At 41.0% G+C, this 576,716-nt stretch overlaps 3 protein-coding genes across 6 annotated transcripts; 1 reads left to right on the top strand and 2 right to left on the bottom strand.

Moving 5' to 3' along the window:
• Window positions 1-151,743: 151,743 nt before the first annotated feature.
• On the bottom strand, window positions 151,744-227,936 carry Map2k4 (mitogen-activated protein kinase kinase 4). Of its 3 annotated transcripts, XM_090349546.1 has the most exons (12): window positions 227,786-227,936; window positions 218,965-218,997; window positions 199,736-199,838; window positions 182,107-182,281; window positions 170,140-170,259; window positions 166,715-166,834; window positions 165,774-165,825; window positions 164,542-164,669; window positions 159,271-159,348; window positions 158,776-158,924; window positions 154,282-154,327; window positions 151,744-153,064 (listed from the first exon to the last, which is right to left on the bottom strand). In XM_090349546.1, exons 1-12 carry the CDS (start codon window positions 227,901-227,903, stop codon window positions 152,951-152,953), a joined length of 1,236 nt encoding a protein of 411 aa, XP_090205672.1. In that variant the 5' UTR covers window positions 227,904-227,936; the 3' UTR covers window positions 151,744-152,950. The 3 variants fall into 3 exon arrangements, with proteins under 3 accessions (XP_090205672.1, XP_090205673.1, XP_090205674.1); XM_090349547.1 differs by lacking the exon at window positions 218,965-218,997 and having other exon boundaries at window positions 227,786-227,935; XM_090349548.1 differs by lacking the exons at window positions 199,736-199,838; window positions 218,965-218,997; window positions 227,786-227,936 and adding an exon at window positions 190,753-190,818.
• A 16,633-nt stretch (window positions 227,937-244,569) lies between these two features.
• Znf18 (zinc finger protein 18) lies at window positions 244,570-259,216 on the top strand. Of its 2 annotated transcripts, XM_090349544.1 has the most exons (7): window positions 244,570-244,644; window positions 247,454-247,930; window positions 249,555-249,723; window positions 250,073-250,164; window positions 253,244-253,328; window positions 253,902-254,009; window positions 257,949-259,216. In XM_090349544.1, exons 2-7 carry the CDS (start codon window positions 247,544-247,546, stop codon window positions 258,737-258,739), a joined length of 1,632 nt encoding a protein of 543 aa, XP_090205670.1. In that variant the 5' UTR covers window positions 244,570-244,644; window positions 247,454-247,543; the 3' UTR covers window positions 258,740-259,216. The 2 variants fall into 2 exon arrangements, with proteins under 2 accessions (XP_090205670.1, XP_090205671.1); XM_090349545.1 differs by lacking the exon at window positions 253,902-254,009.
• A 2,125-nt stretch (window positions 259,217-261,341) lies between these two features.
• Window positions 261,342-567,392, bottom strand: Dnah9 (dynein axonemal heavy chain 9). Its single transcript, XM_090349542.1, has 69 exons — window positions 566,967-567,392; window positions 556,386-556,582; window positions 553,412-553,570; window positions 552,253-552,383; window positions 544,584-544,795; window positions 542,133-542,366; window positions 532,037-532,204; window positions 528,137-528,253; window positions 525,819-525,969; window positions 522,352-522,466; window positions 519,859-519,927; window positions 517,519-517,645; window positions 514,856-515,111; window positions 511,876-512,117; window positions 503,388-503,523; window positions 499,151-499,347; window positions 498,632-499,056; window positions 487,234-487,456; window positions 486,466-486,632; window positions 477,332-478,202; window positions 463,754-463,884; window positions 463,239-463,365; window positions 462,504-462,656; window positions 461,134-461,259; window positions 459,850-460,089; window positions 458,901-459,061; window positions 445,299-445,455; window positions 439,136-439,240; window positions 426,996-427,153; window positions 422,856-422,994; window positions 421,611-421,898; window positions 415,658-415,868; window positions 410,011-410,138; window positions 408,723-408,831; window positions 406,355-406,502; window positions 403,283-403,457; window positions 397,866-398,039; window positions 397,299-397,506; window positions 386,974-387,139; window positions 385,016-385,118; window positions 384,126-384,365; window positions 380,298-380,459; window positions 377,355-377,551; window positions 369,801-369,963; window positions 367,706-367,829; window positions 359,128-359,270; window positions 358,618-358,779; window positions 357,779-358,012; window positions 354,134-354,394; window positions 346,528-346,953; window positions 339,147-339,266; window positions 336,223-336,411; window positions 333,384-333,619; window positions 330,162-330,284; window positions 328,581-328,785; window positions 327,576-327,740; window positions 322,267-322,407; window positions 316,857-317,027; window positions 315,272-315,394; window positions 309,659-309,852; window positions 307,251-307,399; window positions 290,073-290,200; window positions 287,139-287,366; window positions 282,615-282,806; window positions 281,469-281,660; window positions 279,930-280,100; window positions 271,088-271,270; window positions 265,004-265,393; window positions 261,342-261,904 (listed from the first exon to the last, which is right to left on the bottom strand). Exons 1-69 carry the CDS (start codon window positions 567,390-567,392, stop codon window positions 261,677-261,679), a joined length of 13,470 nt encoding a protein of 4,489 aa, XP_090205668.1. The 3' UTR covers window positions 261,342-261,676.
• Between the last annotated feature and the right edge of the window lie 9,324 nt (window positions 567,393-576,716).

The raw sequence follows: 576,716 nt of genomic DNA, 5'->3' as shown, positions 1-576,716 counted from the left end.
GTCCTACACCCTTAAAAAAGTAGATGGGCCAGGAGTTTGGCTTAGTGGTAGAGTGCTTGCCTAGCATGCATGAAGATCTGGGTTCAATTCCTTGGTACCACATACATAGAAAAGCCAGGAATGGTGCTGTGGCTCAAGTGGCAGAGCGCTAGCTTTGAGGGAAAAGATCAAGGACAATGCTCAAGCCCTCAGTTCAAGCCCCAGGACTGGAATAAACAAACAGTCCAGGCTCTAGTGTCTCATGCCTATAATCCTAGCTACTTATGAAGCTAAGATCTGAGGATCACAGTTTGAAGCCAACCCTGGCAGAATAGTCCCTGTGAGACTCCTCTTTCCAATTAACCACTCAAAGACCGGAAGTGGTGCTGTGTGTGTGAGTGTGTATATATATATATATATATATATATATATATATATATATATATGGATACATCCCTATATATCCATATGTATATATGGATATATACATATATATGTATATATATATATGTATCCCAGGATTTGTGGCAATGTAGCTTAACGTGATGAGAGATAGATAGATAGATAGATAGATAGATAGATAGATAGATAGATAGATAGATAGATGGATATGTAGACATATATCTCCCAGGATTTGTTTTAGTCAGGTAAGGTACCCAAACATGTAAATGGCTGAATAAAGATGATTCCTAAGGGTGGGAAGCCCAGTGTTCCATGAAGGGCCACACAGGGAAGTATTAGCATGTATCAGGAAGAGGAATGGGAAAATACAGCAAGAATCTTTCTGTGGTTTTTGTGGAAGGATCTGGCAAGTCATGGTAAGCTGGTTTGGGACTAACTAGTTGGGATCATTCCAGTGAGTCAGGGGCATTGGGACAATCTCTTATTTTCTGAGCCCTGGAATGCTTAGTGCAGAGATATTTACCCTGACAGTGGAAACTCTACAAAGGAGGATGTTGGAGATTTATATTTGAAAGGCATGCTACAGGTCAAGTCTTATAGACTTAGACTGTAGAAAGCCCATGCCCAAAGTCAGTTAGGCCTCAGATAACAAAGCCTCCAAAGCCAGAAAATAAAAATCTTTGGTTAGTATGATTTAACACCATACATAGTACTGCTGAATATTGCAAACAGGCTCAGGAAATTGAAAACAAACGAAAGAGCAAGTATTAGATGTTTCAGTTGGGTGGCTCTTTTGAACACATTTGGGAAGGACAGGTTAGTTACTCATTAAGAATAGTGTCTCAGCCTGGCAAGGTGGCTCACACCTGTAATCCTAGCTACTCAGGAGGCTAAGATCTGAGGACCAAGGTTCAAAACCAGCTGGGTACAAAAGGACCTGAAACTCTTATCTCCAATTAACCTCTAGAAAATGGGAAATAGGGCTTGGCTCAAGGGTAGAGTGGTAGCCTTGCGCTGAAGAGATCGGGGACAATGCCCAGACCTAGGGGTAGGACAGTAGCTTGAGCTGAAGAGCTCAGGGACAGCGCCCAGGCTGAGTTCAAGCCCCATGACCTGCCCCCAAAAGAAAAAAAAAGATTAGTGTCTCAAAACTGGACCCTTGTGTCTCATACTTGTATCTTAACTATTCAAAAGGCTGAGATCCAGAGGGTAGCTGTTCAAAGCCAGCCTGGACAGAAAAGCCCACTAGATTCCATCTCCAAAATAACCAGCAAAAACTAGACTGGAAGCATTGCTCAAGTGGTAAAGCACCAGCCATGAGCTTGCAAGCTGGATAAGTATGGTAGCTTGAAATCAAATCTCAGTCAGTACCATTACCAAACAACAGCAGCAACAACAACAACAAAAAATGTGTCTTTCCTAAATACCTGTCCACACTTCTCTTGCATTTGATTATCCTCTAAGTAATACAGAATAACAACATTCCTTATAGTATATATATATATATATATCAGAGCAGGTTGTGTAAGTAATTTAATAGATTACAGTAAACAGGGGAATCTAGATTTCATGCAAAGACTGTGCTATTTTATGTAAGAGATTTGAGCATCTATGAATACAATATTAGTGAAACCCTAAAACCACACCCCCACTCCCAAAACAACTAAAGAATTATCCATAGATTCAGAAGAAGGCAGTGATTGCAGGTAGGGGATAACTGGAGGAAATAGGGAAGTGTTAGTCAAAGGATACAAAATATGCAGGATGAAGATCTCAAAAACTTCATGTGCAGTGTGAAGGTCTAGCTAGGAAAATTGCATTGGATTAACTTTTATTTTTTCGTTATTGTTGTTTGTCTCATTTTGTTGCTGATCCTGGGGCTTGAACTCAAGGCCTGGGCTCTACCCCTGAGCCTCTTTGTGCTCGAGGGTAGCCCTCTACTACTTGAGTCACAGCGCCACACATCATTTTCTGAGTGGTTTGTCGGAGATAAGAGTCTCAGGATTTTTCTGCCCTGGGTCAGCTTTGAACCATGGCCTTCAGATCTCAGTCTCCTGAGTAGCTAGGATTATAGGTGTGAGCTACTGGTGCCAAGTTGGATGAATTTTTTGTGAAGTCAATTTTAGCTATGCTTGTCCCATACATGCACAAATAAAAGAAACCATACAAGATGTTAGAAATGTTTCATTATTTCATTATAGCTATAATGTTTCATGGTAGTAACCATTTTGTTATCTACATGCATCCCCTAACAGCCTGTTGTAAACCTCAAGTGTGCATAATAAAATGTTTTCTTTTCTTAATAAAACGAAAGGAACTGTGTCCAGTAATGTAGACCACTCTGCAGATATACGACACCTAAACAAAAAAAAGCAAGATTAGCAGAGTGGCTAGAGGAAGATGGGAGGATAAAGGAGAAGTTATTTTGTTTTGCAAGATTTGTTTTTGTTTTAGTGGACAGGAGACATAAATATGCTGGTAGGCAGAAAGAGAAGAAAGAGAGTTCTAAGAGGTTGGACTGTCCTTAGGGACTTCCACCAGTTTTTATTTCTAACCACATCCAAGTGGGTGTCAGGACTTTGCAACAAGGCAAGCCCTTGCCCAGCCTCACTCTGCAGGCACTTGTGTGAGTTGAGATGAGAATCAGCTGGCCCATCCACTGGGCAGTGACACTAGACAGAGCGTGGCCAGCTTCCTGGAGGGCCTCATATCAGAGCACTGTCCGTGTTGTCTGCTTTCCTATAATCCTGATGTGGAAAGTAAGAAAAAACAGAGCTGGATTCTTTTCTTTTACTAGTTAGACCTACATTAGTTTTATTAGTGATATTAATTGCCCAACGATCATTCATTGCTCAAGGACCAATATATGTATCTTCCACTTCTTCCTTCCTTCCCTCTTGCCCACTCTTCTTTCCTTCTTTCTTCTCCCTCCCTTCTTTCCTTTTTTCCTTTCTTTCTTTTTTCTCTCGCCTTTCTTTATCCTTTCTTTTTTTCTTTGATCCTTGCTCCCATCCTTCTTTCCTTCCTGTATGTGTATATGTGTATGTGTGTGTGTGTGTGTGTGTGTGTGTGTGTGTGTGTGTGTGTGTGAACTGAGGGCCTTTGCCCTGTTCCTTAGCTTCTTCATTCAAGACTAGTGCTCTACTCCTTGGCCCACACCTGCATTCCTGACTTTTTGCTGGTAAATTGGAGATCCAGTCTCTTGGACTTCCCTGCCCAGACTATCTTGGAACATGATCCTCAAATATCAGCCTTCTGAGTAACTAGGATTACAAGTATGAGTTACTCCCTCTCTCAATCCCTTTTTATATGTTGTAGATTGTATTTATTATTATTCTCTTTTCGTACATGCAGCTAACTGTACTTCAATCTATTTCTTCTACAACAATGAGTTTATCCTTTTTGTCCCGGGATGAGGCTATGTTTCTGGAAGTCAAGTAGCCTACCAATAGGTAGGACCTAAATATCAATCAATATGCATGTGAGAGTTAGCCATACCCCATTGGACCGATGCCTAGTCACCAGCTACAGCAAGCGGGAGAATGATACTTAATAGCTGGCTTAGGAAGAGTTGGAGAGAATAGATCCAGAGAGGGCCCAGTCAGGGAAAGACATACCCTTGCTATGTTCACCCCAAATCATGAGCTTGGAGTAGTTTCCAATGAGCCCTTGGTCTGGTTAGCACATAATCAAAAGAATTCAAAGAGGCCACTTGCAGGACTGGGAATTTGGTCTAGTGGTAGAGTGCTTGCCTAGCATGCACCAAGACCCAGGTTCCATTCCTCGGTACCACATACATAGAAAAAAGCTGAAAGTGATGCTGTGGCTCAAGTGGTAGAGCTCTAGCCTTGAGAAAGCCCAAGGACAGTGCTCAGGTCCTGAGTTCAGGCCCCATGGCTGGCAAAAGAAAAAGAAAAGAAAAGAGGCCACTTGATGCACTTCTACTGTCCTGAGATCACTACCTCCATTGGCTACGGGGAGGAATACAAGCATACACAGGAAGAGTGAGATAAGCTCGCTGGGGTAGGAAGCTGGGAGAAATACACATATAGGAACAACACATGCGCCTGTCTATAAACAGGCACAAATACACATACAAACTTATGCCTACGTGAACACACATGAATGCACACATTCACATGCATGCATGAACACACATGTGCATCAGCACTCATTTGTACAATGCAGGTGAACGTGTGAGCACATACATGATCATATGTGCATGTATGAACTTGTATACTCCATGCCCCCAAACACACAAGTTCACACTGCCACCTGTAAACTTGGACCTCCAAACCCAAAACTCCCTCTTCAACATGGCCCTTAATATCTTTAACCTGACAAAGATTTAAAGTTTGTTTTCCCTAATTAAAAGCCATTGCTGTCTTACATCCAAGACAATAATCTCTGACTCAGATTATTAACCTTTTTTTTTTTCCTATAGAGAAAGTGAAAAGAAGTATCACTGAAAGACTGCCTGGAGATATTAACCGCAACAAGAGGAAGCAACTGAATAAAATGACAGTGCAGCACAAGGGGCCAAAATCAATTCCACAGATGAATGGTTTAGGGGAATGGGAGAGTTTAGGGAAAAAAAATTATAGTTGCTCACATGAGACTTGACAGATCCACAGGCATATGGCGGAAATTAGGTTTAGGCCAGTATCATACCAATTGATATAGTTGTGTCTCACCAAAAAGGAGCCCATCTTGACCTTCTACTCCACCACATGTGCACATGCGTACTGGAGCTCTGGGGGAGCCTGCTCCCTTCCCAGGAGTCAAAGTATCAACAGCACAAAGCTGGAAGGAACTGTCTCTCCTGCAGAAAAATAACCGTGACAGAGTTTGGCACTGAGTTCCGTATGAAGTTCTCCACATCCAGCAGTCTCATCATCTGTAAGCATTTGAGGAACCCCACTCTGGACTGACAGACTTGAGCTTTTTCCTGCCTGGGGGCCCCCTTGGTCCAGCTCTCCTGTGGCCTGACTAATCGTCTTAGTAGGTGTTGGGTCAGTGTCAACAAAAAATCTCAGTAAGGTCACTCGCTTGCTTTGTTTACTTACACGGCTAATTTTATCACTGCTTGGAAGGCTAATGGTATTATTTCTGCTTTGACTATGATAAATGTCCAGTTGAAATAGAGCTTGGGCAAGTGAAAGACCAAGACAACAAATTCAAAACGTTTTTGATGTGGGAAATACAAATACTGTTGAACTCCCTATCCAGTCCAGAATCCTGCCCTTTGTGGTGATAGCAATTCTGCTAGTGCGAGGCTTTTCACAGTCCAGTCTCAGACCCATCAGACTGTGCATCTCTGGGCGAGCTGTTCTTCTTGGCTCATATAAGTTTGGGAACTTTTGATCCATTATCTCTACGAACAGGGCAAGAAGCTTCAAGGTAATGGCTCAAAGTGGTGGTGAGCTACGCTTCAAAGCCATCTGTTGGTGTTTAAGGCTTCAAGGGAAGCAGAGAGTTTTTAATAATCAGTATAATTAAACAGTGCCTGTCAAACTGTAATGCGTGCACGAGTCACCTGGGACATATCATTAAAAATAGAGATCTGGGGTGGTGGCACATTAATGAACTCCCAAGTGATGGGACTGCTACTAATCCACACGAGTCCCAAGTCCATGGAGTCCCATGGAGGAAGGTACTGCCAATAGTTGTCATGAGCTTTCTAAGTTAGAGACTTGGGCTTGTCTTGCGCCTTCTCTCATGGTTCACACCTTCCAGATGTTTATTGACCAAGCCACTAGTGATTTCTTTCTCCAAGGAAGTGAATACATCTCCTCCCTCTCTAGCAGAGTTTTGATCCTGGCCAGTTCTTGCTATCCAATTTTTATCCCACCCACAAGTTCTAGCTCAGATCATTCCTGCCCTAAGCCATACTTCTTCACACTTGGGTCAAATTTTCTCATTATGGTCTCCCTCCAGTCTGCCACCCAATCATGACAGAAGACGTTGAACATTGGCAAAAACAGACACTAAGCACCCATTCCTTTATTTTCGAGCCATTTCAGGGCAAGGGCTGAGTGAACGGTGATGGCTGTGGATGGTTATGGTCCCTTTGGAATGCAGACATGGTCACTGAAGGTGAATGGAGATGTCACAAGCCTGACTACAGGCCAGGGTATCTATATCCTCAGAGAAAGAGAACAGTGATTAGTGGCTGCTGAGTGGTTGAACAAATGCCTTTAGGTCTCATCCCTACCTCCTGCCCCATCTGTCCCAAATACAAAGAACTCTGTTATGAAATGTGGCTTCCTTTCTGGGGTTAAGGCCACAGAGCACCTAGGATAAGGTACAATGGAACACCATTTCACAGGTTCCACACACCCAGGTCCCTCTCCCAACAGTACACTGAAAATGTGCTACAAAACAGATGGCTCCTGATGTTCTATGGTTTGCAGGAAAATAAATGGAAGTAGAGATGATCACGTTAAATGAAATAAGCCTGACTGAGAAAAATCAAGTATTGCATGTTCTCACATATGGAGACTTTGAACCTATAATAATAATAATAATAGAATGATGGGAGTATAAGTTGGGGAAACCAGTTGGGGGTGTGAAAGGAGAGGGTGATGGGAGGATGGAGAGGATTAACATATTTGATGTGCATGTATGAAACTAGACTAGGGATGAATTGTGATGAGCGCAGGAGAAGGCATTCTGGTAGGGGATATGTAAGTGAAATTCCTTTTCAGTCTACCCATTCTTGTACCCACACATCCAGTGATTGGCATGGTCTGTTTTGACCTGTGAGCTATAAATCAGAATTTCTTAGAGGCGCTCACTACGGCTGGACCCAAGTCCAGGAGAGAAGAGAATAATGCAGCAGCTAGAAAAGGCTGCTCAGGAACTAGCTTGCAGTCTGGCAGTCATTCCCATCATGGTTTTGTGTTGTTTTCTTGTTTTCTTATGTTTTATTTTTAGAGGGGGTGCTCCTTAGGATTTCTCAGAGATGTGTTATGTCTGATTGCATGTCCTCCTCTTCCTCGCCAGGAGCCAGAGTCATGGTGGAGATGCTTGTTTTCTCTGACCTCTTGGGAGGTCCCTCATGCCTTTTTGGTGACCTAGCATTAGTAGCCCATTCCTCGTGTATTTAATTTATGTGAGTCACCAGTAGGCGAGAGGAGAGACCTCTTCAGAATCTGAAAGCAAACCCACTCATAATACAAATTAAACATGCAAAGTGCATTTGCTCATTTGTGTCCAGAGAAAAACTAAATAGAAACTAGAGAACTGTATGAGAATAAGTCTTGCTAGGCAATGAGACTCATAGGAAATAGGTTGACTCAAACTTGAACATAGTATATCCAAATGGCACACACAAGCCCACAAACGTGACTGAATACCATGTCTTTCTACGATCATAATTATGCCAGCTTTAACCTGGTCCTCAATCTATGGCTCTGTAAGTCAATGATTCTTAGATTCCTCCATAAGTTGAGGTATCTTGTACCATTTTTATTGTGTGATTTGGATCACTTGTGTGATCAGATCTTTTTCTGTTACTTTAGTGGTATTTATATAATTATATATATATATACATACATATATTATAACTAGCTAGATTACTATAGATTCCTATTAAGTCTAGTAGTTTAAATGTGTTTCTTTCTACTTTCTATTTCTTTGGGTGCCTGTCTTTGGGCTTAAAATCAGGGCCTGGGTGCTGTCACTGAGCTTTTATGCTTAAAGCTAGTAATCTACCACTTGAGTCACAACTCCCAACTTTTTTGTGTGGTTAATCGGAGAGAAGAATCCAACTTATCTTGCCTTGGCTGACCTTTCACTGTATCCTTACATCTCAGCCTCCTAGGTAGCTAAGATTACAGGCATGAGCCATCAGTATCCAGGCTCCTTACATAACTATAGTCAAGTATATTTATATTTAATAAATATAATTTATCATCTTTAATAAAGAAGTAACTGAATTTCAGAGACATTGGGTATTCCTTGAACTTATCGCTAGAAACATGATAGAATATTGATAGACTTTAAACATTATGGACACCTTTCTTGCTGGTAATATCTTGAACTTTTGGATTTCCTCCTGATTTTTCCAATTTATTACTAAAGAAAGCCTGTGTAATCTATATTTTCCTAACGTTTTAAATTTTTATTAGCTTCAGACTTTATTTTCTTATTTATCAACTTCTGCTCTGTGATTATTCTTATTTTCTAGTGCCTAAAGTTATGTGCTTGAGTAGCTTTTACTAAGTAGTATATTCTTCTGGTGCTATTTACAAATCTCAGTTTATTCATTTGTGTTGTTATTCATTACATTCTTTAAATTTTTTCATCCCAATTTTTCTACATTATATTTTTGTGTACGTTTTTGGTTTTGATTGGTATTTTTTTAATTTTTATGAGTGAAATTTTGTTTTTATCGTGCTTTGTTTTTTAATTAATCAAGATTACTCATTTGATGTTGAGCATTACTATATTAGTTTTTTTTCTATCGGTTTTCATTCATTCACATTACTATTGCTTCTTAGATACAATTTAATCAAAGAACTTGTATATTCCTTTCTTTTGACAAATGTATAGATTAATATTTTAAAATTTCTAGATCACTAGGATTATTGTGTTAAAGTTATTTCTGGTTTAATTGATTCATAATCAGAACTCACAATGTCTGCAATTTCTTTATAGCTTTTCTATTGAAACTACTAATTGAATAGTTCAGATTCTCTCTGTATCCTTTCCTACCTTGTTTCTCCTGTTTTATCTAATAACTAAAAGGGATATGCAATGTATCAACATTTGTTGTTCTAGCAACCAACTCTACAATTTATAGCAGGTTTTGATTTATCTGTTTAATGGTGTTTGGGAAACACAAATTTTCATAATTTTGTATTTTTCTTATTTACCATAAATTTCACTAAAAAATCCTTATCTTATACAGTATTTTGCCTCTAATTCTTTTTGTTATTGTTACAACATTTTACTTAGTTTTTATTATGTAGTTTAGTTTTCTAGCCCTTTAATATTTCGATCTTATTTCAAGCAAATTGTTAAATTTAAATACTCTAAGGAGTCAAAAAGTGCTAAAGGTTTAGTTATACCAAAAGAAAAAATATGCTTTTATTTTCTTCTATTTAATATTATTTTCCTTTCAAAAAAAGCAACTCCTTCAGAAGTTTCCAGCTTTGGGGGACTGGGAATGTGGCTTAGTGGTAGTGCTTGCCTAGCATGCATGAAGCCCTATGTTCAATTCCTCAGTACTACTTAAACAAAAAAGCCAGAAGTGGTGCTGTGGCTCAAACAGTAGAGAAGCTCAAGGACAGTACCAGGTCCTCAATTTAAAGCCCAGGACTGGCAAGCCAAAAAAGCAAAAATAAAAACAAAAAGCAAAAACAGTTTCCACCCTCAACTGTTATTGTAAATTTAATCTCCAATTATCCTTTTCATACATCTATTTTAGACAGTAGTCATTTGTTCTCATTATTTAACTACCATTCCTCCTGTTGCTCATTTACCTAAGGTAATTCTATCTCTCTAACAATTTTGTTATATAAACATTCAGTGTCTTTGTTATTTTAAATATGTAAATACTATTCTCCACTGAACAGATTTGGTACCCTTAATCATTGTTTCCATTTTTTTGTCATTTTGGCCAAACATTAAAAGCATCTGTCATAATAAAAGTCTCAGCCTAAGATTTCTTTAACTGGAGGTAATATGGATTCTAATCGGATCTAGGATGCCTGGCCTTTTGCTCCCCAGGCCTGCTTAGAGCCAAGGAGACTGTGCTAACATCCTTTTGGGTAAAGGTTGGTCCTAGACTCACTTCTGTCACACTCTCCCTAAGAATATGTCTTTGTGGCAAAAAAAAAAAAAAAAAAAGCAAAACTTCCTTGTTAGTTCTTGCATCTCATGTAAGACCTACACTCACCCTACACCTCCTCATTTCATGGTGTTTTCCATTCTCTCTTCTGCTTCTTTTCTTCTTCATATAGTACAGTTGTATATGTGTGTGTGTGTGTGTGTGTGTGTGTGTGTGTGTGTGTGTGTGTGTTATACTTATTGCCTAGAGGTATCCAAGTAGAATTCAGGATTGTTTTTCCTGTCTTACTATTTTTGAGGATGTTTCAAAAAAAAGAAGAAGAAATAAAGAAGAAAAGAAGGGAAGGGGGGAAGGAAAGAGAGAGATAAGAAGGAAAGAAAGAAAAAATGTTTTTGGGTGACCATATTAAAACAAGAATTCTCACTCGAATCTGACCCAGTGAAAGGGAAATCAGTAAATCAGTTCTTTGGTATATCTTTCTTTCCTTTTCCTACCTTCCTTCCTTCCTTCCTTCCTTCCTTCCTTCCTTCCTTCCTTCCTTCCTCCCTTCCTTCCTTCTTGTCTGTCATGAGGCTTGAACTCAGGGCCTGAGCACTAGCCTTGAGCTTTTTTGCTCAAAGCTAGAACTCTACCACTTTTAACCACAGCTCTACTTTGGTTTTTTGGTGGTTAATTGGAGATAAGAGTCTCAGACTTTTCGGCCCAGACTAGCTTCACAGTGCTATCCTCAGATCTCAGCCTCTGAATAGCTAGGATTACAGGTTGGGTGACTTTTCTTAAGGGCACAAATTCCATTCATGACCTAACTGCCTCCTAAAGATATAAACATTCATACCAAAATACTTGCTATTGGAGAGCAACTGGAGAGGGGAGAAGAGCTAGGTGCAGAGGATTCAGAAAGACGGCACTGTCTTTCTTCTAGTCACATGAAAAGACACAGCCTGCACCTTGGCCTTCCAAGATGACAGGAGGAAGGATCTCAACAGCTTAAGCAGGTGAGGAAAACGGCCAGGAGACAGAAGACACAGCTCTGTGAGGATTTTAAAGTAAAAGGCCACAGGCAAATTCGTGGATCCCCAGAACTGAGAAGAAGTTGCAGAGGGTAGGGACAGAAGAAAGCCCTCTCTGTATTTTACCTTGAGCTTTCAGAGGCTTTCCCTGTGTATGCCCGACTTTGGCCTTGATGCAATGGGGTGGAGTGTCTCGCCAAGCACAGCGGCACTGGGATGTCTGTGTGATGATTTATAGGAGAAAACTCAGCCCTCCTGAGGTCAGAGTCCTTGCGAGTAACAAAACATTTTGTCCCGCTGTGCAAACCCTGCATTTGACGTGTTCTCAAGCTGTCAGTGCCTCATCAAAGGGAGGGGAGAGACAGAGAGCACAGGAGGAGAAACAGCTGGAATCAGTTACACTTAAGATACATATAGTTTGGAAAGAAATGATCTGTCAAGAGTATGTTTTGTTTCTTGCTTATTACAGCGTGTTTGAAAGCATTGGAATTGTTTTGTTGGGGCCAGAATCCTCTAAGGATTAAGACTTTTCACTGGGGGCATGTATCTGTTCACCAACACTGCTTTCCTGGGTGGCTGGATCCCTGCAAGCTGAATCGAAGACAATAAATGGCTAAATTCACACCTGATTTTGATGAAACCCTGCAGCTCTTTCAGAGGTTGTGGATCTGGCAGCAGGTTCAGGCCGTCTGCTTTCGTAGAGTGATCAGTTTCTCATCCCATCCCAGTCCTGCCCTCAGCTGGTATAGCCTGCTGTTAACTCCTATGCAAACCACTGCAAAATCCCTCCCTTACTTGTTTTCTCCATTTTTGACCCTGGACTCCTCTCTAGCATCTAAGTTCTGCACAGCAAAGGAAGGGTTTGACTGAACATATTGATCAGATCTTATTCCTCTCCGGTTTATAATTCCCCTTGTTAATAAATTCATCTTCCCAGATAAACCAAGCCAATAAGGGATGTTCTTAGATAAAGAGTTAAGAAAGATATGAAGCTAATTGAATGGACCTCTAGGATACTGAAACAAAAGCCATATAATGAATGATTGCTGTCCTTAAGGTGCTATGTTATCTCTCATCTCTTTTGCTGTTCCTTTGTTATCTCATATTGTCACAATATCTCACTTTGTTATCTGATATATTGGATACATTTGTATTTGGTTACTTGAAATTGGACAGGGAGGGGGGGAAAACCAAGAGGGGAGGTGGGAGGGAGGGTAATGGGGACCAAGACATGTGGAAGGGTATCAATGTACGTGAATTAATGCACCTCCTATCTGGCAAATATCATGTAACCCTTTTATTAAATACAATAAAAAATATTAAAAAAAAGAAAGGTATGGAATGGTCAAAAAGGAGGAATCAAAGATAAGATGGAATTTGAGAAGAGCTCTCTTGTGAAGATGACATCACAGGTTGCTGGAGGGAGGGAATGAGGAAGAAGAGAGGAGGAAAAAGAAGGGAAGGGGAAGGAAGGGAGAAAATGTAGTGAGAAGGAGTGAGCTGTCCTCAAGTTGGTGTTGAGCAATCATTCTGTCTTTGGGAGGAAGATGAAGGGAGCTAGCAGGGCTGAAAAGCACAGGGAAGGCTGGGAGGTTGGAGTACCCCGGAAATACTAGTGTTATGGCTTATGGGTCCATGTCCAAAGACCATCTCCTGGCAACATTCCCTCTTGATCTGGGAATGTGAGCTGTACCGCCCAGGTCTCCTGCTGATTACTCCCAGCCTGCTCACAGAATGGAGAATACCGGATCTGCTTTGCTCGGAGTATGCTGATTTTAATATTCAGCTCATGAAAACATCTGGGCACTATGGTGCAGATGAGTCAGCAAACAGAGTGAACCAATTCCCCTACTAACAATAGTCCACTCACTTCTCAGGCCTGGCCACACATTGGAATTGCCCAGTGTCCTGGTCCTGGATTCAAAGGTCTGACTTGGAGGAATGCTTGTGCATTTGAGATTGCAGTCAAATGTTCACAAGTTGCATCAACCTCCAGCAAAGATGAAGAATGATTGCTTTATATATAGCCTGTCTCTCCCACAACTATGACCCTTTCACTCCTTTTTGGAGACTGTGCTGTCTGTCAGTCTGTCAAGCTGGTTCACCTTTAGAGCTCTTCTCAAATACCATTTTATTTTTGCTTGTAGGGCACTGTTTCTGAGATTTTTTTCACTTAAAGGTAGTGTTCTAGCACTTTGAGCCTCAGCACCACTTCTGGTTTTCTGGTAGGCTGGAGATAAGTGTTTCACAGCCTTTCCTGCCCAGTCTGGCTTCAAACTTCGATTCTCGGATCTCAGCCTCCTGAGTAGCTAGAATTACTGCCATGAGCCACCAGCACCCTGTTTATATTATCTTTTATTGCTCCCTTGTCTACCCTTTAAAACAACACAACCCCACTCTCGATACAGACTTATTTCCTTCTCTATATTATCATCACTGGAAATATTTATTATCCTTGTTTATTCATTAATTTCCTTGTATCCCTTCCTCTTCTATGAATGTTGCAGGCAAGCAATCATATTGCTGGATCCAAGGTTGTAGACTACCTGGAAGTTAATGAAAGCTCAATGAGCATTCATTCCTTGAATGCACAAATGAATGTTGGATGAGGTGTCAATTTATTTTTCCTTTGCAACTCAACTCTTCTATCCTGGCACAGCTCTCTGTGGTGCGTTGAGCCCAAAGTTACTAACTCACAGCAAGAGGTTTTCTCCTAGAAGGCCAGGCCCAAGCACATAGGTGATTTGGACAAATCATGATTTTTGTAGCGTAACCAGGCTATAAGACACCATAACTCTCACTGGAATCTTCACCAATGATTATTTTGGTAGGCGTAGAAGTTGAAATGGGGAGAAGTGACTTTTGGTTGCAGTGGGGAAGTTTTTGTTTTTGATATGTAATTAGTCACAAATGGAGTTTTAAATTAACTAGAGGATTTATTTGCATTTAAATCCAGTGTTGTGGGGGGATCTCCTTTAGATAGGTGTGCTTACTGCCTCCACTCAAAGACCCACTGTGGGTCATCCAGCTGGTGTCTCTCAAAAATAAGGGCATCCCCTTCTTCTCCTTCTTTATCTTCCTGTTCTTAAGCCATAGGAGGCGGTTGTCAGACATTTATTTAGATTATATTTAATATTATTTGTTTCAAAAGGCTTTGGGATTGCTACATTTTTTTGTTTGTTTTTTTTTGTTGTTGTTGTTTTGTTTTGTTTTTGGTTGGCCACAAGAGTTGAACTCAGTGCTAGAGGTCTGTCCCTGAGCTCTTTTTCTCAAGGCTAGCACTCCACCACTTTGAGCCACAACTCTATTACCAGTTTTCTGGTGGTAAATTGGAGATGACTCTCATGAACTTACCTGCCCAGTCTGGCTTTTAACTGTGATCCTCAAATCTCAGCCTCCTGAGTAGCGAGGATTTCAGGCATGAATCACAGGCACCCAGCATTTTAGGACTGCTTTTGAGATAACTAATCTATGTCCAAATTTAGAGTTTAGATTAAGTTTCAAAATACAGAAGAAATTCCTCCATTTGGGGAGTCCTAGGACATACAGTGAATTTCTAAGGAAGTACCAAACTATCTTTTCCCAAGCTATCCTGGGAGAATGTCCTTAATAAAAATTTGCACAAAATCCTTTGATGCAAAACTTAAGATATCTAGCATCAAATACAAAATGATCACTCAGTTTATTTCTTCAATAAAAATGAAAAAAAACCAATAATGTAATTAGGTGTCTATAATCCTAGCTAGTCTGGAGTATCATGGTTCAGGCAAGTCTACAAGATGCCATCTTCAATTTACCAGGCCAAAAGCCAGGGTGGAAGTATAATCCAAGTGGTAGAGTAACAGTAATGAGCATTCAAGACCCTGATTTCAAGCCTCAGGATTGATTTTTTAAAAACCCAAATGAATGATTATTCTTCCTGAACACTCAATCTACGTGCCATCTTCTAAAAAAATTTCTTGAGTTCAAAAGTGGGTAGGTATGTTGATAGGCACATAATAAAAGGAAGAGATACTTCTTTTACAAGCTGCAGATGAATAGATAAAGCTTTCTTAGAAATAAAGCTCTGCTTTGGATCTTTATTTGTCCTAAAATGATGCGTGGATTGCATTCTACAATGTCTAGCTACCTGTCTGTTTCTTTGTATGAGGAAATTATCCATCCAGATTCCTGCCACATAAAACTGGGAAGCTGTACATTTGCTTCTGTCCTAGGATTTTTTTAGGATCTATCTTTCCCACTTTGTCCACCCTCAGCTCTTTATGTTTTCCATCTGGAATACTTTGGATCTACCAAGATCCACTGTAAATCAAGCCTGTTTAGGAGTCTCCAGAGCAAGGTAAGAGCATTGAGGTTGGTAGAAGGATATTCCTATATTGGAAAAGAAGCTCAGACTTAAGAAACTCAAAGTGACTGAAAGAGTGAGTTCTAGACTGAATCTCAAAAGGAAAAATGATGTGAGTAAAAGACAAGTGTAAGGGAGATAATTTTTTGGGGGGGGACAAGGATTTGAATGCAAAAGAGTGATAGGAAAATTAAGTTGGACTGGAAAATGGATTAAGTAGAATTATTCCAGACATTATTCCTGCTCCAGAATTTCATTCGTTTTCCATCTTGTATTTCTACTAATTACCTACCTCTACCTTACTTTTTTTTTTGGTCAATCCTGGGGCTAGAATTCAGGGTCTGGTCACTGTCCCTAAGTTTCTGTGGCTCTCGGCTAGAACTCTACCACTTGAGTCACAGCACCTCTTCCAGCTTCTTCTGTGTATATATGGTACTGAGGACTGGAACCCAGGGCTTCATGAATGCTAGACAAACATTCTACCACTAGCCACACTCCCAGCCCATGAACCTTTCACTGTCAATTTAGGTAATGTGGATTGACAATGATTCTGGGCTCACACTGCTTTTTAGCAAACAAGCCAACCACAGATATTTTTGATTTTCTAAGGTTCAAAGTCATTTTGCAGTTTTTTGATCTTCATGCAATTGCTAGAAATGCCAATACAGTATCCATTCATAAGAACTGGGAAATGAGCATTCTTATTTAGTTCCTGATTTAGAAGAACATGTGTGTATGGAGAATCACCAGGTCCAAAAATACTGTCTTTCAGTTCTTGCCTGAAAGACAATATGGTTTTTTGATTCTAAATAGTTTCTATAATGTATTATTCAAGTAGTTTCAGGAAAGAATGCTACATTTTTGTCAGACATTTTTTTAGATTTGATTAGGGTACATGTATATGTGTGAATTATTTTTCTTTATATTGCACTTTTTTGCAGTACTGGGATTTGAACTCAGAGCCCTGACCTTCCTAAGTGGGTACTCTTACCACTGAATTAGGCCTTCACATGAGCCCACATCACACACACACACACACACACACACACACACACACACACACACACACACACACACACACACATATCCTTTGGCTGGGTGTGGTAATACATGTTTATAATCCCAGCTACATGAGAGCTAGAAATAGGAAGACTGTTTGTTTCTGAAGCTGATTTAGGACAAAAGCCAGACCCTATCTAAAAAATGAACTCAAATAAAAAAATGTCTGGACGCATGTCTCAAGACATGTCCAATCCCTAGTACCCTCAAAACAAACAAACAAAATTTTCTTTGTCCTTAGATGTGGTTTAGCTCAATCACCTAATCCTCACTACAAGTCAGTGAAATGACAACATCCTGACCACGAGCCAGCTTCAGCTTGGTTAGAAAAGAAAACACCCAGCTCAAATCCTTGTAAAGGGGAGAAATGTACAGTAAGAAAAAGAAGTGGGTGGGGCAGCTGGCAGGTTATAGCTGCTGTAGAATTAGACATCCAGCATAAATCTAAAACAGTGGCATGGGAAAACAAAAGAGCAGCAACCTCCAGACCCCCAGAGAGGCAGAGATGATGGCTTTGAAATCACATTAGAATAATCATATTGTAAAAGGAATGAATTGTAATACTCCCAGGACAAGCTGGCTTCTGTTAGGGAAATCACTAATGATTAGAAATCAGAAGGCAGGGAGTGGTGGTACACACTTATAATCTCAGCCTTTGGAAGGCTTAAGCAGGAGGATTGTGAGTTCAAGGCCAACCTTGGCTATCTGGTTGTGGATGCATTCCAGTAGCCTAACACTTCCCCTTGCATGTACAACAGCCTGGTCTCCATCCCCAGCAGAAAAAACACCTGCATGAAAGATCAATGATTAGAGTTCACTACCACAAGCCAAGGAAATAGCCAGGCTACCAGAAGTTGGAAGGTTTGAGGGCTCAGAAGTATATCCCCTTCCCTAGAGTGCCTGCCACATCAGATTTCTGGCATTCAGTACTGCCAGAAAACAAATTCCTGTTGTTCCAAGTCACCTCGTTTGTGTGTCTCTGTTATGGCAGCCCCAGAAACGTAGAATACTGTCCATCTGTGTTGCAGGTGGCTGCCTCTGAGAAGCCATGAGCAGGGATGCAACACAATGGCAAGCCGATGGCTGAATAGCTGGTGTGGCCCACAGCTGTGAATACCAGGCTTACTGACCCGGGCCATGGTTCTTTCAACCAGCATAGCTGGCTCCTCAATATCCAGTGAACTCAGGCTAACAAAGGATCTTGCATGGTAAGATCCTTTATCTCTCTCTCTCTTTCTAGGCACTAAAATAAAAGCTTGCAGACCTCTAGAGATCATAGGTAAAGAATTGGATCTGTGTGATTTCTTCCACATACTAATGAATCACACAGACCCTACGCCAGCCCAGACTCCTGCCATGAGCCACTGAGGTAAGTCTGCTGAAGGAAGTCTCAGACAGTGGTAGGTCTATTTAAGGAAGTAGCTGAGACATGGCCCGCTGAACAGATCAGTGGCTATGTGTTATGCTGGCATAAAGTTATTTCCTTAACAAATACAATATTCCAAAGTCCTCTTGCAATGCCCATACTCAAAATTCCCAGTGCATGTTTAGGCTACTTATAACCAGGTTTCAACTGATTTGACTAATTGTTAAAGGTTTCCACAGCTTGTCTAAAGGGATTTATATGACAATATGCAAATAGGAGCTCTTTTAGCAGAATTTTAAGTAGAAAAGAGTTTTTAGAGTTGCCATACAGGATCAGAATGTGAAGTCTGAGCAAATGGCAGCAGGTTCACTTTTCTGTTGTTTTCTTTTGATTCCAATGAAGGAAGAGTAGGGGGAAGAGGAAAAGAAGGAGAAAGAGGAGGAGGAGGAGGAGAAGGAGGAGAAGCTGAGTACCTATGCTTACATCTGTAATGCTACCTACTCAAGAGGCTGAGATCTGGAGGATTGTGGTTAAAAGCCAACCTGGGCTTAAAGGCCCAAAGACTTCATCTCCAAAATGACCATAAAATAAAGACCTGGGCTAGGGACTCTGCTCAAATTGTAGAACACCAGCCAAGCAGGTGTGAGGCCTTGAGTTCAAACCCCATTACCATAAAAACAAATTTTATTGCTTGGTACCATTGGATGCTTATGTTACCCACTTTGGGAAGGGTAGGGGTCCCTCCAAAGGAGATCAATCTTCTCTTAATGGCTACCCTGGTGTTTTTATCCTCACTTCCTTTCCCCCTTGATCCACTGTGGCTTTTGAATTCCTTTTCATTTCCAGTAAGAGCCATTGTTCTTCCAAACGTTTCAAGATAACTGAAGGCAAAGGTTTAATACCCCCCCAGTCGGTCGATTGGCTGTCAATCACTGGAAAATGGTCCAAAGTAAATATATAAATCATGGCTCTGGGGGAATTGAGCATCCACAGAGAAAGAAGCTCATAAAAACATACTTGCCGATGTGGTGATCACCTTCTCCCACCAGCTCATAAAAAACCCATTTAACATGGAATATCTTCTTGTTCCACATGACTGACTTACAAATAAATTTTTGGCAGAAGTCAGCTTTTGCTTGTCTGAGAAGGGGCCAGGGCTAACATTTCCGAGGTCCCCAAAATGGCTGTTCTCTCAGATTCTGACAGCCAAGGGCAACATGTTCCTGAAGCATGGTACAAATGCAAGAATGCGTTTTCAGAGGTACATAGACAAACGATTTATATTTTGATAGATATGTACTGATTTTAATGTGTACCTAAAAATTATTGCTGGCAATTTAAGACACTTTTATGTTGAACATTATTACTTAGAATCAGGCTAGAGAAGTTCTTACATTTCTACCTCGAGTCTATTTAAGGCAAAAGTTTGGCTAAGTAATATGGACCGTGTGTATATACATGTAAGATCTGAATGTGGCACATAAATGGCTAAAGTTTGGGAATCACTGATGAAAGCTCTATATTGAGACTTGCAACACGGCCAGGCATGGTAGCTAAATCCTGTAATCGTAACAGCTGGGGATGCACAGATCAGGAGGTTGTGGCTTGAGGTAAGTCTTGGCATAAAAGATTTCAAGACTCTATCTCAACCAAAGGCTGTGGTTCATCTCTTATCCCAGCTACAAAGGAAGCACTGGTCATGGTCATCAGAGTCTGTCTGCCCTTGCAATGCAAGGAAAGCATGTAAGTAGGAGGATCGAATTACAGATCAGCCAGGGAGTGGGTAGTATGGCTCCATGTGGTAGAGAGCCTGCCTTGCAAGCATGCAGTCATTCCCTAATACTGAAAGAAGAAGAAGGAAAAAAAGCTAAGATCTGAGGATCATAGTTCAAATCCAGCTAGGCCAGGGAAGTCCATGAGATTCTTATCTCTACTTAGTCACAGAAAAAACCAGGGACAGAACCCAGGTCCAGAATTTGAGCCCCAGAACCAGCATAAAAAAATGAAGAAACAAACTAACAAAAGTTGCAGTGTAACATTGGTATCTCTGTGATAAGGACAGAAATATCTATGTTTAAGGTGATGGTTTAAGCTAGAATTTTCTAATCTCTTGCTTCCAGACTTGTTTCTATTCATTTATAGATATGTTCTACAAAACATAAATTTCAGCAACTAGTACACAGTTCTGGGAACTTCTCTAGGACAGTTTTGCCTGCCCATGAACCCTTCAACATCCTCGAAGCCTGAATTTGTGGAAATGCAGCCACACAGGGCTGTGCCGTGACTCCTGTGAAGTCTACAATCTAAACTCAGTCTGGCTGTGCCTGCCTGGAATAAACTTCATCTTCTCATTCTGGAAGGTTTCTACATCTGTTCTTCTTATGCCGAAATATAAAACAATTGTAATACTTTTCTCCACAAATTAAAATAATGTTTTGCCTTGTCTTGCTACAAAAAGCAACTTGTGGTCGGCACATAAAAATTAGACAACCAGTAAGTACAACCACATACACACACACATGCACACTTATTTAAATCATTCAGAATGAATTCTAAGGGAGCTTGCTGTTTTGTAACTGGCATTTTTTTTGCAAGACGTTGGGAAATCCATCCATAGAACAGATCAATGCCTCTGTGATCTGATGATGTCATGAACAACCAAAGCCATCTTCCCTGTTTCCAATGCCACCATGGTTTTGTTGTTGTTAATGCTTTGTCCTCAAAAGCTTCTCATCCCTATGTATTACTTCTGGACAAATTCCCAACTGCAAAACTTCTGAATCAGGCAAGTGGTGTGGGTTGTGTTCCCTGGGACAGAGGCAACCCCACAGAGGTGGTTTGAGTGCAGGAAGCTGGTCAGAACTGGAAGCTTGGCTCGCAACCCATCACTTGGTAGGTCCTTGGTGAAGGGGATGGAAGTAGAGAAGGCTCCACTCTGATGTCACCACCGAGGTGGCATTCGTCCCCAAATCTCACTGACAGCTCCAGAACCTCATGCTCTTTCAGAGAGGATCACACCTGGACCAACAGACAGTGGGTTTCATCCCGCTTCTGCACTGAGCACTCAGTGGATGTGGGGTGCTCCCCAATGTGGGGGGCCTGAGAGCTGTTCACTGCTATTAGGAACCCCAGGAGCTAGGGCCTGAGGAGATGAGGAAGCCTCCAGGACAGAGTTGAGCTGTGCACTGCAAAGCTATGGAACAGATTGAATTATACACATTCGACTTCATCAGCTACTCACCCAGGAAGGCTTTGTCGATTCTCATTAATTATCATTCATATATGTAGGAGAATTCCTGTTTTCCTACTCCCTTACAAAATCTGTTGAGTGGTAAGGTAGAGGAAATACTGAGGAGCTTGTGGCCAGGAATACTCACCTACCAGAAACACTGTCTCTAATGATAGATGCATGGCCATAACTTAGTGATATTTGTACATGTGTATATATATATACACAGATATGCACACATACATATTGCACCTGTATATTGCCTATGTGTATGTGAGCATACACATGCATCTGAATATATGCATGTAAGCATATGTGTATGTATCTATACATGCATATATACATGAATATTTGCATATATATGAGCATTATGTACATGCACATGACTGCATATGTATGGGTATGTGTCTATATACATGTATGTGCACATATGCGCATATATACACGAAGGTGCAGCATACATATATGTATGTGTACTTGTGTATATACGTGCATATTTGCATGTATATTTATGTCCATATTCACAAACACATATATGCATATATAAGTGTATGTGTATATATAGACATGTACTGTGTATGTATGCATGCATATGTATGTGCATATCTCTATATTTTATATGTATACATAATAATACATGTATAAGTGCTTGCATATATATTATATATGTATAAATGCTGTATATATATATATATATATAGTTTTAACCTCATCAAATGGCCCTTTATACTGCCTCCTAACAACTATTTCATTCGTTCCTTCTCCATCTTTCTCTTGGGTAAATATTTTTCCTTCCCCCTCTCAACATCTCACATCATGCATTGGATCCTATTGCATTAAGAAAATTAAAACAATCAGGAACACTTTCCACAACCTCCCCCAATGCACCTCCACATCTTCCAGAGTCTACAACCCACATCTCTCATTAAATCCACTGCTAATGTGCCTCTCAAGGCTTTACCCATCATTTCTTGACTCTTGCAGGTTGAACATTGATCCAGCAACTCTCTTCTCCCTTAAATCTTTGATTGCTTCTTTCTTAGAGAAAGAAAATTAGATGACTCTCATTAGAGGACAAAGACTTGGCTCACTAGGGAATGAAGACTTTCCATCAAGTTGTTACTGCATTTGTCAGCTCTTCTTCAAAGCCAAAAGCCTGTGAGAAGTTGTTTTGGCTTTCTGTCTCCAGTGACTGACTCTCCTCCAATTCTCTCTGTAGTTGCATGTAGCATGATTTCTCAGACCCAACATTCTCCTGGTGATTCTCGCTTCCTTGCCCATTTTCGGTGAATCTTCTGTTTGGGGCTCCTCTTCTCCCCAACTTATCAAGATGGAGGGCCCCAGGGCCTGTTCCCTGGGGTATACCCCCTTCTCATCCAGCCTTAGAATTCTCACAATTTAGAGACTTGAAGTGTCTTTGCATACTGAAACTTCTCACAATTACATTTCCCATCCAGGCCCCACACTAAAACTCCAGACTCTCATCCAATTTTCTGCTTGGCATCTCCTCCTTTACACTCAATATTCACTTCAAACTATAAATGTCCAATTCTGGACTCTGATCTTTTTTTTTTCTCTACCACCCTTCCCATCTCACTGCATAGAAACTCAACTTTCCTACTCACGGAGGCCAAAATACTTACACGGCTTCTTCACCCATGTCATAATTCACAGCCAATCTACCAGGAAATCCCACTGGCTGTAACTTCAAAGCATGGCCTGAATCCATCCATGTCTCACCATGGTCACCTCAGCATCCAGCATCTTCATCATCCCAAGTCCATCCTCACCAGAGCAATCCATTCCAACGGAAGGCACTCTCCTGCTCAAAACTCCCCTGTGGCTCCCTTTTTCCTCTCATGGCAAGAGCCAAACATAATCATTGCAGTTACCCATAAATCTCTTTTACCCAGAGAGCTTCTGGAGGCACCCACCACCTCTTTCATGGCTCTTCTTTAAATGTCAGAGACACAACAAGGCCCACAACCACTTCCCTACTTGAAATCACACCCGTGTCAGCCAGGTAAGGCATCCAAGCCTGTGGCCCAGCAGAACCCAGCACATTTGCAGCATCTCATGCTAAGCAACCTCATGTAGCCCCAACCTGAACTATTAGGAGAATGAGCATTTGGCAGGAACAGCCTTTAGCCAAGGAAAAACCCTGAGCTACCTTTAGGCTAGAGGAAAATTTTAGGGTGTATTCTGAGCAAGTCTTCAGAGAATACTGAGGGAAATGAACCCCAGTTGTTGTTTTCATTCATCCATTTTATTTGTTTCTTTGTTTATTGGCAGTGCTGGAGATAGAACCATGATTTCATATGGGGCTTTATATGAGTGACCCCTCCAGCCCTCATCTGTGTTTGAATGGCTCATTTATTGATCTTTCTCCCAACCTTCCCTCCTCCCCACTCCCTCAATCTTTCCCCCCTAGCTCATGTTCAACATCTTGTTTCAGGCTCTGCGTAGGACTCAAACGTATCCTCCCACGCCTTGCACTTTCATACCATCCATAACATCACATTTATTTATTATTAACAAATGGCTCTAGATAAGCCACGTGAATGAGTGAATCCATTGTCTGCAGTTTTCATTCTGCTGCCCTAGGAATGCTAGTGCAGGAAGGTAAGCTCTATTGGAGACATTGATGTGTGTCTGTCGTCCCTATTCCTCTATCCTCAGCACCCAGAATGTCACTTAGCACCTAGTAGGTGCTCAACAAATACCTGTCCAGTATTAAATGATCTTGCTTACTTTTGAGGAGCAAGGATGTCCTGTTCTTATAGAATTGTACCTGAAACTCAGCCTGCATCTCAGACCTCATTGGAGGAATCTTATGAGAATCCATCTCTCTGAGATTGTTTCATCCCCGGTGCAGTGTAGACAGTGACACTCACTGTCTCACTCAGACATCATTGCCTTCCATCTGAAGAAAGTGCCTAAGAGATGGCTAACTGAGAAATGCCAGAGCTCTCCTTTGGTCTGGACGGATTGCTCTGGTCAAGGAGCCACTGCGCAGAATCTCTGGCCTCCAGGATGTCTGACTCAGGCATCTCCTATGCCGGGCAGGAGGTCAGGAAGCCAGGCTTCTTTCAATCCTCCAGCATGATGCCAATTAGAAGGACATAAGCAGCAGGAAGAGCTACTGGAGAAAACCACACACTTGTTCCAAAACAAAGATCACTCCGCATGTCATAAAAGCTCAGAAATGCCTTCCAGATGTGGTACACTGGGGTCTGCACAGATGTTTCCGATGTCAAACCATAAATGTTGGAAACAGAAAACATTTGTGCCCCACAGATGTAGAGATTGAATTATACAACAAATGTGATAAATCTTTGAGTCATAAAAGGAGACCACAAACTGGCCACATTACTTTTTTATTAATCTGATTCTCCTCTCGTCCCCCTGGCGCCCCCCCCCTCCCCAGCCTTTTTCTTCCCTTCTACCAACATTAGAGTTCTACTGAGATACTTCCAAAGGAACTTTCTTGTTTGGATTCTGGTTTCTCAACTTGACCGAGCCATTCACAGAGGAACAAGTTAGATCTGTAGGAAAGTATGCATGCATGACCGCTCTGCATCCTTCTGGCGTGAGGTCCCTACCCAGTCTTCGACAGTTGGGAAGCAACAACAGCATGACTGATGAGAAGTTGCCCTGAGGTTTCTCCCTTCTGTCAATGTCTCTTCATAGAGGTGTTGAGTGGTACACAGCCATCATTGGATTGAACGTTCTCGGGTGCAGGGGGAATGGCTTCCAGCAGAAACTCAACACGCTCAGGATTCCATGTCGAAGCAACTCTTCCTCTGGCATCTGGAAAATCAAATCTTTCATCGTCTCCAACTATATACTGAAAATGCTTGTGCACCCACAAAGAAGGAAACGCATAAGAGCCCAGATGAAATCTGTGTGAATAGGGATCTGTACACCACCCCCACCCAGGCACACTTTCAAACACTGGGTGATGAAAGAGCTGAGGAAAGAGTACCTACTCTACATTCAGGAGGGTGAGGACTTGCGGTAAATACCAATGGTATATCACGACCTAACACATTTGCTCAGCACCCCCATTCTACTGCAATACACTTTCTCTGACGAATGAACATGCCCCAAAACACTGCACTTATTCTTGGATATCCGATTAGGGGAAACAGCTATCTAATCACATAAGACAATGTATCTGACTCAAATCAGTTTAGACTCTAAGTACAAAGGGGAAGGACGTATTTCTAAATCTCATCAGAAATCATATTTGTTTTCTCTTACATTACTTATGAAATAGGGAAAGGTAAACGAATAAAAGGACTTGTTATAATGCTCCATTGGATTTCAGGTCATGTGCAAATCTTTTTTTCAATGAATGTAATTTTGTTACTCTAAATTTGCCTAGAGATCTGCTATACTGTCTTACAAGCTCACTCTTTTAGAAAGCATGCTGACATTCTGTTTGTTTTATTTAAAAAAAAAAAACAAAAACAAACTTAAATTGGGTCAGGAGTTTGGCCTAGTGGTAGAGTGCTTGCCTAGCATGCACAAAGACTAGGGTTCAATTCCTCAGTACCACATACATAGAAAAAAGCTAGAAGTGGTTCTGTGGCTCAAGTGGTAGAGCTCAAGCCTTGAGAAAACCCAAGGACAGTGCTCAGGTCCTGAGCTCAAGCCAGGAATGGCAAAAAAAAATCTTAAATTTATCTCAGAAACTTTATTTGGGGAGAAAAATGTGTGTGTGTGTGTGTGTGTGTGTGTGTGTGTGTGTGTGTGTGTGTGTGTGCAACTCTTGCTTAACAGCTCTTTTACTCATGAGTGGTACTCAACCACCTGAACCTCAGCTCTACTCTTGCATATTTATTGGTTAATTGGAAATTCTGGTCTCACAGGCTTTTCATGCCTGAGCTAGCTTTAAACCAAAATCTTCAGATCTCAGCCTCTTGAGCAGCAAGAATTAAAGGTGTGACTCACTGGTACCTGGCTAAGAAAACTTTTTGATATCAACCAGTAAGGATATATTCGATGAATATTTTTGATAGTATATATTCAAAATAAGCTTTAATTATTTTTCTCTAATTTTACTGGTTCCAAAAGGAAATAACAAATATGTTCTAGGACAGAGTTAACCAATTTAACCTATACTAAGACTGTTAACTTGTAGAAAATAAAATTTTAAGATCTGAAAAACAAAAATTGCAGTTAGGAAACATGTAAAATTTATGTCCAGCCAGGCACCAGGGACTCATGCCTGTAATCCCAGCTATTCAGAAGGCTGCCATCTGAGGATTACAGTTTGAAGGCTTTCCAGGCAGGAAAGTCCATGAGATGTTTATTCCCAATTAACCACTCAAAACCTGGAAGTAGAACTACGGCTCAAAGTGGTAAAGTGCTAGCCTTGAGCAAAAAGAGCTCAGGGACAGTGTCCAGGTCCTGAGCTCAAGCCCTGTGACCACCAACAACAAAAATCCATTGCAAGATTTTTCCTTGTTAATTTAACTTCTGGCGTTTTTACTAAATAACAAAACACATAATAGCTCATGCACAGAAGTTTAAAGTCAAAAGCAGGAAATATCTTTTCTGTAGAATGTCCTAAAGCACTAGAAATAATCTGTTGCACTATGTAGTAGTAAATTATATGGAAGGAAAATGGAAATTAGGAAGGCAAACAGGATTTAGGGGGAAATGCAGAGACATGTATATAAAGGGTAGGAACAAAACACAAAGAGAAAGAGGAATAGATAATAAATAACAGTATCTGACAGGAGTGCCACCAGGCCCAATGTGAAACACATCACTGGGGTTTTCTTTTTTCTGCTCCATACTCTGATTTGAGGCATAAGGAAAGCATTTTGCAGATGAAGAAACTGGGAACAATAAATAGTACAGTCATGGGATAACATGCCTGTCGGAATATATGAAGTGACAAGGAAAAATATAGAAAGAGACAGCCCTTCTTGGAAAATATCCATACACTCATATGTCTTAGGATATTGTAGCTAAGAACTTTCTCTATAAGGCCCTGACAGGTGACAGGAAAGTGTGCCCATAAACTGTTTACTCCTACTGCAATGCCTAACACTTACTCGCTCTCATTCATGTGGCTGAAAACCCTACCCCAGTATGTTGTACATCAGTCTCTTAGTAAAAGTTTATTGAATAAATAAGAACACAATTATTTTGACCTCTTCATCAATGTCTTTCTTTTTTGTTTGTCTGGTGTTTTTTTTTTTCACTTTATCTTGAGACAGGGAACTTGAAGTTAGTTTCCAGTCAGTGATCCTCACTCCATAGCACCCCAAAGTGCTGAGGGATGACAAGAATGTACCAACATGCCTGGCCCACAAATCTCACCCACTATTCCAATTCGACCAATTCGTCGTGCAGTACCTCTCAACTTCCATTGCTTTCCTGGGTTTCCACTGCCATCAATGTCCTATTGAGAAGTAACCCAAGTAGAAAACAGGGAGTTGTAAATGATAAGGCCACAGGGCTCTATTCCTCTGATAGCCAGGAAAGCAAAAAAGATCATATTCCCTAACGAGGACAGGTTATGAGAACAGACTCACTGTGTGAACATTATAGACTGTACTTACAGATATTCAGATAGTTACAGTATCCCTGGACAGTAGAACACTGATGAGCCCATCATCACATATACACATCCATCCCTGTGCAGAACATGGCTATGCATTACTGTATTTGGAAATAATGGAATTGTTGACCTAGTCGTCATGTTTTTATTTATTTGATCATGGCTGGAAAAGGCCCACTCCAGACAGATTCAAATAAGAACAAAACACAAGCTAGATAGAAGCAGTTAAAGGGAGTGTAAAAGATTCTGAACATTCTCTTCCTGCCAGCACACCCCTTCTCCCAGCTCCAGCTCGCATACCTGAAGATGGAAATTTAGAACCTGAATACCCTTTAGAATAAAAGCTGAAATCAAAAGTATCTACTCAATCTCAAAAGGTTAGAAACAGGACAACAAATCAAACGCACTGAAAATGAAGACTATGAGCAGTTAAGACTAGGTTAGATGATAAGTAGGTCAAAAGTACAGTACAAAAATGACATTCTTATCATTTTAAGCCAATATATACAAAAATCTAGATAAAAGGGAGTAATTCCTACTAAAACCAAAAAAACCACCAAATGGTCATAAAATATTATAAATCTGAAAAGTTGTATATCTTTCATACAAATTAAACCCATAATCTAACCAGCACAGAACTATCCAAGCCAGATACCTTTAGCACTTAATATTTTCAAATGGAAAAAGATGAAAGAGAACCAGTTGAAATTTTATTGCTTATTTTATAAAACGAGCCTAACACTGCCATTGAGAACAGTATCAGAAAGTAAAAAAACAAAAATAGGCCAATATCTTTCACAAATGGATACACAGTCCTAACTGAAGTATTAGGAGAAATAAAAAATAGTAATGCATGAAGATGAATGGTAGCCAAGCACTGGTAGCTCATGACTGTCATCCTAGCTACTCAGGAGGCTGAGATCTGAGGATGACGGTTCAAAGCCAGCCCAGGAAAAGACATCTGGAGAGATGCTTATCTCCAATGAACCACTCAAAACCCAGAAGTGGTTCTGTGGCTCAAGTGGTAGAGCGCTAGTCTTGAGCACATGGAGGCTCAAGGACAGCACCTAAGCCCTGAGTTCAGGCTGACAAAAAGAAAATGAATGATGTGTTCTAATCAAGCTTAGTACAGCTCAGAAATGCAAGGTTGGCTTAACTGTCAAAACTCATTCCTGTCAATCACATGCTTATCACAATAAGAGGGAGTTATGTGGTAATCTCAACAGATGCAAAAACTCAGTAAAGTTCAATACTCTTTCATGGTATAAAACTTGAAACTTGAGCAAACTTGGACAGGAGGTGTGGTAGAGGACCAGCCATAAGCAAAAACAAAGAAACAAACAATCAAAAAGACAAGCAAGAGTGCAGTACAAAACTTGCAAGATTTTTAAACGATGTATTGCTGTACTTTGTTTTCTTTATTGATACAAGACATTGATCTTCTTGCTCCCCCATGAATAAATTTTGTTAGGAAACCATTGAGCAAAAGAAGTTAACTGGGGAAGAATCTACATGGCATGAAATTTATATAAACTTTAAACACAGAAAAAATAATGAATGTATGATCCATAAGTGAGGATATGTATTATCTTTGAGAAGAAGCTCTCAGGCTAGTGATTGGAAGGGAAAGTAGAGACTCTTGGGAGCTGATAATATTGTACTTTATGATATGGTGAAATGACATGGATATTTCAGCTTATGATAATTAAATCACGTTCACTGAAGATTTTTAGTTTTCTATATGTATGGTACAAACTAAAAGTTTATTACTGTCAGGCACTGGTAGCTAACACTGTAATCTTAGCCACTCAGGAAGCCGAGATCTGAGGATCACAGTTCAGAGCCAGGGAAGTCCACGAGACTCATCTCTAATAAAATACCCAAAAATCTGGAAGTGGAGGTGTGGCTCAAGTGGCTGAATGATACCCTAAACAAAAGAAGGTGGCTCAAGGACAGCATCCAGACCTTGAGTGAAAGTCCTAGGACTGACACAAAAAAAGAAAAAGAAAAGAAAAATAATTAATTACCAAGTATAGCAAATGCTGTGATAACTACTTAATAAATTAGTGTGTACCATATCTTGAGTAATGAGGTTTTCTAGGCATTCATATCTACTGTTCTATTAGTGAAACAATCTGTCAATCACACCTGTATCCTGTTCTGTGTCTCTAGGACCAACTTTAGTTGCGATGCCACCTGTGAACTACATTTCCCACACTTCCTTGCTACCATTAATTTTCATCACCCTCTATCCACTTGGGTTCTGACTCAAGACTTTTCTTGCATACTACCTTTTCCTTTCCATCAGCTGGAGGTAGACCATGAGGAGATCTAGGAGAGAGAGAGAGACCCTTAAGAGAAACCAGCCTGAATTGCCACTGGATGAGAGCTGTCCACATTTTACCAATGCCATGCTCTGGGCTTCTGTGATCCAAAAAAAACCTCCCCTATGTTTAAGTCATTGAATTTTGGGTTCTATTTATTTACAATGGCTTATCCTTCCAAAATCAATTTTCCTGACTTTTTGTGGGGAAGCAATTAGATTTTTTTCTTTTCTATTTTTCTTTCCCCTTTCATTTCTGCCTCCTTCCTTCCTCTTCCTGTCTCTCCTTACCTTTTTAAAATTATTCCTTTTGTTCTTTGCATTTTCATCTCTGTCAGCTTTGTCAGCCCTACTGTGCTGACAAACATATTGATTTAATTTCTTATTTTAATTATCTTATTTCTAGATATTCTAGTTAATATTTTCTAATTTTTTGAAATGACTTTGTCATTTTGTTAGTATTTATTATTCCCAGGTATTTCTAATCTGTGATTTTTCTTTTTCTCTTCTTTCTTTTCTTTTGTCTTCTTTTTGTGTGTGTGTCCATACTGGGTTTTAAATCCGGGGAGTTTCAGCTTGCTAGCCAGGTGCTCTGCCACTAGAGCCATGTCTCTAACTCTGCTTTTTTGCTAGCAAGCTTTTGTAGATGTAATTTTGTGGATGTTTCTTCATAGACTGATCTCAGTCCTTCAACAGCTAGGCACTGCCATGTGGCTTTGGCTTTTTGTCTTTAAACAGAGTAGAGAGCAGTTATTCTATTATCAGTACTTGCTAACTCGAATAGCTAAACACCCAGGATCCGATCCTGTTGGTTTTTTCTGTTGCTTCTTGTTCACAAGGCTCCAATTCCTACAGTGGACAGTTAATATTCCTCTAAACACTCTTATCCCCCTAGAAAACTCATTTGTAAATCTTCTGTAAAGCAGACATGGTTGAGAGAATTTTCTCTTGCTCTATTAGGTGCCTGGGGGCTCTGTTGTTTGTAGATAGGTTTAATTAGAGATAGTTGGCTAAATGTCCTTGACCACCAGGTATGTGAAATGGGCGTGGAAAAACCCTATCCAATGCCCAGCGTGGTGCTTGCCCCTTAGACATGTTTCTTTCTGTTATTTCCAGCACTGACCACACAAACGGAACAACCACCAAACCAAGACAAAACATTGTCCTACAGTTCCATGTGGCTGACAGAGCATAGAATTGAGAGCTTATACATAGTTTATCTGATCCTCTGTCATCCTTCCTTCATGAAAGAGACCTCATCTCCTCCACCATTTCCCCCTAACCCCATCCCCTTCGAGAAACTTCTTGTTTTTTTTGGTCCTTGTTGTTGTTGTTGTTTTCTACTTTCACCATTGTGACATTACAGAACAAACTCTTGTCAAATGTCTTCAAAACCAAAAATGTTGCAGGCTCTCCTTCCCTTGGACCCTTTAGATTGAGGAATTCTTAATCCCTTGCTATTTTATAATTTCATTCATGCTACTGGTTATCATTATTTCTTTAGAGATGGAGCCTTACTCTGTAGCCCAGACTGACCTGGAATTTACAACACTCCTGCCTTATTATCTCTAGAGCTGAGGTTACAGGAGTGAACCACCATGCTTAGCTCTGCTAGGCATAATTTTTTAACAAATATCTTCCCCAAATTTTCTACTTCCAGCAGAGTAATTAGTCCTAATAATATATCCTGCCCTTATACATAACCAGCTATAAGGAAAGAGAACAGATAATTTTTTAAAAGGAAGATTGAAATTTAAATTATTAAGCTATGATTCAGAGCATAGATGTCTGAGAGTAGGGAAAGAAAGAATTTGAAGAGAAAGGAAAAAGAATTAAAATATTCTCATGAGCAGTGCAAGCAGCTCAATAAAAGACCCTGTGAATGGAGAAAAGTAGGAATTTCTTACTTCCATAGAACAGTGGGAAAAAAATATGTTTTCCAAGTGCTGATGGCTCATGCCTGTAATCCTAGCTCCTTGGTAAGCTGAGGTCTGAGGATCACAGTTCAAAGCCAGACAGGACAGATAAATCATGAGATTTATTCTCACTTAACCACAAAAAACCCCACAGAACTGTGGGTGTGGTTCAAGTGATAGAGCTCCAACCTCGAGTGGAAAAGCCAAACAGAGCATGAAGCCCTAAGTTCAAATCCCAGTATTCACACACACATACGAGAGAGAGAGAGAGAGAGAGAGAGAGAGAGAGAGAGAGAGAGAGAGAGAGAGAGAGAGAGAGAGAGAGAGAGAGAGAGAGAGAAGAGGTTAAAACACATGTGTGATTATAAAAGTCAGAAAATGAATGCAGGAGTACTTTCAAACTTATAAGAATAAGAATAATAGAATACATGGTAAACAAAATCAGCTAAAATAAAAGGAAAAATAAAGCAGAATCAAAAAGCAAAATAGTCAGTAAACATGAAGGTAGCTTAATATAATAAAATATTGCATGCCAAACTAAATGTTAGCAAGATGAATTATTGCACTGAACAGCCAGGACTGTTGTCTGGAGTTAAAAAACAAAACCCAGATTCACTTTTATAAGTTTATAAAGAACGCTCTTAAACACGGAAAGGAAATGTTGAAAGTGAAGATATGAACAAAGAGATGTTGGGCAAAAGCAAACAAGAAGAAAGCAGGCATAACAGTATTAATCTCATCCAGGGCAGAACGCAAGGTTAACAGCCCCAAAGACAATAACGAGGAACACTGTGTAATAATAAAAGACAATTTATGAAGAAGAAACAATGGTCATAAACTTGCATGTCCTATGAAAATACTGCACCTAAGTGTATAATATTAATTATTAGAGAGCCAAACAAACTTTTGTTTTAAAGAAAACAATTATGAAAAATGTTGATGTATTTCAAAATCAGATGGTCTGACATGCCTAAAGAAAAGCTATAAAAACACTGAACAATGCATAGACATAGATAGATAGATAGATAGATAGATAGATAGATAGATAGATAGAGCTGGGGTCTCTTTACAGAAATCAATTACATAGTTGTTCACAAAGAAAGCTTCACAAATTTAAAAACATAAGAGGGTTGTTAGGATCCAATAAAATTAGAGGTAAGAATACTATTGATAAATATGTTTGCTTCTTATCAAATTATGAACTAAACTCCTATATGACACCTGTGTCCACAAAATAGGAAGTCAAGGGAGGCTATAGTGGCATAGCCCTGTTATTGAGGTACTTGGGAGACACAGATTAAAAGATTAAAGTCTGAGACAGTCCTGGGGCAAAAACATGAGACCTTACCTGAAAAATAACTCATGTGATTCAAGTCATAGAGCACCTGTCTGGCAGGTTTAAACACCATAGAAAGAAAGAAAAGGGGGTAAGGGGGGAGAATGGGAGAAATCAATATTGAAAATATAAGCTAGTAAGGGGAAATTAAAAAAAAACATTCCATAGCAAACTATGCAGGGCAATAGAAATTATACTGAAAATGTAATAACTATATTTTATAATTGCAGATAAAAACTAAGCTTCTAGCAAATCTGATTAGGAAGGGAAAAAAACCAAAACTGAAGACAGTGAAAGTGGATTAGATATTTGGACCTCTGGGACAAGTCAGAGCATACTGCATGCACATCACATCTAGGAGGTTTTCTAGCCCTGACAAAAATGACACAACACCAGAAATTGACAACATTAAAATGCTTTTCTCCAAAGTCCAAGAAGTGCAGCCCAAAGATAGAGCAGCACAGTTCTGAGCGAAAAAGCCCAATCCAGCAATGAGTTCAAACATCAGGTGTGTGGAGGGAGGGAGAGGGGAAGCCTATAGAAACTGGAAGAAGTTGAGAAGGTTCTTAAGACTTTACTAGAAAATTTTAACTGGAAAAGAAAACAAGGAAGGAGGAAGGAATAAAGGAAGGGAGGGAAGGAAAGAGGGAGGGAGGGACTCCCATTCAATCTGTTCTTCAAACTAGAGGTCAGGCGACTTGAACAGAAACTAATACAATCTCCCTCCCTCTTTCTCTCTCTCTCACTTCCAGCACTCTCCTTTTCTCTCTTCTCCTCTCTCTCACCTACAGACGCACACATACACTCTCATTTTCACTCTCCTATTTCTTTTCCACCTCCATCTCCTCCTCCATCTCTCTCTCACACACATAAACATTCTCTATTTTTCTCTCTCCTCCCTTTCACTCTCATTTTCTCTATTCCTCTACCCTCTCTGTCTCTCTCTTCTCTCCTGTTCCCCCTTCCTCCCCCTCCCACTCTTGGCTTTTTCTCTCTCATACTGTCACACACACATTTACATCCGGCTAGTGTGTAATCACAAGCAGTCACCAGTAGCAAGTATTTGGTTACTCGAAGGTCAGTTCACATTGTTACTGTAACAGACAGTAACAACGTGAGCTGCTTCAACAGAGGGAAGATTTGTCCCACAATTTTGGAGAATTCAGCACATGGATGATTGACCCCATTGAAAGGAGCCTGTAAGTGTGTGGGGGGGGGTCCTGGGGGGGCTGGGAGTACATGATGAGGAAAGTGAGTCATCTCAAGGTAAAGATGGGTGCAGGCTGGGCCCCCCAATACCCTCGTCAAGACATAGGCCCAATGTGCTAACTCTCTTCCAATGAGGGCTGCACCCTGTCATGTTTCCTTCATCTCCCACCAGTGCCATAGGCTGGAGACATAGGCCCTCCGTTCCTGGGACCATCTCAGATGCAGACTGTAACTTCTAGTATCTTCCCTGTACGTGGCACATTGCAATTTCCTCTGCTTTATAGAAATCGTATCTAACCAGCTGGGCGGCAGAGAAATAGAATCATCAGGGACGGATAATGGTAAGGAGGAACAGTTAACCAAGACACAGGATGAGAGCAGGATAAAGGACTGTCCTTATGGATTAGAGAGTCAAAGTGGTTTCTATGAGGTGATGTTTGGTGGTGAGACAGGCACTGAGGGAAAGAAGGAAATGGCAAAGGGGAACAGTAAAGCATCCACCTACACTGTCTGACAGAGAACAGCAGCCTATGACTTAATTTCAATCACTGTAACTTTTAATTATGCTCCAAGCAGTGGAAGAGAAGCATTCCCCTAGGGATCAAGTGATCAGGTTTGCCTGGTTAATTTTAGAAAGTTAAAATGTTAGGCTACAAGAATAGGAACTATATTGCATAGAACATTCTTGAGTAGACCCTTTTTTAGGTAAATAAAATTACTTGGCTCTCATTGAATGTATTACACATAGTTTCCTTAGATTTTTCTAGTATTAAACCCCTCGGAAATAAATATAACTAGCTTGGAAAAATAAAATATGGCTTTCTTGCTATGTAGTGACCCCTCTGATATTGTTGATTTCTTCATGTCTAGAAACTTCTATAAACAATATTTTGGGGCAATTTAAATGACAAAAAAGAAGCCTCCATCTCTAGCAGCCTCAGGTTTCAGCTTTGTTTTAGAAAACTCACTACAACCTAGACCAAAGTGTTATATATGCTTCTGGGTACAGGTAGTGCACCTCTGTAATCTACTCAGAAGGCAGATCTGAGGATAGTGGTTTGAGGTTAGCCTAATCAGAAAAGTCCAGGAGACTCTTATTTCCAATTAACCACAAAAATTCTAAAGTAGAGCTGTGGTTCAAGTGGTAGAGCACTAGCCTTTAGCAAAGTAAATAAATAAATAAAAGCTCAGGAATGGTGCTCAGGCCTTGAGTTCACAAGTTTCTCTCTCTCATACACACACACGTACACACATAATGGATGAAAGCTTGGAATCCTAATTACTCAGGAAGCTCACTTCTAAGGCTCTAGTTTCAAAGCTAGCCTAGGCAATGAAGTCCATAATATTCTTCTCTCCAATTAATCACCAAAAAGTTAGAAGTTGAGGTGTGGCTTAAGTGGTAGTATACCAACCTTAGATAAAAATAGCTAAGGGACAGCATTCAGGCCCAAAGTTCTACTCCTAGGACTGGCATGTGACTCACATATGCACACACACACACACACACACACACACACACAATTGGGACTTGTTCTTTCCTAACTAAATCAATATTTGTCAACAGATATAGAAGTAAAATCTAAATTTTAACATTTTAATTGTAGTATTTGGAGGGTGTTAAAATTTTAGTATTGTGGGAGTTTGGCCTAGCGGTAGAGTGCTTGCCTAGCACACACGAAGATCAGGGTTCGATTCCTCAGTACCACATGCAAAACCAGAAGTGGTGCTGAGGCTCAAATTGTGGAGCTCTGGCCTTGAGAAAGTCCAAGGACAGTGCTCAAGCCCTGAGATCAAGCCCAGGACTGGCAAAAAAAAATTTACTATTGTAAGTAGTGCTATGGCTCAAGGGATAGAGCACTAGCCTTGAGCTGAGAAGCTGAAGGATGAAAAATTACATATTGTATCAAATGTATCAAATGGAAACAGGCTTTTATTTCACAGAGCTGATATTTTGATATGCAGATAATTCTACAACCAAATGTTTTCTTTTTTACAGGATATCACAGAAAATGATCCTTCATGAAGGTTATTTAAATTCCAAGAGAGGAACCATAATAAAACATTAGGGTTTTGTTAAGAAAAGGTTGTGTTTAAACTCGTTAATACAAGGTCACTTAAAGGACTTTTACCTAGAAAAAAAAAAATACCCAAGCATGCTGTGTGGAGGGAGCTTATCAGTTTTTCCACTTTAGAAACAGGTCATTTACTAGATTTAAATTTAGAACTTTATTTTCTATTAATGTAGTATCAGTAGCAAAGTTATTCCAAAAATAGTTTGAGGAACACAATGTCAAAGACTCCAGAGTCAATAAGAAAAGGCTGTTTTAAAAAAATGTCAAGTAAGTCTGCTCTTTGGAGGTGACAAAAATGTTCCAAAAGTTATTTGGGTAGTTGTTGTATAATTCAGGAAACACATTTAAAAAAAAAATGATTGGAAGTCGGGCATTGGTGGCTCATGTCTCTAATCCTAGCCACTCAGGAGGCTGAGAACTGAGGATCATGGTTGAAAGCCAGCCCAGGTACAAAAGTCTGTGGGACTCATCTTCAATTAACCACCACAAAATTGGAAGTGGCCCTCTGGCTCAAGTAGTAGAGCAATAGCCTTGAGCTGAAGAGCTCAAGGACAGCACCCAAGCCCAGAGTTCAAGTCCCACAACTGACAAAAATATATATATATACATATATATCATTTGAATTATATACTTTAAATGCTTTAAGTTAGTAAATTGTTTGATATGTGGTACCCACAAAAAATTATAAACATACACACATACATACATCCAAATAGATACATACATACATGCATGTATACACACACACACACACACACACACACACACACACACACACACACCCCTTCCAACTGGTTTATTTTGCTTTAAAATATTCAGTTGATAAAATGGAATATCATCAGTGTACATAATGTAATCGGACATGATGTGTTCATTGTGTAATGACTGGTCCCATTGTACTAATTAGCATATGGTCACTACCCACAGTTAGCATTTGTGTGGGAAAAGTAGGAGAACATATAATTTTGGTTTTTGAAAGGTAAGTGAATTATCCAGTACTGGCCGCTCTTGCTCTCAAGTGTATGTTCTGTCTTAAGAACTTCTCACTACTGCAAAGCTTGAGCCCTTTGACCAGCATCTTCCCTGTTTTTGTTTTACATGATCAGAAGCAAATAAGAGACTTGGAGGTTCATACAACCAAGAAGCTTTCCAGCATGTGCTTTTTCCAGTCATCCTTTGGGTGGAAATAGTGGGTATTTGGATCCATTCGTTGGGGTCCAGGAGCTGAGTCCATCTGTCAGCTCCTTCTCTCTGTACCTTCACCTGCATCTTTGCTCTGAGCGTCCACGCTCCTTCCCATGGACTTCTTCCATTTCACAATGTGGTCCTGACCTCGCCTGTCTCTCGCAGTACTGAGTTGAATTATTATCCTACTGTTAGGATTATTGTAAGTTCTTGATTATATACATAGAAATGTCTGACCTTAAAACCTTATAAAGTTGCTTTGTTTTTTTTTTTGTCAGTCATTGGGCTTGAACTCTGGGCCTGGGCATTGTTCCTGAGCTCTTCAGCTCAAGTCTACCACCCCACTCCTCGAACCACAGTCCCACTTCCCATTTTCTAGTGGTTGATTGGGGAAAAGAGTCTCATGGACTGGCTTTGAACTGCAATCCTAAAATCACAGCCTCCTGAGTAGCTAGGATTACAGGCATGAGCCACTGTACCCAGCTGAGGTTGGTTATATTTTAAGGAAACACTATGTTACCATTTTGTTCTGAACAACAGTAGGCTTCCATGTATGTGTATATGATAAAGCACTATATTAAACATCTCAAACTTTGATCTTTTTATTTTAATCCATTGACCAGTTATGCTAGCTGAGGCATTCTATGAGAAAGACAGAAGCAGGCAGGTCATTTCCTCCATTTCAAAGATCCTCAGAAGCTGGGTGCGGTGGCTCATGCCTGTAATCCTAGCTACTTAGGAGGCTGAGATCTGAGGATCACTGTTCAAAGCCAGCCCGGGCACTAAAGTCTATGAGAATCTTATCTCAGTTAACCACCAGAAAACTGGAAGTGGTGCTATGGCTCAAGGGGTAGGGCGGTAGCCTTGGGCTGAAGAAATCAGGGACAGCACCCAGGCCCAGAGTTCGTGTCATGACTGACCCCCCAAAAAAACAAAAAACAAAAACAAAAACTAAAGATCCTCGGAATTTATCTGGGGTCTCCTACTTGTGAAGAAGTGTGAATACGGGAGATTTGCACCAAGTTCACTTCCCATAACCCTCACACTTGGTAGACACAGCTCCTCCTTAACCAGATCCCTTCTTTACAAATCCAGGGTTCACACGGAGAGCAAGCACAATTCCAACTGGAGAGAGAACGCTTCTGAGGTCAAAGAGACTCCATGTCCTAGACATCTATGGTAGGGAGCTTGTTTCATAAATTTTGGCCATGTGAATGAAGTCACCCAGCTTCCTGGAAAATGTAACTCACCCTTCCCCCTCCCTCCCTTCCATTTTATAAGACTTGGTAGATTTTGTTGGAAGAGGACTCTGAGATGTACTCCTCCTTTCTTCCCCCCTCCTCCTTCTAGAACAAACTGGCTCTGGGGAAACACTCCCCAAAGGACCTCTGTTTCATTAAGGCCCTTTGCTCAGGCATGACCTCATCCCTTTCAGTGAAGTAGCAAATGATTTGTAAGGAGTAACTTACATCAGTCCTTATAAATAACCACCAGCGGCTGCATCTGACTTCCTTGAAAAGTTGACTCACATGCTGGATGTGCGCTGGGTACTGGCCCTGCAACTCCACCATCCTCGAATGCCAGATGCCACACCAGCCAAATGACAGAGCGTAGCTCACTTCACAAGGGCACAACTTCTAGGTAGTGTTACTCTACCATGATTAGAACTGACAGAAAGAAGGTGAGCTGAGCTGCTGGGGTCATTCAATCCATAATATATGGCCATTATGACTATTGCTTTGATAAAGTGAACAAGAATCTCTCTACTAATACCACAGACCCAAGTTACAAATCAACAAGGAACCAAGCTCAGGCAGACCAACCTGGATATGGCTTAGGGCAGTCAACGTGGATGGTTGTTGTTTTAAGACACTGACTATTGGAGTGGTATACATTACACAGCAAGAGCTAACTGATACATTTCACATGTCTCTTCTATCTGTAATCAGCTCTTGTCCCTCTCTCTCCTACCTATTTTCTTCTGTGTATATTTTATGTTTAAGGATTTTTAAGGTATGAATTTGTTGTGTAGGGGGAACGTAAGAAAAAGCATTTTTTTTTTTACTTCTGCAAAATTCCCAGAAGATAGAAATCACCTGGCTACTGTCCAGGCCAGTTCTCTATCTTTAGTGTGGTGCTCCCCAGATGAGTTCCTCAGCTTTCTTTCAATGGGCCCAGACCTAAGTCCCCCTGAGACTTGTTAACAGGACTGAAATCCAGTGAAAGCAGTGGCTAGAGAGGCTCTCTGTGGGTATGGCATGGGCATGAGAAAAGATGCGACAGGATAGAGAACAGGAAAAGGCTGGGTCCAGAGTCTTGCCTGGGAGGGGTGGAACATTGAACTCATTGAGAAGCCACTGTCAATGAATCAACCCAAGACCTTTCTTTGAAGGTGTGTGTGTGTGTGTGTGTGTGTGTGTGTGTGTGTGTGTGTGCACGCGCGTGCGCGCGCACACGTGTATCTTTAGAGGATTAATTTGATGTCATAGAAAATTGTTAACATTGGCCTTGTTTTGGGGTTATTGGAGCCATAACAAAGAGAGGAAAAAAATCTGTAAAGACTCAATTCAACTTTGTAAAGAAACACATATTACAGGCATTTGTGTAAGCTAGTCACCATTCATTTGTAAAAGCCTCTCAGTATCATAACAACTATCCATATTATTAAATATGTTGGTGCTGCCAAATTAACTCTGCTGTAAATTTTAATTAATGGCGACCCAGAACTGTTGGCGTGGGCTCACTCATCCGCCGTTGGCTGTCTCTGAAGCATCATCATCAGCTTGCAACTCTGAGAAACTTCAGAGCCCGCTGACCGGGACAAGAAGAGGTAAATTTAAATTCTGAAGAACCGTTAATCACTTTCCCTGAGTGGCACTGCAGGATAGATCACGTGTATTGCCCATGTTTCAATATCAAAGCTGTACACGTTTTTTTGAAAGGCTACAATATACTTCTTATTTCCAACATTTCTCCCAAGTACTTATTTTCCACCATTGTACACAAATATACCAACCAGATGGCTTCCATTCCTCTTATTTACATGATTGTTTTCCCAGCCAAACAGTATTAATCCACCATTATAAACGGATCCATGTAAACTTCTTGCTGCCCAGGCCTACAGCAGCCTTTTCTCTTCTTTCTTGCCCCTACATGGCCGATCCTCCATCCATCTATCCAGTCTCTTCATCCTTGGACCCTTTCATCCGTCTCCAGGGTCTTCTCTCCTTTCTATTGAAACTTCTGTGGGTGGCCTTTGCATTCCAGAGTTGGCACCATCTCTAGCTCAGTACATCTTCTGGTTTCAGTATGGGCTGTGAAAAAGATTATTTGTTGAAGTACAATCACACATGTGTATAGATGACCTGACCCAGCAGATAGAAGATCCTGGAATTTACAATGTCTCTGGGCACTTCTCTTAGGCACTTACTGTCCCTACTAGGGTGACATTTCATCAGTGAATTCTTCCATGCATGTTGATGGAGAGGCTAAAACATACCTCATATTTTGCTAGAGCTAAAGAGAATGTCAGGGGAAAAAAGCATAGGCTCTGAACTAGAGAACTATATATTTATTTACTTGGGAAAGAGGTAAAGAAGAGATTAGCCTATAGAGGACAGTAGAGTTGAGAAGCACAATAGGAAGAGGAAGAAAGACCCTAAGGGTCTCTAAAAGATCTCCCTGTGAGGGATGGGAGTTGGGCCTAGTGGTAGAGTGCTTGCCTACCATGCACAAAGACTGGGGTTCAATTCCTCGGTACCATATACATAGAAAAAAGCTGGAAGTGGTGCTTTGGCTCAAGCAATAGAGTGCTGGCCTTGAGAAAGCTAAAGGACAGTGCTCAGGACCTGAGTTCAAACTCCAGGATTAGCACCAAAAAAAAAAGTAAAGAAAAAAAGAGATCTCCCTGTGAACTGGACAGGGGTTTGATTTGATCATGGTAGGATATATACCAACACTACTAGAGTCTAGCAGAGCAGTTCTTTGGCATGTTAAATGGTGGATCTTACCAAGATGTTTGAGATATTTTCTATACACTCAATATTAGTGCATTAAGACATTGAGAAATTGACTTCAATCCTGCTTCTGCTAAAGACTTCTGCCTCCAAGCCCATTTATCCAAACAGTGTCTCCAAGCATTGAAGACTGATGGAAATTGTGTTCCGTTTTTACAGCTGAGATTGAAGCAACTGGATTTGGGTTACTACTAATACCTTCAGACCACAAAGATTTGGCTTTAGAATGACAAAATAATCAACTGATTTATCTTATTTTCTGTGGATGCATAGAGAAGCTAAGAAATGGGCTCTAAGTCTAGAAGCCTGGGCTCCAAAACTGCATCTCCAGTGTCCCAAGGTCAAAGCTTATATGTGAAACAATCTTGGGTTTAGAAATCAGAAGTGTTTTCCAGGAAGATTCCATACATGAATCTTCCTCTGGTGAAATTCTTATTAAATCTCTGTCATGGAAAAACATCTTAATGAAAAACCACAGGGATTTCAGCTCTATACAACAAAAGATTTTCGTGTAAATAATATTGCTTCTCATTCAGACAAACACACATAAAGGTAGAGCCAAGTGTCACTTTCTGGCATGAGGATTACAGAATGAAAGAGACAGTTTCAAAAATATGTCAGTGAAGGAAATGAAACAGAAAGAAAGGGAGGGAAGGGAAAGGAAGGGAAGGGAAGGGAAGATAATAGAAGGCGTAGAAAGGATTAAACAAAATAGTACTTGATCAAGGTGATGGTAACTTGATGATACCTGTCATAGTTCATTTTTCTATGGCCTTAGTCAAATACTCAAGGTAGAATGATTTGTAAAGAAAACACATTTATTTTGGTTCATAGTTCTGGAAACTGAGAGTGTCATCTAACACCATGTGGTATAGGCCTCTTGCAGCTTCAACTTACAGCAGAAAGCAGAATGGCTTTGCTTAGTTAATTAATTAATTAGAAGACCACCATCCTTCCATAACTAATCCAGTCCCACAAGAAGAATGATTCCTTCACAAGCAAAAGATAATCAGTCTGCTTAGGAGGGTTGATTCCCCATGATCTAAATACCTCCCACTAGGCTCCACCTCTTACTATGGCTGGAACTAAGCATCAGCAGGAAGTTTGAGGACAATTCCTCATGGCACCTGAGTGCCAGAAGGGAAACTGATTCTTAGTAGCTCATCCAAAAACCAGTTGAGAAAGTCATTGAGAATTCTGGACACCCTAACAATAATAAGTCTTCCTTCATCTGGCTACCACTTACTTGTCTGCCCACATCTCCTAGAAATCCCCAGCTGATTCTATCCTCCCTCCTGTCTAGAATCCTTTCCTGTCCATCTTTGATCTGCTTATAGATTCGAGGCTCAGCTGGCCCCACCTTCCACAGTAACCTGGTCTCCCCCGCACTGCCTGTCTAAAGCTCCTTTGTTATCAAACTGAAGTCTAACCTCCTCCAGAAGCTATCAAGTGTCCACATTGGTTAAATACATTCAAGGGAATCCTGCCATGCTGCCATTTAGCACTGGTCATTTTGTATCCATGCCCAGCTCTCTGCTTAGCTGTTGAACCACTTCAAGGCAGAGAGACCATAGAACATTTTTTCCAAGTGTCTCATGAGCTTATGGAACCCAGTATTCATCTTTCAGTTTACCCAAGTGCCAGTCCCTTCATAAATCCCCTTAAGGCATCATCTATTAGGTAATCTCTAAACAGGGAAATAAAACTTGAGCAGCCTTTTAGTTTGCTGAGTTTTTCTAATCCTGCAAACAGCTTATTGCAACACAAATAACTGAGCTGGATCCTTTGTTAAAACCTTGATTCAAATCTACTGAATTACATTTGGCTCTTCATTTAGAACTAACAAAAAAAATAGGCAAATTGCAAAGCCTTTTTTTCCTTGGTAAGTAGTATCCATCCAATGAAAAGAAAAGACAGTATTTATTAAGGGCTGTGCTCTCCCCAAGTGTTGTGTGTGTGTGTGTGTGTGTGTGTGTGTGTGTGTGTGTTTGTGTTCAGGTCCTGGGAATTGAACTTAGGGCCTGAGTGTTGTCCCTGAGCTTTTTCACTCAAGACCAATCTCCACCATTTGAGCCATAACTCCATTTTGTTTTGTATTTTAGGGAATAATTCATTGGAGATAATAGTATCATAGATTTTCTTGCCCAGTCTGACTTCTAACCACAATCCTCAGATGTCAGCATTCTGAATAGCTGGGATTATAGGCATCAGCCACCAACATCAGGCCCAAATAATCTATTTTGTATGGCAATAATGTCTTATTTAAATTTTTTTCAAAATAGTTTGCAGTTTAAATGTCATTTCTTTGGGGGTGGGGAGATGTGGGCCTTAAAAATAATGGTACTATTATTAAATTAGTATTTGATGGAGAAGCAGAATTCCTAACCCATTGTTTTTCAGCAGAGAGAGAGGAAAGGAGCAAGGAGAAATTGTAGAAGAGGTCTGTGACAATAGCAACTTACCACATTGCAGGACACTGAGACACCCGAACAGAACTGAGCATTTAAAGGTCAACTACAAAACCCTTGGGAATTGGAGCAGACATGGAGAGAATGTGCCCAGCTTCCCAGCAAGAGGCTGGAAAGAGAAAGACTTGATAAAATAAAGGGGGGGGGGAGTCAAGTGGGAAGAGAAACATTATGTCAATATTTAGACTACCACAGAGAGACAGTTGAAACCTGGAAGAGACTGGTAGATTTGTGGTCCAGAAAGAAAGCAGTGAGCCACCCAGGGCCCAGAATGAAAGAAAGCAAGTTGGTTGGTCTACAGCCCACTTAAAAGTTGGACGGATTTAAATGCACACATTAGTCTATATTAAATGAGTTCAAGTAACGATGCAATGGACTTGGTTTGTGCCTCCAATCTACAGCCCACTTAAAAGTTGGACGGATTTAAATGCACACATTAGTCTATATTAAATGAGTTCAAGTAACGATGCAATGGACTTGGTTTGTGCCTCCAAGCACTGTGATCTTTTTCCTTCTGATTAGCAAACTTTGCTACCTTTCCAGAAGAAATTTCTAGATCCTAGAACTTGAAAAACCAGCAACAACAACTAGGGTCTTCAAGTTAGTATCCATTCAAGGCATAAAGAGCTGCAGCTGTGTGTGTACAATAGTATTAATGCACTAAATATTGTTCTGGCATCCGAAATTATGGCTTTAGCACCGTAGGGTCTAGGCATGTCCCGATAGCCCCCACTGGGCAATCTCAGCCTGGCTGGCCCTTGTCTGAGCAGAGCTGAGCCCCAGAGCAAATCAGGGAGGCCTTGGCAACTTCAGCTGGCCACCCCGGGCAGAGTTGTCATGGAATGAATTTGTGATGAAATCACTATAAATCTCTGTTTAAAAAAATTTTTTTGTTAAATCCTTGTTAAGTTTTTTGTTTTGTTTTGTTTTGTTTAAATGTTGTTTAAACATCTTTGGTTCTGGATGGGAGGCCAGCTCTTCGAGATCAGTTCTGAGGAACTTCTGACTGAAGCTCGCCGTGTGTCCGATGAAGGATTAGAATCTTGATAAAGAAAACATTCAACAGAAAGTAAGTGTTTAGTGCACAAAGGAAGAAAAAAAGAATTGGACAGCTGTGGCTTTGTTTTACTTATTATCTACCTGTCCAGACTTGGAGATTTTTTTTCACTTTGTTTTGGTTGGAAGATGCCTCTGGGTTTCATTGGAAAAACATTGTCACTGAGTTCTTTTCCTTTGCCTCAAGGATAAGGATCCATCTCCTTTGCTGTCATGTGTCCTATTTGTGGACCCGAGAGAAGGAAATGCGCACACCAACTCAGGAATACACTAGAGCATAGTGAAATGCTGACTTGGTGGTAAATCTGGAACATGCACCCATGGCTAAGGCAGAAGAAACATATAGAGGCACCAAAAAAATAAAATCAGCTGCTACCCCTAACTCACACCTATAATCCCAGCTCCTCAAGAGGCTGAGATTTGAAGATCTCCACTTGAAGCCAGCCTGGACATGCAAATCTGAGAGACTTTTATCTCCTATTAAAGGGGGGTAAGGGATCCAGAAGGGAAGGTGTGGCTCAAGTGGTAAAGCACCAGCCTTGAGTGGAAAAGGCTAAGCAAGTGCACAAGGCCCTGAGTTTACATCCCAGTACACACACACACACACACACACACACACACACACACACACACACATATATGCGCACGCGCATGCGCACGCGCATGCACGCGCATGAGCACACGAATAAAATCAAGCCATGCAAAAATGTATTATTTTTAAGTATCTGTAAAAATAAGTTACCACTCAACATGCCAGACATGTCCGTTTGTTCAACGTGGCTTGATGGGAGGTCACCTCTTTTATCATTCTCTCCCAGCCCAACCCCTCCTTAACTTCAGAGGATTTATGCCTTTGATAGCATGACTATTCTCTCTGTCTGTCTTAAGAAGTTTTTAGAGCCAACAGGACTTAGTTATTCAAACATCGAGATTCAGTCTAGACCCCTGCCTCATATCCAACAGATGTACTCCATGCTAAAGGAGAGAAGTTAAAGCTTGAGAACCAGATAAATAATGTTCTAGGAAGTCAGTGATAACTGGGAGATAGGGATTCCATACATATCTTTGTTCATAGAAGTGCTTTCCAAACATTTGCACACATGGACAACAGCAGTGACAACACAGACAATGGCAAAGACCCCGAGGGGGCCACGAACAGGATGGAGATTCATCCACCCATGTCCTGCTAGAGACCTGTCACTCATCTGTGTCTTGCCACTTGCCACTTACCCAGAGAACACTGGGAGTTCTACAGCATGGTACACTTTCCTATATTTAATTTTTTTAGTATTTCCTTATTAAAGAAATAAATCCAGGCACCAGTGGCTCATACCTATAATTCTAGCTCCTCAGGAAGCTGAGATCTAAGGATCAAGGTTCAAAGCCAGTCCAGGCTCCAAAAGTTCACAAGACTCTTATCTCCAATTAACCACCAGAAAACCTGAAGTGATGTTGTACCTCAGGGGGTAAAGCAGTAGCCTTGAGGTGAAGAGCTCAAGAAGAGTGTCCAAACCGAGTTGAACCCCTACAACTGACAGAAGAAAAAAAAGCAGAGGAAATAAAGTGCATCTTTGTATATGAAAACCCATTACTACACAAGAAGAGCTGTGCTGAATTGCAGGAAAAATATACCAAAGGAAATAGACTGCCCCTCAACAAATCTAAAATTATACTTGCTTAATTGTTTGGATAATTTCTCACAACCACCCAGTTTGCTATACATACTATTTGTACATTTATATACATATATGTTATATAGACATAATATACAATATGCATATGTGCATATGCATAGTGCATCTACCATATATTATATCATATTATATATATTTATAAAATATGTATATGGTAGATACAATAGATAGATAGATAGATAGATAGATAGATAGATAGATAGACAGATAGATTTTTCTCGGTGGTGAAAGAGAAGAAAAACTTAATGTTTCTACTTGTAACTTTCTGAAAAACACTTCCATTTCATGTCTGTTTTGGTTGCTATATAGTTGATTGCAACTCAGTACCAAGTCCAGCAGAGATGACTGTGAAAGCATTGCTTCATGGTCTTTCTGCCACACAGCTGGCCCTCCATCTCCACCAGCCTCATTAACTCTGTTGAAGTAAATTTGTCTTTGCAGTTCCATTCTAGCCATTGATTGGTTATCTGTCTCTGTCTTTCTCTGTTGCTGTCTCTCTCTGACTGTCTCTCTCTCTATCTCTCTATGTGTGTCTCTCTCTATCTCTCTGACTCTTTCTCTGTCTCTATCTGTCCCTGTCTCTTTGTGTCTGTCTCTCTGTGTCTTTCTCTGTGTGTTTCTCTCTGTTTCTCTGTCTCTGTCTCTGTCTTTGTCTCTCTTTATCTGTCCCTGTCTCTCTGTCTGTCTGCCTCTGTCTCTGTCTGTCTCTGTCTCTCTGTGTCTGTCTCTGTCTCTCTCTCAATCCCACCCCCACGTCCAGCTCTGCATCTCTGCTTTTTTGTTCTGTGTGGGCTTGCTTGAGATGAACAAACAGGACAAACCTAAAAGCTTGAATTATTCCATTGAACATGGAGGCCCATCAACTAGAAACAACTTCCTCACACTGCCACAAGACTGAAAATGTACTTCTGGAGTTGTTAAGCTGCAGAATCATGTGGGGTTTATTTGTTACAGCAGCTAGCATTACCTTACTAATCACAGCTCTTCTCAGTCATGGGTTGTGAAGCACGGACTCACTCCAGTGCATGGCTGTCCAGGCCTCTCACATAGCACTCCAGCCATTCCACACTAGATCTTCTCAGGTTTCTCCCAGATGTCCTTTACCCAACAGTCCACCACCCAAAAGCACCACCAAGCATGATTGCCTCTCTTTTACCTGGGCCAAAACAGAGCTCGCAGTCTCCTGGCTCCAAGGACTGACAGCTTTATCCCAGGCCCATTCAAATGAATGGAATCTCCCATCTGCTTTACTGGCTGACACCATAAAATGTCCTGACCTCAAATGAATTTTATGTATTTCTACAAACATAACATTTCTTGCCATTGTTTAATTTGAGATGTCTTAGGGATTTATTAATAGTTTCATAAAGATATTTTCTGTTTTATCTGACTGAAGTATTTGCCTAGGATAAAAAATATTCTTTTTTCCATGCATTTTTTTTAATTCTCTATGTGCTCTTACTGTTCATAAGACATTAACCCCACATTTGACTCAAGTCCCAGGTATAACACTTATTCCTAGGAACTTGAAAAGACTAGGTCAGACTCCAGAAGAAAAAGAAGCAAACACAGAATAATTCTTAGGATTTTTAGTTTTTTGTAGGATCATGGCAGGGAAGGAAGGAAGGAAGGTAGGAAGGAAGGAAGGAAGGAAGGAAGGAAGGAAGGAAGGAAGGAAGGAAGGGAAGGAGGAAGGAGAAGAAAGGAAACAAACAGGAAGAAAGAAAAAAGGAAGAGAAAAAAAAATGAAAGGAAGAAAATGAAGGGAGGAAACAAAAAAGGAAAGAAGGAAAAAGAAAAGAGAAATAGAGAAAAAGAAGGAAAGAGAAAAGAAGGAAGGAAGGAAATAAAAAAGAATGGAAGGAAGGAAAAAGAAAAAAGAAAGAAAAAGACAAAAGGAAGAAGGAAAGAGAGAAAGGAAAGAAAGAAGCAAAGAAGGAAGGAAGGAAGGAAAGAAGGAAGGAAGGAAGCAAGGAAGGAAAAGTATGACAAAATCAAAAAGAGTTATCAGAACTGGCTAAATTCTCTATTCTCTATTCTATTCTGGCCAGAATCACTAGAGAACTTGTTAGAAATGCCGAATCTCTGGCCACATGCCAGACCTTATGGATGCAAACGTGCATTTGAGTGAGAGCTGCAGGTGGCATATATGTCCAGTCAAGAGTGATACATCCTGATCATTATAAAGAGCTCCATTCAAACTGGTGATATAACTGGTTAGGCATCACAAACCCAACTGGTTCTTTAATCAAGTTAGGCTCCTCCATATATGTATTGATTCTAATAACATTTAACTCTTTTCTGCATACTTACAACATAAGGAACTTCTTGTAGGTAAATGAGGTCCTGCATTCTGTGCCTTGAAAATAATTCCACTTTAAAATGTGTAACGAAGCTAAGGATGGTAGCTCACGGGTGTAATCATAGCCACTTAGAAGGTTAAGATCTGAGAATCAAAGTTGAAAACAAGCCCAGGCAGTAAAAGTCCCTGAGACTCTTACCTCCAACTAGCCACCAAAAAGCTGGAAACAGAAGCTCTCCGAAAAATATCTAAAGCAGCAGGCATGGCTCAAAAAGTTGAGCACCTGCCTAGCAAGTTCACAGGCCTGGCTTCAAATCCCAGTACTATAAAAAAAAATGTAGATAGGCTGAAAAATGTCAGAGAAATCACTGACATACCACATTCCTGCTGCCTATATAAACTTTCTGGAAATGTGGGCCAGAGAAGCAGGGATGAGAACAAATAAAAATATCAGGATATATGTCTCTCTAGTATTCATTGATAATGTAATTTTTTTTGCCAGTGCTCAGTGCCTGAGCACTGTCCTTGGACTTTCTCAAGGCTAGAGCTCTACCACTTGAGCCTCAGCACCACTTCTGGTTTTTCTCTATGTATGTGGTACCGAGGAATCGAACCCGGGTCTTGATGCATGCTAGGCAAGAAAAAAGAATTCAAGCTGGGTACCTACCATCCAGCATCCTTTCTTGCTTTCTCTTTTCTTCTTGGAAGGGAGAAGCTGACATCCAGGATTACCCTGAAGGTCACCTTGTGATCAGAAAGACCATTATCCTGGAATCTCCAAATGTCCCCGTGGAGCACGGGCCATCCTCACTGATCACTTTGCCAGTTCCTCATTACTACTTCCCTCTTGGAAACATTCCAACCAAAAATGACAAGGAGCCAGCTGTGATGACTGGAGGCAGGAGGGGAAGCAGGGGCATCTGAGGTACACTGAGTATGCATGGAGCCTTCACTTAAGTGTTCTGCACAAAAAGGCTGAGGGTCCGTTTGGTTCCACTGCCCAGGTGCTCCTGTTTGATTAGAAGTTTCCTTGAGATTTTCCTTATCACTAGGAAGAAGTGCTCAACTGTCTGCTGATGCTAAAGGTCCTCCAGGAGACGTGGCCATGGGAGGTGCTAGGGAGGAGGCAGGAATCATGGGTGACTCCTAAGGTCTGACTAGGAGAGCCGGTCTGGTTTCATAAATGTCCTAATACAAGTCGGATACTGAGACGGGAATCCGATGTGTGATAGGTTACTGATTTAGCTCAGGTATCCATGCAACTATGCCCTGTCATTGGTGTTCTGTTGTCATCCTCTTGCACTAAAACTGCTCTGATCCTGATGCAAACCTTTCATGATGCCTGTGAATGTCCCTGATTCACGTGAGCTCCTTCTGGATAGGAGATACAGAGTCACTTCTCCCTCTCTCCTTCTCTCCGTCTCCCACTCCCCCCTCCCTCCCTCCCTCCCTCCTCCTCCTCTTCCTCCTTCACCACCTTCTTTTTTATCTTCTCCTTTCTTCTTCCTCTTCCTCTCCTTCTCCCTCCTCCCTCCTCCTCCTCCCTCTTCCCTCCTCCTCCTCCTCCTTCTTCATCTTCTTCCCTCCTCCTCCTCCTCCTCCTCCTCCTCTTCCTTCACTCTCCTCTCCTTCCTCTCTCTCTGGGCCTCTTTGTAGCTGCCTGTTGGAATGTCTCTCTCTCTCTTTTTTTCTGTCTCTCACTCTCCCCACTATGTTCTTGTTCAGGCCACTGTAAACCCATGATTGGGTCCAATAACTCCAGAGTCAAAGTTCTTAATCCAAAAGGCAAGGCAAGGTGAAGGAAAAGCATCTCACTGACTACCTCTACAGATTTCTTCACATAGCCACAGTTGGTGCTTTCCACCCAACATGGCACACACAGCGGGAAAGATAAAGTCACGCCTCACAGGTCATCCTCCAGAGTGCTCAAGCTCTCTTTTTGAAGGGACTGAAAGATAATTTCTTAATTTTCAGGTCCACGCCACACCCACACCCCCTCCACCCCCTATCCCTGACTCTTTGCAAAGGTAAGTCTGATGAAAACTACAGTATCAAGCCAACCCCCACGGAGGACGTCAGGCAAGGTCTCCAGGCCACTGCTATCCCGAGAGACCTGAGATTCCAGGGTGGTGGCAGCTAGCCAGGCCCACAGAGTGGCCTGAGCTAGGATCACAAGCATCTGATCCCATGCCCTCCTCTCCTTTATGGATATTTTATTGTGAATTAGAAGAAGTCATGGAAGCCACTGGGTACCGGTGGCTCACACCTGGAATCCAAGTAACTCAAGAGGCTGAGAACTAAGGATTACAGTTCAAAGCCAGCCCAGGCAGAAAAGTCCCTGTGAGACTCTTCTCTCCAATTAACCACTCAAACATCTGAAGTGGTGCTGTGGCTCAAAGTAGAAGGTTTCTAGCATTGAGCAAAAGAGCTCAAGGACAGTGCCCCGGCCCTGAGTTCAAGCCCCAGGAATGGCAAGTACAATAGAAGCATAGAGTAGAAAGAGAAGAGAGACATTGGTGGCTAGAAGATCTGAGTTGCGGTGAGGAACAGAGGGCGTTGGTGAAGGATGTGAGTATAAATGACTCTGTTGGAGATGTACATAGTGGCTCACACCTGCAATCCTAGCTTCTCAGGAGGCTGAGATCAGAGGGTCAAGGTTCAAAGCCACCCTGGGCACAAAAGGACCTAAGACTCTTATCTCCAATTAACCTCTAAAAAATGGCAAGTGGGGCTGTGGTTCAAGGATAGGGTGGTAACCTTGAGCTGAAGAGCTCAGGGACAGTGCCCAGGCCCAGAGATCAAACCCCATGCCCCCTTCCAAAAAAATAAAGACTCCTTGGTGGAGAGGCTATAAAGAAGAGAGGATATGGCACAGGAAGATTTTGAAGCTAAGTACCTTCCCTTCCCTCTCCCTCCCCCCTCTTCCCCCCCGCCCCCCCGGCCTCATTACAGCTAAAACCACTCGCCAATGTTCACGCATGGTTTACTTTATGCTTTCTCAGAATACCGCTGTATGAAATGTTGGATGACCATCACTTCCCATTTCCTGAGGTCACCAGACCCCCTAATTGAGGAGGCACCACCCCCAACGGCCACTCTTCTCTCACATGTCCTTTCTTTTTCAGTCTTGACATACAGAAGGTGAAGAAGGGTTTCCGATATTTACAAAATGTCAGTAGCAATATCTGAATCACACGAATGAGGACATGGAAATTATCCAGCCTTGGTGACTATCTTGGAGTCAATTGGAGACTATCTTGGAAGAATCTGTATGGCTTTGCAGGCCCTGTGTATAAACATTTGTCCAACAAATCACTAAGCACAATTTTCCAACCCTTCCATCCAAGAAAAGGCTGATGGGAGGCTGGAGTCTACAAGATACAGAGCTCTGGGGAGAAGGGCTTTTACCAAGCCATGTAATCTCAAAGCCAGGCCCAAGAGTTTTAGGGTGTGTGTGTGTGGGTGGGTGTGTGGGGTTTTGTTTGTAACAGTCCTGGGGATGACTCAGGACCTAGAACTGTCCTTGGGCTTTCTCAAGGCTAGCATTCTACCTCTTGAGCCACAGCATCACTTCTGGCTTTTTCTGTGTGTATGGTAGTGTGATGACCCAGGCTTGGCATGTTAGCAAGTTCTGGCATTGCCCTAGGTTTGGTTTTTTTGGGGGGGGGGTATTAAAGAATTTATTAACATTGATTTTTACATCATATCTTAAATGACGTGTTTAACAATTGAGTATTCAGGAAGGGAATCTCTATATACAATCACTGGCACTTAGATTTTAGAGAGTTTTGACTCTTCCAGGAGAGTCAAAATACAGGTATGCACAGCAGTTTTTCCAGGTGATGGATGAACTGACAAACCAGTTAGGTGAGGTGATCCAAGCCCAAGATTAACAAAGAGAGTTCTTAATACCTCCAGAGGAAGATTAGGAGATACAGTCAAGAAGGAATGCAGGGCCATAACCTGCAGCAAGCAGCAAGTGAACATGTCTCATGGCAGCTGAAGACATGGAGTTGACACAGGGCCTCGGGAAACCAGAGAGAAGGAAAGAGATCCCCTACTGCTAGGGTTTGCGTTTATTTTGAGTGTGTCTCCCATCCCTCATCAAAAGGTTACAGGGTAGAAATTTTATCCCCATGGTGACGTCGTTAAGAGGGTGGGAATTTAATCCAATTATGGTGTGAAGAGGTGAGATTTTGAGGAGTAGATAGGGCCATCAGGGTGGAGTTCTGTAAAGGAATCCTTGTAGCTTTTCCAGAAGAAAGAGAGGAAGAAGCAGATGCTGGGGACTCACACCTTATATCTCTAGCTGCCTAGGAGGTTGAGATTGTTGAGATCACAGTTTCAGGCCAACCCAAGCAGACAAAAGAGAAATGAGATCCCCTAGTGAAAGATGATCAGGGCCCTGGTGAGCACTCCGTTGTTACCAGAGCTACCAAGATCACATAGATCTCATACACCTACACTGGAAAGGGAGTGAGGCCCTATCACAAGAACAGCCAGCATACATACATCAGGGCTAGAGGCCTGGCTCTGTGGTGAGAGCGCCTGCTTGTGCTGGGTACTGGCGGCTCATAACTCTAATCTTAGCCACTCAGGAGGCTGAGATCTGAGGATTGCAGTTTGAAGCCAATCCAGATGAGAAAGTCCTTGGGATTATCTCTAATTAATTACCAGAAAACCAGAAGTGGTGCTGTGACTCAAGCTGGTAAAAGAGCTCATGGATAGTGCCTGTGCCCTGAGTTCAAGCCCCACAGCCACAGCAACAACAAATTGAGTGACTGCTTAGCAAATGCAAGGCCTTAGGTTCCAAACCTAGATATCATAGGAAGCAGAGGGAAAGGAAGGAGGAAGAAGAGGAAGAAGGGGAGAGATATACTGTATTTCACCATGTGATGCCCTGAACAGCTCTAGAGCTCTTCTAGCCAGCTGGGGATCGCTATATGCAGCCCCATAAACTTCTTTCCTTTATAAAATAGCTTGCTTCCGGTGAGATACATGCTCATGCATATGCAGCCATGCTGAAGGTAAGTCCCTGCCCAGTCCCTGCCAAGAACTTTCCTTTCCAGTGAAATGTATTCTTGGAAGTAACATCCTATACCTCTCTCCTCTCTTTATCTCCCCATCCATCAGTATTCTCTCTATTGTCCTTGGAAGGCCTATGTATATGAATAGAGTTGTGCACCACAGACCAGTCCTGGCCAATGACAGACAGATGTGTGGAGTGGCCTCAGGAGACCTCTCTGATCTCTGACTAGACATTGGAGCCATCTTAGATGGTGAAGTACCCTCCACTGTGGTCTCACAGTGATGTAACACACACACATATACACACACACACACACACACACACACACACACACTCACACACACATACCTTTTAGAAGCACATAACTCTCAGAATGAATTCCCATCATCAATACTCAGAAACTATTTGAGTGCCCTTTCTTTATTCACTAGTTACCAAGAGGGCACATTTCAGAATGTTGGGAGAAGGACTTGTGCAATGTCTGTGGACAGAAAAAAATCTGAAGGTCCCAGAAGGAGGGAGATAACTGCTCAGAATTGTGATCACCTCACCCAAGCACCTCTCCCATGTCCTCTTCTCTGCAAGAATGTTTGGTTCACATCCAAGGCACACACGACTTCCTCCAAGGCAATACAGTCCATGTGGGCTCTGTTCCAGTCCCTCTGTCCACTCTGACCACCAGCCAACCTGTGCGGCAGCAGGAATTCAGATCAGATCAGTGAAAGATCACTAGAGGATCAAGCTGGCCTTGAATAAATGAACTTGTTCCTTGCTATGGGTCAGATGGTATCCTCAAGGAAGACATGTTTCTACGTCAGCCCCCAGCGCTGAAAGATGGGATCTTGCTTGGTGGTAAGATTTTTAACAAACTAATTGAGTTAAAGATGAGGTAGTAAGAGGAATGATTTACTTCCACTGACTGGTGTCCATGTAAGGCCGTGGGGGCAGGAGGTTTACCCCTCTGGACACAAAGAAACTCAAGAAGATGGAGAGCATAGACGAGGAGCACAGTGAGGTACCCACTGTGCTAAGGAACCAGGAAATCACTGTGAGAAGCAGCAGACCCTTCCATGGGGAGTGTGGCTCTGCCCACACTTGGCATTCCCAGGATTCCCCTCCATAACTGGGGTGGGGGAGGGAAGGTCAATTAGTTCCCATTGTATTAAGCTTGCAGATTTTTCATTACAGCAACCCTGGGAAACTAACACAACCTTCAAGGTCAGATGCAAATTAGCAAGAAGGTTACTAGCTAGAGGAATAAGGAAGGGGAAAAAAAATTAGCAAGAACAGCCATAACCACAGAGGGCAAGAGCCAGGGCACAGTGTGTCAAATTTCTCCTCATGTCCTTTGACACCCCTGGGGGGTGTTTGTATTCTTCTTAATAGTTTGGAGGGGAGAAAAAGCCTTTCCTTTTCCCCAGAAACCTTGTATCAATTTACCCAAGAATCTTAAGCACAACCATTGTGCCTCCTTAGATTCAACACTGAGCCTTCTATAATTACGTGTTCACTACACATTTTTTAATATTACGTTTCTATGTATGTTTTTTTCATAACCTTTGACCAGATTTTCCTTAGAATGTTTTTGGATATATGAATAAATGTATGTGTGCATGCATGCATGCATATGTGCATGTTTTATTTTTATTGTTGTAGTATTGTACAGGAATTTGAACTGAGGGGCTTGCCAGGCAAGATTTCCCCTATTTAAGCCATATTCCAAGCCCTTTGGGGATTTGGCTATTTTTCAGCTATGTTCTACCATTTTGGCCCAGGATAGTCTCCAGGCCGTGAACTTCTTATCAATGATCTCCAGAGTGCAGAGCTGGGATCACAGGCAGAAAGCACCATAGTCAGCCTGTTACCTTGTAAAAGTTATTTAAAGCTTAACAATAATCAATTAAGATGAGATAGTCAATTAAGATGAGATAATCAAATAAATAAAATCCTATGTGCTGTATAGCTACAAGAGAAAAATTGGAAATGTCACTGCTGAATGACTAGTTTAGAGAGCCCTGGGGGGCAGGGAGGTGAGGGCTGGTGGAAGCCTGTAGTATGAGAATCTAAGAGATTTTCAAATTTCCTTAATCTGTCTTCAAAAATCTGCACAAAAATTCTATACCAGTCATACAAACTATTCTGAGGCTTCTTTCTCTTCTGGTCTGTTCTACTGGCTATTCCCTTTTCTTCGTGTAGAAAAGTTAATGAGATACAAATGACTAAAAGAACCTTTGAAGTGAAGCATACTAATGCAAGAAGTGATCAGTGGGTTGAAAGATATCAGCAAGAGCAGGAAAATGAGTTTCTATTGCTCTGTGTCAAAGATATTTCCAAGGTTTCATCTTGGGGTAGCCCTGTTTCATTCTTACACTCTACCTACAAGAAAATGATCCCTAAGCCTGCATGGTAGCTAACACCTGTAGTCCTAGTTACTCAGGAGGCTGAGATCTGAAGATGGTGGTTCAAAGCCAGCCAGGGTACTAAAGAACATGAGACTCTTATCTCCAATTAATCACTAGGAAATGAGAAGTGGGGCTGTGGCACAAGGGGTTGAGCTGAAGAGCTTAGGGACAGCACCCAGGCCCAGAGTTCAAGCCCCATGACCCACAAAAGAAGAAAAGAAAAGAAAATGTTCTCCAATAGAACAGTTCTTTGAGTCACAATGCAGAGCTAAGGTGATGGACTCCACAAGTTAGTAAACTAAAACACTGAGAAGTTACAGAATGCCCTCCAGGAAATGAGGCAACAGGGAAGTTAATAAAATAATGCAAGCCAGGTACTGGTGGCTCTTATCTATAATTTGGCTACTCAGACCAGGGTTCAAAGCCAGCTGGGAGAGAAAAGTCCATGAAATTCTCTCTCTAATTAATCAGCTACATGCCAGACTGGAGGCATGACTCAACTGTTAGACTACCAGTTATGAACATGAATGATAAGCAAGGGTGTGAGGCTCTGAGTTCAAGCCCTGGGTACAGAGCAAAAGAAAAAGAAAGAAGGAAAGAAAAGAAGAAGGAAAGAAAAGACAGGCAGGCAGACAGGGAGAGAAGAAGGGAGGGAAAAAAGGGAGGAAAGGAATGGGAGGGAGACGAGGGGCAGGGAGGAGAGGAGCAAAAGAAGAAAAAGAGAATAGGAGAAGAGAGGAGAGGAGTGGAAGGGAGGGGAGCAGAGGAGGGAGGGGAGGAGAGGAGAGAAGAGACTGCAACGTGCAGTACAATACTTTAGTACTCTGTCCTCAGTGAGATTAGAACTTTGCTTTCAATAAGATATTTTAAACTGTACTGAATAATAAGTGTGATCAGCGACACAAGAAACAATCAGATTAAGTGTTAAGGATGTTGAAAGACATCATCATAGGATGCAGAAAGCAGTGGTGCCTGTACATTATGAAGTTCGGTGGCTTTTTTTGCATAGATAAAGAGAACACACTTCTGCTGCGGGAGCTCCAAGGCAAAGACAAGCACATCTGTGTACCTAGGGAGATGGTCTCCAGGAGCGTCCCTGATGGTGGATGCTACAATTGACTGATGGTAAAGTTCTTGACAGAAAATGGCATAGCATTCACATATTTCTCTGTCTCTAGATGGTGTCTAATATCTAATGCGATGTACATATTTGCTATCTGTATTATCTCAGGTATAAGGACTACAAAAATGTCTGTACTACCCCTTCAGTACAAAAGTAATAGTTTTATGTTTCCAGGCTGCTATTGGTTGAATGCAGACAGAGAGAGAGAGAGAGAGGGGGGGGAGGGGGGGAAGGAGGGGGAGGGAGGGAAGGAGGGGGAGGGAGGGAGGGGGGAGGGAGAGACGGAGAGACGGAGATAGAGAGACACAGAGAGACACAGAGAGAAAGAACAACAACAAAAAAAACCCCAGAAACCACTGATCCTGGGAGCAAACTGTAATTCCTGAGTCCGCGAAACAGAGATGCTGAAGAGGTGCAATCATGACTTGTAGAACTTAATACAGGACTGCTGGGGTGCTGACCCCCCATGAGGGGGTAATATCACCACCACAGGCCTGTCTCAGCAAGGCCAGCCCATAGGATGTATGGAGTGAACGATGGAGTGATGGGGCTAGTTAATGACAGGCTTATTATCACAACAGCCATGGCAGTGATAAGCAGCCATAGAAGAATGAGGAAACAAGAAATGTACGATTTCTGGTGCTTCCATTATGCACACTTTGCCTTTACATATAAGATATGCTACTCTGTGTATATATCATAAGAACTGGGTTTTTGTTTGTTTTGTTTTGTTTTGTTTTTTGCTGGCTGCTGCTAGCTCTCCCCTGGAATCCTACCTATTTAGGAGGCTGAGATCTGAGGATCATGGTTCAAACTCAGCAGGAATGTCTGTGAGATTCTTATCTCCAAGTAAATACCAAAAAGGCCACAGGTGGATGTATGGCACAAGTGGTACAGCACCATCTTGAATGAGGAAGCCATGCAAGAACTTAAAGCCACAAGTTCAAGCCCCCACACTAACACACACACACACACACACACACACACACACACACACAAAGTGTTTTGCTTGCAAAATTATCAACTCTCAATGGGAGAAGAGACAAAGAAGTTAGAAACTAGATTTCATTGGTTATAACTTAACCTTATTGTCAAACTTGTCATCTCCCTTGGCAAAATCAAGGCAAGATATTGTCAAAAGAAGCTCTAGTTTTATGTTGTTTATCCCAGAGAAAGTATATTTGTATTCCCAGCTTTGCACTATACATTATAAAAACCATAAGTGCCAACCTCTCTGGAGCAATTCTTTTCATTCAGATTCCCTTCTCTTTTACTAATGTGGGGCTGAGGTTTGCATGAGAGCAATTGGTTCTACTCAAGCACACCAGCCACCACCCTACCACCTCCTGTGGGGAATCTGGCTTTGATTATTTGGAGACAAAAATAATCTCAGCTTGAAGAGAGATCCCAATCACAATTTTCTAAATAATAGACACCAAAATACCCAATATTCTAAATAAACTCAACCTCTTCTCCTTCTGCAAGAGGCAACAGACGGACGTCACTGTATTGCTGGTGCCAAGAACGCATTATGTATCCCAGATGCATGAGCTGACACACCAAGCAAACTATTTATGAAATTTCTCTGGAAGAGTCCAGAAAACAACATTTTCCCCCTCCCCCACCATCTCCAAGCCATCACTGTCACCATCTCCATGGAAGTACAGAGTGATGGGGACAACAAAGTCAAGTGCCATGGTGAGATTTGATGAGGCAAGATGTCCTATTACCTGTCATTGGTTTACTTTCCACTGCTGCAAGTTTTTTCTTGATTCCATAACATCGCTACCTCCTTTAAAGAGGGAGCCCCTGAAAGAGGCAGTAAGAGCAAGATTGAGAGAGAAGATGCAAGATCCCCTCTGCCTCCTCATAGCTACAAGAAGCTATTGTTCTGTGAGGGACCACACAGAGTAAATATGATGTGACACCTACCTCAGATTACTAACAAACACACACACACACACACACAAACACACACACACACACACACACACACACACACACACACACACTATGCTCATGAGAGACCCTCAATAACTCCTAGATGTCATGGTTTCAAGAGAAAGAGAAGCCTTAATTAATCACGTGGTGTTTTAAGAGCGCTTTATCAACTATACAAATAAATAGTTATGATTTGCACCAGGCTGAGTCTAATCTCCTTTCCTCCTCCAGCCAGCCCTTGTATAAAAAGATGAGTGGAGAGCTATAGTTTTATTACAATTTACCCTTCTTCCTTCTCCTCCAAGGCCAGTCATTGACTGGATTATCTTTTATAGGCAGTCATCCGATCCACAAACCTGTTCTTTCCCACCCGACGCTGTACTGACAGTTCAATTCTTCCATTAATGGAAGCCACAAGTTCGGCATCTGTAATATAAATTTCAAAATGACAGAAGAATTGGGTACATGTAACCAATTCTTCTATTAGTATGAAGAATTGGAACGAATTGAAGACTGAAAATTCAGAGTTGGAGAATGTTGTAGAAAGAATGCTTTTTTTAGGTTGTTTCTGTGGTCCTCTGAAAGATAAGCAACAGGAAACACGTCTCCATTAGCCTGTCATATGTATCCTGCACCCTCTTCTTTCAGCACAAGGAACTGGGCAGTGGGTGGCACTGAAGCTATGGTTTATAATTCAAGGCTGAAGACTTTTTGATTTCTGCTTTCAGCTGTGACACACGAACTGGCATCTCTTACTGAGAAGGGTCGATTCTTTTAGAACAATTAATTTTTAAGGAAAATTGTGGTAATCCATTTAAAAAGAATCAGAAAGATAATGAGGTATGGGAAAGTGACTCCAGGCGCTGGCTACTCTTGAAGCATCACTGGCCTGAAATGCCAGAAAACTATTTGGAACAGCTCAGATCTGATGTAACTTTCCATATATCAGTGTTCAATGATTAGTCACAAAATCTCAGGGATACAAGATGTAAGACCAAATGAAAAGGAAGCAAAGTGGTACTAGAAACAAACTCACAGATGGTAGAGAAAATATTAATGCAATATGCTCTGGCTTCTAAAATAATTAGCATTCGAATGTTCAGTGAAAAGCCAGGCACCAGAAGCTCATGGTTACAATCCTAGCTACTCAGAAGGCTGAGATCTGAGGACTGTGGTTCAAAGCCAGCCTGGGCACAAAAGTCCATGAGACTCTTACTTCCAATTACCCGCCAAAAAACTGGAAGTGGTGCTGTGGCTCAAGTGGTAAAGCACTAGCCTTGAGCTGCAGAACTCGGGGACAGCACCCAGGCCTGGATTTCAAACCCGAGGACTGGCAAAAAGAAAGAGCGGGGAGGGAGAAACGGAGGAAAGGAGGGAGGAAGGGAGGAAGGGAGGAAGGAAGGAAGGAAGGAAGGAAGGAAGGAAGGAAGAAAGAAAGGAAGGGAAGGAAAAGAAAATTTAAGCAAAAGTGATGAGATTGACATCTATAAAACACTAAACTCAAAGACTGCAGAACACACATTTTTTCCAGGTCCATCTGGAACATTATGAAATTAACCTTTATACTACAAATTATCCATAAAGTCTATTTCAGTTCATGCAAAGATTCTGAAAAGGGTGTATTTTTTGCAATCAGTGGAATAATTACCTTAGAAAACAATGTAGAAAGTAACTAAAGATCTTCAAATCCTTGGAAATCAGGGATGGTCATTCTAAATAACCAATGAAAAGACAAATAGGAAAAAATAGAGATCATAGACTATTTTAAATTCAGTGATGATAACATTATGGCAAGTCAAAACTTCAGGATTGTTACTGCGTTAGGCTTTAGAGGAAAACCATAGCCTCAAATACATATGCCAGGGGTTTGCATTATCATCCCAGGTTTACAGAAATAAGAAAGCAAATAGATACAAACTACTTCCTCAGCCAAGCCTCAACTCCTAAAGTTCCCACCACTTCCCAACATGGAAACAGCCGATGTAGACTCAAGCAATTCGACCCATTTCAGAATCAGACTCTAGCCCAGAGGCAACATAAACTAAATATAGTATGGTTCCACTCCATATAATCCCCAAAGGGGCCAAAGGAGTCAATGGGGATGAAAGTCAGGGTACTAGGTTATATTTCCTTTGGTAAAGAGATAGTAGTGATAAAAGCCCACAGACAGATGAGCTGATTCATGAGGGAAAATTCATGAGTTCCTGGTGATCTGAAACCCAAGGATCAATACATCTGAATCCATTTAGCTCTGGCCCTGAATTTTTTCCACTTACCTGAAATTTTAGCTTTGGCTGTACTTCCATTATTTGCATTATTTCCATTATTTCCATTATTTGCATTATTTCCATTATTTGCATAATTTCCATTATTTGCATGAGAATCCTGATTAAAATCTAACTGGAAGTCCCTACTTCATAAAAACAGAAACCTAAAGGAGATCATTTCCCTCCATTTATAATAGAGAGAACATGGTGAACAAAAGAACGCTAGACCAGGGAGATTTATTTTAAATTCAACTGTTAAAGTTTATATTGCCCTGGCTTTCCTTCCCTTATCTATGAAAGCTGGATTCAGGCTGTGTTTCTGCATTTGAATCCAGTGTGTGAAGAAGCTGGGATAAAATGCAGTTCCAGTGAGTTCGTTTGTTCTCAGTTCCTACCTTCAAACATGCATGCCTTCTGGCACAGTTCAGAGTTCACTGAATCCATGTTGTTTTCAGAGTCAAGACTCCAGCTCACATGAATGTCCAAGATTCTCTTACCCAACAAAATCAGGGAGGGAGGGAGGGAGGGAGGGGGGGGAGGGAGGGAGGGAGGGAGGGAGAGAGAGAGCCTGAAATGAAATCCCAACCTTCAACACTTTGGAATGGACCATCGCTGGAAGCAGGGTATTGGCAATGTAATTAGTTCCAGTGATATCACACTGGAACAAGGTGAGCTGCAGTCCAGTAAGATGAGAGTCATTAAAGGACCTAGAAACAAAGCCCTGTGTGGGGGGACAGAGGCAAGAATGGGAGGGATGGATGTGTCTACAAGCTAAGGATTACCAAACTTCTGTCAACAGTGAGAAGTTAAGAGAAAGCCACAGGATCAGATTCTCCCTTGAATCCTGGGAGAGAGTATGGCAGCATTACCTTCCTCGAAGTCGTTATTGCTTTAAGGCACTAAGCATATGGCACTTACTTTGCCCTAGGGAGTAAAGATGCCTCTCTGTTGCTCAGGGTTTCAATCACAGGGAAGTGCTGCCCGATGTGGTAGCACATAGTTTTAATTCCAGCATGAAACAGAATCAAGATCACAAGTTTGAGACCAGTCTGCTCTATAGTCAGTTCAATGCCAACCAAAACTGTGTAACAAGATACTTGCTCAAAATAACAAGGAAGTAGGGAATGTGGCTCAGTAGCAGAGGGCTTGTCTACCAAGTGCAAGATCCTAAATCTGAGCAAGATCCCAGCACTGAGAAACAAGCAAAGAAACAAAAGAATGGGTGGTAATCTTAGCCTCCTAAAATTTCACCAAGGAATACATATTTTCACAGCCCTTTCCATGCTATCTAACTTATTCCTGCTTTTCCAATCAGGTCCTTTGTCCACTGACATGAAATAACAAGCAATAGACACTAAGACCAATTGTTGGAGGCCCCAAAGAGAATCTCAGGGGACTGATGGGCCTTTCTGTATTGAATTAGTAAGTGAGTTCAAGTATCCATGGGAGAACAAGAGGGTCTTACAAAGAGAAAAAAGAAAGTAATGTTACAGGGTAGGAAGACCTCAAAAGCCTCACTCACCTCCTTTTATTAGCCAGGTCTACTTTAAAAGTTGAAAGTCCTGAGTGGCCAGAGAAGAGCATCTTGTCAGATAAACACACACACACACACACACACACACACACACACACACACGCACGTACACACTGATTTTGCCAGAGGAATTTGGAGATTCTGGCCCAAATTTTATAGCAGATGATCTTGGAAAACTTACTTCACTTTCAAGTAAAAGAAAGGAGCGGCAACTCTTGTTCCTCTGGAATTTACAAAGTTACCAGGGTACAGGTAGAAGAGCCACAGTATAACTAAGCTCCTCTATGAAGCTCTAGCTGAGGCTTAGATGCTAAAGAATGTGCAGATGGAGCCCTGCCTTGAGGTGACTTCCTGGCTGACTAGGGAAGGAGAGAGGTCCAAACCATAGGTAGTGATCGTGTGGAGTGCTCACCTGAAGCCAGGAAAGAATCTTAAGTAGTTTATCAATATTCATTCCCTGTATTCACCTCTATGGACTTCTGGGCTATTATTGTCCTTGTTTTATAATTATGACTAGAGAGATTAAGCTACCTATTCAAGTAGCACAGCCAGCAATAGTGGCAGTAAGTTGAACATTTGTTTTCTCCAAAGCCTGCGTGTTTGAACTCTAAGCTAACTCTTACAGAACATTGTTTCTGACTGATAGATTAACAGAGGTCAGGATAACTCTAGTTGTCCTTTGAGAGGGGCTGGGGACACAAGGAGTCAGTCTTAGCCATCTTCTCTCCAGAAACAATGAATGGCAAAGAGTCTTTCTCTGTGTCTTTCTTCTTTTTAATTCTGTGTGTCTTTCCCTGTTTCTATCCTGTGTGTGTGTGTATGGGGGGGGGTGTCAAGGAGGGAAAGAGAGGGAGGGAGGGAGGGAGGGAGGGAGGGGAGGGTCTTTCTGGCAGGAATCAACATACTTACATGGCATTTGGGTCTACCTTACAGGAATTTAACAAGTCATGGTCAATTGTCAAAATCTGTTCTCCCTCCAAGACTATGAATCTGAAAAGTCATTGTATCTTGAAGGGGCTTGGAGTCTCACTTTTAAAATGATGACATGAGCACCTAAATAGGAACATTCTAGATTCAGCTCTCACCACAACCACTCTAGGGATGAACTGGAAGAACCAATCCCCTAGTTACCTACCAGCTGTCCATTTGCAATGTAGTCCAGAGGATCATCCATGTTGTCAATATTGACATCTTCTGGAAGTTTGTGGTTGGAAACTATTAACCTTAGAGGAAATGGTTGGCTATGGAACACATTTGAATTCATCATCACCTGTTTTAAAGGCTTAAATCCAGGGTTGTGACAAAGTCCAACTTGAACATTTTGAAGATTTAAAGAAAATCTTTAAAGGAAAGAGCAAAGCAAAGGATGCAATTCCCTCTGGGCGCCATCTAGTCTAAGACCAGCTCTGGCTTGAGGAAAGGAAGAGAACTAGGAGTCCCTTATTTTTTCCTATTGGGTTGAGGGCCTGGTGCCACTCGTGGGGTTGACATTCACTCCAGTTCTTTATTTAGTACAACGAAAACTCCATGAACATTCTGGCAGTCAGAGGCACAAGCTGGCTCCTGCAGACTAAGACTTCTGCTATTTAGGGACTCAACAAAACTGAAAAATGTGTATTACCAAATAACTATTTAGAGAAAATATTGAAGGGAGAAAAAAAAGATCGCACAAGGACTGTTTGTTTTAACACGGTCTGTTTACAATGCATTATTGCTGGACTGCAGAGTGTGTGCTCAGGGAAGAAAAATGCATTTGCATTTTTTAGGGTCAAAATAGCCATGCTCAGGCTGTACACAACAATCTCTCTTGTAGCTATTTTTCTTCTCTCTTATTTTCTGGCATTTGATGGATTCTACAAGTTCATCTAATTTGACCTTTGGCTAAACTGCCATGATTGCTATGAAAATATATTCTCTCTGCAAAAGGGGCCTCTTTCCCATAAGAAAAAAAAAGAAAAAAAACACAAACAAACAATGGTTCTCAGACTTTAACATGCACTGGAAACACCTGGAAAGTTGGCGAAAACTCACAGCTGAACAACAGTGGTTAACAGATGTAATCCTGAAAACTCACAGCTGAACAACAGTGGTTAACAGATGTAATCCTAGCTACTCAAGAAGCTGAGTAGAGCAACCAAGTGGATAGAGACCTGGAGGATTGGCAGGTAAGTCTTTGAGACTCCATTTTCAAACTAACCAACTAAAGGCTAACCAGGTGGCATAATTCCGGTGGTAGAGTACTAGCTATAAGCAAGAAAGCTAAACAAGAGCACAAGGCCTTGAGTTCAAGAATAAATACTGACTAGGGGCTAGTGACTTATGCCTATAATCCTGGCTATTCAGGAGGCTGAGATCAGAGGATCATGGTTTGAAGCCAGCCTTGGCAGGAAAGTCTATGAGACACTTATCTCTAATTAATCACAGAAAAAGCCAAAAGTGGCCCTATGGCTCAAATGGTAAAGTGCTAAAGGAGCTCAGGGAAAGAGCTCAGGCCTTGAGTCCAAGCCCCAGGACCAGCAATAAGTAGATAGACAGACAGACAGACAGACAGACAGATAAAATTACTACTGGCAAATTAGAATGAAAACTTCCAGTTTTATCTCTGGTTTCATAGGTATAGGGGGACCCTCAACTTTTATTTCCTATAACTACTCAGGTGATGATTCTATCATTGATCCAAGGATCACATTGTGAAATCCACAGTTCTGTGAATGTGGTAGTAAAAAACCTGGCTCAGAGAGGTAATGTTGAGAAGGAAAGCTGAAGGGTCCAGTGCCTCACTGCCCTGCCTTCTCACATCTTGAGTTGGTAAGCAAATGCCTCTGAACCTGTGCCATAGCTCCTTCACTTCTGGCAGGCCACAGCAACATGCAAGCAAGGTGGGGGTAGAGGTCATGTGCATTCAGTGCTCTTTGTCCAGAGACTCATGATTGGCAGAAACAGCAGCATCTCAGAGCATCACAGCACTGTGTTCATAGACCCTTCCCAGCACAGGCTCTACACCACAGCCCAGCTTCCATCTGTTTGACAGGCACATGTCCTGTCCACTTCCAGAAGTAACTCAATCACATTTCCATTCACCACACATTGTCCAGCAGTGGTGCCTAGTAATAGATCAAAAAAGACAAAAGAAAAAAATACGTTTTTCCCAAAATTAATTAGCTAAAGCCCTGACTGGTGACATGACTCAGGTGGTAGAGTACTAGCTGTAAGCAAGAAAGCCAAACAAGAGCACGAGGATTTAAGCCTCACATCTCAGCCTCCTGAATAGTCCAAGCTCCTGCACACACACCTACTCCATGCTGAGTTACCTAAAATAGGGCATGCATGTATTACTCAAAGTCACATGAATATTTGGGGCCAGCTGATTCCCAGTCTTTGGAAAGTGCAGGCTCAGATCCCTCCCATATCATAGTGGGAGAAGCTTAACCTACTCTGTTTCCTCTTCAGGATCACAAGCTCTGAGCTGTGACTTCCCCACTGGGAGAGAAAGTTTTCTTTTCTTCCAAGACGAGAGGCTTAAAAATTGTGGTATCAGATTCTGAGCCCAGAATCTTATGCCCATGAAAGGAAAATCCAGGTGATAACAAATTATTAGAGCAAGGAAAACAGAACCAAGTTAGAGACTAATAAGGGAGTCTGATTTCTCTGGCAACCAGTAGATCTCACATAGGGCTGAAGTTGGACCTCACCAATGATGTAAACCAATAAAGTACCATTTCTGCTAAAGAGGCTTAGGTTGTGTTATTTGCCATCACAAGGAAAGAGTCCTGGGTCATTTACCTGTTTTCCAGACTTTTATTGCAGAGTTCTACCACTCAATGGTTCTATTATTGTTCAGTGGTAAAAGGAAAAGAGCCCCCCAACCCCGTGCAACTGCCTAAAACTTACATTTAATAACTCTTGCCACCAAGCATACCATTGCTTTAGCTTATTGCTTTTCTCAATAATAAATCTAACAAAGAAAAACCAATCACACAACATACAGGCTTCTACAACTTTCCTGTTGTGGCTACAGGAATATACATGCTTGCCAAATTATGTTTCTGCTAATCTCCTTGGATTTCTCATACTCTGAAACACAATGCTGTACATCAATATGTCAAGATCAAAAACACCAAATACCTTCCTACTGGGACAAAACTGGAGGGTTCTGGGCAGAATGTGCTCATTCTTGACCCAGCCTATGTAATCAGGAGTACTTAGTTGGGTACTGGTGGCTTTTATCTGTCATCCTACTCAGAAGGCTGAGAGCAGAAAATCAAAGTTCAAAGCTAGCCTAGGCAGAAAAAGTGGATGAGGCTCTTTTTTCCAATTAAGCAGCAAAAACCCAGAAGTAGAGAGGTAAGCCTCACATTTAGAGAACTTGCCTTGTGTGAAAAAAACAAGCAAGAATGAGAAGTCCCCAAGTTTAATTCCCAGAACTAACAAGAAAGAAAAAAGAAAGAAAGGAAATGAAAGGAAAAGAAGGAAGGGAGGGAGTCAGTAAGGGAGGAAGAAGAAGGAAGGAAGGAAGGAACAGAGGGAGGAGGAAAATATTATATTTGGAGCATTTTTAGGGTCATTGTAATTTTATAGTTTTGTCCTTGACCCACAGACTTCATTGCCAAATCCTAATTCCTAAGAATACCCTGGTACATTCTGAGTTGAGAATATTCAAGCAATCACATCTCATGAGTCCTTGTCCCTGAATGTGTAAGATGCCAAACACATCTTGCTGAATCCCAACAGACATAATAAATATGGAATGAAGTTGATTTGCATCTAATCAGGAAATAAATATGTCCTCACTGCCCAGAAAAGAAACATGGAATTTCGAATTCACTAATACTTATATCTTTAAAAATGCAATTGAATAAGAAAGACAAGACTAAAATATTCCTGAGACAAACTTGGAAAATGTGATTTAAAAAATTACTTAATTTTTTGTTCTTGATGGCACTGGGGTTTGAACTCGGGGATTTGCATTTGATAGGCAGGTGCCACACTTCCAAATTTCTTTGCTGTAGTTATTTTTCAAATGAGCTCTTGTATTTATTCTTCCAACAATCTTGAACCACAGTCCTCCTGTTTCTACTTCCTGTATTGCTGGGATCATGGGCACACAACCAAAATCAGCCTTTTTATTATTATTTGAGATGAAGGTCTCACAGGAATCTAAGATTACAAGTATGAGTCACTGGCACCCGGACTAAAATATAAAGTCTAGAAAGCATACCACCGAATTAAATGTTTTTTAGATAATCTAAACATGTTTCCACTGTGCCTCCTCACAATTGTGCTTCAGAACCATTTGCCTTCCCAGCCAGCACACTACCATACTACTTGCAGCAAGCACAGTTGATGGCTCACACCATTCCCATTTCCAGAGCCCCATTTTGCTTGGAAAAAGTAATAAGCTCCAGTCTGATCTATGCATGATATGACCGTGCCACTCACAATATGATTACTGCCTTCTTTCCCAGTTCCCTGGCTAGTGGAATGTCAGGATGATCAGTTCTGACCAAGGACACTGAGACAATTTTTGTGCATCTTAATTCATGGAGAGTGTCCAGAAAACAAAACAAAACAAAAATGCACTCAAATCCTTGCTTGTGTCTTTGTTCCTCATGAATAGAGAAGTTGTCAGGAGGTAGACCAGTTATCTGTGAATCCGGAGCAGCCAAAAACAAGCAAAAACATGAAAAGAATTGATAGTAGCAACACCAGATCTAACTTCAATGAACAATTTAAGCCCATATCAGTAGCCATAGGCTTCTGAGTATCTCAGGAAAAAAAATCCATTTGTTTGTACTAGCTATTGTAAGTGGATCATTCCTTGAAGCTGAACATGACACTGTGAAGCAACATTATGCTCTCATTTTTTTTTTCTTAACCATCTGTAACCAGAAAATATATTCCATCAACTTTAACCCAAATTTCTTTTAGACTGTTGCCAAAACTTATATTCTCCCTCAAAGTATAATGAAGACAGAAAAAGGAATGTGGTGTCATCTCTGAAAGCAATTTTGCAAGGGAACATGGAGAGATGTTTTCAACTATGGAGTTTCCATGAAAATGAGTGTCCACATCATTTGGTTCCAATACTTAGTTCAAGAAAGACTCATCTATGTGGCATTTTACTTCTTATAAACCATGACTAAAACTACATGCTGATTATAGCCTTAACCTACAGAGATCTCTAACCATACTCATTACTTAGCTTCTTAGATTTTTCACTCAGTTTTCCAAACATGTTTAATCTGCCTGAAGCAATATAAGGGACATTGGATTAAATTTGGACCCTGGTTGATTATATTTTGTTTTGTCTCACTGAAATTCATTTCTGTGTTAATTTTCAAAATGCACTCTATTCTCAGTGAGAGATTTTTAAATTTTTCACTAGGTAGATAAAAGCTAGTTTGGTACTCTATGAACATTTGTCTTATACATTTATCTAACATCCCAGTTCAAACATGACCTTTTAATAAATTTCAGAAGAGATAAAAAGTCCTTGAAAAAGCTGTGTGATATCAAGAAGTTATCAGCTCACAACAATGTGAATTTTGTTGAAGTTGAACTTTTAATTTCAAAAATTATCTTTAAATTGGGTGCTAATGGCTCACATGTATAATTCTGGAGGATTATGGAAGTGGAGATGATTTTGGCTTGAAGCCAGCCCAGGCAGGAAAGTCTGGGAGAATCTTATCTCCAATTAACCACCAAAAATTCAAAAGTGGAGCAGTGACCCAAGTGGTAGATATTAGCCTTGACCAAAATAATAAAGAAGTTCAGGAACAGATTGCAGGCCCTGAGTACAAGGCCCAGGACCAGCACCAAAAAAAAAAAAAAGCAAAGTTTCATAAATAATGCCTGTAATTCTTAGCTACTCAAGAGGCTAGATCTAGAGAATTGTGACTTCAAGCTAGCCCAGGGAAGAAAAGTCAAGGAGATTCCATCTCAATTAACCAGAAAAATGCCATGGCACAAGTAATAAAGCACCAGTCATGAGCAAGAAAGTTGGATAAGAATGTGAATTTTTAGGTAAAAACATTAGAAGTAGGAAAAATATTCACATTTAATAATTATAGTAGCTCTTAGGAAAAATGTCACAGAAATAACTTTTCTATCTTAGAACTGTGAATAGATAGGGTTGAGGGTATAGTTATACGTACTTACAGTGGTACATACATGCCTAGTATGGATGAGGCCCCAGTCTCAATACTAGAACCAATTATAAGAAGAACAAAACAAAACTAGAAGACATACTCTGTCTTAATGGGATATATGCATCATATGCATATTTAAACTATATTGAAAGTTATATGTTTATCGCTTCTCTCACTCTCTTTTTTGGCAGTACTAGGGTTTGAACTCAAGGCCTTAGTGCTTGCTAAGCAGTCACTCTACCACTTGAGTCACAATTCTAACCTTCTTTTGCTTTAGTTAGATGAAGTTGTGATCACTGTGACATAACCAGTTTAGGAGACAAAGGATTTAATGTGGCTCACCGTTCACTCTGCTGATTCTGAGGCTGTGGTGAGGCAGGACAGCATGGTGGTGAGAGGATGAGCCACAGGCTATCCACTTCTAGAAGCAGAAAGTGCAAAGGCCTCTACCATTTCCCTCCACATTCAACCCTCAGTTACTCCTCTCAGGAACAGCCCTTACAGACAAATAGGAGTGCTTTACTATTACCCAAGTACTTCTTAGTCCCATTAATTTAACCATCACTCTGAATTTTCACACATACACATACCTGAAAGAATTCAAGAGAAGCTAGAAATAGGGAGTGGTCTTGAGGGTCTGGGAAATAAGGGTAGAAAAGAAATCTATTTTACTAGTATACTCCTTTGTACCTTCACAACTGTGGTCTGGTGTGATGGCTTACACCTATAATTCCAGCTTCTCAGGAGATGGGGATTGGCAGGATCAAAATTCAAGTCCAGCAAAAGCGAAAATTAAAAAAAAATAGCAAGAGCCTGTCATTCAAGGTATGGTGACACTTAACCTGCCATCCTAGCTACACAGCTATATGTAAGAGGATCACAATTCAAGGCTAGCTCTGGTGGAGGTGGGGAACGGGGAGGGGTTGTGGGGTGGAAGCAAAATACTCTATCCAAAATAGAATAAAATCTAAAAGTGCTAGGGGCAGGGCTCAAATGGTAGAGGACCAGTAAGCATGAGACTCATGAGTTCAAATCCCAGTGCTGCCAATAAGAAATGCATAAATAAATGTGAACTGTTCATTTATTGAATATAAGCACCATTTTGTATAATTAAAGATAGGAATGTTAAAGGAAAAAGTCATACAATAATTCATGAAACATACCAACATAAATACCATAAATATAAGTAAATAAACATGACTAGATTGATAGCTACACGAACAATCAATGTGAATGTTCTATTTTAATAAACACAAGCACATAGAGTCCAGATTGTAAAAAAAAGAACAGAAAATCTACAAGGATAGTAAGTGTCCCATGTTTCTTACTGAACTAATGATTATAAAATTCCAGTTCAACTCCTAGCCACAAACTTTCTGCTAGTTCACCATACCTCTTTCCTTGAATCAACTCCTTATCAGTAGGGAAATTGTCAGTATCTGTGCATGGTGACACAAAATCACCACTCATAACTACTTCCTCATCACCAAGAAAAGAACTGTAGGCTTTTCATCTCCCTGCACTCCACATGTCCAGTGTCTCACAGAATGGCCATGGTAGAGTATGCAGTTGCCTGGGTTTCTTCCTGCTTCTGAACTCCTGCTGGTTTAACCTTCTAGGTTGGACCAGAGCCTCTCCTACTCTCCAGTGTTTTCCTAAGCACTGATATTAAAACCCTGTTGGTTCTAGTGCTGCTACTGAACCTGTTGTAAATCATTGCTTACTACTGCATGCTTGCCCGTCCACAAAATGTATATGCTGGCTCCCTACGCTCCAATCCACCCAAGTGATGATGTTTGTAGGAATAATAAGACTAAATGAAATTGTGAAGGTAGGATCCTTGAGAGTGGTACCCTCACAAGAAGTGATACCAGAGCCACATGGTCATAAACACAAAATAAAGATGATACAGCAAGGTAATTGCAGCCAAAAACAGACACCTCAGCTTGAAATCTATTCTGCTTATGCCCTGATCTTGGTTTCATTTCCCAAAAGATAAACAGATCAGTGCTAGCATATTGTTATAGCAGCTCAAGCTAGCTGATACCATTTCTTTGCTAAATTCAGCCACCTAAAAAAACAAACAAAAAACCAGCTGGCCCTGGAGATGGATGACGGTGATGGTTTCCCAGTAATGTGAATGAACATAATGTCACTGAATGATTTAAATGGTCAATTTTATACTATGGATCTATTACCACAATAAAAAATAAAATAATAAAAGAGTCAACTCATTTGAAATTCAATTACCCCATTCTACTACCTTCCCAGCTTGTCCAAAAGACAGACTTCTCCACAGCCACTCCATGGAATAGGATACAGCAGGAAAGACACTCATTACATAGTTACTCAATGCTGGAAAATAGAATTTCAGGGGAAAAAAATCTGTAAGCTTGGGGGTTTCAGGGTGACTTAACCGTCACACTGTAAGTTAATAAACCCCTGGAGGCTATTTTAAAACATAGTATTAAGAGCCCTGAAGAATTTGTTGATGAAGATCAAAACCATTTTAGATACTGGAAATAACAAAATCCCCTGCTCACTAGCTAACAAGGTCAAAGCAACTACAAGAGCAGGCTTCACAAACATACAGAGAATGAAAGGACAGTATAGAAACATTTAAGCAGCAATTGGAATAAACCATGCTCAGGCCAACATTAGAAAACTTGTCCCAAGATGTCTGCCAAGGCCACCATGATGTTAGCTGGAAATGAAGTTGGGATCTTTTGCTAGGTTCCTTTCATGTGATGTACTCCATCAATCATTTATTTGTGTGTATATGTGCACACATGCAAGAGTGCACACACACACACACACACACACACACACACACACACACACGCATGTGCGTGCACCAGTCCTGGGACTTGAATTCAGGACCTAGATGCTCTCCCTGAGCTTTGTTGCTCTCAAGTCTATCACCACTTCTAGCATTCTGGACATTCATGGGAGAGTATTACAGACTTTGCCAACATTACTGTCTGGACTGACTTTAAACTGTGATCCTCAGATCTCAGCTTCCTAGGTAGCTAGGATTAGAGGTGTGAGCCACCTTCACCTGGCCATCCATTCATATTTTTAAGGAATACATTACCCTAAACCTTCTGGCCTTTGTATGCTTTCTCTGGGACAGGTGATCCGTAGATCACAGCTCCTGAAAAGAATTCCCATGGGGCCGTGATCTTCTCAGGAGACTTTCTGCAATGAGATACAAAGGAGAAACAGGAATGAAAATGAAAAGTAGTTGGCAGTTTAAGTTTGTCCTGTGTTTTCTGACTGGTCAGCTGGCTCAAGTGCCATTTGTACTTGGAAAACTTCAGGTTCAAGCAAGTATTGGCAAGAAGTAGAGTTTCTCTAAAGCTCAGTATGCTGGGCTATGCCAGCTGACCACAATGAATAATCCCTTACACCCACTGCAGAGGCTGTAGGACTTCCATGAGACAATGTGATTCATAGAAGAACATGGTAAAGCCATCCTAGGTGTGCTTCTTTCCACACAGGCTTATTTTCTTGGAGGAAACAACATTGTTGTAATTACAACAGCAGCCCATCATGAAAATGTTAATTTCCAGCCAAGAGAAGTTTACAAAGGTTAAAAGGTTTCATCTCAGACGTCTCTTCCAGGGAGTTTTGGGAAGCCTCTCTTGGGACAGGAAGCAAAGATGGGAGAAAGAAAAGATGTGACCACAAGAACCCAACTCAGGCTTAGAGAGATTAAAACACTCACCCAAGGTCACCTATCTAAGGACTATTAGAGTCACAGCTCAGTCCTGGGCTTACTTCATACCAAAACAAACACTTTGAGAAAGGAAAGATCAAAGAAGCTAGCCAAAGATCACAAGTTTATCAGCAAGCTAACATCATGGTGGCGCTGGCAGACAGAGAGACAGCAAGTTTTTCCCAGGCTCTTTATTTAATGCCCGACTACACATTATCAAATGCAAAATTACAAAATACAAATTGAAACCAAGGGCCACCAAGTCTGGGCCTAAAGCTTTGAAAATATGAACATACTAAATGGTTTTGCCATGTCGTATAGAAAATAATAGAAGATATAAAACACTTGAAAGACATTTACCTTATACTTGTGGAGAATTTCAACATGAAGTGTTCCTTTTTGTTATAGTTCTGCTTTATTCTGCTTCTGCTCATCATAAACTCCGTGTTTACAAGAAGCTGTCTTGTGAATTTCTGCTTTAATGCCAACAGCTACTGGGTATGTTTGTATTATTTCTCAATCTAAAATTTTCATTTACCTGTTTGAGGCAGAAAGTTGCATTTCATCATTAAATGATCTATAAGCAATTTAATTTGTATAAAAGTTATCATTCAGATCCCCTTTGATGGAAAATTTCTTTCATCCTATTTCAATTATAATAGAAATGGTTTATACACAATGCAGAGTTTATGTATTTTTCCCCGAATATTGGAGTTAAAGTTAACAAGGCTTTAATAAAAAAAAATTATGGTGTGTGTGTGTGTGTGTGTGTGTGTGTGTGTGTGTGTGTGTGTGTTGGTCCCGGAGCTTGAGGCCTGAGTGCTGTTTCTGACCTTCTTTGCTCAGGGCTAATGTTCCACCACTTGAGTGATACATCCACTTACAATTTTTTTTTAGAAGTTGTTTGGAGATAAGAGTTTCACAGATATTTCTGCCCAGGCTGTCTTTAAACCTCAATTCTCAGATCTCAGCCTTCTGAATAGTTAGGATTACAGGCATGAATCACCAGCACCTAATATGTTCTTAATTTTTAATAGTAACCCAAGGTACTTCCCATCAGAGAGGACAGATGCAGAATCTTTGTGCCCTGCCATTAAGTGCTTTATAATTGAATGACTGGCTGAGACTTCAGCATTGGTTTCTTCAACCTTATATGAGAGTCGATGGACTCTCTTTCTGGTCTAGTTCCCATTTTCATATACCATCATTACAACGAATGTCATCACTCCAGAAACTACTGCTAACTATTTTTGTAAGTGCTACTTTGATAAGCTTTGGTACTGATTCAAATTACAACAGTCCACAGGCCAAATTATAAACTACAACTCGGTCTTGTACATTATAATATTTACATTCATGTTATTTAGTAGAATTATACTAATAATGAAAAGCCATGGTTTTGGATTCCTGGAGGCACAATAATAAGAAAAACACCAACATCGGTAAGCACTACCCATGTGCAAAGTGTTGTGCTAAATGTTTTCTCTTTTCTATTGTCACAGCTCCCTCTCTCCCACCTTTAGTGAATTATGGGGATCATTTCCACTTTAAAAATGAAGAGCTGAGGTGTACGAGATAAAGAAGCTCACCCAACATCACCCAACTAACTAGAGCTACAATTCAAACCTGGACTTACTTAACTTTTTTTTTAATAAACACTATTGGTGAAAGGAAAGGTACGTGCATAGTATTCTGATTGCTACCCACTTAGACTCCAAGCCAAACTGTACTTAGTAGAAACTGCATCTTTCTTCAATAAGTGAAAGTGTTTTTCTCCACTTTTACTCTTGTTCTGAATATGAGTGGAGCACTCTAACTTTGTTACTTGGTATATTCATATCTGTTTATTTGTTTATTTGAAATAGGGAAGGGAATTGGGAAAACAAGATGATTGGGAGGGGGTGGGGAAGGGAAAGGGGAACAAAAGCATGAGAAGGGGATATCAAGTTTTGAGAAGTCATGTACCCATTACCTGACAAATGTAACTGTAACCCCTATATACATTATCTTGACAATAAGATTTAAAATAAATGAATAAATAATTTTTAAAGAGTACAGTACAACTCAAAGTACAAAGCAAGAATCCAGGTATCAAGAATTACAAGACACCCATGGGCTCTCATTCTACAGAAACCTGAAGAAAGGAAGGATATAGTAACAATGTGAGTGGAATGAAGACTTCTTGACTGGTTAGCGTTTATTTGAAACAAGCTGTGGCCCAGATTGCATCTGGCAGCAGAAGACATGCATATGACAATGTGATCACCTGGGAACAAGATTTCCTCCCCCATTCTCTTCTCTTCTCTTTTCCATCCTTCCACCCCCTTCCCATTCATCCAGAACACATAGAAGCCTAGTTCTTCATATTAGTGCTCAAGGTGAAGCACCAGGAAGAAAGAGAACTCACCAGAAACATGATTGATTTTATTCAGCTCATTTGTGTTCTCTGTTTCAATGTATCCAGGATTCTGACACACAGAACCAATCCTATCCACAGGAAGACTCCGCACAAGAACTGGGTGGACCTGAGAGAGGCTTATGCATCCTGAGAAGGCCCTACTGAACCGGGAAGATGAGCTGGAGAGGAGAAATGATCTGAGGAGAAAGAACACCACTTGGGAATCCAATACACTCATCTTTCAAATCCATGCCCTGATTTCAGAAACACTTGTAGGTACCCAAGTCCACAGCTGCTCTAATTCTTTCCATAGTAGACATTGTGTTTGCAAAATATCTATGCACAGCCTGTTGTAAATGGCCTCTACATATCTCGGTGTACCTAGGAGAGTATAAGTGCTATGTAGGAAGTTGTGCTCTGGAATAATTATCAAAAGATATGTTTAGGACTGAGGTTTGAAACCAGCCTGGGCATAAATACCTGGCCCAATGTTTAGAATCCGCTTAGAGATTTACTACACAGAGTTTTTGAAACTTCCCCTCCACACACACACACTCATACACTTCCTATTAGAGACAAAGGGAATCATGAGGGCTCGCCAGGTTCAAGCATTCCGATGGTACCTTTTAATATATTCATTTCTAACTCCCTCACCACTGACCCAGGCCCGGGTCACCTGCAGCCAGGCACCAACAGGCTGTGGACAATAACTCTAACTCTGTACTGTTGGGCAGAAGTTTCAAGTCTCCAGTCTATAAATCTATTTGCATTAAACCCTGAGGTTTCTCTCTGGTTTCCAGTCCTCCTTGCAGTGCCCTGCAGGAACAGATGCTATTCTCCCTAGCCTGGCATACTATTGGAATGACACAACCCCATCTTCCATTGCCAGCTCATTGTGTTTAGGTTTTGAAGACTTCACAGTGTTTCCTTTCTTCTTTTGATTAAAACGATGTGCCTAAAACCGTATAGAAATCAGAGGCAGTACGCTTTCCAAGAGTCTTTGCAGGAGCAAAGATGTTTCTCTGAATAGTAGGGACTGTTCCCCTTCTGTCTTTTTTTCCCCTCTTCTGCAGAGCTGGCTCCAAACCTGCTCTCCTCTGGTGCGACTTGACATGCTGTGGCTAACTCACAGTGACAAGGAGTCACATGGGTGGAGGAGGGGTGGGGTGTGCCTCAGCAACAGCCTGTGGGATCTGACCCCCACTCCTGGACTTCCAGGTGTTGTTGTCAGCAGGGAGCTTCTGTTGCCATAGAAGCATCTCCAATCCACCTCACTTCCTCTTTTCCTGAATGTTCCCTTCCATGTTTTTTGAAACATTCAACCTTCTCACTACATCTTATGTATGTCATCCATGCAAGCAAAGCATCCATCTACCAAAAGAAAAATCAGTAAGCTAGCTCAATGATACCTGGTGGCTCCTGACAGCTCACCAGGGTGGACTTAAAGGAGTGGTGGAAGTTTTGGTGAACTAAACAGGGAATCTCTTCTGAAGAGACATACATGAAGAATATCTAGTGGACCACTAGAAAGTTACCTGAGATGTTGCCTGAGAACTAATAATCTATTGGTAAAACTGGAATAGCTGGGAAAACACACTAAACGTGAAAACAGAAATTGCAAAATGTCATATTCCTTCATCACTTTTGCAGTGGATCTTCAATGTCTCCCCAAGGCCCATGTGTTAAAGGCTTTGTCCTCAGCTTGGAGGGGGAGTGATTAGGAGGTTGGGCTTAACTGAGCATCTGTGGCACTTGCCTGTAATGCTAACCACTCAGGAGGCTGAGATCTAAGAATGGAGGTTCAAAGCCAGACCAGGCAGGAAAGTCTGTGAGAGTCATCTCTGATTAACCATCAAAAAAGTAGAAATGGAGCTGTAACTCAAGTTTTAGAATACTATCCTTGAGCCCAGAAGCTCAGAGACAGCACCCAGGCCCTGAGTTCAAGCCTCAGGATACACACGCACACACACATACACACACACACACACTCAAAGAGATTGGGCTTAGTGAGAAATTGTTAGGTTATTTGGCATGCCTTTAAAGGGAACAGTGAAATGTCTGTTCCTCCCTGTCTTTCACTTCCAGGTTGCCATGAAATGAGTAACACCTCCCACCAAGGGCTCCCCCAGGAGCATTTGCTCCTTGCCACAGGCCCCCAAAAAACTGGGCCCACTGACCATGAACCATCACCTACAAAACTGTGAGCCAAAACAAATCTTTCCTCTTTTTAACTTGATTATATCAGGTATTTTGTTATGGGGACAGAAAAGCTGACTAACACAGCTACCATGCAAGAAAAAGAGAACAAAACAAGCAGCTTAATATATAATTCTTCACTAGGCAACTTCGCCAAAGCATCCCATTTTATAATCTGTTAACCTTCAAAAGATAGACTACTGAGCAATAAAATAAAGGTCTGGAAAAATCCCTGAGGAGCTCATTTGCTAAACCCCTCTCGGAAAATTATGACATTAGCAAATGTGAAGATACACGAGGGCCACTCAGATACCAACATAGCTTAGACTGCTTCCTAAGAAGCAGCAAAGTTTCTCCTGAATACAGCCATGAGAATTCTGAGCCAAGACAGGGGTGCCTGGTAAGTCTCTGGACTGGAAAAGAGACTTGAACACATGTACACTAGTAGATGTGGGAGTCGGTAGTCCCAGCCTTTCAAACCATCAGAACCCAGCAGCAACCTCAGTATTCAATTTCCCAGCCCATACTCCACCATCTTTGCCCAGGTTGGCAAAGTTCATCGGTATGGGGGCGGGCAGGGGGAGGACAGAGGAAGACAGAAATAATTCAGGCTTGGTTGGATATACATGCCGTCTGTTACTGCTGCCCTCCATGGCAACTGGAGAGCCAAAACAGTGATGGACAAAACTTAAATGCATGAACTTGGGCTGTAGGCTGTAGTGTATGGAGCCTGAGATAAGATAAACTTTAAGGTGATTAGTGTGATATTCAAGACTCCCACTCTGAAGGCCTCACCTGCTTTCATAGCTTCTCTAGATCATGGGTGCTTTTGAAAGAGAGTCATTCTGACAGGCTGTAGTAACTCAGCTAACTAGTGCCAAAGCCAAAGTCCCTCCACTCAAAAGTTTACCATATCTTATTGGATCAAACACTGGACACTCCAGGCTAGGCCTGGAGCTGTGTGGTATAGGACTTGTCTAGCATGCACAAGGCTCTCAGATTGAACTGAAGCCCTGGAAACACAGGAACTAAACAAAGAAGTTGAAGTAACAAATCAAAAATTTATTTCAGAGATATCAAATACTCCAAGGAAAATGTACACTGCTCTGTAGCTTCTGTTATTTGATTTTTGCCCAAGGTACAATAATCACCACTTCTATTCATTTATTAAAATTCTGCTCCTTCAAAGTCCAGTGAAATTCTACTTCTTACCCCAAATTCCTAAGTGAGGAGGCTTTATTCATTGGTTGACAATTTTAAGTGCCTGTAGGAAATGCTGGGGAATGCAAACCAAAATAAGATACAATATCTGCCCCTGTGGAACCTTCCAGTGGGTTCTTAATATTTTCCATCAATTTCAGTTAATACTTACTGTATTACTATTAGTGGGGCATCATGTATAAATGAACACTTAATTGATGCAACAGTTTCCCTTTTCTTCCAAATAAGTTGTAAGTGATGATTTATTCCATGTTAAACGTATTTCTTTTCCTTTTTCTTTTTAACTCAGTTAAACTCATGTTCTTGCTTGTCTTTTTCACTTAAGATTAATGCTTACACTTGAGCCACAGCTCCACTTCTGGCTTTTTGCTGGTTAATTAAAGATAAGACTCTCACTGACTTTGAACCACGATCCTCAGCTCTCAATCTCCTGAGTAGCTAGGATTAAAGATATGAGACACTAACATACAGTGAGCCTATTTCTTAAGTGCCTGATAAAGGGCGAGAATATCACAGGGGAACAAGCGGGAATGTTAGCTATTTCAAATGAACTATTATAGAGCCCCTGAAATGAAGTAAACAACAGATCGCAAAATGTGTGTGATCAACATCAATAGAGGCATTCTGCTGTCATAATGATGATGGATAAGAAACAGAAGTTTATTTCTTATAGTGCCAAACCAGAAGGGAACCAGAAGACCAAAGTGCAAACAGGCTCTGTGTCTAGTAAGAGCTACTTTCCAGTTCCAAGATGGTACCTCTTTGCTGTACCTTACGGGGAGAAAGTATAAGGGCAAGATGGTAGGCAAGCTCCCTCTAGCCTCTCCAGAACATGAATCCATTCACAAGAACAGAGTCTTCAAAGCTTCTCTAAAGCCCCCCACCACTCAATACCACCACAATAGGGATTAAGTTTCAACACAGGAATTTTTTTTTAAAATATTCAGGCCATAGCAGAGACCAGGAAAGTTTAAAGGCAGATAATGGAACATTTATGAAGGGCTAGAGTCTAGCCAGTTTGTAAAAGGAAAGATCGTAAATAATTTAGTTTTTGAGGACTATATACCTCTCTGTCAAAACATTCTTTCTCATCCTTTTTTCTCTCTCTTATAACCTTTTACAAAAAAGAAAAAAAAAAGTCTAAAGAGCATTCACAAACTACCAAAAGCCAGCCAGGAAGCCAGTAGATCGCTGCCCTTGTTTTCCACAGACCACAGAGGAATGGAAAGCTGTGTATGATCTCCTGCTGAATCCAGGAAGGCTCTGGGGAGGAAGAGGTGGTGATATTTTTGAGATGTTGAATGAGAGCCGAGCCTTGGCTGGATGATGAAGTAGCAGGAGAGCAGAATGACCTCATGGAAAGGAGCCGGGAAGAGAATCAGTAGACCTGATTCTGAGTCCTGGCTCTCCTGCTATCTGTGTGGCTTTGGCCAAGTTACCCCCACCCACCCAATGCCTCCAGTAACTTCTGTGAGTTATCGCCATGAAAAATGAGCAGGAAAAGAAAAAGGCCACTTCTTGTGAGAAGAAGAAGATGAGATCATATCAAAGCACTCTGGAAACTGACAAGCATCCCCAAGTAAGACCTTGATAAAATTAGTAAAAAGCCAAAAATGTAAGCTAAACTTGAAGATTCCAAATTCGAAATGTCACATTATTTAGCTAGCAAGAGAGGAGGTGAAATGTGAGAGTCAAATATGATTCTTTATTGTACAACTTTGGCCAAAAGAGCTATTTTATAATCCTCTAGACTTCAGGAGATAATAAAGTTGTGAATAACAGAGACAGCTGGGGACCCCTTAAAGAGGTTATGCAAAGACCATTGGTATGATAAACCAGGAGCAAGAAGATACCCCGAGCCCAGAGACAGTCCCCCACAGAGTCAGCCTTTACAGTCTATGTAACTTATGTCCTTTCACTGGCTATGAGTTCTGTTACAGATCCCAGCTAGGGCAGGTGTCAGAGTTGTGGTCTTCAGGATTCAACTTACTGATGCTCTCCTCGGGCAGTTGCAAATAAAAAGCAGAATAAATAGCAGATCCACAGCTCTTGGGTTAAATAGACTTAGCTAACAGTGGGAAGTTACTGCCAGAGAACCAATTGCCTTCATCTCCCCAGCACAGTCTCCCAGCTTCTTAATCCTATTGGTGAATAGTGCTCTCACAGTGGCAACTAAGTTCAAATCAGTTCTTTAGCATTGGTCCCCATCCAGTATAACCGTTGTCTTCATATAAAGAGGAAAATCTGGACCGAGAAGTAGGAATACAGTGGGCAAGAGAGTGGTGAGAGAGAGTTAGAATGCCAAGGGAAGGTGAAAGGGAAGCATCTGCAAGCCAATCATGCCCAAGAGAACCAGCACACCAAAGTCAGGAGGGAAGCATGGGCCAGATTCTCCCTCATGGCCCTCAGAAGGAAACAGTTGTCAACTCCTTGGTCTCCCACACTCAGCCTCCAGAATTATAAGACAGGAAATTGCTGTTGGGTTTAGGAACCTAGACTGTGGTATTTTTGTTACAGCAGCTTTCTGAAACTAATGCGTCCAGGTGTCTAGGGGTTAGTAGCAATGGCAGTTTTTTTTTAATTGCATAGTGAGTTCTTTTATAAGGTGTCCAAACTCCACATAGAACAAGAAGATTAATGATGAAATGTCCACCTATACAAGTTTCAGGCTTATTTTTTGGTGGCTATCAGCTAGTTCTGATGACTGGAGGTCAGTGTGATTTAGCTCTGTTACCACTCCATTTAACAAATGTTATGGCAAAATAAAATCTCATATCACGTTTCAGTGCATACAAATATATACTAAGAAACAGAAAAATAAACCACAGATATCTTACAAAGTACATTTAGCAAGTACTTAATACAAAAATGTTAACCGGAGGAAAGGGCATGAGTCTAGAAGCAGATTTCAGCTAAAGAGATAGTCTGGTCAGATGACAGAGTTTTCTATCAAGTGGAAGACACAGATCTTGGCTCAGAGTTGGCCTGGGATACAGAGTTGACTTGAGAATGTATCTGAAAACTAAAACCACCAAAGAAACTGAGGAAGTTACAAAAATATTACCTCCTAAAGAGAGATTCACCCAGACAGTTTTATTATCAAGGCAGTTCAAACTTTCAAGGAACAGATAATCCTCATGCAATATAAACTGTCCCTGAATAGTAAAAAAGTAAAATAAAATAAAATTTAAACTGTTTACTAGTGAATAATCTTGATACCAAAATTGTACAAAGATATCCACCACACACACACACACACACACACACACACACACACACACACACTACTATAGAAGAAATCTACTATAAACCCAAATTCCAAAATTCTAAAGTAACAGACCACTGAATGAAATTTATCCTTTATAATCAACCAGAGTCATCTAAAAAATGCTCAAGTATTTTAATTACAGAAAAATCTTTTAAGAAAAGAAATCATAGATAAACATGAAATAAACTTAGTAGTCACTAAAAAAGATGCTTATTAAAATACTATTCATATTTAGAATAAGATAATATCAAAAACAGAATATAGCTGGAAAGTATGTTTTTGGTTAAGATTCAAATTCAGAGCTTAACAATTGCTTTTTGTGCACTCTACCACTTGAATCAACCTCTGGTCTTTTTTGCATTGGTAGGCTCTCCCTTTATGCCTGTATTATCTTTCAGCCACCTACTTGTGCGCTCATGTTACTTGACATCTGAGGCGAGTGTCACTGTGCCTAGCCACTGTGCTTCTCCTGTAGCTGTAATGACAGGTGCACACCTTTGGATCAACCATTGAGTGAGGTGGAGTTTCATAAACTTATTTTTAATGATCAGCTGCCATCCATCACTGATCTGTCTTCCTATAGTTAGGATTGCAAGCTGGAGCCACTGCATCCCTCTCAAAAATATTTTTGTCATAAACAAGTAAATCCACTGATTTCCTATTAAAATCAGGAGGAAAGCCGAATGCCCTTGGCTCACACCTGCAATCCTAGCTACTCAGGAAGCTGAGAGCTAAGGATCACAATTCAAAACCAGTCCAGACAGAAAAGCCTGTGAGACTCATATCTCCAATTAACCAGTAAAAAGCTTGAAGTGGAGTTGTGGCTCAAGTGGTAGAGTGCCAACTTTGAGTGAAAAAGACAGGCAAGTGTATGAACCCTTGAGTTCAAGCTCCAGGACGGACATACTTTAAGATTAATAAAGAAGCCAGGAACTAGTGGTTCATGCCTCTCAGGAGGCTGAGTTTGAGGATTGAGGTTCAAAACCAGCCCAGGTACTAAAGTCCATGAGACTCTTATCTCCAATTAACCACCAGAAAACCAGAAGTGGTGCTGTGGCCCAGGTGGCAGAGCACTAGCCTTGAGCTAAAAAGCTCAGGGACAGAATGGAGGAGGAGGAGGAGGAAGAGGAGGAAGAGGAGGAGGTTCTCTAAAGAAATGGACAATGCTCCATCAGGCACTACGGTTCAAGTAGAGCAAATACACATACATATATGCATATATGATAGAATGCTATAGAGACTATGGGTAACACACTAACATGTTCGATTTAGGAAATGTCTATCAACCTTCAGATATACTCAGAAAATGCAGGTGTTTTTCAAGGGCCACAGAACAAAAATGATCCTATGCTAATGCATAAAGGAATCTTACTATTTTCTGAAAGGTAGAGATAATACAGTTCTCATGTCTGTATGCTGTAACCACAGTGAAGTATACCCAAAAATTCATAACAGAAGTAATTTTTGAGCACTAGTAATGTCTAAGTCTCTTAAATAACTCTCGAGACAAAGAAAGAAATAAAAGTTACAAATGCAGCCTATTTTAAAATTGGGACAAAGAGAAGAGAACCTATAAAATGTCAGGGCTGAGGCCAAAGAGATACCGATAAAAATTAATAGCATTGAGATTTTATTATGAAACAAGAAAGACTAGAAATGTGAATCAAATACCCAACCCAATAAATTAAAACATGCCCTAAAAAGTCTTTAAAAATACAAGTAGAGGAAGTAGACAAAAATAAAATTATTTCTTAAAATGCATTTAGTAAACTCAACAACATTGAACTTGATAAAGAACTTAGTTCCTTTTCGCCATAAATAATAGGATAAGTTGTGGACAAGATAACCTGCACGAAAAGAGAATCTTTTTTAGCTCTCACACTAAATAGCAGTGGAAATTATCTTTTTAAAAAAATACAAGAGCAATGACATGATTCTGTATTTAAAGGACCCTATAGCCTCCACTCCCAAGCTCCTTGAGCTGATTCAAAACTTTGGAAAGGTAGCAGTGTATAAAATTAACCCTCAAAAATCAACTGCCTTCCTCTATGCCAACAGTGAGAGGAACGAGGCAACAATCAGGAAAGCAACTCCTTTCACAATAGCCTCAAAGAAAATAAAGTACCTAGGAATTATTTTAACTAAGAATGTAAAGGACCTTTTTGATGAAAACTTTAAAACCCTGAAAAAGGAAATTAAAGCAGAACTGAGGAAATGGAAAAAACTCCCATGTTCCTGGATTGGAAGAATCAACATCGTGAAAATGGCAATCTTGCCAAGGGCTATCTACAAATTCAACACAATACCCATCAATATCCCAATGTCATTCTTTAAAGAAACAGAAGAAGCAATCCAAAATTTCATATGGAATAATAAAAGATCCTGTATAGCAAAAATACTTCTTAGCAGAAAGAACAGTGCAGGAGGAATTTCAATACCAAACTTTAGACTCTATTACAGAGCTATAATTATCAAAACAGCTTGGTACTGGCACAAGAACAGGCCTGAAGACCAGTGGAATAGAACTGAGGACCCAGATACTAACCTATAGACCTATGGCTACCTAATCTTTGATAAGGGAGCCAAAAAAAATAGAATGGAAGATAGCCTCTTCAACAAGTGGTGCTGGCAGAACTGGTTAAGCACTTGCAGACAACTAAAGTTGGATCCTTCTTTGTCACCCTGCACAACAATTAACTCCAAATGGATCAAAGACCTCGAGGTAAAAGCTGACACACTGAAAATTTTACAAGAAGGAATAGGAGATACACTAGGCCTCCTTGGCACAGGTCAAAACTTACTCAATAAGGACCAAGAAACACAACAAATCAGAGAAAGGCTGGATAAGTGGGACTGCATTAAACTGCAGAGCTTTTGTATGGCAAAGGATATAGCTAGTAAATTAATTTGGAAGCCTACAGAATGGGAGAAGATCTTCACTAACCATATAACGGACAAAGGCCTCATATCTAAAATATATCAAAGCTCAAAAAATTGAATCACTGTAAAACTAATCTCCAAAGTAACAACCATCCCATTAAAAGATGGGCCAAAGACTTAAAGAGAGTATTCTCTGAAGAAGAAACAAAAATGGCCTATAGACACATGAAGAAATGCTCAACATCTCTGGTCTTAAAAGAAATGAAAATCAAAACAACTCTAAGATTCCCCCTCACTCCAGTTAGAATGGCCAGCATCAAGAAATCTAATAACAACAGATGCTGGAGGGGATGTGACCAGGAGGGATCACTACTACACTGTTGGTGGGAGTGCAAACTCATTCAATCACTATGGAAATCAGTATGGCAGTTCCTCAAAAGACTAAACATAGAGCTCCCTATGACCCAGCAATTCCACTACTTGGCATTTACCCAACCATCCAGAAACAAGGGCATACTAAATCCACTAGCACAACGATATTCATTGCAGCACTATTTGCCATAGCAAAGATATGGAGCCAACCCAGATGTCCCTCAGTTGATGAGTGGATCAACAAGATATGGTATTTATACAATGGAATTCTATGCTGTTGTCAGAAAGAACGACAACGCCCCATTTGTAAGGAAATGGAAAGACTTAGAAAAAAATCATATTAAGTTAGGTAAGCCAGACTCAATAGTCTCCCTCATTTGTCATAATCAGTAGAAACCTTGGGCTCTCCTAGCAGAGACTTAAAATAGAGCAAAATCTAGAGACATAAGGCCAAATAGTATGACACTAAATGTAAGGACCTCCAGGATAAGGAAACAAAAGCCATATAATGAGTGAGTGTTGTCCTTAATGTACTATGTTATCTCTCATCTCTTTTGCCACCCTTTGGTTATCTCATATTGTTACAATATTTCACCTTGTTATCTGATATATTTTATATGTGTTTAATTGGTTATTTGAAATTGGACAGGGAAGGGGGGAAATCAGGAGAAGCGGGGGAGGGTGGGAGGGAAATGGGGACCATGGCATGAGAAAGGGTATCAATGTTTGTGAAGTTATGCACCTTCTATCTGGTGAATATAATATAACCCTTTTATTAATCACAATAAAAATATTTTTAAAAATATAAGAGGTTTGGCTCAGTAGTAGAGTGACTGCCTAGCAAGTATAAGGACTTGAGTTCAAATCCTAGTACTATTTCTAGAGAGGAGAGAAGAATATGACATAAAACACAATTGTGTAATGTTGGAAATACAATGATGTTGCTGTTATCATGAAATACATGGTTTTTGAATCAATAAGAAAATACTAATACTATATTATATTCTATCTGAAAAAGTCTAATTTGAACAAAAGCACTAATTTTTCATTGTTCACAAGAAGATAAAAAGTCAAATGGATGGTTGGATGATGAGCGTGTGTGTGTTTCTGTCTGTGTGTGTGTGTGTGTATGTTTACAACTATTTCCAAACTAACATGAGAAACAAAAGGCCTTATAGATAAAAGCCTTTCAAATTTTCAATGAACAAGTATTCTATACAGATTAAACTTTGACACTATCAAAACATTGCATTTCTAAAACTGTATATAATCGAGCTGTCATACCCTTGATTTCATATATATATATATATATATATATATATGAAGAATTGAAGGCATTAAGTACATGAGCACATTGTTTGCGTTCACTAGGCAGGCAATGTGGACAGGCTCTTTCACACACAGGGCTTAGCTGAAAAAGTAAAGACAGAATAAGACCATAAGCAAAACAGATTAACAGTACGTGCCACTTGATGAAGATACACATACCAAAGCACGTAGAGAAAGTATGAAATAGAGACACGTTGAATGTTAAAATGGAATGTGATCAGCAATAGAGAGTTTGCTTGGCATGCAGGAGACACTGAATTCCATCCCCTACGCAGCAAAAGCTCAAATGCATTTTTGAAATATTAAAATAGTTGTTTAGGGGAGGTGAAGAGAGATGAGAATGGAAATGTTTATGGACATAAAGGAGAATAAAGAAGTTAATAAGTAAATACATACTTAGTTGTATCTAGCACAGACATGTGCCACAAACTAAATCAACTTGTGACACCAGAGACTATTATTAAAAATGATAAGAAAAAACAAAATAACAAAATACTATACTTTATCCAATGAATATACAGTCACCAAATGATAACCATTAATGAATACTATACACAAAAGAAATACATGTAGAGGGCCGGGAGTTTGGCCTAGCAGTTAAAGTGCTTGCCTAGCATGCATGAAGACCCGGGTTCGATTCCTTGGTACCACATACAGAGAAAAAAAAGCCGGAAGTGGTGCTGAGGCTCAAGTGGTAGAGCTCTAGCCTTGAGAAAGTCCAAGGACAGTGCTCAGGCCCTGAGCTCAAGCCCAGGACTGGCAAAAAAAAAAAAAAAAAAAAAGAAATACATGTAGAAAGTAGAGTATATTTAAAACTCTATCACAGTGAAGAGGAACATTACAGTCTGTTTTTGAGAAATGCAAATAAATATCAAAACAATTTTTCAATTGATCGATGCTGATTAAAACTTTTACAAGAGCTAGTGCACTTAAAATGATAGTGATAGACAAACTTAAATATATGACATCATAGCAAATAGCTAAAATGATGAAAGTATTATGTTAGATACATTAATGTTTAATACAATTTAATACCATTAAATACCACATTAATGCACATATGCAAAGTTATAGCCAGGTACCAGTAACTCATGCCTGCAATCCTTGCCATTCAGCAGGATGAAACCTGGAGGATTGCTTTTGAGGCAAATACCAGCAGAAAAGTCCATGAGACTTTATCTCAATTAACCAGTAAAAGCCAAGGCTGGAGTCAAGTGAGCAAATGAGCTGAGCAAATGTGGAATCCTGAGTTCAAATTCAGGTATCATAAAACTATTAAAGAAAAAGCACTTTAAAAGCATGATTATTTATAAGGTTCAGTAATATAACAAGTAAATGTTTATCTAGCACATAAACGTACTTAATGTTAAAAGAAATTACATTCTTCCAAATTTGTTAAAATTTGAAATTAAAACTGGATACAATTCTTTGAAGAATATAATAGGATGGGGAGAGCTCATTTTGAAGGTCATACAGATGCATAAATGGACCAGATTGGACCCCAAATTATAATAAGAAGAATAAAGCAACCAGATACCAGTACAAATTTTAACTCATAACTATTCAAACAATACTTCATTACACAGCAGTGCCAAAAGGTAGAAAGTCCAAGTAGGAATGACAACTAAATGCCACATTTACTTGATTCTAATATGTTTGCACTCAGGTTATGAATAAAAAAATTGAGGTGAACAGATGCAGCAGCTGTAATCACTAAGACCCTATGTTGAAAATGAACTATATAATTTTGTGGGTAGGAATGGGAGGAAAAACTGGAAGACAGCGAGGGAAGGAGCGACATTGTTCAAACAGAAATTTACTCTTTATATGACATATATAGCCATAATCCCTTTATATAGCATCTTTACAAAAACAATAAATAATACTTTAAAATTGATATTTCTGTGATTTCTCTTGCAATCAATTGCACTTAGGAATCAAAGGAATACATCCCCTGGTTTTTTTTCCATTAAGAGAGTAGAATAGTGAATAAATGATACTGAAACAATAGGTTACATTTTTAGGAGGGAAAATAAAGTTCAATTCCTTCCCTACATTGTGTACCAAGATAAATGTCATACAGCTTAGAGAAATGTATTTGAAGTAAATGTAGAAGGTAGACAAAAATGCAAGTATCCTCATTGGCATAAAACTAAATAATCTTACCAAGAGATCTACATGAGATATTTATGCTTTTTTGATGCCTAGCAACTGGACACACCCCTCAAATGTTGGGAAACATTACCATTATATGACTCTCACATTACACATCTTTCCACCATTGACACCAAAACATTTTTTAACAGATCAATGACAAGCCAGAGGAGAGATACCCATGCTTCTGGTGCTCACTGTTTCACGTATGGAATTACAAGACTCTGAAGAACAAGGGGACATCACCAGAACCTGGCCCCTGAACCTCTAGAACTCGGAGCTAACAAATAGAATTCTTTTCTTCATTAGGTTAGCCTGCCTCAAATATTTCATCTTAGTAACAAAAGACTCATACATGTGGCTAATGATCTTAGATGCTCTAAAACATCTTTTTTTCCCTTTTAAACTTTACCAATAAAAGAACAAAAATCATACATGATCAAACCAAAAGAGTATATTTTGTCATAAAATAAAAATAGTGTACCTAAAAATCCACTAAAAAAGACAAGAAACTCTTAAAGTTAATGTTGACTATCTCTAAGTAATAGAATTCTAAATGAGTGATTATTTTTGCCAGTTGTAGGCCTTGAACTCAGGACCTACACACTGTCCTTGAACTTTCACAAGGCTAGAGCTCTACCACTTAAGCCACAGCACCATTTCTGGCTTTTTTTTTTCTAGGTATGTGGTACTGAGGAATTGAACCCAGGTCTTTGTGCATGATAGGCAAGCACTCTACCACTAGGCTAAACTCCCAGCCCATGAGTGATTTTTTTTTTAATTCTTAAAAACCCTTTGGCATTGTTGAAGTTGTTCACAATGAACCTACAATACTTTTATAATATGTTCTAATGAGCTCAGTCTGATTTTTTAAAATAACAATAAAAGTTAAAAACATAAAATTTCGCCACTAGTTTCCTTGCTGAACAAAGATTAAGACCTTTGCTAATATGCATTTATTCCCACACTTTTTACAACTAAACTAAATAACCCAGTGTAGCTGTTTGGGCCAGAGTTTGTATCCAAGGTCAATAGATTTTTTCCTCTGCAGTGACAGAGTGAGTTCAACATACTTAGAATGGTCGCCCATTGACTCATCTAATTTGGGTCCTGGAACAGGGAATGTGCATTCATTTTTTGAGTTGCCTACAGCCATCAGCTTGATTCCAGAATCTTCTTTCAATCTTTTGCAGTCAGGCCTTAGCACCAATTTTTTCAAACACCGCCCTCTGCCCCACAACCAATAGAAGAAGAAACCCAAAACAGTTAATCCAAAATGGAGACAGTCTCAAAGGGGACTCCCCCATGTGGGAACAAAAGAATGCCATCTACCCCTGCCAACTCAGCCCTGCTCTCCTTGCCCCCAGTTCCAGTGACTCATCCCATATTCTTCTCCTGGGTATGAAATGACATGGAAACTGGATATAGGTGGCTCACACCTGTAACCCTAGCTACTCAGAAGGGGGAGATCTGTTTGAAGACTTGAACCCCATAGGTTCAAAGCCAGCCCAGGCAAAAAAAAATTGTATGAGACATTTTTCTCCAACGAACCAGCAAAAAAGCTGGAACTGGAACGATGGCTCAAGTGCTAGAGTATCAGTCTTGAGTGAAAAAGCCATGGGGGGGGGAGAGAGAGAGAGAGAGAGAGAGAGAGAGAGAGAGAGAGAGAGAGAGAGAGAGAGAGAGAGAGAGAGAGAGAGAGAGAGAGAGAGACAGAGAGAGAGACAGAGACAGAGACAGACAGAGAGACAGACAGAGAGAGAGACAGAGAGAGAGAGACAGACAGAGAGAGACAGACAGAGAGAGAGAGACAGACAGACAGAGACAGAGACAGACAGAGAGAGGCAGAGAGAGGCAGAGACAGAGAGACAGAGAGAGAATACAGCAAACACTAAATTTTTTCAGTACCAGAAATGTGGGATACCTTGAGCAATAAATTAAACCTTTGTGAGCTTCAAGTTCAATGGTAAAATAAAGAAGTTAAACTAGGCAGAGGTGATCTGGAAGGTTCTGCAAGCTGCTCAATGATCTAGGCATCAGAAACTATAAAAAGCAAGTCTCAGGCCTACCAGGAAGGACAGAGATGTCCTGATGCTTTGCAGACCTGCTGTCTCTGGGAGTATTCGAGGCAGCTCAGCTGACACTGCAGTAAACACAGATCCTTTCTTCCCTGCTCCGTAAGGCAGCTCACTTCGGAACTTTCACCATTTCTTGCCGACACATCCTCTGTTGAAAAATATGCTGCCAAGATCTGGGAGTTTGCCACCTTCACATTGAGCCTCCAAGCACTGAGTTTGGATCCCCATGAAAATTTTTGTTATGTTTTATTTTTTCTAGACACATCTAGCAAAATAACTATCTAAGGTTCCAAAGTCCTGAACCTTAAAAGGTTTCTCAAGAACCCACACATGATCCAAAGATAAATTTGAAAAGAAGTGGAGTCTAAATGAATCATAAACATGTGGATTAAATTTCCTATGAAGACCTAACCTTTTGAAAACGAAGACAAATGCACTTGGGAGGGAAAGGCAGTCTTCCTTGTATGACACTTCAAATCATTTCTGAAAGGAACGAGACATTTTCTGAATGCTTGAATAAAGGGGGCCACAATTTACCGTGATCTGCTTTGATCTGGTCTGCAGAAGCAGGATAATCAAAATGTCTATTTGCTACATTTTGCAGGGCTCTAGGAATGTCAGCTCCAGGTTGGGGTCTGCAGATGGCAGAGGAATGAAAATGTGAGAGCCTACCCTACAGGGAAGTGGCTAGGCCATCTGCTCACTCTCCTAGAGGACTCAGGAAATTCACACACTGATCAAAACAGGTGTAGATCTCTATATTTAAGATTCTTAGTCAAGACAGTTCACGAGCTGAGTGCCCACCTCCCCGGACCACCAACCTTAAACCCCCACCTTTTTCTAACCCTCTCCAATTCCTCATTTTTATGGCAACCCCTTCTTTCTTCTCAACCTCTAACCATTTCCTAAAGATATCTCCCCCCCATCACACACACGCACAAGCAACTACCTTCTTATCTTCAGTTTTCAATTCCAAAACATTTCCATCATCAATCTCTGTCTGCTCAAACCCATGGATTCTGCCTTGGATCTGGTTTTAGACTAGTATCTCTCAGCGACTCATCCTCTGACAACATGGAACAACTGTACATTCTTCATACCTTCTGGAAATCCTTCTTTCATTCTCCTCCTGCTCCTCCTCCTCCTCTTCTCTTTCCTCTTGTTCTTCTTTTTCCTCCTCTTCCTCTTATTGCACCACTTCATCCTCCTCCTTTTTTTCCTCCTTCTTCTCCTTCTGCTTCCTTTTTTTATGCCAGCTCTGGGGTTTGAACTCAGGGCCTGGGCACCTTAGCTTTTTCCCTCAAAGCTGGTACTCTATACCACTTGAGCCACGCCTTCATTTCGAGTGATTGATTAGGGATACAGATTTTTCTGCCTTGGCTGGCTTCAGACCTCAATCCTCCTATCTCCCCTTATAAGTGTAGTGAGGCATAAACCACTGGCGATCAACTTTTGTTCTTACGTTGTTTCTTTTGTTTTGCCTTTATTGTTGTTGATGATGATCATCATCATGATGAGGCTTGAACTTGGGGCCTGGGCACTGTCCCCGAGCTCTTTTTGTTCAAGGCTAGCACTCTACCACTTGAAGCCACAGTGCCATTTCCAGTTTTCTGTGGTTCATTGGAGATAAGTGTCTCACTGCCTGTCCTGCCCAGCCTGACTTTGAGCCATGATCCTCAGATGTCAACCTCTTGAGGAGCTAGGATTACAGGAGTGAGCCTGGCTCTTAGGATGTTTCTGTTATTGCTATTCTAATTATTCTTCTCCAGTTGTTCATGTTCCTTACAGTTCAGAGGACTGTATGGCTACTTACCAAAGAAAGTCCCATTGCTTAGTCCAGAATTCAATAATCCCCATGACTTTGCCTCAGTCCACCTCTCAAAATTTATTTACTATTCTCTTCTTACTTTAATCCAGTCTCTTACCAAAGTGTTTCCCTTCCAGTCCAGGAAGTTTTCATTACAGCAAACCTGTACATAAGCCGTGTCTTGTCTGGGCAGAAATCTACATGTTTGTCTTTTGGGAGGTGTTACACTTTGGGCTTTTGTTTCTTGCTTTCTGGGTTTGTAACAGGGTCTCTCTACATAGACCAGGCTCCCCTTGCATCCATAATCTTCCTGCCTCCATCACCTGAGCACTGGAATTCCAGATGTGTGCACCAGCTCATCCTCCTTACCCAGTTTGTTGTTAAAGGCCAAGTGCGTCCTGATAATTATCAGACTTTCCCTGCTCATCCCACAAAAATATGCTAATTTCCTTCTACATAACTAGACCCTCCTGAAAAGTGATTCTAGTTCATTTTTCTGACTATAGATTCATATCCCTCTCTATGTTACATTTATTCCCACCCTTGTCTTATCTCCCTTCTCATGAGAAACCTTGTCTGTGTTTTTGTGTCTCACATCAAACCTTGCCTGTATTTCTGAGTCTAGCATCACTGGTTGGTTGGAAAAAGAAAACCTGTCTCTTAAGGCCATTGGCTTACACATCTGGGCATTTCAGAGATTGATGATCTGTACTTTAGAGCCACCTGCAGCATAGGTGTCACAAGTGAGATCCACCACAACCACTGGCATTTCCTCCAGAAGCCAGAATATCACATGGTTATACAAATTTGAATGGTGTCACCAAGGAGAAAGGCAAGCTATGGAGTGAATCCGTACTTAAATAAAGGATCATAAGACCTTAAATAAGGGATTCACTGCCCATGAATGGTGTTCTCGGGAAAACAGTCTTCTCTACTCCTAAAGATTAAGAGGGGCCTAAAACAAACAGCCCTAGATTACGGAATGAACCACACACATTCAGCTGGACAGGGAAAGATAAGGTGAGAAGGCTTCCCTTCGCCTGCAAGAGCAAATTCTCTAAATAGCCTTAAATCGATTTCCTAAGAATTAACCTATTAAAATTGTTTCTTAAGCCTTCCAGATAGACCCAGTCTATTTTATAAACACTTCCTCAGATTTATGTCTGGCCTATAAAAACCAGGCTGGGTCTTTGGTTGAGGGCAGAGAGACTCATATTTGGCTCCAATATTCCACAGCTTCACTATGATACCATTTGCTAAATTCAGTGTTGGGGGGCCTTTCTCCTAGGTGAAACTTCCTTATAAGGTGGTCTGGGGTTTTTTTCATTGCCTTCAATAACTACCCCCCCCACTTTGGAAAGCCTCCAGGATGGATGTCCATATACCTAGGTCTATGGCCAAGAGAGATATACAGAGAGATCCTGAATTTATTTAGACAAAGCTTTGATAATCAGAGTCAACTATTCTTCCTGGCCCAGGGCTTATAAGGCAGCCAAAAGTCTGTAGGGAACAAATGCACTTGTAAAACACAAGAGTTTGTGAGTACTCAGAAAACCTGTCACCTGTAAAACTGCACAGGCATGTCCTGTCTGAGTCATCTGTTACAGGAATGAGCTTGGGATCAAAAGCAGTGGTTGCAGTGGGTGGAAGGACTAAAGAACGCATGCCCAGGACTGGAGGGAAAGCCAATCTCTTCCTGCTGCTCTCTGCCTGTCTGTCCATCTGTGTGGATCAAGCTCAGAGTACAGAAAGGAGCTGGAAAACACGGGAAGCCTGGTGGGTGGAAGAACAATGGTAACTTCATTTCACTTTCCTTGTTAAATCATATTTCTTAAGTGCTGGCCCTGATCTGTGCCTGGACAGCTTTCACTGGGTCTGTGTTTCTTGAAGTAGTAGAGCAGACAGGAGAACTTGAACCCCATAGTCCATAGAAAATAATGTCAAAACAAGCCTTGAGTGAAGATGTGGACAGTACACTGAGCTCCAACTACAACCTTTTCCCTGCCCCAGTGAAATGATTCAAGGAAGAAAATTTAAATACACTGGTCTCTGCTTATCCACAATTTCAGTGACTGGCAGGCAACTGCAAGGGGAAAGTTTCAAAGAGGAAATTCTAGAAGCAAATAATTCCTAAGCTTTAAAACTGCACACTGTGGCTTAGTAATATGATAAAATCTCACACAATCCCCTTCTACCAGTACTGACCCTCCCAGAACGTGAATAACTCCTTTGTGCCAAGCTTCTTCACCATGCTATCCTTTCTCCCAGTCGCTCAGCAGGCTTGGTTCTCAGATCACTGTCATGGCACCAGAGAGCTAGTATTTAGAGCTGGATATAGGCTTTGATTTCCAGCTTCCCTTGGGGAAGGAGGGTCAAAGTATTTCCTCTGCAAATAAATAACAGAGAACCACTGTAATTTTGTGATTATATGGCAACTAAGGAGAGATTGCCCTCAGCAGTCCAGAAACTGGTTGAAAATATGGAGGAAAAGAAGGCAAGGATGGCTAGATGATTGAAAGAACAGGGCAGATATCCTCTCTCCTCATCCCCTTCCCCATCAATCTTCTTAAGCTTTAGGAAACAGCTCTCCGTCATCTTGTTCAAGAGCATAGTTTAATTTCTCTCAAATGAACAGCAGATGCCGGGCACCAGTGGGTCATGCCTGTAATCCTAGAAATTCAGAAGGCTAAGATTTGAGGGTCACAGTTCGAAGCCAGCCTGGATTGAAAAGTCCCTGTGAGACTTTTTTTTCATTTTTGTATTGTAATTAATAGAAGGGTTACATGATATTTGCCAGATAGACGGTGCATTAATTCACATAGATTGATGCCCTTTCACATGTCTTGGTCCCCATTTCCCTCCCCCTATCCCACCCCTCATCTTGTTTTCCTCCCTTCCCTATCCAATTTCAAATAACCAAATACAAATATATCCGATATATCAGATAACAAAGCCTCCAATTAGCCACTCAAAAACCAGAAGTGTGGGGATGGGAGTTTGGCCTAGTGGTAGAGTGCTTGCCTAGCATGCACAAAGACCTGGGTTGGATTCCTCAATACCACATACATAGAAAAAAGCCAGAACTGGTGCTGAGGCTCCAGTGATAGAGCTCTAGCCCTGAGAAAGTCCAAGGACAGTGCTCAGACCCAGAGCTCAAGCCCAAGAATGGCAAAAAAAAAAAACCCAGAAGTGATTCAGTAGTAGAGCGCTAGCCTTGAGCACAAAGAGCCTCAGGGACAATACCAGGCTTTGAGTTCAAGCCCCACAACCACCATCAACAACAACAATAGAACAGCAAACATAACTATGCCTCTAAAAGACTACCTCCTATGGACTGTAATTTTTTTCCAGGCAATACATTTCTGACTGGGATAGTTTTTCTTCTACATTTTATTCTTTCCAGCATGATTTTATCCACTACCATCTTCTTGTTTTCTGTCTCCTAGCATTTTGTCTAGAGCACCTCATGATTTGTCCTTTATGAGGTTCCTATGTCTCCCTTATCTGAAAGCCTTCACCTCTTTAGACTCTCTAAAGTCCAAGTGATACTTGGCATCCTGATATGTTTGCAATTCAGGTGTTTTTCCTCCCAAACCCACATACTCCATGACCAACACACCAGGCAAGTGTCTTCCTGTCTCCTATTGCAATTATAAACCATGTTTTCTGCTCCAAAAACCCTAGATTTTGTGAAAGGAAAAAAACACCTAGTGTCATCCGTGTGTGTGTGTGTGTGTGTGTGTGTGTGTGTGTGTGTGTGTGTGTGTGTGTGTATGCCAATCTTGGGTCGGGGGACTGGCTTAAGCTTTTGTGCTCAAGGCCAGCACTCTGTCGCTTGAACCACAACTCCACTTCCAGATTTGTGGGTAATTGGGAATAAGAGTCTCTTGCACTTTTTTCTTGGGCTGGCTTTAAACCATGATCCTCAGATCTCAGCTTCTTAAGTAGCTAGGGCTACAGGGATGAACCACTTGCACCCAGCTGTCAAGTTCCTTTTCTATGAGTGTCTTAGCCATACTTTATGACTGTAAACATAGACTATGCTTACTCTGGTGTGGTAGGGACAGCACGGGATTGGGAGTGGGGTGGGAGGACCAGAAACAGATCTTTGAGAACCAACTTGGAGGCTTATGGTAATAACATCCTGCCATGCTTACTAGACTCAGTGGAGGCATCCTAAAAGTCATCTGGGGGTGAGATGCATGAGGAATGACCAAGAACAGAGGTCTAGATGGCAGATGAAAGTGTACCATTCAACAGTATAAGGGAAATGTGGAAATAATGCTAAGTGATAGCCTTTAAGAGGGATTTTGTGTAATAAGCTGGGAAGTTAGCCCTGGTGGAATAGTCACAAGTTTGCTTATGCTATAGATTCAGAGTTTTTATCTTTTCCCCAATTTTGCTGTAGGTTAATTTCTTCCTTTTGCCTTAGATCCTTGCTTTGAGCTCATATGTTTCCTACCAGAGGACCCAGCTTCCTCCTCCAGAGTAACTCCCCAGAAAGAGGGATGTTCACAAAGGAGCAATCATGGGAGCTCCAGGTTCTCAGCCCCAGCAGATGCTAGCTTCTCATTCTATCCCATCCTGGGCATTCAACCCACAGCCTTCTGCCCTCTGTGTGCCACTCATTTCCTCACAGTTCACAAGCCCTATTCTGTCCTGAATTTAGCTCTTTGTGTCTGTTATTTAGTGCTTTTTTTACCTGCTCTCTTTTTTTCCTCTTTTTTTCTTCAATTTCTTCCTTTTCATTTTAACATTATCTTTAAGTAATTGTACAAGGGGGCTGCCATTTAAGCACTTCAGATTGTCCAGAAGTAAAAACCACATACTGATAGCCAACTGATGTTCGTAAAGGAGCTGAAGATATACAGTGGAACAAACACAGCCTATTCAATTATTGGTGCTGGGAAAACTGGGCAACCAGATGCAGAAAATTAAAAACTGATCCTGCCCTATCACCATGCACAAGCATTAACTCAAAATGGTACAAAGAACTCAAAATCAGACCTGAAACCCCGAAACTGCTATATGATGGAGTAAGAGAGACACTGGAACTCATAGGCACAGGCAAAAACTTCTTGAACAGAGTCCCAGGGTCACACAGATTGGAGAGAGACTCGACAAATGGGACTACCTAAAAATAAAAAGTTTCTGCACAGATAAAAGCATAGCTACTAAAGTATAAAGACAGCCAACCAACTGGGAAAAGATATTTATGAATAATACATAGGTAAATGCTTAATATCCAATATCTACAAGGAACTCAAGAAATTGATCTTCCCACAGGGCTTAGGCATGTGGCTCAAGTGGTAGAGGTCTTGCCTACCAAGCACCAGGCCCTGAGTTCAAATCCCTGTAATGTGAAAACAACAAAAAAGAAATGAATCACCCCAAACCGAACAAACCAATCACTGAATAGGCAAGGGAACTAAAGAGAGACATCAAAAGAAGAGGTTAAAATGGCAAAAAAAAATATGAGAAAATGCTCACCATCCATAGTCATAAAGGAAATGCAAATAAAAACAACCCTAAGATACCACCTTTCCCCAATTAGAATGGCCAATATTCCGAACTCACAATGACAAATGCTGGTGGGGTTGTAAAGAAAGAGGAACCCTATTGCACTGCTGGTAGAAATGTAAGCTAATATAGCCACTCTGGAAGACAGTTTGGAGGCTTCTTAAAAAACTGAAAATAGGGGGCCGGGAGTTTGGCCTAGTGGTAGAGTGCTTGCCTAGCATGCACGAAGACCCAGGTTCGATTCCTCAATACCACATACATAGAAAAAAGCTGGAAGTGGTGCTGAAGCTCAAGTGGTAGAGCTCTAGCCTTGAGAAAGTCCAAGGACAGTGCTCAGGCCCTGAGCTCAAGCCCAGGACTGGCCAAAAAAAAAAAACTGAAAATAGGGGCCAGGAGTTTGGCCTAGTGGTATAGTGCTTGCCTAGGATGCACAAAGATCCGGGTTTGATTCCTTGGTACCACATACATAGAAAAAAGTCAGAAGCAATGCTGTGGCTCAAGTGGTAGAGCTCTAGGCTTGAGAAAGCCCAAGGACAGAGCTCAAGGTGCAGGACTGGCAAAAAAAAAACCCTGAAAATAGACCTTCTCTATGATCCTGCCGTACCACTCCTGGGCATCTATCCTGAGCATCATAACCCAGCATATGATAAGGACACCTGCTCAGCCATGTTCATCTCTACACTATTCACAATAGCCAAGCAATGGAAACCCAGATGCTCCACTACAGATGAATGGATACAAAAAATGTGATATATATATATATATATATATTCACACACACACACACACACACACACACACATACACACAATTGAATTCTACATAGTCAACAGACAAGATAAAATAATGGCATTCTCTGGGATGTGGATGAAACTAGAGCAAATCATGTTGAGTGAGATAAGTCAAGACCAAAGGAACAAAAGGTGCATGGTCTCCTTCATATGTGGATATTAGATCCAAACAGTGTAAGAGAAATGACTCAATATTTGAGTACCCAAGGTTATGGACATGGTCTTGAAGACATAAACATAACTACATAGACAAAAAAACTATGATGGGATATATACTCTATAGACACAATGTTTTATTATATAGATTGATATGTATCTATGACATACAAACCCTCAGCTTAATTTTAATTATGTTCTAAAATCTATGTGCCAATGCTTGCATATAGAGATTCCCTTCTTGAATACTTGTTTGTTAAACACGACATTTGAAATATGATGTGAAAATCAGTGTTAATAAAATCTTAAAAAAAATAAATAAAATTAGGATATAAAAAAATCTCAGATGGTAAGTACAATGCATCTTGATCAATATCATTCCTTTCTTTTTTTATTTATATTGTGCATGTCTTGGGGCTTGAACTCAAGGCCAGGGAATTTTCCCTGAGCTTGTTGTTGTTGTTGTCATTGTTCAAGGCTGGCACTCTACCACTTGAGCCATAGCTCCACTTCCAGCCTTTTGATGATCAATTGAAAAAAAAATAGTTTTACAGATTTTTTTCCTGCCTGGGCAGGCTTTGAACCACCATCCTCAGATCTCAGCCCCCTGAATAGCTAGGATGAGAGGCGTGAGCCTGGAGTCAGCTCGTGACTGATATCTCTCCTTTCATTATTCTCCCCTGTCCCTGCCTTTTAATGAGTAGAGATCATCAAATATCATCATTAAAAGCATGTTCCACATTTCTCTGTGTTTGTAAAGGTAACAAATCTCTTGTGCAAGCAGGTAGCTTTACCATTTTGTCTTCCATATATTGCTATTCTAGTAAAAATATTAAATTACATATATATTGTTTTTCAGAGAAATATTTTCTATTTTAAGCTCTCTGTTGGCATTCCATTATCCTCATTTTCCTGATGATTTCAGGCACTGTCAGAAATTCTGACTACCCTAAAAGCTGTATCTCAAAAGTCTTCTGACAAGCCTTTCCCTTTGTTACTCTAGAAATAAATAATAATTCCCTTCTCCAAAGACATAAGTACAAAATAACAATTAAAAAAATCTTGGAAAGGTATTTCAACCCTTCGATAGAATTGATCTTTTGTTGTTTCCATGAAAATCATCCATGTGTTGAAATTTCTTTTGTAAACTATACTTCCTCAAAGCTCTACCTTTTTTTTGCATCACTATAAATGGTCATAACCAAAGCTTTCTATCAAAGGGTTTCAGACAAAACATTGTGACTTGCAGGTTAACGTGGTATTTGGCTGAGAAAACATTCTTTGTGTTTATTGTTAAGGAGAAATAGGCTTTTATCTTTCCATAAGGTAACAGAGTTATGAATCTATTTGAATCATGAGACTCTTTTGAGATACATGAACAGAATCGCAAAGCCCTAATTCTTTTCTTAGAAGGACAAGCTCAGAGACTTGGGGCTCCATCTTTTGTCTCATCATCATCTCTCACCTGGTTCCAAGCATCTGGAACCCTCTGTTGCTCTTATAGTCCATGGAGCCTTCTCCTTCTTTCTGTGAAGAAAGTCCTTTCTATCCAGCATAGTTCACTTCCCCGGTTTCTTTGGGCCTTTTACCAGGCTTCACCTGAGTGCCTATACCAAGCAACAGCTCCCTGCCATACTTAATCTTCCTCGTGGGTTAAATTGTGTCTCCACCAAAACTTGTTGAAGTTTTCACCTCAATGCCTGGGAAAGTGATTTGATTTGGAAATAGAATCACTGTAGGTGACTGAGTTCATGGGAACGTGTTGGTGAGGGCTCTAATGTGATCGGTGGCCTTATAAAATGAGGAAGCTCAAACTCAGAGCCAGAATCATGGGGAGTTATAATGACACAAGCCAAAGAACTACCCCCAAATAGGAGAGAAGCCTGCAGCAATCCTTCCCAGCTCCTTAGGGAGACTTATAGGCCTGGGAGTGGCTTTGAATCCCACTTCCAGCTTCCACAACTGTATATAATAAATGTCTATGGCTTTAGTGACCCAGGATGCAGCCATCTAAAAGCCAACAGATACAGTCATTGAATATCTTCTTTATTCCTTCATTCATTTATTGTTTATTGGGAATTTTCACTAAGAAGCATTTCAACACAAGAAAGGAAGAACTACGTTTGTCTATGTAGCAGGGAAATCTCTCTTCTTCTACCAATGGGGATAAGAAGAGAAAGAGATAGAGAGATAAAGAGATGGAGAGACAGACACAGAGAGACAGAGAGACAGAGATACTTCAAGCTGTCCAAATATAGTAGTAGATAATGTTAATGGTGATGGTGGTAAAAATTAGTGATGATAGTGGTGATGATTGATGATGATGATAATGATGATGATGATGATGATGATGATACATATGACTAGTGGAGGCTGATAATGGTGATGGCATTATCACAGAGGACTGGATTCAATGTATATAGACTATTTTGATGTTTTACATTTATTCTTTACAATAATGCTCAGAAGTAGCTGCCATGATTATCCCTATTTTACAGATTAAAACTCAAGAAATTAACTAATAGGTTCCAATATCATACAGATGAAAGATACTTTTTACCATGTAGTTTGGTCAAAATGGTTTAGGCTGAGCTTCCTAAGTCATATGGACAGTTATTCCCTAGAGCTGTTAAGATTTTTAAGTCTGTCTTGTGTCCATCCTTAGGTACAAAATTGCCTTGTGAGGCATAGTTCAATAGCAGAGCCACTACTCAGCAAATCCAAGAAGGTGGTCCAACAAATAGTTCAACTGGAGGCCTGCCAGAGAACAGTTGTCACATGTTTCTGTGCCCCCTTTGCCTTCCACCTTGGAAGGAAATCACATTTGGATATGAGATTATGCATTTGGGTGCCAGCTTCACAAGTAATGATCCATGTCAACCTAACCAGCTTATTGAAGTCTTCTGGGACTCTAATTGTTTATCTTTACCAGAGAGATGGTTGCGATCATCACGTTCAGGTGTTTGGAGGAGTAAGTGAAATACCTATTTAATTGGATCCATAAGACCTTAGTAACAACATAAGCTGTCCTATGAAAGTAGGAGTTTGTGTTGTCTCTTGATGCAGTTTTCAGTACTAGATCCTTTAAGTAGAAAAATGCTAACTGTATAAAATGTTGAATTCAAAGCAAGTCTTTTAGGCAGGACATCATGGTCTTAGCAAATGTTATTTTCCCAAGATCCTATCTTCCCAAGATTAGAGGTAGCTAGCCTCTTAAATATAAAATGCAAGTTATAAATAATTGTAATAAAATGCAAAACATGTTATATTGCATGTTATAATATACTAAAAGCCATAGTATGCAAAACTGTAAATTTTCATAGGAAAGTCAACATAGTGTTTTATGCAATCGAATTCCTCTGAGCATGCACTAGACTGTCTTGTTCTTTTCCTATTCTGCTTGGAGTCTCTGGAGCAAAGAAATTGGCCCCTTGGGATCCTGGAGCATTCCATTTCTGCCATTCCCAATGCCATCCAGTCTGATATTCTCACCCACTTTGGCTCAGACATTGGATTTGCAAATATAGCTGCCATTTGGTAACTCTGTCTAGGTTTTCAGAAGGAGGAAAGGGGGCACAGGGAATGTGCATTCTGCACAAGAATAATCCTCCCAGAACTGAGCTCCTTATTTACACCATTGATTTTCCCAGTCTGCTTATCTCCAGCCCCCCTCAAATACAACCAAGGCTTTGCCTTTCCTGCTTACAACCTTAATTATGTGAAGGCAAGTGCCTGTGTGTCACAAGTGTGGCCTGTGTCTAGACCCAGTTCCTGAAGGCCAACTTGCCCACTCACTAACATAACTATCTCTCTGGATAATATTCTCTCACTATTGCTGTTTCCTAGATTTGTGGACCTCGGTTTTTCCTGTGATCTCCACGTTTTCTTTGAAATTAAGTTTGCAATACTATCGGAGAGAAGAGAAAGGTTTTACTGAAACTCTTCCTGCTACACAGATTTTTATAAACCATACTGAGAGTCTAATTCTCTCCCTATTGAACAGCTTACCTGAAACATTGAAAGCACACAGGCCTTGATTAATTTTCTGGCTCATCTTTGTAAGAGCTTACATGTCTGTTCTTTACTCTTGAGAAGAATGTAATTAAGATGTATATCACTTCATCAGAACAGTGTTCATCAGAACAACGATGTAGTCCAATGTATTAGTTTTAGTCTGAGTTTCGGGGCATGGCACTATACAAAATCCAAATGTAAGATGTTACTGTCATTGTCTAACTTCTGGTTATCTTCTCTAAGGCAGTCTTGTAACTGGGGTACACTGCCACCAAGTGGTAAGACATGCCATGTCGCCTCTGCACAGATGAATAGGCCACCTGTTCAAAGCACAGAAGCCAGACTTGGCCGCTTCTGAATAGCAAAAACAGGACTGATTCACAGAACAGCTGAAGGCTGTAAATATTTTAAAATAATTTCAAGTAATTCCAAAAAGAAAGAAATATCTGTGGAAGCCACTGTCATCTCATGTCACAAAATTCTGAAGTAATGATTTTGAGAAAAGTATCCAAAGATAAGTAAGCCCACCATCACTGAATTTAGTTAATTAAGGAAATAAGTAAGTCATTATGCACTAAAATAAATTGGTTCCCACCTCAACAAATACCTCCAAAAGCCCATGACTCTCCAGACTTTAGAATATCAGACAGCCTATCGGAGAGTTACTACGTAGGAAAGACTGGGAGAACCCAGAAAGCTGACACATAATCAGGGCTGTGAAACTCAAGGATCACGTTAAGTACCCCTAGAAGATAGAAATCTGTGCAGAGCTTTGGGAGACTGGTACGATTTTGAAAACTACAATTGTAAAGGAAAAAGCATTCTTAATAGAAGAATCGTTCTAGCCAGGCTTGCTGCTTTTCCTAATGGAAACAAGAGAATTTGCTTTTTCTAAAAGACAAACTTTAATAACTCTATGTGGGAGGCCACGATGAGCCCTGAGAGGAGAGCTGGAGAAGGAATAAGAAGGGGCTTGAATGCATGCTAGGAAATACAGGTACCCCACGGCATGAAATGAAGAGTGCTTTGCAGTAGAGTCACTGAAGGCTCAGGGCTGGACTTCTGAATGAACAAGCAGTTGAAGGCTCAGCAGTGGAAAGAATGGAGTCTGGCTACTTGGGAGGTAAGCACCTTTACAATGAGGGCCTAAACTTTTGCAGAATGATTGTCTTATGTTGTAGAGTATGTGGAGAGGCAAGAGAGACAAGAAGAACTGATGACAGTGCCCACGGACTGTTTCACATTCGGTATCTGTACAGCCCAGGCAACTCAAATATTCCTCAGGTAGTGTACGAGTGAGCTTTCCACCACTAGAACGCTACACCTGAGACAAGTCATGAAGACAAGTGGCTTACTTGGACTCAGTGGTTTGGAAGCTCCAATTGTGGAGCAAATCCCTGACTGGTTGGTTCCATTGCTTTCTCCTGATCAGCTGGCATATCATGATAGGGAGTATGTGCTACTCACCTCACAGCCAGTAAGGAGAAAAGAGAAAGAAGAAAGGGGTGAGATCCCAGAGTCTTCTTTGTGATCACTCTTCCAGTGGACCTTTCTCTAGCTGCACACACACACACGCACACACACACACACACACACACACACACATACACACACACACACAAATGGTCCTACTATCACCCAGTACACCAACCTGAGGACTTGTACCTTTTGTGGACATTCAATATTTAAACTATAGCAGGCAATTTTTCTCAAATTCCATTTCTGGAAGATACCAAGCCTTAAATACATAATACTGCATTTTTTCATGTGTAGATACTTGGACTTGAACTCAAGGCCTGACCACTGATCCTTAGCTTTTATCGTTCATGGCTGGCACTGTATGTACCACTTGAGTTCTACTTCTGAATTCTTGGTGCTTAATTGGAGGGAAGAGTCTTCTGGACATTTTCCTGCCTGAGCTGCCTCTACAAACTGTGATCCTCAGATCTCAGCCTCCTGAATAGCTCGGATTACAGGCATTAGTGCATTTTAGACTGCTTCTTTAAATGGATTTTAGAACAAGATTCAATAACTACAAATAGAAAAATAGCAATACAAGAATCATATTGTCATTCTTTCTGACAGCAGCATAGAATTCCATTGTGTATAAATACCACATCTTGTTGATCCAATCATCTACTGAGGGGCATCTGGATTGGTTCCATATCTTTGCTACGGTAAATAGTGCTGAAATGAACACCGTTGTGCTAATGGGTTTAAGACATCACCCCATTTGTAAGGAAATGCAAAGACTTGGAAAAAATTATATTAAGTGAAGTAAGCCAGACCCAGAGGAACATAGACTCAATGGTTTCCCTCATTTGTAATAATTACTACAAACCTTGGACTCTCCTACTAGAGGATTACAATAGCTCAAAACCTAGATAATACATAAAGCCATATAGGATGAGGCTAAATGAAAGGACCTCCAGGATATGGAAATAAATGATAAATAATGAGTGATTGTTGTTCTTAATGTACTGTTATTTCTCATCTCTTTGGTTGTCCCTTGGTTATTCTCATATTGTTACAGTAGCTTACCTTGTATATTGCAGATACATTTATTTGTTTATTTGAAATAGGATAGGGAAGAGGGGAAAACAAGATGAGGGAAGGGGGTGGAGGAGGGAAATAGGGACAAAAACATGAGAAGTGGTATCAATGTGTGTGAAGTAAGGCACCTTCTATCTGGCAAATATAAATGTAACCCTTCTATTAATTACAATAAAAAATTGGGCCAGGAGTTTGGCCTAGTGGTAGAGTGCTTGCCTACCATGCACAAAGACCTGGGTTCAATTCCTCGGTACCACATACATAGGGAAAAGCCGGAAGTGGTGCTGTGTCCCAAGTGGTAGAGCTCTAGCCTTTGAGAAAGTCCAAGGGTAGTGCTCAGGCCCTGAGCTCAAGCCAAGTCTGGCAAAAAAAATAATAAATATTCACCTTATGCTTAAAATTTGTTTTTGTTTTTTTTTAAACTGGAGGAAAATAATGTTCTCCTCCATATTATCCATGTATACGACCCGGCAGACAGCCATCTGAGGCAGAGGGAAGGCATGATCACTATCTGCTGAGAGAGGCTGGGTACCCAGAATAGGGAGAAGGAAATCTGGGTTAAAGGGACAGCAGAAAGCCATTGCCATTCTTCCCTTTTACAGTCCTATGTCTGGAATCAGAAAGTTTAGCAAAAGCCTGAAAAGAGAGTCCTCTTTTGTTCCTGAATGCCTGCAATGGAGAGCTTAAGTAAAGTGGTTTCAGACAGCAAGAAGTTCCTGGAACCAACGTGATCTCCCACTGGGTTAGATGTGCCAGACCCTGAGGACTGCATCAAGACAGGAACCACAACACTCTGAGCATCCCTTCTGCACCTCTTCTTGCAAAAGCACCTCAGAATTCTTGGCTGAAGAAAGAGAAAGAAGGCTGGGGTGTCTCTGGTGTGTTAGAATGTTGGCCTAGCATGCACGAGGCCCTGTGTTCTGTCCTTAGCACTGTCAGAAGAAGATTTAAAAAATAAAAAAATAAAAGAAAGAGGACAAACTTTATAGCTACAGCTGAAGGTTCCTTGGCAAAGGGAGGAATAAAGGCACCTTCTTAGTGGACTCACTGCCTTGGTCCCTGGGTTGCCCGGGGGGGGGGGGGGAGGGGGGAGGCGCACTTTGACTCTCAGACCATCTCACACCTAGATCTATTGGGCCTGTACATCATATCCCACATCCTGTTGCCCTCACCTGCCTAAATTTCTACAGATGTGTCATGCAGAGCTTATATGCATTCATCTGCTACCCTGAAGACATATGGAAGCCCCCAAAGGACCCAAAGTCCAGCCAGCAAACACCTGCACGAGCCTTCTCAACCTGCACGAGCCTTCTCAACCTGCTGCTCAGTGGGAGAGCATGTGGCACAAGGCACTCACCTCCTCCCTGTGCTATGAGGGTGCCGGGGCTCAGCTGCTCCTGTGTCTACTGCTTCTCCTCACAGATAGAACTGCCCCCAAATTACCAGTTTAGGGAGAGTCGTGATCTGAGTTAAAAATGGCTGTAGATCCTTTGACCACCTTTTGAATACACATGGGTCTTTCTCCTCTAGTCCTACAACAAAGCAGGTCTTCAGCTACTTGGATCAAGAGACAACATGCAAGGGGAGTCCGTTCCAAATTGTGCACGGTACTCATCATTTCTGCCTTGCCATATTGAAGTTGATGCCTTTGATAGACAACCCACATGGCCAGAGAGTCATGCGTTCCAGCTGTCCCCAAGTGGGAATGAAAGCCATCTTAGACCAGACAAGCTAAATACCATCAAGTTGTCCAACAGACTACACTTCAGGCAAGAGAATCGTCCCCATCTTCCTTTAGAGGGGTGGGGTGGGGAACTGGGGAAATGGGGAGCTACCCTAGAGTTTGAATTCAGAATAGGTAAGATTATGAGAATGCCCATCTTCCATCTTCTCCACAAAAATCACAAGAGCTAATTAAAAGCTGGTTCTATTTAGTGATACAAAGCAGAAACAATGGCTCTCTGATACAGCTTCAGTTTTTCCAGGTCAACTGTATTCTAAAATCATTAAGTGGAAAATTCTAGAAGCAGTTTTTTTGTGGGTGTGTATAGTCTAGTCCTGGAGCTTGAACTCAAGTCCAGGGTACTATCCCTGACCTGTTTTGGCTCAAGACTAAGATTCCAATTCTTGAGCCCCACAGCTCCACTTCTGATGTTTTCGTAGTTAATTGGAAATAAGATTGTCCCAGACTTTTCCTTCTCTGAATGGCTTCAAACCATGGTCTTCAGATCTCAGCCTCTTGAGTAGCTAGGATTACAGGTGTGAGCCACCAAAGCCCAGCAACAATTATGACACTTAACACAATGTTTGCTACAGTATATTGTCATCATAAGTGTTCCATTTTGTTATTATTTTTGTTAGGCATTATTACGGGATAGGTATGGATGGATAGACCCAATGTAAATTAAATAGATACAGAGGTTCAGATTGCGATAGACATTGAGATGAAACATCTCTAACATCTATAAGCTTTGTTGCTGTCCACAGAGGCAGGCAACCACTGTAGACGGTGGAGCACAAACATGGAGGAGGATGACTGTCTAGACACAGCTCTTTCCTACATCCTCCTCATACTTTGCTCTCACACCAAAGCCACACCCATTTGCCCTCTGATTTCTTTAAGACCCTGAATAATTGAGGATGATTTCACTTCCACACCCCACACTGGGAATCCATACCTCACCCTCCCCACGCAGCCATAGGGAGACTGGGTTACAAGTCATTATTAATAGACATGCACTGTTCTCCAAATTACCCCCATTCTTTCAAGAACTGGAGGTTTATTAAAGGCAACAAGGACTGTGCTTGATCCTTGTACTCAGAATGACATTCGTGCTAGACAGTCCTTAGACTCTTGGGTAAAGGCCGGGCATGGCTCCAGGTTAACTGCACCATTTTTCCATATTGGTTTCCATTCTTCCACAAAGGAGCTCATCCTTAAGGATGCCCGGAGGTTTGTCTGGATCCTGTCCACGTTCTCTTGGAAATTAAGAGACTCACCCTGGAGGCCTCCTTCCTCCCAGCATCTGCCTCGATTCCAAGGGCTTGAAAAGGTGCTGTTTGCATAATCCCAGGCTTTGGGGATTTTAATCCATTTTGAGCTTAACACATTGCAATATTTTCAGCACTGATCATGGAGATGTGGGAGCTATGCACAGGGTGGTAGAGGGCCAGATATGATCTGTTTGGCTATTCAAATGCTGTGAAGCATGAAGTCCCCTGGACTCAGTGACCGTCATTTTCAAGATCAACAGAGAATCTAGGTAAATAAAGGGTGTTTTCCTTCCCCAGGAATTCAGTGTTGGTGATGTACATACTGATAGCTCTATGTCAAACTCACTCCATGCAAGGTTGCACAGCCAAAACTTTTCTTAAACTAGAAGATGTTGGCATTTCCATGGAAGATTTCAAGTGTTTATGCTTTTCTATCAAATCAGGGAGACCATCAAGTCATGGGGACCAAAACACAAGCTATGGACAAGATAATAAAAACTCTGAGGCAGCAGGAAAGTCATTTGCATGGATAAAACCATGATTTGACATTTTTTACAGCATTTCTTGTTACTGGTCTCAATGACATGGTGGGGGCAGGTGGCTTACACCTGTAATCCTGGCTCTTCGGGACGCTGAAATCTTAGTATCGAGGTTTGAAGCCAGCCTAGGCAGGATATTTCATGAGACTCTTCTCATCAATTAACCACCCAAAAGCTGGAAGTACAGCAACGGTTCTAGTGGTAAAGTATTAGCCTTGAGAAAAAAAAAAAGAACTCAAAGATAGCACACAGGGTCTGAGTTCAAACTTCAGGACCAGCACCAAACATTAAAAAAGAAAGATACTACTTTCTATATAGGAGTGCAGACAAATTATCACCAAAAAAGTGAGTAGCAGAGACAGAATTCAAATACGGCTTGTATTTGAGTACTTTCTGTCTACTGTCTCACAGTACCATCTTTTTTTCTTCTCTCTTCTGGGGAACTGTATCTTTTATATTTTTATTTATTTTTTACATTTTTTTTTCAGTTGTGGGGCTTGGATTCAGGACCTGAGTGCTATCCCTGAGAATTTTGCTCAAGACTAGCAGTCTACCATTTTGAGTCACAGCCCCCACTTCTGTTTTTCTGCTAGTTAATTGGAGATGAGAGTCTCATGGACTTTCCTGCCTAGGCTGGCTTTGAACTTCCATCCTCAGATCTCAGCCTCATGAGTAGTCAGGATTATAGCGTGAGCCACCGGCATCTGGTAAAACGGGCACTTGGTGTAACTCTACTTTTTTTAATGGTAAACTCTGAATGAGAATATGAGTCAAAGATCCCCTATTCCAAACCTATACTCAAGGATTCCCCTCTTTCGACTCTGACCCCTAGGAACAGAAATTGCTGGGATAAAGGTGGTGACAACACCCACTTGTCCTTTCATCCACTTAAGAGTCGCTGCTTCTCCTACATGACTACAAACTTGGTTTCTGTTCACATCAAGCCAGTTCAATCCCGTGGCTTACACTCAATAATTTGCCCACTGAGCACCAATTTCAGTGCAGTCCATTTCAGCATTTCCTGTTGAATTTCTAAAATCAAGTCTAGAAAATTGATGTTACAGGGCTTTCGAGTGGGATATTTCCAGTTGTCTCAGATTGGACAGCCAATACCCAAAGCTGGAGTGGAAAAGGTGACATATATTTCATGTTCTAAATACAGTCAACCACTGCAGAAACCCCCCTCTAAGCTCACTCTGAGAATATCAAATTGACTTTCCTCATTATAGTTTTGCTTTATATTCAGTTGCTTTGATATCTTGGAGCTTTGTTCACTGTAAAGAAACTGCCCCTACCTTGCCTTGCCTATTTATTTCATTCACTCACATTTTCCCCTCATTCTCTCTGACTCCTGACTGACTGGGGGATTCTCCATGGACCCAACAAGGCATGGCTTGCCTCCTGATTCTAGGGCACTGTGAGGAGATAAACCTCTTCCATGGAGACAGTCATGTCTTACCAGACCTGGTACCCTCAAAATCCCTTCCTTCCCTCTCCTACCCTTCAAAAGAAGAATGAGTCTGGCATGGTGGCACATGACTATAACCCCAGATACTCAGAAGGCAGAGCTGGGCAGATAACAATCCCAGGTCAGCCAAAGCAAAAAGCACAAGACCCTAACTGAAAAATAAACTGAATCAAAAAAAAAAACCCTGAAGATGTGGTTGAAATGGTAGAGTGCTTGCCTAAGAACTGTGACTCTCTGAGTTGAAACCACATTGCCACTGAAATAAAATAAGAATTCTAGCTAAATAAGAAGAGAACATAGGGTATGGAGGGATTGTCTCCTGCACAGGTGTTCATTTGTCAGATTCATAGGAAGCTGTCCTGTCTCCTCCCAATACCGAGCAAGGAGATGGGAGCATCCCAGGTGTCTCTGCAGTAACAATGGGGGTGCAGAAAGGAAACCCATACCTGTGTTGCAGCTCCCAGTCCTGAACTGAGCTCTTCCAACAGTAGGCATCAGAAGTGGAGGGAGATGGAGGCCCCAGAGAAGGCTCATGGAGCCGCCTTCCTTCCACTGCTTGGCACAACCAGAAGTCATGAGTTTCCCATGGGTTGAGTGGATACTGTGGAATGTCACTGGACTCAAGCCATGTTTCCGGTACCCCACTGAGAGGGATGCTTGCCAGGGGAGCAGACTTCCATAATGGAGCTGACAACGAACGGACATCTGTCCAGAGCCAGGGAACTGGGCAGAGGGAAGGTCCCGCAGGGTGTCTCAAGGCACTCAAACAGCACCCTCATGACAGCCAGTGTCTGGACACCTGCCACAAGACAGACAGCTCAGACGTGGCCAGCAGTGCCAGCCAGAGAAGCTGCAGCAGCTGGAGAGAAGACAGTCAAGGTTCCAGATAAAGTCAGGGTTTACCATGGTGGTGGTGGTGGTGGTGGTGCTGGGAATGGTGGGAATGGTGGTAGGGATGGTAGTGGTGATAGTGGGGGAGTGGGGGTGATGGCGATGATGGTGATATTGGTAGTGGTGGTAGTGATGGTACTACAGATGGCAGTGGTGGTTACAGTGGTGTTGCTGACTGTGGCGTCAATGGGCTGGCCACTGGGAACATAAAACACAAAAGAAGTTCCTAAAGTGTATTCTTTACTCTGTACCTTGCCTTTAAAGTAACAATTTAAATTTATTAAATAAATAAATATGCCATCAAAATGGCAAATGAAAACTAGTGTGGGGCGAGGAGGAAGTTTCTGAGAGCTTTCTGGATTTTTGACCAGAGTTAACACATTGTGATTATGTGCATTTCTATTTGTATATTATACTCGGTGTCAAGTTTTACTTAAAAGCAGCATGGGACCCAGAAAATATCAACTCTACCCAAAGACAAGTCCTCCTCCGCTCGGGTCCTCATCTGGGTGGTGTTATTGGATTCCTTGGTTTTTGACATCTCCTTTGAGCCTGTGACACCCTCTCAAGTACACAGCCTAAGGCTCAGCTCTTTCTGATTTCGTCTGGTAGCTTTCCTGGCTTTGGGGGCATTTCTTCAGCTCTATAAGCTTCCTAACCCTCAAGAGGGGACTCTGAAGATGTCTAGAGCTTTCTCTCTGTGACCTGTCTTCTGTCACATGTGCCCTGTCATGTGCAGCTGCCTCAATATCCTCACACACACTTCCTGCCTGGTCAGGTAACCAGCTGCGCTGCCAGGATCTCCACCCCAGCCTCCAGTTTGAACACTCTCTCCAGGCAGCTCACATGGGCAATCCTGGGGGTTGCTTTGTTTTCCAATGTCCTATTTATCTCATGTTTCCTTCCAGTTGTGTCTGTGGATGGGCAGATTAGGCTGTAGGCCAGCCCATCATGGCCAGAGCAGAGATCTCTGGACTTAATTTTTAACACTGAGTGGCAAGAAAATGGTGGTAAATGACTAAGGTTTGTTAAAGAAAGGAAAAAATGAGGTGAAATCAAGATAATAGATAGATGTCCCTGCAAGCACAAGAAACGATTTACCTGTGACAGCTGATGGATGACGGATGCACAGATACCTGTACTTACATTTTGACTAGTTATTACTGATTAGTCATTAATACAGATTCATGATTAACCATTCTAGTAGGATGTTGATTTGATCTTTGCAAACTTATGGCCCTTCAGCAAATGTCTTAGGTTGTATTTAGAGGAGGAAATATAGGGAAGTTCCCTAAATATTGTCAAGGTCAACTTCCCTCAGCAGCTGACGTGCTTAGAAACCAGGGCAATAAATATGGCAAGGTCTTTTTCCAAATGGATGTTTAATGGAGCAGAGAGTGTAAGAAATAAAATAAAGAGGTCTTGTCAATAGCCTTCACTAAATATGGGGGTCTGCCCTACAGGCACACATTTCCTGATTCCACGTTAGCGAAATATGGGGAATTGTTAAGGCATAGACCCAGTCATCTCATTCCTTCCATAACCTCCCATAGTTTCATAGTTATGTTTTTATTTTAGTTTTTGGCTATGGGGTGTGTGTGTGTGTGGGTGTTGGTCCTGGGGCTTGAACTCAGGGCTTGGGAGATATCCCTAAGCTCTTTTGCTCAAAGGTAGTTGCTCTATCACTTGAGATAGAGCCCACCTTTTGGTTCTGTTTTGGGGTTTGAGGGGTTGTTTGTTGGTTTGGGGGTTTTTTGGTGGTTAATTGAAAATAAGAATGTCATGGACTTTCTTGACTGGGCTGGCTTCAATTTGCCATCCCCAGAGTAACTAGGATTTCAGGTGCAAGCCATTGGTTCCCAGGGATGGTTTCAGATTTAAGTAGTACTTACAGTGCACTTGCTATTTGCTAGGTACTTACAGAAATATGATCCAATTGAAGCCTACCAACATGACCTGGGCACAGTCTCATCTCATGATGGAAAAAGTTTTATAGAGCGTGGGCTGAGAAGTAGCTTTTTTTCTGAGAAAATGGGAATAAAAGAAAGGACAGGGATTACTTGGGGTTGATAGTTGATTAAGAATTCAGTGGTAGGGGGATTATTTTAAGAAATGAAACACACCGGGAAGGAGTGGGAGGAGGGAAAGGAGGACAAAAACACAAGAAGGGTATCAAGGTTTGAGAAGTAATATACCCACTACCTAATGAATGTAACTCTATACATCATCCCAACAATCAAATACAGTAAAAAAAAAGAAAGGAAACACGTATGTCTTTAATGTTTTATGGTGCCTTAGACATACAGATGTATGAACCAATTCATTATATATGAATGTATTTGTTTATTAAAAGCATATGAAAAGCTGAGCCTCCATGGTTCATGCCTGTGATGCTTGCTAAGTAGGAGGCTGAGATCTGAAAAGCACATTTGGAAGCCAGCTAGAATAGGATAATTTTTCTGAGATTCTTATCTCTCCTTAACCACCAAAAATACTAGCCTTGAGCATAAAAAGCATGCACTAACCAGTAATAAGTCTCTCCCTCCCCCCCCTCTCTCTCATACACATACACACACACACACACACACACACACACACACACACACAAATATGACTTAAAGAAACCATTACATTTTTAGAAAACAGAATTTGTGGAAAAAACGGAAGTGGCACTGTAGCTCATGGGATAGGGCAGTAGCCTTGAGCTGAAGAGTTCAGGGACAGTGCCCAGGCCCCAGAGTTCAAGCCCCATCACACACACACACACACACACACACACACACACACACACACACACACATACACACACACACCTACCTTGCTGATTTGTAATTTTTGTTTTCATATAAATTGACTAAGCAAGTTACTCTACAATCGAGAGACTAGAGGGAAATTCCTATGCTTTTAGAGCAACAGGACCCATCCTCAAAGAAGCTAAGCCCGGGAAGATTCATTCCTCTGCCTTTGTCCAATGGTTCATTTATTCTGGGAGCCACCGACTTTTTCTAATCACAAACATATCACTACTAGGATGAGAGGAGGAAGGTCTTTGGAGGCCATTAGTTTGGTGCAGTTGGTCTGTTAGGAGATGCATTACATAGTCACCTGCCTCTCTTCCCTTCCTCAGCTTTGCATCTGATTTACCAAAGGAGTTGGCTTTTTGCAAGGATACTTCTGCACATTGCTTGTATTTTTTTAGCACAGCAGGGCAACCATCTATTAAGTTGACTTTGCCAGGGGCAGACAAGGGTATGCATGGGTCATAGTTTGAGAGAGTCCCAGAGGGACACTAGAAATAGATTTTTACATAATATAAACCCAATCTCAGGGACTGCTTCTCTCTATGTTTGTTTCTTCTGAATTTTCTTATACATTACTGGCAATTTCTTCTCCCAAAAATGTTGTTTATCTGGTGAACAGAAGTTTAAGATGATCCAGATAAACTGTCAAGATGATTCCAGATAGACAAGCAGAACAACTCAGAACTGGCTTGGATGCAATGTCAGGAGATAAGAACATAGGATTTAACATCAGATGTGCACTAATTCGATTCCACAGACACAAAACAGAATGAACAAACAAATATAACTAGTCAATAAGCCTGGAAGCTAGAGGCTGAGGAAAGAATAAATGGTTTTCTCATGGTGCCATTGCTGTCATCCTATTACCATAAATTACTAATATTGTAACATAACTTAATTAACTTTCATATTTCCCATAGCTCTTCCTGTGATGAGAGAACTCCAGTGGGTACTGAACCCACCCATGTAGGTGTAAGTAGGCAGGTTTGTGTATGTTCTGCACAAAGCCAAGGGAAGGCCTTTCAGAGCCCCAAGTCTGTCTCTCCCCTAGTCTATCAATGTCAAAGACAGAGCCAAACATACTCTCTAAAAGTTGGCTCCTACATCTGAGTTCCACAGTGCACAGACACAGGCAACTAAGACTCCTGGATCCAAGAACTGCCCTTTTCCACCAACGTCAAACACGTTTCACAGCTGACCTGCCAAGAATGTGGATCCTGCCTCGAGATACACAATCAGAAACAACACACGGCAGCCAAAAGAGGGAATCTCCATTTAGCCTGCATTCTGGTCTATCCCCTACAGATGGACGTGTGTGTATATGGACTGGCAGGGATCCCAGCCCTTGGCCACACTAAAAGTTCAGGATTACTTCAGAAGTAGATTGGAGAGATAAAGCAACTCCTCTGAATAGGCCTTGGCTTTCCCTGGGGATTTGTAAAGTGTGGTTGATGGGGATCTGCAAGGTCGCTGGCTTTATGAGCCATGTGACCAGCACAGTCAATCATGACAACCATTGACCCCGGTCTAGGAAAAGCAACCTGGCTTTTAGACCCCATCTCATCATCTATTGTCTCTTCTCTGAGCATTTGTTTACTCTTCTAGGTCTTCTAGGGACAGGGTAAGGACAGACCCCAATGTGGAATTTGGGGTACAATCCCAGCTTTACTGATGACTTCTTGTGGTGGTAGTAGATGAGATGGGAAGCATGCCTTTCCAAATTCTAAGTCATCTCCCTGCTTTTAAGCTAGAGTTAAGAGGTTTTAAGAGAAGAAGACAAAATCTCAGTGTTAAGTGTTACTGGCCCACCTTCCTCTAAACCCACTCTTAAAAGATTCATGGGTCTGCTCTGGGGCTCCAATTCTTTCTAACTCCCTATTTTCTTTTTACTTTCTGGTCCAACTATGTTTAATAGGACAAAAGCCTTATTATTCACCTTTCTCTAGAACTTGGGCTTAAGAATAATCCATTACTAGCAAAAATGTTCTCTCTATATACCATGTTATACTATGCACTCTCCCAGATGCTGTTGCTTGAAGTATCAAGTTTGTGATTCTCACAGTGTGGAAATCAAACTTTGTGCTTCAGTGTGCATAACAGCTGTGTATGTAATAGATAGGATGATCCATAGAGTCCAGATTATATTCTCGGCATGTTCAGGCTAAAGACTTAGACAGATCTAGAGATTTATTTTCTTATATTGAAATAAATACATTGCATACAGTGTCCATAGTGGCAAAAAGAGCTTTGGCAACTCACTGTTTTCTGAGCAGATACCATCCTAATTCTTATTTCTTGGCTTTTCTATATTAGACTTCATGAATCTAGAGTGTGCAACCATTTTCTCCCCCAAAGCAAACCACACAAATAGCATGTCCCTGCATGATAAGAAAGTGCACGTGAAAAAAAATGTACCAGATGTACAGAACACAGAGGGCACAGCACTTGAAAACTCCATTGAAATGATCATTTCATGTAGTTTTTTCCCTGGTCCATTCATGTCCACATTTTATTGCTTGATAAACAGTTATCATAGAATAATATACATATGAACTCTTCATTTATATGTAGTCTCATACTAAAAGCTTTAAAAGGCCTCACAAACAAGTCAGCACAGAATCTTTTAGAAATTGTTGAAAGTTTATCTCCAAAACCAAGAGTTGAGGCTCAGGTGGTTTTATGAATGGGTTACTTAGAGTTGCTTTTTTGTTTGTTTATTTGTGGGTTGGTGTAGGGGAGGTAGGGGGAGGAAGAGGAATGACTGAAAAAGGACAACCAACTACAGAGGCTTGGGGAGATAGAGTCTATATGTCTGTTGTACAGTATACCCTGAACTCAATCCTAGAAAAGGAAGAAAACAAAATTAAAGGAAAAAAAACTTGAAATCGAACTAAAGCCTTCAGCTAGTAAGAAACTAAATTTTAGCAATGAGTGAGAAATAGAACAAGAGGCCTAGAAACTCTCTATGCCATCTTTACAACTTTCAGGTCAATCTAGATTCATGTTTAAAATTAAAAGCATAAATAAGAATTCGAAGGAATAAAAAGGTATATGATTATCTCAATAGACCACACGGCTGTATTACAGGCTATGAGTTGGGCATTAGGGACTGTGCTCTTGGGAATCCCCATCTACGTGTGCTGGGGGCATGACTCACTAATAGGGCACCTTCCTCCCCACTCCCCAGCATGAGACTCTGAGATAAGTCCCCAGAACTGTCCTCCATGACACATTCCCATCAAAGATGAAGAGGAGACCACCAAGACAGTCATGAGAAGCTACCACCTCACCCAGGTGCTCTCTTTGCTAACATATTGGGTTTGTACTGGCCTGGAAATTCAAGATAGTTGTTGTTGTTGTTGTTGTTGTTGTTGTTGTTGTTCTTCTTCTTCTTCTTCTTCTTCTTCTTCTTCTTCTTCTTCTTCTTCTTCTTCTTCTTTTCTTCTTAGTTTTCCTCCTCCTCCTCTTCCTTCCTCCTCTTCATCCTCCTCCTCTTCTTGGCCAGGGATGGGACTTGAATTCTGGGCCTTTCACCCAGGACTGATACTCTCTACCATTTGAGCCACATGTCCACTTCCAGTTTTTTTGCCGGTTAATTGAAGCTAAGAGTCTCCCAGAATCTTTCTGCCCCGGCTGGTTTTGAACCATGATCCTCTGATCTCAGCCTCCTATGTAGCTTGGATGGCAGATATGAGCCACCTTCACCTGGTTAAGTTGTGTCTTATTCTGACTCAGATTCATTAAATGGTTCCATATTTTGATGCATTGGCTCAGATCAGTTGTTCAGGTTACAGTTATAGCAATCACCACTGGAGGGGAGCAATCAGATCCCCATGAGAGGTTGCTGTCTGCTCCCCATGTAGCCCAGACACTGTGGGCAACTGTCCTCACATCGGGAATGGTGTGTCCTGTTCCCCAAGGCTCTGCACTTCTTTGCCTTGGAGAGGCTTCAGTCACCTGACATAAAGCTATTTATTCATCAGGCCTGTCTTTCCTGGAATCCACAGTGACCACAGAAGAGACTCAGGACCCAGATTTAAAATGGAGGCAGAGAAGCTGAGCTTTTCTCCTGCCTGCAGTACCACCCTGACACCCCTCCAACCCTGGATATTTGCAGGAGTCAGCGCTTTTCAATAAAAGCAATCGCTAAGTACCTGTTATATAAGAAGGACATGAACAGTAACAAGAGGGAAGAAAACCACAGAGGTGTTGCCAACAGTCTCTCCGTGCAAGGCCTCTGTAAGCTTCAGAAAACCTGGGGCCGTGGTGAAGTGGCCAAGGGAGGCCGAAGAGCCAAAGCCCTTCTGAGAAGGAATTTCTTGGCCCCTAGGTGGGAAAAGGCTGGACATGTGGTGATACACATTAGCTCTAATGGATGACTATTCCTATCACAACTCTAGAACTTGGAAAGTAAATGGGAGAGAGCCATGTACATCCATAGAGTGAACTCTTCTGGTATCCAATCTTTATCTTCCTTCCTTATTTTTTCCTTCCTTCCTTTCTCTCTCTCTCTCTCTCTCTCTCTCTCTCTCTCTCTCTCTCTCTCTCTCTCTCTCTCTCTCTCTCTCTCTCTCTCTTTCTTTCCTCTCTCTGTCATATGCCAGTACTGGGTGTTATTCCTTAGCTTTTGCTCAAGGCCAGTGTTCCTCCTCCTCCATCTCCTCCCCCTCCTCCTCCTCCATCTCCTTCTTCCTCTGCCACATCTAGGAGAATGGGACTGCCAGTTTGAAGACCCAAGATGGGGCTCTTTAGCCATAACCCAGAACCAACTTTGCCAAATAATAGCTCTGTAAGTTATCTCTGAGACAGGAAGCTACCTACCTTCTCTGAGATCCAAACACCCCCACAGCTATGTGTTCATCCCTGTAGCCAGTGTTTATAAGTACCTCCTAAACGTCAAGTACCCCATTTATAAGAACCTCCTAACTCTTCAGCAGTTACACCAAATCTCATTTAATCCTCTCAATGAGCCTGTGAAGTAGGAACTGATATGAATCCCATCTTGCAGATAAACAAATGATCTGGCCAGACAGGAAGTAGTTGGCTAAGCTTAGACAACTATTAAGTGGCAGACACAAGAACAGGATCCAGGCTGACCAAGCCTGCAGTCCCCAGTCCCAGCCACTATACCACAGCCACTCAGCTCCCTCGCAGGCTACCAAGAGGCTGCTCAGGTTGGTTGGATGAGTGAATGAACTGAATTGCTGAACACACATTCCTCCAGCTTTCACTATGGTTGGGAACCGCCATTCCGCACCCATCTGTTTATGGGACCAGAGTGTTGTAACATGTACAGGTTTTATTTCAGTGTGTTATGTGAGGGAAAAATAATAATAATCTGATTTTCTTGCTGAATTCCCGGCCTAAAAGAAACTAAAGAAAAGCTGTCTGCAGGACCCTGAGCTTTATCAACAGACTGAAATAAAACAACTGTATGTACATGGCAGTCTTGAGCCAAAAAATGAATGAAATGCAAAGCATGCCCAGACTTCAGTCCTATCCTTGAAAATTCTAGTAGCGTGTCCTGCGCCCCACTGGCAAAGAGCCGGAGAGACTGAGGGGTCATAGTAGACCCGAGAATGGGCTGGAAGCTGCCGTCGCAGCCCAGGGAGAACTCCAAGCCTGCAGCTGCAGGACTTCCAAAGGACACAGGAACGATTCTGGCAAATATCTCGATATTTTGTCTACTCAGTGCAAACATGTAGACTGTGGTAGATAGCATGATCAACTTGTTCTGGTTTCATATCGAGATTTGGCACTGGTACCGATATTGCTAGAGCTTCTAAAGAACTCCCAGGGAGTCCTGAGACCTAGGACAAGTCTACATAGCCATAATTTAGTTTGCACAAACCATCTCCATGTGAACCTTGATGATTTCAAGTGTGTCGGATTTAGCAAACCACCACCACCAAGATGATAATGATGATGGTGGTGGTGATGGTGATGGTGATAACTCAGGGTGCCTAAGTCCATCTGAATTCCTGATGGACAGTGAACAGATTTTTTAACATATGTGTCTTGGTCTTGATTGGTCTTGCCTTGTATGTAGATAGACATTTAACAGAGAGTAGATGACACTTTTGACAGATATTAGGTAAATGATGAATAAAAGGATGTAGACATTAGATGGTACCCAGACAGAGAGATGATAAAATGGCATATGGACATTTGATAGATATATATGACTGATATATTTAGACATTAGATAATAAAGAGATGACACATAGGCAGATAAACATTTAATAGATATCAGATGATTGATAATAGATATTGACATTGCATGATAAATAGATAAGTAAATACATACTTAAAGATACAATAGATACATACATATATCATATATGCATACAAACACACACAGAGAGAGATAGACAAAGATGCAAATGTACTTAGAAACACATGTCCTATATTTCCAGAGTCCCCAGTCTCACAAAGTGGCAACCATCTATCTAGGCAAACAGCCCCACAACGGAAACCATTCAACCAGAAGGCCCCTCTCTGGCACCCACTCCCATGGCTGAGCTGGCAGGAGGGTTTTCTGGGCTCTGTGTCAGCCGAGCTGGCTGTGGCTTGACTCGGCTTGGCTCCTTTGCACTACAACACTGGCTGAAGCAAATTGCAAGTGGAGACACTGCTGTTCCATTACATTGGCTCTGGGCAACTGCTTTTCTAAAAATAATTGTAACTTCTCACGGTTCAACTGGAGACAGGACAACACTCCATTATTCAAAATCTACAACTCTGATTAGGGAAGTAAGCGTTATTGACTCAGGAAGCTCTGAGCAAAAGGCAACACACAATTCCTCTTGTTTATTTATTGACAACAAAACGCAAGTGCAATCCACCCCAGATCTTCCAACTGAGATTGCAAAGAGCCCTGAGAGGTGCCCTGTGTCCTGATAAGGAGCTTCAAAAAGCTCTGGACCAGAGGCCCACCACGGGGGCAACAGATTAGCGCTAAGAGTTTAAGTGAAGAGGAGCTGCTATTCTGAATCAGATAACTACAGTATTTTCAACTTACTTTCAGAGTGAGCAGCTTTTCTCCACATTGAAAATAATTGTGGTAGTCCATTGCTTATTTCTCAATTAAAGTTCAACAAGTTTTGCTTCAGCATTATTCACCATAGACAAGCAACATAAAATCCCTTCAACAGATGAATGGTTAAAGGAAAAGTTAATGTCAGTCAGCCTTTAAAAAGGAGCCAGGCACCAGTGGCTCTCTCACCTGTAATCCTTCTTTCTTAAGAGGCTGAGGTCAGAAGGATAATGGCTCCAGGATAGCCTGGCCAGAGAAGTCCACTTCAAATTGAAGAAGCTGAGTGTGGTGGCATGAGTCTGCCATCCTAGCTACAAAATGGAAAGGAAAAAAATGATTATGGTCCTGATGCTGGTGGAGGAAATAAGATAAGGACTGGAGGCATGGTTCAGCACCAGAGAACCTGCCTACCAAGCACAAGGCTCCAAGATCTTTCTAGAAAGAAAGAAAAGAAAGGAAGAAAAAGAGAGAGGGGGGAGGAAAGGAGGGAGGGAGGGAGGGAGGGAGCACTGTGAATCGCAACAAAATGGACATACATGGAAGATGATACGCCAAGTGAAACATTCACTTACATGAGGAATGCAAAATAGTCAATCGCAGAAGCAGAGTTGATGGTAGATGTACTGAGTATGAATGGGAGAAATAGGAAGACATTAACCCTGGGGTACAACGTTATAAACACTAATTAAACCCTGCTTCACATGAGCTGGTCACCTCAGTAAGATGTGTTTTAGCAAAAGAACGAAAAGGCTGGATACGCTGTAGTGTGAGCAACTTGGGACAGTGACATGGGGAGGATCATGAGCCAAAACCAGCTCAAGCAGAAAACTTTGCAAGACTCCTCCTCAATATGTAATGGGATAGATACTAGCTATAAGAGGAAGCCTAACCAAAGCAAAGCAACAGGACAGAAATCTAAAAAAATGGCCAATGGAAAAAGAAATAATGAAGCTGGAGGCATGGCTCAGCTGTAGAGCGATTGTCTAGCAAGCAGAGAGCCCTGAGTTGAAACCCAGGTCCTGAGTTCAAACCTGGGGGACGAGGGGAGGTGGGGAAGGAGGGATGGAGGGAGAAGAGGAGGAGAAGGAGGAGGAAGAGGGGCGAGAGAGGGGAGAGAAAGAAGAGAGGGAGAAGGAGAGGGAAGGAAGGAGGAAGAAATGGAAAGAGAACAGGTAGAAACTAACATCACTGGGCATGCTTGGGCATGCCTTGTTCTGTGTGCATTGTCCTATTTCAACCCAAAGGCCTCCCTCATGAAAACAGGGGATCCCCCAAGCACCACAGTCCTTGTTCCTCTTGAAGGAAAAACTGCTTCTCCATCCATAGTGGAACAGGACAGAGAGCTTGGCCACAGCACCTACCCCTGACCCCCTGCAGATCCTGAAAGAAAGAGCAGCATGGCAGGGGAGGACATGAGCCAACCCAGCCTGCAGGCACAGGGTGTGTGAGGGGTTGAGGAACAGCCACAGGGCTCACTTCAGCTTGAGCAAATGGTTGTGTCCCAGCAAGCTGATGCCCTAAAGACCACCCACTCTTGATTCGATTTCGTCTCTCCTTTCTTGAACTTATCTGAAACTGGTTCTTATCTGAAGAGACCTTCCAGGCCCCTCTCCACCTTGAATATTCTACCCCCAGCCTATTCTATGAGTAGAGTGACAGATGTAAACATTGTGCTTGGCCTCTTCCACTGAGATGTGCTCTCAGGGACTTGCTTCTTTTCTCCCCGAGTTGATCTGGACCCCCTCGTCCTCTGGATCTCATCTTGCCTGGCATGAGTTCCTGAGGCATTCTGCCTTTCAAGAGCTCTGAGAACCCCTGAACAGAGATAGACAGAAAGCCAAAGGTCTCACCACCCTTTGAGAGGAGGATTGTGACACATTTGGCAGGAAGAAACTGATCTGTGTCCCTTCTGGCTCCTGTGAGATCTGCCATCCCCTGGCGCCCCCTCCAGGACATATAAGAGCTGGCCAGAGGTACTGGCTGTGGTTGTGCAGAGCAGACAGTGACTTCCCCAGCTCACGCTGATGATAGAACAGCCTGGTAGTAATCCAGGCTCCAGGAGGGGGTGAAGTGAAAGGTGGAGTTTCTTCCTGGATGGGTAGGACGGAAGGTAGAAGTGGGGAAAAGGAAAGATAGAGACCCACCTTATGACCAATCTCAGCCTAGCCACAGCCATGGGAAAAACAGAAAGGAAACTGTCCCCTGGACTGTCCTCTGAGCCCAAAGCTGTCCATTTACCTCTTGCTCTGTGGCTCTGTCCAGGGCTGGCCCAGTCTGCCTGTTGCTCTGTGCTCCCAGGACACATGGTAAGTGTGACTGAGTGTTCCTTTCTGTTTGGCATGGTCTAGAGACAACAAAACTATTAAAAGGAATGAGGACCACTGTGAAGAAATTCTATATTTGCAATAAAACACACCCTGCCCCCGGCAACCCTTGCTAAACAGCTGTCTGACCAAAATCTGCACCATGCTGCATTTACACCACCCTCTGATTTATGCCCCCACAGACCATCAATGGCAAACAAAGAAAGATTCCTGCTTTCCTTTCAAGTATTATGTTTTTACTCTTTGTTTTTTCTCCTGACATGGGGAAAATGCTTATGTGTGCAGAAAAAGAAGATGTGAGAGATATCCATGGGGAAAAGAAATTTAGAACCTCAACAGCACTACATGACTCGAACAAAATGTCCATCAACAAACCAATAGGTACAGAAAATGTGGTTCCCAGTCCTCTGCGGGGGAATACTATTCAGCCACGAAAACGCATGAAATACAGCAGAATGCTGGTGGTTCACACCTGTAATCCTAGTTTCTCAGAAGCCTGAGGGTTGATGTTTGAAGCCATCCTGGAAAGAAAAGTCTGTTATACTCTTGTCTCCAATTAACAACCAGAAAAGCTGGACGCGGAGCTGTGGTTCACATGGTAGAGTGTTAGTTAGCTTTGAACAAAAGCTCAGTAACAACATCCAGGACCTCACTTCAAACCCCAGAACAGCCCCCTCCTTCTTCTCCATCAAGAAGCATGAAACAGTTATTTGTGACAACACAGATAGGCAAATAGTGCATGGTTTTCCCTCATTTGTGAGACCTGTAAAACAAGGATCTCATAAAAGTAGAACCATGGTTATCAGAGAAGGAGAGAATGGGATTGGAGTAGAAAGTTTGATCAGTAAAATGATCATTATATTTTGGTAACTGGTAAGTTCTGGTACCTTCTGGCACAGTAGTGTGAGTATAATTAACCATAAGAAAAACCTGTGTCTCCCAGTCAGTAAAGAAAGGATTCTGGCTTGGCACTGGTGGCTCATGCCTATAATCCTAGCTATTGATGAGGCTGATATCTGAGGATCACAGTTCAAAGCCAGCCAAGGCAAGAAAGTTCTTGAGACACTTATCTTCTGTTATCCACCAAAAAGGCACAAGTGGAGCTATGACACAAATAGTAGACTAGCCTCGAGCACAAAGCTCAGTGACAACCTCCAGGCCCTGCGCTTATGCTCCAAGATCAACAACCCCCCCAAAAAAGTAATCCTCCTAATAAAGTAATTATAAAGGTTAAAGAGAAAACTACAATATGAGCTCTGTTTGACCTTAGTTAGCATAAGCAAGGTTATATGGCAATAACAAATTAATCTCAAAATCCCAGTGGTTTGCCCCAATGGAGATGCATTTCTCTCTCACATAAACAACTCCAAAATGGGTTGGTGGGTATCTCTGAACAACACTCTTGCAGGACTCCAGGCCTATGGAAGCTCTGCTGTGATTCCGGATTCTCAAAACAGGGCATTCAGGGTTCCTACAGCAGGGGCAGAGAAAGCATGGAGACCTCATTACTACTTCATTCTTTGCTGGCCTCAAATGAAGGAACATGTATCAAGTTTATTTTAGCTCATTGGCCAGAATTGGTCACATGATCTGAATCATGATCTCAACGGCCACTGGAAAGGAGGCCAGATATACCCATTTTCCCATAGGCCCAGTGAGAGGAAAATATACCACCAGTGAACACATGATATTGTGTCCACCTCGGTAGACAGCCATAAATCTCAAAGACTGGAATCTAGTATTATCTCAACAGAACCTCCTCAGGGCACTTCTGCCAACTATCCTGTTGACTGTGCCCAAACCTGACTTTATCTCGAGGTCTGTTGGACAGGAGTACAGGTGAGGGAACTGGGAAGGGAATGCTATCCACTGGTCCTTAGCCCTTCTCCATTCTTCCCATTCTGAGGACTCCAGGAGATCCTTAGTTCAGGTTCCCAGCATCCATTAACTCCCACAAATGCACCTGTGTATTGCTCCTTTCCTCTTTGCCTTGCTTCTCCCGCTCACTTCCTTAAGTATTTTTCCCCTGACTTGACTCATTTTGCTTTCCCAAACCAGCAACACGCATTTCTTACCATATTATTAGTCTCGTATACATTTATTTTAATAGGATAATTTTAAAGCAAAGCACCGATTCTTTGATATGCCACTGTATTTCCATAGCAAGGCTGTCCTGAAATTCCACATGGAATACTACAGACCAACGGTCACGCACAAAGAACTTCTTCCAGACATTAACCTGAAGCCTCATTAGAGTAAATGAGAAGGGTAATCTCATGTCTGAATTTATGTTGCAGCATCCAAAAGATTTCTTTGACTTTGGGTCATTAAGAAATTGGACCTGGTTTGGAAAATTTCTTTAGGGAGAGGAAGATAGCTATGGCTGCATTCCTTCTTCAAGGGCTAGCTCAAGATGTCTCTGGGGTACAATGCATTCTGATGAAAAATAACTCTTCAACTAGCTCATATATTTAGGGAGTGAAAAACAAAAATGTGAAGTTTATATAGCTTAATTGAGATTTTTCAATTCATAGCTTAAATTTATAACTTGAGACAAATTTTCCAGATTCTTGGTTTTTATGTGTGAGTTTCTTTTTTCTATAACTAGTTTGTGAACTTGTTTGTTTCACTACTGAAGTTGGGCAGAATGAGAATTATTTTAAAAATTAGAATGTCACTTAATTTCTATTTATTTATTTAATTTTTGTCAGTCATGGGGCTTGAACTCTGGGCCTGGGCACTGTCCCTGAGCTCTTCAGCTAGAGGTTACTGCTCTACCACTTGAGCCACAGCACCACTTCCAGTTTTCTAGTGATTAACTGGAGATAAGAATCTCACCAACGTTTGTGCCCAAGCTGGCTTTGAGCCTCAGTCCTTAGATCTCAGCCTCCTGAGATCCTGGAAACAAAAATGTGTAGAGCCCCTCTAAACCTAGTCAGGAAGCTGAGATCAGAGGACTGAGATTTGAAGCCTGCAAGGACAAGAAAGTCTGTGAGACCTTTTTCTCCAAATGACCAGCAAAAAGCTGAAAGTGTAGCTGTGGCCCAAGTGGTAGAGTGCTAGCTTTGAGGGAATAACCTGAGCAAGTGAGTGAAGACCTGAGTTCAGTCCCTAGTATCAATGCACACACACATTGGAACATAGATGAATCGGACATAGGTGTTTCTTAGGTTTAATATGTTTCTTGTGCCTTAAAGGATTTTGATTTTTTTAATAATTGGAATGTAAGAGCCAGAAGGACTTTATAGCTTGTGCATATGAAGAAACTGGAATATAGAAAGGCAAAAAGACAAGTTTCATCCCTAAATATGTCCTTCTCTTGCAGGGGGTATATTCTCAGAGAAGTCTTTCTGGATTCATCTTATTATTATTATTGTTGTTGTTGTTGTTGTTGTTATTTGCCAGTGATAGAGCTTACTTGTTTGGCAGGCTCTCTAACACTCTACGTCTCTTTCCAAAGGAGTGTATCTCAGCCACATCTCAAATTCAAACTCCACATCTCTACGATATTGACAAAATAAGTTTCTATTGGCTTAAGTTATCTGTTTTGGAAAGGTTCTTTCAAATTTCACCATTGTGATTTATTTCAGCCAAAGGAGAACACAATAAGGATAATGTTTCCAGGTGCTATGGCTTATACCTGTAGTCCTGCTACTCAGGAGGTTGGAATTTAAGCATGGTGATTCACAGCCAACCCAGGCAGGAATGTCTATGAGACTCTTATATCAATGAACCAGGAAAAAATCCCAAAGTAGAGCTGTGACTTAAGTGGTAGAGTGCCTTGAGTGAAAAATCTAAGAGACAGTGTCCCACACTCTGAGCTCAAGCACTAGAACAAATTAAAACAAAATATAATAGAGATATTTTCAACTAACGTTTGAATTTATTAGTCTACCTAAATCATTTGCTGTCTTTAGGGATGGGCTCTGCTTTTGCCCCAACCAGCTGTGGTACAAGCTTTTATCCAAGACAGAGAAAAGATAGAACTTACAATGTTGATTTTCCTAGAGATCTTCCTCACTAAAATCTTTCCTCATCCCCTGTCATAATCCTTTTTTTATTCTTGAGTTAGGAGAACATCTACGTATTGAAAAACACATTCCCAGAAATCCTTGTTGAATATCTATCTGCATGTGGTAGAGTTGGCAGCTTGTGTTGAAAGTTTTTTTTTTTTCTGATGTATTTTGGTGCTAAGGCAAAGTTTTATTTTAACTGATGCTGAATGATCAGAAAGCAGCAGCTTGCAAACAGGATCAAGGAGTAAGAATCCTGTTTTTAAAAAGCAAAGAGATAGGCAAAAGAATTGAATACAATTTCTAGAATGAAGATAGGTATTAATGAGAGTGTAAATTGGATGCTCCATGGTGATAGAGATGTGACTGTCATAGGACAAGATTGAACTCAGAGCCAACAAGTTCTCTTCCCTTCAGTTCAGTGGCTTCTTGGTTTATAAGGTTAAAGGTGAATGTGATAAGTTGGCAGGCAGCTCTCTGCTGCAGGTAATTGCTCAGAGCCATAGGCTCTTTCCACCTCATGTCTCAGACATTTGTTGGGACATCAAGGTCATCAGAGCGGTCATCTGATCATACACAGGTGATAAGACAGGAAGTGTGTGGGGTGTGTGTGTGTGTGTGGTTACTGCTGCTGGGGCTTAAACTCAGGTTCTAGCTGTTGTCTTTGAGCTTTTTAAAAAATACTAATTATTATTATTATCATTGTGTTGTACAGAAGGGTTACCATTTCATAAGTCAGGTAATAGGTAATAAGTACATTTCTTTGTTTGGAAATGTCATCCGTCCTTTTGCTTTCCCCCACCTCCTCCCTCTACTCTGAGCATTTTTTCACTCTACCCCTTGAGTCACAACTCTAATTTTGAATTTTTGGCTAATTGGAGAGAAGAGTCTTATGGACTCCTTTACCCAAGCTAGCTCTGAAGCGTGGTCTTCAGATCACAGCTTCCTAAACAGCTATGATTATAAGTGTGAGCCACTGGTGTTCAGACATAATTTTTTTAGTCATCTTTGCCGAAGCATTACTTTTGTAGAAAACAATAACATGAATTACCAAAAAGGAAGATTGTAAATGCTTAGGTATTATGCCAATGTTGAATTGCTCTATTTTCCATCCTTTTCCCCACTCCACTTTTCAACCTGTTTATGAACTGAAGTTAAAAAGGGCAGAAGCAGAGCTTCAGTGGTAGAGCAAGTATCTGACTAGCAAGCACAAGGTCCTGAGTTTAAACATCAGTAAGAAAGAAAAAAAAGAAAAAGTGAGGGGAAGTGAGAGAGGAAAAGAAGGAAGAAGTGGGAAAAGGAGACAGGAAGGAGAAAAGAGAGGAAGAGAAACAAGGGAAGGTAGAGGAGCAGGAAGGAGCTACAGGTTATTTTTTTCTGCAAGAGCCAAAACTGCATTTACTCAGAAATTCATTAACATGAGGTAACTATACAGGACATTTATTAGCAAGAATTATGCAGCTTGTATACCTTTTATATCCCATCCTATTAAAATGTCTCACAAAGAAGAAGCCTTTGAAGGCCACAAATCTTACCTGGGTAACAGCAGACATAGGAGTAAAGCAAGACTCCACTCCCTCTGAAATGATTGTGAACATAAACATGTCACCGTTTTGTCTCTTCCACGTGGAAGTAGAGATCAACCAATCCTGTAGGTAGCCACAAACTGCAAACACAGAACCCAAGTGAAAGGCCCCTCTTGACTCAAGAGTAAAGAAAAGGGCCCTAGGAAAAGAATTATTCTTCACTGTACGCAGATAGTTTCCATAAGAAAACCAATTTGGACAATTTCACTTAGTGCCTGCAAATCCTGAATGACTTACTTGGAAAGACAAACTGTATTCCCACAGATATCACCACTTCTTTCCCCACCACGCTGATCTCAGCTCACCCCTGCCTTTTTCTTCTTCCTTACATGTCCCCAGGTGTCTGTGATCTGTTTATTTATTTGGAGGGGTATTTTGGAGGGAAAATATTGGGCCTATTTTCCGTGTGCTTTTGCTCAATGTCAGCAGCAAGATCGTCATACCAAACACTGTCAAGCCCATGATGTATGGCTGTTACAGAATAGAACCCATCAGAGGGTGACTCACTTTCAAATGCAGAGCAACTATGCATAAAGAACATGCTTGTAATCCAAGCTACTCAGGAGGCCGAGATCTGAGGACCACAGTTCCAAGCCAGCTCTGGCAGGAAAGTGGAAGAGACCGTTATCTCCAATCAACCATCATCAAATCAGCAAAGTGGTAGAGCACTAGCCTTGAGCTGAAGAGCTCAGAGATAGAGCCTAGACCCAGAGTTCAAGCCCAGTGACTGGGGGAGGAGGGAACCTCAGTGAAAGCTGGTGGTAAATAAGTGATTGGGTAATAGGGGAAAGAAATGAAACTAGAACAATATAACCTTTTTAAAGTTAAGAAATGAGAGGGAGGTGGGGAAAGGGTGATGGAGTGAATTAGGGTGATTGGGATACATGCCTTGCATGCATGCAAAGGGCACTGTGAAAATCCCTCTGTACAACTAACATGTGCTAATGAAGGGGAGAGGGAGAAAGAAAACCAATCAATGCAGTCTCCTCCGTGAGTGCACCAGGCTTCAGCCACTGCTCAGGCCTGCTCCCAGCAGTTTTCCAGCATACCTTGATGTAGTTTCCTAGCCCTTATCTGAAATACCTGAGACTAGAAGGGTTGTGTGTGTGTGTGTGTGTGTGTGTGTGTGTGTGTGTGTGTGAGAGAGAGAGAGAGAGAGAGAGAGAGAGAGAGAGAGAGAGAGAGAATATGTATATATATAGAGAAATACATATATATAGAGAGAGAGATTTTGGAATACTTACATATACATAGTCTTTTCTTAGATGTCATATATACCTTGTATCAGCATCCTACCCACTAATTTTTTTGGGGGGGGTGTACCTGCATCTTGATTGCAACCTACCAGCTGAGATCAGGCACCAAATTTTCTCTTAGTGGAATTATGTCAGAGCTTAGAAAGTTCTAGATTTTGGAGCATATCAGACTGGGGTTCTCAGCTTCAGCTTACTATTTTCTCCAATTTCCAAATGGATGGATATTAACTCACTACACCAAATGGGTTCTGAGATATTTGCTATAGCTTAAAGAAATAAAAATCTCTGCCAATGAGATTTTGACAGTAGGCTTTATCACATTCAGAATCGTTATTTTATATTCATGATAGAAAGAGTTGTTTTTAGGTTTTGCCAAATACAGGACTGAATCATTTCTTGCTTCTTGTGCCTACATAAAAGTTAATATATATGCTATGTTTGTTGATCATGGCATTGCTAAAAAAATCTTCATATTAAAAGACAGCTTCATATGCAATTGTCTACGTTCCTTCATATTTGTTCTCCCTCCCAGCCTTCCCTGTGGTGACCCTATGTCAGTAAATGTCTTCCACTACCTCCTAGTTTTCCTCCCAAATCAGGCATAGATTCTAAAATACTTGAGAATGGCTGCTTTCTTGATCTGACCACAAAAAAAGGCCAGTGGCTCAGTGGATAGTTCGAATGGCTCTGAAACTGTCTTGTCATGCCACCGTGAACAAAGGAATTCTGATGTGTGCAGGTCTATCGCCTGGCCAAAAATGGTTGTGAATTACTAGTTTCCAAGACCATTGCTCATGCCTCTAATCCTAGCAACTCAGAAGGCTGTGAGCTGAAGGACTGAGGTTCAAAACCAGCATTCACCAAAATAACCAGAAAAGTCTAAACTAGTGGCAAAGTGTCCATGCTAACACACCAGCCATAAGCAAGAAAGACCTTGAGTTCAAGATCTGGTACTGACAAGACCCTGAATTTAAGCCTTGCTTCTGTGCCATGATTTGGAATCCCCAATATGAACAGCTTTTTGTTTTTCCCCATACTGTTCTCCTGTTCAGTTTTCTTACTCTTTGGTTTGCTACTGGATTTATTCACCAAGGTTTCTTCTGGCCTCCCCTGCACTGCCCATATGTGACTCTGCAGTTACTCATTTACAAGCGTTGGCCATCCTATCCCAGAAAGAACAAGCAATAGAGAGAAAGAGCATGTGTAGGAATTTCTGGTGGAATGTGTAGGCAAATATCCATCGATGTTTGCAGTGACTTTTCATTCAGAGACAGGGAATGGACCTAATGGTCACCCTTTCACTCATCCTTTCAGCTTCACTTGCAAAGCTGATCCCCATAAGGACTGGAGAGCCTTTTGTCTCCACATTGACTTCCCTGGGGAATCTTAGGGGATTACAGCCCAATCCCTGGTCCTCCTCTCCTCTCTTCACTCACTCTAATCTCTCCCTACCCAGAACTCCCCTGGGCATTATGCTTTAAGGCAAGACTTCTCACAGGAAGGGTTGGGAGTCATTCTCAATGGAGACCCATACACCTCTCTCCCATGCAGATCTTCAATAAGATGTCAGATGACACAGGTTCTCTTGTGGGAGCTTAGGAAGGAGAAGGGATTGAAGGCAAAATCGGGATGAAGGCAAAGCCATCTGATCTCACTGGACCTGGGAGATGACCTTCAGTGGATGATTTCTCTACATGTCCTCCCTCCCCCTCTCTCTCTGTCTCTGTCTCTCTCTGTCTCTGTCTCCCTCTCTGTCTCTCTGTCTGTCTCTCTCTGTCTCTCTCTCTCTGTCTCTCTCTCTATCTCTGTCTCTCTCTCTATCTCTGTCTCTCTCTCTATCTCTGTCTCTCTCTCTGTCTGTCTCTCTGTCTCTCTCTCTGTCTCTGTTTCTCTCTCTCTCTGTTTCTCTCTGTCTCTCTCTCTCTCTGTCTCTCTCTGTCTCTCTCTCTCTCTCTCTCTCTCTCTCTCTCTCTCTCTCTCTCTCTCTCTCTGTGTCTCTCTCTCCCTCCCCTTCTCTGCTTCCCACATTAAGGGTGTGCTGAGGACATGGTATTATTCATCTTTGTACCCCCCTCACAGCATTAAAAACAGGCTGAGATATTCTCATGTAAAAATCAAAAATGTTCCCAAATTCAAAATTTTCTGATTCCACACACAACCTGGGGTGATAGAGACTAGTGAGAACACAGGCAGGCTAAAAATACCACCCCGGGTTAACAGCAGGCTGTGTTGTCAACAAACTTTATGAAACCCAAGTGAATTTTGTGTTTATGCTTGATTCCCAATATCTCATTAGATCTATGCAAATATTCCAAAATATAAAACAATCCACAGCCCAAAATATTTCCAATCTCCAACATTTTGGAAGGGGAACATTCACCCAGTACACTGCCACACCCATAGGTGATACTCAATAAATATACGTATCATTGGATTAAGTTAAAATGAGTATTTTCACCTAGCACCAGTATTCTCACCCAGCACCAGCTAAAGTCTGTAATGCCAGCTCTTCAGGAGGCGGAAATCAGTGGATCACGGTTTACAACCAGCATGGGCAGCAAAGTCCAGAGATTCTTATCTCCAATTAACTACCAGAAAGCCAGAAGTGACATTGTGGCTCAAGTGGTAGAGCCTTGAGCACAAAGAAGCTCCAGGACAGGCTCCAGGTTCTGAGTTCAAGCCCCATGACCAGCATGCATAAATAAATAAATAAATCATTTTTTATATTTGAATATAGACAAAAGTCACCAGCCTCCCGATCATGAAAAGTTAATGCTCACCCTGTCCAAGTCCGAGGTCCAAAGAATTTAATGCTTCAACTCAGTCTTCTTCCATTTGCTCCTTAGCTGGGTTTTTTTCCGCCCTCAAGATTGTTGCTCTGCCAGTTGAGCCACAGCTCCACTTCTGGCTTTTTGCTGGTTCATTGGAGATAAGAGTTTCACAGACTTTTCTGCTTTGTCTGGCTTCACACTGGTATCCTCAGCTTTCACTCTACTGCGAAGCCATGTAGATGTAAGCCACCAGTGTCTGTGTGCATTTCTTTCCAAGTACAAAATGCAATAAGCAATTAATGCAAAACGACTACACAGTTCATTTAGATTCATAGTGCCGAAGAAAATTAGAAAATAGTACACTTTCTCTCCAAACCTCACACTCATATAAAAGCTGCGGGCTTCCCTTTATATGGCTTTCCTGAGGCAGAACCAAACACACAAGGATTTTATAAGACACCACAGCAGGATGAGAGTTTGAACTGTCACTGCACTCATACTCTGTATCACATCAGATGGGCATTTTCTGGGGAGGATATAGGGCTAGGCGACTCTGAAATTTTGTGTGTGTGTGAGTGTGTGTGTGTGTGCGTGCGTGCGCACACACGCACATTTGTACAAGTTTGAACTCATGGTCATGTGGTTGGCTAAAGAAGAATGCTTCTCAGTCTTCTCACGCAGTAGTCATTCTTTTTGAGATAGGACGCAGCTTGTTTTAATACCTGGATGCACATTTGGGCTGTGGTCCACTTTTCTGTTCATTTGTTTTGCTGGTTCTGGGGCTTGAACTTGACCTGGGCTCTGTCCCTGAGGTTCTTTGGCTCAAGGCTAGTGCTCTACCACTTGAGCTACAGCACTAATTCCAGTTTTTTCTGAGTAGTTTATTGGAGATAAGAGTCTCACAGACTTTCCTGCCTGCGCTGGCTTTGAACCATGATCCTTAGCTCTCAGCTTCCTGAGTAGCTAGGATTATACATGTGAGCCACTGGCACCTGACAATACACCTCTTTAATGCTTCCGGTTGTAACTGGGATAAGAAGGGCTTACCACATCATACAAAATTTTCTGCCCAGGCTAGAAGGAGTCACTCACATCTCGATGTAGCTTCCTATGAGCTGGGATGACCAGTGAGCCCAGCTATTGGTTGAGAAAGGGATCCTGTAGGTATGCTGGGCTGACCTTGAACCACAGCCCTTCCAGTTCTCAGTTAAGTCGGTGGGATTGTAGCATGCCACACCAGCAAGGAGGAGGAGGAGGAGGAAGAGGAGGGGGAGAAGGAGAGGAGGAAGGGGAGGAGGAGAAGGAGGAGGAGGAGGAGGAGGAGGAGGAGGAGGAGGAGGAGGAAGAGGAGGAGGAGGAGGAGGAGGAGGAGGAAGAGGAGGAGGAGGAGGAGGAGGAGGAGGAGGAGGAGGAGGAGGAGGAGGAGGAGGAGGAGGAGGAAGAGGAGGAGGAGGAACAACTGGGGAGAGACATAATGAGTCTGTTTTCATGTCCCGAGTTTGAGGATCTGTGTGACAGGCATTCTTGGGGTGATGTCTGAGAAGCAGCTGGAAATTTGGGTGGGCAATGGACATCAGGGCTGGTGACCTGACAGTGGACCCCGCCAATTAGTGTGTGGTTCTTGAGACAACAGCTAGTGCAAAAGGCATTCATCTACCTTTGGAACATTCTCCCATTATTTTTAGCTCATCTCGGAGGTAGAGGAGGGGGGAAAAATGGATCCCTTTAACATTTGCATACATTCATTCTAAAATTACACTCCCCTGATTTCCAAGGACTTCTAGTGCCTGGGTGTTGCTAGCTGGCCGCATACCTTCACCCTGTGTATATCATGCAGAATGTCTTACCTCTCTTCCAGAACTCTTTTCTGACACAGAATGTCAAATAGAAATAGAACATGCATCTCCAGCATTGGGACTGAGACGGTGCAGAGAATTCTATGGGCTGCAATAAATAATCCCCAACGTTCCTGGAAGGGAGCTGTGTGCACAGGCAGCCAGGGTCACGGCAGATTTATGCGAGCGTCGTCCAGGGGCCTGCAGATAAGTGGGAGGTCCGAAGGATCCTGGCTGCAGAAGGACAGCTGGCCCCAGAACTGTGACACCTGGATTCTCCCAGAGCTGTGGAACAGATGTTCCTGTTTCTTAGCCTCTGTGACGACTGTCTCACTGCCAGAAAAGGAACCTGAGACTGATTGAAATCCCAGTTGTGTCTTCTGAGAATCATTCCAGCCGGGTACCAAGCACCTAGCGACACACACTTCTATTATTGTGGCTAATAATAATAAATTATCCTGAATACCCAGCCTACTCATGGAGTCATGGCAGGAGAAATATGCCCTAGGTAAAGAAGGATTCCCCAGTGTCCCTTCTGTCTCTTCTTTTCCTGCCTAACATTCTTGAAAGAACTTTCCTCTTTGGTGCAGAGTCTTAGTGAATTACCTTCTCAGCCTTCCAGTTTCTTCACTTCCAAAATGAAGATATCAGGCTACCCTGCCTTTCAAGTGTTAGCATGCAAACAACTCATCTGACAAATGTTCACCTTGCATGCTAACTTAAAAGTCTGGCATGGAGACTCAAGCTTCTGTATTGGTGGGGGAATGACACTGGGGTTTAAATTCATGTTCTACCAAACATGGGCTTCACGATTGTGAGGCATACACTTTACCACTTAAGCCACCCCTCTAGCCCTTTCTGTTCTGTCTATTTTTTGAGGTAGACTCTGACTTACATTTTTTTTTGCCCTGATCAGCCTGGATCACGATCCTCCCATTTATGCAATCTTGCTATTCGTACCCCTGCGTGGCTGGGATGGCAAGCATGCACAACCATCCCTCAGGTTTTGTTGTTGTTGTTGTTGTCAAGGTGAGGGGTGGAGTTTTGTTAAATCTGATCTCCACCTTCTGAGTAGCTGAATAGCGTCCAGCCTAGTCTCACAAGTTTCTAACAGGCCCCCAGATGAGTTCCTTGTGAATCCCACTTTCTATAAAGAGAAGGAAATCATAGGTGGCAAAGAGCCCTCACCTATGTGTTGGACTTACCAAGGATGTCTCTGACTTCAGTCAGGGAAACCAATGGGTGTGGAAATTGCATTTCTACGCAGCACAGCAAAAACTTGCCCTAAAGGAAGGGATCCCTGAACCCTCTGATGACCAAGTGGTTCAAGTTTTGTGATTCTCTTCATCTGCAAAGATGTCCATAGATGAATGAGCTTAATGTACTCATTGCCTGATGTCAGGGAGATAGATTAGGGGTGAAATTTTCAGAAAAACGGATACTGAAAAAGAGGGTCAATAAAAGAGAAGGTAAAAAAAATTTAGATGATTAAATAAACAAAAAAGTGGTACAAATAGAGAGAGAGAGAGATAGAGGGATGGAGGGAGAGAACAGAGAGGGAGGAAGAGAAGATGTAAAAAGACAGAGGGACAGCAAAGTTAGTGACAGCCATAGATTCATAAATCTGGAATGGATTTCATGAATAATATTTGTTAGGCTACTATTCCCTAAACACATGCCTTGATGAAATTAAGAAAGAGAACAATACAAATGTATATAATCAAGGTGTTACTGCCACAAAGGCCTCTCTATATAATGAATAATTTCAACTGGCCCTCATTCACACTTCCACTTTTTCATTTCCATCTAAAAAGGAAGACCCAAGAGAGGAATGTGCAAACATGGTCTCCCATAGTGAACCAGTCATGCAAGCACATCCATAAAAGAAGGTAAGTAAATAAGAATGGGGTTGGGCTGGGCACAGCTAAGTCTCGCTGGTGGCAGAGGGCTTCTGAACTATGGGCACAGATTTTGCAGTCACTGGGCCAAGTTCCTCATAGAGCCTGGCAATCCCACTCTCGCTCCTGCCTGTGTCTCAAGCTGCACTGTTCAGTGAACAGCTAGGAGACAGCATGATCGCTATTACAAGACTGGGCAGGAGGAGAAGATGGGACCAGAGACATTTTGGAGCCATAGCAGGAAAGGCCCTGGGATCTTGCTGTAAGAGGCTGAATGATACGGATGTGTTTAGTCTATAGATGCTGCAGGACAAAACACCACAGACTGGGTAGCTTACAAAGGCACATTTTATTTCTCACAGTTCTGCAGATTGAAAGTAGAAGAATCAAAGCACCAGAAACTCAGGCCTGGCCCTCAAAGCAGAACTGGTTTGCTGGCTCAGAAATGGCTGTCTTCCCAGTAGGTCCTCCCATGGCAGAAAGGTGGCAGCATCTCTCCAAAGTGTCTTTTTTAAAGGTATTGATGCCTTCGTGATGATGAGCCCTGCGAAGATCACCCATCAAACATCAAAGGCTCCATCACCTTGCAGCCCATGGATTTGGGGTATATTAGCATTGGGATGGGATGGTGAGTACGATCACCACAGGTGTGTGTATGTGTATGTGTATGTGTATGTGTATGTGTATGTGTATGTGTATGTGTGTGTGTATGTGTGTGGTCCTGTGATAATTAAGGGTCTTGAAAGCGGTGCCTGTTGCATCAATCTATCTATCTATTATCTATCTATCTATCTATCTATCTATCTATCTATCTATCTTACCTACATAGCTATCTATCTATCTCAGGTAATATATCTATTACCTACCTATCTATATCAGGCAATGGATTTCATGAATAACATTTGTTAAGCTACTAATTCCTAAGCACACGCCTTGACAAAATGAAGAACAAAAGCATGAACACAAACTCCTCAGCAAAGAATTTGAGAGAGGGAGGATTATTCTAAAAACACACATCAGAGAGGGTGCTTTTAGGCTTTTTACCACTGCTGGCTTTAAGGAATTGGGTTAATAGATTGGTAAATAAAGACTCTAGCCTTCACTTCACACTACGGGCTATCGATATGACTATGAGTGACCTATTTAACCTTTCTGATGCTGTTCCTCCAGATGCAGAAGAGAGGGAGTGGAATTAGATGATCCTTAACCTTCCGGTCATTATAATCAGCCACTAAAATCTTTCCTGAAGTTGAGGACCCTAGGATGTGTTTGTTATACAGCTACATGGCTCCCTCTAGTGTCCAAAAGAATGAACGAAACTATCAATTTACAGATATTTCCATGCTTTTGTTGTTGTTTATTTGTTTAAATTGGTACTGCGGTTTGAACTCAGGGCCTTTTGGTTGCTAGGCTGATGCTCTACCGTATGAATTACTTTTTATGGTTATTTAGTGATGGAATCTAACAAACTTTTCTGCCCAGGTTAATCTCAAAACTTGATTCTCCAGCTCTCAGCCTCCTTAGCAGTTAGGCATACAAGCATAAGCCATTCTAAGCGTACTCTGACGAGTATTTTCTTCACTTGATGTTATAAATTTCTTTCCTTCATTCCCAGATTGTTAATTTGGCCCACAAAAACAAGATTGATTTTTTTTCCATCCTGCTCCTTTGATTACTTTTTTAAGTTCTAACAGCTTTTATGTGATAGTTGTAGGTTTCTCTCTCAATAAGATCATATCATCTGCAAACAAAGATAATTGTCTTTCTCTTTCCAATTTGGATGCTTCTTTCCACCCTCCTGCAACTCTGGCTATAATTTCCAACACTATCTTAAATAGGCATTGGGAAAGGGGTATTCTTGTCATGTTCCTGATCATCGAGAAAAGCTTCCAATCATTTTCCATTAAGGATAATGTTTAGCATGGTTTTCTACTTTAATACATGGCTTTGATTTTCTGGAGGAGAAGAATGACATAGGTGGTTAAAATCCCTTCAAAAGTCACTTTTGTGGAGAAATAACCTTGTGACAGTGTAGTAGTTGATGCGTCAGAACCCCATGGCACACTGACTCGTGATCTATAGTTCTGAAACTATATATTCTGAATATTTGGAGGCCAAGATCTTTCCAATCTACCTGGCTCCTCTATCATCTTTCCAGAACGTGGGAGAAAAAGTTGCACCGAATGCTGTGGTAAGATAATAAAAGTTAAAATGAAGTTAAGGCAGAAGGAAATAAAATATTCATCATTTGTAGATATGACTACCTGCATGCAAAACTGAAACAAGCTATAGGCCTACTATAAAGAAAATGACTGAAGAAATTGATGCATATAAGATTTGTATATCAAAGGGCTGGGAGTTTGGCCTAGTGGTAGAGTGCTAGTCTAGCATACACTAAGACCTTCAGTAACGTATACATAGGAAAAAAAAAGCCTGAAGTGCTGCTGTGGCTCAAATGGTAGAGCTATAGCCTTGAGAAAGCCCAAGAACAGTGCTTAGGCCCTGAGTTCAAGCCCCAAGACTGGCAAAAAAAAAAAGATTAGCATATTAAAATGCAATTTCTATGTATAATCAATGCTAATAAAGAAATCACACACAATAACAAATAAAATCAATTACCTAGCAAAAATCTAGTGTGCTAAACTTCTACAGAAAAAATTATACAAATTTATTGAGATAACAAAGAAGACAACAAGATGGAAAGACATGGAGCACAAATGAGACATAAAATGGAAATATTTCTGTTCCTACCTAATTCAGCTACATCAGTGTTCGGCAAAGCATTCATGTATGAACTCACAACGTCAGCATCACTTGTTTGAAATGCATATTTTTGGTCATTCTCTAAGCCTGCGGAGCCAGAAGCTCTAAGGATGAAGCTAGAAATTTGTATTTCAAATATCCCTCTGGACATCCTGATGGAGGGTGAGAAAGGAGAATACTGATCATTGAAATATTTTTTCTCTTTCTTACTCTTTTTCCTTTTTTTCCAGTCCTGGGGCTTGAACTCAGGGAGCAGGCACTGTTGTTGGACGTTTTTTGCTCAAGGCTAGTGCTCTGCCACTTGAGCCACCGCACCACTTCTGGCTTTTTCTAAATATGTGGTACTGAGGAATCGAACTCAGGGTGTCGTCCATTCTAGGCAAGCAGTCCATCATTAGGCCACACTCTCAGCCCTGAGCACTGAATTTTCAAAGAACTTCAAAAAATTGCTCTCTAATTAAAATCTATCATAACTTTCATGACATCATGTTGGCATTGTGACATCATTTGTCATGTATGAGCTAATAGTTTCTTTGTGACCTCAAGATATTTCAGATATATCAGAAATCCATTGGGATTCCATGACCATTGTGACATCATTGCCACATGATATCACAAGCATATTGTGACCTCATAACATTTGTGACAACATATGGCCTTTGTGACATTACAGTCCCTTGTGAATTCATATATTTATTGTGAATTAATGACAATTGAGATTGGACATGTGATTTTGACATCACAAACCCAACACAACATCACAAACCTATTGTGACCTCATCACCATTGTGACAGCAATTGTCACTGTGATATCAACTCATTGGGCTATCACAAAACAATTATGACACATAATATGGTATCACATTGACTTTGTGACATCACTGTCATATTGTGACATTACAAACCTATCATGACCTCATAGTAGTTTTGAAAACATGGTCTTTGTGAACTCATATTCTCATTGTGAATCAATGATAATTGAGATCAGACATGTTATTTTGACATCACAAATCTATTGTGACCTCATCACCACTGTGACTTCACCAACTCATTGTGATATCACATTATTATGAAATAATATTGTGACATCATATTGTCATTATGACAATATCATGTCATTATCATCGTCCCATTGTGATTTCCCAAACCTATTATGACCTAATAACATTTTAGAAAATTCATGGCCTTCAAGCTCCTTTTGTGAACTCATATCCTCATTGTGAACTAATAGCACTCGAGATCTACTGTCACTGTGACATCGCAAACCCAGTGTGACATAGCATTGTGGTATTGCCAAGTAATTGTGATATCACAAAACTATGACATCATAATATTGTAACATCACATTTCTATTATGACATCAGTGTCCCACTGTAATTTTACAAAACTATTATGATCTAATCACATTTTAGAAAACAGGCTCCCTTTGTGAACTCATATCCTCATTGTGAACTAATAACGACTGAAAGTGGACATGTCATTGTGATCTAACAAACTCATGTGACCTCATCACCATTGTGATATCACAAACCCCTTGTAACATCACATTGCCATTGTGACATCACTGTCCTATCATGACATCACAAACCTATCATGACTTCACAGACCTTTGAAAATACATAGCCTTTGGGGTATCACAAATGACAGTCCCTTTGTGAACTCATATTCTGATGACAATTGAGAACTCATATCCTCGTTGTGAACTAATGACAACTGAGATCAGATATCCCAAAACCCATTGTGACATTATCATCATTGTGACATCACAAACTCCCTGTGACAGCATCACCACTGTGACATCACATTGTCATTGTGACATCATAGACACATTGTGAATGCCTATTCCATGATTTCATTATATTTCAAATATCACATTGCTATTGTGATATCACTAGCCCACTATAACACCACAAACCTATCATGTCCTAACAAGTTTTGTGACATCATGTTGTCGTTGTAGCTTTTAGGCCCTTTGTGAGCTCATAAACTGTTTATGACCTCATAATATTTCAGATATGACATGTGAAAACAGAAATCCATTGTGATATCATAACTATTGTGATATCACATTGCCATTATGGCATTACTGCCCCATTGTGACATCACAAACCTGTTATAGGTCCTAATAACATTTATGACAACACATGGCTTTTGGGACATCACAGTCCCCCTGTTGAGTCATATACTCATTGTGAATTAATGACAATTGAGATGGGATATTCTGTTGTGACATCACAAACCCACTGTCACATCACAAAATCATTGTGACCTCATTTCCATTGACACTGTCATTGTGTCATAACCAACTCATTGGGACATCACAAAACTATTATGACATCACAATATTGTGAGATCACATTGTCATTGTGGAATCATTATCCTATTGCGACATCATAAATCTATTAATAACCTCATAAAACTTTCGAAAACACATGGTCTTTGGACATCACAGTTCTTTTGTGAACTTTTAAACTAATGGCAATTAAGACCAGACATATCATTTAGACATCACAAAACTATTATGACATCATAACATTATGTTATCACATTGCCATTGTGACATCACAGACATGATGTGCATGCCTATTCTGTTTGTGATCTCAGTGTTTCAAGTGTGACATGTGTTTTGATATTAGAAACACTGAAATGACTGATCTACTGTGACATCACAGTCCCATTGTGACATCACAAGCCTATCATGGTCTCACAGCTTTTGCGACATTATGCTGCCATTGTGACAGTGTAGGCCCTGTATGAACTCATAATCTGTATGTGACATCATGTTTCAGATATGAAGCATGTGAGCTTGAACTCATGACCATTGTGACATCACAACCCATTGTGACCTCCCATTGCCACTGTGACATCACAAACCTATTAGGACCACACAGCATGTTAGAAAGCCCATGGCCTATGGGATATCATGGTCCCTTGGTAAATGCATATCCTCACTGTGAGCTAGTGACAACTGAGATCAGGCAAGTCACTGTGACATCACTGTCCCATTGTGATATTACATTGCCATTGTGACATCACAGAGCCATAACCCCTTTTCACTGCCTCTAATGAGGACTACAAAAAAAAATTTAGTAGCCAGCTTATGTGGTTGTCCAGCTTGCATTTCTGCACATACAGAAAAGTTAAATAGACACATGAATTTCCCTTTCTCCATCCTTTCCTCTGACTTTGGAGTTCAAGTTTAAAGTCCTTTTAACCAAATGCAGCAACCTCAACACGCCACTCTAAAATCCTTCTCTCTGACCATGGGAAGGGTGAGTCTCTGCCAAACAAGATTCACCAATTCAGAGCTGTGGCCCAGTAAATCTAAAAGAATTTTTTTATAGGACATGGCTTAGTCTGGGCATTCGCCCCCTAGAGCCAGCTCAGGAGATTTCCCTGGAAAGCTGGACCTTTCCTCTCAGGATCAGACAGTGGATTAGGAGATTGGAGTCACTGTGAGACAAGATGAATAGATAATGTCCTTAGAGGAGGGAGACATAAAGGAGTCCTCTGCATCTGGTCTCCTCTGTGAAATGATTAAAAAGGAAGAAAAAACAAAAACTGTGAGGCTCCTGACCAGAGTAAAACAACCAAAAGAATGGACGTCATGTCTCACAAAAGAAAAGCCCTGGTAGCTCAGGCTTATAATACTAACACCCCAGAGAGTGAGATCTGGCCGATCAAGGTTCCTCCATCTCAGCAAAAAGCCAGGCTGGAGGCATGGTACCTACTGTACCAGGCAAACAGAGAAGGATCGCTGAGTTCCAGCTCTAATTATGGTGGAAGCAAAATGGGGGAGAGAGGGAAGCAGAAAGAAGTCCCAAAGGTTACCTGCACTAGGATAGGCCTCATTCATCTTCTTCACCCAGAACCCGAGCACCGCTCACTTCATATAAATGGCTCAGACAGGAACAACCATGTTATATCTTTAACACTGATTTTCTGTGCATAAGCAAGAAAGATTTCTCCCTTTTTCTATATCCATGCTCCTCCCCACCTCCCCGTTGAATCTTGATACACTAAAGTAAATTCGCGCTAGAACTTCCACCTTGTGAGATTCCTGCTAGGGAGACAGGCTGAGATACTTTTCATGGGTGAATTGGGTACCGCTGGCATTCTGAATGGAAACGGAGATGGAAAGGAGCCTTCTTCCATCCTCCAGTGGTATCCCCACTCACTCTTGCCTAGTTAGTAAGGCAAGAGCTACTCAAGATGAACTAACCTCGCACCTCCCACCTCCAGCCCGAGTCAAAGAGCTCTGTTTCTTCCCCCAAAGAACTGTTCTCATCCTTACTAGCATCATTGGCTCATGCCTGTAATCTTAGCTATTTAGGAGGCTTAGATTTGAGGGTCACAGTTCAAAGCCAGCTTAGGCACAAATACCACAGACTATCCCGCAAAAAAAAAAATGTCAGAAGTGGGGATGTGGCCTAAGTAGTACAGCACCAGCCTTGAGCAAAATGCGAGGCACCGAGATCAAGACCCAGTACCGACACATACACAAAAAGAACTTCACTCATTTGCAACAGAGCACAGTCAATGCCAAGAACTAGAGGTTGCAACAAGGCAAGTGAGGGAGATTGTTGGATTTAAGAGCAAACATTTGGGGCCATGAACAGCATGAAATAACATAACCGACTCATTCTTGAAGTCAGAGTAAATATAAAATATGAACTTTGCACATTATTCAAATTCATAGTTTGGAGCCATCTTAGAATAACTTAAGTCTCCGGGCACTGATGAAAACAGCAGATCAATCAGCTAGAAGCTAAAGAGTTCAACATGTGGAGACAGTCACGAGAGATCACTGTTCCTATATATTCCATTGTGCTCCCAGGATGACTGTAGCTTGGGGCATGGTCTCCCTCCAAAAATGGAAATGGGACATTAGAAAATAGTTTCATAATGCCAAGGAGAGTGGAAAGAAGCAAAACTATCTCTATTTGCAGATACTTTTACAACAAATGGATTCTATAAGATGACAGAATTTAGGACTTTGGAGAGATCCACTGTAATCCACACATTGCAGTAATGCTCGCAGTCTAAGAGATACTTCAACTACCTGGCCCATAGATCGGTGGAAAGCAGGATAAACACAAGGCACTTAATCCTGTACTTTGCATCCGAGTCCTTTCATTTGAGCCATTCTCTCCTCTTCCTCTTCCCCTTCACAATCACCTCCCAGTACCATCGGGGAAGCAAAGGTTATATGGAGAAGTATCTTGTGACAAAAGGCAAACTGCCACTCAAATAGGCTGTCATCGCCTTATCCTGTGATTGAAGGTGAAACTGCCCCGCACCCCTAAAAAGAACAGCGAGAAACTCAGGACAGCTCACCCACGAGGCAACAGCAACTTACTCACCTTCAAGTGATGATAGCTTCTAACAACCATGTCTCTTTATCTGGTTGAAAACCCTGTAGATTGGGCCTGAGTTCTAGTTTCTATAATAGCATCAGCAGGTAAAGCAAAATACATAGAAATAAATTCAACACAAGAAAGATTAAGTTTTGCATGCTGAAACTACAAAACACTGTAAAAAAAATCTACATGTGTTGGAAAGCATCCCATGTTGATGGAAGAGTGAATATTAAAGTGGTAAACCAATCCCCAAGCAGATCCGTATGAAACACAATACCTCTGAGACCTTCAGGGAACTGAAAAATTTATCCTAAGATCTGGATGGGATAGGAAATGGTTTGGAATAGCCACTGAAGAAAGGATTGAGAGGGGCCAGGAATTTGGCTTAGTGGTAGAGTGCATGTTTAGTATGCACGATGACCCAGACTTGATTTCTTAGTACCACATACAAAGAAAAAGTTGGAAGTCATAAGAAGGGATATCAATGTGTGAGAAGTTATGCACCTTCTATCTGGAGAATATATTCACCTCTATACATTGAAATAAAAAATTTTAAAAATCTTGCCAGCAGAGTTCAATAATTAAATGGATTTTATACATTAAAAAGAAGTGGACTGTGGCTCAAGTGGTAGGCTCTAGCCTTAAGAATGCCCAAGAACAGTGCTCAGGCCCTGAATTCAAGCCTCAGACTGGGAAGAAGAAGAAGAGGAGGAAGAAGAAGAAGAAGAAGAAGAAGAAGAAGAAGAAGAAGAAGAAGAAGAAGAAGAAGAAGAAGAAGAAGAAGGAGGAGGAAGAGGAGGAGGAGGAGGAGGAGGAGAAAAAGAAGAGGTGGAGCGAGAAAGGATAATAGGTTGTCTTAATTTGAAAATTGACTGTATTCCCTGTTCATCAGTGAATGGATCAGCAATGTGTGATATACTCAAACAAAAAACGTTAACAAGTCACCAGATCAACTCGGCTCCAATTTTGAAATCTTTTCTCTGATGATGTGTCAAAGGTGTTTATGCCTCATAAATACAAAATGTGGCCTATTTAAACAAACATGAGCATAGTCCCAGTTAAATAACCATAAAGTATGGTAAATTCAATAACCATCTGACTTGGAGTTCGTGTCCACATATGCATTTTGCTGAAGGAGTATATAGAGGGACTTGTTTATACAGGTGTGATGTGTGTGAACACAGCTCTCAGAGGTAGATAGGAAGGTATTGTTACCTTGGTTTACCCCACAAGTAACAGTGCTAAATAATTAGATGGTTCACCTAATGGCTGTATGGGCAATACATTCATCAGGTGACTGGCTAGCAGCCTACAACACGCAACCAAGATGGAATGGTTACCCAGAGTATCCTTTCTCAGTCATCCTGCTGTTCAGACAGTTGGGTAAAATTCATCAATGAAAGGACAAGGTGAAGCTCCTTTACTGTGATTGCTACATTTCATTGCTATGCTAAGACAAAGCTGTCTTCTATGCTCGTTTCTCAGGGTCTGGGTGCTGTCCCTGAGCTTTTATCACTCAAGGTTTGTGCACCACCACTTTAAGCCACAGTGTCACTTTGAGGTTTTGGTGGTTCATTGGAAATGAGTCTCACAGGCTTTCCTGGCCTGGCTGGCTTTGAACCACAATCCTCAGATCCCAGCCTCTTGAGTATCTAGGATTGCAGGTGTGAGCCACTAGCACCCAGCTTTCACATCTAGTTTTTAAGGGGGAATCACCCAGCTGTCTCTGCTTGGACCACCAAGTCCATTCCAGCCTACTACACCTGTCCTAAGATGACAAAGCAGTATTTCCAAACATGGGTTTACTCTCAACAGCATTAGGCACAAGTGCCACACGCCTATAGTCCTAGCTACTCAGGAGGCTGAAACATGAAGGATCAAGGTTCAATGCCAGCCTGGAAAGGGGAGTGAAGACTATCTCCAATTAACCATCAAAACTCAGTACTGGAGGCGTGGCTCCAGCTGATTGAACATGAGTCGCTGATTTCAAACCCCAGTACTGGCAAAAAGTAACAAACTGTGATTTTGGAGGACTACGTGTGGGCTTGAGATGAGCCAACTAGTGCTCCACGGAGCATGGAATGCAGTCTGTCATGACACTGTCTTGCTAGAGTTGATACTCAACTGGAATGTGGAGACTCCCCAGCCCCAACCTCCCCACACCTCCCCATCACCTCATTTGGCCCCTTCTCCTCAGAGCGGAGGCTTAACTGGATAGGCCAGGATCTAGGCATACATTTCTATGGAGAATGTTTCTTTTTTTTTGCCAGTTGGGGGTCTAGAACTCAGGGCCTGGGCACTATCCCTGAGCTTCTCTTGCTCAAGGCACTTGAGCCACAGCACCACTTCCAGATTTTTCTGTGCATGTACTAAGGAACCGAACCCAGGGCTTCAGGCATGCTAGGCAAGCACTCTACTACTAAGCCGCATTCCCAGCCAAGAATGTATGATAGTTACCCACATTTAGTTCTGAAATGGAATCTCAGGCCTTTCAGCAGCAGGTACAGAAAAAGTGGGCATGTGGAATGGCAGGGTAAGCAGTCAGCGCTAGTTCAGACTGGGAGCTGCACTCACTGCCAGTACCACTCCTGACTTCAGTGAGAGGGCTTCCACAGACAATGCTCCCCTCCAACAGCTCCCAGGCTCCTCTGCCTCTTTGCTCACCTCCCATGTACCCATCTCCCAGTTCTGAGTCTCCTCACATCACTCTAACCCACCAATCCCTTTGTCTCTTCCCACCCCTCTCAGACCTGACAGCTAGGATCTAATGCTCATTTTGCAGCCACAGCACCAATTAGAGAGCCTGGCTGGCAATGTGAGGCAGATTGGTTTTACAAAGTGAACATATCCATCATAACACTGGAAGGACAGCCCTTACCCCTCTAGCATTAAGAGCTAGGGCAACACACAAAGAAGTGAATTTGAACAGAGGGCATCACAAGACTACATCACACTTGGCCAAATAGAAAGTGGACAAATTGTGGCTTTTTTGTGTGTGTGTGGAGCGGGGGTAGAGAAAAGAAGACCTGTGCTCTCACTTGGCTTTTCTGAACAAGATTGACCCTCTACCACTTGAACCACAGCTCCTTTTATGACTTTTTGCTGATTAATTGGAGACATGTGTTTCTTAGATTTATCTGCTGTCCAGGCTGGCTTTGAATTGTGATCCTCAGATCACAGCAGCCCGAGTAGTATTATAGGCGTGAGTAACATTGGTTCCTGGATAAGTTGTAGTTTAAAAATATAAAATATAATTGCAGATAGGCAGAAAAAGAAATTAATCACCAGCATTTTTGGAACGGATGTTTTTCCCCCCAATGTGAAATGGACAAATAATTTAATATCATTACTTGGCTCCCCCACCCTTCCAGAGTCTGATTTGAGAAAATCAAATTACAAAGTCATCATCACATCCTAGATTTATTACAACTGACCTGCAGGCAAAAGGATAGAACTATTACATAAACACTTCGATTCCATGTATATATCTTAAATAGAGGAGGAATTCAAACAAGAATACAGGATAAAATATTCCAAAGCTCCAAGAAGCAGTTATGTTACTGAGCTCCATTTTTACAGACAAATAAGGCAATATCCCTGCACATTAGCTTTTTTGATCATTTTTATACACTTTTATATGGTACAAGAGAAAAATAACCAGAGCTCACAATGTACAGTTCTTACACTATTTTCACAGTTTGTGAACACTATACACCCTTTTGTTTTTAATAAAGATACATTGTAATAAACTCCTTGCCCTTAAAGTTTATAGTTTATAATCATCTATGATTAATACACTAAAATTGCCTTTTTTTTTAATGTGGTGATCCACACAACAAAATGGTCAGAGTAGCTCCTGGACAGCCAGAATAACTTTAATTTCCATTTGCATAATGGCCAAGTGAGCCTACACTGAGCCAGATAGGAGGTTGACAGTGGAGAAACAAATTCCTCTTGAGTCCTGGCAGCCACAGAAGACGATGGCTTGGTGTGGTTGAAGGAAGACCCAGCAATGCTGCTTCCTTTCAGAACACTGGGAAGTCTAAAGGTTAAGGCTGCCATGGGAGTGAGTGGGAAACAGGGCAATCAGGCACATGGGCCAGGAACAAACCAGTTCTGACTTCTGCAATTCACAGGGATTTAACTTGAAACAGCACCATTCTCCCTTTATTTCCTTACCAGTCTCTGTGACTGTCATTCGGGAAGGAGACACAGCCAATACCTGCAAAGATTTGGTTCTGTAATGGCATGGTCACCTGCTTCTCATACCATGGCTGCCCTGGGTGCTAGTGTGCCTGGACCACTCCCACTGCTGCCTCACTTTTCTGCAAGGCCCAGTGTTCAGTGCCAGGGGCTGGAGCACAACCAACTGAGAGCCTGGCTAATAGGGAGGTGGAGACAAAGAGCAAATTATGGTTTCTGCTATCCAGTGTTTTTAATGTTGCCTTTCATTTATTGGGGGTAAGGGTGGAGAGGGAGGGAGAGTTCTAATGGAAAGAAATGATAGTAAACTGCTAGATTTAGCAGATGACAAGCTTATCTCAAAGACTACCATTTCCGATTCTCATCTGGTCACAGGGGTTTCTAGAAAAGATTGCTTCTTCCCCACCTATATCCGCTAGGTGCCATCTTTTCCAGCATATGTGAGTCTCTTGATCTCACATGACTTTTATTATGTATTTATTTTTTGCTCAATGTTGGCACTCTACCATTTGAGCCACACATCCACTTTGCACTTTTAGCTGGTTAATTGGAGATAAGAGTCTCACAGACATTTCTGCCCAGGCTGGCTTCAAACCACGATCCACAGATCTCAGTCTCTTGAGTAGTAAGGATTACAGGCATGAGCCACTGACTAGTGCCTGGCTTCTCATTCTCAGCCTTTTAAACATTAGATGATATTAAGACGTGGGGTTAAAAATGCTTGGTAAGGAAATTTCCTGGTAATCATAAAAGGTTTGGGGTGTGTGTATGCAGCAAAACACTGGATTAAGCACATGTCACATGGCGGCAACAGACCACAGGAAAGAAACTAAAAGATTTTAGAAAGGAGAGACTTGGAGCAGTGATGGTAAGAAGCTAACAACTGAGATTTGGTCTTTTGCTGCCTATAAGAAATCCTTAAACAATCAAGGCACATTGCTACCAGCCACTTCTTCCCATTAGTGAGTTATAATGGCTAAAGTATCAGGCTTGGGGCCAAAGGAAATCATATATATATATATATATATTTTTTTTTTCTGGATAAGATACTAGAATTAAAAACATCTGTAAACTTTGCCCTCTGGACCTTTTTCTTCTTTCAGTCCTGGTGGTTTGTGGCAGATGGAACATGAGATTGGCAGCACATCGAATTCTGACAGGGAAAACTTGTTAGGGTCAGCACCTTCTTTGACAAGTGGCAAATTCCAGATCTTCCCAGCGAAGAGCAGAAGGACTGGTAAAGGAGAAAAAGAACACATTCTGTCCTGTCTTGATATTTTAATGTTCACCTCTTTGAACACAACATGACTTTTTTTTTTTTGGTAAAGATAAATTCATTCTAATTTAACATGATATTTCAAACAGGAAATTTGGCTGAGCACATAGGTTCCCTAAACCTCAACGGGGACTGGTAAAGCAACAGAATATCAATCAAATCAGTAAATCTATTGCACTTGGTGAAGAAAAAGTAAAATTCCTCCTTTTGTCTCCCAGCTCCAGAAAGGCAATGTATCTCACTGGCTGTGCAAGCTCTTCTTGTCACTCAAGCCCCGGAGTCTCCATGTTTAAATATCCATCACGGCGCCCTTCCGGGGATTTGGAAGTCACATGACAAACACCCCATATTCCAACAGCTGCATCTCCAGGTATAGAGTCTAGAAATGGATTTCCAGATGTGATCTCATCACAGTCAACAACTCGATCGTACGGCTTCCACACATCATGAGCAGGCTCGCCACGGAAGAGCAGGATGAGGTCTCTCTGACCAGCACTAACACTGTGTGACCGATCGGGCATTACGGGGATGCAGGTCCTAGGTGATGGAGTACACAGACATGATGGAAACGAACACCAATCTTATTGCACATGGTGTCTGGGCGAGCAATTAAAAACACTGTGATAACAGGATGAAAATTCTTTTACGTTTTGCTTCCTCTCAGCCCTTTTCCCTAGAGTCTGATGTAGCAGCCATATCAATCAACATACATGGGAGAGCTGGGAGTCGCTGGCATTTGATCCAGGATTTTACACACATAGCATGCAACCTCAACGGTACGTTCTTCGTACATCAAAATAAAGGGATGTTTCTGGAAGAAAATTGGGAAAAGCAGCATCAAAAGTCTGTGTGAGGCCCCAGAGTGAACTTTTCTCCATTTTAATAGAGCACAGAAATGTAGACTCTCAATCTACTGTGGGAGAGGCAAGGACGTGTGTGTGTGTGTGTGTGTGTGTGTGTGTGTGTGTGTATGTGTATTATTGTATTTTATTGTCAGGGCCAAATGCCACACTCAGTAATATCCAAATTCTACAAAATGAATGGGAACTTTTAAAGGACCTGGTAGTAGTTATGTGAACATATGAGGATTTAATAGAAGCAGAATGAGAAAGCACATGAGTGCCCCCCCCCAAAAAAAGCTTTTCATTAATCTTTCCCCCCCCTTTTTTGTGGCTGGTTGTGGGACTTGAACTCGGGGCCTGGGCTTTGCTCCTAAGACTCCTTGGGCTTAAGCGTGCTAACTCTACCACTTGAGCCACAGCTCCATTTTCAGTTTTTGAGTGGTTAATTGTAGAAAAGAATTTCACAGAGTCTTTCCTGCCCAGGCTGGCTTCAAATCCTGAGTAGCTAGGATTATAGGTGTGAGCCACCAGTGCCTGGCTTTACTAACATTTTCTAATGAACAAGTTACATATACTTATGGGGAAAAAATGGCTATGCTGAGGAAAATGGCTTCTTACTAAGTAAAAGTTGGAATTCTGTAGGAGCAACTTACAACATGTTAAGGCAAAAATGCCCATGAAAATTTTCCAATTAATAAATTAGTAGGAAAATACAGATTTACTTTCTAAATTCCAATGTTTAAAATATCTTAAAGCCAGGCACTGGGACTCATGCCTGTAATTCCAGCTACTCCAGAGGCTGAAGTCTGAGGATTATAGCCCAGGCAGCAAACAAATCAAAGAAATTCTCGTCTCCAAATAATAAACAAAACAACAAAAAACTAGAAAGACATGTGTGGCTTCATGGTGAATCAGTAGCCTTGAGTAAAAAGAAGACAAGTGAGAGTGTGAGCTAGAGTTCGAGCCCCAGAACCGGCACACATGCGTATGTGTATGTGTGTACAAGTACACGTGTACACACATACACTGTGCCACATTCTAAAAAGCACTCAACAAGATCAAGCTGTCTGACAAACCACTTCTGGCCTGGAGAACCACACGCTAGTCTTAGCATGGACTACTCTAAGCTAGCCTTACAGAACTCGGCATGGGAATACATCTGAAGTTCCTCAGGTCTCATACTCACCAGAAGCTCTTTATACTTTGGCCTTTTGGATTCATCCTTCGTAAGGCTAAAATAACACAAGAATAACAGTATTAAAATGACACATTTACCCAACTATTTCTAAAATAATGCAAAGAATTAAAGTTTTTCTTCAGATCCAAAGCAACCAAGGAGACATCCTGATAAACACAGGAAAATCACAAACAAAATTACTCACCCTCTTTAGGGAAAAAAAATGTTGAGGACTGACTAAATCATATCATAGCTAAATCATGCCCAGTAATCTACTACAAAGTTGTAAGTACATACATTTATATATACATACCTATGTGTATGTACGTGAGTGTGTTTTAATTTCCTGAATACTCTACCTAGCTCTTTGTGTGTGTATGTGTGTGGGTGTAGGGTTTGAATTTAGAGCCTGCGCACTGACCATCAGCTCTAATACTTTGAGCTCTACTTCCAGGTTTCTGATGACTAATTGGCAATACGAGTTGCATGTAATTTTCCTGCCAGGGCTGTCTTTGAACTGCTATTCTCAGGTTCAGCCTCCTATGTAGTTAAGATTACAGGTGTGAGCCACTAGCACCCAACAACCAGTTCTTCATAAATCTCTTCCTTGCTCACATTTTCAAACTATTTGCTTTTTTAACTTGTAATACATATTTTCCTGTTTCTGATGATTCTATCATTTGAAGTCTCCACAAATCTATTCCTGTTGTCAACTGCTTCTGATCCTCATTCCTTTTGTGTGGCGTGTGTGTGTGTGTGTGTGTGTGTGTGTGTGTGTGTGTGTGTGTGTGTCTCTTTGGAAGCATTTACTCACAAATTCAAAGGTTTGCTTTCACTACTGCTCATAAACTTGAGGGAAAGATTAGGAGCATCCAAAGGCTTAAAATTACTTTTTTTTAAAGTTGACAATATGGACAATGACCAAGCTAAGTTCAAGACCTAGTACCAGCACCCCCCCCCAAAAAAAATCCACCCACATAAAACCTCTGATGATTATTCCAAGGCATAGACAATGAAAATTTTTCTTCCTCTATTTGGTACATTTGCTAACTGTGGGTTATAGTGAGTGTAAGCAACTGATGAACATTCTTATAGATATCTCTCTGCATTTTGCTGTCCATACTTTCATTGGGGACTTATAATTGGGATTTGAACTGCTGTTTGTGGGTTATTCATCAGTGAAGAATATGCCATGCTTACTAATTCAACAGTGTGGAAAAATCTCTCAAGAAGAGTCAAAAGTTAAATGCAAGATGAAGGCAGACAGAACTCATAAAGGTAATGCAAGTCAGGCTGTTTGTTCACATTTTCAGGATCTTTCCCATGATAACTTCCCTTTGAAATTACCCATGGGATTTCTGAGAAACATGAGAAGGGGTATCAATGTTAAAGAAGTAATGTACCTACTACCTGACTAATAACCTCTCTATATCACCTGACAATAAAATACAATTGAAAAAAAAAAACCCCAGTAGATACCTAGAAAGTTACAGCACTCCCCGGTAACAGCCCCCAGGTGATGATATTAGAGCATTTTTTGGTTCTTTCAAGTAAGTATTATATAGAATGGTATTTATACAGTTATAGGTACTGTATGTGTCATAATCACACCGGTAATTAACAGATTGTTTTTCAAAACAAGTAAAAAGGGCAATCTGGGTCATCCAGGTGAGCTTCTACCTGAAAACCTGAGATTATTCCCCTGAAAGATCCATACAAGGTAAGATGTGGTTAGAGAAGATGATAGGGATTTGAAAAGCACAGTCAAACAAAAGCATCTGTTTTCTAATGGCTCAAAAGGGGATGAAGTTAGATTTTTGTAGTCTTCTAAGACCTAGAACATATCCAGATAAGCAGGGGTCCTGTGAGGAGAAAATGGTGAGAAAAAAAAGAGCATGTTTAAGATTAAGGAAGAAGAAATGATAACACAAAAAGATTCCACTTAAAATGTACTGCAACAATAGAGGACATGACTTCAACTTTGCCACATATGCATTTAGTTATCCTTAGGTACAATAAACAAATAAAAAGAAGGGTTAAAAAAAAAAAAAAAAGGAACCAGGTATGGTGGCTCATGCATGTAATCCTAGCAGATCAAGGTTCCAAGCCAGGCCAGGGCACAAAAAGACCTAAGACTCTTATCCCCAATTAAACTCTAGAAAACAGGAAGTGTGAAGAGGCAATCCAAAATTTCATATGGAATAATAAAAGACCCCGTATAGCAAAAACAATTCTTAGCATAAAGAACAGTGCAGGAGGAATTTCAATACCAAACTTTAGACTCTATTTCAGAGCTATAGTGACCAAACAGCTTGGTACTGGCACAAGAACAGGCCTGAAGACCAATGAAACAGAACTGAAGACCCAGATATTAAACCACAGACCTATGGCCACCTGATCTTTGATAAGAGAACCAAAAACATAGAATGGAAGAAAGACAGCCTCTTCAACAAGTGGTGCTGGCAGAACTGGTTAAGCACTTGCAGACAACTAAAGTTGGATCCTTCTTTGTCACCCTGCAACAGGATTAACTCCAAATGGATCAAAGACCTCGAGGTAAAAGCCAACACACTGAAAACTTTACAAGAAGGAATAGGAGATACACTAGGCCTCCTTGGCACAGGTTGAAACTTTCTCAATAAGGACCAAGAATCACAACAAACCAGAGGAAGTCTGGGTAAATGGGACTGCATTAAACTGCAGAGCTTCTGTATGGCAAAGGACATAGCTACCAAATTAACTAGAAAGTCTACAGAGTGGGAGAAGATCTTCACTAACCATACAACAGACAAAGGCCTCATATCTAAAATATATCAACAGCTCAAAAAATTAAATCACTCCAAAACTAATCTCCAAAGTAATAACCATCCCATTAAAAGATGGGCCAAAGACTTAAAGAGAGTTTCCCTGAAGAAGAAACAAAAATGGCCTATAGACACATGAAGAAATGCTCGACATCTCTGGCCATAAAAGAAATGCAAATCAAAAGAACTCTAAGATTCCACCTCACTCCAGTTAGAATGGCCATGATCAAGAAATCTAATAACAACAGATGCTGGAGGGGATGTGACCAGGAGGGATCACTACTACACTGTTTGTGGGAGTGCAAACTCATTCAACCACTATGGAAAACAGTATGGCAGTTCCTCAAAAGACTAAACATAGAGCTCTCCCCCATGACCCAACAATTCCACTACTTGGCATTTACCCAACCGTCCAGAAACAAGGACATACTAAATCTACTAGCACAACGATGTTCATTGCAGCACTATTTACCATAGCAAAGATATGGAACCAACCCAGATGCCCCTCAGTTGATAAGTGGATCAATAAGATTCTATGCTGCTGTCAGAAAGAACAACATCTCCCCATTTGTAAGGAAATGGGAAGACTTAGAAAAAAATCATATTAAGTGAACTATGCCAGACTCAAAGGAACATAGACCCAATGGTTTCCCTCATTTGTCATAATCAGTAGAAACCTTGGGCTCTCCTAGCAGAGATTTACAATAGAACAAAACCTATACATAATGCCATAGAGTATGATGCTAAATGAAAGAACCTTCAGGATATAGAAACAAAAGCCATATAATGAGTAATTGTTGTTCTTAATGTACTATGTTATCTCTCATCTCTTTTGCTGTCCCTTGGTTATCTCATATTGTTACAGTATTTCATCTTGTTATCTGATATACTGTATACATGCGTATTTGGTTATTTGAAATCGGATAGGGAAGGAGGGAAAACAAGATGTGGGGCGGGGGTTTGGGGAGGGAAATGGGGACCAAGACACGAAAAAGTGTATCAATGTTGTGAAGTAAGGCACCTTCTATCTGGTGAATATAATGTAACCCTTCTATTAATTACAATAAAAAATATATGGAAACAAAAAAAGAAAACAGGAAGTGTGGCTTGGCTCAAGGGTATGGTGGTAGCCTCGAGTTGAAGAACTCAGAGACAACACCCAGGCCTGGGGGTAGGGCAATAGCCTTGAGCTGAAGAGCTCAGGGACAGCACTCAGGCCAAGTTGAAGCCCTATGATCCACACACAAAAAAAGGCAGACAACATCAACAGGCGTGGAATTCACACCTTCTGTAGACTGAAGTTTCCAAAAACCAATATATACCAACTAAGTTGAGGGAATGATTCTACTATCTGCTATGTTTTCACAGGACAGGGACCCACACATGGGAGTCTGATTCTACAGCTTGGTGATTCTGGTGAGAACTACACCAGAACAAGTTGATCACTCTCAACTAGCAGTAAGGTAGCAGAGGTCTGGAGGCAGCAGCTACTATACCATCTACAGGTGTTTCCCCCAATACCTGAGCAGCAGAATAAAGAGATGTCTCTCAAGGCTAGCCAGAGCCTTCCCGGACATGGTCCAGAATCCTACCTTGGAAGGTAGGAAATATAACCGAGGGTCCTTCTGCTGTACTAAGCACCAAGATGACCTGAGACTGACTTCAAGCTGTGATGGAGCATCAGTAAACAAGTACTCACCACAAGTTAACAAAGTTGGTGAAACTTGGGGAGAATTCCCTCTCCTCAGAGTTGCTCAGCTGTGGAGGGTCTCCTTTCACGACCTGTGTTAGCTGATCAAATACACTATTCCACTTTGGATAAGGAAACCGGCCTGTGGCCAACTCGTACTAAAGAGAACATAAAAAACACAGCAAAAATGCAGGCATTATTTACTGGAGATTGAACTTAGAGCTTCATATACACTTCCCAAGCAATCTTTAAGTAAGCTATGTTCCCATTTCCATTTTGGGTAAGCTACCCAGTTTATGATATCTTGTTAAAAGTAGTGCAAACTAAGACAAGGTGCTTTTTGAATAAAATTAAAATTGCCATACAGCCCATAGACAAGAAGTTATTTATTTGTGCTTGCCTATTGCAAATTAGTATCTTCCTCACTAGTCTTTCTATGTGTTTTGTTGTTGTTGTTCTAATTATCTTATTAGTACATGACACAGCAAAGTTAAGATAACATACCAATGTGATTCCCAAACTCCAGACATCAGAGCGGACATCATAGCCTTGTCGAGATGCGCTGGGGTCTATCCTTTCAGGCTAGAATACAAAGAGAATTCAAGATCATTAATTGTGCTTACCATCAAAGTACACGTGGAAGCTACAGTAAGGCAGAGTAGCCAGAATGCTAGCATCTTCCCAAGATCCATGCCCCAAGTCAGGCTGGGAGTAACAGGAAATTATTACATGAAAAGCAAACCACCAACCACAAAACTCAACTTGATCACTATTCCAGGAAGACTCTTATAATTTTAAAACATTCAAAACTGTTTATGAAGTTGAGACTGCAGTAGGAGTTTCGTGAGAACTCAAGGCCAGCCTAGGGCTACATCCCAAGATCTAGCCTCAAAGAAACAATAAAACATACATTTTGTTAAGATTACATTCATATGAAACTGGAGTCCCTACTTTGGGTTTAAAAAAAAAAAAAAAGACAGTGACAGAAAACAGGACTGATGGTTGCCATAGGTAGGAAGGAGACATCTGGTATGGAATTTCTGGGGACAAACACAAAGAACCTTTTCCATGAGAGGCAGGCATGTTCTGTAGCCTGCCTAACAGTGGTATTTGCCAGCATTCAACCTCTACACTTACCATGGGGACTATCATTGGTGGTTAGGGTGGTAATGCACTTTTGTAATTTGTATGTTTATGTCACTGAAGAGTTAGAATTTCTAGCATGTGTGGGGTAGGGATAACTTGCCCAACTCCTGGAAATAAAGCAAAAGATGATTCCATCCCTTTCAATATCATGGGGGAGTGCATGGGGTGCAAGGCTAAGAAGCCTAGCCAAGGAGTCTTTAAATGTACTTGGATAGTTAACTCTTCATTAGGATCCAGACACTTAAGTTACTGACTAAAAATTAAAGACTTTCACTCACAAAGAATGGGAATGACTTCTATCCTATTACCCCCAAACGTACAGTTTTTTTAGCTTAAAAATAACAAGCAATTTTGGGCTGGGAGCTTGGCCTTAGTGGTAGAGTGTTTGCCTAACATGCACCAAGACCGGGATTCAATTCCTCGGTACCACATACATAGAAAAAAGCTGGAAGTGGTGCTGTGGCTCAAGTGGTAGATTGCTAGAATTGAGGTAATCCCAACGACAGTCCTCAGGCCAAATTCAAGGCCCAGGACTGGCAAAATAATAATAATAATAATAATAATAATAATAATAATAATAATAAAATAATAACAAGCAATTTTATCTAAAGGCTATTTCACCTGACTACTCATTCTCACTTTCTTCTGTGACAATAAATGCTAATTTCACCAAATATGCTTTGAGTCAGTTTTATAATATCCTGTGTACACAGTTTCCCATTAATAAGTTAAATGCGATTTTGCATATTTATTGTTTGTATGTTCAACACTTAGAACATTTTGAAAATTATTCCTTGAAGAGCAGAAATCCAAAATGAATAAAATTAATTCGAGACCCTGTACCTGAAATAAAAATCATAAATATAGACTGAGATCTAAGGCTTGAGGATTGAAGCCAGCTAAGACTTTGAGACAGTTAAGACGTTGAGATTCTTATCTCCAATAAATAACTAAAAAAGATAAAAGTGGAGTTATGGCTCAAATGGTATAGCATTAGTCATGAGGATAAAAAGCTTAAGGACAGCACTCAGACCCTGAGTTCAAGCCCCAGGACCAGTCCCCCCCCCCAAAAAAAAAGAAAGAAAAAAGAAAATGAGACAGATGGGATCAACAAACTAGCTTATAGAATGAGAGAAAATCCTTGCCAGAATTACTTTTACTTTAACCTTCAGATCTCAGCCTCCAGAGTGCCCAGGATTATAGATATGGCCTCATGCTGGGGCTAATTAGCACTTTTATCTGCTATAGGAAACTTCTTTTCCTTATACCTTATGATAGCCAACCACAGCTTGCTTCAACTTTTCTGCAGAAGCTTTTTCAGAATTCAAGTGAAGGCCTTGCTTTGACAGGCTTTGGAATATTGTGGTTGGTTTAATCTTACATCCAAACCACGCAAACCTTCTGTATCAGTCATCAGACTACTTCACTTCTTATTCTTCTGTGTGTTCACTGAAGCAGCACTTCCAGTTTCCTTGGCTAACTTCTCCCTTGCCCTTACAACCTGACTCATGTCAAGAAGCATAGCTTCCTGCTTATGTCCACATTGCACGTGCCTTCCTTCCTCAGTAGGTTATTTCTAGTCTTCATTTACAGAGGGAGATCCAAGACTCTTCCTTTCACTTGAATAGAGACCATGTGGAGTAAGCAATGGGCCTAATCTCAATACTGTCATGTCCCTGCAAATGGGGAGGTATGGACTTGGAGGCATCTGGTTAACAGTGCTACCATCACACTTAAGAATGGTGACAATGGTAATTTCAAAACTCACTGATCACACGAATACACTAATAGTGAAGGAATATAAAATATCACCAAAATGTGACAGTGACAAGGTAACACATATTGGAAAAATGTCACCAAAGATTTACTCAATACAGGGTTATAAAAATGCAAAAGATGTGCAAAGTGCAATGAAACAAACCACAAGGAAGCATATGTGTATTTTATATATATATATATATATATATATAATGTATGTATGTATGTATTTTTTCCAGAGCTGGCTTGAACTCAGGACCTGAGCACTGTCCTTGGGCTTTCTCAAGGCTAGAGCTCTATCACTTGAGTCACAGAACCATTTTCAGCTTTTTTCTATATATGTGGTACTGAGGAATTGAACCCGGGTCTTTATGCATGCTAGGCAAGCACTCTACCACTAGGCCAAACTCCCAGCCCTGATTTTAATATTTTAATAAAAACACATCTATAAACCAATCAATGTAGAGTTTTTCAAACACACACAACTGCTACAAAAATAGAAATACAATAATTACTTCAGTAAGGAAAACTATGAGGGACAGACCATAAATTACTTTACACATAATATATACATTAATTTCTATACACATAGCACATGGTATCATTTAGGGATATAAATTTATATACAGCCTATGGTGAGAGTCACATCAAACTTAAAATCTCTATCTGACTATTGTAATATGTTTCACATAGCAATAAATCTAAATTTACTTCAAAATTGAAAGGAAAATCCAATTTAGAAGAAAACTGTCACAAATAAATGACCAGATTATGAGAGGTACTTGTCTCACTTTTAGAAATAAATAATTCATGCCAGGCACTGGTGGCTCTCACGTTGTAATCCTAGCTACTCAGGAGGCTGAGATCTAAGGATCACAGTTCAAAGCCAGCCCAGTTTAAGAAGTCCGTGAGACTCTTATCTCCAAGTAGCCACCAGAAAATCAGCAGTAGCATTGTGGTTGAAAGTAGTACAGCAGTAGCCTTAAGCAAAAGAGCACAGGGATAATTCTCAAACCCTGAGTTCAAGCCCTACAACCACCAAAAACAGAAGAGAGAGAGGGGAAAGAGAAGGATAGAAAGGGGAGAGAGAGGGACAGAAAGGGGGAAGAAGGGAAAGGGAGGGAAAGGGAGGGAGAGGGAGGGAGAGGGAGAGATAGAGAGAAGGAGAAAGAGTGAGAGGGGGAGGGAGAGGGAGATGGAGAGGGAGAGAGAGGGAGGGAGAGAAAGGGACAGGGAGATGGAGAGGGAGAGAGAGGGAGGGAGAGAGAGGGACAGGGAGATGGAGAGGGAGAGAGGGGGAGGGAGAGAGAGGGAGAGGGAGGGAGAGGGAGGGAGAGGGAGGGAGAGGGAGGGAGAGGGAAAGAGGAGGGAGGGAGAGGGAAAGAGGAGGGAGGGAGAGGAAGAGAGGAGGGAGGGAGAGGAAGAGAGGAGGGGAGGGGAAGAGAGAGAAGGAGGAGGGAGGGAAGGAAGGAAGGAAGGAAAAATTTCAAGTCAATTGTGATGTTTTCCTTGCACAGACCCAGTACTCAGGACCATAGCTCTTGGACCATTTACACCTAATTTTGATGAGAAAGGCATAGCTATCTGAAATGTCAAAAGAAGCCACATGGCCAGTCAATGACAAAGCCCAGAACTTAAATATATTTTTTAATCATGAAATACACACACACACACACACACACACACACACACACACACACAAATTATTCATTTGTCTAACAAAAAAATACAAGAATTTTAAAATGTTGCCAACACCAAAGGTTTTCAATGCAATCCTATTCAAACACAAAGTCAAAGTTCAAACATGATCACAGGACTTCTGTGATGCAGGTTTTCCCACCATTTATTCATTGAGAGGTGAACAGAAGAGAAAGGGGTGTTGGCAGAAGACTTACTTTCAAATCATGTGTGAAATAACATTTGCTCAACTTCTTAAATAAATATGAATCTGGGAAAGCACCAAACCAAACACACACACACACACACACACACACACACACACACACACATATGCGTGCGCAGACACACAAAAGAACCTTACCTATCATCATGTCACCATTTAAAGATGTGTCCTGGTCTCCAAAGAACCACAGACACACTAAAGGAGGACACTAACACCTCAAGGAAATGTTTTAAAATCTAGACACCAAACTCCAATTCAAATACACATTAGCATGCAGGCTATGGAAATAAGTGCAGACACGTGGGACAGGTGAGCACAAAAGCTATGACAGGACATTGTACGTTCGTCTCCCTGTGGGTGAAGAGGGTCCAGATTACAAAATGCCTAAAGACCTCCAGCCTTAAATTCCTTTGCATGGTCCTTGGCCATCCCTAAAACAGGAACTGATGAAACTCAGTCACAGCTACACATGAGCCATATGCACTCTCCTAGGAACCCAAGTCTTCCTGTTCTCCAGTAACTGGAAATCACATTTGTTAGCAGCCCAGGACACATTCTCAGCATGCACTGATTACCCGTGACAGCAAGAAAACAGGAGGGTTAGAAATGCAGGCTTCCAGAGAACATACCATTTTGCTGACAAAGAAAACTGACTGTAATAGGAAAAGATGTGTGTGTGTGTGTGTGTGTGTGTGTGTGTGTGTGTGTGTGTTTGTGTGTGGGGGGGAGGAGATTAACAACATGTGACAGGGCTAGAGTAAGATGCTGACTACCAAAGACTCACTGAACTAATTAAGCAAAGGTTCAGGGAAAAGCTAGAACCTGAGCTTGGGCTTAGGGAAAAGGAACATATGTTCACATGGTAAAGCCCCATGAACAATGACAGATTCCTTACAGTCAACATTAAAAGGCACAGAGCTTTTCTGTGCAATTTCCACCTAGCAAGAAGCCCTAGACTTTACACTTACTGCCATGTAGGGCCTACAGCCAGCGTCTCTTGTCTTGGCGATGGAGTCCACAAGCTGTCCACTGATGCCAAAGTCACAGAGCTTAATATTTCCACTTCTGTCTAGAAGAATATTTGAAGGTTTGATATCTGCAAGAGAGAGATGTCATTAGATATATAATAATAAATATGTTGTGCAAAACACTCTCCAAAGTGAAGAAGAAACACAGAATAGGGGCGGATGCATGGCTTTAAAATGCTTCAGTGTATACCTAACTTAGGAAGCTGTAATGCTTCTGTACATCACTCGTGTAATAACAATAAAAGGGTTTTTTTAATTTTTTAAAAATAAAGTGCTTTAGAGTAGAATCGGGGGATGTAGCTCAATAACTGAGCATTTGTGTAACATGGAGAGTCCTGGCTCAATCCCCAGCAATGAAAGGGGGGGAGGGGTGGGGAAAAGGAAGAAAATAAAAGTACCCACAGGGCCACCTTGCCTATATGTAAAGAAACATTAATTACCTATCAGGGAAATGAATATTTTATAGTCAATTAATTAGTTTCCTTTCCATTATGCTTTTACTATAATCTTTAATTTGTACAGAATAATGGGTACCATTATGGATAGCAATTTCTTTTAACTAAGAATAATAGTTTATAGAAAAATCTAATTCCTAAGTCCAATGTACTAATAGTTAGAATACTATTATACTTAAATTAAGAGTAAAATGTAGAGAATCCTCATGTGGAGGCAAAACTAAAGCTTCCCAGAGCACACAGAGTATGTTTTACTAAAAATACAAGTATTTCAGAGTAGTGAAAAGTTCATATAGTGATCAGGTACTTTCAAAACAAAGGGAAAAAATGTTAATCTCTCTTCTATTAAAAAAAAAAAAGCAATCCAGGCTGGGCACTGGTGGCTCACACCTATAATTTTGACTATTCAAGAGGCTGAGATCTGAGGAGCGGGATTCAAAGCCAGCCTATGCAGAAAAGTCTATGACATCCTTATCTCTAAGTAAGCACCAAAAAAGCCAGAAGTAGACCTGTGCCTCAAGAGATAGAATATGAATCTTGAGCACAAAGAGGGAACCAGGCCCCAGAATTCAAGCCCCAGGGCTTATACATGTACACGCACATGTACATACATGCACACACACACACACAAAGGAAGGGAGGAGGGAAGGAGGAAAAGGAGGAGGGAGGGAGGGAGGGTGAGTGGACAGGCAGGCAGACAGGCAAATCCATACATACCTCTGTGAATAATTTTCAAGTTTTCTTTTAAGTGGTTTAGTGCTTTCACAGTCTAGGGGAACAAAAAGAGATGGGATAATGCCTTTTTAAAAAGTAAAACAGCATCACAATTTACCATATGCAACAGCACAAGCGGCCCTCTTATACTTTTTAAGTTTTGTATTTCAATATCCTATCATATCGCACATAACTGAGGATGTAGGTCTGGAATCCAGTGGCCTTAAAAGCTGTTCTTTGGGTGAGGGAGGTAGGTAAAATATATGAAACTGATCAGGATGCACTCACAGTGCTCAGAAATGGACGTGCAGAATCGCAATCCCTTTGCACAACTATTTAAAGATAATTTTAAAAAGAACTTCAAAAAGTAAAATAAAAAGTGCTCTCCGGCATTCCAAAAGCAGCAGCATATCACTAATTCAGTAGGTCACTCGAAGTATGCACTGTAGATCCTACAAGAATGAGGCAGGACAAGAAAGCCCAGTGTCTCGGTTCTCTTCCCAACAGTAATGACCAGCAGTTCTCGGAGTCTCAGCTCCTGACAATCCCCCACCCTCATGGGGTTCCAAGGCTTCAAAGCTGCTCCCACAGACCCAGTTCACTTGTTCATTCTTTCACTTAAGAGGCTTTAAATAAATGTCTACAACTCTTATTAACTTAAGAGCCATATTGTATTTAGAAATAGATTTATAACAGGGAAAAAGAACAAAAAGTAGCTTTTTTTCCCCCCTACTCTTATTTAAAGCTTGGTCTACTACAGTAGAGTTGAATGAAATATTATTTGTCCAGTATATATATATACATATATATGAATATGAAAAGTATTCTTATGACCTGGCAGGTTCAATCTAGGAAGAACTGGCAGATACCTGCACTGGAAACACTAGTGATTCCTTTATATAGATATGAATATACAATTAAGAATTTGAAAAGCAGATACTTACTGCTAAAGTGATTTTGCCTAAAATTTCTTCTGGAATAACATCATCTAATACACTATATACATATTTGTAAAACTTATCAAACGAGGTAGACATGAGTTCCATACAGATCCAACAGTCACCCTAAAAAACAACAAATATTTGTTATTGTTACAAGTCAGGATTGAGTACGATGGAGTACCTCCTTGATCTCACTGAAAGTAGAAATGTAATGAGGGGGGGGGAAAAGCTATGCTCCTTTTCATATTGAATCTCGAATTAGTGATAATTTGCAATTCCTTATTAAAGCCCAAGGAAAAAATGTTTTACTCAGGTTTAAATAGAAAATGAGTGGCTACATTGAGACATGGATAAATAATACAAATAATAATACAAAGAAACAATAAAAATTTTTTAAAAAAGAAAGAAAATGAGTGACTAAAGCTAATTTTAGCCAGAGATGGTGGCACAAGTTTGTTATCCTAGCTACTCAGAAGGCTGAGATCAAAAAGATCATAGTTTGAATCCATCCTAAGAAAAACTTAGTGAGAGCTCATCTCAACAAACCAGCCTGGATGGTGAGGCATGCCCCAAACCCCAGTTATGTAGAAAGGTGTGTAGGGGAAGTCCTGTGGTCCAGTGCTGGTTGTGGGCAAAATCATGATCTTTTTATCTAAAAATTAAAACATGAAAAGCTGAGGTGTGGATTGAGTGATAGAGCATTTGCCAGAAAGCCCTGAATTGAAGCTTCTTAACTTGAGAGGAGGAGGGGGGAGCCAAATTTGTCCACTTTTAATTGTATGAATAGTAGTACATAGAAAACCTGTAAACCTTTATACAATTCCAAATTATGTCATCACTGAACACCAAACTAGGCAATGCATGGAAAACCAATCTCACCGACAAAGAGAGAGAGATGGCTAATGAAACTTGAGAGACTAATAAAACTTCTCAAATTAGCAAAAAAGAAGCACATACATGAAGCAATCCTCATAAGCCACCTTCTCAGCGAGATGGACACCAAATGACATGAGACACAGTCATGTTGCCCAGTGTCCCCTTACCCTGCCTTTCCTGGGCCACCCATACCACTTTACTTGGCCTGTGCATTACTGATCTACTGCGTGGGTCATAGGTCACCCTAGAACCTGACCTCCCCAAGGTCAGGTACTCAGTGAAGGAATGCTGGCTGTAATTAAATTGACTCACTCAAACAGGTCTTGCCCAACCCCTAAGTAGATGATTGGAACAAGAAGATGTGGTACTTACACACAATTGGAATTCTAGGCTGCCATCAGAAAGATGACATCGCCCCATTTGTAAGGAAATGGAAAGATCTTTTCTTGGAAAAAATCATAATAAGTGAAGTAAGCCAGACCCAAAGGAACACAGGCTCAATGGTTTCCCTCATTTTTAATAATTAGTACACACCTAGGACTCTCCTAGCAGAGGATTACAATAGCGTAAAACTTAGGTACATAAGGTTATATAGGATGAGACTAAATGAAAGGATCTCTAGGATATGGAAACAAGAGCTTTATCTTGAGTGATTGTTGTTCTAAATGTACAGTATTATTTCTCTTCTCCTTTGTTGCCCTTTGGTTAATCTCATTGTTACAGTATCTGACTTTGTTACCTGGCATATTGTATATACGTTCATTTGTTTAGTTGAAGTAGAAAGGGAAGGGGAGAAAGCAAGATGATTGGGAGGGGATGGGGAGGGGAAATGGGGACAAAAATATGAGAAGGGACATCAATATGTGAAAAGAAATGCACCTACTATCTGGCGAATGTAATTGTAACCCCTCTATACATTACCTTGATAATAAAAAATAAATAAAATGAAAAAAAAAACAGGTTCTGCTGCATTAACGATTGTTTTAAACCAGTAAGAAAACAATCATACACTGAAGCAAGATAAAGGCAGTAGCCCCCACAAGCCAACTATCATCTGATCATAAGTGGGAAACCTCAGAAATAACTGAATCCTAAATTTTAACTGTGCAATGCTGTGAGCAAGATGATGCACCTTCCACCGTCCTGTCCCATCTGAAAAGAATGTCACGTGTCTGTGGCATGTCCTTCTATCTGCAGCCATCCCAGGTCTACTCTTGCAGACCTGTGCAGCTCATGTTCAAGCAACCCCATAGGTAACCAATGTTTTCACTGTTTCATTATTCATTAGTCTGAATGGCTTGCAGCGCCAAATTTATAAACTAAATTTTATACCAGATGTGTATTGTAGAGACAGATCAGGAAGTGTGTGGCTGTTAGCAGATAGGGCAATCCTACCACTAGGACCAGGCTTGTGCTAGCCCAGAAATGACAAAAAGAAAAAACTAGAAGTCACTGAACCATTGCACAAAAGACTAGTTCATATTCAAGTAACTAAAACTAAACCTCCTAGATGTCCTACAACAGATGAATGTATCAAGATAGATATGTAAGTGGGGTGTCGGTGGCTCACGTCTATGATCCTAGCTACTCAGGAGGCTGAGATTTGAGGATGGAAGTTCAAAGCAGCCTGGGCAGAAAAGTCCATGAGACTCTTAGCTCTAATAAACTAGTCAGAAAAAGCCAGAAGTGGTGCTGTGGCTCAAGGGGTAAAGCCCTAGCCTTGAGCACAAAAAAGCTCACGAACAGTGCCCAAGCATTGAGTTCAAGCCCCAGGATGCGCCCCCCCACCTTAAAAAAAACTTATATGACATAGTGAGCTTGACAAAGCAATCTTTCACAAATATTTTCTAGAAGTCATCCTTCTCCAAATCTGTTTCTCGTGACTGTTATGGAGAATGACTCAAAATCAAAACAAAACCTCTCCACCCAGAACAGAAACTTGAATTTATTCCTGTATATTAAAATCTCAACTGTTATGGCTCATTAGAGAAAATTACAGCACAGCAAAAGCAAGAATAGGAAGGAATATAACCTCAAGAGTGGTAAAGATCTCTTACGTTATGAATCTGAAAGGCCTGACTTAGTATCCTGCCTCTCCTACTATCTATTTCTGTTGGCGAGGCCTCCTCACTTCCTGTCTATGAACTGTGAATGCTCCATCATCCTCATCAGATGCTGTGACACAAGTCTAGTGGGTTAATACAGCAGGTTTGTTAAACACCGGCTCCACAGTAAGCAAAGAAGAAAAGACATGTAAACAGAACCTCAGGGACAGTGCCCAGGCCCTGAGTTTTTAAGCCCCAAGATTAGCAAAAAGAAAAGCTATAAATATAGATCAGTATATTTTATATGTATAAATGATCCTCAGTCCTTAGTTAAGGAGCAATAGGGTTAAAACATAGATGAACACAGATTCATACTGCAATGATGAGGTATTGCCTTGTGGTTATTCTGTGGCACTTGGCGAAAGATTAGAATCTAATGCTGCCGTTTCTAACTTGTTCCAGTTACACATACTTTCATCAGCTAAAACCCAATCCCTTTGTTCCTACCTCTCTGAAGAGTGCACCATAAAACTGAACAATGTAGGGGCAATCACTACTTCGCATTACTACATCCAAATCCATAAGAAGTTGTTTTTGCTCCTTTTCATCCACGGTTGACCGTATTCTCTGGAAAAGAATAACAGCAAAGGTCACAAAAACATAAAGCAGTGTTAACACCCTGCGAACAAAACCAGGAGCGGAAAGTTATTGGACTTCACAAATGCTAACCAGCCACACAAGTTATCATCTTGCCTTCTACTTCACAGGAATAATTCTGCTCATAGACATTTTTTTTTAAATGGCATGGCATTCACTGGTCAAGTCAGAAGTTATGCAGCACAAGTCTTACGCAAGTAAGAGTTAACATCCACATGCAAATATAAAGAAAACTATGATGAGCGACAGCAATTTTTATATAGTTGTGCTGTAATTATAGATGGCTTTCTAGATGCACAATGGGTATTTGAGAACTGCAGGGAAGCTACCACTCAAGGCAAGAGCAATGTCTTCACTCCCTAACATCTACCCACCACATCTTCCTCCCTCAGTCATGAGATGTGGGAAATGGCTCAGAACAGGAAGAGTGAGCACTAAGTACAGGAACCAAACTCCAGCTCTCTCAAATCCTAGTCTATGACTCTCTTGGTTTACTGTACTTTCAAAAAAAAAAAATCCCTACCTGCCTCCAGGATACTGAAACAAAAGCCATATAATAAATGATTGTTGTCCTTAATGTACTATGTTATCTTTCATCTCCTTTGCTGTCTCTTGGGTATCTCATATTGTTACAGTATCTCACTTGTTATCTGATATATTGAATTTATTTGTATTTGGTTATTTGAAATTTGATAGGGAAGGGGGGAAAACCAAGACAGTGGGTGGGTGGTTGGGGGGAGGGAGGGTGATAGGTACCAAGGCATGTGAAAGGGTATCAATGTATGTGAATTAATGCACCTTCTATCTGGCAAATATCATGTAACCCTTTTATTAATTACAATAAAAAATCATAAAAAAAAATCCCTACCTGATTCTATTTACCAACCAACATGCAAGTCAACATAAACCTGTGAAAGAAAGCCTAAAGGAAGAAATAGAGGGCTTTTGCATGAATATTCCTAAGCTGAGACCTAAACTGTTCTATATAATACGGGCCCAGACGTTTCCTTTACCCAGGTTTCCAACCTCTCCCCGCTGCCTCCTATCTAGGGACAGTACAAATGCACCCTTATTGCACTAAAGAGCAAGAGGCAAGATCAGAAAGCATAACACATTCATAATGAACTGGAGTTCAACATTAAGGCATGCAAACAACTTTTGCTCTCATAATAAAGCTCACAACATCACACTGCACCACTGTGTACAACACATAGCACATACTTACAAGTTAAGTTAGTATCAAAAAATACACAAGGAAGCATTTGTCCTCCAAAGACTTCGAGGTTATCTGTCCTCGATGTTCTTGAAAAGGGTTGAAGGCAGTCAATTAAATTCTTGAGCTCATTGCACAGAAGAGAAACCAGAGGCACAGAGATACAAAAGGTGCATTCCATGTGACACGAGAACAGAAACAGGTTCTCAGTTCCATTTTTTGACACTACCCAAGGAATTCCATACTTAATTTTTATGCCTTGCCAGCAACAATATTCCATTCCAAGTAAGAAGGATTAACAGGTATCTTCCTCAGATACATTGGTTTCTTTGAAAGGTTTACATAGCATGTTACTGTCAGATAAGTAAGGGTAAAAATTAAAAAATATTTTAAAAAAACATACAACTAGTCACGTATAAGTTAAGAAATCTTTCCTTCTCTCATTCTCATTTCTGTATTTTCAGAGTTTAGGAATTAATCATCTTTGTTTCTAAATCATCAGCCTAATACTTTCTCAAAAGGGATTTTTTAAAAAAATTTTTACTCACTTATTATTTAGTGACAGTAATGGGGCTTAAACTCAGGGCCTTGCAGTCTTGCTTGGCTTTTTCACTCAAGACTGGTCCTCTATCATTTGAGCCGTACCTCCATTTCCAACAAAAATTATCGTTTGAAAGTCAAAGTAGCCCAGAGATGTGTTTGTTCAAAACACAACAACGACCACTTTTTGTAATCATTATAATTATATTTATTCTTGTTTTTAAAATAGAACTTACAGAACGTTACTGTGAAAATATTTACTTAAGGCAGCTGTTTTAAAAAGGGTCTTCACAATTACATCTAAATTTAAGACAAAGAATTTGTCATTAAAGACAAGCCAAGGAAAACTTTAAAACCACCCTTTGGTTCAAAAAGATATCTACCTACTGGTTAAAGAATTCCCACTACTGGAATTGTTTCTGTGGTTTCTTAAAGTTGTATCTGTTTCAGGTACTTATGCAACTCTTGGAAAACACATTACAGGAAAATGTTCATCTGTTATCAAGGTTTGGCTTTTGCAAGATGGCTTCCAAAAGCCCCACTGTAGCCACAGAAACTATGCAGGCTACTGTATGAATTTGGGGCCTCACAGAAATCCCTGATGGAGTTATTATGAGGCAGAATGTGGAGGTCCCTCCAAATACAGCTCTAACCTTTGCCTGTCACCACAGGGCAAGAAAAAAGGATTAATCTGTAACAGTCTCCAACCCCACTTTCAATACGCAACAGCAGCTGGATAGTCGGCTGGCCTAACATGAGACTGTGCTCCTGGCTGCTTTTCAACATGCTCTCTGAACATTCTGTCCAAGCGACTGTTATGGGGCTAGGAAAGCAGCTACCTCACGGTACTGCATCTGCACTCATCAGGACTGACAGCTAGGTAAAGTACACCAGTTTTAGGGTTGTGCTGTAACATCTCATCAGAGTACTTAATAAAATAAACTAATTCCAAAGGTTTCAAGAACCCCAAAATGAGGCTTAAGTACAAGCACACATCCACAACAAACAGACTAGAGAGTATTTGGTGAGAATCATTGTCTTAAATCAGTGAATACTTAGTAACAATGGTCACTACCAGGAAAGTTTTTTTTATTATTATTGTTGTTGTTTTGGTTGTAAAAGAAAAGAATTATTTGTGGAAAGGATTTCTAACATTTTGAAACAGTGAGGTGAGGTCAAAATCATCTGCTTTAAGATAGTGTAACTAAGTAAAAGTTGAACCTGTCAATTAGAATCAATTTCCCTTCCCCTCATAAATCTGCCCTTCATCAGGGTACAAGAAGACAAAAGTACAGAAAAGACGACGTTTTGATCCTCACAATTCTCTTGTGGTTATATATTCCAAGATCACATCTACTGATCAATGCTCTGAATTCTAGGAAATATTCCTTCATTTACATCAAAAATTTAAGTAAAAAAAACAATGCTTATGTGGGTTTGGAAAACCTTTTTTTTCTTTTACAAAGAATGGGATGAAATATCCACAAGAAAGCATGAAATATTTTTGGAAGTTCTCTCATCAACTGTAGAGGAAATTGGTATAGGGTTTTAGTGATTAGAGATGAGTATTGAGACTAAAATATGACAATGCAATCTATCTGAAAACTGTCCATTATCAAAGAGTAATAGCATTTTCAATTTATCATCAACCAAACCCAGAATACTCAAAGGAATGCTGCTCCTCAGCCAAACTGTGAGGCCTGCTACCACGTAGTCATCTGCAGCTCACAGTTCAGTACACATGGCACATTACATAAGCAGCTTATTGGCATCCTGTTAACCTTAAGGGTTTGTATTCCATATTTCAAGCAAGGGCCCAATGTCTTCCCAAACTGGTATGATGGCCCAGAAAAGACACAGTTCTAGCATGGGTACATGAGCAAATGCACCACAAGGAACGTTACATACTTTCTCCAAAGAAATAGAGTAACATCAGATCAAGTGTCACACTGAAAAACAAAAGATATTAAAAATCATATTGTCATAATATTAGTCATAATGATTATAGTTTAAAGATGCACCCAGAAGTTGGGAATGTAGCTGAGAGACAGATTGCATGATTAGTATGTGTGAGGTCCAGGGTTCAGGGAAGAAAGGAAGGAGAAGAGAAAAAAAGGGGGAAAGGGGGAAAGAAGAAGAGAAGGCAAGATAAAAGAAAAGGAGGGGGGAAAGGAAAAGAGAAGAAAGGAGAGAAGAGGGGGATAGGGAATAATAGAAGGGGAGGAAAACGTGTCTATCCCTGTGATCTACAAACACTAATACAGTTATGCCACAAACACGTCATTGTTCAGTAAAGGTTTCCTGCTAAAAAATTCTCCTATGGTTAGTGTGAAGGAAACACAAATGGGAACAGATACACTCAGATCCCAAGGCAACCCCACTATCCCACTGTTCAAAGCCTTACAAACATGCTACTTTCCCAGTAGAAAAGACTGGAAGTCACTTCTAATAGAAGAAAAAAAAATCCAAGAAACCACTGCAGAACACCAATATTCTATCACCTTCTTCTGGACCACAGGAAGTCTTAGAAATTACTATTTTCCTGATTTACAAAATAAAGGTTCCATATATGCAAGACAGACCTATTCCAGCTGTACAAACTTCATCCTTCACAGCTAGACTGCCACAGAGATCACATATAAAGTCTCACATTGCCATCATTAAGAAGGCAGACAGCAGCAGTACCACAGACAGACAGACAGACAGACGGGACGGGAGGAAGGGAGGGAGGGAGGGAGAAAGGGTAGAATGCTGATTACTGAGGCAAAATTCCCTTTCATGTCACAAAGCAACAAATGGGAGTATTAAGTCAATTGTTTTACATTATGAAGGCATATGCTTTTAATAAGGCCAGAAGAAAGGATACTGATTCTTAACTTCAAAACCATCCGAGCCTCTGAAATGAGCTTAGTAAACTCTCAGTTGTATCATCACCAAATTAATGATAAATAGCATTTCCCATGATTCTCACTAAGGGTGAGGGGGTCTAATTAACATTCTTTTTGCCATCCTCTACCAGGGAACCTTGCAGATCCATTGCAAAAGCACATGTTACATTACCTCATCGGAGGAGCTACTCTAGGGACAAAGTTAATGGAACAGGCTTACCGCGCTTTGTTAGGGTGGCACCTTCCTCATTTCCACATATGTAATGTGCATTTGAGGGAAAAAATAAACAATGTCAAACAGCAATGAAACTTTTAAAGGTCTGAAGATCTTAAGTGACAGACCATCCCCTCAGAACCCATGACAAGAAAGCAAGGTGACAGTACAATGTACAAGCGATTCAACAGGCATTAATGCAGACAACAAATAACACTAGAAAACATGCACAGAATACATCAAATGCTAGTTCAGATGCCTACCGTGTAGGGTATGACATGAATGAACTTAGCTTTTCTCCAGGTCACTACGTCTGCTGAGATACGATCCAAAGGCATGACTCATGTCAGTCAAGAAATGGCAAATTTCAGAAACTAAATATCCAATATGTCCAGAAACCTACATGGCTAATTAAGATAGATCCACCCGCAGCAAACATTTCCAAACTATCTGACTTATACCCTCATACTCCCTCTTGGCAAGTGTCCTGAGGATACTAGTATAGGTAGGTAAGGTCTCCACTTGCTATTCTCTTTGTGTGGGGAAGGTGGGCAGGGAAGGGATGCTGAGAACTAAAATTGGGACCTCAAGCATATCAAAGCAAGCACTCTACCAGGGAGCTACCTCAACCTTTCTCACTCTCTGTACCAACCAGAGTAGCACTAGTTTTATCTTATTTCCTTTACTGTTTGCACAGAGTGAAAACCACAAGCTTGAAGCAAAAGCAAAGGAAACACAAAGCTAAAACTCCCCAGAGGGCCTTCAACCACAATCTACACACTCTTAGAGGAGTTCTACTGTACTTTCCATATGAAACACCACAGCTAGCAAACATTAGAAGGCATTTTTTAAATATGGCTCTATCCTATATAGTTAAGATGCCTGCACTTTCCTGTATTTATATTGCATTTCCATAAGCATGCCACTGAAAGTAAACAAAAATAGTAGCTACATGAAATCACTATACCATTTGGGAAAACTAACCTATCACAGAACATGTATGAATAACTAAATAAAAATGAGGATAGTGAGGAAAAAATATGGCTCTGTCAATTATAAACTTCTAAATGAAACCACATGAGCTGGCCAATCATAAGTATACAATAATGGTATACATTCTCTACTCGAAACAACATAGCAATGACTTCTGCATCCCACAGATAGCTGAATAATCAAATGTCACCACTATGGTCTTTCAGGTGCCTAACAAAGTACTCTATACCACCTTCCCTGATTTAAGGGCATCCTTATCACACAGCATTCTAGTACTTTTAGAATAACAGGCAAGATCAATATTTAAACACTAAAATGGGCCCCCTCCTATTAGTACTAGCCACCACAGTCCCACCAAAACCATCCAGTTCATGGAACTTTTGACAGAAGGGGTATGTTTATGAGAGTGGTATGGTAACAAAGACATATTTTTCTGATTACATACACTTGTGATCTGCACCAGGAGGAGTGGTGTGTACTAATCAGCAGACGACACAGAGGGCCTGCACTGAAGGCTGCTGATTCAGTAAGAGTCCTAATCCTTCCCAGCAAGTGTCAGAGGTAATGTTGGCTCAGGCACGGTGGCTCACTCCTGTAATCCTAGCTACTCAGGAGGGTGAGATCTGAGGATCGAGGTTCAAAGCCAGCCTGGGCACTAATGTCTGTGAGACGCTTATCTCCAATTAATCACCAAAAAGCTGGAAGTGGCACTGTGGCTCAAGGGACAGGGAGGTAGCCTTGAGCTGAAGAGCTCAGGGACAAGACCCAGGCCCAGAGTTCAAGTCCCATGACCAACAAAAAAATAAATCCAAATATTTGGGTGAAAACAAGGCTCAAGTGGTAGAGGGCCAGCTTAGCGAGCATTAAGACCTGAATCCAAATCCCATTTCTACCAGAAATAAATGAAGAGAATTCCAGATATCAAAAATCAAGTAACCAAGCCTGGATTACATTAATGAGCAGAAGAGGTGAGAACAGAGTTAAGGGTAGGGGAATAAGAGAAATGAGGTATGTCAACAGAGAAAACTCAAAACCCTTGAATTCCAAGATGACATTGCTAACACAAGACTGGCCAAGGCATGTAACTCAAACAATCTGCTTTCCTGGCTAACCACAGTTAACTTCCCAAGCAGAGAACTAAAAAAGTCACCACAATAATCAGCAGCCATTACCTTAGCAGAACCTATCTACATATGCAAACCCTAGCTCCAGTGAGCTTCGTTTTCCAATGAGTGGAAGCTGTACCCAGCAACAAGGGTCTGATGTCCCTTCAGACAATAACCCAGAGTCAGCTGGCCTGCTTCCTTCAGACAGCAATCTCATTTCCATTCTTACTCTGACATGCTCCCCGTGTTGTTCTCTCCTAGCCCACAGACATGAAAGGGGCATAGAGAATTCCAACAAGTCGACTTGCACCTGAGTCTATTAGAAAACAACAGGGAAGCTGGAACTGTTATCCATCATCCTTCCTTCTTTCGGCAATCTGTGGCAGCAATCAGTTTACACTCTGTCTAAGCCTCCTCTTCGTTATTCTTCTCCTGAGTCCTGGGCTAATTCTGATCCTCTCAGCCCTAACAATGCTGTGTGTTTTCTGGCAGACCTGAATTTCTCTAACCATAGCTCAGAAACCTAATCCTGACTCATCTTGAAAACACTGGGTCTGAACTCTTGAGTTTTACCACCCAGGAACTAACCGTTATAAACGGCTACATAGAGAAGCAAGCCTTCCTTTAGTCTCAAGTCTCACATTCAGTGGTTACCCCACAATTGTGCAAAGTGGAGCATTAACTACAATGTTTATTGGAGAACTAACTGTTCACAATAGCCACGGGAACAGACACCACCCTAGCGTATATCGTCTATTATCTGATGAGTGGATAGAGAATATGCTTCCCACAAACCATGAAATACTATTCAGCCAGACAAAAGAATGAAACTCAATCAGGAAAATATGAGTGGAATGGGAGATTATGTTAAGTAAAATAGCCAGGGACAGGAAGATAAACAGTGTGTGGTTCTTATTTGTCAAATCTAAAAACGTTGATCTCACCGAGCATTTGGGGAGGGAGGGTGTTCAAGCCTGTAATCTACTTGGGAGGCAAAATGTTGGGAGACTGAGGTTTGAGTCCAGCGCAGATTTGCAAGTTTATAAGATTCCTTGGGCTGGGAGTTTGGCCTAGTGGTAGAGTAATTGCCTAGCATGCACAAGTTTATAAGATTCCGTCTCAATCAAATGCTTGGTGTGGCAGTGCACACCTATTATTCCAGCAACAGGGAATGCACAATTGCTAGACATGGTGGTGAATGTCCTGATGGCTTGGGGAAACACAAGTAGGTGGATCATATCCCAGGCCAATTGAGGTTATCAAGCAAGATGCTCCCTCAAAAACAATCAAAGCAAAAAGAGGCTGGAGGTATGGCTCAAGTGGTAGAGTACCTACACCTGCCTTGTAAGCATAAGGCTCTAAGTTCAATCCTCATTAAGAAAAAAAAAGTTGATCTCATAGAAGTTGAGAGTACAGTGGTAGATAACAAGAGCTGGGAAAGGACTGCAGGTGAGAGATGGGGAATTGCTGATCAAGAGGAAATTAAGTTGGAGTTAGATGCAAATACAAAGTTTTGGTATGCTGTGCCTTATACACCAGGAAGACCATAGATATTGATAAAGTACTATATATTTTAAAAATATAAAAGGGGTTCATTTTTACCATAAAGAAATGAAAAATGTTTGTGTAGGTATGTCAAGCCTGTTTTGAACATTACTCATGCATTCGTGTATAAAATACCATGTTAACTCTCTAATATATACAATCTATGTTTTACACACTATCATTTCAATTTTTTTAAACTTAAATTAAGTAAATAAGACATTAAATATTTTCTGTAGCCTGCTAATGAAAGTCAGAAGTAGATAGCTCTCCTTGCTGAGCCTCAAGAGGCCCTTATGACGACAATGCCTCCGCCCTAGCTAGACAACCCCAGGGCTGTCATCAGGCACAGATAAAGACAAACTAGTAGAATCACTTTCCCTCAGTAAACAGCAAGATCTCTTTTTCTAGTTACCAGCAAGTAAAACCAGGGGCTTTACAATGTTCACACCTAAGGTCCTAACAAGAACTGGCAGCCTGAGAGTGCATCCTAAATATATGCCTTTTGAATCTGACTTATCATACTTACCTTAAGCTGACATTTTTAGATTGAGTCTTTGAGAATTACTTTTTGTATCTAAGAAGTCACCTATTCACACATCTCATATGTGGCAAAATTAATTTGGAGAAAGTAAAAATGTGGAAACACTTTAAAAAATATTTTATGGAGCTATTGAAAGCAAATTGCAAGATAATTTACAGACCAGACTACATTTTATATTCCTGAAATATATATTAAAATGTCAGCACAGAGCTTCTTCAAAGTGTTTTTCCTCTTTTGCCAACGGCAATGGAAAGTCCTCAGCAGTGAGTTAACTGTCTCACAGTCCCTCTAAATGTAACATGTCAAATGTATTGCTTCTATATAATTACACTCATCAATCTGATAGGTTTATGCATGACGTGGACACACTCTCTGGTGCAAAGAAAGACTACACATCCCTGAAGAATGTAACAATAAATACATTTAAAAATTCATCATGGATAGTATACATCCATTATCAATTGATATATTTCAACATATATTCTTACTCATCCATTATTACTGAAGTCACAGAATTCAATGATATATGCCTCACTTACATGCAAGTTGATACAGAAAATGTGGTATTAGTCATCCATCCATCCTCTCCTACCCCAAGTGCTATGCTCCCTGAATTGTTTAAAGCAGTAAACAAATAGTGCACTCTTCTGATTTCACTGTGGTTGGTCTATAGGCCCAATAGATGACTGCAGAACCTTTTAAAGAATTGGAATTTACATCAACAATCAACCCCAGCTTTTACTGTAGTCCCTGATAAAAATTACACTATGAAGAATGGAAAATTAATTCCCTATTTTTGCTCTAAAATTTCTTCAAAATGTGGGAATTACACCAACTATAATGTAATCAAATTAATCACTAGAGAGAAAAAAACTAAAGTGTCAAGTACTTTCTTTACTTTTCAATTCCTTTACTTTGGAAAAATTATGTCTTATAAAATAATTTATGGATTTTTTTTCTTTCTAGTTTAAAAAATACATTCCCTGGAACCTGGAAGAATGGTTTAGGACCTTAGGCATGTAGGAAAGATTTCCCTTACAAACCTGACACTGGAGGTCACACATAGACATGAAAAATTAAACACACATCCAGAAAAGTTTGTAAAAAAGACAATCTTTTCCTATTTACAACACAGGAATCCAAAGCACAAAATCAATTTCCATTCCCCCCCTCCATAAAAAACTATCTTAATGGATAATGTATAAAAGTGGGCGTGGATTTTGGCCTAGTGGTAGAGTGCTTGCCTAGCATGCACAAAGACCCAGTTTCAATATCTCGGTACCACATACATAGAAAAAAACTGGAAGTAGTGCTGTGGCTCAAATGGTAGAGCTCTAGCCTTGAGAAAAAGTCCAAGGACAGTGCTCAAGCCCTGATTCCAAGACCCATGACTGGAAAAAAAAAAAAAAAGTACAAACATGACCAAAAACATAAACCCATTTTCCTAACACTATTTACATGAGTCATCATCAGATATGTTTAACAATAAATGAAAATAAAATATTTAATGGGAAGGTTTTTGGTTTTTGGGGTTTTTTTTCCCTCAGTCCTGGGTCTTAAACTCAGGGACTGGGGATGCTGTCTCTAAGCTGCTTCTGCTCAAGGCTAGCACTCTACCACTTGAGCCACAGCGCCATTTCTGGGCTTTTCTGAGTAGGTTATTGGAGATGAGAGTCTCACAGACTTTCCTGCCTAGGCCAGCTTCAACCCGAGATCCTCAGATATCAGACTCCTGAGTAGCTAGGATTATAGGCATGAGCCACCAGTACCCAGCTAACATTAAGACTGTGCTTACAGCAGAGTTCCATGTAGAATGTATGTTAACTAGTTAAACTGTTAAGAGCTAAGACCTATGACAAATTCAAATGACTGGTAAAACATAGAGCCTTCATCTCATCAGGCCACTTTGACAAACTCTGAAAACAGTAGAAAGAAATTAATTGGGATTGTTTAAAAAAAAAAAAGTAGTGTGAGCTTTTTTAAATTGTCCCCTTATCGATGATTTTCCTCCCTGGCCTCATACAGAACAAAAAATTTATTAAACATCAGAACACACAGAATACAGTTATGCACACCCAACAGAAGTCAGTTGAACACTACCAGTTCATCAGAGGCACCAATCTATGGGCCCGACCTCCATCTCTGGCCTGCTGTTGTTAAATGAACATAGTAAGTGGCAAGACACTCACAGGAAGGACAGCATATGACAGCATCATTACAAGGTATGCATTTCCATACAACTTTTGAAGCCAGGGAACAGGGCAGTACTGAGTAGAGATGCAATAAAAACAAAGAGAAGCCGAGCCGGTCAGGACTGAGTAAGGTTGAGGTTAGTGGCAACAGCATGTGTGTGGTTTCCAGGAAACCTTCTGCAAGACTGCTGTTAGCCCTAGCCCCGCACCTTGCCTAGCCCAGTGTGCTGCCTCTTCCTCCAGCGCCCGCCTGGCTTAGAGCAGCCCTGCCCTGCTCCCAGGATGCAGCCGCCCAGCCTGAACTCACCTTGACAGGGGAAAGGGGGGCTGGTTAAGACCTGTTAGTGCATCGTGCCAAAAGTGCAACGAACATACACACTTTATACACTCATGTTTCCGGAGGAAGAAAACATGACAACAAGACAACTGCTATGCAGCACACCCTCCAGGAAGTCAAGAGAGACACTTGTTTAAACAGCCCCTAGGAACCAGAGATGGAAGGACAGAATGACACAGTGGATTACTCGCACCACAGAATCCCCCATCATGGGTTCAAGTACCAAAAGTAATCATGGCATCACCTACTTTAACTGCCATTATCTGCCCACTTGGTTTGTGGATCATTTTGTTGACAGAACCATAAGCTCCTCGTCCAATCTCTCCAAGGTCTTTCAAGTCCTCTGCAGTGAAATCCCAGTGTTGCTCGGGGGAGATCTTCAGTTTTCCTGATGATTCAATGCTGTGGGTTCTCAGTCTCTCTCTGTTAAAATATTGGGAAGCAAATTTTTCCACATTTTAAACAGGTTTTAACTTTTGGTGTGTAGCTAGCACTAATTAAAGTGTGAGGAAAACTTGTGGGTTTTTTCCCCCCATTAAATAAAACAGTCTAACCCCTAGGTTTTGGGTTTGTCATCCTTTTTATATTTAAGAAAAAAAAACAACTAAGTTTACATATCCTGTAGATATAGCTTCAATGATATTAATAAAATCAAATTCCCATTTGTTGACAACTCTAATGCTGTCAGTTTTCATTTCCCAAATTAGATCCTTTCCAGACCTGGGAAAGTTGTATTATCAAATGAGAATCCCAAGAGCTGAGAATTGTATCTCCAAACAGTCCTCACCTTATCTTACCCAACATTAACTAGTCCACAGCTTCCATCTTAACCCAAGTAGCTTATCCTAGAGCAATCAAATCAAAATATCAGGAGGTGAGAAGTCAGAATGCAGAATTGTTTTTAAATTTTAATTCTGAATAATCCCAGAATGTTTGGAGACCACAGCCTAAATATACGAAGCCCCTTCTTATCACGTTATGCTATAGTCAGGGAATGGGTAGTTAGCGGGCTCTAGGAGGGAATCTGTCATGTGCTATTCCAAATCATCGCTTCAGTCTACTAATTACAGCAAGGGGCTGAAAAATGAGTTACTCGTGGAAGTGAGAGCCCATTCCTTACAGATGTGCTCATTACTTACAGATGTATATTAAATGAAATGTCACCTTCCCAATTGTTCTGCTGAAAAAATAATCCATTTAAAAAAAAATACAAAGCTAATATGTCCCATAGCCTCGCCCATGCCCCAATATATAGGATCAAATTCTATCAACCTAGAGAGGGCAATGTTTTGTAAAGAAAGAGTCTAAGTATCAACCATATTTTTCCATTTCACACTAAATAAATGATCAGAATCTGTTTCAAACATTGATCTTGTCATATGAACAAGGAAAGCTTATGTGTATGTTAGGTTACTTATTTTTCCTCTATCAAAAGTACAGAAAACTCTATCTGCAAAACTCTATCAAAACCCTTCCCAATAGAATACAATGTTTACATACCTATTTTAAAAATTTGTAGTATACTTACATTTAATATTATATTAGTACTAATATTAATAGCCAGGATTCACAGTTCAAAGCTCAGTTAACTTTGTATAAATAATAGTACAAGGAACCCATGTTCCAAATAACAGATACTCAAATCACAATGTAAGCCATGATTCTAGCTTTCATTCATGTAAATGCTTTTATTCGTGAATGAATAAAAATTCATTCATTTCATTTGACACTGTCATATCTAGAGTGACCATTTGTGTACAGGTAAAGCTAGGATTGATCTTTTAATATGGAACTTGTATGTAGGCGTGAACACAGACACTTTCATGAAGCAGAAAGATTAAGCCAGGACACAGTCTGACACAGAGGAATTCTACTGATGGTGATTATTGTTCTGGAAAGTAACCACCAACTAACTGTAGCTAAGTTACCACTGAAACAGACAGTATCAGCCTAACACAGAGGGCAACTGAGAAAAGTTAACTGGAACTACTTATAAATCGGAAGCCACATTTCTACTTTTATTCTTTAATGTAAGAGCTACAGCAAACAAGCCATTGATGGTTGGTACACTTTCCTGGCTCTACCATTTAGCAAAAGTTTCTTCCTTTGAGGGCAAGTGGAGCTACAAGTTCTTTCCAACTAATAGAATATGATAAAAGTGGCAAAATGTCACTCTCATGACTGGATTCTGTTATGCAATACTTCTTACTAGCATTTCCAAGAACTGGAATGAATATTTCACTACTCTGCACAAATCATAGAATTATCAAGTTCTTATACTCTTAATCATTTTCAAGATTCAATTTGAGAATTATGGAACATCTCTGATAATGGTTTAGTGTAATGTAGTCTGCAATAGCTTCTAGATAAATTTTTCCCTCTCCCCATCCTCTTTGTGGTATTGGGAGACCCAGGGTCTCACACTGGATAGGCAAGTATTCAACCACCTGAGTCATGCCACCAGTCTTTTTTTGCCAGTCCTGGGGCTTGAACTCAAGGCCTGAGCACTGTCCTTGGGCTTTCTCCTTAAGGCTAGCATTCTGTCACTTGAGAGCCACAGCACCACTTCTGGTTTTTCTATGTATGTGGTAGCAAGGAATTGAACCTGGATCTTTATGCATGCTAGGCAAGCACTCTAACATTAGGCCAAACTCCTGGCCCAGCACTTTTATTTTTAAGGTAAGATCTCCTTGTTAACTTCTGATGCAGGATGACCCTAATCTTGTAATGTGCTGCCTCTGCCTCCCAAGTATCTCAAAATGTATGCCTTCATGGTTGGCTTCTTATTTTCTTCTTGAAAGTGAACACTTTGACAAAGAGATGCAAAGGTATCTTTTGAGGCTCATGGAAATGTCCAAAAATGAAGTATTTGTTAAGACATACTACAACTCTGTGAATAGGCTTAAAAGCAGCTACATAAAACACCTTAAATGTGTATAATTACAAGACATGTGGGTTCTCTCTCAGTGAAGCTATTGAAAGAAAAGGGTTTCTCATTTGGACAGGAAGACAGTTGTGAAAGGCACAGAAAGACAAGGCATGGCTATGACATCACCACATGTCCCCATGGCATTGGTTCATTCATTTATTCATTCCTATGGCCAGGGATTTTATTCATTTACTCATCCTATTAAAACCAAAGGAGTTTCATAGCTCTGACTTCAACAGCACATGGCTGTTGAGGGCTTCTACAGGAATGCTGTAAGGGAGCATTAGACTGTCTAACCATTAAACTCTAGCCCTCAGTCAACGTATATCCACAAGTACTTTAGGGGCCAATGAAAGAAATCAAACATTTTTTTAAAGCCAAGTGAGAACACTAGCGAAAAGCAAAAATGAGAAAAGAGGTACTCCTTTTAGTTATCTCTTAAAGAGGAAGAAAAATTTCTCTGATTCTTCCTTGGAAAAACACTGTTTCTTGAGAAAGGGCCTGCATTTTATTTTACCTGCAAATATTCTTCATTTCTTCTTCCTAATTTCCTATGCATAGTGTCCACCGATTGTCCTTCACTGCTTTCCCTGAAGGATCCATAAGGTTCTGTCAACCAGGGACACTATCGTGGGAACCTAAAATGTAACCAACCAGCCCTTGCTGTCACTCTTTCTTTGACTACAGGGCCCCACAATTAGGAGATGTTAAGTTCTGTTTAAACCACCAAATCTATAGTTTTTCTTTTCATGTGTTTGTTTGGGAGTTGTTGGTTGGTCTTTTGGGGGGTTTTTTGGTCAGTTGTAGGGTTTGAACTCAGTGCCTGGGTTCTGTGCCTGAGCCTCTCTGTGTGCAAGGCTAGTGCTCTACCACCTGAGCCACAGCGTCACTTATGGCTTTTGAGTGCTTAACCGGAGATGAGTCTCACAGAAACTTTTCTGCACAGGCTGACTTCAAACCATGATCCTCAGATCTCAGCCTCTTGATTAGCTAGGATTACAGGCGTGAGACACCAGAGCCCGGCTATGTATTTGTGTATGGCTAAGGTACAAGCCATTCTTATAGTTACATGTGGCAAATACAAACAAGCTAGTAGAAAGTTATTTTCCATATCTGTCCCCACTCTCACCCCATTGCCTAGAATGCAGGAACACCTAGAGCTCCTGCCATCCTCAAGGCTCTTGAGAACACCAATGATCGATGAACCCCACTCCATACCTGGAAGTAAAGCAGACAGGGAGGGCAATGACTGACAACGGTGAAGTCAGTATTTAGTGGCTAGCAGCCTCAAATGCTACACCTCGTGAAACCTACAGATCAGTTCTGAACAGAAGCACTTTCTTCCTTTCTCTTGAGTAGGAGAAACCCTTGGTAGTTTTTATTTTATTATAGCCATATCATGAATAGAAAGCTTGCCAGGTAGAGTAGCACACCAGTAAGGGAGAAGATCTTGAATTCTTGGTCAGTCTGGGCTACATACTGAGATCCTGTCTCAACTTAAAATATAAAAAAAAAAAAAAAAACAAAAAGCAGTTTAGCACACAGTTGTCTTAGTTTTCAGTTTGTCATTTCATCTTGTTTCTTAATACTTATTACTCAAACATGAAACTACTTCAGGTGCTTCTCCAAAGTCAGAACTTCAGCTTCTGAAGCAAGTAAGAACCAAGATTTCAACTACTTCCCATTAAGAATATGTTTGCTTATTGGTACTCGTACTGGGTCTTGAACTTAGGGTCTGGGGGCTATCCCTTAGCTCTTTCATTTAGGGCTAGGGCTCTAGCACTTGAACCATAACTTCATCTTTGGCTTTCTAATAGTTAAACAGAAATGAGAGTCTGATGCAATTTCCTGCTGGGATGGCTTCAAACTGCTATCCTCAAATCTCTGCATCCAGAATAGCTAGGATTACAAGAGTGAATCACCAGTGACCCACCCTGCCATTTATTTTTAATACACTTATTATATGAATTTTCTTCTCAGCAATTAACTAGTAAACCACTACATTCTCAAGTATACTTTCATCATTTGGGGAACATCTACCCAAACAAATCAGTCTATTTTTTTTACAAAAATAGATTTCATATGCAGACAAATTTAAGAACACAGGCATTTTATATCAGCCAGACTCAAAAGTCTATGTGATTCTCAGTGTTTTATATTGTTAAATTTTAGCTTAAATACATGAACTGTGACCAATGATCAGCTTAAAATAATGCTAAACTATGCTTTAAATTGGACTTTATTGTATTTCCTTATGATATTCCTACACATACTCTGGATCCACAAAGAAAAGTTACAATTGTTGCACTCAAGGGAATTTGAGTCTTTCTCAAAAGGCATTTAGGCTTAAGCATACAATTTACTATTATAAATAAATACTGTTAAAGGAAAAACAACATTTAACTTATTCTCATGGCTTCCTACCATCTCAATTTGATGCTCAGAGTACAAATATTCAGAGATAACAACCCTAACACAAAGGAAACAAAGAGTTCATTCAGGCCTGTCTTTCTAGGAACTCTTCCTGAAAATCCTGGATTGGCTTTGTGTTTTCCATCTTGGCTAAGAATGAAGAACCAAGAGACACCCAGTCCAACACAAACTGATCTACAATCTCGCTGACATTTTCAAAAACATATGTTAGACTAGTCTAGAATGCCCATCTTTGATGAGCCTTACCTTAGATCTAATTCTAAACATTCTTTATCTAATTCCTATGATTACATCATAAAGTCTGTGGCAGAGGTTTTATTTATTTATTTATTTATTGTTGGTGATGGGGCTTGAACTCAGGGCCTGGGCACTGTCCCTGAGTTCTTTTGCTCAAGGCTAGTACTCTACCACTTTGAGCCACAGCTCCCTTTTTGGTTTTTCAGTGGTTAATTGGAGATAATAGTCATATGGGGACTTTCCTACTCAGTCTGGCTTTGAATTGCTATCCTAAAACCTCAGCCTGCAGAGTAGCTAGGATTACAGGTGTGAACACTGGTGCCCAGCTTATAGGTTTCATTTTTAAAGTGAACAGGTAAGGATACTGGCATAAGCCATCAAGTTACAGAATGAGGAATGTTTTTTCTCCAGCATATGCACACTAGAATCTCTGGGTGAGTATCTGGCTCTATATTATGTGCAAGTATTACTTTTCAAACATTTCAGAATTGTAGCTAAATATGCTAAACCAATCTTCTGGGAATGCAGGCACCATACATAAATTAGCCCATATGTGATATCACTGATGTCTACAGCCTCAGTTAATTATTTATATACTCTTAAATGACACAAGGACTCTCTGAGGAGCCAAATCTGAGAAGTGTACACTAATGTGTACATTCTTTACTTATACTCTGCTTATTTATTATGTCTATTTCTTTTGAATCATATTTTTCTAGTATCATAATCTACCTGAGTCTCATTTCTGATTCTTATCTTGGTGTCAACTATTTTTTTTTTCCATTAAAGTCTAAACTCACTTGCTGTTTTTTAGGGAGTTTTAAAACGACATGAAGAAAGATGGGGGTTTGGCCGAGTGGTAAAGTGCTTAACTAGCATGCATGAAGCTCTGGGTTCAATTCCTTGGAACCACATATACAGAAATAGACAGAAGTGGTGCTGTGGCTCAAGTGGTAGAGTGCTAGCTTTGAGCTCAGGGACAGTGTTCAAGCCTCAGAGTTCAAGGCCCAGAGTTCAAGCCTCACTACAAAAAAAAAAAAAAAAGACATGAAGCGATAGGAAGAAAAGGATATGAAGGGTATAAAGGGTCAGGTACTGGTCTTCACCCATTTGCTAAGACTATTTTACTGTTTTCCTCCTGTAGATATTCTAGCACTACCTTGTCTCTCCTGCTTATGGATATAGGGACCACATTCTACAGTGTTTAATTAGGTCTAGGTGGTCTCACCTTGAGAAGTGAGTTAACATCTTTCTCAGTAATTCAAGTCTCCTACAGAATGTATTCTTCACAAATTTCCAAAGAAAGCTTGCCAAGAACTGGTATCCTTAATATAAGCTTAAGAAATGTAAACCCAGTTCTTCAATATAGATTCAGATTCATCTAGAATCTCAAAATGCATTCCTATCATAACAAATGTTATTGAAAGTCTCAGAAAGAAGACTTTTGAAACATGGTTTAAAAAAGGACGAATATGGCTGAAATAAATTGTTTACAACTATGAACATGAAGCAATTATGAAATCTGTTGAAATTGTTTTAGGAAGGAGAAGGGAGAGTGGAAAATGACAGAGGGGATGAGGTGGGCTGGTACATGCTGGGATCATTGGTGGAAATGTAACAACATAACTAATGTAAGCTAGAATGAGTGAAGAAATAAATGAATGAACAAATGGCAGTATATTCCATTAAGATCAGCCCTAAAAGACAATCATCCTTCTAAGGCACACACACAAAAAGAGAAGGCAGTGATATAGGGGAAATTACAGATTAAGACAGGATTTATGAACATGTGACTCGGCCTCCACACCAGCTTTGAATAAGCAAGAGGAAGAAGGAAAGAAGGATCTTTCACCTTGACTTCAGATTTCTGGCCTCATAAACTGGGAGAGGGCTGGGAATGTGGCTTAGTGGTCGAGTGCTTACCTAGCATGCATGAAGTCCTGGGCTTGATTCCTCAGTACCAAATACATAGAAAAAGCCAGAAATGGCTCTGTGTCTCAAGTGATACAGTGCTAGATTTGAGCAAAGGAAACTCAGGGACAATGCCTGGGCCTTGAGTTCAAAAAAACTTGTGAGAGAAAAAAATTGTGTTGGTTTAAGCCACCAATTCTAATTATTATGGCAACTTTAGGAGCTCAATAAACCTAAAACATGAGTCCATAACTTTTTCTACAAAGATTCAGAGGCTGAATATTTCACCATAGACTTTGTAATAAATCATAATTGCAAATACACAACCTGATGAGTATGGCTAAAGCTCAATAAAACTTTATAGGTAAGAAACAAACAGTAAAGATATAGCTTGTGAGCTATACAGTTGCTTACTACATGACAGAATCAATACAGAACTGATACTACAATGGCTAAGCATCTAAACTGCACCTATCATTTAAATGACTCAAATCATAGCTACTTATTTCCTGTATCTCTTATCTCTCTCTAGTTTTTTTCATATATTTTTATTGTAATTAATAGAAGGGTTACATGATATTTGCCAGATAGAAGGTGCATTAATTCACATATATTGATATCCTTTCACATGTCTTGGTCCCCATTTCCCTCCCCCCCACCCCTCATCTTGTTTTCCCCCTTCCCTATCCAATTTCAAATAACCAAATACAAATATATCCGATATATCAGATAACAAAATGTATCTCTCTCGAGTTTATAATGATGATATATAAGAAATCCCAATTACCTACTCAAATCTACCTGGTTAAGATCCAAAACTTAACACTAAAATACATTTAAGAATTTCCCTTAACAATCCCCCATACAACAAGTACAACGGCGGTGAACAGGATGAAGGTTTGACTGCCCTTCTCAAATCCTCTCATCACTGAGGTAAGCACAATAAAGAAGCAGCAGACATCCTTGGATATTCTTCCTATCTACATACTTTCAACAGGTATTAAAGAGTGATCATTATAGATTTCCTCACCAAATGCCCACTGTTCTTGTTTTCCCCTAGATAAATAAATGTCTTCTTATACCTAAAACACACTATTATAATAACATTGTATTATCTGACAAATTTTAGATCTGCTTTATTATCACATTCTTCCCTCTCATTTATATGACAAGCATATCTTCCTTAACAACTCATTTCTTCTTTTCCCTCTAGGCAACCTTGCATTTATCAGGCCAGTATGTAATAACTGCCTCAAAAATCCTTTATTCTCTTCTTAACATATATATAGATAACACTGCTAATCCTCCTTAAAGTAAGGAAAACACTCACACTCACACTCATACTCATACACACACACACACACACACACACCACAACACATACCCTGTAAAATACGGCAAGTGCTCTTCTGCGTCTGAGGCTCTCTAGATGAATACTGCTTTATGCATCCTTCTGCAATGCAGCTCTGTTAATTCTGGAAATTTCCACAGTAAACGCTGTCTATCAGTTACCATGGAGACCGCCTGCTTCCTAGCACTGCTCAGCAAATGAGCATCTTTGCCTTGATATCACATGAAGCAAAAGGTAAAAACTGAAAGGCAAAAGATAACCAGAAGAATAGCTCCAAACTCTGCTGCCATCACAAAGAATGGCATTGCCCCATTTGTAAGGAAATGGAAAGACTTGGAAAAAAAATCATATTAAGTGAAATAGGCCAGACCCCAAGGAACATAGGCTCAATGGTTTCCCTCATTTGTAATAATTAGTATACATCTAGGACTCTCCTAGCAGAGGATTCCAATAGCTCAAAACCTAGGTACATAAGGTCATTTAGGATGAGGCTAAATGAAAGGATCTCCAAGATATGGAAACAAGAGCTTTATCTTGAGAGATTGTTGTTCTTAGTGCACAATGTTATTTCTCTTCTCCTTTGATGCTCTTTGGTTAATCTCATATTGTTATTATATCTGACTTTGTTACCTGGTATATTGTATATACATTTATTTGTTTATTGGGAAAACAAGATGATTGGGAGGGGTGGGGGGAGGGAAATGGGGACAACAACATGACAAGGAGTCTCAATGTATGAGAAGTAATGCACCTATTATCTGGTGAATATAACTGTAACCCCTCTATATATTATCCCGACAATAAAAAAAAGTAAAATAAATAAATAGAATGGCTCCAAACTCCAAATGGAAATGTTAATGTTTTCATATTACTTCCTGATAACATCAACCCCAAAACTATGGAGGCTAAAGCAGAAGGATCAATAATTCCAGACCAGTTTGATCTTCCTGGTGGATCTTGTCTAAACTGAAAAAAGCACTGAGATAACATGCACAATGCAGTGGGAAGGGGTGGACTGGTCATAAACAGGTGCGAGGCACTGTCTGGCTATTTGATGGTGGCTGTATGGGATGGACAGAGATGAGGAAGAGGCAAGAATGGAATTCAGGAGCTGGCATTAGATGGATGACAGGGAATTAAACTGACCACAGGGAAGTCAAAGAAACAGGTATAGGTAGTGAAGAGGGGAAGCATCCGTCATGACCGCTGGAGGTTGTTTCAAATGAACGGGGTTTCTGCCATGGCTAAGAAGAAGAGCTTCTGGAGAGGAGGAACTCAGAGGGGCAAGGAATCAGTTTTAGGCACATTAAGTTTGAGATGCCAACAGAACAGCCCACTGAGGCGATGACCAGTGACATACATGCGCACATCTCTCGCTGATGTTTCAGTGACTGGCTGGTAACAGAGGAGGAAATAACAATTGGAGATTAAAATACTGCGAGTTGCCAATTTATCAGTGGTTAAGACTCGCTTCAAAGAATGACAGTGTACTTTTATATGAAAGTGGATGCAAAGCTGAGCCCCAGAGAAGTGTAACATTTAGAAACAGGACAGGGCAAGACAAATTGATGCTTGAAAGGGAGGGGAGAAACAGAGTGTGTGACATTACAAAACTCATCATCATTTCAGAGCAGGTGGCAAAGGGTTAAGGTTTGCTATGTGTGATGTTCTGAGAATAAGGCTAGGCTACCTTGCTGATAGAATCTGCTGAGAACTCAGATTTTTTAGACACATGGATGGGTGGGAAAGGAAGAATTTTAACCACAAGGTGGAGACTGGGATCCAGATAGGCTAAAAAGCAAAACTATTTTTTAAGTAGTTGTACAAAGGAGTTTTAGAGAACAGGTCAAGTCATGTGTACAATGCATCTGGATCTCGCTCTCATGTTGGTCTGAGGCAGCTTTTCTCATTTTTCCTACTTAAAGCAGAGTTCAATAAACTACTGTGATGGGAAGCACTGAGTACAGATGCTAGTGTACATGAGCTGTTAGAGAACATACTAAATAAGACACAAGTATCAACATCTTCGTCAACATCACTCTAAAATACTTCTTACATGGGGAGCTGCTGGCTCACACCCATAACCCTAGCTACTCAGAAGGAGGCTGACATTCGAGGACCTGAGATCTGAGTCTCTCCGCTTCCTGAGATCTCCTCTGCCCAGGGAAGTCCATGAGATTCTTACCTCCACTTAATCACCAGAAAGCCAGAAGTGAGAGTGAGTGTGTGTGTGTGTGTGTGTGTGTGTGTGTGTGTGTGTGTCTCCATTCAAACATATTTCTCCTTTCTCAAACCAGTACTGTTTCAAAACACTGCAGAAGGATCTGATTTGTCTAATACACTTTTTTTTGTCTGTGTTTGTGTTTTGTTTTGTTTTTTAATTTCTTGGAGCTCTTGGGCATGTTAGACAAGCACTCTACCATTGAAGTACATCTCCAGCTCTTTTCTGTTGGTTTAGTCCCTGCTTGTTTCCTTGCTTGATTTTTGAGACAATGTTTCAATATGCAACCCAGACAGGCCTCAAATCTGTGCTATTTCTGTCTCAGGCTCTCAAATACTGCAGTTAGATGTGCGCACCACCAGTCCAGATGAGTCAGCACAGTTGTGAATCTAGAAAGCCATACATTATGAAGCCCATCTCCCTATTCTGATGACCCTCCTACCCTTGTTCCAAATTCACCTTTCCTTCCTCTTTTAATTATCCTCCATCCTAACTACCATCCTCCCCATTCCATGAGGAGCCAAGGTTTCCCCACACTGGCAATTCCAAGTGCATGAAATTGCCTCCACTTCCAACACTCCTTTTACCAATCTAGTAAAGACCCACTCTAGTTTACAAGCCTCAGTGACTACTGCTTCAGTACCCCTGTGATACTAAAGGACCAGGCTCAGGTCCTTCAATAGCATGTGCACTTTATTATAATCTCTCCCCCCCTCCTCCCTCTCCTCCCCCCCCCCTCACACGAGTGTGCACATACACACGCGCACACACAAACGCACACGCACGCACGCACGCACACACACACACACACATACACACGAGTCCACCTCTAAATATCAAGTTACAGGAAAGAGCAATAACATCTCTAAACATGAAGTAGCCATATCCATACCACAGAAAACTGCACGTGGGGAACATTCAACAAATACTGCCTGAATGAACGGCAAAATGTTTCTGACACCTATCAGCTGCTCACAAAGCTGTGATGCTTTCCCCAGATGCTATGAGGTATCCTGAAACCCACTCACCAAACTTTCACTTTTTTTCTTTTGGCATCCATTCCAGCTCCAAGACAAGGAGGAATACACCTCTCACAGCCGACTCCCTTCTGTATTCTCACAGTCAGGACAAAAGGTGATATTAACCAGCTTGCTTTGTATGCCAGAGGACCTCAGCTCAGGGCAATTTTGCATTCCAAAGATCACCTTACAATGTCTGGAGATATTCTCTTTATTATGACTTGGGGATTCTACCGTCGTCTACTAGGTAGAGACCAGAGTTGTAGCTAAACATCTGATAACATGGAGGACAGCCCCACAGGGACATTATTCTGCCTAAGATGTCCACCCTGTCAAGATCAAGAAAAAGTAAGCCATTTTTAGTCTCTCCTAAGATAAAAGAAGGGCAATAATAACTACCAATCTATGAAGAAACAACTGTTTTTAAATTTGACAAGAAACATTGTGCCAATATAAGCTGTTCTTTGAAACAGTGAAAATAATCCAATAGCTACTGATAAGGAACTGAATTCAAAGTACAATGCAAAGAATGTCACATAACAAACTAAAAAGAGAGGGAAAATACTAAAGTTAGAATATCTTCTAGGTGTATTAAGAGAAAAAAAAATCAAGCTACAAAGTGGTATACAATAAACAGGTCTTGTGTGACAATTGCTAAGGACTGGCACTAGTCATTATAAATTCTGCTATCTACCACATTTTTTTCTGCAAGGTCTTAGTAGGGTTACCTTAGGACAGAATTATTAAGAGCAAGAAGCTTACATTTTATTCTTTAACTTTCTGCATCAATCAAATACTCTTACCAGAAGTATGTATTTTCATTTCTTAAAGGTAACATGAACTAACAAGATGGCAAGCTAATGAGCCATTTTGTTTTCCTTCTTTATGCTTTTTAGAAAGAAGGGAGGGAGGGAGGGAGGGAACAAGAGAGGGAGGGAGTCTAGAAGGGAGGATAAGAAAGAGTAGGGAAGGTACTAGAAGGGAAGGGAAACAGAAAGAAAGCAAAGAAAGATTAGTTGTTTGGTCTGGTTTCTGAGACAGGGTCTCATTATGTTGCCAAGCTAGCCTCCATCACCCTAGCTCAAGCAACCCTCAGCTTTCTGAGTACTGGGACTAGAGGGATGTGACACCACACCAGGCTCATACATGTTCTTCTGAAAGCACAGTGAGGGCCCCTGATTCCTCTAGAGGATCCACTTTACCTCTTGTGAAGCAACGAGGGCCGCAGGTGGCTCCTGCCTATAATCCAATCCTAGATACACAGGAGGCTCCCATCTGAGGATCACAGTTGGAAGCCAGCCCAGGCAGGAAAGTCCAGGAGACTCTTATCGCCAATCAACTACCAAAAAGCCAGAAGTGGAGCTGTGGCTCAAGTGGCAGAGCACTAACCTTGAGCACAAAAACTCAGGAATAATGCTCAGGTCCCAAGTTCATGACCAGCACATAAAACAAAAATGTTGGGGAGAGACAGGAGGATAAAGAATACATGTAAATGTCACAAACAGGGAATTAAAACTGGCTATTCACAAATGGTGAAGAAGTCCTAAAGTACACCCACTCCAGCTTAGAGCAAGAGTACAGAAAGACCACTGAATGAACAATATTGAATATCTGTGAACTATAGCTTTCAGAAATATAACAAAAGCTTTAATAGGTTAAACACACAAGTAGCATTATCTACTGCAGGCAAAAACTGGAAACAGCCCAAGTGTCCATCAACCATTGAATGGATAAGTAAAATTTTGCATGCATATACAGTAAACTATTATTCCCTCTTCAGAACAGAAGGAGATTCTGACACGTACTGCAACAGGATGGTCCTTTTAGACATGACATTCAGTGAACTTGGAACAAAGCAACTGTGTTCTGATTTTACTTGCATTTGTTGCCTAGAGCAACATAAAAAGAAGACAGCAAAAAGAAAGTAGCAGCAATTGTCTCCAAAACAGATACATGAATCTTTAAATGAAAAGATTTTACTTGATAATCCTAACTACTCAGAAGACAGATTAAGAGGATCACAGTTTGCATACAGCTGGGCAAAAACATAAACAAGATCTCAGCAAACAAGTTCAGTGTGTTGGTACAAGCCTATAACAATCAGCTATGTAGAAGGTAGAGTTCAAACTCCAGCACCATTTTTTAAATTGAAGTAAGACATAAAATTAATAAAATAAAATGGCTCATCTGCCTCCTAGGTACATCCCCATATAATTATAGAACACCAACAATACAGAACTAATGCTCAAAGCTTCCAGCAAAACGTAAAAGAAGGCATAAGCAGTATCCGTTACCACAACTAAACAAATCTATACTTGACTCCCCATACTTAGATATAACTCATCAAAATGCCATTCTCCTTTCTCTTCGAAATCTTATAAAATCCAATTCAAATCTTGCTTCACTATGAAATTTAGTGAAAAATTTGTCTCTGTCTCTCCTTTGACATTCTTGAGTTGTCATTTCTCGCCATTTCATTTAAACTGCTGGTTCTCAGAAACTACTGATGTGCTCTTGCATTTTTTTTTTAATCTTCCAAAAGATCCTGCACTCAGGAGAAATCAAATGCCCATGTAGATCTGAACTTCATTCATTCTTTCCTCTCCCAAATTCATAAAGATTTGCATGTATAACCCTACTAAAGTTCATGGAACTTTTAGGAGGAAAACATAAACAGCAAGAGATTGCTTACCTCAAAGCTCCCAAAAATGCAAGCAATGGATTCTGAGTTACAAAGTACTTCTAAATAGTAACAATGACTTTTTTTCTTCTTTTTTTTTTTTTAGCACTTCTGGTATATAGCACAGAGGAAGAGAACAAAAGGGTATGGGGAAGTAAAGACATGCTGTCCTTGGAAAGACAATTATTTTCTGTCAATTCCAGTAACAGTCTACTTCTAACCCAGACCACAAGACCTAAAGAACGATGAATCCACCAACTTCTTACTTGAAGTTTTTTTTTCATATTTCTCAATCTCATGATTTATGATTTTTCAAACTATCTTCAAGTAGTTGTCATTTAACAACTCAGTTTAGGAATACAATGCATATTGATGAGTGACACCCCTTTCACAATTGTCACTCATCCCTCCCTCATCCTGCCTTTCTCTCACTTTTCTTCACTTTCGTAGGATACATATTGAATTTTTGACCACATGTCCTCCTAAGGCAGGAAGGACTGGGGAACATGAGACATGGTAAACAGCAGCCAGGAATTCAACAGATAAACTGTGTGGTAACACATAGTTATTATTTTCTTGGTTGAAAGTCTTAAACTCCCTCAATAAGCTGTAACATTTAATAAAAAGGAAACATGGGGGAGGGAGAGCAGAGCTCCTTCTATCTGACCTTGTCCGGCTAGCTCACACACTTCTGTGCTCTGGAACTGAGCACGAGTATGAAAGGGAGGCAGGTTCTGATAACCTTCCCAAGCTTCTATACTTGTTTAGAGACAGAATGGGTCACCAACCTGGCTACAAACTTATTATAAAGTACTGGTTAAGAAATAAGACTTAAAACCAAATCAACTCAATTTTTAGAATAAAAAAGAGTTGTTTTCAGCCTAGTAACTCGTTTGCAATATATACACAGGATTTTTTTGTCTAGGAATTTTCCATAAATGAGAGTCTATGGACAAAAGTACATTTTCAAATATGTAAATGTCTTTCCACTTCTAAATCTCAGTCAGTAGCATTCCCCTGGTCACAAGAGCTTTGCAAAGAGATTTGAAGCTAGGCACCACTGGCTCATGCTTGTAATCCTAACTACTCAAGAGACAGAGACCTGAGGATCAAGGTTCAAATCCAGTATAGACAGGAAAGGCCAGGAGTCTTTATCTCCAATTAAGCACCCCCCCCCCAAAAAAATGAAGCAGAGATATGACTCAAGTCATAGAACACCGGCCTTGACCAAAAATGCTAACTAATAAGCAAAAGCTTCCAGATCCTAAGTTCAAGTCTCAGTATTGGCAGTAAAATATAGTGATCATATTAATTAATAAATAAACAAATAAAAAGAGACCTAAAATTTTTGGTGATGAATTACTAAAGGGCTGTTAAAAGGGAGATTTGATCACTTTGGATGATTACTACATAAGCCTTATCTTTCTTAGGCTTCAAATACATGTTTTGCCAGTAACTGTTGAAGTAGTCTCGTACAAGCTTTCATGAGGAATTCTAGGAAAGGAGAAATGAAAGAGGTTTTTTTGGAGAGCATTTTCTTGCAGCTTATGTCATGACCAACTAAAAAACATAAGGTTTCTTGATCAATTCAGATTTTCAGAGACAGAATAAAGTTCAGTTTCTGAAGAGAAATAGAATTATTAATACCATTCTAGTCTAGAATGGTTCTAAACCAGAACTAGTTCTTCTGTTTTTGGTTTCTTTACAGATAGGGTCTCAAAGTTTTGCCTAGGGGCTAGCACTGGACCATAATCTTTCCTATCCCTTTTTCTGCAGTAGCTGCATTCCTAGTAAAATAAATTGTTACTGCAGTACTCATTTAATGTGGTCTTCATTCTAAATTTACAAGTCAAAGCGGAAATATATACTCATATGTGTACAACCGACCCTTCTAGCGAAGGCAAGTTTCAAAAAAAAAGGTACTTACATTCAGGCATTCCTTCAAAGGAATTGACCAACTTGGTACTATTTGCAAATAAAATTATGATCATCTTTAAATGAAAAGAAAATGACAATAAATTTGTCTCTTAGAAAACTAAGGACATTTCAAGTCTAGTAAGATTTACAGCCAAATTGTTGAGAAATTATTTAAACCATTCTGTGATCATTGTGTTTTTTTGTTTGTTTTTTCTTTTATGGGTATATCCACAAATGACAATTGAACTCAGCCTCTAGGAAAGTTGCTTTATCACATTCCTATTTTAGTTTCTTTACAGACAGGGTTCTCATGGTTTTGTGCATTGGACCACAATCTTCCCACCTCTTGGTCTTGGTAGCTGGGATTGCAAATGTGCACCACCCTGCCTGCCTCTACACAAACTCATTACCACATACCTCTCACTATTTGCTGTACTTTCTCAATACCCAGGATTAGATAAAAGTCTTTCCAGGGATCTGGGCATAACTGTAATGAAAGCCTTCCTGCTCATGACAGTTTGGGGGGAAGGAACAATTATTATCCAATCTATCACTTCACTTTGATTGAAGGTCTAGGTAAAATACTGTCCTGAAGTTAAATTCACAAACATACTTCTAACAATATTTCCAGTAAGATGCCACAATTTCACTTCTAGTCTTTAAAACATTTGTAAAAAAATAGAAAAAAAAACATTTGTTACACAATTTTTTTTTAAAAGTCACTGATACCTGACACCTGTACATTGACATGGATGGACACAACTTTCAATTTCCTATGACACAGAACTCCTACAGGACCTGAGCTTTTTCAGAATGGAATCTGTCTTGTCAACAAGCAAGTGATGAGGATTTGTAGAGAAAGGACATTTAATCTGCAAAATAAACCTTGCCATTTCACTGGAAGTCCAGGAGGAAGAGGATAAGCTGTGTTCTCAAGAAGTTTAGTAAGAGGTATTAAACCAGACAAATACATTTGTCTCTTTGGCTCTTTGTTCCCCTAACGATACTTTTAAAGAGGAAAACTGTGTTTACCAATTCAAGAATGGATAACCAATAATTTTCTAAGTTCCAACAATAATATTTCTAAATCATTAGAAAATAGAAATAATGCATACAACACAATGGTGTTAAACCCTTTATATGAGCTGGGTCTTTGATTTGGTCACGGAGAATACTCACATGTGTGGATTTTGGACTCCGGTCGTGTTGGGATTCAGAGTAAACCTGGCTGTAGATTTGACCGGCGGATTTGCAAAATTCAACTTCAGTGCTTTGCGTTTACCTGAGAAATAACAAATAAAAAGTAAAAGCTTCAAGTACCATAAAACAGGTCTTATGAGGGCATAAGAAATTCAAGCAGAAAGGCAGAAAAACCTGCCTTCACAAATAATGGCTGTTGGACAACATTTTGAAAGGTAAAACTCAATTACTCAGAATTACCAAAAAGCAGATACAAATGCTCTGTAGCTATTACTAATCTCAAACCACCTAACAGAGAACAGTCCATGACATAAAGATGGTACTCATAGTTACATAGTACAGGTCTGTGACATGTTTGCAAAGGAAAATACCAGTCACTCCAAGTCATTTATCTCAGCAGATACAGGAGAAGAAAAAAAAAAACTTTAAATATCACCACTACTTCAGCATTACAATTTAGTGCCTGTAGTTTAATAAAAAATAATTTCCCCTTAAGAACAGTATTACTTCATAACTGATTGAAATATCTTAAATATTTTACAACCATAAAGGTCTAAAATCATCATAGTATAGTCCACTCCATACTAATACCACCAGTACGCAACATAATTATTCCCTTAAGGAAGCTTCATGGGGTAAGGCGGCAACCTTTTTATTAACGCTGAATAAAACATGTCTGATGTACAAAAACAAACAAACAAACAAACAGAGAGTCAAAGAAGAAAAAACAAAAAAAATTTAAAAACAGAACTTCACAGACAATGACTACATAATACATGATCTGGAAAATAAAAAATTGTTATTATTAAAGTACTGTACAGAGGTATTACCATTTCAGTTTTTATATATTTTTATTATAATTAATAGAAGGGTTACATGATATTTGCCAGATAGAAGGTGCATTAATTCACATACATTGATACCCTTTCACATGCCTTGGTCCCCATTTCCCTCCCCCCCACCCCCACCCCTCATCTTGTTTTCCCCCATTCCCTATCCAATTTCAAATAACCAAATACAAATTTATCCAATATATCAGGTAACAAAGTGAGATACTGTAATAATATGAGACAACCAAGAGATAAGAGATAACATAGTACCCTAAGGACAACAATCATTCGTTATATGGCTTTTGTTTCTATATCCTAGAGATCCTTTCATTTAGTGTCATACTATATGGCCTTATGTATCAAAGTTTTGCTCTATTGCAAATCTCTGCTAGGAGAGCCCAAGGTTTCTACTGATTATGACAAATGGGGGAAACCATTGAGCCTAAGTTCTTTTGAGTCTGGCTTACTTCACTTAAGATGATTTTTTCTAAGTCTTTCCATTTCCTAACAAATGGGGCAATGTCATTCTATCTGACAGCAGCATAAAAAGTACATACTTATCAATCCACTTATCACCCTCAAGATCATTCCCTTCTATTCATACCATCTTTCTCTAAAAGTAAACAATATGTATTTTGTTCTCTAAAATTTAAATTAGTCCCTAACACTACATTTTTGTTTTCTGTGATTTTTGTTTTTGCTTGCATTCCTGGGGCTTGAATCCAAGACCTGTGAATGTTGAATAGATGCTCTTATTTTTATTTTTTTGTATTTTTTTAACTTGGGGCCTGGCACTGTTCCTGAGCTTCTTTTGCTCAAGGTTAGTACTCTACCACTTGAGCCACAGCAGAGCTTCCAGCTTTTTTAATATTTTATTGGAAATAAGGTTATAAGGCTCACAGACTTGTCTGCCTAGGCTTGGCTTTGAACCACAATTTCACATCTCAGCCTCCTGAATAGCTAAGATTAGAATTATGAACCATAGGCACCCAGCTTTAAGCAAGCACTCTTTCTCTTGAGGTACAAAATACCATTTTTTTATTCAATTTCCTCATTCATTACATTTCTTTCTATTTCAATACATCACACAGAATCATTTCTTTGGAATGTATACAGACACATTATAACAATGACACTGAGTACTTGCAACAAATCTTGGTTTCATGTTCACATTAAAGACATTTTGCCTGAATTCACTTGCAAAAAATGTTTATTACACATGTTTAAGAAATGTTTAAATCCAAACACTTTCTGGCTCCAGTGGATTCAGAAGATTTACCAAAGGGTGTAGACCTGAGATTTGTAAATTGGAGTGAAGGATTATGGTGAGAGAGCACTGGGCTCCCTGCAGCTATCAGGAATGTGTTGTGCTAAGCACAATGGGAATTCCAGGAACACCAAATACAGACATTAAAAAAAAAAAAAAAACCCACAATGAAAATGAGGGAGGGGTAACACTGTTCAAAAAGAAATGTACTCATGAACTTACATGAAACTGTAACCCCTCTGTGTATCACCTTTACAATTTTTTGAAAAAGGTTTTTTTAAAAAATAAATAATAATAACTTGAAAAAAACAGTACCGAGATGGGAGCCCATGGCTCAAACCAATAATCCTAGTTACTCAGGAGGCTGAGATCTGAGGATTGTGGTTCAAAGTCAGTCTAGGTAGGAAAGTCCATGAGACTCTTACCTTCAATTAACCACTTATTAGTGGTTAACCAGAAGTACAACTGTGGCTCAAGTGACAGAGCACTAACCTTGAGCAACAAAGCTCACAGGTAGCACACAGGCCCTGAGTTCAAGCCCCAAGACTAACATACCCACTAAAACAAAGAGGAGGGGGTGGGGGAAGAGAGGGGGGTGGGGGGGGGGGGGCCAGGAGCCAGTGGCTCATAGCTGTAATCTTAGCTAGTCAGGAAGCTGAAATCTGCACATCACAGTTACAAGCATGGGCAGACAAACTTAAGAGACATAAGAAAAAAGAAAAAAAAAAAAACTGACTGTGTAAGGCTTTTTGCTCCTTGGAAATGTGTCTCTGTAAGTTTCAAAGGCAGAGAATTATTCCAGACCCAAACATCAATGAAAATTTCTGTACTATATTCAAAAATTGCTTGAGACCCCCAAGGCCTTCTGCTTTCTCCCTCTTTGAACTGGAACATCTGTTGCCCAATACCTGTGCCACCACTATATTTTGGAAGTAAGGAGGTCTTCTAGTTTCTAGGTCCATAAATGGATAAAGAGTTCTGGAGGCACAAAATGCTGAGACTCAACCCTATCTAACAGAAGATCTACAAACTGATCATATTTAGGTGGAGTTAGATCTGACTTGATGATACAACAAGGTAAAACTCTGTACCCAGGTATGGCAGGCAGTACATGGCCGTAATCCCAGCTACTTGGAGAAACAATCAAGAGGACTGTCATCCAAGACCAGCTGAGCCAGAGTGTAATACCCTATCTGCAAAACCAACTAAATGTATAAGGACTTGGAGAATAGCTCAAATGGTAGCATGCCTGCCTGGCAAAGGCAGAGATCTGAGCACCAAAATAACTACTAATCTAGTGAGATGCTGAGGTAATGTGAAGGTTTTCTGCACATGGAACATACGTAAATATTTGAGTATGTTTTAGTAGGCTTAAATGGTGGACCCTGGAGACTAGTTATCATTCCCTGAAACCCAAAAGGGTTAATGTATCTGGTAGAGTTGTTAGCTAGGATGATTAAGCTGCAGATTTTTGGAATAACCTATTTTAATGAGCTCAACAGCACCAAAGTCCCTACATCACATGCTGAGGACCAACTGTCATGAGAGTACATGTTAGAAACCAGTCATCATTTCTTCATATGGAGAGAACTAATCAATGACTAACTGATCAAAGGTGGAATGATGATAGAAGTCCATGCAAGCCAAAAAATTGGTCCTTCCTTCACAAGCTCAATCTAAAATATAGAACTACAACAAAACTAATTGAACATCAGCGTTTGTTTTTATAATGGAGATCAGAGATCCCTTTCATCACTGTAATTCATTTTGACAAAAATAAACTAGAAGCAAGGCTCTGGTAGTTTAATCCTAAGGAAGCTGAGATCTGAGGATTACAGTTCAAAGACAGCCTAGGCAAGAAAGCCCATGAGACTCATATCTCAAATTAACCATCAAAAGCTGGAAGTAGGGCTGTGATACAAGTGGTAGAGTTCTAACTTTGAGCACAAATGCTCAGGAACAGTGCCCAGACCCTGAGTTTAAGCCCTAGGACTGGAACAAAGTAAGATTAAAAACAAAAAATTGGAGGTTTTCAAAGCTACTTACTACATAAGAATATGTACCAGATGACTTAATATGAACAGAAGAACTTGACCAGCATAAATTAGATTTCAATATACTCTATGTTTAAGAAACAACATCTGCGATTTCCTTGAAAACAACTACATATTATAGTAATTTACTAACAAAATACTCTAAATTATTATAAAAGTTTGAAGTCTAAGCACAAATGAGAGAGAGAACCTAAAATTTTTGCTGAAGTGTTTGGGATAAGACTGGGTTACATTTCTCATGTGTTTACCCCAACTTTCCAAAGGATGGTCAGTTTAACATGAACTCATAATGTGGTCTGAGAAAAAGTAACCTCCATACTGGTTTTCATAGTGGTTGAACTGATTTACATTCCCGACCAGCAGTAGTCAAGGGCTCTTCCTCCACCCGTCAGTATTTGTTGTTTCTTTCTGATCTGAGTATCAACACTGCTTCTTACTTACATTTCCCTTATAGCTATGGAGGCTGAGCATACAATCCTGTATTGATTGGCCATTTGTTCTTCTTTTGAACTTCATTTCCCCATTTGCAAATTGGATTGTTCTTTCAGTGTTTAATTTTTTGAATGTGTTATAAACTCTGGAAATCAAGTCTCTAGTGAGATGAATAGCTGGAAAATATTTTCTCACATTCTGTAAGCTGTCTCTATGTTCTGGTAATTATATCCTTTGCTGTGGGAGCTTCTTAGTTTGAGGCAATCTCATTTCCTATTTCTTGCTCTTATTTCCGGAACCATTCGGGGTTCTGTTCAGAAAGTCTTTGATTGTGTGCCTATGTTTTCAAGTGTTCTTCCAATGTTTTGCTATAGTAATTTCAAATCTTCAGGTCTTACGTTAAAATGTTTTGAAATGGTTTTTGAACAGGGTGAGATAGGACTCTACTTCCCATCATATCCATGTGGATATTCATTTTCCATAGCCCATTTGTTGAAGAGATTGTCCTTTCAACATCTGATTTTGGTACCTGTGTTGATGATCAGATGGCTGTAATAGTACCGTTTTATATCTCTTTTCCATGCTAGTCCAATAAGTGTTCGTGTCTGTGTTTGAGAGGCAGTATCATGCTGGTATATTTTACTATAGCTCTGTAGTATAAATTGAGGACAGGTATTATGATACATCGTTTTAGTCAAGATTGTTTTTCTATTTGGGGTCTTTTATGCTTCTATATAAGCTTTAGAATATTTATATTTCTGTAAACAATAAAACTGGAATTCTGATAGGGACTGTCCTGAATCTGTAGAGTGTAATCATATATATAACATTGGTTCTCCCACTCCGTGAGCGCAATTCATCCTATAGAGCCTTCTTCAGGTCTTTCTTTCAAGTGCTTCACACTTATTGTAAAGGCCTTTAACACCATTATACCAAGGTATTTTAATCTAGTTTTGAAATCTGTTGTAAGTGGATTATCTTCTAGCAAGTCTACCTCAGTAAGTCTGTCCTTACTTTATAGAAAAGCTACTACATTTTTATTTTTTAGGTCTGAGATTGGAACTCAAACTCTATTCCTAATATTTTTGCTTATTGGCTAGCACTCTACTCTGAATCATGCCTCAAATCCCATTACTAATTCAGTTCATATCCTGTTACTTTACTAACAGTGTTTATACAGTCTAAAATTTTTCTGGTACAGTTATAACTTAACATCCAATTTGATCATGGTGTATAATCCTTTAGTGTGTTGATGAATTCGGTTTGGATATCAAAAACTTTTTATTTATGTTCATCAGAGAAATCACAGAGATTTATTCCATTTGGGTTTTGTGTAAATACTAGCTTTACAGAATGAGTTTAGTGGCCTTCCATACCTTTCTACTTTATAGAATGGGTTGAGGAGCACTGAGTTTCATTTAAAGTTCTAGTCCATGTTGAGTGTGGATGGCTCTTATCTACAATCCTCGTTACTCAGAGGCTGGGTCTGGAGGATCTCAGGTTTTTTTTTTTTTTTTATTCTTTTTTTTTTTTTGTCAGTCTTGGGCTTGAGCTCAGGGCCTGAGCAATGTCCTTGGACTTTCTCAAGGCTAGAGCTCTACCACTTGAGCCTCAGCACCACTTCTGGCTTTTTTCTATGTATGTGGTACCAAGGAATCGAACCCGGGTCTTCATGCATGCTAGGCAAGCACTTTAACCACTAGGCCAATCTCCCAGCCCAGGATCTCAGTTTTAAAAAACACTCAAGGTGGAGCGGGCCGGGAGTTTGGCCTAGTGGTTAAAGTGCTTGCCTAGCATGCATGAAGACCGGGGTTCAAATCCTTGGTACCACATATAGGAAAAAAAAAAGCCAGAAGTGGTGCTGAGGAAGTTTGGCCTAGTGGTTAAAGTGCTTGCCTAGCATGCATGAAGACCCGGGTTTGAATCCTCGGTACCACATATAGGGGGAAAAAAAACGCTCAAGGCAGTTATCTTTGAATTAAGCAGTAAAAAGCTAAGCCAGAGGCATGGCTCAAGTGGAGAGCACAAGTCAAGTGGGCAAGTTGAGCAAGTAAAAGATCTTGAGTTCAAACCTGAGTACCAGCAAAAATAAATAAAATGAAGTTCAGGTAGGATTTGGCAGTGAATCCATCCATTTCCTTGTTGGTTACTGCCTCATCTTATTGGTTATTGTTTGCATCTCCTTGCTCATGATAGATATGTTTATGTTGTTCATATCTTCTTACTACAATCTTGGTAGGCCACCAGTGTCCAGAAATTTATCTCTTTCTTCTAGTTTCCAGTTACCTGGAATATACCTTCTGAAAATAGTCCCTAATTTGTATTTGCTGAAATCTTTTCTTCATGTTAAAATTTCACTAATTTGAGTCTTCTCTTTCTTTTGGTTAGTTTAGCCAAAGGCCTTCTCAGGTTTCCCTTTTCATTGTTCTTTTGCATTATTTTCTTAGATTCATTAACTTGTTCCCTGATCTTTGGTTATTTCTTCTCATCTATAGTTTGGGGGTTTGATTTATTCTTGTCTTGCTAAGAGATTGAGGTACATTGTTGGATTAAGATGTTCCAATTTGTGTCTGAGTATATTGACACTAGGGGCTTGAACTCAGTTCCTCTCATGGTTTTTTGGCTCACAGGTGGCACCTAAGCCAAACTTGCATTTATGGATTTATATTGGATGAGAAATATAGACTTGCATATTTATCTGTCTAGGCTTCTGGTTGCTGACAGGAATCTTGGCACTCTTTCACTCTCAATTATGTATCTGTGTGGAAGATGTGTTTGTTTTTATTTATTTACTGGTCAGTCGTACATAGGGCTTAAAATATGGGCATGGACACTGTCCCTGTGCACTTTTGCTCAAAGCTAACCCTCTACCACTTTGAGCCACAGCTTCATTTCTGTCTTTTTGGTGGTTGATTAGAGATAAGAGTCTCCTTGACTTTCCTGATTGGGTTGGCTTTGATCCACAATCCTCAGGTCTCAGCCTCCTGAGTGGCTAGGATTATAGGTATGAACTACAAAAGCAGACCTTTGTTTTTAATTCGGCCAATCTGTAACTTCTTACTGAAGAGTTAAAATCATTATTAAGAGGTATTTACCCCTATAATTCCAGAGATTTTTTTTCCAAGTTGATTTGAATGCTACTAGTTTTTCTTTTTTCCTTGTTTTTCTTAGGAGTTTGTAGAGCTCTTATTTACTGAATTGTGTATGTTTGGTTCTTCTTTTTCTCTTTATAAAATTTCTCTCCTGAAAATTTTCCTTTCTGTTCATGTTTATGATGTCTTTCTTTCTGTCTGTCTCTCTGTCCCTCTCTCTTTTTTTTGGCCAGTTCTGGGGCTTGAACTCAGGACCTGAGCTCTGTCCTTGGGCTTTCCTCAAGGCTAATGCTCTACAACTTGAGCCACCGCACCACTTTCAGCTTTTTCTGTGTATATGATACCGAGAAATCAGATCCCAGTCTTTGTCCATGCTAGGCAATCACTATACCACTAGGCCAAACTCCCGGCCCTTTCTGTCTCATTTATGTGAAATTTTCTTTTACATACATTCTGTAATGCTGGCTTAGTGGTCATGAATTGCTTTAACTTGTGCTTGTTTTGTTAGGATCTTGCTTCTCCATCATTTTTAAATGATAACTTTGTTGGATATAGCAATCTGGTTAGCAGTTGTTTTCTTTTAGAGCTTGAAGTGTATCATTCCACACTTTTCTAGCTTTTATTATTTACCCTAAGAGGTCTAGGGGTAATTCTGATTACCTTCATATTTAAAAGTTAGCATATTTTTCTCCTGCAGTTTGAACTATCCTTCCTTGTATTTTCTAGCCTTGGCATTTTAACTATAATGTGGCTTAGAGGGTACTTTTCTGGTCTTGTATACTCAAGGTTCTAAATGCCTCCACTTAAATACGCATATACCTTAGATTTAGGAAATTTTCTCCTTTGAGTTCAAATAACTAGTTTTCTATGCTTTCTTAATTTGTTATTCTACTCTATGGCTTAAATGGTTTCTTAACCATGTCCTAGAATACAGACAGACACACACACAAACACAGACATGCTCGTACGCACTTGTACACACTCACACACACACACGCACACACCAACTAGAAGTACTGTGACTGTAACTAAGGACCTTATACATGCTGGGGAATTTTACCAGGAAAGAATATGGTTCAGTACCCTAGAATTTTTTAAGAGAATTTAACTTTTTTTTCTTTTCTTTTATTGCTGAGTGTAATATTTCCTTGAATTTGTCTTCTATCTCTAATTGATCTAGTCTACTGGTGATTTTCTACTATATATTTTAATTATATATATTGAGCTTTGTATTTACAGCAATTATTTTATTTATGCATTTATTTTTGCTTGTTTTGTTTCCAGAATCTCAATTTCCTGGCTGGTTTTCTAGCTATGTTTCATCGATCTTAGATTGACTTCCTTACTTCCTTACTGGTTGAATTTTCTTTGATCTCACAGGGCCACTTCTGGCTTTTTCTGGTAGTTTATTGAAGATAAGAATCTAACCAGACTTTCTTTCTGGGGCTGCCCTCAAACCACAATCCTCACATCTCAGCTTCCTCAATAGACAGAATTACTGATGTGATCCACCAGCACCCAGCAATTTTTATTGTCTTTATTTTTGAGGCCATTTTAATCTCTCTGGATAACACTGCTGAGGTGTTATGAATTTTTGGAAGAGTCACATTGCCTTTTTCATACTACTTGTGTTTCTACATTGAAATCTGAACATCTGATGTGTGTTCAATCCTCTTCCACTGTCACACAGAGAAAGCAGAAAATAGTCACACGAAAGAACTAGTTATTTCAATGTAGCTAAAAAAATATAAACATCAACTCCAATGAGTTTAAAAGGAAAAGGATCTACCTAGAGAATAAGCTAGTAGTTTAAATTTTACAAAGGCATTGGCATTAGTAAGTAATTAGTTAAAAAGGGGGGGGGGGCTAGGAAAGAAAACAGAAGTCACAAGATATAGATATACATATAGATGTATGCTGTGAAGGTGCTAGAAATAATAGTAAGAAAGCCAGGAGCCGGTGGCTCAAGCCTATAATCCTAGCCACTCAGAAGGCTGACATCTAGAGTACTGAGATTCAAGGCTAACTTAGGCAAAAGGGTTCAGAAGACTCCATCTCCAATTAACCAGCAAAAGGCTAATCTGGAGTTGTAGCTCACATATAGAGCACCAGCTGAACTAATTTAAGATCCTGAGTTGAAACCTTCTCATAGGAAAGATGGACAGATGGATGGACGGAAGGAAGGAAGGAAGGAATTAAAATATACACAATATAAACAGAAGAAACAATAAAGAACAAAACAAACAAACAAAAAAAAAACCAATAACTAATTCTTCCTTATTGATGAAGGTAGATTCCACTTCCAAAAACAATTCCAGAAAAACGATCTTCTTGCTATTGTTTGACTGTTTGGAATGTTTTAAGTCTGAACAAGTTAGGCCAGAGATGGTTCTCTGATTTGGGGACTTAGCTCAGTGACAGATTATCAATCTACTATTTTGAGATCTAACCTTGACCTCCCCCCCAAGCACAAGTAGTAACAAGTGTCATGTCCACGTCAGGCCCAGTTTTCTTGACTCCAGGTCACTAAGGACTGTTTCAATGTCATGGGTTTTTTTGTCAATTCAGGGTTTACATCTCCATCTGTGGCACTGACCATATTGCTCAGACTCTCATATAGCCTGCTTTCCACTCAACTGGTGTTAACTCTCACCTCCCTCAACCAACTTTCTTCAACTCCACTGACTCACACCATGTGACTGAGTAATGCAAATGGTGGGCACACACTGACAGTCGCTGCCAGGGCAGGGTTTTGACTTGCAAATTGTACCACCTTCCACCCAAGTACTCTAGATAGGGTCTGGTCCTGGTTCTCAGGAGGCTGAGATCTAAGGATTACACTTCAAACCCAGCCCAGGCACTGAAGTCCATGAGACTCATCTCCAATTAAACACCAGAAAACCAGATGTGGCATTGTAACTCAAAGGGTAGGGCCATAGCCTTGAGCTAAAGAGCTCAGAGACAACGCCCAGGCACAGAGTTCAAGCCCCAAGACCAACAACAACTAAGTCTACAACATTGGATGCTGGTGTGTCACTTGCCTAACCGACTGGGGAAAGATTTTTGTGGGGGGGGGTTAGAGATATAAGACAAAAAGGTCTTGTGCTCTCCACATTTGAGGTGATTCTGCTTATATAGATTTACATCTCTAGCCAGGAATCTTCAATCACAAAGACTACAACAAATAAGCTACTGCTGTAAGGCATTTTCCCCCAAAGCCTGGAATGAGCTTCCTCAGGAGAAAGGAAACTAACTATACTATAAATAATCTAAGGAGACAGACTTTTAGATGCTGAAAAGATTAAAATATTAGTTCAACAGATTTTAAAATAATTTGTCAAATGGATTATAAATTTTTGACAATACTCCTATGGAAGGAATGTCATTTAGTCAGCTTCAAACCAGTCAACAGAGATAAACAAAGCATTCCCTTAGCTACAAGAGAGAAATCAGGCACAATCAAACATCTTATTGTTATGAACAAGGTTTCTTAGGCAAGAGGATTTCCCTAAAACCTGGTATCAGACCTAGTAGAGAATATGTTTGATTGAAATGTCATTGAGGTATGATTCAAGTGGTAACATCTTACCTAATTGATGCATTGCCTAAGTTTAAACCCGAATCAAGAAAATAAATAAGCAAAAATAAAGATAAAAATTATCAACCACTAAGATAAAAATTATCAACTTTTTACACCTGCACAAAAAATTTAAACACAACTGTGTCACAGTTTCAAAATGAAATGTCCCCCTGTAACAAGGATCATGTGTTAAAGCCAGGATCTATAGCTTCTAGTGCTATGTAGCAAGTTTAGAGACTTTAAGAGGTTTCCTACTATCTTGCAAATGACTAAAACACAGTCACAGAAGAATGGCTTGCTTAGACTCTAGCAAAGAACTAAAAGGCCCATTGGTCATGGGTCACATTCATTTTTTCCCTAACACACAATGACTACTCAAAATTTAACTTTCCACGACTCATAAATGAAGCAAGCACCTTTGCTACATTTCTTTAACTACTCCATCAGTATCTCTGCACTCTGTAGAACCAAACCCTTGCTTATACATGTCCCAGTATAATAAAAAGGCTTATGCACCACAATGAAGGAACAGGAAAATGTTCCCTGGCTGAAACACAGTGAAGTGGCTCTCCACTAATGGGCCACATGGCTAAAGAGATTTTTACTTCAAAAGACATGGAACATATGTACAGCAGCATATACCTCTGCTCCTTAAGACATTCACTTAGATTCTTAACTGCATAGAGAAAGTCAGGTTCTTGTCACAAGTGAATTTGGTTCAGTCTTCCCTTCTTTGTCCAAAGACCTATAGTTTCCCACCATTAAGTAATTAACCCTTCAAGATTTTAATCCTGTAAGAACTTTATTAGCCAATGCAGTAGGATGAAGAAAGCTGTAAGATAGACAATTTCACAGTGAAAAGTACCCATGTGCTCAAGAAAACGAATCAGAAATCCAGTTTGAATTAAAATCCAACTGTGCTGTTACCAAGGCAAATAAGAGAGATGGAAAATGAACAACCATCTCCGACACAAAGCTAGTATTGTACACATATGAACAGTCGCCATAGAACTGCCATACTTCTCTTCCCATCATGAATGGCTCCTTGTGACCCTCATTAAATACCTCTTGATTTCAAAAACATTAAGATGTGAATAAGACTTTCATTTCTTAGGGAACACAATTAAGAGGGACTTGTGGTCCATAAATGCATTCTATAGGCTGAAATGCTTTCTTATTTTTAAAATTAGACTACATTGAGAAAAATCGAGTGATAGCATAGCATTCACTGTGCTATCTGTTGCCCTATATATGTAGGGCACAAGCATACCCTGACTGAAATGCTTCTCATTTGCTTTGTACATATGATCTAATGAGGAAAAGCAAATGTCCATTTGAGAACATCATGAGGGGAGGCTTTACTCCATTAAAGCTGGATGACTGAACAGATGTAGTGAGGGAAAAGAACTGGCTCAGAAAGCATTAGCTAGAGGGTGAATAATACCTGTTGGACAAATACACACTGAGCACAAGAAGTTCAGTCTGTCTGTTGTTCAGTTTTTTTTTAATATGTCTTGGAGGATATTTCTTCTCCTCTTTATTTTTTTTTTTTGTCCAAGACCAGGACTCAAACTGGCTATCTGATGCTTGCTTTTGCTCTTTGACTGGTGCTCTACCACCTGAGCCAAGCCCCCAGTCAATCCCAAGCTTCTAGAAATATTTGCAAAGCATACCTCTTTTTTGTTGACATTTTATTATCATCAATTATAAACAATTACAGGCGTTTCTTGCAAACGAACAATTTCACAATTAAGAGCATGAGGACACATCCTGGTAACCCCAGCTCTCAGAAGCAAAGAGGCAGGATAATCAAAATTTAGAGTTTAAGGCCAGCCTGGACTACCCAGTCCCTCCTGCCAGTGGCTCCCATCTGTAATCCTAGCTACTCAGGAGGCTGAGATCTGAGGATCACGCTTCAAAGCCGGCCAAGGCAGAAAGTCTTCTGAGGCTCTTATCTCCAATTAACCACCAAAAAATCAGAAGCAGAAATGTAGCTCAAGTGGTACAGCCACCAGCCTTGAGTGAAAGAGATAAGGGACATAGCCCAGGCCCTGAGTTCAAGCCCCAATACTGGCAAAAAGGGAGAGAGGGGACAACCCAGAGGGTTGTTCTGAAGAAAACAGAATGTATGCACACCTGCAATACCATAATGAAACTACTCAATGCAATTAACGCAACTTTTTTAAAACGTGACAGTGAAACCCCCTTTGTACAACTAACAGGTGCTAACTAAAGTCAAGTTCTAAGTGGGTGTGGCCCCCAAGTACTTACTAATGGCATTTCCTGAGTAATGACAAGTGTTCAGTTCAAACCTCAATACCACCCAAAAAAAAAAAAAAACCAACAACAAACAACAAAAAAAAGTTAAAAAAAAAAAAACAATTATTGTTGCTATAATCCTAGCCCACTAAAGGAGGCTGACATCTGAAGATCCGAGTTCAAAGCCAGGCCAGGCAAAAAAATGTACTGTGAGACTCTTATATCCAATTAATCACAAAAATTTGGTTCACGTGGTAGACTGCTAGCTAGCCTGGAGCAAAAAAAACGTTCAAGGATGGCATGCAGGCTCTGAGTTCAAGTACTAGAACCAGCAGCAATACAAATAAATAAATTTCACATTAAAAATAAACAAGAATCAGTCATTTAGGGGCCTCTATTCTCCTACTATTACAGTGATGTGCAATGTCACCAAAAATATGTGTGCCATTAATGGTAGCAGCTGTGGAGCATATAATTTTCTAAATAAAGATCTTGTTGTTCCACAAACACTCCCAAGTAAAACAGCTCCTAAAAGCCATCAAAAGTGAAGAGGCAAAGTTACTGAAACTCAATACTCACAAAATTTTCTTTAGAGACCAAGACCTCTTTATGGACTGATAACACACTGCAGCACAGGAAAGAAACACCTGACGGCATTGTGTAAAAACTAAATTATGAAAGGAGTATTTGACAAACTCACTTTCATACTGAGTATCTCAAAATTCTTTCAGATGTTTCCTGAAGAAAATCCCTATGCCCAAGGATTTTTAATGGACAATGTTCTCATGCAAAAAGAAAGTCAGAATTCTGACAAACATCAGGCAAATATGATGTTTGTAAAAGAATTTCTCAGAGTCAGTGCTTTTAGGTAAACCTTCAGCTTTACCCCAACATCTTGTTTTACACCAAAAGCATATAGTGTTCTAAAGATAGTACTTATATCATTAAAGTCAATAGGCATGATAATTCACACTTGGCCATAAATTACACAAATACCTTTTACATGTACAAAAGCGTATCTTTAAATGATTAACCCATTGCCTTCTAAATGTAGAAATTCTACATTTAGAAATGTGGGCTATGTTCCCTTAAAGTATTTTAATCTTCAGAATAATCCAATGATTAAAAGAAACAAGTATTGTTGTCCTAAATATTTTATTTTCTTATCTAAAATATGTTATCTTAAATAAATATGTATATTTAGAAAACCAAAGATCAGATAAATTCACAAACTGTAATTTACAGAAAGGATCACCATGAGAAATGGTGGATTTGTCTGAGGTCTATGAAAATCTGGGTCCCATGTTAAATCTGCGACTTAACGCTTTTTGTGCATGTAAATATATCCACCCCTCTTCAATAAAATTGCATTACTTTACAGCAGGCAATTGTAAAAGCTGATTGGAATAGAGTGATGTGGCAATATAAAGAACAAAAAATTATGTGAAAGTCAAACAACAGGGAAAAATTAATCCTTCAGAGCTTCCATTAGTCATCAGAATCATGTGACAATAAATCTTTGATATGTGACAGGGAATTCAGCATTTGAAGCAACAGTACTCAAATTCAATAGACTTGAACAAAATCTAATTTTTTGTGCTCTTTGTCTCTTCCCTACCTACAATTAGTGTATGGCACGTAATCACTTCTGATAAATCAAATTACAAGCTCCCCTGACAATTCTGAAACACCTTTAAAATAAAATTATAGCTTCTGGCACTAGAATATGCCTCAACAGGGGGGAAACTAGTCCATTGATGATTTTTAGAGAAATGAGCAACTTTTTTTATGGCAGTTTAGGGGTTTGAACTCCAGTCCTCCTATTACTCCTTGGGCTCTCTACCATTTAATCTGTACATACATCCTTCTTTTTAGCTTTAATTATCATTCAGGTAAGATCTTAGGCTTTCTGTTTCCCAACCTCTGCTTCCTAAATAGCTGGAAATTGTAGATGTCATTACAAATGGCCTATGAATAACCACTGTTTGGGGTTGTTGTTGGTTTTTTGGAGATGGGGGGCATTTTGTTGGTGATACTTGGCTTTAAATTGAGGGTCTGGCCAGAGTGTGGCCCAGTGGTAGAGTGCTTGCCTAGCAAACAGGAAGCCTTAGGTTCAATTCCTTGTTACCACATACACCCAAAAAGCCAGAAGTGGTGCTGTGGCTCAAGCGGTAGAGCACTAGACTTGAGAAAGCCCAAGGATGGTGCCCAGGCCCTGAGTTCAAATCCCAGGTCGGACAAAAAAAATGAATTAATTAATTAACTGAGGGTCTTTGACAGTCTACAATTTGAAACATACCCACAGCCTTTTCTTTTCTTTTGCCTTTACAAATTAGTTTTAAGGTAATATAAATCTGGCATTTTTGCGTTGGACTAGCTTCAGATCAAGATCTTCTAATCGGTGGCCTCTTGCTTTAGTGGGATAACACAAACTATTGTGCCTGGCATACTGACTGAGATTTGGTCTTACTAATATTTTTTGTCCATGGCCTCACCATAATTTCCCCCAATTTCTGCTGTCTCCTGAGTAGCTGGAATTACAGATGCGAGCCATACTGTGTGGCTCAGTAACAACTTTGAACAAAATTAATGTTAAATGTCCGTTATTCCAGAGCAAACTCGAAGAGTGCTTATGCAAGCATACAAATATTGCACTTGCAATTTTTAGGTCATGAAACAAAAGCATGTGCCTTTGGAGGAAAAAACAAAATTACATATTTATACACATATATAAATATCAGCTGAAAATGTTTTGTGACGTATTAGTACTAATATTAGCACTAGTACAAAAATAAAAGTTGTCAACCTCCCCTGCCATCTTCCCAGCTCCACCTTTCCCTGGTGTGTGTGCTCCTTTTTCCCCAAACCTTCAGGGAGGTCAGAACCAGCCAGCATGGATGGCTGTGGTCTGCTGGAGACCTGTACCATGGTTTCTGACAAAGACAGCAATGACTGCATTGGCACAGGAGCAGGCACCTGTAGTCCTAGCTGTTCCAGGGGCAGAGGCAGAAGGAAAGCTTGAATCCACAAATTCTGCCTACCTGGGCAACAAGGTTATGATTTCCCACCACCCCCTCAAAAAAAAAAAAAAAGACACTGATGATGAGACTCACAGCACCCCTTATGCTCTGTATTTCACAAGAACATCATCCACAAAGGGCCAATTCTAGTTCACTTTCCTGTGTTCCTGCTAAGAGCAGGCTGCCTTGTCTACCCATTCTGCACAAGCACCTCACTTGCTATATAGTCTTTCCATGGATGGAGGATACATGGATGTAACTGCTGGACCCGCAGAGCTGGAGAACTCAGAGCTAACCCCCCAAGGCTCCTGCCTCAGTCTCCAAGCCTCTACCCATAGAGCTGTTGGCAAGTACTCACTGTTTCTCACAAGGTATACACTAAGAAGGGCAAGAGTGTGAATATAACTGGGAAGGGGTAGCATGCCATGTTTGTGCTCAGGATACTGTATCAGTTAGACAAATGTTCTACTACATGTCATTCCTCAAGCCCTTTTAGATTCATATTATTTTTCAGGTAGGGTCTTTCTTTTTGCTTGAGGCCAGCCCTGGACTGTTGCTTCTCTTAAATACAGGGCCTTCCTTTTTGCCTAAGGCCAGTCTTGGACTGGACTCCTCTGACCTATGGCCTCCCAAGTCGCTGGGAGGCAGGCCTAGACCACTATGGTCAGATGGGATTTCTCTAACATTTGGCCAAGCCTGTCCCTGAGCTGAAATCTTTGGGTCTCTTCTCCCCACCCCCCAAGTGGTTAGGGTTATAAGTCACCATGCCTGGCCAGTTGATTTTAAAAGTTTTAAATGTCAGTCTTTTTTCCCAAGCTAGATTTTGTGTCCAAGTTAAAAAACTGCCATATTGAATATTAAATGAACACGTTAACATAGTAAACAAACAACAACAACAAAAAGCTAAGATGGGTGCTGGTGGCTCACATCTATAATCCCAGTTGCACAGGAGGCTGAGATATGAGGTTCATGGTTCAAAGACAGCTCAGGCAGAAAAGTCCCCATAAGACTATTATTTCCAATTAACCAATCAAAAACAGATGTAGAGCTGTGGCTCAAAGTGGTAAAGCGCTAAACTTGAGCAAATGAACTCAGGGTCAGTGCCCAGGCGCTGAGTTCAAGCTCCAAAACTCACACACACACACACACACACACACACACACACAAGCTAAAACCACAATATACTAAAATTAAAACAGCATAAAACAAAAGTTATAATTTCATTCCTAGTATATATTATGTATTTGTGGTTCACTATGGCTAGGAAACCATATACTATTTTTAGTTTATTATTTATGGTAAAAAGGGACTATCTGGAGACATAGTTCAGTGATTCTAACATCTGCCTGGGAAGTAAGGCCGTGAGTTCAAACCCCAGTACCCTTCTTTTCCCTTCAAAAAAAAGTAGAAGCACCTGAGAAAGATATTAATGAATCAACTAAAAACTTCTGCCCTAGGAGTTAACTGCCTTTTTCTGCTACTTACCACACATTTATTTCACAGAAAGACACAATGGCCATCAAAAACAGACTAAGCATTTTAAATTTAAACACACACACACACACACACACATTTTCTATTATACTAGAAATGCTTTCTCTCAAGGTTAACTTTTCTCCCCTTTGCAGTAATTTACTTAAGAGTGATAGGCCCTAGCTACCAATCCTCCAAAACTACGAATAAAGAAAATGAAATCATGCATTATATTCTGGAATGTTTCTACGTTAAATGAAGTTTCTTTGATATAAGTTTTGATTGTATTTTATATGAAATCAAGCTTAAAATTCAAAATACACTTTGTTTTAGCTTTATAACCATTACCCTTTATTTTGACAGAAAATCTATTGTATGTTTTATGAAGTTTCATATCCTAATTCAGAATGGGAAGGAAAAGAAATAAGTTTTATTTTTAAAGAAAAAAAATTGCCAGGCACCGATGGCTCATACCTGTTATCCTAGCTACTCAAGAGACTGAGATCTGAAGATCTCAGTCAGGCAGGGCAGAAAAGTTCCCATGAGACTCTAATCTCCAATTAATCACTCAGAAACTGGACGTGGAGCTGTGGCTCAAGTGGAAGAGCACTAGCCTGGAGCTTTAAGCTCAGGGATAGCATCCGGGCCCTGAGTTCAAGCCCCACAACTGACCCCCTCCTTAAAAAAAGAAAGAAAAACAAATACTAAAGTTCATTAGATATATTTTCAAAACAGTCAATTTTAAGGCATAATATTAATGAATGCAGTTAGGTGGTTTCTGTACCCAACTTAAAATTTAAACTTAACATTACCCAACTTGTAATTTAAATTGTAGTCAAGCCTATATAGTTCTATTATTCTATGCCTATATACAAATGATATACATGTATCTTTTTCTCCAGGTTCTATGGCTCAAACTTCAGACATGCTAAGTAAAGGCTCCACCACTGAGCTATACTGCCAGACCCAGGTGACCAGTGCTGTGCACTGTTTTTCTATTTCAGGTAAAAACAACAATTGCAAGCCAAGTGTGTTAAGAATAGATTTGGGAGGGAGGGGTAGAATGAAAAATGGAAGCTCTTGAAATGTGAAACTGCCATGGTTGGTTAGTTGAACAACAAGTGGACACATTCCCAATACCAAGATGGATATGAATATATATATATATATAATTATCATAATATCAAAATATAGAGCTTACTTTGTGCCTTTTCACAGAAGTTTATCTGAAAGCCTAAAGTAAAAGAGATAAGTTCCAGTTCATTTACTGTAAATCAAACAAACCAAAATTAGAACATGACATTGCATTTTTATATTACATTTTGAATAAAAGTAATTTAAGAACAGTTCAAATCATATTACCCCCACCCCTCCACATACCATGTAATAACACCAGGCCTTTTTTTTTTTTTTTTGCCAGTCTTGGGCTTGGGCTCAGGGCCTGAGCACTGTCCTTGCACTTTCTCAAGGCTAGAGCTCAACCACTTGAGCCTCAGCGCCACTTCCAGCTTTTTTCTATGTATGTGGTACCGAGGAATCGAACCCAGGTATCCGTGCATGCTAGGCAAGCATTCTACCACTAGGCCAAACTCCTGGCCCACCAGGGCTTTCTTTTAAGAACTTACTCTCAAGCTTTGCTTATGGCTCATGGAAGAGCACTTGGCTAGCAAATCCAAGGCCCTGAGCAACACCAAATAATATTAATAATAAAGTATGATAATAGTTAATAATAATATATCAATGAAATCAAGATTAAAGAGTGTCACACTGTTTTAACCTTTATTTTCGCTTATATTCAATAAAATGCCATTTAATCATGAAAAGTTAAGATAATTCAATTTTCATAGCTTTTAACCTACAAATTCAAAATATATCACAAATCCCCTCACTAACCCAAATCACTGGTTTAGAAGTACTTCTGAAAAATATATGTGATTAATTATTACCCATAACACAAAAGCTTTAGTTAACTCGTAAGTTATAAAACTTAAGCATACATAAAAAGACAACATAGTTTTCTAAACATCAATGTCAAATGGTAAAACAAAGAACTACAGAAGAGAAGCTAAAATTCTCCTACATTAGCACAGATAAAGAGTGTCCTTGGAAACTGTAAGATCAGGGTAAGATGTTAGAAGTCACAGGAAGAAAATGCAATCTCCCGTCAAATGTGAACATACTTTCCAAGTCCAATTGGATCTATTTATACCCTATAAGTATACTGTTTTGTGCATGCCTATGTATGTAAGTGTGTGAAAGACAGACAGACACAGATTCTGCATAAAATGGATCAAGTAAAGTAAGTTATTTAAAACAAAACTAGATGCCAGTGTCTCATGCCTATAATCTTAGCTACTTAAGAGGCTGAGATCTGAGGATTATGGTTCAAAGCCAGCCCAGTCAAGTAAAAGGTCCTGAGTTCAAACCTAAGTACCAGCAAAAATAAATAAAATAAAGTTCAGGTAGGATTTGGCAGAAAAAGCCAGAAGTGGCACTGTGGCTCAAGTGGTAGAATGTTAGCCTTGCGCACAGAGAGGCTCAGGGACAGAATCCAGGCTGAGTCTAAGCCTCAGGACCAGCAATCAATCAATCAATCAATTACACAAAAATGTAAAAAGCTGTTGCTGAGCATAGTAGTGAAGACTGTGCATTCCAGCAATCCAAAGTCAGAAGAATCATGAGTCTGAGGCCAACCTGGGTAACATACTCATATTCTGGGCCCCCAAAAAAGTCCAAAATCTTTTTTATTATTTTTTTTATTTTTTATTGTAATTAATAGAAGGGTTACATTATATTCACCAGACAGAAGGCACATTACTTCACAAACATTGCTACACTTTCTCATGTTTTTGTCCCCATTTCTCTCCCCACAAAAATCTAATATCTTCATGAAACATCTTTTCATTTCTTACTTTATTGGGCAAATAGGTACTCTTCTACCTACGCTTGTACATATTACTATAGTAGGGAAAATAGAATAAGTTGTGTTTATACAAACTCAATCAAAACATGTAAGAAGATTTAGGAGCCAAGATGAAAGACAGGACATATTTAAGTAGATACAAGTATATATAACTATCCAGTTACCATAATTCTTAGGATTCTAAGAAAACATAGTTACCACCAAAATTACAAAAATTAAAAAGGCTAATGAAGCTACCTTGACCTAGGGGTTCTTGGGTACACCAACAAAGTAGCCTACTTCTGACTTCCTAACCATACCAACAAGTAGGAAGTGGCAGCAGAGAGAAACTTCATGGAAAACAAGTTCTGGGGCAAGCCTGGACAGCAAGGAAGTGCGCTGTCTACTATGCAGGTCAACTTGCTGCAGCCTCCTTCCCAAGCAGGAAGAAAATCCAGAAATCCAGTCAAAACCAAACTAAAAGCCAGCCAGCCTCATGCCAGGCAAAAAGAGCAGAGCACAAGTCAGGAGGGAAAGGCATCAGAAGAAAGCCATCAGAGGAAAGAGGGCACTGGGAATCACCACAAGCTCAGAAGCTTGCCATGGAAGAAGGAAGGAAAATCTCACCTCCTACCACAACTATCAGAGGCCACTGAAACAAATTCTAGGGCAACTGATGTTCTCTTTCTAGCTCTGAATATCCTGAGTGGTTGTTACTAGGTAGTGAAGAGAAAAGGTAAGAAGAGGTGCACAAAATGCCAGTGTAAATGAGGAATGGAACATGAATGCTAAACTTGAGAGGTGTATGAAAAACCAGTACTTAGATCTCTTTGTAAGGCAAGGCTGAATGACCAAAAATAAAGTTGCAGAAGGAAGTAAACAATACATAGAAAAGAAAGATAGTGGTAGATCACTTTTCAGCCAAAGTGCAAGGTTTGGTCCCAGAACTACATACATCAATGAATCTATGTTTTGGTTTAGTCCATCCTCCCTCCCTCCTTCCTTCCTTCCCACCCTTCTTTGCGCTACTCCCTTTCTTGACCAATGCATCATTTCATCTGTAGTTTAGCTTTAGCTTTTGTAATATTCTTTATAAAATGGCAAACATGTTTCTCAGAACTTCAGCTTAGGAACTCCAATTTGTAGGTGGTGGGTCAGAAACACAAGTAAACCATCTGAGGTTTGTGAATGGCACCCCCAAACAGCAGAAGTCTTCCAACTAGGTGATCTGATAATATTTCTGCAAAGCAAAACCTTTAAAATACTTTTAGGGTCATGTGCAGATGGCCCATTTCTGTAATCCTACCTACTCAGTAGGCTTAGATCTGAAGATTACTGTCCAAAGCCTGCCCAAGCAGGAAAACTTGAGATCAAAAAGCCAGAAGAAGGGCAGTGGAACAGATGGTAGAATGCTAGTCTTAAGCCAGAAAGTTCAGGGACAAGTCCTAGGCCTTGAGTTCAAGTCCCATTACTGGAAAAAAAAAAAACACCTTTTGCAGTCACAGAAGTCTGTGATAACTAATATGATATGAAAGCAGAAGAAATAAAAAGATACTTTGTTTCTCTGACAATGTACCTCAGCCACAGCTTTTCCTAGGTACTGCCAATGACCCAGCACCTACAACAAGCATCTAACCTGCATCTAACCTTCATTTCAGAAAAATACCCAAAGCAGGTCCATGTCTTACTAGGTGTTACTTAGCAAAGCAATAAGACATAGGTGTGACAAACAGGCATACACATGCACACAGGACACATTCAAGATATGTCTTATATTGCCTTTTTGAAAAATCTGTGTGCAGGACTGAGAAACAATACAGTTTGAAAAGCTCCTCTTGGACTCACTGATGTGTGCTCACAACTAGCCAATGTTCCCCTCCTCTGTGTTGCTAGAGTCACACACAAGGCAGGACGTTTTGCCCTTGAATACTTTTCTATAAGTGCACATTACTCCCAAGTTGGCTGAGTGTGAAAATACAATAGGACTTTTAGGGGGTAAAAAAGCTATGCATGTCTATCAGCACAATAGTCATTTAATGACAAATTTAGTTAGAGTGGTAATATGGTGTTAACTTTTGAAATGAGTTAAATATATATTGCTAAAAGGATGCACTGGCAACTGGGGCCAATGCCTGACTCAAAAGTTTTCAGTTTATTTGCAGATTCCCACTGCAAGTGCCTCTGGATTCCAAGTGTCAGTGTAACCATTCAGACAATTTTGAACACAGCAACACAAAGAGACAGCAAAAAAGGAACCTGGAACTTCAAATTATCTGTGTCAACCGAATGTGCATCACTTCTAGCAAAGGCTCTTCGATCATATTTGAATGGCTGAGAATGACTTAAGAGAGCTCAGAGAACTTGTGTGAAGTCATGTAATAAGATAAAATTATGTGTGAGCTACTGCAGACTAAGAAAACAAAAGGCAAATAGACAAGTTAAAAAAAAAAAAAAAAACAACTCTAAGAGAGCACAGTGACTAACTGACCCCAAACCATCTTAAATCAATAACATTCCCAGCTGAGGGTAAATATGTGAAAACTGGACCAGAAGTTTTCCACTATCTGACAATATTTAAGTCCTAAAAGAAAAGAATTATAAGAATCAGAGAGACGTATACTTTGTATCTATTTCCTTTAAAGTACTTATAAATGGCTCAGTATTTTCAGAATTGACATTGATTCTAAGACGAACCTAGGGTTACATATCCACAGTCATAGCACTCAGGGGGTTGGCTAAAGCAAGACTACTGGAAGTTTCAAGTCAATCCGAAATATAGCCTGGACTACATTGTGATACTGTCTTAGGAGAGAAAAAAAAGAATACACACAATTCTTACCACTTTAACAAAACATTTTTAGAAGCAGAACTGGGGTTCAGAGGGTAGATGACCAGACTAAAGCAAAAACCCCAAGCAAATAAGTTCTAAGTACAAACCCTAGCAATAACATCTCCCCCCGCAAAAAAAGTAGCATTTCTCAGCTCCAAGTGTAAGATTTCATCAAATACTTTAGTCTTCTCTCACACTTAAGTCTTTAACTTCTGATGCTGCTTCTTGAGTGACTAGCCAACAAAAATAGGCAAACATCATATCTCATAATACCTATATATTTAAATCTATTATTTCAGGCATTTTTGCATATAGTAATAATGTAATATGCACAGCAGTCTGTAAGTTTTTATTATCCCTGTTTTAATAGTTCGAAAACGCCAAAATCTTGAAAATAAGGTAATTTCCCCCTAGGGCACAGATTTATAGTTGGGAGAGCCTTGGTTTTCTGAGTCCAAATTCAGGGTTCTCCCCACTTCAAAATCCTTTTCATTTCTAAAACACTACGACAGGCATAGGTAAAGACAGTACTGCAGAAGAAGGTATCCTGCCTTTGCATTTCCATTACAGAAGCTGCTGAAATCTCCACCAGAGAACTCTATTCACAGGCCACTCTGCAACCTATGACAGTGGCTCAATCTAAGTGACAATGTTCTAAGCCCTGTTTGCCTGAGATTAGGTAGATGGGATCTACTTCTTTTCACAGCCTTTCATTAACCTGACTACTTTCACTGACATTTTTGATTTAATAGAATACACAAGCCTATGAAGATTCTCAAATACTAACAACTCAATCCCACACTTTAGGTTGGGATTTCATGGACTAAAACAATCATATTACATAGTACATCCAATACACAACTTCTCGCTTACATTTACCTGATAACCTAGTATTGGTGAAATATTAGAAAAAAAAACTGTGTCTCATAGTGGTTCATTTCCATATCTTTTCTCCTCACATGGAGTGTTTTTTTAATAAAACTATTTTCCTCATGTAGCAAACTGATCCACATTTCAATAGCTTTAGTCATCAAAGAACCAAAGTACAGAAACTATTCAACTTGTAAAATAAATAAATGAATAAGTCAGAATGAATGAAAATATTCAAATCCATGAGGAATAACAAAATTAACACTTTCCATTATCTGAGGGACAATGATAAGAATGGCTGTGCTGGAGTTTGAATGAAGTCGTAAAGGAGTACTGAAAGGAAGGAGGGAGAGAGAGAGGCAGAGAGAGAGAAGGGGGGAGAAAGGGGAAGAGAGAGGGAGAGAGAAGGGGGATAAAGGGGGAAAGGGAAGATGGAGAGGGAAAGGGGAGGGGGAGAGGGGGAGAGAGCTCACAAGCGCTAGGATGACAACGTAACTGAATAACTTACAAAATCAAGCTCACTGCAATTTCCATTTCTGTCATCCATACAACCACTTTAAAAAAGCAGAGCAAATCTGTGGCTAGACTTCTCCTTTTTATCATTCTCACTATAACCATTTGAGAATCATCAGATCCAAGACAGACAGATGTGAAGTTTGATGTAGAGCAAAAAATCCTCTAGAAAAGGCTAAGAATGGAATTGTTCCATAGTGAAAAAAAAAACATGGTGACAATCACAGGTTAAAAGAGCGGGACCCAGTAATAATAAGTAATAGAAGAACTTAGAGGTAAAGCATGACAAGTATGGGACTTGGGAAGTAGAATGAAAAGAGACCTCTGTGAGTAGCAAGATTGTTACTAAGGGCACCAGCTACCTGCATTGCATCCTTACTGTGTCTACAATGCATATAAAGCTTCCCAAAGTATTTGAAAGATACTCTCCAACAGAGAAACTAAACTGAGGCTTTTAAGTACCTTGTTCATTGACAGGGAAGCTTAAATCCTAGCAAGGAGAGAGTAAGACTCAGGACTTCAGAATCCTCCTTAATTAAACTTGAGGATACAAAGGAAACAATGTTCACCAATTTAGACCATTCCTAGTTTACTTATGTCAAACCATAGCCTTATGCAGTGCCCAGCATACCTGACCAAAAAGGATGTCCACTATCTACTAAATGAGATGTATTCCACAAGTCCCACAATGAAGTGATGCTGAAGGGAAGGGCATGGTCATTAACTCTCGGAAAGACAGTCTTCCAGACAGGAAGTAAAAGCAGATGGTGAAAGACATGTTGACATAAAAGCCCAGGTAATGCAGCAAGATCCCATATTAAAAAAAAGTCGAGGGCTGGTGGCTCATGACTGTAATCAGCAGACTGAGATATGTAAATCTTAATTCAAAGCCAGGCCAAGGCAGCAAAACCCAAGAGACTCTTACCTCAAACCACCAAGAAAAGCTGGAAGTAGAGCTGTGGCTCCTGAGCACAAAAGTCAAGGAGCAACCAAGCCTCAGTATGGGGCACAATAAACCAACAAATAGATGTAGACAGCTTTCTCAAATGTATACAAACTTTTCAGAATCCCCCCCCCAAAAGAAGTATTTCTGAAGTATTTTTGTAAGCTTTATAAGTCACCCATTTGGGGCCAAGCCATAGAATCTACCATGTGCTGTTTCATTTATTCCTAACATCAACTGGACTGTGAAGGTATAAGATCACGAAATCAGTCTCGTACCTTCTCCTGTACAGTGTGCTGTGTGACACAGCAGCCAACCAAAACTAACTCGATTTGAATTAGCTCAGGGCCTGCACAAGACACATCATCCGAGCTCTGACATCATCTGGTCTATCTACCAATCACAATTATTTTCATGCAGTCTAAATTTATCTTAGGAATTTTGCTCCTCTTTACAGCCCTCTCTCTATCTCTGTTACCTGAATCACAGCATGCTTTCAACAAACACAATACAGCCACCATATGTCTGCTGGTCCTAACTAAACAAAAGGAAGAACTGGATCAAGAAGTAACCATGGGGTCATACTGATTTCCAAGGACACCCAATCATTTCTGCTAATAAATCCACCTAAGACTTCTGCTAAAGTTGTCAAGATACCTCTCCGATGCTCCCTTAAAAAAAAAATAAACAACAACAACAAAAACAGCAATATTGCGGGCACTGGTGACTCACACCTGTAAATTCTAACTACTCACGAGGCTGAGCTCTGAGGATCAAGGTTCAATATAAGTCTGGGCAGAAAAGTCCATGAGACAATCCCAGCTAACCAAAACGCCAGAAGTGAGGCTATAGCTCAAGTGGTAGAGCATCCGCCTTGAAAAAAATCTAAGGAATAGTACTCAAACCCGAAGTTCAAGCCCCAGTTCTGGCACATGTATATACATACATATACATCATATGCATACATATGTAAAATATATGTATATATATCATTATTCAAAATTTCCCCTAGTAAACTTAAGAAAATAGTCCCTAATGGGTCTCAGGCCTGGTATTTGCACAACAACCCCCTAACAGCTAAATCTCCCTTCCCAGTGGGAAAGGCCAGTCATTAGGAGAGCAGCTCCACACACTAACATTCTGATCCCCAACATTCTATTTCCCGAATCCACTCTTGTAATTCTTGTGCTTCATTCCTTTATTTCTGCATGCAATGCTAGCACACATCCCCTGACTCGACCCAGACCAATGCAATGGCTGTCTACCTACCTTACAGGTGGCACAGGCCTGGGCCAACCCCCACCCCCACATAGGTCCTCCGAGATCACAAGACAGCCTGCAAAACTTTGGGAACGTAGCTTCCCCGCAGCACCTGGGGGAGCCCGGAGGTCAGCCGGCTGTCTGCTTCTAGCTGCGCCCGAGGTGAGAGGCAAGATGGCCCTGAGCAGGGCCCTGGGCGGCGCTGGACGGCGGGGGCCGAGGGGCTCGGGGCCGGGACGCCTCCGCCTACCTGCGTGGCCAGCAGGGACCCGAACGAGGCCCTGGGGCGCCTCAGGCACGACCCGATCCCGGAAACGAGGGTGAGACCCGCGCCAGGTAAGCCTCGGTCGGGAAAGGGGAGGTCGGTGGGGGCGGTCCCGGGCCAGGTGGGCCCCCGCGGGCCGGCGGGGAGCCGGGCCAGGGCCGACTGCCGAGCGCCGGCGGAGGCCGCAGCCCCGGGGCCTGCGCGGGCCGCAGCCCCGGCACCCAGGCCGGGCCCGAGGCGGCCAGCGGCCGAGCGAGAAGCAGGGAAGGAAGGAGGGGAGGGGAGGAGGGGGCTCGGGGGTCCCGGAGGAGGGGGGGTCCCCGGTGCCGGGTACCCGGGGAGGGGTGGTGGGGCGTCCCCGGGGCGCAGAGGCAGGCCGCGACCACACTGACCGCCGCGCCGGGGGGGACCCGGGTCACGGCGCGCCCGCCTTCCTTACCCTGCATGCTGCTGACGGCCGGGTGGCCGGGCGCCGGGGACCCCACGGGACCCGGGATGCCGCTGGCGCTGCCACCCCCGGAGCCGCCGCCGCCGCCGCTCGGGCTCGGAGCCGCCATTGTTGGGAGTGAGGAGCCGAGCGGCGCCGCGGCGGCTGCAATGCAGCAAGCTCGGCCTCTCGCACTGGCGAGGGCGCGGCGTGCGCCCGCCCCGGGCCCCGCCCCGGACACGCCCTCGGCCACGCCCCCGCCCGCACAAGCCACGCCTCTTCGGCCACGCCTCCGCCAGCATCCTGCGGGCGCCAGCACAGGATGGTGATGCTTCGCAGCCCTGACTGCAGGGGAACCCACGGCGGGTCTTCAAGGCAGCCTCAGGGCCTAGTGGTCTCCAGAATCAGGAGGATGGCTGTGTTAGGGAGCGGGGGGGGGGGGGGGGGGGGACGTGGAGCAGATTTGTAGCTTCCATCATTCCTACAGAAGCCTACGATCCCTTAGAATCAGAACGGTGATTGGAACCCCAGAGCCCCAAATCAGAAGAGTAACCCTGAAAGCAATCTTATTTCTGAGGCTGAGTGAGCTTCGTGTCCAGTCTCTGATACGTCACTTCCCGAGGAGAATCAGCCATGGCTGTGGTACCCAGCTTGACTCTGCCTAAATTGCCAGAGATGGGGGAAGGAGAAGGGAGAGCTGAAAGAACTTGGGGCTCTCGCTATAACCCTAGCTATTCAAGAGGATGAGATCTGAGAACTGAAGCTCCAAGCCAGCCTCCCCCCTCTACGAAAGAGAAATTCTAAGATTCTTATCTTCAATTTACCACCCGAGAGTCAGAAATGGAACTGTGGCTCGAGTGGTAAAGTGTTAGCAGGAAAAAAAAGCTTAAGGAACAGCGTTCAGGCGCCAAGTTCAAGCCTCAGCACTGTGACATCCTGCCCCCCCGCCCCGCCAAAAAAAAAAAGCAATCCAGGCTGTTCTGCCCACAAGATAGACTAAAATTTTCCCTATATTCATCTCCTGCATTAGACCGATAGAAAAGAAACAGGAGCCAGTTAGAAGGTGGTTATCAAAACATCAACACAACTCGACCAGAATTATGGGGATGCATCGAAATAGAGGACTATCCCTCCATACAGTATGGTATTTCCGTTGGTTGGCAACTTTGGCAAACTGAGAAAAGATGGAATAGCCTCCTCCCCGAATTTGATGGCCGTGTCCCAAATGCTGTATCCGGACCCCATCAGACATCAGGGGCAGGATAACCAGATACCAAACAGCTTTATTAAGCAATCTTCAGAAACTTATACTGATACCAGTTTCTATTATCTGATGATGATTGTGCAGTGTGTCATCTCATTTCTCATTTGCAGTTCCTGGAATTCAGAGTGATGCCAATAAATGGCTTGGATGCTGGAACCTAACGTCTGTCATCCTGCTGACCCCATAGGCTGAGATCTGAGGATCAAAGTTCAAAGCCAGCCTGGGCAGATAAATTCAAGACTCTTATCTCTAGATAACCAGAAAAAAAAATTAAAGTGGCGATGTGGCTCAAATAGTAGAGTGCCAGCGTTGATTGAAAAAGCCAAGCAAGAGCTCAAGTCCCAGAGTTCAAGCCCCAGTACTGGTACAATAGGCAGGCAGGCAGAAAGGAGAGAAAGAGAGAGAGAGATAGGGAGTGAGGGAGGAAGAGGAAGAGGAGAAAGACAAAGAAAATGAAGGAAGGAAGGAAGGAAGGAAGGAAGGAAGGAAGGAAGGAAGGAAGGAAGGCAGGCTGGTTGGAGAAGTTTTAGTTTTCCCACCCTATACGGACCAAGAGTACCCCCCACCCCTATTCTTTGATATGGGTAATCGACATACTCACTGGTTCATATAAAGTGCTTATATTAAACCTCTTTTCCCAATGAAACATTTCTTTAATAGGACATATATATGAGAAATCCCCCATAGGCAATAAATACTTGAAATTGTGCAAGGAATGGAATATTCACATTTCCCCCACTGTTGTCTTAGAGTATGTACAAGTTTTTCAAACAGAGTTTAAGCGGGTTAAAAAATGTTGAGCTGTAGAGTGAAAATATAAGAAAGATGTGTAATTGACAAAGAAAACTAAGGGAATACATTCAACCCAGCAAATGGATTAAGGGAAATTGAGTTGAGAGCAATTTAAAACTAACCAGGTTATTTGTGTAATCCAGGACTCCTGATGCTTGTGCTGTTGTAGGTATTATAAATGAGAAGATAAGAACCAAAGATAAGCTGGGCCTGGTGGCTCACAGCTGTAATCCGAGCTACTCAGGAACCTGAGATCTGAGAATCAAAGTTCAAAGCCAGTCAGGGCAGGGCAGTCCATGAGATTCCTATCTCCAACTAACCACCAAAAAAACCTAGAAGTGAAGATGTTGTTCAACTGGTAGAGTGCCAACCTTGAGCAAAAATGCTAGAAAAGAGTATATAGACCCCCAAGTTCAATTTCCAAGACTACACACACATACACACACCTACTATAACTGTAACAACAACAAACCAAATCAAAAACCAGATAAGTGAGTATAAATACAAGAAAGGGCATTTGCTTTTGCTTTGTTCAAAAGAATAAAACTAAAAATTAAAAATGGATAAAACTATAGCTTTTTATTTTTCTTATGTTTCTATTTTCCTTGCATATTTGTGTTTTTCATTTGTTGTGGACTGAATTTACACATTCCCCTCTTCCCCCTTCCATACACACACCACCAATTCCTAACCTCCAGGACTGTGACTGGAAACAGGCTTTTAAAAGGGGTAATTATCTAGATGTACTATACTCAGAAACTGATGTGTTCAATTGAAACCACTTTGTATAACTGCCTAGAGATACATATAAAAACGAAAATAAATAAGAAAATTTAGTGACAGTAATGCCCAAATTAAACTATATATCCCCTAAAAGAGGTAATTCAGACTTTTGTTTTTAAGTCATAGAGATTAGCCTTAAACTATTGCTGTTCCTGTAAAGATACAGGAACACAAGCACATAAAGGGAGATTAAGGTGACCATAGTCGAAGATAGTGAATCACAAGCCAAGAAGAGAAAGTTTAGGAGAAATCAGATTTCCAGTACCTACATCTCAGCCTTCCATCCTCAGAGCTGTGGGAAAATAGAGTGCTGTTGTTTAAGCCCCCTCATCCATGGTATTTTCTTACAATACCTCTAACAAACTAAAACTGTACATGATTTTTTAAAAAGAATTGTCGAAAAGAAGTTTATCATTTTGGGGATAATAATAGTAACTGGCATGTTTGAGGAAAGGGGACAATAAGTGGGCAATTTGCATAAATAACCAGAAAATTCATATCTGTAGGTAGTGTGTAAAGAAATTTCCAAATGGGCTTAACTCCTTAGAATCTGCTAGGTACTGTTTTCCTACTAAAAGATTAGAATGAGAGATTGCCATTGTTGCTAAGAGCAAGGCATGGAAAGATGAAAGTGTGCTGTCCAGACAGAGACTGCACAGGAAAAGCAATGTTGGTATCTCCCCTGCCTAGAAAGCCTTTGTTAAGAAATCTAGCTTGCTGCTTGCTCGAGTCTCTTTGATGTGTCTCAATGGTTATATTAAGAATACATTTTTTAGCTTCAAGCTCCAAAAATGAAAAGTGACTTACAAATATATTTCACCTTAGGAGCCTAAATCAAGCCTAAGGGATGTTAATCTGAAGCTTCAAATACCTCCATGTGGCTGAAACAGTGGCCAGGCAGTTCCTGTAAGGGCCCAACAACTGACATTGAGCAAAATTCACCTCCAATTCATCCTCAGATCCCCAGGGCTCAAGATCATCTAATGACTGATGTAGTCTATTTGGGCTCAGGGCTGAGCCCAAAGGTTTCTGTGTATCATTTGAGCACCACATTTAACTAGAAATAAAGGCCACATGCGAAGTTTGACGTATGATTACCATCAAAACAACCAGCATTTCAGCCAGGCACTGGTGGCTCATGCCTGTAATCCTAGCTACTCGGGAGGCTGAGGTCTGAGAATCTTGGTTCAAAGCCAGTCAAAGGAGGAAAGTTCTTGAGATTCTTAGACTCTTCTCTCTAATTAAATGCCCAGAAGCCAGAAGTAGAACTGTGGCTCAAATAGTGCACTGCTGGCGGTGGACAAAAATGGTCAGGAGAAGCCCCCAGTCCCAGAATTTAAGCTCCAGAACAGACACAATGAAATCAAATAAAGTAAAAAGAACCAAAGCTTCAACCAGATTCAGGTAAAAAGAATATTACTAATGTGGACTAGTAATAGTCATGCAGACACATAAGGATAAATGTTCGTGAGTATTATTTATAAAACTAAAATAATGCAACTATCACACTCATAAGTTACTAGTCCCAAATAAAACAAAACCTAGATACATAAAACCATGTAATATGAAACTAAATGAAAGGACCTCCAGGATATAGAAACAAAAGCCATATAATGAGTGATTGTTGTCCTTAATGTACTATGTTATCTCTCATCTCTTTTGCTGTTCCTTGGTTATCTCATATTGTTACAGTATTTCACCTTGTTATCTGATATATTGTATATATGATTGGATAAGGAAGGGGGGAAAACAACATGAGCGGCGGGGGGGGGGGGGGGGGGGTGGGTGGTGGTAAGGGAAATGGGGACCATGACATGAGGAAGGGTATCAATATATGTGAAGTAATGCACCTTCTATCTGGTGAATATAATGTAACCCTTCTATTAATTACAATAAAAATATATGAAAAAATAAATGTCAATGTCATATTCATAATATTATTTATTATCTGAATGGATACAAATATATTCTGAAAAGATGTTTTCTTATTTTGCCAGAATTATACTTTTTTTTGCCAGTCCTGGGACTTGAACTTAGGGCCTGAGCACTGTCCTTGGGCTTTCCACAGGCTGACATCCTACCATTTGAGCCATAGCACCATTTCTGGCCTTTTCTGTTTATGTGGTACTGAGGAATCAAACTAAGGGCTTCATTCATGCTTGGCAAACATCCTACCACTAGGTCAAGCTCCCTGTCCAGAATTGCATTTTAAATGTGGCTCTGTAGTATCTAGTCTCTGTTCTAACTTTTACTTTGAGTTTAGGGAGGAAGAAAGAGAAGAAAGGAAGAGGTGAAATAAATGAAGGAAAAAAGAAAATATGTGGGTTTATTGAGATATCTGCTTGTAACCTCAGCATTTAGGAGACTAGGGCCAGATTATATCAAATTTGAGGCCACAGTGATACTTTCTGTAATAAAGAAAGGTAAGATAATGTGCTTCTGTTAAGCAGCTCATTTAGAGATCAACAAGAAGGAAATGGATGGAGTTTGTTGTTAGGATGATGGTTCTTGTTGCTGTAGATGGAGTGACAGTATATGGCTTGAGTTTAATGACACTTGTTTTATTGGATATTCTGATCTTTTTTTTTTTGCCAGTCCTGGATCATCAACTCAGGGTGTGGCACTATCCTTGTACTTTTTCAAGGCTAGAGTTCTATCGCTTGAGCCACAATACCACTTGTGTATGTGGTATCCAGGAATCAAACTAGGGCTTCCTGCATGCACTCTACCACTAGGCCACACCCCCAGCCTTTTATTGGATATTCTTGATAACAGCTTCCTTAAACTGTACTTCCCATACCAATAGTTAGACCATTGAAAGTGTATATCAGATTTTAGTACATTTAGGAAGCTATGCCAACCTCACAACCAGGTTTAGAGCATTTTTATCACCGCTTTTCCTCCCAGAAACACTCCCTCTTTTGCATTCCAGTGGACTCCAATTATCCCACAGCAGCAGTTGGCAACCAACTAGTAATCTACACTCTTGTTTGTTTGCTTGTGCTGGTATTGGGGCTTGAACTCAAGACACTTTGATCTTAGCTTTTTTTGCCTAAGGCTGGCGCTCTATCACTTGAGCCACATCCCAACTTGGAGAATTTTTCCGATCAATTGACATTAAGAGCCTTCGGGATTTGTGTGCTTGAACTGTTACCCCATTAAGATCCTCAGATCTCAGCCTCCCAACTCGCTAGGATTGCAGGCATCTGTAACAGAGTTTTATACATTCCATATCAATGAAGCCATAACTTAGATGGGCTTTGGTGACTGCTTTCTTTTTGCATATTTTTTAAGGTTCACTCTGGTTGTAACACATGTCATTGCTTCTTCACTCCTTTCTATGCCTGGAGATATATAAATGTGGAAATTTTTAAATGATTTGTACTTGGATATATATTTTGGATTGTTTATACTTTGGGGTTACTATGAATAATTCTGAAATGCACATTTGTGCACAAGTTTTCTTGGGGACATGATTTTAGTTCTCTTCTGTACATATCTGAGTGTGGAATTGATGGGTCCTATGGTCCCCATTTAGCCATGTGAAAAACTACCAGACTCCAGACTCTTTCCCAACCTCACAACCAGGTTTAGAGCATTTTCATCACCACCTTCCCTCCCAGAAACACTCCCTCTTTTGCATTCCAGTGGACTCCAATTATCCCACACCAACAGTGTGAATCATCTATATGTTCAGCAGCAAACTATGAGAGTTCCAGTTTACACGCAGACACACAAACACACATGCCCATGCACACACATGCAATCATGCACACACATAGACACTCATGCACATGCCTAGGCCAACATTTGTTATTATCAGACAGAAATTATACATTGCAATTGAAGCACTTCTTTCTTTTCTTTATTTTTTTTTTCTTTTTCTTTCTGCCAGATCTGGGGCTTGAATTCAGGGCCTGGGCACTGCCCTTGGGCTTTCTCAAGACTAGCACTCTATCACTTAAGCCACACCATTTTTCTGTGTATGTGGTATTGAGGAATTGAACCTAGGGCTTCATGCATGCTTAGGCAAGCGCTTTACCACCAGCCTATGCTTGAAGCCCCAGTTGAAGCACTTATGATAATATCCACTTGAGCAGTCTGTCTTTTATAAATTAAAATTAAACATGCTTGTCTCAGGAAGGGATACCAATAAAGCCTTGTAACTACCTGCAGATCACTTCAGATTCAGTAAGACTATCAAATTGAACCAATCAGAATTCAGGAAAGCCTTCTTCCTTCTATGCCATAGGTTCAAGATGTTGGCTCTCTTCAATACTGTGGTGTGAGTAATTACAATCTCAGTAACTGATGAAATGCTCAGGAGAATAGATTAAGCATTGGTTGCTCAACACAGGAAATTCTCTAGTTCTGGAATGTGGGGACAAACTGAAAATATAAATGATTCAGCACTGTAGGAAAGTCTTTTAAAATCCAAAATGGAGTTGAGGTCATGGCTCAATTGGTAGAATGGCTGTCTATCAAGGAACAGCCCCAAAATTGCATATTGCTAACCAAAAAAAAAAAAAGCTTAATCTAACTAAAACTAAAAGAAATACAAATTAAAAAAACATTGAGATGTAATTTTTCAATTGTCTAATGTGAAAATTTTGATGACAGAATATGTTGATGACTATAGGAACTTATATGAACCCACCAAGTGGAGTTGCATATTTGGTAAAAACTGAATGACTTTAGCAGTGGCTGTAAATTTTACAAATGTATATGGCCTTTAATTCAGCACTCAACTTGTCTAGAAGCTTCTTCATACAAATACTTTGACAGGGTTGAAAAATGGCATATGCATATTATTATTGAACGTGGATGGTATTTTTATAATGAAGGAATTTCAGTGTCGAGTAAGAGGGCTTGCTGTGCTGTTGTTATAAGGAACATATTTACATAGTGGAATGGAATGATTGCCAATAAAATAGAAGCAATCAAACTAGTATAGGTGACAAAAATCCAGATGAAGAGTGCCGCTATTTGTTACTATTTGTATAAAAGTGGAGATATACATATTTAACATATACAAATTTGTTTCAAGTATCTTTGAAGCATGACCAAAATCTGAGAATATTGGTTCTGTCTCTAGGGAGAAGAGCCAGTTGATGACAGAAGCTTAAGAGGAGACTTTGCATTTTATTCTGTTCCCCTATAGACTGAATAGAATAAAGGCTAAGCTTAATGAAAATTAATAAGTTAATTTGTAACTAAATCAAGAATGATAATTGCTCGTTATTTTGTAATTCCAATAAGAGTGTATGTGAGCATGTATGTGTGTGTGTGTGTGTGTGTGTGTGTTGGTACTGAAGCTTGAATTCTGGGCCTGGATGCTTGCTGTCCCTTAGTTTTTTTCATTTAAGGCTGATGCTCTAACAATTAAGCAATACCTTCACTTCTGACTTTTCGGTAGTTAATTGAAGATAAGAGCCTCACAGACCTTGATTCTCAGAGCTCAGCCTCTGAGTCACTAGAATTATAGGCATGAGCCACTGTTTTTGTTGTAGTTTGCCATTAGGAATTTGTCAGTACTGTGATTTGACTGCAGGGCCTCATACTTAGTAGGTAAATATTCTGCCATTTAAACAATGACCCCAACCCTTGCTATATTTAAGATAGAGTCTTGCAGGCTGGGAATGTGGCTTAGAAGTAGAAAGCTTGCCTAGCGTGCTTGAAGGCCTGGATTTGAGTCCACATAAACCACATAAAATATCACATAAACAGAAAAGCTAAAAGTGGTTCTGTGACTCAATTGGTAGAGTGCTCGCTTTGAGCAAAAGAAGCTCAGGGACAATGTACAGGGCCTGAGTTCAAGCCCTGGGACTGGGGGGAAAAAAAAGAAAGAAAAGATAGAGTCTTGCATTTTGCCTACCTAGCCTTGGTCTGCAATCCTTATCTACTTCTAGAGAAGCTAGGATTGCAGGCATGCATAAGTCCACCTGGTTCATATATTTATAATCTTTTATTCAGAAATAAAGTTTTTGAAGTCAGGCATTGGTGGCTTTTTTCCTGTAGTCTTGACTACTAAGAAGCCCAAGATCTGATCACAGTTCAAAGTCAGCCTGGACTGGAAAGGCTGTCAGCTCTTATCTTCAATAAAACACCACCACCAAAGAAAACAACTACAATAACAACAACAACAACAACAAAGCCAGAAATGGAGCTGTGGCCAAGCAGCAGAGCAATAATCTTGATCAAAAAAGCTCAGAGACAGTACTGAGGCCCTCAGTTCAAGCCCCAGGACTAACACACAAAAAATAAAGTTTTTGAAAATGCTACTTTATTAAAAAATAAAAATCCCCTTTTTTCTTATATTACTTACGCCATACCTTCCTTTCCTCTTCTTTAAGGTTTTATCATCACCTCACATTCATCTTGAATGACAATTATAAGAAACAACAATTTAAGATACTGTAAAATGCCTTCAGTATATGCTTATTCTTGATTGACTGAGATTGAGTCTACTGTATTCCTGTATCCTAGGCTGGCTTTGAACGTGTTATGTAAACCAGGCTGCCTCATTTTCAAGATTCTTCTGTCCTGAGTGCTGGGATCACAGGGGAACACTGTCATGCCTGGATTTCTAAGCTCCCTTCTCTTAATCACACACACACACATGCATGCACATACACCCCATCTTTTAGGTATTTCTTTGCTGTATCACAAATCCCTGTGCTCCAATTCCAAGAATATATTTCAAATACTTTAAGTTGGTAGTTTTCAAGCATACATGATTTTTAGAAAATCATGATTTTAAAAATCGTACAGGACTGGGATTTATAGTGGTAGAGTACTTACATATCTTGGTGAGACCCTGGATTCTATCCCTAGCACAACAAAATAAATATACAAAATAAAAAACATCACAGACCCAGGTAGAACATGGCAACAGCTAACCAGAGGAGCCTGTTTTCTAGAGGTCACCATGATGCAATAAGAGTCAAAAATGGCCTTGGGGACAAAAAGACTGTGGCTGTTCTGAAGTTCCTTTGCAACCCTAGAGCAAGAGATTCTGGGACAAGCCCTGCAAGGACACACGGGCTCATGAAGCCACAGGCCAACAGCAGTCTGATTCTCTGAGCCCATCTGTTTTCTCATGTGTGGAGGAAAGTTAAGATCACTCCATTTCCCAGGAATTGAACATCTGGTGGCAGTAAGTAACAGGCTGGTGGCCCAGCAGCCAGTCAACTGTGGAGTAAGATACATGGCAAGAGTCCTGTTTGGCTCAGTCTACAGGAGTCAGTTTTGCTTCTTTCCCTGTACATAGACGAGGCCGTCTAGGCCACAAAGCCCTCAAGTATCCCCACTGGGCACTAACTATTAAGCCAGAACCCAGAGATAAGGCATCCAAATCTCTTACCATTTCTGCTTCCTGGGCATTATTGAGCAAATACCTTTGTCCAAATATCTTTTGTGGGTCGTGTGATGGTTATGTACTGAAACTATGTAAAGAGATGGTCAAATGACAATACTGTCCATTGCAAAGTAAAACATTTTAAACTGTACTTGCCAAACTCAATACCTTCTGCCAGTTTCCAACTGGAGAGTATACATGCACAAGAATAAGAGAGCAAAATAAACACGTTGTTGTAAGCTCTTCAACATATTCCTTGCCTAATTCTTGGTAAATAGGTTTTTCCGAAATGGGGGTCTATGTTCTATGTTTTTGGTTACATGTTGTTGTTTTTCTGCATGGACAATCCATAGCTCTCTGCTATAGCCTTCTCTAAGACATTCTGTATCAGACCACAGTTGCAGGCTAACTTTGTTGTCTTTCTTTTCTCGCAATACCAGACAATAATTTAAGGAACCCAAAGCAGATAAAGCACCCTGGTGTCTGGTGAATCCTTCCCTCCCTGTGTGTTACTCAGTGTTCAGACCTGTACAGCTAATTAGCAGTGACAAATGACCCACTCATCTTCTCTCTCTCCATGGGAAAATAAAGCTTGCTGCTTTCATTGATCCAGGGGACCTTCAGGAACTATCAGACACTCCTGGAGACTTCTGTCAGAAGGAGATGAGTTCAATCTGGAAGATGGAATGCAGGCAGACTCTCAGCATGGGCAAGCATCCAGCTATCCCCAGCACAGGCAGCAGGCACAGATGGGCCTCCCATGGCTCTCTGGTTAAGGGGATTGCCAGTTCTGTCTATCAAGGTGAGTTAGAGGTCATCATAGTGAAAAGTCCTCAGATGGTCTATCAGCAACCAGTGAGCATATCAAGCTCTCTGCCCAAGAAGGAATCAGATACCTTAAAATGAAAGAGGCCAATGAGATGCACACAAAAAGCAAATGTCATTTAAGAAGGGGGAGCCGGAAGAGAGGAATTCTGAGTAGCAAAAGGTTTATAGGGCATGTGAGGTCCATTAGCCAAGTGCTCCAAGATCCATACTTAGATGGCACTCCCTAAGCTTTAAAGGATCCCTGATCCATTCACGAGAAAAAGAATCATCTACAGGACTGGTGGTGTAGCAGTGGGAGAGTCTTAAACAGCATGCTCTGGAGGCCATGGGTTCAATCCTCCAGAAGAGGGCTGGAATATTAAATGACCCTAAACTGTGCTGAAAAATCTTTCTTTGGGCTGGGAGTGTAGCCTAATGGTAGGGTGCTCGCTCACTTCATGCGCCAAGTCATGGGTTCAATACTCAGAAAAAGCCAGAAGTGGCACTGTGGCTCAGGTGGCAGAGTGCTAGCTTTGAGCAAAAAAATCTGTCCAAAGACAGTGCTCAGGCCCTGAGTACAAACCCCATGTTATTAATCAACAGTCACATATATGTTTATTTATCCAAATAGAATCTTTGAATCTATCTATCTTACCTATCTATTTATTACCTACCTATCTATCTATCTACTGCTCCTCAATCTAGCAGTCTATCTAATGTCTGTTTATCTATTTTTGGCTGCATTATTTTTATTGTAATTAATAGAAGGGTTACATTATATTTGCTAGATAGAAGGTGCATTACTTAACAATCACTGCTACCCCTTCTCATGTTTTTGTCCCCATTTCCCTCTCCCACCCCCTCCCTTCATCTTGTTTTCCCCCCTTCCCTATCCCATTTCAAATAAACATATATACAATATATCAGATAACAATGTAAGATACTATAACAATATGAAATAACCAAGGGACAACAAAGGAGATGAGAAATAACATAGTACATTAAAAACAACAGTCATACCTTATGTAGCTCTTGTTTCTATATGTTGGAGGTCCTTTCATTTAGCCACATCCTATATGGCTTTATGTATTTAGGTTTTGACCTATTGTAAACCTCTGCTAGGAGAGTCCAAGGTTTATACTAATTATGACAAATGAAGAAAACCATTGAGCCTATGTTCCTTTGGGTCTGGCTTACTTCACTTAATATGATTTTTTCCAAGTTTTTTCATTTCCTTACAAATGGGGCCATGTCGTTCTTTCTGATGGCAGCATAGAATTCCATTGTGTATAAATACACATCTTGTTGATCCTATCATCAACTGAGGGGCATTTAGGTTGGTTCTATATCTTTGCTATGGTAATAAGTGCTGCAATGAACATCGTTGTGCTAGTGGATTTAGTATGTCCTTGTTTCTGGACGACTGGGTAAAATCTATCTATTTTCATGGCCAGGGGTTTAGCCTAGTGGTAGAGTGCTTGTCTAGCCTACATGAAGCCCTAGGTTTGATTCCTTGGTACCATATACACAGGGGAAAAAAAGATATGGTTCAAAGCCAGTCTAATCAGGAAAGTCCATGAGACTCACCTACAATTAATGAGCAAAAACCTGAATGTGGAACTGTGGCACAAGACCTAGAGCACTAGCTTTGAGCACAAAATCTTAGGGTGTGAATTCAAGTCCTAAGACCAACACACACACACACACACACACACACACACACACACACACACACACACACCATTTTGCTGTATTTTTGGCCAGATCTGATTGGGTTGTCATTGATTTTTCTCTGTCTGACATAGGGATGGAGCTTGAATTCTAGTTGGAAGTTCTGCTGTTCTTGTTTACTTGTGCCTTCATTGTTGGTCTCACTCACAAACTGAGATTCCTCTACAGGGACCTTGTAAAACTATGAGTCCCCTTTGTCAGGGTTAGCTGAGTTAAAACTAGGTCATATTATCCACAAATCCACTGTACCTACTATGCGTCCACCTCAGCCTGTCTCAGTCTGTTGAAGGGAAGTGAAAATGTAGGACCTCATCAACTATTCCAAGGACTTGACCTCCCCTTCCCTCATGGTAGGGCCCCCTCCCCACCTTGATGCCAATTTGGAACTCAAGACTATTCATTGTATGACTGATTGAGAGGACCAGTTAGCCTGTTACAGATTCATTACTAATGAAGCTTGATTTCTTTCTTATCTAAAGGAGTCAAAGGACATAATGGGCTTTTAGTATCTGTTTCTCCCAATTGAGGTAATTTTGCTTCTTCATTCTTTTCCCTTCCTTCCTTCCTTCCTTCCTTCCTTCCTTCCTTCCTTCCTTCCTTCCTTCCTTCTTTTCTCCCTTCTAATGACTTTCTTTAGCTTCTAGTTCTTTTTTTTTCACTTTCTGTGACAAGTACTGAGAAATTGCTTTTGCTAGGGAGCATGGACTACTCAGCTGGTCCATATATGAACTGAACTTCATATAGGAAGACTCCCACCCCTCACTTCAGTTTTCATCAGTCTACTTTGTCTAAAAACTTTGGGCTGGACTCCCTGTTTAATTGTGCACACAGACACATTAATCCTCCTTGGAATATCTGTGCAAAAATCTGTGATACCTAAATACTCATCCCCAACAGGAGGTACCGCAAACACAGTCTTCCTTTCCAAGACTCCTTTGTTCCCTCCTTCGGCAATTAGTTAAGTACATACTGTAGAAAATGATCCTTGGCCTTTCACCCTCTCATAGAACTAGACTGAGTTGATAGAAGAAGATGCTAACTCCATTTTATCTGGTTCTAGTTTTTGCCTTTTTAACCTTTTTCTCCTCCTGTATCTTTTTCTCTTCCACATCCACTCTGGATTTCAGAACAGTAGGACTGATGTTAAATATCTTTGTGAGGGGAGCAGATCTATTCCTCCCCTTTCCCTCCCAAGGCAGTCAGGACTTTGTTATCTTGATAAGACTCCACTGACACATGCTGAGATAAGATCAGTTTGACTAAAACTCATTAGCTGTGCAAGTTTCAGGCTTTTTTTCCCCTACTATAATCTAGAAGTATCTGTCATTATTTCCCAAACATGGGGTACAATACCTACCTCCCAAGGCCACCTGCAGGGAAGTCTCCCTTTCCTGCCCTTCCCTACTATGTCGCAGTTGGTGTATCAGGGTGGGTAGCCAAGCTCCTCTGTTAGTCAACCTAGGTTGCATAGTAGTTTCACACACTTGTTTGTACCTGTGATTCCTTTACTACTGGTACGTGTTTCAGGTACATGAATGAACATATCCTCCTCCTTTCCCACACTTCATTCTTGCAGAGAAGACATCTTCAATTCTTTTAAACCCAGGGCAGAAAGCCTGTACTTCACTGCTTTCACAACTCCTTTATTAATATATATTAATTCTACAAATGTTTTTCATGATATTCCCAAACAAGCATATATATATATATATATATATATATATGGTACTTTAGTCCAATCAACCCCTCTATTCCTCATTTTTATTCTTTCTGCTTCCCACCCACCCTCTTTTATGCTGGTTCTGGATCTTCAATCCAGGACCTGGGTGCTATCTCTTAGAATTTTCCCTTAACCTCTACTTATGGCTTTTTTTGAGGGGGGAGGTGTTAATTGGATTCTCAGAATCTTGCCTGCTCTAGCTGGCTTTGAATCCTGACCCTCAAATCTCAGCTTTCAGAATAGCTATGACTCATGGGATCCTTTGTCCTATTTTCAAATCGTTTTTCATATGTTTCAGTAGTTTATTTTCATACACGAATATAAAGTATTTGGATTATATTTATTCCTCCTTCACATCCTCTCATTTTACTCTTCCCCTTTCCAATCTCGCCCTTCCCCAAAATTAAAGACCTGATTTACACATGTCATTCTTGGGGAGGGGTGTCTCTGGATTCCACAGCAGAGAGAACATACAATTTTGGCTTACTTAGTCTGGTACATTTCTTTTAACCAGACAATATCCAGTTTTATCCACTTTCCCGCAAATGTGATATTTCATTTTTCTTTATGGGGGGTCATTGTTCTGGACCCCATCGATGTCACCCCTTCTCTATCACTTTCTTTTATACACCATCCTCCTTAAAATAATTTCAACCATTTTTATTGTCTTGTTTTCGTAAATGCATACAAAGTACTTTGACCACATCCACCTTCTCTCCAACTCATTGTCTCTTCCTGCTGATTACTCACTCCCCAAATGGCCCTGTTTACTTCCTTGTCATTCATTTTTTAAATTGTACCATGGAGTGTCATGCCATTTCACATCTGCATAGATAATATTTAATCACAGTAGCCACCTTCATTGCTCTCTATCCCTTTCAGTGTCCTTATGCAATCTTCATATATAGATGTAGTATATATTAGTAGCATTATTTATTTTCCTCTTCCTTACTCCTTTTTTTTTTTGTTTGTGTGTTGGTCCTGGGGCTAGAACCCAGGGTCTGGGCACTGTCCCTTAGCTTCTTTTGCTCAAGACTAGCACTCTACCACTTGAGCCACAGTGCCACTTCTGGCCTTTTCTGTTTATGTGCTACTAAGGAATTGAATCCAGGGCTTCATGCATACTAGGCAAGCACTCTACCTCTAAGGCACATTCCAAAACCTCTACTTCTAGATTTTTAAAATTGTTAATTGGAGAAAAGATTGTCACAGACTTTCCTGTGACTCTCAGATCTCAGTATTCTGAGTATCTAGGATTGTATTTGTAAGTCACTGGTCCTGGTTCCTTCATCTTTCTGTCTTCAAACAGTACCACAGTTACAGTCAAATCTCTTTTCCATGTATTCCACAGTTCAATTATTGTGAATATTGTAACTATAAACACCTGTATGCAGGTATATCTTTAGATTTATAGTCATTTCTTTGCATATAAACATGGTAAAACTATTTTGTTTATTTATTTATCTTTAGTACTTTTGTCAGTTGCTTAAGAAAATGAGCAAGTCTGGAAACTTGGAACCTAGTGAAAATGTTGTGGCCAATGTCTAGACGAGAAATGAGGAGGACCAAAGCTAAGTAGAGCTAGAGATAATGGGGAATGTTGGTGTCTCATACCTATAATCCTAGAATCCTATAATCAGACTGAGATCTGAGATTTACTGTTCAAAGCTAGCCTAACAGGAGCCAGTTCTGCCAGATTCCTAGCTCAAAAGAGCTGGAAGTGGAGACTTGTGGCTGATGTGGTAGAGCTCTAGCATGGAGCCAAAAAAACTAAGCAAGAATCGGAGGCATTGAATTTAAACTCCAGTACTAACACACACACACACACACACACACACACACACACACACACGAATGTTTGTTGGTGTGTGGGTGAGGGAAAGAGAGGAGGAGAGGGGAGGGAGAGGTCAAGGACGACAGTACGGCGTTTCTATGTTGAATGATGGGTGGATGAGGAAATTTGGCCTCACTGAAGCCCAACATGGAATGACAAGTGGGGGAAGAGCTGGAGGAGAACCACGATAGAGTAAGTTAGGGCAAACCTAATGCTCCAGAAAGGCCAAGGTTTGCGAGTTGTAGTCAGAACTGCAGGTTGGAAGGTGGACTGGGCAAAGTCAGCAACAGACAAGGGCATTCCTTCGTACTCGCACGGGCTATCCGGGCTCCCGCTGCAGCACCCGCAAGCCGGCAATAAAGGTCGATCGCTATCCGTGAAAGAACGAAACAGCTTGAAGGGAGGGAGGAATGGGTCTCTGGCTGGGTGGGCGGGGCGTCCTGAAGGCCAATAGGAATCTAGGTCTCGCTTCCAGCCCCGCCCCTCGGCCACGCCCCGGCGTCGAACGTCGCCCAACTACGGCGGGAGGCGCGCGCAGCCGCCCATCTCCCGGAAGTGTGCTGGAGCCGACGCGGCGGCTGAGGTGAGCTTGGATTGGATCCGGTCTTCTCTCGCCGTCCAGAGTCGGATCTGGCGCCACTGGCGTCGGTGTGACCCTCAGCCAGGGTCCCGGAGCTGTGGCGGGGGACGGCGGGCGCGCGCTCCCGTGAGCCTGTGAGCGCGCTTGCGGGCGGGCGGGCGGGCGGCGCGGTGGCGCGGGGCGGGGCGGCCTTGGACTAGGCCCGGCCCCGCCGCCGCCTCCCCCCCGGGGCTGCAGGCGAGCCCTGGAGGAGACGGGGGTGCCGCCCGCGGCGGGGAGGGGTGGGCGCAGGGCCGAGTCGGCTTCAGCACGCTGCCTCGGCGGCCTTGTTTGTGGCAGGTTTCTCCCCCTCACCCCCTCCGAGGCGTCCGCCCCTCGCCTCCCTCTGCCCAGATGACCCAATGCCGGGCCCGCGCCCGCCCTCCCCGAAGCCCAGACCGCCGCGGCGCTGGGACCCCGCGGTGTCCGGGTCTGGGATCTCCCGCGGGAACCCCGAGGACGGGCTACACTCGCGGGCCACTAAGTGTTTAACTCGGGAACTACTCAGTAGCGGTGGTGCTAGAGGTGCTAAATTCATGTCCGTTTCCTGTGTAACCTCGAGCCGACGGTCACGGATTCACTCGGGACCTCATCAACCCACTATTAAAATGAATTTCAGATAGTTAAGAGATTCCCCCCCCCTTGCCACTCCCCTCTTTCCTCCTTTCCTTCCTTGCCTTTCTTACAAAGCCATGGCCACAGCTGTCTTGATCCATGTCACCCTTTTCAGTGGTGTTTTATGTGTTTGTGTTGACAGTGTCTGGGGCTGGAACTACTCAGGGCCTGGACACCGCCCTTGGACACTTTTCTCTCAAGGCTACCCGCTGTGCCACTCGAGCCACAGCACCACTTCTGGCCTTTTCTGTGTATGTGGTTCTGAGGAATTGAACCCCAGGGCTTCATGCATGCTAGGCAAGCCAAGCATTCTACCTCTTGACCACACCCCCTTTTCAACACTTTTTTTTTCTTTTTTTTTAACTATTCCTCCCCTGGCCACTCTTTTCCTCACTCTTCTTAATTTTTTAGAGTATACATTGTATTGTTGATGACATTCTTCCCCTCTTCACCCCACCCCAACCCTTTCCAGTTCCTGATTTCCTGGTGTTTTATTTTGCTTAACTTGGGTTTTGCCTTTCTAGGGAATTGCACTATTTGAGTTTCCCCTTTGTGAGCTGTATGTATTTCAGCTCATAAATTTGTATGCACTTGCATACCACCGAGCATATTTACTTACAAGTTAAATCTATTTTTCACATTTAAGGGAAAATACACATTCTTTGCTTCTCCGGGCCTGACTTCACTGAACTGTTTTTATTCAGGTCTTTCCATTTCTTTACAAGTGGTGCAATGTACTTTCTAATGGATGTTTTGTAGCTGTTTCCAGTTCCAGGCCTGGTTTCTGTTCCCAGTTACTCTACTAAAGCCAGAATACAACTTCCCACATTTATTTATTGAGCACTCTATATATTTCTCTTCAGTGCTGTATGAATATTTTAATAAAAACATCTAGGTTTTATTTAAAACATTTTTGCTGATGTCTAAATGAGAATCATTTTTATATCATTCCTCCCTGTTTTGGATCCCTGAACAAACTTTTCTCTCATCTTCCCCCTAGTCCTCCTCTTTTTAAATGCTTCAGTTTGATTCTTCCTTTCTTTTCTTTTTCTCTCTTGATTTTTCTTTTTTCTTGCCAGTCTTGGGCTTGAGCTCAGGGCCTGAGCACTGTCCTTTGACTTTCTCAAGGCTAGAGCTCTACCCCTTGAGCCTCAGCACCACCTCTGGCTTTTTTTCTATGGTGGTACCTAGGAATTGAACCTGGTTCTTCATGCATGCTAGTCAAGCACTCTACCACTAGGCTAAACTTCCCGCCCTCTTTTTCTCTTTTGACACTGTTTTATGTAATACAGGCTGGCCTTGAATTTATCATTTTTCTCTCTCAAGTTTTCTGAGTTCTGGGATTATAGGTCTGCCCTAACATGTCATGCTAAATGCTGCCAAGTGCTTGTGTGTGTTTTTGATTGTTGCCCCTTGTGTTATGGAGAAATGATGCCTTTCAGCTTCTTTACCACATTTATGGATGACCCAGTGATCCACCAGTAGAAATCCCTGCATAATTAGCACCTTGGAAACATCTGTGATGCTGTTCACAGCCTCACTTGCTGTCTTCTGTATTCAGACACTGTATCAGTCAGCTTCACTGTGATAAAATGCCAGAGACAAGGAACTTCTAAGGGGAAAAGTTGTTGTTGTTGTTGTTGTTCTCCTCCTCCTCCTCCTCCTCCTCCTCCTCCTCCTTCTCCTTCTTGTCTGACTCATGATTTCTTGTGTTCTAATCCATGATGGCTTGGCTATATTGCTTTGGGCTGGGCTGGGCTGTGGAAGGACATACGTGGCAGAGGAGACTTGTTCACCTGTTCTGGAAGTATCTGATTGTTCCAGTGAGCAGATTTCTAGGTTGTTTTGTCCTTGTTCTGCTTTACTTTGCAGCTAGGTAGGTGCCCATACAGAAGTGTTTTATGTTCTCACATGGCACATGGCACTTCCATGTGTGGTCTGGACACTTGAAGGCCAGCTGAGGCTATTACAGACAGACCAGGTGACGGTAGCTCTGTAGATATGGGGTAACACTTTGCTTTGTAGTTTTATGTTTACAGTCCTTCAAATGGAATCATATATGAGTTAAGCAGTTTCAAAGGCTTATCATTGATTGTGGGGCTTCTCAAGTGTGGCATATGCATTTGTTCTTTCTAAAGTGCCCTTCTCTTCTGAACAGCGCTTGAGTTCATCCCATCTTTGTCATTGCCATGAAGGCTTAGATCCACGCTGGAAGCCCTTCACCTCAAAGGCCTTGCAAAGCCAGACGATGCCCATTGACCTGAGGCAGGCCCTAGGCCTGCCGCCTGCCCTGGCCCAGGCTGATCACCCCCTGTTCTCTGGACCAGACCTTGCCTCTCAAGAGGAGCTCTCCAGCCCGGAGGCTGCGCGCCAGCTCTTCAGGCAGTTTCGTTACCAGGTGATGTCTGGACCCCACGAGACACTGAAACAACTTCGGAAGCTCTGTTTCCAGTGGCTCCAGCCAGAGGTCCACACCAAGGAGCAGATCCTGGAGATCCTGATGTTGGAGCAATTTCTGACCATCCTTCCTGGGGAGATCCAGATGTGGGTGCGGAAACAGTGTCCAGGCAGTGGAGAAGAGGCAGTGACCCTCGTGGAGAGCTTGAAGGGCGATCCTCGGAGACTGTGGCAGTGGGTGAGCAGAGGGGCTTTTTAGGAGTGAATGAACAGATGTCACCTCTGGACTTATCTCAGATCTCAGCCTTTTGAGTAGCTAGGATTACAAGTGTGAGCCACTGGTGCCTGGCTTAGCCATTCAGTTTAATTCTGATATTAATAATCTGCAGTCAGCACAGATGCCACACGTTCAAGGCTCAGGTGCACAGCACTGCTTCTACTTCCCAGGCTAGTTGTGCGTGTCTAGGGTCAGGTACCCTTCTGACTGGGGCGGGGGGGGGGGGTCCCCTGGTGTCTTTTGGTTATTAGAATGACTTGCAGATCTCAGGAAATCACTTTCCTTATGTTGTCAGGAGACTGCAAAGGATACAGCTCCCTAGCACAGAATGGAAGAAGCATGAAAGGTATCTCCCTGTCCTCTCCCAGCATACCACTTTCCTATGTCTTGATGACATCATCAGACTGGATACTCCTGCAAACATCATTTTGGGGGGAGGCGGGAAAGGGTTTCATTGTTTTGACATAATTGATTAGCTGCAAACATCATTTTGGGGGGAGGCGGGTAGGGGTTTCATTGTTTTGACATATTGATTAGCTCACTGATTGAAATGGTCCAGTCCTCCAATTCCCAGGGTTTGGGATAGGGTGGTTTGAAAATTCCAACACTGCTCCCTCCCACCCCTGTTGGAAGTACTGAGCTTTTGAACTCAGGACTTTGTACTTGTAGGCAAGTACTACTGGAGTCATGCCTCCCTTTTACTTTTAGTTATTTTTTCAGGATCTCATGCTTTTGCTCTGGGCCAACTATGAATCCTAATCCTCTTACCTCTGCTTCCTGTGTAGCGGGGGTTGCAGGCATGTGCTACCGACTTGAAGTCAGGCCATGGTACTCTTACTGCTTTTGTTTATAGCTGGTGCTCTACCACTTGATCTTGGCCTCCAGTTCTGGCTTTTTACTGATTAATTATAAATGAGATTCATAAGATCTGTCTTCACAGGCTGGCTTTGAACCCAGATCCTCAGGTCTGAACCTCCTGGTAGCTAGGATTATGGGCATGAGCCACTTGTGCATTGGCTCCTCTGGTCACAGCTTCCTGAAGCTGTCTAGGAACCCATCTCGAGGTAACCTCATTAGCATAGAACCAGGTCTGAATGGAGGAGACTCTTTATTAGGAATAACAAGAAACACCTCTTTCACTCTTATCACCCAGGAAATTACAAGGATTCTGGGAACTCTGTGGCAAGAATGGAGGACAGATACTAAATATATGTGGCTTGTGCCAAATCTAGATTGTTCTGTAGTTCTTCTAATTCCAAAGTGCTCTCTGAATCTCAACACTTTTTATCCATTGGGATTAAAGAAAGTCTCTCATCCCATTCTGTCTTTGGAAAGTTTAGTTGTACTGTGTAATAGACCTCAGTATTGCTGGTAAGTTTTGAAGATATCTCAGACTAATTCGGTTGTCATCTTTTTGGTGCCTTTTGGGATATTTCTTTCACTAGTTCCTGAGTCTTTTCTCTTTCATTTCATGGCCATAAAGATAGCCTCATCCATTAAAGAAAGATAGCTATATAACTTTAAATCTAACAAAGTCCTTGGCTGCTTCAGTATGTTTTAGTAATGAGTATTGTCTGGTTTCCAGATCAGCATACATGTTCTAGGACAGGAAGTCCTATCAGAGAAGAAAGCCTCTCCACACTGGGATGTGGAGCCTCTCCCGGAAGTGGACCGTCAGGAACGGGGCCTTGAGAACTCACCTTCGGAGCCTGGGGAGCTGCTTGGCCACATGGTGAAGGAGGAACCAGAGCTAGGTGAGGGGAAAGTTAATCAATGATACAGGGAACTTGACACATTTGGGGGTATGGTCAGGTCTGCATGTGAAGTGAAATAACTGTTCGAAAACAGGGTAGAAGTATTCTGAATTGGAGATCTAAAGTCCGAATCTTAACCCACTTTAACACTGCCCCAGAGCACTTGGGTTTTTAGTCCCAAGAAGGAGGTAGGACAGACATGGATGAGACTGGAAGTCTGGAATGGATTAGAGGTTGATAGGAGTTTAACACAAGCCTGGAAATTCAGGCAATAGAACAGAATGTTCGGATTTGTGAGGGGTTGGATATGTGCTGTCTGGGGAGTAGTTAAAAGATTTTCTCTTTGCAGCTGCAGCTGCTTCTCAGATGCCTGCACGACCCGAGGAAAGGCTTCTGGGAGACCAAGACTTGGGAGCAGTGCTCCTCCCAGGAACACCCCCGGTGAGCTATCAGCTTTTCCTAGGGACAGCCCAGCTTCCAGGGAATAGAGTCACTGCTGGGATTTATAGGGTGCAGTTCCCGTGGGTAACAGGATTATTGCTGTAAACCACTGCACCAGGCTGTGCATGTATGTGTGTGTGTGTGTGTGTGTGTGTGTGTGTGTGTGTGTGTGTGTGTGCGCACGCACGTGCACTCATGTGTGCGTGTGCTGTGTGCTCAGAACCTGGGTGCTGTCCCTGAGCTTTTGTGCTCAAAGCTAGTTGTTCTACCACTTAAGCCACAACTCCACTTTGGGATTGTGTGTGTGTGTGTGTGCGCGTGCGCGCGCGTGTGTGTTTAATTGGAGGTAAGAGTCTCATGAACGGGCTGGGATGTAGCTCAGTGGCAAAGCGCTTGCCTAGGAAGTGCAACATCCTGGGTTCGATCCCCAGTGCCAAAAAAGAAAAGACAAAAAAAAAATACAGTTAAAAAAAACAAAACACAACAACAACAACAACAACAAAAAAAAACCACCCTTTTGGGGCCGGGAGTTTGGCCTAGGAGTAGAGTGCTTGCCTAGCATGCACAAGACCCAGGTTTGATTCCTCGATACCACATACATAGAAAAAAGCCGGAAGTGGTGCTGAGGCTCAAGTGGTAGAGCTCTAGCCTTGAGAAAGTCCAAGGACAGTGCTCAGGACCTGAGCTCAAGCCCAGGACTGGCAAAAAAAAAAAAAAAAAAAAAAAAGTCTCATGAACTTTCTTGCCAGACTGGCTTTGAATTGCCATCTGTAAATGTCAGCCTCCTGAGTAGCTAGGATTACTTGTTTAAATCGCCAGTGCCTCTCTCCAGGCTACATTTTGATTTTTTGTTCCTTCTTGTCCCATGCTTTTCTCACCAGTTATTGACCATTTTCTGTCATCACACAATAGTTTTGCATTTTTATGTCTTCTAATATATTCTTGCTAAGTTTATGTAGTGAATGTTAGCACCTGTTAATTGTATAAACTACTTCACTGTGGTATGCCATACGTGCATGTATTTATTATACCTGATCAAATCAGCCCACCTGATTGCTCTTTCCTCATCTTCTCTTGTTGTTATTCAGTAGTCTTCAGTGTCTTCATACATAGACACAATGTATTTGGGAGAAAGATTACCATCAGTGTACTGTACCATCAATGCCTGGATATAATGCATGTTCTCCTTCGCTGTTCCTCCCCTTCCTCTCTTACCTCCAAACAGTCCCACAATGAATCATGTCATATCTGTGTGTATATCTATATGCATGTGTCCTGTTTCTGTCCGTAACTATGTACCAGGTCTAGATCCCATATGGATCTGCACTTTGCAAGGGATGCATGCCTTGACTCCATTTTACAAAAATAGAGGAAGCCATACAAAAAAACTCTTGCGTCTGGTAATAGCTCCTAAGCCCACAAGGTGGTGCTATTTCCACATAAAAAGTGGAGATCCTGGCTTTCTTTTTTTCCATATATTTTTTATTGTAATTAATAGAAAGGTTACATTATATTTACCTGATAGAAAGTGCATTACTTCACAAATATTGATACCCTTTTTCATGTCATGGTCCCCATTTCCTCCCCCTTCCCCCCACTCATCTTGTTTTCCTCCCTTCCCTATCCAATTTCAAATAACCAATTAAGCATACATAAAACATATCAGATAACAAGGTGAAATATTGTAACAATATGAGATAACCAGGGGACAGCAAAAGAGATGAGAGCTAACATCGTACATTAAGGACAACAATCACTCATATGGCTTTTGTTTCTATATCTTGGAGGTCCTTTCATTTAGCATCATACTATATGGCCTTAGGTATCTAGGTTTTGTTCTATTGTAAATCTCTTCTAGGAGAGCCTATGTTCCTTTGAGTCTGGCTTAGATCCTGTATTTCTATATCAAACCTTGAACTTCCCTCTGGAATAGAGAGTTAGGCCTTTTCCTTCTCTTGAAAAAGGAACAAGATGGCTGCCACTGGTATTTTGTGTCATGTCTCAAGCAGGGGCTGTATTCAAGCTTCTCTGGTTTTTTAGAACTACGTTGTTGTTATTACTACTAGTACTAGTAGTAGTAGTAGTACTAGGGTAGGGTGTGATCTCAAGGCCTTTTGCCTGGTAAGTAGGCACTCTACCATTTGAGCCACCCTGACATGCTATTCATTTTCAAGTGAGGGTTTTGCTTTATTCCCAGGCTGGTCCAGGATGGGCTGGCCCTTCTGTTTGTATTTCCCTTTGTCACTGGGATTACAGGCATGTGTCACTGTATCCAGTTACTGCACTTCCCCAGTAGCGGTAACAGACACCAGGGATTCCACCATGTCCATCCACTGGTGGAGATGGAATCTCCACTGCCTCACCCTCTACCTCCCGAGTAGCTAGTATCACAGACTTGAGCTGCGGTGCTTGGCTTCTGGGAAAATCCTTGAGTGTGGCCTTGAGCTGGAGGTATACTGTTCAGAGACTCCTGAAGCAGCTTCTTGCTGGGGAGATTAAACTTTGAATTGAGGAGAACAGATTCTAGCTGCACTGTATTCTCAGTGCCGGGTCTTTTGGGGAAAAGATGGTAAGGAAAGAAGGCTATCTTTGTGGATAGTGTAGCATTTTTACTCCGCTATGTGGGAATAAAACTAATTTAACTGATCATGAGTTCAGATATGTACACCTACAGCATCTGTCCTTTCTCCAAAGCCACCAATTTGTTTCTTTGCTTTCTTGAATCCTCAGATTGTAATTACACAGTGTTAGTACCAGCTTCCTGTTATTCACAGACACATAGTACAAGCCCCTAAAGAGTTTTCAAACTGAGAACACCGTAATAAAGACTCCTACGTTCTGTTTGTTCTCTACAGTGCATGCGACTTTAAGGAACACTAAACCCCAACCTTAAATGTTCTCTAACCATGGAAAGAAGTACTGTTGTAAAGTCCTGTCAATTTCCCTGTGGCCTCCTCTGGACAAGGTTCTGTGAATTCTCAAATCATCTGATGACCCAGGCCCTCAGTTCAGCTTCCCTGTGGCCTAGAAGGCAGGTTCTGATTCCTTCATTGATGTGACCGTCCTCTATTCTTCGCAGGATCAGTGGAGACATCTGGATTCTACTCAAAAGGAACAATACTGGGATCTCATGCTGGAGACCTATGGGAAAATGGTCTCAGGAGGTAAGGTTATGGGTCCACTTGCTAGAGTGAAGGCTGTTAGACATTTTGTATGCATCCACTCTGATCTGAGGGTAAAGAAAGTCGATTTGAGAAACAGTTGTGGACTAGTGAGAATTAGAGAAAGCAGAGTTACAGTAAGAACTTCTCATATCACAAGTATTCTTTTGTCATGGCAGGTTGAATGTGGTCCACAGTTGCCCATCTTTCATTTATAAAATGAGCGGTGGTATTTCTCTGTTAAAGGTGATGAAAGTGCGTGAGCCCATGCTCTTTCCTCCTAAGTTGTACTGCTTCAGAATGACCACTGGTCAGTTCCTTGTCCTGATCCTTGCAGTCTGTCAGTGGTCTATAGAGCCTTGGTTCCCTGTCCAGACTCTGGATTTTATAGCTTTTGCCATATGCACTAGTTAGCTTGCAAGTACTGGTGTCTTTCATGCTCTACATGGTTTTCTCAAGTGTTCTACAGAGCCTTCAAAACTCCCTTTATGCGTAGGGTATTCCTTTGAAGGACACAGCTTCGGCTCTTGACTACCTCATTCATCCAGACCCCACACTTCTTCCTCTCTCTGGCAGGCGTTTCCAACTCCAAACCCAACCTGCCTAATTCAGCAGAACTTGGGGAATTGCTGACAGGACTGCACCCCCACATCTGTGAAAAGGTCCCAAGACTCACCTGTGCAGGTCTGTGATTGCTTGTGGGACTCCAGTCACTTTTTGCTTCCTCTTACTAAACTGGAGGTAGTGGACAAGGTATTAAGACTTGTTTTAGTGCATTGGTTGCAGCTAGCCATGCATCAGCTGGTCTTATTTGAATACCACAGGTGAATAAATACCCTTGTCCTGGGCGATGTTAAATACACGTTAGCACATGTGTTTAACTATTAAAAGAAGGCTACACATTTGACCAGCTGTCTTCAGTCTTGTCTATTTTGGTAGACTTTTTTAGAATTAAGATCTCCAGGGGAGTTAAGCTTTTGGAATCTTCCCCTTCGTGTACTCCCCGTTAGTCAGTTATTTGTGTATAAATACATAAAGCCCTATATAATTTGTCATGTTGAGTTATATTTTAGCTCTAGCTTCCATATATGAGCAAAAACTTGTGCCATTTGTTTTTCTGAGCTAGGCTTACCTCACTTAACTTGATTTGTTTTAGGTCTATCCATTTCCTTGCAAATGACATAGTATTATTCTTTTAAATGGATGAGTACAATTCCATTCCATTGTGTATAGGTACCATATTTTCTTGATCCACTCATCTATTGTTGAGCATCTAGGCAGTTTACATAACTTGACTATTATAAATGATTGGCATGGTGGTTTTAAGTAGAATACTGAGAAAAAATAACAGGCAAGAATAGAAAAAAAAAGTTTGAAAATCTGTTTTATATTTGTAGGGTTAGCTGAAAGGAGACTACCGCATGCTTCCTGCCGAAAAGAGTTTATTGGGGGGAGAGCAAATAAACTGCCAGCCTGTAAGTGATGGAGATGTGCAGAGAAAGAAGAGAAAAAGAGGGAAGGAACTTGTAGTTGAATACGACTATATAGGGAAAGGTAGGGAGGTGTGACCACAGATGATGCGGAAGTGATCTCAGTGCCTGGGGAACCTCTCGCTGTCTGAAGGAGATATGACTGGGGCAGTTCAGGAAGTGACCTCAGCATCTGGGGTTCTTTGCCGACTCACAGTCAAGTCACTGGCAGGTGATTACGGGTTTCAGGCAGGTGATTTTTGTTCTCCTAAGCAGACATACATATATAAGGTAAGATAATTAAAATAGCATGGACATGGTGTAAAAATTGATGGGCAAATCAACAGAACAGAAAAAGGAGTGTGCAGGCAGAGGAGCTGTTGTGTGTAAGAGCTAGCGTATGCTGGGGACAGACTCCATACACACCTACGGGCCTGAGACACTCTTGGTGTGCAGAGCTGGAGAAAAGAAACTGTAGGAAGAGTTGGCTTATTATATATGTCATATAGCGAATGAATCAGAAAAAGAATTTTTTAAGTATAGTATGCAAATAAAATGTAAAGAAAAAATGAAGGAGATATTTGCACATTGCCTGGTAAAGTATGAGAACTCATTCATTAAGGAAAGGATTACTAGATTTTCATATGTCTAAAAAGTAAAGCCTCAGTAAATTTTTTTTTTGGGGGGGGCCCGTCCTGGGCTTGAGCTCAGGGCCTGAGCACTGTCCTTGGACTTTCTCAAGGCTAGAGCTCTACCACTTGAGCCTCAGCACCACTTTCCAGCTTTTTACTATGTATATGGTACTGAGGAATCGAGCCCAGGTTTTCGTGCATGCTGGGTAAGTACTCTACCACTAGGCCAAACTACCGGCCCAGTAATTTTTTGTATAAAAGTAACTCCAAATAAAACAAGTGTAATAAAATAGTGAAAAATGTTTTTCATGAACATGATAGTATGTGATATTCAGTTTTATTATTAGTAAATCTGAACTCAGGGTCTGTCACTTGAGCCACACCTCCCGCCCTATTTTTCCTAGTAATTAAAGAAATAAAAGCCAGTTGCTAAGAGCAGGTGACTTTCTGACCTCCTGGAGTACAAGTAGCAGCTCAGGGGCTGGGAATGTGGCTCAGTGGTAGAGTGCTTACCCTAGCATGCATGAAGCCCTGGGTTCAATTCCTAAGCACCACATAAACAAAAAAAAACAGAGTGGTGCTGTGGCTCAAGTGGTAGAGCGCTAGCCTTTAGCACAGAGAGGCTCAGGGACTGTGCTAGGCCCTGAGTTCAATCCCTAGGCATCGGAGGGGGGCGTGGGGGAGGAGGAAAAAAAGCTCATAGATGTGGAGAAAAGATCCATCCTTTTATAACTGTAATTAAAGTTTAAAATAGCCAAGCATTCTTGGCTTATACCTATAATTCTACCTACTCAGGAGGCTGAAATCTGAGGATTGTAATTTGAAGCCAGCCTAGGTAGGAAAGTTCAGGAGACTCTTATCTCCAATTAAACCATCAAAGGAGGGAATTGAAGCTGTGGCTTAGTGGTAGCCTTGATCCATAAAGCTCAGGAACAGCACCCAGGCCCAGAGTTTAATCCTTAGGTCTGGCACCATAAATGAAAGAAGAAAAAAAAAAAAAAGGAAAAAGAAACCCCAAACAATGTAAAACCATTTTCACCCACCTAAATATATTTGAGAAACATTCAGTAATTATATATCCACTTACAAATGTATGTTCATTTTGGAGACAGGATCTTACTGTGTAGCCTAGGCTGGCCTCAAACATGAACTTCCTACATTCTCTCTCCCAAGTGCTTATTGTAGGCATGTGCCACCATACATGGCAGTAGATAGTCTCTTTGAATCTAAGGATCATGTAATACTTAACATTGAAAAATCTTAAAATCAAAATGAAAATATTTACTGTGTTCATCATTAAGTAGTATTCATCTAAAAAAACCTCAAACAAACTCATAACTGCTTATGTGAGTTAATAATACACAGATAGCTATGAAAGTGGTCTCTGTATGTAGTCCCAGCTACTTGGGAGGCTGAGGAAAGGGGATCACTTGAGTTTAGGAGTTTGGGGCCTGTCTGGGTAACACAGCCATATCTGGTCTCATTCATGGATGGATGACAAATGATAGATGGATGACAGAAAAACATATACCAGTGTGTGCATTTAAGCAAGGGCTTTCACACTACAGCTCTCATGCCTTGCAGCTAGCAACACAACACAAGTGAATTTCATGATTTTTTTTTTCTTTAGTTACTTGGAGAATCAGAGAATCCAGGTTGCACTAAAAAAACACCATTTAGGGGCCGGGAGTTTGGCCTAGTGGTTAAAGTGCTTGCCTAGCATGCATGAAGACCCGGGTTCGATTCCTCGGTACCACATACATAGAAAAAAGCCAGAAGTGGTGCTGAGGCTCAAGTGGTAGAGCTGTAGCCTTGAGAAAGTCCAAGGACAGTGCTCAGGCCCTGAGCTCAAGCCCAGGACTGGCAAAAAAAACAAAAACAAACAAAAAAAAACACCATTTACACATGTAGGCAGATATAGAACTATATATAATGTATTCGTTATATCTGAAAATGACACACACATACATATGTACAGATTAACTGGAAACATCCAAAAGGCTGTCTGCACTTAAACTAATCCCTGGGTAATATGGTTGAGGTTGGTTTGGTTTTCTTTTGATGATCCTGAGGTTTGAACGCCAGGCTTTGGGCTTGCCAGACAGGCAGTCTTCTACTTGAGCCATGCCTCCAGTCCTGATTTGGTTTCCTTGTGTTTAACCTTTCTTCCTCCAAATTCTTTTGTGTGATTGTTTATCCTTTCCTCATAATCAGATGAAAAAACCCAATCATTTAAAAATGTGATACTTACTTTACCTCATGCTTCCTATTTCTGGAAAGTTCAGAGAAACCTGCTGGGAGCCATCTTGCACTGATCAGAAATTCTCAGCTCCAGAGAGGATCCACTAAACCCTAAACGTAGCACAAAGGCCTTGAGTCCCAGCAGTCAGGCTCTGTGCTTTTCTTCCTCTCTTGTAGATCTCTCTGAAAAGATATTTTATGCTGACCCTGTCATTGAATATGAGATAGACAATCAGGCACAGCATTTGCAGAGCCGTTTCAAGCTTTCTTTCTCTTTGCAGGAGAGAGGCAAGAGAATGACAAAGAGATTCTGAATTCAGCAGACCACACGGCCCCAGAAGCTCTGGATGGCCCCTGCCAGGCTTCCGTGGAGGTCCCTCCCCAGGCTGCAGCGCTAAGGGGCTTCTTCAGTGAGGAGGATGTTGTGCCAGCATGCTTTGGGGAAGGAGAGCCCCTCCCTGAGGCTCCAGAAAACCTCCAGGGTGAGGTGTCAGGAGGACAGATTTCCCCACTCGTAAGGAGTTCTGGGAAACAACTAGGTCAGTACCTGCCTCCCCCTCCAGCTGAGCTGTCTGCCCTGTGGCTGGAGAAGAGAGAGGCCACTCAGAAGGAGCAGCTGAGAGCCCTGCTGACCCCCAAGCTCCCCACCTGCAGGGAGTGTGGGAAGACTTTTTACAGGAATTCACAGCTGGTTTTTCACCAAAGAACGCATACCGGTGAGACATACTTCCAGTGCCCCATCTGCAAAAAAGCCTTTCTGCGGAGCTCAGACTTTGTGAAACATCAGAGAAGTCACACTGGGGAGAAGCCCTGTAAGTGTGATTACTGCGGGAAAGGCTTCAGTGACTTCTCTGGTTTGCGCCACCACGAGAAAATCCACACAGGGAAGAAACCCTATAAATGTCCCATCTGTGAGAAAAGCTTCATTCAGAGGTCAAACTTCACCAGACATCAAAGGGTTCACACAGGAGAGAAACCTTATAAATGTTCCCACTGTGGCAAAAGTTTCAGCTGGAGCTCCAGCCTTGACAAACACCAGAGCTCCCACTTGAGGAAGAGGCCCTTCCAGTAGTCCTGTCCCAGCTCCATCTGCGCTCATGTGCACATGCTCTGCACCTCTGCTCCACCCTGAACTGCACCCCGGAGGCACAGCCTTGCTCACTCTTTCCAGGTTTGCACAGGTGCAATTGGATATGGATGTGGACTCGAAGAGACATGGTTGGCCCCAGGATTGGCTTTCGTGGTGGTTTAGTTTCTTCCTTCTGCATCAGGAGAATGAAGTCTTTATGTTTCACTTGGTCTTCTGTGGGATCCTTTGGGACAAAAACTCAATGGTTTGGTTTTTGGAAGTGCTTTTTGGGGAGAATTTCAGTGGGGTGGTAGCTCACATAGAAAGACTAGATCAGTCCCTAAAACCTGAGATTCTAAAGCAGATCTGCTGTGGAAAGGGAGGCAGGGAATATCCATGGCCACATGCATGTTCTAGGGTCATGTGGGTGGAAAAGTAACTTCAACTGTCCCTTGTCTGCAATAAACCAAATCAAGTCCACTGTCCTGTCGTATTCGTGTCTGATGGGCTCACCATGTGTTGACTATAACTCAATGCACATTGTTCACATAGAGGACCCTGTGTGGAAGTTGAGGCCCACGATCAGCCCAGGTAAACCAGTCCTGTGGAAAAGAGTGCAGTACCTGGACAGTGCTCCCTAGTGCTGGGCAGGGGCACACCCGCATCGCAGATCATCCCTCCTCGCCTCCTCGCCTCCTGATCGCATGCCCCCTGCTCCCTTCCTTTCTACAGCCCTCCTACTTGGGCTTTGACGTTTTGCCAGTCTATGCTTAAAATTATCTTTTGCCAGTAGGTGTTGGGGGGAAGCCAATAGTACTGATTTAGTTTTTTTTTTTAAATTTTTTATTAAAGAATTTATTAACATTGATTTTTACATCATATTTCAGATGACATGTTAAGTAAGTATTCAAGAAGGGAATCTATGTACAGTTATTGGCATAGTTTTTAGAACATAATCAGAATTAGGCTAAGGGTTTGTATATCATAGATACATATTAATTTATGAAATAAAACATTATGTCTATAGAGTCATAGGTTTTTATATCTATGTAGTTACGTTTATATTTCCAATACCATGTCCATAACATTGGGTATGCAAATATTGAGTCCTTGCTCTTGTACTATTTGGATCTAATAGCCACATATTAAGGATACCATGTGCCTTTTATCTGATTTAGTTTTTAATTCTGTCTAGAGTATTAACATATATCTAACCCATTCATCCAGTTGTCCAATCTTCAAAAGTTCCATGTCTCAAAGTGTTTTGCTTTCTGTCACAATCTTTATCCTCTCGCAGTGCTGGGGAATCAAACCCCAGGCCTTGCATATGCCAAGTTTGCACTCTGCCACTGAGCTGTACCCCGCAGCCCCCTGAAGCCACAGAACCAGCACAGGCAGCTACAAGCTTTTCACAGACGGTTGGAATCCTCAGATTCTAGGAGACATTCATTAACTTGCCTATAGATAGCAGAGAGATAATGAGCAACTCCCACTTAAAGCAGATGCAGGGAGAAGAAAGAAAGAAGCGGGCAGCAGAATTGGCACAGAATTCTGCATTCTGTATAGCAGAGATTTATAGGAGATGGGTTTAGATGTTTACATTGGATTCTCAAAGTGGCTCCAGACTAGCAGCGATGGCATTTTGGTAAGACTTCCTGAATCAGGGGTTCTGTAGGGTGGGATTCAGCAGTTTTTGACTTAACAAGCCCTCTGGGGAATTCTGATGCCTGCTGTAGTTTAAGAATCACTGATGTAAATATTAATTAATCCAAAAATTAAGTCTCTGCAAGGGTATGAGGGAATAATGATCCCAGAAGGATTGCTGGGCCATTCCATATACTGAACAGATCACTTCGCTGGCTCTCTAAATCTCATCACACCTGAAGAGCCCCTGGAAATGGGTTTCATAGAGCAAAATTTGGACAACTTGTAGATTAAAAGGCTTTAGGGTCAGCGTTTCTCCTTGGGTTCCTCTTCAGTCATGTCCAGAGTAGAAAGCAGCGTGCTTGCATGCTTCCTGTACCTTCAGCACATGTGGTTAGGGAAAAAGGATTTGATTCTGTGTGTGAACTCGTGTGATAACAGATATGGACTTCCCTGGTCACCACAGAGAGCAGCAAAATGGAGCCTATTGCATGTGCTGTTAAGTAACATTTATTGGAATGTAGACACACCCATCATTTACCTACCATCTAGGCTGCCGTGGAACTACAGTGGCAGTGGAGCATTAAAACAGATGAAAAGAGCCTACAAGGCCTCATCTATGGTCTAGTTCTTTCACAACAGTTTTGGTGAGGCTTCATTAAGAGTAAAGTTTCCAGCTGGGTGCAGGGGCTCACGCCTGTAATCCTAGATACTCAGGAGGCTGAGATCTGAGGATCTAGGTTCAAAGCCAGCCTGGGCATAAAAGAAACAGACTCATCTCCAGTTAACCTCTAGAAAACGGGAAGTGGGGCTTGGCTCAAGGGTAAGACAGTAGCCTTGAGCTGAAGAGCTCAGAGACAGCGCCAGGCTGAGTTCAAGCCCCATGATCCACACACACACAATGTTTCCCACCCAGTCATGTGTATGTAGATGGCCCCAGCAGCAGGTGCCTAAAGTTGGAGACTGATTCATGAGGAAGCCCGTGAGCCTGGGCCCCCTGGGAGCTAGACACTGAGGGCATTGTACAGGGTCACAGCCACTCACAAAGCCGGGACCAGACACAGGTGAAGTGCAAATCACTTTATTAGGAAAGATTGGGTGCTATAAAATTCCCTACCACAGTGTGGGCAGGCTCAGCCTTTGAGGTGCCCTGCTCCAGTGGCATTCCCTAGAGGAATTCTTCAGCAAGTTGAGTGCTCATGATTTCTGACCGTGTTCTAAGGGTCTGGGGTCACCAGCCAGTGTCCAGCATCCAGCCAGTCGCTCTCCTTGTATTCTCAGGAGCTCATCAGGAAGCTAAATCTGCAGAAGCAAGGCCACGCCAGCTAGCACCCACTTGGATGGGTTTTCCTTGGTCTTCAGATTGAAAGTCCACACATGGGTGGGTCCCCGCTGACAAGTCTTGTATACCGGGCAGGAATACACATTACGACAGTCCTGCTTATCAGCAGGAATGGCTTTCAGGAACATCACAGGCATGGGGGGTGTCAGGTCCTTCAGCTTGGCCTCTGTAATGATCCCAGCCTGAGGACCAGAAGAACAGGAAGAGAATTTTGATCACAGCCAGGGAACAGCTAGCCTTGCTCTGGTCAGATGGGAGAGAAGAGACACTGTTGTGGGTGCATCTGGTTCCCCCCCGTCCCGTTCCATGGTCCTCCCCACCCACAGTGGACAGCATCTCACACATGAACCATGTTTCTGTCTTTTTAGCTAAATCACTCTTTTTATTTGAGACAAGCTACTGGCTTCAAAAAACTGGCTTCAAGAGCTGGGATTCCAGGCACATGCCACCACAACTAGCATTAAATCACGTCCTCCATGTAGATTTTGGAAAGCATTTTAGTTACTGTGTACAGACTATTCCCTTCAGAGCTTTAATGTCACCAAGTTTTATTCATTCATTTTTGTAAGAATGCATCTGACAGATGAGACGCTAGAGGACAAAGGCTATTCTTGTCAGTTGATGCTTTAGATTGCAAGGCTTTGGTTATGACCTGATTATTTTTTTTTATAGTTTCATGTTAATTTTACCCATCTTGAAAGCATTTCACCTTTTTTTTTTTAACAGAGAGACTGCATTCTCTCTTAGTCATGATTTTGTGGCTTTTCAAGATGGAGTCTCCCTGTGGTTTTAGGCCAAGTCTCAATAGATTTGTCTCAGATCACTGTCTAGTTTACTTTTTTTTTTGTCCTGAGAAGTGTTCTCAGGACAAGAGATTCTCTGGTCAAGCAAAGCTGGGAGATCAGTTGGTGCTTCTTCATTCTTTGTACTTGAAGCTTTATCAGCAGTGAAGCAAACAATGTAATTGTTCAACCTGGTGTTTCCTAAATTGAGTTGACTACAGGCCACCCTTCAGGTGGTAACACATGTTTTATGGAACATAATTGGGAAATGCTGATCTAGAATGATTCACAAGTTTCTCACCTGTGTCCAGGTGACTCTGAGCCTCTTACAGACAGAATTTGGCTGTTTTTCCAGGCTAATCTAAGGTATTGTGAGATAACAGAAGTAAGTAATGGAATCCCTTGTCCTCAAAATTGAATCAGGAATAGGAGCAGAGAAGACTTTATGCCTCCCTGCCCCCCATGCTATGAAATCAACTCCTTTAAAGGGTACAATCCTGTACATTTTCATATGGTCACAAAGTTGTATGAAGATTGCCACTCTCAAATTCCAGGCCATTCTCATCCATCCCTTAGGAAACTTTGTAACCATTAATAGTCACTATTAATACTAGGGGATTAGTAGTCCTATGATTACAGTTAAGTTTATTCAATTCTGTTAGGTTTTTTTCCTAGTCTTGGGGCTTACACTCAGGACCTGGGCACTGTCCTTGAGCACTTTTTGCTTAAGGCTAGTGCTCTGCCACTTGAGCCATAGCACCACTTCTGGCTCTTTTGTGTATGTGGAACCAATGATTGGAACCCAGGGCTTTGTGCCTGCTAGGCAAGCACTCTACCACTAGGACACACTCCTAGTCCAAGAAAAATACTCCGTTCATTTTTATTTGCGTATTTTAGGGGTTCTGTTGTTGGGTGCATGCAGGCTTATAATTATACTGTGTTGGTGGTTGGACCTTTGTATCATTGTAGTATGTTCTATTTTTCTTGATAATTCCTATCTCTTCTACCTCTTCTTCAGTAACACCTTATAAAGTGAGTTGTGATCCTCTGCTGTCTGATTCCGGTTTGGAGGGCCTACCTTTTCCCATGTTTACTCTCAACCTATTTGTGTTTTTTATGCTCTTTGAATTAGAAATGTCTTTTGTAGATACCACACAGTTGGATTATGGTGGACTTTATTATTATTATTATTATTATTATTATTATTATTATTGTAGGTCCAGGTTTGAACTAATTTTAACACTTGAACCACACCTCCAGGGACATTTTGCTTTTTGTTTATCTGGCCTCAGATTCAGATCCTCCTATTTGCATAACTGAGGTTACGAGTGTGAGCCACTGTTCCTGGCTATATATGTAAGATTCTTAGAAGGGTGCCAGTAATTGAACTTAGAGTCTGTGATAATTTTACCTAATTACATCTGTCTTCAAAGGTCTTGTTTCTCAATAAAGTCACATTATGAGACTCTTGGAGGCCATGATTTTGGATGCATATTTATCTTACCTCCTAGGATCTTCTAGAGCATCTGACAGTTTGGCCTGATTAGTTTAGTACTGTCTGCTAGGAAGTTTTATGTCACCCATCAAGTGGAGTTCTTTGACAAAGCACTTTTTCTAGCTCATGTGTATAAGAAGCATAAATTCACAGGGAGTTTGGCCTAGTGGTAGAGTGCTTGACTAGCATGAAGGAAGACCTAGGTTTGATTCCTTGGTACCAAATACATAGAAAAGCTGGAAGTGGTACTGTGGCTCAAGTGGCAGAGTGCTAGCCTTGAGGAAAATGCCCAAGGACAGTGCTCAGGCCCTGAGTTCAAGCCCCAGGACTGGCAAAAACAAAAACAAGAACAAACAAACAAAAAAGCATAAACTCCTTTCAGAGTTACCCATCCTCATCCATTTCCCTACCCCAACCATCCATGCTTGGGTGACATTTCCTATCTGCGGCTAAACACCTTTTATAGTCTCAAATTTTTATGAAGTCTTCAATGAAAAATGTCCCTTTCAACAATACTGACTCTTGGCTGATGCAGAATGACATCTGTTGCTCTAGAGCTCTGGGTTGAGGAAGGTGGCAGCTGTAATCACAGCCCAGGGCACACAGCAGCATGCCCAGCTGCCCCCAGTGTCTCCAGTTTCAGCTACTAGGCGAGTGTCTTTCACAGTCATCTGTTTGGGGATGACTCCACTCTGTCATTTTATATGGAATGAACAGATGTGGACAGAGAAAACTATCCCATGGTTACAGTTGAGAAATTGGCAATGATGGGGTGCAGATTCAGTGCTTCTGATTCCAGGGACCTCATGTTTAACCTTGGTGTTCTATTCCTATTGCAAAGCCTGTGTCTCCATCCCACCCAACCCCTGGCCAGATACAAATGGTTCCAAGGAGAGAAAGATCTAGTAGTGTTCCTTCAAGTGGCCATACTTTATGGGCTGCAGCCTCATGTGTGCATTTAGTCAACTTTCCCTGGATGCTACTTGGCACATGTTAGGCCTTACCTGAGTGTCCCAGCGGGCACCTTCCATGAAGAGCCCGTGGATGTAGGCCCCTTCTCGAGGAGGGCTCCGCAACTCCTCCCTGCTCTTCTTTGTCACATCACACTGCAGGGCCATCTGGTCCAGGGGCCATTCATTCTTGCGGGCCATAGACTGCATGATGGCTGTCAGGAAGGACTGGGGATTGAAGAAGCCTGTCAGCCACACTGTGGCGGGCATGGCAAAGTCACTTGTCCAAGCCTCTAGCTCCTTGATTCGGCTGAGGAGGTCCAGGAACCAGGCTGCCAGGCCTGCTGTGGAGGGGTAGGCTCGCCTGGCCCAAGACTCAGGCACTGTGTCGAAGTAGAGGGCATTCTGGAGGTTTTCCATATCACTGGTCATGGTCAGCTCCCCCTGGGGACAAAACAGGAGGGGAAAAGTGTAAAGGGGACAGGAAGTGATTATGCAGGCCAGTCCCATCCACCCGTGGCTTATGGCACCTAAGCAGATGGAAAATGGCGCCAGTGGCAGGGGCTCCAGTATCTACTTGCTTTGTAAGGTCAGCTTCCTGGAGGCTGGTCCTTTGGAGTTTCCTCTGCTCCACTGAAGTCAGGGGCGCCTCTGTCTACTCGCTGTGAGACGGCACAAATTCTCTGTCCTCCCCCTTCCCTCCCCCATACACCTCAAAACACCCTTTCTTCAAAAGGTTGCAATGGCCCGTTTACTGCCGTGATGAGTTGCTTTCGTGAATCATGCCGCAAACATGGTTCATGCTTTTTTACTGTCATTGTTATTGATTGTGGGACAGGGGTTTGCTATGTAACCTAAGCTGCCTCCAACTGCCAGTCTTTCCGCTTCAACTTGCTGAGTGCTGGGATTGCAGGGGTGTGACACTATGTCCACTGTTTTCACAAATTGTTGTGTGGTTTGTTACAATTGGGTACGTCTATGGAAGTACATTGTGCATGGGGATGCCTTCAGTCATGACAGCAATGGTGCTAGAAAGCCCCATCGGATTTGTCCTATAGCATTGCCCAACAGAACTTGTCACGGATCAGATTTTACACTGCTGGTGGGACTTTTTTTTTTTTTTTTTTTTTGGCCTAGGGCTTGAGCTCAGGGCTTAGGTGCTGTCCCCGAGCTTTTGTGCTCGTGACTAATGCTCTACCATTTACTACCACTTAACCCACAGCTGACGTGTGTGTGTGTGTGTGTGTGTGTGTGTGTGTGTGTGTGTAATTGGAGTCTTGTGGACTTTCCTGCTCAGGCTGCCTTTGAATTGTGATACTCAGATCTCAGCCTCCTGAGTAGTTAGGATAACAGGTGTGAGCCACCAGTACCTAGCAGACACCTGTTCTCTTGAAAGTGTGTGTGTGTGTGTGTGTGTGTGTGTGTGTGTGTGTGTGTGTGTGTGTTTGCTCACGTGTCATTACTGGAGTTTGAAGTCAATGCCTGGGCACTGTCCCTGAGCTTTTTCTCTTCAAGTTTGTGGTCTATCACTTGAACCACAGTTCCAATCTGGCCTTTTGGTGGTTAATTGGAGATAAGAATCTCATAGACTTTCCTGTCTTCCCCCTCCACCGCCACACCTGGCCCGCTTACTGGCTTTGAGCTTCGATCTCAGCTGCATGAATACATAGGATTACGGGTGTGAGCCACCAGCACCTCCCATTTTTTATTCATTAAAAAATTATCCTCATGTAGTTGTACAAGGGGACTTGATTCACCGTGTCAGTTCATGAGGACATTGCATCTTGATGAGCGTCACTCCCTCCCTCCGTCGTTCCCCCCTCCTTCCCTCACCAGGGCACCTGTTGTGAGAACTGGGCCACAGTGAGATGAGTGCAGATGGAGCTCGGGACACTGACAGCTGCTGTCCGTTAGCCTCTACAGAGAATCCTTTGTTTCTGGCTAGCTCCTATGCTAAGCCAACAACTTACGCTCTGTTCCCAGATCTTAGTGAAGCCATTCACTCTTCAACTGTGTCTACTGTATTTTGTTATAAAAAGCAACGATGGGCTTAGGAAATGATTAAAGCAAAGATTCAGTTCAAATCCAAAGACCACCAGAGAGAGAGAAAAGGGGAAGGGAGAGAGAGAGAAAGGGAGAGAGAGAGGGGGCGGGAGAATATACTGTATTGCCAGGTTCTGGCTGCTCACAACTGTACACCTGGTATTCAGGAAGCTGAGAGGATCTAAAGGGTCAAGATTTGAAGTTGGCTGTGGAAGCAGAGCCTATGTGATTCCAGATCCAATTCATTAGCAAAAAGATGGACTGGAGAAATGATTCAAATGGTATAGCATCAGTCATGAGCAAGCAGGCTGAGCAAGAATGGGAGGCCCCGAGTTCAAACTCAATATATCTATATATCTATATATCTGGCATACATGTATTTGAATGCACACATATATTAAGCCATGCAATATAGATGTTTTTTTTGTGGGGGGAAGTGAAATGACTCTGTACAAGTCTGTGGTGGATATGGGCATTATTTGTCCAGAGCTACAAAAGTGCACGAGGGAGCCTGACATGAGGGAGCCTGAACCATGGGGTGGGCTATGACAGTGACAATGGCTGTTGGTGTTGGCTCCTCTTTTGTAGGCTCCACACACCACCAGGAGAGGATGGGTAGCTACTGGGTAGGACAGGCCATGCTGAAAATCTGTGCCTCTGGCTCCATTTTGCTGTGAATTCAAAACTGCTTGAATAAATGAAGGTTGAATATGTGTTTTTTTCTTTAATGCACAATTTAATTTTTTAACACCCTTCAGAAACTTAAACTCATTCTAATAGCAGAGGGATGTAAAATGTGCAACTCGGATTCCTTAAAATGTTCTCACATCTACTTATAATAAGATGGTAATTTATTCTGGCAATGACCTCGCACTTTCTAATTGAAGGTACAAGTCATAGAAACTGAAAGCATGTCCTCGCTTTGGTTTTTCCAAGGTGTGTGTGTGGGGGGGGGTATGTGAAGTAAATTTAGATAACTAATACCCCCACACACACTTTTACAGAGATCTTCTTGATTCTGTCTCTTAGTTTTTTAGCTCAAGGCTAGCACCCTACCATTTTGCACCACAGTGCCGCTTCCAGTTCTCTGGTGGCTAATTGGAGATGAGTCTCACAGACTTTCCTGCCTCGGCTAGCTTTGAACCACCATACTTAGATTTCCACCTCCTGAGTAGCTAGGATTACAGATGTGAGCCACCAGTGCCTGGCAGTGCCCTTTTCTTTCTCCTCTGCATCTTCTTCTTTCTCTTTCTTCTTCTCCTCCTCCTCCTCCTGCTTCTCTTTCTCCTCCTTCTCACCTCCTCCTCCTCCTCCTCCTCTTTCTCTTCCTCCTCCTTCGTTCTCCTGCTCTTCCTTTCCTTATCCTTCCCTCTCTCATTTTCCTTCTCTTATTCATCTTACTATGTAGCCCAGGATGGCCTTAAACTCACCATCCTCCTGTTTCAGGCCAGCAACTGTTGGAATTAAAAGTATGCACTGCTATGCCCAAGAAAGATTTATTTTTTTTGTCCTTTTAGTGCTAGGTTTTGAACCTAACACCTCACACTTTGTGGGCAAATGCTTTATCACTGAAGCACACACCCAGACCTCAGTCTAGCTACATTCAAATGTTCGGTAGTTTGGAAGTGGAGATAAGGCTCAAGTGGTAGCTTTGAGCAGAAAAAAAAGCTTAAGTACAATGCCTAGATCCTGAGTTCAAACCCATGACTGACAAAAAAGTCAAATATCCAGTCGACACGTGTCATTAGTGTGCATTATGTCAATGCAAATCTACACAATGGATTTTCATGTAGTAGCCCTTACGGGAAGAGAACTTCTGGGTATGGTTGTGTGGTCAGTGTGTACTGATGTATGATGATCGTGAAAGCATTTTCAGGACTCTGGCTTTTGAGAATGTGATTAACACGAGTCAGTGGTGTTTTGCAGTCAGTTCTGGGACACACAGAGGCATGACTTGTATCCTTAGGCCCAAGAGCTTGTATGTCTATGGTGAATGTCCCAAGCGTGTCCTGGGGACATGCTTGTGGCCTGCTGGCCTTTCCCAAGGACTCCTATGTGTGCCTTGGGCTTGCATGGTCATCAGAGCCCAGGGAGCTTTCTACCACCATCCTCATGGCAAGCCTGGAGCTGATGATACCCACTGCTCCACTTAGCAGCCTCCAGCCTCCACCTGTCCCTCATGCCAGCTGCACCATCCTGGAATCCCTCCGGTCTGTCTCTGCCCCTTCTGCTGAGTCCACTCCTATTCTCACTTCTTGCCACTTAGCTTCTCTCCTCGACACCTGGATTTGTTTCCTCCTCTGAGTTTTGATGCTTTGTCCTTGGGCTGTCCTTGTCAACACCGCATCCCTCAGGGTTTCTTTCCTTCTGCCCACTGCCTTTCAGCTGTGTGGCAGGAGCTGAGCTTCTAAGTCCTCATTAGCTGCTAGTGGGGACTTAGATGAGCAGACATCCCTTCTGAGACCATATTCCAGATGGCAGGGTGAGTGGAGACAATTCTGTCTGTCCTCAGGAAAACAGAGGGAGCAGGGAAAACATCCTGGGTCGTTGTTTGGGATATCCATCTTCAGCTTATTGGAGTGAACCAACTCTCCACTCCAAGCAACTCGCTTAGGGCAGGTTTTGTGTTTACTCCTTTCCTAACACATCCCCTGTATCTGTCCCTCTTTCCTTCAGGGCCTTCCCTGCAGTGTTGTTCCTGCATCCCTTCCTTCATTCTCTCCCTCACCTGTCTCTCCTTTCTTCCTCAAGTCTCTCCAGGTGACACTGAATAAATATTGCCTTGCATTCTCCCCTGTTCTTGTGTTTGCTTCCTCCAATTATGGTCCAGGAAAGGAAGGCTATGGAACCTTTGGTATCTTGGCAAATCTCAGTCCTGAAATGTGCCCCAAAAGCTCATCAATCACCATTGAGTAGACTAGGCCGCAAGGAGAGAAACACCATGGCCTCCCGCATCCGTGCTGAGGCGCACTTGGTGATTGATGACCTCAGACTGCAGTGAAGGCTCTGGGATGAAAAATGAGTGAAGGAATTGCAAGTTGAATGGGAAAATAGACTGCACGAAATTACATGGAGTCAATGAGCTAAGATGGCTGTGCACCTGCTCGCCACAGCAATGGAAACCCACAACCGGACAGCGGAATTCTGGGTTTCATTTGGTTAGATGCTGGTGTGGAATGGAGAAACATTACCACACACTGTTAGGCTGCAGCATCTCGTTCTTGTCTTTTCTTTTTCCCCTCCACTCACATTGAGAAAAAGGAAACTGAAAAAAAAAATAAGTAAACCCCATGAACCTAGATTTTTTTTCAGTGTGTTATGTAGTTTTTATGTCTGCACATGGAAAACTCGTAATTATTTTTCCTACACACATGCATGCATACACACACACACACACACACACACACATTCGGCTATGTTGTATTACCTTCCAGGCCACACAACGGTGCCATCTTTTTCCACACACAGACCTCCAGGGCTCAGGTTTTCTGAGCTTTCATGTCAGCTTCCATATTGACTTTTCACTTCTTTATGCCTGGATTATAATTCCCTTTTGTTCCTTTCCACATTCCCTGCTTCTTTCCTTTCTCTTCTCCTGCCTCTTCTTCTCCCCTCCTCTTGGAAGCTTCCCCCCTCCCCTCCCTGAAAGCCCAGGTCTTCTGCAAGCCAGGCTTGTGTTCCATCAGTGAGGCACAGCAACAGCCAGGGATCGCAGTTCTTGGAACAGACACGCCAGTGTTGGCTAGTAACAGTCCCTCTGCGCAGCGATTCAGAGGCAGTAAGCCGTCCCATCTACCTGCTATCCTGGCGAGCAGTCACACCAGCTGCTGTGCTGCCCCTTCTGCCGCCTCACAGGGAGGGAATATAGGAGATGCCATTCTTATTTAAGTCAGCACTAGAAACTTGCTCAAAAGAAACATCAATGCGTGTGCACTGTCCTGATTCTTTTCCAGGGATTTTCTCATTACTCCATGGGCTCCAGCTGTGTCCTCTGGGAATGCACCTCCACCCAAGACCTCCCTTTTTCTGTTCCCCCTCCAGGGTTTGAACCCCTGGCCTTGCATGCAAAGGGCCATGCCCCCAGCCTTCCCTCACCTTCAGGCCCAGGTCCAGCTCTCTCAGTGAGCGCCGAATCTCTCTGGTGAGGATGTTCATCCGCTCGCACTCCTGGAAGGCGACCACGATGTAGGGGCTGCGCTCCTCCACTTTGCCCATCAGCTCTGACATGTTAAACTCATCCGTCACCCGTTCCAGTATTTCTTCTAGAAGCGCCTTGACCTGCTCTCGCGGGGCAAAACACAGGGGCAGGAGGGGGCCTAACTCTCCAGGGATGTGGCACATGCCCATCCCCCATCCACTGCTTTCCCCCCACAGCCCTGGCCACACCCTTGCCTGCTTGCTTAGGTCAACTAGATCAGGGGTGCAGAACCAACTGCAGGGGAGTCTCCCTAGCTGGCAGTGCCCTGGGACTTGTGTGGCCAGCTTGAAAAGATGAACACAATCAATGCCTTTTTTAAAGATTTTGGGGTTGAAAAATCCCGAGCGTGACTGAATTATCTGTTGAAGTCCAAGTAGGAAGCCATAAGCAAACGTGGACATTGGTGGCCTCAGTGAACCCTGGGAAGCTAAAGCAAGTGTCAGTGATGAGTGTGTGTGTGTTTGTGCATGTGCATGCATGAGCGCATGTGTCAGCCTGCATGCATGCATGCATGTGTATTTGTTATTTTTTGTTTTTTTTTCTATTAAAAAATTACCCTCGTTAACTTGATGTTGAATTTCTACCTCAGTGTCACTTCTTTTTTTTTTCCATATTTTTTATTGTAATTAATCGAAGGGTTACATTACATTTGCCAGATAGAAGATGCATTACTTCACATACATTGATAACCTTTCTCATGTCTTGGTCCCCATTTCCCTCCCCCCACCCCCACCCTCGTCTTGTTTTCCTCCCTTTCCTATCCAATTTCAAATAACCAAATACGCACATATCCAATATATCAGATAACAAAGTGAAATACTGTAACAATATGCGATAACCAAGGGACAGCAAAAGAGATAAGAGATAGCATAGTACATTAAGGACAACAATCACTCATTATATGGCTTTTGTTTCTATATCCTAGAGGTCCTTTCATTTAGCTTCATATTGTATGGCCTTATGTATCTAGGTTTTGATCTATTGCAAATCTCTGCTAGAAGAGTCCAAGGTTTCTACTGATTCTGACAAATGAGGGAAACCATCGAGCCTATGTTCCTTTGAGTCTGGCTTACTTCACTTAATATGAGTTTTTCTAAGTCTTTCCATTTCCTTACAAATGGGGAGATGTGGTTCTTTCTGACAGCAGCATAGAATTCCATTGTGTATAACTACCACATCTTGTTGATCCACTCATCAACTGAGGGACATCTGGGTTGGTTCCATATCTTTGCTATGGTAAATAATGCTGCAATGAATATTGTTGTGCTAGTGGATTTAGTATGCCCTTGTTTCTGGATGGTTGGGTAAATGCCAAGTAGTGGAATTGCTGGGTCATAAGGGAGCTCTATGTTTAGTCTTTTGAGGAACTGCCATACTGCTTTCCATAGTGGTTGAATGAGTTTGCACTCCCACCAGCAGTGTAGTAGTGATCCCTCCTGGCCACATCCCCTCCAGCATCTGTTGTTATTAGTTTTCTTGATCCTGGCCATTCTAACTGGAGTGAGGTGGAATCTTAGAGTTGTTTTGATTTGCATTTCTGTATGAACAGAGATGTTGAGTATTTCTTCATGTGTCTATAGGCCATTTTTTTTTCTTCTTCAGAGATGACTCTCTTTAAGTCTTTGGCCCATCTTTTGACTGGATGGTTGTTTCTTTGGAGATTAGTTTTGGAGTGATTCAATTTTTGGAGCTGTTGATATATTTTAGATATGAGGCCTTTGTCCATTGTATGGTTAGTGAAGATCTTCTCCCATTCTGTAGGCTTCCTAGTTAATTTACTAGCTATGTCCTTTGCCATACAAAAGCTCTGCAGTTTAATGTAGTCCCACGTATCCAGTCTTTCTCTGATTTGTTGTGTTTCTTGGTCCTTATTAAGAAAGTTTCAACCTGTGCCAAGGAGGCCTAGTGTATCTCCTATTCCTTCTTGTAAAGTTTTCAGTGTGTCGGCTTTTACCTCGATGTCTTTGATCCATTTGGAGTTAATTCTAGTTCAGGGTGACAAAGAAGGATCCAACTTTAGTTTTCTGCAGGTGCTTAACCAGTTCTGCCAGCACCACTTGTTGAAGAGGCTGTCTTTCTTCCATTCTATTTTTTTGGCTCCTTTGTCAAAGATCAGATGGGCATAGGTCTGTGGTTTAATATCTGGGTCCTCAGTTTATTCCATTGGTCTCCAGGCCTGTTCTTGTGCCAGTACCAAGCTGTTTGGTCACTATAGCTCTGTAATAGAGTCTAAAGTTTGGTATTGAAATTCCTCCTGCACTATTCTTTCATGCATGTCTATTTGTGTGTTGGGGTGGGCATGCAGTGAGAATATGTGGGGGAGTGCACATACATGTTTGCATACAGATATAAATGTATGCACACAGCAGCTCCCCCCATCTCTATAGGCTCTGCACCCTCAGATCCAAGCAAACCATGCATTAGAAAACAAATACACAAACCAGGCACTGGTTGCCCTTGCCAGTAATCCTAGCTACTCAGAAGGATGAGTTCTGGAGGATTAAGAATTGAAACCAGCATGGGCAGAAAAATTGATGAGGTTGCATCTCTTGAACAGCCAGCAAAACCTGGGATAGAGGCATGGCTCAAGTGTGAGAGCACCATTCAAACAAGTGCTAGGCCTAGAGTCCAAATCTCAGTATTTCCAAAAAACAAAACAAGCAAACAGAGAAAACCCCAGATATACACTACATCTGCATCGAACCAGGTTAGACTTTTCCCACCCATTTCCTTGAGTTCATTCAGATAAGTATTATTTTGTATGACAAGGTACACATAGACATTGTGCCTTCATGTTCCTCCCCTAGGAATATCCTCGTTTGGTCTCACTGTGTGTGAATGCCTAGAGCCTTAATGCCGTGATTTTTATGTCCCAGTATTTTAGATTTAGTATTTTAGCTTCTGTGTATGAGAGAAAACATGCGCCATTTATCTCCCTGAGCTTGGCTTACCTCATTTAACATGATTGGTTTTAGGTTCATTCACCAGTATAGATTTTGTTATTCCTTGTCATTGTTCTCAAAATTATGCATTATAACAACTATTCACATAATAGCACTTACACAGTCACCTGGTAATGACCTAGAGTACACAAGGGGGCTTGATGGTAGAGCATTTGCATAGCATGTCTGAGGTAAGTGGTTTTGGTCTCAGCATCACAATAAGTAAAGCACACAGGGAAGTAGACACAGTTACATGTAAACATGATGACCAAAGTCCAGCATTGTGGACTTTGGTATCTGTAGGGGAGCCCAGGACCAAATTCTCCCACATTCTGAGCACTCTTTCTCTGTGTGTGTGTCTCTGCCTCTGTCCCTGTCTCTCTGTCTCTCTCTCATACACATATATCCATATTCAGTTCAGTTCCATGTGCCTGGGACACAATACTGTGGTTTCTGTCCTTGAGTTCTGCAAGAGGCATAACTATTCATCATGTAGCTCTCCTCTAGTACCCACAATTCCTTTTCCTACTCAAAGTGTCATCTTATCAGACTAGGGGAATTAGAACCACCAGGGTCTCTCTCCTGGAAAATTGGAATTGAGGTGCAGAGATTCTGGGTTATTCTGGGCCAACCACTTGGACACTGAGTCTGCCATTTTGGAGTGAATGAGTAAGCCCCGGAGGTCTGTCAGCGAAGAAAAATGAAGCAAATGCAGATGTAATAGGCCATATGGTCAGCAGACAAGGCCGGAGCCAGGGAGAAGGAGCCTATAAACAAGCACCAGTTCTTTCAGGAGTCCTAAAAGCTGAGATCCACATGCCTTGGATGGATGCCTGGGTTTTGTTATACATCATTGTTTTTTTCCTTTCTTCAAGGAACAGGTTCTTATTCCCTTGGGGAACTTAGGCTTCCCTATCTTTCTGGAGACCAAGACTTATTGCAGCCTTTCCCGGCCCATCAGCTTATCTCTTCAAGAGCAGAAAAGATTGAAATTTGGACTCTAAACATTTAATGAGGATGAAGATGCCTTGAACAGCCTGCCTACTCTTCCTGCTTCCTGAGGCCTTAGAGTCCTACGGTCTCTGTCTTTTCTTCCATCGATTCCCTTTGATAGAGTGCGTTAGCTCTGGCCTGATTCAGTTATATTGATATCTGTTGCTTACAACCAAAGAGTCTTGACTGAGTTAAGGCAGTCAGTCCTACTGTGCACGGCTCATATAAATGTCCCATGGGCCTCAATATTTTCATCTGTAAATTTCCAAGAGTTTCTTTCTCTACTGGCTTCGTCTTCCTCGACTCCCAGGGTTGATGCAAAGACCAAATCAAGTGAGCTGATGAATGGGATGGCAGCTGAAAGCTCTAAAGACTATCTAAATGGGAAGGATGATTAATATTCACTCTGCCTTGTATTGTTAACATACCATAATCCTTTCTCCAAGAAAAGAGCTGATGTGACAGAATGAAGAAACCAAACCCCCATCACCCCATCACAAATGGGTCTCTGGTGCTGTCATAGCAAAACCCAGGGTAGAATTTTAATGGTACCTGAAAGTGCTGCCAGGGTGGAAGAAAAATGGCTAAATTGATATCATATTTCTGTCTCCGGGGTGCAATTGGAAGAAACAACCTTCTGTCAGCGAGCTGCCATTTCCACATTAGTCACAAAGAGATGAGAAGATAGCCTGGAGGCAGGGTGCCAAACTATGTGGAACAGGGGTGAGATGCAGAGTTTGACCTGGCCTCTTACCAGGCCAAGGGGGGGTCTGAAGCTTTGAGCAAGGGGAAATGAGTGAGTCACGTGCATACACTGGACTCTGAAAACCCAGAGAGCTCTTCAGGTAGGAGGGGTGGTTCCTCAGGACATGACCTACTTGGCTTCTACAAGCAACACATCTACTCTTTAATTTTTCTTGGAAAGCAATACCTATTTACGAGGAAAACATGTAGACATTACAGAGGGAGATGTCAGCAGCAGCAATCACCCCTGTAATCATAGTCATTGAGGATTGTGGTTCAAAGCTAGCCTGGGCTAGCTGTGAGACAACAGTCTCCAATTAACCACCAGAAAGCTGGAAGTGGTAAGAGTGCCAGCCTTGAGGGGAGGAACAAGTGAAGGGAAAGCACTCAGGCTCTGCGTTCAAGTCCCAGAACTGGCATACGCACAAAAATAAAAACATAAAACGAAGCACATCCTCCTGTAATCTTTTCTCTTCCCTCAATAGGAGAAAACAAGTGTCAAATTGTTCATGTTTAAATTGATATTGCTAACTCTGAGTCATCATCTAGTCACTCATCTGATATGCCTACTTATGTCCTCTCTCACACACTGGTCAAACCATACCATGCACAGCTTTTCTGCTTGCCTTTTCCATCTTATAATAATATAATATACCTTAAATTATTTTTTGGTAGTATTAGTGATTGAAGTTAGGGCCTCATGCTCACTAAGCAAGTGCTCTACCATTCAGCTATATCCTCAGCCCTATCAATCTTGAACTGATTTTTCCTGTTACTGCATAGGATTTATTTTTGCCTGACTCTCTTAAAGAGTATTAGTTCATCATTTTGACACCCGAATTTATTTTCTCCTGTTGATATTCAGTCTGTTTACCATCTCTACTGCTACAATCCAATTCTTCGATAAGTTATATGCAGATACCCTATGATTTGTGCACTTTTGAGCATTTTCACCGGCTACGTTTTCAGAAATCAGTGATGCGTGAATTTTTTGTAGCTATTGTCAAATTCTTCTATAAATTAAACTTATCAATCAAAGTGAGAGTGTCTACTTTATGTTCATCATATTTTTAAATCCTCGCCATTACCTGGAAAATGGAATTTTATTTAGCTTTCTTAAAGTGTGAATGGCACTGAGGATATTTTTACTATTTTTTTTACTGGTCATTTGTATTTATTATGTGAATATCCCTAGTGCTCATATTTTCCATCCTCTTCTTAGCCTCTTTTTCCATTCAGAAAAACTCTGTATTTTAATAAGATGTGCCCACTCCACCATATGTATGCAGCAAAATGGTTCGTGTAGCTTGAGTTTGAGTTTGTTGGTGGCAGTTTTCACTTTGAAGACATTTTTAAGCCATCATCTTAACCAATCTTTTCCTTTACAGATTTTTTTAAGGTTTAAAAATGCCTTCCTCTTTGTTAGTTCATAAAAAGCATTCACCCTTGCTGTCTTCCAAGCTTTTGACTTGTCGTGTGTGTGTGTGTGTGTGTGTGTGTGTGTGTGTGTGTGTGTTGTGTGTGTGTGCGATTTAAGTATTTGAGCTGTCAGAAATAAACTCTGATCAAAGGAGTGAAGAACCTGCTTTACTTTTCTCAGGTCTAGTTGGTTTGTTCTGAACCAAAGAAATCCAGCAGTGAAGGGACTTAAATGGGAACAGACTGCTTCATCACGTGGGAATAGAGCAGGCTAGTACCCCAGGGTTGCATCCGCTGGCTTCCAGTGCCCTCTCCACATTTGTACACAGACACCCCACTTCCCAGTTCCCAGAATATGACTGAGTTTGGAAGCAGGGAGGGCCTTTGAAGAGGAGACAAAATTAAAACAAGGCTGTAACTATAGACTCTCTCATCCAGGTCACTGTTGTCCTACAAGAACAGAAAATTTCGCCTTGAGTTCAAACTCCTATAGCACCAGCACCAAAATGTAAATAAACAGCTAGTTTCAAATACTGAGATTTCAGTCAGGAGTGTTTATATTCAGTTTATGGGGAAAAAGATCTTAATAAATTCTTAGCAAATGGAATTCAACAAGGGGGGACCAATGGCTTAGGACTGTAATCTTAGCTACTCAGGAAGCCGAGACTGAGATCTGAGAATTGTGGTTCAAAGTCAGTTCCAGCAGTAAAGTTCATGAGACCTTTATCTACACACACACACACACACACACACACACACACACACACACACACACACACACACACACAGAAGTGGAGCTGTGGCTCAAGTGGCACAAGCCTTAAGCAAAGCAAAACAAAACAAAACAAAACACCTCAGGGATATTGCCAGGCCCTGAGTTCAAGCCTCCAACAATATATAGTGATACTTATAATTGGATGCTGGTGGTTCATGCCTGTAATCCTGCCACTCAGGAAGCTGAGATCTGTAGACTGTGGTTCAAAGTCAGTCCAGGTGGAAAAGTGTGTGAGACTTTTATCTCCAATTAACCAGAAAAAAGCTAGAAGTAAAGCTTCCTCTAGTGGACCAATAGCTTTAAGTAGAAAAAGCTAAGAAAGGGTGCCCTGTTTCTGAGTTCAAGTCCCAGCACTAGCACATACACCTGTGTGCGCGCGTGTGCGTGCACACACACACACACACACACACAACTAAAAATAAAGAAAAGAAGAAATGTGAAGCGAGACAGAGAGAGAGAGAGAGAGAGAGAGAGAGAGAGAGAGAGAGAGAGAGAGAGAGAGACAGAGAGACAGAGAGAGAGAGAGACAGAGACAGAGACAGAACAGGGACTCAACAGTTAAGGCTACGTTGGAGACACAGAAAGAGGCAAGGCCATTTACAAGCAAGGAAGAGAATCTTCAGCAGAAACAGAACCAATCTATACCTTGCGATGGAACTTCCAGCCTGTAGCTCTCGGAAGTGTTGATGCCATCTTCCCTGCACTATTTCTTTACAAGATTCAAGTACTGTCTTGCTCATTAGATTCCTCTGTACATGAGGGGCAATGACTCAGTTCACCAAATAAATCTGAGGTCCCTGAAGCAGACCGCACATGTGGTGTGAAGACTGGTAGGTACCATCACCTCCTCCTCAACTCCCCCACCTTGACCTGTCTGTCCTTTTCCTTGGTGGATGGCAGTGGCAGCTGGCCAACCTCCTTGGAGAGGCAGCTGTGGGAGACGATTGAGGGCAGAGATTTTGAGTGTTTGCGGAGTGGCAAGATTAAAGATGCCTTCTACCTAACAGCCACTGAAGCTCTCTGGCTGGCGCTCCAGCTCCTCCTTCCTGAGCTCCTGGGTGGATGGGTGGGAGCAGATCTCAGGAGAACGTGAGAGATATGTCAGACATTTCCACAACTTAGTGCTGGGATGCCATACAGTTGGAAATGCATCCCATAACCTGCATGATGGTTGTTGCACACCCATCAGGTGTGACAAATGTCACAGCTCATATCCTGTGTGCAGCATACACCTACGCAGTGAAGCTGCCGGAACAATCATAGGTCTATGACATATACAGTTCAAGCTTTTTTTCCCCCTTTGTCAGTCCTGGGGATTGAATTTAGGGTCTGGGCACTGTTCCCGAGCTTCATTTGGCCAAAGCTAGCACGGGGCACAGATCTCAGAGTCAGAATCAGAATCCTCCTTTCCTCCCTTTCTCTCTCCCAGTGCTGGGGGCTAAAAAAGCACTTTACCACCTACCCTGACTCTCAGAAGCAGAATTTCAAGCTCTCTAGCTCTTTCTTAGGCATATTAAAATCAGAGAACTCCTGAGACCATTCTAAGGGATCAACTCTTGGCTTTCTTAAACCTCGATCCCAACAGCCTAATCACTCAAACTTTTGAACCCTTACCTAGAAACCTTAACCATGTAAACCTAACAGGAGCTTGGATGAAAGGACCAAGTTAGTTCAGTGTGGTGGGGGATTTATCTCCCTTGAAGGTTTTATTAAGTTACCTTTTAGGGAAAAAGTTTATGAAGATGTCTCACTTTGGTGTCTCATGCCCACGTGTGGCCCTGGGCCCCCACAAGGCCTGCAGCTACCTTCCCTCTAATGCCCCCTTCCCTGTGGCTAATCCCAGGCAGCCCCCACACCACAGAACACCTTTTCTTCTCTTGTAGCACTGGCTCCGTCCCCAGTCTGGCTGTCCCGAGGCTGCAGCTCCAGCACGGTGCGGAAGAGTTTTGCAGAGCTCTGGGTCAGGAAGCGAATCTCGGCGTTTGGGTGGAGGCCATAGAGGTAGGGCGACTCTGGAGGCAGCTCTGCATCAATGTACTGAAATCAAGGACAAGATTGCTTAGAGAATCACGGAAGATATGTCTCCGTGGCCTCCCTGCAGGGGGCACTGCGTACCAACTCGCAGCCCAGGCTCGACATGGTCAGCTTCTTGGCTAGACTTGTTTTCTAGAACTAACAGATCTACCTCTGGTCTGGCTTCTGATTCTCACCTGCCCTTGTCTGTCTGTCTTTCTTTCTTTCTTTCTTTCTTTCTTTCTTTCTTTCTTTCTTTCTTTCTTTCTTTCTTTCTTTCTTGTATTTGGGATAATGTATAGAGGAGTTACAGTTACATTCATTAGGTAATAGGTACATTACTCCTCAAACCTTGATACCTCTTTTCATGTTTTTGTTCCCCTTTTCCCACCCCTCCCAATCATCTTGTGTTCCCTATTCCCTTCCCTATTTCACATAAACAAATAAGTGTATATACAATATACCAGGTCACAAATTCAGATACAGTAACCACATGTGGTTAACCATAAGGGGAAAGAAAGAGAAAAGAAATAACTTCATATAGTACATTAAGAACAACAACAATAACAAAGATAATTTGTTTCCCTAACTTAGAGTTCATTTCATTTAGTCTCATCCCTGCCCTTGCATTTCTATAACTCCAATCTTCTGTAAATTTTCCCTAAGGTTTGGTGAGTTTTAGTTCAAACTTTTAAGGTATGTTCAAAAGTAAATAGAAAAGAAATGGTTTTATTTCCTTCAAAAGAAACAATCTCTCAGTATATTTTCCATGACAGATTAATGATCAAAGCTGAATGCTTTAAAAATAGCTTTAGTACTAGGTTGTGAAATTTTAAAAGAATAGGAAAATCATCATGAAAATTATTTTCTTAGACTTGTGTCCATAGCAATCAATGGGAACCAGGAATGGAGCAGAATCTAGGAACTAGAAAAGGTGAGAAATCTCATCACTAGATCCTCTCCCTGAAGATATTTAGGAACACTGACAAACTACCTATGCTCTGTAAGTTCGTACTTGAAATTTTACCCTATTTAATAATGGATTTGTAAATGAGCTGAATAAAAACAAGCAAATAATTGTCCCGGTATTCACTGCAGAAATAAAATGCAGAAATAAAAAGTGGAATGATCAAATCAAATATCCAGAATAAGAAGAGCTCTAAAGGCTCAATTATATTAACTTCATTAATTTTATTCATTCAAAGTTAGAAATCATGTACTTCTAAGGTTGAACAAAGCCAGCTCACTCAAGGCAGAGAACTAAGGTTGATGTCAGCTTGGTTTCTTGGTCCATTCTTCCATGGTTCCTGCCTGAAGCCCACTGCCTGAGCCCAGCATGTGAGGGGGAGATGTGAGGGGGAGGGGCTCTGTGAACCCAGAGCAAAGCCTCACCTGATGATAACCACAGTAGTCCATGTTTCCCGGGAGTGGAAACCCAGGAGCCAGGGCCAGATCACCCTCTAACATTTCTGGCTTGATGAATTCCTGCAGATAGGTTCTGCAGAGTCTCCTGTCCCAATCATCTGTAATATGGCCTCCATACATAATCTCACCAAACAAGTAGCGCAAGTCATCGAATGGTACCTGAGAAAAAGGGGCAAAGGAAGAGGAAAGGGAAAAAAATCTCCTGCCAGGACTTGGGGCTGGCCACAGGATGTGATGAAGCTGAAGATGAAGAACCATGTCTTGCTTATCTTCACACCCCAGCAGCAGGAGGTGTGTTTGGGAAGCTCACTGAATGCTTGCAGAATTGTATCAAAGGGTGAGGAGAGGCAAGATGGCAACCTCATCTCTTTTCTAGTTATTAACAATGACAATGGAGTCAGACTCTTCCTGGAATTGCTAATGCAGGGCCCTTAATAACAGGGTCAATTAATTGTCCATTACATGTTCAGAATCAGTGAAATACAGCTTACATGACCAATGGGGTGAAAATGAAGGTAGGTAGGTAGCCAATTGAAAGGCTGATATTATGGGGGGAGGGTGGGCCTGCATAGAACCCATAGGTGGGTGTAGGAAAGATTTCTCAGGGTTCTGAGGCTGCTTTACTTTTTCCTATTGGGAAATGTCAGTGGTCCCACATGACGGAAATTAGCTTTGATGGAGAGGATAGATCCTTAACCGGAGGAGTCTTGGTGGTTAGCATGTTTTCTGAGATGGAGTTTGCCCAAAGAGAAGAGGATGAGTTTTTTTCTCTCTTTAATTTGTGGAAAACTAGCTTTTTAATCACATGCTTCTGGACAAGTTCTGAATCCTTGGCTAGTTAAAGTGGAAACTGAAATCTGCCGCCCGTGGGGGTCTCTTCTTGCCCATCTTGTGCAGGCAGGCATGGGGCTATATGGGTGGATGGGGGTATCTCCTCCAAGATTGCCTGGCACTGTCTGGTATCCTGCGTACCTTCACCCCTAACCTCATAGTAGAACCCCTAAGCCTGGGGCTGGTCCTGTGGTCATCACTCAGCCTTCTTGAGTAGCACAGACATCTGCTAGAGCCTCCTGCCCTGCCCTGGAACTGAAACCAGGGACAGTTTCCCTTTACCTTTGTGTTGGCCTCTAGGAAGTTGTAGAGCACATTCACGGAAATGGTGAGGTCGCCAGTGTTAAAGGGGTAGGACCGATTCCATCCCTGGGGACCGAACTTGCGTCTTTCTGCTACCACCGCGTGAAAGTAACAGAGAGCAAAGAGGATGCTCTTGAACTCTGTCTCCCGGGAACACATCTCCAACGTGTCCTGGAAAGAAAGCACGGCTTGCAGTGTGTCCACAGGAAGTTTCCCTTCCCTAGAGGGGGCCAGGGTGGGCCTATCATTGGGCTGGACACAGCTGCCAAATGCCTTCCTCTATCAGGATTTGGTCTATGACCAGATGGTTGTGGGTGGCACCAGACTTGCAGAGGGGTTGGGTTTTAGTATAGCACTGCTAAAAGAAACAGGGGAGCCAACTTCAGGAAGGTCTGGTTTGTTCTACGGATGGCATGGTACTGTGGGAGTAGCTGGGTTCTCTCACAACATCAGCTCTAAACACTTCCCTACCCACTATACCTCATCTGCCCATCATGGAGTTCTACTCGGTGTAATTCCTGTCCATAGGAATGAAGGATCCCTGGAGAGATCATGGGTCAGGGGAAAGAGGGCGTGCCTGAAGAAGGGGCAAAAGATGTGACAGATGAAGAAAGGAAGCAGGCCATGGTTCTGAGGCAGGCAGTGGATTTGTGCCTGGTGGACTTTGGGGCGGAAGGTATGGTAGAGACAATAGAGGCAGCATCTGAAGTTTGAAGGGATGTAGGACAGGAACCCCTGGGGTTCTTTGGGGTTATAAACAATTCTTGTCCAGGCCTTAGTGACTCACACCTAGTTACTCAGGAGGCTGAGATCTGAGGATCATAGTTTGAAGCCAGACAGGGAAGAAAAGGCTGTAAAATTCTTGCCTCTAATAAACCAGCAAAGAGAATGTAGAAGTGTGGCTCCAATGGTAAAGCATCAGCCTGCCACTTGGAAAAGCCAAGTGAGAAGGTGAGGCCCTAAGCTCAAGTCCCAGTAATGACAAAAAGTTAAAATAAAAAATAAAATAAACTAACAGTTTCCTATGAATGAGAAACTTCACTTGAAGATGGAGGGAGATGTGGTGGCTGGAGCCCAGAAAGGCACTTTCCAAGCTCCCACTAATTGGATTGGGTTCAGTGGTTTTGTGTTTCTTCTAGGAACTGATCTTAGACTTTGTTCACAGGAGCAGGAGCAAGATTCTGGTAGGTCTGACGTTTCCATGGAGAAGTCACGACACAATTTCGACTTCTCTGAGTCTGTGGGGTCTCTGTGGGTTTTAGTTTGGGCATTATACTTGCTCCCAAAAGTACAGGCATGGAAGGTCAGAGGAGGTACAGTACGGATTTAAGAAAGGCTTTCTAGATAGAGCTGTTCTGGACAGACATGCAGGATGCTTCGTCTGTACTTTCTCAAGCATTTGAAATATCTGTAGTAAAATGTCTTTTAGCACAGATACATGAAATCTTACAAAGACATGCCAAGCGTACAGACTGTGACACAGTTACGTGAGAGTCAGAATAAAATCATCCTCTTCAGACAGCACAGCTAGCAGGGAAGCAAGAATCAACAGATTAGTGCTACAGTTTGCCCTTTAAATGGTTAAAAGTAGGTCTGCGGGAGGAAGATGAATGCTACACATTTCTGCCTCCCACCCATACAGCAATGTAGACTTCGGTAAAAAATGAAAATGCATGTGTGTGTGTGTGTGTGTGTGTGTGTGTGTGTGTGTGTGTGTGTGTGTGAATGACTGGCTTAAAGTGGTTCTACATGGCAATGAGCCAAGAGATGGAGTCTGTTGAAGTCTATTCCCCAGCAAGCAATTATGACTGGACATTAGATTTATGGGAGAAAAACTAAGGATCAGTGAAGTCAGTGTGGCTGGAGATGCTCGTCTTATTTATTAGGATGTGTAGCCTGTGATGATCTTGCTTCCCTTCCCCACGACCCCCAAAGTAGGGAAGCTGGGCATGCGTTTTACTACTATAGACTTCAACAGAGCTAGCAAACCATAATGCCTTTGCCTTGCTCCAGTCCCTTATTTGATTTGCCTGCTATGTTATTTTACCTTTTGTGATACTAGGGTTTGCAACTCAGGGCCTTACTTGCTCTGCTTGTTTGCTTGCTTAGCTGGTACGCTATCACTTCAGCCATACCTTCAGTCCTTGCTTTTTGCTAAATAATTGGAGATACATGTCTTTAATCAAAGTGTCCACCAGGATGGAAGCAGCATTCTTAAATCTCTGCCTCCTTACTAGCTAGGATTGTTGGCATGAGCATCTAGTGCCTGGCTGTAATTCCCTTTAAGGGCATTGGAACTAGAGGTAGCTTTTGCAAAGAAGGCTCCAGGGTTAAATCTTAGGTGTCTGTGTTTCCCTAAAGTAGAATATAAATAGAAGCTAAAAATGTTAAATTTTGAGTTAACATAAGTTAATCATAAAGGATGGTTCACTGTGACATTGCCATAGGTGCATATAACGTACTTTGATCAAAATCACCCTGTCTGTTCCCTTTCTTAGATGAGATTTCACTCCTGTACTGTGGTACAAAGAACTCTGGAGATGTGTCAAAGTCTATTTGGGAAATAAGAAAGGCAGGCATCTCTAGATGCCCACTTTCTGTTTCGTAGTGCAATGGACAAGATTCTTCTCAAGCTAAAATATTTCTAATCACCTGTTAAGGTCTCTGCACTGTATGTCCCTGGTGAGTTGGGTTGGAAGTGGGGACTGAAGAGGGGGAGATTGGGAAAATTTGGCTTCTCAGGAATTTTGTGGGAAAGTCCCTCTCCAAGCTGGACTATACAATGCTTAAATCACGAAATCACCAAAATCTTTTGAGACTCAGGATCTCCACCAAATTTTTAAGCTAAATCTGGCCCTGTAGGGCCAGAATATCATGTGGGGTTATGCTAGTGGGAATGCTGTCTTTCCAAGTGGCCCTTGTCTTTCAGAATGGGCCATCTCAAGTCCCTGGATAATCCATCTGGAGCTGCACGATTGACTCTGGCTCCCGTGAAACCAGAGATTCACTGGTGCGTTAATACAATGATATCAGAAAGGAAAACCACCCCAACAGCTTCTAGAAGGTTCTCTTTAGACTAGAACAAAGTTCAGTGAGTAGAGGGACTATAAGATGAGCCCTTGCCTCCCAGCCTCTCTGGTCAATGTCCCTTCCCAGGAAGGTGGAGCTTCCCAAGGGAGAAGCTACAAGACCGGTTCTTTCCAGAAGATGGAGGAACCTCAGAGGGTGATCTTGTTACCTCCTTCTTATGCCTCCCAAGAAGCTAGGATTACAGGAGCATGCTGTCATGAATGGCTTGGTTTAACATTTTTTTGTTATTGTAAGGTCATATACAGAGGGGTTACAGTTACATAAGGCAGATAAAGATTACATTTCTTTTGGGACAATGTCGCCACTTCCCTTGCTCTCTCCCAGCTTTTCCCTCCCATCCCCACCCACAAGCTGTGTAGCTCATTTTCAACACAATGTCCACTGTTGCATTTGTTAACTCTTTGTCCCTCCATTTCTGTGCCCCTCTTTACCCTCCCAAAGACAAATGAAGTCCCATACAGAACAAAAAAGGAAAGAAAGTCCACTTTAATAAATACAATTTTGTATGCTCAGCCACACTTAGTCATAGTGCCTTTCTGTTCCTCTCTTAAAAGTATCCTCCTTCAGGCTCACCATGTGTGAATGCCCAGAGTACTATGGCTTGGTGCTTTGAGATAGGATCTTAGTAGTTATTTTTTAACCTGGAGTCAGTTATGAACCATGACTACCTCTCATATAGCTGGGATCAGAGGGGTATATCACCATATTTGACTCCTGAGACATTCTGGGCCACAATGTTCTCAAAACTCATTGTGTTAAGTGTGGTCAGGAAGGCTTGTTAAAAATACAGCTTCTTGGGCAACTCCCTATTCTGGTTCAGTAGGCCATGGACAGGACCTGAGAAGTGACATTTCTAATATGTTCCCAGGTGGTCTGATGCTGCTGGTTTACAGATTGCACTCTAAGTCACTCAAGCGGTTTCTGATTCTCATCACTTCACCTGTGGTCATTAGAATTCTATGTTCAGGAGGTGGGGCAATACTGGAGTTTGAACTCAGGGCTTCAGATTTGGAAGGCAACACATACATGACTTGAACCAGCCTACTGCCAGCTCTCATTCTCAGGGTCATGCAGTGGCAAATGCTATGGTCTGAATGAGCACAGCACCTCCTTGCTTAGGATTAGGATGTTTAGCCAGTCTTGTGGATTAACCTTCTGGCAGCACGGCTTTCCATCTTGGAATAGAATGAATTGTGGACTTGTAGGAGAAAGTCTTTCCACTTGACCCCTTCTGTTTTTCTTTCTTCCTGGCAACTGGGTTGCACTGATTGGGCACTGGATGGGGGTCGATTGTACAATGTACACATTTCTCCCACACTGACACAGATTCATAGCCCTTCCTATACCTTAGGTGTATGTTCCTCACTCCCTCCCATTTCCAGTTAAGCTGTCTTGCTCCCTTCCAGGCAGTACCTGAGTGAAGTTGTCCAGGGCCTTGTGCAGGTTGGCAAGCATGCCTGTGGGAGGCTCATTGGTGATCTTAATGGAGTTCTCCAGGATTCCCTGGGGAATGATGTGGCCCTCCAGGGAGGGTGCAGGCTCCGCGCTGATGAAGACTCGGAACTCTGGGTGGCTGTCCTGGCTGTGTTCCTCCAGCTTTCTCTCCAGGGTGCTGAGCCACTTGGCCACCAGGTGGATGTTCTGGTAAGGAAGAAAGAACTTGCTCAGTGCAGGTACCTGCTTAGCTGTGCTAGCAGCAAATGGATGAGGAAGGCAGCTAGAATGGAGACCAGGCCTCTGTCTTCAAAGATATCTCTATATCTCTATATAGATATATATATACACGTACATATATATATATATACATATATATATATGCTGGTTCTTTTGGTGGTGGCTAATTAGCAATAAGCAATATAATATATATATATATTAAAGATTGTGACAAACATTGACAAGAATCCAGTGTATATCCTACAAAATTAATTAGAGTGAAGGGGCAGGTAGGTGAGGGATATGTGAGAATGTTGAAAGGAGTGGCATTGATCAAGATGTATTATATTTATAAACTGCTTTGTTAAATGGCATCTCCTTTATACAACTGCTTAAAGATAATGAAAAAGAATTTAAAAAATTAAAAATAAACGTGATGTAGACTTTACCACCTCAGTAATTTTGAAGTATGCAGTATTTATTTATTTAGCTAGGGATCGAACCCAGAGCCTCCATGCCTATGTTTGAGAATGGCCTGGAGTGCATACTAGTGCACAGATGGCTGGGCTCAACCTGGGACCTCTGACTGAGAAGCTCTGGAGGGGAGATAGACTGTCTGTGTTCTGAACAGGTTCCCAGCACTGCCACGCTGCAGGTACAGGCTCCACACAGAGAGTGCAACCAGAGATTAGGTAAGATCTCACTCCATACTACCTGACACCTGGATTATTTGAACTTGTGAATTAAAAAGGATGCATGGCTGGGTACTGGTGGCTCATGCCTGTAATCCTAGCTCCCCAGGAAGCTGAGATCGTAGGGTCAAAGTTCAAAGCCAGCTCAGGTAGAAAAGCCTCTGAGACTCTTACTGCTAATTAGCCACCACCAAAAGAGCCAGAAGTACAGCTCTAGCTCAAGTGGTAGAGTGCCACTTGAAAAAATGCTGGGACAGAACTCAGGATCTAAGTTCAAGGCCCAGGACTGGAACAGACAAACAAACACACTCACACACACACACATGCATGCACGCATGCACACACACACACACAAACACACAATATGGTACACTATTTTGAGAGCCAGTTAAGAATCTTAGCTCACTGGGTATCAGTGCTCATAGCTACAATCCTAGTTACTCAGGAGGCTAGGATCTGAGGTTAGTGGTTTGAAGCTAACCCCGGCAGGAAACATTGTGACATTCTTATCTCCAACTAACCACCAGAAAACCAGAGGTGGTGTTGAGGCTCAAAGTGGTAGAACACTAATCTTGAGCTATTCAGGAACAGTGTCCAGGCCCAGAGTTGGAGCTCTACCCTTTAGAATCTCTGAATCAGCACATTCTATTGCACTCCTTCTGCGATCTGTATCTGTGCTAAAACTCGAATGTACTAATTTCAACTCCTAGCTACCTTTCCTCAGGAAACCATGCTTGTTTGTTGTCACTAAACTTGTCTTCACAAAACATATGGAGTCATTGCTGCTGGAAGACCCACAAAGGCTCCCTACTCAAGCTTCTCTGTCTGGTCTTTGAGCTGCTCTCTTCTCTGCAAAGCTGATTGCTCTCTGTCTGTCTTTCTATCAAAACCAGTACTTATTTCTTGGCATCACTTTGCAGGATGCACTGTTCATATTACTGATGATAGTCACCTGGCTCCATTGTAGCAGGTTTCAATAGGTTCCCCAATCAGTGTTTGAGGAAGTAGGCTTGCTGAGCCTTAAACACAGAGATTGGCACTGAACACAGTTCTAAGAGTACAGTAATTGGCTCTCTGAGTACTGTTTACTCTCCTCTAGAAAGAGAAATAACCATGAAGTTTGCCATTTCAGCGTTGGCTGCAAATAAGCAAAGGCAGTGAGTGGATTTTCCAAAGGGCTTTGTATAGGGTAAAGTGCTATGGGAGAGTTAATAGCGGGGGATAAGAGGGGAAATTTGTTAGAGTGCATTTCTAATCATGTTTTTGGAACAGAACATTTAGGAGGGTACTTGGAAAACCAGGGTACTGGACAGCCAGAATGCTGGTAGTTGTCTCCGCTATGGCTTCAACAACTTCAGTGGGTGCCACGAGGCAGAACAAGGCTGTGGGGAAGACTCTTGGGCTTGAGGATAGAAGGGCATTCAGGGATTGTTGATGTTTCCCCATTGGGTATTTGGAGATGAATCTACCATGGCTAGGGCCCCAAAGTTACTACAGCTAATAAGGGGCCTGAGCCCTAGTGTCATGGTCAGGTTTTGGGAAGCCAGGTCCATGGTGAGTGCTCCAGGAAAGCGCTTGAGTGGAGGGTTCTTGGCAAATGAATCTGAGACACAGCACCTCCAACAGGTGAAGGGAGTAGATTCTTAGCTCTTGTTAAATTTTCATTGCTTCTGAAAAAGGAGCCTGGAGAAATTGCAGACCCCTCGGGACTGGTCTCCAATAAATAACAGGAAAACTGAGTAATAAGATGGAGAAGTGAGGTATAGCATGGGATCATCAAGAGATAAATGGTCGTCTTGGGAGAATGAACAAGATGGGATCAGAATGGCTGATCCTTTTTATTCTTTCTTTAATTTCCTTATTGATTCTTCCACCGGGTAGGTTTTTGTTGAGGATATGTATTTAAAGACAGCGAGCTTGGTGGTGAAAGGTAAATACAAGACATTGAGTCACATTAAAAATCAGGTCATTAGAGGAATGGATTCTCCAGTAGGAGCCATACCTGTAAAATAACCCAGTGACCTTTCTTTGAAGCTAGGGCCAGGGCAGACTCAGCCACCACCTCCTGTCCTTGTCCCAAAGACACATTGTGAAGGTTGCGATTGTTGAAGGTGTATCCAAGTTTTTTTCCTAAAAGGAACAAAAATTTGTCATGATCATTTCTGGAGTCTCATCATCTGGGTTATATTAGTTCATTAGGAAATGCAACCCCTTGCTTACCCCTCAACCCTGAAACCGGAAACCCATATCATACCCACATCTCATGGATGGTTTCCCTTCATAAGAAGCTACACCTGTAAGATTTTCAATCCCAGATTAAAAAAATGTTTATGCATCTCACAGGCACTTCAAATCAGTTCTTCCCCAAAGATGGTTTGTCTCCCACTGTTCTCTTCCATAGCTCTCATTTAAAGACAGGATAGTGGGGGGCCGGGAGTTTGGCCTAGTGGTTAAAGTGCTTGCCTATCACGCATGAAGACCTGGGTTCGATTCCTCGGTACCCCACATACATAGCAAAAAGCCAGAAGTGGTGCTGAGGCTCAAGTGGTAGAGCTCCAGCCTTGAGAAAGTCCAAGGACAGTGCTCAAGCCCTGAGCTCAAGCCCAGGACTGGCAAAAAAAAACAAAACAAAAAAAAAACAAAAGACAGGATAGTGGTCTCCTAACCCATATAACACTAGTGTAAAAGGATTGGTGAGCAGGCCCACGAGCATGCTCTCTTTTGGTTTGTTTTATCCTCTGCATATGACATCTCTGGATCTTTTCTGGGGATGTAGCCAGTGAGGGTAGGATTTAATCAGCTCTGGCTTCCTGAAATGTATAACTTCCTTCCTTATCATTCACAATGCTCACAAAATTCTGTCCATAATTTTGCATGATTTACAGTGAAAAAAGTGCAAGACCCAAGAATGAGCTTGGTTGCACAGGTATGAATGTTTTATTGTATGTGCCTGTGTGTGTGTGTGTGTGTGTGTGTGTGTGTGTGTGTGTGCCAGAAGGCTTGAACTCAAGGAATTTCACTTGATTTTTTTTACTTATGGCTAGAGCTCTATTACTTCCTTTATGTCTCCAATTCCACATTTTTTTCATTTTATTTTTTATTAGCGAGGCAATGTATAAAGGGGGTTACAGTTACATTTGCCAGAGAGTAGGTGCATTGCATCTCACAATTTATACCCCTTCTTATGCTTTTGTCCCCATTTCCCTCCCCCACCCCCTTCCAATCATCTTGTTTTCCCCCCTTCCCTTTCCTATTTCAAATAAGCAAAAAAGGAATATACAATATTCCAGGTAACAAAGTCAGATACAGTAACAATATGAGATTAACCAAAGGGAAACAAAGGAGAAGAGAAATAACATAGTACATTAAGAACAACAATCACTCAAGATGAAGCTCTTGTTTCCATATCCTAGAGATCCTTTCATTTAGTCTCATCCTATATGACCTTGTATATCTAGGTTTTGTGCTACTGTAATACTCTGCTAGGAGAGTCCTAGATGTGTACTAATTATTGCAAATGAGGGAAACCATTGAGCCTATGTTTCTTTGAGTCTGGCTTCACTTAATATGATTTTTTTCAAGTCTTTCGATTTCCTTACAAATGGGGAGATGTCATTCTTTTTGATGGCAGCATAGAATTCCATTGTATATAAATACCACCTCTTGTTGATCCACTCATCACCTGAGGGGCATCTGGGTTGGTTCCATATCTTTGCTATGGTAAATCGTGTTGCAGTGAACATCGTTGTGCTAATGGCTATAGTATGTTCTTGTTTCTGGTCCAGTCCCACATTTTGCTAGTTACATAGAGATATAGTTTTCAGGATTTTTCCCCTAGGTTGGCTTTGAGCTTGATAATCTAGATTTTAGCCTCTTGAGTAGCTAGGATTGCCGATATGAGCCCTTACACACATGCATGCATGCACATGCGTGCACACACACACACACACATGCATGGCATGCATTTTGTATGTATCTTGATAAGAGTTGTTATTATTGGTAACAGAGTAGGAGAATGACTAAAAAAAAAAAACCTCTTTCAACCACTCCATGGAAGCAAAGCAAATGCTCAGAAGTTGTTCTCCAAGCTTGAAGAAATCTTAACACAAAAAAATAACTTCAATACAGAGAACCAATTGTGCTTATACATTATCTGCTATCCCAATCCAATAAAGTTTACAGAAATTTTATATCCTTTTTTAGATAAAAGATCATAAAAATATGTAATAATGTGAAGAAATTCTCAAGTGATTTTTCTAGTGAAGATAAAATAATAGATGAGAGAAGAGGAGAGAAATTTAAAAGAGGGGGGGTCAAGTTCACTCATAACTTTTACTTTCAGAGGAATTAAATTGAAGACATAACTGACACTTGCAAGAGAGGTTTTGATAAAACATCAAGTAATACTGGGCGTTCTTTTACTACTAAAAAGAAAACATGGACTCTCCTTCAACTGCATAGGACAAGCTGGGTGATGACTTTTTGTATTGAGAAATAGTTATTATAGATTCAACTGAGATGAACTCAAGAAGTACCTTTATTAAACTCTATAAATCCTAGCGAGTAATGCATTTGATGTCAGCTTTAGAACTCAGGAGATAACTAATTCCACAGAAAAGATGGGGCTAAAAGGTGCTGGGATTATTAAATGGCTGTGGTGACAGCTTTGCTCACAAAAGAACCTATTTATTTTCTTCATTACTGAGAGAAGGGTGTGAGGAAAGGGCTGAAAACTACGGATTGGAGGGGCCATGAATGGGGAGCAAAGCCTAGAATTGCAGATGCTCAGGTAGGTTCAATCTGCACTCATCCACACATGCGGCATAACAAAGAGGCAGAGGAGGGAAGAAATGAGTCTGGGTAACATTCAGAAGGGGAAGAACTGATGGGATGGCCTCAGCCCTTAGTAGGACACGATGGGTTACATGTGAGCCGTCACTCATCACTATATGCAAAGTGGACTTGCAGGGTACTTCCTCTGAACTTGGAGGCTCTGACATCTTCTAGGTCCCCATGCAGGCAGCTCTGTTCTCTTGGGCCTCACATTTACAATGCTTGTGCTGTGGCTTTTGCTACTCATGGTTTATTTCCACTCCTTTTCCAACCTTCCTTCCAACTCCATCATGTGGAGTCATTGGCATCCCTGCCTAGTAAACCCTGTCTGGCCTTTTCCCAACGTGCTTTGCCTCCCTCCAGTCTTGTTGAGAGTGACATCTCTTATGGGCCTCTTAGCCAGAGAGCAACCCCTCATTGCTTCATGCAACCATGAGACCTGGAAAGGGGAGCATTTTCTCACTATTTTCTTGTGACTAGCAGGCTGCTTATTCGCCACTCTTTTTTTTTTTAAGAAGCAAATACTGTCTAGTTATATTGCCTACTAATTTTTATGGACTCTGCCTTTTATCAACTTCCCAGTGAAACTGGCTTTTATAAGGGGCTCTGGGTCTTGGTTCACTCTCCATTATTAGCCAAGTAAACTTTAATGTTATTATGGATGGCTTGGCCAACATCTAGCCACTGCCACCATGACCATCTCTTCTTCTTCCTCCACCTTCTCCTCCTCTTCTGCACCAAGGATTGAATCTAGGGCTTTTATTCTAATAAGCTTTCTTGCTCACAGCTAGTGCTTTACAATTTGAACCATTTTAATGGTTAAATGGAGATAAAGTCTCACAGATTTTTCTGGTTTGATGTATTGAACATCAAACTTCCAGATCTCAGCTTCCTAAGAGCTAGGATTATAAGATTTAGCCATTGGTGCCTGGCCCAGCCTCATTCTTCTTTACCTTCATTACCTTTGAAGACTTTGCTCTTTTTCTGCTACCTACCCTCTACCAGTAGCCATCTGTCCAGGAGTTTCTCATCACAAACAACTTTCCTGTAGCTCACATATGACTCTAGCATATCTATCCATGATTATTTTGCTTCTCAAACTGTTCATGTTCTCACCCTCCCTACCTGTTTGTTCTACTACTACAATGAAGCATTCAGGCTATTGAAATCTTCATTTTTTACCTTTGGTTTTGGTAAGGGGACTTGAACTTTGGATCTGAGTGCTGTTTCTTAGTTCTTTTGCTCAAACCTAGCACACTATCACTTGAGCCATAGCTCCGCGTCCAACGTTTTTTTTTGTGTGTGTGATTAATTGGAGGTAAGAGTGTCATGGACTTTGACTTCCCAGGCTGGCTTTGAATTGTGATGCTCAGATCTTAGCCTCCTGAATAGCTAGGATTATAGATATGAACCACCAGTGTTTGGCTGAAATCCCTAGTTCCCCAGTTTTTTTGATCTTCTTTACCTTCTCTGTCTTACTTTTAATATCTATCCAATAATCCATCAGTGGAACCACAGTCTTATAAAATCCTCAAATTCACTGTCTATTCTACTTTGTTATTAAGAAACTTTTAGGAAGAATCATCTCTGAGTAAAGCCACAGATGTGTCAAAGAGAACATTGTTGCATTCGGTCAGTTGCTGCTGGTACCAACTCACGATTTCCACCTCAATTCCATTAGGAACCCTTCTCATGAACCCCAAATGATGACTTTTAAAAACCAGTTCCTCTATTTTTTGCCAGTCCTGAGGCTTGAACTGAGGGCCTGAGCACTGTCCTTGAACTTTCCCAAGGCTAGAGTTCTACCACTTGGACCACAGCACCACTTGTGGCTTTTTCTATGTATGTGGTACCGAGGAGTTGAAGTCCAGTCTTCATGCATACTAGGTAAGCTCTCTATCACTAGGCCAAACTCCCAGCCCACAGTTCCTCTGTCTTTAAGCCTTCTGGGGGACTTCTAGGGTGGGGGTTCAGTAATTTGTTCAGCAATTTTCTGTTCTCACTATTTGAGAGAACACATGTCACTTGATAGGAACTCCTCTGGCCTACTGCCATTTTATTTGCATCCCCTTCTCCATGGAAGGGGCCTCCCCTTGCCGATCATTTCTCAGAATCTAATCTCCTTTTGTACCTTCTAATTTTATATCTCTATTCTCCTTCCTGCTTCCTGGCACATGAATAGTTGGAGTTAAACACACACACACACACACACACACACACACACACACACACACACACACACACACACACTGCATTATACAAACCCTATTCATCCTGAAGATCATACCTGACATAGCCTAGACTACCTACTTTTAAAAACGTTATTCTAAAGGTGATGCACAAAGAGCTTACAGATACATAAATCAGGTACTGAATACGTTTCTTTTTAAACAGGGTCACCTCCTCCCTCATTTTCTCTGTGTTTCCCTCCTTCCCTTCCTCCCCCGACAAGTTTTATGGTTCATTTTCTCACTGCCACGATTTCTGTGCTTCACTTTCCCCTCTTCAAATCAGGTAAACATACATAGAAAATAAAAGGTACAGAAATCAAAAAGTGGCTAAAGGGAAAAATAGAAAAAAAAAAGATAAAAAGCACACTGAAAAAGCCTTTCCATTTCTTGGAGTTCTTTGGTCTCACTGTGTACATTTATTTAGTTATTTATTTAGTCTTTTACTATCTGTTGGGTTTACTTGTAGATCTGTAGGCACAGTCTAATTATTACAAATGAGGGAAACCATGCAACCTGTGTTTCTTTGGATCTGGCTTACTTTGCCTAGAATATTTCTTTCTTTCTTTTTTCTTTTTCTTTTTCTTTTTCTTTTTTTCTTGCCAGTCCTGGGATTTGAACTCAGGGCCTGAGCACTGTCCTTGGGCTTTTCTCAAGGCTAGAGCTCTATCATTTGAGCCATAGCACCATTTCTGGCTTTTTCTATGTATGTGGTACTGAGGAATCGAACCCAGGCCTTCATGCAGGCTGGGCAAACACTCTACCACTAGGCCAATCCCTGGCCCCTTGCCTAGCCTATTTCTAATCTCTTAAATAAGAGAACAGGGCCAGATATAATGAAGAAGAAACTTCAAGTAAAGTAACTGAACTCTATAGATGTTCCACGGAATCTGCTTCTTTGCACCTCACTGGTAGCAGCCTACACAAATCGAGCTGACTAGAACATCAGAAAAGAGGGGGGGGAGCCAAAGGTGAGATATAGAGCTTCTTCTGATCACAAAATAGAAATGACAGAATTCGTTTTGTCAAAACTGGACAAAGGAGGAAGGGGACCAAGCAAGATCGTGCTACAGATGATTGAAAGACCAGGGAAGATGCAGGCTGGTCTGCATGAGGGCAGCACAGGGAGGGCTGGAAAGGAAGCTCTGCTTTGAACGGAGGCGCCAGGAGGATGTGAAAGGGAGGCGCACTCTGGGCTGCCTCAGAGGACAGACGAAGCATCTTCGTCACTGGAGTGTCGCACAATGCTATGTACGTTTAACATTTCAAAGTCTTCCCACATCTGAGATTTCATTTTTATCTTCACAGTAACCCGAGGGGGTGGGAGGGGAATGTGGGTGAGGGAAAACAAGAGGGAAGCGGATGAGAGGAAAGTGAAAATGAATGTGCAAATAAGACGATAAGAAGAGACAGAAGAAAGGTAAAACAGCAGCACTTGTGAAAGGTAGAGTCCATGTTAAAGCAGAGGCCAAGAACAGAGGTTTGAATTTCTTATTTTTCTTCCATTTCCTCTACTTTCCCCTTCTCCACTATTTCTTCCTCTTCCTCCTTCACTTCTTTCCCCTTCTCCTCCTTTTTCTGCCTCCTTTTCCTTTTCCTTCTCTTCTTCCTCTATTTTCTCCTTTCTTTCCTCACTTCCTTCACAATTAATTTTGGAATGAAGGTCCTTAAAAAGGTCTGAGGGTGTGGTCTCAAGGCATCAGTTGTGTGCCAGTTCCTGATCAAGGCTCTATAGATGAGGTTAGCTCCATGCATGTGCATGTATGGAGATTAAACTCAGGGTCTGGGCACCATTCCTGAGCTTTATTTTGCTCAAGGCAAGTGCCCTACCACTTGTACTACAGCTCTATTTCTGGCTTTTTTGGTGGTGATTTGGATAGAGGAGTGTCACAGATGTTCCTGCTCAGGCTGATTTTGAACCAAGATCCTCAGATCTCATTCAGCTTTCTGAGTAGCTAAGATTGCAGTCATAAGCCACTAGCACCTAGCGTGAACCCCTTGTTTAGTTCATCTGTAGGTGCATACATTTTTCCAGAGAGTGGAATCCATTTTTAATCTGACTCTTGGGGTTTAAAAGCCTTATCCAATATTAAGAACTGTCAGAGTGAAACAAAGGAATGAAGAAACAGAGTTAAGAACATAAATGCTTGAAAGTGGAAAGCTACCAAGCTTTCACATAGTTTAAGCAGAGGCATATAATGAATGGTCTGATAGATGGACAGCATAAACAAAGTAGAGCCAATAAGTCTACTTAATATGCCAGGGCTAGAGGAATTGGGGGAAATGTTTGGGTCAGCACGTGATTTCCAAACTTGAGAATAGGGGCTTTATCAGGCTATCTGATTAGATTCAAGATATGGGAAACATATCTCCACTGAATGCAAGTCTAGATGGGCAAATTGGAAAATAACTCAAACCATTAAGAAAGCAGAGCGGGAGGAAAGAAGGGAGGGAGGGATGGAGGGAGAGAGGCACAGGTGCCCAAGTAATCTCTGGTTGATGAATAGTAATATTGCTTCTGGAAGGTATGCATCACGATTAAGCCAAGGGCAAGGCTGAGGTAATGCAGTCAGAGAAAAATAACCAATATAGATCAAGGAGAGGTCAGTTTTCCCAAAATGACAGAGAGCTTCAAGCTACATGATGGAATGCGTGGAGGTCAATTGGCCAAAACCAATAGGAAATTGCTCATAAGCAGAGTGTATAAAGGCATCCAAAGGGAAACACTGAATAAAATATGAGGAGACAAGATTTTTCCATGGAAAAGAAACAAACCCTCCAGTGGAGAATAGCAAGGCCAAACTCTGTAGAAGTGTGAGAGTCAGGAATGAGCGAGTTATGGCTGCAGTTCTTATGGGAGTCATTCCTTCATTCATTTGTTCATTCATTCCCCAAATATATACAGAGCGCATTCTCTATACCAGTGAAACAGGCTCCTGTAAGATGATGAGCAAGATGACATCATCCTTGGATCTCAAGGATTTTAGTGATAAGCAGGCAGGCAAATATAAATTAAACTCATAAAAGATTGATTGAATTGGAATGCATTAATTTAATTTGCTGTGAAGCCAATCTACAGAACACCACAATGGATAATGGGGAACCATACAGTCTTGCCAGGAGGAAGTCAGGAGAGAGACTGATCTTTGCAGGATTGAACTGACACTGGGCTGGAGAGAGAATTTCGGATGAAAGGAACCATTTGTTAAAATGCTATAGTTCAGGAAGGCCCATGACAGGACTGCATATTTCAAAGGAATGCATGGCTGGAGTCGAGTGAGCATATGAGGTTAGATCTGAAGCTGGACAGAAAGGCCAGGCCACACAGAACTCGTAGGTCATCTTAATGACATCAGACTTAACCTTCAGAATATTAGGGGATCATTGGAAAATTTTAAGCAGCTGAATGATATTGACCGCATGAGAATTAGGAAGAAGTCCCTGGTTGCAGGGTTGGCCAAAGATTGTGGAGGGCCAGTGGGGAGTGGAATAAGCAAAGGTTATTTTGATAAATAACAAAGGCTATTTTGATAATCTGGAAATATTATGATAATTCAAAGTAAGCCTAAGTCTAAGTTAGTGCAGAGACAAGTTGATGGATTTGTTACATGTTTTGGAGACAAAAAAAAATCAATAGGACTAAATGCTGTGGGTGGTTGGAGAAGCTGTTCAGGTGGATAGATTCTCAGGACTCTGGCACAAGCAATTTGGAGAGCAGCACTGCCATTTTCCAGAAATAGTAGTGGAACTTCGGGAGCTAAAGAAAGACATGATTCATTTCTTTAAAATGCTGTGCTGAGACAGGGACAAATGAAAGAAAAGGATCCTCACATCTCAACAAAGCTCACTGAATTTCAGGGCACAAGGGATAGAGATGCTCCTAAGGTTTGAGAAGAAAAAAAAGAAATCATTTAATGATGAGACAACAGAAGAACATCATTCTATTTGATATATGACTACTCATGAAAAAAATTGACTTCTAGAAGACAAGAGAGTCATATATTCAAAGTTCTGAGCAAAAATCATTTTGGGGGCCGGGAGCGTGGCTTAGTGATAGAAGTCCCAGGTTTGATTCCTCGGTACCACATACATAGAATAAGCCAGAAGCGGTGCTGTGGCTCAAATGGTAGAGCTCTAGTCTTGAGAAAGCCCAAGGACAGTACCCAGGACCTGAGTTCAAGCTCCAGAACTGGCAAAAAAGATCATTTGGGACCTAATAAAACTACAGAATAATCATCTGGGAAATTCTGAAGTCCTTTTAGATACTCAGAGTTCAACGTTTTACTTCTATAAATCTTTTCTGGTTGTTTGTGCCAGCAAAATAAAGATGAAAAATATGAAATAAAAGAAATGATATATGAAGAGAATTGAAATAATGCAGACTATCAAGAAAATATGTCCCAAGAGGTCAGCTTCCTAGGAGGGCTCAAATATAATTTATTTGTATTATGAGGCAACTGGGCTATAGAAAGAATAGCTTCAAGCCAGGCGGCAGTGGCTCACACCTGTAATCCTAGCTACTCAGGAGGCTGAGATCTGAGGATCATGGTTCAAAGCCAGCCCAGGCACAAAAGTCCGTGAGACTTGTATCTCTAATTCACCACCAGAAAACTGGAAGTGGGACTGTGGAGTAGAGTGACAGACTTGAGCTGAAGAGCTCAAGGACAATGTCCAGGCTCAGAGTTCAAGCCCCACAGCCAACCCAAAAAGAAAGAAAAAAAGAAAGGCTTCAAGACAAAGTAGATTTCTTTCAATATTTAGAATGAATAAGAAGTTGGTGATAATTACAAATGGGACATTTATTTTTTTTTCTACCTCCACCCCCCAAAGGACAATTTGCAACTCCAGGAAAAACTAGAAGCTATCAAGAAAATTATCATTTACATATGAAGCAAACTGAAATTTCACATAATTTTAAGCATCTATTCTAAGAACATTCTTCTCTGAAGCCCCCTAGAGATTATGATATGGAGTCACAAAGAAGGAATCACATTTTAGACATTGCTCTCTCCTGAGAGAGTTGTTATAGAAGAAGCAGGCTGCTCTTCTCTCTTTGATTCCATCACCTGTGATTGTTTCCCAGAACATGCTTCTTCCATCCACCTTGGGGCATTTGTTAGAGCTTGCATGGTGCAATTTAGATTTCCTGTCTCCAAACTAACAAGCTTCTATTTATTTCTGAAGTTAGCTGCCTCAAGCATTGGATGTAATGATGAAAGGTGACCAATACACGGGCCCTTCACATAATCTCCAAATACAGTAAAGTTTCTATTCTATAGACTATCACACTATACTATGCTATTCTATATTATTTTATAGCTCAGGATGATGTACAGATTACTGCTACTATTCTGTCACTAAAACCAAAGATATCACAAGGAGAGAAAAAAGTAGGTAAAAACCCTGTAGGAATATACATGGACAGTTTCTGAACAGTCTCAAATTAAACATATTGATATAGAAAATGCAAGGTTGGTTTAAATTTCCAAAACCAATTAATATAAATTATCATATCGAAAGGATAAAGAATAACACTACTATCCCCTTAGTAGATAAGAGAATGAGCATTTAAGAGAATGAGCATTTAAGAAAATCTATACGTTTCACAATAAAAGGGGAAAATATCTCAACCACACAATGGAAAATTAGAAAAAGAAAGACACTTCTTCAATTGATGAAGGACATCTACTGAAATACAACATTAATATATTAACATATTAACATTGATATAACATATTAACATTGTGCTGATGTTGTAGGCTGGCCCATTAGGAAAGATACAAAACCAAAAAGGCATCTAGACTGGAAGAGACATGAAACTATCTCTACTTGAAGACACCACAGTCTTAATGCAGAAAAGATCCTAAAAGAATTTCCAGTACAAGAGTACTAGATCTGGAGCTCTGGCTCAAGTGGTAGAACACTAGCCTTGGCCAAAAAACCCCAGAGATAGGGTCCCAGCACTGAGTTCAAGCCCTAAGACTGGCATACACACACACACACACACACACACACACACACACACACACATGCACACACACACACACACACAATTTTAAAAAATGTTAGAACTAACAAAACAGTTGAGCAAGTTATCACAATAGAAGTTAATATATAAAATTTCACTGGAAATGAAACTGAAATTAAGGAACCAATTCCATTTTCACAGAAAGAAACAAATCTTATAGAATATATTTAACTATAGAAGTGTAAGACTTGAACACTAAAATCTACGCAAGATGTTAGGGGTAATTAAGTTGGAAAATGAAATAAGTAGAAAAACTATTCATGTCTATGTATACAAATGCTTAATATCACTAAAAGGGCAATGTTTCCCAAACTGATCTATGGAGACTATGACATTTAAATATGAGCTATCTATTTTTGACAGAAAGTGATGAGCTACCCATAATAAAATATAGATAGAAATAAGAGATCGCAGCTTGAATAATCTTAAGAGCAAAGTTGAAAGTCAGGTACAGTGGTTGTCCCCTATAATCCCAGATACTCAGGAGATCAGAAGATTGTGGTTCAAAGACAACTCAGTCAAAAAATTGGTAAGATGGGCTGGGAGTGTGGCCTAGAGGTAGGGTGGTATTATTCATGAAGACCTGGGTTTGATTCCTTGGTACTACATACATAGAAAAAAAGCCGGAAATGGTGTTGCTGCTCAAGTGGGAGAGTTCTAGCCTTGAAAAAGCCCAAAGGCAGTGCTCAGGCCCTGAGCTCAAGCCTCAGGACTGGCAAAAATAAAGAAATACATAGATAAATAAACAAACAAACAAACAAATAAATAAATAAATTGGTGAGACTCTACATCAACAGATTAGATAAATATGGTGGCCTCTACATGTGGTGTCAGCTACCTCAGAGGCCATAGATGGAAGAAGCACCATGCAGGCTAGACAAACCTTGAGACCCTGTTGGAAAAAAATAAGTAATGTTCCCTCCCCTCACCCCAAAAAAACCCCCACAACAAAATCTCCAAACCAACAGAAAGTATGGCAGCCAAGTAGTCCCTAGCATGCATGAGATGTTGAGTTCAAACCTCAGCACTAATACTAGCAACCAAAAAGAACAAAGTAGTGGGACTCCTTCTTCTTAAAACCATACCATGAAAATACAGTATCAAGATTGTTATAGAGCCGGGAGTTTGGCCTAGTGGTAAAGTGCTTGCCTAGCATGCACAAAGACCAAGGTTTGATTCCTCAGTACCACATGCATAGAATAGTGCTGTGGCTCACGTGGTAGAACTCTGATCTTGAGAAAGCTCAAGGACAATATTCAGGCCCTGAGTTCAGGCCCCAGGACTGGAAAAAAAAAAGATTGTTATAGGCATACGTAAAGATACATGGTCAGTAAGGGAGAAGTCATAGTCCTTAGATAATGTCCTACATTTACATTTCAATTTTGAAAATGGTTCCCGAACCAACCAATTGGGAAGAATAGTCTTCTCAACAAATGGTACCAGGACAAGTGGATATCTGTATGCTAAAGGGCAAAGTCGACGTCTTCCTTACATCATAGAAAGCATTAACTCAACAGGAAGCATTGACCTAAAATCTTTTAGAAGAAAACACAGGAGAGCAAGTTTCGGTGACCTTGGTTTAGGCAATGGTTAGAAAAAACATAGCCGATTAATAGGACATAAATGTAGAGGATTGTTTAGGAAGGGGCCTGCAGAGGAAGGGAAGGTGGGAATAGTGAGGGATAGAGAGGACTAAAGGAATTATATTCCCACATATGCACATAAAACACACAAACACACATACATACATACATCACACATATACACATAAATATAGTATGATGAAACCTACCAGATGTTATAAGAAAAGGGAGGAAGGAAGGAAGAGAGGAACAGGAATGTGATAGCATGGTGAAATTATTCACTGGACACTGTGTGCATCTGTGGAAATGTCACAGTGAAGTTCCTATACATTATAAATACATAAATTAAAAATAAAAATAAAAAATAAAATATCAAAGCATAAACAACCAAAGAATAAAATAAAATTCTGATTTCATCAGAATTCATCCATCTATCTATCTATCTACCTACCTACCTACACATCTATCTAAAAAGTTAAACAGAAACCCCAGAGAATGGGGTACAGGAAGGAACTTGCAACAGAATATATAACACGACAATAAAAAGACAAATGAGCCAATTTTTAAAAATGGGCAGTGGATCTGAATAGACATTCTTTTCCCAACAGAAGTTTGATAAATATCTAGTAAGCATATGAAAAGATGCTCACCATCATTCAGGAAAGAAGCCAAAGCAAATCTAAACCACAATACGCTACCACTTTATGCCCAGTACGATTAAAGAGAATGGTAATAAGTGTTGATGAAGTGATGGAGAGATTGTGATTCACGTGCCCCTGGTGGGAACAGAAAGGACGCAGCTGCTGGACAAAGCACTCTGGCACTTCAAGTGACTGCGTGATGCTGAGAGCAGTGCTGAAAGTAGGTGGGTACTTGAAAAGAGTTGAAAGCATGTCTATCAAAGACCACGGGAACTGTGGTTATATCATCGCTTATCATGATCAGGAGATGAAACAGGCCACATGGCCTTCTGTGGATGAATGGATAATCTAGCATCCAGCTACTTTGTTTTTGAGATGGAATCTTGCATTTATTTTTGAGATGGGACCTGAACTCACAGTCACTATCTTTATTCCTTAGTTCCCTAAGTGTCTGGGATTACAGATGTGGGCTGTCAGGTCCAGCTACACTGCATGCTTTCAATGAGAAAACTACAGTTTGTGAATTTTATTGAAAATCTGGGGAGAAGAGCCTTAGTGAGAGGTATTTTGTCTCATTTATACCGGTGGGGCTTTATTTTATTTAGGTGGCAGTGTGATAGGAGGGTAATGCTTTTGAAAAAATGATTATGATTATGATTATGATTGCCAATCCTGAGGCTTGAACTCAGGCCCTGAGCTCTGTCCTTGAGCAAAAGAAGCTCAAGGCTAGCACTCTACCTCTTGAGCCACAGTGCCACTCCTGGCTTGTTTCTGTTTATGTGGGACTAGGGAATTGAACCCAGGGCTTCCTGCAAGCTAGGCAAACACTCTATCACAGAGCCACGTTCCTAGACTTTCTGAGATGACTATATCTCTCTATGTAGATCTCTGAGATCCTGGGAAGTTTCCTGAGAGTGGGGGAGATGCCATGCCCCACAGGGCTCCATGACAAAACAGCAGCTTTGGTCAGGAGGCTGGAGGAATGAGGAGACATCCTTAGCCTGAGTGCTACTCAGGGCTTTTGTGGGAAGCACAAGAGAAGGCAGGGTTAACCTTTTAGGACTTTCTAATTTGAATAACTATGGTGAGTGCTGAAACAGGAGGACTGGTCCCTCATGGCATAGGAACTGATTCTGGTTGGTTTAGGGCAGGAAGAATTTTGGCTAGGTGTGTGAATTAAGGAGAGGAGAGCATGGGGCATGTAGGATGCTTAGAGAGTTATGAGAGGCGTGTTCCCAGGCAACCCTTTGCTCCCTCTCAAACACTGACCAGCTTTGAGATGGGCGATCTCTCCTACCAGCAAAAGCAGTAGCACCAGTACATCAAGAAAGCAAGAAACTCTGGCAGTGACTCATACCTGTCGTCCTTACTTCTCAAGAGACGGAGATCGAGAGAGTGCAGCTTGAGACCAGTCTGGCCAAAATGTTTTCAAGATCGATCCCTTGTAATGGAGCTGGACATGGTAGTGTGGGAGGAGGTATAATCTAAGCAGCCTGGGCATAATTTTGAAACCATACTGGAAAATGAATTAAAGATTAAAAAAGGATAAGGGAGGGGAGGATGATTCAAGTGGTAGAGTGAGTGCCTGCTTCACAAGTACAAGTCCCAGAATTCAAATCTCAGGAGAAAGAGAGAAGACAAAAGAAAGGGGTGGGTAGGGGTGTGGGGGGAAGATGGAGATAGACAGACATGGTGGGTTGGGGGAGGGAGAGAGAGAAGAACCAAATAGAGAAAATAGCTACTTAAGAAGGTGAGATTTGAGAATCATGGTTCAAAGTCAGCCCAAACAGAAAAGCATGTGAGACTCATCTCCAATTAAGCACCCAAAATGCTGGTAGTAGAGCTGTGGCTCAAGGGGTAGAGCTCTTGCCTTGAGCATAAAGCTCTGGGACAGCACCTGAGCTCTGAGTTCACACGCGTGCGCGCGCGCGCGCACACACACACACACACACACACACACACGCAAATGGAACAAAGTCTTATTTTTTTCATCATAGGGAATCATATGGAACTAAAATTGATAAATTTCAAAGTAGTGAGAAAAGATTATTTTATGGTTATCAGCTACAAAAAAGATTACCCAAGAAAACTAAATTCAGAAAAAGATAGAAACACTTCCTGAGAAGGAGCACGTTGTATGAGGAAAGCTAGGGACTCCTGTTTTTCTATTTTAATTTTGATTTTATTTTCAATTCTTTGAAAATGTAAGCAGTCTTAGTTGACTTTTTTTTAAATGAGCATAAAAATGTACATTCAGCTAGTGATTAAGGAATAATTCTGTCTTTTCATTAAATAATTCATTACCAGTCTTTAGCCAATTAGCTTTATCTCACCTTGCTCCAAACATAAGGCATGTGCTATATTATTCTGTCATTACTCAATGAAGTTGGATTACATGATCTGGATTTTTTTTTACACAGAAAGCCCCTATTTTATAAAACCCACTGGGATTTTATTTAATTTAATATTTTTGAGATGTAGGGTTTGTTGTTATTTTTTCTTAGTTTTGATTTCACACACTTTCCCTTTCCTTTTCGAATCAATCGGCCTTCCCTATTGGTCCTTCTGCACTTGCACATTTAACTAAACATGTATAGAAAAGCTTTTAAAAGTTGCAAGCCCGGGCTGAGAAGATGGCTTTAGTGGTAGAGTGCTTGCTAGCATGCATGAAGCCCTGGGTTCAATTTGTCAGTAACACATACACAGAAAAAGCTGGAAGCGGTGCTGTGGCTCAAGTGGTAGAGTGCTAGCTTTGAGCAAAAGAAGCTAAGGGACAGCACCCAGGTCCTGAGTTCAAGTTTTAGGATTGGCAAAAAAGTGTATACCAGTACTCAAAATGAAGACTTTTTTTCCCTTATTGTTCTTCCCTATACTCATCCAATATAGTATAACAATTATTTACTTTGTGCTAAGTATACACAGAGATGCTTGAAGGCATGTCGGAAGATACATGTACTTGTTTGTAATTATTGTGGTTAGAGAAGGGGCTCCAGCACCTGGAGATTTTGATATCTTATATATGTATGGGATCTTGAAATCAATCACCACAAGAAGTGAAGACGAGCTATATATAATTTACCTACACACACACACACACACACACACACACACACACACACACACACACACAGAGGGACATCACACAAAAGGCACAGTACTGGGAAAATGATACTTAATCCCCAAGGAGTATTCACTTCTAGGAAGACTCTATGGACACTGGGTAATGATGATGTGACATTCATTCAGGTAGGATGTAAAGTATTTGAGAAGCAACCCCCATTCCTTGGGAGTCAAGTAGGACTTCCTGGAGGTGGTGGCACTAAAGTCAGCCACTGCAGATTGAGCAGAGAGAGGCTGGGAAAGGGAAGGTGATTCAGGAGGAGAATAACCAATGAGTTGTGGTGGAACAGTGTACAGCAGAGAAGAGGGAAATGAGATATGCATGTTCTATTGTCTGGAACCCATGAGTGTGTTATATCACGTGGCATACGATGAAAAAATTTAAAAGTCAGAGATTGTCCTGGATCATCTAGATGGATCCAGTGAAACTGTAGGGATCCTTATAAGAAAAAGAGACCACCTGTGCCTTTTGCCCCAGAGTACATTGCTTTCAGCCTCAGTGTCTGTAGCAGTAGCTACAGCAGCCCCTGGAAACTAATAGTGATGAATAGGCTGAAGACTGTGAGCCCCGGGACACAGTTCTGGGGGCAACGAGAGCCTGTGAAAGGATTTCACTTGTATTTCAGAGATACTGTTCTGGCTTTGGTGAGGATGGGATTGAGGAGAGGACTGAGAGAGGTTATGCAGTTGTATGAGGAGCTCACACGGCTTGGGTGGCCTTGGCTTCCAGTGGAGGCTTATGCTCACCTTGGTTTTCCACATCCTTCAGGGGGTCCACCCCTGGAGACAGGATAAAAAACATAGGCGTGGCTGGTCCCGATTCTTCAAATGAGGATGCAAAGTCAAGCGCTCTTCCCATGACATACTTGCTTCCTAGCTTCTCCTCCACAAAATCTCTGCAGAAAGAAAAGTGCATCTATATCCTAGGGGGAAAAGTGCCAACATTCAAGAAGGAGTGGAGCCCTCTAGAAAAGGAAGTAATGGGTTTACAGAGGCTCTCGTTCAAGCCAGCACTTCCAGTCTCTATTGTGGGCCTCGGGGCTCCTCACCCCAGGTTGGGGGTCCTTCTAAACCACCATGCACCAGGGTCATCACTGAATCTTTTTGTGGATGCTCTTTTCAACAACCCATCTATCAGGATGCGTATGAAATTCAACACAAGCTCTGCTCCATCCCTGCCCAAGATCAAAAGTGTAATTGCGTTATTTTCTCTCACACCTTGTTGTTGTCTGGGCCCCCTGTTCTTTCACTCCACTAAATAATGCCCTTTTACAAAGTATCCCACTTTGAGTTCAACAAATCCTCATGGCCGCAGTCATTTAGCGAATGTCTCACCAAACTCTAGCCTGTCCCTGAGATTTTGACTTTCCCTGAAAGACACTTTGCCTGCAAGATGCTCACTCTGGCTCATTCTCCTGTACCTAATGGCACAGCCTGGCAGAGACCAGGCCCTGCTTGCTGCTCATTGTCGTTGTCCATCCATTTCCTCTCCATTTTAGTGGCCCCATTGGGTGAGGCCTGCTTCCTCTGGCTGTGTCACTGGTATCGATACACACCAATGTCATCTATGATTTCATTAGGTCACACTGAATTCACTGACTACTGGCACTTGATGACAACAAATCCATGTGGATAATACTCTAGAGTCTCAGTGACCTCACCTCAAGTGATCTTACATTTGTTTTTTGCTGCTTTGGCCACATAGTTCTCCAGCTACACCCCCATAGATGGAGTTTTTGGGGAGCCTTTTCTGTGTTTGAAATCATTAAACATTCCATGAGTAAGTCCTTCTATCCTGTCAGGTTTATCTGCTTTACAGAGTATTTTTCCTTCACCATTCTTTATATTGGTACCACTACAATGCAGGATGCAACTTGGAATTTAGTTTCCTTGGCTAGTTTTCAATTCTGTTTCTCATAATCATTTCCAATTCTTCTTCCCTCCAGTTATTCAACTTTGTTTTAGTATAACTTTAATTTTTATTGTCATGCAAGAAAGCCTGAAGAGTAGTTAGTACTAGGATTATTTATTTATTTATTCCTTTATTTATGTATTTGTAGAGTTGATATACAGAGAAGTTACAGTTATATGAATCAGGTAATGAGCACAATTTTTTTTGCTAGTCCTGGGCTTGAACTCAGGGCCTAAGCACTGTCCTTGGACTTTCTCAAGGCTAGAGCTCTACCACTTGAGTCTCAGCACCATTTCTGGCTTTTTCTACATATGTGGTACTGAGGAATCGAACCCGGGTCTTCATGCATGCTAGGCAAGCACTTTAACCACTAGGCCAAATTCCCAGCCCAATCACAGCTCTTTTTTTTTTTTGCCAGTCCTGGGCTTGAGCTCAGGGCCTGAGCACTGTCCTTGGACTTTTTCAAGGCTAGAGCTCTACACTTGAGCCTCAGCACCAGTTCCAGTTTTTTTTTTTTTTTAATGAATGTGGTACCGAGGAATCGAACCCAGGTTTTCGTGCTTGCTAGGCAAGCACTCTACCACTAGGCCAAACTCCTGGCCCCAGCACAATTCTTTTTGAACCAGAGCTTCCTTCCCTTTTGCCTTCCTCTCTTTCAATACAAACTCTTTTGAAGAGTTTTCTACTACTTAGAGTACTTAGAATCTGACAGAAAAAAGACACCGTTCTCTGCCATTCATTTATCACCTTACAGCCATAACCAGGCATCTTTTCTTCCCTCATCTCTTTATTTGAGATGCTAAGGATAGCTGGATCCTTCATTTATTTTCTGGATCCAGTCATCCTCTACCTTATTAGATGTGACTAGCTCATCCCTTCCTCCTTCTCCTTCCTTCCTTCCTTCCTTCCTTCCTTCCTTCCTTCCTTCCTTACTTCCTTCCTTCCTTCCTTCTTTCCTTCTTTGGGATTGAACTCAGGACCTCATATACATTAAGAAAGAATTTTACTTTGTGAACCATGCACAAAGCCCTGCCATGACTCTTTCGATCAGCATCTCTATCCCACTTGCCAATATTCAGAACATACCTGGCCTACACAGAGCAATCAACCTCAAGTGACCTTGTATTTTAGCTCAAAGACTTCCATTACCATGACCTTGGATTTCAGCTCTGCCAGGATGGCCATTATGAGACAGCTTTCACTGCATGCCTGTCCACCCGCCACCACCGTCCCCATTTCTTACCTCATGGCATAGGTCATCCGGTCAGGTCGCATAGCCCTCATCATGCAGAGACGCTGCAAGGCTGTCTTGTTCTTCCACTCCTGGGGGAACTTCTCCTTCTCAGGACATTCTGACTCCACAAACTTCTTCCAGCTTTTAGCGGATCCCTCAATGTCCCGATCCAGATTAGAGAATTCTTCCATGGATGAAAGTGCCTGGGCAAAAGCAGAGGCTCCTGCTCTGAAATGTGGTTTCTCTAGAAAGCTGTAAGTGGGGCTGAGAGCACCCATTCTCTTTCTTTTCAGCCATGCATCCACTCATTCATTCAAGATGAGTTGAAAGTCTACAATATGTTCAGGGGCTTGAGAACACAATGGTGAAAGAGTAACAGAAAAAGAACGGGTCTTCAAGCTTCTGCATATCCTCTGTTAAGGAGAAGGAAGCTGTGGGGAAGTCTTGGAAGGTATGTGGAATTCTTGGGCAGAGGTAGAGATAGGAGAGGGCTTTTATGGAGTTCATAAAAAAGAGTCAGAGCTCAGGTGCCAGTGGTCCATGCCTATAATCCTAGAATCTCGGGAAGCCAAGAATGGGAGGATTTTGGTTTGAGGCCAGCCTGGGTAGAAAAATTCATGAGACCATATCTCAACTCACTGCTTGGTGCAGCAGCCTATGCCTATGAATCCAGTCTACTTGAGAAGCTGAGATTAGGAGAATCACAGTGTCAGGGAAGCTCAGGCAGGAAAGTCTGAGAGACTTACAGAAGTCTCCATGTTAGGGAAGCTGGGCATGGTAGTGTATACTTGTAGTCCGGGTAATGATGGGAAATTGAAAATAGACGGGTCTTGGTTCTAGTGCTCTCTGTGTAGGAAGTGAGACTCTATGCTAAAAGTAACCAGTAATGGTGAAAGGGGAGACACTGATCAAGAAGTATTTGTAAACCACTTTGTTAAATGGCAACTCCTTTGTACTTAAAGATAATAATAATAATAGTAATAATAACCCAACCCAATATAAATCAAAGCTGGAGAGATGGCTCAGTGGTAGTAGGTTCAAGGTCTGACTTCCCCATTACTGAACAGAGACAGATTCTGTAGGATGGTGCATGACAGAAAGCATTGTGGTTATAAGAGGAGCCCGTTAGTGGTGAAGACAAGGTAAAACTGCAGAAAGACCTCCACAAATCCTGGCCTTGCCCACTCTTCTTCTCTCCTGAGGATAGACGTGTGTCCTTTTTGCATGAGCTCTGTGGCTTTCCAATTTCACCCTCCTCACGCAACACACCAGAAGCCTTCCTCCCTGCTCAGAAGGAAAGTTGGTATGGGCCACCATGGAGGAGGTGCAGAGAAAAATGAGTGCTGGTCCTAACATCTGTGCTAAAATGTGTCATTGGACTTTTGAGACTGTTTTTAAGCCTTCATGGGCTTTTTCTTTTCTTTTCATGCAGAAAATGAGGCCAAGTAATCATCTGTCCTATTTCCTTCTGAACTATAGACATCATCATGCGTTGAAAACTACAAAGCCCTCTCTGGCCCTTTCCTCAGGAGCTGTGTAGGGATGGAAACAAAACTGCTGGTTGACTTGTCTATTACTTTCATAAGACTGTGTGTGACTCCCTTGAGGGCTAGAACTTTCATAGGCACTGCCGGGCACTTATCAAGGGATCAATTAATAAAGTTGGACATCTGGGAGGCCAGCAGGTGGGCTTTTGAGGGGTGGAGAACTGCTGCTGCTACAATTATTCATTCCTCTCTGTGCTGTGGAACCAGCTTTCATCTTGCAGACAGCCACTCACTCTGTCTTCCCAGCTTGCACCCTCATTAACCCTTCTGGAGTCTGGTTACCCGCTCTGGCTTCATTGTGACAATATGGTGCAAATTCCACTGCGATCCCCATTTCCCAGCTCCCAAGACTGGATCTCAAACTGGTTTCTTGGAGCTTCTGGTTTGAATGCCATTGCAACATTTAATTTCCCAGATGAGGGAAAGGGATTTCTAAGCCTTCTAATAAGCTAAATGGAAATGACTAATTAACCTAATTACTTTGGACGGAGGTGCAAAATACAACTGAACTGAATTGGCAGCCCAAGTGGTGGTGAGGGGGCTTTTTCCAAAGGCAGACAAAGAAATTCATTACTGATGAGATTTTTCTAATGAAGAACAGAATGTACCCATTACCTTAAAGTTCAGCATTTCATGGGTCTGGACAAAAAAAAAATCTTTACAAAAAGAAAAATCATAAAGGCAGGATCTTATCACAGAAATTTCATTCATTACTTGCTTATTAGTCTTCCAGAGAAATAAGGCAATCAACCTTCCTTGTTAGATAGGAAATCAGGTCCTATTCAATTATACTTATTTAGTTTCTTTAAACTAACATCCAAGCGAACATTGAACATTTTAATAGCATTTCTAGAGATTCCCAAACAATGTGTACTATGTATTGCTTTGTGCTTCACCTGTGTACATCCAGAGCTCTGCAGGAATTTGATGAATCTGGGCTCTTTAAAAACATTTTTTTTTTAAACTCCAGACAACAAACTCATGCTGAGAGATAAAGCCTTGCTCATTTGCAGAAAGACTTTGGGCAGCCAGATGAGCTCAGCCCACAAAACAAAACAAAAAGCCAAGTGAGGCAAAGCAAAGCAAAGACAACCAAACAATCCATCTCGTGAAAGGAGAAAGGAAATAAAATTGCACAATGGCTTTTGAGTTGAGCTATGTAGGATGAAAGCCTGGGAACTGCTTATTTTCCTCAGCTTTTCCTGCAGAGGGCTTTGTGGGATGATATTGAAAAAGCCAACTTGGACTTGGCCCAATCGAGCAACGACTCTCAAATCCTCAAAGCTTTTCCTTTGCCACAGCTATATATTTTATAGCTACACAATTAACAATCATAGTTATAGTACTTTGTTCCCCCTTCCCCAGCATAAAAAGACATATTGAAGATCTAATGGGTTGGACTTGTGAATGTGACCTTATTTAGAAATTTAGTTTTTAGAGATAGGATCAGTTTAAGATGATGTTGCTAGGGTAAACCCTAATCCAATATGCTTGGTGACTCTAAGAGAAGGGAAAGGACACAGGGGATCCCAGAAAGAAGACATCCATGCAAAGGTTTGACAGGGATCCAGATCTCTTAAAAGCTAGAAGAGACAGGACACATCCTCACAAATGGGGGATGGCTGTTCCCTCCAAAACTTGTTAATGTTCCTCCCTGCCAACGCCTTAATTTTAGGTTTCTGGTTTGCCATCATGACAGAAAGCTGACTAGCAATAATTTTCATAACACTGTATATATTGAAATTGTAATAGTTTGCTGTTTGGGGTTAAGGAAGATAACGTTAATAAAATTTTATCTATTTTTTCTTTTTTGGAAAAGGAGGAGGAGGCAAGTAGCTGAGTTTCAACTCAGGATTTCATGCTTGCTAGACAGTTACTCTACTACACTATTTACACCTCCAGCCCATGAGAATGACATCGTCCCATTTGTAAGAAAATGGAAAGACTTGGAAAAAATCTTATTAAGTGAAGTAAGCCAGACCCAGAGGAATATTGGCTCAGTGGTTTCCCTCATTTGTAATAATTAGAACAAAACGTGGGCTCTCCTAGCGGAGGATTATAATAGTTCAAAACTGATGTACATAAGGCCATATAGGATGAGACTAAATGAAAGGACCTCCAGGATATGGAAACAAGAGCTATATAATGAGTGAATGTTGTTCTTAATGTACTATGTTATTTCTCATCCCTTTGGTTGTCCCTTGGTTATTCTCATGTTGTTACAGTATCTTACCTTGTAATCTGGTATATTGTATATACCTTTATTTGTGTATTTGAAATAGGAAAGGGAAGAAAGAAAACAAGTTGAGGGGAGGAGGTGGGGGGAGGGAAATGGGGCCAAAAACATGAGAAGGGGTATCAATGTATATGAAATAATGCTCCTCCTATCTGGCAAATATAGCTGTAACCCTTCTATTAATTACAATAAAAAACTTAAACAAATAAATAAAATTCAAAAAAATATGACCACCATAAACTTTAAAACTACACAACTGGCATGCATTATATGTCTTTTATCAGTGCTTTTCGTTCCTAGCATGTGTGGCCTAAGGAAAGTGAATGGCTTTCCATATCTCTTCATTTATTGCAACTGTTCTTAGATACTTCATAAATCTTCGATTTTTGGTTGTTCCTGTGGCTGGAATCCTCCCTTCTTCCTCCCACAATTTTCTTTCTGGGTTATCAAATTGGGCTCCAAATCAGTGAGATGAAATAAAAATGAAAGTATACCATTGTTATTTGGATCAGGGATTAAGCAAATTCTACCTCTCAGGCCTTATCTCTCCTATCACCTGTTTTTTGTAAAGAAAAATTTTATGGGAACTCAGGCGTGTCCTCTCATTTCCATACTGTATGTGGCTCTGACATGGTTGAGTGGTTGCTTTAAATATTTATACTATGTGGCCTTGTAAAGAAGAAGTGTCATCTCCTTTTGATGTAGATAGAATCCTAAAGTTGATTAAAATAATAACTCCAGCCTCTGAAAAATGGAGCTGGGAAAGTTGTCTAAGCCATGGCGGCATTATTCAAACTAGACAAGGATGTCCTGTGATGATTCCTTTGAATGGGTCAATATGCATGTAAATAATTTTGAGATACTGTAATAAAGTCAATCAATTGGTTTGAATGGCTCTTAGGGGATTGTGTTGAGTGAAAGTGAACAGGCCAACTCCCCCCTACCCTGCACAGGTCACATACTATGTGTTTCTACCCATAAGACATCCTTGATATGACAAATATCATTCAAGTGGAGAGTAGTCAGTGCTTGGCCCCTGTGAGGAACTGAGGGAGGGAGGAGGTGGTTGTGGTTGTGGTTGTAAAAGACAAGTGTTACCGTTCTTTGTAAGGATGGAATTTCATGAATCCTCACATCCTGCCATGCATTATGTTGAGCCCTCTGAGTAAAAGCACAGTCCTTGCTGAATAGACTATATGGTTTCAGAATTTTGCAGTATTTATAGGGTTCAAATTAAACCAGGTTGCACAACATGGAATGAAAATGGGCATTGCTCCTTGTAATTATTGGGACCTAATTTTCTTGTTCTGTTAAGTGGAAACAAGTAACACCTACTTATTGCCATGCTGGTTATAAGTATGATGTAAGTTAATGCATTCCAAAGCACTCAGTAAACACAGACTATTACTAAATGATGATTGTCCAAGTTGCTATATTTCCTCTGCTTGGATTCCAAGTTTTAATTCACATAGATGCCATCTTAGTTGCTGTCTGTTTTCTGAATGTGGTATGGGAGCATCTCCACATCAGCTCCAGGGACATGCCAAGGAGTCCATGTTCAGCCTTTGAGCACTGGCAGGTGAAAGGCAGCTTGTTTGACTAGAAGCTTCTAGAGGAAGCTTCTATTCCCTACTGCCTTGGAGACAAAACACTTCACACTAGAATGAGTTTACTTCTATTCTCCTTATCTGGTAGGGGGGCAACCACAAAAAAAGGAAAAACCTATATTTAACACAGCCCCCATGCCTGGAATGCCAAAAGAGAATTGTTATCCCCCGCTGACAGCAGGGAAACACTCTAAGAGATGAAAACAGCTTCTTTTAGGGGGCCACTACTAACCTTGATGCCGCCCCAGGCCTGATTGGAGAGGAATTCCACTGGGCTGGGGGTGTCAGCCTGCACTGGAGATCGAAGCAGGAAATCCAACTCAGTTAAACTGACTTCTTGGTTCATGAGGAGAATCTGTAATCGGGGACAGGGGAAAGGCACTGTGTTTTCATAGTTTGTGGATGGCCCAAGGTCCTGGCTATCTTAGTGACTGTCAGTCACTCAGTATAATTATTGCTGCCTCAGATACCTGAGCTTGCTCATTCATGGTGAAGTGGGAGAAAGTGTGTATGGCTTCTGGGTGCATCTGTTTGTATCCCAAAGGTCAGAGTGATGTAAAAACACACGATGTCTCCAGTAGCAAGCATTTATTATGTATCAATCACAAACGCCATGGCATATGCATCTGCAATTTAATTGAGCAGGTGACACATACAAATGACATGGTTTGAGGGAAGTGTCAAAGCAACAGAAACATATAAATATATGTGAAATAGAAATGTGTATTTGAGTCGGAAATGTAAAAAGGACTCCCAGAATAGAGGAGTGGCAGCCAGCCAGGGGAAGGAAGGAATTTATTCGCCTAAACAGTGTTTAAATAGCCTTGTATTGGGTCTGGAGAAGCTAAGAGAGGAAGGTGTCCAGGAGGTTGATGGTAAAGTACAGAAGTTAGGAAGGGGATCAGAGAGGTGTGTGCAGTGGAGGGAAAACTTTTGGCTTGCTTAGAGACAAGATCCATATTAGGAAGTGGGGCCCATGTTCTTTGTAAAGGCCAGGCTGTCATCTAAGCTGGCGTGGGGAATGCCACAGATAAGGAAACTGAAGTGTGCCAACACTCACACAAACTCAGGCATTGTTTTTTTTTTTTTTTTTTTTTTTTTGCAAAATGATGATAGGATATCTGACTTTTAGTCTTGGAATAGGCCTTTGAGTTAATGTAGCCTGAGCTACCAATTTTATCTTGGAAAATTCTATTTCTAAATAACTAGGAAGGTAAGTGCAGAGCAAAAAATTGTATGGTTTTATGATGTTGGGATCAATGGAAAGACTAAGGTTTCTCCTCACAGACATTGGAAGGCACTAGTGTACCAAGATCTCAATAATCAAAACTGTTGAGGACTGTAAGGAAATAGCTGTTACAAATATAGAAAGTTTCTTATGTCAGAGGAAGGTTTGGCCAGTAAATCTTCAATCTAAAGGCTAGAAAAATATGGATGAAACTAAAGCTCTCACAACATCTGAACACCCATCTAGTTTCTGGAATAGCCATTTTTACATTCAATGCCAGTTTTTATTGACTGGCTGTGACAGAGAGATGCTTTGAGAAGGATCTTAGGTAATCCAAGATCACCAAGAAAAAACACAATGGTGAAAGAGTGGGACAATTTTTGATTAAGCATGTCTGCCATGAATGGGGCAATGTTTGACTAAGCATATCTGCCACAAGTAGGACAATGGTGTGTACCATTTTAGACCCTCTGATCTGACATTTCTATCTTGAAATAGATACTTGGCCTATACTTTGAAAAGCGATTTTAAGAGGGTTAACACCTGATGATGGGAATGCCTTCTGGAAATATTTTCAAGTTACTTTTACCTGAAAGGTGAGCTGAGCAAGGTAGGTCAACTTATCACATTCGAAGAGACCACGGGTGGTGTACTGGTACACAGAGAAGGTGATGCTGTCTATCAGATTGGCCACCCGCTCTTTGAGGTTGTCGCTGGGAGCTGCCCTCTCCACAGCCTTCTGGAAGATGATGCTGAAGGCCTGGGGACAGAGAATAGTATATTGGCAATTGACACAGCTCTTATCACCCATACAAGGAGTCTCTTCCATCCCATAGAAGCATCTCCTCAGATTATACTGCCAAGAAGAGATGATGGTAATAAGAAGACACATGATTAGTTCTTAGTCTGCCCACACAAAGTAATATGCTGTTATAGGGCTGTTATGGTCTCTACAGTTTGTCTCTTCCAAAATGTATTGGATTTAAGCCCTATGATGAGGAATTAAGAGGGAGGAAACTTAATCTGGTGGTGTCATTCACAGCTGAGAGCTTTGCAAGGTAATTAAAACGAGATAAGGCCACCAAAATTGACCCTTCATCATTGCATATGCACCATTATTAGAAGGAGACAGACTAGGATATGTAAATTTTCCATCTCTATTTCAGGACTTTGCCAGCAAGATCACCAGAGAGAACCCAAAGACAGTGAGCCAAAATAGTTTCTTTATTAGGTCCATGATAACTAAATAAAACTAAACCTAGGGATTCACTCTCTATTCTTTTTTATGACTGGCATTTTTATGAATGAACAGCAGACCATAGTATCCAAGCATGATTTCAGCTTTTTTTGGTCAAAATTCTTCAGTATATCACCAGATTTTTTTTTGCCAGTTGTGGGCTTCAGCTCGGGGCCTGAGCACTGTCCTTGGACTTTCTCAAGGCTAGAGCTCTACCACTTGAGCCTCAGCACCACTTCCGGCTTTTTTCTATGTATGTGGTACCGAGGAATCGAACCCGGGTCTTCGTGCATGCTAGGCAAGCACTCTACCACTAAGCCAAACTCCCGGCCCCATCACCAGATTTTGAAACACTTATTTTCTTGACTTTCCCCATTTCTTCACAGAAGCCAATAACTGGCTTTGTTGACTGAATAAAGGTCTGAATTTGCTTTTCTTTGCCATTTCATCGTCACTCTATGGCTAAGCACTCCTTCCTCTCGTTGTTCAGTACAGATCTCATGATTATAGTGAAAAAAATCTACTTTTTCATCCATGCTCATCTCCCAACCTTGAAAGTTGTCCTGGAAACCCATCAATTGAGAATTTATTTTTCAAAGTGCCGGACAACCACTGTTTGATCCATTTCATTCTCATATAGACCGATGGCTATTGTCATAGCATTCTAATTTTTTTCTTTAACATACTTCTCAATGAAGTCATACCACTGTGAAATTTGGGTTCTTCCATTCACCATGAAATTCTCCTACAGAAAGGTATATGTGGTCACATTTCCCCAGGATATGCATACACTAGGGCCACTTATTGGTGCCTGGACCAACAACAACAAACACAACCTCCAGCATCATAAGATGTTGGGGTCAGGAAATAATGATCTTCATTTCAGATGCTGTTGATAGCAGGCCCAGAACATGCAGCAGCAGGTGGCAAAGTAGCTAAGGTCACACCACTGTGTTAACCAAGCTGTGGGAGTCGCTCTTCTTGTCCTTTCTAACTCTTAATTTTTGATGTGCTCAGCACATCTCCTGCCTAAGTTCAACCTGATTCATTGTGATGTCTACCTTTACTTGAAAGATTTTAGATGTAATAATAGCTTACCCCAAAGACCTCACAGAGAAGCGCAGGAAGCTTCTTAGAGAACAAGCTTACCACAATGGAATGGACAGTGGTGTCCAGGTGGTTGCTGTCTTTCCTCTAAAAAATGAATCTTTATTGAAATGACACTGATCAATAAAGAAGCTTGCGTTATAAGCTTGAATATAATAATTCAAAATGCCAAACAAAATTTAAAAAAAATTAAAAAACCCTGGATTTTAGCATTTTTTTACACTATTTTGGCTGTTTTCCTTTTCCATCTTAAAAAACAAAACAAAACAATCGCTTCCTTTTGAGTGAGAACAGTGTAGGTGTGGATGCTGGGCTTGTTTCCAGGGCTTCCTCTAAGACTTTCCTGCCACGTAGTCTGGTTGCTGATACAAAGCTTTCCTCTAGGATAGAAATTTTAGGGTCTAAACACACTGTCTGATACTAAGAATTTATTTTTTCTTTTACTTCCATGAAAATTAGCAAAAGCACGAGGAGGCAGGCCCAGGCTTTAATCCCTTTCTTACATTTTCCAGAGTCTAGTTTAAGCCTTCACATAGAGTAGGAACTGAAAAATATTTGTTGAGTGAAAGGTTCGATTATGTTCTACTCAAATCCTAAGAGTTTAGGGAAAATATGAAGGATGCTTAGGACCAAGGGATTTAAACTCAAATACCTTCAGGAGACCGAAGAGGGAAGGGTGGGGATTTTTATAACCCACAAGGCTTGTGGCCACCTGGGGAGCAAGAGTTTAATTCCTGCTCAGATATTGGAAAATAGATGAAATCTCTCTCTCTCTCTCTCTCTCTCTCTCTCTCTCTCTCTCTCTCTCTCTCTCTCTCTCTCTCTCTCTCTCTCTCTCTCTCTCTCTCTCTCTCTTTTCCAGTTCAGTCCTGAGACTTGAATTCAATGTGAATACTGTTCCTGAGCTCCTTTGCTCAAGGCTTGTTCTCTACCTCTTGAACCACAGCTTCATTTCTGGCTTTTTGGTAATTTATTGGAGATAAAAGTCTCACAGACTTTCCTGCTCCATCTGGCTTTACACTGCAGTCCTCAGATCTCAGCTTCCTGCACAGCTAAGATTACAGGCATAAACCTCCAGTGTTCAACATCTTTCTATAGTGTTAATACCTCCCCCCACCCTTTTTTTGTTGTTCTAGGTATGGAATTCAGAGTCTCATGCATGCTAGGCAAATGTTTCACCACTACACCACACCACCGGTCCTATTTGTTTTTCAAGTTGCTAACCACTACAGTATGTGAAAAGCCTTCTGAAGAATCAAAGGGATCAGCAGTATCTTGGACCTCTTATTTGAACACAGAATACTGTGTTGTACTTGCTTCTGCGTCTCTGATGCGTTTCTCTCTAATCTTAGAGAAACGAGATTCCTCCAGGACACCTGTCTGCAGTGAGAGAAGCTGGCCTTTCCTTCAACAAGTGTGAGACTCAGCTAGGCTTCATTCATGGTACCATATCACCGTGTGTGTGTGTGTGTGTGTGTGTGTGTGTGTGTGTGTGTGTGTGTGTGTGTGTGTATCTTATTAACATTCTCCTGGCTTTTGACTGAGTCTCAAAGTAATTTTAACCATACTGGGAACTTCCAAGTTCAACCAAAACCTGGATATTAAAGAGTTTTCACTTGTATGGAAGCAAATATACACATTCGATAGATTCTTCTACAGAATACTTGGAACTTGGAAAGCTGGGACGTGTGCCTCCTGGCATACTGGCCTATCTGTGGTTTCCATAATTTGAGACCTTCCCTCATTCCTTTGCCAGATATGGGAGCTATAAAATCCCTCCTGATAAAAGTCAAGACTGTGAAAATTCCATGGCCATATTTTTTTCTTTCCAAATTACAGAAAACCTCTAAGTGCATTGTTGTTTTTGTATTTCTGAAGACACTTTCCTTGGCTGCTTATTGTGCAATAATTTAAAATCTGCTCTCAGTGAACAGTTGTCCTTGACAATATGGTGTCCCCAATTAAACTAGTCTTCCAGGGCTTTCTGTATCCGAATGTTATTGTTTCAGGGTGCCTTACCCTTTAGTTATGTATTCTTTTTTTTTTTTGCCAGTCTTGGGCTTGAGCTCAGGGCTTGAGCCTTGTCCTTGGACTTTCTCAAGGCTAGAGCTCTACCACTTGAGCCTCAGCACCATTTCCAGCTTTTTTCTGTCAGTGGTACTGAGGAATCGAATCTGGGTCTTCACACATGCTAGGCAAGCACTCTACCACTAGGCCAAACTCCTGGCCCGGTGTATTTTTTTTTTTTTTTGGCCAGTATTGGGGCTTGAACTCAGAGTCCTCATGCTCATTCAACTTGCTTGCTCAGGTCTGATGTGCACATACCTCCAACCCAGCTTTTTGCTAGTGAATAGAAATGAAGTTTCTGTCCACATTTCTTATTGGGCTGGCCTCAGCCTCTTTATAGCTAAGGTTACAGGCTTCAGCTGCCAGAGCCCAACTCTTACAATTTATTTTGAACACGTATTTTCATGGCTTCCAATTTATTTCATATTTTCAGAAAGAGTTATTGTGGTAGGCTTCTGATGGATACAGATAGCCAAGTTCAATTACACTTGAAACTAGAGAGATGGATGTTCCAGCAGTTCTTAGGTTGATATGAACCTTTGTTCTGGCCTTTTAATACCTTTTAATTTTTTCATGTGTTTCCATGACCTGCCTGCAGGGCTAGGCATTGAGTTTCTTTCAAACACATCAATTACTATAACCATAGTTCATTCTGTCTGCAGAGACTTCGGCTTACAGAAGCCGGATGGGCAGCAATGAATTGCCATCTCCAGTTAAATCAGCTCCTCATCTCACATGTAGGATTTCGTGGATGTGGTTTAGCTGGAAACAGATCTGAGGGTTGTGTGTGTGTGTGTGTGTGTGTGTGTGTGTGTGTGTGTGTGTGTGTGTATGTGTATGAATGTGTAGATGTGTATGACATCTCTGGTTGTTTACATGCAAATGTGCTCCTTTTCCTTTCTGTTTGTATATGTATGTGATCTTTCTGTTGGGTCAAACCAATGAAGCTATTCAGAAAAACACTCCCTCACCTCTGAATGCCTCCCTAATTATGGTCTTTTTATGAATGCATTGGGGATAAGATGCTCTTTGTAGACTTGCTTAAAATTTATAGGTCTTTATTTTTTCATGAGTCCGATAAATTTATCCAGCACTTACACTTTGCTAACAGCTTCAGTTTGGGGGCTATTTCAACAACTGTAAAGCAGTATCTTTGGGGATAATAAAAAATAATTTAAAGTTGGCCTGTTATGATCACCATGGTCGTTCATCAATACAAGCCATGCACAGATTTGATTTTCTCTGTTATAATTTTAGTTCTCTGGAGGCAGGGATCACTAGTTATATTTCTAAGGTAATGTCTTTCACCCACCTGATATGCCAAGTAGCTACCATTTCTAACATGCTAAGGGAATGAGGGAGCCAGGACTTGTTGTAGCATTACTTTCTCTTCCAATGAACTATGTGTGCGCCAATCAGAGATAAGGACAAAAGCACAAGTCTGCACCTATGTAGCTGCTTTCCTGGCTTTGATCCTAAAGACTAGCCACAACTACTAAAGTACATAAAGAAGTTCTCATGGAACACGAATGGAATATTATTATGCTGCTTGATTGTGATTATGTGAAAAGCTTTAGGTTTGAGTCACCTTGAGGGAGAATTGGTACATTGGGTGGATCTTGCTGAGGTCATTCATGATGAAGTAGAGCAGAGAGGCACGGGCAGCTGCTGGCCGATAATGTTCTCGGGCCTCATTGATTTTCACTTCGGTCACCTTGGCTTCCTGTACCTGTTGGGAAAATAAGGAGTACCACACTGTTAAAATCAACCAGGGTTTCCGAAGAATCAGCTTGGCTTCTCTTTGTGAGTGGGTATGATTCTGTGTATGGGATGTAATAGTAATGGCTGAACACTTGACAGGCCACTGTAGTTATTTCCAAAGAGAACTTGAAGGGAAAAAGATTGCTCACTTCTGGATATCAAAATGAACTTGAACTAATTTGCCAAGTTTCTCCCTCCCTTCCTCCCTCCCTCTCTCCCTCCTTCCCTCTTTTCCTCCCTTTTTCCTTCCTTCCTATCTTCCTTCCTTCCTTCCTTCCTTCCTTCCTTCCTTCCTTCCTTCCTTCCTTCCTTCCTATCTTCCTTCTTTCCTTAATTCCTTTCTTGTGTGTTCTTGGAGTTTGAACTCAGGGCTCTGCACTTGCAGGCAAGCACTCTATCACTAGAACTACATCCCAACTCTCTCTTCCTCTCCCTCTCTCTCTTTCTAATGTTGTTGGGGACTGACATCAGAGCCTTGTCTATTCTGTGTAAGTCTTCTACTATTAACCTATAGCCACTGTTGATTCTTAATTTTTGAGAACTAGTTGATATGTTAATTCATACACACAAACAATTCTGCAATGGGATATTGTTTCTATTAGAAAACTTTATCACAGATAAAAATAAGCAAAGACACCTAAACCTCAGGAAGATGGGTTTGTGTAATAATATGCTAATAGTTACAAACTTTAGACTAAATATAGAGTAATACTACTCTTGAGAGTCCCAGAGGAAATGTAGTGCTAATCATCGAAGATGTTCTCAAAATAAACAGCTACAATCCACAGGAAGAAGTGTTACTGAAAGGGATAATTAGAAGGCCTCTCCACTCAACACTTAGGACAGAAGGAAGGTGTGTATGAGGCTAGCCTGACATACATAGCAAGACTCTGTCTCAAGTAGTGTAAAACAAATCAAATAAAAAATGAATGGCCTGATCAAGAAATCTAATAACAACAGATGCTGGAGGGGATGTGGCCAGGAGGGATCACTACTACACTGTTGGTGGGAGTGCAAACTCATTCATCCACTATGGAAAGCAGAATGGTGGTTCCTCAAAATCTAAACATAGAGTTCCCCTATGACCCAGCAATTCCACCACTAGGTATTTGCCCAATCGTCCAGAAACAAGAACATACTAAATCCACTAGCACAACAATGTACACTGTAGCACTATGTACCATAGAAAAGATATGGAACCAACCCAGATGCCCCTCAGTTGATGAGTGGATCAACAAGATGTGGTATTTATATACAATGGAATTCTATGCTGCTCTCAGAAAGAACCACATCGCCCCATTTGTAAGGAAATGGAAAGACTTAGAAAAAATCATATTAAGTGAAGTAAGCCAGACTCAAAGGAACATAGACTCAATGGTTTCCCCTCATCTGTCATAATCAGTAGAAATCTTGGACTCTCCTAGCATAGATTTACCATAGAGCAGATATATAAGGCCATATAGTATGACGCTAAATGAAAGGACCTCCAGGATATAGAGACAAAAGCCATATAATGAGTGATTGTTGTCCTTAATGTACTATGCTATCTCTTATCTCTTTTGCTGTCCCTTGGTTATCTCATATTGTTACAGTATTTCACCTTGTTATCTGATATATGTATATATGCTTGATTGGTTATTTGAAATTGGATAGGAAAGGGGGGAAACCAAAATGAGGGGCGAGGGTGGGGGGAGGGAAATGAGGACTTAGACATGAGAAAGGGTATCAATGTTTGTGAAGTAATGCACCTTCTATCTGGTGAATATAATGTAACCCTTCTATTAATTACAATAAAAAATATGGAAAAAGTGAATGGCCAAAACTCTCTAAAAAATTCCCCTAACTCCAGAAGAATTAGCATCTTAAGTACTAAGATGACTGAAGAATCTCAGAGTAACCACTAAATAAGTATGCTTAAGAGCAATAAATAGAAAAGTAAGCATACAATATGACATTATCAAGAGAAGTTGGCCGATTTAAAATGGAGCTAACTAAAACTTACAAAACATAAAGTACAGTTATTTGAATGAACAATTATATATGGGTTAGATGATAGAGTTGAAAAGAGAATATGCTACTGGAGAGATCCGAGGAAATCATTACAAAAGCAGCTCAGAAAGGAAGAAACCTAGAATGTCACAGTTTGTGAGACTTGGAAGATGGGATGAGAACATTTAAATACATTTAACAGAAATAAGTAGAGAATAGACAGAGGGAAGACAGTGTTTAAAATTATAATAGTTGGGCTGGGAGTTTGGCCTAGTGGTTAAAGTGCTTGCCTACCATGCATGAAGACCCGGGTTCGATTCCTTGGTACCACATACATAGAATAAAGCCGGAAGTGGTGCTGAGGCTCAAGTGGTAGAGCTCTAGCCTTGAGAAAGTCCAAGGACAGTGCTCAGGCACTGAGCTCAAGCCCAGGACTGGCAAAAAAAATAAAATTATAATAGTTAATAATCATCCTAAATCCAAAATCAGAGATATTTTTGAGAAGAAACATCATATACTAGCATACGTGAAAAATGCATGCTCATTATTTAGTGAAATTTCCGATCAATGAAGAGAAAATATTAGAAAGAGCTAGAAAGAACAAAGTACTTTAAAAGGATTGCAATTAGACTGAGAGTGGATTCTCAACAATAATAACAAGCCATAAGATATATTAGAAATAATAACAGAAGATGTGAAAAAGTGCTCCGCTAAACTAGCGAGTTTCTCTAAACTCTTTACATTGTTTTGGAAGAAGCTGGATATATTGCTTAATTTTAGGCTTCATTAAAATTATATTAAAGTTACATATGTAAAATGAAACACAGTTTTATGTATAAATGAAAAGAAGAATAATCAATAAAATAAAAGAGTGAATAGTTTTAAAATTAGCAAAGGACAAGAGAAGAGGGCCAAGGAAAAAAATCAATAAATTAGAAAAAAATCCCATTTAGATAGCTATTTTCAAAAAGAAAGAGTAACTCCCGTCAAGAGTGGTGGAGAAAAGGGACCTCTTAGACACTGTTGATGAGAATGAAAATGACTGCACCATGGGGAACAGTACAGAGAAAACTAAGGTGATCTGAGTGTCAGTGGCTCATGTCTGTGTTCCTAGCTGCTCAAGAGGCTGAGGTCTGGAGAACCATGGTTTGAGGTTAGCATGATCAGAAAAGTCTCCAATTATCCAGCAAAACGTCACATTGGAGGTTCAAGCGGTAGAGCAAGAAAGCTGAGTGAAGAGTGCAAGGTCCTGAGTTCAAGTCCTGGTATCAACACAGACACAGACAGACATGCACACATGCACATACACGTGCACACACATGTACTATGTAGTTCAGCAATCCCACTTCTAGATATATATGCTATTACCCCCTAAAGTTACTACAATATTATTCATAACAGTTAAGCTATGGAATCAGCCAAGGTATCTATGGACAAGGAAAAATATGCTGTATACACACACACACACACACACACACACATATAAAACAGAACATTATGCAATGGAAAGAAAGAATACAATTCTGTCTTTTGTGTCAAAGTATACCAAAGCCTAGGATATCGTGTGAACTGAAACAAGTCAGGCACAGCAAGTTGTTTTGATGCACTTGTGGAAAGCCAAAAACTTGATTTCTTTGAATAAGAGAATGGAATTGTGGTTGGTAGAGATGATCATGGCTGGTCACACCCTTTGACACACTCCCTCAGTGTGAATGGGGTCTCTCTGGTCCAGGGCAGTGGGCTCTCTAAAGCAGCTATTTTACAAACTCACATGCCTCACTCTGCAGACACAGAGGTCACAGATAAAACTTGGAGCAGTTATTGAATGGAATCCAGACTGGACTGTCCTCTTTTCCAAATTAATGAGAGATGGGTTGGGAATGCAGCTTAGTGGTAGAGTGCTTGCCTAGCATGCATAAAGCCCTGGGTTTGATTCCACAGTATCACATAAGTAGTATCACATAATAGTTCCCAGACACTGTTATAGCTGTGCAATATCCTAATCAGAATCAGTGTCACATTAGTTCTGAGAGTGTGGGGCTGAGATCCAGAAGGACTGAATTGGCTTGGTAGCCTGTTGGGAAAAAGGTGAGGGGCTGGACTCCTTCCTCATCGAAGTGTCTCCTAGTTCAATGAGGGAGGGAATAAAAGCCTCCCAAACACTGGAAAATAAAGAAACTAAAGGTCCAATTGCTTCTCAGCTATTGGGGGCTGAGATTACCTGGAAAGTGATTCAAGTTTTCTCCTTGCAATGAGATTTGTAGCCAGATGCTTTGTGTTTACACTTGTTAATCCGAGCCATTCAGAGAGGCTGGGATCTGAATGATCCTGGTTTGATTGAGGCCAGTCTGGGAATCCAAGTTCACCAGATTCCACCTCCAAAGAACCAGGAAAAAAAAGCAGGGCTGGAGGGATGGCTCAAGTGGTAGAGCACCAGCCTAGCCAATATAAGTCTATTTCAAATAAATGAACAAATGAATAAATGAATGAATGAATAAATAAATAAATAGTAAAATCAGACTTGTCAGTTTTCTTTTTTTTTTTGTCAGTTGTGGGACTTGAACTCTGGGCCTGGTTGCTGACCCTGGGCTCTTCAGCTCAAGGCTACTGCCATACCCTTGAGCCAAGCCCCATTTCCTATTTTCTAGAGGTTAATTGGAGATAAGAGTCTCATGGACTTTGGTGCCTGGGCTGACTTTAAACCATGATCCTCAGATATTAGCCGCCTGAGTAGCTGGGATTATAGGTGTGAGCCACTGGTGCCTGGCCTTAGATTTTTTTATTAAATTTTTATCAGTTCAGTGGGCTTTCCCACTGGAAATGGGATGAAATCCCACCTGCATTGGTGTGATTGCTTAGCCTCAGGGCAATTCCACTAACTCTCCCAGATTTTCAGCATCTCCTGTACAGCAAGCAAGGACCCACACAGACCCTAGCGTTCATTATTCATGTGTGGAATTGAGATGTCTAAAGCACTTTCCAGAGAGTGGATGACAAGAGGTAGTCATCCCAGAATCCTGCCTAACTGGACTTCTTAGAAAGGATAGAAACTCAGACTTCTTTCTGTCCTTTCGTAAAGTCTAGAGCAGAGAAAATGGTAGGTGGGCCTACTTCTGTCACCTCCCAGATTCACCCAAGCACTGGTACCTTCACTTCCACCTCCCCGGCTGTCTGCTTTGTGATCTCCAGGTTCTCCACTAAAGCTGTTTCACCCAGGAAGTTCCCGGATGCTGAGGAGAGGCGAGACAGTAGGTTGTCTTCTAATGTTTTCAGTGTAATTTTGAATCCATTCTGCTGCTTTGTGAGCTCTGACTGCAAATACCAAGGAAGAGGGGATCAGAACGTCTTACTTTCAAGACAGGTTTAATGTTTAGTCAAATCAGTGTCCCTGGGGGCCAGAGTTTCTCCCTGTAGACAAAGTAAACTGGAGGTAAATAGCAGAGTACTTCAGGCTGTGAGCAAAGAAATAAGTGGAAGAGACAGGCAAAAGATCTTAAACCCCAGTTGAACCATACTTGGTTGCCCTTGGTATCCACTGGTTCTGTACAGTTGCTCAGCATCACACTGAAAATCATTAAAAAAATGCATCTGTACTGAACGGTCTGATGGGATTAGGGCTCTTCTTAGAGCCACTGGGCATAAATGAGAAGAGGTCATGTGAGCAGGCCAAGGTGTGAAGCCTTGCCAGAAGTCAACTGTGCGGGTACCTTGACGTCATTACCTCTGGAACTGTGGAGGTAAACCACCAGACTATGAGATTGCCATATGATATCTAGAGGTGACTAAGACATGACCTGAATAGGACTGGGCTCATTTCTTGTCCTTACAGAATGTAATTCCATTCTGTTGGGGATGTTGGCTACATTTGAGCATGTGGCTTTGCTCTTGTGACAAGAATCTGCTTTCCCAGGTAGTCTCCTAGCTTTTATCCTTCAGCTCTCTACAGCTTCTTTCTCAGAGGTGTTCCTGGGTTATTCGATGCAGTTGGATCTCTCACCATGCTTAGGTCTAGGGAACCTTCCCCCCCCACAACCCAGACCCCCGCCCAGTTTTCAGAGTAGGATGCTCTATAGACAGAGAAATCAATCCATCCTCCTCTTTTTGTCCTTTCCTCCCTTCGTTCCTTCCTTCCTCAGCAAACATCCAACATACCTTCAGCTGCTCCAGGTCTGGCCTCTCCATGCTCACAACAGCAGCTAGTAGCTGGTCCTCCAGTCCATCTCTGGTCACTGTAAAGTTAATCAGGGTGGCCTGGGCCTGTAGTTCAGGCTGGTAATGAGGGTTGGCCAACTTGGTATGAAGGATGAGCCGGAACTTGGGATTGTATTCACACTCTTTGTCTCCAATTTTAATAAATCTAGAACGTAAAGGGTCATGTGACAATGGGGTGCCTTCCTGTGGGAATTGGTCAGGGTTAGAATTTGAAGTCTTTTTGTTTTCAAGATCATGACCAATAGCATTGCCATATTTGGATGGATTTTTTCTCTAAACATATCCATTGTGCACCCTAGGATCCTTCTTTGTCCTGATGAGCGCTGAGTGGTATCAATGTGTGTAGACTTTCTTCCTTGGCCACCATGTTTGATTTTGCTCTGCGAAACTCTAGAGACAGCCCATGCCCATTGTGATCAATATGGATTAGGAGACTAAGAAGATGTTCCAGTAGATGGCAGTGAAGTGTTTGGAGGAAGGGGTATCTTCTAGTAGACAAAAAAATGTGTTCCCAGGCTACCTATAGTAGGGTTTCTTTCTTTCTTCATGGCTGAATGACCTCAATGTGGGGGAACAATGAAAAGTACAAGTGAGCATGACCGAAGGTCATGAAGGCAATTAGGGCGCAGGCAGGCAGTGAGACTTCTGCTGTAGCTCAGATATGGTGTAGTTCCCCAAAGCTTCATGTGGTGGGCACTTAGTCTCCAGTGTGATAGTACTGAGATGGCAGAGAGGTGGCACCTGGGGGGAGATCATGAGATCACTGCCCTGGGAAAGGATTAATGATGCCACTGTGTGTGTGCATGTGTGTGTGGCGAGGGGGGGGTCCAGGTCTGGTGAGAGTGTCTTGTGAGTATCACTGTTGCATTGGTTCAGGCTTTGTCTTTTGTTTCACAGTGTCTGTGATTCCCCTTCCCATCTCCAAATCAGACAAACTTACCTTACAAAGGGTACCGAAATAATAAACAGTGACAAAAGGGGGTAAGAAAAAATTCACAAAAAAGAGGAGAGGACTAGAGAGCAAAAAAATAAGAAAAGATAATGATAAACAATTTTTTAATGTCATCACATTAATCCAGCTATAGATTCAAATGTATTACAAATCATAAGATAATACCAATGGACATTAAATATGTTAAAAGCCAGCAAAATAGAGGGGAGAAGGATGAGCAAATGTAATCAATCTATTCAGTGTACATGGTATAGAAATGGAATGGAGCCAAGATTAGAATGGACAATACACAGGGAGAAGGGCATGTCCCAAAGTGACCTTTCTCATCCTATGTCCTAGGATAAAGACAAATTAACAAGAAAAATGAAATGGAAAAGATGGGGGAGAATGATGGAAAAGGTGGCATTAGTCAAAAGGCATGACTTATGGAATTGTAACTTTTTTGTATTTGTACTTTATTATAATTTAAATAATAAATAATGATTTTTTAAAAAATTAATAAAACTAAAATAAGTAAAATGCCCGTATCTGGGGCCTCACAATGGGGCAGACACATATTGGAATCTTACCGTCCTTTCTTAATAACTTCTCTCCCAAGCAGAGGTCCAAGCACAGGATCGATGGATTCCTCTAGATTTTCAATCAGCACCACATCTCCAGCCTCCAGGGCACACTCTAGGATCTGAAGGTAGCTGGGGAAGCAAGTGCAGGTAGTGTGAGTCTGTGGGAAGGCTGGGTTTGGAAGCAATTTAACAAGGGAACCCCGGCACAGTGGGAAATTTGGAGGCATTAGAAGATATTAGAAATGTCTTTAGTGACTATACTTTTCTCTATTTCAAGTGGAATTTATGTGATTCCATACATTTTTAGAAATGAGGAGAAATTGAATATAAAAAGGAATTAGGAAAATGAACCCATAATATATTGAGGAGGGTGATGGAAGGGGTGATAGTGATCAGATACATCATACTTAGGAATAGACATGTTCAGTTGAGACTCCTTTATACAACTACTTAAGGATAAGAATTTTAAAAAAGAAGTAAAAAATAAGCCTGTAATCCTTCTATTGCTATTAACAGTGTAGATTTTAGCCAGGTACTGGTAGCTCATGCCTGTAATCCTAGCTACTCAGGGGGCTGAGATCTGAGGATCATGGTTCAAAACCAGGCCAGGCAGGAAAGTATGTGAGACTCTTATCTCCAACTAACCATCCAGAAATCAGAAGTGGCACTATGGCTCAAAAGTGGTGGAGCACTAGCCTTAAACAAACAAACTCAGGGACAGAGCCTAGGCCCCAAGTTCAAGTCCCAAGACCAACCAAAAAACCAACCAACAAAACAAAACCCCAATTTAGATTTTACTGTGTCTGTTTGATATTCAGTAATCTTTTGGAAACAATAGAGAATTCATTCTAGGCCTCCATGGATCCCCCATCTGGTTAAGTCCCTTGTATAAAATGGTGTAATATTTGTATACATTCTCTCATGTTTTTCCTTATAATGCCAAATACAATGTAAGTTGTTTTTCTGTATTGACAAAAGGAAAAAAGTCTACATATGTACAGTACAAATGTGAGTTTTCCCAGATGTGATTGATTGAATGACTGCTTGAATCTGAGGATATAAAGCATGAAGCCAGGGAAGTCTGACTGTATTAGATTTTTCAACTTTATTTTCCTATAATTGAACTCATAACACTTCCGATGTGTTGCCTACTTTTGTATGTGATGTATGGCAGGCATTTCCTCATGTTGTAATTTTCATGGCCGATAAAATGTACTTAGATGCCAGAATTTACTTATCAATATGTTCATAAAAATCTAGGTTACCTTTAGTATTTCAATATTATAAAGTGTTTAATAAGCATGTTAATAAATCCCTGAATCAATTTTTAAGTTTGATACAATTCCAATTCAATCACAACAGCCTTTATAGAACTTGTCTAAATCTTAAAGTAAAATAATCTAAAAGAATAAAATGAAAACATGAAGAAAATAAATCAATAACGAAGACAAGGGATTCATCTAGTACTGTTTTAAAGTCTATCTATCTATCTATCTATCCATCTATCTATTGAATCTATTTCCCCCCTCTTCCTCCCTCCCTTCCTTCCTTCCAACCTACCTACCTACCTACCTATTTATCTGTACGAGGGATTGAACCCAGGGCTTTATACTTTCTAGGCAAGTGTTATAAGACTTGAGCTTGCCCCCAGTTTATTTATGTTTTTTTAAAAAATTATTTTTTTAATTGTCTGGGTAATATATAGAGAGGTTATAGTTACATTCTCCAGGTAGTAGGTGCATTACTTCTTACACATTGATACCCCTTCTTATGGTTTTTGTCCCCATTTCTCTCCCCTCACCTGAGAGTTTCTCCTATTTCTGTCTCCTAAGGAGCTATTATAATAGATGTATGTCCCTATGCCAGGCTTGGTACTGAAATGGTTTATACAAGCTCAACAATAAGATGTATACAAAGAAATCAAAATCAGACACTAAACACTTGCTAGTGTTTTGAAATAATTAAGTATGGATTTTCTTTCTTGTTTGGTTTGTAACTCCTTCCCCTATTTGTTTTACAATGATGAGGCAACAGAAAATGTTCCTAGCCTTGCCACTATTGGTTCATGCCTGTAATCCTAGCTACTCAGGAGGCTGAGATCTGAGGACTCCAATTCAAAGCCAGCATGGGCATTAGACTATTACCTCTAATTAACAAGTGTACCTCAAGTGGTAGAATACTAACTTTGAGAGCTCAGGGACAGTACCCAGGCCCAAAGTTCAAGCCCCATTACAGACAAAAAAGGAAAAAAAAAGGAAATGTTCCTAAATATAGAAATAAATAGTTAAAAGTTAATATGTCAGATACATAGAAAATAATAAGGTTTAAGGTTTAAGAAAGAATTTTAATATTGTAAAATGGCATTTCTAATTAACTGAGGAAAGAATAGAAAATTTAATAGGTGGCATAATGACTAACCAGCTGGAAAATTAGTCTCATTTAATTTAAGGGGATTGAATTTCAGTGCAAAAAGAAAATCCATAGAAAGCTAAAAATGTAGGTAAAGATTTAAATAATTTCTGGAGAAAAAAAAGCTTTTCTAAGACTGGTATGTAGAAGAACAACCAGCTGTTAAATTTGAACAAATAAAAACGACAATAAAATAAACTGTATTATATCAAATCCCCCAAATAAAATGAAAAGGCAAATGAGAGACTTGAACAAATTTCCATTCATATGACAAAAGATTATACATATTACATATAGTACAGTACTTGAATCCAAACAATGCACAACAAATCTCAAAAGCAATCCAACAGAAAAAGAATCAATGGACACGAACAGAGAATTAACTGAACATATATTTATGAAAAGCCCATGACGTGTATCAGGCAGTGTTTGAAGTACTATTGATATAAGGTTGAGCACAAACAGACAAACCCAAAACTCCTACAGCCTTCTGTTTCTAGTGCTCTTAGCCATCCAGAAAGAACCAGTTTAAGCAGTTTGGGATGAAGGCCAGTGTTCGATTATTCTGTGACTAAGATATTGATAAAAACACAGCATGTATTTCATGTGTTCATTTCTTGAGAAAGTTTGCTCTGAAAGAGGAATTTGTTTTTATGATTCCCAATTCTATACACACACACACACACACACACACACACACACACACACACACACACACACACACACACCCCACTAGGGCTTAGGATCTGCTCTTTCATATTTGTTTTTCCCTCCCTGCACAAATGGCAAATGTTGTAGCATTTGTTCTTGGCTACTTACCCTTTCTGACCAATCTGGGTAACCCGGAGGTCTTCTCCATATTTGTTCTTGATCCACTTGATGCCTTGCAGCTGGGGGTCCACCATGAGCGGCCAGCGCTCACAGTGGGTGAGGATGGTAGCGTTCTCCACTGACATGCGGTCTGCAGGGAGGCCCTCGTTCTGCCAGGCAGCCACATTGGCATCGTCTGTCAGCATCCTCAGTGGGTCCAGGGCTGGGGTGATGGGGATGGGAACCTGAAGGGGGGAACACATGCTCAGAGGGAGTGGCTCAGGCCTTGTTATCTCATATAACTCTTATCAAAGCAAGATCCACTTCTACTCCGATGACTGCTTTCCTGCCTGTGTGATTACACCTAGAAGCCGGTTGTGTTAAAAGTCATGGTAGTCTTTTTTCCCCCCCTCTGGATGGATGCACAACAACAGAAATTCAGTCAAAGTGGCCAGCTCTTTGCTTTTTACCTAGGATCCTAATTCAGGTTTCTAATAGAGATTTTTTTTTTAAATATTTTCATCTGTAACCTCTAACATACCTTCAGTCACGTGCACATTTATTTCTCCACTAGATTTCTGATTCTCATGTATGTTCCTACAAATTCTAAGAAATCGGCCCTGGGAGGTTTCTGGTCCTGGGATCACAACTGTAGTCCAATAATGTTTTCTCTGTAATAGTATGCACAGAAACATTCATCGGAGCAGGAATTCAGAAGTTTTACCAGATTGATTGCTATGGATTGAGTGTGTTCTCCAAACACATGCCTAGTGGGTTCTCTGCTGTGGGTGCCAGCCCACACAAACAGTGCTGTCCCTTATCGATTTCCTCAGCTTGCCACCCTCTAGGGAAGCTTACATTTCCCTGCCCCAAACATTGCACTGTCAGGCTGCTTGTAGTGGCACTCACTCCCCAGCTCCCAGCAGTCCCATTGCCTGATGCTTGCAGGAAGCTGGCCACTAATCTTCAGTCCTGAAAACCACTCATGTCTTCTGTGTTTCCACAGGGCTCCTGAGGTATGCTAGGCTTTTCCCTTTCTTCTCTTTTGGCTTCTGTCAGCTCACTAAATTCTTCTATAAGCAATCTTTATCATTGATGACTTAGATACTTCACAAAATAAGAGAAAATAGCCAAAACAAAATGAACCACTTTCAGGTGCACTATTTGGTGGCATTTAGTTTATTCTCTATGTTGTACAGCCCTCAGCTCTATCTACTTCCAGAAGGTCTACCTACTTCTCAAGCTGGGTATACTGGCACATACTTATAATCCACGGAGGCTCAGGAAGGAGGATCTAAAATGTGAGGCAAAAGTATACCAACCTCGTCTCAGACACAAAATGAAAAGAAGTGGAGGGCATGGCTCAGGTGGTAGAATGCTTGTCTAGCATGCATGTCTAGCTATGGATAAATCTCCCAAGGTAAAATGAAATCAAACAAATGAATCAACAAAGAAATAACACACACACACACACACACACACACACACACACGACAAGGAATTTCATACTCCTCATTCATTTCCCATTTTCCTCTTCCCCAAACTTTTGGCAACTGTTAATATATTTTCTGTCTCTGTGGATTTTTCTATTCTAGACATTTAATATAAATAAGATCATACAAAACATGACCTGTTATGTCTGGCTACTTTCAATCAGGTCTTCTGTGACAGAAGTGGAAAACAGACCAAGACACTGCCAAAGGAGGCTGTGGGATAAAAATAATTAAGAACCCATACAAAGCCAGAAAAAATCCTCAATATCCTGCTAATTACTAACTTATCTCCTCCCTCAGTTGTACTTTCAAAGATTTCTTTGTCCCCCACACACGGTAAAGCTGAACTGAAGTACTGTTTAACTAGCATTGTTAACACAATGAGCTCACAGCACCTGTAACATTATAGTAGTAATAGGCTAACCAGTCCCTGTATGATTCCTGTTATTGGACCAGTTTTTAAACCACTGTTTAGCAAATCATCAGCTATTCGACCTTTCGTGGGAAATTAACCATCACTACGAAAAAAAATGCATGTTTCATTTCAAAGATTCTCACTTCATTTCAGCAGATTTGGAGGGGAGAGGGAATATAATACATCTCACAGTGTATAGGGTGAACTTTGTGTGCTGGTTCTTCCTGTAGCTATATATTAGGGACCTAATCTTGTCAGCTGGACTATCAGTGAACCAAAGGCATCCTGTCCTTGTATGTCTCCTCTACCTCTTGTATGCACTGATATTTGTGGTCCAATGGTCAAGAGCAATGAGAATGAGTTGAGGGAGTATCAATGATATTCTGAGCACAGCATTCAGGTTGAGGTTGACATGTGTAATCAGGAGGAGGTAGCATTCCCTATTCTATTACTTTGAATGGAGAGACACGGGACGAGGAATTGGGGATAAACATTAACATGGAGAAAACAAGTGGCATAAGCCATGCAGGAAGCATGTGACTTGTGGGAGGGAAATTATCTTTATAAAGGTGTCTCTGAGTTGTGGGCATAAACTAGGCAGCTTTGGGGCCCAGTAACAAGGTACAGTAACAGAAGAGAAGAGGAACATCCCTGGCTACTCCAATGACATTGGACTCTAGAGCAGAGCTATATATTTATTGATGTCTTTACAGCTTTGAGCAAAGCCAGGAGACAATTTCTGGCCCTAGGCCAAGTTTCCCATGGAGAGCTTCATTAACAAGGGTGAGAGTCTCACTTTTGGTAGCCTAGAGGCCAACAATGCAGTGCATGTGGAAGGACACAGGTGGCAGTGGTGATGATGGGGGGAACACAGATTGCAATATGATAGTCATGTGATCTCACTGGTACCCACAATCTCATGCAGTCAGGCCATACATACTGTCAGCTGATTCAGGAAGGGCCGCCAGGTTCCATCCATGAGGCTGTGCCGGTATTTCTTTGTGAAGAAGCCAAGGTAGGAAATGAAAGCCGTGATAAGTAGAATGTCGCCACACAATGTCCTTTCCTGCTGTTTGAAATTCTGCACTGCTTCTGCCCACCTCACATTTTCAGAAGTGAGCCCTCCAACCTACCATGGCAAAGACAGAGGGGGAGAGGAAGTGTCATACCTCAGGTAATGGGCTGCAGCTTTAGTCTCAGTGATTACAGTTGGACATCACCGGAGCAGCTCTTTCCATCATAGGGGATTTGACTGGCACAAACATGTCTTTGTTGCATGTGCTGTACATTATGTGAGCCACAGAAAGTTGACAGGGGGTTGAAAGTGGACTGCCAGGCCCTGTCTTTTCTCCATGGGGAGACAGACACACCCACTGCTAAGGGGTGTAGGGAAGATGGGAGATGATCATGTCAACCACTTAGCACAATGCCGGCTCTATAAGATGGGCTAGAAAATTAGACATAGGTCCCTTTTCTCTGAATGCCATGGAAATGAAAATAAAGCCAAGTCTGTCTACTATAAACAATTTACAGTGGGTAGGAAAATAGATATGGTAATTACAACAGTGTTAGATACTGTAAGTGCATGGGTTTGTACAAAATCTTACAACTACAAAACATAGCCTAACTGGCCCAGCCCACTTTGTGGGATTCTATTCGTCTTTCCACGAAGAACTACTAAGCTCATTTTTTTTTCTATGCCGGTATATTGGGGCTTGAACTCAGGGCCTTATGTTTTCATGTTGCTGTGTTTTGCTCAAGGCGGGCTCTCTAGCCCTTGAGGCATACCTCCTCTTCTGGCTTTTTGTTGAGCCTTGTGAAGTTTTCTGCCAAGTCTGACCTTGAACCATGGTCTTCAGATCTTAGACTCCTGATAGTTAGGATGTACAGGCATGAGACGCTTGTACCTGATTTATAACAGACACTACTAGGTTTACAACAGAACTTGTATGTTAGAACTTACTCTGTTTTTTCTCCCAGTTTTAGATTAGATCAGGAGGGTCTAAATATTTCCACCAGAATCTCTGTTGTTAGAGACAGGTGTCTAACAAAGATTGCTCAGCTGATTTATGGCAAACAGAGAGAAGGCAGCCAGCAAGGGAGGTCTAGATGGCCTCTTGTGCATTGTCAAGGGTGCTGCTTCTAAACCAAACTGCTAAGCTTAAATAGATAATCTCAAAGCTGCACAGCAGGTGCCCTCACTACTTCACAGCCACAAAGCTCTGATATGGCCTTTCTCCACCACAGCAGGCTCAGATCAGTGATAACTATCACTTATTCCTCTCTCTGTCTCTCTCATTCTCTCATCTCTCTCTGTCTCTCTGTCTGTCTCTGTCTCTGTCTCTGTGTATCTGGCTTTATTATATAGATAATTAGTGGCTGATGCATAGATAAACATGAAATCGTTGAGGATGGTGTTGGAAGGCTGCAGAAAGAGAAATAATAACCAGTAGATATTTTTTATTTGTTTGCACAATTTTAGATGATAAAGGCAATGAGAAATATAAACCACAGGGGATTGAAAAAGGATTTATGACACTCCTCTCACTGAGTGGTTATCAAAACTGGTTGCCATTGCATATGCCTATAATCCCAGCCCTCAGGAGATGGAGGCAGGAAGATCTCAATTTCAAAACGAGTCTGACTTATAGGATGAGACCCTATCTCTAAGAACTAATAATAAAGGTTTATATCCATCTTTCTGTCTCCCCTCGGAAGTGTGACTACTTCAAGTATGACAGAAGTGATACTGTGCTGGATTTTGACCCAGGCTTTAAGGAATTAGACTTTTATACTTCTTATCTTTTGGAACACTTAACTTGCTTGTGGAGTCTTGACTATCCGCTGGAGAGATGACATGGAGAGGCTCTGAGACACCATAGAGACAGATCAAGGTCCTGCTGAGCCTACCCTACCAACCATCCCTGCCAAGGTCAAAAAAGCCATCCTAGACTGTCCAGCTTAGCTCAGTGGCTGGCTCAATAACCCTGAGTGGCCCCAGTAATGGGGCAGAAGCCCTGAGCTGCTTAACTCCGCCCACATTCCTGACCCACAGACTTGTAAAAGGTGGGACAATAGTTAAATCACCAAGTATTGAGGGGAATTTATTATGCAGCAAGGGACACATGGCACATAAGGGCATTGCTCTGTTTCATCAGACTTGTTTGTGTGTGTGTGTGTGTGTATGTGTGTGTGTGTGTGAAGTCAAGTTTAGAAATAATAATTTGGATAAGAATAATAAGATGAATAAGAATAATAAGATGAATAAATTTCCTGGTCAATTCTTTTTTTTTCTTTCTTTTTTTTTTTTTGCCAGCCCTGGGGACTGAAGTCAGGGCCTGAGCACTATCCTTGGACTTTCGCAAGTCTAGAGCTCTATCAACCATTTGAGCCACAGCACCACCTCCAGCCTTTTCTCTATATGTGGTACCAAGGAATTGAACCCGGGTCTTTGAGCATACTAGGCAATTACTCCACTACTAGACCGAACTCCCAGCCCTGGTCACTTCTTCACTATCAAAATATAACATAGATGAGAGTTCTAGAGTTTGCTTCTAAAATGCTATCTTTGTTTCTGAAGGCCTCCTCTGGTCCATACACATATATGCATACACTGTGTTAGGTCTTGGGTAGGCTGTCTAATTGAACCACTCTTCTCAAACATCCAACATTTATATAAGAGACTGAGTGAGCACTCATGCTTTGTTTGGATCACAATCCCTACCTTTCTGCACATTTTTAATATCCTTCCTCCAGCTCTGAGTCAAAGCAGTGCTGTGCTTTGCTCATCTATGTTGCACTTCTGGGGCTTCTGACAGGCACTGTTAACATAATCAGAGCTCGGGTGGCGAGGCAAGCACTCACCAGACGGTTTGCAAGGGAGATAGTGCCTTCGGTCACTTCAGCTTCTTGCTGGCATTTGAGTTTCTCTGCTGTTGCTTTCTCAAACTTGGCAGTCAACTTTGCCAGGTTCCCATTAAGGTGCTGTTTAGAAGAAGGAGTACAGAATCAATCATTCCAGCCCAAGCCACCATCTATAGCACTTCTGGGAATGAAGAGTTCACATGAAGGTGATTTTGAAGTCAGGAGGAGCTTATAGACTCATCGAGCTGATCAGGGAGATATGGGAGCCAAATCTGGGAGAGGTGATCTCAGGCAGAGTCCCAGGGGAGACATGAGCTTTGTCCTGCAGGAGAAGTGTTGGGTAGAATGGCTCCAAAGCTGTCGGATCCAAGGAGGGAGAGCTGAGCTTCAGATAAATGGGCACAGAGGTGGGGAGGGGATATTAATCCTCCCTCCTCCAGGTGCTGGGGAAAATAGGTTCTTGTGGTCTGGTAAAATGGTGCAAGCACAAAGTTTGGAGGGAACTCTCAAGAGCTTTGGAGCACTGGAGAACTCCTGAATGTATCTGCTGTGGCTGGACTGGAACAGGGCTATCAGAAACTCAAGTCCTTCCCTGGCTGTAAGTCTCCAGGTAGAAGAAAGTGGCTATCATCTATTTTCCTCTTATTAGTATGATGTAAAGAATATTTTTTAGAAAAATATATAGTGTTGTTTTTTGTTTGTTTTTTTTTGCCAGTCCCGGGGCTTGAACTCAGGGCCTGGGTGCTGTCGCTGAGCTTCTTTTGTTCACGGCAAGCTTTTTACCATTTGAGCCACAGTGCCACATTCCAGGTTTTTATTTTTCTTTTCTGAGTAGTTTATTGGGGATAAAGAGTCTCCTGGCTTTTTCTGTCCAGGCTTACTTCGAACCACAATTCCCAGCTCTCAGCCTCCTGAGTAGCTAGGATGAGTCATCAGCAGCCAGTGGATTTTTTTTTTTCCTGTTTGATAACTGAAGCATGTCGTATTTTTTTTTTTTTGCCAGTCCTGGGCTTGAGCTCAGGGCCTGAGCACTGTCCTTGGACTTTCTCAAGGCTAGAACTCTACCACTTGAGCCTCAGCACCACTTCCGGCTTTTTCTATATATGTGGTACCAAGGAATCGAACCCGGGTCTTCGTGCATGCTAGGCAAGCACTTTAACCACTAGGCCAAATTCCCGGCCCAGCATGTCATATTTGTTTCTCTCAGAATATGGATGTGCACATTCAAATACACATGGTCATATAGCAGATACCCTGAATATGTGTCACATGTGTATAATAATGGAAGTTTAGTTGGCCATCACTAAGGCACAGGAGAAGTAAATATGAGGACAGGTTCATAAATCAAAGCAGTTTAGAAGGTAGATAATGAACTATTCAAGGAATAATGTTACCCCTTCAGCTACCTCTTCTTCCACCTAAACTTTCTCCTAAACTGGTTGTGAAGCAATTATGAAGCCAGGCGTTTCTAAAACCAAGCAAAAACACCAAGGACCACTGACAGTGAGTGATCCCAATAGATTCTGAAGAACCATATAGACAACAGTCACTCACCCAGCATGAGTCTGCTAGTAGAGATAGGGGCATGGATACAGCTGAAGCAGCGTCCAGGGATCACCTGAGGGGATTGGTCAGCCTGAAGAGCCTCACAGAAACTGGAGATTTTGGAAACATTGGGTGGATGGGACAGGAGGAAGTTGACTGGTAGCCCATTGGCTCTCACTTATCCCCATCTACACAGTGTCACCAGGCATTATTCCTTCTCTCTTGAGAAGTGGTAGAGAAAAGAAATCACATTCTGCTGTTTACGATTCACCTAGTGTAACACCTCCAATCCTAGAAAGTCATCTTTCCAGTCAGTCAGTTCTGCTTTGCCCTTACCTGCGGAGCAATAATCAGCTGCTGCTCACTCTCTTAAACATGAAAGAACAAGTTACTAACGAAACGAGGATTAAGGTAAACAGGGGAAAAAAGTAAACAAAAACCAATGACTTGGGGAAAAAGATGTCAACCAAAAATAGCATGGAAAAAGCTTACAGGTCATCTCCCAGAGACATGCAAGATGCTGAGAGAGGCTTACAAGAGAGGCCACATATTTTAATGTCATCCATAAAATAAAGAACTAAGAAGAAGAGAGATCAGAGCAAGTGCTGCGGGGATTACTAGTACTTTATTATTTATGGGGAACAATCATAAATTTGGTCAAAAGATGAATTTGAGGAAATTTCCTAGAAATATCAGAAAAAAAAGTGACCAAAACAAGGTATGGACTGTTAGGAGGAGCGACTTCCAACCAAGATGCATTTTAGGCGATGAGATTAAGCAGAAAATGAAAGGGATAAAAAAATGAAAGGGATATTGACACAGAAATTATTTAAAATGATTTTACAGTGTTCAAGAAACTAAATCTGTGTAGGCCATGAGGGATAAGAAAAGAACGACAGCTAAGCACACCAAAGTAAAGCTCCAGATACTAAAGGTAAAGGAAAGGTTGAAAGACTTCCAAAAAGCAAAAGAGTACATTCATAAAGGAAAGAGAGGGATACAAATTTCTCACAGACAAGTGTTCAACACATCTAGTGTTTCAAAGGAAAAGTAATCAAATCAGAATTCAGTAGTCAGGCATGGAGTACACTTGTAATCCCAGGACACTTTTTCCATTTCAGAATAAAATGAAGATGTTTCTCGGCTATAATGATATACAACCTACCACTTTCTCACCTCATTTTACTAAGAAAGTTATCTGAGGATTCATGATAGAAAAATAAAAAGAATAAATATAGACAGGAAGAAGCATCAAAAGTCAATGAACTTACACAAGAAATCAACAATAATGGTGCTTGCTCCATTGAATCTAAGGAGGAAGACAAGGGAGAAAGCCTTGATGGAATGTTGGATTGAATGGAGAATGTAAAAGAAATAACAGAGGCCATGAAAGTGGTGCTGTGGCTCCAGTGGTAGAGCGCTAGCTTCGAGCTAAAGAGCTCAGGGACAATGCCCTAGAAATTAAGCCCCATGAATGAGGTAAAAAAAAAGAAAGAAAGAAAGAGAGAAAGAATAGAGGCCATGCAAAAGGAGCAGATGTATAAAGAAAACAAGCAGGAGGTTGTACAAATAAAGAAATGTAATTATTATAGTGTATTTCTCAGAGCTAACGTAATTATCATAATGTATCACTTAGAGCTGCTATGAATAATGTAGGCATGTTCAGAAATATAGAAATGAAATTTACTGGTTCTTCAGTGTCATCAATTGGTCTATGGAACATGAGTCCCTTAAATTTTGAGTAGAGAAGACAACATAGACGTTTCTGGACTTTGCAATTATAAAAATAAGTCATGATCAAAGAAGCTGGGGGCTAGAAATGTGGCTCAGTGGTAGAGTGCTTGGCTAGTGTCACGCATTCTTAAGACAAGTTCGATTCCTGTAATTCTGGATTCGATTCCTCAGTACTACATAAACAGAAAAAGCCAGAATTAGCGTTGTAGCTCAAGTGGTAGGAGGCTAGCCTCGAGCAAAAGAAGCTCAGGGACAGTGGCCAGGCCCTGAGTTCAAACCCCAGAACTGGCAAAACAAAACAAAACAAAGAACAGCAACAAAAAACAAGTAAAAACAGTTGGGAGGTAGAAGAGAGATGGTAGACATGAAGTTGGGGACAGGAAACATCATCACCTTTTAAGGCTGATGGCGTCAGAGAAACTACTTCAGTGTACAGAAGCAATAAATACAAGTGCTATCATCTGAAACTAGTTACCATAACTGCACTGTGCAGACAAATAACTTGTGGGCTCATCTTGCTAGCAGTTGGCCGTCTGCATAAGATTCGTGAAGAAATGGAGCTCTCAGCTTCACATATGGACAGAAGTTAGAAATTCAAATGAGCAGAAAGCAGGAGGAGGATATAAACTCATCTAATATGGTTAGTATTGGGAAAAAAATACACTGGGGCTAGTAGGGGCTCAAGGCAAAATGCCAGCACTGACTACTTTTGAGACAGCCCCTAGAGACTTCAAGGTCAGTAAATGACACAGAAGCAGCTATTTTCTGATTATTTTTAGAGTGGCCAGAAGTCGGATTTTTGACACAACAGCTCCTGCTGTTTTAAATATTGGCAATTAATTAAGCCATTCACAAATACTCTATGTAAGCTAAATAATGACAATGAAGCCACTAGGCAGTGGGTTCTTATATGGCCTCAATAATCTACTGAAGCAGATAAAAGAATTAAGAGCTCATTAAAAGCCCCTGTCTGCTGTTTGCTATTTTACCCTATGTGCGACTGTAATGCAAAATGCATTAATTTTTCTCACTATTACTTTGTATAATTTGTAGCAATAATTCTTTGTTCATTACATATGAACAAAATATAACACAATCATTACCCTCTCCCTTCTCCCCCAAAGGAGATACATTATGGAGTGTTTAGCTAGCTTCGGTAGGCCTCTGGCTTTGATGTCCAGCACTGAAAACAAAGAGGGAAAAAAAGAGGATAGAGGAAATATAGAGGATAATATTTAGAGGATAAATAATATAGAGGCTAAATAAACCAAAACCAATGAAATTCTTTTACTACCCAAAGATAATCATCACCTTTAATAATTGGTTTTGGATTTCCAGTTCTATATGATTATCTATAGAAATGCTAGTGATCAATCTGGCTTGCTATAGAGTCTGCTTCCTTATGTATTTGGATATAAAATTTTTACTTGTGGACCGGAAGCATGGCCTAGTCAGAGAGTGCTCACCTAGCATGTATGAAGCCCTGGACTTGATTCCCTAGAAACACATGCAGAAAAAGCCAGAAGTGGTGCTGTGGCTCAAGTGGCAGAGCACTATCCTTGAGCAAAAAGTGTCCAAGGACAGTGCCCAGGCCCTGAGTTCAAGCTCCAGCACTGGCAAAAAAAAAATTACTTGGAATTAGCTTAAAAATAGAGTGCAGGCAGGTGAACAGGTGTGCATGTTTGTGCATGCAAATACACGTGTACATGTGTCCATACATGCATGTGTGTGCATGCATGTTTGTGTGCACATGCATATGAGTAGAGTTGGCTTCAAGAGCATACGGGAAGGTTCCTCTTGTCCCAGGGATTTTTCTTGTTAGTAATGGTGTACTTTGTTTTTAATAGTAGAGTGAGTGTTTCTACTGGGATGTTGACACAGCAAAGCATGGAGAGGAGGTTGTTAAAAGCAAGAATATATTTTTTCCCCCAGAAAATATTTTGGCATAAAAGTAGTGCCTTCCTTAAGGTAGCCAAGTATTTTTTAGATATCCTTCTTGTTTTCACAGGTTGAGTGGGCCCTTCAGTGAATGTTGGCTACTGAAAAGGTATAAACATTTTGAAAACATTTCCTTTGCACCAAATGTTCCCTTTCGTTAAAATAACTTCAGTAAAGAGTCTTCGGAAATTCAGTTTTTGTCAAATTTTATAGAAGAGATTGAAGAACATGAAAGTCATCGTGAAATCTTTCCCAGAAATCCAGAGGATTTATAGGGCAAGAATACGGAGAGGAGATTCCTTATTTTCCCTAAAGTATCTTTGTCAAACCAAGAGGTTGGATGCAGGGGTCTTTGAACTAGAGCCTTCAGCCATAGACTTTAACAACCAATAAGCTCACTTCATAAGATGAATACCATATGCCTATATTCTTATTTTCCACAATCTACAAAACAATTATAAAAAACTGTGGCAAGAATCATCTTTGCCTGGACTACCTGCATGTTAATTAATGATATATAGCTTGGTTTGCTATAGTGACGGGGTTCTTTTTTTCTTTCTTTCTTTTCTTTTTTTTTTTTGGTCCATCATGGGGCTCTGGTTGGGTGTGGGTTGTGGGTTGTGGGGACTCTGGTCCCTGAATTCTTTGGCTCTAGGCTACTGCCCTACCCTTGGGTCTGGGTGTTGTCCCTGAGCTCCTCAGCTCAAGGCTACCACCCCACCCCTTGAGCCACAAAGCCACTTTCAGTTTCCTACTGGTTAATTGGAGATAAGAGTCTCACAGTCTGGTCTTTAGTGCCCGGGCTGGCTTTGAACTATGCTCCTCAGATCTCAGCCTCCTGAGTAGCTAGGATTACAGGCATGAGCCACCATGCCCAGCTAATGACTGGGTTCTTGCACATGGTTGAATGTGCCTGTGATAGACAGTTCACATAGCCAATGAGACTGGGGACAGGGGAGGAGTAACAGCTGGAGGCAGTTTCTGATGTTTAATCATGGATAGCCTCTGGGCTATACATACATGGTCTTCAATTTCCAGGACAATCCTGTAATATAGGCACTATTAATGAAGTTTGAGCATTCTAAGGACAGATTCAGTAAGTATCACATCTTGGATTGGAGCTGAGGTATGCTGGGTGGATTTTGACTGTGTTAGTATTGGTGAAATTCAAGGGAAATCCTGAATCCTAGGTCACCATTGCTGCCCCCACTCAATCCTGGAGGAGTGTGACAATATCTATGTAGTGTGTTCATCAAAGTTAACGTCCCTTACTCACCACCCTCACCCAGTCCTGGAGGAGGCATAATAATATCTACATAGTGTTTATTACAGATAATGACCTTTGCATTTTATATTTATAGACAAAAGATCAACTCCCTCCCTGTGCACCAGTATACAACTTGCTTTAAAAAACAGCTTCCAGCTGAGTGCAGTGACTCATGCCTGTAATCCTTGCTACTCAGGAGGCTGAGATCTGAGGATCAAAGTTCAAAGCCAGCCCGGGCACAAAAAGACCTGAGACTCTTATCTCCAATTAATCATTAGGAAAAGGAAAGTGGGGCTTAGCTCAAAGGTAGGGTGGTAGTCTTGAGCTGAAGAGCTCAGGGACAGTGCCCAGGCTGAGTTCAAGCCCCATGACCCCCCAAAATACAATAGCTTCCATAAAATACATGCAGATCTCATAAAACATGCCCATGTGTGTGTCAGTTTTGCTGACTGAAGTAGGCAGACAGTTGTCCAGAACCTGAAGCTAATACATTTCAAAATAGGTACTGAGCAAAGATGGTTAAAACTTACATTTCAAAAGGGGCCAAAGAAAGAATGTTCAATTTATCTGTGGCTCTGAGGATAATCCTGCCCATCTATTATACATATCTATCTGTCATCCTTACTTTCCTCAGGATAAAGCGAAAAATCCTTACACACCAGAACTATAAATCAGTGGTCCAGGGGATTTGTTTTGTTTGGCTTAGGAGGTACTGGCAAAAGAAGTGGGAAATGTTACCCCTACTGAAAAACGAAGAGGTAGTACACAAACATTTTGCTTTCTTATTTCTCTGGGAAGATCATAATGCGAGGGGCAGGGTGATGGCTTGAAAGGCTCGTGTATGTGAGAGGCTGTGTGGTTTGCATTGGGGTAGCAGGACTTGGGGGTTCAACTTACTGTGATCTTGGCTTTGATGGCTGCCAGCTTCTCCTGGGCAGTGGTGAGGTCAGAGGTCGCCTTGCTCAGTGCTTGGCGCTTGGGTTCCACATCACAGAACACCTCATAGAACCTTATGATGTTTATGACCCAAGAACAGAGACCCGCGGCTGCATAAGACTTGGTGGCCACAAACTCAGGATTGAACTCAGGGTCCTGTAAATAGGGCCTGATGGCTTTGAGGCAGTTCTCGTGAATGTTCTCCTTGTCAAAGTTGATTAATGAGTCCAGGAAACCGTCCACTTTGGCCATGGTGATCTTGGCTGCCTTCCAGCTCCGGTCTTTGGGTACCTTGCCCTGGGGAGCCATAAGCACCATCACTGCAGCACTGACATTGCTCACCGCCACAGGCGGGGACCCGAATGACTTCAGCTCAGTTAGGTTTGTCTGGGAAAGGAGAAGGACATGGTTAGAGGAAAATGAATGAGCTGTTCTTTGTCCCCAACCACTAATGGAGTTAGACTATGGAGTGATGAATCTGAAAGGGTTGCTTTGAATTTTAAATATTATGCGTCATCAAAAGGAAGGTAAAGTTACTCCCTAGTGGCTTTCAGACTCCCCTGAATGGGGAGCCCCAGGCTTAGCTCTGTTCTTTCAGAACTTTAAGTGAGTCTCAGCCCATTAGAAACACACAATTATTTCAAATCCAGAAGAAAGATACAAGCGTGCTAACTAACATAGTCTGAAATAGGCAGCCTGACATGAATAAAAGATAAGGTTATTATAAATTAATTTTCATCTTAGAGTGAAGAAAATAGCACTGAAATTCAACTGATTTTTTTCTTTAATTAAACTGTTTTGTTCCATGAGCTCGTTCTCACGACACTCGACTGCCCAGATAGGAAAGTGGCATTTTTTTTGGCCAAGAAATAATTCAGACAGAAAGCTGGTACGTGACTCAGCCGCTTCTGCCTGGCTACAGATATGTCCTCTGTTTCCCATCTCCCTTGCCTCAGAAAGATGTATCTCAATGAAGTTTCACCTTGGTCCATGATTTTAATTTTCCAGGCCTTGGCACTTTCATCTGTAAAATGGGGACAGACTCCCCTCTCCAATCTGTTCATTCTGTTGTCTTAAATGCACAGAGAACAAAGGCTAGCTTTGCACTTCCATGAGAAGGCCAAGGTTATAGATCCACTTGCTCACCATTATATTTAATTTTATTTTGGCAGTACCAGGGACTGAATTTGGCCCAGCTAGGCTAGTGCTCTTCCATTTGAGGCACGGTTACAGCCCAGATTTTTGACAATTATTTTTGAGATATAGTCTTTCAAACTTTTCTGCCCAGGCTGGCTTCAAACAGTGATACTTCCACTTTCAACTTCCAGGGTAGGAGGGTTTCAGCAGAGAGCCATCTGTGCCTAGCTTGTTTTAGTTATCTTTATGATAAGGGTTTGAGTTGATGGCAGGGTTGACCTGCACTGAGAAGCTCTTATTTTAGCTTCTTTTCCTCGGGCTCGCCTTAAACTGTGACTTTCCCAATATTCACTTCCCAGGTAGCTGTGATCTTAGGCAGAAGCTACCATGCCCAGCTGTTTATTCTAGTTTTGAATCTGACTTTTCACTGAACATACTTGAATTATTGTTTTTATAAAGCATGCTTCTAAGTAAACTATGTGTGGTTTTCCTTCATTTGGGTGCACCATAATTTATGTAACAGGTTTCATATTGTCAAATATTTAAGCTATTAAAGATTTAGTAATCGGTGAGATGATAGGACGTTTTGAAGACATTAAAGACAAATAAACCAAAACCATACTAGATTTCAATAAGAATTGTATTTAATTTATGAGTATATTGGGGATGATGACAGTTTTATAAAGTGGAATTCTTCAGCACACACACACACACACACACACACACATCTTGTATATATTTGTTTATTCACATCTTTGATAAAAATGTGCAGTTTTTCTTCACAGCTTCAGCAAATTTCTTTGCGCTTATTTGTATCTTATGTTTTGGTTGCTATCTTGAAATCATATTTTCCAACTGGCTAGTGTGGATATTAGGAAAGCTATTACATTTTATAATGTATTTTTGTAATAATAGGCCCTTAACCTCCCCTGTTATTGGTATTACTATATTTTTATAGCATCTGTGAAGAATTATGCATTCATGCACCATTATAGGACACACACACATGATTCATATTTGTTGTTTACTAATGAATTTGGTCAGGAATCCACTGTTACTAGTAACAGTAGTGAAGGGAGTTTTTCTAGCGCCTTTATCTGTGTTAGTAAGAATGCCTCTGGTGCCCCATCATTAGACAAAGGTATTTTGCTCTTGGATTGGAATTAGTTGCCTTCTGTTGACAATATATCCAACCCCCTCTCTTTCTCTTTCTCTTTTATTTTGGTGGTGTAAGAGACTGAACTCAGAACCTCAGAGGTACTGGGCAGGTGTTGTTTCACTTGAGCCACATCTCCAGGTTATTTCCCAGGTAGGGTCTCATTTTATACCAGGGATGGCCTGGACTGTGATCCTCCTGTTTTTGCTTCCCCCACATAACCAGAAAGGGCAGGCATGTATCACTGAGCCCACCAATTGTGTTTCCCTGTAGCTGAAATAACAGGTACAACAAGCCTGTACCACTGCACTCAACCTCTGCTTGAGATGGAGCCTCCTAAAGTTCTTATATCCTAGCTACCTTCAATCTGTGATTTCCCCATCTTCTGCTCCCAATTTTCTAGGATTACAGGATTTGTGGTTTCATTTAGATTCTACCAGTGTAATCTGGAGCACATTCTCCACCCCTGTAGATGAGACAGGGGTTAAGAAATAGAAAAAGATGTCCCGTGATCTTATCATACATGGAATGTTCTTTTTCCTCTGGAAAACAAGATTTTATAATGTCAGTTCATGCATCGAAATCACATTTTCTTAATTCATGGTGATATATTCATGGTGCTATTGCACTGGGCTTTCCAGATTTCATCTGTTGTTGAGCAAATATTCTTTTTGAACATACATCTGGATTTGGTAATTGCAAGTGTTTCTCTGGGGTAAATAAGTAGGAAAGTGTTTGGTAGAGCTATATGTAAGACTGAATAACTCCCCTCTCTCAGAGATACCCATCCACACCCTAAAGCTGGAGCATTTTCCACATTAACCTTTTTCTTCCTATTTCTTTTTACAAAGTGAAATTAGCCAGAGATTTAGAGCCCTATTGTCAAAAATAGCTGAATAGTGCTCCCAGTTCTGCATGTCTGTATGTATAGATGCATATGTATGTCTGTAAATATATGACTTTTTCAATCCATTCATCTGCTGTTTCCATACTGTAGCTATTGTAAATAATGAGACAGTGAACATGCAAATGCAGATATCTGTATGGAAGAGTGTAGATTTCAGGGTTGGCTAGATGACAGATACTTCTCTTGGGATATTTTTAAGGAACCTCCGTACTGTTATATCTATTTCCTTCCCACTAGTGGTACCTAAGTATTCCCTTTTCCCCATTCATTTGCCTTATTTCTGTACATGGGGAATTTGCAAAGAAAGTAGATTCTTGTAGAGTTTAGATGTTCTTCACTTCTCTCCTTGCCCTATGCAAATACCCCACTCCACACACAAATAGGTGACTCATACTTTTTCTTGATGTCATAATTGTTTTACTAGGTACATCAAAACATCATGCTGTTTGCTATCAATAAATACAATAAAAAGTGGAAAGTAAGTTAGAGCTATCTAGTTGTATTTAAATTATTCTATATTTAATATGTGCATTTATACAAATGTAAATAAATAGGAAATTGTGGAGACAGTTATTCCCATATCCTTACAGGAGCTACTTCTGGGGAAGATATGCAGTAGAAATGAAAGTGACTTTATATTTGACCATATATATTATTTAAATTAAAATTATTTTAACAATAAAAATACCCTGGTACACTATGTATTTAATACAACATAAATTCACAGTAAATACATGAGGAACAAAAAATTACAAGTAACTTTTGTGGTGGTTTAAGGCCATGACATTGAAAGATACACCATTTTTTAAAAAAAGCTAAGGCAGAAAATGTTACACTGGATTTATTTTAGTTGAGCTATAAAAGCAAAAATAAAGCTGCCAAACCGGAGACAGAATGTGCAGAGACTTACTACTGAACTCTGATTTACAGGTATTCTTTATGCATTTGTGGAAGATTTATTGTTAACTTTGAACATGATGAACAAACAGGGGAAATGGCCCTTAAATATCAAAGTGGTGTCAGTGCAAAAGTGTCTGAGGACCACACACATGAGTTCTCTGGTCAGGAACCCAAACCTGCTGGTTATAGTTGGTTCATTCTGGTGCTTTCTACTGTATGGAAAAGAAGGGGGAGGATGAGGGGAAGAAAGGGGTTGGAGAGGGGAGGGGGGAAGAAGTGTACTTTGATTCAATTTACTCCCAAGGAGAAAGAGGAGGTTGAGGCGGATCAGATATGAAGGATATAGGAGAAGAAGAAAAAGAAGGAGGAGGAAGGCGAGGAGGACAAGGGCAAGAAACCTCTATTTAATTGATTTTCTACATTGTACCAAGTATAAGCAAAGGGGAAGGGATAATCCCTCTCACAGATGGTATGAAAAAAACTACCCACATGCAAAAAAGAAAGAATGAAATTGAGCCCCTCTCTTATACCACATGCAAAAATCAACTCAAAATGAGTTTAAAAGTTAAGCAGGGAACCTGAAACTACGAGACTACTAGAAAGAAATAGGAAACAGGGGACTACTATACTGCACTGGCCTGGACAACACCTTTTTTGTTTTGTTTTAAAGATATGATTTCAAACACACAAGGAACAAAAGCAAAACCAGGCAAATGAAAATATGACAGCTTCTCTCTCTGTGTATGAAGGGCAGGGGAGGTATTAGGAAACAACAGAATAAAGAGAAAACCACCAAATCAGGAGAAAATATCTCCAATCCATATACTTGATCAACAATTAATGTCGTGTGTGTGTGTGTGTGTGTGTGTGTGTGTGTGTGTGTGTGTGTGTGTGTGTGTAACTTAAGCAACTTCAAAAGAAAACCAACAATCGATTTAAGGAATGGACAATGAACTAGAATAATCTTTTTTCAAATGAAAACATAGATGGCCAATAGCTAAATGGAAAAAAATGCTCAACATCACTAATCTTTTGTGACTGAAAAGAAAAATTAAAGCCACAGTGAGATATCACTCCTATCTGTTAGAATGATTGAGACTGAATGATGAGCTCTTTGTCAAGCATGTGGAGGAAAGAGAACTCTTGCTCACTATTAGCCTTCCTACAGAAATGATGGAAAATGATGTGGAAAGCCAAAGAAAATGACCACATGACCACATGGCCAGCATTCCCACTGTCGGTTTAAAATCTGTATGTCCAAGAAATACTCCATTTTCATTGTAGCTTATTCTCAATAGCTAATGTATGGAATCAACCTAAGGGTCTTTCAATAGCTGAATGTATGATTCAGTCTTAAGAAAGACATAGCGGGGTGCTGGTATCTTACCTGGTAATCCTAACTACTCAGGAAGCTGAGCTTTGAGGATTGAAGTTCAAAGCAGGAAAGTCTGTGAGACTTATCTCTAACAAACACTCAGAAAAAGCTGTAAGTGGAGCTGTGGCTTAAGTGGTAGATACTAGCTTTGACCAAAAGAAACCCAGGGACAGAGCCCAAAGTTCAAGTCCCAGAACTAATGAAAAGAAAAAAAGAAGAAAAAGAAAAAAAGGCCATTCTATGATTTGTGACAGCATAGATAAACTGAACACAGAAAGACAAAAACTGCAATGAATTTCTGTCTCATTTGTAGAACAACTGAACTCACAGAAGTAGAGGAGAAAGGAGGTTACTGGAGTCCTGGGATGGGGGGTATTAGGAGTTATGGAGCAATTCTACTCAAAGCTGCAGTTAGATGGGAGAGACACATATAAATTATTTTGAGATCTGTTGTTGCACAGGGTGATGAATATATAGCCAACAGTTGAGTACTGGATATATTGATATAATTCCAGGAATACATTTCAAATCATCTCATCACAAAAATATTAAATATTTGAGGCAACAGATATGTTAATTAGCTTGATTCAATCATCCCACATTGAATTGAAACATCATAACATCACTTAGTAACCCATAAATACATGCAAGTATAATTCTGTCAGGCTAGAAGAAGGAAAAAAGATTGCTCAGACTTCTGAAATAGGCAGATAATACTGGACAAGGGGGGTGATGCACAGAGCCCATCCAGGAAGAACGATGGGGGCCGGGCCCCTCTTGAAAGCAGGAGGCCTGACTTATATGGAAGGAACTTATGGAGAAGGAATCTTAAATGATGCAGGGAGGAACACAGTCTAATCTGAGGCCTGCAGGTTGTCCTGGCTGCTGCTGTGAGCTCAGGAAGAAGCCTGGCCTGGCTGTACTTCAACTCCCCATTGCTACCACTTCATCGAATACTTGCTAAATTCTGGTTTTATAGATGATTTTTTCATATGTTTGAGCTAATCTCTTTATTTTTTATTGGTCGTGGGACTTGAACTCTGGGCCTGGGCACTGTCCTTGAGCTCTTCAGCTCAAGGCCACTGCCCTACCCCTTGAGCCTCAGGGTCATTTTTGGTTTTCTAGTGATTAATTGGAGGTAAGAGTCTCATGGGCTTTAGTGCCATGGCTGGCTATGAACCTCATTTTTAAGGTCTCAGCCTCTTGAGTAGCTAGGATCACAAGTGTGAACCACCATGCCCGGCTAGAGCTAATCTCTTATTCTCTCTCTCTCTCTCTCTCCCTCCCTCCCTCCCTCCCTCCCTCCCTCCCTCCCTCCCTCCCTCCCTCCCTCCTCTCTCTCTCTCTCTCTCTCTCTCTCTCTCTCTCTCTCTCTCTCTCTCTCTCTCTCTCTCTCTCTCTCTCCCTCCCTCCCTCCCTCCCTCCCCCCCCTCTCAGTTTTTATGGTGCCAGGATTGGTGCTTGGACTTAGGGCCTGGATGTTGTCCCTAATTTTTTTTTTTGCCTCAGAGCTGGTGCTCCAGCAGTTGTGCCACAGCTCCTCTTCTGCTTTTATTTTTTGGGTGGTTAATTGGGGATAAGAGTCTCAGAGATGTTCATGGAGTTGGAGCGTTTCACAGCCTGGCTAGGCTGGATTTGAACCCCATCCCTCAGATCTCAGCGCTTTAACCTTATATGTTACACATTGAAGATAAGCTTGGGTGTCCTGAAATACCCAGTGGGCAAAATGGCCCAGGGTTCTCACAGCAGGACCATGTCTGGAGGTTGGATTCTACAGATTTGGAAGGTTCAATTCCAAGATCTCATGCTTGCGCCTATGAATCTGTGCATGTCATTCTCCTCTCTGGGCCTTGATTTTCACATCTGTGAAGGTGGGAGCCTGGACCAGTTTATCTAAATTTAACATCTAAGTACTCAGATCAGCATCTTCATCCATGAGACACACCAGTCAGTTTAATGAATGTTTACTTAGCAAATGAACCAGTGAAAACGATCCCACCTGTTTTGCTCTTGTTATCTTCCAGGAACACCAGAGTATGTTTCCCCCACCATCCCCCAGAGAGGCAAACAGGTACAGCTGATTTTCTCCTACCTTGTTAAGTGTGTTGAGAGCTGCCTGGGCTGCCATGAGGGCCGGCTCTGCTTTGGCAAGGTCTTCCTCACAGTCCTTCTGCTTCTGCTGTACCTCGAGCATGATGAGGGCCACCTTCTGTTCCTCCTCATCGGCCACAGCTTTCTCTCTGCTCACCTTCTCAGTCTCCACACCCACCACCTGAATCAGCTTGTCTGCTGCTTCGTTCTTCTGCTTTAGCTCTACTTCCTGGGTGGCCAGCTTGGCTTTCAGATCGTCCACCTGCAACAGGGAAGCATGGGGCTTAGCCATTTTTTTTTCTGGTACTGGGGCTTGAACTTGGGCCTGGATACTGTCCCTCAGCTTTTTTTTCACTCAGTGTTAGTGTTCTACCATCTGAGCCACAGCTCTGTTGCTGGTTTATTGCTGGTTAGTTGAACGTTAAGAGTCTCATGAACTTTCCTATTTGGGCTGGCTTTGAACATTGATTCTCAGATCCCAGCCTCCTGGATGCAAAGATCTATTCTCTGATGGTACAGGCATCTCCTTGACCGGGGGAAGGAAGAAAACACTGGACACTTTCTCATTCTCTTGTGAAGTACGGTGAAATATTTTAGAGCTGTGTACCCCAATCCCAAATGATCTGAGCTGCTTCTTAATGACATTTGTGCTATATTTGTTTCAAATACACACGTGCCTAACCTAATACTTTGCTCAGAGTAGAGGCCCTTAATAAAGATGACTTGTTTAATTCAAGCTGGAATATGGCCCCAAGTGGCTAGGACTTGATAAAAAATGGATAGCTTCATTAATTTCCTTCCCCCTTTTTCCAGCTTAGCATGAATCAAAGGAAGCCAAATATATTCTCCCTGATCAATCCTACGCGGTACTCTGTCCTGGGACTCCATCTCTAGCTTCTCTGTTTCTGAAGTCATTCATCCCTTATCTACCAGAAACTTTTCCCACTTCTCTGCCTGGCCTTGATTCTCTGCCAAACACCAATGACAGGGTAACATGGGAAGGAAGGATCCCCCTGATCAGGTCTGGATTCCCAGACCAGCTCTGAAGTCAAATATGGGCTGAAAGCACTGGGAAATTGTTTGGCTTATGATCTGTTAGGCTAGGGATGGCATTCTGTTTACATTTAGGTCAACAGGGTGTGTGGTTCTCAGAGTCTCCTAGGGTTAGCAGCATCCACAATTACCTCTGAATGACTTAGATGTGCAAACTCCCAGGTTAGACTCCATACCTACACAGTCAGAACTTCTTGAAAGTGGAGCCTGGCTGTCTGTACTTTCAGAGGGCTTTAGTGGATTCTGATGCCAGTCTCATGGAATGGCTTAAATTTTTTTTTTTCAGGTGTAAAAGGAAGACACAGACTTACTGACTTTAAAAGTGTGAAACAGTCATTTGTATTTACAGTACGGCCCATAAACTTTTCATTCCGAAATGACCTCTTGCCTTTTAATTTTCTACACTCGATTGCACGCAGTGACCAAAGATTACTTCAGAGCTCTGGAACATGTTGAACTGACTCAAATGCTTTATGATGCAAAATTCATAAGGGGAAAAAATAAAACTGAGGCGTAGAAGCTGCTGATAATTCCCTTTTCGTGGCAGATCAAAGGAAAGAAAAGGAATTGCGGGGGGAAGAATGCTCTTTAATTTTGTGTATTCATGGAAGCTAGGAGACTTTGTGTTAACCTCAAATAGAGGCTGATCCTTCGAACTGCCTTATATTCACATGTTGGAAGGTTAATCTTTTTCTAGTCTCCTGTTGTTCAGCTGCAGAATTATTTCTACAAGGACAGAGATGCAATTGTAAATCAAATTGATGAAGCTGCATAATCACTCCAGTCAGCAAACACACCAGTAACTTTTTGTTCCTTTTTAAATCTTGGGAGATTTTTGAAAATTGAAATGAGGGTTTTCTTCTTTTTTTCCCCCCTTTTCTTTTATTCTCCATTGTTGTTTTGTTGATTACAGATCTGACCTGTGGCCTTAGGTCCAAGGTAAAGAATCCTCTGTATTGTGAATAAGAACTTGATAGCTCTTAAATGGAGGGGAGAGTTTTGCCAGTTAGAACTTGGCCATTGCCCACCAAACCACAGAGAAGTTGTACCTCTGGGTTCATTTTATGACTTTTCTGCCATAGAAGAGGAAATTAAAATGGATTATTTGAAATCTTTTTTCCCTCCTTTTCCTACAGTCAAAATATTGAAGCCATAGGTTAGACTGTTCCTTAGAGACAGTCTCCTCCCTGCCACACCCAACCCCACAACATGGGAAGATGTCAGAGACACAGAAAAAACACTTCCCCACGGTCCTGCCGATTCTAGGATTTGGGGCCATGTGTAGTGGAGAAGAAATGCCCATGGAGAGGATGATAGCATAGGGCAACTAGAAAACGTCTCTCTCTGAAACAGGAACATGAATGTTCTATGCACCAGAAACAGAACCCTGGGACCTGCCCTGTGCGAAGGTCAGAGCATCTTCCTCATACCTTTGTCCTTGGAAACCATTCTTTGGATGTGTGAATTAGCTCAAAGGCAGAAGAGCAGGCTGATTAAAATGAATTGGCTCTATTTGAAAGAACAAATAGGAAAATACGATAGACACAGGATGTTTGGGACCTTTGTAAGTTGGCCAGCTACTTAGATATGTCAGAAGAAATGTCTGATCTGAGATGGGATTTGTTTCAGAAATAAGGCTTCAGCGATAAGAGTTCATAAAGTGTTTCTCTCCATCATTTATTGAGTATGGAAAGAGCTATGGTGTAGGTGGTTTGTACTCTAAAGTTTCCAGTGCTGGAGCTTGGTCCCCAGTGAACCTTTATGAGGCAGAGCCTGGCAAGAGGTTCACGTGAGCTCCGTTCTCATGAGTGGATTGATGCTATCTTTTGGGAGTGGATCTTGTCTCATGTGACTGGATTAGATTTCGTAAGGCTGAATTGTCAGAAGCAAGCCTGCCATCTTCGCCGAGTTCCTCTTTTCATGTGCTCTCACCATTGGCTATGAGACCCTCAGAAGAGCCAATAGTGCTTGATGCATCTAAACCTTCAGGATTGTAAGTAAATTGACCTCTTTTCTTTACAAAACACTCTGCTGCCTTAGGCACTTCTTTGTACCTAAAACAGAATGGAAGTGAATTGGAGAGGAGGAGAAAGCAGAGGGGAAGGAAAAAGTGGCAAAGAAGAGAGAAGAGGGCTGGGTGCGATGGCTCACACCTGTAATCCTAGCTACTCAGGAGGCTGAGGTCTGAGGATCAAGGTTCAAAGCCAGCCTGAGCACAAAAGGACCTGAGACTCTTAATTCCAATTAACCTCTAGAAAACAGAAATGGGTCTTGGCTCAAGGGTAGGGTGGTAGCCTTGAGCTGAAAAGCTCAGGGACAGTGCCCAGGCCCAGAGTTCAAGCCCCATGATGCACCAAAAAAAAAAAAAGAGAGAAGAGGTCCCTCTAGGAATTCTAGGCTCAGTGAGATGAATCAAATCAGCTCTAAGGTGAAAGATGTGTGCCTCTACTGGGGGAATTCAGCCTTAATTTAGGGTACAGGTTCTGATGCCACACAAGTCCCTGGAGAACCACCACGACGTCACTGAGAGTTTGATCCCTTCAGTACGCTAGGATGTTCCTTCTGCAGCTAGGAAAGGAGGTGCATCACTCACCTGGGCAGAGGTGCTGTGCAGCTTCAGCAAGCCATTCTCCAGCCGCTCCATTTTGCACTGCAGCTCTTTTCCGTTTCTGCACAATAAGCTCTTGTAGAGTCTGATGAACTCCAGAAAGGACTTGGGAGTTGTGTAGTTGTAACGCTGCTCATTGCTCAGATACAGCTGAGATGTTTGGTTGACACTTGTGTGCACGAATGCCATAAACTTGCTAATAGACTGCTTCACTGTGGGCTAGAAAACAAGAAGTCACCTCTATAGAGGAAGTCATCTGTATAGAAATGATCTCTACACAGGAAGTCATCCCTACACAGAAAGTCATCTGTAAACAGGAAGTCATCTCTACATGGAGAGACTGAGGCAGCCAGCCACACCACTCATCCTTCATCACCTAGAACATTGGGTTCCAACAGGTCTGTGAAAAACTGAATGTTGACACGGACATCTGGGTCTGGAATTCCTTATGTCCTGAGGTAGGGAGTGTTAGGTCCAACTGGAAGAAATGACTTCTTCCCTTGGCTCTCTCCCACTGCACCCTGGAAATCCCTGCCCAGCACCTGTAACCCTGGCAACTGGCATGCCTGGGGGCAGTGGGAGGTGCTCACTGAGGTATTTCCCCATCCTCTGAGATCACATCCACTTCCACTGTGACTATACCCCTCCCCCTATATAATCTCTCATTTCTCTCCCTAAACCCCTCTTGCTTGCCTGACTCCATCTTGGGTGGCAGGAGTCTGCTCTTTCCTCACACAATAAACTCTCTATCCCTGAACTGTGTGGAGTTTCCTTTCGGCAGACCTTACAGGGAGGACCTAGAGGGATCTCCTCTTCCTTCTTACCTCAATGTTCTCTGTGTTCTGCAAGAAGCGGAGGCTGACTGACTCCAGAGCCTGCCGAGGCCACTCGTGGAACCAGTCGATGGCTGTGCAGTTGACAATGGCTGGGAATTTCCTGCTGCGAGCCCTCAGCTTATTCCCCACAGGGGAGAAACAGAGAGTCACCTGAACAGCCAGCCGGAAAGGGAGAAATAAGAAAGATATCAGAGACACACAGCAAAGACCATCCGGTTTTGGGTTCTTGCTGTCCTAGAAAGTCAAGCTGCACACACAACAGGGATGAAATATGCTAGCTAGCTTTTATAGCCATGAGCTCAAGATCTACTGAATATGTCACCATGCACCAGAGGTCATGGATCATAGAGGAGATGAGAATGACACCCTGGCTCAGGGAGGGTACTGTGCCTACGCCACCTATTCCTAGATAGTCCATGAAGACAGTTATGTCCACAACATCTGCAGAAGCTCTTGTGGGCCACCTCTGCCAGTGGCAGATGGGAAACTTTTCTTTACCTTCAGCTGTCTCCGGATCCGGTCTATGAAGAACTTCCAGCAGTTTTCTTGGTTGTCAAGCAGACCTTGGCTCTTGACCTCATTCCTTACATTATTGAGGATGTTCTCAACCTCATCATCAGAGTAGAGGTCTGGGATCTCTCCTGGGAATAAGCAGAGCATGGAAAGGCAGAGGTGGCTTCTTGCTTAATGATGCAATCAGGCATTTGTGATCTTTCTTTGTGGTATACATGGGCAACCTCACTTGCTGTTCAAACCTGACAGATATCATTCATAAGCCAACCAGATGGATGGAGAAAGGAAGAGAAGGTGAATGCACTCATAATATTTCATGTACCTATGTGAATGGAACCAGGTTACTTGAGGGGGTGGGTGAGGGTGGTCAAGATGGAGAGAAAGAGAATGATGGAATGGATGGCATGGATCAAGATTCATTGTGCTCATAAACTGTCATGTTGATTTGAAACACCATTGTGCAACTACTTAAAGATAATTGAAAAAGCACAAGTTCAGACAGGGGAAGGAGTGCATTGGTGATGATATGGGAGTAGAGGGCCTTCTTGAGCTGGAGCAGATCATCTGTAACATATCAATGCGCGCTCTCTCTCTCTCTCTCTCTCTCTCTCTCTCTCTCTCTCTTTCTCCCTCCCTCCCTCCCTCCCTCTCTGCATTTACTTATGAACTTCTGCGCCATTGGCTCTGTGTATTTGTGCACTCCTGAGGAGCAGGAAATATAATATATATTTACATTTAAGACTATGGATCTGAAGGGCCATAAAGAAATATAGAGGTGGCAGGTCTATTTAAGAAGAACAAGCAATCAGTTTCTACAGGAGGAAGGAAGCAAGCAGGAATTGCTTCGTGGCACTCAGCGTCCCATAAGTATGATAGTTTAAATCAGTGATGAATTGTTAAATAATTCATTATAAGGGATTTGCACAGTTTATAACTGGAACATTGTGGTTGGGTTATTTATTATGCAAGAGAAAAACTTAAAATGGAATAGCAATCAGGAGGTAGGGGCTCATACCTGTAATCTTAGCTAATCAGGGAGCTGAGATCTGAGGACTGTGGTTTGAAGCTAGTTTAGTGAGGAAAGTCTGAGAGTTTTTTGGTTTTTTTTTTTGCCAGTCCTGGGCTTGAGCTCAGGGCCTGAGCACTGTCCTTGGACTTTCTCAAGGCTAGAACTCTACCACTTGAGCCTCAGCACCACTTCCGGCTTTTTCTATATATGTGGTACCAAGGAATCGAACCCGGGTCTTCGTGCATGCTAGGCAAGCACTTTAACCACTAGGCCAAATTCCCGACCCCAGTCTGAGAGATTCTTATCTTCAATGACACACTACATAACTGGAAGTGGAGCTGTGACTCAAAGATAGAGTTCCAGCCTTAAGCAAAAATATTCAGGGAAAATCACCCGGCTCTGAGTTCAAGCCCCAGGAGCAACCAAAGGAAAAAAATGAAAAAGAAAAAAATAGAAAAATATGGAAATGACTATATATATCCCAACCAGATGAATGGAGAATATATAAATATATATATACAGATACATACATATATACATATATACATACTTCCATCTACTCAAAAAGAAAGGTAAATTTTACATAAAAATGGATACATGTGATAACAGAAAGCATTTCAAAATGTGGTGAAAATATCAAAAGCAAAGTGCCACAACAATAACAAAATCTAGGGATAAATGAAGGAAATATGTGTCTGCTCAGATTGTGGTTAATGGTTAATGTTTCCACTGTGGAAAGGAATTCTCTAAAATAAAAGATAAGTAAATCAACACAAATATGGAGGAAGTCCAGAGTGAAGGAAATAAAAATATCTCGGGTATATGAATAGATGTCTCACTAATGAATCAAAAATTAGAAATTTCAACATAGAAGAATCAATGTATGATAGGTGAATCAAGTTATCCTGGAAATTCGGAGGTAGCTACAAAATAGAAAGATCTATGAAAATAATTCACCTCAATAAACTAAAGAACAAAACGTTATGACTATTTAAACAGATGCACAGAATTTCTTGTCCAACCACTCTGGAAAGCAGAGTGGATGTTCCTATAAAAATTAAACACTGAAACTACCCTATGATCCAGCAATTCCGCTCCTGGGTATTTATCCAAACTAGGATACTGTAAAGCCACCAGCACAACCAGCACTATAGCCAAGGTATGGAATCAACCCAAATGCCCCTCAATGGATAAACAGATCAAGAAAATGGAATATCTATATACTACCATGAATTTTACTCATCCGTTAGAAAGGATCATATTGTAGCATTTGTGAAGCAACAGAAAGATCTGGGAAAAACAAAGGATGCATCTTTTCCTTTCTATGTGGATGCTAGATTTAGCTTATTAACTTATAAGTAAGTAGATACGTTGGATGGTATGCAAGTATATACCAAGTGTATTAACTGAAATATGATAGATGTAAGGAATATCTCAAATAGTGCAATTCCTTGGAAAGGCAAAATAAAAGTTCAGCAAAATAAAACTTGAAATAGTACTTGAAAGGGGTGGGGTGGGATGAAAGGGAAAGCAGAAAACAAATGAACAGAAGTGGGGTAGAATGCAGTTAAGAATCCAATATATATCCTACAAAATTAGGAAGAGTGAAGGAAGGGGTCAGTGAAGGATGACTGAGAATATTGAAAGGGGGTGACCTTGATCAAAATATATTGTATTCATATTTGCTTTGTTAAATGATAGTTTCTTTATACAACTTAAAGATAATAATAAAAAATATTGGCAAACTAGGAAACAATTTATGTTGATCTGATAATAGGCCTTTATCTTAAATCCAAAGCAAAAATTGAAGCTAAAAGAAAAATGCTAAATATTCCCTTTTCAATAAAGAATGATAAAAAGTTGTTAACATATTTTCTACTCAGTGTTCTAAAGATTTCAGACTGTGTAGAAAGCTAAGGAAAAATATGATAAGAGTATATAACGGTATATAAGAATACTTAAGAAAGCAATAAAATTATTATTGTTTCAAATCTGATTTCATACATAGAAAAATCTATGAGCATATTTATATAAACAATCAGAACTTCAATAACAAGTTTCCTGTATAGAAAAATCAATGTTGGGAATTAAATCATGTTTCTGTTTTCTAGCCAAGAAATAGAGTTAATTTGAAAGTTATGTAGAATACTAACAAAACCATAGACAGCTAAGCAACAAATACAAAAAAGATGTACCTGATCTTAATACCTGTTAAGACCTTAGAGTACTATTGAAGGGAATGCATGGAAGCCTTAGGGGTGAAGATTTGTATTTGTGGGGATTGGTGTAGTACCCCCACAATCACAAAGATGCAGTTAAAATAAATATATTGAGTGATTTTATTTCTTGATCCTGACAAGCACATTCTAAAGTATATATGACACTCCATTTATCATTCTTCATTCTCTCCTATCTCTCCCAACTCACCCATCTTAAGTAACACGTATAATATTTTATATATGTATATTTCATATATGCATATATTGTTATGACTGCATTTACTCATTCTTCTCTCCTTTTTCTGCCCAATAATTTTTCTACCTACTAGACAAAAAAGCATAATTATAATAACTGAATATGTGAAACTTTAGTTTTATTAGCTAGTTTGCGATTACTTCCTGGTGAATGGAGCCAATTTATATTTCCATAAACAGAGTACTAATGTATAAAGGGGTTACACTTATATTCACCATATAGAAGGATCATTACTTCTCACACAATGATACCCCTTCTCATGTTTTTGTCCCCATTTCCCTCCCCCCCCCACACTCCCCTAATTTTTTTCTTTTACTCAGGCTTGGACCTAGGGCTCTAAACTTGCCTATTTGTGAGTACTTAACTATTTAATATATTTGCTGTATTCTGAATAGCTTTTGAATTGATTATGAAAAGCTGAGAACAAATATATTGGTTTGTCAGTCTGGTATGGATATAAGGGCATTGTACTCATAAACTAACATGCATTGAAACTTCTTTGTATAATTATTTAAAGATAATAAAAACTAAATTAAAACAAAAGAAAAAACACATTGGCCATTTTCACAAGTACTTGCTCTTAATACAAAATTATTTTTCACCAATGAAGATAAATGTGTCTAGCTCTTTCTTCCTAGATGTACTGAGCTTTATCATAGATGTTTGGTCTCAAAGTCTGCATAAGCATCATTCCTGAGCACTTTGACCTTAGTTCCTCTTAAATGTGTTCATTTCCCCATACTCAATTAAACCTAATGGAATTTTCATGGAGTAGTTTCTTTTATAAAAATACCACTTCTTTACATCCCTTTAGCATGCAATGATAAACTGTATAAAAATCAGAGGTCCAAGTAGGACTAGAGTCTGTCCTTGGATTCCAAAAAATATACTGGGATATAAACTTTCAGATTATCCAGTCAATATGATTACAAACTGTAATGCCTGGAAGAAGGATTCTTGTGAAGCTGCATATGGAAGAATGAATGATGTGCATCTCAAAGTATTGGTGCTTTCCAATGTTTCATATAGTCATATGGAGACATATATTAAAGATGGACACATGTTATAAAAAGATTAAATGTATATGAAAGAGTAAAGGGGAAGGAAGGGAATTCCTGAGGAAAAACCAAAGGAAGTATTGTCCCAGCCAGGAATGAAGTCTCCCTGTGAAGCTGAGATCATTAGAGCAACGTGAAATTGCTGCTGGAACAGGAAGTAAAACCAAAGTGAAAGACTTAGAGAAGCAGACCTAGTGACATAGAAGACTGGCATAAAGAATTGTCATGCAGAGGATTAGACTGTTAAATAAGTGAATGTAAGGATGATTTGGTGTCAAAATACAATGAGATTTCCTAGGCTGGAGGCACTTCTCCAACAAATTTGAGGCCCCCTGTTCAAACTTCAATATCACCCCAAAAGAAAAGAGCCCAGGTGACGAAAGACATACATATGAAAACAAGACAATAATTACTTAATTAAAAACATAAGTACTGCCAGGTGTGGTGGCTCAAGCCTGTAATCCTAGCTACTCAGGAGGCTGAAATCTGAGAATTAAAGTTTAAAGCCAACCCCGGGCACAAAAGGACCGGAGGCTCTTATCTCCAATAAACCTCTAGGAAATGTAAATTGGGGCTTGACTCAAGGGTAGGGTGGTAGCTTCGAGCAAAAGGGCTCAGGGACAGTGCCCAGGTCGTGTTCAAGCCCCATGACCCACAAACCACAGCAGCAGCAGCAAACAACAACAACAAAGCATAAGTACTGGGATAGGACAAAGCCATACACTGCTGGCTCACCACTGTAATCCTAGCTACTCAGAAGGCTGAGATCTGAGGATCATGATTTGAAGCCAGCATGGGCAAGAAAGCCCTGAGACTTTTATCTCCAGTTAATAATTCTCCCATAAAAAAACAGAAATAGAGCTCTGGCTCAAGTGGTATAGCACTAGCCTTGAGCAAAATAATGCATGCCCTGATTTCAAGTTCTAGGAACAGCACACACACATACACACACACACACACACACACACACACACACACACACACACACACACACACACACACGCGCGCGCGTGCACACGTGATGATCTAGACAGAACCAAAAAGAGGAGTCTTAGTTTTGGAGAGAACAATTAGGTTTTTTGTTTTTTTTTTTTTTTGCCAGTTCTGGGCTTGAACTCAGAGCCTGAGCACTATCCTTGGATCTTCTCAAGGCTAGAACCCTACCATGTGAGCCACGGCACCACTTCTGGCTTTTTCTATGTATGTGGTACTAAAGAATTGAACCCAGGTCTTCGTGCATGCTAGGCAAGCACTCTACCATTAGGCCAAACTCGTGGCCCCAACAATTAGGATTTTTGAAAAGACAAAAGTAAGAGTCCAAATGAAGTACAAAGTCTCTCACAGAAAGAGGCCTAAGGCCTAGATTAGGCTAGGCCTTTTAAGTTGGTTAGTGCTAATTGAGCTACCACAGTAGAAATACGGTTTCTGGGAGACTGAAAAGCTAGAGACAGAGGTGCTACCCTGGAAATTCATTGGTAAGGGTGTTGAGTCTTATTTTTCTCCCTAGATTAGGATGGGGACTTTAGTTTGGATTATGGACCAAGAGAAAACAACTTTCAAGCATTCTCAAAATACCAGAGTTAGATGATAGGATTAGAGTTTTCAGAACAAGCAAAGGCATATATTCCATGCATAGCTTCCCTCATGGTGAGTGATCTCCAAGGTCACTCTCTCCACAGATAGGGGAAGTGGCCCAAATACAGAAAGTCTGTTTTCAACCTGGGTAGCCATGACACTCTAAGGTATCTTTTACTAATTAAGTGAAGAGCTATAAGTAGTTGTAAAAGGAATTGGCATTTAACACAGTAGTTTATGAATGTACAACATCTTGATCAGTGTCATTTGACATTCTCACCCATTCCTCTCCTATCCCTTACACGTCTTAGTTTTGTAGTATCAAGAACTATGTTTCATTTTTGTGTTTGTAGGATTTCTTTTTGTCAATCTGAAACCCACCTGAGATGCAATTTATATAAAGACTGTTTCTGCAATATATGGTTGGGGACAGAAATGGGATTCATATGGCAAACATCATCATGGTTTGATGTTTTGATGATGATATCAGAATACCAAGGGATAAAACAGGGATCTAACAGTGTGTGGATAGTCTTTGGCATGAGATGATGGGTGTTCTGAGAGACACATTTTTGGGTGGAACACTGTCGATATCACTCACTCTACCTTTGTAGCCAATCAGCCCATGACTAGTAAATCATTACAGAATGACAAATTATTGGTAAGGGAACCGAAGGTATACATTCCCACTATCTATTGTACTTTCCAAAGGCGCAGTAATTGCATAATGCCACAGAAATTGACAAATGTTATAAAGTGAGACTGTGAGATTTCCCTCCAGCTTTGGCTCCACTAGCATTTGGTATCTTTCTAGCCTGAAATTTTATCTTGGTAAGGGAGTAATATAATGAAGATATGCCCTAATCTTCCCTGTTGAAGTGGTTAAAAAATAAAGAAGACAATTTAGAGGAAGAGAGTATTAATTTTAACTACATTCCCACCTTCTTAACATATTTATGTGAATCACTCTTTTTTTTTAATATGGAAGACTTGAAAGGGAATTGAGTCTGAAACTCTGATTTTGGAGCAGGCTGGCTACATCCATTTTCAGTGAGAGAAACTTCAGAAAAGCATTTTAAGAAGTGATCTTCTAAATGAAAGGCTAAAGATACTTAATTGAGGAATAAAACTTCCACTGGCAAAAAAGTAAAACCATTCCTATGTCTCAGACATTGTTTTAGGCGAAGGTGACCTGGCTGGATCAGAGCCAGGGACATCCAGAAAGAGGTTGGCAAGCTGTCTGACATCCCTAAAGCCGTACATTGTGGGAAGCAGAATTTTACTCTTTTGGTTGTTTTTGAAATGTTATTTCAGGATAGATTCCGGATGGGAGACTAGTTGGATCCATCACTCATTTGATACTAAAGGTTCAGCAATGTTGTAAGTTAAGTTTCTGTTTGAGATGTTACAAACAGAAATTATCTAGGAAGGGGAGATTCTATTGTGTAGAAGGAGGGAAGGTATCAGAGATGGTTGGAAAACTCCTGAACATAATGCTAATTTAACTGGCATAGGTCTGGAAGGACACAAGGGTGTGGGACCAGAGTCATGCTAGGAGCCAGGACAATAGGGACCCTTGAACGGGGATCCTTATTAGAGACAGGGTAGTAAAGAGCAAGTTACTGCAAGGCACGATTAAGGTTCCATAGCTCTTTATGGGATGACAACAAATGCTGCAAAATATGAAATAGCTTGATTCTAAAAGGGAGCTATCTTGAAAAGCATCCTTATGATAACATGGTTAAGTTGGCGGAGAAAGGTACTTGTGGTGGTCTCTGGGCTTCATAAACTGAAGAGTATTCAGAAGAACATTTTTGAATGGGCTTGTGAAACACAGAGGAACTGGGAGCAGGCTTTTTTTCCCCCAGGAACATCTGTGTACTGTTTTCTTTGCCTAGGTGAAGGAGCAGTTTTGCAGATGTTTTTGGTTTAAAAGAGCCAGGAAATTATATATTGTCATTATATACTAGGTTTTGAACTCAGAACCTGGCTGTACCACTTGAGCCATTCCTCCCATTCCAGTTTTTTGCTGGTTAATTAGAAAGAAGACTCTTAAGGATTTGCCTGCCCGGGACTGCCTCTAAATCTGGATGTTTAGATCTTAAACTCCAGAGTAGTTACAATTAGAGGATTGAGCCAGGTATCCATGGCTTCTCTTTGCCATAGCTAGCGAGACAGAATACAATATTCTTTGAGCTCAGCAGTCCTCAGACCCCTGAGCCTGCTCTTCTTCAAATAATCTTGAGAGCTTCAAGATTACAGAATGATTTGCAGTGAAAGCAGAATCTGTGAATCAGGGCAGCTGGCATAGAGCCAATCAAAGAAAGGACTTTAACGAACTAGCTCTTCGTAGCATTGGTTTTTGCCTTCATTTCTGTGACCTAGTTCTCTGACCTTGGATCACACCTATCTCTACCTTTGACTATACATGCAAGGAGTCTCTTACCAGAGGCCAGGAGGTCGTTGACGAGCACCAGAAACTTCTCATCAGCTACTTGTGCATCAGTCATGAGAAACACAATGCTGAGGTTCTTCACACCAGCTTTCATACACAGGCTGGCCAAGTCTGCCTGAAAGGAATCTCGCAATCAGAAATCTCTGAGAAGGACATTTTGAGGGAGAACCCTCCAATCTTCAGAAATGGATCATTTTCCTATGCATTTCAGTGGAAATAAAGCATGACCATCCTGGGAGATAGGGAGGAGTGCTATTTTTGTACCGCCAGACAGGAAAATATGCCTCACTGACTTGACTTCAGTGTCAAAGGAGGCCAGCAAGGGGAAGTACACAATGAGGACCCTGTTTGAATACAATCTTGCTGGCTCGTGCACTAAACTCAGGATTCCCCTATTTGTACAAAAGAGGAGCCAAAGAGTCTTCTCAAAAGGAAAAGGTGATCTGTTTCGCTTCCTCTTGAGAATAAAGGACACTTTGTCTTGACAAGTGACACCGAGATTTGGGATAGCTCTCTGAGGATGAATATATCTTAGGCTAACGGCATCTTGCTCCACTAAAACTTTTATCTGTTAGAAAAAATTTATTAGGGAACACCCACATATACATGCACACACACACACACACACACACACACACACACACACACACACACGTACACACCTGTAGAAAATATATCCCCACTGAAAGCTACAGATGATGGAGTGCTGAGCTAGAATGTCAAGCCCTGGGTTTTTTGAGCATCGTAAGCCTTATTCCTTTGCTGCATCACCTCCACTTTGACCCCTACCCTGCTGTATTTTCTACAGAACCTCTCAGGAATCATTTCCTAACAGTCTCAAACAATCTTACTGCAGAGCTTCTATACAGTCCAAGCACCCCCACCCTTTCTGTAAAGATAACAGAGTTCCTTCATAGAATGATTTAAGGTAGTGTTTCTCAATTTTCATTAACATCAATTAGGACATACTTTGAAAAATACCTTACACCTAGGCTAATCTCCACATCTGTTAAATCTGAACATCTAAGGGTTGGGACAGAGGCATTAGCAGTATTGGAAGATCTAGTACAGCCCAGGTCTTAGTATAAAAACCACTGTCTTCTATGATCCTGGAAATGAACATTTTTCACCAAACTGTTTAGTTTGTTCTCTTTTGGAAGTATTAAAGGCAAATCTCACTTGAATGTGATGTGTAACCTTGGATGCAGCAACTTTGAGAGGCAGAGCTGTGGTTTCAGAGCAGAAGCGAGCATCTGGCTCTCCTCTCACTGACTGTCAAGGGTAGGTCTGGCTTAGTGCCGGGGGACTTCTCTCTCAACAAGGGTAAGGTAGATAAAAATTTCACCATGGCTTCACAGGGTGATTGGGTTGTAGCCTTGAAGACAATCTTTGAATGTTGTACATATAATGTCTTGCTTTACTTCTTGCAACACGGTCCTATATGCTTGCCACTTAAAACTAGGAAATGTCAATACAGGTTGCAGAGGCCAGTGGTTACTGAATTCATCTTCTAAAATATGAATCTTGTATAACTTGGACAAATGGTTGGAATTCTACTTATGGCTCCTAGAACGGTTAGCAAGCTGTATGCTCAAAGTGATATAAGGGTACGTGTTGCTATTCCACCTCAAGTGACCTGGGAAAGTCCTGTTCTGAGATGGAGCCTAATGAGGGGGGAAAAAACACCCTCTTGTCACCAGTTCAGAAACTAAGACCGAAATGGACAATCAGGAATGAGTTCTGGACAGGTGTCGGTGGCTCACGTCTGTAATCCTGGCTACTCAGGAGACTGAGATCTGAGGATGACGTTTGAAGCCAGCCTGGGCAGGAAAGACTCTTACTCTAATAAACCATCCAGAAAAAAAAACCAAACAAAAAAACCAGAAGTGGCACTGTGGCTCAAGTGGTAGAGCGCTAGCCTGGAGCATAGAGAGGTACAGAGGGACAGCACCCAGACACTGAGTTCAAACCACAGGATGGCCAAAACAAGAAAAGAATTAAGTTGTAGGCAAGGGGGCCGTAGAGCCACAGTATAGCAGGGCACCGTGGGTGACAGGAGAGGTCGAGGCTTCTCCCCATAGCTTACCTTGAAGTCAGGGATCTGGTAACCCTTGCGCAGTGTGATCTGGAATACGTCCATGGAGCTGATGAAAGCTGCCAGCCTTGTGAGGCTCTGCTTGCCACTCCCACCCACACCCACCAGCAGAGCATTGCCCCTGGGGGACTCCAGGATACGGTTGATGTGGCAGCTAAAGAGAAGGGAGTAGAAAGTCCATTATCTGGAGTGCTCTCCACAGAGGAAATCCATCTTTAATGAGACTGTCCCCAAACCTGATTTATTTTTGCCCAAGGGCAATGGAATTGCCTTTGCTATACCTGAATCCAGAGGCCCTGGAAAACCTATGCCAGTGGAGGAAGAGGCTGGATTCAGACAGGCAGGCAGGCAGGCAGGCAGGCAGGGCTGAAGAGTCAGCCACAGAGTTGGGGAAGGACACAGGATTATTACTTTTCTCACCCTGGCTAAGCCTGGCTCCATCTTACTTCCCCACTTCTCTTGGTCTCACCTATTCGTGCTTTTGAGCAAGACAAGGGGACGGGGTGGGGAAGAGAAAAGTAGTATGTATGCTAACAGCAAACAACAACCAACAAATCAGGAAAGCTAGAAGGCAAAAGAAGCCCTCTCTGGAAAGAAAAGGAGCAAAATGACAGCTAGCAAAATGAGAACAGAGTGCTGGCATTGCTCTTCTATCTCTCCCTCTTTTAATATTTCCTGGATATCATGGCCCCAGTAATAAAAATGTGCAGATTTTTATTGTCCATGTTTGAGACCCACAGATCCTGGGAGCCTGCTTTCTTTTCATATCCTTCTTACCACTCTTAGCATTCCTCTTCATACCCAGGCACTGGAAAAATAAGCCAGGCTTTTTCTGGTGTAGATCATCCTCTCCAAGCACAGTTAGTTGTCCTGACCCTGAATCTTTAGTTCTTTGCCAACTGCCACCCTCCATCAAGCTGTCTACAGTCCTTCCTGTCCTCACTTGTGCTACCGTTAAGCCCCCCTAGCAGTGTATCCTAGGTAAGATGCTACATTATTTATAAAAAAAATATTTAAAAAAATATTTGCCTCAAAATCAATCGCTACATGCTGGGCAAAATGTACAAAATACATAAAAATCTACCATTCTACTCTGTAGCAAATAAATATTAGTGACATTAATTATATGCCCCCATAGATTTTTCTAATGTCTGTCTATATGTCTATAAATGTATTTATTCATTATACATCTATCACAAACTTAAAAAGTGAACATATTTTTATCCCACTGATCTTTTTAGAAGCTGGATTTACATTATACACTGAGCATTGTGTTTTCATTTTGCTTTGCAGTGCTCAAGATGGAATCCAGTTCCTCACAAATGCTAATCACTTTTCCACTAAGCTTCACCAACAGTCTCTGAGCAATGAGTTTGGGAATCATTTTTTTTTTCTTTTTTTGAGTTTTGGGACCTACACTCAGGGCTTGCATGCTATCCTTGAGCTTATTTTCTTTTGTAGTTCAAGGCTAGTACTCTATCGCTTTGAGTCACAGCTCCACCTCTGATTTTCTAGTGGTTATTTGGAGATAAGAATTTCATGGATTTTCCTGCCAGACTGGCTTTACACCATGATTCTCAGATCGCAGCCTCCTGAGTAGCTAGGATTACAGGTGTCAACTGACACCCAGGAGGAACCAGTTTTTCATTTAGTAATATACTATTATCTTCCTATGCCATTAAATAATCTATTAAACCATGCTTTTTTAGGGGAATAATACTATATAGAATATCCATATGGTATCAACAATAAAAAAAATTGTCTTCAGTACCCTACTGTTGGATGCTTAGAGTGATTCCAACATTTTCCAGTTAGTTGCAAGTATGTGACATAATGCTTTGTGTTTCTATCTCTCCTCTAGATGTAAAATGGCTGAGTCAAATTACAAGGCAAGTCTTACAGATATATACCAAAAACACACCCCTCCTTCTGAATGATGCAATCAATTTCCACTCTTTTTAGGTTGAATCAGTCAAAAGATGAATCTGTTTTGTTGGAGGGTGAGAATGAATATGTTGGATTGTAGTCATTGAATTAAAATGTAAGCCAGTGAGTTCAGTTGTTGGTGACACTGGAAAAGAGCACAGTGAAACCTAAAAGGGCAAATTTGAGACTGATTTGCACAATTTGTGCTGCTATATCCTTATCTCATGACAACATCATTATAATTAGAAACTTCATATTCAAGAAATATTGGAGCCACTCAAAGTCTAGCTTTGGAAGAAAGGGTAGGGAGTCACTTTGGCTGCTAGGGTTTTATATATTAGCAAAACCTAAGTGTGTGTGTGTGTGTGAGAGAGAGAGGGGGGGGATTATAGAGCTTCAGTGGGGTGGAGTTTCTTACTACTACTGATTTCTTCTATGTACAGATAATTTGGTCAAATTAGTGTCAATAAGCTTTTTGTGGATTGTCACTGCCTCGTCTGTCCTGTGGGTTTATGTTGCAAAGAAAATCCTGGCACAAATGAGTATGTATTTGTGTCTGTGTATGTGTATCTGTGTATGCTTTTTGTTAGTTTAATGGCTGAAAATGCTACACTATAATTTGCATTGATTTGGATATTGAACATTTTTCATGAAGAGTGATCATTATCTATCTATCTGTCTGTCTGTCTGTCTGTCTGTCTGTCTATCTTTGTCATGTCTTGTTGTTGGTTGTGGGACTTGAAATCTGGGCCTGGGTACTGTCCCTGAGCTCTTCAGCTCAAGGCTAGTGCTCTACCTATTGAGCCACAGTGCTACTTTCAATTTTCTGGTAGTTAATTGGAGTTAAAGGTCTCAAGGACTTTCATGTTCAGGCTGGCTTTGGGCCGTGATCCTCAGATCTCAGCCTTCTGATCAGTCAGAATTACAAGCATGAGCCACTGGCACCAGGCTTATTATATACTTTTTATTTTGTTAGTTTTCTTTTCATGTCCTTGGCTTATTTTTCTGCTTAAGTGTGCTACAAGAGTTGTAAAGCCCATTCAGGTATTTTTTTCAGTTACTTTTCTATTTTCCAATTTTACCTTTAATTTTCTTTAAGGTGTTTTGGAAGGTCAGAACATTTTAGAACTTAAAATTAGCCCATTGTGTTCAAAGCAGTTGAAATTAATTCACCTAAATATTCAGGAGCTATTTATTGACTTACATTTAGTTCTTTTATTATTTTACTTTTTCACTGTAACTACCTAATTGTGAAACATACACTCTGTCTTTATCAGCTAGATTTACCCTCCTCTTGCTTTTATTAAACCATCATTTCCAGATGCCTGAAGATTGTGTCTACTTATTATTTGTCCATTTCAGTGCTAGCGCATTGAAGATATTCAATTCAACTTTATTAACTTGAAACTGAACACCACATGCTTTATACAAAGCAGTACATTTGGAGAAATGTACATAAATATTCATTATGTTGTGTACAAGAGATTATTTGCTTTATGTCTACATTGGTGCCTGATGAAAAGGGAAACTATAACTCTCAGGGGCTCCTCTCTGATTCAGGAAAGGTGGGGTAAGAATGGATTAGTAGAGAAGAAAGACAAGCTTGGAGGAAAGAAGAACTGGAGCCAGCTGGGCTCTCTGGGTTGTCCAACACCCAACTTTATTCTGCAAGGTCTGAACTTGGCTTAGCAAGGCCTGTGTTATTCAATACCTAAATGAGAAATGCATCATTAGTGATGAAGATTCTAAAGAAGAATGGTTAAGTCTGCAGCCGTCAGCATTAGACTCCAGCTGGGGCTTCATTAAGAACCTCTGACAAGGGCAAAGGATTCTGCATTTAAATTACAAAATTTAAAAAGAAGATCAATATTCTAAAGGGCTCCTGAGCCAAAAATCCAAAGCAGTGTATGTTCAACCCATTACTGACTTTCTGGGAGATGAAAAACAAATGCTAAAGAAGCAGCAGAGCACAGCTGGAGGAAGATGGGTACTTGAAGACTCAAAGCACACACACACACACAGGCACACACACACACACACACAGACACACACATACACACAAAACCTCTGGAGAGCTAATAAGACACAAAAGAAATACATTTGAAGTTTTGCCTGCCTACAGACTGCAAAGTAATTCTAAGAGGGGGAAAATGCACACATGCACACAAAAATGAGATAACACAAAAGAAAGAGGCAAAGAAAATGATGAAAGGAGATTATGCCAAAAGTGAGTGAAAAGATATCATTTAAAGCTTGAAGAGAAAGCAGAACAAGAACCTACTGAAATGGCATTGGAAGTCAGTGGGAGAGCAAGATGGTCCCTGGAAAGAAAGAAAGCACTGACACAAAGAAAAAGCCCATAGCAACGTTCAGTTAAAGCATTTCACATTGACAGCACCACCCATGCCATTATCCTCATCCTCTACAAGAGGAAACTGAGTCACCCAAACCAGTTTGAGGGCAGATCCAGCAGGATTGATGGAAAGTTGGCTTTAACCATTGCTTTAGAACTTATGTCCCTAACCACTCTACTATTTTTCAGTTCAGCATAAAAATAAGAGAAAGGAAGAAAGCAAAGCTGGGAGATGCAGAGGGGAATCAAGTATAAGAAAATGGTAAGTGTATATGTAGTGTGAACAAAATGGCCCAATGAAGTCCCAATGGACAGATACCTTACTGTACCAAAAAGTAAGCTCTTGCCCTGCCCCCTCCACTCTGAGGGCTTCTGAGTGTAGACTCCTTCCTTCTCATCCTGTCCATGCCCTACTTTGGGTCTTTAGAAGGTGGGATCTTCCTGAACAGAGTTCTAAGCCTTCTTGCTCTGGGTATTGTGTGCCCCAAGGGACTCTGATCTAGGGAGTTCTGAACATCCCCAGATCATATACTTCTCACTGCATCCTACACCTTACTCTCTATGGCTAGGCACTGACTTCTGCTCCATGTAGCTGTTAGAGGAAGCAGAGAGTCACCATGGAGTCCTCAGGGAGGGGAGAAAAGGCAGAGCATGGATAGTTATGGGACATCGATATTTGCAAACAGATGTATAGAAGACTACACACCCACAGGCAGTCTTTCTCCAGAATCACTTGTTCAAGGTCATTTCCAGTTTTTTTTTTGCCATTGTAAAAATCAGCAGCCTAGGTCTCTCTTTGGAAACTTTTGCACAGTCTGTTTATTAGCCTAGAGAGGCAAGCCGGTTCTCACAGCCTGACCTTATTTTTTTTTCTTTAAAAAACAATATTAGTCAGTTTGATTGCCCGTGCTGGAAACCACATCAGCTCAATCACTAGCTATTCAGTCAAATTAAATTCACCCCAAAAGGACAGATTTACCTAAAATCCAGGACTATTGCAGAGGCCCCGGTAGCTCTGATGGGGGCGGGAAAGTATGTACTAAAGCTTCACAAGGTTAGTCAACAGACTTTTAAAAACCTTCACTAGCTGGATACCTGCCATACACGAACACTGTCAACATACACAAATCAATTAATATAATTCAACATATCAGCAGGAGCAAGGACAAAAACCACATGATTGTCTCAATAGATGCAGAAAAGGCATTTGAAAGATCCAACACCCCTTTATGCTAAAAGCTTTGGAGAAACAAGACCCTGAGACAATGAGCTACTAGACCACGCATGGCTTCCACCTATGACAACAGGAACACACCATTGCCTAGGACTGCTTAATAATTACAACACCTGCACCCCTGCTCCCAATTCTTCCTCCTCCATTTAAATGAAGACCAAATATCTGTGCAGAGAAGATGTGTTGAAGTGTTACCTTGACTCTTCTGATAACGTGCTTTTGTCATATTAATGAAATCTATTTTTCTCCAATCTCTATCATGATTTGCGTCTTTATTTGGTCTGTTGGAGTAAATGGCCCTGGGGCCTAAAATTCTTTTACCATGAGTTTATGATGCATAGATAATATTATTTTTTTTGTGAGAATGAAGCAAATGGATATGCAGAAAGCACTGCACCAGGACAATAGTGAATGCTGTGCCAAGTGCAGAACTTTCCTGTCCAATGAGACCCACTCAATGGGTCCTTCTGATTTTCCGCGTTAAAGTTAGGATCTCCCTTTGCACCCAGACCCATTTCTGATGATCTCCTCTGCATTCTTGTCATTTCAATATATCTTTTTGTTATTGTAAAGGTAATGTACAGAGGTGTTACAGTTACATAAGTCAGGAAATGAGTACCCCTTCACTTGCTCTCTCCTCATTTTTCCCTCCCATCACTCCTTCCCACAAGTTTTACAGCTTATTTTTAACATAGTGCCCAGTGAATACCACTGCTGCATTTATTTGTCCATCCTTTGCCCCTCCGTTTCTATGCCTCCCCATTACCATCCCAAAGGCAAATAAACTAACAAACAAGACAAAAGGAAAGACAACAAAAACAGCAGCAGCAGCAATAAAAAAAACATCTCCTCTTGTTTCTATTTCTTGGAGTTCATTTCAATAATAATAATAATAATAATAATAATTATTATTATTATTAGTTTGTTGGTTGTGGGACTGGGACTCTGGGCCTACGTACTATCCCCGATTCTTCAGCTCAAGGCTACCACCCAACTCCTTGAGCCTCAGTGCTACTTCTGGTTTTTCTAGTGGTTAATTGGAGATAAGAGTCTCACGGTCTTTGGTGCCCAGGCTGGCTTTGATCTCAGCCTCCTGAGTAGCTAGGATTACAGGCATCAGCCACTGTGCCCAGCAATAAATATAATTTTATATGATCTTATGTACACGGCTATGGAGTTTTGTGGTCCTCTCCTAAGAATATCCTCCTTTAGTCTCACTGTGAATGTCTTCAGACCTATACCATTTATCATGCCACCCAGTAGATTGTCTTATAGACTTATAGACACATTCTAGTTACCACAAATGAGGGAAACCATGCAAATTGTGTGTGTGTGTGTGTGTGTGTGTGTGTGTGTGTGTGTGTGTGTGTGTGTGTTTGGATTACCTCACTTAATATAATTTTTCCAAGTCTTCCCATTTCCTTACAAATGTTACAATATTTTTCCTGATAGAGGAGTAGAATTCCATTGTATATGTATACCATATTTTCTTCTGATAACAAATGCTGTTGGGGGTGTGTTCAAAAGGGAACTGTACTACACTGTTGGTGAGAATGTAAACTTATACCACCATCTAGAAAGCAGTATGGAGGATCCTTAAATGGTTAAACACAGAACTTCCCTGTGACCAAGCAATTCCTCTTCTGTGCATTTATCCAATAGAACATGACCAATGCCACACTAAAGCTATCAGCACAATCGTGTTCGTTGTTTACCATAGCCAAGATATGGAATCAACCCAGATGCCCCTCAGCAGATGAATGGATCAAGAAAATGTGACATATATATATATAGAACAAACCTCAATTCATCTTTCTTTATGGTGCTCTAGTATACCAAATGTCCTCCATGGAAACAGGTCTATGTACTCTGCGGTCTCATAGGGACAATGTTAGAACTCACAGCTAGCGCTCTACCTATAGCCAACTTGGCCTTGAAAGAAATAGTAGTGCTTTATTTATTTTATGACAGTGCCCTGGCGTAGCCAAGGAGAAGCAGCCAAGGCAAGTGAGAAAGAGGAGGGTACACTTACATGTGGTGCATGGCATCCTCGAAGAGAACCAGGTCCATCAAGGTGTTCACTTCATTGTGGTTCTCCAGGGCATCTGCCAGAGTCTGGGTCAAAAGTTCCCATGATTGTACAGGCATGTACTTGGGCTCACCAATACCATTTGCAAAGTGGCAATATATATTTAGCTTTCGGGTCTGCTCCACAATCTCCTCAGCATCCTGGTGATGAGACAGAGGGATGAGGACTTTTCTCACTGACTGGTAGTCCCAGTTACAACTAGCATAGAAATTAGGAGGCATTGTGGGTAGGATGCCAATGTAATGCAGGAGAGCTCCTTTTGCTAACTTATGAAAGCCTACACAGTTTAAGAAAGGGATACTATACTGGGAATCAGTCCTGGTGAAAGTCAATGTGCACTAAGGATATGGCAGAGATGAAATGAAAATACAGTATTAAAATGCTTTGCTTACAGTCTTGAAATTCTTTGATGAACCAAACAAGTCTCAGAGGTAAAGATGAGAGCTATCTAGACAGAGGAAAAAGAGAAAACCAGCCAACACTGTGAATCAAACACTCCTCAACAGCCATGCTGCATCATGCAAGGCCATAAATCAGAAAAATCTAAGTTTAATGGTAGAAACAGGAACACATAATTTCTTGGGTGGGAATCCCTCAACTTCTCCTTGATTTGCACAGGCAAGTTGCTTTAGGCCGCTATTGCAAATGTTGCTGGGAAAGAAAAATGTTGTTGTGGTATCAGTTGTACCTGTGTACAAGGAAGGAGTTCTAACTTAAAAAAAATCTGTGTTACTTTAAAGTCCTAGCTCTGATCAACTCTGGGCAACCAAGGTTATTTGTCAACCTGTGAATTCGTAAGTTGACTGACGATGCTATCCTCAGGATGGGGGCATATAAAAGACAAGAATTCTGAACATTAGGTACTGTAAAAGTAATGAGAGAAGTATAAAAATTGAGGATGTTTGACCCAGTAAAGTAGACCAGAGTAAATTATTTAAAATTTGGGTCAACCGTTTGAAAAATGCCCTTGTAGGTTGAAATGGACTGTGAGTATTTTCAGAGGTGAATCTAAGAGCTCACAAGGAAAAAAATATGGACGAGGCACTGGCAGATCATACTTGTAATCCTAGCTATTCAGACAGCTGAGATCTGAGGCTTGTGGTTTGAAGCCAGCCCAGACAGGAAAATCTGTGAAACTCTAGACTTCAAATTAACTACCACAAAAGTGGGCAGTGGAGCTGTGGCTCAAATGATAGAGAGCTATCCTTGAGCAAAAAACTCAGCGACAGAGCCTAGGCCCTCAGTTTAAGGCCTAGAACTATACACATATGTACACATGTACATACAAAGGATGGATCCACTGTGTTATTTGTATGTGACTAATGTGCTGGCAGCATGATCCTAGTGTAGCTATTTGAGAGGGGATGTGTCCTGTCAGAGATGAGTCTGGGTATAAAGTAAGCTGGTTATTGTATTGTAACTACTTTCTGAAAGGAGCAGCTCCACTCTGCTCTTGGACAATGAGTTATCCATTCTTGCAAGAGTGGGGTTTTATTTGAGTCAGCCTGATCCCCTAAATCTTTATTTCTGTCTCTATAGTCTTTCTTACATGCATTTCTCCCTCTAAGGCTGTCATCATAAAAAATCTCATTACTAATAAACCAGCTTCAGGAATTTGGTAACAGCAACAGAAAACAGACCAATATAGTAAATTTAGGGACCATGTAGTATAATTATATACAAGGTCAATTATTTCTAAGTTTAAGAGAGGACATGGACAGTATGTATGAAAAATAAGAGAAAGGTCATTGTTGGTAGTGTGGTAATTTTGATGCTAAGAAATATAATATAACCTCCAATTGTTTTAATGCATCAATGTCTGTTCTGTTATTATATCGATGCCTACTCATTTTATAAGTTATTAGTAGGTTTTTCAGAGACCAATACATTTGGAAAATGGTGTGTGAATTGGGAATTATTCCAAGATTAATGTTCTCTGTCCACTTGGACTTTCTAAGAGAGTAATATAATAGGAAGTACATTCTCCACACATTTCATCTCCCTCACCATCTCTCCAACTATCTGGCAAGACACAAACACAACAACACAATAATGTATAAGAAAGGAGAATAAAAGTAAAGTGAATGTTGGGAATAATGATGATCTTGCTTTCAGTCTGTTTCCAGTTGGGCTGTGTGATGAAAGTTGGGCACCATGATTTCAGAGGGAAGAACTGATAGGAAGACAATCATTATTAGGGAGCAGGAAACAAATTCTAAGCCATAGTTGGAATATATTTCTAGTCTTGAAATTGTTCCAGCTAGGGGCTAGGGGCTCATTCATACCTTTAATACTAGTTACTTGGGAGGCTGAGATCTGAGGATTGTAAATCAAAGGCATGGAGGCAGGAAAGTTGGTAAGATTCTTATCTCCAAGTAAGCATCAAGAAGCCAGAAGTGTGGAACCCTGACTCAAATGGTAGGGTGCCCCCTTGAGCCAGAAAGCTAACGGACAGCACCCAGGCCCTGAGTTCCAGCCCTAGTCTAAGCATACACACACACACAGAAAATCCCTGAACAGTTTCAAATGTTTCACATTTCAGAAAAGTTCCAAATCTCTTATTAGCAGCTCAAAATGGTGACAGCAGGAAGGATGAGATGGTACATGCTTAGGGATGCTGGGAGGATGGAGCTGGGGCATAACCGAGGAGGGTCAGCATACTCTGGGGCTTTATGACTGATGGTTTCTGTGAGGACTCTCAGCATTGAGATCTACGATTAATTTATGTTTACTTTTGCCCCTCTGTCTTTTGCCTGGGCAAAGTAATGATAGAATCTTTTCCTTAACCTCACCTCTGCCTTTTTCCCCAACAAATGGACTAGATGGAATTAGTGATCACCTGCACAATCATTATTTTTCAAAGGTTAAAAAAAGGGCAACACTTACATTAAAGAATTTCTTGAGTACTTCTGTCTGGATTTTGTCAAAACAATCCAAGTCCTTTTCCTCCACCATTTTATCCCGGTAAACTCGATTGGATTCATGCAGATAGAGCTTTACAAGGTCCGGTGTGGATCTCACACATTCCACAGAGGAGAAAAGAATGCCCTTCAGTGAGGACAGATGAAAATAAATGAGTAACAATTCAGTATTACAAGTGCTGAGAAGAACTTGCTTTTTAATTGTCAGGATAATGTACAGAGGGGTTACATTCGTCAGGTAGTCGTGCATTACTTCTCACACATTGATACCCCCTCTCATGTTTTTGTCACCATTTCCCTCCTCCCACCCACTTCCAATCATCTTGTTTTCCCCCTTCCCTTTCTTATTTCAAGTAAACAAATAAATGTATATACAGTATACCAGGTAACAAAGTCAGATACAATAACAATATGAGATTAACCACAGAGGCAAAAAAAGAGAAATAACATAATACATTAAAAACAACAGTTACACAAGCTGAAAAGAACTTTCTAGAAGTGGTTTCTCCAACCTGGAATGATGTCTGGGCATTACCTCATAAAATCACAGTGGAAAGGACATTTTGGAATTTTGAGAAAGACCCAAGTTGAAGGCAGAGCTAACCTTAAAAGACTGTCACAACTCCATGAGAACTATGTAACACTGGGCAAGGGATATGCAATTTCTGAGACTTTCCCAACAGAAATGACAATATTGACTTTCTAATATTGTTGAAATAATTCAGTATATATGCCTAAGTAAACTAGTGTGGCTCATCTCATACATTCAATAGATGAAAATTATTGTTTTGAGTGCATCATTAAAACGAAGCTACAATAATTATACTTAGTTGAACCCAGTGTGTTTCAGGTACTTCAGAAGATGTTTTGTAATTCAAACTTTAGTCAATCTTTATGATAATCTTAAGGAAATAAACTTTATTCTATTTTGTATCATAGAGAGACGCAAAAAGTAGAAATGTACTCAAGGTCACAGAGTCAGCTGCCTTCCTTCAAAGCCTGTAATTGTAACTGCTAGAGTTCAAATTAGAAGATGAGATGAACGCTACTTTTCTGCTATATTTCAACTCCCCAAGTGCCATTTTGAAAACTCAGTTAGGTAATGCTGGACTATATATATAAAATCAGAACTCTAACATAGGGTTGGAATGGATACAGCTGCCCTTTACAAGTAATGAAATATGTAATTTATTCATCTGTTCTCTTTATATAAGAATAATTCTAAATATTTCATTTTCTTTCCCAATTTCTCTTCTCTGTGTAACCACTAGCCAGTGTGTTAGCCTCTGTTTCAATGAAGAAATGGTGACCCTAACAATAGAGCCTTTAAACTCGTCATGTCCATTAACTTCTAATTCATTTCTGTGATTGCTCTCAGTGCTTTCTTTCTGGTCCTACAGAAAATGTGCTCACTTAGTTTACCTGGTATTTGTAGAATAATGCTAGAATGTGTTTGCAAGACACACATATCAGATGAGAGCACTGCTGCAATCTACTTCCTTATGCTCATTCTCACTGACACTTCCCAGGAAACGTAGACTTCCACTTCCTAAAGCTTCAGACTGGTTTTCCGTCCTTCACTCCATATTCCCATCCCTCTTGCTTTGTTTGCTAGGTTCTTCTTACTGGCTCAATTGATAATTCTTTGTTGAAATCTCCAGAGACAATTCCTTTCCCATTGAACAGCAATACTGCTAATGTGTCAACACATTGCTCTTATATAGCAATCTTTGGTACAGAATAGTGACTAATCAAGGCCAGACTGGGCAAGAAATGTCATGAGACTCTTATTTCCAAATACCCACCAGAAAACTTGGAGCTGTGGCTCTAAGTGGTAGATTGTTAGTCTTCAAGTGAAAGAGTTCGGGGACAGCACCTGGGCCTGCCTGGTGTTCAAACCCCACAACCGCCCCCCCCAAAAAGAATGGCAACCACTAGATGAATAATAAAAAGATATATAATACCTAAAAGAAGGACACAATAAAATTTAAAAGTGAAACAGTATAGGAAAAATGTATTTTGAATAAATATCAGTAGATTTCACTTCAAATACATCATTATATAAAATAATATAAACCAATTAAAACTTACAATTTTTAGGTCTTTTAAATATATGTATATATTTAAAAGCCAGTCCTGGGGCTTGAATTCAGGGTTTAGAAGTTATCCCTGGGTTTTTGAATCCTGATACTCAAGTCTCAGCCTCCCAAGTAGTTAAGATTATTTATCATTAAGTAGTTGTACAAAGTGGTTTCAGACCAACATGTTAATTTAGGCATACAATGCACTTTAAAGTTTATAATTAAAAGATAAAAATTGTCAGGCTAGATTGAAAAATAACCCCACCATATTTTTTGTTTATTCCTAAATACAAAAATATAGAAAAATTGGGTGAACAAAAAGAATCTCCAGTTGGTATTTCCTGAAGAGGAGTTCTGCTTTCTTGGATTCAGCCAACTAGGGACTAAAAAAAATTGTGTCTGTATTGAACAGGCGCATTCTCTTAGTTTTTGCTTTTAATTCACCCATTAATAACAGTTCTTTAGATACATTTACACCATCTTAGTTATCATGAATAATTTAGAAGGATATATATTTGTTTACGTGAAATGTAATGCAATTTTATGAGAACAGAATTGAGCATCCTCAGGTTTCATATCTATGACGAGTCTTGGAATCAATCTCCATGAGCACTAATGGACAGTTGTATTGTACAGATAGGAAGAATGTTGGGGACATGGCTCAAGCGGTAGAGTATCTTCTTAGCAAGCCCAAGGCCCTGAGCTCAGTCCTTAGTACTTCCAAAAAAAGAGAGCGATAAATTGAAAGAATTGGAACAGTTGCACAAATGTCAGACAGAGTTGACTTCTAATGAAAAAGTAATACATTTAATAAATAAGTAATTAGTCATAGAGACATACTAATTGTGACAATAGTCTAGACACAATAGTAAAGTATTTGTAAGTTTATATGCATATAATAGCACAATGTGTGTGTGTGTGTGTGTGTGTGTGTGTGTGTGTGTGTGTGTGTGTGTGTGTAGAGACTGAACTAGGGTTTAAACTCAGGACCTCCTGAGTTCCCACCCCCTGCTGAAGCTCTGTCACCTGAGCCATGCTTCTAGCTTTAAAGTAAAAAAAAAAATACAAAGCATAACAGAAATAAAAGTATAAAGAGACATGTCCATAATCACAGTGCCATATTTTCAACCCATTGGAATTGTTTTGGGAAGGAGAGGAGAGCAATAAAGGGAGTGAGACTGGCTGGAATATATGACAAACATGAGTGAAAGAAAGGTCGCAATGCAATCTCTTCCCCATATAACTAATATAAATTTAAAAATATCAGGAACTACACATAAAATTTCAGTAACAGGATGTTCAAACTTCTTTTAATTGGCATATTGACGAAACTTTACCCAACATCTCCAGAACACATTCTTTTAAGGGGGCATTGATTATATTTGGGGAAATAGAGCAAATCCCAACAACTTTAGAAAGAACCAAATCATTTCTTTTACAATAGAGAAGTTAACAAATGGAAATTATAATTCACAGGAATAGAATTATATTGAGTATCCTGAGGGAGGGCAAGAGTGAAAATAAGCTAGCCATCAATGAAAAGGGTAACTAGAAACTCTCCAAATGTTTGAAAACAAATGAGTATACAGTGAGTCAGAAAAAATATTCATCGTGGGACTTAAAACACAGTATGAACTGAGGATCATATATAGAGCACCTGCTAGTTTAACTAGCGCTAACCTTCTAGTGTGCCGTGGTGGAGAAGAACTCACCTGGAAGATGTTTGCGAAGTCTCTGAGGTTGAAGATGTAGTGGAATTTGGTAGCCGTAGGCAGGAAGGTGGCCGCAATTCTCTGGTGGAAGGTAAGGGCCAGATTGATCAGTGCGGGGATGGATTTCTGCACGGAGGCTGGGAAGTTCCCGAGCTTCAGGTGCTGTGTCAGGATGGTGCTATAGATGGAGGAGAGGGCATCGACTCCCGGGAAGGAGAGGACAAACACGCTGAAGTGACGCTGCATGGGAAGACAGAGGTGTGAGGAGTGTGTGTGTGTGTGTGTGTGTGTGTGTGTGTGTGTGAGAGAGAGAGAGAGAGAGAGAGAGAGAGAGAGAGAGAGAGAGAGACAGAGACAGAGACAGAGAGACAGAGAGACAGAGAGACAGAGACAGAGAGACAGACAGAGAGAGACACAAAGACAATGAATATCATCTTTTCCAATTTTGGATACAATAATGGAGAATTCTCCCAAGGGTTTTGGTCCCATTTTTCATGCTTAACACACATTAAAATGATTGAGGGAAGGAATGGTATTGGATCTTTGGTTGCAGATGGCTACACGAGATAGGGTAGTAGGTAGGGAGTGAGTCTGAGCCCAAATCTGAACTTCATACTCTATCTCCATACACCCTGGGAAACCATCTTACCCCCCCCCCCAAGTCCCCTCAATCTGAAGAATAACAGAATTGAATCTGCCAAATTCTATGACCCCCTACTAGGTCCACAAAGCCTGGTGACAATGGCTCCATTTTCTCCTAGAATGGCAGATCCGCATTCTGTCGAGTTTACCGTTTTGACAGCTGGACACGGAAAAGCAAACTGTCACTTACAATTAAGTTGCCATCCACTCTGATAAGCTATCACCTTTACAGTTCGCCCCCTCCATACCTGAAGCCGTGGGTTGATGGTGAAGCTGCCTGCAGTGGGGTTCATACAGGAGATGTACTGTACATTCGTGATCTCCTTCAGGATCAGTTTGTTCCTGTCATACCTAAAGTGGTAAAAATCTCCAGTGAGTCAGTCATGGTGGTACATACCTTTAATCATAGCACTTTAAGCACAAAGCTGAGGCAGGAGGAATTTGTGTTGCAGGCCAGCGCAGACCATAAGCAAGTATCTGTCTCAAAAGAGAGAAGAGAAGAGGGGAGAAGAAGAAAAGTAAAGACAAAGATATTTCCAGTGAGAGTTGTGCGAGGTCTCAAGCAGGCGAGGGCCTCTTCAGGGTCAGATAGAATGGACAAGTAGGGGATACAGATGTGGAAGCATGGGTTGAGTTGCCCCTGGGCTTCTCTAAGAAATTAAATCCATCAGCAGCTGGGTAGAGCTGGAAGTCTGAGGAGAAAGGAGAAGGTATAAAATGAACATTTCTCAGAAAGCAATATGATAAAATTTCCAGGAATGTTTTGCTTCTTGCTTTAAATTTGGTGACCAGGAAATTTAAAGTAAAACTAATAGGAAAGGGGTCTCATCCATCAAAATGCATTGTACTCTGAAGCCAACATGTTGAACTAAAAACCTCTCTGCATGACTACTGAAAAATAATAATGAAATAATAAAACCAACTAGAACTAGTGAGTTTGACCATGGTCTTCAGTATAGTTCAGAGACCTGTATACTGCTGTAAAGATTGAAGGTGGCTGAACAGGATAAGGCAGGCATTGCAAGAAGACTTGAATAAGGAGTGAGAGGCAACTCTAGTTAGCACTATAATTCTTGACTCAAACCACTAACTTACAATTTTCTGGCTTGTACAGATACTTACCATATAAACTATATGATGAAGAGAGACTATCTGAAGAGGCTGAGGATCCACACAGGTCTGTGGATAACGTCTTCGGTGTATCACCAAATTTCATTCCATGCTATATATATATATATATATATAGTGTGTGTGTGTGTGTGTGTGTGTGTGTGTGTGTGTGTGTGTGTGTGGTGGTCCCTGAGCCTTTGTGTTCAAGGCTAGTATTCCACTGCTTCAGCCACAGCTCTGCTTCCAGATTTTTTTGGTAGTGAATTGGAGTTGCGTGAACTTTTCTGACGGGACTGTCTTTGAACTGTGATTCTCAGATATTTAAAACTTTGTGTGTGCCTTGGTTGTTCTGGAATTTGAACTCAGTGCCTGAACACTGTCCTCGAGTTTCTTTGAGTAACAGCTCCACTTTTGGACTTGGAGATGAGTCTCACAAACTTCACTACCTGGTCTGACTTCCAACCATGATCCTCAGATCTCAACCTCCTGAGCAGCTAGGATTATAGGTGTGAGTCAGCTACAGATGTTTAACATTTTTTAGTTGCACTGATAGGTGTCAAGGTTCTCTTTTCTAGCCTCCTCTTTTAATACACACACATACACACACACACACACACACACACACACACACACCCTTCTCAGTCTCCAGCAGTGCATTTCTTTTCTTAGATGGGAGCTCAGTGCCACTGCTGGGCTGTCTGCATTTATCTTAGACTCTGGGCCTGAGTGAGCACTCCAGGAACTGGGGGAGGAGTATGGTTTACCCAGTGATTCCCACCTGGTAATCCAGCTAAGCATAGATTTACTATTTTAGCAGCAGAGCCAGTGGACTCTTGCTTTGTTTGCTTTGGTATCAAGACCCTCCCTCCCTCCCTCCCTCCCTTCCTTTATTCCTTCCTCCTTCCCTTCCTCTCTCTCTCCCTCCCTCCCTCCTTCCCTTCTGTCCTTCCTCCCTCCTTTCCTACTGCCTCCCTCCCTCTTTATTTGAGAAAGGCTCTCATTATGCAGCCAAGGCTGGCCTCCAACTCACAAGTCTGCTGTCTCCACCTCCTGAGTGCTGGGATTATGAGGCGCTTGACTGTCCATGGGCTCTTACCAGTGGCCATAGTCTAGATGTTGCCTGAGGACGGTGTGGGGTTGCACAGTCCCATAGGCATCCACCTCGGGCATGTTCATGTCATCAATGAAGTAGATGAGCCTCTTGTTGCCTGGCGGGCCATAATTTCTGCCAGCCTTCTTTTCTAGAGGTTTCTCCAGGACAGCTGAGGAGAGACGCAATTGTTGAGGGAAGGAGGCCAATAATGAGACGGCATAATCTGGAGGATAAACTGGTTTACTCACACGTGTGCACGCATATTCCACTAGACTGCAAGGTGATTCATAGGAAATACCAGGCAAGAACCATGGCAGTGTACTAGGCACTGAACATCTTACTGCAGGTGATATGCTAAGTTTGGGCAAACATGTATCACCTCATTTAATTCGGTTGACTTCAAAATCAGTACAATCCCATTTCATCCATGAGGAAACTGAGGCTCAGAACTGAGTAATGCTACCAGAGATGCAGCCCAGAGCAGCTAAATCTCAAAGCCCAGGCTCCAGCCGTCAGACCTGTGCTTCCTAGCTAGAAACTGAAGGACAACCAGCACACTGTCTCTAGGAAACCTACAGAGAGCTAGATCCTTGGTATTTCTTTCCTTTCAGCCTAAGCAAAGTGGCAGGAGAGTTCCAAGCTCCCATTCCAAGGTTGATGAAGACATCTTCCCCGCCCTGAGCATCTAACACAGGCTCGCTGGATTAGTTTGCAACTAGTCTGCAGAGTGTTTAACTCATAGCATTTCCTATGATATAGTGAGTAGACACAGAAGCATGAGAAAATTTCCCCAATGCTTCCAGAGTCATAAGCCAGCTCCCTATGCTGCCTTTCATCTTCTGAGCCCTGAGCAGAGGCTCCCAGGGTCTTTCTGGAGACAAGAACAGAGACTTACCTCTGGACTCATTCCTTCAATTACTAAGCCAAGGGAAGGAATGAGACAGTACTGTTTCTAGCCTGATGGGACTTGTTTAGAACAAACTCAAGGAATAGAGGAGAGAGATGTTTTTTCTTCAGTAAAGCAATTAAATATTTATGGATTGCAAGAACCAACACTTTTTTTTTATATTACAGCTGGGAGCTCTATGAACCATCTGATTTCTTCTCTTGAAAAACAAGTTTGTAAACAAGGAGCAAGTGTCAGTAGATGTAGGAAGGTGACAGATAGAAAGACAAGTTCCTTCAAGAAGCTTGAATATTCTAATTTCCTGGTCCTGAGTTAAATTAAGTGTTTCAAATATGAATTAAATTTAAATTTAATTAGCATCCAATTAACATACACTATCAACCAATTAATCACCCAACACCTTCATTTCCCCCTCATAAAGATATAACAACTATATATGAGATCTGTCAAAATGAAATATAATTAATGGGCTGCCAAGGACATGGCTTTGAGAACAGCCCCGTGAATAGGAAATTCTCTCCTTAGGAATATTTGTTCTCCTTTTCCCAAGGCACCGATTTTCAAATCAGTGCCTGGCATTAAGCAGATCTTGTCATTTGGGTTGATGACACTCTTTATGTGTCTGTGGGACTGTGGAGAGGAGGATAGCGTTTAGCAGACAGTGACCTTGGAGTGAGCTAGATTGTCTCAAATGGATGGTAGGAAGCTCTCCAAAGAAAGATGAGAAAGGCAGACGCAGTTCTGAGCCCCTCACTGCTGAGCTTTGTTCCAAGTCACGCTAGGCAATGGATGAGATGACATGGAGTAGTTCTAGTTCCCCAGTAGGTGGGCAGGATCCGAGGAATAGGGGTTTCATAAGTGAGAAAAGATGTCTATGCTGAAAGTGCAAGTGACACCTCAGGAAGTAGGAGCTTCTGATGACCGTGGACCGGTCTAGAGACAAGAGTCCATTCCTGGCTCCACAGCTCACTTATCCATTCTTCTCAATTTCACCTTAAGATGTGCATGGAGAGATGAGGTCAGGGTGAAGAAGTGAGTGGGTAGGGGAGGCATTGCCTCCAGTTCCACCAGGTCATGCTGCTCCCCAGGTTCTCAGGCATAAATTGACCATGTATACACATATATGTGCATATATACACACATATATGTGTATGCACACATATGTACATATGGACATGCCAACATATGTGTACATACACATACATATTATGTATATACATATATACATATATAATCACCTTGTCAATAACATTCAAATTAAAAATAAATCCATGAAGTAAAAACAACAACAAAAGAATCTTACTGAGTTATCTGCCTGGGCTGGCTTCCTATGGGCACCTGGCTGGCCACCTTATATTGGAAGAGTAATTTCCAGATTTACCTAATCTCATTCTATCAACTCTGTGGCTGTCATCCTTGTCTGTGGGCTCTCTTTCAGTCACTCTAGCATCCTCTCCAAGAATGTACCCATTTTCCTGGTAGACTTTTTTCATTATAGCCTGGAAACAGCAGGCTTCTCCCCTTGTGCAGTATTAGTCACATATCCTAGTTTCCCGCCTCGGGTCTCCATGGCATTCCATTTTATGTTAGGTACTCATTCTGAGTATGTCTGCACTTAATCCTGCATCTCTGCCTTCCTCTCCCATCATCCCCCACTTGACTTTAGTCATCTTTCTGCTTATACATCATCATTTGCAGCCCCAGGGCCTTTTCGCTGGCAGCTTCCCCTCCCTGGTATCTTTTGCCAAATGCTAGCAGCAATTGCTTTCTTTACTCAAAAATTACTTTTTTTTCTCCTTAGTAAGGTCTTTTGGGACTCTTATCTAAAATTGAATTCCCATATCTCATCCTCATCCTTTGCTTCATTTTCCTTCATAACCTCTTACAACTGCTTCATATTCTAGATGTTTCTTATTTATCTGGTTGATTATCTCATCTACCCGTCCACATTGGAATCTAAACTCCATCAGGGTATGGAGACTTTGTCTTTGTTTTCATTGTTATAACTCCAGGAACTCCACAAAGGAGAGTATTTGGGAATTTTAAAAAATGGGGTGGATGTGTATATTTTATTGTTTCATGAGTTTGGTAGAACAAACTTCATTGTCTTCAGGTGGCTTTGAAGACTTAGAGGTGAAGGTAAGTTAAAGATCTTGCACGAGTTGGAATCCAGGTTTTTTGGTAATGATTCCAATATTCTTCTCTCTCTGGGTGAGAGCCACTGCGTGGCTGCCTTGTTAGGTCATTCCTGTCGTGCTACACCCATTTCCTTCTCTAGTCTCGGAAGTCTAGAGCACCTCTTTTGTTCAGTTCTTCACATGGTTCTGCTAGGCACTCAGGCATTGTGTCACCCACACAGACCTCTGTGATACATTATCATCAATTCTTCCAAGCAGATGAATTCACTGGGGTTTAGAGAAATTAAAGGATTTATCTGGGGTGGGTTCAGGATTTGAACTCAGGTCTGCCTGCCTGTGGAATCTCTCATGTAATCCCAGATGCCAACTTAAGCTTTTTTTTTTTTGCCAGTTTTGGGGCTTGAACTCAGGGCCTGAGCATTGTCCTTGGGCTTTTCTCAAGGCTAGAGCTCTACTACAGCATCACTTCCAGCTTTTTTCTATGAATGTGGTGCTGAGGAATTAAACGCGGGTCTTCATGCATGCTAGGCATGCCTTCTACCACAAGACCAAAGTCCTGGCCCCAACAACTTAAACTTTTTAAAACATGGCTTCCTCCCATGATAAACTCTCAATATAGTTAACTCTGCCTGCATCGTGTTTTTTTCCTTTCCTGTGACAGAGATCATGAATGATCATGTCTTCTTTTGCACTCACACAATTTACATACCTGTGTGATCCATTTCCCTTCATATCATCTAAATTTGCACCTGTTAGAACTTTTCAGTTATATTTGTAAGGGATTTTGTCTCATTCTTTTATCTTTGCATGTTTATAAAGACAATGTATTTTCATTTAAGAAAGGCTAGAAATCATACATATATGCAATTTTACTGACAATTTGTCACAATTCAATCTGACAAGCAGTTAACAATACTTTCAATGCATTTTTATCATTTGAGGTTTTTATTCCTCTAGGAATCTTTCTGCATAAAATCAGAATTATAATAAATTCATTACATTATATATATATATATATAGAGAGAGAGAGGTTTGAATGTTACTTACTAAATTCTTTTTATTTATTTTATTTTATTTTACAAGACAAGGCCTTGCTAAAGAGCCCAGGTTTAGCCTTAAACTCATTATCCTCCTACTTCAGTTTCCTGAGTGCTGAGATTTTAGGCGTGTACTACCATGCCTTGTTTTATTATGATGGCTCTCATATAATATACAATAATAAATATCTTTCAAAAGTATGATTTTAATTGTTGTATATTATATTCCACAATGTTGCTGCACCAGAATGAGCTGAATGACTTATCTATTTTCTTAAAGGTGTTGTTTGAAATGCATTATACTTTTCAGGTGAGGTTATATTGGTTGGTGGTATCTCTTGTCAGGCTGGCTTTAAGTGAAAGAGTGCTGTGGATCTGTCCTCATGCCATACAAGGTTCCTTTGAAATTATGGTTGTGATTTAAGGTCTCATCCAACCTTCAGGTTTAAGGAACAGGTTTTAGAAATTGATTTTGCACACTGTGCCAGATCTTGACTCTACCCTAATTAGTGTAATTAAACACTCAAATATTTATTAAGCTAATAATTCAAGATGGAAATATTCAGCCCATTTTGACATAGAAACTATAAGCCCACGGGTACCTTAACCAAATTCCTCATCCCTTCATTTCTCTTTTCTTTTTTTTGTCAGTCATGGGATCGAACTCTGGGTCTGAGCATTGTCCCTGAGCTCTACTGCTCAGTGCTACCACCCTACCCATTGGACTGGGCACTGTTCCTGGACAAAAGATAGGTGGGCTGTGTTTTAGTTTCACAATGGAGTTCATCCAGCAGCAAAAAGGAGTAAAACAGATTTATATGTAGCAACTCATTAATTAAAATGTAAGTTTTTTTGCCACATGAAAATACAATGAGATATAGCTTTAGAAGTTTAACACATACAGAAACATTAGGTATTTTATGAGTACATGCATGTCTCAAAAGTTTAACCAAAGAATGAGACATACTGATTTTTGTCTTTAGTTTGGAAAGCAGCAGGCAGTAGGAAGAATGAGGCTGCAGAATTAGCTGTACTTACAATGCTAAGACCATGTAAAACGACAACATTCTAGCATCTGTTATGTCTGGGGAATGGTACATGGGCATCTGGTAGATTATTTTCTGTACTTTTCTGCCTGCGTGAAACATCTTATAATAAAAAAAGGAATTTACCCACTCAACTTTCTGTGTCCAGTTCCCTTTGTCAGAGATACATGATCGAAGTATATGTCCTTGGTGTTTGTGTATGCTCATGATGGGCGGGGGGGAGGGGTACCAGTACCAGGGTTTAAGAGTCTGGGCCTTGTATTCACACTTGGCTTTCTTGATCAAGGCTGGCCCTCTGCCATCTGATGTATACCTCCACTTTTTGTTGGTTAATTGGAGAGAAGCGTCTCAGGGACTTTTCTGCCTGGACCAGCTTCATACCACAAACCCCATATCTCAGCCTCCTGAGTAGCTCGGATTACAAGTGTGTATGTGAGCTACCAGTGCCCCACACCCTTGTATGCTCTTAAGTATATATTTATAAATAGGAAGTGATGTGTGTGTTGTTGTATATGACAAAATAATATATACATCATTTTATTGTTATTATGAAGGTATTGTACAGAGGTGTCATCTTTTCATAAATCAGGTACATTTCTTATTTTGGGCAATATCATTCTTTCTTCTGCTTTATATGAAAGTGTTTACAAATTTTAAAGTATCATATGAGAGTATACACATATATATATTTCTTTTAAACTAGACATAATTTAGAGCATAGTGTACAGATTTCTCTACATTTTGCTTTTTTTTTCAATCATGGACTGGAAATATTTCTAACTCCAGGATTTCCAGGACTAAATATGTTGCAACCCCTTACTTTTCATAATTCTGCTTAGGACTTCCACCAAGCGAATAAATTCAGCTGGGTCCCATCTCCACGGAGGCCACACAAGAAACACACATGAGTGCTTCTGTCTGGGTACACTAGCTGTCCTTCATCGCAAGCTGTGCCACGTGGCCTTCTGCCCTTGCTTAAACCCTTGGGATTGTCTAAGTACTAATAGCACTCACAGCACTGAGCAATGCATGGTGGGTCAGATCTGCCTCTTTGCTGAGTGACATCTAGGCAGCCATCTTTTGAGTTTCTGCATCTCCCTTTTCAGACTTCCCTCTTGGATACCAGGTTTCTGGTTCCCAGAACATTATATATTGGGAACCTCTCTTTTTCCTACCACTCTGTTCCTTCTCAAATTGAATTAGAAGCTAAATTCTCAGGAGTGTTTGGGCTGTGATGAAAACAAGGAGTAGAAGGAAGGAGGTTCCAAGTACAGGAGCCAAGGGCATGAGCTTTGCCTTAGGTGTCTGCGACACATGGGTTGGCTGCTCTGTGGAACCGGTTGCCTATCCTTTCCTTCTTGGTTCTGAATGGTTAAGGTGGCAAGAAAGGTGGATTAGCCACTTCTGCTATGCAGAGGCCATTAAAGAATCCACAAGGGGCAGAAAAAGCTGTTTTGGTGAAAGTGTAACTGTTGTGAGAACCAGTGTGCACTCTGGCTCTATTTGATGATACTTGGTGATTTTTTTGAATGTTTCTCCAGGTCTCAATGAGACAAGAGGAAAGAAAAAAAATACCTCTATATAAAAAAATGCAGCAACTCACAGGATAAATGCATAGCCTCTCCTTCAGCTTTAAATTTCTATCCTGTAAACTTTTTATTTTTACAATATAAGACCATTGGAATAGGGTTATAAGAGATCATGCCTCTAGAGTAGCTAAATAGCACTTCTAATGATAACATAATGCCAGCAGGTACTTCCTGTAGTTTCTCATCGGGATGGCAGGAAGGCCTGTTGGCTCTGAGCACAGGTTACGTGGGTTGTCAGTCAGGTCCACATACTGTGTGACCTGCAAGGCAGCTCAGGGAACTTTCCTATATCTCTGTTTCTTCCTCAACTAAATAGAAGTAATCTTAGCATAAGATTGAGCCTAAAAATATAAGATTAACTCTAAAGAAGTTAATTGTTCAAAGAGGTTTCACTGGTAGATGTATATATATATATATATATATATGTGTGTGTGTGTGTGTGTGTATACATATCGTATACACACGTGCAGAACACACACACATGCAGATATGCATACATATGCAGATTCATGCATGTGTATATATATATATATATTTAGATACGTATGTATTTGTGGGTGTAGATTCTGCATGTTTGACCTTGTATGTGTTTATATGCTTTTAGAAAAAAATTATACATTGGAAATTTGAAAAATGTCTTGCCTGGGTATAAGCAAGAGTGGGAGAGGGAAAGTCAAATTGAGAAAGGGAAGGAGGGTGAATATAGTCAAAGTACTTTATGTATATGAGTGAAAATGGAACAAGGAAACTTGCTGGATCTGGTTTGAAAAGAGAGAGATGAGAAGAAGGAGAATGATCGACAATGTGGCTCTGATTGAGACACTAGATACGTAAAATGAACCCCCCCTTAATTGGTGCTAATTGGTAGAAGGTGTCCAAGTTTAAAGCCAGATTAGTGTCAGATATACCTGATGAGTGTTGGTGTAAGTTATTATTATTGTTATTATTATTGTAGTTAACCACTTGTTCAACTCAAGAGCTGCAACTCTTTGAACAGGAAAGAAGAGCTGTAGTAGGCAGACTGAAGATTGCTCCCACTTGAACTAGCCAGACACAGGCAATCTTCTCACCACCATTGACTCCTTGGTGTCACAAAGGAAGTTTGGGACATAGTTTGGTATGAGGGCATCTAGGCGCCTCAAGTAGTAAAGATGAAACAATTTCCTAGAGTTGATCTGTGAAGCTGGGATCTTTTCCCCACCCACTCTGGTTGTTAAACAAGCCATTATTTAAAAATACAGAAGAAACATAATCAAGTAAATTATGTTAGAAGCCATGATGATAAATATTCAAGATGCATCACATCCTAATTAATTTACTACATTTTTTTTACCACTGTGCCCTTAAGTTTATTTCTATCCATCATATCTGTGAAGCACCAAGACTTTGCAGTAGTGTGCAGAAGTATAGCTCTCCTGGCTCCTGTGCTCACAGACATGGCATTGACTGACCATACTCAGACCTGCAGTGGGGGGAACTATTCATATCATAGAAATGGGCAAATTCTACACACTGAGACTTGATTTTTTTGTTACTTAAGATAATGACAGGAACCAGAAAATGGAAACAAGTTTTGGTTTTTCCTTGTTGTTTTCCTTTTCTTTTCTTTTTGTCTTATTTGTTCATTTATATGTCTTCGGCAGTGTAAGGGAGGCAAAGAAATAGAGGGATAGATGGTGAAGAAATGCAATATGCAGGTAAGAGATATTCTATCTTCAACAAGAGTGAATTTCTAATGTGAAGTTTTCAACCATGTATTTCTGTGCTCACTAACATTCCTGCAGGATTGTTGGGATGGGATCCCTTACCAGCCCAGCCATGGATGAGGCCCAGTGGTTCAAAGAGGCAAAGAATCCTCAGGCCACTGATGGGGAGTGGGCAAGAGCTTAGGCCTCCCTAGCATGTTCTAGGCAGGTAACCACTAGAAGAAGGAAAAACAATGGTTTCCATTCTAGCATTTGTTGCTGGTTGGATCCTGATCCTGGAAGAAAGAATATGGGATAGTGGGCTAGCTTTTTCTTAGAGGATCTGTGGAAACCAGAGTGTAAAAGGAGGTGGCACAACATCGTAGTGGTCAACCTGGGGTTTGTGTTGACAGGGGCCACAGGACAACTGGGTAATATGACTGAGGATGAACCAAGCTCATTTTTCACTTGAGAAACTGCATGTTTAATATTTAATACATCAGTCTGCAAACAATGCAGATACAGAATTGGTCACTTTTGTGATTTTTTTTTTATTTTGCCTACTCAATTGGGGAGGTTGGGTAGGCAGGTTTGTGTGGTCCTAACATGAATGGCAATAAGTACAAAGTAAAATGATGAAGACTTTGGTTGGAACTTCCCCTGCTTTGTCCAATATGGGAATATCTTCCCTCTGAAGACTGAAATAGCAGTTCTTTATATTCTTGTGCAATTCACAGTTTCAGCAGCTACAATTCACTGGATCTACCTGGGAGAGCTCAGGTGTAGAATCATAGACTGGGCAGAGTCATTGATGTGGGGAAGAAAGGATGTGTTTTCTTTAAAACCTGCCTCGCCCCCTCCTGTTTTGTTGGAAGATCGTCACGGATGCTTCCTCAAAAGAAAACATTTTATTTAATAGGTTGGGTATTTCTACAACAACAGAAAGGAAGGAAGGAAGGAAGAAAGGAAGGAAGGAAGGAAGGAAGGAAGGAAGGAAGGAAGGAAGGAAGGAGGGAGGGAAGGAGGGTGGGAGGGAGGGAGGGATGGAGGGAGGGACGGAGGTAAGGAAGGAAGGGGAGAGGGGTATCATGGTCTGCACGAGTAATCCTAGCTACTCAGAAGGCTAACCTTGTTAGGAAAATCTGTGACACTTGTATCTCCAATTAACCACTAGAAAATCGGAAGTAGCACTGTGGCTCAAAGTTGTAGAGTGCTAGTTTTGAGCAAAAAATGTTCAGGGACAGCACCTAGGCCCTGCGTTCAAGCCCCAAAACTGACAAAAGGAAAGAAAGAAAGAAAGAAAGAAAGAAAGAAAGAAAGAAAGAAAGAAAGAAAGAAAGAAGGAGGAAGGAAGAAGGAAGGAAGGAAAGAAAGAAAGAGAAAAAGAAAGAGGAGAACCTGCTATAAGAGAGGGATAAGGAGGAGTGAATGGCAAAGGGAATGTACTACCATGAGCTTCTAATCCCATAGCCCTACCAGGAAGGCCAGTTTCCACTCATGACTAGTGTGCATCCACTCATGGAAGGGATGGGAGTTCAGATGGTGGGAGTTATCAGACAGCTTTGCCCTTGGTGATGACCTTGGGCAGTCATCTTCCTACCTGAGCCTCTGTTTTCCCCTCTATAGAATATGAGGGTTGTTGCCTAATGTCTGCATGTCTATGAAAAGCTCTTGATGACATTCAGCTCTCTGCCTTCAAGCTGTTGCGTTGCTTTGAGGAATAGAATAGTTCAGGCAGAAGTGAGAGAGAAAGGGCAGGAAAGGGGTGGGTGCTAGGGAGGTGACACAGAGGAAAGAGGAAGAAGGTGAGAATGGGGAACTTGCTGGGACTGGCAGGAGATGCAGCCACACAGGAATCACATGGTCCATCCGGGTTCTGCATCTGGTCACGCAGGTGGTCTAGTCATGGCACTCCAGGCCCCTTACCTTGCAGCATGGCTGACGTGGTGTAGTAGTTGAAAGGCACATTTTTCACCATGTATTCCTCAGGGTCAAGGCTGGCCAGTTTCGCTTCCACCAGGACTGACTTGCCTGTGCCTGCAGGTCCCACTAGCATGATGGGCCGCCGCCGCTCCATCAGCCTCTCCAGGAAGTAGCACACTCGGATAGTTTCACTTGTGTGCACCAAGCAGGCCTGCATTGAGGTCATGTTAAGCATGGTGGGAAACAACAGTGCATCTCCCAACATTCTGGAACATTCCAGAAGAGAGGGTTCTATGTCAATGCAGCTCACTAAATAGGTGTAAGGGTCAGCAGAGAACATCCCGTAATCCTCTATCACCGTCATCTCCCTCCCTGTGGCCTGGCCGATGTATTACAGAATCTTTAGGCTTCACCATCCATCAACCCCCTTATGTCCCTAGGATACTAGTTGAGTCTGCTTCCTGTCCTTTAGAAGCACCGGTGATTTCATTACACCTGTGATTTGTAAAGACAAGTAGCTACAGGTTCCTCTAGGGGGCGTCACCACTGAGGGTTGCAAAGGCCACTCACCTGCAATGGCATTTCAGGATCAAATTCAAACTGAGGGATAAGCTTGGACCAAGGTTCAAATTTCTTGGTCTCTGGGTCTATGTAGTAGTCAAACACTGTTCCCTGGGAAGGGAACTTGACTGTTTTGAACTCGGTCAGCCACCATTTGCTGAACTCTGCCTGGTAGTCCACAAGCTGTAAAAATAAAGCAGATCATGGAACAAAGTCTTATAGTAGTCAAGAAGCCCAGACACAAGTCCCAGCATGGACAGAAGGTCAGGGGGAGGCAATGAAGAGTTCCTGCTAATGAAGGTCAGCTGGATGGAGCATCTGCTCCAGAGGAGAATGGTTATGCAAGGATCAGACACAGCTCTCCAGAGCAGCTACTCTTGAGTAGCTGCAGCTTGGAAGCATGACTAAGGTAGATGGATATGCAGCCTCAGAATTCATGGGCTGGAGACTTCAGCCCGAAATGTGAAAGATATTTGGAGATATTGGAGGGACAGTGGAGTAGAGGATGAAGTTTAGGAAAGATAGAGACTTGTATTAGCAGCTCTGTAAGAAAATGAAGAGAGCCATGAATTAGATTGCTTGTTCTATTTCATCATGAGATGCATGCCCTCTGCCATGATAGGATAGAGGAGTAGAATTCCAGGTGCCAGCACAAGGCCTGGCTAAGTTGCAGCCTCTAGAACTATGCTCACAGATTCAGTTGTAAGATTATAAGGTATAACTCTTCTTTATAGGTCATCTAATGTCTGGCATTCAAGTAGAGTAATAGAAAAGCAGACTACAGAGCATGTTCAAGCACCCTTACTTGCGCACATAGCTGATTTCCTGGTACTGGCATAGGTGATTGTCCTTGCCACACAGAGATTTGGGGAAGGAGAGATGTGAGACAAGAAGTGTGTGGGAAGGTTAAGTATGGAGCAAGAACTCTTGAAGTAGACTGGCTCCTTTGCTCCTGGACACTTGAGTGGCAGAACGGAATTTGAAAGTGAATGTTGACCCCAGGGGACACCTGCACGTGGGGAACGGAAGCTCAGAAGGGATTCAGATATGTCACCATGGGTCCATCCCCTCTTCCTGTGCCTCAGTGTCACCTACAAGACGAGGGTCCTAGAAAAGATTTTGAAGATTCCTTGAGAGCTATACTTCTAAAATCTAGGCTCACATTAAGAGACAGTGGTATCCTTTTCTTTCTGTCACAAAGAAGTTATACACGTGTATAATTCACATGCTGTCATGCATGCTAGTAATGCGTAACGGTGAAACAACTTGTACGCTCCAACTATTTTGTCATGTCCAACTTGAAACATGCGTGCGCGCACGCACACACACACACACACACAGAATCACTTACAATATATCTATCCGCTGCTACTGGCAACTGTGGAAGAGAATGAAGCTGCCCTTTGAACACACAGACATGAAAACCAACAGACTGGACAGTGGTGGCTCACACCTGTAATCTATCCTAGGACACTGAGATCTGAATATTAAAGTCTGAAGTGAATACAGGCAGAAAAGTCTGAGTAAAATCTCGTGGATTATATTTTCTAATTTGACTTTTATTCTGAATAAATTACATTAAGTAGTTGTACAAAGGAGTTGCAATTCAATAAATTAGTTGATGAATACAGTATGTTTTTTGTGGGGGTTTAAATTTTATTGTTGGGGTAATGTATAGAGCAGATTTTTAACTTTGTATGAAAACGAGAGTTTAGATTTAAGGCTTTAAGATGATGCTACCTCTTGAAAGAATTAAGTTCTCCTCATGAGGACTCCACTGGATCAGTCTGGTCATTTCTCAACTAATCTGGCACTGGATCTCACTTCTACTCTAATGGGATACTGTAAAGACTAGGTTATTCCTGCCAATTACTAACACATATCTGGAACCTGTTCTCAGCAATGAACTTTAATGAATAACCCCAAACCCACGGCCTCTAGATTCAGATAATTTTCTGTTCCCACTCTGTCCTCTAAAGTAGATGATGCAGCCACATTATTGGTGTTTAGAGACTAGGACTCAATTTCACCCTTCTAGTTGTGTGTGTGTATGGGGGGGGGGGTCCTGAGTGTAGGAGGGCCTAGGTACTGTTCTTTAGCTATTTTTGCTGAAGGTTAGCATTCTACCACTTGAGCCAAAGCTCTATTTCTGGCTTTTTGAGAGTTAGTTAGGGATAAATATCTCACCAACTTTTCTTCCTGGTCTGGCTTGGAATTGTGATCATCAGCTCTCAGCCTCCTGAGTAGCTGCGATTACAGAAATGAAGCACTGGTTCCCGGCTTGATCACCCCATTTGATCATTGCAAAACTCTAAATTAGGGGCTGGGAGTTTGGCCTAGTGGTAGAGTACTTGCCTAGCATGCATGCAGACCTAGGTTCAATTCCTCAGTACCACATTCGTAGAAAAAGTCGGAAGTGGTGCTGTGGCTCAAGTGATAGAGCTCTAGCCCCAGGACTAGCACCACCATCACCAACTCTGAATTATTATGGCTAGTTAAAATGATCTCTGTTTTATGCACAAAAAGACATGATTTGTGAGTTCTCAGTTCGCCAAAGTGGGTGTTCTCTCTCCCCTGTACTTCTGGGGTATCACTTTTACTGCAATGGCTGCAAACTATTCAGCAAGGATCATGGGGGTTTTTGTCTTGTTATTTAATTGAACCTTCTATTCAGGCACAGGCTCTGTTTTGTATTTGTGCATCACAATTCTTTTTAAAATTATAAATACCTTTGTTGCTCCTGATGCAAGTATTTTGGCCAGATTTCTACTTTCCAATTTACAGCATTATTTTTGGTGTTTTGTTTTAAGGCAGGTTGTACAGTGCACCCTGGATACTCCCTGCTGCTAAAAGCTTTCTTCAGTGTTCTCTCCCTGTGGGTCAGCACAGTGGCTACAGCTCCAATTGCTTCCTAGCCCAGGATGCCTGGAGAGATGCTTTTATCCTCACCTTTTAAAAAAAGTAGCATGGATTTACATTTCCCTATATAGAGATAGAAAAATTGACCAAGTGTCTTCTTCCAGATACCCCACTGCCTGTTGGTGTCAATATGGAAGAGGAGCCCAGTCGTTGCTGTCTGACATCTCAGCAGTAGAAAAGGTTAGAGATCACATTTGATGGAAAGCAAAATAATCTATGCATTCAGGATCTCTGTGCTTTACAGCCAAATCTCATCCATCTTGCTGGAATCTATGCCTCCAACAAGAAATGCAAAACTGTCAGAGAAGCTGTCCAGATGATCTCCAAAGACTGCACAGTCCACAGCTCACTCTCTCAGATGTCAGATTCCTGGTTTGTACATCTTCCTGCCCTCAGACCTTTTCCTTTCTGTCCTTGGGGCATCTGGCTCCAGGGGGAATAGGGTAGGGGAGCTGGGGTAGAAGGCCCTCTTTCTGAAAACCTGTGAGAGCTGAGCAACATGGGATGGATGTTAGAATCTGAGTCTGGGAAAATAGAAACGAGCTCATTGTTTATTCTTTTGGCCCAGTTTCCTTTCTTTTTGGATTCCTCAAGCATGTCTTTACCATACAAAGCTGGAAGTTTTTAATTTTTCTTTGAGTGAACTCCACAGTCAATCTAGACCTGAGAGAGTAAGTTATAACTCTAGTAACTACAGTTTAGGCCAATCCCCTGATGTGATATAGTCACCAATGTTTTCTATAAAGCTGAACATTTACTTTAGGATATTAATAAGGAATAATTTGCTGAGATCATTGTCTGCATCTGAGCTGGGTGTATAGAACAACACATTCATTTACTGCTAACCAAGGCCTAGGAGCTGGGAACCACTCTTATCACCTTCAGACACATGAGGAGAGAGGCTAAGTTTCTAGTTCATTCTCCTAGGGAACTGTGGAGTTTTTAGCCACTAACATACAAAATGATGCCCGTATTTAGTGTACACACCTTGACAAACATGGAGTCAGGTCTACATCTGTGAAACCATCACCTAATGTATGTACAGAGTTATCTATCATCTCCAAATTTCTTCTCACAGTGCGCGCGCGCGCGCGCGCGCGCGCGTGTGTGTGTGTGTGTGTGTGTGTGTGTGTGTGTGTGTGTGTGTGTGTGTTGGCATTGGGGCTTGAATTCAGGGCCATGTACTCTTGGCTTTTTTTTTCCACTCAAAGCTGGTGTTCTACCACTTGAGCCACAGTTTCACTTCTGGCTTTTTGAAGGTTCATTGGAGATAAGTCTTACAGACTTCGCCAAGACTATCTTTGAACTTCAATGCTCAAATCTCAGCTTCCTGAGAAACTAGAATTACAGAAGTGAACCACCAGCACCCAGCTTTTCTCCCATCTTTCTTATTTATCATGTTATTGCTATTGTTGTTTGTGACAGCATATTGAACATTCAATCTGTCTTCTTAGTTTCTTTAAAAAAAGTAAATTCTTCCATCTGTGATCAATGGATAAAAACCAAAGGACATTATGCTAAGTGAATTAAGCCAGACACTGAAGGTCAAATACTGTGTGGGGCCACATACATATAGAAGGGGTGGAATCATGACAACCAGAGATTAGCGGGAGAAGAAAGGGGAAGTGCTGGTGAAAGGGTCCACAATTTTAATGACAAAAGATGAGAAAATCCAAGATGACTAAATCTTCTGTATGGGATAATTCTTATAGCTCACAATACTTAATTGCACACTTAAATATTTGCAGATAGAATCCATGTTCTTTATCATTGTATGAAAATTCTTGACAGCTAGTCAGGTGTAAGAGATTAATTTGCATAATATTGAAAATGTCTTTTATTTCTAAGTAAAGAAAAGGGTGCAAATAGAGGAAGGATGGGGTTAGGGGGATAGAATATCAAGACATTCAAAGTCAACAGTGCGAGATTAATATTGCTTGGTTTTCTACTCTTAGTTGTCAATTAATATTTGGCCTAAACTCCTCTGAGTTTCAGGGTTAACTTTAGACTGGTGCAGAGCAGTATATCCTGCTCAGAGATTTAGAGAAGGCTGGAGCCATCCCTTCCACTGAAGCTTCTACGGTATAGCATCTTTCCTCCTCTCAATTAGACACACATCACCCTCTCAGATAGTGCTCACACACTAGTAGCTGTTCAGATTCCAACTGTACAACTTTCCATATAAGCAGATACATTTATTAGCTCAAAGGGTCAGACGCCAAACACACCAGATCTGTCTCTCTCACCTTGCACAGGGACTAATGCCCTTGACAGAGAGGTGAGCAGATAATCAAAGGAGCTGATGTTTTCAAAATATATTCTGTCTTCCAATTTTTTGTTGGAGTTTCACTTGTTTTTCTTCTGATTCTGGGTCCTGTCCCTGGGCGTTCAGATCTCAGTCTCCCAATTAGCTAAGATTATAGGCATGAGCTAGGGGTGCCCGGCTGAGGTTCACTTTTTGCTGCTGTAGGTTTCAACGTGGTGGTAACTCCAGCACACCTCCTTACCTGGTCTTGGACCATTGCTCCACCAAAAGCCCAGATGGTAGCAAATACAAAATAAAGCTCGTAGGTTTCCTTGGGACAGTCTGCAGGGATGTCCTCTTTGGTTAGGAGACACTCGAGAAGGTGGCACACCATCTGAACCATACTCTGCTCTGGAACTGGGATAATCTTCTTAAATCTGCAACGTAAGATCAGGACTTGCCCTAGGACACTGAGAAAACCCCGCCCTGGAGGCCTCAATGGGACAGCCATGGAAGCCCTTTGGTTTTAGAAGTCTCATGGCTTGTCACATTTTGGAGACTACTGAGAATCAGGGTGCTACCTAAGCCTTTGTTCTCATCAGCAAATTTTGGGTCAGCTCCCATTTTAGGGGAGTGAGGACACACAGCCCTCTTAAGAAGGTTCCTAGATTTCCTTCCCTTTGCCCGTTCCCTCCCCACCTCCTTTCTTCCCTTCTCTTTACGTGGCACCTGCTCTTAGTCCTTAGGAGAAAGTAGGGTGCTGCAACAAAACTTTTTTCATTCATAATTTTAATACTCAAAAAGCACCTTAAAAAGAAATTTGGGAGCAATTCTGTTCTGGAGATTGTTTTTTTTTCTCCCTCTTTATCTTAGAGGTTTCCTTCCAATTAAGTTAGACTGAAAATGTGTTTCAGTGGGGCCAGAGTTTTATCTGGGCAGCATAGAAGATGGAGACAGATGGCGATTTTACATAATCATGAGTTGAATGGAAATTCCTAGGTGAAAATAGACCTCTGTGAGTTTTCCTTGGCCCAGGCTTTGTATTTTTAAGCTTATCCTTAGAGGTCTTAATTAGGAGATCTTCAAGATGTACCAAAGACATTCTATGCCTTGGGAACCAGGTACACACACACAAACACACACACACACACACACACACACACACACACACACACACACACACACACACACAATGTACTCCCATATAGCTATGCACAACCCACACCATCACATGCAGGGTCCACTGAACAATACTATCTCCTTATAACTCACTTTAGCAGTTTTGGGCCTTAGCATTGTCCAGTACTTGCTCTCTCCAGGGTGTCATGTTCATGCTTGTTTTTAATCTAATTGCTGTCCTTACACCCATATTAGGATGTAGGTCTAACAGTCTAGAATTTTTTTCATATTTTTTTTGTAATTAATAGAAGGGTTACATGATATTTGCCAGATAGAAGGTGCCTTAATTCACATACATTGATACCCTTTCAGAAGTTTTTTTTTTTTTATGAGTCACAGGAAAGCTGCATCCTGAGTGTGCCTTCCTTCACTCTCGGTTCATGCATGTTTGGAATAGAATGATAAAATACAATCATCACAGGCTCCACATTGAATGAGGTACCAATACAAGAGGCGCCAGTTGCTCATAGATTCCAAAATGAGACTCTGGACAGCCTAGCTGAGATTTTGCAACCCTGAGCCCTTCACTCTTTCAGTATCCCAGATCAAAACAAACAAACAACTAAAAGAGATGCTGGAGGAACTGGAAATAATGTTACAGGATTTGAGGAAGCACTTTGGTTTTCAGTGAATCTATACTACCCCACCCTAGGAAGGCAGGGTTTTGTCCCTGATAACAAGGCCAGGGTAAGGCCTTCTACAGGACTCCTCTGAGCTGGTAAAGGATTCATGCCCAGGAGAACCTGCAAGGAGCCTTGTGATCTCATTGTGAAGTGCAGAGAGGCTTCTTGCTGGAGTGGCCTGAATCCTAATCTGTCAAAGCAAAGGGGGAGGTGAATGTGTCTCTTGGAATCCACATGTGAGCTTGCATATAGGGAGGGGTATGTGGGATGCTAGCTAAGGGGCCCCTGGAGGAGTGAGGCATAAAGAGTGTGAGGAGAAGCTCATGGCTGGCTGAAGGAGACACATGTACTTTCTTCATGGCAGGCAGATGGAGATCTTTAGTGATGGGGAGGGCTCCAAAGAATGCCCAGATTCTCCAAAAGGAAGTCAGATATTGCTGTAGTTACAGCAACTGAGGCTGTGCAGGTCCGTCCCGGGCAGGCCTCTTTTCCCTTTCCTCTCTTCTCTCTATCCCCTTTGGATCCTGAAGGGTTAGAAACTATAACTGCTGAGAAGAGTAGGGCTTCCCTTTTCCACTCAAGTCCAAGACACAGGGGTAGAAACTGTAAATGAAGTGTTTCACTGGACTGGTTGTGTGTGTGTGTGTGTGTGTGTGTGTGTGTGTGTGTGTGTGTGTGTGTGTCCATCTTGGGACTTGAATTCAGTGCCTATGCTCTGTCTCTGAGCTTTTTTGCTTAAGGCTAGTGCTCTACCACCTATCCTGGGGCTTGAACTCAGTGCCTAGGTTCTGTCTCTGAGCTTTTTTGCTTAAGGCTAGTGCTCTACCACTTGAATCATAGCTCCATTTCAGGCTTTTTGGTAGTTAATTGGAGGTAAGAGTCTCAGTATGCTTTCTTCCCCAGGCTGGCTTTGAATTGTGATCCTCAGATCTTAGCTTCCCGAGTTGCTAGGATTACAGGCATGAGCCAACAGTCCTGGCTTGCCGCTTTTACTTTTTGGAGACAAAAAAGTGATATTATAGAGCAAAAAGCAGAGCATAATAGAGAACTAATAAGTTTCTACAGGCAGAACTAGTCAAGTGACACATTCTCCTTAAGCCCATGCTATCTGGACTGTGATCACACAGGAACAAGCCATATGTCTCTGACAGGTGTCAGTCATCTTCATCTCTGGACCTGTTGGCCTGGCCTGTGAATCATTTGTGGGAAGGCCAGCTGCTAGCCATGAATATTGGAAGAATCTGACCCAGGGTTGTCATCTGACATTCCTACTGGTTGTCTCCTTCTGCTGTATCCATGTGATATTTGTGAAGGGCACTTTAAATCTGCCTGCTTTTCATTCATTTCTCTTCCTGCTTGAACTGCCAATAGGCATCCTATGGCTGTTCTAATGTGTGCTCCCCTTGCCATCTGTTGTGCCTGGAGGATTCTGACTTTGGGGACAGGACAGAACATCAGTGGGACATCAGATGCAAGCCAACACGTCCATCACTGCTGCATTAATTTGCTCCTGCTTTTGTTGTTCGGCCTACCTGGTTCTGAGTGTGTCCAGGCAAGTTGGAAAGTACTTGTCAAACAGAATGGTTAGGTTAGCTCTCTCTGTCTGAAGTTCCCTCTGGTCAATCCAGCTGCTCACGGGGGGGTTCCATCCGAGGTCTGCTGCGTTGATGTACAGGATCCCTGGGGGATACAGAGAACACTGTATAGTAGATATTGCACTCACACTAGATTGAAGCAGACAGAGATTGAGCCTTGTTCAGAGAAGGTGTGAGGATTGCTTCTGAGGACCAAGGATCCACTGATGGACAATAGATACCTGGTGAAGGTTGAGGCTCCAGAGGAAAGAGGCTGCAACTAACACTCTTAGAAACTGTCACTGTGACCTTCTTTGGAACAATAGCTTTTGCAGATATACTTAATTTAATGTTCTTGGGATCATTCTGGATTATCTAGATGGGACAGTAAGTATCCTTTCTAAGAGAGAGATAGGAGAGACATATAGAGCCAAGATTCATCCTGGTGTGGGGCTGTTCATCAATGATGGATAAAGAAAAGTGGTGTGTGTGTGTATATATATATATATATAATGAAGTATTCTCCATTCATTAAAAAATCAAATTATGACAATTGCAGGAAAATGGGTGGAACTGGAGATGGTGATGTTAAGTAATACCTACCAGGCAAAGGACAAATATCATATATCTTCTCTCATATGTGGAATCTCCATATAAAAATATAAAAATATATGATATGAATGCAAACAGGGAATGTTTTGGAGTGGGGAACAAGTAGAAGGGAAAAAAGAAAGACAGATGGAGATGAACATGGTCTAAAGCATATAACAGTGATAGAAGGGGTGAATGTGATCAAAGTAGAATAGATATATGTATGGCAACACCACAATTACAAACCTTTGTACAATTAATATACACTACATTTGTACCCAGAGAAAGACTCATGAAAAAAATGAAGATTGGAGCTACGGGATTCTGAGACAAAGGTCACCTTTACTTGGAGGTGGCAAGGAAGGAGGTTCTACCTTAAGCTTTGGAGAATGCAGCCTTGCTGGACTCTAGCAAGGACTTTAGGTGTCTGATTTATGAATATGTTAAGACAATACATTTCTGTTTTAATATAATGTTATTGTTATGATTAAGGGGTTGTACAGAAGGGTTACCATTTCATAAGTCAGGTAATGAGCACAATTAGTTTTTGAACTATGTCTCCTCTTTCTCTGCTTTCCCCCATTTTCCCCTACCCATCCTTGCCTACAAGTTATGTAGTTCATTTTCCACATTGTGTTTACTAAATAGCATGATTGCCTTTATTCACCCTTTCTACCTCCTTTTCTGTACCCCCTCCAATTTATTCCTCCTCAGAAGTAAAAAGAAAAAAACTACAAATGTGCCATTTGTCTCTGAGTTTGACTTTCCTCACTTAGCATGATTTGTTCTAGGTCCATCTATTTTCCTACGAATGACATAATCTTATTCTTTCTAATGGATGAGTCAATTACATTGTATATAGGTACCACATTTTATCAATCCACTCATCTACTGTAGGGCATACGGGCTGTTTCCATATCCTGGCTATGGTGGATAGTACAGTGCTGAGCATGGATGTGTAAGTGTCTTTAAAAGCCACTCACGGTAATTAGTTATACATGTTACAGTGGCCCTCAGAAATTAGCATGAAATGGGGTGCAATTTTCCTGAGCAGGGTTTACCAGGCTGAGAGGGCCTAGAAAGGGAACCTGACATTATAGCAAAGACAAAAAGTTTTGTTTTGTCATTGTTGAAAAAAAATACTTGAATATCTGTACTCACATAGTTGAACTATAAACCACTGTCCATGAATAACATATATGATTTTCTGGATTTGGAATGACCTATAGAAACCAGCACCATAGCCAAGTACCCACCTCTACAAGTTTCTTCATGCTCTCTTCCTGTGTATATGTGTGTATGTGCATGCGCCTACATTGAGAACATTTTACCTGGTGTATATCTTCCTGACAGAATATACAAGGCAGTATTATCGACTATGCACTGTATGGTACAACATATCTCTAGAACTTATTCATCCTGAATAAAGAAGCTTTGCACCCCTTGAACACCCTGAACATATCTCTCCCTCTCATTCTCACCTGCCCTATGCCCTAGAAGCTGCCATTCCACTCTTTCCTTCTTTGATTATTTTGCTAAATAGGTACTTTTTATGCCCTAGTGTCTGATAATCAATTGAACTAATGGAGAAAGGGGGGAGCGGGGCTGGATGAGTTCTGTCCACCAGACCAGGGTATTGGAGGAGCAGCTTCTGTCTCCTACCCAACAGAAGAACTAGGACAATACAGCTGGATGCACCCACCTCTGCTGAGCGATTGGACCTCCTGAGTCTTACCTGCTCTGGAGACAGTTGCTGGTGTGGCCGTATGCAGGTGGCTAATCTCAAAGAGAAGCCTCATTGTGGGGTTAAGAGGGATCCTCTCATTGCTTGCCAGGGTCAGCACCTATCGACATGGGAAGGATGTCCAGTTAGGGCGCAGTGAGGATGGAGTGAAGGCTGGTAGGTGTGTGATGGATCCTTTCAGGGAGGCTATGGACATGCTATGATGTTTATGTGGGTGATTACACCGTAAGTGTTCTGTCCCTTGCTGTCCTAGGCATGCTCTCTTGCCCTTTCCCATGGGAGTAGCAAGTTTTCAATCTGTCATTTTTTTTTTTTTACAGCCCCTTGACACTAAGACTTTGTGCTTTCCAGAAATGAAAGTCAAATAATGGTCTTGTCTTCATATATCACTCAGTCCCTGGTATTCTGTTACAGAGACAGGAAAGGATGGTTATATCCTCTTTTAATTATCAATAGTTTTTTGTGGGTCATAGTGCTTGAACTCTGGGCCTAGACGCTGTCCCTGAGCTCATCAGCTCAAGGCTAATGTCCTATCCATTGAGCCACAGCCCCACTTATTAATATTTTCTATAAGTTGTGTGTCTCTGTTTCTGGATCTCCCTGTCTCTCTCTTCCATACCCTTTCTCTACTTCCACTCTTCTGTCCTCTGTTGAATCATGATACAAATTATTTAAACAGTCTAAATTGATGTCAATAATTTGAATAAATTAGACCATATTGGAATAATAATACGTTTAAATGAAAAGAAATTCAGTTTCATATTACTGCTCTTCCTTCTTAGTCCTGCTGGGAGGGAACATGCATTTATTCTAATGATATCTGGGAATACGGAGGCCATTTTAACATTTCCAATCTGGACAAGCTTTCTGAATATGTTTAGGAACCACTACCAGCTTAGCAGCCATTTCACTGCCATTTGGTTAGTGTTCGTTGTTTATTTTTTTTTAAGTACTATGCGCTACTAACAGATAGATATTTACCACCTTAGAGGTCATTGGATGGGCTCAGAATGTTTTAAATCTGTAGTTTCCTTCTTTATCAATTAGAGAAAAGAGTTGATTTCAGCTCTAAATATAAAGTGAAATTATAGGCATGATTGTCTGAAGGAAATGATCATTCAAAAACAAGGCAGGTAGAGGCAAAAGCACTGATGTAGGCCAGGGCTGTTGGTGGGGATGGGTCGGTTCTGTCGGTTGAAGACACCAGTGAAAGTGGCATGTTCTAGCTCAGCCATCCTGTGACACACAGTGTGGGGACTTCCCTTCCCCTCTCTGATACCTTGTTATCATCCATGACGGTGTTCAGAGATTCAATCCACATTGGATCGATATCACCATCCAGTAAGATCCACTTGGGTCCATCATGGGAGATATTGGCAAGCTCCCTCATGATAGAAGAGAACAGTCCTACAAGGAACCATGGGTATCTTATTTTCCCATTCATCACCAGCCCTCTTCCTCTTAGCACAGCTGCCCCCTCCCCCATTGGTTACTCTGCTCAGAAGGAGGCTTGCATTCAAGAAGCAGACTCCATTTGGTTTGGTATCTTGCTCTACTCAGACACTTAGGGCCCAACAAGCTCCAGACCAACTTTGCAACATCAACATGAATAACAAGAATCACAAGAAAAAGAACAAGGGCCAGCTTTTTGGGTACCAGCTCAAAGAGAGGCAAGGGACCCAGTGAAGCCTTTCAGCTATGACTGCAGAATGCTAGAATAATGGGATGATAGAATCACACTAAGTTTTCTCAGGCAAAAAAAAATTTCATCCATTGTCATTGCCTTCCTAGAAAATTTTGCCCAGGATAGGACTTGGAGGAGATTCAATTGCTTCTTATTGTCATCACATTGAAATCTGCATATTAATTGAATAAAATTAATTTTTATGATATTAAATTTTCCCAGCCAATAATATTATATGCCTTTTCATCTATTTACTCAGATAATTTTTCTATGTCCATAACAAAATGTTGCAGCTTTTAAAATATATCTCCTTGGGTAAATATATTTCTATATATTTCATAGGTTTATTGTGGTTGTGAGAAAGATCCCCTATCCACCTGCCCTGTATTTCCATTCTTAAAAGGCTCTTTGTAGTATAGGGAAAAACTACTAGGTTTTGCATGTGTTTAGTGACACTTAATACTTAAAATTTTAATTCTAGGGGCCGGGAGCTTGGCGTCTTGGAAGAGCTCCTTGGTAGAGCTCTTGCCTAGCATGCAGGAAGCCCTGGGTTCGATTCCTCTGTACAACATACACATTAAAAGTCAAAAGTAGTGCTGTCGCTCAAGTGGTAGAGCATTAGCCTTGAGCTGAAAAGCTCAAGGACAGTGCCCAGGCCTGGAATTGACCCACAACTGACAAAAAAATAATTCTAGTAATTTAGTGACAGCTCATTTTTTGGGGGGGGGTCTGCTTGTTTTTGGTGTACAGTTGCAGAATAAGCAAACAACACATTTTCTCCTTCCCTCCAACTTACAACATCTATTCCATTTCCTTATTGTCTTTCCTAAAAAACTCGGAAACAATACTGAATACAAATTGATAGTAGACCTCCCTGCCTGATTTCTGCTTTTAATGGAAATAGCTTTAGTATGTCATTATTTAGAGTTATTTTAATTTCATTTTCTTTGTAGCTTGAGGTATAGACCATTTTTCATAGTTAGGTGTTTTCATTCAATTTGTACTTTAGTTAGAACTTTACAGTAAGGAGCAACTATAATTTTTAAGTATGTATTAATTAGATCAAAATATGTTTCTCCTTAGCTTGTCAATTACTATTTTCTAAAAATAATCCATACATCCTTACACTTCTGGAATAGACTTGACTTGGTCAAACTGTCTCATTCTTTCAAGATACTGCTGGATTACACATACTAATATTTAACTTAAAATTTCTGAATCTATGTTAGTAAATTGAATTGTGATTTCAGGTTCTGCATACAAATTGATATTAAGATTATTATTTTTATTGTCGGGGTAATGTATAGAGGGGTTACAGTTACATTTGTTAGGTAATTAATATTATTATTGCTTCATAAAAGGATTTCAGAGGTATTATTTATGCAATAATGAAGACTTCATATTTGTTCTTGTACTATCTGTAAAACTGTTTATGTGATATACTACTTCTTAATGAGAAAATCTATTTTTTGCTATTTTCTTTGTTTTTTAAGTTTACGATACTAAAAAAATAATTTTACCATAAGAAGGGATATCAGTGTGTGAGAAGTAGTGCACCCTCTATCTGGCGAATATACTGAAACCCCTTTACACATTGAAATAAAAAATAATAAAAATATAAAAATCATATTGATAAAAATTTTATTGTTATTATTAAGGTATTAAGGTATTGTACAGAGAGTTTACCATTTCATACATCAGGTAATGAGTACATTTCTTTGGCCAGTCTTGGGACTTGAACTTAGGGCCTGGGCACTCTCCTTGAACTTTCTCAAAGTTAATGTTCTACCACTTGAGACACAGCAGCATTTCTGGCTTTTTCTCTGTACCCAGGAATCATACCCAGGGCTTTGTGAATGCTAGACAAGTACTCTACCACTTTGCAATACACCTGGCCCAAATTTTTTTAAAACACTGTCACACCTTCCTTTGCTTTCCTTCCAGTTTCCCCTTTCCATCTCTACCTAAATTACATGCATCATTTTCCATGTAGTGTATACTAACATGATTGCATTCATTCACCTTTTATCTCTCAGTTTCTGCACCACCCCTTACCTCCCTAAAAGAAAAAAATACTACAACCAGCAATAATAAACAACAAAAGCAAAAAACATTTCATTTCTTGGAATTTCCTAAGATGAGGTTAAATGAAAGGACCTCCAGGACATGGAAACAAGAGCCATATAATGTGTGATTGTTGTTCTTAATGTACTATGTTATTTCTCATCTTTTTTATTGTCCCTTGGTTATTCTCATGTTACAATATCTTACCTTGTTATCTGGTATATTGTATATACCTTTATTTGTTTATTTGAAATAGGAAAGGGAAGGGGGGCAAACAAGATGTGGGGAGGGGTTGGGGGGAGGAAAACGGGGCTAAAAACATGAGAAGGTGTGTCAATATGTGTGAAGTAATGCACCTTCTATCTGGCGAATATAACTGTAACCCTTCTATTAATTACAATAAAAATCATTTCTTAAATGTTCAGGAAAATTATACCTCTGTATTCCTCTCCTTCCCTTAGTCTGATTGTGTGTGAATGCCTGGAGTCCTATATAGGCTATTATGTCCAGTTATATTTTGGATCTAGCTTCCACATATGAGAAAAATCTTACAACATTTGTTTTTCTGAGCTTGTCTTAACTTGCTTAGTATGATTTGTTCTACATCCATTTTTTATTTTTACTAGGGGGTTCATATTATTTCTTCTATATTGTCAAACACATGCCATCTGATTAGATAGTCTCTTCTAATTTAATCTTGAATATCATTTCAAATTCCTAATAGTATATATTATATATACATATAGTTAAACCTTCCCTCCATTTGTCATCCTCACAATAAATGCTTTTATAAAGAACTACTGTTTATATTTCTCCTTTCGATGACCTTTTTGTCTTTTTTTCTGGCCAATTTCATATCTTATCTTTAGTAGATTCTTTCTTCTCATCATTGTCTTCAGATTTAGCTTAAGTAATACTTAGTATAGAAATTAATTTCTTTTACTCCTAATTAACTTTCCATCACACAGTTTAATGTGCTTTCTGATAGGCATCAGACAAAATTTATAAGGTACAAAATTCTATGATTATGTGTTATACTGAATTTGATGATATATTTCTAAATTCCTTTGTATATGCACTCAGGTTTCTGTCTTCTGGATCCATTTAGTTTTGAAAAATGTGAATAAAATAACACACATATTTTTACTTTACTCAAGCTTTCCATTAAATTTCAGAAAGGCTATATCCCACTTACTTTGAAATTATATTGCTCAGTGAATACAGATTCTTATTATGCCTTCTGTGTCAGTTTCTTCAAATTTAAAATGCAAATTTAATAGAATATTAACTAAGATTTCAACAAAGTTTATGATGTTGAATTTAATATAGAAATGAAGTGTTTAAGGCCATCCCAAACTATTGAGAAGCAATTTAGCTCAATGGATAGTAAAATCTGCTAAGAAATGATTCTAACTGAAATAGATGATATTGGTAGAAAATCACACAGACAGAAATGTGGAGCAGAATGAAAATCCTAGAATCCGATCTTGGTATGTATGGAATTTAATAAGCAACAAGGGGGTGTTTGAAAGCAGAGGGAAAAGACAGTTACTTAATAAATGGTGCTGGCACAATCAGTTATCCATCTGGAAGGAAATGAAGTTGGATTTTTATTCAAACTCATTCTGAGCCTCAAAATAAATTCCAGATGGATTTAAAAATGTTAATGTAAAAAGAATCCTTATTGACCAAATTTATGATACTATATCTGTAGCTGACAATTAGAAAGAGTTATAAATGAAATAGGAATCCCAGATGCTGAAAAGACTAGACAGACATAATATCCTATTTTTTTTAAAAAAAGGTACTTGGTAAAATATACACTATAGAAAGTATAAAAACCATTAAAGTGTCTATAGACAAATGATAGATGTTAAACGCATACTATCTTTGTGTGTGTGTGTGTGTGTGTGTGTGTGTGTGTGTGAGAGAGAGAGAGAGAGAGAGAGGAGAGAGAGAGAGGAGAGAGAGAGAGAGAGAGAGAGAGAGAGAGAGAGAGAGAGAGAGAGAGAGAGAGAGAGAGAGAGAATATTTTAGGGCTTGAACTGAGCACTGAGCTGTCACAAGTGGGGTTCAATCACTTGAACCGCACCTCCAGTCTGATACTATGTGGGTAATTGGAGGTAGGTCTTAAAGACTTTCTGTCCAAGCTGATTTCATAATCCTAGCTACTCATTTATGCTAATTATTCAACTACTTGGGAGACTTGGCACATTATCATCTCTGATATAGGTAAAGAATTTTTACCTGGTATTGGTGGATCACATCTGTAATTCTAGCTATATAAGAGGATTATGGTTTGAAGCCAGCCTGGGAAGACAAATCCTAGAGACTCTTACCACCAACTAACCAGTAAAAAGCCAGAAGCAGAGGTGGGGCTCAAAAAAAAAAAAGGCAAAAAAGCAAGAGCACAGACCCTGAGTCCAAACCCCAATATTGGTACACACAAAAAACAGAACACTTACACAATGATACAAAATAACAAAAGGAAATTACTAAGACTGCTAAGAAGGAAACGATGCTAATGACCTTTGAAATAAAAATTAGAGCTCCTGCTCATTAACGTGCTTGGTCTCTAGGCCAAGCTCCTAAATTAAAGAAATCCAAGGAATTTGACCTTGACGAGTCAAACACTGAAACAAGAGGGAGCTGATATGTCCTCATTTCAGAGCCCAGGGAAAACATGGGCTTGGAGGTGCTGAATGAGTTTAGAAGGGAGCATGTTGCTAGGAACCCCCTGGGGACTCACAAGACATGCCCTGCCTGGACCAGCACAGGTGCAATGTTGGGAAGCCTAATTCCAGGGCAGTGGCCACAAAGGTGGAATGCCCTGCATGTAAGGCTGGACTGCACTATTTCTTTGGGAACAAGACATGAACTTCCCTCCCTTGTGCATAACTTAAACCCACAATTTGCTATTGAAAAGCAAACTATAGTAGCTAAATGCTTGCCTAGCTTTATCCTCTATAAAGGCACTATACTAAAGGCAGCTAAAAGAGGTTGCAGAGGAGGAAGAAAAATCTGAGAAGCTAAGCTCTGCCTCTAGCCCAAATTGGTTTCTCCCTTTCACCTCTTCACTGTCTGCTATCTGAAATGGATCAGTTCACTGCCTCCCTTGACCTCATGTAGTTCTGTCTATGAGGCACTGAGTTGGTAACTGGGAATTTTCTCCTCTCACCGTCCTTCCATTCTCGTGTGGCCGGATTGATGATGCCGAAGAGTTCATCATTGGTGACGGCTTTGGGGTTGAGGTCTGTCCACACAGGACGACGTCTCATGATCTGATAGGTTTTGTGCAAAGACCTCAGTACCTGTGATTTGCCGGTACCAGCGCCACCCACTACAAACACAGAGTGTCGAACTGCCAACAGTTCCTCCAGCTGCACCACCTGGGAGAAACGAAAAAGCAGACACTGGTATCAGTTGGTCACTCACCTGCATGTTACCTGATCTTCTGTCAGCCAGGCTGGTGTCTGCAGTGAGAAGACAACAGCAAAGGGTTCTTTCCCCTCAAAACAAGATGAGTTCTGACTCATTGCAGCAACGCGAATCAAGTATTCATCACACAGTCTTGCAATTATTAGTCATTAAGTGTCAGAGTGTGCTAGCTAGATAAGGAGCACTCAGAGAGGATCCCACAGCCTGATAGAAGAAAACCACATTGATTAATGATCATAATGGGAGATGGTAATTGATATAAAATGGGTATTTATAAAGTACCATGAGACCACAGAGAGAAACCGTTGATTTTTGAAAATGATGGAAACAAGGAAGATTTCTCAGAGGCGGGGGCTTTTGTACCAGGACTTTAGGGATAAGTGGGAGTTTGCCCAGAGATGCACAGGAAAGCAACAGAGTGTGATGTGGCTGGATAATTTGATGAGGCTGGACTCAAGACCAGTCTGATGCGTGGATCCGACCGCTCTGCAGCCAGCCAGGCATTTAACTTGAAGCCAAAAAGAAAAAATAACAAGTTGCTTCCTGGAAGCAAATCACTGCTATCATTCTGCCCTCATCAGTAGTCACCCAAGGTTTTGGTAAATTTGATTTTCCTTACTGTCTGCCCCAAATCAGCCTCTACAATTACCTTTCATTCCCAACATGGACCTTCTCCACAGTCAGTGACTTGTAGCTCTTCAGTGATGGTATTTCTCACACCTGTAACTTCAAGTGTACTTTACCTTCTGTATTTCAACTTTGAAGTCATTGAATTTCTTTTGCCTCTCTCTGGCCAATTTTTGCATAGCCTTCCAGAAACCTTCAGTCTGGAACAAGTATCCCATACCAGGAGCCTACATCCTGGCATTTGATAATAGTTACTTTTCCATTTCCCTATTCAATGATCAGGGCTACTATGAGGTCCTTAGATCAATTGGTGGCAGGGTCTCAAAAAGTATTAACGTTATTTGTTGTGGGACTTTAGTTATTAAAAATCCTGATCCTGTCCCCTCAATTCTCTCAGGATTGATGTATTGAACTGTGATTGTTAGAGAACATGCTTCCACCATTGTCAAGATGTCAGCTAGCCTAAAAGGCTGTCACCAGTGTCAAGGCAAGAGAGTCGACTTGCCCTCGAGCTCTGAAGGTCCTCTAAACTTGCTTTCTGGTATCCCACATTGGGATCACTTATACTCCTTTCTCATTCTGTAAAAAGTTTGCAGCTGGAAAACTTTTCATTCTTTATTCTTGACTCTTAAAATTCCATTAGCATATGTCTCTGAATAAGTCATATAATTTCACACTGTTTAATAACGATTCCTTCTAGTTTGGACATGACTTCTAGCTCTCGTAAGTTTTCTTGGTTTGAGAATTCCTTTTGGTAACACATTGGGTCACGTAGGTAGGTATGCCATCTGTCTTTGTTTCTTTCTGTATGTCTCTAATTTATAGTATACCCACATGCATGTCTATATGTACAGTTTGTGTGTGTGTGGGGGTCATGTGGCTTGAACTAGGCCTGGGCACTGTCCTTGAGCTCTTCAGCTTAAGGCTACTGCCCTTTCCTTGAGCCAAACCCCACTTCCTGTTTTCTAGAGGTTAATTGGAGATAAGATCTCAGGTTCTTTTAGCCCAGGCTGGCTTTGAACCTTGATCCTCAGATTACAGCCTCCTGAGTAGCTAGGACTACAGGCGTGAGCCACTGCACCCGGCTTATATGCACAGTTTTATGTGTGGCAATATCCTTGACTTTATCCTCTTGCTGAATTTTATGTGTCATTGATAATATAATTCTACACTTCAGAGTTCTTCGCAATTTGAAAAGAAGTCTTTTTTACTATGCGATCTTATCTTGCTTACAGATGTTGTTCTATTATCTTCAAGGATATGAATTGGAATGTGTTCAACATTCTGTTTCTTATTTTCACTGTGATATGCAATGTGTGTGTGTGTGTGTGCGCGCGCTCGTGCGCGCGTGTGCATGATCACTTTTCTTTATCATGTTGTTAGTTTTCTCCGATATTGAATATGCCTCAAATTGAAACAATGAGCAACATCCCTTGCTTCCTGGGAGGCTGGACTGGTATTCTCTGAGTCTAGCTAAGTAGGTAGGACTGAGTTGAAGCTCTGTGGACAGTCAGATCTCAGATGATGCCCTTGGTCTTTGCCCTTCACTTGTGGGTATATGAAGGGGGGTGGGGGACCTTCTGTTTAGGGACTGCAATGAGAATAAAAGTGCCTTGATAGCCATCTCTCCCAAAAGAATTTATTAAATATTTCTCATTTTTTTCTTTTTCATCCTGCAGTGAAGTTCTTGGTTACAGATCATCTGTGTTGCTTGGGCATGGGGAGCTGGATGGAGGTCTTGGGAGAAGAGTGTGAGGAGCTAAGTAGCCCAAATTACAGGGTAAACAGATTTAATGATGTCTCCTCTGGCTATTTTCAGTCCTCATTCTCATTGCTGCCCTCCTTAACTACCAACCCCAAGCTCAGAGCTCCTGCAGGATTCTGCTTGGCAGAATGACTGCCTCCAGGTGCCTTTTTCCCTGGAGCTCTTTTTACGAATATTCTGTTCTGCAAAATCCTCTCTCCTCTTCTGGGTCTGTCAGCTCATGTTTTTGTTCTTTCCCTTTTTTTCAAAAATTTACTATCATATTTCTGCCCTAGTTTCCATCGTTCTATGAGTTTATTCCTTTTTCTTGAAATAATAAATTAGAGATTGTTGTTCTTAATGTACTATGTGAAGTTACTTCTTTTATTTTTTTCCCCTTATGGTTAATCTCATGTTGTTACTGTATATGGCTTTGTTACCTGGTATATTGTATATATGTTTATTTGTTTATTTGAAATAGGGAAGGGAAGGAGGAAAACAAGATGATTAGGAAGGGTGGGAGGAGGGAAAGGGGGACAAAAACATGAGAATGGTTAGCAAGGTTCGAGAAGTAATGCCCCCACTACCTGACCAATGTAACTGTAACCATTCTATATATTGTAATAATTCAATTAAAAATAAACTAAAATGGTATGTTAGCACTTTTGAAGGATTTAAGGATGCCGCATGGAAGTTTCTGAATAAATACTTTTCAGAAGTTCAAGTGGATGGTGTAAATGTAAAGTATGGAAAGACATTGTCTTTGTCATCTAGTCAAAGAATTCTTAGCAGAGAGCCTATATTTTGTCTGAGAGCAAAGAATATATATGTAAAAGAAGAAAAGAAGGAAATAGGTTGTTACTCAACAGACAAATAAGTAGAAAGAAACACAAAGATTCTGAGTGGGAAAAAAAAAGTAGAACATAAAAGAATGAGGGCCAATACTCTGACCAGATCCCAAAAGTCTGGGCAGACATAGCTTTCCCTGTCTAAGACATATCATCTTCAGTATTAGTATCTTATGAACCTCCTCAGATGTAACTCACCTTGGATGAAGATATCTGAGGATTCGACCTTTAAGGGTAAGCCCTCAGCCTGGCATTCAGGATCTTCCTTATCATTGTCCTGTGTGGTCTTAAGTCTTATAGCTTTTTCCCCTACCCTGGTTTCCATTACCTGAGCATATTTTCCTTCAACACCACTGGACTTTCTATGGCTGGTTTGTCTTCATTGTGTCTCCTGTAGAACTCTTTGCTAACCCCTAGTCGCTCCACCTAGGTGGCCATCCTGCTCCTCCCTGCTTCAAATCTTTTTATTTTTCCTCAGAGGTAAGAGTTTGAAAGGATCAAGGCCATCAAACACAAAGTGATAGCCAAATCCCTGCTCAACCAATAAGCAAAACTGAAACTTGTTATCTGTGAGTTCAGCTATATGGGAGAAACAGGTGGGTAGGAGAATCTCGGTTCAGGGTTGACCCAGGCAAAAAGAGCAGCGCGAATCTGAAAGATAGCCTAAAGTACAAAAAGGCTGGAGATGGATCTCACATGACAGAGTATAAGCAAGAACAGGCCTTGACTTCAGAGCCTGGCAAGGCAAAAAGAAAAAGAAAATAATTCTACCCCCTTGAGCTTAAGAGAAGCAAGAGAGGGAGTAGTAATAGGTCACCCTACAGAAGTATTCACAAACTCCAAACTAGTTAGTATTTTGCTGTCGTTGGTAATGAGAATTCCAGGAATAAAAGTAGATGTCTGCTCGAAATAGGGGAAAAGACAGTCTTCTTTGCTCTTAATTTTATTTGTATGCAATCAGGGCTCTATCAAAGAAAGTGCAGGAATGGAGCAGAAGATGTCTACTCGTGTAAGGTAGCAGCTCCTTCCCAGAAAAGACCTCCCCTGAAAGCTTCAGTTTTCTCCTCCTAAAGGGGTTTCGGCTGCATTGCCTGCCTCAGACATCATTGGAACATCAAATTGTGGACAAAACGTAAACCCACGTAATGAAATGGAGAGCAATGCTTATGTTTCCTTTAGCATCTTATTGAACAGAGAAATATGAAGAAAAAAATCTACTCTGCCTCTGAACTTCAGGACCACTGACCCTTCTAGGGCACTTGCCTCCTGCTGCCCCAAAGCTATACTCCTTTTCCGCAGGCATTTGGACATGTATCTTGAAAATATCATTCATAAAATTGCACTGGAAAATAACTGGTTTATAGAAAAATAGTACTGGGGTAGGCCATTGAAAATGGAGAGAACTTTGTATTCAAAGTCCAGAGAACGTCACAGTGAATTCCAATCATAATGAAAATGTAGTTCTGTTAACAGTCTGAGCGTTTCTATCTGACAGATGGTCACTCTGTTTTATTGCAGCCCTAAACTTGGCCCTTGAGCCTCCTTGTTCCAGAGACACATCCCTGAGGACATTTAATTTGGATAGAGGTGATTCTAATCACAACAGTAGATCCAAATCCAGAAAGAGCCTTCTTCCTTAATCCATTGTTTTAGCCTAGGAAAGTGATTTCTTAGGCTCTTCATTTGTCTTTTTTTTTTTTTTTTAGGAAAGAAAGGGAGAAAGGGAGATAAGCAGTGGTGCAACATACATGTAGCCCATGATGGTATTTGCTGTTCTCCTAGTGCCTCAGGCTCCTGCTCAATTACTTCTTCCCACAATGCCCTAGGTGTCTGTTGAATCAATGAAAAGAGCTGGAGTGATGCATGTGTGCACAATCATAACAAAACCTAGATGAGAAGATTGATGAGGAGCCCTGTACTATAAAATGTGCCTTCTGAGAGATCTCTTTTGGACTCCTTGGAACAACTCTCTTTGAAGTGTCTTGCTACTTTCCTTTTACGGTTTTCTTTTCCCTTTAAACTAAACTTGTTCTGTCTGCTTCAAGTAATGTCCTACTTTTCAAGCTGCTAAATGAATTGAATTGGGACCCTCCTCCTCTTCTTTTCTTCTTTCTTCTTTTTCTTCTGGAGCTGGAGCTTGGGGGCCTTGTGTTCTTGTCCCGCTGTTGTATTCCCCACCCCCCACAGCTGGTGCTCTACCACTTGAGCCACACTTAATGTTCCAGCTTTTTGTTGGATAATGGGCCATAAGTGTTTCTTGGATTTGTTTCCCCTGGCTGGCTGTGACCTGGGATTCTCAGATGTCAACTTCCTGAGCAGATAGGTATGAGCCATTAGCCCAGAAAAATTAGATTCGTTGTAACGGGATATGTCTCTACATAATTAAAGAAGCCATTTGGCCTAAGGATGGCCTAAAGATTGTCCCAAGAAACTCATTTTGAAATAGAAATCTTGGAAGAGAAAGGCTCACATACCTTTAACACAAAGTTGTCTTCTGCCTGGAGCTTCAGGTCCACTACTGCCTTCCGGACCAAAGCCTCAAAGTTCAGGTCTCTCCTCCGAGGAACATCCAGGGAAGGAAAGAGATCTCCAATCAGGCCCATGAAGACTGGCATGTCATCAGTCACAATCTTGGGGATGTTGAAGTCACGCAAGGAGCGCATCAAGACCTGGTCCTCAGGCCGGTCAGGATCTCCTCGCTTCAGGGACCCTGCCACCACCAGGACAGACTTGATGGCCCTCAGGCCCCAGTCGTAGTGATCCTGTGGGAAGGTAGGTAGCACAAGCTAGGCCAAAGTTGCTGGGTGCTCAGGCAAGGGGCGAGAGGAGATGAATCTGGCATTACTAACTTTTCCAGCTGTGATCACAACAGAGCAGTTGTACATACAAGTGGTTGGGGACCAGGGGACTGAGCAAAGCATTCAAATCTGACTACTCAAAGGTTGGGAGGGTTCAGAAGGGTGCATTAGCTTTCAGAGAAGGTACATGCTAGGCTTACATGTTGTATCTCAGAGATCTTCAAACTCAGAGAAAAGGAGTTTCAAATATATAGTTTTTGAGTCTAGGGGTGTAACTCAATGCTACAGTGTCCACCTACTATGTACAGAGCCTTGGGTTTGATCCCCAGAACTGAAAATACAAAGAGTCAGGGTGAAAGATCAGAATACCCTGAAGGAAAGAAAATACAAAAAAGTACAAAGGAGTAGAAACTGGTCAAGCACAAGTGAGGAAGAAATGCAGATTAGTATGAAGGAAAGGAAGGAAGGATTGATTTTTTATTAAAAATGAAGTTCTATACAGTTTTGAAAATGCTGAGCTAAAAAATGAACAAGCTTTCATTTCCCAATACTGCAGAGCTTTTAGTATGTTTATGGCCATAATGATTTTTGTTATTTTTTGGTCAGTTCTGAGGCTTGAACTCAGGGGCTGGGCACTGTCTCTGAGATTTTTTCATTCAAGTCTAGCATTTTAGCATTTTGCGAAACAGTACCAGTTTCTGTTGCTTTGGTGGATAGTTGGCGATAAGAGTCTCACAAACTTTTGTGCCTAGACTGGCTTCTGAGTATCCTTCTGAGTAGGTAAGATTACAGGTTATGAGTTGCCAATACCTAGCAGGACAGTGAGTCTTAAAACAAAAAGAGAACTCCTTAGTCTACTGGCCCTTCTAGGGAATGGTGAATGGCATGGTGATTGGCCATCAGCCTTTCTGTAGATCCTACCTGTTTGGAGAGAAGTTCTTTGCACAATTGGTAAAGAGTGATGAACTTTCTGGCTAATAATCGGGCTTCAATAAATCCTTCTGCCACCAGCATGATCTCACAGATGAGTTCAAAGTCTGGAACAACCATCGCACAAGGCCTGGGAAGTATAGGGAGACAAAGAGTGAGACAGAGCCCCAACCACAGAGTTGAAGTGGAATCTGTGGGACAAGAGATGCTGGCTGAGATCACACAAATCACACAGACCCGTGAGGGCAAAATTTATGTATGTACCTCATTTTATCCCAGACCGTCAAAGGTCAAGATGAGTGAATTAAGGTAAAGGAAGTGTACTGTTACTCACGCAGGTAGATAATGGTAGTAGATGGGGGCAGAGTTGTTATTACAGCTCTGCCTTTGTAACTTAAGCCCTACATGCTTCACCTGAAGCAGGAATTAGTGTAACAAGTTGTCTAGACTGCATTAGGGGCTGAGTACAAGAAACAAAGTCTCCCTGTCTCCTCCAAACCCCATGTACCAGGGCTTATTTGAATACAAATGTACATCACTATTGACCTCATCCTAATCAGTAAAAATATCATCTATGAGAAGGGGGATTAAGTGTAATTTCTGCCTCCTCTGACACTAGTTATATTTGACTTTAAAATGACTCCTTTTTTTTGTTAGTGCTATGGATTGAAATCAGGGCTTTATGCATGCTAAGTAAGTACTCTATCAGTGAGCTATATCCTTAGTTCTTCTCACTGTATAGCCCAAAGTGTCCTTAAATTCTGGATTCTCTGCGGAAGTGGTAACACAGATCAAGAGGCATAGTATACATAAATTTGTCTGCTAAATTGCAAAACATTTACTACATAAACTAAAATTAAGATAAGTAAGGGAAGGGGTAGGCTGGTAGAGGGTGACATTATCAAGATGTGCTGTATTCATAAATTGCTTTGGTGAATGGCAACTCCTTTGTACAACTACTTAAAGATAATAACAATATTCAAAAAATTTCTCAGTCCTCCTTGAGTCAGTTTCTCAAGTATTGAAATTACAGATGTGTAACAGCATCTTACTTTCAAATAATTTCATGTTTTTCATTTATAAGGTATATTTTAAGAATTTAGCCTTGTATTTCTTTAATTGCATTTTTCACTACACTCATAGAAACTTTTCAGAATCATCATCTCATTCAAGTACCCATTTTTCCTTGAAACCTTTTACATTGCATTCAAATTCAAAGGAGTCCCTAAATACTTAGTTTCTGAAAATTTTATTTGGCAACCCGAACCCAAGACTAAACGCATGTTCACACAATAGAATGTAATGTGCTTGTGAAAAATAAGGCTGGAGAAGGAGATTGTTAAAGCAAGATATTAAACAATACAGAGTTGGATCCCAGTTTGGGAAATGCTGGCACAAAATTGGTTGGGAAATACTGAGTGATTTCACAGGTTATCTCTCGGTGCAGGTCTTAGATAGAAAGAGAAAAGTTTTAGGTTCAAATTCCATTTCTTCCATTTACTTACTAGTCAGGGTTTTAACAAAGTAGTAACCAAGATTACTGCTGAAGGAATCCACTGTGAAAGTGGAAATGAATATGATTTATCTTAGAGGGTCTTTGGGAGAATGAAATGTAAAAGGAGATGCTCATGTTTATTGCTTTAAAAAATATTATTCTAGGCATGCACGGTGGCTCACGCCTGTAATCCTAGCTACTCAGGAGGCTGACATTTGAGGATCAAGGTTTAAAGTCGGCCTGTCACAAAAGGACCTGAGATACTTATCTCCAGTTAACCTCTAGAAAATGGGAAATGGGGCTTGGCTCAAGGGTAGGGTGTTAACCTTGAGCTGAAGAGCTCAAGGACAGGGCCCAGGCCCAGGGGTAGGGCAGTAGCCTTGAGCTGAAGAGCTCAGAGACAGTACTCTGGGCCGAGTTCAAGCTCCATGACCCACAAGAAAAAAAAAAGAATATTTTCTACAGGGCTTGGTGGCACATCACTAAAATCCTAGTATTCAGGAATATAAGTCAGGAGGATTGAGAGTTCAAAGTCAGCCTACATAAGGAGACCCTGTCTTCAACAAACAAACAAACAAACAAACACTAACCAACAAAAATATTCCAAACAATGATAGCATGAAATAAAAATAGGAACAATTTTTTCTCTTCTATTTATTGTTTTTCAAAATGTTCTTCTATAGATATGTTAGTTGATCCTCACCCCAGTATGATGGTTTGGGGAGGCAATGACTCAAGAGCTTGAGTCCTCAAGAATGGATTAGTGCCTTTATAAAGGAAGGCCCAAGAGCGTCTTGGTTGTTTTCAGATGGTGCCACATGAGTCTGGCCCTTTGCAACCTGGAAGTGGGCCCTCATCAGAAGCTGGTCTGAAACCCTGACCTTAGACTTTCAGCCTGAAGAACTGGTAGAAACAAATACCTGCTGTGTAGGAAACCCAGCCTATGGCAGGCTGTTAGTGAAGCCTGGATGGATCCAACAGTTCTCTTCAAATTTAGGGAATAAACAAGGAACAATTTGTATCCACAGGAGAACCTGCCAATGCTAATTTCTGTTACACAGAACTTACTTAACTTCTTTATGTAAACAGATAGCAAACAATACAGTGTTCTAAACCATGTTTGTGCAGTTTAGACACCTGGTTAATGTTCTAGCCCATCTTGGTTGAGGAGGTAGGATTGGTATGGTGGACATTGCCGGGTGTCCATCACACATGGTGATTTGCATGGATAGAGCAGTTTAGAAATAAGGGGATTAGTCAGGCACATTGGCTCAAGCCTGTAACCCTAGTTGGCTTGGAAGGCAGAGATCAGGTAAGTGTGGTTCAAGACTGGTCTGGGCCACACCGAGTTTGAAAGGTTCTGTCTCAGCCAATGGCTTGGAACAGTGGCATTCACCCATCATTCTAACTAAACAGGAAGTACAATGGCAGGCCATAATGGCTTGCGCCTGTCATTGCAGCTATGGGGCAAACACAATGACTTAGGGATGTGGTGTGCCTGACAACCCCAATGCAGTTGGGGAAGCACAAATAGGAGAATTGCAGTTCAGGCCAGCCGGGAGAATAAAGCCAAAAATCTACTTTCATAGCCAACAGAAAACGGACTGGAGGAGTAGCTCAACTGGTAGTTCAATTGCTAGTGCTAGGGGGACAGGGTTAAAGCCTCAGTGTATGCCGACTGGGCTCCAAGGGGTCCAAAAAACCCTCAAAAGTGCTGATACCATCACCCTCAGACAGAGAGCACAGGGTCCCTTAGTCCACAAAGCATACCAATAACTTTACCATAATGTCTTATTATCTGCCTCTTCCAGGTAAAAATTCAGAAAGCAGAACAGCAGAAGGCAGGAAGCAGCCTTCGTTTTTCTCTTTGTTGAGCCAATACTGCTTTCCTGAACAAGCAATGCAGACTCTAACTTCCTGCCAAGGAACACATTTGTGTTTTCTTATCAAAATCAAGAAGATTTAATATAGCAATGTGCACGGGTGGCAAGGGTGAAATAAAAGGTATTCCTGTGCCTCACGAGTAGGAATGTCATTTGGTGCTACGCTTTTTTGGAAAGTAATTTGGCAATGAATATCAAAAGCCTTAAAAATGTTCCTACTCATTAACACAGTAATTCCACATCTGGGAAGCTAGCCAAACAAGATGATCATACGTTTTAAAAAAAGGATTTATAATGTATATACAAAAATGTACATTATAACATTGTGTGTGAATTTATTTTAAATACTAGACACAGTCTTAGTATCCATCCATGAAGGACTGGTTAATTATATCATGAATCATGCGCTTGATTGAAAAATATGTAGTCATAAAGTGAAAGTTACTAATGATATCTAATAGAAAAAATAGCATAGACTATGAAATTAAAAAATAAAACTGTATATAAACCACAAATTTAGATCATAGATGCCTAAAATTAAAATGTATCTCTAAATAATCAAATATACTTGAGAACAAGAAATAATTATAGTGGTGATGGCTTTACAGGCACTTATAAAAAAAACTCTACTTTCCTAAATGTTCTGTATTTTCTCTTCTATATACATCATCTATTTCTAGTGGGAAAAAATAGACTTTTTTAAAAAAAATTTCTGTGAGGCCTTTGTTAGGGGCAGAGCTGATAGACACTCACCGGAAAAGAGCCTTGAGGTTCTCAGGCAGTTCTGTGCGGCCAGCATAGCCAGGGTTCATGGTAATGAAGATCCCCACAGAAGGATTCAGGCAAATCTCCTCCCCAAGGAAGTTGAACCGCTGTTTCTTATCTCTAATGGCATCTTGGATGCTTTTCACCTAAAGATCAATCACAGAGCCTGTTGGTTTCCTTTGCACTTTAGTGGTGGGTAATAAGTAATGCTGGAAATCCACAGTCACCTGCCACCTAGACAATCTTCCTGTGGTTCATTCACTGATGGACAGGCACCATGACCAAACCCTGAACCCTTTGTGATGGGCACCAGGAATGGGTCTGGCCCCCATTCCATATTTTATAACACTGTGGCTGCAAGGAGGGAAGTGAGTTGCACAGCTCTAAGAAAGTTTGTTTTTCTTTTAGGTACTGATATGAAACCCAGGACCTTGCACAGGCCAGGTAAGGACATCCCCTATCACTGAGCTACATTCCAGCCCCTGAGTTGTCGTTGTTGTTGTTGTTCTTCTTCTTCTTCTTCTCCTCCTCCTCCTTCTCCTCCCTTCCCTCTTTCTCTCTTTTCTTTCTCTTCCTTTTTTCCCTCCCTCCCTCTTTCTTTTCCTTTCTTCCTTCCTTCCTTCCTTCCTTCCTTCCTTCCTTCCTTTCTTTCTTTCTTTCTTTCTTTCTTTCTTTCTTTCTTTCTTTCTTTCTTTCACTTTCTTCCTTTCTGTCTCCTCCTCCTTTATCCTCCTTACCTCCTTTTTTTCCCTGTTCCCCTCCTGTATCTTCTCCTTCCTTTTTCTTCTTTCTTTCTTCTTTTTTTTTTTGCCAGTCCTGGGCCTAGCACTGTCTTTGGGCTTTCCCAAGGATAGAGCTCTACCACTTGAGCCACAACACCATTTCCAGCTTTTTTCTATGTAGTACCGAGGAATCGAACCCAGGTCTTCATGCATGCTAAGCAAGCACTCTTACCACTAGGCCAAACTTCCAGCCCCTCTTTAAAAAAATGGAACATTAAGCCTTTAGTTTGGGACCTGGGAATAGTTACTTAGCTTTTTTTTCCCCTCAAAGCTGGCACTCTTATCACTCCATACCTTCCTTTGTGGCTTTTTGAGGCTTAATTGGAGATAAGTATATCTTACACTCACTCCTGCATGGGTAGTCTTTGAACTGAAATCCTCAGATCTCATCCTCCTGAGTAGCTAGGATAATAGGCATGAGCCAATGGTGCCCAGATTTTAAGTATATTCTAATATATAAAATCATTTGTGTGTCACCACCATTGTTAGAGGGACACTTGACTCTCTTTGTCCCCACTTCTCTGTGATAGAACAGAAGCCTGAACAGGTAAAGTGGTTTGGCCACAGTGGTGAAGCCATTCACTGAAGCATCAGGATTTGATGCACACTACTGGATTCTGGAGTCTGTGCTCTTGGTAACTGAAAAGTTATAATGAGGACAACAGCACCTTGTTCCTATCCCAGAAGCTTCAAGATCCTTGTAAGGATCCTTGTAAATGAAGTTCTCAAAGAGCTAGGTATACAAGAAATACTCAGAAATTTCATCACCCAAGAAATTGCTAACAAGACTTCCAGTGATGCAAGCAGTAGTCCTTGACTCAGTTTGAATCTGCATGGCCTCCCAAGACCCCAGCACAAGGCGAACTCTGACCTCTTTGTGGCTGGGGTATCCAGTCCAGGGAAAGGCGTAATCAAAGCCATATGGGAAAGGCAAGCTGGATCAGGTCCTGATGGGATATGAATGCCTTTCTAAAGAGACTCCATTTTGTCTTAAATGCCAGCTGGAACCAAAGGATATTTATGTTGACTTGGTTAGAACTAGCTCCTAGAACACCTCATTAATGGTGAAAAAATAAGCAGAAGCGAAACAGCCATTTATGTTTTCACAGATTATATAAAAAGCCTCCAGCCTCACAAGGAGAGCAAAAGGCACACACTTATAGGTTAATCTTGCTCAGTCATATTGCACGTTAGCTCTGTGAATTGCAAGCCTCTCAGAGTTCTTAGAAACATGAGCTGAAAGCCAGGACTTGCATATGTTTTAAAATAAGCCTCTAAACATGTCTGTGAAGCATGGATGGTAGAATAGCCAAGGGAAATTTACTTCTGTGGAAATGAAGCTTCCGGGGTGTGTGTGTGTGTGTGTGTGTGTGTGTGTGTGTGTGTGTGTGTGTGTGTGTGTGTGTCTGCATACCCACACACAAGTTGAGAGAAGTAGCTGGACCACCTACCACCAGGCCAGATTATCTCCAGAGCCTGAAAAGGACCACATTTTCCAGGATACATGGCATTTCTGCACTTAGAATTCAGCTCCCATCCCAAAGCAAAGCTCTAATGACTGAATGCATTTGAGCTCAGAGCAATTAGTGGGAGACTGAAACTTCCTTTTTTTTTTTTTTTTGTACATGCAGAATAGCAATGCTATTTCCTAGCAGCGGTAATCTCAGCTTGCCACTAACCAGATGAACTCTCTTGCTTTGTGTGAGGCTTACATTCCAGCGCAGCCCAGTCCTGTCTTGGAGGCTCTGGCTGCCCACCTCTGTAAGGCACAAGGCTGGGGAAGGCTGATTCTCTCCTTCACCTGCATTCCTAGCACCTATAAAATACAAACAGCATTCCTCTGCCTGCAGAGTTGAGAGGTGAGCTTAATTAGTTTTTACAAGTTGTTCTGCTACCTTCGGGTGAAGGCCAAGGTGAGAGCCTAAGACCCTTTCTTCTGCTGTTTGTTCTGACTCAGCATTCTTCCCAAACACTGAAGCCCAGAAACCTCAGGCTCAGCAAGAATATGATGCACTTTTAGATTGGAGGCATCTGTGCTTTTGTATAAAATTCTGTAGGGGGCCCTTGAGGGAGAGTGCTGAACAGACTGCAGGATAGGGGAATGTTGCAGCGTTGGTTTGCACAGACGTTTCCATTTGCCTGGCTCCTACTGGACAGGAGACAGTTTGCGGAGTCTGTCCTCATTGCTTGGGCAGAAACTTCAGTCTTCCAGTTAAGCTATTGGAATATGAGAGTGACCAGAGTCTTAAAAGCCCAGGTAAAACCCAGGATCTGGGAAAATCCACACATTTCAGGATGCCAGGGTAAGAAGCAGGTGAACTGGAGAGATAAGGATTAAATGTAAGCCCAGCCAGGTGGGGAGGTAAGCTCAGAATAACAGCAAGGCTGCCAGGTAAACTTCTGCACTCCAGTTAAGACTCATTTTGGGGAAATTTTAGGGCCATAGGGAATAAAGCAAAAATAAAGATGAACATTTCTTCAGCTCTTGACAAGTAGCAGGTGCTGGTACAAATATTAAACATAAGTTATTCCACCTAAACTTTCCATCAACTATATGAAGTGAATGGTCTTAGATCCTCACTTTACAGAGGTTGAAAGGTAATTCTGTGCATATGTAAGATTCTTTTTACCATGGATGGAGGCCAGGGGAGGGATATGTAGGGACTCTCTATTATTTTTATAAAATTTCTATAACTTGAAAATTGGTTATAAACAAAAAGGAAAAGCTTAGTGGATAACCCATGGTTGGTAAAGAGGGAAACTCAAATCTAACATCAGACAAGGTGGTACCGAAGCACATTTCTTTAGGCATTGTCCTCAACTGTTTTCTCTGGAAAGGTACTGCTCCTGTCACATGTTCAAGTTCTCACCACATACAGTCATGCACATCGATAGAGACATTTTCTGACATCTTTGTAATTTCAGCAATTCTTGACACTGTTTAGAAACAATGTTCGGTTGTGATAACTAAGAAAGAAGATGGTATTGGCACCTAGTGGGTTGAAATCTGACAATGTACAATATAGAATAGATCTTTGCCATCCCCAAAGGTGATAGTGCTGGCACTGACAAATCCTGATCAAATATTTTATCCAGAAGGAAATTAAGGCCAAAGAATATAGCTTTATCTTGTCTACCATCCCACAGCAAGTATTCCTATTTTCATCCAAATAATCATGAGTTATTATTATTTTTGTTTGTTGCAAGGCATGGGAATGAAACCAAGGGTATACAGCATTCTAGACAATTTACCTATTGAATCATAACTCTGTTTTTGCTTTTGCTATCTTTTCATATCAGATCTCAAGCTGCTACCTGGGGTCAATCCTTCGATCCCAATCCTTGGATAGCATGCTGCAGTTTAATAATCCTGGTGGTTCTGTCAGTTCTTAGACTTTTTCTCAACCTTGCTTCTGCCTAAGAGTCTCCCATTTGAAGCTGTCCACTGATTTCCCTTGCTTTCAGGTGAGTCTGCATCCTCTATTTCCTTCTACTCCACCCTTCAGAGGCCTGACTCCAAAGTCTGACTCCCAGAACCAACCAGGCCTTGATATGAGCTCCAATTGTGCATCTTCAAAGATGCTTTCCTTGGACTTGGAAAAAAATAATGTCAAGCAAAGTAAGCCAGACCTAAAGAAACAGATTGCATGGTTTCCCTCCTTTGGTATAACTCTACAAGTAAACACATGGTGTGGTAAAAGAAAAAAAATATATTGGGACATTATAAGTTATGCAGGGCTATAGGCATTCACATAGAGTGAGACCAAAGAGGATATTCTTAGGAGAGGATCTCAGAGGCACAATGGCCATGTGCATTTCGATAATATTGATCTAAATGAACTCCAAGGACTAGAAAAAAGAAGTTTTCTTATTATTGTTTTTCTTCGTTGCTGTTTTTGCTTTCATTTCAATTTGTCCTGTTTGCTCATTTGTCTGTGCTTGGGAGGGTAAGTTGTGCGGAGGCACATAAGTGGAGGGACAAAGGGTAAACAAAGTAGCTGTAGTACCCACCAAACCCTATGTTGAAAATGAACTAACTTGTTGGTGGGGATGTGAGGGGAAAACTGGCAGAGAGCAAGGGAAAGAGTGACATTTTTCACAAAGAAATGTACTCTTTATCTGACTTATTTAACTGTAACCTCTCTGTACATCACCTTTAGAATGATAAATAAATAAAAAATGTATTTCTTATTTGATAATTTCCCATTAGTACTCTTCCTTAGAGTTTACTGAACATGAGAATCATGTGGAAAGTTTTGTTTTTTGAGAAAATATCAATACTCAAATATTACCGCAGGCTTATTAGGTAAGAATCATTTCTGGGTAGAGACTATTACTCTTTTTCAGAACCACACAGGCAGATTCAGTGTGCAGCCAGGGTTGAGTTTACTGAGTCGACCATGTGGCAGATGGACAGGAGGACTTGTTATGAAGAAAGTTGTGTTTGACAACAAATCAGAGAAAATCTGGGTAAGGGAGACTGCATTAAACTGCAGAGCTTCTGTATGGCAAAGGACATAGCTACCAAATTAACTAGCAAGCCTACAGAGTGGGAGAAGATCTTCACTAACCATACAACGAACAAAGGCCTCACATCTAAAATATATCAACAGCTCAAAAAATTGAATCACTCCAAAACTAATCTCCAAAGAAACAACCATCCCATTAAAAGATGGGCCAAAGACTTAAAGAGAATCTTCTCTGAAGAAGAAATTAGAATGGCCTATAGACACATGAAGAATTGCTCAACATCTCTGGCCATAAAAGAAATGCAAATCAAAACAACTCTAAGATTCCCCCTCACTCCAGTTAGAATGGCCAGGATCAAGAAAACTAATAACAACAGATGCTGGAGGGGATGTGCCCAGGAAGGATCACTACTACACTGTTAGTGGGAGTGCAAACTCAGTCAACCACTATGGAAAGCAGTATGGCAGTTCCTCAAAAGACTAAACATAGAACTCCCCTATGACCCAGCAATTCCACTACTTGGCATTTACCCAACCACCAAGAAATAAGGGCATACCAAATCCACTAGCACAATGATGTTCATTGCAGCACTATTTACCATAGCAAAGATATGGAACCAACCTAGATGTCCCTCAGTTGATGAATGGATCAACAAGATGTGGTATTTATACACAATGGAATTCTTTTTTTGGATATTTTTTATTGTAATTAATAAAAGGGTTACATGATATTTGCCAAATAGAAGGTGCATTAATTCAGATAGATTGATACTCTTTCACATGTCTTGGTCCCCATTACCCTCCCCCCACCCCCCTCTTGTTTTCCCCCCTTCCCTATCCAATTTCAAATAACCAAATACAAATATATCTGATATATCAGATAACAAAGTGAGATACTGTAACAATATGAGATAACCAAGGGACAGCAAAAGAGATGAGCGATAACATAGTACCTTAAGGACAACAATCATTCATTATATGGCTTTTGTTTCTATATCCTAGAGGTCCTTTCAATTAGCGTCATATTATGTGGCCTTATGTATCAAGGTTTTGCTCTATTGCAAATCTCTGCTAGGAGAGCCCAAGGTTTCTATTGATTAGGACAAATGAGGGAAACCACTGAGTCTATGTTCCTTTGAGTCTGGCTTACTTCACTTAATATGATTTTTTTTCTAAGTCTTTCCATTTCCTAACAAATTGGGGCGATGTCGTTCTTTCTGACAGCAGCATAGAATTCCATTGATACACAATGGAACCTCGGTACACATTGATACACAGTAGAAACCTTGGGCTCTCCTAGCAGAGATTTGCAATAGAACAAAACCTAGATACATAAGGCCATATAGTATGACACTAAATGTAAGGACCTCCAGGATATAGAAACAAAAGCCATATAATGAGTGATTGTTGTCCTTAATGTACTATGTTATCTCTTACCTCTTTTGCTGTCCCTTGGTTATCTCATATTGTTACAGTATTTCACCTTGTTATCTGATATATGTATATATGCTTGATTGGTTATTTGAAATTAGATAGGGAAGGGGGGAAAACAACATGAGTGGTGAGGTGGGAGGAGGGAAATGGGGACCATGACATGAGAAAGGGTATCAATGTTCGTGAAGTAATGCACCTTCTATCTGGTGAATATAATGTAACCCTTCTATTAATTACAATAAAGATGTATGAAAAAAAGAAAGTTGTGTTTGATCATCTGGCTGGAAACAGGTGATCTCAGGAAGTTTATGAAAGTAATAGGCCCTCTCTGTGCTATGTGACTGCACTCAGATTTGTCTCTACTTCTCATCCTAGGGAAGTGGCCCATTCTGTGTTCATTCTTCTTCAAGTCTTTGCCTCAAATGCTGTGTTATTACAATTCCACCTGGCTTGCTCCACACTTCCCTCTGCTACAGCAGATTGGAATCTGATGCTTTCAGGAAATGCGACCCACTCACCACTTTGAAAATCTTTTCATATTTCTTTTTCTTTTTTTTGGTAACATTCAACTTTAAGCTCCTTTATAAAGGGTACTACCTAGGACAGTCCCTTGGCTCCAAGATTTGAGAATTTGCTGTAGCTCACTTGCTAATAGATTTTCTGTTTCTACAGATTTCCTGCCTCAGCTCAGCTTACTGTTGGCTTTTCTACAATAGGGGAGAAAAAGAAAAGGCAGGGGCGTCTGACCACAGCATGCAGAGGGAGTCAGCAGCTGGAGAAGCAAGGCGATGACTGAGCCTCTGTGGTACATATGTCTGTAATAATGGCTTTCAGACAATCCAAGGTCCAAAGAGCTCTTTGCAACAGTGAGGAAGAGAACAGTAGAACAAAGAATTAACTAGTACCCCATACATCAAAAAATTATCATAGTAATTGCTGTCAAAATTGCCACACCGAGGATCTTCCCAAATGGATATGCAATTCTACTTGGCCAATCTGACAAGGACACAAAAATAGCCAGCAACTAAGACCCTGGAGTAGGAACCCCTTTTCAGAACTTACTGGGATGCAGAGCACAGACTGGTGAGGAGGGGAGAGGAGAAGGGAGGGCCACTGGGAAGAACTGTCAGCAGCTGGCACAGTGTTGGATCCAATATGCCAGCCGGGATTACTGTGTGAATAATTAAGTGCAATTTTCTCCTTGGATGGTTATATGATTTTAAATGTTACTAGCTCAGATTCTGCCTGAGCTGTTGTCAGGCCACTTTCTTGAGAATGTTTTCTGTGGGTGTGTTCCTAGACCGGTGTGTGACAGCGTCAGGCTGAACTTAGTTCACTTAGTTCCAGGAATGAAAGGAATGGACTGATCTTAGAGAAACCCCAACTGTGCACTTTTTAAATAAAGCAGATTCATTATCTGTCTCCTTAAGACATGGGGGATAATGATAATAATATCTTCTTAATGCATTTTAAGTTTTATAACAGAAGTTTGAGGATGGTCTAGCTGAGAACAAGTGAGGGTCTGGAGGAGACCAGAGACCACAAGTTTTCTTGTGTCCCAGATCTCTACCTTCCTTTAACCCACTGTTGGCTCACTACCACCATCACCATCACTACTTCTACCACTATAACAGCTACCCCATCATCACCCTCATTCTCATTACCACCTTAATCATCACCACCACTACTACCATCATCATCATCATCATCATCATCATCATCATCCTCACGTGCCATCACTACGATCACCACCATAAGCATCATTATTTCCATCATCAATCATCACTGCCATCATTCCTACTATACCTCATCACCATTATCATTGTGATAACTATTATCATCATCATAATGAAAATCACCCCTACCATCATCCTTACCACGCCATCACACCATCACCACTAACAGCACAATCACCACTCTTATTATTATCACACACTGGATACTCACGAGGCTTTGACTTCAGTGTTTTATGTATCAACTCATTTAAAACTATTAAAACAGCTAAGGTTGTAATCAGCTCCTTTTGTGTTGTATCTGACCAGGGATGTACAAAGTCCTGGTCTAGGTCCCTGGCACTGCAATAAAAGATTCTAAATAATATAGAAAGTGCTAACTACTGCAAGTAGGTACTGCTCTATGGAACTATTTTCTAGGGGTAAATCTTAAGACATAGACTTGCCCAAGGTCTAGTAAGAAACAGAGCCCCAGATCTGAACGCTGGCAGATTGATTTTAGTATGTACATGTAGAACCCTTCAGGTCCCATTACATGGCACGCCCCACTGTATCAGAAGCCATTTAAATGATTCCAATTGCATCTCAAGCTTGCTTACAACAATCTCTGGAACCTGCGAGAGCTCTACATTGACCCTGGGCTGGTCCTCACTGCTCTCTTTCCACTCAAAGCTCATTGGGGACCGAGCAAAGATTCCTTTGGCTATCCATGCTGAGATAGCCTTTGGCAATCTCCTAGCCCTGAGCATCACCCCAGGACACCCACAGATGTAATCCTACATGACAAATGGTCCTGAACTTAAGGGGAATCAGGCACTGGTTGGTGAGAGCAAGAGCTGTCCTCCAAATTCTGTGGCAAGTAGCCAGAGGAGAGAGAGTATAGAAAATCATAAAGGCAGCACTGAAAGCAGCAGACAAAGGTGAGTGGAGAAGGCAGGGCAATGAGAAGACAAATGCCTGCAATAAGAGCAAGGAGAAAAACTCTAAGACATATTAGAGTTGCAGAAACGAACTACTCCAGAGAGCCATCATAGGGAAAAGCCTTGCCTTCTAACTAGACTTTCAGAGCCATTCCCAAGCTTGAAGTAGGGCTCGAGAAAGTGTTCTACTTATGGTTTTTTTTTTCTCCACACCTTCCTCTTCAGAATGGATCACTGCCCAGATGTGAAGTTGACCCTAAAAGACATCATTCATGGTGCTAGGTTGTGAATTAATTGCCTAGAGGTGAAGCCAGAAAGTAAGTTTGATTTCTGTTTGATTGGACCCCATTGTGAGATATTAAGAGATAGAAATTTAATCCAACTCTGAGGATAAAGTGGTGCTTTTAGAAAGTGGTTAGGATTCAATGAGCCATCTTGGTAGGGCCCTGATTGAATCAGATGGCTTTATAACATGGACAGAGATCAGGTCATACACACACACACACACACACACACACACACACACACACACACACACACGCACCATGAATGTCCACTTTTTTTAAAATCCTTTCATGACTGAGGTATGCTGGTAAGTCTTTAACACCCAGTTCTCTGGGAAAACAAAAATGTCTCTGATTGCACAGCATTTGCTGATTTTTCTGTGGAAATGTTTTCAACCTAGTCCATGTCATACACTGAGATGAACACAATCAACTCCTTTTGAGCCAAGTGGGACTCCCTATGGTTTTAATGTAAGATGGTGTTTAGGCCAACCATTTGTATGCCTAACGAACAGAGCCAACCTAAAAAAAAGAGTCCTATATTTTGATAACTCGAGGGCAGTTTTACCAAGGGTCAGCGAATGGACCAACAAATGGCTATCAAATGTGAGCCGTGTAAAGATTGGCCATCTTCAAGTGAGAAAAGACACTCTGAAGGCCTCTGAAGGCTGTGGCCCTCGATGGCTGCTGGAGATAAGACTAGTGTTGAAACACTAGTGTGAGTTCCACCCCTCTTCAGCCTATTTTTGCTTCACTGTCCTGCCCATAGTTCCAAGTCCATTCTACTAGTAACAGAGCCAGTATGTGAAGAGTGACAGTGTAGGGGTTATGTGTATGCAAGCAGGTTCCTGACAAAACACACGGGACAGAGAAGGCAACACTGCTGGCTCCACCATTTTCCAGGTCTCTGTGGGTGATGTGCTCAATGCCCCATCACACCCTCATTCTTCCAATCATCTTTTAACCCTACACTCCTGCTCTGAGAAAAAGGTCAGTGTAGAATGAACATTTCCCTTGAGCCTTTGTGTAGGCCTGAAAGGTTTACACAGAGGGTACCAAAGCATGTTTCCTTGCTATGTTTTTATTCTTCTAAACTTCATTATATTGCTTTGGGGAAAAAAAATAAAAGAAGGCAATTTCAACCTGGGCACTGTCCCTGAGCAATTTTGCTCAAGGCTAGTAGTACTCTATCACTTTGAGCCACAGCACCACTTCTAGTTTTCTGGTGGTTAATTGGAGATAAGTTTTACGGACTTTCCTGCCTAGGTTGGCTTTGAACTATGATCCTCGGATCTCAGCTTCCTGAGTAGTAGGATGACAGGTGTGAGCCACTGGTATCTGGCTTATTGCAACTTTTGTAGCTGTAATGAAGACTCTACGAGAGACCTTTGGACTTCATTTTAGTTTCCAAACTTCCTGTTTCCCAGTTCCTCCTCAAAACTGCATCCAAACAAAGCATAAATTTATTCATACACATCCTCAGTGCTTCCTGCAGCCTATAGAAGTAAGCATTTTTAAGTCTCTATCTTACTCAGAATGAAACAGCCGCTCCAGCCTACTCTCTCTAACAGATGACCCCTCAAGATCACCTCTATGTTCAGAGTTGCACCTGGATGATATAGATAGGGCGCTGGGTCCTAATCCTGGTCTTTTCACTTTGCAAGAATATGTCTGCCCTTGGGCAAGCTACTTATGATCTCTACCCTTGAGTTTCTTCATATCAATAGTATAATAGTGGAAGAAGTGGGGCATGGTATATATTTTTGGCATGACGTCTTCTGAAGGTTTGTTCACTGTCTGCCTTCCCTTCTTCTATGGCTCCCACCGACTATGGGGTCCTGACACAAATTCACATCCTCCTCAGCCCTGCAAGGACCAGCTTCAAGATGATGGATTTGACAGTTGGTGTGTTGTATGTGTAGCAAATCACTGCAAGAACATGAAAAAATATGTACGTCTTATCTCAGGAACTTAAGGTATTTCTTTGAAGGTAGGAATTCTGTCCTCTGCTGGCATCTTCACCCGAACGCTTTCTGATTATCATGGAAAGGAAATTAGTTTTCTTAGATGAAGTCTTGACAAAGAAGGACTTGGGTCAACAGTACGGATGCCACATTCCTCTCTTTATAGATAATAGAGTGGAGGACTAGGCCAAGGAGCAGCATCTTCTTTAAAGGACTGTAATAGGAAATGGAAGAGCTGAAATTTAAGGCTCTATCTAAATCCACAATGCATGGTCTTTCCAATGACAGTGCATGGCTCTGTCTTCATGATTAATACTTCCTATAAGTCAGATAGGACAGATATTCTCTATTCCTATTTTATAGTGAAAGGTATGATAGTCAATAAAGGCCTCCCTTGGACTTGATTTGTAACAGAGAAGGGGACAGGGAATGGAAGTGGGAGATGAGTTGGGTGCTGAGGAGAGGCAGGAATCAAGGGCTGTGAACTTACACAACGCTCAGCATGAAGACGTAGAGCCTCCCTCCCACTTCTGGCTGCATACCTGAACTGCCACAACCGACAGGACCTCCACAGAGATTCGATTAAACTCATCGAAACAGCCCCAGGCACCAGTTTGAGCCAGGCCTTTGTAGATGTTGCCACAAGACTGCAAGAAAATATGCAAGATTATTTGATCATTTTTCCATCTGTAAAAAAAATTATAGATATTTCCAGCTCCCTTAAAGGCTCCTGGTGAGAAACTTATAATGAATTTTAAGCACAATTGAAATTTTGGTGATGATGATGGTGATGAGACAATATATGTTCAGACTCACACAGACATGCTAACGACACTCAGCTACAAACTCCTTCAAAATGTCATTATTTACATAATTGCTGATTCTTCAGCTTTGAAAATTCCAGAAAATAGCTGGGCACCAGTGGCTCATACCTGTAATCCTAGCTTCACAGGAGGCTGAGATCTGAGGGCTGTAGTTCATAGCTAGATGAGAAAAGTCTGAGATTCTTTATCTCAACTAACCATCAGAAAACTGGAAATGGATGTGTGACTCAAGTAGTAGAGCAGCAGTAGAATGTAAAAGCCAGGCAAGAAACATAGCCAGCAAACACATAGAAGTGTTTGCTCATAATTGGATACATTGAATGAAAACAGAAAGGCTTACCAGGAAGAAGAAAGAATATAGAAGAAAAATGAGCAAAATAATGATGTTTTCAAAGAAAAATAAATGTGCCATTTTGGATGGCAGATTAAATTACTCAAGAAAGCTTTAGTTGTATAAATGTTTCAGTCACATGTGGGAGATTTGGAGGTTTGGAGAGGAGTACATGATTAAAGCAATATTTTGATCACACAAGTCAAGAAAAATTCATATAAATAAGGTAGGTTGGATATGGGGCAAGCTCTGAAGAATAAGGGGAAAATAGAGCCTGCCTCTTATTAAAGTATTAGAAGTAATTGATTCCCACTATTAATTCAAATACATTCATGCACAGGTCCTATATACAGATGGTTGTTTCAGGTCAGGAAGAACCAGAATTAAAAGAGCTGAGGACTCTGCTCTCAAGAGGGTAGCTTCTAGTGTGAGGAAAGCCAAGGAATGAAAATAGCAACAACCCAGATACCAATAAATTCCAATGGAAATCTTAAACTGGAAGTGGTGACTTCAGATTGAGCAGTTGAGGACAGTGACTCGGAGGAGATGCGGAAGTTCCATTTTATGAATTCTATAGATTGTTCCATTTCACTTTTGGTAATTCTATTGGTGGATATTTTCTCTTTCTTTCTGTCTCTCTATCCACCCATCTATATCTGTCTGTCTGTCTGTCTGTCTGTCTGTCTGTCTCTGTCTCTGTCTGTCTGTCCTACTTATCCACCTGTTTTCACCATCATTTTCATTCTCATCTATCCATCTATCTGCCTAGCCACTGAACCATATTTGGCTGTTTCTGTCTCAACCTGCTAAGTGTCATGAACACTTAAGTACAAATTCAGGAATCAAAAATTCATGTTCGACCATTACTTTGCAAGCTTTCAAAATTGCGGGCACATTTCATAAAATGGAAGCTAAATACATATATTAATTTAAAAGTAAAATTTCCATAATAGCACTTGAATCCACATACTTTGTCTCCTGAGGGCCATTGCAATATAGACTCCAGGAGTCTACAATCACCCCATCACTTATCTTACACATTTCTTGGTATTATTAGCCAGGCAATGGTGGTGTTACGTGGCTATGAGATGGTAAGCCTCTGGACTGAGATTGGAGCAAGAAGGTAGCTTAAAGACCAAAAGCAAGAGAGATAGCGATGCTGAGAGGAAAGTTGACATTGGTGACTGACGAGAATTGAAGAAGGAAGGAGATGGGACAGCTTTCTTGTTCTTCAGGAAGATGGGACAATCCTGATCCTCAATGGTAATGTGAGAAATCTGGCAGAGAGGAATAGGGAGTGTTTGTCACAAAGAGATAAGGACATCCAGATGGAGACACACACTGCCTAATTAGAGGCAGGATTAGAATTCAGGTAATGCTAGAGGAGATGAGATTCATCAGTAGAGTATGAGTAAATGAGACAAACAGGCCAAGAGACGCAGGAATTCAGAGAAGTATGGAAGTATGCAGTGAGGAGACTCAAAAAATATGAGTCTCAATCAGATTCTAAGTCTCAGAGAGACTGACAAATGATTCCAAGCATTCTCAGCCATTTGATTTTCTTTCTTTTTTTGAAAAAATTTTATTGTATAGAAGGGTTACAGTTACATTCGTCAGGTAGTGGGTGCAGCTGTATGATTTTCTGTAGAAGCCTCTTCAAATTGAGATCAAAGGGGAATATATTGCTACAATAATAGGAAGAACATCTCAGCACTAAAACTGCAACCAATTCCAGAACAAGTGGCCAATTTTATAGGTTTTGCAGCCATCACTAACATAATAAAACAATAACTTTTTTCTCCACGTCTTCACCCCACTTTGTGAGTCCTCCAGGCCCCTAGTGAGTCATGGAGCTAAATGAGATAATGCCCCCTTGCAGAATTCTTGAGGTAGAAGGGGTCCGAGTCCCTAACCACAGTTCAAACGCTCCTCTCCAATGCCACTCACAACCAACCCCTCAAGCGGTTCTTTGGATAGCTTGGGTACCAAGCTCTCATTCTTTCTTAAGCCTCTCATTCTTTCTCTCTTTATTCTATTGTCTCATCTGCCTCCTTCCCTTCCCGATTTGAGCAACTGCAACATTCTCACCAGAGACCTCCAGTCTTTCCTGCTTCCTTACATGCAGTTCTGAAGCTTTCCGTCTAAGCCTGGAAGTCTTTGGAGAGACAATACCTCAAGGTTACATTCCTTTGGTGGCCTCTGCCTTTCCCCTATTATTCAATCCATTTCCTTTCTCTTGTTCTACAAATACCTCTAAGGTAGCTCAGCCATTACCTCATGCTTATTTCCAGCTTTTACTCTGTAGGCTCGTGAACTGAATAAATTGCCGTAAGTGTCATGAATGACACATACAGCTCCCTAGAGAAGTGCATGGCAGTTCTAATTGATCCTCAGTCCCTTTCTTCATCACAGCTAGATCCTGAGAGAAGGGCTCAGTAACACAGAAGGAGGGGTGGGAGATGGAAATTGGCTTCATGCAAAACTTAAGATTTGGCTGCAAAGTTGGTATTTAATGAATTAGGCTGTGTTGGGAATACCACACCCCAAGGCGCAAGTAACCTTGAATTTCCTGTGCTCCTCCATGTGTTTTGTGAGCAGAACTCCCACCAATCTGGAAAATTCCACAGTACACATTAGCATTTAGGATTATGTTGTTTGGGTGCTAATTAGGGTTCCCTAATTATTTCTTATATTTTTGTCTCTGTGGATAGACCTAGTTATACTCTACCTATCTACTTTTCAGCTATCAACTATCATCTATCAATATTTTATCTATTATTATGCATTTATGTATCTATTATCAATGTATGTATGCATGTATGTATTATGTATGTATGTATGTATGTATGTATCTATCTATCTATCTATCTATCTATCTATCTATCTATCTATCTATCATCTCTGGGATCTTCTAGCTTCTTCTACTTTTTCTTTTTGTTAATTATTCTTACACAGTTGTACGAAGGGTTTCAATTCAACATGCCAGTTTATGTGTACAAAGCAACTTGGATCAGTGCTATCTCTCCCTGATGCATCTATGTATCCCCATCCATCCATCCATCCCTCCCTCCCTCCCTCCCTCCCTCCCTCTCTCCCATAAAGTTTCCTGATTCAATTTGTATGCCTTGACTACTCTGTGATCCAGCCAGCTGCAGTTTTGCCCAGCAGGTTTGAACACAGTGTTCTTGAACATTCTGGTCACTGACAGATGACACTGGTAAAGATGTTTCAGTTATTACTCAAAATACTGAAAGGGTTCCAGCCTTGTCTGAGAGGAAATAAATTAAGCCTTCATATGAACCCCATGTCCTGACCCCCAAAGGGAGACCATTCCAGGTAGAACATCCTTATTTTTGGCTAAATGTTTTGGCCTGATTGTTCTGGCATTTAATGGAGTTCCCCCTCCCCTTATTTTTGTGCTGGGAAGTGAATCTAAGGCTCCATACCCTTATAAATGCAAAGCAAATACTCTGCCACTGGGATATATTCTAGTTGCTAGTGTTGTTAGTATTTCTTTCTTTGGAATTCCAACAGATCCCATCTTGGGATGGTGTGGGGGTGTGGGGTGGTAGTAACTTTCAAAGCACCACTTTTGGGGTAACACTGACTTCAGATTAATTGGGATGTGACCGTCTATTTTAGGTAATCTCCCACAATGCCTAGAATATGCTGAGCAATAGCTATAGCAACAAAACAGTTACTTTATTTCTAGAGGGTTTTGTAATAAACAAAAAAAAATGTTCTGAACAGCTGGACAACAAAGGAAAGGTGACTTGTAAATAGCATGGGTAGGCTGTCTGGTTACCATGGGTGTTGGCACAGCAAGAAGGGAACACCTATGCTCTGGCGTGAGTCATTAAGAATGAACGTATTGATGCTCTGCTCTGTGTCTAGTCCTGACTCAATGACCAAAGCATCACAGATGCAGTGAATCAAGGCCAGACTTTTCCTTCCTCTCTGGACTATTACAGAAATAAGGAGGGGTTAGTGTTACATAATTAATTGTGAGAGAATTAGGTAAAGTGGTGTTTGTGACCCCTGGCTGTAAGGGTAGCTCATCTCTTCTTATTCTGCTAGATTTGACTTTGAAGAAGTCTGCTGATTTTCTTCAATCAATATACCACATCTACATCCAAATGAGTATGTCTTTCAAAATGCTCCCGGAGGGAATCTATACTTACTGCAGCAATGCTGCTAATACTCAACCATAGAAGAATCTAGAAGCTTAAAATAATCCTTAAGGTGGAGTTTACTTCTTTAAAGAGGAAATAAAAACAATCTCCTTCCAGCTTTAGAAAGAAACATTATCTTAATGTGTTCATCAATAAAAGCAGCTGTGTGCAAATGTTGGGGATGTGGACCATAGGAAAGACTGTTATTTTTGGGTCTGTCTCCTCTTTTTATTGGCTTGCTATGAGAAAATGCAGTGTCACATGATTCTGTTCTTATTTTCAAGTTATAGAAGATAAGTCTCAGTAGAGAACCCTACAGCTCTTTAACTGCAAGAGTTACCTTGCGATCTTTAAAATCATTTCTACAACAAATCCATTTTATAGTCAATGTATTGCGTGACTTGCATCCATTTAATGCAATCATTTCTTTCTCTGCTTTGAAGGAATTAACATGCTTTCCTGTTTACAAGAGCGATGGAAGTGGTTTGTAGAAACAAGCTATAATATAACACAAGTGATGAGACAGCAAGTTAATCCGTTATTACACATTTTAGAAGAATGACTCTATATTCAGTTGTGAGCAGAACATTTCTAGCTAAGAAATGGCTTCAGGGGTGGGGAGAAGGAAATGGGGACCAAAACATGAGAAAGGGTATCAATGTTTGTGAAGTAATGTACCTTCTATCTGGTGAATATAATATAACCCTTCTATTAATTACAATAAAATATATATGTAAAAAAAGAAATGGCTTCATGGGCCTCTGGTTTCTGTGGCCTTTTTCCATTAACACAACTTGGAAGAAAGGTTTATTTTTTATTTTGTTAGCTCTGCCTGGGGATGTTGAGGTGCTACAAAAAATGGCCTTTCTCACATTCTATTTAGGATGAAAACCTGGATATAGTGCATTAGCAATACACATGTCTACTGTGCGTCTGCCATGCAGTGAGTAGAACTTATTCTGATTTGTTTTCAGAAGTCACACCTGCCTTTGCAGAACCTTTTAGGGAGCATAGAATTTGCAGTGGGGCCTGTATGGACATTAGGCCAAGAGAAATGGGCAAATGTGAGCTCTTTCTGTGCTTCTAGACTCAACAGAGAATTTAGGGCTTGGGGTATATGGATGAAAGGATGACCCGAGAGATAAAGCAACCCATCTGTGGACACAAATCTCATTAGTGGGTCAGAAAGCAATGGGACTGTCTGAGGAGTGTCCTTGTCACAGAGAGGAGGTCAATGAATTCCAAGGGTCAAAGTCCGCAGCTCTACCATGAAGGAACAAGTAGTAATCTCCCTGTTAGCTGGGCCAGCCACATGGATAGACTCATCTCTGGTTTGGATTACTACCCAGGTTCCTTTCAAAACAGGATGATTTTATACCTTGTAGTCCATCTGCTCTGAGCAGTTAAACACGTAGACCATGATGCCCAGGGCTCGGCCCAGATCCTTGGTGGTCTCTGTCTTGCCTGTGCCTGCAGGTCCCGCGGGTGCTCCACTCATGGTCAGATGTAGAGATTGGGTGAGGGTGATGTAGCACCTACCAAACACAGGAAGGCCAATGTCATTCTCAGCACTACAGGTGGCCCTGTTGAATCCTTGGGAGATAAAGGTTCAAGGCCAGGTGAGGCCTGACAGAGCTTCCTCTCTGCCAGTATCTTCCCCACTGAGTTAGAACTTCCCAGAGAACAACTTAGTCAGGAGATCTCTACCCTAAAGGATGTTAGGAGTGCTCCCCTGGGCCCATCTTGACTTGGACCTTGCCTGTTCCTCTCATTCATCTCATCACCTTCCCCACACAGTAGCACATTAAAGTCTAGCTATGTTGAGTTCTATTGTCTTTCCAGATATGTAGGACTGTGTCTAGTCCTTGGTTGTCCTCACCTAACACTCATCCCTTTGAGACTATGTGACTGATGCTATGATTTTTTTCCCCAATCACTGTCTAGTGAGTGATGTTCAGTGTCACTTTGCCCATGAAGTGTTCCTGAGTTTCCTTAATATCTGTACTGAGAAACAAACACCCTCCCATCTGAGCTCCTTTCCCATCCTATTCCACTTTAATCCTCCACTACACATAATATTTACATGCTCTGTGGTCTGTATTTTCATTAGATGCATCAAGGGTCTATGTATGATCTATTTCATCTCCACATTGCAGAACAACCCTAAGTACTAGCCTTCCATAGATATTTATGAAACACATGAATGAGTCTATGAGTGAATTGATCATTTAGTTTAATCTTCCCATGACTATCTTTATTAATGGAAAGGAAATTAACTTACCTTTCAGGCTATCTCTGGTTCCTTTTAAAAGGATTTACATTTCCATTTAGTCTTACTTCCAAATGTGCCTTTGGATAATAAGCCCATGAAAAGAAATGCTCAAGATCTTTGAGCACTCAGAAAATGCAAGTTAAGTGCACTGTGAGATGCCATGACATACCACTATAGCAGAATAACCAAAGTTCATAAGATAACAATGACAAGTGTTGGTGAGTTTGGAAAAAAAGTTGAAAGCTTTAAATATCCCTGGTAGGAATATCAAATGATACAGCCATTTTGAAAGACATTTTGGCAGTCAATTTACATGTAAAGCTTCCCCTATGATTTAGAAGCTCTTTCTCTAAGAATTTACTCAAGAGTAAATCTACTTGCTGGTAACACTTGTTTATGCAGTAGTGTTTATAGCAGAAAACTAGAGAAAACTCAAATGTCCATCTATAATGAATGGTAAAGAATGGGCAGCAGTTCTATACAATAGAACACTGCAGCGGATAAAGGACTGAGATGATGAGCTTCCTATGAAAATAGATGGAACCCTCCCAAAACATGATGCCTCGTGAGCAAAAGGAGCCAGCTCTAAAAAAGCGCCTTCTTTTATTCCATTAATGGAATACCCAAAAAATGCACAGGAAATACTCAGGAAAGAGAGCTAGAAACAGACATCAGTTCAGTGGCTGACTGGGGCTGCGAGTAGAACAGGGAATTATTGCAAATAGGAAGAAGGGAATGTTTCCAAACTAGGCAGAGGTGATGGGCAACTCTGTATATTAACTAAAACTCTGTACATTGACTAAAGCTTATCACAGGTGAACTTTGAAGGCATGTAATGTATACTTCAATAAAGCTTTTAAAATGGCAGCATCTGTCATTTTTTTCAACACCTAGGAAATCGATGTATGACTTTCAGCTCACAGGCTGCACCATCCCATAGGATCTCCAAAGTTAACTATCTCTGTCTCTGAATCTGGTATCTCAGACTGATCAGACACTGATTGAAGACCTCATGTGCCAGATGGGGACTGAGTCTCCCCACCAACTTCACTGAGCCCAGAAAGAAAACTATTCTGAAAAGCTGAAGCAAGTTGCCTCCTTTTCTAATTAAGTGTAAAATTCCCTTACGGGTGTGAGCCTTTGCAAGTGAACTTCAGGAAGATGGCTTGTGTTCTCTGAGCATAGGGAAGAGATGTATGGAAGACATTCTTCACCTCTTACTTTCCTATGGGTGTGAATCAGCTCACCAAGATGATTTGGGATGCATTTTAACTGTAACCCCTGGCCATTCAGGCTCATGGTGCCACTTCATTTTGTTCCCTGTGTCCACAGTGGCAATATGAGGTGAGTTTGATGCAGATGAAAAATCAGTCTCTCTTGGCCACTGCTAGTCTTTGAGAAGCCTTCTGTACTTAGACATTTGACCCCTGGGTTCTGAAGTTTTGGCTCAGATTTGCCCTAAGACTTTTACTTTCTCCCAGGCCAGGTCTCTTAAATAGTTCAAGACTACAGCAGCCCTCACGAGCCCCGTTTGTTACCCCAGGAAGAAAGGCACCTGCCTGAATTGGCATAGCCCCAACCACCATACAACTCACATTTCCATCTTCCCCTCACCCCCTTGCTTCCCCACTGCTGCCTTTTCTGTGGTCAGATAGGCCAAGCCTCTTTTCTTTGGATTTTCAGGGCTCTTGAACCAACTAGAACTTCTAATTATCTTCAGCACATATACAGGGGCTCTCCCCCACACCCCAACCAATAGAATTTGAGAACTAAAAGGAATCTCCAAGGTCGACTAATCCAACCTCTCATTTTTCAGCTGAGTATGACTGAGGTTTGGGAAAGGAAGCTGGGATGTCTAACAAATTTTAATAGGTCAGGCAGTATGGGTAGGGCTTAGCTCAGACAGTGAGAACAGCACAAAGAAAGGCAAGCTTGTTTCCTTCTGTTGTAGGACAGGCTGCCTCATCCTTTAGAGGCAGCCTAGTTTTACAAAGTCCTCATCTTGTTGTCTCCATCTCTTTAACCCCCCCCCAAAATCAGTTCCTTTGATCTGTTTTGTCTCCTAGTGAGGGTTGACATTTGGAGCTATAGAGACTTAAGGCAAGTACTTAGAGATAGGAAAATTGGCTTTCAATCTTATGTGCAAGGTTATGAAATTGGTCAATCTCTCTCTCTCTCTCTCTCTCTCTCTCTCTCTGTTTCTCTCTCTCTCTGTTTCTCTCTCTCTCTCTGTTTCTCTCTCTCTCTCTCTCTCTGTTTCTCTCTCTCTCTCTCTCTGTTTCTCTCTCTCTCTCTGTTTCTCTCTCTCTCTCTCTCTCTCTCTCTCTCTCTCTCTCTCTCTCTCTCTCTCTCTCTCTCTCTCTCTCTCTCTCTCTCTCTCTCTTCTCTCTCTTTTGTTGGTTGTGGAGCTTGAACTTGGGGCCAGGGTGCTGTTCCTGAGTGCTGTGCTTAAAGGGTAGTGCTCTACCAGTTGGGCTAAAGCGCTGCTTCCAGTTTTTGAGTGGGTAATTGAAGGTAAGAGGCTCATGACTTTTCTATCTGGGCTGGCTTTGAAACTCGATCCTCAGATCTCAGCCTCCTGAGTAGCTAGGATTATGGGCATGAGCCACCAGAGCCCAGCTTTGGTCAATTTTGTTGTTGGCTCACTATAGTTTGGATATGGTTTGTCTCCCCAAAGTTTATGTGTTGGAAGTTTAGTCCATCATGTAGAACCTTTCATGGGTAGAACTTGGGGAATATGATTAGGTTATTGGTACACCAACCCATTTCTGTTCCAACTTCCTAGGCTGTGCACTCTTGTCATGGTGGTTGTGCTTGGCTATTAAAGGGTTGAATCAATAGAGCCAAGCAGCCATGGACTGAAAACTCTGAAATTGTGATCCAAAATAACCTTTCTTCTTTTCAGTTGATTTTCTTTGGTCTTTTATTACAGTGACAGAAAGCTGGCTGGCATATGACTTAGCAAAACACAATCACTCAAATGGTACCACCACAGTCACAATTTTCACCCACACTAAAAGAGGGGATTTTTCAAGGATGAAAGTCACTGTGGTCAGTTTTTGAATTCTGACTGACATTTGGTTCGATGACTAAAGCTAAGGAATAATGAATGTGACACAACAATGTCTACCCAAAGGGAAGTCTCCAGCAGCTTGCTCAAGACTCATCTCTATTCTTAGGTCCAAAGTCCTTATGGGTAACTTTCATTAAGAAACAATTGTTGAAAAGTTCAGAGATGAACATAGCTGAGCAGGTGTCCTTATCATATCCTGGGTTATGATGTTCAGGATAGATGCCCAGGAGTAGTGTGGCGGGATCATAGGGAAGGTCAATTTTCAGTACTTTAAGAAACCTCCACACTGCTTTCCAGAGTGGCTGAACTAGCTTACAATCCCACCAGCAGTGCACTATTCACAATAGCCAGGCAATGGAAACAATCCAGATGCCCTACTGCAGATGAATGGATACAAAAAATGTGGTATAAATATACAATGGAATTCTACATAGCCAACAGACAAGATAAAATAATGGTATTTGCAAGGAAGTAGATGAATCTAGTGTGAATCATGTTGAGTGAGACAAGTCAAGACCAAAGGAACAAAATGAGCATGGTATCCTTTTATATGTGGCTATTAGATCCAAATAGTACAAGAGCGAGGACTCAATATTTGCGTACCTAATGTTATGGACATGGTGTTGGAAATATAAACACAACTACATAGACATAAAAATCTATGACTCTAATTTTAATTTTGTTCTAAAATCTAAGTGCCAGTGATTATATATAGAGATTCCCTTCTTGAATACTTGTTTGTTAAATACATCATTTGAAATATGATGTAAAAATCAATGTTAATAAATTCTTTAATAAAAAAGTCCAAAAAAGAAACAAATGGTTAGATAGAAAATAGGTCAATATAAAAATAATTTAATTTTTTTTTTGCCAGTCCTGGGTTTGAGCTCAGGGTCTGAGCACTGTCCTTGGACTTTCTCAAGGCTAGAGCTCTACCACTTGAGCCTCAGCACCACTTCCGGCTTTTTTCTATGTATGTGGTACCGAGGAATCGAACCTGGGTCTTCATGCATGCTAGGCAAGCACTTTAACCACTAGGCCAAACTCCCGGCCCAGAAATAATTTAATTTTTTAATTCAATTTTATTTATAAATAATTTTTAATTATTGAAAATGATGGACCTATTTAAAAACCAACTAAAGTAAAAGGAATGGGTTTGTGGCCCAATTTGTAAAGCACTTGTTTAGCACGTACAAAGCTCTGAATTCAAACCCCAGTACTGCCAAAAAGAAAAAGAGTTAGAACCAACAGAATCAAATTCATAATGGACAAATATGGAATAATCTTCTAAGTACATGAATACACCAAGAAATTGGAAATTTGGATAAATCAATAGAGGTTTCCATGAAAAAAAAAATTCCCAGAGATTTTAATAGATTCCAAGCTCAATGTGAGAAGCAGTGTAGGAGAAATAACCTCAGCATTAACCTAAAATAAATCTGTCCTTTTTGTAACATTTTAATATTTGCAATTTAAAAATTCTATATCCATATAGATGGCCTCAATTCTAGGACCTATCTCATATATCATTTGTTAATAAGACCTCAGTGCTTACCTTTTTTCCTTTCATTAGCTAGAAAGGGTCTTTCTCAAAATGTGGCAGAAAGAATTAAGAGAAATGTATCACATCTCACATATGATCTTGCTAGCAAAAAAAGAACAGCATGCCAAGTAATTAAACTTGAGTAGCTAAGACTATATTTTGCATTTTTCATATGTCTCACGTATGATTAGGAATTCTAGAAGTCATTTAGAAAAGATCCAAGAGAATCAAGAGTAAGATTCTTAGAATAAATCATGAAATTCAATAAATGGGCAAAATAAGAGGCAGATATACAAACATCATTTCTTTCACATACACGACTGAAAAGAAAATAAAAATAGTACATGAAGTTAGGCCAGGATTTCTTTAGGTACAACATGGGCCATAACATGGAAATTGATAAATTACATCTTATCAAAATTCAAGACTTCTGTGCTTCAAAGGATGACATTAAATGGCTGGCGTCATGGCTCAAACAGTAGAGCACAAGGTGTTGAATCCACATTCCAACACAGCCAAAAAAGAAAGTAAACATGCCATTCAGAAAATGAAATAGAACAACAACAGACTAGGGGTACGCTGTTAGCAAGTGTGTAGGTAATAGCTAGAGTATGCAAAGAATTCTCCACACCTCAGGACTGCAGTGAACATAAACCATGAAACAATGAGCAGAAGGTATATGACCAGCAAGTAAACACATGTGAAGTTGCTTAACACCATTGACATCATTCGTGATGAGGAAACCCAAAATAAGATCTCAACAAAACACTATGTTACAGCTTCCGGAACAACCATAAGTACAACAGTTAACAAATGTTCAAAATGAGAAGACGTGTGGATCTCACATTGCCAGACTCAACGTAAAATAGTGCAGCCACTTTGGAAAACAGTTAGGTCATTTCATAAGAAGTTCAACCCAAAGTATACAATTTCCAACTATTTCCTGTTCCAGAGAAACAAAAACATAAAAACTTGGGCAAAAATGTTCATGATAGTATTTTTATAATTACATAACTATATATTCACATATAGGTATACATAATTACACATATAATTACATATATAATTACCATAACTAGTAATAAGCTAGGTGTACAACAACTAGTTAATGGACAGAAAAAATGTGGTATGCCCATTATGAGATCAAGTTTCTGATCTCTTCCTGTTTAAACTCTACATATGTTAACAGCACTCCTCTGTTCTGTTCAAGTTAGGTTGAGTTGAGCTCCTATCACTTATAATTGTAAACATTTTCACAAAAACATTTAGACTCACTTTGCACAGTGGCCTAAAATTTTCTCAAAGGGTTAAAAAGACTACAGCCAAAAAATTTAAATTATAAATTTTATTTTAGATAAAATAGAAGTGAATGTTAAATTTATTATGAAATGAGCATGGATGGTCTAAGCATAAGAAGAAATTGTGCGGTGAAGACTCATAAATACTAATGAGATTGGAAATAACATTGCTCATAGAGAAAAAGTTTATAATCATCGGATCATCCTACTTAGAACCCATTCTGAGGAAATTGAAATTTGGTAAAAAAAATTCACAGATGAATTCATGCTGCTTTATCTTTAATACAAAAAACTTACAACTCACTCTATAACATGGTTATGCTAAATAAATTATGGGATGCTTGTAATTAGGCTATAATTCAGCTATTAAAGTTTTAGAATAATAATTAGGGAAACAACACACCATACAGTGTTAAGTAAAAATAAGTAATCTGTATTTTATGTACAGCACACGATCTCAGTTTCAAAACTGGAGATCCACATGTAAAAGCAAACAGGCTAAATATGAACAAGAATTGCCTCTGGGTGACTTCTACTTTTTTTTTGCTGATTGTTAAATTTTCCAAATCTTCTCCAATAAAACCATCAGAGAAAAACTTAATAAGAAAGTTTATGATTTTGGCTAGTGTGTCTTTGTCCAGTAAGAAGCCTTCAAAAACTCATATCAGTTATATTCTGTCTACTTGTATTTGATCCTGAGAAACTTAGAGGTAACTCGAAATTGATAAGTAGTTAATTAAAACAGCTCTTAACATAGCTCAGGGCAGAAAGGGTAGACATTTGTGTGTGAAAATGAGGTATGAGGAGAAGAAGAAAGCAGATCATCGAATGGCTAGGAAGCCACTCAAGAGAATTGCTTTTGTTAAGCCGGCACAGACATTTCCATTTAGTTCTTCAACTTAGTGTTATGCCAATGGCCTAGGATGCTGGCTGAACCATTGTACCTACTTATACATTCCAATCCCATCCAGGCACTGGGAAATTCCAAAGAAGTAGGCATAATCAGCCAGATGTACAGTACCACGGGTGTGCTTTTAATGAATGTGCAAAGGTTGTACGGATCAATTGTCCATTTGATTAATTCTTCTGGCAGGAGAGAATTAAATGTTCTTACGCAACACAGTGGAAAAGGTTGAATGCTTCTTAAAATGTGATTTTTCTATGTGGAGGCCAATTTTCTTTTTTTTTCTGAGCACAACATTTCTTGAGATAATAATGAAATTCAATGAGAAAATGGAATTTACCATATAAATACTCAACTACATACTACTTTGTCAGAAAGACATCTAATGCACAAAACAAGGTCATGGTCTATATAGTGTTCACCATTATTTGCAGCAAATCTTCCTTCCGAGTTGTTATGTGCATCATTTCACAGAAAAGGTGATAAATCCCTTACTTTAGAAATAACTCATTGTCAAACTTTATCCTTCTCCTCTGTAAGGTATTCAGCATGGGTGTACTAGAGACCTCTAAATCGAAAAGAAGTAATTATCTTCTTCAACTCTTCAGCAGGTGCAAAGACCCAGGGAAATAAAAGAGTCCTGTACTTTTTGTCACTCAGAATCATAATGTCTGTTAGGTCAGTCTGAATGGAATGAAAACACTAGGTATATATCCAGAGTCTCAGTATGTTGCATTCACTCTGGTAGCATCTTTTGATTGTCTAGTTTGTGCTGGACATGGTGCCAGGTTATTCTGAGAGTAGAGCAGAGACCAAATTAAAGTCAATGTTGTCACAGAACATAAAAATCTAAATTGAGAGACAGACATTAATCAGATTGCTCAAATAACATGTAGTTTCATTATTTTGGCACACAGTGATATGAATTTCCATATTACTAACTCACATTCTAAGGCAAGCAGAAAAAAAAAACCTCATTGTGGAAAGAAATGCTATACTAGATTTCTTCCCTGGCAATGACAGATGTCTTGCTGAGATTACCATCAAGATGAAGATATTTAAGAGGGTCATGTCTGAATATAGTTTAAGGCAGGAAAACTTTTCTTTTGAAACACTCTGGAGGAACCTTAACACTAATTGAGTCCAGCTAAAACCCTTAAGGCTCCAACCTCCTCTCCTAAGAGTTGCTGCAGCCCTTTCTATTCCAGCTGTTGATAGATGTACAAGAGTCTAGACAGAGTTGTGAGTAGTGTGTTCGACCTTGAGTCAACTCTCTTTCATGAGTCTGCATATTCTACTCTAATAGCTGTGATCTTCAAGACTCAGTCATCATTCCCTATTCTATTTTTGTGCCAGTCCCTGGGACTTGAACTCAGGTAGGTCTGGGTTGCTGTCCTTGAGCTTTATTTGCTAAGTGCCAGTAAGTCACAGTACCACTCCTGCCTTTTTCTTTTGGCCTTCAAATATTATACAATTGGTTTTTTATGTATGTTATATATGTTCATTTCAGAATATTGGAAAAATATTAGAATAGTAGTGCATTCCTTATACTCTTAATCACTATAGGCAGATAACACTGTAGTCAGTTTAAACACTTTCTCTTTGGCAAAGTAGAAAGGAAGAAAGAAAGACAGAGAGAGACAGAAGAGGAGGAGAGGAGGGGCAAGGAAGGGGGTGAGGAGAAGGGCTTAAACTCAGGGCCTGAGCACTGTCCTTGAGCTTTCTCAAGACTAGCACTCTACCCCTTGAACCACAGCACCATTTCTGCCTTTTTCTGTGTATGTGGTACTGAGGAGTGGAACCCAGGGCTTTGTGTATGCTAGGTTAGCACTCTACCACTAGTCACACTCTTGGATAAAGAGTTGTTTTTTTATGGAAAAAATCAACAAAATTGACAGATCTTTAGCGAATTTTACCAAAAGAAGAGAACACCCTCAAATAAACAAAATCGGAGATGAGAATGGAAACATCACAACAGAACAAGCAAGATCCAGAACATTAAAAGAGTAATTTGCAGATCTTCATACTAACAAATTCAAGAATTTGGAAGAATTCAAATGGAAGAATTTCTAGCAAAAATTGATATACCCAAACTAAACCAAGAAGATTTAAACCAACTAAACAGACCCATCTGAAGCAATGAAATAGAAATGGCCATAAGAGACCTCCAATCTAAGAAAAACCTATGTCCAGACAGATTTACTGCTGAGTTCCATAAGGCCTTCAAAGGAGAACTCACTCCAATACTCCTCAAACTCTTCAATGTAATTGAAAGTGAAAGTTCACTACCACACTCATTCCATGAAGCCAGTATAACCCTCATCCCAAAGTCAGACAAGGGTTCATCAAAGAAAGAAAATTACAAACCTATTTCTTTGATGAACATAGAAAAACCACTTCTGGATTTTTGATGATTAATTGGAGATGAGAGTATTTTCCTAGTCTAGGCAGGAAAGTCTATGAGATTCTTGTCTCTCAAAATGGTAGAGCACTAGCCTTGAGCAAAAGACTCAGGGATTATGTCCAGGCCTTGAATTCAAGCCCCACTCTTTCCTGCCTACACTGGCTTCTTCAAACCTCCATCTTCAGATCTCAGCCTCCTGAGTAGCTAAGAATGCAGGCTTGAGATATTAGTGCCTGGCTACCATCATTTACTCTTTCAACAAAATATTAACTTAGCACCCTACTAGGAGTTGAGGATCTTATACACAGGCAAACCAGCATCATAGATTGCAGAAAGGAATGCAGACAACCAGCCAACTATCATCAAGTGAGGTAAGCAAGTTAAAAGTTATTTCAGAAGGTAGGGAATGTTCAGAAAGTAAAGAAGAAGATTCTATCAAGGCTGTGTGCTAGGTTTATACGTGTGAGGTGGGCAAGAGTATTCAGGAAAAGGGCTCTTAGACCTAAGAGAAGAAGGAAAAGATGGCAGCAGTGTAACAGAGAGCCTGGATGAGGACATGCCTGGTAAAAGGTTCTACACTGAAGTGAGGGTCCAGTGATAAAGCAACAGAAATGAGATGGAATGAGCAGAAGGTAGGGAGTGAGGCTGACAGGAATGACCAAGTCCAATGGGAATTTCATATTTTAGTCAAAGCACAGTGAGGACAGAGAGGCCATGGAAGACGGAGATGTGATCTCAAGAAGCTCTCTCAAAAAAAAGGAGATCTGAAGAAAAGGGGACATGATTTGAGGGGGAAGAAGATTTTCAAACTGGGCAAGAAAATGAACTGAAGAAATACATAAACATGGAGGCAGATGAACCAGGAGGTCTTGCTCTACAGTGGGTGTCAGGAATTCAGATTTCCCCCAAGTTATTTATTTCAGAAAGAGTAGCACATTGTAGCTAATTTGGAGAAATTCATCAGCAATTTCAAAATGTAATTGAAACTAATATATGTATATATACACTTATGTATACACATAAATATGTATATGTATACACATACATATCTATATACATATATATAGATATAAACATATATGTATACATATATACATACATGTATCTACATATATATGTATAAATTATATATTTTTAACTATAAGGTAGGCAAGGATACTTACAACAGGACATAATATCTTGAAAAAATGCTCGTGGCTCATGCCTGTAATCCTATCTACTCAAGTGGCTCTTAGCTTGAAACCACTAGGCAGAAAAGTCCATGACTCTACAATTTAACCAGCAAAAAACCAGAAGTGGAGATATGGCTCCAATGATAAAGTACCACCCTTGAGCAAAAAAAACCCATGTGGGAGTCTGAAGCCCTGAGTTCAAACCCCAGCACTGTCACCAAAAAAAAAAAAAGGAAAAAATGATATCATGTACTTTGACCTTCCAATTTCTCATTTGGTGAGCCAGGCATTGCTTGCTTGTATCATTCTCTCTGGGAAAAAGAGAGTTTACTGACCAATGGTATTATGAGGCACAGTCATAAACTCCTGGCAGAATTTACAGACATTTCACAAGAATTAAAGGTATCATTTCTTATGACGCCATTGCCCTGTCTCCTCTCTCCCTTGCTCTTGCTCGGTCACCAGATATATCTTGATAAAACACAGACTTCATCACATTACTCTCCTGATGTGAAATTTTCCATATCTGATCACTATTTTCTAGCTAACGATGTTATCTTTTACACTTTACAGTTTAACACTGATAATTAACCACCTCTCCCAAAGTCAAGAGACTCACTCTATTCCTCTCTCATGAACACATCTTGAATTATACCATTTCCATGACTAGATCCACAGTATTCTGTTTCCAGAGGATGTACATTAGTAGCTCTGTAACTTTTGGACCCTTCATTATCACAATCAACAAATACTATAGATTATTTGAACAGAAAAGGGAATGAGCAAGCAGTTGTTTGTAAAATAAGCTTACATTTTGGAACCAAAATGTGTTTGGAACCAAACACATCCTTCAAGCTCCTGATCCAATGCCTTGGTTCCCCCAAACTTTCTAGTGTTCTCCCCACCAGGTGTGAGGCTAACTCTGCTCAAAGAACTGACTTCTCGTTCAAGTATTTAGATACTTTTAAGATATGGCTTTGTTCATCTGAAAATGACCAGAAGGAAATCTGGCATGATTTTTTTTTCATGCTAGCTCTCTGTATTCCTTCAAGTAAGCTCCTTAATTGTTAGGACTATGCTTCTAAAATCTTTGTATCCAAATTGATTGGTCAACTGAATGATAAAAAAATAAAGGATCTTCCAGATGTCCTACTGCAGATGACTGGATACAGAAAATATGGTATGTGTATATATATATATATATGTATATATATACATATATATATATACACAATGTAATTCTACATAGCCAACAGACAAGATAAAATAATGGCATTCACAGGGAAGTGGATGAATCTAGAGCGAATCATGTTGAGTGAGACAAGTCAAGACCAAAGGAACAAAAGGCACATGGCATCCTTAATATGTGTCTATTAGATCCAAACAGTACAAGAGCAAGGACTCAATATTTGCATATCCAATGCTATGGGCATGGTATTGGAAATACAAACACAACTACATAGGCATAAAAACTTATGACTCGGGCCAGGAGTTTGGCCTAGTGGTAGAGTGCTTGCCTAGCATGCACGAAGACCCAGGTTCGATTCCTTGGTACCACATACTTAGAAAAAGCCAGAAGTGGTGTTGAGGCTCAAGTGGTAGAGTTCTAGCCTTGAGAAAAATCCAAGGACAGTTCTCAGGCCCTGAGCTTAAGCCCAGGACTGGAAAAAAAAACAAAAAAAACTTATGACTCTATAGACATAATGTTTTATTACATAGATTAACATGTATCTATGACATACAAACTCTTAGCCTAATTTTGATTATGTTCTAAAAACTAAGTGCCAGTGATTGTATATAGAGATTCCCTTCTTGAATGCTTGTTTGTTAAACATGTCATTTGAAATATGATGTAAAAATCAATGTTAATTCTTTAATAAAAAATAAAGGATCTATCACCGAGCACTAAACTCTTCATGAGGCTCTTACTATCTTACCTTCATAAAATAATCATGTGAGGTGTGAGTAATTACCTCCATTTCACAGATGAGGGGACAAAATATTAGGCTCTGACTTTTTCATGGTGAAGCAACTGGCACGTGTTACAGCTGGTGTTAAGGCCCGAGTGTGTCTAATTACTTAGTGATTCCTCAGAAAGTCATGTCTCAGTCATTTGTTCTGACATTTGCTCCAAGGCAGTCTCTGCTATATATAATTTTAGTGCTATTTCACATCCACAGTATTGAGTCAGGTCCTCCTCATGCAGCTGTGTGAACATATAGCAAGGGATGAGGACTTTGGCCCTTGGTGGTCATTGGATAGCTGGAGAGAGTTAGCAGCACTAGGGTTGTCAGTGGTTGACGCCGAGACTCACCTGTCCGTCAAAGGTGTGATAACCAGACGAGGTGTATTTCCCAGGTACTCATATGAATACAGAAACTGGGCATCACAGATGTTGGCAAAACAGTGTTTGGCTTCATCATCCCAACGATGGCGTAGCTGGGACAGCCAAAGGAAAGCCTGTGCACTGTCCACCTAACAGAGAGTGACAAAGCAGGTGATAGGTACCATGCGCCCCCCCTCACCACAACAAATACAAGGTATAAGCTTCTAGATGGCTTGGATTTTGTTTGCCACTTAAGACAGTCGTATGTTTGGATCACAAAATAAAAAGCCTAAGTTGGTCTGATTACAGATGCTTCTTGACTTACAATGGAGTTCTATCTTCATAAATCTATCATCAGTGGAAAATACCTTAAGTTGAACATTAAGAACACCTAACCTATTTCATACAATAGCTTAGCTTCATCCACCTTAAAACATTCGAACATTTATATCAGCCAGCAGTTGGGTAAAAATCCATTTAATATAAAACCTATTATTTTTGCCAGTCCTGGGCTTGAGCTCAGAGCCTGAGCACTGTCCTTGGGCTTTCTCAAGGCTAGAGCTCTACCACGTGAGCCACAGCACCACTTCTGGCCTTTTCTACATATGTGGTACTGAGGAATCGAACCCAGGTCTTTGTGCATGCTAGGCAAGCACTCTACCATTAGGCCAAACTCTAGGCCCAAGAAAGCCTATTTTATAACAGTTGTTCATTGAACAACTATAATGAAACATACTTTCTACTGAATACACATCATAAATTAAGCACACGTAAGTTGGGGATCATCCATATTCTATTTCACTTAGATTTTAAAAAGTAGAAGCGGCTCCCCCTCTTCCCAATGGGAGACCGTAGGTCCCATGTCTTATGCATCTCTGAACTCCTCCCATGGTGTACCTGCTCACAAGGGGGACTATTCCTAGAGAACAGGACCTACCTTTTGAGCAATCATCTTGGCCACCACATCCCGAGCATGCACATCAATGGTGCAAATAGTCATGATCTTCTGTCTATCCCCCTTGGAGAGCTGGCCAATCAGCATAGTGATGAGGACTTTGAGCTGGGCCACTTGTTTCTTGTAATATTCTTTCATGGCATTCTCATAGCCTTCCTCCAGCCTGGCAAATGCAATGCCTACCTCGGTTGTCCACCAGATCTGAGTGCAAGTCAAGGCCACCTGCAGTACCAAGAGCTGCTTAGTGACGCTGTGATCAGAGAAGTTTGCCCAACGTATACACAATGCAGCAAGGTCTCAGGGTGTAACTGTGTGGGTGACAGGACCCCCCTCTCTTTCTCCCATGACAACTAAAGAAACCATTTGTTCCAAATCTTGCAGATGTAAAATATTTATGACATGAGTTAGGATAGCATTTTCTGCTCATGAAAGATGTATTACTTGACCTCGATCGGGTAAAGAACTGATTTTGGTCAATGTCTGTGGCCTCTGGAATGACCATATAGATCATTCGGTTTTTTACTTCTCAGAGAGACAGCATCTTTCCTATGGTTAGGAGAGTAATAAATTTTTGACTAGACATCTCAACGACACTTGGCCTTTGTCCTATTCCTCTCAATCCCCTAGTAGCCTGAGTTTTCTAATTCAGTGAGGCGTGCTGGTCTTGTGTGCCCCTTAACAACTTGTTCCATTATTTCTTTAATTAAAAAACTCTCATAACCTTAAAATGGATATTTTGGAACACCAAGGTAAAGAACTCTGAAAAAGTCACCTTGACATCTACGTTTTTAAGGGTTTTAAAAATATATGGAAAGAAGGATTCAATGAAATTTTGTATAGAAAGTACATAATTTTGAGGGTGGAGAATTTAGACACAATGCTCATTTGTACTTTCATTTTATTGGGGAGATGTTCTAGATATACTGTGAATAGAGCTGGGCACAAACATGTAAGATGTTTCAAAGAATTCAGTTGCATACACACACACACACACACACACACACACACACACACACACACAGTTTTTTTTTTACCATAGACAAGGTAAAAATAGATCACTCTTAGCTGTCTAGGGTTATGGCTGAATTCTATCATGGGTGTCCATCTCTCTGCTCCCTCTTCTGACTCCTTACAACTACCTGGTATCCTAGTCCCTCCTGTTGTAAAGTACAACATGTATGTAATGTCTAAGCAGTCTCCAGAGGTTGACCAAGGCTGCTAAGGAAGGCAATTAGTGGAGGATGGTGACTTATGGAGTTTTATTACCTGAGCTGGGTAATCAAATAGCCAGTGTTCCCTGGGCTTTTCCTCATAGGCAGTCACACCTTCTGTCATCTCATGCCTCACAGTTGCCCTCATGTGAGCAAGCACGTGGTTCAACCATACCTCTACCTGAAAGAACAACTCTAGGTTAGAAACCATGAACCAAAGAAGCTATGATCAATAACACATGTTCTCTTCCACCCAACCTAAGGGAGTGAAGAAAATAGAGCCTGGGCATGACAGACATGTCCAAAATCACTGTTGAAAGGCACAGAGAGACATCACTTTGGTATCATCAGGATGAGATGAGTGGCAGTCAGGTTGGCATGCCCACTTGGAACACACAGGACACAATGACAGGATAAAAGGCTAGAGGATGGCAACCCAGAGTTCACACAAAGAAACCCAGGTTTGGACTGAGCCAAATGCAATCAAGTGGATTCTTACTGACTTGTTCACACTGAATACAGAGATGCAAGCCAGGATTTCCCTGCTAAGCGTTTCCTGGGCCTATGAAAAGAACACGTTCTGAATTAAATGCCAGGGCTCCTGTTCATTTTCATCCAACTTGGAACACCAAATTATTTTTCTGGTCTAGTATCACCTGCCAAGCTACATGTGCATATTAGTAGAATCATACACAGGACGTCTTTGAAAACCAAATGTAAGTCTATAGTAGATTAGAGGAGTAGGGAAGAGGAAACCAGCATCTAGGCTGTGCTGGATCATTACGATAATGAGGCAGGAGGGAGTTATATATGAGTAATGAAGAAGGATGGGGAAAGGGTTTAAGGAATGCCATTATTTGTGTGCTATAGATGGGAACATGGGAGATGTAGGGGTGGAGATAGATGGGCTTGGCCTTCTAAGGAAAACAGCTATAGAAGGAAGTGATTCAGGGGTGCATTTGTGCAGTGAGGGGACCTCTCAAGGATGTGATGGATTTTGAAGGACATTTTCTCCCAGGGAAGGTATCAGAATTTCAGAATCCCCTGTGGGGTGCTCCGGGGATTGTCCTGTGACTGTCTCCTGGTGCCGCAGATCAATTTAAAATCCTTTTCTGGTTGTTTGGAGGATGGTTTATATGCATCTTATTCCTCTAAGCACAGGGGTTGGATTAAGGAAGAGATATGAATGTTGACATATGTTCTTCCCAGAGACAGACTAGGAAGGCACAGAAGGCTATTTCCAAGGTCAGTTCAAGTCAAGGGAAATTGCCTCTCACAGAACAAACATTTGATCCCGATTCCACAAAGTTGATGCTAGCCATATTTTAATTTGTATGTGTGTTGGGGGGGGGCAAACAGACAGACAGACAGACAGACAGACATTGAGACAGAGACCACAAGTGAAAGGGCTATTTTCTCTCTTACATGCCCACTGCAATCACAGGGCTCACTGAATGCCACATATTCTTCTTCTTTACTGTACATGCCAAGACTGATTTTCGTTGGATTCTCACTGGCATCTAGCTGGAATTGCATCTTAGCCATGTTGTCAAAGAGTTTGGAAAGATGACGTTGAACCTAGGAAGGAAAACCATACCAAAGGTTTGGAGACCCTTTTCCAGGAAGTTGCTGAGCAATTGTAGTTCACAACCCTTGCCTAAGACAGAGTAGTAAGTACTGGCATCATGGTGGCATGAAGATGATAATGAAATAGATTGGTTAGAAATGACCAAAGAAATAGGAAACTAGGGGCCAGGAGTTTGGCCTAATGGTAGAGTGCTTGCCTAGCATGCACGAATCCCTGGGTTTTATTCCTTGGTTACCACATACACAGAAAAAGCCAGAAGTGGTGCTGTGGTTCAAGTGGTAGGGCACTGGGCTTGAGAAAACTCTGAGTTCAAGCCCCAGGACTGGCAAAAAAAGTGAAAGAAATAGAAAATTAGTTGGAAAAGTCTCCAAAAAGACTTCAATATGCCACCTTTGCCTTCCTCAGAGCTTCTCCAGTGCCAGAGTAGGGAGCATCTTCACAGCCACCACAATAGCAATGAGGAAAGAACTGAGGATAGTCTCAAACACATGTCTCCTCACTGCCAGAGTGGGGGATTCTGCTGGGAGTCCCGGTCCTCCTGGACCCTTCTGCAGATGCTCTCTGTAGCTTACCTGTTGTGGAGCTGTGCCATTGGAAAGGATGTCAAGCAGATCAGAGGAAGACAGGAAGTAAAAGCGAGGGAAGGCAAGCCTTTTGGTGTCCAGGTACTCAGCCAGGGCCTTCTCACACAAGCACAACCTGTGGCCACAGAACAAAATAGGGCTATGTGTGGGTCATAGGCAAATACTCTGTCATTGTACATGAGGGGCTGGAATCTGTATGGATTTTTGTATATCTGTGAGGTGTCTTTCAGCCAATTCTCAGTGGACACAGGGATGTCTATGTATTCAATAGTTGGATCTATGTAGAGTTTAACCTAAGAAACACTAAGGGATATTTACAAACATATACACTAACACATATATGTAAGCAGTGATACCTCCATAATGGCATTCATATTACTCAAATATATAAGCAAAACAAGATTTCCCCACTCCTCCAGCACTCATTTCGCTCAGGAAGTTAAAGTAAACCAAGGTCTCAGAGACAAAAGGGAGATGGAAATATAGCAAAGAGAGACCCTCACCTGCTTTGAATTCCTTCCAGCTTGTCATAGAGATTTGGTTTCTGGGTAGCTTCCACCACATTGGGAGTTTTCTGAACAGCATAGGCTAGTTCTTTAAAGTCAGCATCAATGCCTTCAAATCTTTTAGAGTCCTACAAATAAGAAATGTGGGAGAAAAATCAATGACCACACCCCTCCCTTCATGTAGCCTCTTGGAAGCAGAAATCTGTTGATAGCTTGCACCATACAGAGATCAGACTCTGAGAAAAAGGAGCTGTTAGCTCTAAACTGCAGTTTCCTGACGTGTAGCCCTTTTACTTCTTAAAAAAATTGTGGGGAAGACCATGAGTGTGGTCTAGTAGTAGAGTGTTTACTTAGCACACATGAAGCCCTGGGTTCAATTCCTTGGTACCACATGCACACAAAAAGCTAGAAGTGGTGTTATGGCTCAAGTGGTAGAGTGCTAGACTTGAGAAAGCTCGAGGACAGTGTCCAGAGTTCAAGCCACAGGACTGGCAAAAAAAAATTGTGGAGCGGGGTCATGATGATGCTTATGTTAGAAACTGAAACTTTTATCTTTATTTACTTATTTTTTTTGGTGGGGCTGTGTTGCTGGGGAATCAACCCAGGATCTCATGCATGCCAGGCAAGTGATAAAATGCATGTTTACAAACTATTTAACTCATTTAAAAAGTAACAAGAGCAAACCCATGATGTTAGCTTAAAGAGAATGTTTTTTTATCCAAAAATAATATTTTCCAAAGCATACAAAAATGATATTCTTTTACTTTTCTTTTTTCCTTCCAAATGCTTTACTCTCTGACAGAAACATCTGTGTCTGTCTCATATTGCTTCTGCATTCAATTTCTGTGATATCCTATACCAGGTATCCTCTGAAGAACACCACTGTATATTCATAAGAGCAAAACATGAGAGCAGAAAAAAAAATCAGAGCAAAAAAGGCAGATAAAGCCAAGAGCATAACAACATGGCTCATAATGTAATCTTAGCAGTTCAAAAGGTGGAGATCCAGAGGATATGGGGAGAACATTCTGACACATTCCATTGGTTGGCAAAAAGCTAGACAGGCTGGTTAGGTGCCAGTGGCTCACTCCTATAATCCTAGCATCTCAGGAGGCTGAGATGTGAGGATTGTGACTCAAAGTCAGCCTGGGCAGAAAAGTCCATGAGACTCTTTTGCCATATAAACTACCAAAAAACCCAAAAGTAGAGTTGTGGCTCAAGTGATAGAGCACTAGTTTTTAGAAACAAACAAGCTCAGGGACAGTGCCTAAGCCCCGAGCTCAAATTTCCAGTACTGGCATGGCTCAAGTGTAGAATAACAGATGAGAAAGCAAGCATAATGTCCCAGAAAACAAAAAGCCAATTAACATGTTAGTGTGTTCACTAAGATAGCTTTGACCTTCATGATTCCTGGAAGGTCTCCAGACTTCCCCTTTCCCATCCCAAGCACTGACACATGATTGCTAAGTCAACAGACAGTGGGTCTAATGCATTTTCTAGGTTCATAAAGATATTTACATAACCAGAATAAGTTGTCTTTCAACAAATATTCTACTAGGATGTCAAAACTAGTGAAATATCATCACCTCCCCACCTGGTCCCACCAAACATGAACCCTCACAGTGTTACAAAAAACTGAGAGACTAATAAGAAAAGCATTTTAGCTCAACATCTGGCACCTGAAAAGAGTAGGTAGAATTATTATGGCAAGTTAATAGTCATGATGGCATGTGTTTCTGCTGTATGCTACTTCCTGAGGTAGTGTCAGAAATCCACCGACAAGGAAAGACACAAAGAGGTTAAGTCATCTGTCCAAGATCACAGAGAAGTGGGAGGGGCTTATAACCAAAACTCAGGCCCTGTCCTGGGTAATCCTAGCCCATTTCCTAAGATTTAATAACAGGAATATTATTATTCCTCACTGAGGCTGTTTGCTCTGATTAAAAGTGAAAGTATATCAAAGATATAGAAATATTGAAAGTGATCCAGCATGGATAATTTCCAGCATAGATTAAATTATCCAGCATGGATAATTTCAACAGAAAAAAAAAACAAAACAAAAATTTTTAATTATGCCAAGAGCCATTATGAAAAAAGTATATATGTGTATGAATGCCAGTTGGGAAATATCATAAGGAATGAGAGTAATTATCAGTTAGGGTGCAAGATTATGGTTGATATTATTGTGTTTTTCTTTATCATTTCTGTTACATTGTGAATACTAAGCAAAGAACTTTATTACATGCTTTCCAAGCAGACTTGTGACACTGGATAGAAAATCCGTTAACATTTTAATAAAAAGTTCTCTTAAAATCTTAAATCCTTCTCGGAAGATGGCGCCGAGACAATAGGGACGCTGCCTAGCTCTCTCCCACAAAAAGAGAGAACCAGGGAGTCCCACGAGCCAATTAACTTAAGAAATCCACAACAACAAACTCAAGAACCAACGGAGAAGGACTCAAACCGGAAAAGAAATCCAGATAAAGCTCACATCCAACTTTCTCAAAGAATTCGGAACGCGAGGACCCCTCCCCCACCCCTAGCCGCCGGCTCCAAGCCGAGAAAAGCAGCGGCAGGGGCGCAAGGCTGGGCAGCCCCGACCGCTGCAGAAACCAGCACAGGACGGGGCCAGCGAGCCGCAGAAGCAGCAGAACCCCGACGTGGAACCAGAACAGCAAGCAGCGGAACCCAGACGTGGACCACAGGCTGCGGTGGAGATCCGAGGGGAGTGAATGATTCTCCAACACCGTGCAGCACCCACAGCAAATGCAGAGGAGTGGGTAGCCCAGCGGGTCCCCAAACCAATTGGGAAAGCAGAGCTGGTGCCAAGCTATAGAACTTAACTCAGACCCCTCTACCCCGCCCGAGAAAGAACAGGGGGGCAAGGAATTTAGAATCCTGTCCCTTCCCTCAACAGCCCCCTCCCCCAGGCCAGTGACTGGAGACTGACAGGCGGATGGCACTAAGACCCAGCACCCCACCAAGGAAGGCGGAGGTGTCCCAGCCCCCACCCGCCCAGCAGCCTCCTCCCCCAGGCCTCAGACTGGAGGACTGGACACTGACAGGCGGGCAGGCGCTAAAACCCAGCACCCCACCAAAATGGGCAGAGCTGTCCCTGCTAGCACCCACCCAACAGGATCCTCTCCCAGGCCTTTGACTGGAGACTGACAGGCGGGCAGACACAAAAACCCACACCCCACCAAAGGGGGCATGGGTGTCCTAGCTCACATGTCCAATAGGTTCCTCTCCTAGGCCACTGGGTCTGGAGAGTGGGGGGCGCCTTACAACAGCGGGTGGGGTCTGTGGGAGTCTGGGAACCAGTATCTGTCCCACTCAAATCTTGAGGCAGGCATCCTTCAACTGGGAATCCTGAGCAAGACAGCACCGAGGGGCCCCCCACAGTCACAGACTCTTGGCCAAAGCGATGGAAACACAGCAGGGAACTGAAGGGCCGACTAGTAGCCAAGCTCGTCTTCTGAGAACCAGAAAGGCACGGCTCTGCCCTAGGAACCCATGTCCTCAGCTGGGCCCCGCCCCTGGGAACAGAGAGGACACCAGCTGGCCTACCTGAGAGTCCCTGGAAACTCCCAAACTCCAGACCCTTGGCCGGGGGCCGCCCCTGGAAGCAGTGCAGGAAAACCAGCCATCCGCCCAGCCCGCTGAGACTGAAGTGTGCAGACCCATTCCACAGCCCACTGTGAGGCCACTGTTTGGGCTGAGAGCTAGTCGTACAGCGGCACACAGCCTCTGAGAACAGGCCAAACACCTGCAAAAACTGCAAACTTTGACCCAGTCAGCAGAGGAATCAATTTAGCTGAGAACCACCAGTCCCAATCCAAGCAAAGACCGCCACCTACTGACCACAGAGCGAACTACAAGAGTTCTCGATGCCTAGAAGAGCACAAAGACGAATTAGGACAGACATAAATAATCAAAGTCCCACACAAAGCCCAAAGGGAAACAAGAGCGAAGGGAGGATAGAGATGTCACCATCCCAAGAAATGACACATGAAGAGACACAAAATATGACCCAAATCAAGGAGCTGATTTTGGAAATGAAGGCTGAATTCCAAAAACAAAAGCAAGAAATTTCCAAGGAACTCTTCGAATTCAAAAGAGAAGTGGAAGAAAAGTTCAATACCCTCTCAGCAGACTTGATCAGCTCAGTGTCCACACTTCAAGCAAAAATGGAGGCATTAAGCAGCAGATTGACTGAGATGAAGAATAGAACATCAGGATTGGAAGATAAAACGCAAGAGCTGGAACAGAGAATCGCCACCTTGGAAAAATCAGTCAGAATCCACCAGAGAGAACTCCAGGAACTGGCAGATGCAGCAAAGAAGTCTAATTTTTGTATAATAGGGATAAGATGAGGGGGCGGAATTTCAGGACAAAGGAATGCAACCCTTATTCACCAAAATCATAGCAGAGAACTTCCCCAACCTCAAAAGGGAAAATACTCACATTATTGAAGGTTTCAGGACTCCAAACAGGCAAGATCCTAGAAGGAACTCATCTAGACATATCATAGTAAAGACACTAGACCCGAATACCAAGGAATTGATCTTAAATGCTGCAAAAACAAAGAAAGAGCTATGCTACAATGGGAAAAAAATTCGAATCACAGCAGATCTCTCCAAACAAACTCTAAATGCAAGAAAAGCTTTGAAAACATCATTGATGTCCTGAAGACCAACAATTGCCAACCCAGACTGATATATCCAGAAAAACTAGCATTTACATTTGAAGGAGAAACAAGAATATTTCACTCCAAAGAGAAGCTTTATGAAAACGTGCACACTAAACCAGCATTACAAAAAATATTAATTAATCGAGAACAAATTGTAGAACATCAAGAACCCCCATCAAGAAGCGAATATCTATAATTCACTAAACACAAAGGGGGGGAAAAGAGAGAGAAAGAAACTTAGAAGTAAAAATAAATAATGACAATGGACACTGACTACTTCTCTATAATTTCCCTAAATGTGAATGGGCTGAACAATTCAATCAAAAGACACAGAGCAGCAGACTGGATTAAGAAACACCACCCATCCATATGTTGCCTCCAAGAGACCCATCTCACTGCCAAAGACAGAAACAAATTCCAAGTGAAAGGATGGAAATGAATTTTCTACTCCAATGCACCAAGCAAAAAAGCAGGAGTAGTAATCTTAATCTCTGATAAAATTAACTTCTCAGTAAAATCAGTACATAAAGATAGAGACGGCCATTACATATTAGTAAAGGGTACAATCCATGCCCATAATATTACAGTTATAAACATTTACTCCCCCAACACGGGAACACCCAAATTCGTCAAACAAACTCTCTTAGAATTACAGAACAAGATAGACTCAAACACAATCATAGTGGGAGACCTCAATACACCACTCTCAGCAAATGACAGATCAACTCAACAAAAGTTAAGCAAAAATACCATCTACTTAAACGACACCATAGCCCAGCTGGGCTTAACAGATATGCACAGAGTCTTCCACCCAAGGGTGAAACTTTTTACATTTTTCTCAGCAGCACATGGAACACACTCCAAAATAGATCATATAATAGTTCATACAGAAAACTTAAGCAGATACAAGAGGACCGATATAATCCCATGCATTCTATCAGACCACAGTGCAGTCAGTCACATGGAAACTGAACAACACACTTCTGAATAACTCCTGGGTAACAGATCAGATCAGAAATGAAATTAAAAACTTCCTTGAATGTAATGACAATCAAGAAACATCACAAAGGAACTTATGGGACACAGCAAAGGCAGTTCTAAGAGGCAAATTTATTGCACTAGGAGCCCATATTAAAAAGACAGAAGAAGAACATGTAGATAACCTAAAAAAACTGAAACACCTAGAGAAGCAAGAAAAAGTTATTTCTAAAACAACTAGAAGGATAGAAATAACAAAAATAAAATCAGAAATATCAGAGATTGAAATAAAGTCTACTAAACAAAAAACTGATAAATCAAAAAGTTGGTTCTTTGAAAGAGTCAACAAAATAGACAGACCCCTGGCAAGATTAATCAAAAAAAAGGAAAGGGGAGACTCAAATAAACAAGATTAGAGACCCCACAGGAACAATTACAACTGATTCCCAAGAAATTTAGTCCATAATGAATAGGTACTACCAGGACCTATATTCAAAGAAACAAGAAAATCTAGTAGAAATGGATAATTTCTTAAATAAATATAGGCTAATCACACTGAACAACGATGAGGTAAACAAATTGAACAAATTAATCTCTTACAATGAAATTGTGGAAGCAATCAGGGAAATGCCAACCAAAAAGAGCCCAGGTCCAGATGGATTCACTGCGGAATTCTACAAGACATTTAAAGATGCAATAACACCTATACTCTTGAAACTCTTCCGAGAAATAGAAACAGAAGGAGCAATACCAAACTCATTTTATGAAGCTAATATTACTCTCATCCCCAAACCAGGGAAAGACCCAACAAAAAAAGAAAACTACAGACCTATCTCTCTAATGAACACAGATGCAAAACTCCTCAATAAAATATTGGCCAACAGAATCCAGAAACAAATTTAAAAAAATCATACACTATGATCAAGTAGGCTTCATCCCACAGATGCAAGGCTGGTTTAACATTCGCAAATCAATCAATGTAATACATCACATCAATAGAGCTAAGGATAAGAATCATATGATAATTTCTCTGGATGCGGAGAAGGCATTTGACAAAATACAACATCCATTCCTTTTGAAAGCACTAGAAAAAATAGGAAAAAGAGGTACATTCCTCAAAATAGTGAAAGCCATATATGAAAAACCTACAGCCAGTATTATACTAAATGGTGAAAGACTGGAACCATTCACCTTAAAATCAGGAACTAGACAGGGATGCCCACTCTCTCCACTTCTCTTCAATATAGTTCTGGAACCCTTAGCCAGAGCAATAAGGCAAGAAAAGGACATCAAAGGGATCCACATAGGGAAAGAAGAAATTAAACTATCCCTATTTGCAGATGACATGATCCTCTACTTGAGTGACCCAACAAACTCCACTCCCAAACTTCTAGAATTAAACTACTTTAGCAAAGTGGCAGGATACAAAATTAACCTTCAGAAGTCAGTAGCCTTCTTGTTCACCAACAATACACAAACAGAAGGCCAAATCAAGAAAATGATCCCATTCGCAATAGCCCCCAAGAGAATAAAATACTTAGGAATATACTTAACCAAAGATGTAAAGGAATTATGCAATGAAAACTATAAAAGCCTAATGAAAGAAATTAAAGAGGACACTAGGAAATGGAAAGACATCCCATGCTCATGGCTAGGGAGAACCAACATAGTGAAAATGGCTATACTGTCAAAATTGATATACAAATTCAATGCAATCCCCATCAAAATCCCAAAGACATTCTTTACAGAAATAGAAGATATAATCCAAAGATTCATGTGGAACAAGAAAAGACCTAGAATAGCCAAAACGATTCTAGGCAAAAAGAGCAATGCTGGTGGTATTACAATACCAGACTTCAAACTCTACTATAGAGCCATAATAACAAAAACTGCTTGGTATTGGCACAAAAACAGACCAGAAGATCAGTGGAACAGAATAGAAGACCCAGAAATAGAACCACATACCTATAGTCAACTTGTATTTGACAAAGGAGCCAAAGATATACAGTGGAAGAAACACAGCCTATTCAATTATTGGTGCTGGCAAAACTGGGCAGCCACGTGCAGAAAACTAAAAATTGACTCTAGCCTGTCGCCATGCACAAGCATTAACTCAAAGTGGATCAAAGACGTCAATGTCAGACCGGAAACTGTGAAACTGCTACATGATAGAGTAGGAGAGACACTGGAACTCGTAGGCATAAGATTCCTGAACAGAAACCCAGGGTCACAACAGATTGGAGAGAGACTCGATAAATGGGACTACCTAAAAATAAAAAGTTTCTGTACAGATAAAAACATAGTCGCAAAAGTAGAGACACAGCCAACCAACTGGGAAAAGATATTCACCAACAATACATCTGACAAATGCTTAATATCCAGTATCTACAGGGAACTCAAAAAACTAATCCCCCCAAAACCCAATAAACCATTCACTAAATGGGCAAGGGAACTAAAGAGAGACTTATCAGAAGAAGAGATTAAAATGGCAGAAAAGCATATGAGAAAATGTTCATCATCCATGGTCATAAAGGAAATGCAAATAAAAACAACCCTCAGATACAACCTTACTCCAACAAGAATGGCCAAGATTTTGATCTCAGACAATGACAGTTGCTGGTGGGGTTGTGGAGAAAAAGGAACCCTACTGCACTGCTGGTGGGAATGTAGACTAGTTCAGCCACTCTGGAAAGCAGTGTGGAGGTTTCTTAAAGAACTGAAAATAGACCTTCCCTACGATCCCGCCCTTCATACCACTTCTGGGCATCTATCCTGAACATCATGACCCAAGATATTACAAGGACACCTGCTCAGCTATGTTCATCTCTGCACTATTCACAATAGCCAGGCGATGAAAACAATCCAGATGCCTTACTGCAGATGAATGGATACAGAAAATGTGGTATATATACACAATGGAATTCTACATAGCCAACAGACAAGATAAAATAATGGCATTCGCAGGGAAATGGATGAACCTATAGTGAATCATGTTGAGTGAGACAAGTCAAGACCTAAGGAACAAAATGCGCATGGTATCCTTAATATGTGGCTATTAAATCCAAAGAGTACAAGAGCGAGGACTCAATAACTGCATACCCAAAGCTATGGCCATGGTAATGGAAATATAAACATAACTATATAGACATAAAAACCTATGACTCTATAGACATAATGTTTTATTTCTTAAATTAATATGTTTCTATGACATACAAACCCTTAGCCTAATTTTGATTAAGTTCTAATACTAAGTCCCAGTGATTGTAAATAGAGATTCCCCTCCTTGAACACTTTTTTGTTAAACTTGTCATTTAAAATATGATGTAAAAATCAACATTAATAAATTCTTTAAAAAAAGTCTTAAATCCTAGCCCTGCATGCGGTGGCTCACACCTGTAATCCTAGCTACTCAGGAGGCTGACATCTGAGGATCAAGGCTCAAAGCCAGCTTGGGCACAAAAGAACTTGACTCATCTCAAATTAACTTCTAGAAAATGGGAAGTGAAGCTTGGCTCAAGTGTAGAGCCGTAGCCTTGAGCTGAAGAGCTCAGGGACAATGCCCAGGCCCAGGGGTAGGGCAGTAGCCTTGAGCTGAAGAGCTCAGGGTCAGCACCTAGGCCGAGTTCAAGCCTCATAACCCACACACACACAAAAGTCTTAAATCCTCTTAAAATCTCTACCAGTGTCTCTACCTGTGTCCTTTTCTGCATCTACATAAGCCTGCTCTTTCTTCTTTAGCCACTGGCATTTGGGATAAATAAAATTGGGCTTATTCAATCTGGTTTAATTATAATTGCTATGACAGAATTATTTTCTGCTATGCTTCGTTTAGAACGGACAACTTTATTCTGCATGATGACACTAAATAGCTCTTTTAGGGATGAGCAGGAAAATGGTAATGTTTTGTTGGGATGAGCTTTAATTTCTAAACAGGGCCTGGACAATTGGTGATATTCTAGAATTAAATTAATTTGTAAGGAAAGAATTTGCTGTAACAAAAGGACTCAGAAGAAGTTTGAAAAATTAAAAGAAAAAATTAAAAGTTAATTGTCCATTGATTAGGGCTGTTTAAGGGGGGCAAATACAGGTAATAATGAGAACACATATTTTAGAGAGATCTAGTGCTCAGTATTTAGCTGATAACTGGCATTCCTTTTGTTGGTGCAGGCTGGAGGCTTGCAGGATGAGAGGGAACTTGACTTTATCTAAGTGTCACCTTGTACTCTCACTTCAATGTTCTATAAAACAGCCTCACGTAAGCTACAGTAGCTAATACCATCCATTCCCTCTACTTTCTCACTCATGTGCATTGAAAAAAAAAAAGTAGGGCCAGGATCATGGCCTAGTAGTAGAGTTGCTTGCCTAGCATGCATGAAGACCTGGGCTCGATCCTTGATAGCACATACACAGAAAAAGCTGGAAGTGGTGCTGTGGCTTAAGTGGTAGAGTGCTAGTCTTGAGAAAGCCCAAGGACAGCGCCCAGGCCCTGAGTTCAAGCCCCAGGACTGCCAAAAAAAGGGGCAAACCTAGACATGACTGTGCATACCTGTAATCCTAACACCAGTTAGGAGACTGAGGCAGGAAGACTGCAAGTTTGGAGCCAGCCTGGGCTACACAGTGAAATAAATTCTCAAAAAGCCAAATAGAAGATGTCCTAATGAGAACTAAGCATCTGCCACACCAACAGAAGAAACAAAACCTCCCAAATTGGAGGTCTGGAAAAAGGCAGAACAGACCCAGAGGCACAGATGGCGGCAGCCACTTTCTGAGGGTACCAGAGAAAAGAATTTAAACCTACCACACAAGTTGCCCTATACCAGGAAACAGCTGTTTTGCCAGAGAAATCCAGGAGTGGGGCCATGGAGACAGACCTTCATGGAAGGTGTGTGCCTTGAAGCTGAGCTCCATATAAATAGGGAGAATTGTCGCTGAAGTTTTGTATAATTCACCCACTTCCAGGATGCCACGGTGAATCAAGCCAGTTCCAGTAGACACCACTGTCAAACATAGTCATAGTCCACCTCTGCCACAGGGCACTGGCCCTTATTGCCCAAGCAGGGCTGAGGGGAAATCAATGCTGAGCTTGGTTATAACCCACCCTCTAGGGTGTTTATCCCACACTACTCAAGGGAGCTCACGTGGTCATTACTGTTGAATAGGGCTCACACTGCCCAACCCAGTCCCAATGGGAAAATTCAGAAGAGAATTCTAACCAGTGGCAGAGGACCACATTTCTATCCTTGAGAGGCTAGGGGCAGCAGGCCATTTAAGCAGGCTTCTCATGGCCGGGGGCTGATATTTGGGAACAAACAGCAGCAATAGTTCCTTTTGCACAGCAGTGGCTTTAGAAACTTCCTTATCTTGGGAGCATTGTCAGGACATACAGCATATCCTGAGAGTCTCCAGAGAGACACGGTGCTGCGTCTCCCACCAGAGGGACCCCAGCTCATTCAAACCAGATCACAAAATGGAAACCTGAGATGACATGAAGAACATCTCAGAGGTAGGTAGAACTTAGTGGGCAACCAACTACAATCTCCACAAAGACAGAACAATAACCCCTCTTTTTTTCCTTTTTCTTTATTTTTTTGTGTGTATGTGAATGTTTTTTTTTCCCATTTGCTTTGGAGTATGAAGTTAATTCTTCTTGGTTTTGCTTATTTGAGTTGATTTCTCAATTTTTTATTTTGTCTCCTCTTCTTTCCTGTCCCCTTTTCTTTCTTTTTTTTTTTGTTTTCTTTTCTTTTTCCCCACTGCTCTTTCTGGAGAAGGATATTACACTTCTTCTTTCCCTTTATCCTAGAACTCTCAGCTTTTCTAGTTACAATCATCTTTATTTCACCATTCCTCCTCTCATGTGATCTTTATCCCTATCCCTAGCATATCCCATTCCCTGTCTTACCACCTTCCTTAATCCACATCTCTTCCCCAATCCCCATAATTCAGAGAATTTAGCTCTAAGCCCTACCTTACTATACAAAAGCTTAGCCCCTCAGTACACACCGAAAGACTGTATATGTAGAAATGAAAGAACGGAAAGTTGGATAAAAAAAACAAGACACAGGGGCCGGGAGTTTGGCCTAGTGGTAGAGTGCTTGCCTAGCATGCACGAAGACCCGGGTTTGATTCCTCGGTACCACATACATAGAAAAAAGCTGGAAGTGGTGCTGAGGCTCAAGTAATAGAGCTCTAACCTTGAGAAAGTACAAGGACAGTGCTCAGGCCCTGAGCTCAAGCCCAGGACTGGCAAAAAAAAAAAAAAAAGCAAGTCACAATCACCTACCTGTAAGAGCTACATCTAACTGGCGAAAACAATCACTTCTTTAAGATGAAATGTTGGAGAAAATCTGAGCAAACAAATTTCTTTTTTTTTTCTTTTTCTTTTTTTTGCCAGTTGTAGGGCTTTAACTCTGGGCCTGGACGCTGTCCCTGAGCAGTTCATCTCAAGGGTACCACCCTACCACTTCCACCGTGCCACTTCTAGTTTTCTGGTGGTTAGTTGGAGATAAGAATCTCATGGAGTTTCATGCCTGGGCTGGCTCTGAACTGCAATCCTCAGATGTCAGCCTTCTAAGTAGCTTGGATTACAGGCATGAGTGACTGGCACCCAGTTTAGCAAACAAACTTCGTAAGGGAAGAGCACTACCCATATCTGATCATGTAAACTTCAAATTAAAATTAATCAGAAGAGATAGAGAAGGAATTTCATACTGATAAAAGAAACTCTCCATCAAGAAAACATATCAATTCTTGACATTTGTGCATCAAATACTTGAGCATCCAACTTTGTCAAACAAATACTATTGGACTTAAAAACCCACAGAAATCCCAGCACAATAATAGAGATTTCAACATCCCACTTTCACCAAAGTATACAGTCATTCAAGTAAAATCTCAAAAAGGAAACCTCAGATTTAAACAATACCATAGACTAATTGAAGCTAACAAACCTTCTGAAGAATTTTTCATCCGACAACTGCATAATACACATTCTTTTCAGCAGCCCATGGAATTTTCTCCAAAGTAGACCATATTCTAGATCATTAAGCAAATCTCAGCAAATTTGAGAAAATTGAAAATAACTCCCTGTGTGCTATCAAGCCATAATGAAATAAAATTAATGTGCAATACCAAAAGAAACCATAGAGAAGATTCAAATTCATCGAGTCTGAAAAACATTTCTGAATGATCGGTGGTCATCAAGGAGAGAAGGGAAGTTTGAAACTTCCTACAATCTAATTAACATGAAAACACAACATACTAGAACTTTTGGCACACAGCCAAGGCAGTGCTAAGAGGAACTTTATAGTGATGAGTGCCTACACCAAGATAAAAAATCTCATCTATTAATATTCTAATGATGCACCTCAGACTCTTAGATGAAGAATAACATGCCAAACCTCAAGCCAGCAGATAGAAAGACATATGGTGTAACTCCTTTGGACAACTAATATATAGTTTAGCAGGAAGCTGAAACATGTGTTGTTGGGAAGGGAGTTAAATCAAGGAAGTGTGGATGAATGCAGCCATGACATTAAATGTCCATATGTGAACCAGGTAAGTAGCCAGTGTTGGTATAGAGGTGGGAGAATAGTGGAAGAGGTAACATGGACAATGATGGATTGTGACATAAAGTGACATGTGGTAATGAAACTCTTAATAAAATATCACGTAAAACAAATGAGGAAGAAACAGAAGAGAAAGTAACATTGGTTCTTATTCCAGTTCATCTAAAGGCAGACTGATTGGTGGGCATTTCATCTCCTGTTTTCTCCTCTGCCCTTTGAATGTTAGGGAAAGTTAGCTTGGGTGGACCTGCTCTGAAGAAAAGCCAAGACAGGGAGGCAGAAAAGGAAGAGGCATATGAGACAGATTAGAAAACGGCTCAGAATCCCCTTAGCAGTTACCTGGGGTAGCTGAGCCCGGATGTCTTCAGATCCTATGAATATACTTTCCAGGTGAGACCAGGTTCGCTGCACCTCAAACCAGATAGAGATGACTGCATCCACTGTGGAAAGCTTCTTCTGCCAGCCTGACACTTCCTCCAGGAAGAAGGCAATGTACTTGGACATCATCAGATTCTGGAGTTGGACTTGATTGTCCTCTAGAACCTCAATAAGGTCCTCATCTGACCGCAGCAAGGGGACATTGGTCCTCAAGTGGGGCTCGTACTGGAATTCCATGCCTGCCCAGGTCATCTGCAGCTCCTTCAAGGTCTTCTCCATACCCATCTCTTTCACAGCTCTGTCCACAATGCTTCGGACTTCATCCTCGAAGCGGTGCAGCTGGAGCTGCAGGAGATGGGCCAAGGTGGTGTCGTGGCCCATGGTGAAGCTCACACCTGTGGCCTGCATCAGCTGCCTCCAGTGCCGCTCTCGGATAGCTGGGTTCTGCAGCTCTGCCACTGCCCTCAAGGAGGTGAGGGTGTTCAGTACGGTGCTTTCCAGACCTGTGAAGGCATCCCAGCCCCTCACCTCTTTGTCAAGGTTGCGGATGTGTCGGGCAAACTGTTTGCACTCCACGTCCATACTTTCCACGTTGATATCCCTCCACGGGGTCCTCTCCCAAGCATGGATACTGGAGGTGACCAGGTCAATGGTGTCCCAGAGCTCCTTCAGCTGGCACACCTCCTTCCGGCACTGCTTCAGCTGCTTGTAGTCGGGAACACTGACCTCAAACAGGCTGGCAGATCCAGAAATGGAGGCCATAGTAGATTCCATCTGTTGGATCTCCATGTGCCAGACATCCAGCATTTGATGAGGGTTGACGCTATCAAACCTATGAGACATGAAAGAGTTTCCTTGGTTAGCAGAACACACAGGGCTCTAGTCCTAGAGTTGCCAAGTTAATGGCAGGCAAAATTTTTTTCCATGATGAATATTCCAGGACATAGCATGGATTTTCACCATGTCTGTTCATCCTGGGAAGCCAAGGTATACATACAGAATAGCTGGAGTGGGATTAGCACTGGAGAAAGAGCACTGCAAGGGGAATATCATACTTGGAAGTTTTGAATCTGATGAAGTAATAAAACTATTCCTCTTATCTTCTACTTCTCTGTGTCTAGAGTTAGTGAACCCCCTCCTCCACTGAGTCTACCCATTACTTGGCCATTGACCTCTGGAGGACCACTTGACACAAAAATAACATTGTTATTTTCTTGCAAGAGCTGGACAGCCAAAGCCCATCACAGATCACTAGCGATCAAAGTTGTCTTTGAGAGAAACAACTTGCACTAAGAAGTTACACCTGCCTTGCTCTGGTACTTCTTCCCTTAGGGTATGGCTCTCAGTCTTGGTTGTGATATAAGGTTCTTCTGGGAGCTTTGAAAGATTCCCTAGGATCAGTCTGTTCTAACATCTAAGTCAGATTCATTTTTAAACTCTCCTGCTGGTTTGACATGCGAGCATGGTGTCCTTGCCCATGGTGAAGTGCATACCAGCCTGTCAGGCAACGGTGCCCCAATGAGGAGAAGAAAAATTGGTGGCCAGGGAGAAGTATAAAGTCCTCCCAGGGCCCTGAGTAGTTACAGAGTGCCTCCAGTCAGCATCTCATTTCCTTAATTCCCTCAACCAAACTGCCCTGCACCTCTTCCTTCTGCGAACTTAAACCTTTCTCCGACCATTCAGCCTCAAACTTAATTCTGCCTCTAGTTCTGTACTTTAGTCAGCTGAGTTCTATATCTAAATTTACAGCTTGGGTTCCTTTCTTGTTCCTTTGTTTTCTGTGCCTAAGATGCACATTCATTTGGAGAGGGCTCCTAAACTTGTGAATGTTCATAATTTACATCATACCTCATAAAGCATATATTCCTGACATAGTCTTTGTGCTAATTCAAGAAGCCCACACACAAAGCAGCTCGAGTGGGCATATAACACTCCCTTGCTGAAGGGCACTTAGAGTCCAAGTTTCAAAGAGGGTTGGTTTTCTTCCTAATCCCCCTTTTTCTCTCTTGCCCATGCCCAAGCTCAGGTTTCCTTATCTCCGGGTACACGGATGGTATTGGAGATACCATGACTTAAGGGAGGATAGTACGTTCTTCTAAAACCTGGGCTCATCATCCAGGGGAAAGTTGAGAGGAAGGGAGTGACTGGAGAATTGGTTCTTTCTCACTCCAGTGTGTTTATGTCCCTATTTGCATATGTATGTTTCTGTGCCAGTATCTGCTGACAAGTTAGGGAAGAAAGATAACAAACAACTTACAAACTCCTTTTGTTGTGCTGCCCCTTCTTTCAATTGTCTTTAGATATATTCGATATGACAGAAAGAAAATAATCACAATAAAGTCATTTACCTGAACTTCTTACCACTGGCACCTAATTACCATGCAACACAAGAATGGTTTGTGCATTCCATTAAATGCATGTCAGATTTACTTCAATGCCTGTTGTGTTTGATTCCTTTTTTTGGCTTCATCTAGATGATTGTTGGCGTATGGGTTATACTTGTAGAACGATATCTTAAGAGAGCGACCGGCATGTTAGTGATGATCTTCAGCTCCTATGTATTTCAGAATAGTATACCAGTTTGGATTTTCAGAGCTGAGGGAAACATGCTGTATGTTGGCAAAAAGATTTCTCCTGTGGGAGGAGCAGGAAATGGGAACTAGACAGAACCAGTGGGTGAGCAAGAAGGGTCTGCAATCAAGCACGAGTGAGTCTTCTATTTTTTTCATCTTCAGACTATTGGTGCAGTCCCTCAGTTGTTAGTACAAGTATAAGATCTACACAATTTAGACAAACTCATAAAGCCCACATCTTGTATAATGTATGAATGAGTGTCACTTTGGAATGACTGATTTGACAAGATCTAAACTATTAGATTATTTGAAAGATACACAGAAGATAATAAATTTGAACTATTCTTTCCTTACCACATACAAATGCTTTTAAATCAATATTGGGTCTTTAAATATTTGTAGGAGGTGAGCATTTATCATATCTATCCCCATAGTTATCCACTCTGTGCTACAGTTTTTGCTTACTTTAATTTATGGATAGTCATTTTCTAAAGCTGAGCAAGCCTAAAACCTAGTTTGGCATATTCTGTGAGGGAGCCTCTGGCCATGAAAGGAGGCAGTTCCTTTACTGTGAGTACTGGCTATGAGTCTGGGCATATAGATCTAGCATTTGGGAGGTTGAGTAAGAAGGATTGAGAATTCAAGAGTTCAGGGACCAGGAGCATAGTCTAGTGTTAGAGTGCTTGTCTAGCATGCACAAGGGCCTGGGTTTCATTCCTCGGCACCATATACACAGAAAAAGCCAGAAGTGGTGCTGTGGCCCAAGTGGTAGAGCATTAGCCTTGGGCACAAGGTATCCAAGGACAGTGCCCACATCCTGAGTTCAAGCCCTATGACTGGCAAAAAAAAAAGAATTCAAGAGCTCATACAACAGTAAGACTACCACCCTAACAACAAAATTGTAGGAATACATTGCCAGGATACTCATGTGCCCAATAAAACATGAGGCAGTTCTCCAAATGCAGAGGGAACAATAATACAGGTCACAACCAGAAAGCCATAGGAGGGAATTGAAATAATAATGCAGAGTATTTTCATACGAAGGAGTTGTCTGGGAAGTCAGCATGAATAACACCTTAATTAAGAGAAATGGAAATATAGTACTCATGTGCACAATTGTGGAAAGAATGATTGATTCAGACTTCACTCCAATATGAGCATAGGGAGGGAGAGAAACATAAAAGATTTTATTGGTTCTTGGGAAGCTAGCCAGGGGTAAACGTTAACCCCAGTTCCCTACCTGTATACAGGATAAAGGAGGGCCAATCTCAGCAGGACACCCACAGGAATGTGACAGAATGTCCAACCTTGAACTTGTGATTGCCAGTCCTTCTTGTCCCATTTCTGTCTCAGAGCACAGTGGGACAATGGTACCTTCTATTTATTTGTCTATGCTAGAAAATGGGAAATCACCCAAGACTTACCTTGCTCATTTCTTATCTTCAATCAGTCCTGTTAAGTATCTCTCCTAAATCTCTCTCACATCCACTGTCTTCTCTATTATCTCTGCCAGTGTTTCAGCTCAGGAATTACTACTTTGCCCTAGGGATGTTATAACCTTTCTCTTGATTGAAACCTGATGGCGAGTCTGTCTCACTCCATTATGTTGTCTGTGGCCACAGAACAGTGGGATTTAGCACACAGATGGGTCTCCGACTTATGATAGTTTAACTTTTGGATTTATGACATTATGATGGTGTCAAAGCATAGAACCTGTATATTAAAATGCAAATTTTTATTTTCTCTCAGATAAGCAAAAGGCATGCAGTCTGATACTCTCTTATAGTGCTCGGCAGTGGGCCCAGTAATCCATTTATGGGATCATAGGAGAAACAATCAATGTTCCTTCCCCATCACACTGTGTTGCTGAGTTATGATATTCTGAAGGTTGTACTCATTCAATGAATTTTTGACATGATAGTTTCCATTTACAGTGGACATTGGGATAAAACCCCATAGTAAGTTAGGGAACATTGTGTGTGCTCGTCTCACACTTCATGGTTGACCATTGTCAAATGGGGTCACGTGGACCTCACCATTTCTCTCACATACTTTCTGCATTCCATCTGTGCATACCTGCAGTTCTGTAGCTGCTTCTTGCACTCTCAGACCCTCTGGCTTTTCCTGTGTGTTGTTTCTTTTGTCCAGAATCTCCATGCTTGCCACTCTTTTTAATGTTTTCTTCTTAATCCCCCCAAAAACTCTTATTTGCCATAGGCTCAAGTACCATCTTCTCCCAGGATACATGAACTGCCTCAGTTAATGATGGTACCCAGCATGTGTCTTATCATTCAGTTCTTAGTCTCTGATCTATGTTACATTTTTTTAAGTCAGAGAAATCCTAGTACCCTCATCACTGGTTTTTGTTTTCTAACTCCATTGTTGATACCACAGCTAAATTTCCTCTATAGAAGCAAAATCACCTGAATGAGTCAGGCAAGCTGGGAGATCAGAACCAACCTGAAGGAGTGACATATTCTAGGTTATTAATATGTCTCTGGAAAACTTGAAGAGGAATCCTGCTGTTTTTTCCTCCCCAGATACTAAAGAGAAAAACAGACACTGTACAAACAAGATCAAAATCCTTCTTTTCTTGTATCTGCTGCATTGGGCCACATGGAAGGCCTTGCTTCATCAGTTATAGAACAGGTCCTTGAAGAGGACTCTTCAAGATGGCTCTCTTGTCTGCTCACAGAGCCTGACTCAAATGAAAACACTAACAGTCATGATCTCCATTGAGCTATGTTGGAGGGACAGATGGTTTTCGATAAGCAATACTTGGATGTATTGGGCCTTGGTGAATGTAAGAACAGTACTGATCCTGGAACCATTTCTTATGGTCAGGAAAGATAGTGCTCAAGGTCAAAGACTGAATAAGGAGATGGCTGCCGGGAGTGTGGAATATTCCTTTTCAGTCAGGGACGAGAGGAGAATTAGCCACTCATTTTAAAAGTTGTAGAAGGTCCTTAAATCTGTCTGTGGTTGTTCGGCTAATTATTATGAAGTATGCAAGCTCAGCTAGAACTATGCTGAGAAGTTGAGCGTTAAGAACTAAAGGAGGAAGAAAAGTTTGACTTGGATATGAAGAGAGAACCGGAATCTAAGAAACCTGACTTCACATAGTACCTGTCAGACAGCAAGAGCCCTAATGAGACACTCATTTTATTTTCCCTCCTTAAAGACAAGAACATTGGAAGAAGAGCTTAATCTGTAAAATCTAACCAGGAACAGAAACTTTATTCACACAGAGATGCTTCAGGGTTTGCAACTCAGAAATTCCTAAATGATCTGAAAGTGAAATATCTAGCTGCTACAAAATTAAAGCACACGCTTGTGTCACACACACACACACACACACACACACACACACACACACACAGAGTAAGAAAGAGAACAAAACAAAATGCATGAGTTGCCATCCTTTAAGATTCCCTTCAACAATAAATCCACAATTCTGCTCTAGTCCTTGATGGCTTTCATGACAAGAAAAGAAATACATCAAAATTGCATTACGTTTGGTTTCCCTACTGCTGTGAGCAGTTCTTTTCAAAGAATTCTCTTCCAATGATTCATCTGCATGTCAAATTAACAGATGTGAATTTGGAAAACTTAGCTAAGAGTAGCAATATCTTCACAGCCAGCAGATACAAGGACTAACAAAAAAAATGAATGCAGCTATTGGATAAAAATAACAGCTGATTGATACACATACAAAAACGACACGAGATCAGACACACACACACACACACACACACACACACACACACGAAAAAAACCCACACCAATGTTGATCTCTTTCATACATTCTCAAAAGTCTCTCCAGGAAGACATTCTTTTTTTCTAGCATCTGTAGAAATCTTTTGAAAAATTTTAAGGAGACAGCTGATGATCTCAGCCATTAAAATAATTTTTTTATGGCTGCTGGCTGTCATTGATGTAGTTGTGATTAACACTCTGCAGTTTGAGAAGCCATCTCCCTCATTAGTGTTGGCTCTGCACGATCAGCATTCAATTTTGAAAATTCAATTGCATGCCCAAAGGAGAGTGAAAAGGATAATCGCGACACTCTAAAGGTATGTTTCCCAAAGGAGGTAGACAAATGTTTTGAGCAAGAGTTTCTCTACTGGAATGAGGCCATAGCTCCTAAGGTGATCATTTCCAGGATATAGTTCTTTGGGGTTCTATGTCTTGGATAATTACTTAAGAGGAAAGCAGTTATTCTCCTTTAGAATAGTAGAGTAGAGGTTCTCAAACTTGGCTGTATGTAGAGTCACTTGGGAAGCGTCATACAACATTCATTCAAGAATCTCCAGTACAGGCAAAATATTGAAAGGCTTAAATACTCATCCAGGTGATTTTTTTTTCCAGTCCTGGACTTGAGCTCAGGGCCTGAGCACTGTCCTTGGACTTTCTCAAGGCTAGAACTCTACCACTTGAGCCTCAGCACCACTTCCGGCTTTTTCTATATATGTAGTGCCAAGGAATTGAACCCGAGTCTTCCTGCATGCTAGGCAAGCACTTTAACCACTAGGCCAAACTCCCGGCCTCCTCCAGGTGATTCTAATGTGCAACCAACTGGAGGCACCCTGCTTTAGAGTTGCATGTTTTATGAACATATATTGGTGGCCTGCAGGGACTTGAACTCAGAGTCTGGGTATTGTCTCTGTATTTCTTTTGCTCCACTACCACCTGAGCCACAGCTTCATTTTTTGATTTTGGGGGTACTTTATTGGATTTTTTTGATAATTGATTATCAAAGCTGGCTTCAAACCTCAGATCTCAGCCTAAGTAGTTAGAATTATGGGTATGCACCACCAGCAACCAGCATATATTTATATTTTATGTATACTTTACATATCCCTCCTTCCTTACCTCTTTACATGCTCATCTATGCTCTTGTAGATCCAAAGGTAAGATCCAGAAGCTTGAAAGATAGAAGCTGTTTAGTGAATGATATGAATAGACTCTTACAGGGGGTGAATGAGGGAGGGCATAAGGAAAGATTGGTTGCAAGGTACAAAATCACAGTCAGATGGATGGAATACAATGTGGTATCCTGTTGCACAAAAGGGTGATTTGTGGGCAACAATATTGTAAGATATAATTTAAGCCAGCCCGAAGAGAACATTTTGCATTTTTTTATCATATGGGGATGATAAATGTTTGGGATGATGGATAACTTCAATATCCTCTGCTGATCAAAGCGTAAAAGTACCAAAATATCATGCTACACCCCACAAAGATGTGCAATTATTACCTGTCAATTAAAATAAATGGTAAGAAAATAAATAAAAAGAATAGGCCATGGATGTGTGCCCGGTTGGAGGCCGAGCTATCCCAGGATGTTGGGAGAAGCAAAGAGGCTTGTTTGTATATGAGGCGTTCAGTGGTAAAGCCCAGAACAATCTGCTTCATAGTGGCTTACCATCGTGCCAAGCAGAGTGCTAATTAATTATTGTGAATCCTCTTTACAATCGATGAGGTAAATGTTGTTATTGCCTACATAAGTAACTAGTAAACTGAGCATACAAAGTAGATTTGACGTGAGGTTCAGGCATAAGCAATCTATTATCCATGTATTTAATCATGCAATAATATTTCCCCACAACAAGTTTCCAAGAGTGTTTTTGGTTGTTTTGTTTTTTTGTCTCATGATTTCTCTGTGTGAGAAATCTTTGAGAATAATACAAGAGCCCATCAGCTCTTACATAGAATATTCTACATTCAGTCTGTCCCAAACTGTAGAGGAACCACACCAAGAAACTCAGTTCTCAGAAACAGACTAGGTTGGCTGTAGTGTGGAGAGGAAAATCAGTCATTTAAAACCATCTCTTTCTCCCGCATGGAGTTGTGGATCTGAGCAGTACAGTAAGCAGATGCCCTGCCAGACCTTCACCTTTTCCCTAGCCCCACTGAGAGCAGGGAGTGGAACCTGGTATGTAGGAGCCATGTGAATAGCTTTGTTCTTGCTCTATGTATTCAAAAACTTAAAGACCTGGTAGCTTTGTAGTAGCTATGTAGTAGCCCCAGTGTGTAATGACAATTACCAAGTGTCTAATGATTAATTACCAAGCCTAGAGAAAGCCTTCCCCCCACACCCAGTAAACCTTCACCTCAATCCCAGCTTTGAGCTACCAAAATACCTTCCAGCATGATTGAAAAAAAAAATGTTATTGATCATTTTAGTTGAAAAGGGAAGGACTGTATAAGAACTCAAACTGCTAAAAGTTTAGAAAAATCCTAGCATTTTGCCACATAATGATCTTCTTCTTACAAACTAGGACACAAGAGAAACTTGTAATTTTGTGTTTAAAAAAGAAAAGATGTGCTGTGCTGTACAATTCTTCATGGTCTCACATAAGTCATGACCCACTCGCCCAAGGAATTACACAGGAGAGAAGACTTTGAACCAGCCATCCACTGATGAAAAGAATATGCAGGACAACTCAACCAAAAGAACTTTGGCGACACAAAGATTGAAAATGTGCAATCATGGCATTCATGGCTACTCAGAGGCCATACCTGAAGGGGGCATCTTTGTGGAACCTCTCCTGGAATTGGTGCTGTTCCACATCGAAGGTAGTGCACCTCTGGCGGAGAAGGGTCACTTCATTCGCCTGCAGCGGGGCCACCTGCTGTCTCACAGTGATGGCCAGCTTTTTCACATTATTCCATTTCTCCGGCAGCTCCTGTAAAGGAGACCTCAGTGCAGTCACACCCACAGTGATCCGCTTCTTCCAGATCGGAAGGCTGGGTATCATCTGGCTGTCTTGGTCTACACTGTAAAATCATACTAGAATATGCCAGGGTTATCAGATTATTCTCAACAGCATCCCCAGTCTCTTCCTCAACTGACCTCCCAGGGTGCTTGTTCGCTCCAATTCCCACCTACTTTCAGACTCACTGTTAACCTTACTCTTGCCCCTAACTTCTAACCCAAAAGCCCTTGCTATTTTCTATACTCTTCAGGACCACTTTGTTATTTTATTCTCTGATGCCCCTTCTTTCCTTTTAGAGCATCATTCTGGCTTGCTTGTCCTCTCAAATCCGAGCACTGTATCATCTCTGTTTCTTGGAGAGAAAAAAAATCTTCATTTTCATTGGTTCTATATATCCCCAGTATTCTTTTCTTCTTTGAGTGTCCAGAAAGCACTAGATAGAATGCATATACCACACATTGTTGTTAGTGCCCACACCAAGCCCTGTTTTCCACTTACTTTAACCCACCTCATCCCATTTAGAAAGGCTACAGTTCTAATTATTTTGTAAGGAATACGTAAGTGTACAGACCTCTAGCTGCTTAAATACAGTTTCTGGTAATTCTTGTTCATAGATCTTCAGCAATTCAATAGTTTGCTTTAAGGGCTCAAACATCTGATCAGTGCTGCTCTGCCTTTCCTTAAGGGCCATAAGATGTCCCATGACGTCAACCAATCCTTGGAAATCTCCTTGTTTGACTTTGGTGAACAAGCCTCTCTCACTACTTTTTATGAAGACTTCAAGGTCAGCCAGGCTAAAAATACAAACCAAAACATACGGATCTAGTCACCTTCCATTCCTCCTAAGGAATTTGTGGTTAGTTCCCCAATAAGAGCAGCTATTATGACAGAAAAAGTATTTCAAGTATATGGCACCCAGAATAGACTGTGCCCTAATATGGCCTTTCTTCACCAGTGAAAAGGTCATGCAACTCAAGGATTGAAATTTGTCCCCAAAGGGAAAAATGGCATCTGAATATAGTGTGTGACCATGGGTAGAATCCTGGTAGAGAAAACGACATTATTAGGAAAACTGTTGAAATGGATAAATTTACAGATTAGTAACTTGTTCTCCATCATCAATAACTTCCAAGGTTTCATCACTGCACTATGGATACATAGCATGTTACCATTAGGGAAAGCTACAATAAAAGTAGAATCTCTTTGTATTACGTTTGTAAACTTTCTGGAAAAGACTAAAATGATTATAAAACAAGTAGACTGACAGTTAACTACTCAATATCAAAAAAAGGAAGCCAAGGCCGGGAGTTTGGCCTAGTGGTAGAGTGCTTGCCTAGCATGCACGAAGACCCAGGTTTGATTCCTTGGTACTATATACACAGAAAAAGCCAGAAGTGGTGCTGAGGCTCAAGTGGAAGACTTCCAGCCTTGAGAAAAATCCAAGGACACTGCTCAGGACCCGAGCTTAAGCCCAGGACTGGCAAAAAAGGAAGCCAAGAAATAATGGAAGAAAAAATTTAATAATCAAAGATATTCATGTTCCCTACCATTCTTTTCCACTAAATACAATTTAAGAATAGAGATGAAATAAATACAGTTTAGGCAAAGAAAAAGGGTGAACTCTCATTCCTTACAAAAAGAACTTTGAGTGGGGATATACCTCAGTAGTAAGATCTATAATGCAGAAACAGAAGATTAAAAAAAGATAAATAAGTTGGCAAATGTAAATAACTATTAGAACAAGAAAGAAAAGTCTTGTGCTTTAGCTCAGTGGTCTTGTGCTTACCTGCTAAGCACAGGCCTTGGGTTCCATTCCCTAGCACTTACACAAAAGTATAAAATTTTAAATAAGGTATTATGGGGTTAAATATATAATAGCAGTTTTCAGTGAAATGAACGAATGAATGAATGAATGAATGAATGGGAGTGATGAATGAACAGTACCAACAGACTTCTGTTTGCATTGGTTTTGAGGAGAGTAAAATTGCAGATACATTTATTCATTTTAAAGATGCTCATCCAAACAACTAGGGTGACACAAACAATGACACATAGTACAATTTGAACTAGCTGAGAGAAAAGTGGAATAAGGAAAAGAAAGTAAAAATGTTCAACCCAAAGCAAGCTAGGAAAGAAAAAGAACAGAAAACATAAGACAGTAAAATTAAATCCAGTTATAGTAAAATGAATGCTAATGCAAAAACTTCTAGTGAAAGATAAGATATCATTACAGCAGATAAACACTCAGTTTGACACTGATTATGAAACTCTCATGTAATTGCACAAAGAGGTTGAAAGCCATTGGATAAAAAGAGACTGACAACTGTCTCCAGGCTTTGCTACTAAGGATATAGCTAGTAATTTTAAAAAGTCTTTAATGTTTACATATTCATATTTCCAAGAAGTTATGAAAAGTTAAATATTACAATTACACTAACTTAAATCCTAGGTACATAAAGTCATATAAGATGAGGCTAAATGAAAGGATCTCTAGGATATGGGAACAAGAGCTTTAGACTGTATGATTGTTGTTCTTAATGTACTATGTTATTTCTCTTTTCTTTTTTTGCCCATGATGACAAACATTAAAATAGAGCTACATTATGATGAAAATATTACATCCTAAATTTTTAAGAATTGTGGATTGGGCTGGGAGTTTGGCCTAGTGGTAAGGGTGCTTGCCTAGCATACACAAAGACCTGGGTTCAATTCCTCAATACCACATACATACAAAAAAGCCAGAAGTGGTGTTATGACTCAAGTGATACAGCTCAAGCTTTGAAAAAAAAAGCCCAAGAACAGTGCTCAGGCCCTGAGGTCAAGCTCCAGAATGAGCAAAAAAAATTGTGGGTAAACTTGTCTGTTAAAAGGAAATTATGTCTGACATACTTCACTTGATATCATGTTTTCCAAGTCTTTCCATTTCCTTACAACTGGGACAATACCATTCTTTCTGATGGAAACACAGAATTTCATTGTGTGTATATATACTACCTTTTCTTGGTCCATTTATGTATTGAGGGATATCTGGGTTGGCTCTATATCTTAGCTATGGTAAATAATGCTGCAATGAGCATGGTTGTACTGATAACTTTAGTGTGTCCTTGTTTGTATTTGTTTGGGTAAATGCCCAGGAGTGGAATTGCTGGACCATAGGGTAATCTTTTAAGGAACCTCCATCCTGCATTCCAGAGTGGTTGAACCAGCTTACATTCCCACCAACAGTGGCATACCCTTTTGGCCACAACCCTGCCAACATCTGTTATTCTTTTCTTGATAATGGCCACTCTAACTAGGGTGAGTGAGAATCTCAGTGTAGTTTTGATTTGCATTTCTTTTATAGCCAGAGATGTACATTTTTTTGTATCTATTCTTATTTCCTCTTTAGAGAAGTCCCTTTTTACTTCTTTAGCTCGCTTATTAATGTGGTGGTTGTTTCTTTCAGGAATTTTTGTTGGGGTGGGTAATTTGTGGAAGTCTAGATATATTTTTGATATGAGGCCCTAGTCTGTTATGTGGCTTATGATGATCTTCTTCCAGTCTGTGGTCTTTCTATTTATATTGCTAGCTCTGTCCTTTGGTAGGTAGAATCTCTGCTTTTTAATGTAATTCCATAGCCTTTCCTTAATTTGTTGTATTTCTGGACCTTTACTTAGGAAGTTTCAACCTGTTAAGGAATCCTATTATACTCCCTATCCCTTTCTGTAATATTTTCAGGATATCTCCTCTTACCTCAAGGTCTTTGATCCTTTTGGAGTTGATTTTGGTGCCAGGTGATATATTAGGATCTAACTTCAGTTTTCTATATGTATATAGCACAATTCAGCTAGCATCCTTTGTTGAAGAGGCTATCTTTCTTCCATAGGATAGTTTTAGCTCCCTTATCAGATATTAGGTTGCCATAGGTCTATGGGATCATGTCTGAGTTTTCAGTTCTATTTCATTGGTCCTAAGGCCTGTTGATATGCCAGTACCAACCTGTATTTTTATTATAATTATGGCTTTTTAATAGAGTTTGAAGTTTGGTATTACTATTCCTCCAGCAATGTTCTTCCTATGAAGGATTGTTTTTGCTATTTGTGATCTTCTATTATTCTATATGAATTTTTGGATTGCTTGGTTCTTCTATTACATCTCATTAAGTAAAGGAAGCCAGACCCAAAGAAATATAGGCTCCATGGTTTCCCTCATTTGTAAAAATTAGTAAATGTCTAGGATAGTCCTAGCAGAGAATCACAATAGCTCAAGAGTTATGTACATATGGCCATATAAGATGATGCTAATTGAAATGAGCTCCAAGATATGGAAACAAGAGGGTTTATTTGTTGGTTGTTGTTGTTGTTGTTGTTTTTTAAAGAATGAGAGCATTTAATGAACATCCAGTGTGGCTTCTTCAAGCCACCAAAACACAGGCACCCCCAACACCCTTAATCTTCTCCTTGGCTCTTCTGCTGAAGAATTTGGCTTTCACAATGACAGGCTGCTTAGGGAGTTTTCCTTTCCCCAGAACTTTGTAGTAGCCCGATCGAACCACATCAATGATAGGAGCAACTCCAGTCTTGTTTTTGGCAGCATTTACCCTTGTCTACTCGCTGTTGGTTGTTGTTTTTAATGTACAGTATGTTATTTCTTTTTTCCTTTTCCTTTGATTTATTCCCTAATATCACTGCTTTTTATTTTATTACCCTGTGTCATATATATATTATATAAGCATATATGTATAAATACACATATATACATATATATTTATCTGATTTGGGGAAGGGAAATCAAATAACAAAAAGGTAAGACAAAGGACAAAAGGTGAGCCACTATAACAGCCATACTCACGGGCTATTATGTTGGAAATGAACTTTACAAATGGGGAATGGGGAAGAGCAGGGGAGGAAAGGAAAGTGGGAGAAAAATGAGAAAGAGGGTAACAACATTCAACAAATGACATAATCTTTGTCTTACTTATGTAACTGTAGCCCCTCTGTACAATCCCTTTACAATAAAATGGAAAGAAAGCATCACCATTATTTAAAAAAGAATAGTTGTTAGTTTGTAAATAAATAATTAAATAGAAAGAATGAAACTTGTAACTCTTAAATGGTAACATTCAAAAACCCATACTGGGGCTAGGAGTTTGGTCTAGTGGTAGAGTGCTTTTCTAGCATGCACAAAACCGAGGTTCAATTCCTTGGTATCTCATACATGGATAAAAAGCTGGAAGTGGTGCTATGACTCAAGTGGTAGAGCTCTAGCCTTGAGAAAGTCCAAGGACAGTGCTCAGGCCCTGAGTTTAAGGCCCACAAATGGCAAAAAAAAAAAAAACCCAACCAACCAAACAAAAACCAAAAAACCCTAGAGTGTTCACAATTAATAAAGCATCCAAAAAATACTAAATGGAAATAATGAAAATAAAAATAATAAACTTACTGAAGTAAAAATTAAACTATAATAATTAGAACCAATAATTTTATAATGCAGTTATTTGTAAACAATTTACAAGACTGATCAGAAAGGAAAAGAAGGTATAAATAAAACTGAAAGTAAATAAATAAAAATGAAATAGGGAGCATATTATTGACTTGACAGAGATTAAACAGGTGAGAGAATATTGTAAGTTTTATTGCAATAATTTGATTATTTGTATGACACTGATACATTTTTAGAAAATATTATATAGTGGAAAGATAATCTTAATTATCTTATAACCATTAAAGAAATTACAGCTTAAAATTTTCCTACCAAGGAAAGTACAAGCTCTGATACCTCTTTAAAGGATTTAAATGAAAGTTTTAAGGATCAAAGAATTCCAGTATGATATCAGCTCTTCCAGAGAACAAGCAGGAGGAATTTGTTTTATGAAGCTAGCAAAACCGTAAAGCCAAACTCAGACAAAAGACAGCATAAAAAAGAAAACAAAAGTCCAATATTAATTACAAATATAGGTACACCATGCTATACCACATACTAACAGATAAAATCAACCAGAAGTTCTATCAGTGAAAAGAATACATCATGTTGTTTTTGTCTCAGTCGTGGTAGATTGGTTTAATATTAGAAATCAAATAGTAATTTTACCACTTGAATATGTTGAAGAGATAAACAGAATTATAGTAAAAGACATAGAAAAGCACTTGACTTAATTGTGTACCCACTTATGCTAAATACTCTTTATGAATTAAGAATAGAAGAGACCTTTAATCAGATAAAGAGAAAACATGATGCTCAGAAGTGGAATGCTGAAAGAACTCCTTGAAGGTCACAGGTAAGGACATCTTACATTACCATGTGTTAAACCTAGAAACTTTAGCCATCATAGTAAGACAAGAAATAGAGATAAAGGGCATAATTCCTTAGAAGAAATAAAGCTAATAAATTTATAGATGGTGATTATATACATAGAAAGCTCCCAAAATACACAGACAAATTTTTGGATTTAACTTAAGTTAATTTCACAAGACTCCTTAGTATCAAAATCAGTATACAAAACATCAGTTCCGTTTCCCAGAAAACATAGTTTAAAACTATTTCATAGTAGGGACAAAAAAAGACAGAAGACTAATATTCACAAAGACATGCAAATTAATTTCAAGGTAACAGTTACAAAATTTCATTGCCAGACAATAAAATGGGACATAAATGGAAAGATAGTGTACTGTAAAACACAAACACTCAGTACTGTAAGAATAACAATTCTTTATGTAGCTAGTGTGCAAATGAAATCAAATACCTCAAAGTCTTTTTCCTCCTAAATAATGAACAAAATATATATTAAAAACAAATGGACAGTAATTTTCAAGATATTCTGTGTGTGTGTGTGTGTGTGTGTGTGTGTGTGTGTGTGTGTGTGTGCGCGCGTGTGTGCTGTTTGTGGCCATGGAGACTGAACTCAGGGCTTGGGCATTATGCCTGAGCTATTTTTTTCTCCTCACAAAGATATCACTCTGCCACTTGAGCTATAGCCCCATTTCTGATGATAAATTGGAGAGAAGAGTCTTAAGGACTTTTCTGCCCAGGATGGCTTCAAACCTTGATCCTCGGATCTCACTGCTCAAGGAGTAGCTAAAGATTACAGGTATGAACCATCGGTGTCTGGCAGTTTTTCAAGATAGTTTTTCATGTTCCTCTGACAATAGACAAAGAAGTACTTACAATGAAGGAATAGTTGAAACTTTTATAAGAGCATATAGGAGAAAGTCAGTGGGATCTTGGACAAAAAATATTTAACAATATCATGGGGGAAAATAGATATATTTGAAATTAAACCCTGAAATTAAACATTGTTCATCAAATTACCATCATCTCTAAGTATCTATGGGGTTCTACACATTCCTAAATACACAGTTCTTACATAAAATTGTATTTTCATAAGCCCTCTGCTGTCTTTCCATATACTTCAAGTCATTTCTCTAGATTATTTATTATCTAATTCATGTAGACAGTTGTTGTACTGATGTTTAGGGAATAATGACAATGAAAAGATGTTCAGTACAGACACAATTTTTTTGCCAGTCTGGAGCTTGAACTCAGGGGCTGGGGACTGTCCTTGGGCTTTTTCAAGACTAGAGTTCTACCATTTGAGCCATAGCACCACTTTTGGCTTTTTTTATGTATGTAGTACCAAGGAATCAAACTCAGGGCTTCATGTATGCTAGGTAACCACTCTACCACTAGGCCACACTCCTAGCCTAGACATTTTTTAAATATATTTTTAATATATTTTTAATATAGTTGGGGTTTTTGTTTTTGTTTTTTGTCAGTCCTGGGCTTGAGCTCAGGGCCTGAGCACTGTCCTTGGACTTTCTCAAAGCTAGAGCTCTACCACTTGTGCCTCAACACCACTTCTGGCTTTTTTTACATGTATGTAGTACCGAGGAATCAAACCAGCCAAATTCCCAGCCTTAAAATATAGTTTTGATCTGTGGTTGGTTGAATTTCCAGGAGCTGAATCAATTGTGAATACACAGGACCACCTACCACAGTCGACTGTGGCCAAGGCAGGCCACAAAATGGGAGCTGTTTGGAAAGTTGTAATAAATCCACTGGCAAAAAATTGGAAAGAATATGTGACTCCTAAATATCAAAAAGGGAAAAATATATAGCTCAATAGAAAATGGAATGACAGATATAAATGGGCACAGGAACTGAAATATATTACCCCAAAGACATTAAAAAAAGATGAGACATCTTATTAAGTAATCAGAGCAATGCCAAATATTCTCCTGGTTGAGATTCCACAAAACACCACTAAAGTGGCACTCTCAGCACTGCAAATCTGGGGACCAAACTTTCAGCATATGAATCTTTAGGGGGGGCACACTCCAGCCATACCTAAACCTTAGCAAGGAGTTAGTAAGTCCCTGAGTAAAGAGTTGTACTTCCTTTTTTTAATTCTTTTTTTATATTTTTATTATAAATAATAGAAGGGTTACATGATATTTGCCAGATAGGAGGTGCATTAATTCACATACATTGAGTTGTACTTTCTAAGAGCAGAGACAGCTTGTCCATTGTCACAGGTGTGGAAATTGAGTGTACAGTTTCAAATGCAGGTAGGTTTGACAAATTTGTTGGTGAGGATGTCTATTCTGTACTGAGGATGCCTATTTTCTCAGTAAAGTAAGAAGTGAGAGCATTAGGGCAGGGGAGATGTTTGAAGTTTGAATGGAATGAGGAATTGGGAATCTTAAAGACTGGAAAACTTTTGGGGGAAATGTGGAGGGCCTATTTAAAAGCTGTGTTCATAAAGTGAATGTGAGCATGGTCAGAAAAGTGGTTTGCTTTTGCTTCAACAGAGATGAATTATGCAGATGCAGAAAGGGAGCATTGAGTTTAAACAGAGTCAGGGGTTTGTAAGGAGGGAGTCAGAAGAAATGGGGAGCTAGCACAGCAGACACTCTAAGGTGTGGAGTCAATGGGCTGGAAATCCTGATAGGTCTGAAGAATTCTGCATGGCAGGGCTGCCAAATAAGTGAGGTAGAAAGAGACCAGGTGTGGTCAGGGAATAGGATGTTTACACCTGAGCTTCTGGAAGGAGAGCAATTACTTCCTCATGTCTCTCCTCCACTGAAGTAGCAATTACAGTGTAGAGCAAAGGAGCACTGGAGGGAAGAGGAGAGCCAACCAGGGAACAGGTGTGAAGGAGATGCTGTGGGCATGTGAGGTCCACATCAGGCAAACAGGGGGCAGAAGGATGGAAAAGATAGATGCTAAGATAGCTGAGAGGCCCTGTGATGACAAAAGATGACTAAGAGCTTGGTAGGTGGCAGCAACAGTGACCAAAATGGTAGTTGGTGCTGCCTGACAGAAGTTGCTTCAGTAGTAGCAGACCTGGTGATTCTAAGGAAGGATGACAGTGAAATGGTCTTGGATCAGCACAGAACAACAACTCAGATAGCCAGAGGAACACAGAAGATGCAGCCTCCATTTGGGAGGGCTGGAGGTGTAGCTAGATCCTGGGAGAAGAGCCAGCTTCCAATGAGAGCAAAACAGTACTGAGAAAAAGATAAGAAAATGGTTTGTGTTTGCTGATGAAAGACCCAGGGTCTAAGGAAAGGTACAGGGAGACCTGGAAGGCCTTTGAGGGTAGAAGGCAGAGATGGGAGCAATAAAATCTTGTGTAGAGAAGAAAGGCTAGGTGATAAAGAATATGCAATGTCAGACAGGTGACTGAAGTAGGTAAGATATAAGTCAAGATGGTAAGATGTAATCAAGATGTGGTTCATCCTGACTACTAAGGGCTGTTGCAGATACTCAGCAATATATACTTTTTATTTTTCTTACTATTTCTATTTTTACCTAATACCCCAGTACACAATAGAACAGTATCCTGAGATATAGCAAAGTACCCAGTTAATGAAATCACTGATTCAATGTTCAAGCTGTAAGGTTTCTATAAGAATCCAATAGTGACTGCAGCCTTGGTTCAGGAGTGCAGACCCTGCCTAATAAGCACAAAGCCTTGAGCTCAATACCAGTACCAACCACCAATCAGCCAACCAGAATCTGATAGTACTGTTTTTGCTTAGTAATGTGGAAACTCAAGTCCAAAGGCAAGGACTCTGTTTTATATCTGTTCTACCATGTGCTTATTCCTGTTAAACCAACTGCCACACTCTCAAAAGTCTTATCTGGTGGACAGCTATGATATCTGCTGTCACTGTGCCTCTCATTTACCAACTGTTTTGTTTTGTTTTTGAAGTGTGTGTGCCTATACTATGGCTTGAGCTCTGGGTCTCGGCACTGTTCCTGTCTTTTTTTCCCAAGGCTAGTGTTTAACATTCAGCTTGTTGCTGGTTAATTGGAAATACTGCCCAGCCTGGTTTTGAACTGTGATCCTCAGGTCTCAGCCTCCAGAGTAGTGAGGATTATAGGCATGAACCACTGGTACCCAGCTCCACCAACAGTTTTTGGTCCTTTCCCATCTGGGGTCTCACAGATGCCAAATGGCCTGTACACCTAGCCACTCATTGAGATGGATGTGACTGACTTTTAAGCATACCTTTCATGTGCAAACCAACCCATTCAGAACCCAGCCACCCCCTGTAACTTGTTCTCACACTCTAGGCCTGTGCATGTCTGCTTCATCAATGCAGGACCAGATCGTAGACAAGGGACAATCCTTGTGCTCCAGAGCCCCCTAAATGATTCACACTCACTAATCCTAAGCCAGCCTTCACTGCCTTACTGATTTCTGGCCATTAAAAAAACATGGTAGAGACTCTTTCTCTCTTTTCCTTGCCCAAGGACACAAATGTATCATGTATGACTTGCTGTTCCTTTGAGAACTATAACAACATTGATAGCAGCCAGTCCTCAGTGTGGTGGCCTTGCCATTACTTAAATAATGATATAAGATGCATTTCAAAGCAAGCCTATGGTCTTAGATGACAGACCTACTGATTGGGGACCACAGGGCATCTGTTCCTCCCCAAAATCCCACTTCAATAGCAATAGTCACCTATCACTCCCTTATTGCACACAGCACATCCCATCTTGTTTCTAGATTTCTCAGAGGGAAGATGCTTTCTTGAAATGGAGAAAGTCCTATTCATTTTTTTAAATGATTATTTTTGGGTGTTTGAACACAGGCCCTTGTGCTTGAGCCATGCCTCCAATCCGGCTTTGTGGATGGTTGTTTTGGAGATGAAATCTAGAGAACTTTTCTGCCTGGGCAGCCCTCCATAGCTCAGCCTCTTGAGTAGCTCTCATTACAGATATGAATCAATGATGGCAGGCTGGGAAGCCATATTGAAATAATGTCTATGAGACTTTCCTGGGGTTTTCTACAGTGGTAGAAAGTCTTTTGTTGTTGTTTTGTTCTGATTTGTAGATAGACTATTTTACACTATTTTACCCTTTTGCTCACAACTCTAGACCACAGAGCAGGATACAGTCTGGAGACCACGCTAAGGCAGAGTGACAAGAGGTGGGGGGGGGGGGTAGAGAGACAGTGCTCTGTATTACAAAGCACAGTGCTGGGCTGAGTACCTTGAATCTGGGGTTGGGGGAGGTCAGACGGAAGTTCATATCTGGTCTGTGGCATGGCTAATATGGCCTAGAAAGGCACACAGGAACCTAGGGTGCACAGCTGGATCCTCTAAGGCAGGGAATAAATGGTGAGAAATAAAATCTAAGAGCTCTGTTAGACCCCTTCTGTTTCCAAGGCTTAAAGAGATTTCACAGTTAGAAAGGTAAAAGGAGGTTGGATCTGTGATTATTGCTTCTTACATTATTTACCACTTACTGGGTGCTTTTCATGCATCGGGCACCAGGTGGAAAATAAAACAGAGGTCATTATCTGGTGAATAAAGGAAAGGGCAGAATGGAACTTAGTGTGATTGTCCATAACTCTGGAGTCTTCCAGCAGTTGTTTTAATTTTCATTAACGAATGAACCCAAGTCATTGGGGATGGGGGTACCAGGTGTGGTCTTAGGCAGTCTAGGATGCTGAAAGAATGCTAGGCCAGCTGTGTTACCTGTTTGTGACATAGTCAACCAGATGCTGTTTGAACATGAGGCTCCACCTCTTGATGATATTCAGCAGTGACGCCTTCAAGGGTCGCACATCGATTTTCATCCAGCCGTCCAACACCTTGACAGGCTCCAAGCTGCACACCTCTTCATAGAGCTTCTCGTAGGAGTCAATCTGCACTTTAAAGTGCTGGAGGAGGGGCGGGTTCTCAGGGAGGCTGTCTTCTGCATGGGCTTCTATTTCTTCAGGGCTCAGGACATGTCCATACAGCAGAAATTGGCCTAGAATCTCCTTCCTGTCCTCCACGTAGAGGTAGGAATACGGGCTGAAGGTGTTGCGGTAGTTACAGCAGAGTGTCGTCATACTCTTCACCCTTTCCATGAGCGTATTCCGCATGCCAGCCAAAGCAGCCATGCTCTCTAGATCAACCTGGGGCAAGGCAGATGCACAGCAGGCAGGTTATACCCATGCTAGGAAGGACATTTCAATGTGATTGGAAGGGAGATGGTCGGGTAGTCAGTACCTGATAGGTAGAAGAGCCATTGTGCGAAGAAAGCCGTGGTATCAGAGATGACATCCCAAAAATGTTGGCCACCAGACCCTCAACAATGTCATGGAAGCCACCTTTCACTCCAGACTCCAGAGATGGATAGAAAATTAACTCTGGGGAGGCAAGGCTGAGTTGCACTTCAAATATTGGGGTGAGTCTGGCCTTATTCTCTGAAAAAATAAGGGCAGTAAATCACCAAAATGACCCATACGGGGAATGGGCAAAGTAGAGTGCTATTTTTAAAATGTCCAAAGCATTTTTTTGCCATTCCTGGGCTTGAGCTCAGGGCCTGAGCACCGTCCTTGGACTTTCTCAAGGCTAGAGCTCTACCACTTGAGCCTCAGCACCACTTCTGGCTTTTTTTAATGTATGTGGTATCAAGGAATCAAACTTGGGTCTTCTTGCATGCTAGGCAAGCACTCCACCACTAGGCCAAACTCCCGGCCCCTACAAAGCATTTCTTTAGAGTGTAGGAAAATGGACATGGAAATTTTGCCAGAAAAGGTAAGAGGACAGCTTTGTAGCACTTCTCAGTAAAAGAACAGTTTGGGTGGTAATTGAATTTAAACTCAGGGCCTTTGAACTTGAGCCATGCCCCAAGTTCAAGCTGTCCTTGTTTAAGACATCCCTTATCCTCAAGGAATGAATCCCAGTGACCAATTAATCCAGGGCAGTTTTATACCATGTTAAGTGCCTCCTGAAAATTGCTGGCTTTAAGAAAAGGTGGTTTGCCTGTGTGTGTGTGTGTGTGTGTGTGTGTGTGTGTGTGTGTGTGTGTGTGTTGTAGGGTTTGCCTTGGGGTTTGAACTTGAGACCTGGATGCTCTCCCTAATCTTTTCAGTACAAGGCTAGTGCTATAATGACTTGAGCTGCAGCTCAAGTTATTGGTTATTTGGAGATAAGAGTCTCATACAATTTCCTGCCAGAGCTGGCTTTGAACTACCATCCTCAAATCTCAGCCTCCTGAGTAGCTAGGATTATAAGCATGAGCCACAAAACTCCAGGAAAAAATTATTTAAAAACAAAACAAAACAATGTCTTAGAAGCATGTCTTTCCTTATATGTGGAAACAAGATTTAGCTTATAAACTTACAAGTAAATATGTTGGGTGGTATGCAAATATATATATATAAATGTATTAACAGAAATACAGTAGATTCAAGAGAGAACTCAAATAGTGTAATTCCATAGAAATGTAAAATCAAAGTTCAACAGAATACCAGAAATGTGTACTTGATAGTAGTGGTGTGGGATCAAGGGGAAAAAGGGTAGATGTTGAATAAAGGGGGAGAATGCAGTCAAGAATTCAATGTACATTCTTTTTTTTTGTGGGTCATGGGCTTGAGCTATTGTACAGATAGTTAAAAGACTATTATGGGTTGGATCCTGTAGGCAAAGAAAAATTTCATTGAGATCCACTGGCATCTATTTCTGAGAAATAGAGCTCTTGTTGGTCATATGACCAAATTTAGTCCAGATAGTTTGGTGTGGCATTATATTTCCCTCAGCTGGGGAAATGGGAGGAAGTAAATGTGTTATTTACAGTCTTGTCCCCTTGATACAGTAAGTGAATCTTCTCTAATCATTTTCCCCTCCCCCAAACTAGATATAAACATACCCAGCTCAACCACAGAATGCAAACACCATAGGTTGGAAAACAGCTACCACAAAATGATAATTCTCACCCACAACTCTTACTAGAAGAGGAGGAGATAGAGTTAGTGCTTTAAGCCACAGTATTGATGAGAGATCATGTTATCACAGCCTAACTATCCACTCTAGTTAAAAGAAAAAATACTGAAGGATCCTTAAAGTTATATAAAACTAGGGCTTTGTCTTCAAAACTAAGGGGATCAAATGAAGACTTAGTATTATGGGACTAAGGAAAGTCCCATCAAATGAACATTTAACTTAAGGAAATAGTGTTACTAACCAGGTAGTAATTGTACTAGTTTCAAAGAAGGCACACATACACACAGCTGAGGATGTAGTTCAGAGGTAGAGTAACTGCTTAGCACACATAACAACAAAGGTTCAATTCCCAGGGATTGTTATCCCTAAACCCCCAAACAAAAACCCCAGTAATATTAGCTTTCGTGTACGTTGAAATGCTTATCTGAAATAGTTCCGACTAAAAGTGTTTCAGATATTAGACTATTAAGGCTTTGGAATATTTGCACTGACTTTAGTGGTTACGCATCTATAACCCCCAAATCCTCAATCCAAAAGTATCTAGAGTCCAAAACTTCAAGGGCTCAAAAGCTAAGTCTAGTATTTTGGATTTTAGATTTTCCAGTTAGGCAAGTTCCACCCGCATAGTGATGTGCTCATGACATGTTGTACATGACTACACTTTATACTCTTATAAATTAATAGAAAATGCATATGTGTGGTTTATAGGACTTAGAAAATTTTAAAGAATATTTTGAGTGTATGAGACTTTTGCCCTATGAGCTGGCATGAGACCCCAGTTTCATGGATAAAATGTGAACATAATTTCACACAGGGAAATGTTCTTGGCTCCACAAACTTGGTAGTAGTAAGTCTTTTTAGGAGGCAAGAGGAGGAAGAACATCTCTTGGTGGAATGGGTAACAGGTACTCTGTTATTTGTGTATGAGTTGGACTTTGTGACATAATAGGGAGGCCAGCTCAAGCACAGGAATGGGATGGGCCTGACCAAATTTAAGATGGCAAAGATGGAAAGGACCCTTTGCCTGACTCACCTTAGGTAACCAGTGCCTTAAAATTTATCCACACTGAGTCTTTCTATGTAGCCCTAACTGGCCTTAAACTGGCCCATGACAGGGCTGCTCTGAACCTCCAAAATCAGATGGGGTCTGGTCAGTTGCTTAAGCTAACACTACTGGTTAGACCTGTACAACCAGTACCTATATTCTTGACCCTATGGGTCTACACTGGACTACTTGGCTCTCCTATCAGATTTCCTAGATTTGAAGTGTCCCTGATACCTGCCAGTAAAGATAATGCCTCACACTCCCTCAGCTCCTCCACCTACCAAGACCCCTGAGTTACCCAACAGGGCTATACTGTGTTAAACTCTGATCCCACTTGTATTTTCAAGCTTGGTTGTTTATGTGTGTCTCTGTTTAGCAGATGATGTCTGAGCACACATGGGCTTGTTCTGCATTTCATTTCTATCTTTGGCTTAGGCTTGTCTTCTTTGGTTCCAAAATATTCACTTCTGGCTGGGAATTGGTGGCACACACCTGTAATCCTAGCTATGAGGAAGTTCCTGCCTGCAGTTCAGGCAGGAAATTCTATGAGACTCTTATCACCAATAAATTACCAAAAATCTGGAAGTGAAGCTGTGGTTCAAATGATAGAGTGCTAGCCTTGAGCAAAATAAAGCTCAAGGACAGCACCAAGGCTCTGAGTTCAAGCCCTAGGACCAGCACAAAATGAAAACAAAACAAAAAAACAACCAAATAGTCACCTCTACATTTTGATTCATCTTTTACTATGAGCCTTGGCAGACAGCTCTGAATCTTTCAGTCCTGAGATCTTCAGCCTTGTCATTTGCAAGCCAAAGTGAGCCTCTGCTAGATCTTTTACTTTGCATGTTACCCCCACATATCCACCATGTTTTCAAAGCTCTTATGTGTTTTTAGTAGCTTCAAAAAAGTTCATTATCTTCTTATTACTCCTTTGCCTTCTGAAAATTGCTTCTACTTTTGCTTCTTGGTCTAACTCCTTCACATAAAAAACAAAACAACTACAAAATATCTTCCCTTCTATTTCTTCCCCTTAACCTTGCTACTGCCATGCCTTGGCATTTCCAAAAGTCTTCAGAGAGCACATGGAGCTGGAAGAAGCAGAAGACCCCTCCCACCGTGCTATGAGTCATGTGCAGAAGAAGACACTCTCACCAACTGTGCTGTGTCCTGCTGAGGTTCCCTCACTCCTCTACCAGACCTAGACTTGGATGAAATTCACTTTCTGGTTTTGTTCCTTTGTTAAAGGTTTTATGATCTTAGAACCCCATCTTTTTTTTTGCACCTAATTTGTAGTCAGAAATCTTTTTTGTTGTTGTTCCTTTGCATCATTTAGAAGCTCTAACCTTTTTGTTAGTTTTTTGTTCACCACAGCCTTGGGGGGAAATAACACAGAACACTGAACTCCATTTTAACCTAGCAAAGGTTACTGATGCTTATGCCTAATAAAAACCCAGATCCATAAGCCAGTGGTACCGGTGTTTTCCAACAAGTACTTGAGGGAACACTCAATGGCAAGAAAGAATCCACCAAGCAACATATCATCAATATAGCTAACATAGGTGTTCCAGGTTCTGGAGGCTGGGTCTGCTGAGAAAAGGCCTAGGTTTTCCTGTAAGAGAAAGAAGAAGAAATGGAAAGCAGGTTTAGTAGCAGAATCATCATTCATGGGAATGCACATGTAGAAGAAAGTCTTCCTGAGAAAAATTTGCTATATTATACTTCCTTGTTATCCATTCTGAATTGTATGTATAACTTCTGATTGAAAAGGATATGAAATTTGTTCCATGAAGGAGAGATAGAGTCCCCTGAGAAAGGATTATGTGGTCAGGCTACCTTCTCACTTCCACCTGAGGCTGAAAGATGCAGTGTTTTCTTTGTCAATGGCTGACTGATGTGTGCATCAGAGCCAGAGGCCAGGTAGGATATATAAAGAAGATCAGGGGTGGGGTGATACCTTGAGCTTAAGAGCTCAGGGACAACACCCGGCCCAGGGTTCAAGTCCTATGACCAACAAAAAAAAAGTGAGAATAAGGAAGACTAAGAGCAAAGACACTGTGATTCAGAGTCCATAAGAAATTTATAGTTCAAACCCACCAAGAATTTCCCCAATAATCCTTAGAAATATGCTGGAATGTTTTATATGGTTGACATTTGATAGTAACTGAAAGACGTCATCACACTGAATACTTTAAAAAACGTGTGTACATTAAAAACGTTTCTCTCTCCTTATATGTCTGCCTATCAGACTCTGTCTCCACGCCACTTCTCCTTCTCTCTTATTTTCTCTTTTACCTAAAACAGCCCCTGACCTGAAGAATCCCTGGAATCACCATGGTAACAAGTTTTGGACTTCAAGAAAAGAGCCTAATACTCAGTGATGGTTAAGTATAGACATCCATTTACTTTCCACAATTTTTTATAATTAAGACTTTTTGCTACAATAGCTTTCAATGACCTGTTATCTTGACAGAAGGCAAGGAACCCATGGGCAGAAGTAAATTTCCTGAATGATTCATTGTTACTCTTTTAGAAAACATAGCCACAGTGTAAGTCACCATGGATTTAAATGATCTCATGATCCTATTTTGAAATGACATGACTCTCAATTTTTTGAGATATATTACCAACACTTTTCTTCCTAAGTAGACCTATACTTTAAAAAAAATGATTTGAAGTCCACTGTCTCATAACTCACAATACGATAGTGATGCACAGCTGCTTGCAAGTGACTATGTGGGGCTTTATCTGTTTGCCCCTATACTAAATAACAGACTTATGTGACAAACTTCTGCTCTGAAAGAAAAGCAGATTCAGGAAATTGACTTTTGGACTTAGCAGATAAGTACATTTATTATAAAATAAGCAAATACAACCCCTCACATCTCCCAAAATTTGATGAAAAATATATCCAAAATCCTGATAAACTCCAAACAGGATGAAGATAAAGGCAGATTGAGGGAAAAAGACTCCAAAGATTAATAATCCATTTAAAACAACTATAGGAAAGCAGTACATTATACTCCAGGGGAAAAGGAGACAGAAATCATAGCTGGTCTCTTTTAAGAAACAATAGTGGAGAGGAAGATTGAAACAATGTATGCAGGACAAACAGAACTTCACTGGAATTCTGTACCTAATGAAACTATCCATCAGAAATAAAGGGAAAATAGGGACACTTTTAGATTAGCAGGCCTGAATGTCAAGAAATGCTAAAGAATAGTCTTAGAAAAGAAACATCCATAGGTGGTATCTGGATATGTAGAGGAATAAGCCTGCAATTGGTGATATGTAGGTAAACACTATTGGTACTATCTTGAAGTTTAATACAAAAATAACTGGGGTATTTAATATACTATTATGTTTAGTGTACTAATATCATACAATGTTACAAAAAGCCTCATCCTTATCAGGTGAGGGGTTAAATAGAACTATCCTGTTGCCAAGTTTCCTACATATTATATGAAAATACTAAAATGAAACTTAAAGCCAATCCCCCTAGAAATGCACTGCAACAAAGCAGAGCCAAAATGCCAGTTGAGAAATGAAGATGTGATACTATGAAATCCACAATTACCCAGAAGGAGAATATATAGGAGATCACAATGACAACACCAAAAAGAAGCAAATATAAGAACAAATTGCAAAACTGTAGACTCAATTTCATCATGCTGATAGTTACATTAAATATAATAGTCTAAATATTCTGATTAAAAGACAGTTGTTAGGCTGAAAATAAAAACATATCTTCTAATTACAAACAGAAGAAATTTGAATTGATTAAATGTAAAATGTAAATGGACAATGTAAAATGTAGGAATATTGAATCAGGAGGGGAAGATTATTTTCCGGAAGAAGAGATTTAAATTTCAGAGTATGATTAAAATAAATAAAAATAAAATTCATGATCATTCTAGAATCCATTAGGAAATTATAATAGTTGTAAATGTGTTTATATCTAATTTTTTCGTGTGCCAATATTCGGGCTCGAACTCAAGGCCATGTGTGCTTAGCTTTCTTGCTCACATCTAGCCCTCTTTCACTTGAGCCATACTTCCAGTCCAGCTTTTTTCTGCCTAATTGGAGACACTTTAAAAATCACTTTAAAGCTTTGTGTGGTGGTGCACACAGGTAGTCTCAGTTACTGAAAAGTCCAGTTCAGAGAATTATATTTCAATACATATTTGCCCCCATAAAAAAGTTTGTATGAATATATCTCAAAAAACAAGGGCTGGCAAAATCTTGGAGGTAAAAATTCACTATAAAAGGATCTCAATGTCCTTCATAAAAATGTGCATAAATGTCCTTTAAAATTAGCAAATCAGATACCCTAACAAATTAAAGAACAATAGGACCAAGTAGGTTTGTTTAGAAGTACACAAGAAGTTAACATTAACAGAATACCAGAGAAAATTAGTAAAAATCATCTCAGGTAATCATAAAAATCAATGATAAAAATCAATCAACATTATTCTGAGCAAAAGAGCAACATTGAAAGTATCACAATTCCAGATATTATAATTGTACTACTGAACCATAGTAAAACAAAACAACAACAACCAAAAATGATAACCAACACACAAACAAACTTGAAGACTGGTAAAACACAATAGAAGACATAGATATAGTTCTATAAGATTATAGCCACCTGAATTTTACAAAGTTGCTGAAAACATATATTGCAGAGAAAACAGCCTCTAACAGATTGTGTTTGGAAAACTATATATCTATTTACAGAAGAAATGGAGCCATATCTTTCACTTGTACAAAAATCAATTCAATATGGTTCAAAAACATTGGTTTATGTCCTAAAACTTTGAAACGACTAGAGGGAAACACTTGATGATGTAGGCATAGCAAAAACTTTCTAGATAGAACTACAATAGCTAAAACAAGAACAAAAATGGACAAATGAACTAAATCAAATTTAAAAGTTTCTGCACAGCAATAAAATACCAGAATTAAAAGACAGTCTAGAAAATGGGACAAAATCTTTGCCAGGTAGTCATTTGACATAGAATTAATACTCAGAATACATGGTAAACTAAAAAAACTCATACAAACAAAAAGCTGAACAAATCCAATCAATAAAAGAGTAATTGAACAGAACCAGAAAATTCCCAAAAGAAGTACAAATGACCAATAATATGTGAACAAATGTTTAATATCTTTAGCCATCAGGGAAAATGTATATCAAAATAACTTTGAAATTACATTTCATCTCAGTCAGAATGGCAATCACCAAGAAAAAACAACCAGCACCAAAATGTGAGAAGAAAAGAAAAAAGTGAGAAGAAAAGAAACCTGCATATATTTGATGGGAACATAAAATGGTCCTTTCCTTATTAAAATATGTCAGAAAATCTCTCAACAAGCTAAAAATATAACTACCATAGTACCTAGCTATACCTCTCCTGAGTATATACCAGCAGGAATCAAAGTTAGCATGCATAAGGCCAATAATATTCATCAACAGACTATTCACAGTAGACAAGTTATAAAATCAATGTCAATGCTCATTAGTGGATAAATGGATAAAGAAAGCATGAGACATACACACACACACACACACACACACACATACACACACACATATATACACATGCACACACACAAATGTTATTTTCAGCCATAAGGAAGAATAAAATCATGCTATTTGCAGAAAAAAAGAATGAAACTGTAAAGCAGCATGCTAGACTGAGTCAGACCTGGGACAACAAGCACCATTTTTTTTCTTTTATATGGAAAAAAATAACATGAATTTTTTATTGTATGTGGAAAAAATAACATGAATTAAAGAGGGTTTATTTAATAAGAAAAGAGCAGGAAAAGGGCACAAGGAATAGCAATGAGGGTCTCCATAATTACAGATCATTATGTCAGAACAAAAACCAATAGTTTGGAACAATTATTATATGCTAATATGTTTTAAAATTTAGCATCTAAACATCATAAAATAAGAATAGAAGGGAACATATATTCCTGGCAGTGATATGATATGATATTATACTCTGAATATCCATGTAAGCCCAGCTAATACTGTATTTGATTGTATACTACTAACATTTTCTTTTTTTGCCAGTCATGGACTTGGGCTCAGGGCCTGAGTACTGTCCTTAGACTTTCTCAAGGCTAGAGCTCTACCACTTGAGCCTCAGCACCACTTCCAGCTTTTTTTCTATGTATGTGGTGCCGAGGAATTGAACCTGGGTCATTGTGCATGCTAGGCAAGCACTCCACCACTAGGCCAAACTCCTGGCCCCAACTAACATTTTCTATAGTTGACTCAAAATTAGGCAAGAATGTCCATTCTTGTCACTTCAACATTGTACTGGAAGTGCTAGCCAGGCAAAAAAATAAAAGAAGTAAAAGTCATAAAGAAGAAAAAGAAATCTCGACACTAGCTATTCCTGCCTGCAATTTCAGCTACCCAGAGGCTGAGATCTGAGGGTTATAGTTTGAAGCCAGCCCAAGCAGAAATGAGATTCCAATCAACCAGCAAAATGTAGGCTTGGAGGACAGTCTCAAGTGGTATAGTGTTCAACAGTAAGTGAAAAAGCTGAGCTACAGTGCAGTGCCCTGACTTCAAGGGGAAAAACAGATTCAAAAGAAGCAATATTGAGCATATTTACCAATAGATGAGATTATTTTTATACATAACCATTAGAAATATCCAAGCACTGTATCTGATAAAAAGCATAAAGACTACAGAATAAATAAATCTAGGGAAGGCACATAATACATTATTAATGCAAAGGTCAATTATGCCTTTATGTAGTAGCTAATAGTAACTAAGAAAGAATTAACAAGAAAATATTCCATAAGTAAACCTCCAAAACATAAAGCACTTAGTGATCAGCTTAATGGAGAATATACAAAACATTTGTAATAAAATGTAAAAATGGCTGCAGAGAAAAACTAGAGACTCAACTAAGTGAAGAGATCTGTCATGTTCATGGATCATCACAATATTTTGTTTTCTCCAAATCAATAACCATTGAATATATGTCTATGAATAGACATATTTATGTATCAGATTTCAAACCTAGCATCTGTCTAGAAATTAGCAAGTTGAATTTAAAATCTAGGTGGCTATGTAAAAAACTTAGAATAGATGAAATGATCTTGAAAAAGAAAAATTGCTAGAAGATTCACACTATCTGATTTCATGATCTATTAATAATGCCACAATAATCAATTGATTATATAGTCAATTATAAATATTTAGACTGGTGTTTATAAACTCAATTGATTTTTAGCAAAATTTCAAAAATTCAATATGGAATATATTCTTTTTTTTAATATTTTATTTATTTTTTTATTGTAATTAGTAAAAGGGTTACATGATATTTGCCAGATAGAAGGTGCCTTAATTCACATACATTGATACCCTTTCACATGTCTTGGTACCCGTTTCCCTCCCCCCCCTACACCCCCCACCCGTCTTGGTTTTCCCCCCTTCCCTATCAAATTTCAAATATCCAAATACAAATAAATTCAATATATCAGATAACAAAGTGAGATACTATACCAATATGAGATAACCAAGGGACAGCAAAGGAGATGAGAGACAACATAGTACATTAAGGACAACAATCATTCATTATATGGCTTTTGTTTCACTATCCTGGAGGTCCTTTCAATTAGCTTCACATTATATGTCCTTATGTATCAAGATTTTGCTCTATTGCAAATCTCTGCTAGTAGAGCCCAAGGTTTCTACTGATTATGACGAATGAGGGAAACCATTGAGCCTAAGTTCCTTTGAGTCTGGCTTACTTCACTTAATATGATTTTTTCTAAGTCTTTCCATTTCCTAACAAATGGGGCGATGTCATTCTTTCTGACAGCAGCATAGAATTCCATTGTGTACAAATACCACAACTTGTTGATCCACTCATCAACTGAGGGACATCTAGGTTGGTTCCATATCTTTGCTATGGTGAATAGTGCTGCAATGAACATTGTTGTGCTGGTGGATTTAGTATGTCCTTGTTTCTGGATGGTTGGGTAAATGCCAAGTATTCAATATGGAATATATTCTTAAAAGCAGAGATTTTTGTTCTTAGTGTACTATGTTATTTGTTGCCCTTTGATTAATCTCATATTGTTACAGTATCTGACTTTGTTACCTGGTATATTGTATAGATGTTTATTTGTTTATTTGAAATAGGAAAGGGAAGGTGGAAAACAAGATGGGGGAGGGGTGGGCGGAAGGAAATGGGGACAAATACATGAGAAGGGGTATCAATGTGTGAGAAGAAATGCACCTTATAGCTGGTGAATATAACTAAACCCTCCATACATTACAATAAAAATAACAGTAAATAAAAATGTAGAAAATGTCAGGGAAACAAAGATAAGATCTCACTTATAATTGCAACCTAAATTAATGGATTCAAAAAGAGAAGAAAATCATGGCTCCTAGAGGTTAAAGTAGTGTGATGGAGAGGTTCTAAAAAAAGTACAAAACTAATTAAAAGGAAGGAACAAAATTTTATTTTTCCTTTGAGATATACAAAGCAGCCTATAAGAGGTATGACACATAATCATACATTTCAGAATCAATAAGGGAATAAATGTAAATGTTTTCACCACAGTAATGGCAAGAATTTGAGATAATGGATATGTAAATGTCTTGATGTAATTTCTGCACATTGCATTCATAAATCAATAGTATTATTTTGTAGCCCTAAGTAGTTTTTCAATTTACAAATAAACATTTCTAAGAAATGAAATAAATAGTACAGGAGTGAGCAGATATTCACATATAAAACAATGAACTCAATTATAATGTCAACTCATAAACAAAAATGAATTCATTATATTGTTAAGTATAAAAGCTAAAATTATAATTCATCTAAAAAGAAGTAGAGAAGAGTATCTGCACAAACTTGAAGTTTTCTGACATTAACCACATGGGAAAAAGACTAAAACTTTAAAACTGTCAAAAAATCCATTAAAAAAACTGGCAAGGCACAGTTCTGGATTTTAAAAAAATTGAAATACTCATATCTGATGAAAGATGTGTATCCAGAAATTATTAGAATTTCTGGAGCTAGAACACAATACAATTTAAAATAAGAAAAAGTGATAGATGCTTCATAAAGGAATACACATAACAGGCTAAGTAGCATCGAAGTGACATTTGTGAAAATGTAGAGGGAGGGAGGATGGATGGAAGGATGGATGGATGGATGAATGGATGGATAGATGGATGGATTAAAGAAAGATACATGAAGAGTAGATGCCTGGTAGGGCCAGAAGTAGAACATAAATCAAGTTTTACTCTATCTCTCAAAAGCAAAATAGAGGCAATTATCTTCTTTACCTAACTGGTCACCGGCAGTATTTATGGTTGGACATTTTTGCTCTGCTTCAAACCACAATCAATTTACAGCAATTTGATTCATTCCTGACTTGTGTCACGAATTAACCTTTCAGACTGCTTCAAGGTTCCTCCACAAGGAGTATAGCTGGTGGCTGTTCAGATCCCTGCCCTATGTTTACCGAGACACTTGAATCTTTGATGTTGGTACCTGATGCTGTCCTGACCAGCCTCCCTGCATTATTCTCATCTCATCACATGCTTCCAGGGAGGACAATACCCTTTTGTCTCCTTAGGGTCTCCAGAATCCCATCAAGAAGATGTTGCTGGGGGCCCACACCATAGGCAAGTTGGCATGGGGTACCCAATGCAGTGAATTTAGGATTCTGTCCTTTCCATTTCCTCCTGTCTCCTCGGAATTAGGTTTGAGATTTGTCTAGTGAAAGTTGAGTCATGTCAACATTAAAACAATGTTAATTTTGACACAATGCTCACCTACTATGACCCTTACCCTCTCTTACCTTCAGTTCTCTTGCTAGTAAAGTAAACATTTATTCTTGACTAGGGAAGACACTGGGGAAATTAATCTTGGTGCTTTCCCTGGATTCTCGAGAATTGTGATCAAGAGGCTGTTACCTGTACGAGGACATGGATCCGAAGGCCAGATTCTTTGATGAGACTGTAGTATTTTTCTATCCGATCATGCTGATCATCCAGAGCAAGTAGACATTCTCTTTTTCCATCTTTTATCTTAAATATTGGAGTCACCCATGTTTTCATAATGTTTTGAATCTTTTCCACATTGCCTTTAGCTTTCTGAATTCTTTGCTCAAGATCGTGAATACTACTGGTGATTTGATTGACATAATCCCAAATGCCTGCTCCCCAAAAGAAATATGATTAAATGAATACTGTGCAGTGGCGAGACTAAAGGGCTATTAGCTGTGAAAGATGGAGATTTAATATCTGTCACTCACTCATATGAGACTTTTCTACAAGGTTACTTGCTTTCAGAAAATTTCCTTTTCTAGTTGTATTAAAAAGCTAACCTTTCCAATAGTCGGGATAACGGAGAAAGAAAAACAAAAGTAATTCTTTCCTACCAAGTACACAAGAGTTGGCATAGTTGCTCGGGATACAATTTTATAGCCAGATGCTAGTGCTACTTGATGACTTTATTTATGTCTTTGTAGCCTCCCCATTTTTCCCCCTTTTTTCCTTTTTTTTCAAAGAGAAGCCATCATCTTGTTACTTTAAAAATCAGCTTAGACTGTCCTTTCTGTGAAGTCTCCATGGCTGGGAGAAAGATTGAGGGTAAAGCTATTTCTGTCTTATCTATGCCTAGGGGATCGATTCCACGATCTCCTGATCCAGATGGCTCAGAGCTTGAACTCAGGGTGGCAAACCCTAGGACACACAGTTCAAGAGGCCTGAAGGAACTTCTCATTTGCAAAATAGTCCCTGAATAGGACCCTCAAGAAGTTGAGAATAGTTTGAACCCCAGCCTTAGGCAGGAGATAGAAGCTGTGTTGTCATTCATCCTATGTACCCTACGGCTAATCCTAACAATTCTAGTCTATAGTGTGGCACCAGTGGCTCACTCCTATAATCCTAGCTACTCAGGAGGCTGAGATCTGGGGATCATAGTCTGAAACCAGCCCCAGCAGGAAAATGGGTGAAACTTTCATTTATCTCCAAATAATCTTCAAAAAGTCAGAAGCAGAGACATGGGCTAGGTGGCAGAGTGCTAGCACTGAGCAAAAAAGCTAAGGGACAGTGTCCAGGCCCTGAGCTCAAGGCCCAGTACTGGCATAAAAAGTGTAGACAAATGAGGAGAAAAGGTGAGGGTATAGTCAAAATGCAATGCATATTCTAAAACATTAAGAAACAGTGAGGGAAGAGGTAGGTTGGGAGGGATGGGTGAGAATGTTGAAAGGGAGTGACACTAAAGCAGGCACATTACATTAGTGAGCTGCTTCATTGAAAGCGAATGCCTTTGTACCACTAAGTTAACGATAATAAAAAAAAATAAGAAAATAATATTCCAGGCTTGTCCTCATTTGGGAATTGACAAAACTTTGAGATCTGCAGAAGTAATGGCCCATTGGATCATCCTAACATCACAGTGACATTTATTAGATCCTGGCCCTACTCTCCTTTCTTCCTGGTCCACTGAAAATCATTCAACTTCATCCTGTTCTTAAGAAAAGTGTTCCATTTCTGGAAAACACAACTTCAGCAATGAAATCTTTCTGGTTTTTGTTGTCACATTTCTGGTTCGCCAAAGGAGGCTGTCAAGAGTGGGAAATTTTCATCACTCTATCTCCCGCTCACCTGATCCATCTGTTCCCACCATGCAATTCCTGTAGCACTTCCCATGTGTTAAATGTTGCAAATGTCATTTCCTATTACATATGAGTAAAGTCCTAATTTGTGTGAGGATTTTCTTAGTGGAAGCATAGTCTTAGGGTCAACCTAGGGCTTCACACACACTAAGCAGTTGCTCTAATGCTTCACTCTTATCTCCAGGCCTTTGTGCCTCAGCTATTTTTCAGATAGAGTCTCACTTTTGCCTGCGGCTGTGTTATTCCTTTCTCTGCCTCCTGCACAGCTGGAATTTTACGGACATCCACTGCCATGCTTGGCTGCTTTGTTAAGATGGAATCTTGCTTTGTTTGTTGTTTATTTTGCCCAGGCCAGCTTCACACAGCAATCTTCTGGATTTTAACCTACTGAGTAGCTGGCTAAAGTGTTTAATATGAAGGACATTCTAGGATATTTGATCTTCTTTTCAAACTTTAACTTTTCTAAGGACTCTCATTTGAGGTCATCTTTCTTCCCTCTGATTCTTCACACTTCATCCTAAGTATATGTTAGCTTTTGTTCTTCTTATTTATTTTTTTGCCAGTCTGGGGCTTGAGCTCAGGGCTTGAGCACTGTCCATGGATTTTCCCAGGGCTAGACCTCTACCACTTGAGCTTCAGCACCATTTCTGGCTTTTTTCTATGTATGTAGTACCGAGGAAACGAACCTAGGTTTTGGTGCATGCTAGGCAAGCACTCTACCACTAGGCCAAACTCCTGGCCCTGTTCTTATTTTTTAAACTCACAGCCATTCTCCTATGATTCCAAAGGTACACCCTGCCATGTTCCTCATGAATTATGAGCTCTTTGAGGGTAAAGACCAAGTATTGTATATATTGTGTCTGATATTCTCCCTGTATCCGCTAATGAAACACTCTTTCTGTGCTAACCATCTGCTACAAGTTTACTGAACTGAACCAGAGGGTATCAGAGAATTAAGTTTCCACCTTTAAGATATTGGCTGTCTAGGTAAGAAACTCAGTGATAATACAGTGATGGCTCTCATTATATGAAGTGCTTAGAAAGGATGGAGCATCTTTTTTAACTTCTAAATTTCCAAAGAGCAGATAGTAAAGCCTTGTAAATCTGTCAGTCATACCCCAGGCCTCCTTACTTCTCTACTTAGACACATATCCAAGATAGATTTGTTCGCAGCCAAAGTCAGATCACTAACAAATCTCTGGGGTTCCCTTAACTTTCTGTGGAGCTTTGAACCCTACACATTGGTCAGACTGCAGGTCATGCTGAGTTACCTTCTGTTTTCCAGTTCAGTGTCTCCTCTGCAGCTTTTAGGCGGAGATCAATACTTTGCAGTTCTTCTGCCACTAATGGAAATTCCACCTCGAGAAGAGTTTTCATCACCTTGTTGTACCAATTTGCCATCAGTTCTAAGTTAGCCACAAGCTGCCGGTAGAATTCCCTAGAGGAGAACATGGCTGCGGCAGTCTTGGGAATGTGCTTCATCTGTCTAGGCTCAAGGTAGCTCATTTCTTTCAGCACTGAAATCAGCTGGAGGAAAAAATAAAATTGTTGTTCAGAGATGCTATAAAAGGCACCCCATTATTCATCAGGTACTTCAAAATCCCAGAGACCCAACGATCTTCTGGGCTTCTATTATCTCTATTCCTATCAGTTCCTTAAATCTAATCTCAGGGAAGGACAATGAAGTATTAACAGGAAGATGATGACTCAGAAAGCTGTAGGGGAGCTGGAAGTTCGGCCTAGTGGTAGAGTGCTTTCCTAGCATGCATGAGGACCTGGGTTCCATTCCTTGGTACTACATACATAGAAAAACAAGCCAGAAGTGATGCTGTGGCTCAAGTGGTAGATTTCTAGCCTTGAGAAAGTCCAAGTGCTCAGGCTCTAAGCTCAAAGCCCAAGACTGGAAAAAGAAAAAAAAAGCAGTGGGATGTGCAGATAGATCACTATTTGCAAGAGTGAGTGGAAGGATCCCAAGAAATATACCAGCAGTAGGAGCAGGGGTGGACGCAGCCTCCTGTGTACCCAGGCAGGCAGCTGTTGGAACACAGTATACATTCAGGCTACCTGGTCAGTTATATTCAGAAGGGACAGTGGCCAGTCTAAAGGAAAATCACCTGGCTAGTACCACCCACATGCATATGAAGTCTCTGATGCAGACTTCCGGTGATCTTCCTATACCAGCCATGATACATACACAGTTACAGAGACACTAGGGAGATTGAGACAACCGAGATGTTACTTTAGTCATTGCATAAAAGCATCTGGAATCTCTTGGGATTTCTGTATCTTGGAAACCAATAAAGCGAGGCCAGCCAGGCCTCTCTGGATTCAGGTGGAGCCCACATTATAGGCAAGAGAAGAAATGAAAACAGATGCCGGTGTGATCTAAAGAGATGATAGAAAGACCTGGACAAGGTGACTGACCGGACATTGCCTATTTATTACATACTGGGAAACTTATCAGAACTGACAGATATAGGCAGGCACAAGTGACAGAAGGTACATCCTGTGTTCTCCCCACCTCAGGGAAACCAAAGCTGACTTCTCCTTCCCCTCCCATTAACTCTGAGCCTGTTCTCCATAGCTAAGTGACTAGTTTTACTAGGACTTCAGGCAAATACTGTTTGGAAGAGAAATGAAGGCAAACTCTTAGTTTACTCTGGAAGAAGCTCATGATGGGTATTGAAAATGTATACAAAGTATGAACAAAAAATAAAAAGCGATGCATAACTATATAATACTGAGATAAAAAAGACTATTTCAGATATAAAAACCACAAAGCAAAACAAAAATTTATGTGCATAAAGTATCAGACACATAATGCAAACTGCAGAAAAAATCCAAAACAGATATGCACTTATTTGATTTCTTAATATCAGATAAACAGTTTTCCAAATGTTCTAAAGCATTCTCAAGAAAGAAGGATACTTTAACCACAGGCGCCAGTGAACAAACAAGCAATTCATACAAATATAAACAGCCAGGAAACACATGATGGAAGTTCAATTTACTAGTAATCAAATAAATATCAGTCAAGGGCATTTTTAAAATTCAACAGTCTGGAAACTATTTTAAATAATGGGCTATAGTTCATTGGTAGGAGAATGACTGAGTTCTAGCTCTATAGAACAAGATGGTACTATGCATGGAAAGTCTCGAAATGGGAATGCCTTTTAGGTAGGAAGTTTAGTGGTATGTCTGGATTCCACCCAACAGATGCTACTGACTTACCCTCCAAGTTTGAGCAAACAAAATGTTTCCAGGGAGATAAGACTACCTTCAGTTGACAAGCACTAATTTAGTCATTTTTCCAAAGCCATGCCGTCAGGGTTTATCACATGCTGTCTAAGAAAATAGATATTTGCAGGTTCGTGCTATCTCTCAACTAGACTAGAGGCTCCTTCCAGACAAGGACTAAGTTGTGTACATTCTTGCTGACACTTCATGACTCTCATTAGCATTCTTCATTCATAGTAAATATTCAAGGTTGGCTTTCAATGTTGGGTATTTAATAATTGGTGCTATTTTACAATATGATCATGTTTTGGTTATGTAAGGAGCACATGTACAGTCATTGATTTGTCAGTTATTATCTAGTGACATCACAGCTCTTTTAGCTTGTATAAGTGTATCACCTAGCAATACATTTTCCCAGAAAGTACTATTTTATGTAGCATGCGCCTCTATTTCCTGTTGTAGCTTCGTTAAATCAAAATTTTTGATCAATCACAGAGAATGACATACACATGTAAAACTTAAGAAAATATTCAACATACCCCAAAAGAAATCCAAGATGTCAATTCTCTTGAGAACCTTTTGCCTATTTTTGTTTTTTAAAAAAGAAACAAACAAACATCTTTGCCCTGAAATTAGAAGACTCAAGTAAAATGTTTCAGGAACCCCAAAGGAAGTTCTTGCTACTGAAGTGACAGACCTGTGGGTTAAAGTTGACAGTGATCTTCTTGGTCTCTGGGTGGCGTTGCAGCAGTGGTTGGGAGAGATTATATTGTGACTTCTCAGATACTGTCTGACACCAGTCCTCATAGAGTCTTGTCTCATACCTATAATGATCAGAGAAAATAGCCCCCTTATAAACACATTCCTATGCCCCCAACTCCTGGCTGGGCCCTGTAACACGAACAGAGGAAACTCTGTCACTGATCTACACAGGCTGGGTCAGCTTCTGCAGGTGAGCACTAGTTTCTAAAGGGGAGCAGAGTTTCACTCAAAGGAGAATAGAAAAATTTCATGCAATGTTTTGACGGGATAAGCGAAGCCCTGATTAATCTCAGTGTAGATGAGAAAATGTTACTGAGTATCATTTGCTCTCACCCTCCACATAGTTCATGGGCATTGGTCTTTTGGTCTTTATACACTGACTGAACATCTCCCATGTGCTGGGCCTGTTGACCAGATCACCTTAATACAATGCAGTAGGGATCTTCTTACAGAAATATATCGAGTAGTCACAGCTAAGGGCTGTGGTAAGTGATGAGAACATTCAGAGAGATGTTTTGGAGTGAGGCCTGACTGAATCTCAAAGGGTAGACATTGAAGTGGGGGACAGTGGGGGGGCAGCTTTCCTGACAGAAGCAATAGCATGGCTGACAAGTGGAGATGAAAAACAGTATGGCTGTGTGCTAGTAACTAGTAGTAGACAGACAGCACTGTTTGAAGCTGGAAATGGAGAGCGGGTGGCAAAGGCTAAGGGCTTTGCAGACCTTCGGTGGAGGGATTCTGGCAGATGGAAAAGTAGTAACATAGTTTGATTTGGTCACAGCATGGACCTCAAAGACTGCAAATGTGGAAGCAAAGGAATGGCAGGAGCTACTGTGGCAGCTCAGATCAGAGTAACTCCAAGCTCTAGTGTATGGTGGGGACAACAGGAGTGGACACACTTGCACTATTTGGGTTGTGAAAGAGGTAAAAAAGATGTGGGGAGGTGCCATCAACTGGCTGGTTTTATGTCATGCTAAGCAAACTGCTGCATCAAAACAAAAGGCAAAGCTGGATGCCAGTAGCTCATCCCTATAATCCTAGCTACTCAGGAGGATGAGATCCAAGCCAACCCAGGTTGGTTCAAGGCCAACCCAGGCAGAAAAGACTGTGCGATTTTTTTCTTCCAGTTCTTGGGCTTGAACTTTGGGCCTAGACACTGTCCTTGGACACTTTTTTGCTCCAGGCTAGCACTCTGCCATTTGAGCCACAGTACCACTTCTGCCTTTTCTCCTTCTCCTCCTCCTCCTCCTTCTTCTTCCTCCTCCTCTTCCTCATCTTCCCAGGAATACATGCATGCTAGGTGAGTACTCTACCACTGTGAGATTCTTTATCTCCAGTAAACTACTCAGAAAAGCCAGAAGTGGCACTGCCACTTCACAGAAAAAGCCAGAAGTGGTAGCCCTCTAGCCCTAATCAAAAAGAAGCTCAGGGTCAGCACCCAGGCCCCAAGTTCAAGCCCCAGGACAAGGGAAAGAAGATAAAGAAAGACAGAAGTAAAGAAAGAAAGAGAGAGGGGGGGAGAGAGAGCAGAAAGAAAGAAAGAAAGAAAGAAAGAAAGAAAGAGAAAGAAAGAGAGAGAAAGAAAGAGAGAGAAATAAGGAAGGAAGGAAGGAAGGAAGGAAGGAAGGAAGGAAGGAAGGAAGGAAGGAAGGAAGGAAAGAAGGAAAGAAAGAAAGAAAGAAAGAAAGAAAGAAAGAAAGAAAGAAAGAAAGAAAGAAAAAAGAAAGAAAGATAAATAGATCATGGCAGAAGAGGGAAGCAAGACCATGGGCTGTTTCATGACTTTCCATCCCCAAAGACTTTCTCAGTCTTGAAGCAGAAACAACTATAAACATATAAGAAAATTTCTTTCTTCTGCTTTTTTCAAAAATGGATGCAAGAAGCATTTCTGAGGCATTTCCAGTTCATGCAACATCAACTACTGCTTTCTGCTCAAGGAGCAGCAACTGCAATTCTCAGCTCAGAGGATCACTCTCGGCACCTCACTTTTTCTAGCTCTGCATGGTTCACATACCTAGGAATGTGGCATGGAAACCTATCAGTGCCTAGAAGAGACACAACTACATCTGCATTTCCCAGAGACCCTGCGTGTTTACAATCTAAAAATACTGGGCTATAACTATATGTAATATATATTGTGGCTATAACATAAAACACAATAATGTTTCAGAGGGGCTAAAGAATTTACACATGTGAACAGAGAAAGGAATGGGGGAGGAAAATGGGGAGAGGACAATGCAATTTATAGAATGATGCAATGCCATAAGTCACTTACTTTTCCAGCAATGAGAGCATATCTTCATATTTTTGTATCATTCGTTTTCCTTCAGCAGATTCCATGCAGCTACAGAGAGAAAATGACTTAGTATTAGGACTCAACATAATCTGAGGAGCACACTACAGCCTATAAAGAAGAGGCTGATAGTTGGCAGATCAGGCAGGAGGTTGTCACATTCGAGGTCAGCTTGGGCTACATAGTAAATTAAGACAGACAGACTGACTGACAGAATGGCCCTGGTCATCTGAACTCAAACACATTAAATGGCTTCTAGGGCTGATTCCAAAGACCCCAAAAATAACCTCATACAATCTTCTTCCCAAATATCCCTCTCTGTCCACTAGAGGGCACCTGCATTTCCTAAAAATCCAGACTGAATAAAGGGGAAAAAGGCAATGTACCCCTTCCTGCCTGTAGCTCTATCCAGCCCTCACCCAATTGAACTGATCATGTGAAATGAGGTCACTCAAAGGTATGAACAAATGAGAGCTTGAGACACTAGGGGGATAATTCTAAGTGCTATTGTTTCTACATGTAAGAAAAGAAACTATCAATAATCCACTTAACATATACATATAAACTTACATGAAACAATGTTCATAAACGCATGTAGCATATACGTATAAATTATGTGCATATATGTATAAACATACATGTATCGTGTTTATGTATATATTTGTCTACATAACAATAGATAGATGGACAGACAGACAGATATGGATGATTCTATCTGGAACAAGGGATCAGAAGTGCTGCCATCCCCTGACAGATTTATAGGAGGGTCCCACCTACCTTTCCCCCCTCCAACAGGTGCCTATGCAGTTCATGCTCTTGCTCATATGCATGCACGCTCAGGCACACAGAGGCTAGTGTGTGAATGCTGAGGACTCGGAGGACAATAAGCAGCCGTGGCCTGAGGCGCTGCTACCCCATAACACTTTTCGTCTGCTTTCAACTCTCACTCCAACAAATTGCAAGTCCAACTCCTGGGACAACTGGCAAAGTGGCTCTGATTTTTCAGACTTCACACTAGCTATGTGGAGCCTGCTTCTGTCCTGACAGTAAAAAGTAAGACAGCCAAGGGTAGAGACTCTTAAAAATTCGGCTGTCCTTTAATTAGCTTCACAGCTTCATAGCTGTGATGCCTCACTCCTCCCACTTCTGCCCTGCCCTCTGGCTTGCAGAGAGGGAGAGAGGGAGAGAGAGAGGGAGAGGGGGAGAGAGAGAGGGAGAGGGGGAGAGAGAGAGGGGGGGAGAGAGAGAGAGAGAGAGAGAGAGAGAGAGAGAGAGAGAGAGAGAGAGAGAGAGAGAGGGAGGGAGGGAGGGAGGGAGGGAGGGAGGGAGGGAGAGAGGGAGGGAGGGAGGGAGGGAGGGAGGGAGGGAGGGAGAGAGGGAGGGAGGGAGGGAGGGAGGGAGAGGACAGGGTCCCTGTTGCTTTGTTCTCTTATGCACTGAACAAGATGATGGGCCCCCAAGGAAGCAAAGAGAACTGGAAAGAGCCCCACTCAGGTAGGCCCAGTTGCATTTTGTGCTCCCCTCACAGCTGTGAGGTTGCTGCAAGCCTCCCCTCTCCCTCCCAAGACTCAGGATTTTTTGTTTTGTTTTGTTTTTTCTTTTTAATCTGGAGGAGAAGGAGGCAGAGGGGCTCAGGGCTTGTGATATGGGACATGTGGCTGTGGCCTAATCGTTTTGAGCAGTCACAAGTATTATGACCGTGAGAGTCCCTGGTAGCTTCCATGTCAATCCATGGTGAAGAATCTATGACGTTTAAAACAACAGATTGTAGAGATCAGCGCACATCTGCATTCGTTTGGAAAACAGATGGGAATTTTCACGGGACTTATAGAAAGTCACTGTGATGTGCCACCTACATCCCCTAAGCTCCATCTGCATCCCCCTCCCCCGACTCCTCTGGCAAGGCAAGTCTGCTGCAGGTGGATGAGCTGATGACCTCTTCAGGAACAGCCCCAGGCAATGACAGTCATCTTGCCCAAAGTCAAGCTGCTTTGGAGGAGAGCCCAACTCCAAGCACTGATATGGAGAGATGGGCCCCGTCTCTCCAGGAGGGTTCAGTTGAAGCCTTATACACCGCTTCTGTTCAGCAGTCCGACTGCTGAAAAGTAATTGGCTGCTTTTCTCAAGCATGTGGACCCCCACTCTGAAGTTGTCAGTATTCACTCGTTTCCTATAGCCTTAGCAGCGAAGAGATAGGTTGTCACAAGAGGAATGTGGGAAATCTCCCCCAGAGCATGAAGTCCCTGACTCATTTTCCTGCAGAAATGTATCCTATAGAACAAAGTCAGCTTAGAAGCAGCTGATGAAGCCTTGGTCAACCTGGAGGTGTTTACAGTTTGGCCACTAAGCATCTTTTCTGTTGCTGGACATGGGAAGACATGAAGATGGCTTGCATGACTTGGAAAAGCAAATTGCTTTTCTCCACTCTGAATGCAGAGGAGGATTAAGAGTGTCATTTAGCAGTCAGATACTCACGGGTGGGTGAGGGCTCTGAAGTTGCCAAAGGGCCCCTGGATGCGCTGTCTCAGCTCTTGTGCCCAGCGGAGGCCCCCAGCCACAGCAGGCATGTTTTTGTGCACTGGGGAAAACCCTGGGAACACAGAGAGCCAAGCTGAGTCCAGAGTGCAGCTACCATTACCCAATGGGAGTACCTCCTTTGGCCATGCCAGTATTATTCTACTGCCAGACTGAGGTCACCCGAAGGCACACTGAGGAGCTTCTGAGAGGCTGGGCATTCTGCTAAACAAGAAGGAAGAGCAGCCTTGGGGAGCAGTGTCTGCTCTCCAGCCATTCTGACTTAGCTGATCTGAGCACAGGCCGTAAGTAATATTTAGAATTCTGAAATGGATCCTACTTGTACAATAGGACTGAGAACTGCTGTCTTCAACAGACAATATCTCTGGCCTCTGTCTTCTCTTCTGTAACACCTGGTAAAATTCAGTCCCGTTTAATGAACTTTGAAGATTTCTGTGAGAATTCAGTGATTATGATGAGATAAGCATGTGGATTCTGAAACACAGGAATGGCATTGGTGCAGCCCGGACAGTTTTACTTTAGTCCATCCAGTCGCTGTATTCACTTGTAAGTAGTTATCGAGATTTAGGAAATGCAATACCATATTTTAAATTTAAAAATACCTTGTTTTTAGCTTCTTCAGTAAATCGAGAAGGTGGATATCATTCTGCTATGGACTCCTCTCCTCCCTAATGGTTCACATTTGACCCCCTATCATAATTTTTATGTCCTATCTATCTTCTATCATTCAAAAAAAATAAATCTAAAGTGACCCTGGTAACTCTCATCCTTACAGTATATAGAAAATGTGGCTATGAAGATTATTACTTCTGAAATCATGTGCTATGACACAGCAGGAAGAAGAGGAGTCTGGATGGGCCTGCCCTTACCAAGTGAGATGTTTTAAAGTAGAGCTCTCAATGGCAGCTAAAAAGAAAGCCAGAGAGGATTCAGTGTGCCATCATTGGCCTGAAGATGGAGGGAGCTACATGGCAAAGGAGGTAGGTGAGTCAGAGTTGTGAGGTTCAGGGAGAGGCTCCTAGCTAGTAATTGGCGAGGAAATGGAACCTCGGGTGAATGATAACAAGGAACTGGAATGTACCAAAGACAAACTTGGAGGGGTTTTTCCTATAACCATACAGGACTAGATTCTACCAACAAGGATGAGCTTGGAGGGGGCTTTTTCCCACCAGAACATCCAGAGGTGAACACAGCGTGGCCTATCCCTCATGACTCTGGGTTGAGATCGCAGGCACACTATGCTGTTCTCAGAATTCAGCTTGAAAGGAAGTCACTGCTCTAAGCTCCCAAGATGGCAAACTTCTACTGTGTTGTAGGAAAAAAAGTAGCATGGTCCCTGAAAAGGTGTGAGTTTTCATACTAAGCTGGCTGGGTCCTATACTCTATATTTAACTATTAGAAGTCATGGCGTGGGTGGAGGGCCAGGCATGAACCCTAGTGGCAGAGTGCTCACCTAGCATGCGTGAAGCCCTGGGTTCAATTCTTTGGTAACACACACACTCACACACACACACAACACACACACTCACACACACACAACACACACACTCACACACACACACAACACACAAACAAACACACAAACAAACACACACACAGCTGGCAGTGGCACTGTGGCTCAACTGGCAGAGTGCTAGCCTCAAGCAAAAAGTGTCCACGGACAGTGAGCAGGCCCTGAGTTCAAGCCCAGGACTGGAAAAAGGAGAAGAGGGAGGAGAAGAAGGAGGAGGAGGAGGAGGAGGGGGAGGAGGAGGAGGAGGAGGAGGGGGGGAGGAGGAGGAGGAAAAAGAGGAAGAAGACAAAGAAGAAGGAGAAGAAGGAGGAGGAAGAGGAAGAAGAAGAAGGAGAAGGATAAGGATAAGGAGAAGACAATGTCTCATATAAAGCTGAACCAACAGTTTTGAGAATGACTTTTTCAGTGGAAGCGATTCTTAATGGCCTCATTGTGAATCCTGTTCATCAACATCACCATCCTGTTATTAGGCTACTTCAAAACCTTTTATAAATTCCTATCATCTGAATGATGACTTCTTGATTAGCATGGCACTCACAGTATTTTACAAACTACCCTAGACTCCAAGGCCCTCCTAAGGTCTCTCCACAAGTGCTGTTGGGTTATAGGCAGCCGAGGCTGGCTTCTTCCACATTTCCTTGTATGATCATTGCCAAAGAGGCTCTTGTTTCTTTCCCAGTTTTCTGAGTCTCCAGGGCTCAGCCCAATACCACTCTCTCCACAAAACCTATTTTTTAATCTCCCAGCCATCTTGTTTAGCTCTACCATTCTTCACAACTCAACGACAACTCTGTGAACAAATGTTCATTTCTTATTATTTTTTTCTTTGTTTCTGGTACCATTGTTTTGAACTCAGGACCTGGAGATTGCTAAATTGGTGGGATAGTGCCCAGTTATATCTCTAGATCTTCCCCCCTCTTCCTGCTGGTTATTTTTGAGATAGTGTCTCACTTCCTGCCCAGGTGAGAGCTTGAGCTATGATATACCTTACTCTAGGATCCCCATTATTGGAATCACTTGCTAGCTTCCCTTCCATGAAGATGGAATCTGAAGACTGTTCTGCCCAGTGCTGGACTGGTACCTTAATTCTCGTAATCTTAATCTACCAGGTAGTTTCGGGTGACAGGTGGGTGCCATCAAACACAGTTGTAGGTTAAGGAAACCTGGCTAACTTTTCTGCCCAGTCTGTCCTTGAAACAGGTTCCTCCCTTTCTCTGCCTCCCAAGTAGCGAGAATTACACGGATGAGGCCCTGCGAGTACCTGGTTACACAATCAGTCAATGTTAATTGCTGTGTTCCTTTCCCTGACTTGCCATTACAGGTGGTTCTCTACAGACATGGCTCACATATATTAAGCACTCAAGAAGTGTTTGGTAAAATTGACAAGAATCTACATTTGCTTTTCAAATAAACAAGATAAGACATCTAACTATAATAAAAGCTGGAGACCTCACACCTCCACAAAGGACTGCCCTTTGTCATCAGACTCCTGCTGGTTCCTACTACCAGAAACATAGTTGCTATGGCAGTGGAAAGATGGGCTGTAGAAATTGCTCATGTTTTGAGGTGTGTGGAAGATTAGTCATTGTGGCAACACAAATCAGGGGCCAACTCTTCTTCCATTATGCTAAGGTCACAATGATTCACTGTGGTCAAGACTTCATGGGCCTGGGTCATTCTGATCATCTCATTCCCAGATCCTGGAACTCCTATAGTTCAGTGACCTTTACGATCATACAAGAGGTTTAGAAACTCAAGCAAGAGGACTGAGCTTGATGTTCTGAGAGAATGGCAGAGAGCCATATATGGACATTGCATAAACTCCACACACGTGCATTCCACCTTTTCCAGTAACAGAATTCCCCTCACCAAAGTCCCCTGGCAACCAGCCTACCAAGTCCTGCCTCCTCCTGGATATGCTGATTGTAGATGATCCTCACAGCATCCAGGTCTCTGTTGAACATCTGAACGAGGACCAGGTATTTACTGGATACATCCCTTGCTACCAGGGGTCTTTGGAGGAGGATTCCTGCTATGTCCAGCAGCTGTAGAGAGGACAGGGGAAAAGGACACAGGGAGGTAGATGGGTGCCTGATCAAGGTACATTGCGTGTGCATAGGAGCATGTCAGAATGAACCTTCCTTGTACAACTAAATGATGCTAAAAAAAAAAATACGTGGGAGGAAAACAAAAAGCAAAACCTTTCCATATTTGCATAAATCCTGTTTCCTGTTTTTCTCTTCATATATCTACCAATGCAAGGGGAGTGCACAATTGTTACAATTGCACTGTAGCAATAATAGTAATGCGGATAATAATAAGAATAATAATATAATTATTATGTAGGTTGTCTCCTTTGCTTCTAAATGAGGAGTCTTGTGTGCTGGGTTACCAACAAGCTCTCTTGTAAGAATCTGGATAAAAGGAAAACTAATGATGCCAGCAAGGTTAAGTTGAGATCTAAACCGGAAGGGGTGGAAATAGCAAATAAAGAAGCTAAGTGGGATGGAATTGAAAAGACTCTAAGAGTAAAAGATAGGAATGGAAGCAAGGTTTCAGGGGTCAGTTACCTGAGAATAAATAGACACGAGGAGATTATTTGAACATGTTTTTCTGTGAATTGAAACTATCCAAAACCTGCTGTGTGATTTCTTGGTGAGATGACCAAAAACAGAGGAATAATATAGACAGAAGGGACTGTCCTCTTCCCTGGGACTGTTGACGGGTCAGGGTCAGATAATAGGAATAAGCTTTAATGAGAACTCTTTGAGACTCTGGGGACAAACTGTGCTACTTCTGGGACCAGTCACTAAATTGAGAAGGAATTCTTTGCCTAGAACCCCACTTCTCTGTAAAAATGCAAGGATTAGACTTTCTCAAAGCCAGAGAAATACGTTACTGCATAAATATAGATGTTTGCATGGTGGGAATCATCCGAAGTGCAATCATAAGATTTCTTCAAACACTTCCTGAACAGACCAAATTTACAAGGGAGATTAGACTCGGAGCAGAGACACACAGTGAATTCATAGGTGAAGTAACTTGAGGATACATATTCCACTGCAGATTCATTAAAATTCCAGATGCAGAGAGATTCATAGGATGGGGTGGAGGCTGGCCATTCTCAATGCATAAATGCAGGTACAAGTTTGCACAAGTTATGTGAGTGGTCAAGTTTCAATTGGCCAGGGCAGTTAATGATATATAGGATAATTCAGTAAACATATGAAAGATCTTTCTTTAGAATTAATTCAAATGTTTGAAGATGGTACTGTGAACATCTTACTGAATCATGAAATGGGAGGTATTTAACAGATTGCATTCTCTCTTGCTACACACACACACACACACACACACACACACACACACACACACACACACACACACAATGGATACAAAACCTGGAACATTTGGGACACTTTAATATCCTACACTGGCAGATTTCCACATCCAGTGTTTAAGCCTCTTCTAAAATTGTACCCCGTCACTGAGTCTCTGTTTGGACATTTTCAGTGACTAGAAACGTAACTACTTCTCTAGCAAATACATTTTGTGGACAGATTTGACAGAAATCTCTTCTCTGTTGAACCAAAATTTGCCTCTTTATAACTTCCTTCTAACTCAAATACTTCAAGCTCTGCAGGATTTATAGTTTATAGAGGATCCATCAGGTGCTACAAATTTTCACAACTCCCTCCTCAACTCTTTCCCTGATATCTACATCATACTGTGTGCCACCTGATCTCAGTGAGATAGAATAATAGTGTGTGTGTGTGTGTGTGTGTGTGTGTGTGTGTTATTCTATTGATTCCTGAATCCTGCAACCCATTTCCTGATAAGTGGTTTGAGTCAGCCCTTTCACGATGGTTCAACCATCCCAAGTATCACTCCTAGATCTATAATTTTCAGGATGGGGACGACAGCATACTTCCTCACTTTTAATGGCTACCCCACAGATGAGGGGATAGTGCCTAAAAAGAGCATTACAAAAAGATAACAATTTTAAAAAGGATTCTACATTGTCAAGGCATCAAGTGATCAGGCTGAGACTCAGGTCTTTCTGTAAGCTTCCCAGTCTTAGGACATTCACCTTTCTGTCTACCAGATGGGCAAGAATAATACTTGCAGGAAATGAATAATTGGGATAATATCCTTGCCATCCTCTGACAAAGCATTGTACACAGGGGTCACTCCTGTCCCACTTGAACCGACCTTGAAGGCATGCTCCACGTCAGGGGTATCGTCAAAAGCTTGAATAAATATGGTCCCCAATCTTTGGTCCAGATCTTCTACTCTCCGGTTAAATTCAGAGACATCATTTTCAAATTCCTGAGGAGGTATCATAGAGAACATAAGAACAATATGATTTTTTGTCAGTCACGGGACTTGAACTCTGGGCCTGGGTGTTGTCCCTGAGCTTCTTCAACTTAATGCTACTGCCCTACCCCTTGAGCCACAGCGCCACTTTCCAACAATATGATTTTTCTGAAAGCTATTTGCACCATGGCCTTTATTAGTTAACCTTTGTATTTGAATTAGTCACACCAGGGATTTTAATGATCTAAAGCTCAAATGGCATCATTTTGGTTTTTTCTCTCTCTCTCTTTTTTTTTTCACCAGCATAGAGCTGCACTGTCATTGTAGCACTTTTATCTAGACACTTGAGCAAAATGGCAAAGCAAATCCAATGTGAACCTGGAGTCTTTTTTACCTCCCCCCATTCTGCATTCCTTTCTCCCAACTCTCTCACCCATAATATCAGCTTCTATTAACCCACCACCCCTACACACACACACACACACACACACACACACACACACACACACACACACACACAAACACACACACAATCCTAGTAGCAACAGCCTCAGCAATGGGCTATTTCTATATTACCACCTAATTTTCTTTCTCCTTCTGGAGAAAATAGCATATTTTCATCTTCGTAGCTGAAATAACCTAGTCACTAGGCAGAAAGTGATAGTAATGAGTGAGAATCTTCTCTGAGCATCTTAGGCAGTAAAAGATTACTTACTTGGCTAGACCCAGGGAAATATCATGCTATAAATTCTATTAGTTCTAAGTAAAAAGAAGAGTGAAGATGGGTTATAAAATACAAAATGTACAATGTGTTTGGAAACATGTGATGAAACAAAATCCCATACATGGGTTAAAAAATCTACATGGAAATTCCATGTTGTCATAGAATTCTTAATTCTCTAAAATTCACTATGGTATTAGCTCCATCTTATCCATCTTCAGAGCCATCCTACCATTGCAGGATTCTAAGGAAAAAAATAATACTTGTAACTGTAACCCCTCTATATGATACTCCAACAATAAAATACAATTAAAATAATAGTAGTATTTGTTTTAAACACACTTTAATTAGTTTAACATAGAAGCTAGTCATTGTTCCTAAGGTTACTGTATTTATCAGATAGAATCAGAGTACCTAGTTAAATTTGAATCTACAATAAACAATAACTTTAAAACTACAAGTGAGTTCTAATTGCTTTATTTTTAATTGTCAACCCAAAGTGTGTAGGTCTTTGTTGAATGCAGCTATTTTCTTGGAAACTTTGTTAACTCAAATCTCTGGTTTGTGCAATTATTGCTTGTTATTATTGTTTTCAAGAGTAATAACCTCTTATTTAAAAAATAACTACAAAAAACAAATAAAAAGTAGAAATAAGAGTATGAATCTATTTCACAAACTCAATTAGGCCAGTATCATGATGTATTTTTAAACTGCTTGTAAAATAATTAATATGAACAATTGGAAATCTAACCCAAACTTATCTGAGTGCAAGGCTTGTGTCAAATTTGGCTATTCGAGTAACCTGATAGCAGGATTTTAATGGTTTTAATACGGCCACTGTTCATTTCCATCTGCTCTGAGAAATCTCTATTTTCTGCTGTTTGCATTGCTTGTCATCACATCTGTACCTATCATATCCCACGGTTTGGAATAAGGGAGCCAGCCATAGCAATGGCAGTTCTCTTTTTTTATTAAAGAATTTATTAACATTGATTTTTACATCATATTTCAAATGACATATTTAACAAACAAGTATTCAAGAAGGGAATCTCTACATACAATCACTGGCACTTAGATTTTAGAACATTACTGAAATTAGGCTGAGGGTTTGTATGTCATAGACACATATTAATCTATGTATTAAAACATTATGTCTATAGAGTGACAAATTTTTATGTCTATGTAGTTGTGTTTATATTTCCAATACCATGTCCATAGCATTGGGTATGCAAATAATGAGTCCTCGCTCTTGTACTGTTTGTATCTAATAGTCACATATTAAGGATACCATGCGCCTTTTGTTCCTTTGGTCTTGACTTGTCTCACTCAACATGATTCGCTCTAGATTCATCCACTTCCCTGTGAATGCCATTATTTTATCTTGTCTGTTGGCTATGTAGAATTACATTGTATAAATATACCATATTTTTTGTATCCATTCATCTGCAGTAGGGCATCTGGATTGTTTCCATTGCCTGGCTATTGTGAATAGTGCAGAGATGAACATAGCTGAGCAGGTGTCCTTATATCCTGGGTTATGATGTTCAGGATAGGTGCCCAGGAGTGGTATGGCGGGATCATAGGGAAGGTCTATTTTCAGTTCTTTAAGAAACCTCCACACTGGGCCGGGAGTTTGGTCTAGTGGTAGAGTGCTTGCCTAGCATGCACGAAGACCCAGGTTCGATTGCTTGGTACCACATACATAGAAAAAAGCTGGAAGTGGTGCTGAGGCTAAAGTGATAGAGTGCTAAGCCTTGAGAAAGTCCAAGGACAGTGCTCAGACCCTAAGCCCAAGACCAGGACTGGCAAAATAAATTTAAAAAATATAAAAAAAGAAGCTCAGGGATGGCTTAAAGCCCTACAACCAACATCAGCCCTCCCACCCCCCCCCACAAAAAAAGAAAAAGAAACCTCCACACTGCTTTCCAGAGTGGCTGAACTTGCTTGCAATCCCACTAGCAGTGCAGTAGGGTTACTTTTTCTCCACAACCCCGCAGCATCTCTCATTGAGTTCAAAATCTTGGCCATTCTTATTGAGGTAAGGTGGTATCTTAGGGTTGTTGTTATTTGTATTTTCTTTATTGACTTTTCTTTACCTGTGTATGGGATTTTTTTATTATGTGTTTGTAAACACATTGTACATAGTCTGTTTTATAACCTATTTCATAACTTTTTTCTACTTTGAACCAATAGAATTTGCGAAAAGTAGTCTTTCTCTAGGTTGGCCAAATAAGTTCCCTACAGAGGTCGAAGGTGCTCAGGGCAGATTCCTGTTCTAATTTTCTCTTTTTCCTTCTTACCTTAAATTTTCTGCTCCAGAAATCCTGTCTTGTTTAGTTTACTTTTAAAATAATCCTATGACTTCTTTGCATACAAACACACTCTATTTTTTCTCTTGCATTTTTCAATTTTCAGATCTTGGATTAGGGTGGAGTGGGGAGAAGGAGAGTTGCAGCTGAGATGTGAGCTCAGCTTCATCCCTCTCCAATCGTCTAATAAGCTTCTATCCAGGTTTGCCTATCCTTCCCTTAGCAGACTGCTAGAAGCTTTTTCTCCAACTTGTTAATGTATAATTGACAAGTGGAAGGTCACATATGTTTGAGGTTTAGAATAATATTTTGACCTTTATCGTGTTTAGGCATACAGATGAAATGATCACAACAATCGAGCCATTAGCTTCACACAGTTGCCATTGTCTTATGTGTATGTACATGGGCACATGTGCGTGTATGTGGAGGAGAGATTACTGCCCTTAAGACCTACCCTTATAGCAAATTTCAAGTACATAACACAGTGCTGTTAGCTATCTACACTGTTATACATCCCATCTCTGGAATTATTCATCTTGCATAACCGAAACTTAAATCCTTTGACCAATGCCTCCCTGTTTTCCTCACCCTCCCAACACATGAAAGGATTGTTCCCAACAGCTTCTAGGAATTTATTTCAGACAATAATTAGAACCTTTCCTAATGACATAAGTATAGCAATGATTTCTCCTGATGTAAATAGTAGAGAAAATGCACTAGAAAAATGCAATCTAGAAAGGAATGAGGCTATCAGCTCAGCCCTACCATGCTTTGGGGGTCCAAGCAGTTATAAGAGCACTCCGAGAAGACCTGGTACAGCTCTTGAAATTCCTCATACATTTGCTGGACCTGCTTACTCAGGGTGTTCCCTCTGACACCACTAAACTCGAGCTTTTCCAATTTGTGGAAATCCAAAGCAGTCTTCAGAAGATCCTAAGGGCACAATTCAGAAGGAGTTAATTCCATCATCATCATCATCATCATCATCATCATCATCATCATCATCACAAGTATGGATGAGAAGAGCAGAAAGTGCTGGAATGTATGCAGGGGTGGTAGTGGCTTAGGAAAAAGTGATGACTAGTCTTGTAACATTATTAGATGGGGTTGGCAAAAATAACTTGTTTAAATGCAGTAACAAAGAGGATAGAAACATAAATAAGGATCCTAGAAATGCTAAAACTAATGTGCTTCAACCTCTGTCTTTGTATTTTAAATTTTTGATTATAAAATATGATGATGATGGTAAATGTGCTTACATGATTGGTGACTCTTGTGCTGATTTTTATTTAAAAAGTCAATTCCCCTATGGGGTATGTTGTTTAGAATGAGAATTGCTTTCGAGGATGGTAGTAGGGAAGCAGACACTGAAATTAGTCCAAGGACAAATCCAGAGGGCAACACCATCCTTTGTAGCAAAGTCTTGTGCTAAGGAAAGAAATCTTCCAGAGTTGTCCTGCTGTATTGTTAGCTATGTGACAGAGGGCTGTAACTTAACCATTTCTATGCTGGTTTCTTCGCTGTGATAGCTAACAATAATATTTTTTGGTATGGCAGTGAGAACTAAGTTATTGCATGTTTAGGATTTGGGTGAGGGATGTGCACACATGCAGTATGTATTACTATTAGTGTGGTTGACACAGCGGCATCCTGTTGAGCCCGGAATACCATGCCCTGTGGATGGCATAACCTGGAAGCCTGGAGAGGGGTCTCTCCAGAGACTTAAGAAGCTACTATGTCATTGCTGATGGTACAAATGTCTCCTGCAAATGCCTAAAGGGCCACATGGAAGTTACCCCTTAGAAGTACTTGTCTACAAGTTATAAACTCTCCAGACCAAGATTTACTTTCTGCTAAAAATTCTACTCTATGTGTATCCTTTGATAGGAAAGAGAAAATATGGTGTCATTCACATTTCATGTGGCTTCCTGGGAAGGGGTACTCTGTCCTTTAGATTGGATGGGCAAGAGAGGATGCGCTATGACAAGGATGCTGAAAAACCCAGGAACTTCTGGCACAACTTTTAGAACTTCCTATTTCCTGTTGTTCCTGTTACCATGGAACTGTCAGGCTTGTACAAGCTGCCTTACTTCTTCCACTGGGAAACAAGACTGATGGCAATTATAGACACTGGATATGAGAAGTGGCTAAGTGTCTTCACTTTGTCAGATTACTCATACTATTTCAAGCAGGTTTTGAGCAGCCTTTTGTAAGTGGAACATGATTTGCAGCAATCACACAATGTAGGCAGGGAGGAGGGAATTAGCAGCCATGGAAGAAGAAACATAGATCAGGTCAGGACCAGGTCAGAACCAAAGTTCTTGCTGTCCTTGGTGATGGAAGACAGAGAAGTCGCTATTTGAAAACAATTTAACCTGTCCATGCCTATAATCCTAGATAGTCATGAGGCTGAGATTTGAGGATTGCAGTTCAAAGCCAGCCCAGCCAAGAAAGTTCATGAGACTCTTATTCTCAGTTAACAAATGACAAAAGCCAGAAGTGGAGCTGTGGCTCACGTGGTAGTACTAGCTTTTGGGCAAAAAAAAAGCTTAGGAACAGCACCCAGATATTGAGTTCAAGCCCAGATCAGCACACACACACACACACACACACACACACACACACACACACACACACACACATGCACTTAAAAGAAATAACATATTGGTAAAGATGTAAAGAATTCTTGTATACTCTCAGTGGGATTGTACATTAATGTTGCGGCTGTCAAGAACAATATGGAGGTTTTTCAGAAAACTAAATGTGGATCTACTATAGGATCCAGCTTTCTGACATTCACTCAAGTATTCAAAGGGAAGGATGTCAACACGAAGGGACACCTGCCTTCCCCTGTGCCTGATGCAGTGGTCAACGTAGCTAAGAGATGGACCAACCTGCATGATCAATTGATGAATAGCTAAATAAATTTTTCTATCGTATTAATAATTTCCTATTGCCGGCTAAAAGGAATCGACGGAACTAGAGGACTTTATGTTAAATAAGGTAACAGAGGCAGAAAGACAAATATGGCATGCTATCTCTCAAATGTAGACTTTTTTTCCCAAAAAATTGATTGGAATATATTATGGTGATTGCTTAGAAAGAAGGCTGGGTAAGGAGAGGAGATAGTAGGAGTTAGAGAATGGATAACTTAACACAGTTAAATAGAAATAATGAGTTCTGGTGAGGCTATCATAAACAAATGCCTATTATATATTTTCTATATATTATGATGATTAGAAATGAGAGCTTGAAGGATTCAAAAACAAAATAGCGATGGGGATCAAAATAAAAATGGAAGCATTTCTCACACTGATCTGATCAGTACATACTGCATAATGCATTAAAAAATCACATTGTGCCCATATACATATAATTGTTATTTTTTAAGCTTAACAATTGTTAACTGCTGGAGCCAGGAGTGTGGCCTAGTGATAGAGTGCTTGCCAGCATGCACAGAGCCCTGGGTTCAATTCCTCATATACACAGAAAAAGCCAGAAATGGTGCTGTGGCTCAAGTGGTAGAGTGCTAGCCTTGATCAAGCTCAAGGACAGTGCCCAGGTTATTACATGCCATATATATGTATCATGGTATTATACTGTTTCTCAAGAAATTTTTACACATAAAACAATTATAGTAAGCCAAGTGCCAGTGGCTCATTCCTGTAATCCCAGCTATTTTGGAGGCTGAGACCTAGAGGACCATGGTTCAAAGCCAAACTCGGCAAAGTATCTAGGAGACTTCATTTCCGATTAACCAGGGAAAAGCCAGGCTTGGGGACATGGGTCAGGTGATTGAATGCCAGATGTTAGTGAAATGTCAAGCACGTAGAATGTCCTGAGTTGAAGCCCATATAATGGCAGATGGATGACAATCCATCAATGACAGACAGACAGACATATGGATAGATGATAGACAAATAAATAATTAAAATATTTGCAGAAGTATGTGTAATTCTGCCAGTTATGGCAGCACAGAAATGTAATTCTAGTACTCAGAAAACTCAGATTCCATTTAAGGTCAATCAGCCTGGGCTACAAAGTGAGACTCTATCTCAAAACAATAGCACCAAAGGCAAAAAAAAATGTTCATATAATACTGAGAGGAAAAAGCAAAACAAATGAATTTATTTAAATGAAGTTGAGTTCAATAGTAAGTCAAATTTCTTGCAAGGATTTTAGCTGTAGTGAGCTTTACAGGAAAAATGATTTGTACTAAAAACATGTGTAAATGTTTTTACAGGAAAAGAATATTTTACAAGAAACAATATTTTTATAGAAAAAATAACCTTGGTACACATTCGTCACAAATGAGTGGATGTCAATTTCAATTTAGGGAAAATCCTGTCAAACCATTTTAAAAGACAGATCTCTCTTGATATGTTTGGTTACATCAGAAAGGAGGATGATAATTTCATTATGCTATTTGATTTCTCAAGGACAGTTGAAGCGAAGACCTGACAGTCAATGGGGTTCAATCTCTAGTGTAACTGGTCAATAATTAAATATTAGAGAAATATTTAATTGTGCTATTTTTGGAGAAAGTATTGTCACTCACAATGATAGCTATTTACATTGTTTTAGCCATTATCTAAATTAACAAACACAGAAGCTGACAAACTTATTTGGGGCTCAATTCCAAGGTCTTAGGGTTTTCTTTCCACCGCTCTCAAAAAAGCTCTTTCTAACTTTTTCCATATTCTTTGTCTGCATTGGCTTTCTTTGGGACTCTTATGAAGCTCTGGAATTATAATACCTTAATTTAACTTATTATTATTATTATTATTATTGTTATTATTATATTTTCTGTCTGTCTTTCCAAGGAGATTGAAAATACTCTCTAGGGTATCCTGGTATCCCCAGTGCCTAGAAGAGTTCTTGATGCCAGACAGACAATTGTTGAATGCAGACATACTCCCTGTGGTACCATGACCAGCTAGGCAGTCCAGTAAATGCAAAGGGGATTGGGTGGGACAGGAGCATTACAAAGCAAAGCATATCATTGCTCATTGGTGAGAAGACCCTTGTTGAATGTCAAGTAGAACTTCCTCTAGCAGTTAAGTGACTGAGACAAAGCAGCAATCATATAGGCTGAAACCATGACATGAATGAGAGGTGAAATTTTTAACCTAAAAAGTAAAAAACAGAACCATCCAGTGCCTACACATTTCCAGTATGAGCTGCCCAGAGCGTCAGTGAGTACTTCATCACAAGCTGCCCATGGGTTCTGGTCTATATAATATTGATGGCATTGTGGAAAAGATTTCTGTAGCTGCAGACACAGATTTATTATACTGACTATAACCATATCTTTGATTCTTTACTTTTTTAGCTGTAAAATCTTTTCACTGCCAGTTTAAAAATCTTCACTTCACAAACTGAAGCCAATCAGTTTATTGAACAACAGGCATGAAGTACATGGTGGCACATGTCTAAAATCCCAGCTCAACAGGAGACGGAGGCAGGAGGATCCAAATTCAAGGCCAGCCAGGGAAAAATGATCTAAGATCCTTTTTCATAAGCAAAACTAAAACTGAAAGAACTGAAGGCAAGGCTGAAGTAGGAAAGTGCTTGCATAGGGAACGTGAGGCTGTGAGTTCAATCATAAGTAGCTCAATTTTGTAAAGCACATAATGAACGTCATATGAATTTCACAGCATAATGAATTTAATCTGTTCGCAAGAGTTTAGGATCTCAGGCCCCAAACACTCAAGTTCGTACAACTCTGGATCTGCCGCTTATTAGTAATGTAGTTTAAGCAAGACATTTAACTTTTTCTAAGGTCATTTTCCCACTAGTAAATGGGATTACCAGGTAACACAGAGAGCATCATTGTAGGACTTCAATAGAGAGTAATTAATACGATTGCCCCCCGGTCATTTGACCAGATTATATAATGGTGCACACCAGGGACAGCAGTTCTTCCTTTCCAGATAGAGATCACAAAAAGTCCTAGGCAGCTTAGGCATGGACTGATTGGATCCTATTCTTATGGAAAACGGCATAACATTTAGTGGTGGTGGCAGGTGGTGGATGGGAGAAGGTTTAATTTGTGCTTTGACCCCTTAGGTGAAGAATCAAAATCAGGTATAATGGCAAGTTTCACCAACAGGAATTGTATTCTTGAAGGACAGGTCATGCCCCCCGTCTTAAAAGAAATGTCTTCAGAATTCATTAAGGTAGAGCACAAAGCAGACATTCATAGATGAAAATCTCAAAAGGTCATTTGGAAAAAGACTGTTTTCTTTTACCTTTTCATTGCCACCGACCTTATGCAGCTAATGTTCTCATACATGACCACATGTTCAAGTCCACCTGAAAGGGAAGCTGGCCCAATTAGTCTGGGAATGAAAGAAAGGAGGCTGAGCAGAATGGCTGGAGATGGTAGAGAGAACAGAATGTGAATGTGGTATGTATTAGGTCAGCTTATTACCTCTCTCCCTTCTAATCACTTCGCAGAAAGCCTCAGCAGGAAATCATTTTGTCTCCAAGTGAATCACAGCTTTACAGCAATTTTATAATGAAAGAAATGAGGGTTTGCTTCAAGCCACCCCCCTGCATTGTTTGCAGGGAAAAGGCTGCAGGCAGAAACATAAACAGAGGTATCTGCAGAATATACAAATATTATGGCACAAAAATAAACTCTGTGTGTATGTGCACGTGTGCATGCGTGTGTGCATGTGTGTGTGTGTTGGAGCATCATACAGGAAGGAGAAAAAGATTCTAGAGGCAACTGAAAGATTCCTTTATGTCCATTCAAATTGCAAAAAAATATATATACTTTGGGGGTTCCCTTAGTAAAGTCAGTAAGTCTCTTTTACACATTGAGAATCATAATTTTACCTGAGTGGCCTGTTTAGGTAAATATACCTGGAAATCATCTGATTAAAAACCAAAAACAAAAATCAAAACAGGATGTACCCCAAGATAGAACAGAATGTATAAGAGCAGAATAAAAGCACAAAGCCAGTTTGCAACCTTCAAAATGGGAAAAAAGGGAAGAAGGAAATTGGGGAAGGGAAGAAAATAGACCTTTATCGCTCTGTAGATAATGTCAAAGCTTGACGAAAATACTATAAGACCCTTATAGAAACCCCATCTAAGTCTCTGAGCCAAGTGACTATGGAAACGTTAAAAAATGGTATGGATATCTATCTCTTATGAAGATTGCATGATCATCTGAAGGATCTGGTATGAGTGATCTTTGCGACCTACATTACTTTGCTATCTTTCTGTTCTTCCTTATGTCTCTATTCTTCCCCTTCCTCCCCAAGAGTCAGTTATTTGAGCAATTAGCTGCACAACGGTTAGAATGGGGAGGACAGCAGTGGTGGTACCTAGGAATTCAATTAGTCCACTTGCTGAAAAACCCCTCATCGGTATGCGCCCTCCTTTGAAGCAGCAGCATCCTACCCCTACCTTCAGTTAGCAAACACCAGAATGTGAATGTAAACCTGCCCAACATCATTCTCCTATGGAAAAATAAGAAGCACTTTGTGGGCACATCCCAAATTAGAAAAAAAAAAACAAAAACAGAAATCAGAGGTAATTGCCGAGATTAAAAGTCAGTTCTTTGCAATACATAACCCTTGTCATAAGCATGAAGAGGGCTAAATACATTGATGTCATTGTATGCCTTTGGTTTAATGTATTGATTAACTGCAGGTACCATCATCTGATAGTCATATACTGCATTAGAACAGAAGAAGAAGGCAAAGTTCATGCTCATGCTTGCTGGAAAGAAGCAGATTAATCCCATTTCAAACAGGCATCGATCACAAGGATACACAGAATGTTAACTAAAGGGCTACATGAAATATGCCAAGAGACAATCAATAGTCAGTCCCCTGCCCTGCTGCACTGAGCTGAGGAGGGAAGAGATGTGGAGGAAGACAGAAAGGGCAAGAGAGCTGAATCTGAGCCAGTATGGGGGAGATAAAAAAAACAAAAACAAAACAAAAGAGAAGAAATGCTGTGCTGTGCCAGGGAGCAAAGAAAGAAAACCCAGAAGATAAGACAGAGAACTTTGGAAAGGCAGAAGCAGAAAAACTGGCATCGTTTGGGGCATTTAAGTTCTCCTCTAATTAAACCAGGGCATCTGCTTTTTATGCACCCTTGCCTTTGATTCAGAAAGAAAATCATGCAGCCAGCTGGAGTGGGAACTATTGTGAGGGTAATAACTTGAAGGAGGCTGGTGGCCATCTCTGCTTATATTTACTGATATACCCAGCAGATTAAGTGTCCTAATGTTAGAATAGCTGTCTATATGCAAAGTCACATCATTAGCATGTGTGCACAGGGCCTGAAGTCCCTGTTGGCCCTGAGACGTCCTTTAGAGCAGTGCTCTGCTACCACCCCCAGAGGCTGTTGCAGAGCCTGTAAACAGGACAGAATTATAAAGGCAATTAGTCTTCTGTGGTCAGTCCAAGCCAGGAGCAGGGCAGAGTGGAAATGTTCATCACCTTGGCTAAACAATTGTGAAGCGGTTGATGAGGGGAGATGAGAGGAATAAAGAATGTGAGGCAGGGGAGGCCTGTGCATTCAAAGCCCTGCTGGAACTGGTCAGGAGGAGGCATTTAGGATGAAGCTAGATATCTATTATTGATATTCTCCCAGATCCCGATTAAGGATTTAAGGCACGCTGTTCATACAATCTAACTTCTGGCTTTCTCACACATTTTCTGTCCTTGTGCCTGTCTGTCCTCATTTTCTTCCCCTGGGGAATTCCCACTCTAGTTTCAACATTGATTTTCTCTTGTGCTCCTTGATGTTTCTCAGAGACTTGCTGGCTTGGGGCCCCTTCTCTCCTGTATCCAATACCCCATCAATTTTCATTTTACTATAGTATGGCAAATATTACACCTAAAGTGTATGGATTCTTTTTCTTTCTATGTTTGAGCTCCTCTGTTAATCTGTCTACTTTATCCCATCCAATGGCTATCCATCCCAAAAGTTTTTGCAGGCAAAGCTGAATTTCAGCCCAAGTTTATATTCCGGGGATTAGCTTAGTATCTGGTGTTTACTTCTGCTGTAGCTGTACTTTCTACTTTTCCTTTTTTTTGTGTGCTGGTCTTGGAGCTTGATTTCAGGGCCTTACTCTTTCATTTGGTGTTTTTTGCTTATGGGTGGTGATGTACTACCTGAGCTATACCTCCACTTGTAGCTTTTTGCTGGTTAATTGTAGTTACAAGTCTTGTGGACTTTTCTGCCTGGGCTGGCTTTGAACCTCAATCCTCCGATTTCAGCTTCCTGTGTTAAAATGATTACTAGCATGAGTAGCCAATGCCTAGGTGGATATACCCTATATGAACTAATAAGAACTGGTCTAATCTCATATTCTTTTATTCTTGTCACCCCATAGTTTGCTGGGTTCATCACAGTCTCTTCCTAAAATATCTCTCTTCACTCCAAGTCTCTGGTAATAATAGCTGGGAATGTGCTTCTAATTTCATTCTGAGCTCTTGGCTATTGTCCTACTCTTGAACTTGACCTTGAACTTTTTCAAATCAGATTTAAGAATTTTTTAATCAAACCTATTATCCTCCCCATAAAGTCTAGTCAGAGATCTTGGGGCTGTGAAATGTTACACATTCTGGGGATTGAAACAATCAAAAGAATATGCCTCAGGTATCCTTGCTGTAACTCATATTAATTATTACATAATTGGGGAAGAGACAACTGTGAATAAGAGCTGGGTATCATTTGCAAAAGATTCCCCAGTGATGGAGATTTGGGAGCTACCTGGAGAGGTAAAGGAGTGGAGGGGAAGTTCAAAGCAGCCAGTTTGTGGGAATGGCCACAAACTTCCATTTTGTAAAACTTCTTTGCAAACTGAACCTTCCTGTCTGTGTTTGACAGACACAAAGCTTAAAATCTATGGGCATTTAATTTTATTTTTCATTTTTTTGTAGGCTTGAACTGGCACTGTCTTTTAGTTTTTTCACTCAAGATTGGCACTGTATCACTTGAGTCACATCTCCACTTCTGTTTTTTTTTTTTTTTTTTTGCTGGTTAATTGGAGATGAGTCTCATGCATCTTTCTGGCTTCAAGATTGTAATCTTCAGATCGCTATCTCCTATGCAGCTAGTATTACAGGCATGAGGCATTAACACCTGGCTTAAATACTTCAGGAAATTTGGAAAGCTACTGAATTTGCTTACTGGTTCTTCAGGTCTTTTTCCTTTAAATGGACCATGATCAAAATTCCCTAACTGCAAAAGAACAATTATATGATGATCAATCCAAATGAAAACAATGCATTGAACTCTTCGCAGGTGTTCTTTCAAACAGGGAAAAGTTGGCCATCAGATTTTGGTTTTATTTTTTTAATCTTTTAATTTTTGTGGGTTATGGGGCTTGAATTCAGCCTGTGTGCTGTCCCTGAGCTCTTCAGCTCAAGGCTACCACCCTACCCTTGAGCCAAACCCCACTTCCCATTTTCTAGAGGTTAATTGGAGATAAGAGTTTCAGGTCCAGGCTAAGAGTTTGGTCTACTGGTTAGAGTGCTTGCCTAGCATGTATGAAGACCTGGGTTGAATTCCTTAGTTACCACATGCATAGAAAAAGCCAGAAGTGATGCTGTGGCTTCAGTGTAGAGCACTAGCCTTGGGAAATCCCGAGGACAGTGAGTTCAAGCCCCAGGACTGGCACAAAAAAATGTCTCAGGTCCTTTTGTGCCCAAGCTGGCTTTAACCGTTGATCCTCAGATCTCAGCCTCTTGAGTATCTAGGATTACAGGTGTGAGCCACCGTGTCCAGCTAGATTTGGGTTTTAGAGTGTGGGATAGTTTTCTGTTCCACATGTGCTATTGCTGCACTTCCTCCTGTATAGGACTGGGCTATGGTGAATGAACATACTCACCGCCACTATATGCAGTTGGCCCAAGAAGCCATCCAATTGCACAAACACCAAAGAAGACTGGAAATCCCATTCCTTGACTTCTTTGTCCTCTTTGAAGTAAATATGGAGATTCTCCCTTCTGTCCTGAAACACCTCCTTGAAGAAGCTCAAAGTGTCAGTGACCACTTGCAGCTTCCTCTGACTTTCTTCTACTTCACTTCTCAGGAGGTCTTCTGGGCTAAGGTAATTAGAGGCCTGGAATGTGAACAGACATCCATATCCCTGAAGCTAGCTTACAGGTGAAGAATAGCCCATAACATTGGTAATACCAGCACTGAACCGAATAATTACTCAAATAATATTTTCCTCAAGTACAACAGAGAGAGCCTCTGAACCTTCGGTGTAACCTTCAGTTGCTCAGATGGACAGGGACCTAGGTTTAAAACATCTCATTTACCTTCAACTACAGTGTCTTGAGCCAATCATGGTGACTGGGTAAGTGACAAGCCAAAGGTAAGGAGGCAGAATGGAATTTTGTGTTCTTCTCTTATTATATTTCTCAGTTATCTTTAGGTACTAAGATGTTTCAATTCAACATAATAATATCACCCCTTCCATCTTTCTCCCCATCTCTCCGCCATCTCTCCCAGTCCCCCACCTCACCCCACCCCAAATTACCTGGTGCCATTTTCACCTTAGAAATTATGGCTGTCTTTGAATGCTCATTGAATGTTATGGCTTCATTTGCCCATACTCCCACTTTCCATTCATCTATTCTTCCTCCCCTTGTCTTCTCCTTCCCTCCCAACAACACACTTTTCAGTCCCTTGGTATTTATGTTGGTAAGCTATAAGTTAATTGTTCAAAGGAGTTATATCATTGTGAATACCATATTTCAGACAATATGTTTAGGTATATGTGTATATATGTTTGCATATGTTTATAGACATATGGAGAGATGCCTAACATCCCTGGCTATAAAAGAAATATAAATCAAAGCAATACTGAGATTCCATCTTACCCTAACAAGAATGGCCATTATTCAATGTGCAAAAATACTACCAGGTTAGTGTCAGTGTGGGGATAAAGGAACCCTATTACATGATGGGTGGGATAGCATTTGTAAGCCTTTATCCAAAAGATTACAAGTCAGGATACAGTACAGCCACTCATATTAGGTGCTCCCAAATAGTCTTTTGTGAGTTATTGGATTTTGATAGTGAAATAACTTGAATGCAAAAATTCATTGGGACAGCTGGGTGTGGTATCTCACGCCTGTAATCTGGACTACTCAGGAGGCTGACATCTGAGGATAAAGGTTCAAAGCCAGCCTGGGCACAAAACGACCTGAGACTCTCATCTCCAATGAATCTCTAGAAAATGGAAAGTGGGCTTGGCTCAAGGGTATGGGGGGTAGCCTTGAGCTGCAGAGCTCAGGGACAGTGCCCCGGCCAAGTTCAAGACCCATGGACGTCCCCGCCCTACACACACAAAAGATCACTGGGCCATAATTGTTTATTGCCTTCTCAGAGTTCAAGCTCCTTAGAGGCAAAAGAAGACAATTTCATAGGGAAGCCCAACCAAACATGTCTCCCTTCCATGTACAGATATATTCCTCCAGATTTATACTGCCCTGGATTGCACCAGATGAGGAATATCCCTGTAATCGGGGGACTCAGAAAGTTGAGGCAGGAGGATAGTTAAGTTTGAGGTCAACCTAGGCATCTTAGCAAGATCTTGCCTCAAGGTCTTTTGAAAAAAAATTAAAAATTGTTGATGATCGAGTTAAATGTAACTGTTAGTATGTTCAAGGCCTTAGGTTCAATCCATTGTCCAAAAAATAAGAAAAGGATGATGAGGAAGAGGAGAGGGAGGAGGAGGAGGAGGAACAGGCAGAGGAAGAGGAGGAGGAGGAACTATAAAACCCAAGAAGTGGCTGTTAAAAAAAATAATTAGCTCACAGATACAGAGACCTTACCATGTGCAGGGCACTTGTATTATTTCATAGAAGCCTCCTGATCACCTACCACCCTTTGGGATGGATCTCTTTTGACCAATGTGCAGGGAAGAAATGACCCAGAGCAGACAGTGACTTTCCCTAACACATGTAGCTGACAAGTGGTAAGGTCAAAACTTGGTACAGGGTCTAGATTGCTGGGCTTGGTGTCTGCCTTACTAACAATCCTGCCACTCAGATCAAAGAAAGGGGCGCAAATTCTCCAGTTTTATGCTTTGCTCCAGCTCTGGGCTTTGGGCAGAATGGAAAGGAAGACTTGTTCTCCCTAGTGTTCTGATATTACCAAATACCTCTTTGTGAATGGTTGGCATGTGAAGTAACAGTAATTCAAGCATGAGAACACTCTAGACCATAACACTTGGTGGGAGAAAACAAAGTGTACTTTATGCCTTCTTATGTATCAGCGCCACCCATCCACTGGAGGAGATGTTGCTAGGATGCCCAGGGCTACGCACCTGCTGGATGAGCAGGTTGCAAACCTCCTGCAGCAGCACTGTAAGCCTCCCTGGGGATCGATAACACTTGCAAGTGGCCCAAATCAGACAGATCACATGAAGTAGAGGTCTCAGGTGGGGCTTCACCTCAGGAAACGCCAAGCTCTCCAGGGTGTTAAGGTGGCGCTGGAGTGGCAGCAGGTGCACGTGGATGTCGCGAGCCTCTGACAGAGCTAGAAGGAATTAGAGAGAGTCATGAACTCTTGTTTATGTTGTAGAGCACTCTGGCCCTGGAAAGTGAAGACTCTGTTAGGCTACAAGTGCAATTTCCTCTTCAGTTAAGAAAGCAGGGAGACCTGCTCCAGATAAGCTTCTGGCTCTTGGTCAGAAATACCAAACTCTGGAGAGATGTGAGAAAATGATCTGAGGAGTTTGTTCTGGTGCAATTCTCTATGTGGATCTCTTCCCTGGTTCTCTCAGCCCCAGTGTGGGGGCTCTCGTTTAACCCTTGAAAAACACTTTGCTGGTTGCTGTGTTGCCAAGGTAATGCAAAATAGATGAGAGGGGATGAATTTCAGACCCATAAAGACCAGCTTCAAATATAGTTCCAGACACTCAGTGATTGTATGACCCTCGGCATATTTAACACTTTCAGCCACAGAAAGAGTCTGATCTGTTGGTAATTTCAGGAGTATTGAAGTTAGACTGAAGACAGGAGATAGAGCAAATGGAACTCATGGGCTACTAGTATGGTGCTGGACCACAGCAGGTGTGAGCTAGATGGTGTTGCCTTCGAGGACTATTGGTTTATCTCAATGAGTCATTATAAAGGAGACACAGGGCACACAGGAGTATCAGCACAAAATGGTGAGTGTATGTGCTGCAGTTTATTCAGAGACAGGAAAATATCCTTACTGTAAGTAGCTGGGATTACAAGTATGAACCACTGTGACTACTCTAAACCAATCATTTTGTAGTTAAGTAGAAAAGCCGGCAGTGTTGTATTTAGGAACCTGGACATTTGAAAGACCAGTGGCCAGATTGAACTGGAAGGAGTATCTTTAATTGTTTTTTGTGGTTTTAGTTTAGAACTAAGGCAGTGCATTTTGTTTGGTTGGTTGTTTTGGGGAGAGTGGTTTGCTTGTTTTTTGGTATTACAGGGATTTGAACTCAAGGCCTTACAACCTAGCTTTTTGCCTTGTTAATGTCACATTTTGGATAAGATCTTATCTTTTGCTTGGAGCCAGTCTCAGACTTAGGATCCTCTTACCTACCCCACTCCCACAAGCAGTTAGGATCACAGACATACACTATCACTTCTGACTGGTTGGTTGTAATGGGAGTCTCACTAACATTTTTGCCTGAGTGGCTTAACGTAGGTATTCTAAATAACTGGGATTACAAGCATGAGCCACTATACCTATCCTAAGCCAGTTTTTTTGATGTAGTAAAAGGAATCAAACTCAAGACTTCATGTGTGCTAAGCATGCACACTAATACTTAGTGATACCATAGTCCCACTGCTTTAAATTTTTTTATTTTATGCTATTCTTATTTTAGTAAAAATATTTCAATCTCTATTTGTTGAATCCACACATGCAAAAGACAAAAAAACATCCCCTTTCTCAGACATGTTCAGTATGCCAGATATTGCTTTAATATAGGCCATAGATATCTCCCATAGACTGTTCTATGAGACAGCTTTAGTCCTCTATTTTAAGATGTTACCTAGGTTCATCCTCTGAATTCACTAGTTCTATCCACCAAAGCCAAAGGAAGATTACCTTAAACATATTATCCAACCCCCCCTGGCTTGATACTTGTGAGGCTCAATACACACAGGAATGTGTTGATGTGTATGCCTGTACTTTACCAATACATGTGCGGAAGCAAGATGTGAACTGAAAATCAAATGCCATTGCCAAGTGATTGGAGTAGTAGTTCATGGGTTGGAGAGCTGATGGCAAATCCTCTCCCTAGAGAGGGCTTCAAAATCCTCTTCATGTGGGTTATGAGGAAGAGGCTAGAACTATCATGCTAAAGAGCATCATTTTTCTGATAGCCTTTCTGAGGACTTTCCAAAAGCAAAAATGGCCTGGCATGTAGTATTCCTGATTTGTGCTTCTCCCAGTCTGTGAGATGACAGGCATGAGTTGCTGTGCCCAGGCACTATAGCTGAAATAACAGGTATGTGCTACTGTGCCCAAACATTGGTTGAGATGGAGTTTCATAACACTGTAACTGGGCTGGCCTTGAACCAAGATTTCCCAGTCTCCATCCCTCAGTACTGAGCCACTGCATGTGGCTTCCCATCTTGATTTCTAGGAGCATACTGTGTTAAGAGAACACAGTGTCTTTGTAGTCCAAGCAAGGGAAAATCACTTTGGATGACAGGCAAATAAAGACTGAGATAGGTACAAGTGGGCTCCTATCTTTCAATGATTCTGCTCAGTGATAGAGTTTCTGCTTTGAATCTTCAAGGGCTGAGTTCAGTCCCCACCACCATTAAATATCTGGGTGGAGATTGGTTCCAGGCTCCCCTTGTATGCCCAGATCCGGAGATGATCAAGTCTTGTATATAAAAATGTGAAGTATGGGGCCGGGAGTTTGGCCTAGTGGTAGAGTGCTTGCCTAGCATGCATGAAGACCCAGGTTTGATTCTTTGGCACCACATAAAAAAAGGTGGAAGTGGTGCTGTGGCTCAAGGGTAGAGCTCTAGCCTTGAGAAAAGTCCAAGGACAGTGCTCAGGCCCTGAGTTCAAGCTCCATGACTGGCAAAAAAAATGTGAAGTATTTGCATAAAACCATCACACATCCTCCTTTACACTTCAAATCATCTTTAGATTACTTGTTGTATTCAATACAGTTTAAACACAATATAAGCAGTTGTTCTACTCATTTTTTTAAACTGGTGTGCTGAAAAGGAGTCCAATTTAGTGCTTGCTAAGCAGGCACGCACGCTACTTAAACTATACCTGATCCTATTGTTTTAAACTTTTATGTCCTTATATTGTTATTTTTTTACTTTTTGAAAAAATTTTTGATGCCTATTGGTTGAACCTCAGATACAGAGGCTTACTGTTAATTTAAGTAGACAACTACAGGGCGATGTCCAGTGGATTGCTGGCAAATCCAGATGTGCCAGATGTGGCAGATATGGCAGGGACAAATGCTTTATGTATAAACATATTCATCTCTGCAATGTCAAAACTCCCTGTGTCTGATTTCAAGATGCCTATTTGACTTTAGTGCATGTTGCATGGAGAACAGTGAGGAAAACCTAAAAAGACACACAATGTCAATGTGGCCAAAACTGGCTCTAATGAAGCAATGAACTTTGATCTTGCTACGGACAGACAGAAAGACAGACAGAGAGACAGACAGACAGAGATGGTGCTATGAGCAGTATCTTCTCCAACAGTCTGGTGTTGGTTAGATTTTACATCATCTGTGGGGCAGTATTAAGAAGTAGGCTGTTAAGAGGTGGTTAAGTCATGAGAGGCTTCTTCTCTGTGAATAAGATTTGGTCTCTTATTGGAGAATATTCATAACATTTCTCCTTTTGAGGATGTAGCAGGAGATGCCACCTTGGAAGCAGAAACCAACATTTATCAGACAGTCTCTCCTTGATTTGATCTTGGTCTTCTCAACCTCACAAACACTGAGAAATAAGTGACTGCTCTTTACAAATCACCCAGTCCCTAATAGTTTATTGTAGCAGCACAGAACCACTCTCACAATTACAGCTGGGTTCTAGGCCATCCATGTCCTGCACACCCTACCCCACCCCATGGCTGGGAAGAAAATTCCTTACAGCATTTTTATTGCCCTCAAGTGCACTATTGCTTCCTATTTCCCAAGGTTTTTCATTCTTCAATCAATTCCACTTCTGACAATCATCTCTATCCTTTGAGCTCCTGTCTTTACTTCTTACCATTTTCTAATTGGTACTTACTAATCCAGAGATACTTCATTTCCTTTCCTCTCTTTAGCCTATCATGGAGCCAATAAACCAGCCTGATAGTGAATAACAAGAATAATGCACCTAGTACATTTATGTGGGATAAAGTGAGCCAGATGTTCTGCAATTAAATTAGAGGTCTTCAATTGCCTTTAAAAATCTCTTTATTCTTAGTAGATTCTGCCAAAATTTCTGACCAAGTTGCTATCTAATATCTCTAATCAAATCTTTTCTTCTTCCAACATGGGAATCAAATTATATAGTAAAAAGGGTTTCTAGCTAGGTGCTGATGGCTCACACCTGAAATCCTAGCTACTTAGGAAAAGCTGAGATATGAGAATCACAGTTTCAAGACAGCTCAGGCAGAAAAGACCACCAAAAAGCCAGAAGTAGAACTAGGGCTTAAGTGGTATAGGGCTAGTCTCCAGCAAAATCCTGAGCAAGTGCACACACGCGCGCACACACACACACACACACACACACACACACACACACACGCAAAGGTAATGTTTATCTGATGCTATTATAATGGTTTCTGTTTTCTTAATCTGATTTTTCAGCATCTACTAGAAAGAACATTTGGTAGCTGGCTTAGGGAAATCAAGTTTTACAACCATTCATTTATATATGTAATTAGTTTCTTAATATCCAGTTGGGAAAATATTATGGGAAATACTGAACGATCAACTCATAACATACTTTGATGACATTTTATTTCAGAGCTCCAAAGGCATTTATTTGCACATTTCCATTATGACACCTTCTATATCTCTGTCCAACCTGTAACATTGCTTCCTTAAAATTTCCCTCCAAATTGGCTCCATTTTAAGCTAGAAAAAAATAGTTTCTTAGTATCCATGGGAGACTGGATTCTTTATTATTTTTTGCTAGTCCTGGACTTGAGCTCAGGGCCTGAGCACTGTCCTTGGGCTTTCCTCAAGGCTAGTGTTCTGAGCCACTGCACCACTTATGGCTTTTTCTATGTATGTGATACTGAGGAATAGAACCCGGGTCTTCATGCATGCTAGGCAGGCACTCTACCATTAGGCCAAACTCCCAGCCCCCGAGACTGGATTCTTTATATCTGAGGATACTCACATCCCTTACATAAAACATACAGTATTTGCATATAACCTACACAAACCCCCTCTAGATTACTTGCAATGCCAACACAAAGTAAATGCAGTGCAAACAGTTGTTATATGACTCATGAAATTATAACTCATTTGTGCAACTACTTAATAATACTAGTAAAAAAAATAAAAATGAAAACATTAAAAAATAGTTGTTATACTGTGTTGTTTTAGGAATGATGAGAAAAAAAGTTTGCACATGTTCAGTTTGTACAAAATTTCTTGTGTGTATGTGCTGATACTGGGTTTTGAATTCAGAGCTTGGGCACTGTCCCTTAACATTGTGTTCAAATTTAGTGCACTACCACTTAGGTCCCTGCTCCGTTCTGGCTGCTGGTTAATTGGAGATAATATTTGCACGTACTTTCCTGCATGGTCTGATTTTGCATCATGATCCTCTGATTTCAGCCTCCTGAATAGCTAGGATTAAAGTCTTGAGCTACCAGGATCTGACAGTGTGTACTAAATTTAAAAACAAAAATAATTTTCAGGCTTGGAATGTAGCTTAGTGGTAGAGTGCTTGCCTAGCATGCACAAAGTCCTGGAATCAATTCCTTAGTGGCACATGAACAGAAAAAAAGCCAAAAGTGGCATTGTGGCTCAAGTGGTAGAATGCTAGCCTTGAGCAAAAGAAACTCAAGAACAGTGCCCAGGCCCTGATTTCAAGCCCCAAGACTGGCAACAAAAACAAATAAATGATAATGATGTTCAGCTCATTGACTGAATTCATGGCTATAGAATCCACAGATGAAAAGGGCTTCTGGCATATAAAATGAAAAGTTTAGACCTATCAAAACTTTAGAACTATCTAAAATGTAAACTATTTGCCAAGGGGGATACACCTGATGACATTTTCAAAAGACCTGTTCACATGTCTTCCACAATCAACAGCAGCCCATGAACCACTTTTGGGAAAGGACATTTGTTTATTTGAATTAAAGCTCAAACTGGAAACAAGAGTTGACTCCTCTAGGACACAGAACCTCTTCAAAAGCAATGAACTGAGACATTAAAATACATCTGTTCAATCCGATTTCATACACTGTCAGGGCAGCCTCTGCAATGGGACTTGGGGACCCTGAAGGACCTCAAAGCCTCCCTATTGCATTATATAGTTCCTGTCAAAAAATCCATTAACAAAACTTGGCATAATGCTATAACCTTAGGAAGCTGAGATGGGTGAACTGCAAGTTCAAGGTCAGCCTTGGTTACATAGAAAGCCTTTATCAAACTAAAGCAAAACATGAAAAAGAAAGAAAAGTTGACAACAACCACTTTAGTGAAGGTGTGGTCAAAAAAAATTAAGGCAGCTCTGTGTGTTTAAGCCCCAATACAGAGGAGAAAGTCAGGAGAGAAAGAAAGGGAAGATGGAAGGGAAGGAGGAGAGAGAAAGGGAGAAAAAGAAGGAAGGAGGGAGAGAAAGAGAAAAAGGGAGAGAAATCCATTGTTGGAACTTTTATTCCTTTAGTTAAATGGTTTCCAAATCCCATACTCCTAGGAGGAAAAGATTGATGAGATATCACCCAGCAGGCTCTGGCTACAGGACACAGCCCCCATTCATCAAGCAAACAGACCTTGATTAATTTTATATTTTGGGACTGCCAAAGAAATCGTGTTTAAGAAATCTCTTGGAGAGGAAATATGTTTGAAAATCACTGCTTAGATTAAGCTTAACTCATATGAAATTGAAAATACCTCTGAAAGCACATTTTGACCTATGGTACTGAGGGTGAGGTGATCTGATAAGAAAGGGAGGGCAAAGTGCACTAATGAAGGATGAGGGGGCCCTGAAAATAGGTACCTCCTCCTAATCATAGGTTTTGCTGGCTTGGCAATTTGGACAAGGCTGATCTTGTCTGATGCTTAGAGGGACAGGAAATTGCAGTCCCATTGGACTATTGGAACAGAAAATACAGACTGAAAGTAGACAGAGTATAGATTGCTCAGGGAGCAAAGATTTCCAGAACCCAAATTCCAGAGATGAGTGAGAACACATATCAGAGCCATGCAGTGCAGCCAAAAAGGACATCCTTCCTCCTAGATCATCTCATAGGGGCTGCAGAAGAGGAAGGCTAGGTGAGGCAGTGTGTACACCCTAACTATGGTACATAGGAAAGTTCAGAGAGGTTGTGTAAATTTGCCCAAGACCATAAAGAAGTTGGACTACAAGTAGAGCACAGTTCTGTTGGGCTCCCCTCCTCTGCCACTGGTACTTAAGATTGATATTGAGTCAGTTAGAAGGTTATAAGCACGTAAGGAGGCTGAAATTAGAAAGATAGAAATAAGTGTGTTGCTAAAGGAAGAAATCCAAGTCAAAGGGATTTGTGAGGCAGGCACTGACAGCTTGAGCCTGTCATCCTAGCAATTCAGGAGACTGAGATCTAAGGATCAAAGTTTGAAGCCAGCCTATGCCGAAAAGTCCCTGAGACTCTTATCTTCAGTTAACTATCAAAAAGACCAAAGTGAAAGTGTGGCTTAAGTGGTGGAGCGGTGACCAGTCTTGAATAGAAAAGCCAAATAATAATACAAGGGCCTGTGTATAAGCCCCAGGGCCAGACAGAATATCAGGGGGATCTGTGAAAACTCTGGTCCTCACCTGCTACAACATCTCTGACCAAGGCTTTGAAAGCTGGGAAGTAGCTGCTCTGAAGCTTGTCCAGGAGCTTAGCCATGCCCCTCACCTTCATGGTTCTCAGTTGGTTATAAATGCACTCCAGATCCTCATACCTGCAATGATGCAGAGAAAGGTGAATCCAAAAGAGCATTCGAAAATGTCATCCATCCAGAGATGTTCCACCCTTCCACAGGCTGAGGGTCTCTGCAGATAACACCATGCTTCTACACCAAAAGCTGGGGGATAGCTGTCTCAGAACACTGAGGGCAAAAGCTTGCATAGGGAACACAAGTCCAATAGGAGACCTTGTGGTGACCATCTGGGAGCTGAAAAGCTGGGCAGCTGGAGGTCATTAGCTCTGGCAGAAAGGTTGGGCAGGCTGAGAGCAACGTTGTTAGAGCAAGGCTGCTAGAATAGGGTCTTGCCGTAGGTTAGAAGCTGGGCAAGAGGATGAGCATCTCAGCATGACAGTGCAGACAGAGCTGGAGCCATAACAGGCAAGACCTGATCATGTGACAAGGGTAATCTCCAGCCAATGTGGGGACAGGGACATCTGTTCCCAACATCTGTCCGTCTCCTTTTGAGTAAGGGATTTATCAGTACAGTGATAAACAGGAGCAAGGATGTGGGAAGTATGAAGGGAAATGATAGAAGCAATAATGACTTCTTTCTGGTCCTACCGTGGGACTGGGCTAGAGTGGATATGAATGATGATTTGGGATCTAGAAAAGGCTATTCTACAGCTAGCGTCCAAGAGGCCCTCTGTTTTCAGATCCTCACAAAAGAAAAGGTATGTGTGCCCAGCTTCCACTGTCCAAGGAGAGAGAGCAGATATTAGAAGACAAAATATTCAAAAGTGTTCACTGATTTTTACACATTGTTGAAGAAAAAAATGGAAAAAGGTTACAGAAGACGCTTTGACAGTAGCCCAAAAGAAGAATGATGATGATTGAACTTTGGGGGAAAGAATGTATCTTCCACATAAAAACCGTATTGACTCAAAGTCAGTTGTCTTCCTTAGGGAAGATGAAAAATACCTGGAGGGAAGGAACTACTCAGGGGTTAGCTTCCCTGGGCCAGCTCTGGCTTTTTCCTCTAAAAGGTATCTTCCCAGAATTTGGGCATGTGCCTCCCTGCCTACCTGCTCTTCCAGAACTCCAATTCCACCTTGGGGGTAGGTTGCTCCCCCTGGAGGAGAGGCAGAGAAGACTCTCTCTTCAGCAACACCTGGATTTGGTGGGTCCACTTGACTATTGCAGACTCAATGGCATAGATAATTGACTTATCTATTGAATCCAAGCTGTGAAAGAGAAAATAAATATTGAACTCCTAGAATGCCTACATCTTGGGCGTGTATTTGTCTCTTTTCCATTGCTATAACAAAATTCCTAAGGCTTGATAAGTTATAAATAAAAGAACGTGGCTTCCCTCCCATGGTTTGGGAGGCTGGAAGTTCAAGGTTCTGATGTATCCCTTGTTTGTTTGACATCTCTTGTGGGCATCATGGTCGGTGGCATCGTTGCAGGAGTGGGAGCCAGAAGGAACACTTTGCCCAACAGAAAACCAGAGAGAAACAACAATCTCTCGGAAAGGCATGAACGTAAGACCCACCAATCTACGGTAGTTTTCTCTGAGAGCAGGGCCTCCAATCTGCTGATTATCTTGCACTAAGCTCCACTTCTTAAATATTCCATCATTTTCTAACATTGCCACACTGATGAACAAGCTTCCAACGCATGAACTCTTAGGGGAAAAACTCACATCATATTCAAACCCTTTCTCTGGTTAGACCCTACAAAAGAACTCCAAATCTTTTAAAAGCAGGTGGAAACTGGGGAGTGGGCTGTGCCACTGAGGATCCTGGTTCACAGCTAACCTGAGGAGGAAAGTTCGTGAGACTCTTATATTCAATTAACCACCAAACAACTAGAAGTAGTGCTATGGTCCAAAGTGGTAGCGTGCTAGTCCTGAGCACAAAACACTCAGGGACAGTGGCCAGGCTCCGATTTCAAGTCCCATGACCAACAAAAAATAATTTAAAAACTTTAAAAAAAAGGTGGGAAAATTCCATCTAACCTGTGATTTCTTTTGACTTGTCTAAAGCAGGGTCTTACTATATAATTGAGGATGGTTTAAAACGTGCTCTGTAACCTAAGCTGTCCCTAAACTTGCAATAAACTCTCTGCAGCTAGGATTTCAGACATGTATCACTATTAGTCCTAGCTTGTAGCCTATGAATTCTCTATATTTTTTCCCAGTTGTGGGGCTTGAACTTAGGGCCTGGGTGCTGTGTCTTGAGCTCTTTTGCTCAAGGCTGGTGCTCTATCACTGTGAACAACATCTCCACTCCTGTGAATTCTTTACACTTTTTAGTAATAGAGTCTCTTGAGTAGTCCATTAAATATACAGAACCTCTCCCCAGAAAACATGGCTATAAGTGCACATATCCAACAGTAAGTTAAAGAGCTATCAATATGCCATCAGTTGTTTCTGTCACTGTAGAAATAGGATGGACAGAGCAATTCAGAGGACCACCCAGCTCTTGCTTGAATCTCACCAGGGAAGGCATGAAAGCCAGTTTCCTACACGAGGAGACAACTCAGTAGATTACCTCTCCCAGGAAGAAACCACACTGAACCATATATGCTTCCCTGGGATTGCCTCATTTTGCTGTTCTAAACTCAGCAGCAAGAAGAAATGGGTTACTTCCCACGCCAGGCATACCAGTGTCTAGGAATAAATACTATCATCATGACTGTACTGCCTTCACTTCACTGTTCCAATTCCACAGCTTCCTGCCTCAGAGGCCTCTTTTGTGTTATTCTGTGCTAACTAGCTTAGCTATCTTCAGAAAAAAAATTAAAAACTTAAAAAATAGTTTAGTTGCCTGTGAGTAGTCTTTACTGAAAATTATACCAGCCAAGTATCAAGGGCACAGTGAGAAAGAAGGGAAGTGTAGCCCTCATGTTTTCCAGTCAGAAACACACTTTCACTTAATTAAATTCATGTTTGCTGAAACAGGATATGGCAGATGTGATTATGAGAAGTATTAGAAGGAGAAGATACTCACGTTCCCTAAAATGATTCATCCGTTTGAACAAAGGAAGACAAACTCAGGATTACATACACACAATGAGTTTCATTCAGTTGAAGTATAAAGGGACCAGAAGAAGGGTAGATAAAATTTATTTATTTTGAAAACTGAGTATTTTTATTAAGCCCCAATAATTTTCCTAGTTAAATGGAAAATTACTTCCAAATCATGCATGCAGTAATTACTTCCAATAGAAAAAATAAACTCGTGTTGAAATGTATTCTGTTGCATACAACAATAGATTATTCTTAAGCCATATTGTTATTGACAATGACACAGGTTTGTTGAGAAGTTCCTGGCAATATGGTAGACCTAGGAAGATCATGTAGGAAGATCGCTTGTGGCCACACACATAGAAATTCTAGATAATTAAAAGCTATACACAGTGTAGCTGGAGCAAAGAAAAAAAAGCCATCCACAAGGGACAAGGTGACCACAAGGATAGAATGGGAAGTGGAGCCTGATGGTAGCCCCGACAGCCCAAAGGAAAGGAGACTGAGGGTTTAATGAACGCCCCTGTAAAACCATATTGCTTCCTCCTAGGGGAAATAAATCCCTAGCACTTTTTTTTTTTTAAGTGCTGCAGCTGCTGGGAGAGGAAAAGTTGGAACCATAACAACCGCCACTGGAGTTAGTGCTGTGACACTGTGTACTGAGTAAACACAGAAGAGGAACACAGCCTCCAGGACTGGCCTGGGTCCTCGCCAATGACGAGCCCTAGCTTAATAAGCAAAGTACTGGAATCTGGTATGGCTGCTCTCAGCCCTGAAATGATTTGGAACAAATGATGACCCTGCTGCTGAGAGAGCCTTAAAAGGCTTCAGAAAACATTGTAAGGATGAGGGATAAAGTGGGTGCACACATACCGACCTATCCCAGCATACTGGTCGACAGACAGCAGAGTTGGATGTGGAGCAAGAAGATGTACAGTCAGGAACAGAAGTCATCTGAAGAAAATATTTGGATAAACGAGCTTGCCTTCTATCTCACAGGTACATATGGCCAGGCTGGTGGTACTTACGTTGGCTCACTTTCAGAATCCACAAACACCATTTTTTCTGAATCTACTGGAAGAGGCAGCAAAGTCCTTCCCTTCACCTGCTCAAGGATAACCAGGAGGTCACACTGCAGGATGTGGGCATGCCGCCGGACATCTTGGCACACCATGTGGGGCCAGTCTAGGTGGTTCTTCTCATTGGCCAGGACAGGTATAATGACCTGTAATGGAGATGTGCAAAGGGGAATAAAAGCTAAGTATTCTACTTCTGACACTTTAGAGAAAAAGAAACATTTCAGAAATTGTCCATGAAGCCATATGTATTCTTCTTCTAGGTCATGAGGCTGTTTGCTTAAGACTGAGGCTGTTTGCTTAAGACTGCTATATGCTGCTTTGGCATTTGGCAAAAGCTAAGTGACCTCCAATAGACTATTTGAAAGTTTTCCTCTTTGCTTTGATTCTGTGGGTAAGGGATCCTAGCCAAATAACCTCCTCACCAAGGAGGGGCAAAAACAGTGTCTGTTTTCCCCTGAATATCAGGCTTCAGTTCTCACCAGTCCCTGGAACTCTTGGAACAAGCCAATTAGATCCTCCCATGGAAACCTAGGGGCATCAAACCCTCTCCACACTACAGGGCCCTATCGCAGGCCCTTTGTATTCTCTCCGTTCCCAAATGCTACTGCAAAAGGCCTCGCCTGGTAGACTGCTCTCTTCTCTAATGAGTTTGTGTGGTCACAGTCCTTCAAGTCATCTGCTCTGAGTTGGATGTCATAAATTCAAGCTTCCACTGCTACCTTAGAACCACGAATACTTCCTTCACCATTGAGGGTATAAAGGCCAGGACCCCTCCCACAAAAAAAAGACAAGGGATTCGTGAAGGTAAAGATGAGCATCCGTCTGTCTACAGGTTGTGTGAGAGGCATGCTTTAAGATTTGCAGACAATGTTTACCCTTATCTCTGGGGTAAACATTGGGCAATGTTAGCCATACAATGTAAGTCATTTTGTCACTGAACCTGAGCCAAAGACGGCCAGGCCAAAGTATCCTATCAGAGATTTTCAGGGAGGAGATTGCTGCTTTTATCTATTAGTCTGGAGCATGAATATAGAGAAAAGAGAATTCATATAGGGAAAGACCAAGGCCTAGTAACTGTTTGAGCTCCTGAACCCAGCTGCTCCTGAAGTTTCTGAGCTAGTTTAAATTGATTTTCTATCATCAGCAGCTCCAGAAGTTGTCAGTACAACACTAGGAGCCCGTGTCTCTTAAAAATCACACAACTCACTGGGCACCAGTGGTTCATACCTATAATCCCAGCTACTCAGAGGTTGAGACTTGAAGGCCTGTGGTTCTAAACCAGCCAGTGTTCTTTTTTTCTTTTGCGTTAAAGAGACTCCATCTCCAAAACAACAAACACTAAGTAATGTGAGGTAGGCACTAATGGTTTATGTCTGTAATCCTAGCAATTCAGGAGACAGACGTGAGCCATCTTGAGCAGCAAAGTCCATAAGACTAATCTTTAATTAACCACTAAAAAGCTGGAAGAGTAGGTGGTAGAGCACCAGTGTTGAGGAAAAAAAGCTAAAGGATAGCACCCAGGCCCTGTGTCCAAGCCCCAGCACCTGTACCTGAGCTGGAGGCATACCAGTGGAAGAATATGAGTTATGAGCAAACAAGCTGAGCAAACGTGAACACTTGAGTTCAAACCCTGATACTAGCATGTGTGTGTGTGCACATAGATGCACACACACACACACACACACACACACACACACACAGTGACACAACTAATGTGATAAGGGAGCTACCAAGGAAACAATGAAAAGGAAACATGGATCCAGATGGCTAATTACTTTTTGTATATGACTAGCATGTGAAATTCCAGAGGATGGTCCTTTCCTGCTCTTTCTGGAAACACTGATTGAAATGAGGACTTATATGGATGAAAAGCATAAAAAAGAAAATGCTTCATAATAACTCTACCATATTCATGTTGAAAAAAGACTTTGGACCCAGAGCAGAAGCCCTGACTGGGAAGGAGGGTGAGCTAGATTCCTCCCAGAGTCTCAAAGGCAGGGAATGAATCTCATTTGATCCTTGTAGGCCTTCAGTGAGCCTCCCCTGGTCTGGTCTTGCATCCAGGGTGAACCCTCATAGAAGTCTATGAATGCATGCTTCCTGCAGAAAAAGGGGTAGGTTGTTTCTGGTTTGAATTTTGAGGGCTGTGAGTGACAAAAAATTAACAAACGTGAATTCTCTATGAAATGAAAATATGGTCATTCATTTTTTCTTCTTCTTTCTTTTTTTTGAAACAGGGTCTAGGTAGCCCAGGCTGGCCTTAAACTCAATACTCTTCTGTCTCAACTTCATAAGTGCTGAAATTGTAGGTATATGCACTCTACCTGGCTAGTGAATACTAATCAAACAGTTGTGTGCCAGTGTCATTCCAAGTGCTAGGATACTTCAGAGAACCACACAAATAAACTTTATGTTCTAGGAAAGAGAAAGTCAACAGATAAGCTTTGTAAATAAAAATAACAGATAAGCTTTGTAAATAAAAATAACGATAGAAGAGGGAGGCGAGCATAGGATGGAAGGGACGTAATTGTGAAGACTGAAGCCAGTGTCAGACTCATTGAGGCAATGACACTTGAATAAGAGTGGAGATGGCAGGGAGAGCTCTGTAAAGACTTGGCGGGAGTATATTGCAAGCAGAAGATGTAAATAGCACAAAGGTCCAGGTGGGAACACATCTAATGTGTTGGAGCAGTGAAGAGGCCAGTGACATTGAAACAGAGCAAGACCAAGAAAATGGAATCTTATCATATGCAGCCTTACCCACAGGACTCTGACTTTTGCTCTTGGAGAAATGAGCAAAGTTGAATGCTCTGGAAAAAGAGGTCAGTTAGGGAGTTACTGCCATAGTAAACAGTGGCTTGGCACAGGAGTAGAGGCTGTGGTGGAAGGAAGAATCTCTTTCTATAGGCTTTGAAGATACAATGTGACATCTTCATGAATTGGTTTGGGAGCTATGAATGACAAAGTGGCATCAGCTTGACTCTAAGACTTGGACCTTGAGACACAGGAAAACTGGTATTGTGGAGAAGGCACTGATCTAGTGACATATCATGGAATCTTTAATACAGGATCAGGAGATTCCATGTGGATGTGACAAAATTGGATATTATCTGCTGGAGTTCAAGATGGAGACACAAGGTAGGAAGGTGGATATGAAAATGAGGTGAAGAAAGGGCTGGAAATAAATCTGTAGGTGTCAGAAATGGCTTATAAAATTTTGAACTTGAATGAGATCTCCTTCAGTGTTAAGAAGCAGAAAAGGCTTCTGGTTCAAGTGTCAGAGTGCCAGACTTAAGCACAAAGGCTAAGCAAGGGTTCAAGTCCTTAAGTTCAAGGCCCCATTCTGGCCCAAAATAAAGAAGGAAGGAAGGAACGAACGAAGGAAGGAAGGGGAGGGGAGGGGAGGGGAGGGGAGGGGAGGGGAGGGGAGGGGAAGAAGGACAGCAGGAGGAGGAAAAGGAGAAATTGGAAACTCTGAGAATGGCTAGGCAGCCAGAAGGCTGGAATCCTGGATGTCAAAGGAACAGAGTATGTTTGAAAGAGGGGTTTGCATGGGCTGTGATGGCTGCTCACAGGTCCAATAGGATGAGAACTAATTAATCAGTCAAGTGGAGATAGTTGGGAGCATTGCCATGTTCTTTTACTCCTCTTCTGGAAGGGTGATGTCTGAGTATGAAACAAAACAGAAAAGGTTGGATTCCACCAAGATGATTCACATAGTCCAGGCCATTTTGCTTTAATATGGATCAGAGAAATAAAAAGTAACAAGGGAGTAAGGAGGGAGCCAATGGGGAGGAGAGAAGAGGAAGATTGTCAGGGCAGGATTCAGGGTAAAACAGGCATATTTATTTATTTATTTATTTATGGTCAATTGTAGGGCTTGAACTCACAGCCCAGGCACTGTTCCTGAGCTCTTTTGCTCAAGGCTAGCACTCTATCACTTTTTGCCACAGCTCCACTTCCAGTTTCTGAGTGCTTAAATGGAGATGAGTCTCATGGGGACTTTTCTGTCCAGGCTGGATTTGAATCGTGATCCTCAGATCTCAGCCTCCCAAGTAGCTAGGGTTACAGGCATGAGCCATCAGTGCCTGGCTAAAACAGGTATTTTCAGTTGTAGAGTTGGCATCAGGTAGGGCATTAAACCTACAGAATGAGAGCTGTGGCAGAGGAAAGGACAGAAGTAGAACTATTGGCAGATGGGTCCAGACAAGTTTATGGGATTGTGATTTTGTTTCTATTTATTTATTTATTTGTGTGTGTGTGTGTGTGTGTGTGTGTGTGTGTGTGTGTGTGTGTGTGTATAAGAAAGAAGAAAGATCATCACTGTGTGAGATTAGAAGAAAAGGTGTTAGATATTTAAAGGAAGGAAGAAAACCATTGGGAGTGCAAAACAAAGGATATCTGGTAAGACATCTAAAAGGCCTAGAAGTTCAAAGTCAGAAATGTAAAGTGAAACCAGGGAACTCTTCCCTAGACTAGTCAGTATCAAGGTAAAATTTATGGAGCACATAGAATATAATCTCACCAAGCTCATGGTTTCACCAAAGGAGTGTCACAGTGAGGCAATAAGTCAGAAGTGGTGCAGGTGAATCATGATAACCATGGAGTATAACACTTCATGTGAGCCTGGTGTATGGGGGAGTGAGTGAGGGATGGGGGAAGACAGCAGACGCCAGAAAATGACAGAGCCTGACAGGAGGTAAACTGGAAGAATGGTAGTGGCTTCTGTCCTTTAGCTGGTGTTTGAAATTGGATTGTGAAGGTGGTAGTTACTGGTAATGTCCAGTCCAAGAAGGGCCACCAGAGATCTGCATGCTTAAGAAAGGTAGGATGAGATTATTTGAGGAGAAAGGGGAATGGAACCCAGAGGCCAAATTACTGGATCATTTATTTGGCTATTAAAATAATTACATGCTATTTCATATGCTTGGTGGATGTTGGGAAATTCACAGTGAGCCAGGCACCTTATCTACAAAGTAGTGAGTTCAGCATTATCAGCCCAGGATGCAGCAACATGAGGGGCTGAGTCTGATAAGATATGCAAACTGGAGATTTAGCCACATCCATGGAGAAGCAGCAAGAAGAACACCTGTCCCCACTCTGGCCTCATAGGAAGGGAGGAGAGAGTCAGTGGGGGAGAGTTAGTCTAGGACAGAGCATGGTAAGAAGGATTGTAAGTGGCATGCAGTGTGACAATGGCTCTCCTTTATAAGGTCATCATGTGACCCACTCTCTTCCATGTGTCCCAGAATATTAAGACTATATTTCATAACATCGCTGAGAGATAGTTTGGGTCCTACAAAGTGTGGTAACCTGCTCGTATCACATTATTGAATTGGACAGAATCAGAGTGTGAAGACAGGTCAATTAAGACTCCCAAGTTTCTTGCTCCCTTTCCAAAGCACAAAAATTCAAAACAGCAACTCAGTTGCAGCACATTAGGAGACATAGTCTGACAGCAGTAGATCAAAGGGTTCAGAGGAGAGAGAAGGAAGTCGGAAAATAAGTTACTACGTACTGTTTATTTGAATATTTTCGTGAGCGCTATTTTATTTGAATCTTACACTAGAGTAATGGGGAAAAAAACCGATGCAGAAAATAGAGCTTTCCCTGTGCCAGCACCTCCTCCAACTGGAGAAGCACATTCCCAAGTTCAGGCAGCAGGAAAACTCTCGGCCGGTGCATTCCAGATGTTAGGGGTACTCAATGCAGAGGTAGAAGGAAAAAGGGAAGAAGGGAGGCAGAGGCTAAGCACCCACAGGTACTGAGAGGAAAACAGACTAGAGAACTGGAAGAAAGGAGAAGGGAGGGAAGGAGTGAGGGAAGGAGAGGGGCAGATGGAAGGAGATTGGCAGGTGGAAAGTGAACAAAGTTTTCAAAGATACTGAATTGACTCCAGGGTGTATAGTGGAAAATGGTGGAATAAAAAAAGAGTTGACTAGACTAAGGAGTCCTCTTATCAGCTTTAAATAATGCAAGTAAAAAAAATCTGAGTATTTTATAATTAAATTGTTTTATTCAAAAATTTTAAATTATATTTTATTGTCAGGATAAGGTATAGAGGGGTTACAGTTACATTCATCAGGTAGTGGGTACCTTGATACCCCATCTCATGTTTTTGTCCCCTTTTCCCTCCCAGTCATCTTGTTTTCTCCCTTCCCTAGAAATACATTTTAAAGTAGAAAAGCTTTCAGAGTAGAATGTAAACCTTCTACCTACCCTCATCACTCCAGCATCCAGTTTCCCCAGAATATAGGTTTCTTCATTGGAGTGTCCTTTCTCCTTGCCACCCCCCCTCTCTGCCTCTCTTCTTCCCTTTCTCTCCTTTCTACCTCTTTCCTTCCTCCCTCTCCCCTCTCTTCTCTATGTCCTCTTTATTTTTTCCTTTCTCTCTTAACATAGTCACCTACTAAATTTTGCACCCATTTAAAAACAATCTTATATTGCAGCATTATTCACAATATGCAAGATAAGAAAAACTGATGATGAAAATGTGTTATTTCATACAGTAATATAATATCAACATTTTAAAAAAGAAAATCTTAGCATTTGTGACAAAAGATATGAACATTGAGGATATTAGGCTAAGTGCAGAGTGGGGAGCATGGCTCAAGTAGTACAGCACCCACATAGCAAGTGTGAGACCTTCAGTTCAAACCTCAGTACTGCCAAAAGAAAAAGAAATTCTTACATTCAGATGAGGAACCCAAAGAAGGCAAATTCAAGGACACAACAGGATGGTACTGGGGAAGGGTTAGGGATGGGGACACTGGAGATTGTTTATATGTGTAAAATTTGTTATGCTAGATGGGGAAGTTCTTCAGACCTGTTATACAACGAGGTGTGCATGCATGACATTATCATACTGCATGCTTGGAAACTGTTGGGAGGGGGAATTTGACATTGTGCCTTTTGAAAATCAAAATTCAAAAATTGCAATTAAAAGTCAAAGTAAAATCGACGGTGAACTGTTCACAATAATCGCTGCACTGTTCTCAATAGCCAAGTGATAGAAACAACCCAGATGTCCCACTACAGATGAATGGATACAGAAAATGTGGTACATATATAAAATGGAGTTCTACATAGCTACCAGACAAGATAAAATAGTGGCATTCACTGGAAAGTAGATGGAACTAGAGCGAAACATGTTGAGTGAAATAAGCCAAGAAGAAAGCCACAGAAATTGCATGGTTTCCTTAATATGTGGGTAACATATTCTAAACAATTCAAGAGTGATGACTCAATACTCAGACACTGTAGATCATTGGCATGAGTTTAGAAATATAAACATATCTATATTACATATATAATATGATATATTCTATAGACATGATAGGATATATATTCTATAGACATATATTGCTATATTATATAGGTCAATTTGTATCTATGACATACAAAGACAGCTTAATTTTAATTATGTTCTTAAATTTATGTGCCAGTGATTGCATATAGATATTTTCTTGAATACTTGTTTGTAGAACATGACATTTGAAATATGATGTAAAAATCCCTCAGTGTTAATAAGTTTTAATTTAAAAAAAGACAGTAAATAAAGCAGGCTCAGATGGGGGGAGGGAAGGGGCACCACTGGGAAGGGATAGAACTAATGAAGACAGTGAGTAAAGATTAATATGATCCATGTAGTTTATTTTCATATATGAAGACAGAATGATGAAGCCTATTGAAAGTTCTCAGAAGAGGGGAGTAGGATATAGGAGAGTGATTGAAGAAGTGAGGTTGATCAGGATAGATTGTGGAAATGTCACAATGAATTCTTCCCCCTCCCAAATACAGCTGACAGATGATAATAAAGAAAAATTAAATTATAATAAGAGTTGTTCTCTGGCAATCATTTTACAAAATAGCATCACAGCATTTCACTGCGTAAAGAGATCATGATTCCCTCACTTTGCTTTGGATCCAATCTCTTTCACTGAACCAAGGAAAATTCTTGAGAACTTGAGTTGAATAGGGTTTTAGACTAAAGTATGGTTTTCTAGATTTCATTTCCTTAGCCACAGTACAAATCTGTGATGGGCCCATAATACCTACATACATTAGGTTATACTCTGTTTCTGAACCTTTGTTCAATCTTTCTTCATACCTTGGAGGATGCTTTACTGTGTACTTACCCAGACCCTTTTACTTGCTCAGAAGCCAGTTTAACATTAGGGCAAGGGGCTTCTTGACCAAATACAAATGTCTTTTCTCTGAACCCAATGGCACTTTTTTATCTTCATTCATAGGGATTTGATCCACACTTGGACTTTCAGTATTACATAGTGGTAAGACCATGCTAATGGTCAAAATATTAAAATACTACCATTCCTGACAAGTTTAGCTTCTTTGGCCTCCTGAGATGTGTTCTATACATCTTACCCCTTCCTTGAAACCTCCTTCCCACAGCCCCATGATAAAGCATCAAAGGGTCTAGCACCTGAGGTTAGAGGGAGTATTCAGGGACCAAGTATCAGGTTAACTCTATCCTATTCATATCTAGTCTTAAACAATTTGAACATGTAATATAATATAGCACATGCTTTGGCTCTCTAAAATAAGCATTCCATGGATGGGAACTTCTACTCCTTTGGTATCTTTCATGCTTCATGAAAGATTATTCAGGCAAAATCCTGGTACCAGTGGCTCACACCTGTAATCCTAGCTACTTAGGAGGCTGAAATGTGGAGGATGGTAGTTTGAAGTCAGCCCAGGTAGAAATCCCAAGACTCTAGAAAGCAGTGTGGTGATTCCTCAAAAGACTAAACATAGAGTTCCCCTACTACCCAGCAATCCCACTACTTGAAATTTATCTAAATGTCCAGAAACAAGGGCAAACTAAAGCCACTAGCACAACGATGTTCATCACAGCATTATTTACCATAGCTACGATACGGAACCAACCCAGATGCTCCTCAGTAGATGAATAGATCAAGATGATGTGGTATTTATACACAATGGAATTCTATGCTGCCATCAGAAAGAATGTCATTGCCCCATTTGTAAAGAAATGGAAAGACTTGGAAAAAAACATATTAAGTGAAGGAAGCCAGACTCAAAGGAACATAGGCTCCATGGTTGCCCTCATTTGTAATAATTACACATCTAGAACTCTCCTAGCAGAGGATTACAATAGCTCAAAAGCTATGTACATATGGTCATACATGATGAGATTAAATGAAATGAGCTCTAGGATATGGAAACAAGAGGTTTATCTTTGTGAGTATTGTCTTTAATAAACTATGTGAAGTTATTTCTTTTCTCTTTCTTTCCCCTTTTGGTTAATCTCATGTGGTTACTGTTTCTGACTTTATTACCTGGTATATTATATATGTGTGTGTGTGTGTGTGTGTGTGTGTGTGTGTGTGTGTGTGTGTGTGTGTTTTGTTTATTTGAAATAGGGAGGGGAAGGGGCAAACAAGATGATTGGGAGGGGTGGGAGGAAGGAAGGGGTACCAATGTGTGAGAAGTAATGCTCCCACTATCTGACAAATGTAACTGTAATGCTTCTATATATTATCCTGACAATAAAATATGATTTAAAAAAAAGTTCAGTAGTACATCTCCAAAATAATCAGCAAAAATCTGGGGGCATACGTAGCTCAAGTGACAGAGTGCCACCTGTGAGCTGTAAGGAAGAGCAAAGCACAAGGACCTGAATTCAAGCATCAATACGGACACACAGCAAAGGAAAAAGAATAAAAGAGCCATTCACAACCTGAAGGACCAAAGTAACCAGCCTTCAGAAGCACATGGGCCCACAGGACTGGGAGGGAAATTTGCATGTTTCCAGAAGGTTTAAATGGCCCCAAAATCTTTTCTGAGCAGCACCCAGGAATCTTTTGCACTCTGGACACCTTGCTAGGGTGCCATTGAAGCCCAATTCACATCCTGATTTTCCTCTGGGCAACTTCTGTACATGTCTGCTGGACATTTCCAAAATGGCGTTCCATTTCTGCAGGCCTATGACTGCAAAGTTTCATAGATGAATGAGGTATGTAAAAAATAAAAATAAAAAAATAAAAACCAAACCACCTTCTAACTCCGCTGCAGAATTAAACCTTTCACCTCCTTCTACCCCCACAGATCCATTACTAACACCCCTTTATTTACTACTTCATGTCCCTTACCTCTTTTTGATGTATAGGAGAAATTAAAGCGGACTTAAAAAGTGGTGGACCCAAGCAATTCTGCAAACTCTAGCCTCCCCCTTCCCCTTTGGCTAGAATCTAGACCTGGCTTCTCAATTTCCCTCTGCTCTCTTCTAACAGGTCAGTCAAGACGACCAAGACCCAGATGTCTACAGGTTTGGGTTTTCCACCCCAATTCCAAAGTTTCCTGGGGACTCCAGATCTGGGTTCCTCATCAACATCCCCGCCCCAGCCTCTGCCTCTGCCTCTGCCTCTGACCCCGCCCCTTGGTCCATCTCGAAGCCCCGCCTACCCGCCAGGCCCCGCCCCCGCCGCAGGCTCCTCCCTCTCCCCCGGCCCAGGTCGAGCCGGCGCGGGGCTGCCGACCCACCCTCACCTCAGAGAGCAGCGCGGCCAGGTGCTCCAGAGGTGCCGCGGGTAGGTCTCCGCAGAGCACCGCGCCGCGGAGGCTACTGGATCCTGGAGGCTCAGGTCTGGTGCGCAAGAAAAACAGCCCCTTCGCGCGAGCTGGGCCTGGCTCGGATCCGGCCTCCAGCCCGGGTCGTATCGCCAGGCCCCCGGGCCCCGACCGCACCACCAGCAGCGGCCTCGGCCCTTCCGCGGCATCGTGGCTGAGGAAGGCTTGAAGCAGCTGCTCCGCCTCGGCCGTCCCCGTGCAGCGCTCCCAGGCGCCCGCCGGCGGCCTCAAGCTCTGAGCCACGTAGGACCCCAGGAGACGCAGCCTCAGGTCGCCCTGGAGATCCTCGGGATCCTCGTCCGCGTTCTGCGCGGGCTGCGCCGCCCGCTCCTCAGCGCTCGGCATCCCGGGCCCTGGAGCTGCATTGGTTTCCCTAGCGACGGGGACGCGGCTAGGATGTCCCGCCTCCGCTCTCTTCTTATTGGGCAATTGGCCCCTGGGCCCGCCCCTTCCAGGCGAATAAGGTAGGCCAGGGACCTCGGGAAGGGGCGGGTCGCGTCGGTGTTGCTAGGAAACCAGCGGAGTTGTCCTTGGTCTGATGGATTGGTGGTGCTCAGGATGACTGGAGGGCAGTGTAGTTTATGGGAGGGGCATTGGAGAGGTCAAGTGTAAAAGCGGGTAAAGATCCCAGAATCCTAGCTGGCCAAGGTCAGATTCCATCGCATATCGATTGATCCTATCACGTCTATCTTCAATGTGTAAAGAACTCCAATCCAATACCAAGTCAAACTAAATGTAAAGAATGTCAGTACAGAACCCTGGGCTGGCTCACGCCTGTAAACCCTAGCTCCTGGGGAGGTTGAGGTCTGAGAATTGTCATTGGAACCCATCCCTAGCTGCAAAGTCTGAGAGACTCTAATCTCCAGTTAACCATCCTCAAGCCCTGAGTTCAAGCCCCAGTACTGGCACAAAATGGAGAGAAGGAAGGGCAGAGGAAAAGAGGATGGGGAGGGAGAGAGAGGAGGAAGTTAATACAGAATGATGATAGAGGTGGTGGTTCCGATCCAGATGCATTGTATACATAAGTGGACATATTAAAACGAAGCACAGTTGTATTGCTAATTGTATGCTAATAAAAGAAGATATCTGGGGAATAACTATAATTACAGCAAGCAAGAAAGGAAATTTAAAAAGCCAATGCCTTCTTTATTTTCTTTCCATGATGACAAATACTTTAGGATTCTGCTGTTCAATAGGACTTTTTGTAACATTGGTGTGAGCCACAGGTGGGTTACAAAGAACATGAAATATACTGGTGCCTCTGAGGAGCTGAATTTCTAATTGTATATAATTTCTCAAATAGGCACGTGTGGCTAATGGTTAGCTCAGAAGAAAAAAACAAATATTAATTCTTTTGAATGTTTTTATGGCCTTGCTTTATTATGTTTTAGACACATGCTTCATCTGCCAAAAAGGAAGCCCTTTTGATTTCTCTGGGGGTGGCCCCAATGGGTTATTACTAAATGTACCACAGCTCTTGTGGTAAATATTCAGATTGCTCAGAGCCTCCTGGTCCTATGCTACAGGCAGAATTTGTCTTCAAAGTGAGAAATTAGCCTTTGTCACCTACAGTGTCCTTTTCCATGATCAGAATAAACAGCTTGGCCCCTTGCATTCATGGAAGGTGAGGATGTATGGGTGCTGTGGAAGTGCACAACTCAACCTGAAGGCTGCAAGCAGCTCCTTTCTGTTCCTCTCTGCCCTCTAATTCTAGCTACCAGCCAGACCCTGAAGAGTTTCTAGGTAAAGCCAATGCTTATAATAGGCTTCATAAGACTGTTAACCAAATAGCACTTATCAAAAGCAGCTTGTCTAATGAGAGCCCTTCAGGAAAACACCAGTGGCTAGAAGGTGAGATGATTGAGTTCATAATAGCTGGACCATTGAAGTTACTGTGATTTAGACTATTCACATTAGCAAACGAATCTTTGCATCTATAAAGAGTGTTTCGTCATTGTGGCATTAAACAACAAGCAGACCAATTATGAGGGAAGGAGAAAAGTGGGGCAGTGAGATGACTTTTAAGAAGAATTCATAACTGACATTTCCCAAAACACATTAGGGTAAAACAAAAATGCCAGAAGGTTCTTACATTTTACCATAATTTAATTTATTCTTTTATCATTAGGAAGCATCATTGTCATTTAGTGCTTTGGGCCCCATGTGTGTCACCTCTGTTCACATTTTGTGTACAAAGTGAATTCAGGGCCATCCATTTCCTATAAAACCTCCAAATAAAATCTTACTGCCTCCACCACAGCCTTTCTGTGCTTAATCTCTTCTGTTCTTATATCTCATATTGCCCCAACATGCATGCAAAGCAGAAACAAAAGAGCCCATGAAGATGCTTGTTGGAGGGTAAAGGCTCATGAACCCAGTTTTTGTTTGTTTGTTGTTTTTCATAATGAAATACCTTTAGATACGGTATGAGGGGAGTATCTATTATAGGCTTTATTGAAAGCAATTGATATTTTTTATATTTTATAGCTGCAATAAAAAATAAAACAAGACTTGTTAGCTGTCTATTTCTGTGTAACAAATGACCCCAAAACTTAGTAACTTAAAACAGAAGTAAATATTTGTGGATCATTCATGGTGGATCAGGAATTTGGGAACGAATTAATTGAGTAGGTATGGTTCAGGGTTTCCATGATGTTAAGTGCAAAATCTTACTGGGGAGCTTCATCATGTGAGAGTTTCACTGGGCTTGGCAGAGTCAGTTGCAAGATTGTACACTCTGATAGTTGGCTTATCGATGATAGCTGCTGGCTGCAGGCTTCAATTTCCTGCCATAGAAAGCTCTCCTTTGGGGGAGTGAGTGTCTTCTTCATTTGGCAGGTAGCTTCCTCCATATCTAAGAGCAAACAAGACAGAAGCTGCAGTATCTTTATGACTTAGCCTTGAAAACCCTTCTGCAATCATCTTATGACTTACAAAGGTCTGCCCTGTTCAGGATGATAGGAAATGACATAATGACAAGAATACAGGACATAAGAATCATTAGGAATTATCTCACAAGCTGGCTCCCGCAAAAATTAACAGAAGAATTTTGTGTATGGTGTTTAGATTAATTTGGGTTTTAAAATGAGAGACCAACTTGTTCTATAAGCATAACAGTTTCATAATCAGATCTAAAAAAAAATTGCCAGTCCTGGTGCTTGAGCTCAGGGCCTGGGCATTGTCCTTGGGCTTTCTCAAGGTAACATTCCACTACTTGAGCCACAACGCCACTTCTGGCTTTTTTTTTCTGTGTACATAGTACTGATGAATCGAACCCAGGGCTTTGTCCATGCTAGGCAAGCACTGTACCACTAGGCCATGTTCCCAGCCTCAGATGTTTTTTTGAAATATCTGTGAATAATTCCTGTTTAAGACTTTCAATAATGATTTCTTTAAATTCTGGACCATTGCCACTGACACGAAGTTTATTCACACAAGCAATTAATTCTAAATTTTAAAGCTTTTTACCATTATTCAAAAGTTAGCAATTGACATTATGTATAGAGAATCTAACAGCTCTTTCTTTTCTTCCTTGCCAAATGTTATACTCAAATGTCTTACAATCCTGGGTATATATTGAATCTAATTCAGCCTTTTCATATGAAGTATTTCAAAGTAAACAGGAAGTATTAATTCAGAAACCATGTGTGTGTCATCAGAATAAATTCCCTGTAGCCATTTGGGAAATCTCCAAATGAAGACCAGACACAATAGAGGTGGGTAGAAACATGGAACGGGATTCAGACTGCCTGGATTTGACCCAGGACATATTTACAAGAATGTCAGTGATAATATTGGCCATGTTGCAATGAAAAGAAAACCAAGTGTCTGGTAACAGTAAACTGTTAAATATTACATAGGAGATAAAATACTATACAACAGTAAATATGAATGGACCATAGTCATGTGCAGCTTAAAAAACAGTGCTGCACAGAAAGCTAAGTTGTAGCCAAAAACTTTTGGTATCATCTTTAGAAGGTTTAAACCAAAATGAAACAGACTTTTATTAGGGCAACATATATATATATATATATATATATATATATGTGTGTGTGTGTGTGTGTGTGTGTGTGTGTGTGCATATCTACTTATATATGTAATGTATATATGTCTATAAATATATATGTATATAAATGTTATGCTTTAGAACATGCTTATGTTATGCATATATCATATATATGCATGTATAAATACATATATAGTAATGGAAAGAAAAGTAAAATTCAGATTTTGAGCATTCCTCAGGATACTAAAGAAGCACATATTTTGCCAAAGAAGCCCATATTGGGTATTTTAAGTTTGCTGAATCTCCCCCTTCCCTCTCTTTTCCTCTTCTCCTCTCCTCTTTCTTCCCTTTTGTTCCTCTACCCTTACTGTCCTTGCTTTTCAGTCTCTTCTCTTCTCTCTTCCTCTCTCCTTTCCTCCCCTCCCCTAATCTCTCCTCTCCTTTTCTCTCCTCTTTTCCTCACTATCCTTCTCTTTCCCTCCATTACTCCATCTGTTCCTCCCTCTGTCTTCTTTCTTTTTTCGCTCATTTTACTGAGATAATCACTAGCCCCAGCTCACCTTTAATTCATGATTCTCCTGATTCATGGTACTAAGTGCTTAGATAACAGATTTGTATCACCATGCCCAGTCATGTTTCCTTCTCTCTCCCGCTTTCTGCCTTCTCTTCTTTCTCCCCTTTCCATCACTCCTCTCTCATTCTTTATGAGCATTGGACTTTAAACTTAGGGCCTTACCCTCTCTTTTTTTTGCTTATGACTAATTCTCTACCAGTTGAATCATGCTTCCAGTCTGGCATTTTTCTGGTTAATTGGAAACAGAATCTCACAGACTTATCTGCCTGGGCTGGCTTTGAACCATGATCCTCCAGGTTTCAGCCTCCTTAGTAGCTAGGATCACAGACTTGATTCTCCTGTGTTTAGCTATAATGTCTTATGTCTTAATTTGGACTCTGGGCTCTTGTTTTTAGTATTTAAAAAACCTAAACACATACATTATGCAATTCTTTGTGTACATATATTAATTGCAGTGAAAAGTAAGTTTGACATGGTGTCATATACTTGTAGTACCAGCATTTGAAAAGTTATGATAGAAAGATCCTGAATTCAAGGTCAACTTGAATTCACATAGTAAGTAAAACCCTTATTCAAATAAACAAGTGGTAAACACATCATTTTCTATACTGTATTATAGGAAAAGTTCTATTTGCCACACTAAGTATATTTTTACATATTTCCATGGTCATAATTTATTATAAAATTATAACCAAAGATTTTAGAAATGAAATTTTTTAGCTAATGCAATTACTTGTGACTTGTTTTACTTCAAATCCAATTACCACAGTTCAGCTTTTCTCTCATGGTGGCCTTAGAAAGTATCTTCTTTTTTTCTGACAGACAAGCCCTCTCTTAGTTCTGGTCCCTCCTGTGTGATCTGTCTGAGGCAGGATAGATAGCACAAGATGATAGGGGAAATCAGAAATAAACAAATAGCTGAAATCAAGCTAGAGTCAGGAGCCAATATTAAAAAGAAATCACTAGAGCACTGAAAGTTGAATTAATCATGTGTGCATTCCTTAGTTGATGAGTGACTGTGAGAGTAAAAGGTGATTGATTCTTTGTCATAATGAAGTGATCTGTCACAAGGACAGAAGCCCCTAGTACAAGGTCCTTTGATTGCAAAGCTACCTTATACTTGTTGTCTCCATGTTTGCCAAAACAGGAATGTAACTGAATGTCTGTGGCTCATGCCTATGTTCTTAACTACTAAGGAGGCTAAGATCTGAGGATCAAAGTTTGAAGTCAACCCCAGGCAGAAAAATTTAAGTCATATCTCCATTTAACTATGGCTAAGTGGTTGAGTACCATCCTTGAGCAAGAAAGACAAAAACAAAGCGACAGCATCTGAGCCCTTAATTGAAGCCCCATTAGAAGCACACAGATACAGAGACACAACACACAGGTAAACAACCTAGAAATTTAGCAAAATGACTGAGGGTCAGAGGATGTCCATGTATCTAGATAAAAGTCCAAATTAGAATCTTCCAGCTTAGATGGTATAAATACTCCTGGGCAAAGGCAGGCCTTTGATTCCCGTCTCTCTTCCCATGAATGTCAGAAGTTTGCTTTGCTTACTTGGAAAACTTAGCTAGTCTCTTACCTCATAACTCTCCAATTTGTGATTCTCTTCAAAATTCCTTTTCTTGTTGGATTCAAGAGGCTTGAACTGGAAAATAATGGGGATGTTGAGGATCCCTCTTTCATCCTCACTCTAATTCTTCCCAGGTGACTTTCATCCTCCTTGGTTTCTTTCTCTACTCAACTCCTTCAAATATCACTGTTGCTTGGATATCTGCCTCATGTGGGGAGCTCTCCGATAAAGTATGATTTGAGAAGAATCCTCGTGTGGTGGTCGTTCTTCCTCGCTGGTCGAGGAGCTCGCCGCAGCCTCAAGTCCTTTAAAATCTCTCATTGTAATGAGTGATTCACCCAAACACTTCTCTGTTTGATAATTAGTGGATATAAACTCAAGGTGTATGTTTTTTCTCGTATCTTCATACTTAGTAGGGGAAGAAAAGACTGAAACTGGCTTGGTTTGTGTTCCTTTGTAGGCAATATATCAAAATGACTTGAATATTTAAAGAATTCTTTCCTTCTCCTTTTTAAGTTTATTAACGTCTTAAAATCCCATTGAATCAATTTTTGCCCCAAATTTTAAAAGCCCAGTTGTTTCTTATAATGAAGTGTTCTTTTCACAGCCAGAAAATATGATTCTCTGGAATCTTGGGTTGTTATTGTTTTCTGTTTTGACCTTCTCTTTGTTTTCTGGTGATGTAAACTGATAGAATGAACGTGCTAAGAGTTATAAGTAGGAAGTACATTTTGAAGTAATAATTGGGGTTTTTCATTCTCTGATGTTTTCCCATGACTCTATCCATTTGAGGTAGCAGCATTTAATCAGGGGGAGGGTAGATATAGCCTATAGTCTAATACTGAATAGTTTTTTAAACACAGCAGCAGAGACAAAAGCTGGGCAAGCTATTTATTTTCTCATATTGTAATAGCCAAGCACTTAGAGAAAAGGTTTACATTGTCATTGTTTTAATTCTGACAGCTTAGTTTTGAATATGGAGGACACTAAGGAAAGAGAGAGCAAGATTAGAATGTATAGGAGTGTATTGGTGGAGTCTCAACTCCCTCCTCCCCAACCCCCCTTTCTTTTTGTATGGAGTACAGGAAATGTTTCTGTTTTCCATTTCTCCTTACTTTAACCCTTTCAATGCTCAAATAAATTCTTGTTAAAGCTTTAAAATATTGATTATGATAAACAGCTTTTCTTCTGGGTAGGAGAGGGGTTGAGGAAACTCCTCTACTTTGAGGATAAAAAAAGAGCTCCTTAGAAATGGCTGTATCATCTTTGTTTTTTTTTTTTTTTTCAGGTAGATTCAGGGAGGGCGATGAGATGACAATGACAGAAAAAAATACATGAGTGTCTAAGAGGACAGTGGAGTCATGTGTTCTAAGGAAGTCAAGCCCTTATGTAATGTGTCCCCTGGTAATAGGGTGGCTGTGGGTGTGTAGGATTGAAAGAGAGAAACCAAAACACTTTATTTCTTTATTTTCAAGGCATTTTGCTTGCTGGGCAGGCTTTCTACCATTTGAGCCATGTCACCATCCTTTTTTTTTTTGCTTTAATTATTTTCCAGTTTGTTTGTTCATGCCTGGACCATCATCTTTCTACCTATGCTCCTTACATAGCTAGGACTGGAGGCATATGCTACCACACTAGCTCAATGATTGAGATGGGACCTTGCTAACTTTATTCTTAGGCTGGCCTCCAACTGTGATCCTCTCAATCTCTGCCTTCACAATAGCTGGGATTACAACGATGAGACATCACAGCCAGCCAGCCCTTAGAAACCTTTTATATTTCTCCATATCTGCCACTGTGCAGGAACAAGAGGAGTGGACAGTGTCTAAGATCTTTGTGGGTAAGAGAAGGCAAGCTGAAATGTGAAAGAGGGAAATTTGGAATTAAGCTGAGAAGGATGCACTATTGATAGCTGTATTAACTAAAGGCTGTTGTGGTTAATATGCCTGTTTTACACAACAAAGTCACAAGCTACTTCAATTTTGTGGATAATCATTCTTCCAAGTATGACTGGGGTCACTTGATATTCTAGGCCACTGGCAATACAGGCTTTTTAATTCTGATCTTAATTACTAATATTAATGCCCAGATCACAAATTACCCTTTATAATAATATAGAGTTTACAGGATGGCTAAGAAATTGTTAACATGGTAGCCATGGGGTCAGCGAGGCCTTACCAAAGGCAAGAACAGAGACCCTCTTAAAAGAACCAGTCAGATTGGATTAAACCCCCATACAAAAGACCTCCTGTTAGCATATTCTCTTCATTGATAACCATATCTCTGTAATACAGATGACTTTTACATCACTGAGGGTCACTTCAGTGTGAAGATTTTATGAAGACACAATTCAGACCTCTGTCAGGATCTTTATGAGGCAACTTTAGACGCAGCTTAATAACAATGTATTGTGGAGATAAAGACCACCACATGAGAATGTATAAAGGCTATTTATCCAAAATTTTCTCCAGCAAGAAAACCTGCTGCTATCCTTTGGGTTTCAGTATGGTTTCAAAGGCAAGCAGAGGCCCAAACATCATTTGTAGCAGTAGGAAGACACAGTTTAGGATGCCCCTGTTTGCAGGCTACTGAATGGGGAAGTGGAAGGCCAGCTCCCCCCTCCATGTGGGCAACATGTGAGTTGTTTGGGGAGCTTATCTGGCTCCTTCTATTTGATTCTAAGTTAGAAGTGGGGCAAAAATAAAAAAGAGAGGGCCGGGAGTTTGGCCTAGTGGTCAAAGTGCTTGCCTAGCATGCATGAAGACCCAGGTTCGATTCCTCAGTACCACATACATAGAAAAAAAGCCAGAAGTAGTGCTGAGGCTCAAGTGGTAGAGCTCTAGCCTTGAGAAAGTCCAAGGACAGTGCTCAGGCCCTGAGCTCAAGCCCAGGACTGGCAAAAAAATAAAAAAGAGAAACAAAATTATTAATCAAATTCTGTTTTGTTTTTCTTTTTGTCTACTAATAGATTATTGTTTGACTTCCTACATTGGGAACCACAGGTTGAGAATCTGAGTTCTGGTTTCTGTAGAGTTTAGTGATTGTCCATGTGTAGAGTCTGAATTTATAAAACTCTGAATTTTTAAAATCTGAAGTTTTGTGGCTATGGAAAAATCAACCTTCATGGCCCAGTAACAATTGAATCTTCCTTCAGTTCTTTTGTTTTGGGAGAGTCTTTGTTTCTTGTAGAAGGTAGATGAGATGGAGCATGTATTAGGTTAGGCTGTGGGATGGTAGAAGGCAAAGTGTTACATTTACTCCATGCTCTATTATGCACATTAGGAGCCAAGAAATTCCACCCACTGCCTAATATTGCAGATACATTCCTATCAACCCTCTGCCATGCCCATTTATTTATATATTGTTTATGACTTTTTCATATCAAAAGTACAGATTTCTATAGTTGCAACTATGTACAGAATATATGGTGCCAAAGATTAAAATGTGTACTTTCTAACTCTGCCAGACTCTCTTTTAGGGAACTACCAAATCTTTTGTGTAGTAAAGACTCAA

The sequence above is a fragment of the Megascapheus bottae genome, chromosome 17, assembly GCF_031878675.1.
Source record: "Megascapheus bottae isolate mThoBot1 chromosome 17, mThoBot2.hap1, whole genome shotgun sequence".
Taxonomy (NCBI): domain Eukaryota; kingdom Metazoa; phylum Chordata; class Mammalia; order Rodentia; family Geomyidae; genus Megascapheus; species Megascapheus bottae.
This window is presented reverse-complemented; position numbering and strand designations above follow the sequence as displayed.

Bases quoted from the DNA above. Each gene is read 5' to 3' on its own strand.
- Znf18 (XM_090349544.1), top strand. From the start codon at position 247,544: ATGCCCATTGACCTGAGGCAGGCCCTAGGCCTGCCGCCTGCCCTGGCC. The intron at 249,724-250,072 runs GTGAGGGGAAAG...TTCTCTTTGCAG, and splicing joins GAAGGAGGAACCAGAGCTAG to CTGCAGCTGCTTCTCAGATG. The intron at 250,165-253,243 runs GTGAGCTATCAG...TATTCTTCGCAG, and splicing joins TCCTCCCAGGAACACCCCCG to GATCAGTGGAGACATCTGGA.
- Dnah9 (XM_090349542.1), bottom strand. From the start codon at position 567,392: ATGCCGAGCGCTGAGGAGCGGGCGGCGCAGCCCGCGCAGAACGCGGAC. The intron at 462,657-463,238 runs GTAAGCTACAGA...TTTCCTTCCTAG, and splicing joins ATGGCACAGCTCCACAACAG to GTTCAACGTCATCTTTCCAA. The intron at 387,140-397,298 runs GTAAGGGGCCTG...GTCTCTCCTCAG, and splicing joins CACGTCAGCCATGCTGCAAG to CTGTCCTGGAGAAACCTCTA.
- Map2k4 (XM_090349546.1), bottom strand. From the start codon at position 227,903: ATGGCGGCTCCGAGCCCGAGCGGCGGCGGCGGCGGCTCCGGGGGTGGC. The intron at 170,260-182,106 runs GTAGGTGATGCC...ATTCTTTTCCAG, and splicing joins GGCAGATAATGGCAGTTAAA to AGAATACGGTCAACCGTGGA. The intron at 158,925-159,270 runs GTATGTTATCTT...TGTTCTCTTTAG, and splicing joins GGAGTTTGGGAATCACATTG to TACGAGTTGGCCACAGGCCG.